The following is a 576,716-nucleotide window of genomic DNA, read 5'->3' as shown; positions in this document are numbered from 1 at the left end:
TGAATCCGATATTATTAAATCCCGCAAATTTGCCTTCAGTTACGCTTCTGCGGTTTGATTTGCTACAGCGTGGTACCAGCTCTCATTAGTGCGATATTAATTGCTATCCGACCACATCACTTGAAAGCTTATCTCGAGGCACTTCATCGGCTGCTAAATGCCAAAGAGACCGTGTAATTCAGCTGTGTGTTTGTTTATTACTGCTCGCTGTACGTGCATGTACTCATTCTAGCAAAGGAGATCTCTCTCACAAATTTATTATCACGAAGTCAGTCAAAGCAGGATATTAGCTGCAAAGTGACGATTCCCTACAATATAAATTAAGTCTAGCTAATATCGCAGCTAAAATAAACACATAACCGTTCCGTACGAACTATTAAGTGATGTTTTCATGTTAGAGGTTTACGAGATGCAAGACTGATGTTCCGACACACATTCAGTACTCTAAGAAAATAATATAGCGATATTAAATTTTTTGAACTGTGCTGTCAAATGCTTTCTTAAATCCCATCCCTTGCCACACTCGATTGAAAAGGTAGGTTATTACTTTTCAAGAATTATTCTTTATGTGCCGGCCGAAGTGGCCGTGCGGTTAAAGGTGCTGCAGTCTGGAACCGCAAGACCGCTACGGTCGCAGGTTCGAATCCTGCCTCGGGCATGGATGTTTGTGATGTCCTTAGGTTAGTTAGGTTTAACTAGCTCTAAGTTCTAGGGGACTAATGACCTCAGCAGTTGAGTCCCATAGTGCTCAGAGCCATATTCTTTATGTTCTAATGTCCTCTGATCCACGTGTACGTATAAACTTTACCCAGGAAGAAATTTCACATATTTTTTATCTACCTACCGGTCTGAGAATAATCCTGAAAAGGATTTCATCTCGCTTGAAGTCAGAAAAAGGAAGAAAATCTTCGTATACCTCTGTAATCATACTGAGACTGGAATGAAGGCTATTACCAGTACATCTCAAATAGTTTGATTTTGTTTTGCATGTTGGTATCACTGTTGTTACGAGTTTATTTATCAATTGTCATTTTTTTATTTCTAATTACTGTTTTTATTTGCATTTACAAATTGTCATTTTGTCATTTGGAGAAAGTAAGAGGACCTGTGGACGCTAGGAAATAGAGTACCTAGCGGAGAAATCGGTTATTTCCGACAATCCTCTGAGCTCAATAGAAGATGGCTGACAGCAGCGGAAACAGCCAGAAATATTTGCGCCGTGTATGGGGATAATGCCATTGGACAGACCAAGGCAGGAAAATGGCTTTCTCGTTCTAAAGAGTATACTTTTGACATTAGTGACCCTGAACTTTCAGAAAGCCATTCGGCGGTTTGATGAAGATATTTTAAACGCATTAATACACAACGATAAACGTCAGCGTACTCGATAACTGGCAAATATATGAAATGTGATCATTCTGCCATCGTGCGACATTTGAATGCAATGGGAAAGGTTCAGAAAACGAGTGTTTGGCTACCACTTGCTCTAAGCCAATATCGCAAAAATCACCGGGTCGTCATATGTATATCTCTGCTCGTCATCAATTGGCTTGTGAACAACAACGATTATTCCTGTCCTACTTCGTTACTGATGATGAGAAATGGTGTCTTTAGGCTAACATGAAGCAAAGAAAGGAGTGGTTGAGCCCAAACAAAGCAGTCCCCCGTGCAAGGATATGCACGCAACCACAAAAGATAATTCTGTGTATCTAGTGGTGTACTACGAATTGCTTTTGCGAGATGTAGGCATCACTGGAACGTGCTACAGACAGTCCAAGAACACCGACCAGGAAGGCTATGTGAAGTGATGCTTCTCCACGGTAACACCCGCCAGCATTCTGCTAGACTGACAAAAAACACTGTACAGGAATTGGGTTGAGAAGTTATTCCACACCCACCTCATTCACCCGATCTTGGCATTCAGACTTTCACCTATTCCGTTCTCTATAGAACAACCTACAGGGAACTTCCTTTCCAGGTGAAAATACGGTCCGGACATAGCTCGACGAGTTCTACGCCTCAAACCCACGAGATTCCTACAATCGCTGAATCTAAAAACTACCCAGTGTTGGCAGACTGTTGTAAATAGTGAATGAGAATGTATTATTGATGACTAAAGTCTCTGTTACGTGTATCTGTTGTGTTAATTAAACTTATGGAAAAACCTACGGTCGCACGTTCGAATCCTGCCACGGCCATGGATGTGTGTGCTGTCCTTAGATTAGTTAGTTATAAGTAGTTCTAAGTTATAGGGGACTGATGACCTCAGAAGTTAAGTCCCATAGTGCTCAGAGTCATTTTTTTATGGAAAAACGCTACGAATTTATGTACCAACAATACAAGCGTATTTCTGAAGTTAGTGTCAGGAAAGATCGTTGTTGCAGTATACAGTGATACGTCATACATCTTCTGAATTTTTAATATTCAAATCTGGTTTTGTGTGTTGAAACAATGGGTAAAGTAGCAGCTGTGCCAGGGATCAAAACCATGATACTTCGTTTGGGTAGCCATCACGTGCACGACTACTTGAGTAAATAAACAAACATTTTAACATTTGCTTTACCAGCTAACGCCGCGCATACGTGTATAATGGAGTCAACGGATGGATTTTTATTCTTACACTACTGTGGTGAGACTACTTTGGTGAAACTTTTCCATTTTTTACAGCAGTGGTTATTCGGAATGGTGTTTTGTCACTATATACTAATAATTGTTTCTAAAGGTCCTGAAATTTGGTCATACAACAAAACTAGAGTCGTAGTCACGTCACAAAGTTTACGCCCAGCACGCATACTCTCAGCTTAGAGCTCATTCAGATCTCACAGCTCTACTCAAAACTTGAATCTGTCGGTATCTCTCTACGTTTATACATACATCTGTTCGCCAAAAGCGGTGGGTATTTCTGGTATCGCTATATGTTCTGCCCTTCCCTGTTCAATTCGCGAATGGTACGTTCGGGTAATTGATAATTATTGTTGACAAACCTCCATATTCGCTCCAGTTTCTCAGATTTTCTCATTTTGCGGGACATATGTGGGACTATGTATTGTATTGCTCGACTCTCCTTGAACGCACGCTCTCGAAATTTCAGCAGTAAACGTCTCAGTGGTGCACAAAGCTTCTAGAGTTTTACAGCATCTTCGTAACACTCTCGGGCCTAAACTAGGCGATCCACTAACGAAACGCGCCGCTCTTCGCTCAATCTTCTCTGCCGCTTTTATTTTACCTGTTTGTGGAGTCAATGTGTCAGCATAGAACATGTTCCACAATTCTACAACAGACTATATCAGCGATTTAGTCCTATAAATACACTACCTGCTCAAAAATATTAGGACAATAGTTTCTGGACATCAGTATGTGATGAGTCTACAGCCCATTATTGCTCAGGAGCCGACATAAGGTAATGATGGACACTGGGGTCGTCCCAAAGATATTCCACTGCGTGTTGGTGAGGACTTTTGGCAGACCAGTCCATTTCAGAAATGTTATTGCCCACGAACAATTGTCTCTTAGATGCTGCTTCAGTGTCATTCTGATACAGTCATCGTCTGCGAACTGTGTCTCTATCTTACGCAGTACACAGTGCTCTGAAAAATGTACATGTCTCTCAGCATTTAGCGTTTTTAAGCACATTAACTGGAATGAAACCTAACGCCGTACCGTAACACCATCTGTTCCGTCCTTCACTCTTGGCCCTACACATAATAAGGCAAATTTCTCTAGGAATTCACCACACCCAAACACTGCCGTCGGACCGCAACAGGGTCTAGCATGGTTCGTCGCTCTTTACACCAAATCAAGCATCACTTTGCATTGACTAAAGAAGCGTGTGGGTTACGAGCAACTGTTTGACCATTGTATCTCATTGTTTTCAACTCCCTGGACTGCTGGTAGAACTTTGGAACTCACGGGTGATTTATGCCACAGATTTCACGCGACTTTTCACAAACATCCTCAACGATGCATCACAGTCCCGTAGTCTGGTTTTAGCTGTGGTTGTTCCTTCGCGTTTCATCTTCACAGTCTGCGGCTGGAGTGGCCGAGCGGTTCTAGGCGCTACAGTCTGGAACCGCGCGACCACTACGGTCGCAGGTTCGAATCCTGCCTCTAGCATGGATGTGTATGATGTCCTTAAGTTAGTTAGGTTTAAGTAGTTCAACACTCCTGGAAATTGAAATAAGAACACCGTGAATTCATTGTCCCAGGAAGGGGAAACTTTATTGACACATTCCTGGGGTCAGATACATCACATGATCACACTGACAGAACCACAGGCACATAGACACAGGCAACAGAGCATGCACAATGTCGGCACTAGTACAGTGTATATCCACCTTTCACAGCAATGCAGGCTGCTATTCTCCCATGGAGACGATCGTAGAGATGCTGGATGTAGTCCTGTGGAACGGCTTGCCATGCCATTTCCACCTGGCGCCTCAGTTGGACCAGCGTTCGTGCTGGACGTGCAGACCGCGTGAGACGACGCTTCATCCAGTCCCAAACATGCTCAATGGGGGACAGATCCGGAGATCTTGCTGGCCAGGGTAGTTGACTTACACCTTCTAGAGCACGTTGGGTGGCACGGGATACATGCGGACGTGCATTGTCCTGTTGGAACAGCAAGTTCCCTTGCCGGTCTAGGAATGGTAGAACGATGGGTTCGATGACGGTTTGGATGTACCGTGCACTATTCAGTGTTCCCTCGACGATCACCAGTGGTGTACGGCCAGTGTAGGAGATCGCTCCCCACACCATGATGCCGGGTGTTGGCCCTGTGTGCCTCGGTCGTATGCAGTCCTGATTGTGGCGTTCACCTGCACGGCGCCAAACACGCATACGACCATCATTGGCACCAAGGCAGAAGCGACTCTCATCGCTGAAGACGACACGTCTCCATTCGTCCCTCCATTCACGCCTGTCGCGACACCACTGGAGGCGGGCTGCACGATGTTGGGGCGTGAGCGGAAGACGGCCTAACGGTGTGCGGGACCGTAGCCCAGCTTCATGGAGACGGTTGCGAATGGTCCTCGCCGATACCCCAGGAGCAACAGTGTCCCTAATTTGCTGGGAAGTGGCGGTGCGGTCCCCTACGGCACTGCGTAGGATCCTACGGTCTTGGCGTGCATCCGTGCGTCGCTGCGGTCCGGTCCCAGGTCGACGGGCACGTGCACCTTCCGCCGACCACTGGCGACAACATCGGTGTACTGTGGAGACCTCACGCCCCACGTGTTGAGCAATTCGGCGGTACGTCCACCCGGCCTCCCGCATGCCCACTATACGCCCTCGCTCAAAGTCCGTCAACTGCACATACGGTTCACGTCCACGCTGTCGCGCCATGCTACCAGTGATAAAGACTGCGATGGAGCTCCGTATGCCACGGCAAACTGGCTGACACTGACGGCGGCGGTGCACAAATGCTGCGCAGCTAGCGCCATTCGACGGCCAACACCGCGGTTCCTGGTGTGTCCGCTGTGCCGTGCGTGTGATCATTGCTTGTACAGCTCTCTCGCAGAGTCCGGAGCAAGTATGGTGGGTCTGACACACCGGTGTCAATGTGTTCTTTTTTCCATTTCCAGGAGTGTAAGTTCTAGGGGACTGATGGCCTCAACAGTTAAGTCCCATAGTGCTCAGAGCCATTTGAACCTCTTCACAGTCTCATCATCAACAGTCGACTTGGACGACGTTAGAAGGGTTGAAATGTTCCTGATGGACTTATTACTCAGATAACATCCAATGACTAGTCAACGTTCAAAGTTACTGAGCGCTCCTGACCGACCCATTCTGCAGTTTTTGTTTCTCTACTGGCGAAACTACACTCCTCGCCACCTTGATGCTGATTCCTCCTCTCTTGACGACTGGTTGTCATTTACTCATTACGTAGGGTTATTTGGATACTTTTCGTTGGGCAGTGTATAAGGATCTGCCCTACTATCCATCTCTAAAACGGAAATGACCTGCTCTTTTCCAGCCGCTAGATGCCTTCGTTGCTCCAACGCCTTATTACAAACAAAGCCGGTTCTCTCTCATAATTTCTGCCCGGTCTAGATGACGTTCCAATATTAATCTATTGCAATTAATTTTTCTATCCCGCAATCAGTTATCAGAATACCTGCCACTTCGGCGTTCGTGCGATTTTCAGGATCTCTTCTATATTCCTCGCTGAACGGGCAGTATAGTGAAAGTACACAGTGGAAAATGGCGTAGCTACAGCCCATTGGTGGTTTAAAGAATCGCTCTTTCACTTTTGGAGCTGCAAACAGGATACTGAAAGTATTTTCGACATCTGAATAGGAAAAAGACCGCCATTCATTGTTGTTGGCAGGACTAGGTGAACCGTGTCCAAGCGGCTGACTTAGACAAACGACATAAAGTGAGGACCAACCAATTGTCAGAGATACACTCAAGAGCCCGGATTTATCATTATCATCGATCCGACATGCAACTTGTGTTTCAGTTGCCATTAATAGGCGGATCACATATAGGAAGCTGAGATCACGTTTGTACACCAGCAAGCCCATTTGCAGTGGTGTACGGCACTTTCGGCCGCGAATCTCATTAATGGGAATAGACTTGTCTTGAGTGATGAGTGCCGCTTCGAATTGAGCACCTATGACCAGCGAACATATGTCTGGAGACGCTTCGCAAAGTGGTGGGGTACTAACCCGACATATAGCCTGAAAACCAAAAGTGATGATCTGGCGCGCCATTTGATTTCATAGTAAGATCTCTTTGGTTAGGTTCCGCGGCACCCTTACAGCTCAGCAGTACGTCTATGATTTGTACCCCCGTTTTGTTGCCCTTCAGGCAATCCATCCTGGACTTACATTTCAGTAAGTTAATGCCCGCCTGCACACGGCGAATTCCTACTGCTTGTTCAAGTGCTTTCCAAACCCTACCTCAGCCAGAAAGGTCACAATTGAGAATTTTGGAGCATTATGGGCAGGGATTTCCAACTAGCTCGTTAGTTTGACGATCTAATGCATCAGTTGGGCGGAATTTGCCGTAGTATCCCTCAGGAGGATATCGAACAACTCTGTCAAGCAGTGCCAAGCCGAATAACTGGATCCATAAGTGCCAGCGGTGATTCAATGCATTATTGATTTGCTCAGTTGGTGAAGTTCTTTCTCTTGAATAAATCATCCAGTTGCTGTGAAACTGTAGTCATTTATTTGTCTCTACATGTACAGTACTTCTAGCAATTTTCAGCCCATTCCGTTAATTCCTTTGTGCTGCATCTTTTTTTTCCCCTTACATCGTATAATTTTGCAGGTGGTGCCAAGAAACCAAGAGCTGTTGATAAAATAACTCTTTATTAACTGCCAATTTCGTCATCTGATATACTTCAGGTATTATGAAATTACTTACAACAGCCTGTATGGAAACGTTCTTACTGTGGACTCAAATAAAATAAAAACCACCCTGCATCACTGCCGTCAACATTAAATCACGCTTGTTGACAAGTTAACCTTTTTTTTATTAGACGCCACGCTAAGGACGTTGTAATTTAGGCTGTAGTAAATAATGTTATAATACCTAAAGACGATTAGACGATCGAAACTGAGAGCTAAACTATTTTATCAGCAGCTCTGGGAGTTCTGAAATATGACTGTTTCAAACACGTTGCTTTAATCAATTGCAATAATAGGTTTCGGCCGAATTCGGCCACCTTACAATCCAAAATTACCAGGGCATTATCTGGGATGCGTCATTACAACGACTCTTGCCAATAGACGTCAGTGGTAGTAACAACTTCTTCGTACAGCCCCTACTTGCTTTTTCAAATTTAGGAAAGACACCTACACAGTAAAACGATTGTACTCTCTCCTGAGTTCATATTTCCCTACGCAGTACATAATTTCTGTTCCGGTTCTTCTTCGACAAAGGTATTCGACACAGGTGCGGTCCCGTGCACGTTAAAACCAGACGAAGTCTTGCTTCCGTTGCGCATCGTCAGCGCCTTCAGCTCGGATTGGCAGAATTCCTCGCGCCCGTATCGATCGATACACAGCTGATTGAACGTGGTAACCGAGAAACATCTCCTCCGGTCGCCTTCTTCCGTCAGCAACGCGAGGTCGGGCGAGCTCTTTGTTGGTGTGGAAATCACGCATCTAGAAGCCAGCTTATTTGATATCCCGCATGTCCGAGAATCCATCTAAGAGATGCCTAACAAGTTTAGATAGTGCGCTTCCTGAAGGCCTAGTTAAGGCAGTCCCTCGAGCCATTCTAGAGTAATAATGGTAAACAGAAATTTAATTCTACCAGAACTGGACAAAGATTTCGTCCATGTGTATGTATCCCACACCAGATTGCCATAAGATGTGTAAATTTCAGACTTAGCTTTTATGTTCACGGTAACGAATCAGCTGACTCGCATACTTTGCACAGGGAAATAGAGTAGTAGGGGTGAACAAGTAGACAATTGTTTTCCCACGAAGTAGAGAGAGAAAACTTTGTAGTGATTGTTCCTATTTTGTCATAGACCGGCAGCAGAATGTTTTCAAAATCAGCTGTCGTTACTAATATGATCCCGCTATCACATGGAGTAATAACTGCTACTGCCGGCCGAAGTGGCCGTGCGGTTCTAGGCGCTGCAGTCTGGAACCACGAGACCGCTACGGTCGCAGGTTCGAATACTGCCTCGCGCATGGACGTGTGTGATGTTAGGTTAGTTAGGTTTAACTAGTTCTAAGTTCTAAGGGACTAATGACCTCATAAGTTGAGTCCCATAGTGCTCAGAGCCATTTGAACCAATAACTGCTATTCCAAATAAAGTAGGTGTTGAAAGTTTTGAATATTACCCAACTATTATGTTGGTAAGCCGTGGTTGCTAAATACTGACACGCTTTTTTTATCGAATTATGGAAAAACTGATAGAATCCAATCTCGGATATCAGTTTAGGTTCAGGAGAAGTGTAGGAACACGGGACGTCATATACGACATACCACTTACGTTAGAAGGTAGTGAAGAAAGACGAACCTACGTTTACGCATTTGTAGATTCAGGGACAATGTTCACTGGAAAACATTGCTCGAACTTCAGAGGGCAGCAGGGTTGAAATACAGGGAGTACAAAATTATTAACAATTTGTACAAAAACCAGACTGCAATTATAAAAGTCAAAGGGCATGAAAAGGAAACAGTAGTTGAGAAAGGGGCGAGAGGGGGTTATAGCCTCTTCTCGGTGTTATTCAGTGTGTAAAACGGTTTTTCAATGTCTACAGCGAGGAATGAGTATAGGAAACCAAGGAGAAATTGGAGAAAGGGATTAAAATTCAAAGAGAAGCAATAAAACCTTTAACATTTGCCGATGACATTATATTTCTTTTAGAAACAGTAAAGGACATGGAAGAGCGGTTGAACTGAAGATGAATATCAGCAACAAGTAAAACAAGGGTAATGGAATGCACTCTAATTAAAGCAGTTGATGCTGAGAGGATTAGCTTAGGAAACGAGAAACTAAACATTTGTTTCCCGTTACAGATAAAATCGTATTTAAAATTACATTTTATGTGCCCATTCGACAGGGTGGTCCAGGATAAGTCTACTGCGACATTCGTTTTACCGGCCTGTATTCACAGGAGCAGTAAAACACGAGCTATTCTAACGAGTACTCCAGCATCAACAGTACCGTCCTGGCCCGCGCTGCTACCATCACGTAGCAGCAAGGCTACGTCGCCGCTGGAGTTCTGGGTTATTCTTCGTGTTTTACTGTTCCTATAAATATATACCAATAAAAGGAAAATCGCATTGGACTAATTTTATGCCACCAAGTCGAATGGACGCGTAAAAAAATCAGTTTGAATTTAGCGGAAAACAACCGACGGTTTCCGTCGCAACCGGGCGTCGCATGAGAGACTGAATGAGCAATATTTGCTTGGGATGGTTCCAACTACACGCTGAAAGAACGAAACTGCAAATTCTTTTCAAACAGCATAGACAATGCGCCTGACGACCCACAGGAGAGATACCTGGTATACAGCGTAAGCTCCATAATCGTCTCATAGCACTGGAGGCCACATTTATTTATATTAACAATGTGGAACGTAACTGGATGTGCCGATAATGCAGGTACATAACGCGTGAGTCAGCTGCAGTTCTGTTCCGACTTCGGCTCTAACCGCTATTCAGGCTCTTTCGCCGACTGTTGCCCCAGCCTGAAAAGCGCTCGGTTTTATATTTGAATTTCCCTCTGTAGTGTATCTAGAATAATATTCGTAAGAAAGCTGCTTCTCTTCAAAATAGCTCTTCAGTGGCACATGAATGCGAAACTGTGTGACGAAAAGCGGCAGTAAAAAATCGCTAAGTCTGATTGTATCACATTGCTTCTGTTCGTAATCAACCGATCCAAGCGATAAATGCTATAAAACTTGCTGTGACGTCCTCAAAAGGCGGTCTTTGTATTGCGAAGGAGAAGGGGGTGGTACGCAGGTTTGATTAGTTCTGCATTTATGTCTGAATTTAAGTAATAACGGAGCGCTGGCAGTTTTTCCTGCCCTTCTTTATTTAGATACCAGCAGAAAAACCCAGCGTGGCTCGGTTATTTATAGCTCTGCTTCCACGCTAGTACCACACAGCGCCTGACTTTGGGCTTAATATTTATGACGTCGTATCTCCTAAACTACCTGTCGTATAATGTTATAATTTTGCTGTTTCATTCAGTGCTATACACCCATACTGTCCACAAAATGTGTCACGAATACCCTTAGTCGTAAATAAGTACAAAATTATAACGTCGTGCCTCATGCGGTACTCTTACTGCATGAACAGGGGAAAAGTAGTTAGCGATGAACATTTTTTACTTTTATCATTTTGTAGCGGTTTTCAGCGAGAAAAATTTCATAAAGAATTGAAATTGTGTGTCAAGTTTTTATAAGACGCTAAGTGCTCTCATTCGGAATTATTGGATTAATAAAATCTGAGAACTCGCTCGTCGCGGGCTATGCTCCTCTTCCACCCCACCCCATTGATAGGTAGATGTTTCTTGTTCCCACAGCGATTGTTGCCTGCCAGTAAATTATATGTGTATCAAGTTTGGTTGAAATCAGTTCAGTGGTTTGGGAGGAGAACTGGAAAACACACACACACAAACAATTTTATAATATGTATTGATTAAAGCTACGAATTCTCTGTTTGAGGAAAATTTCCTAGAATATGTAAATAAAAAAAAATAACGTGTCACTTCCAAAAACTAACATTTATCCATAGAACCCCGTTCCTAGAATGAAGGCTTTTATCGTGTAAACCCGTCCTATTCTGAGTAACGTGTCTTGTTCTCTGGGAAGTAATTAATGTATTTTTAATGTTAACTTCATTTCACTAGAACAGTCGTTCCAGAGAAAAATCTCCTCTTTTGGCAACACCACTTTCACGTAAACGTTTTTATCTCGCTTGTTAACTGAGAAATATATTTGTGCAGATTCTCAATGAAAAATGAAAATATGTTGTAAGCATCAAGAACTCTTCATTCAAGATGCTGAATTTGTAAAATGAATTTTCATGGCGCGCTCTTTTTATGAAGACTTGGACCATCATACGTAAAACGCAACAGTTTGCACAACGTAGTGGAAGTAATTCTTCCCCTAACTCACAAATATATGGTTCAAATGGTTCAAATGGCTCTGAGCACTATGCGACTTAATTTCTGAGGTCATCAGTCGCCTAGAACTTAGAACTAATGAAATCTAACTAACCTAAGGACATCACACACACCCATGCCCGAGGCAGGATTCGAACCTGGGACCGTAGCGGTCACGCGGTTCCAGACTGAAGCGCCTGGAACCGTCACAAATATACATCTCCCTTCATAGATGATAAAACTCATATCAAAAGTAACAACTTTCTATATTCGTCCGTCTTTAAAATGAGCAATGCGAATAATCAGCGTTAATATTTGAGTTCGTGTATCTGTTTGTCTCCAAAAGCAACAAAATAATTCTTTCACAGATACATACTGACAGCTCGTCATTTCTTTATAAACGACAACGACACATACGAGATTCACTTTCTCGGAGGAAGTCTTCTTTCTGGGACACAATAGCGGCTTCAACAATCTTCCCCTCTTACCAGTCTTCGACACGCCGCCAGCAGTAACTTCTGCTACATCAGTTGTGGAGGTGGATATGAAATTTCCTGGAAACACAAGATTTCATCATCACACCGAAAGACAAACAGAAAGTACAAAATAGTAATTTACATTGAACTGTCCATACAAATTGACAAGGATTCGTAAATTAGTGTTAATGTAATTAACTTCATTTCATATTTTTATTTACGATCATTTTTGAAATGTTTTCATTCATTCAGATTACGGAAACTTAGTGTGTGCATAAAACATATTTTGGTGTACTATTTGATTTTAATTAAAGTGCAGCTACACGCAGAAGTCCAGTAAGGGCTGTAATTCTCGTATGCAGCAAAACTTGGTAAACATTCTAATACGATAATGTGAAACCGATTTACGTTGAAAAGTTAGTTCCAATTTTAGCTAGGAGGTCCAAATCTTACGCTGTGAATGCACGAAAGGCGTATAGAAATATTTCCTGTGTAATGGATTAGGAACGTGGCGTGGACAGAAAAAGTGAAACAAGTTAGAAACGCATAATATTGATATCTATATCTACATCTACATACACACTCCGCAATCCACCATACGGTGCATGGCGGAGGGTACATTGTACCACAACTAGCATCTTCTCTTCCTATTCCACTCCCAAACAGAACGAGGGAAAAACGATTGCCTATATGCCTCTTATCTTATCTTTGTGGTCTTTCCGCGAAATGTAAGTTGGCGGCAGTAAAATTGTACTGCAGTCAACCTCAAATGCTGGTTCTCTAAATTTCCTTAGTAACGATTCATGAAAAGAACGCCTCCTTTCTTGTAGAGACTCCCACCCGAGTTCCTGAAACATTTCCGTAACACTCGCGTGATGATCAAACCTACCAGTAACAAATCTACCAGCCCGCCTCTGAATTGCTTCTATGTCCTCCCTCAATCCGTCCTGATAAGGTTCCCAAACGCTCGAGCAGTACTCAAGAATAGGTCGTATTAGTGTTTTATAAGCGGTCTCCTTTACAGATGAACCACATCTTCCTAAAATTCTACCAATGAACCGAAGACGACTATCCGCCTCCCCCACAACTTCCATTACATGTTTGTCCCACTTCATATCGCTCTGCAGTGTTACGCCCAAATATTTAATCGACGTGACTAATGGAGTATTGAAACATTACAGGATTCTTTTTCCTATTCATCTGCATTAATTTACATTTATCTATATTTAGAGGTAGCTGCCATTCTTTACACCAATCACAAATCCTGTCCAAGTCATCTTGTATCCTCCTACAGTCACTCAACGACGACACCTTCCCGTACATCACAGCATCATCAGCAAACAGCCGCACATTGCTATCCACCCTATCCAAAAGATCAATTATGTAGATAGAAAACAACAGCGGACCTACCACATTTCCCTGGGGCACTCCAGATGATACCCTCACCTCAGATGAACACTCGCCATCGAGGACAACGTACTGGATTCTAGTACTTAATCGCCGCTTACGTAATTTGTTTAATATGAGCACCGATGACGTTGACGTTCATAAAATAATGAACGTACTGAGAACGTCAGTTAGCGCAGGTGTAAGCTTGTCATTGGTAACTAATGAAGACTGCACAAGAAAAGTAATTTATTAAAATCAAATAGCGATTATCTTTTTTGTATAAATATTTCAACATAAAAGCAGAATATTTTGATAACAGCTTCAAATATCGAAGTTCAACAGGATTTAGTATTGGTCATATGACGACTCAGAAGCTACGCATTTTCGGAATTAGTTGTGCACATGAACGGACAAAGAATTTCATTCGTTAGATATAGCTGCAGAGTTTTCTTTCCAATGTTCCTCTTCCCTTCGGTCTCTCGGCATTCCTCCTGACCAGGAGGAACTTTGTTACTATATGTTCTTGTTTCCCTTCGTCTTCACCCAACCCCCTGCGTGATAAACTACCGACCCGCAGCGCTCTTCCTGAGGAAACATGTGATCCGATGGAAGTTTCCCAGCCCCCTCACCCCACAGTTCCTGATTTCGTAGTCGCAGCTCCCGGCTCGCCAGGCCTGTGCGTCACTCGCTCCATGTGGACACCGGGAAATTCACATTTATCTCAGACTTCCAATGCGCTATGTGTTAACCTGTCTGTCATTGAGGGAATGACGAAACACATTACCCGGATACATATCCTTCTCTATCTCTGTCTCCTTCTCGCCATTTCTTCATTTTTGTGTCTCACGCACTCTATCCCTCTTTTTTCTTTATTTTTGCCTCTCTCACACACTATACACACACTCTTTCTCTTTTTGTCTTCGCATATGCCTATCTGTCATGCACACCATACACACGCACTCTCTCCCTCTCTCTCTCTCTCTCTCTCTCTCCCTCTCTCTCTCTCTCTCTCTCTCTCTCTCTCTCTCTCTCTCTCTCTCCCCCACCCCTAACATACACACGGACTATATGATTTTCCCTTTTTCCCCCGACATCTGGAACTCTAGGCACAAATTTATGTTGTTTTGGAGCAGCACACGCTACAAATGTTAAGTTAGCTTCGAAGAAAGAATCGCGAACATGCTCACTCCTTGTGGTACAGCCCTCTTAAAAGTTATTAAGGGGGGTAGGACGTCAAACGGGCCGACTTGGAGCAGGAGAGACACCAAAGGACATTTTAATTTCCACTGTCTATACTGTCTATACTTTTACAAGTAAATTCATAAAACTTTGTCAGCATGACCAGGAAGGATTCAGGATTCACACTCGTAGCAGCGGAAGTTCAAAAAGATAAAAAATATTTTTTTTACGCTTGAAATTTCAACATTTTTTAACTTACTATTGGCTGCATTTGTTGCTATAGGTACACTTTTCTTCATAAGTAAGAGAGACTGTTCGATGAATTTTGCACAGCATACAAACCATACTTACAGGTGTCCGAAACTCTAGAATCTATTTAATTTATGAAAAAGGAATGAGCTTTTACGTTTTAAAGTTTATGTTTAGAAAAAAATCAAATTTTGTAGTTAATTATCTCAATTTGTACCACAGTTTTTAATAGATTTGGAAAATACTAGAGTTTCCCACACCTGTAGGTATGGTTTGTATGCTGTGCAAAATTCATCAAAGAATCTCTCTTACTTGTGAAGAAAAATGTACTTAAAGCAACAAATGTAGCCAACAGTAAGTAAAAAAATGATGAAATTTCATATCTAAAAAAAATTTATTTTGTTATGTTTTTGCACTTCCACTGCTATGAGTGTGACTCCTGAATACTTCCTGGTCATGCTGACAAAGTTTTATGAATTTATTTGTAAAAGCATAGACAGTAGAAAATAAAATGTCCTGTGGTGCTTCTCCTGCTCCAAGTCGACCCGTTTGACGTCCTACCTCCCTTAAGACATTGTTGGATGACTGGAATTTTTCCTGTGTGTAAAACTCAACAGCGAATGGTTTGAATGGTGCAAGTTTCATTGATATCTGAAACATGTTTACTAGGGTTACGAGTACGCTCTTTCAAGAGCACAGTCTAATGATGAGCGTCTTAATGCCACGACTTGTTCCTACACAAAAGAAGAAAGATGGTTCAGTGATGCGGTTTATGCTTTCCTTCTACGTTTTAGTGTAATAGAGTGTCTCTCAGAGCACAAAGATTTCATGCTAACCATTAATCCGTCGAAAATGGAAATGAAAACGAGATACGATAAATGGTTACCGTCGGTAACCGCGATATCCGTCACGGATAAAATTGAACTTCTGGATTCGACTTCCGAAGGATCATGAAAATGAGTTACGTGTCGCTGCAACTCGGACCAAGTAACATTCAATCTGTAGTTTACTTCACCTGAAAAAGGCAACAGGAATGGAATAATCCTATTTTCCTAAAACAAGCAGCATTCAATAAGTTACTTAAGCGCAACTAGCGACATATTTATAGCACGAAGAGATTTTATGCACCTCACAGAATGCGTCATAAATCAGCTTCTGACAGTAAATAACATAAATGTAGAATAATAAAAATGTTAATATTAATTTCAGAATTTTTAAAATCTAAATAACGGTCTTTCCGAACTACTATATTTTCTCTATTCGTGTCAGATTAAATTTCATACATAGTTTTTAAGAGATACTGAACTAAAATAAAATAACTAAGATAAAGTAAATTTGTAATTTCATTAGAAACATTCTCTACTGACAGGACTGGTTTTGAGTCGTGGTCAGATAGCCCACTGGGTAAGACCATTGTTAACAAATGGTAAGGTTCCGACTTCAATTCCCGTTTCGATTTCCGGTACAGCACACAGTTTTAATCTATCAGAAAGATTCAAATGGAAATAATTTCCCAAACGAACTAAGAACAGAATATATATAATTTACGTCGCTTCATTGAACTACTCACTTAAAAAATGAAGGAAATAGCGATAGAAAAAAAGTTGTACTACAATATTCACCCACATAAGTACCCCAAACAAAGCCCCAACATACATCAACTAATACCGTCTAACACCGCTTCTACCCTCCAGTTCGGCGACAAAGGGAGCCTACAAGTTCCTTCAGGATTGCGAAACCCAGCCGAAACCTCTCATTCATGATTAGATCCGATACGGCTAACAAACTGCGGGAGTGTGACTTCTGCGTTCCAATAGCTGTTCGGAATCCTCGCAGACACTTTGTATAAAATTAATATCGGATACTTTAGTGTTCCATTAGAGGTGCGAAAGGTACCTTAGCGTCTGTCAAGTCAGGTTCGTACCGACCAGTCCATAAAGGTTCGTGATCGTATTAATCAAAAACAGAGAAACGTAACCCCACTTCTACATCCATCCTCCGCAAGCCACCTGACAGTGTATGGCGGAGAGTATCTTGAGTACCTCTATCATTTCTCCTATTCCAGTCTCGTATTGGTCGTGGAAAGAAAGATTGTCGATACGCCTCTGTGTGGGCTCTAATCTCTCTGATTTTATCCTCGTGGTCTCTTCGCGAGATATACGTAGGAGGGAGCAATATACTGCTTGACTCCTCGGTGAAGGTATGTTCTCGAAACATCAACAAAAGCCCGTACCGAGCTACTGAGCGTCTCTCCTGCAGAGTCTTCCACTGGAGTTCATCTATCATCTCCGTAACGCTTTCGCGATTACTAAATGATCCTATAAAGAAGCGCGCTGTTCTCCGTTGGATCTTCTCTATCTCTTCTATCAACCCTATCTGGTACGGATCCCACACTGCTGAGCAGTATTCAAGCAGTGGGCGAACAAGCGTACTGTAACCTACTTTCTTTGTTTTCGGACTGCATTTCCTTAGGATTCTTCCGATGAATCTCAGTCTGGCATCTGCTTTACCGACGATTAATTTTATATGGTCATTCCATTTTAAATCACTTCTAATGCCTACTTCCAGATAATTTATGAAATTAACTGCTTCCACTTGCTGACCTGTTATATTGTAGCTAAATGATAAAGGGTCTTTCTTTCTATGTATTCGCAGCGCATTACACTTGTCTACATTGAGATTCAATTGCCACTCCCTGCACCTTGCGTCAATTCGCTGCAGATCCTCCTGCATTTCAGTACATTTTTCCATTGTTACAACCTCTCGATATACTACAACATCATCCGCAAAAAGGATCAGTGAACTTCCGATGTTATCCACAAGGTCATTTATATATATACTGTAAATAGCAACGGTCCTACGACACTCCCCTGCGGCGCACCTGAAATCACTCTTACTTCGGAAGACTTCTCTCCATTGAGAATGACATGCTGCGTTCTGTTATCTAGTAACTCTTCAATCCAGTCACACAATTAGTCTGATAGTCCATATGCTCTTACTTTGTTCATTAAACAAGTCTGGGGAACTGTATCAAACGCCTTGCGGAAGTCAACAAACACGGCATCAACGTGGGAACCCGTGTCTACGGCCCTCTGAGTCTCGTGGACGAATAGCGCGAGCTGGGTTTCACACGATCGTCTTTTTCGAAACCCATGCTCATCCCTACAGAGTAGATTTCTAGTCTCCAAAAAAGTCATTATACTCTAATATAATATGTGTTCCAAAATTCTAGAACTGATCGACGTTAGAGAGATAGGTTTGTAGTTCTGCACATCTGTTCGATATCCCTTCTCGAAAACGGGGATGACCTCTGCCCTTTTCCAATCTTTGGAACGCTACGCTCTTCTAGAGACCTATGGTACACAGCTGCAAGAAGGGGGGGAAGGGGGGGGGGGGGGGAAGCTCCATCGCGTACTCTGTGTAAAATCGAACTGGTATCCCATCAGGTCCAGCGGCCTTTTCTCCTTTGAGCGATTTTAATTGTTTTTTCTATCCCTCTGTCATCTATTTCGATATCTACCATTTTGTCATCTGTGCGACAATCTAGAGTACTTGAGTAGAGGTACAGATCGTTCTTAAATATAGAACTGTCAGAAAAGTCCTTGTTTGGGAAGTTGTTCAGCTGGTGCGTCACAGTGGCTTTAATGTCTGCTATGTTGTAGAAGCGTTGACCCTTCAAGTGAAATTTTGCACTTTGTCGATTTGCGGTAGGTTAGTGTTGGTAATACGAGGTCGGCGTTTTGCATTTCAACTAAGTTGGGGCGGGTGTCGATTGATCGTTGATTTTGTTCGCAAGTGGTGCCGGACAAGTTTTGTTAACACTTTTCTCTTATTCAAAACGTTCTGATGAAAGTTGACAGATGTTGCTCCATTGCAACTTGTGACAACGTCCACAACTTTAACGCTACCTGCTCGCTGTTGACCGGTCGAATGCACATCTGTTGTTCACAGCTGCTAGTCCAAGCTGCAACGGTAGTTACGCGCTGGTGTTGTAAGTTCCCCACTATGTGTTTCTGTATGAAATTTAGTCAAAATTTACCTCCAACTCTATAAAAGGTCTACGTATCATCAAAACTATGTACCCACAAACTGTTACAAAAAAAATGGCTCTGAGCACTATGGAACTTAACTTCTGAGGTCATCAGTCCCCTAGAACTTAGAACTACTTAAACCTAACTAACCTAAGGACATCACACACATCCATACCCGAGGCAGGATTCGACCCGTAGCGGTTGCGCGTTTCCAAACTATAGCGCCTAGAACCTCTCGGCCACCCCGGCCGGCAAACTGTTATCCATCTTAAACTAGTATGCTAACCTTCGACGATACTGAACCTAATTTGAATTGAACTGTAAATGATCTGATTACTACTTTTCTTTATATTAAATGTGCAACTGAAGTAAAACAGTTATCTGGCCCCAATCAAAATTTTCATTTACCTCGTGTCTTGACAACACTCTTTTAGATTTCTCGAAAGGACAATAGCAAACAGCAACCAGGCAGCGGCTAAGCTAATTTCTATTTTTTCAATAAAATTTCCAAACAGTATTCAAATTGTTGCATTCCATATGGCGTAATGTGGTAATGCGTAATCATAAACCTTCTTTAAACAGTGGGATGGGAAGAGTAACTATTCCTATGATATGATATTCCAAAACAACGCTATTAGAATGAACTATACATTAAAAATACAGAGTAAAACTTCACGTGATCTCACACTTAACATTGGTCTGAACCATACTATACTTAAAAGGAGAAAATGTTTTGAAAAGAGTATTATATTAACAGAGAATTTCTATAAAAACCGAACAGCTTACTCTGTTAATATGTTAACGCATGACTCTGGGAAGTGAGGTGTTCTTTCTCTCAGCTCTGACCAAGTTAACGAAGTTACGCAGCTGACAATCATTCCTACGAACTAGCTGCGCATCGCTGTTGTCTTAACTCAAACTTTTTTCCTTCATAAAAAATAACATTATTCAAAATTTATATTCTATTCGCCTTTCAGTGTATACGTCATATGTATCCTTGCTCCCCTTTACAATAAATCTTTCTTCATCTAACACATACAATCACAAGTAAACACAACTTTACTAAATACGTCCATAACCCGCCACACTTCAACTAAGAATGCATCAGATTGCGTAGAGGTATAGACTGTGCCACGACAGGACCAAAGACCGTTTAACAGTAACATAACGTGCTCTCTCTCTGACGTGCACATCGATAACATACAAAAATCAAAATGATATGCTCAACTTACAATGTGCTTCGGTGCCAGGAATAAAATCAGTCTTGGAACTTTCTGGATGGACGACTTATGCCTGCAGCCCTGTGAGCACAGTTATTTTGAGAGAGGGGAGTGCCCAGAATGTACTCAATATGACGATGTAAAAGAAAGGGCAACACTTTGCCACCGAAATAAATATCTTAGTTTATGTTCACGTTAACCTGAAAGAGTGAGGGCAAGTCACAGAGCGATTAACACCTCAAAATATAGTAGAAACACGCCTAACGAACTACATGCTGCAGATATCACGCATTAAGTTACTCGCAAGGAAACATTTCTAAGTGTCAATAAGCGTGTATGTAGAGGCGACAAAACAGCGCTTGTTTTTGTTGGTGCCTGATCTCAAAGGGTCAAACTCACTCCGAAAGGTTACTTGGCATTTTAGGTTAAGGAGGACATATCTTCGAAACGATGATATATAAAAATATGTTTCATACCAAAGCTGATACGTAATTAATGTTCTTGAAAACTTGTTTCTGAAATATGATTTTTTTTTTTTTTAAATAAGCTGTACACAGTGTGCTGTCGGTATTTCCATCGATCAAACTGGAGTCTTTAGCACATAACCAATTTCTTTGGCCACGGCTTACCACACCAGGATATCTAGAGGATTGCACGAGCCAATTTCAAATCCTGTTAATTTTGTTTTATATTGTCTTCTCCGTCCTGTACATTACGTGAAAAATATTTCGTTCGTTTTATGTGCATGATGTAAGAAACAGTCTATTTTAAGCATTGTAATTATTTTCCTAAAATGCTATTTCAGAAAACTAGCTTTATTACACGGGAATATATGTGACTTGAAGGCTACTTTAACTTACGTTGTGATAAAAGTTTTCATTTTTCGGATTTAATTGATGGCGGTGGGGTATTTTCCAAATTTTGAAATTATTGCGAAAATTTATTATATAGTTTTCAAGGACATTAATTACATGTCAACTTTTATATAAGAAACAGATTACCTTTCTTTCTCTTAAAAGTGTAAATGGGTACAAGTTATACATACAATGCACTATTTTGCCCCCTGTACACACCCGCTAAGTGTCATCAATATCGTATATTGTTGACTGCCACTTGGGAATCTCCTCCTGTCAATCAACTGTCGGTGCACTCAGACCCTTCCTTGTATCATTTGGAAAGGGTCAAAATTGTGACACACTGCACCACCTACTACTTTTCAATTTGTGTGCTGTTTTGCCATTAAAGATGATTAGCTTTATTGCCTTATGCGAATTATATGACTCAAATGTCCACTGCATGCAGTTACCTTCGCAATGTTCACTCGAAAACTGGATGGGATTGATATTCATTCACTGACAGCAGCGATTCCTATCACCAGAATGAATTTTCTGTTTGCAGTGGATTATGCAGTGATCTGAAACTGTCTGACGGATTAAAACTGTGTGCGCTATCACGATTCAAACTAGAAATTTTTGCATTTCGCGGGAAAGTGTTCTACCGACCGACCTATCTAAGAACGATTCACGACCCACTATCACAGCTTTACTTCCGCCAGTTCCTGCCTTCCAGCGACAGGCAACGGTGTCAGTTTCCTGTCTCGGTCCGATACGCAGTGTTCATCTGCCATGAAGTTTCAATTCCTGTCAGTTTGGAACCTAAATTTTTGCTGGTGGGACATCCACAACCGTTATATGTAACGTCCACGATTAAAACATCCTCTACAGTTGTACAGTTGTTTATTGACTGAAATCCTTACTCTACTGGCTTTCAGGCAGATGTGTTGCCATATAAGTTAGCTTTGACATGGACGCTTCTACCCGTCATTTAAAGATACACCTGTACATGGGGCTGAGTCCCTGAGAACTGGTAGTGTAACGACTTTAGTAAACGTACAACTGTAGCGGATATTTTACTCGTAAACTTTTGAATCCAGTTGTCATCGACGAGACGGGACACACCTCTCGAGAATTTGTTGGTCATGATCTCTTAAGGGAACTGGTTCTGGAACACAAGAGGAAATCTTGAAAAATTTATCATTTCCTCAAAATAGTGTAGCTCAAAGAATAAGAGCTGCAAGCCCACCTAAAGCTTACTATCCTTTAATAGACCTTTTGGGAACATTTTGATGTATGAACTATACAGCTTTTGGTCTCTCACATTTTTCTGAATCGTATTTTTTTTCAAGCGAAATAAAGCGCGTTAACTATCCATGTACATCATTTGTACACATACGTCGATATAAAAACAAAGTATAAACTTGATTTCCTTCTGGAAATTTTTTACACTTATCTTTAAAGTAGACATTTAAGAACATATTGCTATTATAAATTATGATTCGAAAATTTTTCAGTAATGATTATGAAAAACTTCAGTAACTAACTCACAGTTTTGTTTGAAAAATCAAATTTCAAATTCAAGTCGTTAGAATAGTCTGCTTTATGGTGATGTAAATTTCAAGACGGTATATAAAATTTTAGACCTCTATCTTTAATAGTTTTTAACGAGTGTGTGCTAGGACTTCAAAAAACTGAACTACCGGGAAATACAAGTTAAACTTCCCTTACCCCACCTGGATAATACTAATGCGTCCCACGTCCATAATGATCTTGTTTCTAGTGTTATTCTCCCATCCTTTTCTTTTTCACACTTTTTATTCTTATTCTTCCTGTTTCGGTGGCTTCCAACACTGATATCTCTGCTTCGAAGGGTCTCTTGCAGTCAACGGCAATTAAAGTTCATTGCATATTTAGTCAACCAGGCACTCCCATCAATTCCATAACCTTAAACTTTGACACTGCACCACCATTGAAACATATCAAAGAACCAGCACACCTATTTTCATAGTATTTAGTCCTACCAGAACAGTTTCCATTCCCATGTACAGTCGTTAAAACTCTCATTTGGTTTTTGAGTACCGCCACGTTATTATTCCTTAAATAATCTTGTGTCACTATGGTGTCAGAGATTACAAAGTCATAAATAACGACCAAGTGGGAACAAAATTCTGTTTTAACTGAGCAATCTGCGTGAAGTTGGCGCGTCGTCACGTGTGCATACACTATTTAATTTCACTAATTTTGGGGTTTTCTTCGGTGCAGTTTCCCCTCGGTAAACTATTACTCGTCCAAAACAGTACAGAGAATTTCTTAAGACAAAAATTAAAAAGTCGATTTGTGGCACGTATTCACGTAATAGATCCCGAACAACCACTGATCGTCCACCGTGTTACATGGCTACGAATGTTGCACCATTTCTCACAGACCCGATGGATAGTCTTCGTTGGTACAGCAACCAATCGAGTGACTTCATTTACTATCTGGTCACCGTCTCTTCCAAACACGATAGTCTCTTTCTGACAGTGTATCACATCTCTGGTCGAATAACAAATCGGGCGACTTCAGCCACAGTGTGGTTACCACTCCATTCAAAACACGATTGCTTCTTTCCACCATTGTGTCACGTCTCCACGTTGAACTACCCTAGAGCGCTGATTCAAGACAACCGACTTGAACTCATAATTAATGACAATGCTATTCCAGTCAGATTCCCGTCTCCCGCCATACGCCCCAACAACGGGGAATAATAGTCTAGGGTGCCATTTCATTCCACAGCAGGACCTCTTTGGTCATTATTCGCAGCAACCTTACAGCCCAGCGGTGCGATTACCTTCCCCTGTTCGGCAAGCCGCCGTGGTCTTACATTCCAACCAGATAATGCCGAGAGTGCCTACTGTTTGTCTTCGGGTTTGCTAAGCCCTACCTTGGCCAGCATGACCATGCTCTCTCCCCAATTGAGAACATTTGGAGCATTGTGGGCAGGTCCCTCGAATACCTTTGGGAGTTTAACGATCTAAGGCCCCAATTGGTCGGAATTTGGCACTATATCCCTCAGAAGGACATCGAACAACTCTCTCACTCAATGCCCAGCCGAATAATTGTTTGCATAAGGGCCAGAGGTGGACTTGCTCAATTAGTAAAACTCTTACCCTTGAATAAATCGTATAACTTTTCTGAAATTGTAAACGTTTGTTTCTCTACATGTACATCACATCTATCTATTTTCATCCCAATAGGACAATTTTTTTTTAGAATGTATTTTGTCTGGTGGCTTAGTGATCACCCAGTTAAATGTAATGTCAATATTATTTTGTCTTGCGGTCATGAGTTCACTTTGAGTACAAGCAGAGGTGTAGTATGGAGACTGTGACGAGACGTTTCTGCTCCACTCACAGAGGATGCAATCTGAACAGAAATCCTCTCTTCTCATATTTTCTTTAGATGGCAAACACCTGAATAGTGACAGTATTTACATTGCGTAAAATGCGCTCCTAGTTATTTCTGGCCGTAAAATGTACAGCGCTCTTTCTTCTGATATGCATAAGGCATCAGCCATTTCACATCGCTTTAACCGCCGCACGTCCAACAGGGTACTTAATCGGTGTGCGGTGCGCTGTCCACTTTCTCAGTAATTTTCGAAGCGTTTGGATTCCACCAGCCATATCGTAAATACTGACCAGTAAGGCACAAGACACCTAAAAACTTTCATCTATTTCGAGAAAATTTCTATTGGCGTTGAACTAACTACAACAAAGAAGTTTTCGACAACACAGTCTAATTTTCCATTTGAACGAAACCCGCGCAACGCAAATCCTGTAGGAAGCCTCATTAACAGAACTGTTCCACACTTCGGACTGAAAATTCACTCACTTTACTGAATACATTTACATCTACATCTACATCTGTACTTCTCATTTCTACATATGAGCTCTAACTTAAACCATCATGATCATTTCATGAGATGTACGTGAGGGGAGTAGCTTGTTGGCTTACCCCCTCCTGGAACGTACTTTGCTAGTTTTCCCTCTTATAATATTACATTAAGATGTATGATGCAAGTTATCGGCGAATATTTCTGTGGTTCTTTCTACCGGTCTTGCAACATCTGGCACTGGAAATTGATAAGCATCTCTGTGATGCGACAGTATTTGCTTAACGAACTTGTGACAAACGGCGTCGCTATACCTTGGATCTTATCTCCTCTAATAATCCTGCTTGCTAAGGGTCACTAACTGACAAGGAATCAGTCGAATTATTGTTTTATCAGCAACCTCTTTCGTGGGAAAATTATGTTTGATTATGATTCTACCAATTTATTTCAGTGTGACATCTGCTTTCCCATTGTGTAATATGTGCGAAAGCGATTGAAAAAGTTTCATTGCTATCATCTTTTCGGTTCGCGCTTATGACACTAAAGCCAAACTGAATTGTAACATAAGTAATTTTAAGATAATATTAGAGTTACCTAAAAAATTGATACGCAGCGATAAAATGTTGGATAAAATTAAGAACGTAATGAGACACGAGAGATAATTGAGTACCTGGTAATTAGCTTCGAGCGTTTTAACAGTTAGTAATTTTACTTTCGCTATTCAATGAATCAGTTATTTACATTTTTGTATTTCTAAATTTAATAATAAGTTCTGTTAAACGAGAAATAACAAACTGAAATCGACATTTTGTTGTTACGAGTAATTCAATTCTAACATGAAGTGCAGTACGCCTCTTCCATTAATTGTTGCGTCGATATTATGGACCCGTTCCAGCAGAAAGGTTGAGAGCGAGGTACTGGGCTGACCAGGGCCGGAGCGGTGCGGAGGGAGGCAAGACGATTTTATTTTATTCTTACAACCAGCACTGCACCAAAACAATAAATTTATTTTGTACGAAGTTATTACCGTAAGGCACAGTAACAGTAAAAGGAATTATTCACCTGCAATTTACAATCAAGACCGAGCGCACGCTCTGCCCGGCAACTTGACAGTTTCACGCAGTAAAGTGGCCGAAAATGGATGGAACCATTAACATTCAAGAACCATTCAACTATATGTAATTAACGTTGACATTGAACCATAATCACATATACATCAACTATATACATCACTTCATAAACGCTATGGAAGCGATTTAAAGTCCCTTTCAACACAATGGCAGAGGAGGCAGAGGAGGAAATCTCATGAGAACACAACCAGAGGTAGAGCGCACAGCCACAGAACTGAAATTAAATGAAAACGGGAAAGTTACATAAAAGATAGTTAAAATTCGTCTTGCAATTAACTAAGCGCGTAAGTCACTGGCTCTGGTGCACAAGCATCTGGAAGCGTCTGTTCTACAGCTGTTATCACCAGATTAATCGTCTTCGATGGTCCTTTGGCGGTGCAGTGTACGAAGTCGCCAACGGCTAATTGCTCAGATTTTGCTGGCCTTGGGAAGCCAACTTCCTCACTGCAGGAAGTCTCTCCCAAAGAGCTAGCGTTGACGTTACTTGTCCGAACAGCGTGACACACCGGAGTGCGCCGTCCCCGCAGGCCAGCTGCAGCACGGAGACTCCCAGAAAACTGAAAGTAAGGCCTCTAAAAGCACGCAGGCGGTGCAAGTTGAGCACCCTAGCGAGACGCCGTAGCACTGGTTGCGAGGTAAAAAGTCTGACAAGGGGACCATCAGAAGTGTAAATAACTGATTTTGATACGTCTCGGATTTGTTGTAGAGGGACATGCCCTGAGTATGAGACTATCCGCTTATTTAGCGACGGGCTTTGCTTTTCGAGAAAATTGATTTTGAAGTTCACTGCGAGCTGTAACACGCGTAACGTTAGCCACGTTCCAACCAAGTGAGCGTGGCGCACCGGTTAAGATCTACAGCTACCACGCTGGAGGTACCGTATTCGGGTCCTTTCCGTGTTTTTGCTTTTGTTTAAATCAGAATAGTCCGACATTTTTCCATTTTATTTTACAGAATATTAACAAACAGTGTACATTGTGTGAAATTGTTAAGAAATATTCAATTTTGGCGTAGTAATTTAATTTTCACCTCATCTTACTCGCTATCGCCTGCATCGCTTTTTATGCAGAACAAACCCGGACGATATTTGTCGTAAAAGCAACCGAAACACAATGTTTTACTGTACCAAGCACATTTCATAAAAGCTACTGTCTTGCAAGGGCACGAAATTTTAAGAGCGATACCGGAAAACATTGTTCATTTACATTCAAGGAGATTTCTCTTTCATCCCTTAACTTTGATGCGACCCATGCGTATTTGATCATATTCGAAAAAGCAGGTGCCCTGAGTTGATGCAAAATTAATGAGTAGTTTTATGGAATCGTCCCTGAACGCGATTTCTCTGTCTTCAACAAATCAGAAGCATTCTGAACTTTCTTAGTGAAAATTTTAACCTGTCGGTAAAAATATACGTCACAAGGCTGGCAAAGTGGAGTACATTTTGGTGGGATAACTTTTACGCTGCACGTGCACGCTTTCTTCTCATACACGAAGATCTGATCGTATACTGTCAAATCAGTCTGCCCTCCCCACGTATCAATGATGTATACAAATTTTTCCTGTCTCACGTACGGAAGAATCAGATTTTAAAAAGTTTTCGTACACTAGTTTCGTGACCTTCCTTGATTTCGTGCAGGCCACAATTACGTTTTTAACTTTGAGGGTTAATTCATCCACTCTTTTCTGAACATTGGGGCCAAATTTTCCCGACGGTTCCCGCATACATAAAAAATCGTACGGGATCACCTTTTCTCACGCAGAGTGTGCTGTGCTGTGTGCGGATGACTTATTTTCTTTAAATCTTTTCTCTGCACGTGAACGGTTCTCGCCCCTTTCTCCGAGAGGGATATATTGTACGTTGATTGACATTGACAGTCCGTTTGATCGGTGCTGATTACGTAGTCGACGTTAAAATTACCAATAAGTATTTTCGTCTGTGTGCGGAATTCTTGCGCAGCTACGAATACTTCTTCCATCGTTGCCCATCCTTTGGAACTGATAAACTTCTTCTTCCTTTGCCAGATTTTATGCTTTTGTTTCAATCGTTCAACCGGAGCCGAGCTGGCCATGAAATTAAAGATATCCTATAAAATTGGAACAGCAGCGTTCATCACCCATTGCTGTAAAGTTCTGGTTGTCACCTGCTCGCAAAAGAATAGGTATTATTCTAACAAGCCAGTCTCTTTCTTACGTTCTATTTCACATATATTTTGATATGATTTACTTGTTCCAAATTATGTCTCACTTCGACGAACCGCTCATACTTCTCACGATCGATAGTGTTCCTTTCATCACGACGAGTTCCACCCTCGTTTCGCATCCACTTTCCACAGATACATCATTGATTTATGTTTTAATCTAGAGACGCCGTGGGGCTGCAAACTCTTTAGGCTTCATTCCGGATGATGTACTGTAAGAGCGACTAATCGTTCTTTGCATGATAGAGCCACTTAATCTGCTGGTTCATGTGCGAATTCGCCCTCTCATTCTACTCCCGCGTCGGTCGTCTGCTTCCATGGCCCATTAATGGCACTTTTCACAGCACTGTCCTAACGGATACATTCGTCATACATCGCAAATTGATTTGTGCGGGAATTTTACGCAGTGTTGCTTACCTGTTAGTACTGACAACTCTACGCAAACATCGCTGCTCTCGGTCGTTCAATGAAGGCCATCGGCCACTTCGCTGTCTGTGATGAGAGGTAGTGCCTGAAATTTTGTATTCTCGGCACATTCGTGACACTGTGGACCTTGGATATTGAATTCCCTAACGATTTCCGAAATGGAATGTTGCTGGATTTTGTTAAGTCCAGTTTTGCGGCCATAATCACGTCGGTAATCACCTCACATGAATCACCTGAGTACAAATGACAGCGTCGCCAATGTAGTGCCTTTTTTATACCCTGTGTACGCGTTACTACCACCATCTTTTTACGTGCCTATCGCTGTCCCATGACTTTTGTCACCTCAGTGTAATTCGTTACCGGTGAATTTTTGTATTGATGGTGCGTTACTAAAATCTTCTAATACAAAGCTTGTAAATTCTTTTGTCACAATATAATTGTGAAGCGTGATTTCGAGAACGACGCCTACTTTAGAACGTAACGCAATACTCCCTTTCCATTTGTAAGAAGGCAAAAATTATAACACATTGATCATTTTCATCATGTGCTACGCTGCAGTCGTATTGCCGTTAGAGAAGGTATCGAAATTATCCACCTCAGCTGTTTTGTCACCAGTGTTCAGTTTATCATATATTACACGATTGGCCAATTTCTGTTCACAGGCCATTTTAAAGCGCAATAGGCGTCGATTTGTTGTACAATTGTGTTGATAAAAGATGGATATTACCGATCTGAAAACGAATACGTGCAAGCGTGAGAATTAACACCAGAAGGCTTATTGCCTGCAGTAACAGTCATCTTTATAACTAATGCCACGTTATAAGGCGCTGTATGGGCTCATTTTCGTTATTGAGCACCAGCTGAATTATTCAACACGAAAGCGAGAAGTATCCTAAACATGACATTAATTATAAAGATGACTATTACTACACAGCAAGGCCACCGAAATTTTGGTAACATTATAACCACGTAATGCACCCTTCAGAACTTTAATAGAGATTGTGGAACTGAGACTATGTTTATGTATTAGGCATTGATCACGCAAAACTTGATTGCCAGTTTCGCGTCTCTGCAATATTCTGTCATTTCCAAAGCATAGTACGAAGTGTGATCAGTAAATAATGCACAGCTTCTTTGTTCTGGAAACAGGTTGCTTTTAATTAGGACTTCAATACACTATATTATCCGCCAGTCTTTTGACTAGAAAACCATTTCTTCAACATAATCTCCGTTCAAGACGACTGCTTTACGCCACGTTACTGGGAGAGCCTGCATGGAACCCCGCTACTGGTCGACGTGGCAGGCAATGTTTTGTTTCATCAATAACCACCTCATCATCTACGCACTGCTTTCCGTGGAGTGCATCCTTCATTAGGTCAGACGGATGGAAGTCGAAAGGTCGGGTGGATGAGGAAGAAAAGTCCAATGAAGTTTTGTGAGCACACGTGTGTCTGGACTGCCAACAGAGAAGTTCAGTTGTGTAGCGAGGTGTCTGACTGTCATCCGTCGATCACCTCGAATGAGAGTGTCCACACATTCCAACACTACAGGAGTCGCTGCTGTGTGTGGCCGGCCGTTGCGCCGGAGATCGACAGGTTTGCGCGATTTTGCCTCGATTATGACAGACGCCTCACCTGAAGGCGCACTTTGCTTTCGTTCACCGCCTGGTCTCAGTAGGCATTCTGCAAGCGACTATGAACATCTGCGATGCTCTGGTTTTCTGCAGAAAGAGACTCGATTACAGCTCTCTAATTGGAACGCACCTGCTTTACCGACGCCATTTTGCAGTTTCTACATCTACATCTACATACATACTCCGCAATCCACCATACGGTGCGTGGCGGAGGGTACCTCGTACCACAACTAGCATCTTCTCTTCCTGTTCCACTCCCAAACAGAACGAGGGAAAAATGACTGCCTATATGCCCCTGTACGAGCCCTAATCTCTCTTATCTTATCTTTGTGGTCTTTCCGCGAAATATAAGTTGGCGGCAGTAAAATTGTACTGCAGTCAGCCTCAAATGCTTGTTCTCCAAATTTCCTCAGTAGCGATTCACGAAAAGAACGCCTCCTTTCCTCTAGAGACTCCCACCCGAGTTCCTGAAGCATTTCCATAACACTCGCAAGATGATCAAACCTACCAGTAACAAATCTAGCAGCCCGCCTCTGAACTGCTTCTACCTCAATCCTACCTGATAGGGATCTCAAACGCTCGAGCAGTACTCAAGAATAGGTCGTATTGGTGTTCTATATGCGGTCTCCTTTACAGATGAAACACATCTTCCCAAAATTCTACCAATGAACCGAAGGCGACTATCCGCCTTCCCCACAACTGTCATTACATGCTTGTCCCACTTCATATCGCTCTGCAATGTTACGCCCAAATCGACGTGACTGTGTCAAGCGCTACACTACTAATGGAGTATTCAAACATTACCGGATTCTTTTTCCTCTTCATCTGCATTAATTTATATTTATCTATATTTAGAGATAGCTGCCATTCTTTACACCAATCACAAATCCTATCCAAGTCATCCTCCTACAGTCACTCAACGACGACACCTTCCCGTACACCACAGCATGATCAGCAAACAGCCGCACATTGCTATCCACCCTATCCAAAAGATAATTTATGTAAGTTGAAAACAACAGCGGACCTACCACACTTCCCTGAGGCACTCCAGATGATACCCTCACCTCCGATGAACACTCACCACCGAGGACAACGTACTGGATTCTATTACTTTACGTGTACTGCCGCCACTACCGGAACTTCATAAAACTATAGGGTCTGAAACGGGGATATTCCGCGATGTAACGCAAATTCCACATTTTGCAACTGAAATTGGCCGAGAATAAATATATGTTGCATTACCTATTGAGCGCCTTTCTTACTACATGTAATGTATGGAATTAGAGGATATCATGTTAAACAGCACCAACTTCTGAAGTTAACAGTATTTGGCAGTGAATTTTTTCTACATCTAGGACGGTAAGTCAATTATTATCCGCAATTTAATTATATATATATATATATATATATATATATATATATATATATATATATTATTTTGGTAGTACTGTCGTTTAACGTTGATGACGCATGCCTTATTTGATGTTATATCATTGCAATTTTCAAGCTGCTAGGTTAGTTTCGATATCGCTGCCGTGATGTTAATCATGGCTGCTCCGCTGTCAATTTGCACCAAAGAAGAGCAACTTTCAGTGATCCATTTTTTTTTTTTTTTTTGTAGTCGGAAGGCGTATCAGGGGCTGAAATTCATCGAAGACTTTCGGTACAGTACGGAAACAGTGTTTGCCACAATGGTGTGTCTATGAATGGATTGAAAAATTCCGAAATGGTCGCACAAGTGTTAAGCACGATGAAGGAGCCGGACGACCGTTTACCGCCACAAATGAAGAAACAAAAAACTGTATGTGAAATCTTATGGGACTTACCTGCTAAGGTCATCAGTCCCTAAGCTTACACACTACTTAACCTAAATTATCCTAAGGACAAACACGCATAGCCGGTGGTCTCGCGGTTCTAGGCGCGCAGTCCGGAACCGCGCGACTGCTACGGTCGCAGGTTCGAATCCTGCCTCGGGCATGGATGTGTGTGATGTCCTTAGGTTAGTTAGGTTTAAGTAGTTCTAAGTTCTAGGGGACTGATGACCACAGCTGTTAAGTCCCATAGTGCTCAGAGCCATTTGAACAAACACGCATACCCATGCCCGAGGGAGGACTCAAACCTCCGCCCGGATCAGCCTGCAGCGCCCCAGACCGCTCGGCTAATCCAGCGCGGCAATGAAGAAACCATTGAGAGTTCACGTGAAATGATTCTCTTAGACAGACGATTAACTATTGACGAAGTGGCACATCGTCTGCAAATTAGTAACGATTCTGCCTACGAAATCATCCACAATAGACTTGGGTTTCATAAAGTTTGTGCAAGATTGGTCCCAAAACAACTCACAGTTTCATAAACAAACGCGCTTGGAGATCTGCAAAAAACATTTAGATCGCTATGGTAACGAAGGGGACAACTTCTTAGACAAGACGAAACATGGACTCATGATTATGAGCCGGAGAGCAAACGGCAGATTATAGAATTGAAACATCCAAATTCGCCGTGCAAGAAAAAGTTCAAGACCCAACCGTCCGCAGGAAAACTGATGCTTACGGTTTTTTGGGTCGCCCAAGGTCCAGTACTGCAGCATTATGGGGAAAGGGGCACAACAGTAAACAATGTACGTTACAGTGAGATTCAAAAATATTCAAATGTGTGTGAAATGTTATGGGACTTAACAGCTAAGGTCATCAGTCCCTAAGCTTACACACTATTTAACCTAAATTATCTTAAGGACAAACACACACACTCATGACCGAGGGAGGACTCGAATCTCCGCTGGGACCAGCCGCACAGTCCATGACTGCAGCCCCCTAGACCGCTCGGCTAATCCCGCACGGCTACAGTGAGATGCTTACTTCCAGGCTAAAGCCTGCCATTCGAAGCAAACGCCGAGGATTGCTGTCAAAAGGTGTTGTGTTGTTGCACGACAATGCCCGTCCGCATACTGCTGCCCACACTGCTGAAACGCTCCAGAAACTCAAATTTGATGTACTGGATCATCCTCCATATAGTCAAGATCTTGTCCCTTCTATCACTTGATTGGTCCACTCAAACAGGCATTAAGGGGCCGTCGATTTGTTTCGGACGAAGCAGTAAAAGAAACAGTGCATTCCTGGCTCGCAGCTCAGCCGAGAACCTTCTTTTATGAGGGCATCAGGAAGCTTGCACAACGATGGACTAAGTGCGTAGAAACGCATGGAGACTATGTCGAAACATGATGTTCTTGTAAGTTTCCTATTTGATTACAATAAAAGTTTATAACTACTTTGCGGATAATAATTGACTTACCCTCGTACATCTACATGACTAGTGCCTGTCAAGGTATTCTTTGAACAATCTTCAGACTATTTCTCTACCGTTCCACTCTCTGATGAACACTTAAATCTTTCTGTACGAACTCTGATTTCTCTCATTTCATACAAAGATCATTTTTCTTCATATTGGCTGATGTATGTATGTTTTGAAATAAAGATAATAATCTGTGAAACTTAAAATTAGTAACCAATAGAAGTTACATGTCAAGATGTTTTATTTCAGTACGATCACGCTTTCTCAGTGGCATCAGGCTACATAAAAAAAAGCTGCGCCAGCAGTGTTCCAGTCAACTACGTCTTAGCCTGGTGTGTCTGTGTGAATACTAAACAAACTGACAGACTATATTATGTAGTTAAACAGATTAATTCTTTACATATGTTTATATTAGAAGAAATAGAGAAATTCTGTATAATATGCACGAGATGTGCTTGACTTCAGATCGACTGTATCGGCCGTTTACTACAACACGTCGATGCCTGCTACGCTTGAAAGTAGCCTTTAAGGCATAGATTGGCCATTCGTGCAAGGTATAACACACTGAATAATTGTAAAAAATACAGCTTAGTTGGAAAACTTCGATATGTTCTATCCACATAATTACAACAAATATCCTGTAACCCCAAAAATGAAGATAGGGAAGGTTGCAATGCTGAAACTTTACAAGAATTTCGCGGCACAAACAGATTTGTGTGGTGCTTTGTTACTATCAGTGGGACAATTAGAATCAAAACATACGGAATATGGCATCTTCTACAGGTTGTAGGGGGTTGTTTCACATGGAGCATCAGTGTGCGTACTGGCGAGCGCCCGCGAACAGCTCGTAGCTCGTACAAGATCTGGTATACCAAAAGACAAGAGTATGACGACGAAAACTGATTGCAGCGAACTATGTTTAGCAAAAGAAAATCCAAACTGAGACAAAAGCACAAACTTTCTTCGAGTTATTTACTAACTACACATCCCAGACTTACCTATTCTAGCGAACGATGTGGCACAATGGTTCACACATTGGATTCATATCCGAAGATACCGAGGTTCGAATGACATTACAGACTGATTCAGCAGCTTAACACGGTCTCCTTGTTCATCCTCATTCTGAGCTAGTGCTGCATCTGTAATGATCTAAGTCTCACACTTGATGAGACGTTGACAGATAACTTCTCATGGTTCCGACTTACTTCATTCTGCCGCTGATTAGCTCCAGCCACAGGAACGGGGTAATAGGTCTTTTGGCATTGACATCATACAGTGACGTTCTCTAATATGCTATCTTGCTGTTTGAGGAGTGTAGAGTGCTCATACAATAGGTTCCCGCATATTTAAAAATCGTCACAACTTCCAGTGTTGGTTCTTATTCGGTTAAGAACCGACCAGATCATGCGTGGCAATTTATGGCCAGGTGGCTTGGTCGATGCATATTGCGTCTAAAGTTGTTTCGTCGTAGCATTAATCTTCCACGTGTTTCTCCAACCATCATCAGTAGTAACCCGTTTTCAAGCTCCAGCAGTCATCGGTAGTAAACCCGTTTTCAACTAACATTCTTGCAGTCCCCATTGGTAGGCGAGAAGTGCGAAGATTCCCTTTGCTGGTGCTTGGAATTCCTGCATGAACAGGGAGGTTAGAATTTTGCTGTAGTTTTTTGTACCGTACATGTATACTTTCCCGCCGCAGAGATGGAGGTGGTATGTGTCTAAGTGCGGGTAGTCAGAAAGAAGATGAGTCTGACGGTACTAGTTATAAAAAACATGGTATTGCTGAGCTGTAATAAGAGCACAGGTTACGTTTTTGATTTCCTTTTAAGCTTTCCACGATGTTTTGGGCTCTAATATCGAGTCGTCCTACAGGATATAAGATTCGTAGCTGTAGCCGAAAAATGCTGTGCAGGGTAGCACAGGTGAACTGGGTACTTTCGGACAGGCACAGACCACAGTTAGTTTCAGATGCCAGGTTCGTCTCCTGTCAGCAGAAAAAGCATTATCTGAGTGGGAGACAAGTACATTACGGTCGTACCAAAATTGGTATAATTTACATATTGTTGTTGTTGTGGTCTTCAGTCCTGAGACTGGTTTGATGCAGCTCTCCATGCTACTCTATCCTGTGCAAGCTTCTTCATCTCCCAGTACCTACTGCAACCTACATCCTTCTGAATCTGCTTAGTGTATTCATCTCTTGGTCTCCCTCTACGATTTTTACCCTCCACGCTGCTCTCCAATGCTAAATTTGTGATCCCTTGATGCCTCAAAACATGTCCTACCAAGCGATCCCTTCTTCTAGTCAAGTTGTGCCACAAACTTCTCTTCTCCCCAATCCTATTCAATACCTCCTCATTAGTTACGTGATCTACCCACCTTATCCTCAGCATTCTTCTGTAGCAACACATTTCGAAAGCTTCTATTCTCTTCTTGTCCAAACTAGTTATCGTCCATGTTTCACTTCCATACATGGCTACACTCCATACAAATACTTTCAGAAACGACTTCCTGACACTTAAATCTATACTCGATGTTAACAAATTTCTATTCATCAGAAACGATTTCCTTGCCATTGCCAGTTTACATTTTATATCCTCTCTACTTCGACCATCATCAGTTATTTTACTCCCTAAATAGCAAAACTCCTTTACTACTTTAAGTGTCTCATTTCCTAATCTAATTCCCTCAGCATCACCCGATTTAATTTGACTACATTCCATTATCCTTGTTTTGCTTTTCTTGATGTTCATCTTATATCCTCCTTTCAAGACACTGTTCATTCCGTTCAACTGCTCTTCCAAGTCCTTTGCTGTCTCTGACAGAATTACAATGTCATCGGCGAACCTCAAAGTTTTTACTTCTTCTCCATGAATTTTAATACTTACTCCGAATTTTTCTTTGGTTTCCTTTACTGCTTGCTCAATATACAGATTGAATAACATCGGGGACAGGCTACAACCCTGTCTCACTCCTTTCCCAACCACTGCTTCCCTTTGATGCCCCTCGACTCTTATAACTGCCATCTGGTTTCTGTACAAATTGTAAATAGCCTTTCGCTCCCTGTATTTTACCCCTGCCACCCTCAGAATTTGAAAGAGAGTATTCCAGTTAATGTTGTCAAAAGCTTTCTCTAAGTCTACAAATGCTAGAAACGTAGGTTTGCCTTTTCTTAATCTTTCTTCTAAGATAAGTCGTAAGGTTAGTATTGCCTCACGTGTTCCAACATTTCTACGGAATCCAAACTGATCTTCCCCGAGGTCCGCTTCTACCAGTTTTTCCATTCGTCTGTAAAGAATTCGCGTTTCAGCTGTGACTTATTAAACTGATAGTTTGGTAATTTTCACATCTGTCAACACCTGTTTTCTTTGGGTTTGGAATTATTATATTCTTCTTGAAGTCTGAGGGTATTTCACCTGTCTCATACATCTTGCTCACCAGATGGTAGAGTTTTGTCATGACTTGCTCTCCCAAGGGGGCATCAGTAGTTCTAATGGAATGTTGTCTATTCCCGGGGCCTTGTTTCGACTCAGGTCTTTCAGTGCTCTGTCAAACTCTTCACGCAGTATCTTATCTCCCATTTCGTCTTCATCTACATCCTCTTCCATTTCCAAAATATTGTCCTCAAGTACATCGCCCTTGTATAAACCCTCTATATACTCCTTCCACCTTTCTGCCTTCCCTTCTTGGCTTAGAACTGAGTTGCCATCTGAGCTCTTGATATTCATACAAGTGGTTCTCTTCTCTCCAAAGGTCTCTTTAATTTTCCTGTAGGCAGTATCTATCTTACCCCTAGTGAGACAAGCCTCTATATCCTTACATTTGTCGTCTAGCCATCCCTGCTTAGCCATTTTGCACTTCCTGTCGATCTCATTTTTGAGACGTTTGTATTCCTTTTTGCCTGCTTCATTTACTGCATTTTTATATTTTCTCCTTTCATCAATTAAATTCAATATTTCTTCTGTTACCCAAGGATTTCTATTAGCCCTCGTCTTTTTACCTACTTGATCGTCTGCTGCCTTCACTACTTCATCCCTCAGAGCTACCCATTCTTCTTCTACTGTATTTCTTTCCCCCATTCCTGTCAATTGTTCCCTTATGCTCTCCCTCAAACTCTCTACAACCTCTGGTTCTTTCAGTTTATCCAGGTCCCATCTCCTTAAATTCCCATCTTTTTGCAGTTTCTTCAGTTTCAATCTGCAGTTCATAACCAATAGATTGTGGTCAGAATCCACATCTGCCCCTGGAAATGTCTTACAATTTAAAACCTGGTTCCTAAATCTCTGTCTTACCATTATATAATCTATCTGATACCTTTTAGTATCTCCAGGATTCTTCCAGGTATACAACCTTCTTTTATGATTCTTGAACCAAGTGTTAGCTATGATTAAGTTATGCTCTGTGCAAAATTCTACAAGGCGGCTTCCTCTTTCATTTCTTCCCCCCAATCCATATTCACCTACTATGTTTCCTTCTCTCCCTTTTCCTACTGACGAATTCCAGTCACCCATGACTATTAAATTTTCGTCTCCCTTCACTACCTGAATAATTTCTTTTATCTCGTCATACATTTCATCAATTTCTTCATCATCTGCAGAGCTAGTTGGCATATAAACTTGTACTACTGTAGTAGGCATGGGCTTTGTGTCTATCTTGGCCACAATAATGCGTTCACTATGCTGTTTGTAGTAGCTTACCCGCACTCCTATATTTTTATTCATTATTAAACCTACTCCTGCATTACCCCAATTTGATTTTGTATTTATAACCCTGTAATCACCTGACCAAAAGTCTTGTTCCTCCTGCCACCGAACTTCACTAATTCCCACTATATCTAACTTTAACCTATCCATTTCCCTTTTTAAATTTTCTAACCTACCTGCCCGATTAAGGGATCTGACAATCCACGCTCCCATCCGTAGAACGCCAGTTTTCTTTCTCCTGATAACGACGTCCTCTTGAGTAGTCCCCGCCCGGAGATTCGAATGGGGGACTATTTTACCTCCGGAATATTTTACCCAAGAGGACGCCATCATCATTTAATCATACAGTAAAGCTGCATGTCCTCGGGAAAAATTACAGCTGTAGTTTCCCCTTGCTTTCAGCCATTCGCAGTACCAGCACAGCAAGGCCGTTTTGGTTAATGTTACAAGGCCAGATCAGTCAATCATCCAGACTGTTGCCCCTGCAACTACCGAAAAAGCTGCTGCCCCTCTTCAGGAACCACACGTTTGTCTGGCCTCTCAACAGATACCCCTCCGTTGTGGTTGCACCTACGGTACGGCCATCTGTATCGCTGAGGCACGCAAGCCTCCCCACCAACGGCAAGGTCCATGGTTCATGCCCAGAAAAAAGTACATTTCACAGTGGGTCTACAGGAATGCTCACTGGATAAATCTATTATTCTTTAAATAATTAATGAATGGTGCTTACTTAAACTATTCGTAGTGACGAAGATAGTCTAAGCTGGGTTTTTAGCACGCTTGTGTTAACAGACACAGTTCATGACATTCATTTTCTCGAGTAGGAATGGAGTGATCACCCTGTTAGTTCTTGTCTTTTGGGCCTCACTGTCGAGAGCATCATTTATTTATTAAAATGTACGTAATTCATCTTGAGACATTCCACATTTCATAACTGAATCGGTTATCTGAGAAACCACACATTTCCATTTGCAGCCAATATAGTTTTACTGCACATATAATATTGACAGATATAGTTTCATGTTTAAGCGAGAAAGCATAGATATGCGCTTCGTTTTAACAGTATTGCTAGACTTTTGAAAATATTGTTTATTTGAGAAATTACGCACGTCTAGGAAAAAAGCTGTTCCTCACTTAAAAGTTCCGACGACAACCACATGAACCACTGGCGCTGAACACGATATTTTCTTGCTGAACGTCAGCTCTTGTTGTAGTTCATCATGGAGAAAGAGAATGTTGTTCTGGAAATTTGTTCATTTTGTATAGAACATCTTGAAAGTCAACAATAAGATGCGAGAGAATTTCCTATGTTTTCAGATGTGTGTGTTGCACAAAACAAAAACCACATGGGTTTAAGAATGGGCAAATCCAGGTAGCTACAACGTCATAGGCCACTATTTCCCAATACGTGATCGCTCCACTATATCATACGACAGAGATTATGGAATAATTAAACGAAAGGTGAAGTGAGAAGGCCTGGTACAATTCATCTATCCAAGATGCAGAACTAATAGTAACATCAAGCAGTAAAAATCAGTTCAATTATTGTGGTGGAGGACTCTGACAATATACGTGGTGGCCGAAGTAGTACAAGAATCGTTTTGTTACCATCAGAGAGTTGACATTACTTTTATGTATAAGGGCCGACTCAAATAAACAATTTAAATACATGATATGTGTGGCCCAGTACTGTGTTTAAAATATTTTGTTTGTAAGCACTACATAGAAAATAAATATTTATTTTTTAGCTTTGTCTAATAAATTTTCTTTTATTGGAGAAACCACACATGTCCGGACACTTTGGAACCGCAGAGCATCCTTAGATGAAAAGATTATTTAGATATAAAGCCGAATTATTATGAAGGATCTGTTTCACTAAGTGGATAAATATCAAAACAATGGACCACAAGGCGTAAGGCGGAGACAATTTTTTCCACTTTTCTCTAAATTACTAGTAATGGACATCTGTGAGTTTTTAAATAACCGGTTCAATTAAGGCCATTGAAATAACTCACTTTATTGGGAAATATTTTTAACGTTCCCACGCATCCTGTAATTTAGTAATACAGATGGAAGTATGTTATGAAACTGCGCCATATCAATACGTTTACAAGGAGGCCGTGTTATTTTCAGTTTGTGGTTATGAAATTTATGTTAGTGAAACTGAACTATTGCGTAAGTAAACGCCAGACGTAGAACAGATCCTCCTAGGAGGATGGCTTCATAAACGACGAGAAAGTGCATCTCCTCTCAAACTAGTATATTGCTTTTTAATTCTTATTTCAGATAGTTTAGCAAGATATGCCAGACACTCAGTTTAACGTGAAAAGCCGAGTGATTTTGCCAGCTTTTACTCTTGCCAGAAACAAAATTGCTGGAAAAGGTTACCAATATACAGATCTCTTGTCCTTCGCAAATTATTACATTTAATTAGTTTAACCATGTATTGTCTTCAGACAACAAAGCTTACTCGTGCGGTTTGATAATCCCTTGCCATATGCGTCTGTGGGGAGCACTAATTGTCTGCTACTCAAATAATATTACGCCACAGTTATGGACACGTCCCACAAGAGGCTGTTTTACCTTTACATTGCAACGGCGACGAAACGATGTTTCCGAATCTGGGTTTGTCATAACACCAATCCGCTGGGACCCATAGCAGTGACTGGATTGTGCCCCCGTGTTTTGCCAAAATATCAGATCTGTAGCGTACAACAGTCCGCCGTTCCGCAATGGCTTCTGATGTCAGTAGCTCATACAATGATCTTTCTACTATGAACCATTACAAAAGTTCCGAAAGACGAATAACTTGGGTAAAATGTAGTAATTTATTAAGTCTAGATCGCTTAATAATTACAGTATTCACATTAACACTGATTGAATGCACCTCCAAATGTGATTAATCTTAGTCATTACAGGCAACAGTTCCTGTTATGCATCCTGGACCTAAGGAAGTTGTATAAAAACTTCAATGAATTACACATCACGGCGCCACATAGTGAAAGAGATTAAATGTTAACAGTTCAAAGAAGCGCGTGAATGGTGGTACGAGAGTAATACCCATCATCATCTTTCCGAAATAATGGGTTTGGCAGAGAGGGCGACTCTGGCTGCTGAAACTTTCAATGCATCTGAAATTGACCTACCCGCTCAATTACTTCGTAGAACTTGTATTACCTTTGCATATATGAACACGTCAAAGCATTTCCAGAATTCAGCTATTTAGTTCTTCATGATGAAACTAATAAATACCGTCAAATGAAAGTTTCTTAGTAACCATAAGCTATTACCTAATACGTACCAATTCAATGTCAAAATACCACCACATTAAAAAATTCAGCACTCAGTCAATGAAAGGATTATCGATCTCTTTAATAATAGAACAAGTCTTCTAGAAGTGGAGGAGGTAATATGGATAGTATGGATTAAAACAAGAAAGGAATGCCTATTAAACACAGGCAGTTAATTTACACACCTTAAGACCTACGAGGACTTGTCCAGTAAAGAGATACATTCCGAAGATGAACAAGTGCCCATATTTGTTAAGGTAGGCATTTTAAAGCTCATGTTTACTGTACTTTTTTCCTTGATTTGGACTTCTGAAAGTTTGTCGGTGGAGTTTTGGTTGACCTTGTATCCGGCCGGACAACTTTGGCTGACGTAAAGGTAGTAAATTATGTAGATAAATCCTCCTAGTGAATCAGTCTATTAGTGAAAACCGTATCAGTATCCCTACGGTAGTTTCTGACATTTTCGTTAACATACAGACAGATAAACATAAAGGGAGGCCTAAATTATAATGTGTGTAGGTATTTCACACTGTATTGGTATTCTTTGATGCCCAGTATGTCAGCACTTATTCCTTGTCTACTCGTCTTCTTTCCTCCAATCACTGTCCAGCTGTTTACATATACATTTATGTTCTGCAAGAAACCGTACGGTGTGTGGTGGAGGGCACATCGTGTAGGAGTATTCTTCCCAAGCCTCCTCCTTATCCCCTTCGCATTTCAGTCTCACACCGAATGAGGGAATCCGTGACGATTCCTAAAGCTGTTCCTCGAAAAAGGTGTCTCTCTTTCGTTACTGCAACTACATAAGGGACCTGCATCGATAGAAGAATAGTTTTTCAAACTACCTCATTCGTGTGTGACTGACTTAAAATTCTTCCGACTAATTTGAGTCTCGCCTCATAATGTGTTCGTTTTATCTTAAATCATTTCGGACACAAACTTTTGGTATTTCTAAGTTGTGACTGATTTCAGTGATTCGCTGGTGGTATAGATAAACGATATTAAATACTTTCGTCCATTTAAACACATTACAATACCGGAAGGTTTATTTTTAAATTGTACAAGATATTTTAACTGTATAGATGGCGAACAATCTACAGTTTTAAAGCTGATAACTAGTTTCGGTTATTCACACAGCCATCCTCAGATCAATCAAGGTAAAGAAAATGTGTTGACGTCCAAGTAAGAATAGACCGCATCGCCAGCATATCTTGGTACATTCTCATAAAAGAACAACTTCAACGAGACAGCCAGCACAACTGCGTTCTCAGCGAACATCCTTCACTTACATAAGTAGTGAACAGCAGCTCCGCCATCATACCAGACGCTGCCTTCATTTCTGATAACACTCTCCACAGCGAGCGACATGATGAGTTCGCAAGAAACTCTTCAGTCCAATCGAATATCTGCTCAGATATGTCGTATGCATGTATTTTATTTGCTACTCGAAGGAGTAGAACTTTATCAAAGAGTTCTAGAAGTCACGAAATATGACATCAATCTGAACTCCGGTATCTACTGCCTTTGGAATTTCATAAACGAACAGAGAGATCCGGATTTCAGACGCTCGGTGCTTGCAGAAACCTCGTTGATTCCTTCACAGGAGTTTTTAGGTCTCCGGAAACATCACACGCGATTACAATGCAGTATGTTCCAGTATTCTGCAAGAAATTTACTTTGGCGAAGAAGGTCTTTACCTCCGGGAGTTGGTCTTCTTATCGATTTAAACAGCTTGTGAATTTTTCCAGTCGTCTGGCAAGTTCTTTCGTAATGTGATACTAGAAGAAGGGGCACATTCAGTGTAGAGTCTAACGAGCTCTCCATCATGTCTTGTGGTCTTTGGTCTATCGAGTGATTTGAGCGGTTTTTTTTTCTACTTCCATGCTTACTTATTTCTGTGGCTATTATTTTCATATCCTTGCAGCTGTCGAACCTAGGAAATACGCTGTAAAGTGGTTCTGGGAGTCAGAATGTATTAATTCTCCCTTCATTATCTTCCGCATCGCTTCCAATCAGCGGCAAAGAATATTTGTTCACCTAACTGATTTTATGCCGTATGCTATTGCTTCCGAATATATTCAAGATCCTCGTTGCAGCATCCTTTCTACTCACTTGTCTTCGTCCAGCTATTGTTTCTCGGCAAGGTTTCGGTTTTGTCTGAATCTGCTCTACTGTTATCCCCGCTTTCTTAGTAGCATATTCGTATTATTTTTTTTTTCAAACCATGGTGTGTTTTCCCATCCCTCACTATCTTATATGCCTCTAACTTACGTAGCACATGATTTATAGTATGTCCAAATTTCTGGCAGAGATCCTCCTTGTTCTCTTCTCCAGAGCTGAAGGTTTTCTGCTGACAACTCATTCATTTCTTGTAGTTTTCGTATCATACATCCTTCACGTCTCAGTCAGAAAATGAAGAGATAGAGAAGATATATGAAGGTATAGAACGGGTAATTCAGTACGTAAAACAGATGAAAATCTAATAGTCATGGAAACTGAAATGCGGTTATGAGAGAGTACGAACTTAGTAGCAGGAAAGAGAGAGGGAAAAAATTAATTGAGTCTTCAATAAATATCAGTTAGTAGCAGCTAATACTTTGCTCAGGAATCACAAGAGGAGGAGATATAAGCGGAAAACGCCAAAGATACGAGAAGATTTCAGTTAGATTATTGCATGGGCTGGCATAGATTGCGAAATCAGATACTGGATTTAAGACTTACCCAGGAGCAGATATAGATTTAGATCACAATTTAATAATGATGAAGAGTAGGCTGAACTTGAAGAGACCAGTCAGGAAGAAGCAATGCGCAATGAAGTGGGACACGGAAGTACTAAGGAATGAATATCTCACTAGGCAGCTCAGTTGAACAGCGATGGACGTCTCTAAAAAGGTAAATCACAGAAGATGAAAAGGAAACAGCAACTAGAAGGAAAGTAACTGCGAAGAAACCATGAATAAAGACAAAATACTTCAGCTTATCGACGATAGAAGTATAAAAATGTTCAGGGAAATATAGGATATACTAGTCATCTAGGATTGAAATAAATAGAAATTGGAGGGAAGGCAAAAATGTGAAGAAATCGAAAAAGAAAAGGTCATCAGAAGGACTGACTCGGCATGTAGAAAAGTCAGAACAACCTTCGGTGACATTAAAAGAAATAGTGTTCCCAGAATGAGATTTTCCATCTGCAGCGGAGTGTGCGCTGATATGAAACTTCCTGGCAGATTAAAACTGTGTGCCCGACCGACACTCGAACTCGGGACCTTTGCCTTTCGCGGGCAAGTGCTCTACCATCTGAGCTACCGAAGCACGACACACACCCAGTACTCACAGCTTTACTTCTGCCAGTATCTCGTCTCTCGTCTCGTTGCTCAGATGGTAAAGCACTTGCCCGCGAAAGGCAAAGGTCCCGAGTTCGAGTCTCGGTCGGGCACACAGTTTTAATCTGCCAGGAAGTTTCAGAAATAGTGTTAACGTTATGAGTGCAATAGAAAGTTCACTGTTAACCGCAGAGGAGAGGGCGAGTAGATGGAAATACTACAGTGAAGTATATGAATCTGTAGTGTCTATTCTTACGGAAATTCATATACCTGATTGGCCTCTATGGGATATGAATCCACCACCTTCAGTGCGAATGCACTATCACGTTCAACCTCCCGGGGGAAAGTCAAAGTAGCGAGCAAGGGGGACACCGACGGAGACTGGGACAGGTGGGTATTTGGGTAGGCCGATTGACGTACCAAGATAACCCGCGCATGTACGATAAGTGCTGTGTCCGGGTGGCGCAGTGATTAATGCAACTGCCTACTAAGCAGCAGATCCCGGGTTCAAGATGACTATAGAATAAGGACTGAAAATAAATCGAAGAAAGAAGAAAGTAATGAGAAGTGACAGAAATGAGAACGGCGGGAATTGGGGATCACGATGTCGACCAAGTTAAGGAATTCTGCTATCTAGGCAGTAAAATAACACACGACAGACGGAGCAAGGAGGACTTAAAAAGCAGACTATCACTGGCAAAAAGGGCATTCCTGGCGAAGAGAAATCAGCTAGTATAAAATATAGGAAGACATTTCTGAGAATGCACGTCTGGAGCACTGCACTGTGTGGTAGTGAGACGTGGATTGTGGGAAAACCGAAACACAAGAGAATCGAAACCTTAGAGATGTAGTGCTTTAGAAGAATATTGAAAATTAGGTGCACTGATAAGGTAAGGAATGGCGAGGTTCTCCTCAGAATCGACGAGGAAAGAAAGGAAAAGAAGACTGACAAGAAAGGAGCGGTTGTTAGGACATTCATTAAGACGTGAGGGAATAAATTCCTTGGTACAAGATGGAGCAGTAGAAGGTGAAAACTGTAGAGGAAGACAGAGACTGAATACATTCAGCAAATAATTGAGGACATAAGTTGTATTTGGTACTCTGAGAGAAAAAGATTGGCACACGAGAGAAATTCGTTGCAAGTCGCGTCAAACCAAGTAGAAGGCTGATGGCTCAGAGAGAGAGAGAGAGAAAAGAAAAAAGCATGCTTTCTACCTCAGCCTTCTGCTCATTGGTTCCTACCTGTACATTCACAGAATCAAAAATTTTAGATCTGTGCCCTTGCAATCAGATCCAATATATTTTCCTTGATGGTGGATTTTTTTACCAACGGGTCTAAATAATTTTCTGAAAACGAGTTTAGTACAAAGTTCCAGTATTATTGACTCTGCTTCCCGTTTTACAGGCGTACGTCATCCAGTCCATGAAAAGCAGATATTTCCGCCTGTCGCTACGACGTGAGTCAAGGCAATTAGCCATAATATATTCTAGGCTTTCTCTGCTTGACGTAATAGCATCCGATTACTATTTTAGTCCCGTCTTCGTCTCTTAACTTCACACAGGTTATCTCTCTATTTACACAATTTGATCAAAAGTATCCGGACACCTATTAGCTTGAACTATTCTGTAGGAAATTTCAATCCAGTGACGACGCTTTATACACCGCCTCAAGCGTCGCGTAGCACTGACAATAGAAATGTGACATTTTTAACTCCCTACCTACAATCACTGTGCTAACTGGATTGCTGGTAGGATTTTAGAACACACGAGTGTTTCCCTCCTATGATTTCGTACGAATTTTTACAGCCACCCCTCGTAGTGATCGAACGTCCCTGGTCGTCAGTGCATGTTGCCTGCATGGTCTTCTTATGCTGCGGTTGTCCCTTTGCTCTTCCACTTCCCAATCACATCATCAACAGTCGGATGGATTTAGAAGGAATGAAATGTCTCTGATGTATTTCATGCTCAGGTGACATCCAGTGACTTCTCCACGGTCGAAGCACTGAGCTCATCTGAACTATCAAGTCTGCTGTTACTGCGTCTCTACCGACAACACAGAACTCCCCGTCTCCTGTTATACTGGGGAGATCCGTCTCTCGTGACATCTAGTGGTCAGTTGTGGGAATTTTTGGTTCGACAGTATATGCCATTAGATTCTACTGACTTATTTATACGCATTCGGTCCAAATCCGTCCCCGGCGATCTCGAGTTAGGTTTCCCATCATTTCCCTCAGTCGTACCAGGCATATTCCAGGATGGTTCCTTTGAAAAGTCTCTGCCGATTCCCTTCCCAGACCTTAACAAAAACAATCCAACTTTGTGCTCCGTCTCTAATGAGATTGTTGACGGGATGTTAATACCTAATCTTCCTTCCTTGAGTTATTTTTCTGTGCTCAACGTACGCATACGAATCTAAACTTACTGTCTTACTGCTATCTGATTTCAAGCAACTGTCTGTTCCTTTGTATTACTTGTGTATTCTCTTACTGTCAACGACTGACAAAGTCTGGGATATTATCCTGAACTCTTTTCTTCTTACCAAATCCTTTTAAGATATTAATGAGATACGTGTTCTCTGTTCTGTTTCAGAAATTTATGTCTATTAGTTCAGTATTCCAACAGTCCTGGGGACCATTCCTCCGAATTTTTAACTCTCCTGTTAAGATTTTAAATATTGGTTTCGTTAGTTGCTTCTCACCTACTTCCTAAAAGGCAAACATGAACTTTCCAGGAAAAAAGTATTCAGAAACACTTCGTAGATCTTTGTCGATTGACTTCTTCTGAGCGGGCACAACCACCTCGATTCCTTATTTCGTATGTGTAATCAGTGTAAAACGCAAAGGACGTCGTGCTGTATCATCCTCGTAAGCAATATAAACAAGGTGTCACTTTCGTAACAGTGTAAGGCATGCCATTTCTGATTTATTCCTCGTAGGTATCCGTGCACTGACTGAAATGTATCTGCCGGAGGAAGTGATGGAGAAAAGGCTCAGAGACTGGTGAGGTAAAACAAAATTTTGCAGAGATCTTGTTTCTTCCTATTTAATAAACTATCCACACTTGAGTATTACGACACGACGCTTCGATAGGGTAATTACCCCTTTTCTTTGACGGTCTACAGCAGATGCGGCGTGTGACTGCAAAGTAATTAATTTAGTTGCAGTGGGAACTGTGGCTGCAACGCTTAATTGCTATGTTACAGAACGAGAAACATTAGGACAACATATAAAGTAAGGAATCAAATACATACAGCAAGTTACTTATTAACTTACTCACTTAAGCCGCTCATCATCTACCTCTGTTGCAAATGACAGTGAAATAAATATAAGCTGTAGGTGACATATTTCTGCACATTTATTCAACCGCTGTTAAAGTCATAAGTGTAGCCATTTTCTTGATGATTCTGGAGTAGTTGTCCACCAAATTGTAGTGTCGCAAGAGTGCACTAATATCTGCGACCAGTAGCCCGTAAACAGATTAGCTCGGTTCGCCTCTCACGGTACACTGAACGAATGAATAAATTTTGCGTCTTGCGTTTCGTGAATATTCATGAGCGCGTCGCACAAGCCACAGCTGGCGACTGTATAATCGGCATGGCGTTCCAGCGGGCCGTCCGCCCCTAGTGGAATGCCTCCACGCCCGCTGCGAAATAAGCGGACCTCCCCGAGGACTGGCCGCTCGTAACATCTGTGCAAACCGCGGAAAACCCTGTCACTTCAATTACTCCCTATCACAGTTGAACGAGTGCTGTTCAAAAAAGCGCAGGGGCTGGACAACAGCAGATTGCGGCGAAAACAAGTCATAACAAAAATGGCTCTGAGCACTATAGGACTTAACATCTGAGGTCATCAGTCCCCTAGAACTTAGAACTACTTAAACCTAACTAACCTATGGACGTCACACACATCCATGCCCGAGGCAGGATTCGAACCTGCGACCGTAGCGGTCGCGCAGTTCCAGACTCAAGCGCCTAGAACCACTCGGCCACACCGGCCGGCCAAGTCATAACAGTTCTAATAAAATCTACGGCCAGATATTAGCGTGCAAAACACTGAAACTAGTAATCAGCTGCTTAAGGATTTCCATAGATGGCATAAACGTGACAAAATATTCAGCAGTATACGAATTTAGAGTCGAAAAGTCAACTGTTCAACAATCCAATGTGTTGTAAGTTTGCCGGCCGCGGTGGCCGAGCGGTTCTAGACGCTTTAGTCCGGAACCGAGCGACTGATACGGTCGCAGGTTCGAATCCTGCCTCGGGCATGGATGTGTGTGATGTCCTTAGGTTAGTTAGGTTTAAGTTGTTCTTAGTTCTAGGGGACTGATGACCTCAGATGTTAAGGCCCTTAGTGCTCAGAGCCATTTGAAGCATTTTGTTACAAGTTGGGAATGAAGGACATCCAAAAACATCTCTAACTCTTGTTAGAGAGCACAATAAATTCCTTTTTAAGAATGACTGTCTTCTGACAGAAGTCAGATGCAGTCCTGTTCGTGATAATCATGATCCAAATTACTTTCTGGTGTGGCAGTTTCTTTCAGATTAGCTCTGCAATGGATGCAAGGTTCGTTGTTACTTATTTTAATGCATACCCTCCTACTTCCTGAGAGTGCTATTGACAAACAATAACACTTAAACGACTTAAGCTTCTAAAATTTGTCTGACTGTCATACAACCAACAATCATCTTCAATAAACAATTATACACATACTTTATTGATTCACATAAAAAAGCACAACCCTCGCTTCTCGATTCTCCTTGCAACCTGTTCTCGTTGGTCTACGTTATTAGAAATCGATGACAGGTAGCACAAAGTACTTAAATACCAACAGTTCGCCTTTTATGTGCTGCGTAGTCCTTTTTTTCGAGGAGACATTTGGAAATCTTTGAATATAGATAACAGTTGTACCCTTAGTGTAGGGGTAGCGTCTTTGATTCATAATCAAAACGTATTCGGCCCCGGGTTCGATCCCCGCCACTGCCTAAATTTTGATAAATAATCAGCATTGGCGGCCGAAGACTTCCGGCATAAGAAGTCAGCCTCATTCTGCCAACGGCCTTGTCAAAGAGGGCGGAGGAGTGGATAGAGGTTCAGAGCACTCTCTTGTCCTAGGGGTGGGAAATTGCCCCTAAAGTCGGGAGAATCAGCAATGATCAACGACATGAGGATGCAGAAGACAATGGAAACCACTGCATTAAAGACACGTAACGTGTATCCACAGGACATGTGGCCTGTATTTGAAGAAGTGTCATGATGATCTCTCCATCGGCAAAAGATTCCGGAATAGTCCCCCATTCGGATCTCCGGAAGGGGACTGCCAAGGGGGAGGTTACCATGAGAGAAAGATTGAATAATCAACGAAAGGATAACGTTCTACGAGTCGGGACGTGGAATGTCAAAAGCTTGAACGTGGTAGAGAAACTAGAAAATCAGAAAAGGGAAATGCAAAGGCTCAATCTAGATATAGTAGGGGTCAGTGAAGTGAAGTGGAAGGAAGACAAGGATTTCTGGTCAGATGAGTATCGGGTAATATCAACAGCAGCAGAAAATGGTATAACAGGTGTAGGATTCGTTATGAATAGGAAGGTAGGGCAGAGGGTGTGTTACTGTGAACAGTTCAGTGACCGGGTTGTTCTAATCAGAATCGACAGCAGACAAACAGCGACAACGATAGTTCACGTATACATGCCGACGTCGCAAGCTGAAGATGAACACATAGAGAAAGTGTATGAGGATATTGAAAGGGTAATGCAGTATGAAAAGGGGGACGAAAAACTAATAGTCATGGGCGACTGGAATGCAGTTGTAGGGGAAGGAGTAGAAGAAAAGGTTACAGGAGAATATGGGCTTGGGACAAGGAATGAAAGAGGAGAAAGACTAATTGAGTTCTGTAACAAGTTTCAGCTAGTAATAGCGAATACCCTGTTCAAGAATCACAAGAGGAGGAGGTACACTTGGAAAAGGCCGGGAGATACGGGAAGATTTCAATTAGATTACATTATGGTCAGACAGAGATTCCGAAATCTATATATAGATATAGACTCAGATCACAATATAGTAGTGATGAAGAGTAGGCTGAAGTTCAAGACATTAGTCAGGAAGAATCAATACGCAAAGAAGTGGGATATGGAAGTACTAAGGAATGACGAGATACGTTTGAAGTTCTCTAACGCTATAGATACAGCAATAAGGAATAGCGCAGTAGGCAGTACAGTTGAAGAGGAATGGACATCTCTAAAAAGGGCCATCACAGAAGTTGGGAAGGAAAACATAGGTACAAAGAAGGTAGCTGCGAAGAAACCATGGGTAACAGAAGAAATACTTGAGTTGATCGATGAAAGGAGGAAGGACAAACATGTTCCGGGAAAATCAGGAATACAGAAATACAAATCGCTGAGGAATGAAGTAAATAGGAAGTGCAGGGAAGCTAAGAAGAAATGGCTGCAGGAAAAATGTGAAGACATCGAAAAAGACTCAGCATACAGGAAATCAAAACAACCTTTGGTGACATTAAAAGCAATGGTGCTAACATTAAGAGTGCAACGGGAATTCCACTGTTAAATGCACAGGAGAGAGCAGATAGGTGGAAAGTATACATTGAAAGCCTCTATGAGGGTGAAGATTTGTCTGATGTGATAGAAGAAGAAACAGGAGTCAATTTAGAAGAGATAGGAGATCCAGTATTAGAATCGGAATTTCAAAGAGCTTTGGAGGATTTACGGTCAAATAAGGCAGAAGGGATAGATAACATTCCATCAGAATTTCTAAAATAATTGGGGGAAGTGGCAACAAAAAGACTATTCACGTTGGTGTGTAGAATATATGAGTCTGGCGACATACCATCTGACTTTCGGAAAAGCATCATCCACACAATTCCGAAGACAGCAAGAGCTGACAAGTGCGAGAATTATCGCACAATCAGCTTAACAGCTCATGCATCGAAGCTGCTTACAAGAATAATATACAGAAGAACGGAAAAGAAAATTGAGAATGCGCTAGGTGACGACCAGTTTGGCTTTAGGAAAAGTAAAGGGACGAGAGAGGCAATTCTGACGTTACGGCTAATAATGGAAGCAAGGCTAAAGAAAAATCAAGACACGTTCATAGGATCTGTCAACCTGGAAAAAGCGTTCGACAATATAAAATGGTGCAAGCTGTTCGAGATTCTGAAAAAAGTAGGGGTAAGCTATAGGGAGAGACGGGTCATATACAATATGTACAACAACCAAGAGGGAATAATAAGAGTGGACGATCAAGAACGAAGTGCTCGTATTAAGAAGGGTGTAAGACAAGGTTGTAGCCTTTTGCCCCTACTCTTCAATCTGTACATCGAGGAAGCAATGATGGAAATAAAAGAAAGGTTCAGGAGTGGAATTAAAATACAAGGTGAAAGGATATCAATGATACGATTCGCTGATGTCATTGCTATCCTGAGTGAAAGTGAAGAAGAATTAAATGATCTGCTGAATGGAATGAACAGTCTAATGATTACACAGTATGGTTTAAGAGTAAATCGGAGAAATACGAAGGTAATGAGAAGTAGTAGAAATGAGAACAGCGAGAAACTTAACATCAGGATTGATGGTCACGAAGTCAATGAAGTTAAGGAATTCTGCTACCTAGGCAGTAAAATAACCAATGACGGACGGAGCAAGGAGGACATCAAAAGCAGACTCGCTATGGCAAAAAAGGCGTTTCTGGCCATGAGAAGTCTACTAATATCGAATACCGGCCTTAATTTGAGGAAGAAATTTCTGAGGATGTACGTCTGGAGTACAGCATTGTATGGTAGTGAAACATGGACTGTGGGAAAACCGGAACAGAAGAGAATCGAAGCATTTGAGATGTTGTGCTACAGACAAATGTTGAAAATTAGGTGGACTGATAAGGTAAGGAATGAGGAGGTTCTACGCAGAATCGGAGAGGAAAGGAATATGTGGAAAACACTGATAAGGAGAAGGGACAGGATGATAGGACATCTGCTAACACATGAGGGAATGACTTCCATGGTACTAGAGGGAGCTGTAGAGGGCAAAAACTGTAGAGGAAGACAGAGATTGGAATACGTCAAGCAAATAATTAAGGACGTAGGTTGCAAGTGCTCCTCTGAGATGAAGAGATTAGCACAGGAAAGGAATTCGTGGCGGGCCGCATCAAACCAGTCAGTAGACTGACGACCAAAAAAAAAAAAAACAGTAAATCGGATATTTACTAACATTTATTATCTTTAAATAGTGAAACAGTGTGCTAAATAAAAATTGTGTGCTGGACAAGAACTCGAACCTGGGACTTCATCCTTTCGTGATTGTGAGTCGTGCTTGGATAGATCAGTCAAAGGTCCCAGGTTCGAGTCCCATTCGGCACACTATTTTAAACACATACAATATTTCAGATTAACGTACACTCCACTGCAGAGCTGAATTTTTTCCTAAATTCAAATACTGATTACCTTCCGTCTTGAAATATTCTCTTCCTGAGTTCCATTCTGTCTTTGCGTGAGTTGATGAACTTTGCCGACAACAAATTGCACTCCATCGAGTGAAATATATTATACAATAACTATCTGGAGATAGTGACATACTTTGGAAACATCACTACGAAAATTATAAATATCCCTTTTATTGTGAAACAGTGCGCAACGTTCTTACCGTTTTTGACTATTACACAAATATCTCTAGGAGAAAAGCGCCACATAGCAGGAAGATTTTGGAACAAATATTCAACTGAAGTTACAGGATGTTTAATACAACTCTCACGCTAAAGATACATAGTTGTACAACATAACAACACAGAACTACAATCAGCTGAGGCAAATATCCAGACGCAAACAATATTGTTACCCAGTGGGAAAAATCTAGCAAGACAGGCAAAGAAAGATACACTTGAAGAGAACACTAACACAGAAACGAAAACTTTCATTGATACGAGAAATTCACTGATACATTCAACACATAACTGAAGAAAAAACTCTTGGAACATTACATGAGATTGAAGCAGTTGTATGGAAGTGCAATATTATAATTAGTAACTGGTATCATGCGTATAAATGCATTTTTGGAGAAATATGTTAAAAATCGAGAAAACAAGCTATGTAGTATATATACGACCGGAGATATTCAAACACTGAAGTCCACAGAGGTTTCTTATGGGGGAGTGAATAATTTGTGGCTCACGAACTATGCTATTCAGGACTATTTAAAACAGAACGAAGAAATATCCATGGACATAGTGATACGGAAAGCTGAAGATGGCGATTTTATGTACCGCAGCCTGTGAAGGACCTTAAGTTTAGTAGTGTATACAGCTGAACACGTTGGCGAAGGATAAGAGATTTATTTTCCTGTTATGACAACAATTAATAACATTATTTCAAAGACTAATCGAATAGAAGAGCCGCGTAGGCGACTTGAGAAGTGTACATAGTCACGGCAAGTCCTTTACTACGCGAAAAAAACGGTGTCTTTCGTGTTTACTGTCATTGTTTATCAGGTTTATACAATTAGGATTTTATATACTGTTCACCACAATAAGCATTAGTGCAGTGTCCCAACGACATTTTAGAACTTGATGAGAAGATCAGCCGGACGGAGTGGCCGAGCGGTTCTAGGCGCTTCAGTCTGGAACCGCGCGACAGCTACGGTCGCAGGTTCGAATCCTGCCTCGGGCATGGATGTGTGTGATGTCCTTAGGTTAGTTAGGTTTAAGTAGTTCTAAGTTCTAGGGGACTGATGACCTCAGCTGTTAAGTCCCATAGTGCTCAGAGCCATTTGAACCATTTGAGAAGGTCAATTAACGACAACGACGCGCTGAAAATTACTATTGCCTCAGAAAATCTACAGTAACGTTTTGCCATCCTCTTCAACTCTACGCCACTCACCGGGCCAATATTTACGAGTAAGAAAATGTATCTGCCGAATTTACTTTTTTCTATTTTTGCGGGGGGGGGGGGGGGGGGGGGAGGGGGGCTACGGGCATCAGAATTAGTCCACCAGTTGTAGAGAACTGAGAAGAAGCCATAATTGTTTGTGTACATCCACAGTAAAAAAAAGTCGAATAAAAGAATGCATCAGTGAACTTTTTCTTAAGTTAAACTTGACAAACACCATTAGTGGTTAGCAAGATCTGAAATAAGGACTTTTATCAATAGGTTTCCGTGTTTTCGTCTAAATGAACGTCACTGATTACAAAGCATTATATTTTCAACTAGTTTGTTGTCGGTATTAATTAACATTGTCTGTTCCGTTGCGAAGAAACATTTGCCACACTCTTTCTCTTTCTCTGTTCCTGACTTTCAGAAGTATTATGGTCTTTAGTCTCGTGCACCTACGAAAGATAGTCTTAAACTTTTAATTATTACCTCGAAAAAGCTATGCTGCAACTATGAAATTTTGTGTTAGTCCTTCTCTATATATTTGCGCTTTTGTTTAACGTATTTTCTCCCACGAACGGTGATGTGATGGAGTACTTAGTTGTATTACGTCTACATTTTGGCTGTCCAAGAAACGTTCCAGCTCGTAGGCCATCGCGTCATGTCAGGAGAAGACGGTGGGCCCGACAGCTTTTCGTAGTCATGAAATGTATTCACAAATTACGATTCCAGTACCACAAAAGCTATGCAATTTACCGAACATACGAAAATTTGTGCAAGACTGGGATTCGATCATGCATGCATATCCGAAGGAACGTTGTTTCGAACTATACAGACACTGTCGTTCAAAATTGTTCAAATGACTCTGAGCACTAAGGAACTTACATCTGAGATCATCAGCCCCCTAGACTTAGAACTACTTAAACCTAAATAACCTAAGGACATCACACACATCCATGACCGAGGCAGGATTCGAACCTGCGACCGTAACAGCAGCGCGGTTCCGGACTGAAGCGCGTAGAACCGCTCCACCACAACGGCCGGCAGACACTGTCGAGTACACGCCAAAGCCAAGGCAGCCTAAAGAGAAAAAAGTGAACAAATCTGTCCCTGTGAAAGCGCTATGGGAAACGGACACAGGAAAATACGGAGATTTGTATCGGACCTGAAGCGTGCTCAGACTGCTGAAGCGGGTAAGGCGACCACTTGCGACAAGCTTGAAAGGTTCGAGACCCGGTTCGGGACAAATTTTCACATGTTTCGAGTAAATCGTATAGCTGTCGTGGTGCTGTATTCGCAGTTTGCGAATACATTTCGTGATATAATACGGCAGTCGGTCGTCAGCGGTGTCTGTTTGTTCGGACGTGCATGCGTGCCTGAAGTAACATTGCATCGGGCTATACAGACGCTGCACTAACGTATAAGGCTTCAAAGCCCATGGGAGCAGCATTTGTGCGTTATCGTGGAGCAAAAACAGCACCCGTGACGTCTTGTCTAGACAGTCTCCAACATTTCCACAGATACCTCGGTTAGGCAAGCTTTTTGAATGGGAAAAGACACGAAACCCTGCGGTCGGTGACCTTGGTAGTGTTCAAATTATCGTGCAACATCCTGAAAGCAGATCCATGACTTTTTACTGTTTCTTCCGTCTTAGTTTTCGAACACCAGAGCTTCGTCTTCGCAGAGACATGGCCTGCACATTCGTACTTTGTCTGATGGTGCCTTACTGCCATGTCCATCCACCAACTCACCAAAGGACAGCTGCAGTGCTCTCATTGAAATGCAGAAAACAAATTAATGGGTGTGCCATTGACTCGTTTAGCGGCGTACTATGCTATTGTGGCGCGTGGATTTCAGACGTGTACCTGCAAACAAACAAAAAATTATTCACGTGATTTTGTTTTATCGAGATAACAGTTAAATACGGGTCGCAGGAACCAGACGATAATTAAATTTATTTTTTTTTATTTATTTATTTAGCCATTCGTGGACATTTTAAAATGTATGGATGTTGTCAGTTGCGTACATTCATATATTTATACAGTTTGTTGTTACATGTAGTTAAACATTGTGACATATAAGTTATTTACAATAATTCTTGCTCCTTATCAAAATACTGTGAAACAAAAGCTATTTACAATTATTTTGTACTAAGGAATTCACTAATAGTGTAAAAGCAGTGTTCCTGCAAAGGAGTCGAGGGACATGAAAGGGACGTAATGATTGAGAAGGGAGTGATTGTTGTAGTCTATCCCCGATTGTATCCAATCTGTACAATGAGCGATCATTAAAGGAAATCAAAGAAAAATTTGGAGTAAGAATAAAGTCCAAGGAGAAGAAATAAAAACTTTGAGGTTTGCCAAAGACATTGTAACTTTTCAGATGCAGCATAGGGCTTGGAAGAGCAGTAGCACGGAATAGACAGTGTCTTGAAAGTTGGATATAAGATGAACATCAACAAAAATGAAAAAAAAAAAACATTTTCGAATCAAATCATGTGATGCTGAGGGCATTAGATTAGGAAACAAGATACTAAAAGTAGTAAATGAGTTTTGGCATTTTGGCAGCAAAACAACATGATGGCCGAAGTCGAGAGGATATAAAGAGTAAGCTGACAATGGCAAGAGAAACGTTTCCCAACAAAGGAAAATAATTAATATCGAATATAGGTTTAAGTGTTCGGAAGTCTTTTCTGAAAGTATTTCTATGGAGTGTAGCCATGTATGTGTGTGTGAATTCCTAAAGGACCAAACTGTTGAGGTCACCGGCCCCTAAACTTACACACTATTTAAATTAACTTACCCTAAGGACAACAAATACACCCATGCCCGTGGGAGGACCCGGACTTCCGACGGGAGGGGCCGAACAATTCGTGACATGGCGCCTCTAACCGCGCAGCCACTCCCCGACGGCTAGCCGTGTATGGAAGTGGGTGATAAACAGTTCAGAAATGAAGAGAACAGAAGCTTTCGAAATGAGGTGCTACAGAAGAAAGCTGAAGGTTAGATGGCAGATCACGTAAATAGTGAGGAGGTACTGAGTAGAATTGGGGAGAAAAGAAATTGGTGGTGAAACCTCATTAAAAGAAGTGATCAGTTGATAGGATGGATTCTGAGATATCAAGGGGTTACCAGCTTAATGTTGGAGGAAAGTGTGCCTGGTGATGGGCGGGGGGGAAGGGGGGGGGGGGGAAGGGAGTCGTAGATGGAGACCAAGAGATGAATACAGCAAGCATATTCAGTAAGATGTAGATTGTAGTAGTTATTCGGAGATGAAGATACTTGCACAGAATAGAGTATCGTGCAGAGCTGCATCTCAAATCAGTCTCTGGACTGAAGACCACTAGAACAGTTAAAAGCTACTACTCTTTATTACGTACTATGGCACGAGTAGATGCAAATACAGTTACCTTTCCACCTATATAGTATCAATGAAATCAGTGAATCTTTAAAGAGTGTGGATATAGAAGACTTCCTGCGTTTACTTTCAATTTTTAATGCACATCCGCCGTCTTCCACCCACTGCTTTATTTGCTATTCGTTTTCTCCCGTGTAGTGTTGGTCCTACACTTAAGTCATAGTAATAATTCATCGCAGAAATTCAGTCGGCTTCATCGTTTTACAAGATGCAGTGCAGAGAATTTAGTTTTCACATTTTCTTTTGATCATTATCCAATAAAAGAGGCTTTAAAGTTGAACGAAGTCTTCCGACACTCGATTTTACGTTATTTTTTTTTTTTTCCTGTTCATAACTGTTACGTCAGCTATTTCATCTGCCTTTAACCGTCTTATATTCTGCACATACTTCATGTCCAGTCACAATTTTTCTGCTTTTAGGCACTCCCTTTTCCTGTATTTGGTTCCCAGGCACTTTCAGGCAAGTAGTCTTCTCAGAAATGTTAGTGTGGCTTTGCCTGTTCTGCATTCAGAAACGTGTTTTTGTTCTCGTCTGTTGCAGGACCACAAAACTGAAAAAAGCGAAGGATGGTCATGAAATCAAAGTTTTTGGCTGTAGCCTCTGTTAGCAACAGAGGAAAAGGTTGTTGACTTTAAAGTGCGTAAAAGTGAAGAACAATTAAAATGTGCACCACAGTCAAGAGCTAAAACTGTTTTAATATATGTGAATCAATTGTAAAAACATATTAAGAATGCAACATTAACAAAATCACTTCTGCTGATGCTTTGTCGATAAAAGCGAAACGCATCTGACTGTTCTCTATTAAACTTCCATACGCTTTAAGTCAGAAAAAACTTATGTAACACCTGATGACGAATATGGCCATCCACACAGACACAATTCCCTTAAATCAGTACAGGTATCGGAGGAAACTTGTGTTGTATTGCCCAAAGCAAGTACCTTTTAAGGTATTCCTGTTTTGTCCCTCCATAATGCACCTTTCTAATTGAAACAAAGGCTCATTAATACAATTGGTATTTTACTTTTTCGGAAATAAATGTTTTAATTTCATTAAAATAAAACTTGCAATATCTTTAAAACGTTTGGGCCTTTGTAGGTAAATTGAAGTGTTTGAGTAGTTGCTGCCGTTTGCTATTGGTTGGTATATTTGGAAATTCGCAACAAATTTATTCGAACGCTTGAATGTCTGCGGACACCATTCAGAAACGTGTTTGTAGTACTGCCTATGACGCGTATGCAGATCGAACTGTGATGGTCAACTTTGCGTTACCAGCGACAGACATTGATAACTATACAGCATGTGTTTGTTTTTGTGCTCTGTGCAGCGTTTGACTACTCACGACATAAACTTTGTACGAGCCAAAAGGGTTTTCTAGACGAAGCTGTAAAAAGCACTGCATAAGTTTTATTCTATACGTCCTTAATTGTGTACTTACCCCAAATGCATGGTATGTAGAAAGAAGAAATCTATATTTTGCCTGTGAAAGATCTTTCACAATTTCACGCTTGTTACCAATTTCGACTATGAGCTACAAACTAGTTTAAGTCAGTTCTCTATTTATTGCGTCATTTGCGTTTTTTGTCTTCTTCGGTTCAAAACAACAGCTCGTTACATTAGAAAAAGATTTGCACATCAATAATTCCTTCGGAATGTAGATACTGAATGTAACTCAGTCGATCATCGATCAAATTTTGCAGGGCGGCGCAGGTGTTTCTCCTCTGGTGTACTAGGCCACTAACAAGTTTCCAAGAATGCAGCCACTTTGGTCTATGTAGTTATCGCCTCGTCACGTCGCAGTTTCTGCACACAATAAAGGTATCGCTATGAGCACAGAAAGCTATTTCCCCGTCCCTATTGCTGAGGCTGCTAACGCACAAAGTAGCTGAAATGCAGGGCGTTTCAAAAATAATTCATTCGATTTAACAAGACTGTGCATGAAACTAGAAACTCGGGGAAGATGTTCACTTACGCATAGGCTATAATATTTTTATATTCGAGAGAACCATTCGATTTTATGAGGATATATCTTTTACATAAATGCATATACGATCTCGAGGTACATTTTACAATTACGTTAAAATCAAAGTTTTCATTTACTTTCCACAAATGTTCAATGTGCCCTCCACCGGAAGGAAGACAAACATTAGTCTCGTTCCACTGTGTCGAGACTATGCCTGGAGTTACTGAATTCGTGCTACTGCTGTAGACGTTGCACTTCACCCCGACTTTTTAGAAATGAAGCTCATAGACGGAGTTTTTTATAAACCACACAAAATGTCACGTACCGTCAGGTTAGGCTCCTTGGAGGCTATCAGTGCAGTAGGAGCGAGTTCCCTAAGTCCCCTTATGGTCAATCGATCGTTGAGGGCGTGCTCTCGACGATCACGCCGCTCAGATGTAAGCGAACCGCACCTGTTGAAACGGAGAATGCAAATTGTCTTTGGTGTCACCATCCCTTGATTCGAGGCCCAGTGGGTAATGAACAAGCGAGCTAGACAGCTAGCTACTACACCACGGTCCCCCTTACAAGCAATCGCATGAACTGGCAACTTACAACTGGCACCATCATAAACGTTAAGTTTTGGTGTGTAAATTAAAATTAACCACAAGTTAAAAAGAACTGTATTTATCACAAAATGTATTGCAAGTGTAGAAGAAGGAGATAACAGTTCCTAATAATACCATTCAGCATAAACGTCGAATAATTTGTGCTGTCGCTAAATGGAACAATTAGGTCGTGGATATTATAGTATAGATAATTTCTTACTGAAAAATAAAGACTGTAACTAGCCACTGTTAATGGCCTTATTTATTTGTAATGTAGTGGTTAACAGCACCAAACCGACAAACTCCCCTGGAAAAGGAAGAACCCACCTTATTTATCGAATTTTACATTTCATTAACAATGGAATTCTGTACAAGATTCAGAATCATCGACGTACGCAAAATGAAAAAAGAATTCATTAATCCCATTAAATAGCACCTTACGGTTTTATAATTCCTCATTAAAACTGGCATTTCCCTAATATCTGACCATGTTGCAGAGCACTACCATCACTGAGCAAAACTGCCGAAATTTCATTATCAACAAAATGTAAAGTATTTCGATTAAAAAATGCACTTTTGTATAAATGTGAGCTTGTTAGTAAAACTCATGCAGTCGATAGATTTCTTTGTAAATTCCGAATCCAAGTCTCAGCTATCTATTTTCACGTACACCTAGAGTGTATGGGCAGTCAAATGAAAAGCGAACACCTGCCACAAAGGGACCACGGAATGATCCACATTTATCCACGTGGGAAACGAGAAGATCAATTCCTGTTTAGTAGAATGCCTCGGCCGCTGACATTCACGACAGCACCCGCTCTTGCACTTATTCGTTCGACTGAAACTGACGTCCACGCGTTTCTTTCATCAAGTCGTCAAAAGTTTGAAAATCTCACGAGGAAATATCCGTGCTCAGAGAATGTTGAGTCGTTTCCCAACCAAATTGCTGAAGCGTTGCTTTCGTCCTATTGACGGTATAGGGACGGGCTTTGTCAGTGTCGGGTAACAGAATAATTCCATCCGACAGCATTCCTGGACATTTTGACTTTATGGCACTCCGCAGTTTCTGTAAAGTGCCTACATTGCGCTTTGCAGTGATTCTGAGTTCGTTCTCCGACTCTAATGACCTCTATGTCGGCGGGACGTTCAACCCTGATATTCCTTCCATCCAAAAGCTGCGCCACGAGTTATAATGTGTAAACAAAAAACAACTGTACTGTTAGATAGATACCGTAGTATTAAAAACAAAAGAGCGGAGGGATTGCAAGCAAATGAATGTAGAGTTTGTTTATAAGATCTCAGGTACAGATATGTGTTTTTCAAAAAGTAGCTCCACGAAATTTGGACACAAAAAAGCCTTTTATGATATTCGTATTTGTCAAAGTTTACAGGCACTATATTCCATTGATAAAAGCAACATAACTAAATTTACAATTGTGGTGTCACCGCCAGACACCACACTTGCTAGGTGGTAGCCTTTAAATCGGCCGCGGTCCGCTAGTATACGTCGGACCCGCGTGTCGCCACTGTCAGTGATCGCAGACCGAGCGCCACCACACGGCAGGTCTAGAGAGACGTACTGGCACTCGCCCAGTTGTACAGCCGACGTTCATAGCAATGGTTCACTGACAACTACGCTCTCATTTGCCGAGACGATAGTTAGCATAGCCTTCAGCTACATTTGCTACGACCTAGCAAGGCACCGTATTCAATTGATAATTAATATTGTGAAGCATGTATCATCAAGAGCGATGTTCTACAAATGTGGATTAAAGTTAAGTATTCCAGAAGCTACGTACTTTTCTTTACAGCATTCATTACGTATCCTGTTTCAGACCTCACGCCAGCCTGCGTGAGTTTAAGCGCGTGCCTTTCGGCTTCCTCTCATTGTGTCTAGGCTGTCTTGTCTAGACACAACAACAATCATACCCTAACGTGTGGGTAATATGGAAAAAGTACGGTAAGGAAGGAACACCGTACGTACGATGACAGAACAAACCTTTTTGCCCCGAAATACCGTTTCTAGATACCTTTTCCGAATACAACCAATCTTTTGAAAACATAAAAGTTCATTAATTGTAGCCGAAACTTCTATAAAATTAAAGAGTAAAGCATCTCTCCCTGTACCACTCATCCTTGGCTAAGGTACGGGGACGTAAGTCGGTGATAAGCAGCATGTCTGAAGGTGGCTGACAACAAGCTGTAATTGGTACAGTCATCTACTCGAACACTAAGAGGAGATGATGTCGTTCTCACACGATAGCAGATAGGGCAGAGTCCGATGACGCAGTGCTTCCTATTGTAATGCGAGGTGTCATCTACGTTCGGCGCTTGTGACACACAGATTCCACTTCGCTAAAATTCCACTGAATGCGTTTTATATCAGGGAAGACGGCACCGGTTAACTCACAACGTGATCGATCCACTATTTTAGCGGGCGGTAAGGCGAATGTGGTACAACATTTAATATTTTGTAAATGTCTGTCTTGCCACCTGAATTCGTAGAGGTTTCAGTGTGTTGTTGTGGTATCTGGTTCGTCTTGGTTTGTTTTTAAGTAATCTGGCAGCTGCACTACCCCGAGTTATTATTTTCCAATACATTCCATTGTCTATTATGCAGTTCTTCTATTAGAATTTTTACTGGTTATTTTACAACCAGGTTAGATGGGCACATCTGGAAATGTGAATGAGTGCGATTGTGATTTTGAGTTTATATTTGATGCATTTTTCTTTCTATCCCCTTTACCATATTAGTCTCAAATTATCATAGCTAATGAGTAAATAATCTCGCCGCTAAGCTCCCTAAACGCGCACGCGCGCGCGCGCGCACACACACACACACACACACACACACACACAACGGAGAGAAAGAATGAGACTTGATGTTCATTCAAGAGCTGCCACAGTTGTTGGAAACTACATACCTGGTCCGCGAGAGGTCCGCGGTGGTCCATCCATGTTTGATACGGATGTCTGTGAACATCTCAATGATATATACCACCAACGTTTGGCTGGAATAGAAAATCATGCCTCACGGTCAACTCAATCGCCTTATTGCCCTCTCACAGATTTTTTTCCTTTGCGATAACGTAAAGATGCTGGTCTATGAAACCTCAGCAGACCTGAAGAGGAATGAAGTGGTAGCTCCCGAGCTGCCTTCCTCGTTGTACAACAGACTACGGCAGTAGCCTAGACAATGCGCCAAAATTACGTACTAATGTAAATGTCGTGTCACTAGAGCCTCCCGTCGTGTAGGCCGTTCGCCGGGTGCAAGTCTTTCGATTTGACGCCACTTCGGCGAGTTGCGCGTCGATGGGGATGAAATGATGAAGATTAAGACAACACAACACCCAGCCCTTGAGCAGAGAAAATGTCCGACCCAGCCGGGAATCGAACCCGAGGCCTTAGGATTGACATTCTGCCGCGCTACCACTTTTTTTTATCTCATTTTTTCTAGATTGACAAAAAAACTGTGCTAGCTAGAAGACGAGGTCGGATCGCAATGTAACTTCATATGCGGAAACAGCATCGACGAGAACGGAAATGATTAGAGTTGAAATTCTTTGCGGCAGGTAAAACGACCACCAGAGTACATTAGTGTTCTTCGTGCCGCGCGGGATTAGCCGAGCGGTCTGAGGCGCTGCAGTCATGGACTGTGCGGCTGGTCCCGGCGGAGGTTCGAATCCTCCCACGGGCATGGGTGTGTGTGTTTGTCCTTAGGATAATTTAGGTTAAATAGTGTGTAAGGTTAGGGACTGATGACCATAGCAGTTAAGTCCGATAAGATTTCACACACATTTTAAATAAAAAAAAAGAAGAAAAGTGTTCTTCGTGTTCACTGTTGTTACCACGTCTGGTAAGGTATGAAAGGGGCGGGAACAGCGTCAGATACTGAGTGATCTTTGTGAAGAGCACTGCTGTGTAGTGCACGTACTCGTGTGACACAGCGTTTACAGCACCTGACAGTCTGAAATGGGCCTCGTCATGCATCTTCTACATCTACATCTACATTGATACTCCGCAAGCCACCCAACGGTGTGTGGCGGAGGGCACTTTACGTGCCACTGTCGTTACCTCCCTTTCCTGTTCCAGTCGCGTATGGTTCGCGAGAAGAACGACTGTCTGAAAGCCTCCGTGCGCGCTCTAATCTCTCTAATTTTACATTCGTGATCTCCTCGGGAGGTATAAGTAGGGGGAAGCAATATATTCGATACCTCATCCAGAAACGCACCCTCTCGAAAGCTGGCGAGCAAGCTACACCGCGATGCAGAGCGCCTCTCTTGCAGAGTCTGCCACTTGAGTTTATTAAACATCTCCGTAACGCTATCACGGTTACCAAATAACACTGTGACGAAACGCGCCGCTCTTCTTTGGATCTTCTCTATCTCCTCCGTCAGACCGATCTGGTACGGATCCCACACTGATGAGCAATACTCAAGTATAGGTCGAACGAGTGTTTTGTAAGCCACCTCCTTTGTTGATGGACTACATTTTCTAAGCACTCTCCCAATGAATCTCAACCTGGTACCCGCCTTACCAACAATTAATTTTATATGATCATTCCACTTCAAATAGTTCCGCACGCATACTCCCAGATATTTTACAGAAGTAACTGCTACCAGTGTTTGTTCCGCTATCATATAATCATACAATAAAGGATCCTTCTTTCTATGTATTCGCAATACATTACATTTGTCTATGTTAAGGGTCAGTTGCCACTCCCTGCACCAAGTGCCTATCCGCTGCAGATCTTCCTGCATTTCGCTACAATTTTCTAATGCTGCAACTTCTCTGTATACTACAGCATCATCCGCGAAAAGCCGCATGGAACTTCCGACACTATCTACTAGGTCATTTATATATATTGTGAAAAGCAATGGTCCCATAACACTCCCCTGTGGCACGCCAGAGGTTACTTTAACGTCTGTAGACGTCTCTCCATTGATAACAACATGCTGTGTTCTGTTTGCTAAAAACTCTTCAATCCAGCCACACAGCTGGTCTGATATTCCGTAGGCTCTTACTTTGTTTATCAGGCGACAGTGCGGAACTGTATCGAACGCCTTCCGGAAGTCAAGAAAAATAGCATCTACCTGGGAGCCTGTATCTAATATTTTCTGGGTCTGATGAACAAATAAAGCGAGTTGGGTCTCACACGATCGCTGTTTCCGGAATCCATGTTGATTCCTACATAGTAGATTCTGGGTTTCCAGAAATGACATGATACGCGAGCAAAAAACATGTTCTAAAATTCTTCAAGAGATCGACGTCAGAGATATAGGTCTATAGTTTTGCGCAGCTGCTCGACGACCCTTCTTGAAGACTGGGACTACCTGTGCTCTTTTCCAATCATTTGGAACCCTCCGTTCCTCTAGAGACTTGCGGTACACGGCTGTTAGAAGGGGGGCAAGTTCTTTCGCGTACTCTGTGTAGAATCGAATTGGTATCCCATCAGGTCCAGTGGACTTTCCTCTATTGAGTGATTCCAGTTGCTTTTCTATTCCTTGGACACTTATTTCGATGTCAGCCATTTTTTCGTTTGTGCGAGGATTTAGAGAAGGAACTGCAGTGCGGTCTTCCCCTGTGAAACAGCTTTGGAAAAAGGTGTTTAGTATTTCAGCTTTACGCGTGTCATCCTCTGTTTCAATGCCATCATCATCCCGTAGTGTCTGGATATGCTGTTTCGAGCCACTTACTGATTTAACGTAAGACCAGAACTTCCTAGGATTTTCTGTCAAGTCGGTACATAGAATTTTACTTTCGAATTCAATGAACGCTTCACGCATAGCCCTCCTTACGCTAACTTTGACATCGTTTAGCTTCTGTTTGCCTGAGAGGTTTTGGCTGCGTTTAAACTTGGAGTGGAGCTCTCTTTGCTTTCGCAGTAGTTTCCTAACTTTGTTGTTGTACCACGGTGGGTTTTTCCTGTCCCTCACAGTTTTACTCGGCACGTACCTGTCTAAAACGCATTTTACGATTGCCTTGAACTTTTTCCATAAACACTCAACATTGTCAGTGTCGGAACAGAAATTTTCGTTTTGATCTGTTAGGTAGTCTGAAATCTGCCTTCTATTACTCTTGCTAAACAGATAAACCTTCCTCTCTTTTTTTATGTTCCTATTAACTTCCATATTCAGGGATGCTGCAACGGCCTTATGATCACTGATTCCCTGTTCTGTACATACAGAGTCGAAAAGTTCGGGTCTGTTTGTTATCAGTAGGTCCAAGATGTTATCTCCACGAGTCGGTTCTCTGTTTAATTGCTCGAGGTAATTTTCGGATAGTGCACTCAGTATAATGTCACTCGATGCTCTGTCCCTACCACCCGTCCTAAACATCTGAGTGTCCCAGTCTATATCTGGTAAATTGAAATCTCCACCTAAGACTATAACATGCTGAGAAAATTTATGTGAAATGTATTCCAAATTTTCTCTCAGTTGTTCTGCCACTAATGCTGCTGAGTCGGGAGGTCGGTAAAAGGAGCCAATTATTAACCTAGTTCGGTTGTTTAGTATAACCTCCACACATAATAATTCACAGGAACTATCCACTTCTACTTCACTACAGGATAAACTACTACGAACAGCGACGAACACTCCACCACCGGTTGCAAGCAATCTATCTTTTCTAAACACCGTCTGTACCTTTGTAAAAATTTCGGCAGAATTTATCTCTGGCTTCAGCCAGCTTTCTGTACCTATAACGATTTCAGCTTCGGTGCTTTCTATCAGCGCTTGAAGTTCCGGTACTTTACCAACGCAGCTTCGACAGTTGACAATTACAATACCGATTGCTGCTTGGTCCCCGCATGTCCTGACTTTGCCCCGCACCCGTTGAGGCTGTTGCCCTTTCTGTACTTGCCCAAGGCCATCTAACCTAAAAAACCGCCCAGCCCACGCCACACAACCCCTGCTACCCGTGTAGCCGCTTGTTGCGTGTAGTGGACTCCTGGCCTATCCAGCGGAACCCGAAACCCCACCACCCTATGGCGCAAGTCGAGGAATCTGCAGCCCACACGGTCGCAGAACCGTCTCAGCCTCTGACTTAGACCCTCCACTCGGCTCTGTACCAAAGGTCCGCAGTCAGTCCTGTCGACGATGCTGCAGATGGTGAGCTCTGCTTTCATCTTCATTTGGCCGACTGGTTGAATCGTGCAATATCCAGATTTGTGGGGTATTCGTATGTGGTCCTATACTGGACTGCATGTGAACGTGAAGTCAGGCAAACTCGTCATCAAGGATCTGGCCAATCACGTTTGACACAAGGGAGAATGGCACTATTGCACAGCTAGCGCATCGTAAAGCCTTCACATCTGCGCCTCTCAGCCGAGACCGAGTAACGGACTCCCTGCAACATTCTGTGTATTCTTAAACCACTGGTCAGATCCTAGCAGCAGCCGGAGAAGGGAATTATTGGTCCATACGTAGGCTGCGATTAAAACCATAACACAAACGGCGCGTTTGGAGTGGTAACGCAACCCCAAGCGTGGTTTCTGATGAATGGCGTCGCATTGTCTTCAACGATGAAATGCGGTTCTGCACTACCCCGGATCACTATAATCTTTAAGTATGACTGCGATTTGCGGAGAGATCCCTGGATGTGCCCAAGATAGGACATTTTAGCTCTGTTCGAGCGCCCGTATCCTGGATATCTAGGACCAGGTACAACAGCTGTGGGCCAGTTTGCCTCGGGAGACGATACAATGGCTCTATACAACACCCTTCCCAACCACATCATTTAGTACATCCAAGCCAGAGGGGTTGCAAAGTCGTTCTGTTAAGTTAGCTCTTTGTAAATCTGTTTACGTAATCGCTGAAATAACAACACATATTGTCTCAATGGGTGAAGCTTCATTTTATTTTCTCTTTCAGTTAAGGGTTCTTTACTTTTTTTGTCACGCAGTGTGCAATCAGTCCACATATGAGACTACTGTTCAAGAGTATGGGGCCCATACCCGGCAGGTCTAACAGAGGATATAGGGCATTTCTAAAGGGCAGCATGAATGGCCACAGGACTAACCGAGGATATAGAACATTTCTAAAGAAGGGCAGCACGAATGGTCACAGGACTAACAGAGGATATTGGACATTTTTAAAGAAGGGCAGTACGAATGGTCAGAGGACTAACAGAGGATATTGGAAAATTCTAAAGAAGGGCAGCACGAATGGTCAGAGGACTAACAGAGGATATAGTTTATAATAAAAGGCAGCATGAATGGCCTCAGGGCTAACAGAGGATACAGGACATTTTTAAAAACGACAGCACGGATGGCCACAGGACTAACATAAAATACATGACATTTCTAAAGATGGGCAGCACGAGTGGACGCAGGACTAACAGAGGATATAGGGCATTTCTAAAGGGCAGCATGAATCGCCACCGGACTAACAGAAGATACAGGACATTTCTATAAAAGGGCAACACCAGTGGACACAGGTTTGCTTGAGTTATGGAGAGCTCCACGAAACTGCTGAAAAACGTGAATTGGCAGACACTTTAAGATGTACACCAATTATCCAGCGCTGGTCTGCTTACAGAATTGTCTAGAGTGAAGTGAAGAATACAACAATGATCTCCGTGTCCGTAAGTATCGCTCCCGAAGAGTTCACGACGACTAGAGTAATTATGGCACACATTTTTTTAGCGGCTCATAAGTGACTGGAACGGGAAGATGCCCTAATGTAAGCTATTTACGCTTTGCCAAGTATTTCACAGTGGTTTGCAATGTATGTCGACAGAAGTGTAGAAAGCCTGGATGGTCACAACGGAATAGATCGCAGCTCCGCTGGATTGCTAGGCTAATGTACACTCCTGGAAATTGAAATAAGAACACCGTGAATTCATTGTCCCAGGAAGGGGAAACTTTATTGACACATTCCTGGGGTCACATACATCACATGATCACACTGACAGAACCACAGGCACATAGACACAGGCAACAGAGCATGCACAATGTCGGCACTAGTACAGTGTCTATCCACCTTCCGCAGCAATGCAGGCTGCTATTCTCCCATGGAGACGATCGTAGAGATGCTGGATGTAGTCCTGTGGAACGGCTTGCCATGCCATTTCCACCTGGCGCCTCAGTTGGACCAGCGTTCGTGCTGGACGTGCAGACCGAGTGAGACGACGCTTCATCCAGTCCCAAACATGCTCAATGGGGGACAGATCCGGAGATCTTGCTGGCCAGGGTAGTTGACTTACACCTTCTAGAGCACGTTGGGTGGCACGGGATACATGCGGACGTGCATTGTCCTGTTGGAACAGCAAGTTCCCTTGCCGGTCTAGGAATGGTAGAACGATGGGTTCGATGACGGTTTGGATGTACCGTGCACTATTCAGTGTCCCCTCGACGATCACCAGTGGTGTGCGGCCAGTGTAGGAGATCGCTCCCCACACCATGATGCCGGGTGTTGGCCCTGTGTGCCTCGGTCGTATGCAGTCCTGATTGTGGCGCTCACCTGCACGGCGCCAAACACGCATACGACCATCATTGGCACCAAGGCAGAAGCGACTCTCATCGCTGAAGACGACACGTCTCCATTCGTCCCTCCATTCACGCCTGTCGCGACACCACTGGAGGCGGGCTGCACGATGTTGGGGCGTGAGCGGAAGACGGCCTAACGGTGTGCGGGACCGTAGCCCAGCTTCATGGAGACGGTTGCGAATGGTCCTCGCCGATACCCCAGGAGCAACAGTGTCCCTAATTTGCTGGGAAGTGGCGGTGCGGTCCCCTACGGCACTGCGTAGGATCCAACGGTCTTGGCGTGCATCCGTGCGTCGCTGCGGTCCGGTCCCAGGTCGACGGGCACGTGCACCTTCCGCCGACCACTGGCGACAACATCGATGTACTGTGGAGACCTCACGCCCCACGTGTTGAGCAATTCGGCGGTACGTCCACCCGGCCTCCCGCATGCCCACTATACGCCCTCGCTCAAAGTCCGTCAACTGCACATACGGTTCACGTCCACGCTGACGCGGCATGCTACCAGTGTTAAAGACTGCGATGGAGCTCCGTATGCCACGGCAAACTGGCTGACACTGACGGCGGCGGTGCACAAATGCTGCGCAGCTAGCGCCATTCGACGGCCAACACCGCGGTTCCTGGTGTGTCCGCTGTGCCGTGCGTGTGATCATTGCTTGTACAGCCCTCTCGCAGTGTCCGGAGCAAGTATGGTGGGTCTGACACACCGGTGTCAATGTGTTCTTTTTTCCATTTCCAGGAGTGTATGAAGGACGTCATCATTTTGTTTGGTACAGTTTTATGCACCAAGTCCCACCATTACAGGCCTAGAAAATTTTTCTTATTTTGATATTTTACTTTACTCCAATTTGTGCATCACCTCTCTGTCACTTTCGCACATATTTTGAAAAGAGCTGCATTTCTCCTAATACACTGGCGAACTGGAAATGAAAGATGGAAAAAAATTGTCATCGGAGAATATGATGAAACTTTTAACGATATTTTCATTTGATAAAATCACAAAGGGTCTTCTTTATTCCCAGTGCTATTTAACTTCTACATACATAATTTAACATAATTTATAACTGAAAGGAAAGCAAGGCTCTGAAATTTAATAAAGAACGTAAAGACAAGAATACTCTCTGCAAAAGACCAAGTAATTATAGCAGAAGATGATTACTGAAGTCAGTTCACGAACTGTACTTCATCACAAAAAACACAATTTTGAAATGTCTGTATACTCTACATACTAGGTTAGAAGCATTCAACGGACAACAGTCACAAAAACAAAAATGTTCGTAGGAGACGAATCTGTGTTTTGCAATAGACTGGTATACAAAACTTAAGCACGAAAATAACCTTCGCATGACGCGTCAGTGCCAAGTAACACAGCTCGATGGAATTTGGACCATACATAGGAAAAGCTGCTACAGTGTATTACACAAGAGACAAACAAAAATGACACTCTTATTCAAACATGGTTCAAATGGCTCTGAGCACTATGGGACTTAACTTTTGAGGTCATCAGTCCCCTAGAACTTAGAACTACTTAAACCTAACCAACCTAAGCACATCACACACATCGATGCCCGAGGCAGGATTCGAAGCTGCGACCGTAGTGGCAGCGCGATTCCAGACTGTAGCGGCTAGAACCGCTTGGCCACTCCGGCCGGCTACACTCTTATTGAAAGACACTAATTACCCAGAAGTCGCCGTGATTTATGATGGTCCCTTGGACATTAAAAAAGATGGAACGTGGTTTTTAATAGGGTGTGTGATTGTCACAGGTGGCAATGCATGCTCTACACATCCACCGTTGCTGGCCACAAGGTTGGTAAAGAGTTATTGTAGTAGGGCTGTCCAGCCATTCATCAGTACTGATGCAGCTACCGGTTGGTCATTGCTGAAAGTGCGCATTCTGCAAGACGTCTCCAAAACGTATCTCACAAATGCTCTATCGGATTTGTATCGAGGGAACAGGCGGGGCGTCCATACGACCAACATTATCCCACTCCAAGAGCTCCTCTGTCTGCACAGTTGTTTTCTATAAAAATGAAGTTAGGGCCGAATGCAATCCTCAGAAGTTGCACATGGAATAGGGGTACAGTTGTCACAGTATTGCTGAGCAGTGAGTGACCGTGTTCAAAGATCTGGAGGTCACTGCGGCCATGCAACCTTACGCGGCGCCACATTACAGCACCTGGACCAGCAAAACGAAGCTGTTCGGCAACATTCCTGGCTGCATTACGTGTTCCCACCTCTCGCCATATGAGAGACGTCCAGTATTGTCGAATATTGTCGAATACGATGGTTTTGGTGGTCCAGGTATATTGGTGCTGTGAGGCATAAAGTTGGATGAGTGTTCTGACCTTATCTCTGAACACGCTTCACTCACAGGCCAACGTTACTGTGGCACTGAATGCCTTCCACAAGTGCTACTTTTCAGGAGTGCGTTCGTCCTTTATTTCAGTTTTATAAATGTCAATGCGCAACCACATCGAATATCGAATGTGGAGCAGCTCTTCGAAGAGGATCTTTTCTCCGAATGGACTGGTCTGCCGATCTTCCGACTTCAATTCCATCGAACACTTGTGGGATGCATTGGGAAGACGTATTGCAGCCTGTCTACATGCATAAACAACCATCGAGCAGTTGTCAAACACGCTTATGATGGAATGGAACGCCCTACCACAAGAACTCATTAAAAGGATGGTCGCCAGCCACGCACTACGATGCAGAACATGCATTGCCATTATTGGTAATTTCGCACACAATTAAAAACCTTTCCCTGTCTTCTGTAACGTCGATGGGATCGTCATAAATCGCGGTGACTTCATCGTGATTATTGTATTGGGATAAGTTATTTCTGTTCGCCTCATTTCTTTAAATTACCTTTCTTTCAGTAATAGGCTGTGACAATTGTTTTTATATATGATCTAAGTTTCAGCGAGCTACATTACTTGGCAGTCACACAGCATGCGAAAATTACTTTCCTCCTCAAGTTTTGCATATCACTGCACATTGATTACAATCTAAGCGTAGGTATTTCAAGCGAGATAAATAAAGAAGTTAAAAGAAATCGATTTTTGAGTCAACGACAATATTTTACAGAAATCATGATGCTTTGTACAGTGTTTGATCCTATCAGAAATACGAATCTGATGCATCCGAAGTGGAGATTAAGAATTACATTAGGTGTAACGTTTACGCAGGAATAAATTAAAGCACGAGAAAACTGCTACTTTATGTTGAACGAATGTACAATAATAGTTTTCCACAATAACGTATAGATACAATTCCATAGTGAAACGTAATAGCGGCAAACTACAGAAAAGTGGAAAGACCAATTTTGAGATCCTTGAAGTCGGAACACTCTTAACAAAACTAATCCTTCGTGTTGGTTATGATGATGATCTGGATGATAGTCACGTTAAAAGGTATGAGTCATTATAGTGTACACGTTTTGAAGAGTTTTGTGACTGTGCGAATGAAAACAAAAACAGTTTGTTTGTTGGTATGAAACACAGCCATTCAAATGCTTCTGAAAACGTGAGTTTCGGGCATTGAACAAAACATTTACTAACAGACGATTCAACTGTGGCAAGCAGTGATATCATTGTGTTATTCTGTATATTGGAGCTGTGTATCGAAAAGAGCAGGTGCGCTGTCACCTCATGGAAACAGTGTACGTGGCGCGACAGTGATGGAAAGCCGATCACACTGACAAAGGACCGTCATATGTCAGGTACATCATTACGTAGCAAATGACATAGAGTGAAAAGAAAAGACAATCATAGCAGATGTTAGACACATCTAAATGGACATTTACGAAAGTTTGATGTTGGGAAGACTGTGTAGTAAAAACCCGGCTGAAAAGACGACACCGTGATGTCGCCCAACGAAACAGGATGTACAAACGAAATTCTCTACATATCTACGAGGATAAGAAAGTTACCGGGCTGGCATAGAAAAACTGACGCAAATGAAAATTAGTTTTTATAATGCCGGTACACGCTACAAACTAACGTAACGATGTGTGAAATTAATCTAAGGAATAATTCTGTTGAAATGGATTTTTAAAGTAATTGTAATGCTAGAGTTTTGCTGCAATGGATAACCGGAAACTCCCCACTGTTGCCAACGTAGATGGAGTTTCATGACTTTATTCCTCACCTTTCAAAAGTTACCAAGTGGACAGCTGAATTAAAAAGTTGCTTTACTTCTCTTGGAAGCGGCGAACTGCTTCGTATTTAAAAACTGCAACCGCAAACTGAAAAAAAAGAAAGCACAACGGAATTTGGGGCAATCTGAGATTGAGAGTACTTAAAAGTGTCGGCGACACGGAAATATCAGATGAGATATTAAGATCAATTTTGCATGAAGAATTAAATATGAGAAACTTTTTTCATAAACGAGCACCACGTTTTTTGAATGTTCAAAATAGCTGCAAAAACTAATTTCCCTGAAATGTTAGGATTGTCTAGAAGGCTGGATGATACATGAGCCGAATCTGGTCGCCAGAAACGAAACAGTAAATACGATGTACATATCATCTGAAGGAAAGTTTACGGCAAGTATTTATTGGAGCACAAGTGAGATTCTTCTTATTTATTACCTTATAATTTGATTACCTCCTGCTCCAGTTACAGAATAATACACTGAAGAGCCAAAGAAACTGGTACGCCTGCCTAATATCGTGTAGAGCCCTCGCAAGCACGCAGAAATGCCGCAACACGGCGTGGCATGGACTCGACTAATGTCGGAAGTATTACCGGAGGGAACTGACACCATGAATCTTGCAAGGCTGTCCATAAATCAATAAGAATAAGGGGGAGGTGGAGATCTCTTCTGAACAGCACGTTGCAAGGCATCGCAGATATGCTCAATAATGTTCACGTCTGGGGACTTTGGTGGCCAGCGGAAGTGTTTAAACTCTGAAGAGTGTTCCTGGAGCCACTCTGTAGCAATTCTGGAAGTGTGGGGTGTCATATTGACCTCCTGAAATTGCCCAAGTCCGTGGGAATGCACAACGGACATGCATGAAGGAAGGTGATCAGAAAGGGTGCTTACGTACGTGTCACCTGTCAGAGTCGTACCTAGACGTATGAGGGTCCCATATCACTCCAACTGCTCACGCCCCATTCGATTACAGAGCCTCCACCAGCTTTAACAGTCCGCTGCTAACAAGCAGGGTTCATGTATTCATGTGGTTATCTCCTTACCCATAAATGTCCATTCGCTCGATGCAATTTGAAACGAGACTCGTTCGACCAGGCAATATGTTTCCAGTCATCAGCAGTCCAATGTCAGTGTTGATGGGCCCAGGTGAGGTGTAAAGTGTTGTGTCGCGCATAAATCAACGGTATACGAGTTGGTTTTCATCCCTGAAAGCCCGTGTTTCATTGAATGGCTCGCACGCTGACACTTGTTGATGGCGCTGCATTGAAATCTGCAGCGACTTGAGAAAGGTTTGCACTTCGGTCAATGTGAACAATTCTCTTCAGTCGTCGTTGGTCCCGTTCTTGTAGGATCATTTACCGGCTGCAGCGGTGTCGGAGATTTGACATTTTACCGGATTCCTGATATTCCGGTATACTCGTGAAATGGTGTTACGGGAAAATCCCCACTTCATCGCTACCTCAGACATGCTGTATCCCATCACTCGTGTTCCGACTATAACACCATGTTCAAACTCACTTGATATACGATAAACTTCCATTGTTGCAGTAGTAACCGATCTTAGAGATGCGCCAGACTACAGGGCCGTATTCTGCCTGTTGAATACGCTTCAGTGTATAAGCTGTTGTTATGGTCTTCAGTCCGAAGGCTGGTCTGATGGAGCCCACCATGTAACTGTGTCCTGTGCACCAGACTTCGTTCTCAATCTGCTCGCTGTATTCATCTCTCGGTCTCTCTCTAAAATTTTTACCTCTCACACTCCCCTCCCATGCTGAATTGGTGATCCTTCATGTCTCAGAATATATCCTATCAACTGATTCCTTCCTTTAATCAAGTTCTGTCACAAATTTCTGTTCTCCCCAATTTAGTTCAGTACCTCCTCATCAGTTACATGATATAACTATCTAATCTTCAGCATACTTCTTTACTATCACATTTCAAAAACTTCTGTTCTCTTCATGTGCGAACTGGTGATAGTCCACGATTCACTTTCATACAAGACTACACACAAGACTTCCTAACATATAAATCTAAGTTCACTGGTAGTAAATTTCTCGTTTTCAAATACGATTTTCTTGCTTCTGCGACTCTACCTTTTATATTCTCTCTACTTCCGCCATCATCAGTTATTTTACTTTCAGATAGCAAATTTCATCTACTACTTTTAGTGTATCGTTTCCTAAGTTAATTCCATCAGCCTCGTCTGATTAAATACCATTACTTTCCATTATCCTTTTTTAGCTTTTGCTGATGTTCATTTTATATCCTTTTTTAAAGACACTGTCCATTCCATTCACCTGCTCTTCCAAGTACTTTGCTGTCTCTGACAGAATTACAAAGCTCAAAACTTTTATTTCTTCTTCCTGAACTGTTAATTCCTACTCCAAATATTTCTTTGGTTTCCTTTTCTGCTTTATCAGTATACAGATTGAGTAACATCAGAGATAATCTATAATCCTGTCTCACTCACTTCCCAACCGATGCTTTCCTTTCATGCTTTTACACTCTTATAACTGCCGTCTGGTTTCTATAAAAGTTGTAAATAGCCTTTCGCCTCTTCTATTTTACTCCTCCTCCCTTTGTTTCAAAGAGAGTTTTCCAGTCAACATTGTCAAATTTTTCAGTAAGTCTACAAATGCTATAAACATAAGTTTGGCTTTCTTGAACCGATCCTCTAAGATAAGTCGTAGGATCGATATTGACTTGAGTGTTCCAATACTTCTTCAGAACTCATGCTGATCTCCCCGTGGTCGCTATCGATATTGTTCATTAGCAACATTGTTCTAGTTAAAATGAAGCTTCCACAGCTTACTTTTCCAGAAAAATTCCAATGATAAGATTTTTTCGTAGTGATAATTTTGTTAACAGGTTACTTTAATTTGTCACTATCACAAAACGCTGTAAAACAAGTACACTGTGTACGCCGATACCGATTAATGTTGTGATGTGTTCTGTGATTTTCATCATGACCGTCAGTGTCAAGAATTAATGTTTTTGAAACTACTCTATCTTCAAATATCTTACTACCGGTCTTACCAACTTTTCTCTTGTCTGCTTCTACTATAACCAATTAGATGTAATAATAAGTAGGATGTGACCTGGAATGCAGACGAAGAAAAAACCGCTGCCATCGTGACTGGTTCACCATATTAAATGGACCATTAATCACCATAATTATACAATCAACTGCTTTATCAAAAATATACATGTACAGTTTGTGGATGTGGAAAATGCCGAGTTGCACCGCGGTTCTCTGCAGTTATAGGTGCCCCATAACCGACTGCGTAAGTCACGTCAAAGATCGGAGGAACACAGCGGCATATCACTTCAAACAAGAGCATGCATAGTAAAGAACTGCAGTGTTCACAACAATCTACCGGTTGATGACTGCTTTGCGGACAGAGATATTAGTGAACGTATATGTATCATTTTAATCAGTGTACTTGTAGATTAAAAAAAAAGAAACTTAACTTAGACCCAGGGGACGGCGCGATGTCGACCGTCCACCGTATCATCCTCTGCCATTTGGCGTCGTTTGATTGCGGTGTGGAGGGGCATATGGTCAGCACATCTCCCCCCCCCCCCCCCCCGGCCGTTGTCGGCTATCCAGACATTGGAACCGCTATGTCTAGCGGTTGACGCTCGCCTAATCCATAGCAGTACATAAGCTCTTGGGTGGCGTTGCAAGCGAACACGACAGGGAACAGAGTCTTAGGTGGCTGGGGTCAGGTTTGGTGAACCCGTGATTCCTGAGCTCGCGACTGGTAAGCTCTAGGCAACATTTGGTGACTGCGTAGTAGCGTAGAGGTGGAATATTGTGTCACACCGTGTACGGGGACATCGTATTAACCAACTAGTTAGTAGTGTTGGTTTCTATCTCTAGAAAATCCCTCAGCATGATGTACTACGTCCCGCTGAGGTGAAGGTCTGTCGAGACGACGCAGCTGTTAGCGGGGAACATCAGAACAACTTGCCGGTGTCCAGCTGCGTGCTTACCTCTTACGACAAGTCCCGGAAACACAATATCAACTAGGACCTTACCCATAATGTGAGCTTTCTCCATCTGCACTCCTAGATTGTGATTCCTTCATAGAATTACAGAACAAGATCACCGTTATCACCTACAATGGTGCCTCTTTGGAGAAAAAAAAGTAGGTATGAGAGAAACGACCGTGTCTACCAGAATCTTTCTCAGGGCAGCAGTGCGGCGTTTTCAAAACTTTTTGTGAGCAGGGACCGACTCTGAGTACATCAGGAATGTAAATAGTTGTTATACAGACCCCCCTTAATATTAACTGCAATTTTTATGGTTGTGTCGTAATGTTACGTAGTATGTGAAAAAATCCGATAGCAGAATTGCAGATTGTGAGTAAAACAAAAATATCGAGTTATGCTAATGACCAGCAAGTAGCCATGCTGTCACAGAGAAAATGTTTCAGAAACTACGTGGTAGATCGAAACCGTGTGTGAGACCAGGACTTAAAACTGCGCGCTTTGCTTTTAGTGATCCTTTATCAACTGATATATCTAGGCACGACAATCGACTTTCTCTCACGGCTTCAATTTTGATAGTATTTCTCTCCTAACCTCCAAACTGCACAGAAGTTCTCCTCGAATATTTTGGAAAACAGGACAGACGTTCTGGCGAAAATGAAGCTCTCAGGGCGGGTCATGAATCGTGCTCAGGTAGCTCAGTTGGTAAAGGTCACAGTCTCGAGTACCAATCTCGCACACAATTACTTTATGGACCTACTGACACTTGTGGACCTACTGACATTGTACATCATGACGAGCTGTCGACAGTATGGTGCACGGAACGTCGAAGAAAAGCCAAACTAAGGATGCCGGAAGTAGCCGTATCGAAAGAAAAAATTGCCGACATTCGCTTCGAATGATTTGTGAAAACAGCAGAAAATCCAACCCGTAACGCGCCGACGATGAACTGAGTTTTACTCCTTCCGTGTAGACGTGTAATGTCCTAACCACATTGCTGCAACTTGCGTATATTTAACTAATGTCTGTCACCGTTTATTTGTGAGAATTGTGGCAACGCCTTTATTAGAATTTATTTTGTAGTATTTATTTGCAAAACTCAATATTTTCCAAGTCTGTAGTCATAGGAGAAACGAAACCCATGGTTAGTATGCACATTAGTAGAATTTAAATATTGTTTAGCATATAGGGCTAAAAGGAAGTATTATTTTTCGTGCTTGTGTTTCATTTTACATTCACAGAAATTACACATGCGAGATTGCTAGATGGATACGACCTGTGGTGTCGCTTTAATTTTTTTTGTAATCCAGCACCAATCAAGAAGCCACAAGTAGATGTCAAGAACAGTAAACTAATTGGATAGTGGGATTAACCGATTTAAATATCGGTTTTCTCACTTGGCCTTAGCAGGCTAAACTTCGAGGTTGTTATCGGAAATGTTTGCTAATCAGGCGTCATATAGATCATTATTTCCTTGGGACTTTAGGAAAATGAAAATATAAATGCATCTGTACGAAAAACGTTAATCTTACTCGTTGTATTTGCCTTCCCAGAATGTGTTTAATTGATGTAGAAACGATATCATGCGGACATTGTTGAACATATGATCCTTTCACGGATGACTTGCACTGTAAACAAGAAGAAAATGGTCTGTTTTTGATTTATCTGTTGTTTCAACTAACAACAGTGGGTAATAATAAGTCAGAAATATTGGAAGTGAAACACAAACAACATCCCACCAAAAGTTTCATGAATAAAATTGAAAAATTTGGGCTAAGCCTTCTCTAACAATTTACTTTATAAATTCGGTGTTTATTCTGAATGATCGCCTGTTGAAGATCTGAGGTTGCATGCACGCATGTATTTGCATAGCGACACGCACTAATCCGCGTAGCTTCAATAACGCTTTTTGGTCGTTGGTACCATAGTCTATGCAACTTAATGAATATTTTTGTCCAGAGACTCAAAAACAGGTTTTAAATAATGTTATATAGTGCATAAGATTTGTAAATTTGACGGTTAATTATCAAAGTAGGGCTTGATTTTTTTAAATATTGTTGTATTATTGTATTATATGATGCATGTATTTTTGTCAGTTCCATTAGATACAGAAAATGGAGTTCTGAACACGAATATAAAATTTCTGATGCACGATAATAAGAAGTATCATATCCTAATCTTCGGGCCGCTTAGGATGTTATTTCCGTGCAAGAAGAATACACATTGCTTCAGGTGGTAAAAAGTCTATTTTTAAATTGAGGGAGCAAAAACATGTTCGTTCGACACATAAGTGCGTGGAGATGGAACTAAAGTGACACTGAAAAAAAAAAGAAACAGTGATGAGTTATGTAAGACTTTAGAAAGGCAATACGAGTGTAGGAGGCTTGGATGTATCACGCGGTGTCGAGTGTTTCAAGGGAAAGTCATAATCGTTGCAACAACAGCAGCTGCTTTATTCCATCAAAAGACACGAAGACGTATCAGCATATTAAGCTACTGTCAATATAACTTAAGTTGTAAAAATATTGACAACATTTCCAAAAAGATGTAATTTAACGTATTCATCTGCTGGTTTGTGAACAAATAGTGATGTTATTTTCAATGAGTTGTTATACTTAAATATTACGCTTAATGACATTTTTGTCTGATGTAGATTTATTCACCCCCAACCTGAAAAGAATGCCAAAACTAGTTTCAAATTCCTGAATCTCCTGTGATAACAAAATTAAAATACAGCTTGTTGATTGACTGGAATAAGATCCGAGTTTTGTATGTCACTGATAACGTCTGCAGGTAATTGCAATTGTTGCTGACAACTTCCGTAAGCAATGTTAACTGTATCAGCAAAAGTGATATTGAAGAAATGTGTGCTCCGTTTAGTGTAGTTACAACAGTAGTACTCTTCAATATTCTTAGAAGGTTCGATATTATGATTAGCGTTATTTTCTTTAAAAGTATTTCCTTTTTAAGTCTTCTTATTTCTGTGTAACTTGATTGCACATAAGACAAAATTACACTGCTACGCAGATGTTAAGGAGAAAGGTAACTTTCGCATGATGTCACTGCCAGGTAACATAGCTCGATGAAACTTGGATCACACATTGAAAGAACTGCTACAGTATAGTGCAGAAGGTAACTGAATGAAATTCGCAATGAGACGAACAGAAATGATGCCTTTATCAGAGGCAATAATTACACTGAAGTTACTGCTAGTCATGATGATCCACTTGACATTACAAAAGACGGGGCATGGTTCTTAACAGAGTGTGTGGTTGTCAAGGACGACAATGCATGCTATGAAACAGGCTCCCGCGCTGACCAAAAGGTTGGTAAGCGCCTTCCATTCCTCCACAGCTGGATGGTCGTTGGTGCATGTGGGCGAGCTGTATTACGTTTCCCACAAGTGCTCAATGGGGACGTGAGTTGGTGGAATGGGCAGGCCTCTTCATCTGCATTCGATGGATACCATTTTGTTCCAAGAGCGCTTTCACCTGCACAGTTCGTTGCTCTTGCGCGTTGTCCTTTATAAAAATGAAGTCAGGGGCGAATACACCACTTAAAAATCGCACATGCGGATTGACTACAGTATCGCAGTAACATTGACCGGTCTTGGTGATCCCACATTCTATTGAGAACCACGTCCCTGCTATTGTAATGTCCATGGGCCAACATTAATCACGGTGGCATCAGTGTATTTATTGGCTCTGGTTGAAAGTGTCATATCTGCTCGTGTCATTGCATATTTCTGACAGTTACGTCACTTACTATACTGTTTCTATGTATGATACAAGTTTCATCGAAAATTTTATTTGCCAGTAATACATCACGAGATAGTTACTTTTTCCCTTTAGTTTTGAACATCAGTACATAATTGTCCGCCCCCGGTTGCTGAGTGGATTGCCGGCAAGGTAGCTCAGCGTGTTCGGTCAGAGGGTTTAGCTGCCCTCTGTAACAAAAAACTGAGTGAACGAATCAACGATAAACCTGAACAGGCGTCATCGGCCCAGTCGAAGAAAATCTTCAAGACTAGCGACCTGAATAGAAGCGTCAACTGTATTAAAATTGTGTGTAATTCCTAAGGGACCAAAGTACTGAGGTCTTCGGTCCCTAGACGTACACACTACTTAAACTAACTTAAGCTAAGGACAACACACACACACACACACACACACGCCCGAGGGAGGACTCGAAACTGCGGCGGGTGGGGCCGCGCAATCCGTGACGTGACGCCTCAAACCGCGCGGCCACTCCGCGCAGCTCAACTGTGTTACATCGCTTCTATTAGGATTGTTATACTGAAGAATCTTGTTTATTTCGTATGACGCCCTTTGCTTGCGACACATCTATGTAATTCTCAAAGTTAAGTATTGTCATTTACTTTTCGTAATAAGATTCATTAAAACTCTTTGTTTGAATGTTGCCTAGCGATCCGAGAAAGCAGGTTCCCTAGACACCCCATAATCGACGGCTAGACAGGATTTAACACATTTAACTTTGTGACTGAATGTTTTCCTAGAAATTTCGGGTAGTACTTCATTATAGAAAACCGCATTATCTACAAAAAGGAGTGTCCGCCCGGTTAGAAGCGCCATGTCACAAATCGCGCGGCCCCTCCCGCCGGAGATTCGAGTCCTTCCTCGGACATGGGCGTGTGTGTTGTCCTTAGCGTAAGTTAGTTTCATTTAGTTTACGTAGTGTGTAAATCTAGGGACCGTTGACCTCAGCAGTTCGGTCCCTTAGTAATTCACACACATTTGAATGTATGCAAAAAGTTTGAAGTTTCTATTAATAATATCTGCCAGCTCACTAACACACAACTTGAAGAGTAAATGGCTCTGTCATTGATCCTGTGTCAACGCTGCGTCCTCCCTATCAACACAGATTTCGTTCATCTGCATCTACATCTACATTTATACTCCGCAAGCCACCCAACGGTGTGCGGCGGAGGGCACTTTACGTGCCACTGCATTACCTCCGTTTACTGTTCCAGTCGCGTATGGTTCGCGGGAAGAACGACTGCCGGAAAGCCCCGGTGCGCGCTCGAATCTCTCTAATTTTACATTTGCTGCTACTTGCGCACTGCTGACACACTGCTCGGCTGCAGAAGGCTAACTGTGCTCGGCGGCAGAAGGCTAATTCATTAATAAGCACTTGGGTTTGGCACCGAGTCAAATGCTTTTGGACAGGCAACAAATACTGTATACACCTGATGGCCTTGATCCATTGATTTCAGCATGTCATGTGAGAAAAGTGCTAGTTGGTTTTCGCGTGACCGTTGTTTTCGGAATCCATGATGGTTGACTTGGTCATTTTGTTCAATGTACATCACGTTTGATCTCAGAACGTCTTCAAAGACCGTAAAAGACAGTTACGACTAACATTGACTCGAGCTCTGCTATTGGACGTCATTCCAGAGATTCACCGTTATCAGCCCTGGCTGGGCTCCTCCCGAAGCACCTGCCTCCTACCGGCCCCTGCAGCGCAGCGCCGCTATAGCAGGACGCTCGAGGCCGTGCTCGCCCATCCCCTGCCTGCAGGCGGCGGCCATTCGGATTAACGCGCCGCATTTGCGGGTTGGCCGCAATGCCACACAGGGCCGACTCTGAACGGCCCGGGGGCTGCAACCCCTTTCCCTCCTAGCAGCCGCCTATCTCCCCAGCTCAGGGATAAATCTCACGAGTAAATTGAAATCTGACGCCGAGATTGCCAATGATGGGTTTGTATGGCGTCAGTTCCTAAAGTTAGCTTACAACGTGACACTTACATTCTGAATCTCTTGCGTACTGATAATTCAAGGGAAAGGATCATCAATTTCACCCATTTACTAATCTCTTTTTACACTGACAGAAACAGAAAGTGGAGCACTAGTCCGATATCTATCAGACTTCGTGACATTCATCACGTGACAGGTGTTAAATGAAAAACTTCGTTCACCTCGGAACTGACGTCTTTTGTCACCATCAGTACGCTGTGTCAATCCCAAGAGCACGAATACACTGCAGATGGCCTCCGAATGTCACACTGAAAAATTTATTGCCATGGGTGGAACATATGCATTGTCAGTACTTGAAGACTTCTGGCAGTAACCTCATACCACCTCAGATACGCTCTTTGGTTTACAGATCATGGGATCTGGCAGGCCAATCAAAGTTCCGTGCACTCCTCAACACGTTTTTCGGGTGAACAGAAGTGAGGGGTCTTGCATTATCGTGTTGGAATAGGCAATTTAGTTTACTTTTCACGAGGAGTTCACAAGTCTCGCTGAGCTATGGTCGATTTACTTTCCGCTTTACAACCACCTTACGTGGTGTTTTGATCACATTACTGTACTGAAATTATTTATTCACTTCAATTAATCACAAGTACAATAAAATTACTTTATGCAAAGACCAAACACATAAACAGAAACACGTAATTAATCAGAAAAGGACCACAGAAATAAACGCACAGGCTCGATAGAATGGCTCTGAGCACTATGGGACTTAACATTTAGAACTTAGAACTACTTAAACCTAACTAACTTAAGGACATCACACACATCAGGATTTGAACCTGCGACCGTAGCGGTCACGCGGTTCCAGACTGAAGCGCCTAGAACCGCACGGCCACACCAGCCGGCGGCTCGATAGAGTACAGCACTTAAACTGTGAATTTGATTTCAAAAATTTATGTCATAAAAAATTTTCAAAATAATTTAGAAACGGAAACTCACGAAATTAAATCATTTCAACATTGAAGTCAACAAATGGTTTTAGTTGAGGAAGCAATAAGCTACAGACCGTCACTGAACACCATCTGCTTGATACCGGCTTTATGCAATGGTTTACAACCGAGTGGACGGAATTTCTAAAGCACGCATAAAATATAAGATTTAACACCTATGAAATATTTCAATAAACCACTGAGTTAATGAAGGGTGCTTCAGCTGATGGTAACCATGGGTTTTATGCAATCCGCAACGCCTTCAAATATCATGCAAACGATGTTCATGTTCTCTCACTCGCTACAGGCAAACTATTAATCCTACAGAAAGATCGTTCCGCAGAAAACTTTAATGTAGTTAAGTCTTGTGCTGGGATACGTTTTCGCTACAAGCTATAGTTTTCGAGTTATTCAAGAAAAACGTAGGAAGTGACCTTCAAATGTCTTTTCTTGAATGACTCGAAAACTATGGCCTCCAGCGAAAACGTATCCCAGCACAAAATTTAATTGCATTAAACTTCTCACTTTGCTGTAGCACTAATTGTTTGAGTACAGTGAGCGAGAGAAATTAAGGTCTCCCGCTTGGTTTTTGAGTTCGGGTTGCATAAAACGAAACAAAACCCACCCGAGCTGGGGACTATATGTGACTTTTAACCAACAAATGAATAACTAATTAACGTCACTTAAATGTTTTATAAAAGGTAGATTGCTCAAATGTTCACAGATTAGCACGAGCTTAAAAAAATTATCCATAAAACAAATGAAAGTTCTATTATGCTAGCGAGTACAGCAATTAAAATTAAGGCTTAGATGTAACATTTTAAATAACTACGCTAACTGTTAGACATTCTGTTCTCACAACATTACAAGTAGGCACAGTTGTGTGTTAAATGAGCCAGAATATTCTTTAAATCAGTAACAGACACGGCTTCCCATACTAATTTACAGTTTCAAAAGAACAATAAAATTTTTCAAAACCAGTAACTCTGCACAAGCAGTATGACAAAGTACCATAATATTAGACAGAAGCATGTTTCTAATAGCTCATTACAGTTAAAACATAACACTGACGACGTTGAGGGCAACACCGTTTTCAACTATCTATCTCATGGCGGACGGAAAAATTACTTCCAAGCAAAGTGGTCAATACCCACCGTTTTCAAAATACAGCGTTGTTGAGCCACCCAAACAGGTTCCGTGAGTCGCTTATCCACCCACTGTGAATGTCGAACAACAGTATTACAGGATTACCCAAATTCAGTCCAGCAAACTCCTTTTACTTTGGACCGTGAACGTCACCGCACACTGCGGCTACACCCCATCTAATGTTCACTGTGGCAATGGATAAACAGCGCACCGTGTCCCAATACTGGCCTCAATCAACAAAGGGTTTGCTACGACTTCATTCACACAAACCGGAAGCACTAGAACTAACTGAGACTTCTGCCAAGGCACAAGGCAGAGAGCGTCGACAGACAGTCTCCGAGCCGGGCCGTGTACCAGTTTTGACCATCAATAACACGACTTGCCCGCCTCCTGGCGGGAAACGATACCATACATCCACAAGGTAGAAGCAAATCTTTTGGATTGACTGTGGACTGGCTCACTTGCCACATAAAAATGGCTCTGAGCACTACGGGACTTAACATCTATGGTCATCAGTCCCCTAGAACTTAGAACTACTTAAACCTAACTAACCTAGGGACATCACACAACACCCAGTCATCACGAGGCAAAGAAAACCCCTCACCCCGCCGGGAATCGAACCCGGGAACTCACTTGCCACATAATAGAAATCATTATGCCTCCTTACAACAATTACGAAATCAGTCCTGTTATGTACTGTAGCTCCCCTTACTACGGTTCCAGAATTTGGATGGGTATCGATCTCGGAAAACATTATGACACTATCTGTAACCTCTGATCGAATTGCAGCAGATGTCAGCCGTTTGTTCGTAAAATCCTGTCGAACGACCTTCTTGTGATGTATTATTTCTGGAAGCATACACTGTCGTCACCATCATCGTCGTCACCCTCGTCGTCGTCACCAGTTTTCTATTGCGTTAGCAAATTCTTTGTGTCTCCACTTCCTCCGGTAAGTTGCTTCATTGTAATGTCGCTATATGTGCTGCCGTCCATCACCTCATCCAGGATCTGAACTCACTTCTCTCGCATCCTCTTCCTTTCCGTATGTCCATCTAAGACTGTTTTTACAAGCCCCTCCTTCTTTACTAATATATGTCCAGTCTCTTTTCCTTCTTCTGATTACATTCAGTAACTGTCTTTACTCTCACACTCTTCTCAGTAACTCTGCATTCTTTCCATCCTTGGCCATACCCGCAACTAGAAAGCCTTTAGCCTTGCTCTATCTTTCTTTCTCAGTGTCCACGTTTCAGCACCCTACAGGACAACTCTCCATACAAAATATTTTATTTGTCTTTCCTTTGTCGTTATTGCTGCAGAAAATTATCCTTTTCTTACAGAATGCCTCTTTCGCCATGCTGGTTTCAATTTCTGTGTTGCTCTTTCAGTCGGCTTCTGTCCCACTTGTTATGTATTTAAAGCTCTGTACATCTAACATTTCTCCACTCACCATAATCTTTACCCTTTTCTTTCCACCTAGTGCCACTACTTTTGCTATCTTTGTGTTGGTGTTCTTCCCATAAATCTTCTCTATGGCTTCAATGGTATCAGCTATATTCTACAATTCTCTTTCATACATCGCTAGAAGGATACGCACCTACCCTTATTGTCAAAGTGTTTTCCTGAGCCCACCTCATCACTCCTTGTTCTGCAGTCATCCCACTACAGCTAACAGTCTGTACGATTTGTCAGTATGGTCTACTATGTCCTTTATGCCAATGACTGTACCTTTCTCGAAGTCTGACAGACGACAACCTGCACATGCATGTCCTCTGGGCGAAAGAACTTGCCCCCCTTCAAACAGCCGTGTACCGCAAGTCTCTAGAGGAACGGAAGGTTCCAAATGATTGGAAAAGAGCACAGGTAGTCCCAGTCTTCAAGAAGGGTCGTCGAGCAGATGCGCAAAACTATAGACCTATATCTCTGACGTCGATCTGTTGTAGAATTTTAGAACATGTTTTTTGCTCGAGTATCATGTCGTTTTTGGAAACCCAGAATCTACTCTGTAGGAATCAACATGGATTCCGGAAACAGCGATCGTGTGAGACCCAACTCGCTTTATTTGTTCATCAGACCCAGAAAATATTAGCTACAGGCTAGGTAGATGCTATTTATCTTGACTTTCGGAAGGCGTTCGATACAGTTCCGCACTGTCGCCTGATAAACAAAGTAAGAGCCTACGGAATATCAGACCAGCTGTGTGGCTGGATTGAAGAGTTTTTAGCAAACAGAACACAGCATGTTGTTATCAATGGAGAGACGTCTACAGACGTTAAAGTAACTTCTGGCGTGCCACAGGGCAGTGTTATGGGACCATTGCTTTTCAAATATATATAAATGACCTAGTAGATAGTGTCGGAAGTTCCATGCGGCTTTTCGCGGATGATGCTGTAGTATACAGAGAAGTTGCAGCATTAGAAAAGTGTAGCGAAATGCAGGAAGATCTGCAGCGGATAGGTACTTGGTGTAGGGAGTGGCAACTGACCCTTAACATAGACAAATGTAATGTATTGCGAATACATAGAAAGAAGGATCCTTTATTGTATGATTATATGATAGCGGAACAAACACTGGTAGCAGTTACTTCTGTAAAATATCTGGGAGTATGCGTGCGGAACGATTTGAAGTGGAATGATCATATAAAATTAATTGTTGGTAGGGCGGGTACCAGGTTGAGATTCATTGGGAGAGTCCTTAGAAAATGTAGTCCATCAACAAAGGAGGTGGCTTACAAAACACTCGTGCGACCTATACTTGAGTATTGCTCATCAGTGTGGGATCCGTATCAGATCGGGTTGAAGGAGGAGATAGAGAAGATCCAAAGAAGAGCGGCGCGTTTGGTCACAGGGTTATTTGGTAACCGCGATAGCGTTACGGAGATGTTTAACAAACTCAAGTGGCAAACTCTGCAAGAGAGGCGCTCTGCATCGCGGTGTAGCTTGCTCGCTAGGTTTCGAGAGGGTGCGTTTCTGGATGAGGTATCGAATATATTGCTTCCCCCTACTTATACCTCCCGAGGAGATCACGAATGTAAAATTAGAGAGATTAGAGCGCGCACGGAGGCTTTCAGACAGTCGTTCTTCCCGCAAACCATACGCGACTGGAACAGGAAAGAGAGGTAAAGTGCCCTCCGCCACACACCGTTTGGTGGCTTGCGGAGTATAAATGTAGATGTAGATGATGGAGAGTTCTTATAACTTTAGGTACACCCAACAGCCAACATGAACTCACTCTATTCTTCATCTGTAGGAATGCACTTTTCTATACTGAAAATTATGCTCGCATTAGAACGAAATTTTAACCAACGTATCCCACAGCCCTTGAAATCCTGGAGTATAAGATTGGTTGAATTCGGTCAAGGCGTTCCAATTCCGTCAGTGTATATACACAGTGATTACATAATATTAAACTATTTCACATAACCATATTTCCACCATAACTGGATCGCAGTTCCACTGGTGGATGTTTGTACACTATCCAGTCACATTAAAGTTACCATCTGTGAAAAGCATTAATAACCGCTTTTTGCAACACAGACCACTGCAAGACACAGAGTTAGTGAGGTTCTGGGACGTACTGAGAGGGATGTATGTCACGGCCAGTTGTGTTAGGTTTCTTGTTTGAGGACCCACTCACATACAGATCAATCGAGGTGCTCTCACAGATCCTCACTTGCTTTTAAATCCAGGGAGTTTGGCGGCCAAGGCAGCACGGTATATTCATCCTGGTGCTTTTTGAAGCACCCACACACACTGCAAGCTGTGTGACGTGTTGCATTGCCCTGGTGGTACATGATATTGTACCATGGAAAACCAAGCGAGGTGGCGCAGTGGATAGCACATTGGACTCGCATTCGGGAGGACCACGGTTCAGTCCCGCGTCCGGCTTTCCTGATTTAGGTTTTCTGTGATTTCCCTAAATCGCTCCAGGCAAATGCCGGGATGTTTCCTTTGAAAGGACACGGCCGACTTCCCTAATCCGATGAGACCAATGACCTCGCTCTCTGGTCTCCTCCACCAAGCAACCCAACAGCCAACCATGGAAAAACAAACTGCATGTAGAGGTAACATGGTCCCCAAGGGGAGATACATACTTGTTTATCTTTTGCGCCTTCCAGAATGACGATATCATCCAAAGACTCCCTCCTTCGGATTGAACACTTCTGATGGTTCTTGAATGGTGTTTTCTTCCAGACATTTCTCGCCGTACATACCAACGGCCACCTATTTGATGGACCTTCAAACGTAATTCATCGGAAAAGCACATATTTGGCCACACAATGGTTCTCCAGTTGTGGTGAAAATGAAATGAAGTCCCATGCTTCTTTACAGAGCGTAGGGGAACGATGCGGCAGACCCGCACCGCCTTACTAGGCAAGGTCCTAATGGAGGTGGTTTGCCGTTGCCTTCCTCCGACCGTAATGGGGATGAATGATGATGATGAAGACGACACAACAACACCCAGTCATCTCGAGGCAGGAAAAATCCCTGACCACGCCGGGAATCGAACCCGGGACCCCATGCTCGGGAAGCGAGAACGCTACCGCGAGACCACGAGGGCGGACCCAAAGTGTAAATTGCAGCCTTCATCACCAACAAACAGCAGGCAGCATAGGTGCATGAACTAGCCGCCTGATGCAGCGGCCCATACTCAGCAACGTTCCCTAAACGGTTGCTGAGAAGACACTGTTGGTCGTTTCTTGGTTCACCTAGACGGTCAGTCATTCAACTGTTGCACGTCTATTCACCTGTATGCATCTCCACAGCCGTTTCTCACCCCTGTCATCTATGGCTCTTGGTTCAGCATGGTTGCCTCAGCACTGATTTTGGATAGCACCAGTTTGCCATACATGGTAAACATCAACCACAGCGGCAAATCAACAGTTTTGCTTCCACCATTGGCCAAAGGCCAAATAAATTATTCCGTTTCTGCATTACGACAACGACTGCACTGTTTCCGCGTCACCCCGATGCACTTTATATTCCTGCCACTTGCTATCTGGGAGTGGATATTGCACATTGACGTCGAACATGCTCATCACAATCTTACTATTAAAGAGCCTTAGAATAGTTAGGGATTACGCTTCACAGTTGTGAGCACCCATTATCACTATTTTACCATCCTGTATGTATTATAATGATGACTGATATCATAAAGTCATCTAAGATTTTCATTTTTTGCTAACATATAGATACGCCTGAACCAATACACTAATTTCTGTCAATGATAAAGTTTTCTTTACAGGTAGTATGGTGGTGTAGTGGAACTGACATTGAGACCATTGTTTGATTACATCACTGTGCGTACTGCTGCACTCTTCTGCTTTCTACATAGTGAGCTGCTATCTTCCTACCTTGCAGTCCATAGGTTCAACACAAATTCCTAAAACACTCACAGAGCGTCCTTGCACAACTGTGGTAGGAAGGTAGATCAGAATCAGTCTCGAACATGTTAGAACTGCCCTCCTGCAACACTTTCGTAATATTTACATGACCTGTGCCAAACCATGCACTACACATCATGTACAAATTAATAGTGCATTATTAAACCTCTCTCACAGTATGCTGAAAATCCAGTGTTCTAGCGGCACGCCTTTCACAACCAATACGATTATAACGAAGGCTCCATGTTCTTTAGAGTCGCCGATAACTTGCATTAAATGAATTGTGATGAGATTATTTCTTTTTAGGTAACTGATGCTCGTAGTTACGTCAAACATAGCCTGTAAAACAATCATATAATCTCAGACAATGTCGCACCCTTGGCGCGAGATAGAAACACCATGGACCTCCGAGGGCGAGGCAATTAAAGACGACTGAAGGCTTATTTTGAGTCACCTGTTGCTTCTAATACACATCAACTATGTTCAGCTTGCACGATCAGAAGATGCATGGGGTTAAAAAGTAATGTCAGTCCTGCTGATTAAACACTTGAAAAATGTTGACAGATAGTGTAAGGCTAATGGGTTAGCAATAATTATTGACATGTCTCACTACATTCAATTCAGAGTTTCTCATAGACCTCTACAAAATAAAAGTTCTTCGTAAAAACCAAAATAAAGGCAGTAGAAACTGTTACGTTTTAAGGCACATATGCGTCATAATGATAAATGGAACACTCTCAATCAAGAGTTAATGAAGCTGTTTCGTTCAATTGCATTTCCGGTACGCATGATTATCGCTATAAGTGATTAAAAAATAAAGAAACTAGTTTATTCTTGATATTTCCATTCACTAACGAAATACAAACTCAGTTTTGTGGAAACTCGACTAACAGGAATAATATTTTCAGCATACAGTAGAATGTTTTAAGAAATACTTCTGGTGCTAGTTCCGGAGTATCCTGGAGAGAACTATTCAAAAAACTTTTGGTATAAGTTTATTAATTAATTACGTTTATTTATTAATTAATGTTCTTTGTTGTTACCTTCTCTTTTCTCGAAAATTGACACAAAGACTGATCAAAAGAATAGGATAAAAGAAAATCTTCAAGAAGTCAGATGCAGAGATGCGCATTATTCAACAGAAAGTCCTCACATTTAAAAAAAAAAATTATGGGGTGCTGTGATGGGGTTTGAGAGAATATTATACAATTTATTTTGGGCGACTCCTGCTCCAGTGAAGAGTGTTGCCACCAAAATTCATAAAAGTAATGTGTTATGTAAAAGCATAATTAATGTTAGCACCGTAACATTATATTTCATAATGTAGAGGTATTTCACAGTGCACCTCTGTAAATGGCTTATTTCCCTTGTCAGAAATCCCACTCCGCGGAATCCAGACGTCATGTAATGTAGTTACCAGTTAGTCGCGATGCGTTGCCTACGATGTTCAGTGCAACTCACTACAATTCATAAACTCTGTGTTAAAGAAAGATATCTTCTTTAACAACGAATGATCCTCTGATACACCATATATAAGCAAATCACGTACGTCAAATTACGAAAGATGATTCGGTGGTAAAAGGAACGAAATGGTTATGCCAAACAAAACAAAAATCCTACTGTTTACTGACTGATATTGTGTCCCAAACAATCAGGAAATCACAACGCAGAAAATGACAGCATTAGCCGCAGGTCGTGTATGCTCAAACACAAGCGAAGAGCTCTTCCGATCCGACAGGCATTTAATCAGTATTGTGGATGTTACGCAATTTTTGCGATGAATTATACACTTCTCATGAAGATAAATGATACACTGAAATAATAAAAACGCTGTCGATAAAGTGCGTTATCCTTTCACTACGGTGGTCGAAGAAGTTACTCTAAAACAAGAAAAATGAAACAGCACGAAGAAATATCAGGATGGGGCGGTAAGAGGTTTATGTGATGTACATGTACTTACAAACAAATGATCACAATTTCAGATTAATTAGATGACTTATTCAAGGGAAAGAGCTTTACAAATTGGGCAAGTCGATAGCACGTTGGTCCAGCTGTGGCCCTTATGTAAGCAGTTATTTTGTTTGGCATAGATTGATACAGCTGTCAGACGACGTCCTGAGGAATACCATGCCAAATTCAGTCCATATGCCGGTAGTCGAAGTGGGATTCATCACTGAAGACAATTCTACACAATGAGATCCCAGCCGAAGACATGTCTGGAGATACCCCAGACAGCGATGGAAAACCAACCTGAAAGTCGCCCCACATAGCGACTGATTGATGAATGATGGTCTTGAGTGACATTTTTTTTCATAGCAGCACTCATTTGGTTGTCATCCGCAGCACCGTTAGAGCACAGCGGTACGCTGACGATATTCTACGCCTCGTTTTGTTGCCCTTCTTGGCAAATCATCCTGGGCTTACAGTTCAGCAAGATAATGCCCGCCCGCACACGGCGGTAGTCGAAGTGGGATTCATCATTGAAGACAATTCTACACAATGAGATCCCAGCCGAAGACATGTCTGGAGATACCCCAGACAGCGATGGAAAACCAACCTGAAAGTCGCTCCACATAGCGACTGATTGATGAATGATGGTCTTGAGTGACATTTTTTTCATAGCAGCACTCATTTGGTTGTCATCCGCAGCACCGTTAGAGCACAGCGGTACGCTGACGATATTCTACGCCCCGTTTTGTTGCCCTTCTTGGCAAATCATCCTGGGCTTACAGTTCAGCAAGATAATGCCCGCCCGCACAGGGCGAGAATTTTTACTGCTTGTCGTCGCGCTTGCCAAATCCTGCCTTGGCTAGGAGGGTCGCCGGATCTCTCACCATTGATAACTTTTGGAGCATTATGAGCAGGGCCCTCCAAGCAGTTTGGGATTTCGACGATCTAATGCTTCAGTTGGACAGAATTTGCCACTATATCTCTCAGAACGTCCAAGAACTCTCTCAATAAATGCAAACGGAATTACAGCTTGCATAAGGGCCAGAGCTTGACCAACGCGTCATCAACTTTCTCAATTGTCATGAATAAATCATCCATTTGTTGAAACAGTAATCATTTGTTTGTCTGTACATGTGCATCACACCTACCGATGTTTGCCTCATTCAGATAACTCCTTCATGATGCATCTTTTCTTTTTGTCTTAAAATTTATTATGGGTTGTCAGCCAAGCTTAACGTCATCAACAGTCAGAAACATTCTACGGGAGTTAATGCTACCATTTTCATATATCTGTGATGAGTACACGAACAGCGTCCTAATGATCTCTTAAATAGGATGGAACTCTGCAACATTTCATAAGAGTTCTTCCAGGTGGTTCGGTCTCTACGGAAAGAATAATTATTACTGTTGACCTAAATTTCAGTTATATGAAAAGCCAACATACAATGTTCGTGTATTGGGAAGCAAGGAACCCAACCTGTCGTCGAGATCAAAAATGATAACTAAAAAGTAGATGTGTTTTGTACCTTTCCTAAATGATGGCCCGATTTCCTTCGTCAAGAGAATTATTAAGACACTTAAAGCCAAACATGGTAGAATATTGGTTAACGGCACATTTCTGGGAGGAGAGTGAGAAAGAGAATTTTCTAACAATAGGCTACAATACGAATGACCTTGACAGTTTTTATCGTCATCTCTAACGTCATTAGCAAGATCGTGTATCGACCACAGACAGTGCTTTCTAAACATGTTGAGGCACACCCGTCAGTATCCATTTGCGCGTGATTCCAGCACTTGCGGATTGGTGAAGGACAATTACTTTATTCCACCGATGAAATTATCTCAGCAAAAAGGCGCACTTAGAACAGTCAAGAACATCAGCTTCAGAACGGTTTGCAAAGAATGCAAGTACTGCACTGGTGGTTTTCGTATTACACAGTTACAGGGAGTTCGTCTTGAGACGAATAAAAGCTTCAAATTTTGATTTTTTAGGGAATCTTGATTACAACTGATTGTTTGCAGATGATGCTGTCATTTACCGTCTTGTAAATTCATCAGATGATCAAAACGACTTGCAAAATGATTTAGATATCTGTATGGTGCGAAAAGTGGCAATTGACCCTGAATAAAGAAAAGTGTGTAGTTATTCAGATGAGTACTAAAAGAAATCAGCTAAATTTCGATTACGCGATAAGTCACACAAATCTGAAAGCTGTAAATTCAACTAAATGCTTAGGGATTACTATTACAAATAACCTAAATTGGAACGACCACATAGATAATATTGTGTGTAAAGCAAACCAAAGAGTGCGATTCATTGGCAGAACACTTAGAAGGTGCAACAGGTCTACTAAAGACACTGCTTACACCACGCTTGTGCGCCGTATTCTGGAGTATTGCTCTGCGCTGTGGGATCCGCATCAGGTGGGACTGACGGATGACATCGAAAAAGTACAAAGAAGGGCAGCTCGTTTTGTATTATCGCGAAACAGGGGAGATAGTGTTACAGACATGATACGTGAATTGGAGTGGCAATCATTAAAACAAAGGCGTTTTTCGTTGCGACGGGATATTCTCATGAAATTTCAATCACCAGTTTTCTCCTCCGATTGCGAAAACATTCTGTTGCCACCCACTTCGATAGGAACAAATGATCATCACGATAAAATAAGAGAAATCAGGGCTCGCACAGAAAAATTTAAGTGCTCGTTTTCCACGCGTGCCGTTCGAGAGTGGAACGATATAGAGACAGCTTGAAGGTGGTTCATTGAACCCTCTGTCAGGCACTTAATTGTGAATAGCAGAGTAATCACGTAGATGTAGATGTAGACAAGCTCAGGTTTAGTTATCATCTACATGTTCCATAAGTCACAACTGTGACATCCCGCCGTGATGTGAAATGAATCAGTTTTACATTTATAATACACTTTCTCAGCAAAAAAATAAATAAATATGACAACATGTTGACGATTAACATGATTCCCTCCAAATTATGTCTTTGTCTCATTTTTTCATACACTTACCATATAGTGATTTATACTTTGTTTTACACACACACACACACACACACACACACACACACACACACACACATGTATTTCTAGTAATATACTTATGAACGCTATTGTTGACAACAAACGTCTTTTGAGAGTAAATGTAATGTGATCTGCTGCCAGTGTATCCAACTATTTACAGAGATGTGTACAAGAGGCTCTAGAGTGGGCCTCACTTCTTTCTCCTTGTTCCACGACTCTGTGAAACAAATCCTTTTTTCTTCAGTGACTAGTTACTCCAGAGTGTGTTAACATAAGACACTAGTGAATGAAACTGTGAAAAATAAGTTAATTTTTTACATTTTCATCTCCAAAATCTGATACTACCGGTAACACAAAAGTTGCAAATCTTCGACGTCCAAGAAGATCTGTAACATGCTACTTCAGTTCCGTTCCTGATCAATACAAGAGTCTAAGAATTTAGAGTATTCTATGATATTTTTAATACCCATTGGAAAAAGAAAGGTGTACAAAATCATCCAGTAAGAAATGATTTTTCTGTAGAAACTGTACAATGCACGGTAAAGATAATTTCACAACGTTATAAACCAGTTCCTTTCCCGTTTCATTAGCTCATGAACTAAGAGATAAATGCCTGTATGGTGCGTAAGTACCCTCGTCGCTCTTGCCTTGTTCTTATAATGCTTACGCTAAAAGTATTGTACTATTGATGTAATCCAACTTTTGTACGGTCTCTTGGAAACTGTTAAAACTGGCCCAACAAAGTTTCGCAGCGCTAATGACGCCTTTTTTTTCCAAAGAATTGCACACCCTTAGTGTGCTCTAAAGAGACATTCTGGAAAAGGTTACTCTCACATAATTGCACCATTATATCTACAGAAACACGAGCTGTGATGTTAAGAAGGAAGGCGAAAAGTTAATGGAAAGCAAAGGTAGATTTTTTTTAATTTTGTTGTACATTATTCATTGTTTTTCCGTGGATGAAACGATTAAATATATTATTATCTTTGTGCTCCTATATATTTTTATGAAGCATAATATCGAAGTAGCTGTAGCTCCACCAGCATTGCAAGTTAAAAAAAAGGTTGTTCAAATTTGTGCGAAATCGTATGGGACTTAACTGCTAAGGTTATCAGTCCCTAAGCTTACACACTACTTAACCTAAATTATCCTAAGGACAAACATACACCCACACCCACGCCCGAGGGAGGACTCGAACCTCCGACGGGATCGGCCGGACAGTCCATGTCTGCAGCGCCGCAGACCGCTCGGCTAATCCCGCGCGGCTACAAGTTAAAAACGGGTTTGTGTGAACTGTGTAAATCGAATTTTTCATACAACTGGCTCAAGAATTTCTTACCTTTTTTTTTTTTTTTTTGTCATCAGTCTACTGACTGGTTTGATGCGGCCCGCCACGAATTCCTTTCCTGTGCTAATCTCTTCATCTCAGAGTAGCACTTGCAACCTACGTCTTCAATTATTTGCTTGACGTATTCCAGTCCCTGTCTTCCTCTACAGTTTTTGCCCTCTACAGCTCCCTCTAGTACCATGGAAGTCATTCCCTCATGTCTTAGCAGATGTCCTATCATCATGTCCCTTCTCCTTATCAGTGTTTTCCACATATTCCTTTCCTCTCCGATTCTGCGTAGAACCTCCTCATTCCTTACCTTATCAGTCCTCCTAATTTCCAACATTCGTCTATAGCACCACATCTCAAATGCTTCGATTCTCTTCTGTTCCGATTTTCCCACAGTCCATGTTTCACTACCATACAATGCTGTACTCCAGACGTACATCCTCAGAAATTTCTTCCTCAAATTAAGGCCGGCATTTGATATTAGTAGACTTCTCTTGGCCAGAAACGCCTTTTTTGCCATAGCGAGTCTGCTTTTGATGTCCTCCTTGCTCCGTCCGTCATTGGTTATTTTACTGCCTAGGTAGCAGAATTCCTTAACTTCATTGACTTCGTGACCATCAATCCTGATGTTAAGTTTCTCGCTGTTCTCATTTCTACTACTTCTCATTACCTTCGAATTTCTCCGATTTAGTCTCAAACCATACTGTGTACTCATTAGACTGTTCATTCCGTTCAGCAACTCATTTAATTCTTCTTCACTTTCACTCAGGATGGCAATGTCATCAGCGAATCGTTTCATTGATATCCTTTCACCTTGTATTTTAATTCCACTCCTGAACCTTTCTTTTATTTCCATCATTGCATCCTCGATGTATAGATTGAAGAGTAGGGGCAAAAGGCTACAGCCTTGTCTTACACCCTTCTTAATACGAGCACTTCGTTCTTGATCGTCCACTCTTATTATTCCCTCTTGGTTGTTGTACATATTGTATATGACCCGTCTCTCCCTATAGCTTACCCCTACATTTTTCAGAACCTCGAACAGCTTGCACCATTTTATATTGTCGAACGCTTTTTCCAGGTCGACAAATCCTATGAAAGTGTCTTGATTTTTCTTTAGCCTTGCTTCCATTATTAGCCGTAACGTCAGAATTGCCTCTCTCGTCCCTTTACTTTTCGTAAAGCCAAACTGATCGTCACCTAGCGCATTCTCAATTTTCTTTTCCATTCTTCTGTACATTATTCTTGTACGCAGCTTCGATGCATGAGCTGTTAAGCTGATTGTGCGATAATTCTCGTACTTGTCAGCTCTTGCCGTCTTCGGAATTGTGTGGATGATGCTTTTTCGAAAGTCAGATGGTATATCGCCAGACTCATATATTCTACACACCAACGTGAATAGTCGTTTTGTTGCCACTTCCCCCAATGATTTTAGAAATTCTGATGGGATGTTATCTATCCCTTCTGCCTTATTTGACCGTAAGACCTCCAAAGCTCTTTTAAATTCCGATTCTAATACTGGATCCACTACTCTTCTAAATCGACTCCTATTTCTTCTTCTATCACATCAGACAAATCTTCACCCTCATAGAGGCTTTCAATGTATTCTTTCCACCTATCTGCTCTCTCCTCTGCATTTAACAGTGGAATTCCCGTTGCACTCTTAATGTTACCACCGTTGCTTTTAATGTCACCAAACTTTGTTTTGACTTTCCTGTATGCTGAATCTGTCCTTCCCACAACATATCTTTTTCGATGTCTTCACATTTTTCCTGCAGCCATTTCGTCTTAGCTTCCCTGCACTTCCTATTTATTTCACTCCTCAGCGACTTGTATTTCTGTATTCCTGATTTTCCCGGAACATGTTTGTACTTCCTCCTTTCATCAATAAACTGAAGTATTACTTCTGTTACCCATGGTTTCTTCGCAGCTACCTTCTTTGTACCTATGTTTTCCTTCCCAACTTCTGTAATGGCCCTTTTTAGAGATGTCCATTCCTCTTCAACTGTACTGCCTAGTGCGCTATTCCTTATTGCTGTATCTATAGCGTTACAGAACTTCAAACGTATCTCGTCATTCCTTAGTACTTCCGTATCCCACTTCTTTGCGTATTGATTCTTCCTGACTAATGTCTTGAACTTCAGCCTACTCTTCATCACTACTATATTGTGCTCTGAGCCTATATCTGCTCCTGGGTACGCCTTACAATCCAGTATCTGATTTCGGAATCTCTGTCTGACCATAATGTAATCTAATTGAAATCTTCCCGTGTCTCCCGGCCATTTCCAAGTATACCTCCTCCTCTTGTGATTCTTGAACAGGGTATTCGCTATTACTAGCTGAAACTTGTTACAGAACTCAGTTAGTCTTTCTCCTCTATCATTCCTTGTCCCAAGCCCATGTTCTCCTGTTACCGTTTCTTCTACTCCTTCCCCTACAACTGCATTCCAGTCGCCCATGACTATTAGATTTTCGTCCCTCTTTACATACTGCATTACCCTTTCAATATCCTCATACACTTTCTCTATCTGTTCATCTTCAGCTTGCGACGTCGGCATGTATACCTGAACTATCGTTGTCGGTGTTGGTCTGCTGTCGATTCTGATTGGAACAACCCGGTCACTGAACTGTTCACAGTAACACACCCTCTGCCCTACCTTCCTATTCATAACGAATCCTACACCTGTTATACCATTTTCTGCTGCTGTTGATATTACCCGATACTCATCTGACCAGAAATCCTTGTCTTCCTTCCACTTCACTTCACTGACCCCTACTATATCTAGATTGAGCCTTTACATTTCCCTTTTCAGATTTTCTAGTTTCCCTACCACGTTCAAGCTTCTGACATTCCACGCCCCGACTCGTAGAATGTTATCATTGCTTGCGAAACACATTAGATAAAAAGGTCTACTTTTCGTGAAAGTACGTCAAAGCTGGTAAATGGCTTAAGAACACTTAGTGCATTTTCGTCTCTGAGTCATATGAATATCAACATCTATTTATTTCATGCCGTATTTATTCTGCATATATTCCATAGTTTTTTGTCACATTTAATGCACAATACCTTATAAACAATTTACAAGTATTTTTAACAGTTTATGGCGTACTGCTGCTTCCAAAAAAACAATAACAAAAAACTGCTCTACAAGACTTTCTAAAATGGTTCTTGAAGCTCAGGTATCGTTTAACCTTGTAATACACAAGTGAAGAAACCACATTATTACAGTAAAATTATGGCATTATGGCTGAGATAAAAGATCTATTTAATTCCACACACCATGTGTATTAAACAGAAAAAATATCATTATGTCTTATATTTTCTTGTTTCGAGTATTTTCCCTAATTAAAAATTTTATTTCTCTATAATTTAGTGGAATCTGCTATCTGTTAGACAGGTATAGGAATTTGGAAGTTTCAGAAAAAAAATGTACACTGGTTTACAAACTTATGAGGTATGTGACCTAAATACTGAAAAATACTTGCGGAAAACTGTGAATTGTGATATGAATCAAACAAAATTGTGACTCAGAACTTTCCTCAAGCATAGTCTCCATTCCGCGGCACTTATTCACTTTCAGACTTCCTCTTGGCATTCATTTTAGCACCTTTTCCTTCTCTGGTGACCTGAAGAGCGAATGTTTCAGGTTTCTGCACATGAAGTCTGTTACAGCCAAGCAATTTGCCTTCCATATTAGAGCCGCATATCATGTGTAAATTTCTCCAACACTTCCAATCTAGCTGCCATGGCATCACGCAAACATGTCTTTATACACCAAAGAATATCTCCACCAACAAACACCTGTAGTACTTAGGCTACAAACTTTCGGTGGGACATTAAATAAAACATTCAACAAAACAAAAGGGTGATGGAAACCAGCAGTGTCAACAATTCGCAGTTGGGAGTGTGGCAGCGTACGTGGCCCTAAAATAAAATTTAGTATATAGCGATCTTTTTCATTCTGAACACAATAATGTATATGTAAGTGTAATCAGGAAAACTTCAGAGTTTAATAAAAAAACAAAAAAAATAAATTTTTCCATAATTCAAAAGCGTTCTTAATGAACTTGGCATTTACGCCCTCTGATTCTGCGGAGAGTAATCGACAGAGTCGGTTGAGAAATGGCTGCCAGAGCGTAGAATGCGGCTCTCAAAAATAGGTCCTCCATTGTAACGTATCTTTTATTTCTCTTACAATGGGCGGGTACGACTGCTGAGGCAGGCTTTCAGCTAATGCACTTCCCTCAAATATCCATACAGCTCAAAAGCATAGAATTTTCAGTGAAAGAGAGAAGAACGCCAAAAAATCTCGCCCGTCGCCTACCACCTCACCAGGAGAGGTATGGCGAATATTATCGCAAAAAGTCATTCCGTTGTAACGCAACACGCAGGTAATTAGTTAAGGTGACATAAATACGCGTAATAATAAAAAATACCTTTAAGATCTTTGGAACATTTCTCAGATCGTCACGTTTTATTAATAACCGTTAACAATGTTATATTCAGGAAAATTATCTGCAATCTGAAGTTTGCGCAACGTGAACATTTTTTAAATGTGCGTTGACAGCGCTCTTTGATCGTATTCTTACAATACTATTGTTATGAAGAGCACTAAATGAATAAGAGGATCCAATAACTAAAACGCTGAACTTTAAATTGATAGAGATTTACAGGTTTCTTCTGAACACTGCGGTCAAACGTCAAGGTTTATGCTTCAATCAACGCCTTATCCTTTTCATTCTGAAGTAGTACGTCGTTCCTAATTAACTAACTGCCGCCAGAGACAGGTAATCTCTAAGTATATCTTTACTAGAAAGACTTCAAAACACAAGGAAATCAAGACTGAGTACACAGATTTGCTTTTTGCATCTGCTGAGCAAATATATTAACTTCCGCCATGACTCAACACAAATGTAATGTTACGAACGTGCACTGGCACAGGGATAAGAAAAATTAGAGAAGGCAGAACGACCCTTTCTGTTTCAGTACATAAATGAGTGAAATGAATTAAGTCTCCATTGCAAATATTTAATCATTTTATTAATTCCAATTATGTGTTTCGCTCGGTTAAAGCGTGATCAGACTGGTACAAGAAGAAAATAGTTACAGCTCGAATAGGTGAACCTAGAGAACACCTGGCCTAATATCGTCAATAGGAGAGTAAATCTGAAATATTTGAAACCTACTTGGTTGGACGCTAGAGGCATTAAGTATGGCGCCCGATTCTTACGTAAAAGGGCAGTGAAAAACACCCTTATTATAAACTACAAACCAACGAAAAGGAACCCTGAAAAGAAGTAAAAAAATAAATATCAAAAAGCGTTAATTATAATGAATTAGGGGGAGGAAGAGCTGTGGCGAGCAAATAAAATACAACAGTAATAATAAAATACAATAAAATAATAAAATACAATAGTAATAAGAAAAGAGGTGATATGTAACTAAAACTCACCACAGCAGAGGAACGAGCCGTTGCAGCGCTAGGTACACGATTACAAGCACCAAACTGGATGAAGATGAACTGCAGTGCCATCGCCGACTGTAAACATATATGTGTTGCAGTGAGGTTACGGACACCAACTGCGCGAGTTGAGAGCCAGCCGGGTGACGGCGCTGAAGCAGCGGCAATATGTATGACGTGCAGGGGAATGGGAAGTGAGGAGTTGGAGGGGGACGGGGAAGGAGGGAAGAAGGGAAGAAGGGAAAAGGGGAGGAAGTTGAAAGAAGGGACAAGCTAATTTTGGCTTTTTTTGTCTCCAGTCATCTGACTGGTTTCAGGCGGCCCGCTACGAACTTCTCACGTGTGCCACCCTCTTCATCTCCTAGTAGCGCTTGTAACCTACGTCCTCAATTATTTGCTATCTCTGTCTTCCTCTGCAGTTTTTACCCTCTACAGCTCCCTCTATTACCATGGAAGTTATTCCCTGGTATTAACAGATGTCCTACCATCCTGTCCGAAGGTCTTCTGAGTCTATTTCTTACATTCCTTTCCTCGCCGATTTTTCGGAGAACTTCCTCTTACCTTACCATACCTGTCTACTTAATTTTCAACTTTCTTCTGTAGCACCCGATTTCAAATGCTTCGTTTCTCTTCTGTTTCGGTTTTCCCACAGACCGTGTTTTACTACCACACAATGGTGTCCTCCAAAAATACATTCTCAGACATTGCTTCCTCAGATTACGGCCTACGTTTGATACTAGTAGACTTCTCTTGGCCAAGAACGCTCAGTTTTGCCGGAGCTAGTCTGTTTTTATATCCTACTTGCTCCCGCCATCGCGGGTTATTTTGTTTCCTAGGTATCAGAATTCCTTGACTTCGCTGTTCTCATTTCGTCTACTTCTCATCACCTTCGTCTTACTTGGCCTTCCGCCCAATCCACATTCTGTGTTCCTTAGACTGTTTGGCCGTGCGGTTAAAGGCGCTTCAGTCTGGAACCGCGTGACCGCTACGGTCGCAGGTTCGAATCCTGCCTCGGGCATGGATGTGTGTGATGTCCTTAGGTTAGTTAGGTTTAATTAGTTCTAAGTTCTAGGCGACTGATGACCTCAGAAGTTAAGTCGCATAGTGCTCAGAGCCATTTGAACCTTAGACTGTTCATTCCATTAGGTAGATCCTGTAACTCTTCACTTTCACTGAAGACAGCAATGTCGACAGTGAATCTTAACGTTGAATCCTTCAACCTTAAATTTTACTCCCATTCTCGAACCTACCTTTTATTTCCGTCATTGCTCCTGCAACGTACAGATTGAAAAGTAGGGGCGAAAGACTACATCACTATCTTACGCCATTTTTAATCCGAGAACTTCTTTCTTGACCCTCCATTCTTACTGTTACCTACTAGTTCTAGTACATATTGTATATTACTAGTCTTTCCCTACAGCTTAGCACTACTTTTCTCAGAATTTCGAACATATTGCACCATTTAACATAATCGAACATTTTTTCAAGTTCGACAAATCCTATGAGCGTGTCTGCATTTTTCTTCACTCTTGCTTCTATTGTCAACCACACGTCATAACTGCCTCTCTGTTGCCTTTACCTTTGCTAAAGCCAAACTGATAGTCATCCGATAGTTTTCTTTTGCATTCTGCTGTATATTATTCTTGTCAGCAGATTGGATGCATGAGCTGTTAAGCTGATTGTACTATAATTACCGCAATTGTCGGCTCTTGCTGTCTTCGGAATTAAACTATGTGATCAAAAGTATCCGGACACCTGACTGAAAATGACTTCTAAGTTCGTAGCTCCCACCATCGGTAACGTTGGAATTCGGTATGGTGTTGGCCTATCCTTAGCCTTGATGACATCTTCCACTCTAACAAGCACACGTTCAATCAGGTACTGGAAGGTTTCTTGGGGAATGGCAGCCCATTCTCCACGGAGTGCTGCACTGAGGAGAGGTGTCGTTGTCGGTCGGTGAAGCCTGGCACTAAGTTGGTGTTCCAAAATATCCCCAATGTGTTCTATAGGATTCAGGTCAGGACTCCGTGCAGGCCAGTCCATTACAGGGATGTTATTGTCGTGTAACTACTCCGCAACAGGCAGCGCATTATGAACAGGTGCTCGATCGTGTTGAAATATGCTACCACCATCTCTGAATAGCTCTTCAACAGTGGGAAGCAAGAAGGCACATAAAACATCAATGTAGGCCTGTTATGTGATAGTCCCACGCAAAACAGCGAGGGGTACAAGCCCCCTCCATGAAAAACACGACCACACCATAACAACAGCGCCTCCGAATCTTACTGTTGGCACTACACACGCTGGCAGATGACGTTCACCGGGCATTCGCAGTACCCACTCCCTGCCATTGGATCGCTTCATTGCATACCGTGATTCGTCACACCACACAACATTTTTCCACTGTTAAATCATCCAATGTTTACGCTCCTTACATCGAGCGAGGCGTCGTTTGGCATTTACTGGCGTGATTTGTGGCTTATGAGCAGCCGCTCGATCATGAAATCCAAGTTTTCACGCCTCCCGCCTAACTGTCACAATACTTGCAGTGGATCCTGATGCTGTTTGGAATTCCTGTGTGATGGTCTGGATAGATGTCTGCCTTTTTAACATTACGACCCTCTTCAACTGTCGGCGATCTCTGTCAGTCAACAGACGAGGTCGGCCTGTGCGCTTTTATGCTATACGTGCCCCTTCACGTTTCCAATTCATTATCACATGGGTAACAGTGGACCTAGTGATGTTTAGGGAGTGTGGAAACCTCGTGTACATATGTATGACACAAGTGACACCCAATCACCTGACCACGTCCGAAGTCCGTGAGTTCCGCGGAGTGCCCCATTCCGCTCTCTCACGATGTCTAATGACTGCTGAGGTCGCTGATATGGATTACCTAGCAGTGCACCTAATATGAAAATAGAATGTTTTTGGGGTGTCCGGATACTTTTGATCACATAGTGTAGGTGGACGATGTTTTTCCGAAAGATTGATAGTACATAGCAAGTCTCATGAATTCTGTAGATCAGCGTAAATAGCAGTTTCGTTCCCAGAATGAGATTTTCACTCTGCAGCGGAGTGTGTGCTGATATGAAACTTCCTGGCAGATTAAAACTGTGTGCCGGACCGAGACTCGAACTCGGGACCTGTGCCTTTCGCGGGCAAGTGCTCTACCAACTGAGCTACCCAAGCACGACTCACGCCCCGTCCTCATAGCTTTACTTCTGCCAGTATCTCGTCTCCTACCTTCCTAACTTTACAGAAGCTCTCCTGAGGACCTTGCAGAACTAGCACTCCTGAAAGGAAGGATATAGCGGAGACATGGCTTAGCCACAGCCGGGGGATGTTTCCAGAATGAGATTTTCACTCTGCAGCGGAGTGTGTGCTGATATGAAACTTCCTGGCAGATTAAAACTGTGTGCTAGACCGAGACTCGAACTCGGGAGTTCGAGTCTCGGTCCGGCACACAGTTTTAATCTGCCAGGAAGTTTCATATCAGCAGTTTCGTTGTCAATTCCCACAATGATTTTAGAAATTCCGTTGGAGTGTTACAATCTCCATTCTGCCTTATTTAATCTTAGTCTTCCAAAGCTCTCCTAAATTCTGATTCTAATAGTGCATCCCCTTACGCTCTTTTACCTCTGTTTTTCTGTGAATATTCTTTTTAGAGATGCATGTTCCTCTTCAGCTGAGTAACCTACTGAGCTATCGCAGTATCTATCCCCAGAGGTCGTCAACCGTATCTCTTCATTTCTTAGCACTTCCGTACCGCATTTCTTTGTGCACTGATTCTTCCTGACTTCTCTTAAGCTTCAGCCTGATCAATACTATATTTTGATCTCAGTCTATACATGCTCCTGGGTACGACTTACAATCCTATGTCTGTTTTCGGAATATCTGCCTGACCAAGATGTAATCTAATTGAAATCTTCCCGTATCTTCCGGCCTTTTCCAAGTATATCTCCTCCTCTTGTGGTTCTTGAACAGAGTACTCGCTATTACTGGCTGAAATTTATTGCAGAACTCAGTCTGTCTTTCTTTTGTCTCATACCTACTACCAAGCCGATGTTTTCTGTAACCCTTTCTTTTACTCCTTCCCCTACAACTCTATTCCAATTCCCCATGATTATTAAATTTTCATCTCCCATTATACACTAAACTACTCGTTCAACGTCCTGTAGACTCTCTCTCTCTCTCTCTCTCTCTCTCTCTCTCTCTCTCTCTCCTCATCTTCAGCTTGTGGCGTCGGCATGCATACATGAAATGTTGTTGTCGATTTTGGTTTACTGTGGATTCTGATGAGAGCAACCCAAATACTGAACTGTTCTCAGCAACTCAGTCTCTGCCCTACCTTCCTATTCATAACGAATCCTATTCTCGCTATACCATTTTCTGCGGCAAGGGCAAGAAAGCGTCCTCTCCTTCGCCCTGTTTGACGAGGCTGTTGGCAGAACAAGGGCGACTTCTTATACCGAAAGTCCTCAGCTGCCACTGCTGACGACTTTTATTCAAAAATTGTGCAATGGCGAGGTTCGAACCGGGACCCAGAACGTTTTAATTGCTAGTCGCCGTCCTGGGGTGGCCGAGCGGTTCTAGGCGCTACAGTCTGGAACCGTGCGACCGCTACGGTCGCAGGTTCGAATCCTGCCTCGGGCATGGATGTGTGTGATGTCCTTAGGTTAGTTAGGTTTAAGTAGTTCTAAGTTCTAGGGGACTGATGACCTCAGAAGTTAAGTCCCATAGTGCTCAGAGCCATTTTGATGCTTAACCGCGCGGTGTTGTACGGTACAGAGGACGTGTTATTTGATTTCGTGCCGATCGGGATGCAAGTTTTGGATGTTGTCGTTGAAACTTTTCGCATAATATCAGGAATATGAACTAAAATGGATAGGCAAAAAGGTCGGAACCGGCTATTGTGGCGTGAACGCAGCCAAGCGTTTCCCAAGCTGTTTACCACGTTGTTATTGTGGTTTTGAAATTGTGTAACGCAAATCAAAGAGGGTCGTTCATGTGACTTCAGATTCAGAAACCATTGAACGAGAGCTTTCAAACTTGAGACACGACGCCAGGATCGATGGATACACATCCATGCCCGAGGCAGGATTCGAACCTGCGACCGGAGCGGTCGCTCGGCTCCAGACTGTAGCGCCCAGAACCGCACGGCCACTCCGGCCGGCTGGTTAAGCATCTCTGAGGCAGAGAATGGCGTCTACCAGAGCGCGCCAGTACGACAGTCATTGAAGATGTGGCTGGTAGTGAATAGTGGGTCGGAGGACGTAGTCGAATGGCAGCCGAAAACTGAATACTACGGTCTTGTGTCAGTCAAAGTGAGATAATGATACTGAGGAGTGATTTCCAAGAACTGACTGTCGTCCAAAGTTTAAGTATTCATGAAAGATGAAGTTTTATTCAAATTTCGTATCTCAGTTTTGTTATTATAATTCGATTTAGGTTTCGACAACGGGTGTAATAAAATTGTAGTGACACCTCAGACAATTATGCTTAGTGAACTTCGCCCAACTGATCACTATAAACTGACAGTTAAGAAACAACCGACAATCAACAAGGAGAGGAGTAATTATTGCTGAAGTGAGCAAGCGAGGAAACTCACAAACCATTATATCACTATAGTCGCCTTTTCAACAGCTTTCGAAAACCATTAAAACAAAGTATATCTCTCCACTTAAACCATCCGTGCATGTAACAAAGCAAGAGTTACATACAGGATTATTAGCGATATCTGTTTACAATGCACCACAGCGATGTAGAGGAAGTCAGTAAAAGACCAGAAAAGGTCTAATATGCGAAATAATTCGTGTAAGGGCAAACATTTATGTAGTAGTAGGAGCGTGTGGCTTAAACAACATACTATGAAGGGCAGTCAAATGAAGACGAGACACATAGAGAAAAAGTAAGTAAACTATTATTTCAAAAATAATCACTGTTAATACGTTGAGGTAGGGTGATACGACTTTATAGACCATAAGTGTCTCGTATCAATTTGTTCTTTTCGAATGTCGCTGCACAACTGTGGTGTGTTGCAAACAGTTATCGTTACACCCCGCATATTCTTCTGTAATAGGGCGTTATTTTCGACGTTGTACCCGTAGTTTCGTAGCATAAGCACCTCTTTTATACCAGAATGATATTTCAGTCTGCAGCGCAGTGAGACTTGCATGTGGGGGCGGTTCGCGAGTCGTTCTGGGATAGAAATACCATTTGCCTTTGAAAGGCAAGGGTTTCGGGTTACAGTCCCAGACCGGCACATAATTTTAATCTGCCAGGATATCTCAACTCTTTTGTTTATATCTAGATTCTAGCTTTTGTTGGATGTATTACTGAAGTGCCGACTCTTGCAAGATAAAGAACCGCGAATGTATTGCTGAGGTTTTCGGCGTCACATATTACGTCCTTTCATATTAACGGCCATACCCCGCAATAATGTCAGGAGATTGTTTAATATTCCGCCCTACGCGAAGCCCTGGAGACTAATATGATTACGTCAACCTGTGCTTTTAGCCCAACGCTTGCACCACGGTGGCTTCTGTTTAGTTTGAGCGGCAATTTACGGCAGCCTTGGTTGCTAATATAGTTAATGCGCTTCTCCCGTAAACGCATTAATGAGGCGACGTTTGCCAGCGTTCTCCGCAAGCAGAGTTCATCCACTAATTGCCTTAATTTGCAAACCTCCAGGTAGAGAGAAATTCCTGACACCAGTTTTCGAGAGGGATGTGATTTACGGTCAGAAAGAAGATAACATACAAAACTGGAAGAATCTGATTCACATTATCACATTTTTACTCTAGTAGGCCGCAGTTATATTGCATTTCCTTCAGCGCGGAAACGAAATTAACACCATTACACACATATATAAATCGTTGACGCATCTGTAGAGTAAGCTAATAATAATAGCAAGAATTGGGCAGTCTGTGACTTTTCACTTGATACTAAATGCAACACAAATGAAAAGAAGACACTAATGAGTTGCGTTATTATTATGTTTGATTGCTAACAACCACCACTGCAACTGATAGAGGAGTTGGGGGTGAGCCCGTTAAATGTCCACAGGGTCTGGAGCTACGCTCTCTACAGCTTTAAAAGGACGCGTGATGAAGACTTCCAAATAATCACGTTGGTTCCACAGAAACACTCAGCCTATTAAAGTGGCAAAAAAGTGTGCTTACAATCAGTGTGTCGTGGTAGTAAATTTTCCAGTGTTGGAGGCAGAGCTGAAAGCAAACATATATGTAGCGCAACATCAACACACACTGTCACTGCGTGTGCTTAAAAGAGTTAACGTGAAAACCACACGAAAGAAAATAAATAAAAGTAAATTGCAGTTATTCTGTTGCACACAGAGATAATCTCGAAAGTATTAATGTAGCAGATAAATGTCAGATACACTTAAGTTACAGGCAGTCTGAGCAGCTTTGACGAGTAGCACATAATGATGGGTTTCCATTAGCTGCCATCGACTGATTCGTCCGGTATCATGTACAAGAATCTTTAAGGGACATCACCACACCAATTGCGGTGACCGATGTGACAATCACAAAGTTATAACCCAGTTGAATTAAATCTGATAACTTGATTGGCTCTGCTCACTAAAGGAAGCAGACAGTACCTGAAGGTTGACATCTTGTGGAACCAGCGTGGGTTCTCAGCACTATGTTGATCTCAATTACGTATGCATTGTTCCCCCATTTTGTGTGCTGGCTTTCGCTTAGAAAGGCGAAATCGTTAATCAAAGATTGTTGAATACTCAACACAGATTTTATAAATTTCTCTAAGATCACTGTATCACATCACGTTTGAAAACAATTAATCAGGATGTTGTGACATGCTCTTTCAAAATTATTATGTTTCCAATGACGTATCAATTCGTCATTTTTTGTAAATTGAAAGCAGCCATTCCCCGGAGTGGTCGAGCGGTTCTCGGCGCTTCAGTCTGGAACCGCGCGACCGCTACGGTCGCAGGTTCGAATCCTGCCTCGGGCATGGATGTGTGTGATATTCCTGGGTTAGACAGGTTTAAGTAGTTCTAAGTTCTAGAGGATTGATGACCTCAGCAGTTAAGTCCCATAGTGCTCAGAGCCATTTGAACAATTATTTTCTTCGGGGTATGACTGTTGTCTCGAATTTTTCCCATTGAAAGAAATCTGTAATTTTACAAAACTGTAAAAGCTCAGTGGGTGACTTTAACCACTATCTAACAACACTTCATTCATTTTAGATTGTGAAATTTTTGAACGCTCAAACAACTGGTTCACAATAATGGTTCAAATGGCTCTGAGCACAATGGACTTAACTGCTGAGGTCATCAGTCCCCTAGAACTTAGATCTACTTAAACCTAACTAACCTAAGGACATCACACACATCCATGCCCGAGGCAGGATTCGAGCCTGCGACCGTAGCGGACGGGCGGTTCCAGACTGTAGCGCCTAGAACCACTCGGCCTCCCCGGCCGGCGGTTCGAAATAATCATTCAACTTCCACTGTAACAGAATTTCCTTCTGTTCATATGAGCTACAATAGTCAAACAATTCCTTACAGGTACACAGACATGCCTGACTTTTCCCATTGTCTCTTCGCCCTAAGTAAGAGAGATCAGAGTGGTTATAATTGTAGGCAGATAATCTGATCATTTACAATGACGACAACAGATGTTTGTAAAATGGCTTTACACACATTTTTACATAAATACAGCAAGAGAGATGTAGTTATAAATCTTCTATATAAATACATAAATGGGAAATGTGGTTTCAAAATATCTCGAAATGTCCTTAACCGACTTACTTCAAATATTAACACGATTTTCTAAAACACATTCCGACAGACGTGGGCTATATATTTTTTAGACAATAATGTACAGATATTCTTTTAAAATCGATTGGAAGAAGGAAAACGCTGTGGTGTGCTCTGAAGCTGCGCAGTTTCGTTTTCCTTCTCATAGTAGGTTTTAACTATGATAGCAAACTGTTTCTCCAGCTGTTTCTCCGTGTACACTGTAATGCAGCTGCTCCTATAAATGTTGTCTTGTGCAACCCGCACTACGTCTGTATCAGGAGCGATATCCAGATAGGCGAAAGCCATGTAATCGATGTAAGCTTTCTCTCAAAGCACTGGACGACTGTTATCGAACAGAAGCATACTGTAAAGACTTACTTCAAGGTACATCTTATTTTTGCCATAATTATCCAAGTGCTTTCAATCTTTCTTTCTGTAACTAGCGGTGTAGTCATACAGCTTTTGGATGTGTCTGAAAGTTCATTCAGTTTATAATACTTAATCTTTCATAAATTTGTTCAGAAATGCTGAAATGCTGCCTCATAAAGTGTTCATCGCATCTGAAAGAATTACATTAACAAGAAATACTAAATGAGAAGCGTGGAAGCAACAACTTTCCAGTGTATGACCCAATGAACATATATTAACGTTTCACTTGCTGTGTTAAGCCGCTAAAGTAGTGCCGTAAGCAAAATTTGTACAATAGGTCTAAAATGTCTTCGTGCACTTTACCAGTTATTCTCTGAAATTTTGAAAACAAGCCTCACATCCCCAGATCGAACTGGCCAACGTTCTACTGTCATATGGGACTGCATAAAACGACATCGGTAGGGCACCTGAATCATGCTGTATATAATTTTAAACAAAAAATGTATACACAAAAATGTGATGATTTGTTTCCTTCCTAGCGTACGGGTTTAATAGGAAACCTTTATATTATGAAAGATGTATTTATGGCTTATCGAATTATGATTAGAATGCTACTATGCAATCTGAGTCGTTCAAAACTTTGTAATGCCACCCGTTTACAGATTAAAACCAGGCTAAATAATGTCACTGGATCTACTAATCCTCACAAATCCAGCAACCGGAGAGGTCTCCGTTTACCAATGATCCCAACCGATTTATCTATTCAGTTTAAGGGAATCAAGGATTCGTTCGCTGTAATGACAAAGAAAGTTCAAGGTCGGACATTTAGATACATCTGAACTGATTTACTGGGCAACTGTTTGTGCTGTTTCACCGGCAGTTTGAAGAATCAGTTCATAGACTAGTATCCCAAAAGAGGAAAACGCTATATATTTAAAAGTTTTGTAGTTTTATTGTATACAAAAAGTTAAAAAACAATCAAACAAAAAAAACGAAAACAAAGAAGTCTTTTTCATTCGTATTCTGTACGATTTATTATAATTTCGTGCTCCATGTCCTAAAAATAGGGAAGTCGTAAAGAGGAACCGAAATTTGCGTCCTGACGCAACTGCCAGGGATACCCCAGACTAGGACGTACATCCATTTATCATGCGTATTTAATACTTGCGGAGCATTGTTAGGTTCGCCAGCAACTTTAGAAAATTTACATCGACATGTTACTTGTTAATAAACTTCAAAATTATCGATTCATTTCGAATGAAATCTATAATTCTCAAAGTGTATCATTTATATGTAATTAGATTTAGACAAGGTTATAATCCGTGTATACTATAAAAATGGATGTATTCCACTATCGGAAAAAAGACTACGTCGATTTTGATCTGATGACGCCATATGCATTTGCAAAGAAACTGGTACAGGCACGCGTATTCAAATACAGAGATATTTAAACATTCAGAAAACGACGCCTATATAAGTCAAGTGTCTGGCACAGTTGTCGATCGGTTACCGCTGCTACAATGGCATGTTCTCAAGATTTAAGTGAGCTTGAACGTGATGTTGTCCGCGCCTCAGCGATGGGACACAGCACCTCCGAGGTAGCGATGAAGTGGCGATTTTCCCGTACGACCATTTCACGAGTGTACCGTTAATATCAGGAATCCGCTAAAACATCAAATCTCCGACATCGCTGCTGCCGGAAAAAGATCCTGCAAGAACGGGACCAACAATAACTGAAGAGAATCGTTCAACGTGACAGAAGTGCAACCCTTCCGCAAATTTCTGAAGATTTCAATGCTGGGTCATCAACAAGTGTCAGCGTGCGAAACAGTCATCGAAACATCCTTGATATGGGCTTTCGGAGCCGAAGGCCCACTTAGATACCCTTGATGAGTGCACGACACAAAGCTTTACGCCTCGCCTGGGTCCGTCAACACCGACAATTGAGTGCTGGTGACTGAAAACAAGTAGCCTGGGCAGACGAGTCTCGTTACAAATTGTATCGAGCGGATGGACGTTTGCTGCTACGAAGACAACCTCATGGATCCATGGACCCTGTCCGCAGCTCGTGGTCGTGCGGTAGCGTTCTCGCTTCCCGCGCCGTCGTTCCCGGGTTCGATTCCCGGCGGGGTCAGGGATTTTCTCTGCCTCGTGATGACTGGGTGTTGTGTGATGTCCTTAGGTTAGTTAGGTTTAAGTAGTTCTAAGTTCTAGGAGACTGATAAATGTTAAGTCCCATAGTGCTCAGAGCCATTTGAACCATGGACCCTGCTCGTCAGCAGGGGACTGTCCATGCTACTGGGGGCTCTGTAATAATGCGGGGTGTGTGTATTTGGAATGAATGGGACTCCTGATACGTTAACATACGACTCTGACATGTACGTAAGCACCCTGTGTCATCACCTGCATCCATTCATGTCAGTTGTGCATTCCGATGGACTTCGGCAATTCCAGCAGGACAATACGTCACCCCACACGTCCAGAATTGCTACAGAGTGGCTCCAAGAACGCTCTTCTGTGTTTAAACACTTCCGATGGCCATTAAACTACCCAGACATGAACATTATTGATCATATCTTGATGCCTTCCAACGTGCTGTTCAGAAGAGATCTCCACCCCCTCGCACTCTTACGCCGACATACGGATTAGCGGCATAGCTACTGTTTAATAGGGAATGCTCACAGCCAGAACGCTCAATGTGATGCATAAGTGTGAAGCAAGCAGGAAACACTAGGCTTCCACGCAGCACAGACGCCCAGCAGGATAGTCGCACTGTCAGGGCAGTAGTGGCGGATCGTACAGCTACCACAGCACATGTGAATTCGTGACCGCAGGCATGTTAACAGGAGATGCTGCGAACTGGTTATTAGCAGTGGGGCTATGGGGACGCACACCTCTTGCCCGTTTTCCACCGACGCCACAGCACCGATGTGAATTGCTCAACTGTTGCCGTCAGAGGATCACTTGGAAGACGGAGTGGCACGCCGTAGTCTTCAGCGAGAAAGCAGATTCTGCCTGCATGCAAGAGATGGTGATCTGCGCATACGACGTAGACCTGGTGAGCGGTGTCTCGTAGATCGCGTTTATCCAGAACTGACTGGCCCCATCCCAAGTCGTATGATCCGGTATGCGATACGTTATAACTCTCGTTCGCCTTTAGTGTTTCTGAAAGGGACGGTAATCAGCACTCGGTACATGCTGAATGTTGTAAGCCCCGTTCTTTTGCCGTTGTTGTAACAGGAAGGTGAGGTGTTGTTCCGACAGAATAATGCTCGCCCACAGACTGCCCGTGAAAATCAACGTGCTCTGCAAGACGTACAGCAACTTCAGTGGTCAGCAAGATTTCCAGACTTGTCTTGCGCGTGTGGAACGAGAAATGACTCGTATGACTCATCAACCAAGAACTCTTACAGAACTACGTGAACAGGTCGATCAGACGGGGGATAACGTGTCCCAGGACAGCATTCGCCACCTGTATGAACAAGTGGATGCCAGAGTCAGACCCTGCATTGCCGTCCATGGAGACTACACCACATACTAATGTGGGTGTTTCAACATGGTATCCCACAGCTGCATGTGCTGTTGATCTGTAAATGATTTCGTGTACTCCATGTACACTGTTGCAACAATAAACCTTGAGTGAATTCGTAACCTCTAAAAGGATGTAGTAATTTTTTATCTCGCAGTGTTTCCAGAGTTAATCACCTAAAATTGCACCCCAAATTTTGCGGGAAGTGCTGCTGAGGTGCAGTTTCCACAGAATGGATTGGCAGTCGGAGCTTGTATTTTTAGTCAATCAAGAAATTTTAATAACACTTAGAATGTGTACTTTTTGGGCAGACACACAGTATTTTAAATGGAACAATGCCTACTGACATTAAAAACTAAAAGTACGGTAAATTAGAGTGTCAGTAGTGTTTGTTGCAGGATTGTACTGCGAGTCGTTTACGAGATATCGTATTTTGAAAATTTTTCTCACCGGTACTTGTTTATGCCATTCAACCTCTGTAGTGGCTAGGTACCTTTGTGTTATTTTTGCTTACAGAATGCTTGTGTGTTCCTTGAGTGCATTGCAATTTGCTAGTCAGTTAGAGTGTGGCAGTCAAAAATGTAGATTGCGAGTGAACGATGGGACTTACCAATGCAGAAAACGCCGACATGCTCATGGCGTATGGAGAGTGTGGGAAAATGGTTCTAATGGCTCTGAGCACTATGGGACTTAACAGCTGAGGTCATCAGTGCCCTAGAACTTAGAACTACTTAAACCTAACTAACCTAAGGACATCACACACATCCATGCCCGAGGCAGGATGCGAACCTACGACGAAGCGGTCGCGCAGTTCCAGACTGAAGCGCCTAGAACCGCTCGGCCACACCGGCCGGCGAGTGTGGGAAGAATGCAGTATAGTGTATGCAGCAATAATCCCAATAGACGTCAACCATCTCGGCAAGCCGGACGGTGTGGCCGAGCGGTTCTAGGCGCTTCAGTCTGGAATCGCACGACCGCTACGGTCGGAGGTTCGAATCCTGCCTCGAGCATGGATGTGTGTGATGTCCTTAGGTTAGTTAGGTTTAAGTAATTCTAAGTTCTAGAGGGCTGATGACCTCAGAAGTTAAGTTCCATAGTGCTCAGGGCCATTTGAACCATTTTTTTGAACAGAATACTCAAGATGTATCATGTATGTTGTTCAGTGATGAAGCCACATTTACCGATCACGCCCCGGTAAACCGCCGAAACGTGCACCATCAGTTTGTTGACAATACCCGTCGGCTTCGTCACGGGAAAAATCAGTGTCCATGGATTGTAAACATGTGGTGCGGCATTGTGTACTGTCAGCTCATGGGCCTGCATTTCATAGACGCAACACTGAACGCCCAGGAGCATCGCAGACTCCTAACAGGCCATCTTCCACGGATTCTAGAAGATGTTCCTCGGCGAGAATTGTTTCGAAATTTTTGGATTTGACGCAGAAGACCTGTACCTTGGCCGGCCTGTCCCCGGATTTTATGGCTATAGAATTTTTGCTGTAGGACGATGTCTCTAAGGGCAAACCACTACACTCGATGATGTGCAACGACGTATTACTGTAGCCTGCTCGGACATCTCCGTTGAAATCCTAGCAAGTGTGCAGCAGTCGTTCCATGCCAGACTGGAGGCGTGCCAGCAGGTCGGCGGTCATTTTGAACGCAACCTTTGATGGTAAATCTACATTACTGCTGTATGCATTTGTGTTGATACTTAGTGTGCATTATTTAGTGTGTAGTATCACAGTTATTGCACAAGTGTCGGTGTAAGAACATTTTAAAATACGGTATCTCGTAAATGGCTCACACAAGAATCCTGCAACAAACATCACTGACATTCTAATTCACTATTTCTAGTTTTTTAACTTCAATAGGCATTATTCTGTTTAAAAGGTGTACGACAGTACAAAAAAACACTTTCTAAGTATTACTAAAATATGTTGATTGGCTAACAATAAGACACCCTAACTACCAATGCGTTCTGTGGAAACCGTACATCAACAGCACGTTCCATTTCCGCAATATCTGCGATGCAAGTTTCAGGTGGTTCATCCTGTATATGTATGTATGTGTATATATGTGTATGTTCTACACCTCCTCCTAAACCACAGGGCCGATTTCACCCAAACATGGTGCAAGTATCACTTACTGTCTGGAAACAATCTCTGCGTGGGTAAGAACCATCTTCTTATATAAGGGGCGGGGGTGGTTACGAAAAAGCAGTCTAGCCCATGACGCGAGGATGCTCATACTTTAGTCATCCAATATTTGAGGATGAGAGCACTTAGTGACTTGCAACAATCATTTCACATAGTTTCAAGCCTTTGAGAAACTCTTTCTCGCTGACAGCTCTCCACAAAATGATGAAAGGAAAAAGGTTTATCGCCTACTACATTTTCTCTGTTCATACAGTAAAAAGGCAGAATGAAATATGATGTTTTAATTTATTGTTTATTTACTACTAACTGTACCCGTGACATATTTTTCAGTCGGTATTCACATTTACTTGTGTGTTACTACTAATTCTATTCATAAAACTTTTCGCAGACAGTACCCACATACGCTGCTGAATGTATCTACAAAAATATATTACAATAAAACACATTGCTCAGGAGATGCGACCTCGTAAACACAGATGTGTGAAAATGGAGTGGAAAGAAACCAACAGACATCGTGTAGCCCGCATCTCGTGGTCGTGCGATAGCGTTCTCGCTTCCCACGCCTGGGTTCCCGGGTTCGATTCCCGGCGGGGTCAGGGATTTTCTCTGCCTCGTGATGGCTGGGTGTTGTTTGCTGTCCTTAGGTTAGTTAGGTTTAAGTAGTTCTAAGCTCTAGGGGACTTATGACCACAGCAGTTGAGTCCCATAGTGCTCAGAGCCATTTGAACCATTTTTTAGACATCGTGGAGAAAAGTCGAGATGGACAAAGCTAGGAGATGGAGAAGATGGGCAGAGAGAGGGGAATGGAAAATGGACAGAGAGAGGGGAGGAGGAGATTGACAAAGAAATGATGGGACGGACAGAGATTGGGGGAGAAGGAGATGAACAGAAAAGAGATGAAAGATGAGGTGGACAGAGAGAGGGTGAAGGAGGAGATTATAATAAATAACTGCTCGGGCAACGGCGGTACTCAGTTTGTGATAAGTGAAGAAATCGTCATCCACCACTATCGAAAGGTTCCTAATGCACATTAAGCTTGAATGTAGCAGAATAACCGTACAGAGAACTGGTCTTTCTTTCTGTACAATACGAATTCAGTGTTTGTTACTCTTACAACGAACCTGCTGCTGTAACATAGCTCTAACAAGTACGCGTGTCTCAGAAAAGTTTTTGGAAGCACGCTAATGGCCGCTAATTGTGTAGGTAGTTGCTGCGCTTCGCATGTGGCAGTTTTAGCTGCCAGTGAAGACCCTGGACGGTAATTTCGCGGTCAGAGTTCGCGGGTTTCTGCAGAGCGGCACCGCTGCAGTATTCCAGTGAGAGTGCGGGCCGTGACGTGGGCAGACGCCCCACCGGAACAATGGGCAGGTGCGCGTGCCCACGCTCGCCGCAACTTGCACCTTGCATTATTAAGCGGGCGCGCGCCGCAAACAGCCTTGTGGCTTAAGCGTACTCCTCCGCAGCTCCAACTCCGGCGCCTAAGCCCATCGCAGCCTGCGCAGGGCACGGCCAAATCAGGGCTTCGCGAGATCCGAGTAAACTCGTTCTCTCAGAACGTAAAACCCACAGTTTACCAGTAGGTTATCCCCTGTTATAATGCTACCTCTCTGCGACGGAGATACGTTCCTTACGAAATATTTTTGCTAAGCCGATTTTCTTATCGCAGTCGGTTTCTACAATCGGTCTATTACCAGCAAGTGAAATGACTACGATTGCAAGTACCAGTTTGAAGTAATCAGTCGCTATACTTCACGGTGACCTGTACCTGTTGTTCGCTCAGTCATCCGCTTTTTCTGGGGATTCGAGCTCGACCATCTCTTCCTAATATACAGGGTGTTTCAAAATGAATTTACGGCTATTAAGGCTTTGCAGTATTTATTACACTCACGATTATAAATGATACAGCAGATGAAAAACGAACTCAAACAGATTTGTTCATTTGCCTGTCCGTGAAGGAAAGAACATGGAACGATTCAGAATGACTGAAGAACGTGTTGAACGAGTGAGAGTCCTTCGCGCTTAGTCCCAACAAATCATTACGGAAGGCAAGTCGCGAATTAGCAATGCCAGTGACATCTGTAAGCTTTTACGGAGGTGCTTACAGCTATGTCCTTATCGTCCGCAGTTGTTACAAGCTCTAAAGGCTACAGACTACGGTTTACGTGCCAGATTTGCAAATGAAATGTTGCTACATGATGTTGAAGATTTTTTTGGATCTTGTCGCCTTCAGTGATGTATCGACATTTCACCTAAGTGGAAATACGAGGGTTGCCCAGAAAGTAATGCACCGCTTTTCTTTTCTTCAACAATTCTTTATTGAACATAATGAGAATTACACACACGAAAGAATGGTGTTTTATCTACACACCTTACTTTTCCACGTAATCTCCACCTCGTTCTATGGCCTTCCTCCAGCGCGAAACGAGGACCTGTATGCACTATCGGTGCCAATCCTTGGTCTGGTGGCGGAGCCAGTGCTTCATTGTGTGAAACATTTCCTCATCGTCCTCAATATGTCCTCTCGAGTCGCAATGCGTCTGTCCACGCGAATGACAGCATCAGTTCGTTGTAACATGTCATGTGACAGCCGTGAATGGTCTCCCCGACCGCTGCAAGTAGTGGAGCTCCGCCGAACCGCCTTCTGATGATCTGATAACCCCAACCTCCGTACTCAGCGACTAACTGTACTTATGTCGATAGCAGATGCTCAATATGCTTTGCACAAGCGTTTGCGAATATTCCTCACAGTTTCTTTCTCTTCAGTTGAGAAATTCAGTGATGTCACGTTGCTTGTAACGTACATCACCTACAGGCGCCATTTTGAAACTGTATTGCAGTTACGCTATCTGTCGGAAGTGACGGAAACTTGGCGAGCTCCCTCAGAAGATTTCAAATAATACAAACGTAAGGTTTCGCATTCGTATCATTGTTTTCGGCTAAGAAAAAAAATGCGGTGCATTACTTTTTGGGCAACCTTCGTGTGAATAAACATAACGTGCGCATCTGGGGGTCATCAAATCACCACTAGATGGTACAGCTGCAACGACATTACTCTCATTGAATGTTTGGGCGGAAAGTTTATGGGGCTTTCTTTTCCAGTGAAGCAGCTGTAACTGGTGTTTTTTATCTTGTTGCACCAGAACTATGGCCCTTTCAGCTATTGTCAGGAGGTGAATCATGATACTTTATTTGGCAGTAAGAGGGTGTGCCGCCTCACTCGCATAAATTTAACACGCGATTGGTTAAACGACGTTGTACCCGACAGCTGGACTGGCCGCAAGTGATCGGATGACAAAGTGATTTTTACCTTTAGGAGTCCATAAAGGCTCATGTGTATGTGTCTTCGCTGCCAGCTGATCTAATCGACTTTAAGATAAAGTATTGTTGCAGCAATTACTCCAGAATACTGATCAAAGTTTTGGAAGAACTCGCCTCTTGACTCGATGTGTAACGAATGGTGCTCACATTGAACACTTGTGAGAAAACCATTTTGGGTTGCTCTTTCATTTGGTGTCTTATTTGTAACGGTAAGTTGAATATAATAAATGCTATAAAGCTTAAAACCAGTAGATTCATTTAGAAACACCCTGTCCATCAGGTCAATCATATCGGTAAATGCGGACGTTAATACAATGCCAAGTATATACATAGCACCCAATTAGCAGGTGATATTGTTGTTGGCACCTAATCAGTTAATTGCTTCCGCAAAATGGGCATTACGTATGGATACAGAAGACAAATATGGAAACCACAGCTTTACAATCAAATAATGACATGGAACCATTTGCTCTTTTGGTTTCAAGTGGTTTATTTCTGCCTGTCATACAAAATGTGGCAAGAACACAGGTCAGTTCTATCTTTCATTTTGACACAAGTTATTTAAGAATTAATAATATTTTAGACGCACGCATGTTAAAGTAGATATCAATGCTGATTCAAAGGTTAAGTTTACTGGATTAAGTGTATGCTCTGAGAGAAAGTGTAACAGTCATCAGAGAAAGCATTGACTAACCACAAGGTGAAGGGAGTGATCTCTGCCTAAAGCTCGCTGAAACAGAATTACGAAAGAAAGTGAGGCTGGTAACCGGCAGTCATACCACCTCATGGAGATCTTCTTTGGTAGGGCTCTAAACGCCAACCCTCCACTATGGGAGGACCGTAAGACGAAGAAGGCCAAAAATCATAACCACTTTGCACCAAGCCTCGGTATGGGAGGTGAATTAGCAAAAACGAAACCGCCTCCGTTGTACAAACCAATCGAACTATACTCATTCAATCTCCATTCTTGGTTATTTTTTTGCCCTGGTAGCCAATCCAGACACAGCACCGTGCTTCAGACACTGAGGGGAAAAAGACTCCACTTTGCATATCCTGAGAGCAGCCAATTAGTGACTCCAAATCTATCTTGCCTGGAAGAAGGAGGCTTTTAGAATAGGGAGGCGTCGTTCTCGCGGTAGGCATGACCATTTTTGGCAAAAAACATCTACCTATGTGGAACCACAGTCCCTCATCTACACAGATATCTAATCTTTCTGGGCTAACCATTTCCAAATTCTGAAAGAAGGCTGCTAAGCTTCCCAGACAGTCGTGCCCATGAAATATATGTTTTTCCTGCTCACTAAAAGAACCCAACATGGGAATGCAAGGAGTCTTATGACATTCCCACCGTTTGCATAAAAGCTCAGGTTACAGTAGTCTCTTTAAATAGTTCCTCCAGCCACTTTCCGCCAACTGGCCTCCTTCTCGATGGACTGCCGCCTGGCCCACGTAAAATGTTTTGCGAACCGACACTCTTCCATGTGACCCTAAACAGCAGGAGGAGAGGCCTTCCGCCAGAAGTTCCTCTGCAGGTACGACCCACTGAGCTCTGCTTCCCAGAATCACTCACACAACCAGGCCGCTGCACTCAGCATTTGTGGCCTCCAGTTCATCTCTCTCCCTATTGTCCATCGCCTCCACTATAGTTCCTTGGGTACAAGTCCTCTACAGATTACATATGCAGATATAAGAACATTCCCCCCACAATTTCCCCTCATAAAAAAGTCATAAACCGCACATATCAAATGTAGTACTGGGAAGCACCGAGATCATGACCAAAACTATGAACTTTAGTCTGACTGACAATGTATTTAAAGTGAGCGTGGCGTGCCATCTCTCAATAGGTTTATGAGTACACTTGAAATTATTTGTGACAATATTGCACACATACAAACGAGAAAATATCCGTCCCAAAACCATGCGTCATGGACGTGTGAAGCAAAACCGCCATCTTCAACAGTTCAAAGTAGAGCAGTGCCGCAGAGATACCGGGAGATAGGGCCGCGACGGTCCAAGAAAGATCCACCGCTGGGAATGGGTATGTTGACATTGCATTTACTGTCGTAATTTGTCTAAAAAAAATAGGGACAAAAACTTTGTGATTCGCCCTGATACTTGGTTTTCCTGTATCACGTTTGCATGGTTTGTAACGTAGTGCCGTTGCAATTATAATAATAATCTTTCATTTTGTCCACGATAGCTGCCGCTGTGTCGTCTCCTTCCTCCATCCAGCGCTCGGCCACGAACGTACCTCCATTTCATAGGTAGCCGGTTAGCCGCCACGAGCTGTCATCACTGCGTCTGACTCCTTGAGCCGGCTTCTCGTAGCAACACATTTAAACGGATGCCAAAACATGCGACTGTTACCCTGAAGGAATCTCAGTTTCAAGAAGAAGGTATCCTGCATGTGCAGATACTAATAAATTTAATACAGGAACTATATGAAAGAAAGCACTATATGAAAGAAACGCAAATTAGTTACAAACTACGGCATGCACTCACTTTATTCAAAACGTAAACTTCGCTGTAGGTGTTCGGATTTAGGTTAAGACATGTTCGATATGCCTGCCATCATTGGCGAAATTCTGTATAACCCAATCAAGTGTCGGAACATGGATGCTGTCGATGATCTCCTGAATGGCTGTTTTCAGCCCAGCAATGGTTTTTGGGATGTTGCTGTACATCTTGTCTTTAATACAGCCCCACAAAAAGGAGTCACATGTGTTCATGTCGGAAAAATATGGTGGACATGCGAGAGTCATGCCACTGTGTACCCCAGACCCAGAATATGGTGCCCAAAGTGCTCCTCCAGGACATCAAACACTCTCCTGCTTCAATGGGTCGAGCTCCGTATTGCATGAACCACATCTTGTCGAAATCAGGGTCGCTTTGGATAATGGGGATGAAATCATCTTCCAAAACCTTCACGTACCGTTCGGCAGTCACCGTGTCATCAAGGAATATGGCACCGATTATTCCGTGACTGGACATTGCGCACCACACAATCACCCCTTGAGGGTGAAGAGTTTTCTCGGTCGCGAAATGCGGATTCTTATCCCCCCGAATGAGTCAGTTCGGCTTATTGGCGAACCTGTCCAAATGAAAGTGGGCTTCGTCGTAAACCACACCACACGGCGCTTACTAATCCGCATCATACCACACGGCCAACCGTGCACTTTGAACGTCATAACGCAAACCGTTCAGAGGTGGTGACGATTTTATTTCATACAGTTCAATAATTGTTACCCTGTACCTACGGCAGTGACATTTTTATATGCTGTCACTTGTGGTATCGGAGGAGGAGTTGTGTGTTCAGTGATGAGTGGAAAGCGACACGGAGTTAGTTGCTCATAGACTTGATAAGCGAGAAGACCAATAAACAAAACTGATTTCACCACTTGATTATTGCGCTAGTGAGTCTCGCACGCAAACACGCACGCACTCTCTCTCTCTCTCTCTCTCTCTCTCTCTCTCTCTCTCTCTCTCTCTCTCTCTGCCGGCCAGGATGGCCGAGCGGTTATAGGCGCTTCAGTCTGGAACCACGCGACCGCTACGGTCGCAGGTTCGAATCCTGCCTGGGGCCTGGATGTGTGTGATGTCCTTAGGTTAGTTAGGTTTAAGTAGTTCTAAGTTCTAGGGGACTGATGACCTCTGAAGTTAAGTCCCCATAGTGCTCAGAGCCATTTGAACCATCTCTCTCTCTCTCTCTCTCTCTCTCTCTCTCTCTCTCTCTCTACCAAAGAATCAAAGAATACGAGTAATGAGGGGAACAGAATTTGTTAAGAATCTTTCGTATTTTGCAAGCCAACGTTGAATTTTTGGCATTAATACTCTGAATTACTAAGACATTAACCCTGTCTTTGATCTGTAATGAATAAAATAAGGTGGACAAGATTAAGCCGAGCAAAAAACTTAGCGAATGAGAGCTTACCTCAGCGTGCACAGAGCCTTTAATATCAGAGTAGCGACAGTACAGGACTCATGTCTCCCTACAAGGCAGACAAGAAACTCCTGATAAGATTCTACAAATAATAATCACAATAATATTCCTTACCCAGCCTCTTGTTCAGCAATGTATAGTTTAAAGAGTCTTTCACAGTTTCCGTACACGGTTAATGTTTAAAAACCAGCCGTTCCTAATGAACATTCATGAGTTTGGTAGTACTGTCCACCAGTCAAATACTCATCCGAATCCCCTCGTAAGAAAAATTCAGTTAAATTTGTTAGACTACCATGAGAAGAGGTTCGGCCTAATTACGTATCTTTTCCTTTTCGACACTACTGCTGACTTTCCTGGCAACTGCACACGTCCAAACTCACCTCAGAACGCAATTGACAGCACATTATTAAATTACTTCACATTCTACACCTCACATTAACTTTTCAAATGTACATGGTTTGAAAGGTTTATACATTAAGTGAAATGGCAGTAAATTACAGTTTGTTTGGTAAGTTACCACTTGGTGCATCTTTGAATGCAAATACTATGAAAATTATCAGTTTATCACCGTATTACCTTAAAATAAGTAAAGGAACCTCGCTCCAGTTTGTAACATCACAAACTGAAGAATAAAATACGTTTTTGTTGCTTTTTGTGATAAGGTCGAGCTCTCCTCCTAAATTTGGTGCTCTGCGTAACACTCACAGATGGCAGTGTGGGCGTTCAGAATGTTTAAGATGTTCGGAACTTTAGTTTGATACACTGTGTCAGATGTTGAAGTGCACAAGTTATATAATAATTAATGCTTTATGGAACTTGTTTCGAAAGCGACAACCCAATATTTTTGTTATTTGTTTGATGGTATCGTAAGGAATCCTCTGGGTCTCAACGTCCACTATGCAGCATCATGCACAAGTTCTATAACACCACTCTACAATATTTTAGCTCCAGAGAACTATTTTCCGGTTCAGTCATCATAAGAAAATCTACACCATTCCCACTCATGAATCTGTGTGAGACGATGCAACGTATAAGACACAGGGACTGGGTTAATATTTCCGTAATAACATACTGATTTCTACTTCTGACGATTTCATTAACTAGCTCCAGCCATTGTGGGTAAACAGCCTTTAATCGATCGCCTTCTCTCTGTACAATACTTGTAAAACATTGCTAATGCTCCATCACTTACGACCTCTGTGTCAGTATGGCATTCAGTCACAAATTTCATTCCTTCCTTACGTCTTTCATAGGCTCTAGCAAGAGACAACGTGAGAAATCCAATTCGTATATCCACTGTTAATATCAAGTGACAAGCCAAATAGATTTCATACTATATTCTACGGTCTCTGGTCTGAAACAGGGCACAGCATTCTCTTACTGAAAAGTTAGGATGTTTCCTTTAAAGATCCTGTCATATAAATTACTGGATATTCCTATGAAATTAAAAATATACCTTGTTTGTTTATCTTCTACAAACAACTACTTACAAATTATTAGCTTTTTAGATAATTTATTTTAATTTTATGTATTTGTTCATTACATTATCATTTTTAGTGTTTCGAAACGCGTTTCACTTTGGAAAAAAGCTCTCTGATTGAAGATTTAAGGTAACTGATATTGGGAGAGAGTTTTTGCGTACCTAATCGCAACATTGTGTACCTTCTTCAGTATTTCTTCTTTGGTAGTCAAAGGCGCCAACATTTGGGGTGAAAAAGGAATTTCGCCGTTAAACGCAGAGGAGACAGCAGATAGGTGGAAAGAGTAGGGGTGAGAATTGTTGCGGAGGCTGATGTACATAGGAACACATGTTTCTGGAGACTGATGTACATAGGAACATAAGATGTTTTCTAGTCTGCGTTTCACTCTAGTGACAGATTTTAGAATCACATGACAGACCGAGACCTTCAGACCGCCACAAGCAGTTGCAGCATTAACCACCTCTTTTGCTGTTAAGAGACATGACATTGTGTTTTGTGCAGATTTGTAGGTATTACGAGTTCGACATATCTAAATTCTATATAACATATTAACGCTATTTTACGTACACTATTAATTCTTCAGTTACAGAGTTTCATGGCAAGTAAAAGTCTGTCTAATTTTAAAATTATTACATAACATGTGGACGGTTAAGCCACGCTTTGTCAGTTGTGCACCATATTGTACTTCGAAACGGAATTTCCTTTTAGGCGTGGAAGACGTGATATTTGCCAATAAAATGAGTTTCTTTGATGTCTCAACAATATTCCGTATCTCTAAACTGAAAATTTGTGTCAATTGCAAAGAAGTTCATAACTTGTAACTCGTTTTTGATAAAACGTCTTCTTAATTTGATTTCACTTGTGAATATTAGTGTGCTGTAGACTAATAATGCTACACGCAAACTATTAAATATAGCACTTGCAAGATTTTCTCGATTGCAACATTTATAAATTTGAATAGAATATTTGTTATTAGATACATGGCCATATTGAACTTTGGAACAGCTTTTCACATTTGAGACAACTTTACTTTCCCGGGATAAAATTTTTATCCTCCCATAAAAGACTGAAACACACAAAATGAATGCTAGAATTTCATACCGGAATAAGAAAATATATTAAACTTCAATTACAGGGATGGCTAAAGGCGAAAGCGTTAACAGTGTTCCGAGGCACAACAATCTCCCCTTATGTTGAGAGACTCTTCGAGAGGCAAAAACTGTCTGACAACGTGATAGAAGATTAAATGGATTTCGATTTATGGAACTCAGAATTGGAGTCAGAGTTTGACAGAGGATTGGTACAGCTGCAGTTAAAGAAAACAAGTGGACCATATAACATCACTGGACGAAGTGGCAATCACTCGAATATTCAAGTAAGTATGTAAAATTTAGAAGGCTGAAGGCATAGCATACGACTTCCGGAAGAATATCATTAACGTAGTCCCGGAGACAGTAAGGGCTGATAATTGCGACAACATTCCATTAGAACTACTGATAGCCTTGGGAGAGCCAGCCCTGACAAAACTCTACCATCTGGTGAGCAAATGTATGAGACAGGCGAAATTCCCTCAGACTTCAAGGAGAATATAATAAATCCAATCCCAAAGAAAGCAGGTGTTGACAGATGTGAAAATTACCGAACTCTCAATTTAATAAGCCACGGCTCCAAAATACTAACACGAATTCTTTACAGACGAATGGAAAAACTGGTAGAAGCCAACCACAGCGAAGATCTGTTTGATTCCGTAAAGATGTTGAAACACGTGAGGCAATACTGACCCTACGACTTATCTTAGAAAATAGATTAAGGAAAGGCAAACCTACGTTTCTAGCATTTGTGTACTTAGAGAAAGCTTTTGACAATGTTGACTGGATTACTCTCTTTCAAATTATGAAGTTGGCAGGGGTAAAATACAAGGAGCGAAAGGCTATTTACAATTTGTACAGACCAGATGGCAGTTGTAAGAGTCGAGGGGCATGAAAGGGAAGCAGTGGTTGGGAAGTGAGTGAGACAGGGTTGTAATCTATCCCCTATGTTATTCAATCTGTATATTGAGTAAGCAGTAAAGGAACAAAAGAAAAATTCAGAGTAGGGATTAAAATCCAAGAAGAGGAAACAAAAACTTTGAGGTTCGCCGATGACATTGTAATTCTGTCAGAGACAGCAAAGGACCTGGAAGAGCAGCTGAATGGAATGGACAGTGTCTTGAGAGGAGGATGTAAGATGAACATCGACAAAAGCAAAACGAGGATAATGGAATGTAGTTGAATTAAATCGGGTGATGCTGAGGGAATTAGATTAGGAAATGAGACGATTAAAGTGGTAAATGAGGTTTGCTGTTTGGGGAGCAAAATAACTCACGATGGTCGAACTAGAGAGTACATAAAATGTAGACTGGCAATGGCAAGGAAAGCGTTTCTGAAGAAGAGAAATTTGTTAACATCGAGTATAGAAGAGAAGTTTGTGCCACAACTTGACTAGAAGAAGTGATCGGATGGTAGGACATATTCTGAAGTTTCAAGGGATCACCAGTTTAGTATTGGAGGTCAACGTGGAGGGTAAAAATCGTAGAGGGAGACCAAGAGATGAATACACTGAACAGATTCAGAAGGGTGTAGGTTGCAGTATGTACTGGGAGATGAAGAAGATTGCACAGGGTATAGTAGCATGGAGAGCTGCGTCAAACCAGTCTCTGGACTGAAGACCACAGCAACAACAACAATCGTACAACCAGCTTGACAGATCATGCATCAAAGTGGTTGACCAGGATAATATAAAGAAGAACAATAAAAAAGATTGAAAACGTCTTCGATGACGTTAGGAAAGATAGAGGCACCAGAGAGGCACTTGACAACGAAATTTAAAAATGGCGAAGAAATTACTAAATGTAAAAATCTTATCGAGGATTCACGTTGGATCGTGCAAATGAAACCTGATAAGTTTATAGAAGTAATATTTATAGAAAAGTTCCATTTATCAGCACCTGAAAATCAATAATTGCGTGACGTACACACAGGGAAACCACCACTCCTGAAAAAAAAATGTTTCTTTTTCCCAGTCACGAAACAATGATGACAAGAGAAATAAACAGTTTGAAAAGGTCACTGATCGAGTAGTTAGTTTCATGAACGGTCGTGTCATTAAATGTCATCCTTTTTGTGGGCCAGAGATATGCGAAGTGATAGTTTGGCATATACTGTATTACCTGGGTGTGATCTCCTTACAGCTTAGAGGGAGATCAATACTGTGGGGCGCTTTTGGAAACCGAAACTGACAGTGGAATCAGGGCAGACAAGCAGGTTCACCGCGCTCGGCCAGAACGGGATGCTTAATGGAGCTGTTGGTCTTTGATGCAATTGATTACAGGTGTACGATGTCATATTACACAGCGCCATAAAGGGAAAGTTCGCATACGTTTATACCTGGCCGTTCCTACGTCAGCCTTCCAATACAAACAAGTCGATTACGTTTATTTCGGTCTCATTACTAAAAAACGTATAAAATGGAGCAGATGTATTTGAGAATGAATGAAACGTAATTATTTTATTTATAAATTTCAACAGCAAAATAATGAGCGCCAGTAAATATTGAATCATGGAGCCACTGATCTCTCGCTCGATAATTGTTCTACTATCGATTTACCTAATACTCCTCAGCTTCTGTTATACACTAGTCATACGTCTGATTAATGAGTAACTATAAGTCACACATTCAGGAAGAGCAGTTCATTAAGCTACTCAAAGCTAAAAACAGTCAATGGAAATCATTGTCCTGGAAGGGAACAATTATACAGCGACAAGTTTCGTTGTGTGCGATATATGAAACGACGTACGTACTTACAATGCTGAAAGGACTCACAGAGCTACATCCCACTTTCACGCAAATCAGTATTCACAGAAACATCACTAATTTCCTGTAGATTGTAACCGATAACGTAATATTTCCACTCGTCATTTCTGCCGAGAACTTGACAATGTATGCTGGTTGTAACTGAAACACATTTCATATCGGCAGACAAGTACATTTCAGGCACACATCGCGAATGCTCTTTCCTCTAAACTTGCGTCTTTTGCAGTTATATCCCTTACGCAAAAGACGTCACACGGTCGTAGGTCCTTTGACTTACCTGCACTGAGGATCCTTACAAATGATTATTACCGTAGCTGTTGATCGGTCGTTATATCAGTCCAGAGACGCTACATCCCAAGCGCACAGCAACATGCGCCACGTCTTTGACAGTGAAAGTGATATTTCTAAAAAACTCAAATACCTTTTAGTCATTTCAGATGCTTACGATCCCAATTCCAGTCATTGTTGGATAACTAGATTTAAGTTCACATTCCAATAATATGGAAATTACCTCTTTAGTCTCGAGAAAACACTTCACATAAGTTTCGACTACCTATTTCTCCACCAGAGATGTTGCTAATATATATTGTTTTCGTAACTCTTATCTTTCACGTTAATAGAATATTAGCAATAGGTATTAATTTATAACCCAAGACAAATATGGTAAAGTAATATCTTTCAGGTACCTGCAACAGAAGAATGGTACCCCACAAGGGAGTACCTTGTTACCCTTTCCTTACCACAGCCATAAACTGTTTAACACCCATAGTAAAGAGTTATGTCCCACGTTCCTAATCTGTGAAAAACTTTGTAGGATTTTGTCCCTCATCCTCGAATCTAACGGTAACTTGCTGGTTGCAACTCGTAGTTAAGTAGTTGGTGTTTGCCTGCATACATTCCCATGTTCTGTACAAGACTAAAGTTAAGTAGTGGACATTCGATTCTATTTTTATTTTTAGTCTTATATTAGTGAACGCTACTATTATTTTCAAATTTTACTTAATTCTTTAAGGCGAAGAGAGAAATTTATATAAAGGCCAGAGTAAAACAACATCTGACATTACTTGCATACTACGAAAACGACTGTAATATTTTAATGTAAGTCATTAAAAGTGCAGAAATACATGCGTCCTGACAGAAATAAATAATACAGGTAACAGGATAAAAACCATGTGGGATATTGTCAAATGGGTGACAGAACAGCCAGTCAGTGCGCAAGATACCGTAGCAAATAAACTAAATGACAATGTTGTGACTGATAATTCACAAGTTACAAGTACTTTTAACAACCACTTTCCAAATGTAGAAGCAAAAAGAGAATTAAATGGTTCAGTTGAAGAAGCTAGAAAATATATTAAATGACATTCCACAAAACATTAAGCAGCTAGAAGTAGCACCGACATCCTTCACTGAAAGTAATAGAATGATAAAAATTCTAAAAGACAAAAGCTCGTGTGGTCTTGATGGACTTTCAAACAGAATTCTGAAAAATTGTTACAGTTTAATAAGTAATGTGTTTAGTGATATATGCAATGCATCATTAGCACAGGGAATTTTTCCAGACAGATTAAAACATGCAATTGTTAATCCCCTTCACAACAAAGGTGGCAAGACTTAAACAATTCTCATCCAGCTGCTCTACTGATACCTTTTCCCAAAATATTCTAAAAAGTTATGCACTTTGGAGTAGTCTAACACTTAACCGTAAACAATTTAATCAGTATATCACAGTTTAGTTTTCATAAAGGTTGCTGGACTTAGAACGCCATTTATACATTCGCTCATCAAGGGACAAGCCTTAAATAATATATCATCACCAGTTCATACTTTTTGTGATCTTTTCAAGGGATTTGATTGTGTAGATCATGTTATTCTCTTAGAAAACCTCACGTTTTGGGGACAAGATGGCTTTACACACATCTTAATTGACTCATAGTTGATAAACAGTATGCAAAATGTTGTACTGAACAATTCAAACTATCTCAGAAGGCTAGAAAATTTTAGGGTCTTGGAAGAAAACACAGGGGCAGTAATTTTGAGTCGAATCCTGTTCCTTATATCTTTGGATGACAGACCTAATATTCTACAACCAGAATAGATACATTTTGCAGACAATATTAGTATTGGATTATGTCTCATTAGGGAGAAAGCAACGCAAGAGATTGTAAAAGATATTTGCCAAAGAATTATAAAGTTTTTCACAGAAAATTGACTCTCCCTAAATTTTGAAAAAACACTCTATATTCATTCTATACAACAAAGAAGTCATACCAGCAATTGATGTAGCACGTGAGCAGGAGTCTGTAAACAGAGTAGACCGCTCCAAATTTTTGGATATACATAAATCGATACACTACAAATACAGTCGATAAGGTATTCTTTATAAATAAAATTTATTCGTGATATAAGAGGTAAAAAAAGTGATTCTCTAAAATTCTCCTATAGAAGAAGTCAAATTTATCTATATGAGTAATATATCATGTAAAGTAGGTGGCTTTCTCCTTACATAAATCCTTAAAGTTCTATGAATAGAACAAAATAATAATGTGTTTATTAATGTTAACACCAACCATTTATACATGTACTGTAAACTTACTCATTCCACATCATTTCGATAAAACAGTCATTCAAATGATGTAGGGAACATTTAACTAATATATAACTAACAAGCGTGGACACTAGAGGATATCCTTGCAGTATGTTCCGTGCAGTGAATCTCTGTATATCTGTGGAATTGCCTGAGAAAATTACTCCATCATGTAACATCACTGAATGGAAATTTGCGAATTAGGCTAATTTTCTTATGGTTTCATGGGCAAAACAGGCAATTATATGTAGAGCTAGTGTTTCTAAACTCAATCATTTGAGAAGATCTGTTCCAGGTGACTTACATTTCAAGTTTTGATCAGTATTCACATCTAGGAAATCTGGACGATCAGTTTTACGTACTTGCTTTCCCTCATGCTGCATTTTTATTGACGATGATGTATGTTGCCTTTATGTAATTAATGAATTGTTTTTCCCAAGTGATATGCCACGTATCTAGAACCAACCAATAATATTTTTCAGTATTTCCTTTATTGCTCCTTCTGTTGTTTCAGCTATGATGGAATTGAGCAAAATACTTGCACCATCAGCCAAGAACTGATTGTTCAGTAGATTAACACTTTTTTTTAAACGTATGTGCGGTTTCTAAACTTCTTGCCGTGTTATAACTGTGTGCTGACCTGGGGCTGAAACCTGGTGTTGGTTTAACGCGAACAACGTTCTACCAATCATACGTGATCATCTGGAATGCATATTTCATTCCATTTCTTGCCTACTTCACAGGGTTTCAGGTGTAAGTTAACGGTATGTTACCAGTACTCTGCTAGCCTGAAGTTCTCCCTCCGTCTGATGTGCGTCATTAACAAAACATTCCGCACACATGGAAATGCCGTGTGGCTAGGGCCTCCCGTCGGGTAGACCACTCGCTTGGTGCAAGTCTTTCAAGTTGACGCCACTTCGGTGACTTGCGTGTCGATGGGGATGAAATGATGATGATAAGGACAACACAACACCCAGTCCCTGAGCGGAGAAAATCTCCGACCAGCCGGGAATCGAACCCCGCACACAAATGGATGACTGACAATCCATTAATTCCACAACATTCTGCTAAATTTGTTGCTGTTAAAAGTGTAGTTCTATCCACCTCCTACCCAGAATCAAGTCTCAAGAATAAAAATATGGAACGAAATTTTTTGGAAATTTGTGGTAAGGCCTTATGGGACCAAACTACTGAGGTTATCGGTCCCTAAGCTTACACACTACTTAGCCTAACTTAAACTAACTTACGCTAAGGACAACACACACACACACACACACACTCATGCCCGAGGGAGGACTCGAACCTCCGACGGGGGGAACCGCGCGGACAGTGGCAAGACCCCCATAGACCGCGCGGCTACCCCGCGCAGCTTATGGATCGAATAGCACGATGTTTCAAACAGGTGTGCGCGGTACCAGGAGATCTAAAGCGCCACACAGAACGACCGAATTGAATAGCCCGCTTCACATTCGGGCTTTGTTAGCCCAGATAAAAACTCCGCGCGCAGCCTACATAGTTGCTGTCCACGACGACAATATGCAACTTGGAATAGGCGATTCTCGACTTGCTGAAATTCACAAGGAAGTTGTTTCTGTGACCTTCGCAAGTTCCGTCAGCGTTTTCTATTCACTTTCGGTTCCACAGCTTTACAAAATAGAATGTACTTTGTATTGTAATGAAAGCAGGCGATCACATATCTTTAAACCACGCCTGAAATTTGTGGAATTGTCTTTAATCCAGCAAACTTTTATTTGATAACTGGCTTCAGCCTGTATGCTCATCATTAGATACATTTTGCTAAAACAAATATTTTTGCTATCAAACACTGCTTCACCATATAAAAATTTTTGACGTTGGATCATTGTGTCGAAAGCAGTGATTGCGTCATATTTCATCAAAATCATGACTGGTTTCTATTATTTTCTTGTCATTTTCTAAAATATTTAGATTCTTTGTGGATGTTTCATGCGTTTGGTGCCCACAGTGCTGCCCGTACACTCTCACCTAACTAATACGAAAAGTAGTGATATAACTTCGCAATACAACTGGTCTCATTCTCCTATGAATAACGATCAATAATTAATCTCCGTTTGAATAAGGAATGAAATCATGTTTGTTGCATTTTGTCTAAGAAATATTTTCATACTTCGTGGATGGTCAATTTCGACGTCACTGAATTTGTCAGGTGCACCAACGTAAACATACAACGTGTGATTGGCTATCACCCGTGGAAGAGTACGGTCAAGCATATTGTGTTTTCATCATGAAGTTCTGTACTATGTGCCAATTTCTCAGTTTTATTTATGTTGAACTTTTGCATAGGAAGACTTGAAAAGAATACGTGAGAGGACCACACATGTTCTTATTGTGTACAAACATCTTGTCATAAAGAGTGAATAGAACTGCATGATTGTTTGCTGCAGACGTAGTAGGATACAGGAAGTTTCATCCATGAATGTGAACAACAGCCCCGCAGCTGTTGTGTACGGGACTATCGATTTACCTCTGTAGTTTCTATAATTTTGAATGTTGAACCAGTTGTTGCAGTCCATCTCTGTTTCCTCTTCAGAGTAACATTCCCACCCAAATTTCTCAATTATTTGTAATGCGTATTGCAATTTCTGTATACCCTCACTAAGTTTACCCTTACTTCGTCCTCTAGTACCATGGAAGTTATAGCAATATGTTTTCACACGTGGTGCTACCCTTCTTCCTTCGCCGATTAGTTGGAGCGCTTCCTTTCGTATCTTATCACTGCACTTACCTCATCTCACTATTCCTGTACTCTTCAGTTCCGGTTCAACTTCTCAAAGGAATGTCTAATAAGCTGGCCGGAATGGCCGAGCGGTTCTAGGCGCTTCAGTCTGGAACCGCGCGACCGCAACGGTCACAGGTTCGAATCCTGCTTCGGACATGGATGTGTGTGATGTCCTTAAGTTAGTTAGGTTTAAGTACTTCTAAGTTCTAGGGGACTGATGACTCAGATGTTAAGTCCCATAGTGCTTAGAGCCATTTTAAAGTCTAATATACTACCTTTTCCCGCGAAACATATTCTTTGCCTGTGCCTGTCTGCTTCTCATTCCTTGCTTCGTTAGTCGTTCGTTGTTTTGCTCTTAAGATGGCAGAATTTCTAATTTCTTCCTTCGTAAACTATGTGGGCTCCGAGGCTAATTTTTTGTGGTCGCTATTCTCATATTTTCTTCTTTATACGGTTTATTCGCAACTCATATTCTATATTCAGCTGACTATTCTACATCTACATGATTATTCTGCAATTCACACTTCAGTGCCTCCAGACAACTCATCTAATCAACTTCAAGCTATTACTCTAACGTTCCACTCTCGAACAGCGCGAGGGAAAAAGTAAAACTTAAATCTCTCTGTGCGAGCTCTGATTTCTGTTATTTTCCCTCCTACGTAGGTGGGCGCCAAGAAAGTATTTTCACGCTCAGAGGACAAAGTTTCTGATTGAAATTTCATGAAAAGAACCTGCAGCAACGAAAATTACCTTTGGTTTAAAGATTGCCACCTCAGTTCGCGTATCATATCCGTTGCACTCTCTCGTCTGTTTCGCGATAATACTTAACATGTAACTATTCTTTGAACTTTTCCGATATCCTCTGCCAGTCCTGTTTGATGCGAGTCAAATACCGCAGAGCAGTACTCCAGAAGATGGCGGCCAAGCGTAGTGTAAGCACTCACTTTAGTAGAACGGTTGCATTTTCTAAGTGTTCTGCCAATAAACAGCAGTCTTTGGCTTGCTTTGCCCACAATATTATCCATGTGATCGATCCAACGTAAGTTATTCGTAATTGTACTCCGTAAGTATTGAGTTGAATTTACAGCCTTTACATTTGTGTGTTTTAGCCTGACACCGAAATTTAGGAGATTCTTTCTATAATTGATGTGGATAACGTAACGCTTTTCATTCCTTTCTTCCAATGAGTTCCGTATTGATTCTATTCTTACAGAGTAGAAGACTGTTATCAGCCATCTTTTTTATTGATACCCTTAGACCTTACAGACATATCATCTAACATGTATTTATTGCCCTACAGCACTCTACAGGCAATTTGGACATTCAGCAAGGTAATGTACCCTCCAATACTTCCAGAACTTTTAAAAATTGTTTTAGGATCACTCATGGATATGAAAATGATTATGTGCCGTTCTTCCCCTCCCCTTTCTCCCATGCCCACCCCAAACACGCACTGTTTTCCATGACTCAATCCTGTTGGTCGGTGATGTGGAATGAAAGAAGGCGATTAGCGTTTAACGTCCCACCGTTATTAAGGTCATTAGAGACAGAGAACAGCTTCGGACGGCACAAAGATGGGAAAAGTGCTGGACCTTGGCGACTATGAGGAGCATTCCAGCCATGTCCAATTAGAGGTGTTAGATAACCGCGGAAAATAGTAAACGTGAATGGACAGATATTTGAATCCCAATATGTGGGTGTTTTTACTTCATAAATTTTTAGTTTCTACGATCCGATTAGTTACGAGCGTTGATAAACTGGCGATCTAAGCCTTGTGGGTGTAAAGAGACACTTGAAGTGAGTTTGAATGGTGAAAGATACACTGTCAAGCATGCTTAAATGTGTTTGTCGTCAGCGAGAAACTGTAGCGAATATCTTTTCTTGCACTGTGAAAAAATTATTAGGTGATACAATGCGCGAGAACCACAGGGATAACACAGTAATTCTGAAACCGTCATCACAGTGGACAGTTTCCAAGCAACAGTACCGAGAAAAGTCGATAAGTGATTAAGACACATAGGTTCTAAATTCAAATCGTCACTCTTCGGCCTAGTCTTACGTTACCCTGGTTTCCCTACATTCTCTACATCAGTTAAACTAAAATTTAACGCCACGTCTCATTTTCTTCGCCATCCGTGTACAAGTGAGGTAACGCTCCGTCTCAGTTGATTTTTGTGCTAAAAATCGTTCCTCTGTCTATATTTATTACTGTGGTATTATTCGTAAGTAAATGAGAGTTTGGTGTTCCCAGTACAGGAAAGACAAACATGTTTAGTGTTGGTAATATGTAATCTAGCACAAAGAACTATATTTAGGCCATTTTAGTGTAGTGGCAGGATAGGTCAATGCTGCATTCAAGTAGTATCACAGAGAAGGACTCTATTTCATTAATAAGTAGCAGGTCGGAAGGAAACCGATAATATTTCACAATGTTTGAGAATGTTATCCTCATTTTTTCGTACCACTTAATGGTATTTCTGTCTCCCATAAATGACACCACCGACTCTTCCAGCTTTTATGAATTCTTTATGTATTTTACCCTTTTAATTGTGAGTGCAAATGCATAAGAACTGTTTGCATTGATTTGATCGTGATGGACACAAAAGCCTTAATAAATTCAAGGAAAGGCATTGTATATCCACTTATAAGTACATTGTTTAACACTATTTGCCATTTTGTCTGCACGTTGTGTTCACTAGTGACCATACCATGTGTAAATGTGCATGGCATGTGATATTTGGTACATATTTACTAGGAGAATGTGTCCAGAACCGTTTGTGTAGGTACATGAAAATGAGTAAAACATAGGAACTGGTAGGTATTCCTAAATAAAGTACTTATTGTAACCAAGTAACCGGGTGGGAATGTTACTTTGTTTCTTTGCATGGTGAATTTAATTTGGTTTAATAGCATTCGAACAAAATTAAAAATGTATTCGCTGCTCGGTTAGAGGAATGACCAGCTTTCTGTACGGTACGAGTACCGTAAAATCATGAGTAGAATTTACGCTGTTCCCAGCTATAACCAGCTACTCCACTTATCTTTTACTTTTGATACAAGAGCTAAGCAAAGAACTGAAATTATTTTTATGTATAGGTCTGTGATACAGGACACGCTCAGACGAGAGATGCAAAAAGTAAGTAGTAGGTAAATGAAAAACTAATGATTTCTGAGTCTACTAATTTGAATTTTGTTGATACTGGAATTACCAAGCACGTATGATTTTTTCCGCCCTCACATTATGACCGACATAAAATACTGTTTTCAAGAGGCTGTATTTTCCTTGACAATGGCAGTCTCTTGCTTATGAAATTACACAATGTAATTACACCTTAAAACGGTTTACAACTGGCAAATTTATTGTTGTATAAGCATTTTACTTCCAACATATACCATCCATTCGCAAGAACGTAAATGTCAGAAGGCTGAATGTGGTCACCAAAGATAGATGCATACTTGTGTCGTCCATCGTGCCTCCCAGACTGACGAGACAACCGAGGGAATGACACGAAAACATTCCCCAAACTATAATACTGTGAAATGTTCAAATGTGTGTGAAATCTTATGGGACTTAACTGCTATGGTCATCAGTCCCTAAGCTTACACACTACTTAACCTAAATTATCCTAAGGACAAATACACACACACACCCATGCCCAAGGGAGGACTCGAACCTACGCCATATAATACCCCCTTCTCTGGCCTCGGCCCTTCCAAAGGCTGTCGGTGGATGTTTCCTTTCATTACGTTTCATCCCGCCCAATGTAGCATAAAACGTAATTCAGCTATAAAGATCAACTGTCACTAACAATGGACGTCCAGTCGCGGTACTGGAGAGCAAATTTCAGCCTTCGTCACTGATGAACAGCAGTCAGCATGGGTGAATAAATGAGGCGCCTGCGCCAAATGTTCGATTTATACTCTTCGGGGCGACACAGTTGCACTGCTTTTCGCCTGTACACGTTTCCGCAACCATCGTTCAACCCTCTCATCTACGGCAGTGTTCACCATATTTACCTCGGTGCAGGTTTTGGGTAGCACCATTTTGCCACGCATGGTAGACTTTAACCACAGCGGCACAGAAGAAGTTCACAAACTTAGTCGTTACGGAAATGCTTCCATCCTTGGTCCGAAAGCCAACGATCGTTCCCATTTGGACGTCAGATAACGCTCCATTTCCGCATTGCGACAACGTCTGCACTGTTTTCCGCGTTCCCCCGACATGCTTCATTTACGCTCCATTGCTAGTGGTTATTGCTTATTGACATAGAACAAAGGCGGTGGTCACATTAATGGGACTGGACCGTGTATGTTTTGCAGGAGGTGCGCCACAGCTCGTAAGTATTTTCGTCTGGAGACACTTATAACACACCAATTACAGAAACCCTAATAAACAAGTTTTTGTTGTAAAAGAAATAGGAAAATTAGTCATCTTGACAGTGACGGCAGCTAATGGAGACAAAATTTACACTTGTGATAATTTGACCAACAGGAATGTAATGTGGATAATTATCATGAAATAGAGACTAAATGAAAGAATATAATAGGATACGCAACAAAAACATCAAAGAAAGAATTGCAAAATAATTTATAACGAAGGTTAAAGCCCAGATGGTAAACTGGCGAAAGCTAACATTTACCATAGAAGAGAGCTGTAGCCGCATCGAGAAGGAAGCTCTGTGTGACTACAATGTAACTCGGAAATGCAAACGTTAGCTTCAGTTGCTATCTAGTCGCTCTCTACTACTATTGCGGTAGTAGTATACATGTAAGCGCTACTAGACTGTTTTAAGCTAATCGGAAGTTTAAAAGTTTTGCAATATAGACTGAAGTATTATTCAGAAGTCATACTAAAGTAAAGTCATCTTTATCGTTAGAAAGATAACGGGATACGGAGATTCGCGACGAAATTAAATCGTGTGAGATTTGTGATGGGACTTAGCCTTCGTGACACTGAATAAGCACGAACATTCAGGGACATTCAAAAAGAAAGATCGCCGACAGAAAAACAATTATTAGTCTCGAGTAGGTAACAGACCATCGCAAACACGAAGAACGTACAATTGCGCCGAGTTGTCAGTGTCGTTAACGACAGGATTACTGATGCAAACGGAAACATTCCCTGAGTGAAAAATCGGTGTGCCTGCTCAGCGTAGGGACAATTAATTACAAAGAACAATAAAATTGGATTCAAACTCTAATTCTTCATGTCGCCTACATAATTGAATAGACATTATCATGTGTATTAGTGAAAATTAATTGACTAGTAGAACATTATAAAGTGAAAAGTGAATTCATGATTATTTAACAGTGAACAGTCATCGATTTGTCCCAAGATTACGACGCATTCTGAACCAAGGTTAACTGTATGTTATCTCTGGAATTACGTCGTGTAGTTATTGAACACGTCACGTAACGACGTCTTGACGACGGAATTACAATTTTATCAACTTAACATCCTCGCAATTCCATAATGTGGCTACGATTTGGGTGATGGGCTGAAGATTCAAGACTTTATATTATTAATATTCAACATCCATAATCTAACCAGGCCTAATAAAAAGGACTACAGTTAGCCAGTTCGCGCAAGCCTAAAGGTCTGTCGCGAGCTCACAACAAAAGAAAACTAGTGGTCATTATTTCAGGTCAAGGGAGTTATCGCGCCATCGAGGGATGCAATTGCCGCGTTTATCAGTGAAGAAGCAAGAGCGGCTTACACATTCTGACGTGCCGCTCTATTGAAAGACTGCATCTGAAATATGACCAAAACCCGCAAGGAGTTTGTGTTTTTCTACTAGTTATAGGGTAGCATTGTCGTGAGCGAGGGACGCCGTTCCACGTCATACCGACTAGAACAACCATCACCACTGAGTCGTTTCAATTCTAAGGAGACCCGACGTCACACACTTTGCGTGTCACTCAGTATGTAGAGTGCAACCACACGGAAAACTGGAACCTGATAGTAATACGTAGACGACCATTAACAGAGGCCACAAGATATTTTTTAAGTTATTTGATACCATGTAAACTATTATAAGTGACTAAGACACCTGAAGATGAGCTTAAGATCGAAACCGGTTGTAAATGAAGAATTATTAATCAGCAGCTCCTGGTAGTTTTAGTATTGTATGCCAAGTTTTACGAAAACTCTTGAATAATATGTCATTTCATATACTTTCTCCAAGTCACGTGCAATAAAATGTAAACGTCAGCATTCTTGGAATAGTTATCTGAAATTTTCAGTAAATGGGATGATAATGTCAGCAATCAAGCAAGAAACAAAATGGAGATGTTCTTCGAGATCATTTTTCAAGAGAATAAGCCCACAAAACATGTCGATGTGCCTTTGATCTAGCAAGGGACTGCCCCTACTGCTCATCACCGATTTCGTCCAAATTTTTGGTATATGCAGGGGTTGTCCAGAAGCGGCAATTTTGACGCGGGTCGTGTGAGGCATGAATCATTTATGCTAGCGTAGTTTCCAGGTGATGGAAAGAGTACAGAACGCTAGTCGAGGGTCGTGTGGTCGAGTCGTAAAAGGCATGTGAGGAAAGGCAAAGGAGAATTTGGGATTGCAAATAAATTTCCCATAAGGGTTTGTAATGCGTTTACGAGAACTCCGCATGTAAAATTTGATGCATTTTATTCTACAGTCGATGTTTACACGTGCAGAGGTGATATCGTAAAATCGAGGGAAGCAGTAATTTTCTCGGCATCTCGCATAGGTTATAAACGCCGCATTTTTACAATTGCATGTTTGTTTTAGAGTTTCTCTAGAAAAACAAATTTGATTTACAGTCATAAATGTTCTCTCTCATCGCACTGTTTGGCAGCAAACCACGCGTAATCTATCATTTCGCATAAATTTTGGGGAGCATAGCTCGTGATGGACAATGGAATGTACTTTGGTACATGTGGCGCTCGCTGTATTATTCAGTGGTTTGGTATTTAACTAATTTCTAAATGAAAATGATAATCTTATTTTATTACACTGAGTAATTACTACATAATTTTTCTCCCGGCTAAAGATTTGGTCAAGTTGCTAAAGAACTCCAAGTTAACGTCATGTTAAAGTGTTGTCAGTAAGTTGTGTAAGTGTCACTAAATCACAGTTCATACAATAGATTCTATACAACTATTGATTAAGATGGAAGCAGTTATCTTCAGCAAAATGATCATTAAAACCACCGAATATCAGCCGCGAACAATACTGACGTATGTTACCTGAAGCAATATTCTTCGCAACTCGTGCGTAATTAATTTCGGCTCCATACATCAGCTAGAAAAGTTTGTTATAACGATCGTGCTATGAGCACTGTTTTTAAAGAACCAATCTGATTCGAATTATTTTCATTAAAATGAGTTCGGGACCATCGGTGCACATTTATTTTTACACATTTGTATTACGTTCAGCATTTATGTCTGCAGAGTTGCGCAATTTGAATTTGCCGCTGTGATAATTGTGAAGATGGCGGCAGACAATTGATAGAGACTTTCTATTGTTAGGGCAAATAAGTATTTTAAATGCTTATTGAACTTTACAGAAACTCTACTTTTGTATTGTGCACTATTTAGACTTCATCAAGCAAACATTTGATTTGTTTCTAAGGAAAACACAGACAAAAACGCGATACAAATCACTATCATCAGTGGCTGCGCTCGTTGCAGCGGAAAGAAATACTTAACACAGATAATGCTTACTGAGAGAGGAATTAAAGTTACAAATTATTATTCACTCATGTTTATAATAATAATGAACTCTATTTTCAAGTAATAATTAACAAATAATTACAATTTCATAACAGACCTTAGTTTGATATGCGTCTTGCGAGCTGAGCCTACAAAAGCCAACCAACAAAAGGTAAAAACAAAGGAAGACAAACGCAGATCATAAAAGGAATTTACAATTATCATTGTCTTTGTGTGATACACATCGATATGTACAATTACATCATAGAAGATTATATAAATAATTAATTCACTATTTTTTCATATGTCGAATAGACAATGTTTATAACTGCTAGAGGCATAATTTCCTCTCGTCGCATGTAAAATTTGATGCATGTTATTCTACAGTCGGTGTTTACACGTGCAGAGGTGATATCGTAAAATCGAGGGAAGCAGTAATTTTCTCGGCATCTTGCATAGGTTATAAACGCCGCATTTTTACAATTGCATGTTTGTTTTAGAGTTTCTCTAGAAAAACAAATTTAATTTACAGTCATAAATGTTCTCTCTCATCGCACTGTTTGGCAGCAAACCACGCGTAATCTATCATTTCGCATAAATTTTGGGGAACATGGCTCATGATGGACAGTGGAATGTACTTTGGTACAGTTTTCGGAATGTGATTCCTTCTTCTCTCTCTATGAGATAAGAGCAGTTTTGACGCTGTTTGATCAAATTGTTTACCTGAAGATAAAAATAAACATAGCAGAGTTACATTAATGGAGTGGATTTGGGGGAATGACGTTAATACTGCACGTCGACAATCCTCTTTAACTTGAAACATCTCTTCGTATAATTGGGGATGTATTAGACCTCTCCACGAGTTAATTAATGAGAGAATTTTCTTCTCCAGCACATAGGGCTTCACCACATCAGTTAAAACATTTTCGTTTAAGGTTATTGTAAGTTTCCCAGATATCTATGATGTAATGAGGAATTCCTATATTTTGCAGCATAGGCTACACATCCACCGTTTTTTGAACTGTCAGTCCAAAAGTGCCAGTGCTCTCTCGTAGGCATACGAAGTCCTGTACTCTTTAATTGCAGTTCCTTCGTGGTCACTATAGATTCAGTCCTATCTTAGAAATTAATTTCAACCTCAAATCTACTCTGCCTTTTCTTTTCTTGCCTGTTATGAAAATATTAATTAGTACCATTTATTGAGTATTATTTCGATTCATTTGCAGTGCAAGATTCCATGCACCCACTAACACTCAAATTACCGAACTACACTCTTTTCTCGGCGCCAATAGATACCTGCAAGCTACTCTAACATAAATGGCTCGTGCCACACCGAGCCGCGCCAAAATTGCTATTTGTTTTCTAGATGTGTGGCTATCTAGAACTCCCACTTCCATCACTTTTATTTCTAGCTAAGCTCTGCATATACCACAAATCTGGAGTAAATCAGTGGTACCGAGTAGATGCGGTCCCCTTCTAAGTACAGTAGGGCGCTAAAAATATGAGAACTGAGTTTCCGTAAGTTAACATTTTCCTGCAGAATAGCCTTTCTATTTTCTTCACACCTAAACGTCAGTACGGACGATTTTTTGTCACTAAGGTTCCCTCTAAAAGCACGACAAATATCAAATTGAATTTTGTGCTCAATCATGGTTGAGACTATGAATTTTCAGTGCAGTGTGTGGAGACATCTGGTGTGCAGATTGCCTAAGTGTTGTTCTCCGCTGCTCTCATGTTTTCTTTAGCGTGTGACGTCTTTCACGCTGGCTGCCGTGGCGGCTGTCCATCTTTGAATCTCTCACATCTGTGTAATTTTTATCCTGACTGTTTCGTGAGTGAGGTAGAGGAGACTGTGCGATCTGGATCCTGACATTAGGTTTGTTCTGAAGTCTCGGTTACTCACTTTTTACGGTTTCGTACCTCAGTCATTAATGACGGAGTCCTTAGAGGACCACTTTATCAAGCTAAAATTTAGGTCACAAGCTATTGTCTTCGGTCCCTTAGCGATGTAGAAAGATTTAAGCTTCTGAGTCAATTCTACCAAAAGATACGGAAATATACTCTCAAACTCACTGAGCAAAACCTATAGATGCACTATCTATATACATAATAAAGTTTGTACGGAGCCTTCAGAGCGTGAGTGCTACTCGCACTTGCCCGTTTTTTCATAAAACATCAATCTTCTTCCACATCTTTTTTATCTTCTTATATCACAGATAATGAAAATGGTTTTAAACAAATGAGTCATCTATTTCTTAACATTCGACAAATAATTTATTTATTTCCTTTCGGTTGAGAAATGTTACTTTTAGCCTGAAATCTCACGTTATGCTCGAGCTAGCTGCAAATATGAACTGAAGATGTTGAATCTGAATCATACACACGTCGTAACAGAGAAAGATAACTAGTTAAAAGATATAATATGACTGTTGTTAAACAGTTGGTTTTTGCAAAATAAATTCACATTTTCGACATCAGACTAACTATTGCAAGTGTACACAATTACATAAATGATTTTATAAAATGAAAGAACTTTTTGAAACAATAGAATTTTACAATATGATTCGGATGTGACAGAACAACAATCATCACTGTTAGTTCGCAAAAAACGCTATCTTATACTCGTATTACAAATCACAGACACACTTATTGCTCTAATAGCAGTACAGAAATTGCCACGTTTTACTGGCTGTTACATCTTCTCCGATTATTTTCGTACTCACTCAAAGACGCGTACTCACTCATCGAAACAAAGACACAATACTACGCATGACAAGTAGCTCCACAGTCACTGACGTTAGAGGTGCACTCATTATCCCGAACCTAAATAATTTCACGGTTCTTAACGGCACGTACCGAGGTAAGGGCACCAGACAAAATATCACGCCAATACCACGTAACATCACATTTAGACGTGACAGCGACCTCAATTCGGCAAGGAGAAATCCACGAATTTCTTCAAATATACCAGACCCTTCTGGAGCTATTCATTGATGCTTAGATCCATTACAGCTATCAAACTGCGTGGAATGTTGACTACTTTTCACCCTCTCGTTCAAATGGCTCTGAGCACTATGGGACTCAACATCTGAGGTCATCAGTCCCCTAGAACTTAGAACTACTTAAACCTAACTAACCTAAGGACATCACACACATCCATTCCCGAGGCAGAATTCGAACCTGCGACCGTAGCAGTCACGCGATTCCGGACTGAAGTGCCTAGAACCGCACGGCCACCGCAGCCGGCTCACCCTCTGGTCCTAACAGTTCCATATATTTCCTTTGCGGTTAAGACTGGGTGATTTATGGGGCAGCAGTAAAAGTGCATTAGGGGTCCCTAGTTATTCACCGGAACAGGGACGTGTGCATGCAGTCCGGCGAACACGGCTGTTGTCATTTTGCGGGACGGGAGTGTTCGCAGCATACCCACCCTGAAGAAGTAAAAGGACGGGCAACACTAGGTCACTGAGATGTTGAAGTATTACACATCCTAGTTCATGCACACTGTAACCTGAGAGAGCAGACCCTAAACACGATACGAAAAACAACCCCACAAGATCACGGTATCATTTCCGGTATGAACTGCACACACTGCTGATTAAACGGCTTATTAGGTCGTCGGTGCACTCTAGGCGCTGCATCATTTGAAAAACAGACCTCTCACGACGCACCAGACCACGCTATACGCTTCCTGTCCAGCTCGTTCTTTGGCCCATTAAAGACACGCAGTATCACGTGCCGCTGTGTATAAGGGCCTTTTGGGAAGTGTCCGAGTCACCGTGTCCATTGCTTGCGATTTCCTTCGCAATATTAGCTTGGAAACTGGTTGAGATGGAACTGCATTGACAGCGTTGATTGCTGTCGTGTTTACAACCGATTGTCGCCTCCAGTTCCTCTCGGTTATTATCTTTTTCTTAATAACTCTGTGCTTACGCTGTGTTATATGGCTGCGAGTGGTACAACATTGCTTTAGACGCGTTGGACAGTCCACACTGGTAACCAGGAAACCGGCCGCCCCTATACACAGTTTGGTCATAGCCACGCCGAACACGGTACCGCCTGCACGCCAAACACGGCACCTCCTGCACGCCAAAAACGGTACCTCCTGCCATTTTCGCACGCCTCCACATCGATCGAACTTACTGCTCTGGTTCCACATGACCGCCTTGCACAAACGCTCACTTCACTGCCATGATTTACGGCGGCCGTGGAAGGTCACATAACCTCCTGGTACCATTCCCACAATATCAACAGCGCTCCGAAACGACCACTGTGCTCTTTAAAAAATTAAAATCAACAGCTTCTACATCGTCTAATTTCTTGGAAGACTTTGTTGCTAAGTTCTGATGCTGTTGAGAGCAGATTTTGTTTAAATTCTTCTTGATGCTAACATTGCGTGGTTGTTGCCTGGTTTTTGTGTGAACTAATGATGTATGCCTCTAATACTCTAGTTAATCAACGGGGTTCAAGTTATGGTTTTCAACAGTACGTTCAAGCAAATCCACCTGACTGTTTCCGCACAAGACTTCAATTACTCGTGCTTCGTTGGCAGAAACAATAGCATACCGATTCAGAAGAGATGCTTTTCCAAACTGTTGCCAAACGGGTTAAATGTATCCCACGGTCTAAAGTTTTTTCCTAAACATTTGCTCTATGTTTGCCATTGATTGTAGTTAATGGTGTAAGCCCAAACCAGGAAACAGAGTCCACGCCATTACTCTCTGTTGCTGCATCTACTACATGAATTGCGAACCATTATTTGTTATTAAAAATATTCAAATGTGTGTGAAATCTTATGGGACTTAACTGCTAAGGTCATCAGTCCCTAAGCTTACACATTACTTAACCTAAATTATCCTAAGGACAAACGCACACACCCATGCCCAAGGGAGGACTCGGACCTCCGCCGGGACCAGCCGCACTGCCCATGACTGCAGCGCCTTAGACCGCTCGGCTAATCCCGAGCGGCATTTGTTATTAGATTCTAGGCTTCCTTCTAAACAGAATTCAACACGTCGCTCTTAACGGAACAAGATCGGCAGATGTACTCGTAAAGGTAATTCCGAGAGCACCACAAGGAAGTGCGGTAGGACCATTACAGTTTACAGCGTATATAAATGATATAACAGAATGCGTCGGATGCTCTTTAAGGCTGCTCGCAGATGATGCGGTTATCTATAACAAAGTAGCAACGCCAGAAGGCAGTATCGATTTGCAGAATGATCTACAAACGACTGATGAATTGTGCAGGCCCTAGCAATTGACCCTGAACGTCAATAAATGTGACATATTACGTATAAACCCCACAAGAAATCCACTACTGCACAAATACACTGTTCATGACCTACTGCTGGAAATGGTATCTACTGTAAAATATCAAGGAGTAACTATCCAGAGCGACCTAAGGTGGAATGACTACGTGAAACAAATAGTAGGAAAAGCAGACGCCAGACAGACTCATAAAATAATCTTAAGTAAATGTAACTCACCGCAAAAGAGGTGGCTTTCAAAGCACTTGTTCGACCGATTCTTGAGTATTGTTCACCAAGCTGCGAGCCTTACCAGGCAGGATCGTTTAGTCAGCGTGAGAGCGTTACAGAGATGCTCAAGAAACTGCAGTGGCATGAGCTACAAGTGAGCCCTTGTGCGTCACGGAGAGGTGTACTAAAGAAAATTCGAGAAAGCACTTTCCGGGAAGAGTCGAACAACACATTACTAGCTCCCACATGCACCTCGTGAAATGATCACGATGAGAAAATCCGAGAAATTAGAACTAATACAAAGACTTACCAATAATCATTTTTACCACGCACCATTCGCCAGTGGAACAGGATCAGTTATTGGTACCAGAAGTATCCTCCACTATACACCCTCAGATAGCTTGCGGAGTGTTGATGTAGAGGTAGATTAAGGTTCCTTCCATTTTTGTTACTGGGTGGGACGTGAAAACAATGGCTGCTCGTTCGTTTCTTCGTCCTCTTCTTCTTCTTCTTTCTAGCCCCTCTCCATTGGAACAGTGTCCACTAATTGGATCGTTGCACACTATTTGTTATGATATAAACTTCCCGTGGATTTAGTTTTCTTGATCAAAGGTTTGCTCTTATAATGTACAGCCACCGTAATTTAGGTCTTCCACGTTATCTCTGGTCTTCAAAAAAATGTTCAAATGTGTGTGAAATCTTATGGGACTTAACCGCTAAGGTCATCAGTCCCTAAGCTTACACACTACTTAACCTAAATTATCCTAAGGACAAACACACACACCCATGCCCGAGGGAGGACTCGAACCTCCGCCGGGACCAGCCGCATCTCTGGCCTTCGACAAGGAGATTATTGAGCTGATGACTCACTGGGCAGTGCCCGTACTAAGTGTTCCATGCCTGCCTCTTCTCATTCATCGGAGTCACTTTAGCTAGGCTGTCGAATCGTTGTGTTGTTGATATGATCGACCAGACAAATGTCCAATAATCTTCTCAGTGCCACAGTGACACATTTTATCAAGACCACTAATGCGAGGTTCATCCCACGTGAGACAAGCCCAGCATTGTGAAGGAGATGATTCGTTTTACTCGCCGTGAAATGGTCGTCATTTCAAAACAGCTGTTTTATTGGGGCTTGGAAATTGCTGCCAGTCTTCTGGGAATAGGTCGATGGTGTGACGTGGGCCAAATCGGACTAGGCCCATAAAGAGTCTGCTTCAAGACTATCTGCGAAGTTTGACCGCCCGTCAGCTACATTACCGCAAGGATATGCTTTTCGACGCACCGTGGTCGATTTAACGGATAAGGTTTTGGACGACGTGAGAGCTTGGGAAAGGCTTGAACTTCCCGCCTACGCCTTGAACCTTGCCTTTAATTGATTTTATTAGTGTTGTTGAAGAGGCTGTTAGACTTCTTCCCAGTGACGCTGCAGAAGAAATTAGGCGTCGAACATGTCGCACACTTACGAGAGGCCCACCTCAGAAGAGTATCATTTCGTCCTTGGTAAGGGCCGCACTAAGCAAGCTACGAGAAGATATTCACCTGATGGTCCTTCCATCGGACAAGGGAAATGCCACTGTACTGTTACCACGACGAGCAGAAAATTTATGGCTTGCTGAGTGAACCAATGTACCGGAAGATCGATAAAGAGCCCGCAGGGAGAATAGAAGAAATAACGTCGGCGTCGTTGAATTCTTCTTTCCTTCAGCAAGAAGTTGCGAAAAGATTAAGACCTCACAGCTCTCTTACACCGTAGTAATATGGTCTTCCAAAGATCATCTTCCATTACGTCCTATTGTGAACAATATCGGAGCTCCGTCATATGACTTAGCTAGACTTCGTGCATCTTTACTAATACGTAATGTGGGGGAGTGCTCGCATCATATTCGCAAGTCCGATGACTTCGTTAGTAGACTGAGTCCGACTTCGATGTCGTCTCGCTCTTCATTGTCACTCATCAGCTTTACGTTCAACAGTGAAGTCCTTTCTCCCCTCCTGTAGAAAACTTCATTTATGGCAGTTTTTGAGGATAGGGCACTTGATGCGGCAGAACTTAAACACAAAGGCTTATGGAGTTATGTAGATGACACTTTTGTAGTGAGACCCCAAGGTGAAGAAGAACTGCCACGCTTTCTGCAGCACCCGAATTCAATCCACGAGGATATAAAATTTACGATGGAAATGGAGAAGGGCGGTCGTCTGTCGTTTCTGGATGTCTTCGTCAGTCGTAAAGTTGGTGGATTATTGGAGCATTTCGTTTACTGTGAGCCCGCACGTGCAGAACTGTATTTGCAGGCGTCTAGCTGTGACCAACAATCACAAACTAAGGGCGTCCTTCGAATGTTGATGCACCGGGCACGTGTTATATTTGATGGAGACTGACTTGCAGAGGAGATGGAACACCTGCAAGCTGTGTTCAAAGAAACTGGTTATTCTCCACATTAGATCTGCACAGCTTTAAGGAGGAAGAAATGTGACCACCCACAATATCAAGAAGAGAACGAGTGGTACAAGTCCAGGACGCTCCACCCATATTCCGGCAACATTTCGCCGAAATTAGGAAGAGTCTTAAGGAAATTACATGTCAAAGTAATGTTTCGCCCACCTACAATGACCCGTGCTCTTCCCAATTCGGCAAAGGACGATCTGTGATTGCGGAGGGCCGGAGTCTACATAATATGTTGATAGTTCAGCAAAGCCTACGTGGTCAGACAAGGTGCACAGCGCGTGAGAGGTGTGTTGAACTTCATCGCCACACTCGCTTTTCGCAGCCCAGTAAGTCAGCAATAGACGAGCATTGTATATGCATAGGACATTCCAAGGATTATTCTGCCATAGAAATCTTAGCCTCGACGAGATCCTTCTGGGATCCAGTTTTTAAGTAATCGGTGGAAATACGTTTCGCGAAAGATCTTTTTAATTGTGATAGCGCCTTTCAACTGGATAAGGAGTGGGATCAGGTGACTTCTTTAATATCTACAAAAAGGAATTTTTTATGGCTAGTGACACGTCTAGCGATAATTAATTTTGTTGGTTTCACATCTGAATTTTAACTTCGCAAGTCCCCTTTCCGACCGAGAGCGTCCATGTGATATCACCATTATGCATACGTCTGTGCGTCATAGGTGGAGCAATATTCGAAGAGGGCTCATGTATCGGCTGCCTTTGCGCATGCGTCGCCGTGCCGCTTTTTTGGTATAAAGTTAGTGACGTAAGCTAGTAATCTCCAATGCTAAACAATCACCTTAAGATAAATGAATCGTAGTCAGCCGAAATAAAGCGGCAAGAAGTCTACATCATACGGCTGCAATGTCGAAACTTCATGGAAGGTCAAGTTTCTCACTACTCTGCAGATAATAATTAAAACCCTGAAGTAATGCAACCAGTTTCAGGGAAAATACGAAATCCGATCACTGGGCTGGACTATGTACCCCACTAAGTGTTCATGGACCATAGACTGCCTGCGAATAGCTCCTAGCAACGTCCACCGACAATCTCCACAGCAACAAGACAAGAAACAGGGCAAGAAAATCACGCTCAAGTTCCTACGTAATTTATTGGCTGCAGCGAAAATCCCACCAAATCGTCTCTGGCACTAAAAACCGCCATCCAGGTACTCACTTGGCTCCACAACGTCTAGGTCTCAGCTAACTGAGCGGCTGTACAATCGCTAAACAACACACTCCACATTGGTTCGACCCCAAATTCACGATCACTCACAGAAACACACTTTCGCGACCTTATTTTGCGCACTGTAAGAAATAGCACAGTTGATTACGAAGGATTACTTTCTTGCGATATCTGAAATACACAGTGAAAACATGAGCTCCGACCCATCGAGAGCATGCCTCCTACGTCCTCCCGAGAGCTGCCAGCCGACTCCTCGATATCGCGAGCCCCTCGCTCAAATCTTTAAGCATTCCAGCCAGTCAGAACCAGGAGCAGAAGGTAGGCATTTTCATCGGTCATTGCCTGCACTCACGAAAAAGGCTTATGTGGGGTGATGTTCCCGGACGTGTCTTCTATAAGTTTCTGTGCAATGGCCGTTGGAAAATATCAGTCATTAAGTGAAATCAAAACCTGTAAGACAGCCAAGTAGGCTCCGTCGGTTTCGCGATACCATCTCCATCTTCAGTTGGCTACACTTGTTTTTATTATAGTATTACATTCTCTAGCAGCATGTCGTTGACTCCTGAGCTGCATACGAATACCTGAGTAGTTAGCGCCACTTCATATGTTGGGTGAATGACTCGAGTAAAGCATATAAATATGCTAATATGCTACAATTGGTGACATATAAGGCAAGTGAGTCTGTTGCATTTATATTTGATCTAGTCAAAGGCGTTTCGTGTCAAGAACAAATTTAAGGGAATGCTATCAAATGTAGCATATTTGCATATTTTTCTGTATTATTCAAGGCATCCACCCATCAAATAAAATGGCGCTAGTATTCTTATGACGTACAGAACCGGACAACATGCTGCTGATGAACCTAATATTGTAATAAAAGAAGTGATCGGTTTGAAGAGGAGCGTAATAGTCTGAAATCGTTCACGGCAATAAAATAGAGCTCTTTAAACATATTTGTGGCTGTTTCGTCCTTAACGTACAATCCTTAATGTAATAATAGCCAAGAAGTTCAACGAAATCCACCTCGGATTGAATAACATTAAAAGTCTTTTACGTCTCATGCAGTCCGCTGATTTCGCCCATTTTCAAGCGGAAAGGCCAAATTTTCCGCTATCAGCTTATTGTTTGTCTAATAATTACAGCCAATTATCTGAAAAATTTTGTCACTTAACAACTATATTCAAGCTTTGGACACCAGTTCAAAGAAAAAAATTTAAGCGGAACGTTGGTATTTTTATCTGCTGCCCTAAACTGATCGTATCCTTTATGCAGCCATTCGTTTTGTGTATGTTCTAGGGACAGTGATGGCGGGAAAATCCTGGAGAAATTGCTGTCGCGCATGGAGCAGTACGCCAACAACTTGGAGACACTGGTCGAGGAGAGGACGTCTGACTACCTGGAGGAGAAGCGCAAGTGTGAAGAACTGCTGTACCAGTTGCTACCCAAGTGAGTGCCGCCACACCCACCGCCATTCTCTGCTTATAGTTTGGCAACACTGCTTGCGTTGTACGGTCTGAGAATTCAACGGTTTGTGCGAAGTAGGGTTTGAATAAACATTGCTATTCGGATGCACTGGAAACTGGATATTACAAGCAATGAACGAAAGTCAGACAATCTGTGCTTTCCCTTATTATCAGTTGTTTCTTTCACAATTCACGTCTCATGTTTTTGCTTGATTTTGTAGTTTCTTTTGTAATAATTATTCATGCTCATTTATCTTAACTTTCAAGCATTCCTCACTCTAAGTTTTATGTGGTAGTTGATGTGATCTTCTGTCTGAGGATTGGTTCGACGCAGGTCTCAATGGTAGTCCATCACGAATAAGTACTGCAACTTACATCCATTTAAACCTGCTTACTATATTCATTCGTAGGCCTCCCTCTACAATTTTCACCCGCCTGCACTTCCTCCCATTACAAAATTGACAATTCCTTGATGCCTCTAAATGTGTCCTGTCAATCAGTCTTTTCTTTTAACCAGATAGTGCCATAAAATTAGTTTTTAACCATTTCTGGTCAGTGCCTCCTCATCAGTTACTTGATGTACCCATTTAATCTTCGGCATCCTTCCGTAGCACCACGTTTCAGAAGCTTCTATACTGTTCTTGTATGAAATACTTGCAAGACTACAATGTTCTTGCAGTCTGATTTGAAAGTCTACAGGTGACTACAGGTTTACGCTCTGACACCGCCCACTTTAATTTGTAAACCTTCCACTCGTTTACCCGGCCCCGCGTCTTCTAAATTAAATCTGCCTTCTGACGGTGGTTATAATTGCTAGCTTGCATTGGAGGTTTATCACTTCATCAGAATCTTAAATAAACCTTGAATACAGAGAAAAAATAATAAAATGGTGACCCTGTCATTATTGTACTCAATTACTGATGGGTGGTTAATATCTCAACATGGGCTTACTCTTTTATAAGCCCATCACTGGCATAGGACAAACAACACAAGTTAAGCGAGAGGACAAATAAATCATGAGCGAGTTCAGCGAGATAACTGAGGTCCAAACAGTCGGTACAGCTAAGACTTCATCACAGACTCCCCAGTCAAGACCAGTGCCAGTGCGAAGTCACACTCAGGATCAGTGTTCCAAATGCAACCCACTAATAACAAGAGTCAAGGCCAGAATCTCCTCTCCAGACCACAGTCTGAATCGGAAGTCCATGTCTCCCCTCATTCCTTTCTATCAAAATTCAGTAAACTTAAAAGTGCACCAATGCAACCGCCCCTCTTTGGTTTCGTGCCAATCACAAGACTTCACGAGCGTCACGCATTCCGACTGGTTTGTCTGTTCAACCTCCAAGCCAATCCTAACCAAAGTTGATAATATTCTTTTCCATTCTGGAGAAATAGTCAATCCCTGACTCGTAAATTTCACACAGTGAGGAGAAGGCGTTTAGCTCCAGAATTGTGTTCCCCACAGCGTGTTTTGAATGTTTTTGTTTAGGCTTTAAGTGAACAACACATTTATAACAGAGATCATTATCTAGACAGGCCTAACATCACAGCATGTCCGATCAGAGACCTTGGCTAACAGAGACCATTTCATAGCCACCACATATGTCGCGTTCCATCCTAAAATTCTTCCGAAGGCCCAAAGCTCCCCAAAAAACTCGGCAGACAGAGGGACGACACAACCTGATGGCTCCGTCTACAGCGTCTGGCCCAAGGAGAACATGGAAACTCTCGGATTCTTATGGATTCCAGCTCTGTGCACAACAGGCGTTTGCAACACTGTCGAAATGCCTTGGCCAGGCAACCTACTTTCTCTCCTGCACCCCTGTCCCTGCCGTGGCCAGAAACGTCTAACAGCTAGATCCAGGTAGGCTGTTTTTCGCCTCTTCGGCCGAAAGCATTGTCTGCACAATGGTGCGAGAAATGCTTGGGACCTGTAATTCTGTTCCCAGTAAGTGCTTTGAGACGTTTCACTCCCTAAAAGCTACACGTGACTTCGAACTCCCCAGTATCCATTGCAAGAGCCAAACCGCCTGCTTGTACCCAACTCCAGAAAACACTATTCGAAGGAGAGCTACAATAAAGATCCCACATGCATTAACTATGCGCTCCCATCAACACCTCATGTTGATAACTTTCTGTTGCGTCACAGAAAACGATGTCTGTGGTGTGATAACAACATTAAAGAACAGCGTTGTTCTCTCATGCTTACAGTCCATGTTTAAATTCCACACAAGGCTATTTTCCAGACAAATAACTTCAGAAAAAGACTCCCAGACACTTAAATCTATATTCGATGTTAGCAAATTTCTCTTCTTCAGAAACGTTTTTCTTTCCATTGCAAGTCTTCATCTGGGATCCTCTCTACTGCCGCCATCATCAGTTACTTTGATGTCCAAGTAGCAAAATTCATCTACCACCTTTAATATTTCATTTTTAGACTAATTGCCTCAGTATCGCCTGATTTAATTTGACTACGTTCCATTATGCTTGCTTTAATTTTGTTAATCTTCAACTTATAATCTCTTCCAAGTCCTTTGCTGTCCCTGATAGAATTACAATGTGACTGGCAAACGACATGTTTTTAATTCTTCTCCATGAACTTCAGTTCTCTTCCCAGATTTCTTCTTGGTTTCCTCCACATTTTACGCAACGTTCAGACTGAATATCATCGAGAATAGGCTACAATCCTCTCTCACTCTCTCCTCAGCCACTGGTTCTCTTTCACAGCCTTTGACGTTTATATCTGTACTTCGATTTCTGAACAAGGGGTAAATAACCTTTCGCTCTCTGTATGTAATCCCTGTTAGCTCCAAAATGTAAAAGGCAGTAGTGCAGTCGACTTTATCAAAATCTTTGTCTCAATCAAGATTCTTTAAATATCTCTTAGACTTTATGTGAGGGAATGACAAATCCTGAACATACGTCCTCCAAAATTTTGGTGTTCACGGTTTTCTGAGAAGATAACATTCTGTTGGGTCCTTACAGAATGTCATCTGAAGTGCTGCAACTGAATGATGGCAGGATGGAGACATTAGGTAAATGTAGCAAGTCACTTGTCAGCAAATCACATATAAAGTTTAATAAAAGCTGTGGGCAACCAGTATACGACAAAGGAGCTGCTTCAACAGGTCTGTTTATACTCTGTTTTCAGACATTCGTACGAACATAAAGAATTAGACAAATGGAGGCATGATCCATTTCATAATGTCCCATGAACCATATCCTCTCTGTAATTATAAAAGGTACTTAGATATGTGTGAATGTACTGAGTTCAGTACATCAGAATGTTTATAACAGCGTTCTCTAAATAGTGATACTGGCAGCAATAACTTCCACTGTGCATTAAGACATCGTATTACTGGCTTACTGTTAAAAGCAACCAAATATCCTACAGCGAACCGTTAAGATTCAGGCCGAAAAGGAATACAAATAACTGGTATCGAAGGTTTCCTGAGAACACGTTACCTCTGTTTTGTAGATTGTTTCCACAAGATTCGTCTGATTTCGCAAGATTACATCTGCTACATGAATGAAGACATAAACTTCAACTGAACTTACGCATCGAAATTAAAAGTTTATTCTGGCGCCGGTTGTTAGTTACCGGTTCAAGTAGGTGCCGGTAAGGGTCTGTCTGTTACATTTAGCTCGCTTGTTTATTACCCAATGTGTGTCTAGTCGAGCAGTGATAACACAGCAACACGAGGTATTTTGCATTCTCTGCTTCACGTTTTAAGTTTAGCACCCACTGACACATGCATATAACAGCATTTCTTAACAATGTCCGACCTTAATGATGGATCGGCCGTAAGGAATATTGACGTCTCGAATTGCACCAGTAGTCTCCAAGCTCACATGATCTCCCCTCCCTGTATGCGATATTTCGTGTGTGTGTGTGTGTGTGTGTGTGTGTGTGTGTGTGTGTGTGTGTGTGTGTGTGTGTGTGTGTGGGTGGGTGGGTGGGTGAGTGGGTGGGTGAGTGGGTGGGTGGGTGGGTGCGTGTGTGCGTAGCGACAACGCATGCAATAACTTCAGACATGCATGAAAAATTATGGAACGAGTTTTTCGGGCGTCCGGTGGAGGGAAAATGGAACATTTCTGAAACTTAATTGTAAAAAGTACCTCAACGCTGTGTACGAATACATGTAAAAGATACATTCTTGTAAAAGTGAATCGTTCCTTTAAAAATAAAATCTTAGTACTATAAATTTTAGGTAAGTGTAAAATGATGGATAGGTCGAATGTATTGGATAACGTTGAAAATACTCTATATAGTCAAGCTAGAACACGCTTTTTCCTGTTTTCTGGGTTACACGTCAACTCCATTTGACCAGATTCAATGTAAAATAATGTGCGGACTTGAATGAATTGCCTCCAAGATATTGGACAATGAAGTTTAATTACTAAAATATTAATGAATTTCACATTTAAACTTAACGTTTCGTTCCTGTCTGCGGAGGACAGTTTCAAGGGGGATCGTAGGATGTTCGAGTGTCCGATTTACACACTGGCTTGCTACTAACTGCAGCAAAATTCCGTTTACTTGTGTTCCCGCCACGCGCAGTGGCGTGACGTCATATGCTTCGAATATACGGGCGCAATTGGCCATTATCGGCTGCCATCGTTCTTCCATAATGGAAGACTGGTGCACAACTTCTTCAGCACCACGATCCATATGTCGTTCAATTTCACTTCCACTTCCTTCCTAATGAAATTTCTGAAGTATTTAACAATCTCTATGACTTTTCTGCACAGACTTTCGTGGTGTCTGCTTATGACTGCCAATACTTGCAACCCATCAAAATGTATGTGGTTGTCTCCTGGCTGCATCTTCCGCAGCAGCTGATCTGTCGCTCTCTCCGCTTCTAGAGTTGCCCTTGTGCTCTTCTAGCCGTTTTTGATCGTTCTTTTGTAGTAAACCTCCTTACAACTGCATGAAATCCTTTAAATCCCCGGTTCCAGCGGCTTGTGAGCATCCCTGGCCAATTTTAGACGATCTTGTATCTTCCGGGAGGGTTTGTACTTTTCCGTGATGCTCCGTTTTATCAAGATTTTCCCTGTGCGGTCAGTAGTGACCTTAACAAAGGCAGGAAAACTTTCGATTCACAAGCGCTTCTCCATCACGTCTTGACGCTCTTTGAAACTTCTTCAGTTAATAAAATTTTACTTAAACTGATGAGTGACTTCGACCATACTATCTCTTTGCTATTCTTATCATTTCAACACTGACCCACAATATCCAAGCGCAACGCAATCTGACTGCTCAAAAATGATAACCTGACTTAATAATTAGTACAAAAGAATGGCCCTGAAATAGTAGAAATCCTAACTATATCCTATACATTTCATAAGCCACTTACCTCACAAAAATCTTCATTACACGAACTGCAGCAATGCCGCAAGCACCAATAATGCCAGCTAAATAAAAGATTCAAACTACTGAAGGCTCCAACTATTGATGGCATGAGGTAAGCAAAGGAAAGATTTTGTTGCAGAGCAAACAATGTATTTACGAAATTTTACCTTAATCACGTGACAACCAGTTAAAAAAAAATATAATCATGAGCAACAAATCTCCGTGACGGATACACATTCAGACAGTCCGCTCGTGCTAATACTGCAAACCTCCAACACTGCTATTTATTAACCTTTAACCTCTGTCTCTGCTGACTACTCACTCCCAACTTCCATCACTGATTGCTGTTCACCTCCAACTGCCATCACCGCCGACTCTTAACTTCCAATTGCGAGTCCAACCAGCCACAGAGTCTCTCACAGAGTGCGCACAGCGCTGTCAGAGTTATTAATGTAGTCTATCGCGCTGCCAACATACAGACACATAAACAGGCTACATACATCTTGTTACCTCAGCGGACGAATAACCATTCCTGAGCGATCCACTGGTGAGATGTTTCAATTCAGCATCAAGCAGATTTGGCTCCCCAATGTTCCTTGCTCTATCCGCCAACATTTTTATGGTGCCTCACTTTTATTGTGGGTGGTGGTTCGAATCCCGGTTTAGGTAACGGACTGCCTGCATGCCTAAGCTACCATCTTCTTTCTTGAAAACTAGCACATCAAGATAATTTAATCTTCCGCCTACCTCTCCTTCCACGGTGAACAATCTTAGGATTACTCCCAGCGAGATAATTGCGAAAATGAGACACTTCTCTTGGTCCTCCGCAGATGAGACGAAACATTGGTTTTTAATGTTAAATCACTCGACCACGACATAATATTCCGGAATACTTAATTAATTGTGACATTCATGGCCGTGAAACTATGCATTTTGCAAAGGCATTTAAACAAAGTTTTCGATGTACTTCGTCACTAAAATGTAAACGCCATTTGGAGCATCAAACTTAATTAGGCTAATGTAAGCGTAGAGTTATGTGATATCGTTTTGTTAGAAAAGTACGTTTGCCTGACTTCACAATTACAAGCCAAGATAAAATGTATAACATAAAAACTAATCATTAATATATACATTCGGCAGCCGAACCATTCGATGAGCTAATTTAGGAGAAAAATAATCAATGTTTCTTGAAACCGCACAGTATTCGCTCTTGGATGATCGTGATTATAACTTTACATTAATACACCATTTTGTAACAGGTAAGGCAGGCTAACCAAAACATATCCTCAACATCTCTAAATACGGTTTACCTTAAATAATGTTTAACATTTGTAGCCATCCATTTAAATAAGGATTTAGACCCTTTTTTATGTAGCTGTATTGATGGCAATATGCAGACGGCACGCAACAAACGCCCAATTCACCTGAGGTGTGCTACATGCTTGGGTATGTAAATAGTTAGTATTTCACCGCAAACAAACAAGGTATGTAGGAGTAACGCCACCTTCATTCTGTAAACAAGCAAAGATAACGCAGCGCGTTTCTCATCCATAAACTTCATTTTAATGTTGGTTTGTTTTGTGAGAATATCGTGTTAGGCATTGTGTAATGGGGCACACGCGTCCACCAACAGGTGTCGGAATTCGACTGTAGCTGGATCTGTTAGGTAGTCTCATTGAGCAATACTACCAAATTCGCTGTCTTGCGTGACTCTTTCTCATACCGACAGCTCTCAGTTCCTCGATCACCACTAGAGTTTAGAGTTCTTTCTCGGGAATGTCTTGTGTACAGGACTTTACATAGTGCCTTAGATCGTAATGTTTGTTGCACCCTGATACAACAACGTAATCTTTGACAGAAACACGACTGTACTTAATGTATACCTTTTGCGAACTTAGAAACAATTTACGTACTCATACACTTACTTGAGTTGTAGGGGAACGCTATTTTTATGACTCATTTCTTCTGTGCTTGCTTAGCCATGTTGTCCAACTTTCTAGAAAAATACAGACGCATCAGTTTTGAAAATATTTTCGTTCGCTATTTAAGTGCTCTCTCCCAGTTCCTCATTTTGATAGAAGGAATCTTTGATCTCTTTTATTTACCTAGAACTGTACCAATTATCACATTTGTTTCGGTACTAATAAGTATATCCTGAGAGGCCTGAATGTTAACTGTCTTGGCCATCGTAGTCAGCTCCGGATATCTCTTTCTCTATAGTAATTGCTGGTACGTAGCGCAATCTCTCCTGTCTGACTGAACTTCGTGTTCCTTCTGGGGCAAGAGATGCGTTATGCTGGCTGCCGGTTGTTCGGGCATTCAGGCGTTTAATTACCACATTAACTGCAATGCGCACAAACTGCACTGTCTTCCTTGCAAGGCTTTAGATAGTGCCCTAAATCGCAGCACTCATTGCACCTTGTCATAACAACGTAGTTTTTGACAGAGACACATCTTTACCAATATATACCTTTTGTACCCTTAGAAATATTTTCGTTCTCTTGTACTTACTTCAAAGATAAGATGAATAAGATGGACGTAATTCTTCCCTCTGCAACCCGTTTTCGAGCGATGTCGAATCTCAGATAAAGATTCGTGTTTCGTTATGTTACCATCTGAATCCACACCGCCTTTGGCTGCTTGCCAATTGGATATCATACAATACGACCAGTGGTCTTTCCTTTCTGGGTAATTTACCAGCTCTATTTATAAGCTTTTGTTGGTATTCTTCGGGTTCAGTCTCTGTTATCAACGCATTACTGCGCATTCGAATGTTCTTATCTTCAGGCCGTCTTTGTTTGTTGTTCTACATTGTTTTTGTCCTTGAGTCGAAAGAAAAGTGTGCTGTGCTGTCTAACTTTCTCGATCTTGGTACTTGAACTAATCTTCGACTGCAGTATTTTCCTTTCCGGTAGTTGCTGTTCGCCCTTCTATTTGCAACTGCTACATCCCCATACCAGCTTTCTCCTGAAATTCTGAAGTGACGCCAAATGAAACCATTTTCTTTAAATTTTTAATTGACTCCTCAACGAAGGCCAAGAAGTCTTCATAGTAGTATCCTGCACACAGTTAATTTTTTCTTCCAGGAGGCATCTTCACACCTCCAGTGTTTTACCCTGTGTCACCATCTAGGTGCCTGCTGCGTGTTGCTGCTTAAGCTGTCGGCACTCGGACAGTGCTTTCCAACGTCAACGGTGAGCATGCCGAGTTCAACGTGCTGCTAAACGCTCAGAAACGATGCGACTTGTGCATACGGTGCGTATGCCTCATCGTGGTGTACGCGATCGCACCGCGCATCAGTGGAAATTGTCGACTGTGTAAGGCTCGCAAATTACACTGTTTACTTAATGGACGGGCGTAAAATTCCTACGTTATCTTTATTAAAATCAAAATTTCTTCCCTTGTCCGTGTACTAGTCGTGTTGTTTCTTCTGTAGTGTACTTAAATAATACCCATGAACATGTCATAGGGCAAAAATCAGAGTACCTTGTACAGTCAATGGGAACACCGGCTTACAAAAGTTCCCTTACAAAAATCGTGATACATACTGTATATACAATAGTTATCTGCATAAGATAATAATTATTTCATCATTCATAGTTTTTAGTGAAACTCTGAGCACATCCTTACTTGACCACTGTTCCTGTTCAGTAACAGAATCTTTACAATATGTGAAATACAACACTTTAAACAAGAAAGTCCACAATATCTTACAGCAAGTATCGCAAACTGTCTTGTAGATAAAGCCAAACGAACAATCTCACTCCTCAGAAAGAGAGTACTTCCATCGACTGTTATACAGGGTGAATCACCTAAAAATTGCACCGCAAATATTGCAGAAATGGAAGATGCTATTGATGTGCGGTTCTCACAGAACATATTGGTAATCATCAGCTCGTATTGTTAGCAAATAAATGAGTTGTAACAATACTTAGTCTATTTTTTGTGCAATCATGCACTTTTTTAAACGAAACGACTATTGACATTAGCAAACTAAAAGTAGGGTAAATTAGATCAAAGCGACAGTCCAAGCTGTAGATCGTGAATGGAGGATAGCATTTACCAATGTAGAAAAAGCCGACATCTTCTTGTTGTATGGAGAGTGTAGCAAGAATGCAGCTCATTCTTGTACGGTGTATGCCGTAAGATATCCCAATAGGTATCAACTATCTCGGCAATTATTTATTAACCGCTGCAACCAGTTACGTGAAAGTGGTAGTTGCACACCTAGACAACGTAACAAAGGAAACAATTAACGACAGAAGAAGGGGAAATTAATGTTCCTGCTGCTGCTGCTGCTGCTGCAATTGATCCACGCGTTAATCCCGCGCAGTAGCACGGGGAAGTGACATGAGTCAGGCAACGACGTGCACATTTTCCATAGGCACATGTTCCATCCCTACCCATCTCTGTCCATTAAGAGCTGCATAGAAACATAAGAGAATCGTGTTAACTTCTGTACATGAATATTCAAACAGGGTACCCCAGACGTATCTTGTTCAGCATGAAGCCACATTTACCAATCATGGCCAGATAAACCGCCGAAAAGCGCTGTTGGTCTGTTGACAATACCCATTGACTTCGTCAGGTGGAACGTTAGAATCCACGGACTGTAAGTGTGTGGTGCGGGATAGTGGACCATCCGTTCATTGGCCGCTTTCCATAGATGCAACACTGAATGCGCACAAGTACCTCAGCCTCTTAACAGACCATCTTCCACGGATGCTAGAAGACGTTGCTCTGCAGAATAGGAAGAACCCGTAGTGCCAATACGATGGCTGCTCCGTCCATAGGGCACGAAGTGCTACAGCATGTCTTCACGACTTGTTTCTAAATCATTGGGTTGGGCGCAGAGGACCTGTACCTACGCCGGCCAGTTCCCCGTGTTCGACACCTGTAAATTTATTTTTGTGGGGATGAACAAGGACTTACCAGCTACACTCGATGATATGCAACGGCGTATTATTGCAGTCTTCTCGGACATCTCCGTTGAAATGCTAGCAGGTGTGCAGCAGTCGTTCCATACAAAACTTGAAGTGTGTATTGCCGCTGCCAACAGGCTGGTGGTCATTTTGAACACAGCCTGTGATAGTCAGCTATCCCGTTACTGGTCAGAATCAACACAACTAGTATTTGTACTTGTTCTTTAGTGTGTTCTACCACAGATATTGTACAAGTGTCGGTGAGGGAACTTTCCAAAATACGATATCTCGTAAATGACTCGCACCAGAATCCTACAGCAAACAGCACTTACTTTCTAGTTCACCCTATTTCTAGTGTGTTAAAGTCAATAGGCATTGTTCGATTTAAAAAGTGTATGTTTGCACGAAAAATACTCCAAGTATTATTGCAATCTGTTGATTGGCTAACAGTACGGGCGCCTCACTACGAAACCACCCTGTGAAAACTGCATATCAATAGCACTTTCCATTTCCGCAATATCTGAGGTGCAAGTTTTAGGTGATTTAGAACGTGTTAGGAAACACGAAGGTTATTCAAAAATAGTTTGCATCTACTGGGATGCGAACCAGCATCATATCACGTATTACCTTACAATGCTGCGCCTTCACTCATTGTGATACGCCAACCACGAATGATTTGCGACCGTACTTTCCGTCTTATCATGTCCTGAATGCATTACTCGTAGACATGTCATTAACTGACATTTAATTATAACAAACTGTACCAAGAACAACATTTCTTTTTTAACACAATCCCAATCTACCCTTGCTTTGACTTTACTAATATACAAATACAATAATTCTTGAACTATCAGTACGAAGTTTGCCGTTAATTTATTGCAACAAATCATACAATTAAGGACGGCTTAGAGAGAGAGCCCCAATGTTCTGCTGCTTAGAAACTGAAAGACTATATGGCGTCTCGTAACTCTGTACTGGGGTGATGGTGTCCATGACACGTAGGTGGCGTTTTCCATCTCATTGGTTTAAGTTCAAAGCACGTTCACAATTTTACTTTGACTTTGGTTGTTCCCTAATTTCCCCACTTTTTCTCCTCTCTATTCTGAATATCCTGGCTTCCATTAACTTCTTTATCATAAAATTGACATACTGTGTACTTGCATCGTCTCCGCTTGCATCGAGGCAATTCAGAGTCGAATTTCTAGATTTATTAACGGTAGGTTCGAACAACACACAAGTGTTGTGGAAATGCTTCGAAAACTCAAATGGGAATCCCTGTAGGGAAGGCAACGTTTTTTTAATGGAAGACTACTGAGGAAATTTGGAGATATACTGGCATTGCTCACTCAGCTTTCTCCCTACTTTAACTACTGTATACAGTTCGTGATATATTCTCCAAATTATAGGTATTCTACACTTATACACTCCATCGTTTCCCATAGTGCGATGATGGGTAAAGAATCATAAGCTTTTCCTAGATCCACAAATATTGGGTGTACCTCGTGACCCTTAGAATGCAAATAAATGAATTATTTCTCCAAGACCTAAAATATGATCCCCACAGAATCGTGCAACCGTAAAACCTGCCTGTCCCTCTAGTATATTTCTCTCAATCTCTTCTTCCGACATGTTTTTCAGGATATCGCTAAAAAGTCTGCTGATGGGTGCCGTAACACTAATTCCCTTACAGCTATTTGGATGCTTCCTGTTTCCTTTTTTATAGATAGCAGATATGTATGATATACGCCATTCTCTTGATATTTCCTCTTCCTCCACAATCTAAACTATTTATATATGTTTCTCCATTTGGGAGGGCCCATATATCCACAATTCAGAATACCTGACATTCTATACACTGCTGCCTCTATAGCCGTCCATAATTACAAAAGTGTTGTCGGTCCAGAATTTTGTGCACGAACTGACCTCTCGGCTAGGTGGCATAAATGGGCGTGGGATTCATATTGGGCGATCCGGGAAGCCAAATCATTCGCTCGAACTGTCCAAAATATTGTTCAAACCAGTCGCGAACAACTGTGGCCCCCTAAAAATTCCATCGTTGTTTAGGAACATTAAGTATAGCCAAACATAACCATTTCCAGTCAATGATCACTTCAGTTGGACCAGTCCATTCTATGTAAACACAGACCACGCCACTGTGGAGCTACCACCAGGCTTGCACAGTGCCTTGTTGACAACTTGTGTCCACGGTTTCATGGTGTCTGCGCCACACACGAACCCTACCATCAGCTCTTACCAACCGAAATCTGGACTACTCAGACCAGGACACAGTTTTCCATTAGTCTAGAATGCAAGCGATAAGGTCACGAGCCTAGGAGATGCACCGAAGGTGATGCCGTGCTCTTAGCAAATGCACACTCGTCGGTCGTCCACCGCAATAACCCATTAAAGCCAAATTTCGCCGCATTACTCTAACGGATACGTTCGTCGTACGTCCCACATTGGTACCTGCGGTTATTTCACGCAGTGCTACTTGTCTGTTAGCACTGACAACTCTACGTAAATGTCGCTGCTGTCGGTCTTCATGTGAAGGAAGGCTGTAAGCTACTGCGTGGTAAGTGGTGAGAGGTAATGCCTTAAATCTGGTATTCTCGGCACACTCTTGACATTGTGGATCTCGGAATATTGAATTTGCTAACGATTTCCGAAAAGGCATCCCCAACTACTACTCCGCTTTCAAAGTCTGTTAATTCACGTCGTGAGGCCATAATCACGTCGGAATTCTTTTCATACGAATCAACTTAATACAAATGACAGCTCTGTTAACACATTGCCCTTTTATACCTTGTACACGCGATACTACCGCCATCTGAATACGCACACATCGCTGTCACATGACTTTTATCGCCTCAGCGTTTATTGCAACGCACGTTCGGTAAAACTCCCCAGCGGGCTTTTTCCACGCTATGACGCCGGCACGCTCAACACTGGACTTTTGAATACACGGTCCGTGTGCCGACGGCGCTACTTCGCTTCTGGACCGCTGCCCACAAAGCACGTCACCAGCTGAACAGGGCGCCGCTAGCCGCGAGGCGGCGTCAGTCAATGCCGCCGAATGCGCTGACGCCGCCGGCCACGCGGGTTCGGCTGTCCAGCTCTCGCTGACGCCGCAGTGCGCCGTGGCACGTCCCTAGCACTAGGCACAGGCTGCTTCCACATGTGCCAAGCGTTTCCAGGTAGAAGCTTTCTTTTCTAGCTTTACTTGTTCACAATTTCGCCAATGAGAGTCTGAGAATAGTTAAGTAAATCACCGCGAGCTCACACTAGGAATGGCGTCTATCGCTGATACTACCGGTTTCCTGTTATACCGTTTGTTTTCGTCTCCGGTTTCACCCAACTGTCAACCCATTTCTGAAATAATCGATTTTCGGTTTCTTATTACCAATACACTGAAGAGCCAAAGAAACAGGTTCACTTGCCTAATATCGTTTAGGGACTTCGAGAGCACACAGAAGTCCCGCAACGCGACGTGGCATGGACTCGACTTATGTCTCAAGTAGTGCTGGAAGAAATTGACACCATGAATCATGCAGGGCTGTATATAAATCCATAAGAGTACGAGTGGGTGGAGATATCAACTGATCAGCACGTTGCAAGGCGTCACAGACATGCTCAGTAACGTTCATATCTGGGGAGTTTGGTGGGCAGCGAACGTGTTTAAACTCATAAGATTGTTGCTGGAGACACTCTGTAGCAATTCTGGACGCGTCTGGTGTCGCATAGTCCTGCTGGAATTGCCCAAGTCCGTCGGAACGCACAATGGACATGAATGGATGCGGGTAATCAGACAAGATGCTTACGTACGTGTCACATGTCAGAATCGTATCTAGAAGTCTCATATCACTCCAACTGCACACGCCCCACACCATTACGGAGCCTCCACCACCTTGAACAGTCCCTTCTGACATGCAGAGTCCATAGAGTCATGAGGTTCCAGAATGAGATTTTCACTCTGCCGCGGAGTGTACGCTGATATGAAACTTCCTGAGAGATTAAAACTGTGTGCCGGACCGAGACTCGAACTCGGGACCTTTGCCTTTCGCGCGCAAGTGCTCTACCAACTGAGGTACCCAAGCACGACTCATGACCCGTCCTCACAGCTGGTGGAAATGGGGTTGAGAGGACGGATCTTGAGTCTTGCTTGGGTAACTCAGTTGGTAGAATACTTGCCAGCGAAAGGCAAAGGTCCAGAGTTCGAGTCTCGGTCCGGCACAGAGTTTTAATCTGTCAGAAAGTTACAGTCATGAGGATGTCTCCATACCCGTACATGTCCATCCGTTCGATAGAATTTGAAACGAGACTCGTCGACCAGGCAACATGTTTCCAGTTATCAACAGTCCAATGTCGGTGTGAACGGGCCCAGGCGAGGTGTAAAGCTTTATGTCGTGCAGTGATCAAGGGTACACGAGTGGGCCTTCCGCTCTGGAAGCCCATATCGATGTTGTTTCGTTGAATGGTTCACACGCTGACACTTGTTGATAGCCCAACATTGAAATCTGCACCATTTTGCGGAAGAATTGCATTTCCGTCGTTGAACGATTCTCTTCAGTCGTCGTTGGTCCCGTTCTTGCAGGATCTCTTTACAGTCGCAGAGATGTCGGAGATTTAATGTTTTACCGTTTCTGATAATCACGTTACACTCGTGAAATGGCCATGTGGGAATATCCCCACTCACCACTACCTCGAAGATGCTGTGTCCCATCGCTCTTGCGCCGACTATAATACCACGTTCAATCTCAATTAAATCTTGATAATCTGCATTGTAGCAGCAGTAACTAATCTATCAGCCGGCCGGGGTGGCCGAGCGGTTCTGGGCGCTACAGTCTGGAACTGCGCGACCGCTACGGTCGCAGGTTCGAATCCTGCCTCGGGCATGGATGTGTGTGACGTCCTTAGATTAGTTAGGTTTAAGTAGTTCTAAGTTCTAGGGGACTGATGACCTCAGCAGTTAAGTCCCATAGTGCTCAAAGCCATTTGAACCAATCTATCAACTACGAGAGACACCTGTTGTCTTATATTAGCGTTACAGACGGCAACGTAATCTGCCTGTTTACGTGTTTCTGTATTTGAATACGCATGTCTATACCAGTTTCTTTGGCGCTTCAGTGTATTTCCAATATTAAACGGTGAAAAATTCTACTATTCCTTCAGACTGGCACTGGCAGCAGATCAACTAATTTCTATTTTTCCTAGAAAATAAGAATGAAGTTTTTAATTTATTACTGATGACATTACTTCATTTTTTCGTTCTTTCATTCAAATGGTAAACAAACAATAAGCTCTTGTGTAAAATTTGTAATGTTCTGTTTTTTTAATTATTTCTAATGAAAAATCCGTTTTTAGTCAAATATATATCTTTACTTTTTAGAGAGAAGTTAAATTCAGTTGATTTTTTTCTGACAAAACCGAAAATGCTCTTTTAAAAAATTCAAATAAACAATTTATATATTGGGAAAAACCAAGAACATTAAAATACAGCAGTTAAAATTTCGATAATAATTAATCTAGTAGCGAGTATTTACTGTCCAATCTGTTCATAGCTGGTTTGTGAAAAAGTTAATTAGGCTGACAACTCTGCGAGCTATATGGCAACGCTGTATTTTTATACTTGCGTAGATAGTTGTGGTCATCTCTTCCAGAGGCTCAGTCCGACTTTCAGCTCTGTTCAGCTATCACGAGAGTTTTGAGAGCACCACCGGTGAAGTTGTGTTTTTGTTGTGTGTTTCGAAAATAGAACAGCGGAATTTAGAGCAAGGTTATGCTGTCAAATTTTGTGGTAAACTTTGCGAATCCGAGAGTAGACATGAGGAAAGTTCAAACAGACCTGCGGAGAACGTTCCTTATCAAGAGGACAAGTTTTCCGCTGCATAAATCATTTCTGGAAGGCTGAGAAAGCGTTGAAGATCAAACTCGCTCAGGGAGACCTCCAGTTTCAAAAAGTGACGAGAACGTCGAAAATGTGCGTGCTCCTGTGAGCTCAGGCCCATATTTAACAATAAGGATGATGAGTGACTTGTTAAACACTTTCACCGTACATCAAATTTTGACAGAAGTTTTGGAAATGCGGAAGGTCTTTACACAATAAATTAATGAAAAGCCTAACAACTGAGCATAAGGATAGTCGAAGAAACTTGTGCGCTGATATTCTTGGGGACTGTCAATTACTACGAATGATCCACTCGCGCGATCACAGGTGATGTAACCTGGATTTATATTAGTCTCCTGAGACAAAGCGTCAAAGTGAGGAGTGGCAAACTGAAACTTTTTCTCGGCCTAAAAAAAGCTGGAATGAGCAAATCAAAGTTAAAAATAATGATGATTTGCTGTTTTCACAGTAGGGGTCCCATGCATCCAGAATTTGTCCCTTCAGGTTTACCAATCAATTGTTTTACAAAGATTTCCTTGGAAAGTTCAGGTAAAAGGTGAATCGAGTGAGATTGGACATTTCAGACAAGTGGATGCAGTATCATGACAACTGTGGTGTCACGACAAGGCGCCACACTTGCTAGGTTGTAGGCTTCAAATCGGCCGCGGTCCGTCAGGACACATCGGACCCGCGAATCGCCACTGTCGACGCTAGCGGACCGAGCACAACCACTCGGCTGGTCTTACGAGACATGCTAGCGCACTGGTCACTTCTACAGCCGACTTGAATAGGAATGGTTCACTTGTTATAGCTTCAGAGATCTCATCTGCAGAGACGCTAGCTAGCATAGCCTTCATCTATGTCAGTAGCTACGACCTAGCCAGGCGCCACATATTGTTTATGCATTGACAATGGATGTATATGTGTGAAGCAATCAGAATTGTAAAGAAGTATTAGCAGTTCATTCTATAACTGCACCTGTAAATATTATTGTACAAAGTCAAGATCGACGTTCACCGCTGATGCTGAATTAAAGCTATTTAATTGTATTCCTATCTACTAACTTTCTAATCACCTAAGATATTCCAGATACATCCCGTCAAGTATAGTTCATTGATCCTCACGTCAGCTTACGTGATCAACGCGTGGAATTAATGGCCACACCTCGTGGTCAGACTAACAAGGGGAAGGCCTCAGACACGGCCAACCGATTCGGCTCAGATTTGGCAGGTCGCTTGTGTACAACCTAAAACGAAGGAATCTACGATATTTTGGGTCAACACCCCCAAGTTTTTGAGAAAATCACCCCTAAAGGTTATGACGAGCGATCGACTCAAAATTGGCGGGATCGATAGATAATTGTAAATAGAGCATTTTTCATCATCAGGTATGGGGTCCGAAAACGCATACTTTTCCAGAAATCGAGGTAAGAAAGTTTTAAAACTGCCGTGTCTGTACCCACATGGTTAACTAACGCCTGTCGCCGACAGCGCCGATAGCGCAACGGCCAGGGTAACCGGCTGGTAATCGGTAAACCCGGGTTCGAATCTCGAAGGAGCCTAGCGGATGTTATAGTTTTCGTTTGTATTTTTCCATGTCTCAATTTATAGGAATAGGAGGGTTCATAAGGTAAGTAAATCAATAAGGAAACATAATAATAAGGTAGGCAAACTAATTTCTCAAACGCCGTGAGTCAGTAAAATATTAAACTTTTAAGCCTTGTCACATGTAAACAACTCCGCGTAAAAGTGCTGCGACCTCCTCACGAGGGATCACATATAGCCAACGCTTGTTTACAGCGAGGCACAGGATAGAATGCACGGTGGGAGAGTTATGTTGTCCTGGTTGCCTCTTCGTCGTATCATAGGGAAGGAACAGTGTAGCTGTCGAAAGATTGCATTCATTAGATGCTCTTGGTGCCGTGAGTATATTTGTTTCGAATGTTTATATGAAAAGTACCATCCATCTAGCTGTTCGAAGAACTGGGACTGGGAGAGCCATTGTAAAGTGACCTGGAGTAACATTTTAGTTGTTTACTATCCCAAGAGGCTTGAGATATTTATTTGCCTACCTTATTACCATTCCTTGTTGATTTACTTACCTTATTAGTCCTCCTATCACTATCAATTGAGATATGGAAAAATACAAACCAAAAGAATAACATCCACTACGTTTCTTCGAGAGTCGCATCCAGTTACCTTGGCCGTTGCGCTATCGGTGATGTCGGCGAAAAGCGTTGACCATGTGGGTACAGAAGCGGCTGTTGTAAAAGTTCCTTACCTCGATTTCAGTAAAAGTATGCGTTTTAGTACCCCATACCTGGAGATGAAAAATGCTCTATTTACAATTATCTATCGATCCCTCCAACTTTGAGTCGATCGCTCTTCATAACCTGTAGGGTGTATTTTCTCAAAAACGCGGGGGTGTTGACCCAAAATATCTTAGATTCCTTCGTTTTAGGTTGTACACATGCGATCTGCCAAATCTGAGTCGAATCGGTTGGCCGTGTCTGAGGCCTTCCCCTTGTAAGAGTCAAACTGCGTGACTCAGCCTGCTCACCCTTGTTTCATGAGGCCCATAGTTCCGCCTCATACGTAACAACAACGCCCCATGTCACACGGCCACTTCTACCAAGAAACTTTTTACCTCAAAATGCATTCCTGTTGTTCCATAGCCCTCCTATTCACCTGGTCTGAGTCTTTATGACTTTTGTCTTTTCTCGAAATGGTAAAATAGTAATTTATTTTTTATTTTTTGCAGCACTCTTTGGAAATCGATACATCGCCTGTAGAGCCAGTTATCAGTAAAATAGAGAATTACTTGTTATATCAGAGGCAAAACAAATACAAAAACTACCGGTTATTCAGGACTAAAAAACCGGTATCGGTTTTAATCAGTCGGTTTTTCCCATCCCTAATTCACACGTACCACAGAAAATTTTACCTGAGACTCACTTTGAACAACATTCACTACGTATCTTCGCGAAGCATCTGTTACACTGCCACAGACCCAATCGCCGCTTGGATACTTTTTGAGTAGTTCAATGATGTCTTACTCCGCGCATCCACTTGCTTTTTCGATAAACATATCGTTGACTAGGAACATTTAAGATTTTCCATCTTTCATAACATCGAGTATCATTAATACTGAACTGCATCAAAAATACTTCTAAAATGTCTGTTATCGTGTCAGAAACTCGTCAGTAATCTCTGTGATGCGGTTTGTAAATCTAAAGAACGGCTTTTCAACCTTTGGCGCGAAGTCACAAAATATATGTTCTTGACAGTAACGTAACAACGACAAAAATCATTTATTGTATAAAGTTTATGTTTCCTGCGCATATTTTTACTGTGGTGCCAACTTCAATTGGTGTTTTTATTGCCCTACAGAGGTCACTTTTGGCGAACGTCTACAAAGTTTATCTAGTAATAATGACTAATAAAATCTAAATATTGCACGATTCGATTAGTCGGCCAAATGGAAACAACAATAACATCCATTTCAGATTTCTAGGTACTGATACCGATGTCACATACGAGTATACTGCATATCCGTGTCCCTGACAGTGATCACTCTACATCTGACACTACACCACGCCCCCTATACACTCTACCAGGCCGGAAAACAACGGTCAACGCCGACACAAGTGCACTCAGGTGGCCTGTCACAAAGAATTGTAATTCTTATCATTTACATATCAGCCGATGGCGTGTACGTGTGCGAAGTTTGTCTTCTGGCTGCTTCACATTATTATCCGGCAGTATATAGAGGAAAACGTCCTCTTAGGTGCTTCGGATTTGTTATTTCTGTTTCACATGTCAGAAGTTTCGAACAATTCCGACATATGGAAGTATAGTAGCGTCAAAAACATATATTCGACGTAAATTAGTAGTAGATGGTGTGTTAACTGAACAGGTAATGAGTTTTAATTATCTATGGACTTTTAACACCAGCTATAAAGACTTAACCAAGGAAGTGAAAAATCAAGTGATAAAGGCAATAAGAGGAGCTGGATGCCTGGAAAAAACTACACGAAGGATCAAATTTATGAAAACTGAAGGGCAAATCGAAATATACAACACTGCTGTGCGTCCTGTTTTGATATATGCAACAAAATTAGTGCAGAAACGAAAGAGAGAAAACAAAATTTAGCAGCAGTAGAAATGAAAGTGCTAAGACACATCCAAGGAGAAACCGTGCAGGAAAAAGGAACAAATGTGCCAATAACGGAACAGCATGGAATACAAGATATAAGTAAACGGATGAAAATAATAAAAAGGAATCGGGAAGATCATGTGGAAAGGATGGACCCACAAGACTAAGTTTGCAATGTACGACAGCTAGGGGAACGACTACCCAGATGACCACCAAAGAAAGGGACAGCAGTTGGTCCACTACACCCGCGCAATGAAACGGACAAACAGGGGCAACTTGTAAGGTATCAGGCAAATCCAACACCTTCCATGAAAACCCTGACATGATAGCAAATCCGACAGTACGTCACATAGCTTCGAATAAATCCTGACATTAAATTAACCAAAGTAATACGATCAACGAGTGAGCAAATGGAATACCACAGACTAACACAAGAACGCCTAATTGCATGTCATACCTTCCCACCGTGAAACAGACGCAGTTCCGAGGGGAGAAACGAGAACAGAAGCCGAGAGCAGAGTCGTGTAAGCGAGAAAGCCCTAAGATAAGGGACGCACACCCACGTCGCCAACGGACTGCCAAGATCACCCCCAGCCCATGTTAAAAGATAGAGCCCTTCAGCCCATGTTAAAAGATAGAGCCCTCCAGAAGAACAATATAGATCTTACGATAACACTAAAAGGACCACACCAGCTGCAAGTTTTAGCATGAGACTATACGCGTCTCTTTACGTTGCAAACATTAAAAACATTGCCCCACCACGAAAAGTATAACGTTTCCCATTGGATAGACAGAATTTTTGCAGGCGGAGCTTAAAGTTAACATTGGTCAGTTGAAAACACGGCCAGATACCTTTTTTTAAAACCAACTTCGGTAAATTGTAGTAAGGAGAAGTTAGGAAACAGTTGCTTCCGAAACGGCGAGGTGTGGAGCTGCGCCGCCCACCGCCCCCTGACGCTGCCTAACCAACGACAAGGTAATGAACGCACGCAATGCGAGTGCATAAGACTTCACTCAGAACTGCAGAAGTCTCATCTGTTACATCCCCTTTTTACGTAATACTAGTGTCGATCGTCAATTATCGTGGTATTCACATTTGCTACTTGAAGTTAAAATCTGAAACGCGATGATTTTTCTGTTATATAATATTGAGAAGCCACATCAGCCACTGTAATTTATGACAAGTTAAATAACTAATTAAAGATTATTGAGGGTCACTGTAGACCATTTTGATAGTTTTCTCTTTTATGAAACTTAACTTAAACCTAGATTATAGATGTGATACGGCATAGGTCATCCTTCGATCCATTGTAGAACTTGGAAACCCATTCAGGAAATATTCGTTCACATTTTTGTTGAACGCGGTTGGTTTTTATCATCCTGTATTAAAATATTTCAATTTATCAATAGTGCAATTTATAAACAATGTTTTGTGAGTAGAATAAAATTTCCAGTGATAAACTTAGCTGCTTTTTTGACGTTATTTTACCAGCTAACTAAAAATAGGAAAGCCTCGAACCCCTTCCACTAAATTTAGTTAGTATTAAGATTCTTTTACAGGTAGTGCAGTGGAGCTGACGCTGAAATCATTAAGTATTTGATTATATCATCGCTAGTCTCACTGAACTCTTCTGAACTCTACATGTCATGTGTGGTCTGGCGTCTCCTAACCACCAACAGGTCCCAGGTTCAAACTAGTCACTTCCCTAAAAAACACGCTCAGAGGGTCGTTGCGCGAAAGTGGTAGGGAGACACGACTTAGAACAAACAGACACCACGCAGAATGTTAGAAACTCTAGTCAGCAGCAGCAGAAGAAGAAGAAAGACGCTCGTTGCACTAAGCGTGCTGTAATTGAATTCTTGGTTGCGCCGAAAGGAACCGCGGTGAACACTCATAAACGTTCGTGTACAGTCTATAGTAATGATGCAGCTAATAGTGGGATGGCTAAACAGAGTTGAAGCGTCCCGAGCCGAGGAAGCTGGGCTTTATGTTCGGCCAGGTTCGAAACGTCCTCTTACAGGCACTGCTCCTGACATCGTAAACTGGGAGAAAGCCATTCAAGGCTGCTTCCTCTGTTGACGAAGTCATGATAACCGTCTTTTGAGGTAGTGATGGTGGCATCACTATTCCAAGAGACTCATCATTACTTCGTCATCAGAGGAAGCTGCCTTGAATGGCAACCTCGCAGTCCACCGTGTCAGAGGCAAATGTGAAGGCTGAACAAACTCATGAACCATTTCCAGTGTTCGGTCTGATTAGAATCCAAAAGATACTTTACTCTGACAAGACAATGCACGGCCTCAGACAAGTCTCAGAACCCAGGACACACAGCCCAGGCCTGGTGAACTCTGACATCCATTTGTTTGGGCCACTTAGGGCTTCTCTGTGTGGGATGAAGGGTCATGCAGTAGCTGGGCTACAAGCACATGACAAGAGCTTTTACCAATATTGAATACCTGCCCTACGCGACACTGGCGTAAGGCCATAGAACGTGATAGGAACTTTGTAGAAAAATGCTACAAGTAAAAGAAATATAACTGATACTGTCACCAAATTCTAATTTAATATCAATAATGTTCTAAGAAAAAAAATTGGGGCGTTACTTACTGAACTTCCGCCGCAATTATCCCTATGTTACCTTAATTGCTCCGTTTTCAAATGATCCCGCAACTATCCATCACCGAAGTTATATTACAATTCATATTCTGTCAACAATCACATGGCATTTACGCCATTATTATTCACATTTCAGTAAAGCAGCTCTTCTTAATAACTAATAAAAACACAAAGCTTACAGGATTCGTATAGAAAGTAATGAGCTCAAATTTGGGAACAAGTGTGTTGCCGATATCTCCAAAAACAGTTAAAATCCTTCAAACAGAATCCTTGAGTGTCAACACACTTTTGCCAGAGTGTTTCCCACTCTTGAAAGGCGCTCAGGAAGTTATTACGTGAAGCTTCCTCCAAGCAACGCGTCGAAAAGTTAACCGCCGATCTGGGTTCAACACATCACGCACACGTTGCACATGTCCTCATCTCCGCCCGTCGCACGACATCCTGCTTGGAGTTCCTCTTCCACACCCTGTCGCCCGTCTGTGAAGCGCTTGTCACTTCAGAACTGTAGCTTTTGGTAGGCTCTGACTTGTCAATTCTTGCTGGCTCATGGCCAACGTCTCTATAGCCTCTGTCTCTAACGACCTCTTTGTCGACGACACGCAAAAAATCTGATGACGTAGCTCTGTTAGACAGATAGTTCATTTTTCACTTCGATCGATCCTACTGAGGAGGGTACACTAAAACGACGATACGAACCATGCGGAAGCTCGTAGTAAATGTCACGAGCTGCGTTTAGAAGAACATTTCCCGCCTGGTGCGAACATGCTGTTGATTACAGCAGCGTCCGAAAAAAGTATCACTCATTGCTTATTATACAAACCCTGTAAACAATCTTGACTGGTTTGACGCGGACCGCCACGAATTCCTCGCCTGTACCAAACCTTCTTATATCACAGTAGCACTTGCAACTACTTCCTCAGTTATTTGTAGATGTGCTCCAGTCTCTGTTTTCTTCTACTATTTTTACCCTCCACACCTCCCTCTAGTACTATGGAAGGTATTCCATGATGTCTTAACAGATATCCTACTATCCTGTCCCTTCTTCTTGGCAGTGTTTTCCATACATTACTTTCCTCTCCGATTCTGTGGAGAACCTCCTCATTCCTTACCGTAGCAGTCCCCCTAATTGTAAACGTTCTTCTCTATCACATCTCAAATGCTTCAGTTCTCTTCAGTTCAAGTTCTAGTTTTCCTGCAGTTGTTTCTCTATCATACAATGCTGTACTGGTCTGCTTTTTATGTCCTCCTTGCTCAGTCCCTCAAGGGTTGTTTTGTTGCTTAGGCATCAGGATACCCTGAAAATTTCACTACTTCATCCCTCAGAGCTACCCATTCTTCTTCTACCGTACTTCTTTCCCCCACTGCTGTCAATTGTTCCCTTATGTCTCCCTGAAACTCTGCACAATTTCTGGTTTAGTCAGTTTATCCAGGTCCCATCTCAAATTCCCACAGTTTTGCAGTTTCTTCAGTTTTAATCTGAAGTTCATAACCAATAGACTATGGTCAGAGTCCACATCTGCCCCTGGAAATGTCTTACAATTTAAAACCTGGTTCCTAAATCTCTGTCTTACCATTATATAATCTATCTGATACCTTTTAATATCTCCTGGATTCTTCCATGTATACAACCTTCTTTTATGATTCTTGAACCAAGTGTTAGCTATAAATCCTCCGTAGCTCTTTGAAATTCTAACTGGATCCTCGACTCCTTTTCCTTATTTTGTCACACCATCAGACAAGTCTACCTCCCTCTCAGAGACATCCAACGTACTCTCTCCTCTGTATTTAACAGTGAGATTTCCATTCCATTCTTAACGTTATTGCTCTTGCTTTTATTTTCACCGAAGGTTGTTTCAACTTTCCTATATGCTGAGTGAGTTCTTCCCACAATCATTTCTTTGTCGATTTCTTCAAATTTTTCAATTCGCCTTAGCTTCCACGCACTTGCTATTTATATCCCTTCTAAGTGAATTGTATTCTGTATTCTTGAAATTTCCTAGACATTTTTGTACGTTCTCCATCGTCGATCAGCTGAAGTAATTCATCCTTACTCATTGTATTCTCGCAGTTACATTCTTTGTACCTATATTTTTCTTTCCAACTTTTGTGATTGCACTTTTTAGAGATGTCCAGTCCTCTTCAACAGAACTGCTTACTGAGCTATTCTCTACAGCATTCTCTATCGCAGTCTCTGTAGCCTCAGAGTTACAATAAATAGTAGCTTTACGACAGTGTCAGTAGTATGTGTTGGCCACGTGCACAACCGTGGAACAAATATGCAAAAATATTCTTTGGTCCATACTGGTTTTAGCATGTATTTGGTTTCATTAATTCTCCATTTAATCATGAAAATCATAAATTTGTAGTGAAAGTGGGCGGTATGTGGACAGGAATAGTCCAATACATCGCGATGCATTTAGCGGCAGTGACGGTGCTCGCGACATGGTAATGCTGTAGCGAGAACTGACTTAGCGGATATTAGATCTCCCCGTGCCCATGTCAGCACGCGCGTAATTCTATCGAGGTAGCAATTTACTCTGCATGCAATAGTTATTTACAGGATACGGATTTATCGCGATGACATCGACGTGTGCTCGTCCCCGACAGCCGGGTTAATACTGTGTAATTACAGTTCTGATCGTCTGGCAGCTCTGAAATACGCCAGACTTTGCAGCAATGTGCAACGCTATGGTAACCAGACTGCTCTTTCGTATTAAATTATGTTCTCACAGAAAGTAAAATCCTAGCATAATTTTGAAAAACATACGTAGAAATTGATTATTTTTTACACAGCAGTTTTCTGCGACCTCAGTTGCTGAGTACAAGGAAATAATTTCCAACACAAGTACTGCACCGACTGAAACGGAAAGTGATAACTACTGGCCATTAAAATTGCTACACCAAGAAGAAATGCAGATGATAAACGGGTATTCATTGGACAAATATATTGTACTAGAACTGACATGTGATTACATTTTCACACAATTTGGATGCATAGATCCTGAGAAATCAGTACCCAGAACAATCACCTCTGGCCGCAATAACGGCCTTGATACGCCTGGGCATTGAGTCAAACAGAGCTTGGATGGCGTGTACATGTACAGCTGCCCATGCAGCTTCAACACGATACCACAGTTCATCAAGAGTAGTGACTGGCGTATTGTGGCGAGCCAGTTGCTCTTCCACCATTGACCAGACGTTTTCAGTTGGTGAGAGATCTGGAGAATGTGCTGGCCAGGGCAGCCGTCGAACATTTTCTGTATCCAGAAAAGCCTGTACAGGAATTGCAACATGCGGTCGTGCATTATCCTGTTGAAATGTAGGGTTTCGCAGGGATCCAATGAAAGGTGGAGCCACGGGTCGTAGCACATCTGAAATGTAAGGTCCACTGTTCAAAGTGCCGTCAATGCGAACAAGAGGTGACCGAGACGTGTAACCAAAGGCACCCCATACCATCACGCCGGGTGATACGCCAGTATGGCGATGACGCATACACGCTTCCAATGTGCGTTCACAGCGATGTCGCCAAACACAGATGCGACCATCATGATGCTGTAAACAAAACCTGGATTCATCCGAAAAAATGACGTTTTGCCATTCGTGCACCCAGGTTCGTCGTTGAGTACACCATCGCTGGCGCTCCTGTCTGTGATACAGCGTCAAGGGTAACCGCAGCCATGGTCTCCGAGCTGATATTCCATGCTGCTGCAAACGTCGTCGAACTGTTCGTGCAGATGGTTGTTGTCTTGTAAACGTCCCCATCTGCTGACTCAGGGATCGAGACGTGGCTGCACGATCCGTTACAGCCATGCGGATAAGATGCCTGACATCTCAACTGCTAGTCATACGAGGCCGTTGGGATCCAGCATGGCGTTCCGTATTACCCTCTTGAACCCACAGATTCCATATTCTGCTAACAGTCATTGGATCTCGACCAACGCGAGCAGCAATGTCGCGATACGATAAACCGCAGTCGCGATAGGCTACAATCCGACCTTTATCAAAGCCGGAAACGTGATGTTACGCATTTCTCCTCCTTAACACGAGGCATCACAACAACGTTTCACCAGGCAACGCCAGTCAACTGCTGTTTGTGTATGAGAAATCGGTTGAAAACTTTCCTCATGTCAGTACGTTGCAGGTGTCGTCATCGGCGCCAACCTTGTGTGAATGCGCTGAATAGCTAATCATTTGCATATCACAGCATCTTCTTCCTGTTGGTTACATTTCGCGTCTGTAGCACGTCATCTTCGTGGTGTAGCAATTTTAATGGCCCTCCCCCTTAAAAAAAACTCAAGATTAATACTGGTTGCGATTATTTGTAACCGGGAGAATAAGAACTCTTCAGAAAATTTGAGCTCTTTATTGTATATTAGCTAATGACTTTCTCCTTTGTGTGACATATAATTATACACAGGATGCATAAAACCAGTAAAGAGAAGAAACAGGCAAGACAATACACATTTCTTCAATCCTTAGGTCCCAGCAGTTTTTTCTCTCTAATGTTGCTACAGTTTTACTCATGCTGGTTTCCTTTCTGCGAAAGAATCTACTATCTCATGAAAGGTCGTCAAACATTTCATGAAAAATCAAAATGTCGTTGTTTAATACTGAAAAAGCTGTTAATACAAACGCTTCCCAGACTGGTGCGGTTTCTCGATTTGATTACGTCTGCTTTGCGGCACTGTTTTAGCACAAATGGCTATTTTACATAAGTAACACGACAGAATATAATTCCCGAAGTACCAGTGTCAACTTCCTGTTAGGACTACTACAAGCAAAAAGTTTTATGCCGGCCGGGGTAGCCGAGCGTTTCTAGGCGCTTCAGTCTAGAACCGCTCGATCGCTACGGTCGCAGGTTTGAATCCTGCGTAGGGCATGGATGTGTGTGATGTCCTTAGGTTAGTTAGGTTTAAGTAGTTCTAAGTTCTAGGGTACTGATGACCTTAGAAATTAAGTCCCATAGTGCTCAGAGCCATTTGAAAAAGTTTTATATTAGGAAACAGCTCAACATTTCATTGACATGCTCCAGATTCTCAAGCATGATATCGAGAAATAGCAGTACAAAATTTTTATGTAACTTTGGAATCGTCACATTCTTCCCTATAATTTGTCAGACGTCTCCGATTAATGTCTCCGTTTCTTCACCTTCCTCGTTCTAACAAATAATCTTGTCATCACTAATTCTGTAACTATTCCTGCCATCGTCAAAACTTATTCTCCGGTTAGCCTCACAAACCCTGCCAGAATCACCGGTTCAGTTATCCAGCGTTTATCCTCCGGTTCGGCATTATTGCATGTTCGTATAACGCATTTTCCGCGCTATTCCGAGAAAAGAACTTCAGGCAGCTGCTAACCGGGGACTGTACAACTAGTCCTTAGTAGTGTAGCGATCTTTCAAGAATTTTCTGCCAAAATTTCATTTTCTTGGATACACCGAGAAGATAATATGTGGCCGGCCGCGGTGGCCGTGCGGTTCTAGGCGCTTCAGTCGGGAACCGTGGGACTGCTACGGTCGCAGGTTCGAATCCTACCTCGGGCATGAATGTGTGTGATGTCCTTAGGTTAGTTAGGTTCAAGTAGTTCTAAGTTCTAGGGGACTGATGACCTGAGATGTTAAGTCCCATAATGCTCAGAGTCATTTGAACCATTTTTGATAATATGTAATCTTTCTTACCTGTTTTTACTGTTATTCGTTTATTTTCACTCTGGTAGTCATAATCTATGGATTTTGCTGATTATTCGTATACCCAATCAACAACATATACAAACAGCAATTGGCATTCACCCGTTCGGGTTTATGCGGCTCAGATCGTGTAGCCCTGTCCCTATTGTCTGCGGGAAAGTGTTTTTTTATTTCTAGATGCAAAGGGGATTTCACTGGCGGCATTCAAAAATCAACTTATGATTCGTTCAGTTATAAACTTAGAATGTGTTCAAATAATCATATAAATAATCAATATACAAACGTGCGCTGGATGCTAGGCGATTTGCAAAACAAGGGTTTTTTTTTTCAACAATATGGATTTGGCGCCCCTTGAAATTACCGCCCCGGGCACATACTCCGGTTTGCCCCACGCCCCTCCCTTCCATAGACCCGTGCTTGTCAGTACATGATGGCTTGTGGGTCTGTCTAATGCTACTGAAATTTTTCTTCTGGAAAACGAAACGCAGCATACCCATAGGATGTACACATGCAGACTTTCGAAAAGTTTCGAACTTCGAGAAAGTTTGAACCATTGGCATATAAGAGGCGTGAGAGCATCATACCGACTTATCGTCTTGAGGAATGAAGGGATCATTGACTGTTCTGCCTGTCCACTGATTTTTCATCCACATAGCAATAAAAATCACCAGCAACGGTGGCTGAAGATTTCCAGAGTAACGAGTGATCCTCGTTCTGCCAACGGCCCTGTCAAAGAGTGCGAAGCAGCGGACAGAAGTTTCAACACTACCTCTAGGGCACAAGAGTGCCCCAGAGGTGAAAAACTGCCCATAAAAGACGAAAACATAAGGAATTATCAACGATATGATGTCGCAGAAAACAACGAAAACCACTGCATTTAAGACACATAATATGTATCTCCGGGACATGTAGGATCCTTTCATCGAAAACGTGTCAAAATGATCTCTCATTTGGTAAAAGATTCCAGATTAGTCCTTCATTTGGATGTCGGGAGGGGCCTGCTAAGGAGGAGGTAAATATGAGAAAAAAATCAAAAAACCAATGAAAGGCTAACATTCTGCAAGTCGGAACGTGGACGTCAGAACTTTGAGCGTGGTAGGGAAACTAGAGAAAACTGAAAAGAGAAATGCAATAGAAGTCAGTGAAGTGAAATGGAAAAGGATGATACTTTGTGGTCAGACGAAAATAGAGTAATGGCAGCAGTATCTGAAAATAGTGTAACAGCACTAGGATCATTAATGAACTGGAAGTTCGGGCAGAGAGTGAATCACTGTTAACAGTTCAGTGACAGCGTTGTTCTCATCAGCAAACCAGAGTTATCAGCAAGCGTTCAGGTATACACGCCGAAGTCCCAAGTAGGAAAATGAGGAGACAGTGAAATTATATCAGGGTATAGAAAGGGTAATTTATTACATAAAGGAAACGATAATCTAATTATCATGGGGGATTGGAATGCGGTGTTAGGGGAATCAATAGAAAACACAGTTACTGGAGAATGTGCGTTTGGTATTAAGAATAAGAGACAGGCCAATAGAGTATTGCAATAAATTTCAGATGGTAAAAGCGAATATATTATTCAAAAATCACAAAAGGCGGAAGTATACTTGCAAAAGGCTCGGAGACGCAGGGAGATTCCAGAAGGAGTACTTCATGGTCAAACAGATTCCGAAATAAGTTACTAGATTTTAAACCGTATCCAGATACTCACTCGGATTACAATTTAGTAACGATAAAGACTAGAATGAAGTGTAACAGAATCGTCTGAAAGAATCAATATGGGAAAAAATGGGATACTGAATTGCTGAGGGATGATGATATGCATTTGAAGTTTAAGGCTGTAGATACTGCAATAATGAATGCCACGAGAGGCAGTTCAGTTGAAGAGGTCAGCAAAAGGCAAACACAGAGAATGGGCAGAGGAACATAGGTACAAGAAAAATAACTGCAATGAAACCTTGTGTAAAAGAAGAAATATTTAAATCCATTGACGAAAGAAAAGGTACTGACAATGTTCAGGGAAAGAGAGGAATACAGTAATATAAGTTAGGAATGAAACCAATAGGAACTGCGAGGAAGCCAGGGTGAAACGGCTGCAGAAAAAATGTGTAGACGTTGTAAAATAAATGGCCATCAGAAAGACGTATTCAGCATACAGAAAAGTCAAAACAGCTTTCGGTGAAATCAAAATCAAGAGCATCAACAATAAGAGTGTAAAGCTAAGTCCACAGTTAAAAAAATGGCTCTGAGCACTATGGGACTCAACATCTGAGGTCATCAGTCCCCTAGAACTTGGAACTACTTAAACCTAACTAACCTAAGGACATTACACACATCCATGCCCGAGGCAGGATTCGAACCTGCGACCGTAGTAGTCACGCGGATCCGGACTGAAGTGCCTAGAACCGCACGGCCACCGCGGCCGGCTAAGTCCACAGTTAAACGCAGAGGAAATAGCGGATATGTGTAATGGCCTCTACGAGTGGGAGGAACTGTATAATGACGTTACAGAAGAAGAAATGCAACCCCCCTCCCCCAAAAAAAGAATGCTAAGCCCTTAGTTTCATAAGCGCGTGATATGCGGGTCGAATTTCGCTTCCGGTACTCGTTCTTTATTTCATTCCTACGTAATTCTAGCAACAGATAAGTGTAAGAAAGAAGTTGGTAGAGCACTTGGCCACGAAAAGCAAAATTCCCGATTCAAATCTCGCCCTGGCACACAGTTTTAATGTCAGGAAGGTGCAAGCAATTAACATGTTGACAACAGTCGTCTGTTCTGCATTCATGCCTCAGTCATTCCTTAGAACCTTTTGCCATTCACAATCTGCTCCCCATTGTTGCCAATGAAATGAGACTTCATGACTGGTCTCGCATTCGGAAGTACGGTGTTTAAAATTTATTTTCAGTGGTTTTCTCAAACAGCTTAAGACAGATGACGGAGGCGTTCCTTTGAAAAGGAACCGACAGATTTCCTTCGTTAACGCATGTTTCTGCTCCGTCTGTAATGTAAATAAGGGTGGGCGGGTCGTGGCGCCATCTCACGGAATGCGCGCCCCCTCCCCCCGGAGGTTGGAATCCTCCCTCGGGCGTGGGTGCGTGTGTGGTTCTTAGCATAAATTAGTTTAAGTTAGTTTCAGTAGTGTGTAAGTCTAGGCACCGATGACCTCAGCAGTTTGGTCCCTTAGAAATTCACACACATTTAAATATTTTTAAGTGTGGGCAGGAAATCACGTATCTATTAGAAAAATCACAATGATTCAGAAGACGCAGATTTCTCAATAATAACTTGACAGTATCTTTCTGTGCAACAAGAAGTCATTAGTAGCAACTAAAAGCAGCGTTTAACGTTCAACGGCGTGCTTCTCTTGTTGGTTGAAGTTCTTACTTGGTTCCAAGAACGTTGGATTTCAGTTTATGGGTATATAACGTAACTATAATCGAAGAAGTGAACCAAGAAGTCAGTTTGCTCCGCGAAAAAATTTACACTTGGTATTTCAGCTCGCAGCAGGTCTGATATGTTTGGCTGGAGAGTCAGTGAAGCCAACGAATGTAAAAGCCAAATAGAAGTTGTGGCAATGGCTTGACCTATAGTGTAGCCTAACGTTTACGTTCGCACCGTATTTTAACATGCTTAATGTATTATTCATCGTAAAAAACAAAACTGCAAGATAAATCGGAATATGTATATTAGGTGATGGACAACTACCTGTTGACTATTTTGATGCTTATTATACACGTACATCGTACATGAACTATGAAAGTGCGAAGGAGGTAGGGGGGAATCCACTATGTAACTTCTACCAAATCTTTAACACCAGTGTATTCATAAGACGGAATTTTTTCAACAATAGAATACACAGGTAAAGTTTTGCGTGTATCTTCAAGAACTGCACTTAAACTCTTCTTGATGTCAGCTTCTAACTGGAAGATCTTTACTTCCCACTCTTCTCACTCCCACGCCATCAGCCTTTAAGCACATAACCAAGTTCTTATCAACAACTGCTTGGTGGAAAATTTAGGATTATCGAACGGCCTTAACAAGAGGAGAAGGGAATTTTCGTTATTTACTAGCAGTGTATTTCACATTCATATAATCCCCTTCAAATCGTACAGGAACTTCAATGACACACTCTTAAAACGCTCGGTTTGCACAGTTTATAGGTGAGAGCATATCACTTTCGTTACACTTGAATCAGTTCATCTACATCTACATCTACATCTAAATTTATACTCCGCAAGCCACCCAACGGTGTGTGGCGGAGGGCACTTTACGTGCCACCGTCATTACCTCCCTTTCTGTTCCAGACTGCCGGAAAGCCTCCGAGCGCGCTCGAATCTCTCAAATATTACATTCGTGATCTCATCGGGAGGTATCAGTAGGGGGAAGGAATATATTCGATACCTCATCCAGAAAGGCACCCTCTCGAAACCTGGACAGCAAGCTACACAGCGATGCAGAGCGCCTCTCTTGCAGAGTCTGCCACTTGAGTTTGCTAAACATTTGCGTAACGCTATCTTTTCTTTTCTTCTTCTTTTGCTACTGCCTTTATCCCGCATTGTGCGCAGGGTCGGCAGGGTCAAGTACGGAATTGGCATGGTTAATTTTTAGGGGTGACCGGATGCCCTTCCTGCCGCCACCCCAAGCTGTCTAAATTGTGAAATAGTGTGAATGTGTTACAAATGTCTGCGAGTCGTGTAACTGATGCGGGACTTGGGACCAGCCCGGTATTCACCTAGCAGGATGTGGAAAACCGCCTAAAAACTACATCCAGGCTGCCGTCGTTAATCCGCCGGGCGGATGCGATCCGGGGCCTGCGCTCCTACCCGAGTCCAGAAAGCAGCACGTTAGCGCCCTCGGCTATCCTGGCGAGTCATCTCCGTAACGCTATCACGCTTACCAAATAACCCTGTGAGTTTCAAACCACTAAATAACCCTGTGAGTTCAACACGCCACCACGCCAGATATACTAGTTCGCGGAGGTATTTGCCAATGGCTGTTCGCTGTTGCTTGCGGCTAACCACACATCTGTGGGGTTGAAAAGTAGAAATCATATATTAACGTTCCACAGGGATTCACGGGGATACAAGTCGTGAACTGCGCAAATCATAACTAAAAATCGCAGTTACCGAAAAATAGCATTCACAGAAATCATTGACATCGGTAAGTCACAATTCAGCCCGAAACTAAGCATAAATATTCTAGTCCAATATGGCACAGTGCAGGGAGAACAGCTATCTGCTACTGTAGACCGCCCCCCAACCCCAATTACGTTTCTTAATGCTACACCGAGCAATTGGTCCTCTCACTCTCTCCCAAAAAAAAAAAAGAAAAAACAAAAAAAAAAAAGAAAATAAAACAAAATAAAGGAAACTACGACACGTAAACAGCGACGCGAGGAACTGCAATCCTGTGGTAGACGCTGCTCCATTTAAAAATTCGAAACGTAGCAAAGCGAGCTCATGTAGTTCCACACATCACCACGTAGGGTGTGAACATTTGTTTGTGTGTGAGAGAGAGGGAAGCGTGCGGAAGTACGGGTGGGGCGCACCTTGCGGCCTGCTGCTGGTTCGGAGGACTTCCACATACATCCCCTCCCCGGTAGCGAGCAGTTAGCGCCCAGTGGCTACTCCCCCGGAAGCCGCGAGCGAGCACAGCCGTGGGCGCCGCTCCGCTCGTAAACTGCTCCCCTTCCCCTCCCCCACTTTCCGCCGTCTGGTTGCAAGAATCAATGCCGCCGTAGCACCCAGCAGCCCTACAGCCAGATCTGCAGGAGAGCCTAACGCACATACGTACAGATGGCAGCGGGAACACACTTTTCTCGGGAGTGCTCGTAGTGCATAATTTATAAATATTTCGTACAAATTGTCTGAATTATTATGAACTAAAGCTAAGTTGTGAAAACAATGCCAATCCCACCTAGCGAAGTGTCGACATAATTCGAGAGAGCAGCACTGCCTTCATCAAGTATCACCGGAAGGATACAAGAAAGTTACAACAAGCAGCACTTCACAATTGGTGTGTTCCTTGACATCGAAAAAGCATACGAAAAGGTGTGGCGGCCCAACCTTATCAAAAATGGTTCGAAAATGGTTGAAATGGGTCTGAGCACTATTGGACTTAACTACTGAGGTCATCAGTCCCCTAGAACTTAGAACTACTTAAACCCAACTAACCTAACGACATCACACACATCCATGCCCGAGGCAGGATTCGAACCTGCGACCGTAGTGGTCGCGCGGTTCCAGACTGTCGCGCCTAGAAATGCTCGGCCAGTCTGGTCGGCCCAACCTTATCGTCAAACTACATCGCACTACCCCTATTGCGGATTGTTACATTGGACTCATAGACAACTTTCTGCAGGACAGGAAACTGTATGTCCGAGTCGACAATAAAAACTTAGAAATGAAACTGATCTTCGTGGGAATTCCGCAGGGCTCTGTCATTTTGCCTCTGATTTTCAACTTATATATAAATGACATTCCAACAGTCCCCCTCGTTACGGCGAGTTTTTATGCGGACGATACGGCCTTTCTGACGACTGGACGACACTTAGACCAGCTAATCGCTAGGACGCAACGTCAACTTGATGTAATTGTACGCTGGGCGCTACAAAATAAGATAACGATCAACGCGACGAAGACGGCAGCCGTTATGTTCACACGGAGGAAACCAGTTCTGAAATACATACTCCAAATAGCTGATCAATTTATCCCACGGTCGCCGGGAGTGAAGTACCTCGATGTCTACCTTGACAAAAAATTGCTCTTTACGCAGCATATTGACGACAAGAAGACGGCAGCCCAGAAGATGGCCAGGTCATTGATTCCGTTCCTGAAGAGTAAGGATCTCAACCCTAAGACTAAACTCCAATTGTATAAGGCAACAGTGGAACCCACAATGTTGTATGGCTCCACCTCGTGGGGAACTACGTGCGTCTCCAACTACAACAAACTCCAAGCGCTGCAAAAGATTTGCTATCGATGGATCACAGGAGCTCCATGGTGGACAAGAAACGTCAACATCCGCACCGCACTCCACGAGACCATTATACAAGAGAAGGTCCATGACAAGGCTCTACGAGTTTTTGTCAAAATCGATGTCCTTAGGGACAAAGTTCGACAATTAGAATCGTTAGGAACGGTAAACCCTGCAAGATGGCACAAGTATCGAATACCGAAGTCAATAACGTTTCACCCCCCCATAGGTGATCTGTCATAGCACGAAGAAGCAGACACACATAACAGCCTAGACACATCTCACCCTCCACAGGAGATAGACATCACCAAAGACAGCAGGCTAAAGCACCATTGAGTGCCCAAACCTAACTCAATGTGAAATAAATAAAGTGTTTTCCTTTTATCCTTACATCCCATCCTAGAAGAATAAGTCATCAAGGATGATATCTTCAGCGCACACTACACAGTACAATAAAAAAAACTGATCAAGTGGAAACTGATATGCATCTGGTGTGGTGCTCTAGTGGTTAGGTATGTAGCTTGAAACTGAGAAGTTGTTGCAACAAACCCTCGCTGGCTCACTTTTTTCACTAGCATTAATTTCGTCCTGTCAATTTCTGCTTCTCTCAGATGAGCAATCACAATTTGTATTCTTAATTTGCTGCAAATTAATGTCTTCCAAGAACATAATAAATTATTTTTACGCAGCAGGCCCAGAGGAATACAAATTGTTGCCACTGCAGATTCCTCGAACATTAGGTAGTGAGTTACTCAGCTTCGAAGTATCTTAATAAATATGACCAATAATGAAAAGGTTGTGACTTACAATTTGAAATGATCAAATATTTTAGACCAGTAGCAGAACAACTGTTTGGCGAAAACTAAATGCAAATCCAAAATACGAGGTGTTTTATTTTCTACAAGTGAAAAGTTTTCCGAAAAACTACTTCAGCAGCTTTGCTTTGTTTAAACACAGTAAGCTGCTTCAACACTACAGCATACCACTCAACTTTCAGATTTCCTTCTTCCTTGTATCAGACCTTGATGTGGACGTGATTCGTTGCCTGGCATGACAAAGGAGTGTGCCATAAAAGAGTCCAGGATAAAGAATTGCGGCAATGAGTCTCAATAATGCATCACTGTGTACTAAGCTTAACAAGAGGAGTGCTTAACACTAGCTAAACATATAAATCATGCCCGTTTTTCCGTATTTTTTCTTTTAGTTGCGCAAATTCTGCTAGCCTCCAATAATACAATAATACACATTGAACCAAACACACACACACACACACACAAACATGAAAGCCGGCCGCTGTAGCCGAGCGGTTCTAGGTGCTTCAGTCCGGAACCGCGCGACTACTAAGGTCGCAGGTTCAAATCCTGCGTCGGGCATGGATGTGTGTGATGTCCTTAGGTTAGTTAGGTTTAAGTAGTTCTAAGTTCTAGGGGACTGATGACCTCAGATGGTAGGTCCGATAGTGCTCAGAGTCATTTGAACCATTTGAAACACGCACAAATACACCCATACACCTAAGATTCCCATACAATGTGTACAGTGGTTGTAAGCATGTTACTTACATCTACTCTACATCTACATGCTTACTGTGCAATTCATAATTAAGTGGCTGGCAGGGCGTCCACCGAACTACCTTCAAGCTCTTTCTCTGCCGTTCCACTCAAGAACAGCGCACGGGATAAACTAACAACAAGAACGCAAATCTTTCCGTGCAATATCTGACCTTATTTTAGTACATGATCATTTCTCCCTATGTAGGTGGGGGCCAACAAAATATGGTCGCATTTGGAGGAAGAAGTTGGCGATTGAAATTTCATGAAGAAATCCCTTCGCAAAGGGAAACGCCTTTGTCTTAACGATTACCGCCTCAATTCGCTTATCATATCCATGGCACTCTCTCCCCTATTTCGAGGTAATACAAAACGAACTGCCTTTCTTTGATCTTCTTCGGTGTCCTCCGTCAATCCTATTTGAAGTGGATCCCACACCACGCAGTAATACCGCAGAAGAGGACAGATAATGATGGTGTAGGCAGTCTCTTTAGTAGAATTTTCTTTGTATTCTGCAAATAAATCGTAGTCTTTGGTTCGATTTTTCCCACAACATTACGTGTGTGACCGTTTCGATTTAAGACATCCGTAATTGTAATTCGTAAGTATTAAGTTGGATTCACAGCCCTTAGATTTTTGTAATTTATCGGCTTCCTTTTAGTACTCCTGAAGATGACTTTTCATTATTTAGAATCAACTGCCACTTTTCGCACCATACAGATATCTTGTCTGATTGATTTTCTAATTAGTTTTCATCGTCTGATGACTTCACAAGACGGTGAATGACAGCACAATCTGCAAACAATCTAAGAAGGCTGCTCAGATTGTACCAAAATCGTTTATGTAGATCAGGAACAGCAGAGGGCCTATAACGCTTCCTTGGTCAACCCCAGATATTACATGTTTTTTACTCGATGGCTTTCCGTCAATTCGACAAACTGTGACTTTTCTAAGAGGAAATAAGGAATCTAATCGCACAAATGAGACGATATTCCGTTGTCTGTCACTTGTGAGGAATGGTGTCAAGAGACTTCTGGAAACCTAAAAATACGGACTCAATTTGTCGTCGATAGCATTCATTACTTCGTTAGAAGTGACATCACGATGTGCTTCCATCATTGCCTTCTTTAGAGCAAGCCGGGTTCGTCTGACATTCCGCGGAGCCTTCAAAATGCATTACTTCTCTCCAAATGCAGTCCAGCGAGTGCACCGTCTCCAACAAGCGGGTGGTGCGAACAGTGGACGGACCGCCGCGGTTCGCCACGTCCCTTGTACTCGTCAGCTGAAGCACGACGGGGCCCACGAGAAATCAGGCCCCGCAACAAACTTGTGACATCACTCTAGTCACCTCATCTACCATAGTTTGCCAACCTCGGCTCCGTACAGGACCAGGGGAAGTCAATATGTCAATTTTTTTACCTTTATTGTGATTTCATTCCCCTGCCCCATAAAGGCAGGGGAGGGCTGTCAGTGGAACAATCCTCCGCTCTTCAGCTGAGTGACGTGATAGCTAAAAAACACAGCAAGGGGAGATAATGTAGGTAAAAATACACTGACATGGAGACGTTCATGGGGGGGGGGGGAGGGGGGCAATTAAAAATGTCGACATAAAGTGAGAAAACACAGTTGACGATTCATAGAGCACAAAAAAGACACTGAAGTCACACACACAAGTTAAAAGTTGGCCACAGTTTTAAAAACAGTCCAGAACAAGACAGTTTGGACCCACTTGGAGAGACGAAGCACACACGATGAAGAATAAAACTGCGAGGGAGAGGCCTGAGAGGATTGAAAAGGAGTGGAGAGCAGGTGCAGCAGGGGAGGGGGTGGGATGAAAAGAGTAGGGGTGCCAGGGTGCGCACCAGGAGGCAGGAGACAGGTGGAGCGGGAGAAGAAGAGATAAGACAAGGCAGGAGGTAGTGCAGAGACACTGAAGGGGAGCACAGGAGAGAGAGGGTGTGTAGGAGGGGAAAGCCACTCAGGAGAAGGGAAGGAGAGGGAGCCCTGAGGAGGAGGCAGGAGGAAGGTGGGATTAGAGTTGGTAGGAAGGCTGGACGTCATCATCCGGGAGGGGTAGATGCTGGAAGTTGCGTTGGGAAAGGAGGCGGAGGGTATGGAGATGGAGAGAGGGTGGGACACAGCGGTTAAGGCGCGGCGAGGGCTGGGGGAAGAGATGGAGTCACCAGGGGGTGAGGGGGATCGAGGCGGCGGACAATATATAGGGTACAGATTTGTTCAAGGAAAACGATAAGGTGTGGGAAGGGGATGAGATCGTAGAGGATACGTGCAGGGGATGGAAGGTGGATGGGGAAAGCAAGGCAGAGTGCATGGTGTTCGAGGATTTGGAGGACTTTATAGAACCTGAGACGGACGGAAATCCAAGCAACGCTGGCATAACAAAGGATGGGGCGGACCAAGAATTTGTAGGTGTGAAGGATGGTGGAAGGATGCAGACCCCATGTCCGGCCGGAGCTTCAGGAGGCGGAGTCTGTTGTGAGCTTTGTGTTGGATGGTAAGGAGATGGGGAGGCCAGGTGAGGTGGCGGTTTAGGGTGAGGCCAAGGTATTTGAGGGTAGGAGTGAGATGGATAGATAGCCATAAATGGTGAGGTAGAAATCATGGAGACGAATATGTCATCCAAAGGCTACCCAATAAACGTCTTAGACTTGTCGTGCTTCACCGAGATCTTGAAAACATTTAAATGAGCACAGTATTAAGCTCATCTGAAATAGCTCCCATCCGCAGATGGCGACTGGCACTCGTAACACCTGTAGTGTCACGTGCTGTGACGTAAGCGCCGTGGCCTGTCTTTGCCATGGGCTTCGCAGCATGAACTTTAATACAATTGAGAGCTAGCTTAAGCACAGAGCGCTGTGAAAGGTCGCACACTCTAGCGGGACACTATCTGACTAGTTTACTAGGCTGTACTCACAGATAGTGACAGAAGGCAAACCTGTATCGATACGCAGCTCACTTTTTATTGTATTTCACTTCACACCGATATTTCCTTCTTTCTTTTTATCCTTTATTTCTCTCTATCACGCAGTTGTAAATTTTCCTTACCTCTCCTTGCTTTGCAGCGGGGCTCTTGTTCGCGTCAGGAAATGGGAATTATATCTGAAATCTGTAAGCTTATATTGTTTGCGAATTTTGTAGGATCCTCTGTTAACACATGCCTCCAAGCTAATCGCTGTCATTGTAAGGTGGATAAATGCAACGATCACGGACAACCAGTTTGGCTTCAGAAGTGGGCACACGAGAAGGAATACACTACACACGATCAATTTTTGAGAAAGGACTAAAGAAAAGACCTGGACATATGTATCTTGGGCATTAACCATGTAGCGCCTTAATTACTTTTTCTGACATTACGAGGATTATTCTTGTGTTTACGGTGACGGAGAGGAATCAAAAACTGCACAGACCACCGCAACACATACGAAAGAAAATAAACATAAAACACTGAGTTACAGATCCATTTCGTTTCAACGTTATGAATTACCCCTACATATACTACCTATTGACATTAAATCAGCATGAATTTGGAAAACATCATTATTATGAGACACAGCTGCCACTCTACTTGCACGACGTCCTGTGTACAAAGGCTCTCAAATTGATTCGGTATTTATAGAGTTCCAAAAAGGATTTTGATATCATTCCTCACAAGCAGCTACCAGCGACATTGCTTTCCTATGGACCATCGCTTCAGTTGTGCGACTGGATTCGAGATTTCCTGTCTGAAAGGTCACAGATTGCAGTAATTGGTGGGACATAACGTTGTGGAAGGGAATGTGATTCCGCAAGTAAAGTGATGCAGTTCTTCTGCTTCTTCTAACATATATAAACTATTTAGCAGACAATCAGAACATTTCTCTAACATTTGTGGCAGGTAATGCTGCCATCTAGTAAACACCTTAGAAGAGCAAAGCAAAATGTGAAAAGATGTTTAAAATATATCTTCACAGTGCCCAATATGACAGCTGACTCTAATCAATAAAATGTATGAGGTTCTCCGCATAATTACTAAGTAGGTGTCGGCAAGCTTCGACAAATCGATAAGTAAAACATGTTTGAGTATAATAGATCTAACGAAACTCCTAGGTGTTATTAATGTAAACAACGTAACTGGGAAACATCACATGTTCTGGTAAAGGCGAAACAAATGTTAGGTTATTGATACACCTCTTAGAAGACCCAAAAAGTCTACTAAGGAAAGAAACTTGGAGTTTAGTGAAAATATCTCTTCACAGTGTAAAACGCCTACGTTTCAATGATTTACGTCCTAACTCGTGATACAATCTCTCCTATTTCAAATAAAAACGAGTAGTCCTTCTTTGAAAATTTTCGAGATGTCCTCCGGAGCCCTACTCCGAGATCCCATACCGCGCAGGAATATTCACAAAGAGAAAGGACAAGTGTGTTGTAGGCGGTCACTTTAATAGATTTGTTGCATCTTCTACGTACTCTACAAATAAAACGCGGTCTTTGGGTTTACTTCTCCACAGGATTATCCCAATTTACAGTTCCAATTTAAGTAGTTCATGATCGTAGCTCCTACACATTTAGTTGAATAGACTACCTTTAAGTGTGACTGAACTTAAACGAAATTGTTTTGGTATGAGTGTGGAGAACCTCACGCATTTAGTTGTTTATGGTCAACTGTCACGTTTTGCACCTTGAAGATATATTTTCAACTTGATTCTGAAATTCACTTTGCTCTCCCGAGGAGTTTATGAGGCAGCAGCATAATCTGCCACAATAGAAATGTTCCGATTATCTGCTTAATATCTTGTATATATTAGATACAGCAGAAGAACTACATTACTTTACTTGAGGATTAACACTCATCACTTCCGTTTCACTAGGTGACGCTCCACAAGTTACTGCAAGCTGAGACCTGTCAGATAGGAAATCTCGAATCCAGTCACACAATTGAGACGATATTCCAAAGGAAAGGAATGTGGTTGGAAGCCGCTTATGAGGAATGATATCAAAAGCCTTTTTGGAACTCTATAAATACGGAATAATTTGAGAGCCCCTGTACGCCTACGTCGGGTAAATAAAGTATCGCCGGCCGAAGTGGTCGTGCGGTTCTAGGCGTTGCAGTCTGGAACCGCGAGACCGCTACGGTCGCAGGTTCGAATCCTGCCTCGGGCATGGATATGTGTGATGTCCTTAGGTTAGTTAGGTTTAACTAGTTCTGAGTTCTAGGGGACTAATGACCTCAGAAGTTGAGTCCCATAGTGCTCAGAGCCATTTGAACCATTTTCAATAAAGTATCGGCTGCGTCACAAAAGAGTGATGCTTTCCAAATCCACGTTGGTTTCATGTCAACGGGTAGTATATTTCAGGGTAATTCATAACATTGGAACAAAGTGTCCTGCTACATGTCGATGTCAATGAATGGATCTGTAACTCAGTGGATTACGTTTATTTACTTTCGTACGTATTGCGTGGTCTGTGCAACTTTTCATTCTTTTCATTCCTTGTAAATACTAGAATACTCCTCAAGAAGTCATAGCAAAAGTAATTAAGGCGCTACATCGTTGCTACAGCTCAAGACAGACGTTGCCTCTAGGATCATGACAACATAGTGGAATATGTTTGGCGACCCTCTGATAGTTTTGTTACTTCCTGAATGACAGAGAATTATCTTGCGAGGTTCACTTGATATATTCGTGGAATACCAATCAAAGATTCTGAATGAATTCCTCTTTGGTGTGTCATTGACTTATCAAATAAATGTTTACCGACAGGAGGGCTTACTTTCACGCAGCGACTACAAAAAAAATGGTTCAAATGGCTCTGAGCACTATGCGACTTAACTTCTGAGGTCATCAGTTGCCTAGAACTTAGAACTAATTAAACATAACTAACCTAAGGACATCACACACATCCATGCCCGAGGCAGGATTCGAACCTGCGACCGTAGCGGTCGCTCGGTTCCAGTCTTTAGCGCAGCGACTACAACTAATCTCGTTGTCCACATTGCAAATTATCTGTATCAACCATCACAAGGGCAATGAGGAGACGACGAATGTTGCAGTTGGTTGCTTGCTCCATGAAAACATCGAAGCACTGTAAAGAGCAAGTGGTAGTAGCTCTCAGTTCAGAACTTGCGCGAGAACATTTCACCCCTCTGTGAGAGCTACAAACAGCTATATCGTACTCAGAACGTCATCTTTAGACATTCGGTCATCATAAGACGTCCCGCTATGTTCAGTAGCCAGTAGATCTAGAGGCAAGAAACATGAAATACTGCAGAACAGCAATTGAAAATACGGAAATCTGTTAATGAAATTGTATCGCTGAATACTCTGTTAACTTTGTTTAATTGGCAACTACTCTCACAGCCACATTCGCGTATTTACGTTATAGTCCAGTAAAGCTACTCGAGTATGACAAAACACTTCACGTTTAATTAAGATAGCCATTCCTTATATGGTACAGGGTGATTCAAAAAGAATACCACAACTTTAAAAATGTGTACATCATTACAAAGAGTATTTAAAAAAGTTTTTTTTTCACTCAAAAACGAGTTCAGAGATGTTCAATATGGCCCCCTCCAGACACTCGAGTAATATCAACCCGATACTCCAACTCGTTCCACACTCTCTGTAGCATAGTTTGTAGCAACAGTTTGGATAGCTGCTGTTATTTCTCGTTTCAAATCATCAATGGTGGCTGGGAGAGGTGGCCGAAACACCATATCCTTAACATACCCCCATAAGAAAAAATCGCAGGGGGTAAGATCAGGGCTTCTTGGAGGCCAGTGATGAAGTGCTCTGTCACGGGCTGCCTGGCGGCCGATCCATCGCCTCGGGTAGTTGACGTTCAGGTAGTTACGGACAGATAAGTGCCAATGTGGTGGCGCTCCATCCTGCTGAAATATGAACTGTTGTGCTTCTTGTTCGAGCTGAGGGAACAGCCAATTCTCTAACATCTCCAGATACTGTAGTCCAGTTACAGTAGCACCTTCGAAGAAAAAGGGACCAAAAAGTTTATTGGCTGAAATGGCACAGAAAACGTTCACCTTAGGCGAGTCACGTTCATACTGAGTTGTTTCCCGCGGATTCTCAGTGCCCCATACACAGACATTGTGACGGTTGACTTTCCCGTTAGTGTGGAAAGTTGCTTCATCACTAAACATAATCTTTGAAACGAAAGATTCATCTGTTTCCATTTGAGCAAGGATAAAATCACAGAAATCGATTCTTTTAATCTTATCAGTTGCAGACAGTGCTTGAACCAATTTCAGACGATAAGGTTTTATAACTAACCTTTTTCGTAGGACTCTCCATACAGTTGATTGTGGAATTTGCAGCTCTCTGCTAGCTCTGCGAGTCGATTTTCCTGGGCTGCGAACAAATGCTTGCTGGATGCGTGCTACATTTTCATCACTCGTTCTCGGCCGTCCAGAACTTTTCCCTTTTGCACAAACACTCATTCTCTGTAAACTGTTTAAACCAACGTTTAATACACCACCTATCAGGAGGTTTAACACCATACTTCGTTCGAAACGCACGCTGAGCAACTGTCGTTGATTCACTTCTGCCGTACTCAATAACACAAAAAGCTTTCTGTTGAGCGGTCGCCATCTTAGCATCAACTGACGCTGACGCCTAGTCAACAGCGCCTCAAGCGAACAAATGTACAAATAAATGAAACTTTGTAGCTCCCTTAATTTGCCGACAGATGGTGCTTAGCTCTGCCTTTTGTCGTTGCAGAGTTTTAAATTCCTAAAGTTGTGGTATTCTTTTTGAATCACCCTGTATTATGATGTCACAGCACTTTTATTAGCGTAGTGCATATTAATAGCGTTTCCCGTTAGGTTATTGAACGAGATAGTCACAAATATCAGAGAAATTGGCACCAATATGTTCCTCCTCATTATCAGAAACCGTCTGATGAAGCGCAGGTAGTTTTACGACCCCATGCGTGTAGTGACTTGCTGATTCTGAGTTAAGCCATGTTTAAAGTGCAGTCGCCAAGACAAAACAAACAAAAATAAACAAAAGAAAACAAAAACAAACTTTCTTGATGTTGATCGATAAGTGGTAAGAAAGGTAAACACACTAAGCTGCAGAATAGAAGGCATGCAGTAGGCGTGTTAGCCAACCAAGCTCCTTGGTGCTATCTTCCAGGTCACATTTGCTACTCTGCGACTGCAAGCCATCTCATTTGCTGGCAATAAATGTCAACTGCGTGGGACACATCCCTGTGAAGCAGATCGTGACACAAAACACCTTCTTTGTGCCATCAAATGTACACAAAAAAATACATTTTGTGGACATATATCGTTTGAGATAACATTTCTTATGGCTGATCCACTATTTTCTCCTATGAAGTTACCATATGGTACTTCAAATCGCTATCAGGTTGTGTTGGTTTCGGTTTATGGTTACCTCCATAAAGCTGCCATGGCAAATGCCAACATTAATCCTTTGAAAGGACACAAACTACTTCCTTCCCCATTCTTCCAAGTTCGAGCTCTGCTTCACGTCAAACTCTTTCTCGACAAGATTTTCAACGGTAATCCTCCTTTTCATTTAACCTCAATATAAACAATGAACGCAAGTGTTGCGTGAAGGTTAATTGGTCATCACACTTCGCAGCTATCGAATACACTGTCACTGTCCACAGTAGTAAATCGCAGAAATGTCCTTCATAAATGCCTGTTTGTCTCCCCGAATGTGACGATTCATTTATCTTAAAACAATCGTACTTCAAAGGATACAATTTGACTTTATCGATAGCACTAACTCCATACAGGGCACACATGTTCCGATTGCCTCCACTGCTTTCGCCATTTTATTACATCTGCATCTACATTCTACATCCACATTTATACTCCGCAAGCCACCCAACGGTGTGTGGCGGAGGGCACTTTACGTGCCACTGTCATTACCTCCCTTTTCTGTTCCAGTCGCGTATGGTTCGCAGGAAGAACGACTGTCTGAAAGCCTCCGTGCGCGCTCGAATCTCTCTAATTTTACATTCGTGATCTCCTCGGGAGGTATAAGTAGGGGGAAGCAATATATTCGATACCTCATCCAGAAAGGCACGCTCACGAAACCTGGCGAGCAAGCTGCACCGCGATGCAGAGCGCCTCTCTTGCATAACCTGCCACTTGAGTTTGCTAAACATCTCCGTAACGCTATCACGGTTACCAAATAACCCTGTGACGAAACGCGCCGCTCTTCTTTGGATCTTCTCTATCTCCTCCGTCAACCCGATCTGGTACGGATCCCACAATACAAATCCCAAGATCCTACAATACAAATAGAAAAGAATGTCACAAATCTTAGACCTTAACCCACTTTAGACTCTATTTTCTAATGCACAAACGACGCACCTCATAACGTTAAAAATAAGAAATATTGAAGATGTCAAGGAGCAAGCTATGAGAGACCATAGTTGAATACGCTTATAGCAACGTATCGTACAAAAATCGCCAGGAGTTGCTGAAACATAATATTGTATCATACGCAAAGTTACATAATGTTAGATCATAGGCTCTATGCCCCATTCGTCACGATCACTTGGGCAGACGGCGGTCTACATCAAGCGTCTACTGACTGACGGCTCTGAAATTGGTCTTACTATGACAGACACCCATGAGCCCTTTCACAAACGTGTTTCCGCAACATTTGTCTATTACTGGCTGGTTAGAAAATGAACGAAACTGTCTCTGACCTTCTGTCGGACTGATGCTTTTAGCAGGAATACAGCTTAAAAAAGAAAGGAAAAGACTGGGTTCGATATCACGGCTTTGCGTTCACAGTGCATGACATTACTACTAGACCACGTATAGATTATTCACAACAACAGCCCAAGTGGAATTCAATACTTCTTGTGCCGTGTGATTAATGACCCATTATGATAAAACCCTGTGAAATTCGGTGGTTGGTTGGACTGATGTTAACTTGTAATGGTTGAGGTGTGGGTTCTATTCCCACTGTAGATAGCAGTTTTTAACAGTCGCAAACATACCCTCTTCACTTCCAATAACGGCAATTAAAGAAAGCAGGACTGTGCCGTGCTTCCGACCAACATTAAACATGTCCGTTCGCTACAGACGGTAATGGAATTGGATCAGTTTTGTCTATCAGAGGCAGGAGTCGCTGCTTGCAGAACTCTGTCTCTAGAACTTTCTCTAGTAATGTTGTTTTAGTTGACGAACTAAATTTCATGTAAGCTCAAAGGACCTTCATTTCTTATTTTAAGTGACCTTTATATTCTGAAAATATCGCCACTGGACTGGGGTTCGAGCTCAAATTCCAATTTTTCTCGGGATTCGAACCCTTCGAGATGGTACCGTCCCATTATTTCGTTGTTTTCACACTATGTCAAATTCCTCCATGTCTCTACGAATTGCGCGATCGTAACTTCTAGTGAAAGTGAATTTGATAGTTAACACTTTTTCATGTGGGGTCTACAACGAGCGATATGCATGGGATTGGAGACCCCGGCAGGCCAGAAATATTCGTTGCTTTACCTCGAGCCGAACATTTGCAGATCTCGGTACTGGTGGAGAAACAATAAATATTTCATTTCTATTTGTAGCTGTAAAATAACGGTGAAGGCTGCTGGGTTAGAAACCCCGTCAGGCATAAATTATTTGTATCATTGTTTTAGGTTCCAATATCACGCTACTGGTGAACATATTTAATATCTGACATCTGATTGTGGTTAGTCGACAATTCACATGGGTGCTAGGTTCTTATTCCCCATCCATCTCAACAACTTTACTTCGTGGTGATTCGCATTTGTGCGTTGGACTTTCGTGGTTACTTCTCAGCGGTACCCAGTACAGTGCTAAAGGAATCGTCATTTATTTCCAAGTTCGGACATTCGTCCTTGTAAACTGATATCTCTTTATGCCTTGTCGAGACTGATCAGATAAGAAAGCTTCGTTTGGTTAACAGTGGACTCATATTCGGATCACTAATAACACCTGGTCATTTCATCGAATGAATGTGATAAGACGTTTGCAGTGTCTCTTATTGTAATGTACTTTAATTTTCAAGCGTTAAGGATTGTCTCATCACTAATAACATGTTTTCTAATATTTTTTATAGGGCGACGTTAGTTGTCATCAGGACTGACTGCAGTTTTCAGTACTACAGAGAGTTTAGAGGACCTGTGAAAGCAACGCTGTGTTAGTTGCTTACAGTCAGGTGCGGCCTACACATTGGCAGTCAGCTGTGATCTGCTTTTCTTGCTATCGAGTGTACATATGCGTTGTAGTTTAACATCGTTTCGTTATTTATACGTTAGATACGTTATTTGCCAGTCGCTAAAAATAATCGAAAAATCTTTGGACGTATTAAACTATGCACATATCAGACCAGACTTGTGCCCAACCCTGTACAAAATGACGTACTGTTTGAACGAGCATTTAGAGTTTTATTGATGACTTCGCAGAAAATTACTATACTAACCCGAAATTGCTATAAACGTAATTGTCAGGACAGGTCACTTCATTTCTAACCAACATAAAATATTTAGTGCGTTTCTTCGAAAACTACTATGCTATCTTGGAAAAAATGTGTTTTTGGATAAAACAAGCCTTATTTCGTCAGTTTTCATACTGGATTGAGAAGCTGACAGTATTTTGACATGCATACATCGTTTCACAGTTACTCTGCTTATTTCAGCCAATCATACTCATATTCAATTCGGATTGGTTGTTACAGCATTTCGCTCCAAAATTATTCACGTGAGTTTTTCTACCGATGAGTTTTTCTAGAGGCAGTTTCTTAATTTTCAGTTTTTGCTATTGCATACTTTAAGTAAACAATCGCAAGAATTTTGAAAAAGACATAAGAACAAGACGTACGCTTTTCACGCTGTAACGTCCGTTTCGTCCTATGTTGGAAGTTTTTGTCTCCATAGACATGTTAATTTCCAGTATGTTGCTGTCGCAACTTGCGTTAACATACTTCTGCAATGCGTGTGCGACGTGGTTATCGTCGCCGTTGGCAGCGCAGTGTTGCTGTGTACAAGTCTTTGAAAGCAATAGATATGACCTTGTAGGCCAATTCAATAAGCAGCAGCTTATTAGTGATTAAATGTCTTTCGTGGACTGAGAATGCAGTCATGTGATGCTAGTGCTGTCTTTGGAGGCAATACCTGGTTGACCTTAGCTGTTGTATGGGAGAACCATGCAGACTATGGTAGCCTTGAAGCTTTCCCTGATGCAAACATTTTAGTTTGGATGACATGGAGTATAGCGGAGAGTACAGGACTACTAGCCTAGTTTCCCTATGGTACCTTTGTTCCAGACAAGCCGTTTAATTTGTCTACAAGGAGAAAGAAGAAGCTGAATACTGACGAATACTTGTGCATTTGGCCCAAAGTAGGGAACAACAATTGTAAATTCGTTACAAGAGTACGTTCATCCGTCCTCGGCAACAGAATGCACCTTTATAATATTCGCAGATTTAAACTAAGAGATTACAGAAACATTTATATCGACTTTAAATTGTAGAAACTCGGAAATACTACATCATTATTAACACTAACGAAAAATATGTGTAGCTGACTTGATCGACGTATTTTGTGCAGGTGACGATCCACAGCGAGTAGGCATGTGGAAAATGTCATATTTCTACCGCCAAGACCTTCTGACAGTTTTGTGTTTACTGCTGGTTTCGACCTTCAGATAATCTTGAGGTAACTTAAAGTTACTTACGGCGCTACATTGCTAGTGTTGTTGTATCGGCTGTATTAAATATGAATATGGTGTGAAGATCGAAAGGGTTGTTAATACAGAATTATTATCAAGAGTTATTGGCTGTTGAAGTATAACTTTTACAGAGGAATGATCAAAGTCAGTTACGGAACGTTGCTTAACACAGTTGAACAGCTTCAATAGACGGGGTCAGGTAGGACATGAGCAGGGTGGCTTGTTTCTTTGCTGCAACGCCTCCAGTCCCTAGTCCTTATCGTCAGACCAAGCAGGAGTTGCGTGGCTCCTACATGTCCTCCACGTTCACAGCCGCAGCTCATAAATCAATCGCGACGGTATCGACATGTGACGTGGCATAGCCTGGTTACCTGAATAGAAGGCCCCAAGAGCGGTAAATCGGTTGCACGCTGCGCGAGTACTCAGCGCTTAATCCGAATTATTTTAACGAAACGGTATATTACGAAAACACTAACAGATAGTAGAAACGAGAACCTTGTACGAAGGTGTCACTAAAGATGCTACATATATCCTCCGTTAAGGGGAAGTAACAATTTTTTAACCATATCCAAATCCCACAACACAGTCCCCGTTTGTCTGGGAAAAGTGAAAAACTATCAAAAGATTATTCCTAGACGACTTTTTGTACACAGTTTCACAGCGTCTTTCATTTTAGCCAGTCATTGGTCTTTCTCTCCCTGAAATAATAAAGTGATGATTTTCCACGTCAAATGATGCACATTTTTAGCTGTTGTATCTAAAAGTAGTTCTGCACCATGTTCAGTACAACTAATGCACTAAAATCTGATTTCTCATGGATGGAAGAATTCGATGCACTCAAGCAGATTTGTTTTCTACAGCGACAGATTATTTCATAATCGGTTTCCTTAACGCTAAAGTTGTTCTTTGTCCTTGACGTGTAACTTTAAAGCTTTATCGCTAAACATTACAGTTCACACTAAAGCTTTTCGCCTAATGTTTACGTGTTCATGCAAAAAATTTTATAGACAAAGTATATATTATTAGTAGAAGCCGAGCCGACCGGGATGCCCGAGCGGTTCTAGGCGCTACAGTCTGGAACCGCGCGACCGCTACGGTCGCAGATTCGAATCCAGCCTCGGGCATAGCTGTGTGTGATGCCCTTAGGTTAGTTAGGTTTAAGTGGTTCTAAGTTCTAGGGGACTGATGACCCCAAAAATTAAGTCCTATAGTGCTCGGAGCCATTTTTTTAGTTGAAGCCGAAAAATTACTACAGTCTGTAGCTTGATATCTAAGAAACATCAGTATGTTCTTAACCAAAAACAAACAGACTCCAATAGCTCGTGAGTTGTCACGTTACACAACTATCAAAACATGAATCTAGGAGAAATATTATGTGAGACCAAACGTAGTACCAATATGAAATTAAAATAACTGAGATCTCCAAAAAAAGACCAAACGTAGTTAACGATTTGAAATTGAAATAACTGCTATCTCCAGTATTCGTATGATCATATTGTCACATCTCATCTGACTGGTATTTCTCCATGTGTTTCATATTGAAAAAACACGCTCTCCCCCCCCCCCCCCCCCTCCCCAATCTAAACAGCTTTACTGACACTGTAGTTTACTCTGCTTGAAAACAAAAGAGTAATGTAGTAAGACACAAGCATCACTCAGCATCTCTACTGCTTAAACGCAACGTTATTAAGCCAGAGGCCTGATATATTATCTTTTGTTTATCGTAGAATTTTCCTGGCTGTTGAGGTGAACTGTTGAGATGACTTACCACCCGACTAATACGTTTTGTGTGTCAACTACTAAGTCACACCATAGCATGTACTGCTTGTTAAACTTACAAGTTCCACTATAACTGGCTGTGTCAGCAGGTTTTATGGCAGTATGAAGAAAAGAAAGTGATACCTAAATTGTTCCGCTCTTAGAACAAAGATTCATGTTTGTTTTATTTTTACCTAAATCTCACGCTTTCATTCGAGTTGGCGAAGAACACTGCTCTGCCGAACTTAAGGACTAGACAGATAAGATGACTTCACAAGGAGAAGAATCGTTGCGAAACTAGAAGAAGGGAAAAGTGTGAAGAGTGTAGCCCAGGAGTCAGGTATTGCTCACAGCATTGTTTCACGTACAGGGGGAGCGTTCCGAACCACAGACACTACTGCCCAAAGTAGAGATTCTGGTCGGCCACATTCAACTACAGCATTAGAAAAAAATGGTTCAAATGGCTCTGAGCACTATGGGACTCAACATCTATGGTCATCAGTCCCCTAGAACTTAGAACGACTTAAACCTAACTAACCTAAGGACATCACACAACACCCAGTCATCACGAGGCAGAGAAAACAGCATTAGATGACCGGTACATTACGCAACAGGCAAAAAGGGACCTACGTCAAACAGCGGGTGCAACCTACCTTAACCCTCATTCGACCAGTACTTGAATACTGTTCGTCAGTATGTAATCCTTATTGATATCGGAAATAGACAAGATGCAAAAAAGAACAGCGCGTTTCATAACAGGTTCATTGAGCAAGCAGGAAAGCATCGTAGAAATGATCAAGCAATTCCAATGTCAGACGCTGCAAGAGAGCCGTCCTGCATCATGGCGCTGCTTATTGTTAAACTTCCGAGAGCGTACATTCCTAGAAGAGTCAACAAATATAATGCTTCCTCCAATGTGCTGGATTGTTACAATTTAAGTGCAGCTACTAGCGGAGGTCGAGTGTAGGCTGTAATTATTGTATGTCAGCGAAACTTGGCAGATATGTTAATATGTTAACGCAGAACCGATTTACGCTAGAAAATTATTAGTTCCAAATTTAACTACCAGGTGCAAATCTGACTCTGTACAGCATCTCGTCGGTGGCTCCACTGCTCATATTGAACAAACCATGTCAACAGTGGTTAATAACCAAATCAACATAATGCCTTTCTCACTTGTTTGAACTTTTCCACCCATGTCCCGTTCCTAATCCGTTACATACGGCAACATTTTGATACATCTTTCTTGCATTCACAGCACCATATATGCACCTGGTGGCCAAAATTGGAACTAATTTTTTTCCCTTGTAAATCAGTTTGTGAGGTGCCGGGGCTAGCAGTGTATTTAACACTAAATTCTTCTAGAATCTTCGTATGGAAATGATGCTTTAAGCCCCCCCCCCCCTTTTCTAACTCCGACTTTTGTTCTTACACATAGATTAAGAAGAACCGTGAACTGACTGTAATCGACCCTGCAAGTGGAGTAGAGAAGAGTTTGGCAACTGCAATAATTTAATTTGATAGAAATTAATTTGATAAAGGAAAGTTTCATTAACGTAGTGGAAATGAAAGGGTTGCTCTACTGATCAACAGAACGAAAGTTCTGTCCAAAATAACAATTTGATTTATTATGACTAAACTCAAAATAATAAACAAAACACATGAAACCTTTACAATACGTCAAACTGGATACTCAAATAAATGCTGTGAAGGTGAAGTTGTCCATAAACTAGATTGTGAGATTTTTGACCAAGTGGTATGTGGAGCCAATTCCTTGGAACTCAAATCTTAAGAGAAACACTCAGCCAATCCAACATTAATTGCTGCTACTGTAGTGAGAACTCTGACAATGAACACCCAAGAGACAACCACATTAGAAAAGATGGGAACAGGCGCGCTCTGCTGAGCTCTGATTGTCGCATAGCTAAATTCCCTAATCTGCCGGTGCTGCGGACATACATTACCAAGCTGTCTTCTTAACTGCAAGGACACTATCTGGCATACCGGAGGCGATGGCTGGTTGCTTCGACATCCCGTCGTGGTGATGATAATGTCGCGAGTATAGCCCGAAACAAATTATCCTGGTTTGGTTGCTCAAATGCGACTTTGAGGGAGACAAAGAAGGCTTGCTACACAATCACTGACGGTACAGTGATTGACATTAACAATCGAAGTCACACAGTAACTGCAATACAGTCAACTTCAGCCAAAACAGTTCAAGACGGACAACATAGGCTGCTTGTACGCAGAACGCTCAATTGCCAACTGTACTCGGAAAGTTACGTTGAAGTCGAAACTTCAGCAACTTCGTCAAACAGTTACAATTAAATGAAAGTATATTAGACAGCCAACGGAAGGCAGACTGTCCAGAGCAGCGAGAGCTCATTCTTGTAACCTACTCTGACCGAAAGGCGAGAGCCGACTCTCTCAAGAGCACTCGTACAAGCCGAACACAGAACATTCCCGCCCCCACGACAGTGGCCATGGTTGAAACGTGCCAATCAGCAACTCTAAAACCGGCGGAAAATTCCACTCTATTTCCGAAGCACTACTAATCCACCAATGGAGATACTTGGCGCCAATTTCTGCGCCGATTTTGCTGCGTGACGGAGCTATCCCCTGAGCAAGCCAATCACAGTTATGATTTTGCAGAAAACGCGGGAATTTGCCCGCCAAAACTGGCTGGGAACCCAAGTCATTCCCACGCCGCGCTGGTAGCCTGTCAGAAAGTGTTCTCACGAAGTTTCTGCGAAGTAACGGAATCTCTAGCCCCAGCCGCTCCTTCAGGCCCCTGTGCACGTGTCGCCCCTGCTCTTATGACAATGTCAGCGTCTGGACAGCATCCATTCGACTCCCTCACACCCGTCGGCATAACCCTTTCAAGATCAGCAGAACCCGCCTGTCACCGGACCACCCGGGTGATGAAAGACGCTGCGTGGGAAGTCCGAGTGTGAAGCAATAGCAACTTTTCACAGCATGCAATTAGAGAGGAAAATATTCATATCTTCTGAGTTCTCAATACTAGCCTTGTAATGACAATACTCGGCCATACTTCTCCAAATCGAATTACTCTGAGTAAGATATAAATATGAGAGGGGGCAAGTCACTGTGTGCATCTAAAGGCATGCCACCTCTCAAATTTCTCGTCAACACATTAGAATATCTACCAAGTTTCACCATAACAACCTCTGTGTGCAGCTGGACGTTAATTGTTACCATCCAGTATACCGCCCAGAAAACCATGTAAAAATAGTTAGAGAGATTTGAGTGCACACGGAGGCTTTCTGGCAGTCGTTCTTCCAAACTATTCGCGACTGGACAGGAAAGGGAAAGACAGACAATGATACACAAGTTTCCTCGGCCATACACCATAAGGTGGCTTGCGGAGAATGGATGTAGATGTGAATGTAGATGTAGAACGCCAGGTCCAGCCGTGTGGCAGCAGTGAATCGGCAGACCTCCCCGGACTGTACGTCAGGGAGCGAGAGGCAGCTGCGACCCACAGCCTCCGGCGCCCCGCTGGACGGAATTTGCACGCCAATGTCATTAGGTAGCAGCGGCGGCGGCGGCGCCTGGGGCTATCGACGCGGCGCAGCCCGGCGCGTGATGTCGGCGGCGCCGCCTGCCGGATGCCAGGCACGGACGACGCCTGGCCGCCTGCCGCCTGCCGCCTGCCGCCTGCCGCCCGCCGACCCCTGACCACGGGAGCGCGCCACGCTCCTCCACCAGCCAGCGGCCACCGACCAGATTCTGCCACCCGCTGCCTGCCTGTCACGCATAAAAAGCACAGCCGCGTCTCTTCTAGTGTTCCAAGTCCGTTCTAACTCTCCCTCCAGGCGATCGCTGTACTTAGTTATCTGAGTCTGTTGATTTATACTGTTCTACTGTGCACTTTCGAGATACGCGACTCAGGGTATCTATCTGTGTATTAATTAAACAATGGGGAATTTTAAAACGCTATCTTAATGAGTGACCCTGTCACTCACAAATACTCCCCTGCAGGAAATTTTTAGAGTACAGGTGACAGAAAACATTAACTGTGACCCAACAAGAGAGCTCTGCAATATGAACTTATCCAATGTGTTATTCCAGTCACTGTGAAGTTAATGAAACATTGTCTCACGCTTTTCTGGCACAGATCAAATACTTCCTGTGATCGATGCTTAGTAAATACACGACGTATGAACAAATTAAATGATGGAGGCTGAGCTACACTCTACTAAAAATGAAAATTCTAGTCTTCGCAGCACAATTTATTTAGGGGAAAACCCATATCGTGAATATGAACAATAAGTCACAGAATGTCTAGCGGACACATAGAGACTTTAAGTGACTGCTGTAAATTAATATTGGGTATCTCCTGCCTAATTCTGCCCGCTGGTTAATAATGCGACCTGAGATTCCCTACACCAAATGGCTGGCGTCGCTTCCGTACTGAAAAAAATTGATGAATCTACTCCAAACAATTGACTTGAAACCTCAATGGAGCATCTTTATACAAGTGATCCCAGTCATTTGAACTGTGTGCCCTGAATGCCGGGGTGAGTGGCGATTTCAGGCAGCGTGCCATTGACATGGAGTGACGACTCTCGAGGTATTGTGTGGTGCAAGCAAGGAGGCAGCCAGCAGTGTTTTCAGTGCTGAAATCTAAAGCCGACCGGAGTGGCCGAGCGGTTGTAGGAGCTACAGTCTGGAACTGCGCGACCGCTACGGTCGCAGGCTCGAATCCTGCCTGGGGCATGGGTGTGTGTGATGTCCTTAGGTTAGTTAGGTTTAAGTAGTTCTAAGTTCTAGGGGACTGATGACCTCAGCAGTTAAGTCTCATAGTGCTCAGAGCCATTTTTTTGAAATCCTCAGACAGCAGACTACTACCCAGAAACTGCTAAGCCCAAGCTTCACTACCAGCCAAAGAGGCGAAGTTAAAAAATTTTTTAATTGTAAGTGTACAACAGAATGAATGGTTCGAATGGCTCTGAGCACTATGGGACTTAACTGCTGAGGTCATCAGTCCCCTAGAATTTAGAACTATTTAAACCTAACTAACCTAAGGACATCACACACATCCATGCCCGAGGCAAGATTCGAACCTGCGACCGTAGCGGTCGCTCGGTTCCAGACTGTTGCGCCTAGAACCGCTCGGCCACTTCGGCCGGCTGTACAACAGAGAAAGTGCTCATAAGAAAACTGTACGCTACACACAAGACCGAGAACCCCCAGCCAAGGGGCGGAGTTCAGAATCGTCTGAAACGAAAAACAAAAGTTTTCTATGTGAACTGCCTCCTGTAACAGAAGTTCTGTCAGCCCAAGGGCTCTGACAGAGATCTCTATGGCTCAGTCGCTCACACAGAAGACTACCCAGCGCGATGGCTTGGACCGCTCTCTCCTTTCTCAAAAACTGCAGGTCCTCCAGTCTCCTCTGGTTACCTACCCCCTCGGTAAGAGCGGGCGGATCATCAACTTAGTACGTTCTGTTCGTACTCTCTGAGCCGTGGCCAGCTCGCATTCATGCCGTTTGTTCTTTGGCATTTTGTCACAGTAGAGTGGCGTCTTATTTCTCCCTGAGTTACTACCATAATGAGTTGCTGACTTGCCTCTGTCAGTGGCAGCAGCAGCGCTTATCGATACTGGTACTGCTGTACTATCTTTGATGTGACCGCTATATTTCCGTGTCGTGGTGTGTGTGGCAGTTGGTTGGTTGGGACATAGCAGCGAGGAAGTCTCCGCGGCGCAAGGTGGCATGCACACACGGTAGGATTGTGAGGCGCTAGCTGCGAGATCTACATAGTTCGTTGCCCACAGAACCTCGACACTGAAGTTGAGTGATCAGTTAACCTGTTATGAAACCTCAACTGCTGTGACATCTCTTCGTTCATTGCCAGTTGTTGCTTCCTGGGCCGTTCCGGCTAGCAGCAACGTATGGTGTGTTGGAATTGGTGAAATTTTGCAGCCGTCTTCCTGTATGGTCTTTAACTATTAAATTGGTTGTTACTTATCAATGAAGTGCACCAGCGGTATTTTATGCCTTGTGGCCATTAATGCACCAGTTACCTGCATTGGTCGTTAGCGTAGTTTTCTGGCAGTGTGTTTTTCCTCGCCGTGGTGATGCTGTCCGGCAAGACGTGTAGTTCGAACGCCTTTTAGTTGTCACTATAATTTTTTTTCTTACAGTGGTTATTGTGTCTTGGCTGTTTTTAGACGCCAATTTTGAAGACGTAGTGCTGTTGGTATCTTCATCCTTGGCTGATACTTCCAGTTGTCGTGCCATTGGACGGGCAGAAGGGAATTGATTAGGTTCTTGGTCTTTCCTTCAGCTGTCCCTGGGTCGGGTTGCCATCCAAATATTTAACCTTACTCTTGGCTGCCTGTCTCACCTCACCTTACGTTACAGGTACCTCCTCAGGCCGCCCTTGAAATACTTCTGAGCCCCACCGTTCAATTGGTTCTATATTGTGATTTTCATTTTAATCTGAAGTACTGTGAGAGGCCTTCAGCCGTCTATTGATTTAGTTTGTTTTAATTTTAAAATAGGGCCTTCAGCCGTCTTAAATTAAAATTTGAAGATTGATTTGTTTAAAAACTAAATTTTGAAAGTTTGTTCTATCTGAAATTCTTGTTACCCAGTCCTTAAGCCCTGAGTTGTTCGATGTCCAGTGCGTGGCCTTCAGCTCAGCTTGTACGTGAAATATTTTTAAGATAAGGCCTTCAGCTGTCTTAAATTAAAATTTGAAGATTCATTCGTTTAAACCGAATTTTTTTAAAAAATTTGCTCTGTCTGAAATTCTTGTTATCCTAAGCCCTGAGTTGTTCAATGTCTTGTGTTTGGCCTTCAGCCGATTATTTACGTGAAATATTTTTTTTTAAGTTAGGCCTTCAGACGCGTGTATTCTTTAAAGCAATTTTTTATAACTTGTGTTCAGGCCTTCAGCCGTTCTTGTTTTTGGTGTGGTTTTGGGCCTTCAGCCCAGGAGGTGTCTCAAGTTTTCTTAACTAGGCCTTCAGCCATATTGTTTTATTTTGTTCCTTTTAAGGCAATGTGTAATTAAGTGGTTCTTAGGAAAATAAAGGTTTGTGTGCTTTCTTGCAGCTGACAGTAACTGATTACGGCCCCCTCCACAACCATAACCTGACCCGCTCTATCCTGCGAAACCAGATTTCACTTTCACTCCCCTCACTCTAAAAGACTCCAGCCAACCGCAAACTCTGGTTTCTCCTTCTAAATCGTCTAGGACAAATTTCCTCTCCCATCGCATAATACAAACGTCCACATTAAAAATCGTGGGAAACAGGCTGAGAGACGTGACTCTGTGCTAACGTCTGGTGGCGCCATCCCGAGCCCCAACACATTCCAGGCGGCTTCTGCATTGTCTACAAAAATTCGCCGTGGCCATCGTTGTATGCTGCCAACCGTCACATTCCGTTCCGGCCGCATCGTCGTGAAACCTGACGCCAAGGGCGGCTCCGGGATCGGCGATCATTCTCTTACAATAGCCGTGCTACTGTTGCATCTCTAGGTACCAACGCAGAAAGGGCCTTTCTGCACCCAGCCGTCGGCTGACTCCACGCTATCTACCCCGTTCGCCTGCTTCCGGTTGTCCCCCCGCCGAGATACCTTGGTATCGTTCCTTCCCCGAGTTCTTCACAATAGTGCTACATTTAAGACCGATCACCAATGTGAAAATCGATGTCTGTCAATTCTGTATTCATAACAAAATGGCCCTGCTTCTGTTACATAATATCAAAATTCAATCTCAGAATGCGCTTCGAAAGACACCTTGCACCGTAAGGCACGGTTTACACTGATACGATACGATATGCAATACGACACTTTGCAGTAAATGTCGCGCACCTTGACGCTCATCGGTGTGACACTCGTGTTCTTGCTGGGATCACGCTACTTGCTATATAATGTGCCATTAGACTCGTCAGACGACAAGCAACAGGACTGTACGAATCACGATTCTAATTTAGTTTCAGTTTCAGTTGTGACCTCTTCTAAGAGCATATTATTGTGGCTTATTATTATTTAAGGTTCAAGAAACTGAAAAACAAAACACAGTTCAGGATGCAGCCTTACTGTGGTATAAATATCAAACATTTTTCAGTTGTTTTGTCTCAACCTGAAAACAAATCCGACGAAGCTATGAAATCTTCACGGGTTATCTGCCGAGTGACGTCGTCTTCTAGTCGCAATCCAATGAAACGTTGCGACTAGAAGACGATGCAACTCGGCTGATAACCCATGAAAGTTTCATAGCTCAAATACGCCGAGAAAGCCTGCAGTCGCATAAAATCCCACGAACTCTACTGTATGAGTCGAAACAGTTTCCACTTTTTGGAGCAACTACAGGGTGGGGCAAAATAAGTGTTAGAAACTATTTGCACACGCTGCGACAAGGTCGTGAATTTAACTCTGACCCGAATGTGCAATAGAATAAATTACCTTTACTTCACGTCTATGGTCCCAATTTTTTTGTCATCAGACTACCTGTTTCGGTTTACAATGACCGTCTTCAGATCTCTATTATAAAAACAGAAAACAAAATATTTGTAAAGTAAAGGAAATTTAGAAACTATTTGTCTACTGTTATTTAATCGTATGCCATCAATGAGGTTCTTTGTGATATTCTTATACTGCAGTTCTGAAAATTCTATAGATCGCTAATAATGTCGCAGTTCGCTATTGAGAATGAAAACACGAACACTGGAACAGAGTTTGTTTATCGTAAAGACATTTTGCACAAATTCTGGTCCTATTGTAATGTTTTCACCGTTTTTTTACAGTTCGATGGAACATTTTGAATAGACTGGGTCCCTATGCGTCTCAAGGAAGAACAACTTAAGACGACCAGCTGTGAACCATGTAAAGTGTTGAGCCCACAACATCAATAAAACATTCAGCGCAGCAACTGAGGAAGTCGCGAGTGTCTCTCATGAGGTTAATCAAACAGAAACTGAACCTTTTCCCGTACAAAATCCAACTTCACAAATCTCTGAAGTGCAGTAATATGAAGCAGCGATATTGTTTTGCAAGTGAGATGTGGGGCCTCTGAAAATGGATCAGTCGTAAGGATCATGTTTGGTGATGAGGCACACTTCCATCTCCATTGGGACGACAACAAACAAAACAGGCTCCATTGGGATACTGTGAACCCACACGTTCAAGATGTTGAACATGGTGCGGAATGGCCCTCTTGTAGTCGCTATCTCAACCAGTATGATACTGAAGTTGGATTTATCTAAAGGACAGACTGTTTGAGGATGCACCTGCAACACTCCAGGACCTTCTTACTGCAATTTCCAGAAATATTTGTGCACTTGAAAATGATGATCGTCAGTAATTCATCGTGGAATTCAATTCAGAGCTCTGCACACTCGTTGGTGCACAAAACCTTTTCTATTAATTTTCAAGTTGTCTACTGTAGCATAAATACGGTAACAAGAATCTATTACTCAACATTATATCGAAGAGGATAAAAGTTCGTGACACCTGTTTTCGTCATCCTGTACTACCAGCTACTCCGATAAAGCAGGACACAAATTTTGTGCTTATAACGTCTCCTGCTGAGAAACTGCTCATTACAATAAGTTGGTGATATTGTGTAGATGAACTTAAAAATACCACAGTGAAAATTTTATTTTCTGTAAGACTACCTAGTGAGGTACTTTATTAAGTTTGGACGTATATAAATAAAAGTTATAGACTGATAAAAGTAGGATAGTTTTTGACAAATGTTCAGCTTCAGTGAGTATTTTATGATTCAGTTTGAGGAGTATTCAGAAGAAATGTCGCTGGATTTAAAGTGAAACCAGTTACCGTTGATCGTGTATCAGGGGGTGGTGAACTCTGTGTAGGAGTAGACAATCCTTTTGAAGATACGGAAGAAGCTCATGAAGATACAGAAAATCCCGATTTATTATCCTTAGCTTCGTCCAGCTACTCATTCACAAGCAACAGGAATTTAGTTTTACGTTCGATTTTGAGTCTGTCACAAAGTTTTTTGAAATCAGGCAACATAGACTGAAAAAAACATCCAGTCAGCATCATCAACCGATGACTCCCAGAGTCTTTTCATTTCAGTAAGTTTTCCATTTCCACGTTCAGCTTGAATCGGCAGCAAACGAAACAGTGGAACACGAGACACCTCCCTGCACTCAACACAGCAGACCATAGCAGGTGGCAATAGCCTCAGGTGCATCCAGGATATTATTAACTCTTGTACCCACATTGCGGCTGTCAGCCTAGCCTTAGAAAACCTCCAATACCTCTCCCGTAATTGTTGAGAATGAAAAAAGATATCGCTCTTCTTCCAACGCTAAAAACATTTTCGGTATGTTACCTGCATTTCAGAGGCATAAATATGTGATATAAAATGCACCGAACTTAAACTGACCTCGGACTATTTTCTTTACCACAAATTCTTCAAAATATGCAGGCTTTTTGACTTTACGTCGAAGTATCACAATAACTCTTGACTACAACGGAAAGAAAATTTCTTTATCAGTCTGTGATGTCAGACTGTAAGATGTGTAAAAATCAATTGTTTTACTGAATAAGAAAATAAAAAGTAATAAAAAACGTCGTCCGATCAGACCTTGAAGGCCCAACGGTACCGACCGGCCACCGTGTCATCCTGAGCCCTTAGCCATCACCGGATGCGGGTACGGAGGGGCGTGCGGTCAGCACACCGCTCTCCCGGCCTTTTTCAGTTTTCGTAACCGGTGTTGCTACTTCTCAGTGAAGTAGTTCCTCAAGTGACCTCACAAGGGCTGAGTGCACTTCGCTTGCCGATAGCACCTGGCAGACCCAGATGGTGACCCATGCAAGTGCTAGCCAAGCTAGACAGCGCTTAACTTCGGTGATCTGACGGGAACCGGTGTTACCACTGTGAAAAGGCCGTTGGCATTTTACTGAATAGCTCCCTAAAAATCGAATGAGAAAGACTGTACAGCAAGGAACGTGCGTGAATCCCAAAATAGTTGGGTTGGGTTGGGTTGTTTGGGGAAGGAGACCAGACAGCGAGGTCATCGGTCTCATCGGATTAGGGAAGGACGAAGAAGGAAGTCGACCGTGCCCTTTCATAGGAACCATCCCGGCATTTGCCTGGAGCGATTTAGGGAAATCACGGAAAACCTAAATCAGGATGGCCGGACGCGGGATTGAACCGTCGTCCTCCCGAATGCGAGTCCAGTATCCAAAATAGTTGTTTTTAATTTATTATGCAAAAAGTAAATGGTATCCTCACGAACTGATTGTGGAGACAGATGTAGCTTTGCCTGTACTAGTGAGTGTTGTTCCCACACTGTACCGCGAGCCGCATTGCGTATCGTATCGCACACCACATCACATGTCGCATCGTCTCAGTGTGAGCCGCGTCTAACACGCCGGCGTAACTTGCTGCTTATCACCATCAATTTTTCACAAAGTGCTCTAAATTGGGGCAGAATAACAGACTGATACTAGTGGAGCGTCATCGCCATTGTGGTCAACCTACAGCTACATCTACATCCATACTCTGCAAACCACTGTGAAGTGCATGCCAGAGTGTACATCCATTGTATCAGTTTTCAGGGTTCCTTTCGGTTTCAGTTCACGTACGGAATGCAGAAGAATGACTACTTAAACTTTGCTGTGCGCGCTGAATTACTCAAGTTTTGTATTCGCTATCCCTAAAGGAGCGGTATGAGGTATACAGGGTGAGGAATTTATAGTATCCTGACCATTTTGCTCCGAAACGAAGTGGAAAATAAAGAATGTTTTCATACAAAATTTGCAGTGTTCATAAGTGGCCATAAGAGAGTGACAATAATACGTCCTTAAAATGCCTTTCTCGGTATTTTTTCAGGGTCAAATAGCTTTTTTTAGAATGGGATGGTATATTTTCTTCGAAGGAAATGGGAAGATCATTCGAGTATAAAGGTTCTAGTGCATTTATTTATTTATTTATTTATTTATCGTGTCAAAAGTACATAAATATCAATATGTATAAGTGTTAACATAATTTTACACCAAAGATGACCAAAAATTGGACACTTCAAGTGCATTTGGTTTAGCTCTCGTAAGGTCTTGCATGCTGCAAGTGGTTGGTGATGAGGAACACTGAAGGAAATTGCTGTTAGTCTGCTCAACGCCACACTGGCAAAGAACTGAGTCCACAGAGAAACCCCAAGTCCGCAGATTGGTCTTGCATCTCATTGTGTTTGATGGTTATTGACAGACCTCCATATTGACCACTTCTCCGAATGTCCAGGGGGAAGCTCTTCCTTTGGAGCCATCCATTCTCCCAAACACCGACTTTTCCCCCGCCATCGCGAGATCCTTGCTGCATGTGGATTCTCGATGAGAGCTTCAGTAGTTGTCAAGAAGCTCTTTCTTGATTTCAGACTAGGATGTGCGGGCTGACGACCATATAGTGGATGGGCTTCCTTCGTTGTGGCCTTACTTTTTTCATATCTCGCAGCTACCTCACGTCTGATTTCAGGAGGAGCTCTGCCAGCGAGGCGATGGAGTTTGTCCACAGGAGTGGGTCTTAGCAACCCGTGATAATCCGGCAAGACTCATTTGGAGCCACACCTACTTTCCTGGCATGACTGGACTTGTACCATACCGAAAATGCGAATTCAGCAGTGGAATGACATAGAGCAAGCGCGCATGAGCGCACAGTGCATGGATTAGCACCCCATGATATACCTGTCAATTTTCGCACTATGTTATTTCTTGCTGCCACTTTCTGTTCAGGCAATGTTTTTTATATGTTAGCGCGCGATCCTGAGTTACTCCAAGATATTTGGGAGTAGGATTATGTTCGAGTTCGATGCCTCCCCAGGATATATTTAAGGATCTGTTTGCCTGTTTATTCTTCGGGTGGAGTGATAGGTGATGTGATATTGCACAAATAAGGCAGCAAATGGTTTCCACGCCCTTTGGCCTTACTGGCATCCAGTCTGGGGACGTGAAATCCGGGGAGCGAGCAGGCCAATGGACAGGCCCTCTACGTCCTATCCACCGATCAGGATAATCTCTATTTAGTATTTCTGGCGATATAGATGAGTAATGAGATGGGCAACCATCGTATTGATACCACATTGTACATCGTTCCATAAGGATGCGTCTCCAAGGACGCTGGAAGTTCTTGGTCTAAAAGCTTTTCGTATTTCCGGACATTCAGTATGCTTCTGGAAATCATCACCACGAAGGGATAGTTATAGACTAATATGATACGGATGGAATTTATTACGCATAAGTATTCGAAGTACACTCCTTCAGAGGCTTCCGAATTTTCCCCAGTAGCAGTTCTTCTTCGATTATATTTTCTTGGTGCTACACCTCCCGATTCAGTGAATGGGGAATTTAGAAAAATTTCACCTCGCCGAACTCTGCTGAATTACACCTCGTGGGATTCAGAACAATCTTGACTCGCGAGACTCTAATGAGTTCATGCGAAGTGAAATATTTCCAAATCCGTACAAACAAAACTATTCTCAACGCAAATGTTTGCGGTCCATAAGAGACAAATTTATCTGAGTCAACTCGTCTCGTAATCGACTTTCTCGGCCCCATCTTTCGTTTCTTCCTTCTCTCCATATTTGAAAAGACGGATTACGATGGGGTATTTCATTATTTTATTGTTTGGTTCAATATCGAGATACCTAGAGCTTTTTCAAAGTCAAGAAATACCGTATCTTACCTAACTGCCTTGATTTGTGGCTTTCACGATTTCGTGTGATAAAGCCACGTGCTGGGTTTCACGTCATCGATGTTTTCGGAATCAGTGGTGCTTGGCTTGGAGGAGGTCATTCTATCCGAAACGATTCATTTCATTTGAACTCAAAATTTGTTGTAGGATTCTGCTGCAGTTCTTGCAGACGGGTGTAACCTGTGGTTTCTTGTAGCCACTGAGTACATCATTTTGTTTGACGGATCTACGGTATACACTAGTTAAAATAGGGGCTGACTCAGCCACTAGTTTATTTATTGCTTATTTAGCTTTACCAGATTAGGGCCTTAAAGTCCACTCTTACATCTGCCCTGAGACAACACATACCAAAGATATTACAAAGGATTCCCAGTAATAATAATAATGATATTGATGATAACTGATACTAATAACAATAATAACAATGACACTAATAATAATAATAATAATAAGCAAACAGTGCAAGGACAATTATTGTAGGAAAACACAGCCTCGCGGAATTACCCGAGCGGTTTGAGGCGCTGCAGTCGTGGACTGTGTGGCTGGTCCCGGCGGAGGTTAAGTAGTGTGTAAGCTTAGGGACTGATGACCTTAGCAGTTAAGTCCCATAAGATTTCACACACATTTGAACATTATTTTGTAGGAAAACACAGCCTCGTTACCGATTCGTAGCGGGATACCACTTGCCACCAAACCGCGTAACGCACGAATATTCTGCTACATATCACCTCGCTGTATCCTAACAGCGATTAGAGGTATTTTAGGGATAATAAAATAAATAAATAAACGTGACTTCCATGATCTCGTGACACCGTTGTAAATGGTAATATACTGAAGCACCGACCCCAGCTAAATTACTCTGTGCCCTGAGGGAGGCCGCTACAATATGACTGTAACGGAAATTATTTTAGTACTAGTATTTTACAAGTTCCTCAAACGATGATTGCTGATTCTTCTGCTTATGGGGGTAGCCCCTTGCATCCCCCAACGACGGAAAGAAGGTGCCCCTAAATCTCTATCTGCTCTGCTGTCTTCTTTGACATGGGCGTTGGTAAAGAATAGTTGACCCCAATTACATGCAGGCAATGAAATCGATGCGGTATGAACTTTAGGCATTCATTTTAGAGCACCGCAAATCTCTCAAAACTCACAGGGGTTGGAGTGATGCACTAGACAGAATCTTTAACTCCATTCTTAAAATATTCCCAGCCTGCTCGTCCGAACTTTCGTCGAAGATGGACTAATGTTGCAAGTAGATTCTTTAATCATAGCAGATGATGATTTGTGTTGACTGTGGGGAAATGGCTTTACAACTTTCCTTTGTGTCACCTTTTAATTGATAGTGTTGCAGAGATCAGAAGAACAATCATTTTGCCATCCGCCAGATCTATATACTCGTATATCTTGACGCTTGGCGTTTTAGATGGGGTGTAGATTTTTCACCTCCTAACAGGTCCTGAGAGCAGCTTCATTTCGTTATACCCTCACTCGTGGTTAAGGTTGTTAAACTACTAGAAGCTGACTGTAGGACCATATTGCTGAGAGACTGAATTAACTCCTAGAAAGATCTACATTGTCCTTAACATGGTTCTCTTTTGTTAGCGTTAAATCTACATCATTCGCCAGCGTCCGATGTGAGAGATGTTCAATATTTAGCGTTGAGATTGACTAAGTGTTTAAGCTATAACCAATGTTAATCGAGTTAAATGCTACGTCTCAGTGGTCTACTGATAAATGTGTTTCGTTGCATATCCTCTCTTGCTGTGTACCAACAGCTGTACTGAAGAGTATTTCATCGATGACCACAAGAAATCCGATTATAGTCCCCACAATCTTCGAGGAGACATCTTCCATATCTACATCTTCATGACTATTCTGCAATTCTCAGTTAAGTACTTGACAGAGGGTTCTCCAAACCACTCTCATACAACTCCATCATTCGGGAGTGTATCCAGAATATTCTTAACTCTTGTACAGATATTTCGGCTGACAACCTTGCAGTCATTCTCAAGCTGTCTCACTTGCAAGATTTTGAAAGCACTGTGCAGTAACCACGCATGCATCAGAAATCACGCTCTTGGTAACAAGAGCGTCAGCCACAGGTAAAACCTTAAGTCGTGTAAGACAAAGTAAGGGCAGAGTCAGCGAATATAAAGTGCTTACGAAGTATTTAGCTGATATTTATGCTTGACATATTGTGGAATGCCAGGCAGTAACCGGTTAGAACAATAGTTCCTTTGGGAGCTCAGATGTGAAATGTGGGGTTGTACATCTACATCTACATTTATACTCCGCAAGCCACCCAACGGTGTGTGGCGGAGGGCACCTTACGTGCCACTGTCATTACCTCCCTTTTCTGTTCCAGTCGCGTATGGTTCGCGGGAAGAACTACTGTCATGATTTGTCGAGCCGGAAATGCTCGTCTCGGCTGAGTAGACTGTCTACTAATTGTATTTCCACAGTTTTAAAACTCTTGCTAGCAACTCATCTTGAGGATGGCTGAAAAGTTGTCAGCCGAAATATCGGTACAAGAAGTAGTGGTATCCCGGATGCATTTCCGAAAAAATGATGGAATATTCGATACGCCGGGAAAACTTCAAGAAACGCTTCCACACTATTTATCTACCATTTCCACTCTCGAAAAGCGCGCAGGAAAAAGAAACACTCAAATCTTTCCGTGCGAGCTGCACTTCTCTTATTTTCTTACGACGATCATTTCTTCCTGTGTATGTGGGGGTCAACAAAATATTTTCGCGTTTGACAGAGAAAGTTGGTGCTTAAAATTCCGTAAAAAGGTCAAGCCGCAACGAAAAACTCCTTCGTTTTAACGATCATCATCCCAACTTGCGTATCATATCCATGACCGTCTGTCCCCTGTTTCGCGATTAAAACAAAAAAAACTAATCAGCCTCCTTTGAACTTTATCGATGTCCTCCGTCAGTCCCATTTGGTAAGGATCCCATACCGATCAGCAGTACTCTAGCAGAGGGATAAACGTAGTGTAGGCAGTCCCTTTAGTGGATTCGTTGCATCTTCTTAGTGTTCTGCCTTAGGCCTTGCCGCAGTAGCCACAGTGTTTTCCATCAGATCACCGAAGTTAAGCGCTATGGGACTTGGCTAGTACTTGGAGGGATGGCTGTCCGGGTCTGCCAAGTGCTGTTGGCAAGCGGGATGCACTCAACCTTTGTGAGGCCAATTGAGGAGCTACTTGATTGAGGAGTGGCGGCCTTTGTTACGAAAGCTGTCAACTGGCAGAACGTCGGTGTGCTGACTACATGCCCCTCCATATCTGCATCCAGTGACGCCTGCCGGTTGAGGATGACACGGTGGTCGCTCGTACCGTTGGGCCTTCCGAAGCCTGTTCGGACAGAGTTTTAGTTTCTTAGTGCTCTGCCAGTAAAACGTAGTTTTTGGTCCGCCGGCCCCATAACATTATCTGACCATTCCAACTTCAGTTGTTCGTAATTGTCATCCCCAGGTATTTTGTTGAAGTCCTTCTAAAAGAAAGGATAGGTTGATAGGACAGATACACAGACCAAATGAAACTACATGGTTCCAGAGACTCTTTCAAGTCTGAAACATTTATGAGGCATATACGCAGACAGAGGCGACGAAAGAAAATTTGTACCGAGGCCAGGATTCGAAACTGGGTCACCTGCTTATTAGCCACAGGCGTTAACCACTATACCATCCTGGATTTGCACAACTGCACGTTTTCGTCCTCAATCAAAGTTCCCATTCAAGCGTAAACTCGTTTGGTTTTCCCCCTAAACTCGAACAGCATTGCAGAGGTTCTGGACGTGTATTGGGACAACACCTCAACATCGAATGAAACTGGGGATCCTGCATGGTACCCAGGCATAGGTGCTTCATCAGATGTAACTCCATGCTTCCAGAGACATTTTCAAGTCTCAGATGTTTGTATGTATGCAGACTGAAGTGACGTATGAATACCGGCCTGGGTGGCCGAGCGGTTCTAGGCGCTACAGTCGCGGGTTCGAATCCTGCCTCGGGCATGGATGTGTGTGATGTCCTTAGGTTAGTTAGGTTTAAGTAGTTCTAAGTTCTAGGGGATTGATGACCTCAGAAGTTAAGTCGCATAGTGCTCACAGCCATTTAAACCATTTGACGAATGAATACTGGTATCAATGCTGGGATTCGAACGCATGTCTCCTGCTCACTAGGCAGAAGTTCCGGGTGGGCTGAGGCGTGAATGCGAATTTGGATTGACGGTATATCGTGCGCAGATATGCAATGCAACTATGTGGGGAAGGGGGGGGGGGGGCGTAGTGCTACGCGTATCTGCAGGAGTCTGCAGGAGATACGGATTCGAATCCCGTCCTTGGTACAAATTTTCATTCGTCGCTTCAGTCTCCTTGTATACATCATAGATACTGAGACATCGAGTAATATTTAATTTACTAACGGAAGTGTGAGTATAAAAAATATATGGAGAAACCAAAACTCGAACACAGAAAGCAGCTTCACATGGATGTAGACTGCAGTAATTATATAGAGACTTTCACATGGACGTGTAGATCTGCATCAAACTAATCTCCGGACAAGTGCGCAACAACAAGGACAATAACAAAAACAACATGCCATCTCGCCCTGGTGAATTAAATTATCGACAATTATATAAATGACTCCCTTACCGGGAGCCATACCGTCTAAACAGGCCAAAGCAGTATGTTCTGCCTTTCGGGCCATTCTGCCTGTGTGTTGCAGTGCTCACAAACATTGGTGAATTCAGATCAGCAGATGTATTTGTCGTAACAGTTGAGATTGTCATCGATAATATGCAGTTATCACTTGAATAAATAATAACTAAACTAAACTCTACCCGGACAGGCCATGAAGGCCCAGCGGTACCGACCGGCCGCCGTGTCATCCTCAGACCACAGGCGTCACTGGATGCGGATATGGAGGGACATGTGGTCAGTATACAGCTCTCCCGACCTTAGGTCAGTTTCCGAGACCGGAGCAGCTACTTCTCAATCAAGCAGCTCCACAGTTTCCCTCACAAGTGCTGAGTGCCCCCCGCTTGTCAACAGTGTTCGGCAGACCGCATGGTCACCCGTCCAACTGCTAGCCCAGCCCGACAGCGCTTATCTTCGGTGATCTGACGGGAACCGGTGTTACCACAGTGGCAAGGCCGTTGGCATCACCTGAATAACTGGAAGCACTAAAGTCGAAAATAGGGGTGTGGAAACTGTAACGGCTTTATGTGCACTATACATGTCCAGCCCTGTTTACATACTAGGTCTTACTTTCGGTTCAGTCGCTAAACCATTGTCTCTTCTCTCTCGCAAGCGACAGACGAGGGGTACGTTCAGCTGCCTCATTCAGTTTCATAACCAGCAGTAACTAAATTCCATTAGCAGCGGACGCGTTTGCTGAGCTATCGAAGCCGCCCCGCCGCTCCAGGAGCAAAGCAGCCTCGGGTGGCAAACAAATTCCGCCCCCCTTCCCCCCCCCCCCCCCCCCCCTCCTTTTCACGATATTGAGTCGACGACGGCGAACAGCGAAATTGGTTCCCGCGGAAGCCGCTTCGGGTGGCATTCAGCGGTGGAATATCTCAGTTAAATATCTTTCCCGCCTTCCGCGTCAGGCTTAAATTCCAGCGCAGCGCTGCCCCCAGACACAGTTTAATTACTGTGCCTCCTGCGCCTGCGCCTCAGACGCCCCACTTGATCCCCCCTCTGGTGCTTCAAATCACCAAGTTCCCCGCCTCCTCTCAGCTGACATTGACTGCTTTGGCACTGGGAGATATTACATATTGATTTGGGGGAATTCTATTACATCACCATGAGACAATCTACGTGCGACGCTGTCCAAAAAGCAAGTTTTGCGAGCTAATTCTGCTTCGCTTCCTGCAGGCAGGTCGAAATCTAAACATTTAAAGAGATCATGGAAACATTTCTAATTCGTCGATACCTTAGCTCTCTCTCTCTCTCTCTCTCTCTCTCTCTCTCTCTCTCTCTCTCTCTCTCTCTCCCTCCATCAAGAACATTAACACATTTAATCACACTATGTGAGCGTGGAAGTAGTTGCCAATGGATAACTGATGGAAGAAATTAATTTTTTTTAATAAATGGAAATTTTATTCCTAAAAGCCTTTTTTTTAAGAACAGATTTAATATTATAGTCAGAAAACACCCTGTAAATATCAAGTTACAATTTATTCAGAGGCAGAAATAACAATCCCTTTATATATATATATATATATATATATATAAGCTTTCGGGCTGAGAACCTTGCTACGACCGCTCACAACAACCTCTGAAAGACTACACTGGTGCAAATCTGCAACACACCAGATTACTTTAAACTAAAAATTTTAAGAACTCACACAAACACATAAACTATGCACCTGGTAAAAGAGATGGAAATGGTACAAAAAACTCACAATAAAAAATATTTGCCACCGAAAGTGCAACTTGTTTTTAAAAGAACTCTTACGGTTGAAGGGTGGAAACTTTATATACTAAAAAGATGATTTAAATAAAAGCCATGAAATCCAGTTTCACATAAAATGTACCAACATTCTCTACATTACATATATATCACCTCGCAAGATGATAGGCAAGATAAAAACATATTTCAGGAATTCGGCCTTTACACCTTAAGCAATAAATTCGTTAACACCGAATCCGACAAACCTGACAGAGGCAGCTATTAACGTAAGGCAGACCGACAGACAGACAGACAGACAAAAACTGCCTAACACATGCGGACGAGAGACAAACGAGCAAGCTGGGGGATGAGAGACTGACCAAGAACACAAGTAGAATTTAACAAGTAAGTGAAACAACATATCACTAATCACTTAACTTCTAACAACTACGATGTCTGGCCAAGACCTGGCGCAGCACGCCCAAAACGCACTCCTGAACCGTCCGCTGCCAGCCGCTTCAACGGACGCAGGGACTCCCGTCTCACGGCGTCGCAGCTCGCGCTGGCCAGAGCGATATCGTGGGTTGACTCCTGTTGCTCTCGTGTCGGCCACGAAACCACTACCCCTTGCTATACGGCGCGGCCCACTGGACTCACGTGGCGACCTCACATGCGCCGACACGCCAGGTGGACAAGTCATCTGGTGTCTCAGTGCGCGACCGACCAACCGATCGCTCCAACCGCCAATGCCCATTGCCTCAGCAAACTCGAGCAGACTGGCGTCCTAACACATACTAGCACTCCGGACGGCAGACAGACACCGACTGCCCCACACTGATCCGGCTGACCAAGTGACCAGACTCTCCGAGACTTAACAGACTGACTAGACTCTGACTGACCAACTGACCAGACTAGCCGAGAGTGACAGACTCCCCCCGTGCCGAGCTCATAGCGTCCTTTAAATGCACGTGAACAGGCAACTTTTCCGCTTTCCCACCAGAGGGAGACACCAAAGCTGCGATTGCCACATCGGCGCCACCGCAAGAAACGGAGGTCGACTGCTTCACACAACGCGCTGCGGCGCGCCCTTCAAAACAGCAAATTTTTACCACGGCTCAGGGGCAAGCGTTGTTCCTGAGGTCTGCTCATTATGCACAGTGAATTATATTTAACACCGAAATGTCTCTCATTCATATGGCAAGTGGTGTTCCTGAGGTCCTTTCATTATACATAGTGTATCGTATTTAACAGCGAAAACTGACACAGGTGAAAGTCCACTGAGCTTAAAAAGGTCATGGAATACCTCCTGATATCGTGTCGGACATCCTTTTGCCGGGCGTAGTGCAGCAACTCGACTTCACATGGACTCAACAAGTCGTTCCTTTATTGCGAAAGTGTTGCCGGTGTAAGATTTTGTGCACGAACTAACTGCTCTATTATGTCCCATAAGTGATGGATGGGGTACATGTAGGGTGATCTGGATGGCCAAATCATTTGCTCCAATTGTCCATAATGTTCATCAAACCGATCAGGAACAATTATGACCCGATGACATGGCACATTGTCGTCCATAAAAATTCCATCGTCGTTTGGGAACGAAGTCCATGAATGGTTGCAAATGGTCTCCACGTAGCCGATCATAAACACCTCCATTCAATGATAAGGTCAATTGGACCAGAAGACCGAATCCATTCCATGTGAACACGGCCCGTACCACTACGGCGCCACCACCGGCTTGCACATTGCCTTGTTGCTAACTTCTGTCCACTGCTTCGAGGGGTTTGTGTCACAGTCGAGCCTTACTATCAGCTCTCACCAACTGAAATCGTGACTCATCTGGCCAGGCCACTGTTTTCCAATCGCGTATGGCCCAACCGATATAATAACGATCCCAGGAGAAATGCAGGCGATGTTGTGCCGTTAGCAAATCCACTCGCGTCAATGATCTACCAGATTTCGCCGCACTGTCCAAATGCATAAGTTCGTCATAGCCCCATCTTGATTTCTGCCGTTATTTCACTCAATGTTACTTGTCTGTTAGCGCAGACAACTCTACGCAAATCTGCTGATCTCTGTCGTTAAGTAAGCGCCGACGGCATCTGTTTTTGCCCGTGGTGAGAGGTAATAACTAAAATGTGGTACTCTTGACACTGTGGATCGCGGAATATTGAATTCCCTAACGATTGAGTCAAATCATGTCTGTAGAACTTTAGAACGATGTATTTTTTGTGGGGATGGTCTTCAGTCAATGGAAAAGCAGATAGTGTCGCAACATTAAAAGAGTCAGGTGGGGACTGGAACTTTTAGAATGAAGAGCTCAAGGGAGCTGTTCTGGACATTTTGACGTTTTGCGCTTGAACAGTGAACGGCTGTAACCACACTTTAACTTGCAGAAATTTGAATTTCTATTCGTGTGTTAATTTGTAAATCATAGTGTTCAACTCTGAACTATTTCTTACTGTTGAATATTTCGTTTATTGTGATTACGAAAGGGACTTAGTATTCTCATTCTTTGATGACGGCTTGGTTTGGGGATTTTGCAGCTTTTCTGGTAACACTCTCAACGTAAATTCACTGTCGTTTGATAGCGTAATTTCTGTCTGCATTTTAACTTAATATCATAGGACCACTCACATTTACTTGACGTCCTTTCTCGAATAAGCATTATTCAACGTAATTCTCTGTCATTTACATCAAATACAGGCTTTGGAATAGAACCCTTGTTATTGAATTATTCATGTAACTTTTGCTTTGTATTTCTGTTTATTTTATTAACTCGCAGTTGTAGTCAATGCGTAGACTATTTGACTACGAGATGACAGCTAGAGGTTCTTATTTTGAGTGAGACGCTGGGCATGAGATCAGACATGCACGGCTGACCTTATGTCTACACTGACCTATTCTTTTTAAACAAGGCTGTGGATAGCCCAAGTACCTAAAGTATGAATAACCGCAGGTAAAGACACAACTGGCTTGCCTGTACGGGATTCTTTTAGGAAGAGCAGCTACACTAGCAGTAACCGTCAGTTACTGTCGCACGTGCAGGCTCCCCAGACTGGTCCAAATAGCTGTGGATCGTCGACGCAGACAAGAGTCTCTCTCTCCTCTCTCTCTCTCTCTCTCTCTCTCTCTCACACACACACACACACACACACACACACACACACACACTCACTCACTCACTCACTCACTTTCCCTTTCTTTCCCTTTCACAGCCACCATGGGTTTGGCATTTTCTTTTGACTGATGCCATTCCCGTCGTCACAGGGACCTGTTCCGTAAAATGGAGGGGAAAGTCACGTACGACAATCGTCTAAAAAGTTATGTTTTTTTTCTTCTGTTTCTGTGTTGTATCAGTAATTATGCTTTCAAGATGAACTGACTGTAACGGAGTGTGCAGATTTAATTCGCGTCGGCCTCATTTTCCTGTCTCATAATTTAGTTGTATGCGTGTTGGCTGTATTAGTAGACTGAATGCATTAATACCTTGATTTATTGTTAGAGTAACTTTTTAACAGGTTTACTTGATGATCAGATCGCATCTAGATTTTTCCAGTGTTATGGCTGGTTTCAACCTAATAAACAGGTCATCATCACACATATTAGTTACGGATTATAAAATAGTCCCAGAGCCCTCATGCGCCTTTCTTACACACAGCCTGATGCTTCAAAACTGAAAATGACCTATTTAAAAAATTCCCAAACCACTTATTAATTGTCTTTATTTTCCTTATTATGCAGTTTAATATCACCAGCTGTAAATCATCTGCTCTTGTCTCATTACTAGAAGATGGCTGAACTAAGCAGACTCATAAGAACAATTGTAATGTTTATTATGCGTGACTGACTAGCTGAATAGTCTAATAAAACTACAACTTGAAATGACTGAGAACCATGCTCAGTTTGTACTAAGTTTTTTCTTCCTTGTAACGTGATCTTCATGGCTGCTAACTTTTTATGGCAAGCAAACGCAGTTACACGACGACTTTGATTCCAAATTAAACATGAAGTCTAACTCGAACCCCCCCCCCCCCGCCCCAACGCCTCCCCTCCCACTATCCCTGTATCATCACTCACTCATTTCTTCCCGCAGTCGCTCGATGACCCTGCTGTGAGATTGTAATGAGGTTTTACCATACCACAACCGTAATTATCGTGCCTAGTAAGGGCCACTGTTAATCACAGAAACTGGCTGGTTGACGCCTACTTCACTTCCTTTGGAAGGATGAAGTGGAAAAAAATAAATGCTGGAAACGAAAAGAACGATAACTCCTACAAACGTTACCAATGTGTTGACTGAGTTTTCTTTCATAGCAGATTCATCTTGTAAGAGAAAATAACGACTCAGCTTTTTTTTCAAAAGTACACAGTGATGGGACGCTCAACACACGCCCTGGACAGTTGTTTTCTCCGACCACTTCGACGAGGCTTGTGAAAGTGGAACGTTTCCATTTCAGTTTACCTGAGAATCCCCAAAGAGTTTACGACAGGGCTTACTGAGAGTTACGGCCTTCCGAGACGGTGTGTAATTACCTTGACCTGCTCCTTAGGCGAGTTCCCGAGAGGCGCTGCTTAGGACGTTCCGGGAGCTACGACTCTGTGATGGAGATCCCTGCTAAACTTTGGAACTGCTCTTCAATGTTTTCTTCTCTTGTCGTAATAACGCACTTCCCTATATGTTTCATCTTTTCATGCAGGACTCCACAAACAGACACATGTTTAGGAGAAGAGACATTAAAATCTCTGCTCCGCCGCCCCCATTTTGGCTTTCCGTGGATTCTGTGTAGGACTCCACACAACCACTGGAATGTTTCCTTGAACAGTGATCGCTTTTCTTACCCTTATCCTAAGTTATGTACTGACAGTCTGTCTGTCATATGCAATCTTTATTGATAATTACAATTCGAAGATGATTTCATGAAAGCACCGCGAAAACGAAAATTTCTCTGGACGCTCAACCACTCAAATTGCCTTGCAACATACAGATGGTGTTCTTTGAGGAACAGTGAACTAGATTCCGATCCAGATGGTTTGCTGTCTTACTAACGGAAGGCATCTTTGTGGAGTTTCTGTAGCTGTTGTCTGTAATCACATTTCGTAAAACAGTGAGGTTATTTGCTTCTATTTTAATTCTGTGTAAATCGTAATGTGGTATGTGCGGCAGCTCTGATTTCCTATTAACATCTGTATTGTGTTATGTGAATGAAAAATTACTGAAGACTATTATTGCTCCAGTAGACTGGGAATTATTTTTAGCACATTTACTACACATGCTTCATTTAGATTCTCAAAGCTCGGTCTCCAGTTAATCTTCATTGTAACATTCTCTCTTGCAACATACTTTGTTAATTCCATATCCATAGTTGCTTAACTTATTAACACATGTACAGCAATTTTATTTCCAGCCGTGCGGTATTAGCCGAATGGTCTAGGGCGCTGCAGTCATGGACTGTGCGGCTGGTCCTGGTGGAGGTTTGAGTCCTCCCTCGGGCATGGGTGTGTGTATTTGTCCTTAGGATAATTTAGGTTAAGTAGTGTGTAAGCTTAGGGACTGATGACCTTAGCAGTTAAGTCCCATAAGATTTCACACACATTTTTTTTATTTCCAGTTTCAATCGCAAAATTAATTAGGTACCACCGCTTTCGACGCTTAAGTCATCATCAGATACTTAATCCCCGTCGGCTATTCATTCTTCTAGAAACGTAGTCTTCACTAATCTTCCTGGTCGGAACATCCAGTTGCTGGTAACCTTCATAACAATTCACTTTGGTATTCAGTTCTTTCAACAGGTGATCGATATAAATTTTTCAACTTCACTTCTTCGTCAGTAGGAGGGCAAATTTGACCTTTGGAATGCCTACATGGAGGGGTACGCCAATGATGGCACAATCCAGCATCGTGGTAAGGTGGTAAGGTACGTCCATTTACTTGGAAATAGAAGCCATCATACTAATATTTAGATCTCTCAGCCACAGTCATGTATTATTCCGGCCATTAAAATAAAATAACCAATCATATCCCAGTATATTACTTTCTAAAATGAAACAGGGCCTCACTTTGTCCCCTGTGCTTCCAACTTGCCAATGAGCATAGTTCTGTTGTTTCACCACACTTGGTTTTGTTTCCTTTCAAATGATACAATAAGTCGAGTGGACGGACACCACAATGAAGCGTTTAAAACACAGTTTTTGGAGGATCAGTTCAGGTAGTAGGTCGTTCCGTGATGACTGAGGTTGTTTTTTGTACCACAACTTGAGCCCACTCATCCATGTTACTGAGAACATAAATTAGGATGTTTGTGTCGACATTCTCGGTGATCAAGTTTGCCCTTTCGCACACATCAACATGACGACTGTGGACACTCTCGTCTTCCAGGATACCAACGAACGGTTTCACAACGCTAGAACCATACAATCTCGGTTTGACAAACACTCAGGTGCCCTACCGCACCGTGACTGAAACGCTAAAAAACTCAAATTTAATCTCATAGAAAATGTCTGAGACTTCACAACCGGAAAAATTAGTACACTCTTTTAGAGCCTTCTAGGTCACTCAAGATACATTGTTGCAATAGTGTATGTAGAGTACATGAAATGATAACATTTACAGGTCAATAGCACAAGCGGTTCTGAGGCTCCAGGTATCGATCTGTGTTGTAACACCCATATTATTCCATAGTGTAATCTCCACGGGTGGCAATTCAGGCGCTAATTCTGGCATCCAGCCGACCGAAAAGTTGGCGAACACTGTCCTGCTCTACATTATTCCACGCCTGCTCGACTGTTCACATAGTTCTGTGCGAGCAGTTCGTTGACGAGTCGCACGAGTCACTTCTTGTCCCATCATATCCCACACATGCTCGATTGAACGTGCTGGCCAGGAAAGTTGCGAGAATTGCCTGTTGGACCAAAACATCACCTTTTTGTTGCAACAACGGCAAAATAACAGGTCTAACAAAATTCTGCACGTACAGAGCGCTGGTTAACGTCCCTTCCACAAAAACGAGAGTTGTAGCTTATCGCACCCCAGACCATAATCTTTTTGGTGGGGTCAGCGTGTCTCGTACGAATGCTCTCTACGAGACAGCGCTCATCAGCTCTACATCCTACGAGTAAACGACCATCACCTGCGTGCAGGCAGAATCTACTTTCATCGCTGAAAACCTCGGCGCGCCGTTCCGTCTTCCAAGGGATCCTCGAATGGGAGGAGTCAACCAATACACGTCGATGCTGCGGCGTGAGTGGAAGACCGGATAAAGGTGCATATGCCCGTCGTCCCACTGCTAATAACCAATTCCCAACAGTTTATGCTGACACGTCTGGAACCACAAGCCCTCTTATCTGCGCTGTGGTAACTGTATGATCTGTGACTACTGTCCTTACAATACTAAGATCCTCGCGGGCGTCCAGAACCTTATCTAAGGGTGTGAGAATGTTCACGTGACCAGTGATACCAGCATCGTTGTGCAAATAACGCAGCAGGTCGAACTTGTGAGGCGGTTCCCTGAAAGGAGCATCCTGCCACTTGGCAGGCCACAATTTGACCCCTTTCAAACTCTCTCTGTTGGCTGTAGGAAACTTGAGTGCGTCTCCGTGGCATGATTGCCTGCTTGCTTCACACGTTTGCACCACACTGAACCTTCTGCTGTGAGCATTTCCTATTAAAAGGTAGACACAAAAGGCGTTTTATTAGCTACACCACTGCTCTATCTGTTGGTGGACGACGTTGAAACCATTATCAGTACATCTACTATACCCCAGGTTGCTTATTCCGTCATCGGATCAAAATCGACTTCGTCTTTCCAAATGCATTTTTTTTTTTTTTTTTTTTTTTTTTTGTGAGCGGCTTCGGCTGGATGTGGCATATGTGAATGTGTGAATGTACGTGGTATTAGCGTTGTGTCTCCTGTCGGTGACTAATTTTTTGGTTGGTCTATTAATTACACTTTACTGGTACCATTTTCGTGAAGTTTTGGAAGCGGCAAGAAGTACTATGTAAGTCGTATGAAAATAAAGAGGAACTGAAAGGGCCGTTCGATGCAAGAGCAGTTGTCGCTGGTACTGCAATCCTATTTTTGTGGCGTCCAGAAATCCGGAACTGCAACAGTTACGCAGATTTTATGTCGCGTGACGCAGAAGCTTTTAACTCATTACGTGAGCTGTAAAACAGGGAGCCGGGCAGCGAGTGGGTGTTGTGTTAAACTTGTTGTATCGACCCAGAAGCTTTTTAGTGCTAAACAACGATATGGAGTACCCGTACCACTCTTCGCAAGTGCCTTTATCTCTTAAATATTACACGACGGCCGAAGCGGTGCTGTGATTAAGACAACCTGGCCATGAGATTTCGTGGTTTTCTTTTATTACCCCAGGCTATTTCCGAGCTAGTTTCTTTAACGAGCTTTTCTTGACTTTATGCGTTGGGGAGGGGCGGAGGGGGTACACTTCAGTTAAATATGAAAACAATTTCATTTTCTATTTCGGTGTGTGCATAGGGTGCCTGCTTGATGCAACAAGGATACTATAATTCAGTACATTGCGCAGCTCCGTTTCAGTTGGATATCATCCTTCTGATTTTTCTGACTTGGAATCTGGTAGTCTGTATGCAAGTCCCATTTCATACGTGTGTCACTAATTTGAAAGTACAAGTGATCTGCTCAGGATCCATTTGGATGTAGAAGCTTGACACTTATTCTAAATAACCAGCTTTTATGATTATGATTAAGATTATATAGGGGATTTCTCATTCAGAAATCACATTTGCTATTTGTTTTGTGAGTAAATCGTGTTATACCTCTCGTAGGAATGAGAAACATCTATCTTACCTCGTGGCTTAACGATACCGCAGTTTACCGTTTCGTGGTATTGCTGATCGCGTTGGTCAAGATCCCACGACTGTTATGCTAATATGGAATTCATGGGTTCAGGAAGGCCAAACTTAACGTTATGAGAAATGTCAACCACTCCACAGGTCTAGCGCCCGAGAGGACAGATACATTGTCCGTTAGCACAACAACGTCATACTCCTTGACGCAGAAAAGTGTCTAGTTTCCAGCAGGGCAAGTACCCAAATGGATGACATCTGCAGCACCAGGGAATGGCAGCACAGTGATCGTTGTTACGGCTTCCCTTTTTCACGGTGGTAGAGAGACAGGTGTGCCGATAGCGGTGTGTCCACCTTCATTCTTCATCGTTATTCTCAGTACCTGGCTTATTTGTATGTGTGCCATTGCGTACACAACAAGATCTGCTACTGTTCGCGGAGCTAGTAATTTGGACCTTAGTCATCATATTTCTAGCCTAGCCCCATCTCCGAGCTTTCCGTAACGTAATCCTACAACAAGATCACGCAAGACCGCATGTTACCCGTGCTGTCCTGACCTCCCTCGATACAGAGGGTGTTCGGCTGTTGTCCTGGTCACCGCATTCTCTGGACACATAGCCCTCTGAAAGCATCTGGACATGAGGTGCCGAGATACTGACATGTTAACAGTCGCCATCCACTAAAACTGATGAACTCTGACACAGAGTTTGAAAACACGCCGTCCTTTTACTTACTTTAATCTGGGGGTTCGTGTGAAAGTATAACCCCAGTTTTATACCTTTAAGTGATCCCGTTTTGTAGCAAATATGGTCCTTTCTGTAAATAAGCCCAGTACGACTGAACGTTGTTTTTCATCACTGAAACAGATCAGAAGCTTCTTGCAAAATACTATGGACCAAGAAAGAATATCAGCACTCGAAATTTTCTCTGCTGAACGAGACCCCATTTTAGAAATTCTTGATTTGAGTCAAATAGTGGATAATTTGCAAACATGAAGGACAGAAGAACTGAGCTCCTGTACAAGTGGTCACCACTTCGTCAAAATTCAGAGGTACGTTTGAATGGCGTTAACATCGTTCCTGCTGAATAAGGTTAGTAAGGCAGGTCTACTACTTTTCGCGTACGTAGATATGCAGTTCATCTTAATTTCTTTTACTCTGCAGAGTAATACTTTATTCTATGTACACGTTTTGGTGCTATTGCGAGTAGATGCTGCAGTGACATGAGCGAGTGTTCTGTTTATGTCATGTATAACAGAAATATGAACAGTGAGCTAATTCTCTCTCGTTTGTCAATGTGTGGTGTCACCGCCAGACACCACACTGGCTAGGTGGTAGCCTTTAAATCGGCCGCGGTCCGGTAGTATACGTCGGACCCGCGTGTCGCCACTGTCAGTGATTGCAGACCGAGCGCCACCACACGGCAGGTCTAGAGAGACTTACTAGCACCCGCCCCAGTTGTACAGCCGACTTTGCTAGGAAAGGTTCACTGACAAATACGCTCATTTGCCGAGACGATAGTTAGCATAGCCTTCAGCTACGTCATTTGCTACGACCTAGCAAGGCGCCATTACCAGTTATATTGAGTTTATTATTAATGTACCGTCAAGAGCGATGTACACCAATTGTGGATTAAAGTTAAGTATTACATCAACTACGTACTTTATTTGCTACTAAAATTCCCTTAACTGTTCCAGACCTCACGCCAGCCTGCGTGAGCTTAAGCGCGTGCCTTTCGGCTCCCTCTCATAGTGACTTGGCTGTCTTGCCAAGTCACAACAAATGTATTCCTTGGCGTTCAGAGTAGTTACGAAGCGCCACTGGCATAACCAGGCTGTACGTACGACAACCACAGACAAATAGTCCAGCTCTTGGCTTGCAGCCATGCTTCCGTCTTCGATCAGCACCGTGACCTCTGCCCACACAATTAATCGGTTTTCTTCCTTGCTGTTTATGTGTGGCGTATAAACACTGCGCAGACTGGAGAGATTCTGCACGCAAGACAGTGGAAGTACAGTACCTAAAATCCTAGGCCTGATTGTGCCACACTTGTACTCCTGCCCCCTCCCCTTCCCCCACTATTACTGGAGCAGCCTACCGAGAAAAACCAATTTCGCCTTGAAAACTGGGATTAATCTGGAACTAATGAGCCCTGACTTCCTTGCCCATTTATATACCCCCTGTCAAAACAGGAACCAGCATCTTCACAAAGAGATGATATCTCAGCTCATTGCCGCCGCAGGTGGTCATTCTTCCAGTGCCGTAAATTGCCATCAGGAGCTTCTCTCTAGCTCTTCTGACGTCTGCTGGAGTTGCAAATGCCTTGTAGAACACCATAGCAGCTTCCCTCAATGCTGAAGTCCTGTCGATGAGACTACAAAGTTTGATTTTCGCATGCCCGAATGGCATGGAGGTTGTGTTGCACCTAGAACAGGCATGTGAGAGCAGGTGGTGTTTCTTCTCAAACTTGCACGAAATTCTTTTCCTGCTTTAGTAGGTAGATATTGTTGTAGATGGCATTGCTGGGAGCCCCACACAGGATGACTGGGACGTCAATATCGTCACGGATTACAAGCACAGTGTCTATCCTGGGTGACTGAGAACAAGCTGTTGTCACAATCAATAAATCAGCGACCTCTGCCGCCTCCAATACTCCAACGGAAGATTCTTCCAGACGTTCTCTCAATATTTGAGTGAGGCGACTCTTATTCGTTTCATTTCCCAAGAACTTCTGTTGGAAAACAGCCGGTAGTGTACTCTCATCAAACATTATTCTGGCTGAAGTCTTCACTTTTAAACGCCGAGCTCTTGCCAAGCTTTTAGTGCCCCGCTGATTCTCCTGACTTAGGTACCCATCGAACACAACAGTCAATGTAGACCCATAGTGCCAGCTGACAAAGCTGGTGTAGTTTTCCAAATGACACCAAAAGATTCGTGCTTATTCCATGCAAGAAGAAGGAGTTATCCATCCACAACAACCGTTTTATTTTGTAATCCAGTGGGAACAGCTGCTGGCTTGAAAGCCTTCTACAACAGAGGTATGGTTCCCTTTAGTAATCCATCTTCGCTGACCAACGATAACGGATATGGTGCCAGTACGTGAATGAAAAAGTGCTTCAGATCTTCGTCAGACTGTTTCGCTATGCAAATTCGTTGAAACAACGTCGTAGGATCAACATCAGACAGCATTTTTGAGCCAACTATCAAGGTTTGTGTAACCTGGACGAGTGTAACAACTTTATCCATGTGTTTCCGCTTAAGGTTGTTGTAGTTTTGGCCGATTTTCTTTATCATACATACTTTGCCTATTTCCTGGTTGGTTGGTTGGTTTAGGGGGGGCGGCGGGGGGGGGGGGGGGGGGGGGGGGGGGTGGGGAACTAAACTGCTTGGTCAGCGGTCTCCTATTTCTTGGGCTGAATGACAATTCACCTGCTCCCCACCAACTATTCCATCACACACTGACATAATCACATCGGTCTCTTGAAATGGAGGATGGTGGTGAAACCATGCCTGCAGTTTGAGAGAATCAGCATTGTCTCAAGCCACTCTGGTGGGACTAGCATTGACATGCTGCTCAGACGAAACTTTCCACTTGCCAGTAGGTTTCCATTACGTCACACACATATTGCATGTTGACATTCCCTCGTGTCCACTTGGCAAGAACATTCTCACTGAAGCTTCCACCACCAGCGAGGCCCTTTTTAATATTTCTGGACCCCGTCAATGTTTCTCTATCGTCATGTCCGACCAAATACCGCACCAAAATTTTTCGCTTTGCCTTATGGTGAAATGTGAGCGAGAGTTATGCTGTAGGTAAACACCCCCTGGAATGCTGTTATTGGATGGCAGATCAACAGCCGGCCGGTGTGGCCGTGCGATTAAAGGCGCTTCAGTCCGGAACCGCGTGACTGCTACGGTCGCAGGTTCGCATCCTGCCTCGGGCATGGATGTGTGTGATGTCCTTAGGCTAGTTAGGTTTAATTAGTGCTAAGTTCTAGGCGACTGATGACCTCAGAAGTTAAGTCGCATAGTGCTCACAGCCATTTGAACCACTTTTTTGAGCAGATCAACAGGTCTAAATATCAGACTGACGTACAAATTTTCAGTCACGGTGGGTGGGATACCCACGAGAGTGCTCCTGCTGTCATAAGAAATCGCACCCCAGACTGTAGCTTCAGGTATACGTCCAGTGTCCCAACCACAGACAGGTTCGTTGCAGGCCCTCAACTGGCCTCCTAATCAACACATGGCCATCGCTGGCACCGAAGCAGAACTAGCGTCCATCAGAAAAAATAACACTCCACCCTGTCCTACAATGAGCTCACGTTCGATACCACCGAAGTCGCAGATGGCAGTGGTTTGGAGTCATTAGAATGCACCGTACAGGGCATCTGGCTGGGAGCTGAACTTAAAGTAACCGATTTGTAGCAATTCGTTCTGGTTCCAACTACTGGTCATAATGCTGCTGCAGATGCAGTACAATGCCCCAGAGTAATACGCAGAACACGATGGTCTTCCTTCTCCGTAGTGCACGTGGTCGTTCGGAACCCAGTCTTCTTGTGACCGTCCATTCTTGAGACCACCGCTGCCGGCAGTCATGTACATTGACTACGTTACATTTTAGATCTTTCTCCAATATCAGAGAAGGAACATCCAGCTTCTAGTAGCCCTATTACACTCCCTCGTTCAAATTCAGTGAGGTGTTGATAATAGCGTCTTTGTCACTTTAAAGGTATTCTTGATTATCATCAACTCACCACATCCAATCTCATAGGTAACTAAGGCTCACGATAGTTAAGGCAAACTTGATTTGCATCCCCATAGTGGCTTTACTAGCGCCAGTCTCATGCCACTGGAGAAAAATGTGAGTTTATATCATCTTCCAGATGTACAAATACCAGGTTTTGTTTATATCGCTAAATTCTTGGTATTGCAATTTTTTCCGTCATTGTATGAATTTGGAATAAATATATTTCCTGTCGAGAACACCGATTAGTACGTACATGAAGTCAAGATATGAAAAATCTTCTCCAAAGAGATCCCTGTGAGTACCTACTCTACTGGGAAATACACGAATGCTCTGTCAAAGCCTCTACTGCACTATCAGCCAATATTTCTCAGGAGTTGACCCGCGTGTAGCGCTGAGATTCACGAAACTCGTGGTGTGGGGGCTGGAGTACGGGCGGCTCATGTTTATAGAAGCCCTCCTAAGCCTGCGCTGGCCCAGCCGCGGCTATCGGCGGAATGAGAGGAGGGAGTGGGGGCGGACTTGTGTACTCACTTTCTACGCCCAACCCTCCTGCCCCCCCACCCACAACCAGCCCCCATCCACCGCCCTCTCCCATTCCGCAGCAGTCTGCTGGATCCGGCGCAGCGTTGTAATGGCGGCTCTTCGGGGCAGAAAAATGCGCCGGCAGCTCTCTTTTAAAGTAGGCCGCCTGCCCCTTTCACGTCCGCTCCACCGAAGCCCAGCGAAAGGCCGACCACTTGTGCAGCCGTTCCTTCGCCATCGAGTCGTTTTTCTCTTTTCACTCTTGTGTACATATGATTCAGATACTTCCATTCTGGATAGTTTTAGCCCCACGGTCTGAGTTCCGAGCCCAGAAGCAGGGCAGCTCCTTTGCGTATGCAGTGACTTTGATGTTCTTTTGCTGCTCAGCGCGCACCGTAGCGTCCTTCTCTGGCCGTGACGTAGGCCTATACTGAACCCTTTTGCTGGTGCCCGGCATTTACCCTGAAATTGCGCATCGCTCTTGTTAACTTGATGGTTACCTACATGACAGTTCATAGTTGCAAAAACGAGAACGTGACACTTTCCTTCCGTTACCCATGTGGATAAGGAATACCCAGTACTTTAAGGGGCTCCGTACCAGTTGAAACACTGAATTTTGTTTTGTTTGATCTTACTCTACCTAATATTCCCCTTTCCACTGATATATAATACATATGTATTATTGCCTCATTTCTAGTTTATTCATTCATTTAAAAAAAAACGTTGAGTGAGCGTAGCCATTTTTCCAAGAATATGAACAGTTGAAGAATGTAAGATTCGTCAATTATTTAGGATATAGGAATTCAAAAACTTTCAAAGCAGATGAGGAAGAGAAACGGTATGGAGAAGCTGCATTGGTCATATACAAACGTGAACGAGTACGAGATTGTGACGACTGCAAACTGCATACAAGGGAAATAAATTGGAAGAAGGCAGAGCATTAGAGGGTAAGAATCGACTCACAGAAGCTAGAACAGATAAAATCAAAATTATTACTGTGTAGCTATCGGGCAAGATATTAGTGGCATAGAAAATACCAGAAAATCAGTATGGGCAATTTGTTTTCCACCTCTGTCCAACAAACGATAAGTCCATTCATGGTCTGTGTCACCCAGTATGTGATTCATGGTGCAAATACAACAAAGCACAGAAAAATGGTGCGAAATTTTTTCATAAAAGGCTATTCCTTTCGCTGCAGTGGATGTCTTGAACTTAACTTTCAGGGCTTTGTCAGATGTAAGGCCATTGAAGAAATGTCTTCACGGCCACACCCAGAATCCTAACGAGCTCATAACAGCGTAATCTGAGCCAGAATTACCGAGAGAGTGTGTATGTCAATTAGTACATTGTACTTAGGTGTCTTTGATGGCGTAGCAACGTTCAGTGAAAGAATTGGTGCAAGGTATGAACTTCTGACTTCTGAGAAGACCGCTACAGACTGTTGGTCGTTTTATAGTGAAACAAATGTTAAATTTAGATAAAGAAAGAGTTAGGGCACCCGAAAGAGCGACTAGAGACCTTCAATAAAGGGAAAAACAAAACAGACGACCAGGAAAAAGGATATTGCAAGATCAGATGGAAGAGGAGGCAGACAACCCATCTTATGGAGCGGGAATGCATTGACAACTTTAATGGCTGTTTCCCATTAGTTGTATTTTTTAAGAATAAATTGTACTTGTTCACAGCTTCTACTTGCCAGAATTTGTTCAAAATTACGATACACTACGCTGAGTATCGTGTATTTTTATTTTGTAAATCTCACAGAAGTTAGAATCTAACTTCCACAGAAATATGTAGAAAGTTTCATATTCTGATGTACACCTTTTACAGAAATAATTATTATCTCAAAACTAGTCTATATTTTTAGAAGTCTTTCTTTTATAGTGGTTAGAAATGTGTAACCACACGTCATATATTTTACAAATTTTTATTCCCAATAGTTTCTGATGAAAGGTACTTTCATATGAATAAATTTAACATTATTTAAGATAGGGGCTACCACCCTGCCAGGACCCCCTTAGTTAGGAATGGATCTATGTCGGCTGGGTATTGTGAGTAGAACTATCATTAGAAGGAAATACTACTCACTTGAAAGCGTGGTGGCTTGCTAAAATCTATCTGTATGAAAAGCAATGTCCTGACTAACTGACTCATCACTGCCCAGCCAAAACCGGTAATAACAAAAACTTGAATTTTCGAGAGGCTGTTGATCTTAAACTGTACACATCGTTTAAGAAAGGATTTTTCGAAATTCCACCCCTAGGTGGGTGAAAGAGGGGACTAAAGGTTTTTGAAAAAATGTTTATCGGTCAAAAATTAAAAAGTACGTGTTCCAGCATTTTTGGAAAACAACCTCAAAGAAGGTGTATAGTGTGTGAAAATTTCTTTTTTTAAATAAATCATTATTAGAGAACTGCTAAAGCATATTTAAAGATACATCTATAGAAAGATTGCTATTTGAGTTCTGGGCTATTAATTAAAAATACATGTTACAGTGTTTTTGGAAATTCAACACTTAAGATGGTAGAATATGAGATGAAAATTTTAATGGAAATTTCCGTTATGTCAAAACATAGATAGAGTTGACCTTCTACTGTAAGCGTCCTTTAAAAAGGGAATTTTTTCTAAATTCCACCCCTAAGGGGGTGAAAGAGGGAATGAAAGGTTTTTTGAAAATATGTTGCTACGAAATTTAATATTTGCTTTCTTGGTCATAAATAAAAAAATGCGTGTTGCTGCGTTTTTGGAATTTCAGCCTCTAAGCAGGTGAAAATATTGGTGAAAGTTTTTTAAATAAATCATTATTAAAGAATTATTAAAGCATGTTTGAAGCTACATCTATGAAAATAGCTATTTAACTTACCGCTTAGGACTGAAAAAATGTGTGTTCCAGTGTTTTTGGGAATTCAATCCCTAAGGGAGTGAAATAGGGGAAAATATTTCATAGAATCATTTCATTAAGAAAGCAGAATAGCTTTTCGGAAAAGACCATGCTTCTATGGCCTTAATGAGAGTGGAAAGTTTATAAGGTGTCGCAGTTTGTGAACTACATCAAAGAAAGCTATTTAATAGTCCCCACGACAAATCAGCTTTGTCATAATTGCATAGAAAAAGAAACTAATTATTGATATTTAATTTTTCAGTGGGCCTGAAATATGTTTATTAAATTATTTTTGTTGTAATTACTACTCAAACTAATCATTAGCAATGACGAAATAGACACCACGTTTGAATGTGACTCCATATACAGGAATATTTGTTTGAGATGCGAGAATTTAGTACCGGTCTAAGATTGGCGCAAATAACTGTAGAAAAACATAGCCGATTGTTTTTTTTTAACTCGTTATGTGAAATTAAATGTTTTGGAACACTTTAATTATGCGAAGTCTGGCAGCCATGTAAAGGGCCACTAACTTTTATAGTGTGTAGATTTACTCATGAGCGATGGGCGTAAGAACATATAATTCGATCAAATAAAAGGAAAACTAAACAAATCTGCACAGACGATACAGTCTACGCGAGCGAAGCATCGGGCGTTAAGTTAGTTGTATATAAAGAATAAAACACTTCCCCAATTACACTTGCGCCTGAGTCCATAGAAGAGGGGGTCAAACCGTCCAATCAGTCCCATACTACAAAGTTGGTGTAAGTTTTTATATCTTTTGGAATCCACTGATCAGTTAAGATACTGCTCACCTCATTCTTGGTTCCGCGGCGCGTCTCTGACATTTTGAAAAGTTCCACAGTATTGTAGTACACTAATACTGTGTATTTCAATTTTTAACGTGTCTGTGTTCCTCTAAGTGCCGACGTAATATTCTGTAAAGCTTAGATATTTAATCACTACACCAGTCTCATATTGGAGCACTTGCAGAGATACGACACTTGAGCTACACAGCGACCATCGCAATTCATCAGCTATCGTCAAGAAGACGCAGGCACGAACCGCAAGAGTGAAAACTTTTTTATCTATTTGGTCTTCGGAAACTAAAAGCCATTTATCCAGCAGTACAAAACATAAATTGACGATATAACATAAGAACGTACACATACAAGTTTAACAAAGTGCTTTATAAGCCTCCTGTTGACTGACATGCATGTACGATTTCCAACAACAGGTTATGGAATCTTAAAGAAAACATAAAGAACGTGTAAAAATATTAACGATCAACAATGCTTTTGTGATACAAGTATAAATAAATAATAAAACCGCTTTTAAGAAAGGTTTTTGGCATGGTAGCTTGACTGAGTTAATTCTTCTGGCACCACAGTAAAAAAAGACAACGAAAAAATCAGAAACAACCGAGTTACAAATAGTCAGTGCCAAAGGTGAAGTAACTATATCTACAAAACACATTAACATGAAACTACTGTTAGCATACTTCTCAGTTACAATGAAATGAACACCCTTAGCTGCTTACAGGCGTTGACATACGTCAACGGGGACAGATGAAAATGTGTGCCCCGACCGGGACTCGAACCCGGGATCTCCTGCTTACATGGCAGACACTCTATCCATCTTTTTTTTTTTTTGCATTTTGGTCGTTGTTGATCGTTGTGTTTGTTCGTTGCGGACGTCACATGACATCCGGTTCGTTCGTTTTGTTGATCCTTCCACTCAGTTTTTTTATTACAGAGGCCAACCAGCTCTCTGGCCGAAGTCCATCTGAGCCACCGAGTACACAGAGGATAGCGCGACTGCAGGGATTTATCTCTGGCACGCCTCCCGCGAAACTCACATTCTCAACGTATTGTTCCGCACTATATTCGTAGTGCCCCCGCCTGTTATACTATATAGCAGTTGCGCTATCCTCTGTGTCCTCGGTGGCTCAGACGGATAGAGCGTCTGCCATGTAAGCAGGAGATCCCGGGTTCGAGTCCCGGTCGACACACACATTTTCATTTGTCCCCGTTGACGTATGTCAACGCCTGTAAGCAGCTAAGGGTGTTCCTTTCATTGTAATTTCATTCTAACGAGCTGCATGGTCACCAATGGTATCTGTTCTTTCGGACATGTCCGAAAGAACACAAAACCATCTTAGTATATACTTCTCAGTGCTGCGTTTTTACTACAAATATACCTTGGTAGCTTGTAAAAATTTAAAAACTCTTGATTATATGCAGGATTATTCAAAGAAAGTAGAATGGCAGCACTCGGAGAAAATTAGGCTTTCAGCCGATGTAACTGTTGCAAGAACTATTGTCTACGCCTCTCCCATTCTGCATATGCAAAGAGGCTGTAACTGATGTCACCTTCTGTTGTGGTATTTCAGTCGCGGAATGGAGTTGGAGTAATTCCAGTGCTGTGAAGGACTGTCGGGAAACTTCCGTGGTTGAACCTCATACGCCAGACAGTGATATCAGCCATTTAAGTAGGCGAACATCGCAAAACCAAGATCCACCCGGAATAAAAAGAGAACACAGGCATAATATCTTCCCCTGAAATACTGAGACACGTTGCAGTACTCTTGCCATAGTTGAAAGGCATTCTGTGTGGCTAGATGGTACAACTCTGAAGCCGAAAGTTCGAGGTCGGTCAAGGTTCTAGATTTTGTAGTTTCTTTAGCAAAAATATCGACTTCTTCACTTTGAACGAGGCCACAGTCAGGTTTAACACACAGGAGTTTAATCTTACGATACACGGGACGCGCTGTCAAAGTTGCTAGTTTAGGAATACTACTTCTTATGTTTTAGAGATTGTAAAACTGACATAGACTGTGGAAACATGAAACTTACATATTTTAAGGCTTATAGCAGCGTTGAAGGCTTAATTGAGAGGTGAAACTATCTGCGGATCTGCGTAGCCACATCTTACATCGGTGGATAGTTGGAATTCTTCGACGACGCTGAAACTGTCTCCGGCGTAATACATCATAATAAAATAATATATATCCGTCTTTGTACATCGCCCCACCCTCCTTCCCCTCTCCTCCACCACCTCTCCCGACCCCCTCCCCTCTACTCGGATAAACGGGCGGTGTCGTTCTTGCAGTAAGGGGGTATCCTTGCAAGGTAACTAAGGTTTCCCAGGAGCGTAGTACATCATGATAAAGTGATATAATATTATATCAAATTCCCAGGAGCTCTACGGAGCCCCAGGATGGCTTCAGTGTCACGGACATCGTTTTGCTGTCGAGCACCCCGTCACATAAACTTCCATTGAATGTCTTATCGCAACGTTATTTGAATAAATCTTTGTCTGAAAATATCTCTGAAACTTAACAAAGTTCATTGACGCACCTTGCCATCCCTCCTGAATAATGTAAGAACACTGTGCACTATTCTCGTCTACTTCCCCTCACGTTCCCTTTCCCTCCTGAGTTCCCCCCTCCCGACTCTGATAAAAGGGCGGTCTCATTCCTGCAGTGAGAGGGTGTCCTCACAGGGTAACTAAGGGTTCGGGAGAGGTATCAATGTCCCAGTATTCCGAAAGCTACTAGACGAGGAACGCAAACTGTAACCCGACGCCCCCCCCCCCCCCCACCCTGCTGCGTTAGCCAGAGACGTGCCATCATGCATCATGTTTGTTCTCAATGCTTTAGTTCATATGCAATTATCTGTGTATAGTTCGAATTCACACAGTTATTAAATCAAGATTTTTCTCCTACGTCAGTCTACATTTCCTTAATTAATATCTGAGGTAAGAGTAACCACACAATAATTATAATTAAGGCAAAATGAGGTGGAATGGAGCAAGGAATGGAGTCTAGAGTGCAACCCAGTGTCATGTTACAAGCGGTCCATCTCTTCTACATTACTGACCGTATCGGCACGTCTTGTCAAATTAACATGCAACACGCATAACAGAGGTACTGTCACACACCTAATCCCCTGTTTAAAATTACTTTAGGTTTAGCAGTTGCTCATCCAGAAGTGGAAGTTGAGAATAGAGTTGTTACATATCCCATGAAACTCACGAGTAATCCTACATTTCATTCATTGCGCTGTAACTCGCAAACTGTTCGATGTACAAAGACGGAACAGCTATTAGTTGGTTCTGGAAGAGTTGCGCTATGTTTTCGTGTTAGTTTCATTTGCAGCAACACATTTTTAAGATGGTACACGTAAATTTATAAAAATTTATTTTCTGATCACAAGGAAATTTCGACAAGCAGAAAACATTTTTGACATTTTAGTTAGGTGCATATATTAGGTTGGTGCGAAGTTCGTAGCGTTTTCGTTTTGCATGTTGGTATTCCGGTATCTATGGGTTTATTTATCAGTTTCCATCATTTATTTGTAGTTATCATTGCTATTTGAGTTTACATATTGCCATTTTGTGATTTGGAGATAGTGAGTGGAGCTGTGGACGCTAGAGCATAAAGCGCCAGATGGAGAAATCGGAATATTTCTTCTGTTTGAGTACAAGAGAGATGTGACAGCAGTGGAGGTACCCAGAAGCATTCGTGCCATATATGGGGATAATGCCAATGGACAGAGTACCGTAAGAAAATCGTTTTCTAGTTTTAAGGAGGATCGTTTCGACATTAGTGACTCTCCATATCCAACAAGAGAGGAGTTTGATGACGATCGTTTAAAGGCATTAATCCACAATTATCAACGTCAGTGTGCTCGAGAAATAACAATGAACTGTGACCATTCCTCCATCGTGCGACATTTTCATGCAAAGGGGAATGTTCAAAAATTGGGTGTAGCGGGTGACCGTATGTGCATCGCTGCTTAAACGTTATCAGTTGGCTGGTGAACAACGAGAACCATTCCCGTCCTAAGTCGTTACTGCTGACGGACAAATGGTGGCTTTATGCTAACGTATGGAAAAGAAAGGAATGGTTGAGCCCGAACAAAGTAGCAACTACCCCATACAAATATCTGCGCACATCTACAAAAGATAATGTTATGCATCTGGTGGAACAGCGACGGTGTGGTGTACTACGAACTGCTAACTATCATTGCTCGACGAGTTCTTCGCTTGAAAACCACGTGATTTATACAGTCGTGGAACCGAAAAGCCACGCCATCGTTGCCAGACTTTAATAGATAGTGAAGGAGAACATATTATTGATGGCTAAGTCTCATTTAAGTGTATCTTTTATGTTTATTAAACTTATGTAAAAGACGCTATGAACTTATGCACTAACTCAATATTAGGCAAACGAAATTTTAAGAATATATTTTCATCTGCTCCAAACCAGAACTCTGCCACATCTCTTATCAGATACACTTCGAGTCAAATGTGACACATAAAGCACTGCTAGTTCGCACGTCAAGAGCTACGATCGATGGGGTTAAAATTAAGGCGTGTTTTATCAGCATTCACTTCAACAGATTCCTTTTACTTCTTACGTGGCTTCCTTTCACGTTCTCATTACTTTTTTCCATTAGATAAAATGGGTTACAGCCCATCTCCTTGCCTAACTTCTGCCTTATTAGGCAATGAAATTTCTCCATGAAATATTACTTTGGAGATGGGTTCCATTACCTTTTGATTTATAGTTGCCCTAGTTTTTTTTCAGCCTATTCCAAATTCTTCCAAAGGAGCGTCTGCTGGTCGATCGAGTCATATGCTTCTTTTATGAACAAATGCACCTGCAGTACTTTTACCTCATATTACTCTTAATCTGAGGATGCTTTTCAGACACAGAGGCTCTTCCTTTTCTGAAGCCTTTTTGGTATTATAGGCACAGTTTTACGTTCCGCAGTAATTCTGCTGCTTTGTATATGACCTGAAATTAGTGCGACGTATATAAAGCAAAGTTCGTAGAACGTACGAAAACGTTGTTATGTGCTATGCCAAAGCCATCTTCAAATTTCATATCGAAAATTTGTATTCAACATTTAATGTTTTTCATTTTCATAAGAATATATGCGCTTTGATGATGATTTGTTGTACTTTTTCTGTATTACTATTGTGATGAAGCCTGTCTTCAAATAAAAATTTAACTTTTAAAATCGTATATTCAAATGAAAACAAAGACCAGGTCAGGTTCATGGGTCACAAGGTCATACAATGACTTCCAAACCTGTCAACTTAAATCGTTTTTGCTGGCAATGTGATAGGTGTACAATGAGTTTTGGTCATCAAGCGTTAAAAGGAACGAAGCATGACGCAATTAAAATTTAGCTGTTTCTTTAAAATGTCATAACAGGCCGAATATGCGATAACTACATTCTTTGAGAAAAACGTTATTTTTAAAAGATTCCTCCATTCGTTCTTGAAAAATCAGCAATACAATTAACAGGAATTAAGCATAAAAAAATCATTCAAATAATAATTCACTTTGCCAAGTATCTTCCTTCAATTTGAAATCATTCTCTGAGCCCATTAGTCATAAAACGCAGCACAATAACCATGAATATCACTCCTGGATGATGAATGAACGCGAAGCTGTGTTTTGCCATATTTTGTAAATACATCCATGACCGTTATAAGCTTGTATTTGATTTTTTACGATTGAAAGAAATGCCCTCTGACATTCGAGTACCGAGATAATTACAATCGGAAAGCAACTCGTTTGGAAGCGAGGATTAGGTAGGTATCTGTGAATGCTGGATATTGGTTCCTGGTGGAGATTTAACTGGCGAATTAATCTTCCAGAACCGATATCGGAGTTCTCTTTCAGCCCATTATCCTGGCCTGCAGTTGGCTGCTCCGCATCGCTAATGCAGCTTGTTTCGTGTATTCAGCTGTTCTGTTCTGCGGCTCGGCCATTTGTTTTGTCGCGCAAGCACAGGGTAACCGCTTTAGTGATGTTTAGTTTTTTCGAACACAGAATCTGAACTATCATTCAATTTATTATTGCTGGTAGTGAATTATATCGCAGTACTATGATCTTAAAGCTTATTGTGACTACCCTATGGACTCTATATTGATTGCAATCTTCCCGTACTGTGCTCCAGTTCTTGGTCGACAGGTGCTGCCACCCGCAGCACGAATAAATTTTTAAATCATTTGAACGTACAGCACTATCACATATTTCAGTAAAGAGAAATTACTAATTCTATATTATAGCAGCATCTCGAACAAAGGGATCAGTTGATTGCTCTGTATGTCTGCGACGGACCTATTTGTTTCAGAACTACAGTTCCTAGTGTTTGACATTTAAAACAGTATCACCATAAGCACCGTTATACTACCGCTTCGTGTTCGAAGTAAGGTGCTACATTTATCACCATCTCCGTTCATCTGACATAAAACCTTTAACTGCGTTACATGAAACACTCTGAAGCTATTTACAGGCAAAAAAATACCAATGGGCCTTGAACACGGCGATTCGTTAACATCAAAAGGCTTACGTCTCGAACTGAGAAAGTTACAACTGGTTTTCAGTCTACCGTGATGCAAAACCAGGTTTTTGAGGAGATTAGTAGACCTTCTTGCATAAATCAATAATATTACAGTACGTTACGATATCTTTTTGTACCTCCGTAGTACTATAATCGAATTTACTATCATTTCATGCGAAGTACCGGGTGATCAAAAAGTCAGTATAAATTTGAAAACTTAATAAACCACGGAATAATGTAGATTGAGAGGTAAAAATGGGCACACATGCTTGGAATGATATGGGGTTTCATTAGAACAAAAAAAAGCAAAGTATTGCTACACGCGTGAAAGATCTCTTGCGCGCGTCAGCCGCCACTTTCGTCATGCTTGGCTTCCCAGGTCCCCAGACCTCAGTCCGCGCGATTATTGGTTTTGGGGTTACCTGAAGTCGGAAGTGTATCGTGATCGACCGACATCTCTAGGGCTGCTGAAAAACAACATCCGACGCCAATGCTTCACCATAACACCGGACATGCTTTACAGTGCTGTTCACGACATTAGTCCTCGAATACAGCTATTCTTGAGTAATGACGGTGGACATATTGAGCATTTCCCGCAAAGAACATCATCTTTGCTTTGTCTTACTTTGTTATACTAATTATTGCTATTCTGATCAGATGAAGCGCCATCTGTCGGATATTTTTTGAACGTTTGTATTTTTTTGGTTCTAATAAAACCCCATGTCATTCCAAGCATGTGTGTCAATTTGTACCTCTCTATCTACATTACTCCGTGATTTATTCAGTTTTCAAATTTATACTGACTTTTTGATCACTCGGTATGTTACTGTAAATAGTTTTACACATGATTGTGGATTATTTACGACAATAATAGCATATTAAGTATGATTTCGAATACGTTTTCACCGAATTATTACTATACAAAGATGATCAATCACAAATACTTGCTTGTAGGAGGAACAAACCCGTAATGAACAGCAGTGTCCTGCCTGAAGCAGTCTCGTTGTTTAAATGTCTGGGCGTGACGTTGCAAAGCGATATGAAATGGAACGAGCATGTGACGATTGTGGTAGGCAAGATGAATGTTCGCTTCGGTTTATTGGGAGATTTTATTAGGGAACTGTGTTCATCTATAAAGGAGACAACGTATAGGACGCTAGCGCTGCTGGAGCGTTTGGGACCCGTATTGGGTCGTATTAAGATAAGACATCGACGCAATTCAGAGGCGGGCTGTTATATTTGTTACCGACAGGTTCGAACAACACGCAAGTATACGGAGATGTTTCGGAAACTCAAATGGGAATCCCTGGTGGGAAGGCGACGTTCTGTCCGAGGAATACTACTGAGAAAATTTATGGGTCCGGCATTTGAAGCTGACTGCAGATCTATTCTACTTCCGCCAACTACATTTCGCGCTACGACCACGATGGAAAGATAAGAGAAATTAGGGCTCATATGAAGGCATATAGACAACTGTTCTTCCTTCACTCTGTCTGCGAGTGGAACAACCCGGGAACGTTTGTATAAAGATTTTTGATTTGCAAAGAAACGCGTGCAAGAAACGCTTTGGATCGTAGAAAAAATTTACGCCATTTCAAAAAAGAACTTTCAGATGAACAAATTACTGATTTTATGAATCTAATCATAGTCGTAGTCAAATACGGCTACTTTGAATTTAATGAATAATTTTATCCGATGCTCTCGCTATGGAAAATCCGTTGGCTGGTATCCTTGCTGACATTTCCATTAACTTTCTGGAAGCGCTGGGCATTCTCTCCTGTTTCAGATACGTCGATGATATTTTAGTCATCTGCAAAGGACCTGTTGATGCTATTGACCGTATTTTCAATCTCTTTAATGAACTTTACACGAAAATATCTTTCACCGGTGAACTCGAAAACGAGGTCTGCCAACTGAACTTTCTTGACTTGACGCTAACAGTAGGAGAAAATAAAATCTCTTTTAATGTTTTTCGTAAAGAAACATTTACCGATCAGATCGTACCTACCTCTTCCCTGCACCCTCAATCTCATAAAACGTTTTCTTTCGCTCTGCTATTCACAGAGCTACTTCTATTCCTCTCTCGAAAGAAAAATACAAGGAAGAAATTAATTTAATCAAAACTATATCAGTCAATAACGAATACTAACTTGCCATAGTTGTAGACATCCTTAAAAAGAAAGCTGTTAAAAAAATTACTACAATCGACACGTCTATCATTGAGTCCAACCAAAAGAAGATCTTTTCTATTCCTTTCTTGGGACCCATCTCCTATCAAAGTCAACGCCTTCTTCGTAATAAATACAACTGTTATGTTGTCTTTTCAACCAATAATTGTTTGAAAAAAATATTTATTCACAATTTAAAATCGATCTGTTCCCCTTTGAAAAACTTTGGTGTCTGTAAGATTTTTTTGCGAAACTTGCTCGTCTTACTACATAGGACAAATAAGACGTGCCTTTACAGTCAGATGCAAAGAACATCTTTAAGAAAAAATGGCACTAGCACCCAGAATTTGTCTTTTGCCGACCATCTTCTGTACAGGTCACGCACCCAAAGCTGTTCACGATATCAGCATTTTGCACACTGAGAAGAAAGGCCGTAGATTAGATGATCGCGAAGAATTAGAAATATTTTTAAACACATTTCTCGTAATGATGGTCTCATTCTTAGAGAGCAGCTACAATTACGTAATAAAATCTTCTTCAGTGGTACAAAGCCGTTACTTGATATTTGATTTCGTGTTCCCTCGTGCAGTTACCGAACTATTTTTTCTATTTAAGTCGACTCATAATTTTTTGTTTCTCAAAAATTTATATCAACTGCTATACCATTCTTTTCTGCTCGCTGCGTTGTTCAGCTCGCTTTGTATTTCTAAAATGGCGTTATTTGCCTTTTAACTGTATTTATAAGCTCTTACGTAGACACGGTAAGAGAGAGATTTAGGAACCAGGTTTTAAATTGTAAGATATTTCCAGGGGCAGATGTGGACTCTGACCACAATCTATTGGTTATGAACTGCAGATTAAAACTGAAGAAACTGCAAAAAGGTGGGAATTTAAGGAGATGGGACCTGGATAAACTGAAAGAACTAGAGATTGTACAGAGTTTCAGGGAGAGCATATGGGAACAATTGACAAGAATAGGGGAAAGAAATACAGTAGAAGAAGAATGTGTAGCTTTGAGGGATGAAGTAGTGAAGGCAGCAGAGGATCAAGTAGGTAAGAAGACGAGGGCTAGTAGAAATCCTTGGGTGACAGGAGAAATATTGAATTTAATTGACGAAAGGAGAAAATATAAAAATGTAGTAAATGAAGCAGGCAAAAAGGAATACAAACGTCTCAAAAATGAGATCGACAGGAAGTGTAAAATGGCTAAACAGGCATGGCTAGAGGAAAATGTAAAGATGTAGAGGCTTATCTCACGAGGGGTAAGATAGATACTGCCTACAGGAAAATTAAAGAGACCTTTGGAGAAAGGAGAACCACTTGTATGAATATCAAGAGCTCAGATGGAAACCCAGTTCTAGGCAATGAAGGGAAAGCAGAAAGTTGGAAGGAGTATATAGAGGGTCAATACAAGGGCGATGTACTTGAGGGCAATGTTATAGAAATGGAAGAGGATGTAGGTGAAGATGAAATGGGAGATATCATACTGCGTGAAGAGTTTGATAGAGCACTGAAAGACCTAAGTCGAAACAAGTCCCCGGGAGTAGACAACATTCCATTAGAACTACTGACAGCCTTAGGAGAGCCAGTCCTGACAAAACTCTTCCATCTGGTGAGCAAATTGTATGAGACAGGCGAAATACCCTCAGACTTCAAGAAGAATATAATAATTCCAATTCCAAAGAAAGCAGGCGTTGACAGATGTGGAAATTACCGAACTATCAGTTTAATAAGTCACAGCTGCAAAATACTAACGCGAATTCTTTACAGACGAATGGAAAATCTGGTAGAAGCCGACCTCGTGGAAGATCAGTTTGGATTTCGTAGAAATATGGGAACACGTGAGGCAATACTGACCCTACGACTTATTTTAGAAGCTAGATTAAGAAAAGGCAAACCTACGTTTCTAGCATTTGTAGACTTGGAGAAAGCTTTTGACAATGTTGACTGGAATACTCTCTTTCAAATTGTGAAGGTGGCAGGTGTAAAATACAGGGAGTGAAAGTCTATTTACAATTTGTACAGAAACCAGATGACAGTTATAAGAGTCGAGGGACATGAAAGGGAAGCAGTGGTTGGGAAGGAAGTGAGACAGGGTTGTAGCCTCTCCTCGATGTTGTTCAATCTGTATATTGAGCAAGCAGTAAAAGAAACAAAAGAAAAATTTGGATTAGGTATTAAAATCCATGGAGAAGAAATAAAAACTTTGAGGTTCGCCGATGACATTGTAATTCTGTCAGAGACAGCAAAGGACTTAGAAGAGCAGTTGAACGGAATGGACAGTGTCTTGAAAGGAGTATATAAGATGAACATCAACAAAAGCAAAACGAGGATCATGGAATGTAGTCGAATTAAGTAGGGTGATGCTGAGGGAATTAGATTAGGAAATGAGACACTTAAAGTAGTAAAGGAGTTTTGCTATTTGGGGAGCAAAATAACTGATGATGGTCGAAGTAGAGAGGATATAAAATGTAGACTGGCAATGGCAAGGAAAGCGTTTCTGAAGAAGAGAAATTTGTTAACGTCAAGTATAGATTTAAGTATCAGGAAGCCGTTTCTGAAGGTATTTGTATGGAGTGTAGCCATGTACGGAAGTGAAACATGGACGATAAATAGTTTGGACAAGAAGAGAATAGAAGCTTTCGAAATGTGGTGCTACAGAAGAATGCTGAAGATTAGATGGATAGATCACATAACTAATGAGGAGGTATTGAATAGAATTGGGGAGAAGAGGAGTTTGTGGCACAACTTGACTTGAAGAAGGGATCGGTTGGTAGGACATGTTCTGAGGCATCAAGGGATCACCAATTTAGTATTGGAGGGCAGAGTGGAGGGTAAAAATCGTAGAGGGAGACCAAGAGATGAATACACTAAGCAGATTCAGAAGGATGTAGGCTGCAGTACGTACTGGGAGATGAAGAAGCTTGCACAGGTTAGAGTAGCATGGAGAGCTGCATCAAATCAGTCTCTGGACTGAAGACCACAACAACAACAACATATGTAGACAACTTGTTATCATTGCCTTTTACTTCACGTACAAAATAATGTTCATCGAAACATTCGTCTGTCTGTATTTAAAATGTTAAGTTGCCTGTTTGTACTTGCGGCTACTCTTGGTGTAATGTTCTCCTGCCCGCAATTGCTAACGCGGGCGCCTCAATCTGATACTACCGTAGCACGGCGCATGTGAGCAGCCCATAGTGGCTTGCCTTTTATGTATTCTGTTTTACAAATTTTGTGACTAAAGCTTTATCGCTTAATTGTAGTTTAATACGTGACATGTAAGTATGTTTCCTTTTCGTACTCCTAGCTACTACTTACCCTAAAAAAATTCCTGTAATTTTGTAATCATGTTATAGACAAATTTGAGTGTTTTATTTCTGATGAAGACACTCATAGCAGTACGAAACCTGGGTCAAAAGACTCCTTCTTTGTGATAGAGCGCTGCTATTGCTGTTAATTTTACATGACAATCGGCCTGCACTAAAAATAAAATAATTTAACAGAAATGGGAAGTGTTACACCATGAGTTACTAGTCCGCTACTTATCAGTCTATGCAAAAATATTTATCACGTTACGAGCACTGAATGATTAGATTTCCACTACGTTCGTCTCGCGGTGTAGCTGAGCGGTCAAAGGCGCCTTGCCACGGTCCGCGCAGCTCCCTCCGTCGGAGGTTCGAGTCCTCCCTCGGACATGTTGCCCTTAGCGTAAGTTTGTTTAAGTTAGATTAAGGGAAAGTGATCGGGAAAGAACGCTTCGCAAGTCAAGATCTCAACCTAGCTTCCAGTAGTCTATTGTGTAAGCTTAAGGACCGATGACACCAGCAGTTTGGTCCCATAAGACCTCACCACAATTTTTTTTTTCACGTCGTTCGAAACTGATGTTTATCATCAACAACAGCACGTGGTGTGACCACTGCAGATATGAAGACACTCTTGTATCAGTTGCACCGTGGAAGCAAACAGTTTCAGAATGTCAATTTGAGGAATTTATTGCCATGCCTGACACACATTCTGTCTTAGTTCACCAATACTCTTGATTGGAAGGTGGTATGAAAGTAAACGTCTTTCCATAGCACACCAGTCATAGTTTATAAGTGATAAATCAGTCGACTGATTAGGCCAGTCAAAGATCCTTACATTTCTCAAGGTGTTTATGGAGTGAACCTCTGTGCGGAGTCTTGCTCTACTCTGCTGGAATATGCCATTTGGTACACTAGTCGCCAAGAGTATGAGAGGAGGGTTTACCATTCTTGCCACATACCGGCGAGTATTATCCTCCCTTCAGCAATAACAAAGCAGCCCCGTTGTGTTATCCAACAGCTCCCCACGCAACAAGCTTCCACGTGTCGGAGAGAGATGGGACTCCAGAATCGCTACTTCTTCTGACCTTTCACCTTCTACGGACACATTGGTGTCGATCTGACAGCCACAACCAGAAGCGAGACCCATCGCTCAACACCACAAAAAGCCACTTAGCGTCCCAGTTGACTAAGACTCTGCAACATGCAAGGCCGTCGTCAGAGCTACGGCATGATCGGGAAAGAACGCATGGCAAGTCAAGATCTCAACCTAGCTTCCAGTAGTCTACTCCTGGCGCTCTGTGATGACACTTTATCTGTAACGTCTGCCCGAATGTCAGCGGTTGCCATCCACCTGTTCGCCAGAACTGTTCAACCTTCTCGGAGTGTAGTACACCTGAAAGTCTTTGTGCCTTCTCTTTCTTGCCGCACTGTTGTCCTGAGATCATTCTACAGTCAATGCTCTATTGTCACTGTGATGCTCCCATATCCCTCATGCAGTGATCAGAACCTGCTCAAAGGCCGAAATATAGCGATAAGCTCTTTGCATGGTATGCTGCGCATGATGTGTTACTGCTAAACAACATAGTTCGATGAAATTTGGACCATAAGTAAGAAGAACTGTTACACTAGAGTGCGGAAGGTAAGTGGAATAAATACGCAATGAGACGTACAGAAATGACTCGTTTACTCACAGACAATAATTACATTGAAGTCATCTCGATTTATGATGATCCCCTGGACGTTACAAAAGGCGGGAAATGGTACTTAATGGTACTTAATAGGGTGTGTGACCACCACGGACGACAGTGCTTCCTCTGCAACGTGTTACCATGCTGACCACAAGGTTGCTAAGAAGCTCTTGTGGTAGAGCGCGGATGAAAAACGCTGGACGATCATTGGTACTGGAGCACGTCTACTCAACGCATCTCACAAGTGCTTGATGTGATTTAGTTCGCGGGGGTGGGGGATATGAAAGGGGGGGGGGGGGTGGGCAAGCCAGTCCTAGAGGTCCTTCATCTGCGCAGTTCGCTGCGGTCGCGCATTGTGATCCACAAAATGAAGTCTGAGCCAAATTTATCTCTGCAAATACGCCCACCGACCAAGAGGTGAACCGTGTTCAAAGGTATGGATGTCAGCACACCCACGTATCATTAGGACTCCAGCCACCAAGACCTGGACCACCAAAACAATTATGTTCGACATTGTTTCTGAGTGCGTTACATACTATCAAATGGTGTTAGGTGGGAAAATGTAAAGCACCCAAGAACACTGTCGAGCATGATCGGTATGGTAATACAGGTGCTATGGTCTAACGAGATGTATAGTTGCTTGGGCGTGCTGAAGAAATCTTTGAACATAATACACTATCCAGTCGACTTGCAGCTCTGTACTCGTTCCCCATATGCGTCTTTTTAGGTGTGAATTCAGCCCTGACTTCATTTGTATGGATGACAATGCGCAGTTGGAGGAGCTCTTGCCACGAGAGGATGTACTGCGAATGGGTCGGCCTGCCCGTTTCCCGACTTAAATACCATCTAGCACATGTGGGATGCGTTGGAGAGACGTATCACAGCACGTCCAAATCCAGCAACGAATATCCAGGTTGTCAAACGCGCGCAACGCCCAACCACAGAAACTCTTTACCACTTTTGTAGCCATCACAGGAGCACACCACCGAGCGCATTGAAGTCCACGGTGATAACACACCCTGTTAAAAATTGTGCTGTAGCAGTTCTTCCAATTTATGGGTCAGTTTCATCGAAATGTAGTACATGACAATGACACTTTCGTTAAAAAAAGTCTTGCCCACCAGTGTATATCCCACAGGTCTTGAAATTTTGGAGTACAGTTTCGTAGCGTGCTGTCTAGGCGTTCATGCTGTAGGGCTTTAATTTTCCGTCAGTGTATGTGAAAATGTTACTACGAGACATTCTTAACAAACGCATACACGAACAACGAGCGACGATAAAATGCTGCCGGCCGGAGTGGCCGTGCGTTTCTAGCCGCTACAGTCTGGAGCAGCGTGACCGCTACGGTCGCAGGTTCGAATCCTGCTCCGGGCATGGATGTGTGTGATGTCTTTAGGTTAGTTAGGTTTAAGTACTTCTAAGTTCTAGGGGACTGATGACAACAGCAGCTAAGTCCCATAGTGCTCAAAACCATTTGAACCATTTTTGATAAACTGCTAGGTGTGGTAGAGAAGGAACTAACCCTTAGAGACGGCTTGAACGGTTGGCATTAATAAACTTTTTATACCTGGGATTCACAGTCACACTTTGTAAAAGACATCACACACTACTGGCCATTAAAATTGCTACATCACGAATATGACGTGCTACAGACGCGAAATTTAACCGACAGGAAGAAGATGCTGTGATATGCAATTGATTAGCTTTTCAGAGCATTCACACAAGGTTGGCGCCGGTGGCGACTCCTACAACGTTCTGACACGAGGAAAGTTTCCAACCGATTTCTCAAACACAAACAGCAGTTGACCGGCGTTGCCTGGTGAAACGTTGTTGTGATGCCTCGTGTAAGGAGGAGAAATGCGTACCATCACTTTTCCGACTTTGATAAAGGTCGTATTGTAGCTTATCGCGATTGCAGTTTATCGTATCGCGACATTGCTGCTCGCGTTGGTCGAGATCCAATGACTGTTAGCAGAATATGGAATCGGTGGGTTCAGGAGGGTAATACGGACCGCCGTGCTGGATCCCAACGGCCTCGTATCACTAGCAGTCGAGATGACAGCATCTTATCTGCATGCCTGTAACAGATCGTGCAGCCCGTCTCGATCCCAGAGTCAACAGATGGGGACATTTGCAAGACAACAACCATCTGCACGAACAGTTCGATGACTTTGCAGCAGCATGGACCATGGACTATGGCTGCGGTTACCCTTGACGCTGCATCACAGACTGGAGCACGTGCGATCTGCACGAACAGTTCGACGACTTTGCAGCAGCATGGACCATGGACTATGGCTGCAGTTACCCTTGACGCTGCATCACAGACTGGAGCACGTGCGATGGTGTACTCAACGACAACGTGGGTGCGCGAATGGCAAAACGTCATTTTTTCGAATGAATCCAAGTTCTGTTTACAGCATCATGATGGTCGCATGTTTGGCGACATCGCGGTGAACGCACATTGAAAGCGTGTATTCGTCATCGCCATACTGGCGTATCACCCGGCGTGATGGTATGGGGTGCCATTGGTTACACATCTCGGTTGCCTCTTGTTCGCATTGACGGCACTTTGAACAGTGGACGTTACATTTCACATGTATTACGACCCCTTGGCTCCTACCCTTGATTCGATCCATGTGAAACCCTACATTTCAACAGGATAATGCACGACCGCATGTTGCAGGTCCCGTACGGGCCTTTCTGGATACAGAAAATGTTCGACTGCTGCCCTGGCCAGCACATTCTCCAGATCTCTCACCAATTGAAAACATCTGGTCTATGGCCGAGCAACTGGCTCGTCACAATACGCCAGTCACTATTCTTGATGAACTGTGGTATCATGTTGAAGCTGTGTGGGCAGCTGTACCTGTACACGCCATCCAAGCTCTGTTTGACTCAATGCCCAGGCGTACCAAGGCCGTTATTACGGCCAGAGGTGGTTGTTCTGGGTACTGATTTCTCAGAATCTATGCACCCAAGCTGCGTGAAAATGTAATCACGTGTCAGTTGTAGTATAATATATCTAGCCAATGAAAACCCGTTTATCATCTGCATTTCTTCTTGGTGTAGGAATTTTAATGGCCAGTAGTGTATTTACGCCAGTGAGTGTAACACTTCCTTTACTTCACGATTGCAATTTCGGCCTTAGGCCATTATCAAGCGCAAATTTTTGTGGCTTTTAAGTTGACATGGCTTAAAATCTGCACTTGATAATAGCCTGAGACCGAAATTGCAATCGTGAAGTAAAGAAAGTGTTACAGTTACCGGCGTAAATATGATGTCTTTTATAAAGGCAGTAATAGTTATCATAAGTTATTTTGGCCGTAGAAGTTCTAGTGGGCAATGGGCTAATTGTATGAGAATATAAATTGTTTAAATCTGTAGCAGAGGTGTTAAGTGCGAGGTCTACCGCTACATATCCGAAGGCCGCGCAGCGCCGCGGCTGGAGCGTTGCGCGCGGTGGCGTGTGAAGTGAATCCCAGAGGACCGGACTCGGCGCCGGCTGCCGCTGCGGCTGCGGCGTGACGCGAACGCTGCCAGTCACGGTTACTCGCTTAATGGACCAGCCGCGCTGTCAACAACGCCGTGGCGTCGCCCACGAATCGATAGCTGAACTGATTATCGCGAATCCTGCGGGACGCGCCGAATTACTCGCAGCTAGCGTCAGGGCGCGGTGGGCGGGGCGACGCGTCCCCAATTGTTGCCGGTGCCTAGCCATCGCTCTAACAAGCGCTGCACGCTAATCCCACCGACAATTACGCTGTCGGTGAGGGATGGCACAGATACGATTACTAAGCAGCATGTCAGACTCTACATCTCAAGGCTAAGCAACCGATCAGCCCTGCGTAATGCAGAACTGACCACTAGATGTCGGGAAAGGAGGTCTCGAAAGCATAAGAGGAGGCACGGAGTAGTGTGTTGCTAGCGGAGGAGCAGTAACAGCATAAAGCGTTGGCCAACACAGCTCTGCGACTTCGAAAGAGGACTAGTCTTTGGATGTCAGCTGGGTAACGTACCTATCGGGGACATTTCAAACCTTATAGAATTCCCCATGCAGACTGTTGGTGATGTGACTGTGAAACGGAAACGTGAAGGAACAACCACATGCCAAATTTAAATATGTCAAATTTAAACAGACGCAAATACCCAAGATTGGCTATCTTTTATAGAAGCTCGAAATTTAGCGCGGGCTTCAATCCGAGACGCCTATAACAGTTTCCACAACAAAACTTTGCCTCGAAACCTGGCAGAAAATCCAAAGAGATTCTGGTCGTGTGCGATGTATGTTAGCGGCAAGAAACAATCAATGCCTTCCCTGTGCGATAGCAATGGAGATACTATCAAAGACAGTACTTCCACAGCAGAATTACTAAACACAGCTTTCCGAAATGCCTTCAGAAAAGAAGATGAAGTAAATATTCCAGAATTCGAATCGAGAACAGTTGCCAACACGACTAACGTAGAAGTAAATATCCTCGGAGTAGTGAAGCAACTCAAATCACTTAATAAAAGCAACTCTTCTGGTCCAGACTGTATACCAATTAGGTTCCTTTCGGAGTATGCTGATGCATTAGCTCCATACGTAACAACAGTTCGCTCGACGAAAGATCTGTACCCAAAGACGGGAAAGCTACAGAGTTCACACCAATATTCAAGAAAGGTAGTAAGAGTAATCCAATAAATTACAGGCCCATATCGTTAAAGTAGATATGCAGCAGGATTTTGGAACATATATTGTGTTCAAACTTTATGAATTACCTCTAAGAAAACTACCTATTGACACACACTCAACATGGGTTTAGAAAACATCGTTCCTGTGTAACACAACTAGCTCTTTATTCACATGAAGTGTTGAGTGCTATTGACAAGGATTTTCAGATCTATTCCGTATTTCTGTATTTCCGGAAGGCTTTTGACACTGCACCACACAAGCGGCTCGTATTGTAATTGCTTGCTTATGGAATGTCGTCTCAGTTATGTGACTGGATTTGTGATTTCCTGTCAGAGAGGTCACAGTTCGTAGTAATTAACGGAAAGTCATCGAGTAAAACAGAAGTGATTTCTGGCGTTTCCCAGGATAGGCCCTTTGCTGTTCCTTATCCATATAAACGATTTGGGAGACAATCTGAGCAGCCGTCTTAGGTTGTTTGCAGATGACACTGTCGTTTATCTACTAATAAAGTAGTCAGAAGATCAAAACAAATTGCAAAACGATTTAGGAAAGATATCTGAATGGTGCGAAAATTGGCAGTTGACCCTAAATAACGAAAAGTGTGTGGTCATCCACATGATTACTAAAAGGAATTCGTTAAACTTCAGATACACGATAAATCAGTCTAATCTAAAAGCCGCAAATTCAGCTAAATACCTAGGTATTACAATTACTATCAACTTAAATTGGAAGTAACACATAGAAAACGTTGTGGGGAAGACCAAAGAAAGATTGCGTTTTATTGGCAGGACACTTAGAAAATATAACAGACCTACTAAGGAGACTGCTTACACTACGCTTGCCCGTCCTCTTTTAGAATCACGTTTTATATCATCGAGAAATATGGGAGAGAGTGTAACGGAAATTATATGAGACTTGGGCTGGACATCATTAAAAGAAAGGCGTTTTACGTTGCGACGGAATCTTCTCACGAAATTCCAAACACCAACTTTCTCCTCCGATCGCGAAAATATTTTTTTGAGACCGACCTACATAGGGAGAAACGATCACCACGATAAATAAGAGAAATCATTGCTCGTACGGGAAGATATAGGTGTTCGTTCTTTCCTCACGCTATACGAGATTGGAATAACAGAGAATTGTGAAGTTGGTTCGATGAACCCTCTGCCAGGCACTTAAACGTGATTTGCAGAGTATCCATGTAGATGTAGATGTTGATGTAGACAGCTAAACCAAGACCGGAGAGCCATATACTGACACACTGGTACCGTCGAGCATTTGCTGGAGGCGTTTGTAAAAAGTCGCATGAGATCAGCGAAAGGAATTATTCTTGAATTCCAAAGTACTACCAGCAATCCAGCTAGCACAATGACTGTGCGTAAGTGTTAAAACGTCGAGCAGGTCTTCATGAACCACACATTTCTGTAGTCGGTGCCAAGCGACGCTTGAAGTAGTGTAAGGAGCTACGTCAGTGGACAGTGAGTGACTGGAAACGAGTTGTCACGCTGTACCCTGTGGCAGTTCTATGGAATGCTTTGTGTTTATCGAATGGCTGGAGAAGGTTACCTCTCATTATGTGTAGTGCCATCAGTGAAGTACGGAGAACATCGTACTTGGGAGCGTTTTTTGTGGTTAGGTTGTGGTCCCTTTATTACGCTTAAGAAAACCTAAATGTGGAAGGATTCGAAAACGTTTTTACAGCATAGTGTTCTACCTACAGTATACAAACTGTTTGGAGACGATGATTGTTTATATCACCGTCATAATGCACTCTGTCATGAACCAGTATCTAAGAGTCAATGAATCGTGAACTGTAATATTCCTGAAAAGAATACACTACTCCCGACCTTTCGGTCTGGAGTCTATGTTATCAAAACTAATGTATCAGAGACCAGGAAAGGCGACACTTTCTTGTAAGTACACGCTCTGGACAGCCAAAGACAGACGATAAACGCGATTTCTCTGCCGGTTGACGTAATCGACCACGCACCCAGCGTGTGATCACGACCTGACATTTGTCGCCAAGTTGAATCTATCTCATATTCCAGAACAATACATTAGATCTCAGCATAGGGCCAGTTCGCTAAAAAATTTACCCTTTGAACTTCTACAATGACCGTTACAGGAGCGTCCACGAAACAAATGAATTTCGGGTCAGTTCACACAAAATATCAACGGAATGGAAGGGAACGTCAGCGTCAAACAACGTGTGACCGCTTCAGACAAAACTTCAACCCAACGTATCTTCGCCTGTCCCAATACTGAGTGGTGAAAGTCACTGCATGAGGTACCAACTGTGATACAGTGAATCGGAATATAGTACCAGAATGAAGGAACTACCAACGACATTAGAGTTTAGTAACGACTAAAGCAAAATTTGTGATTCTGTGATGAGGTTACAAACTTTTAGGGCTGATGGAGAAGGGAAAATGTATCAATTCTAGGTAAGGGACGTTGGTCCAGAAACTACCGAGTCGAAGACTGTAAGCGAAAAAGTTTTGATACCTGTGAGAGTGAAATTTACGTACTGGCATTGTTGTACGATAGGCAACTATCAGAGGTAATACTTTGGACCAAAATAAGAAATAAACGTATAGTAAAAATGGGCTCCACAATGCAGATCTAAAGATATATGAATACTTGTTCAGCAGAAGAACGGCGTTTCATAGTAGCGAAGATGAACAAGTGTTAATAACTCTTCAGGTATGCATTTTAGAGTCCATTTATACTAGATATTTTTTCCTTGTTTTGGTCCATGCTACCACCTCTCAAAGTTTCTTATCCTAAAATCATAGAAACAGTGCCGATTCTATTGTCAGAGGTTCGGTTATAAGTTTTGACTCAGTTGTTTCGGGACCATGATCCCTTTACTGAAATTGATATAGAGTCCAGAATCGGTATGTCAATCAGGTAAAATCGCCGTGAACTTTGAGGCAATCATCCCACCGACGCACCAGCTTGCAGATACACGTTTGATAAAACACCGTGTGTCCTGCTGTGTGAAGAAGTCGGTAAATCGTCGACCCTTCAAAGGCGTTTTTGAAGGGATCTAAGGCGTGATAACCTAACAGGGAGAGATAAGGACCACAGAACTGGTGCTTCAGTGTCTCCCTGATCAACTCGCTTCTTGCGCCGAATATCGATTTGCACAGAACTTTGGGCACCGTTCCACAACGGTGACATTCGGCAGACATTCTGCCCCATACACATTCTTCATTATCTGGTGGATGTCTACCGGCATTTATCCTTCGGCAGCCAAGAAAAGAATAACAGCACATTGGTCCTATCTAGGCGCATTTGTTAAAAGCGTCGCCATAGTTCACCTTTCCACATTTACCGTATGCAGGTCGGAAAGACATGAGTGCCACGTTAATCCCTTTCCTATGTATCTGTGCTTATACACAGCCCCATCGGAATCGCGCTAAATTGCATACACGTTGCAGCAACGGCCTGAAACGTAAATTTTTTGATCTCCCGGAACTATATTTCGCAACCTTCGATAGAACTGACTCTTTCAATGCGAAAAACATATTTAAATGAAAACTGTTAAATTTACTCAGGTATTGATGCAGTCTTTCTCCTTTTACAGGTGTTACAAAATCTAAATCATTTTTCGCTAGCAGTCGCTGATGTAAGAAAACTTATAGGCAAAATACCCAAGTCCTCAGCCAACGTTAACGGATACAAAGCAAGCTATAAACATTAATACAACTGAAAATCCACCACTTTGAGTGAGCATGGCGAGCTTAGCCTAACTTACGATATTAGCAAACGACGCCATCATTCTCTTGCCAACGCTAGCGTTAATACTCGCATTCCAAGAATCTTTAACGGTGACGCTGCGTTTAGTTGCGGGTATGTGTCATTTCTACCATTTAAAATGCAATGTGGAATGTGTTGACTTTCCGTTAGTTTCCGTTCCATGGCGTCTAAAATGAATGCGCCTCTAAGTTCTTACCTAAGGCAACCGCACTCCAGCCTACCAGCACCACGGTTCTTCGAAAATTCGACGTATCATAAACCCAAAATGTGAAAAATAATACCAAATCGAAAAGCTTCGGCCCCTCACAGTTCTTAACAGCAACTATGAAAAGGTAACCCGATGTTTCACCAGTAATGAACAAAATTATTAGCAAGAACCAAGGAAATCGATTTTTGACGCAGATCTAACGTATCGCGATTGTATTGGATGTGCAACAGCCACCTACAGTCCCACAGGAATAACATCAATTGTTTTCAAAAAGCCCTTCTACAGCGTCAGCCATGAATACCTCAGGACAGTCGTCGACGCTCTTGGATTTGAGATTAAATTTATGTTTCATCTTCTGACAAATGTAAATACTCGAATTATCACCAACGGGGAAGCAACAGATACATTTCCGATTAAGTGTTCCGCAAAATAACAACGCTCTTCATCTATGGCACTATTCGTCATATCGCTCGATCCATTACTACCCGAAACCTTGCTATCCTGCACGGGCCTGACGGTGGGAAGCTCACGCACAGTTTGGCAAGGTTGCGCATATGATATGGAGATATTTATTACAGATGCCCAAATCTTAAACACAGCAAAGTAAGATTTAAATCTGTACGAAAAAGCGTCGTATGCAGCAATAACCCTACGAAAACGGTGGTCATATCCACAGGGAAAAACACAATGACCTTGGCACGAAATAAAAATGAAATATGTATTTTACGTAATGTGTTTTTTTTATCAGATTATGTTTTTTGCGTAAATGATGACTACATCCAAGTCGACAGTAGCGACATCTAGGAATGATGTAGGCAAACAGATTTCTGGTAGCTACTGTACTTCAGTAGCCAGTTACAATAATGACTGTGTGGACGATGCGGCCTATCCTACACCTTATTTTAGATCTATATGACGATGCTATGCTGATTATATGTTTTTACGATGCCATTATGGCCTTATCACTTCAGGACATGGTGTAAAAAAGGTACGTTTACCGTATTTTCTGTACATCTCCCTGGTTGTATGATAGTATATTGTGATACGTATTGCTGTATTATGTTGAAAGACACACTGCTCACTAGGTGTATATATTTGTATATTATAGATCTGAGAATGGTCATTACGCACTGAAACCGGTCATCGTCTAGAGGATTCATATTGTGATCAAAGACTGGAATAAAAAACATTTGGGAAATATAAAAACTTCGGAGTACATGTCCAAACCAATAGTCAACAAGTTGCAGCTTACAACTGACTGACAATAAAAGATTCTGTCAAACCACTAACTAATGCAAACGCAACGAGAAACTTGACGCTGGTAGAAAAGATACAATTAATAAAAATATTTTTACTGACAAACTCTTGGTGCATCCATTAACCACAAACGAACGATCTGCGAATCACTAGGTTTCAGTTCCTGCACCATCTGGATCTTGTACGCGTACCAGTGTAAAGTAGACTGCAAAACTTTCCGTACTGATAATCATGAGATGGACAATTCTCATGTCCCTGCACGAGCACTAACACTATCGGGGGCAGACGCTGCTTGGTTAGTTACAGCAACAGCAAATTCGTTAATAACTGCCACCACGGTTGGACACCTTCTTCTCCCAGATGCCACGCCAAGCGCACACGCGTTTTCCAATTCCGTTATCGTCTTCTTTAAAACGTTTAATGTCATCGGGCCTCTCCTCAGTCCTTTCAATAGGCGATACTCGCTCACTGCAGCATCGTAATTTCTGCCGTTCAGTATCACTAAAAGCAAACGGTCTCTCTTCTCGATAGCCGGACTATTTACTCAAGTTATGGCTTCTCAAAGGATGTCATACCGTCAGCGTCATTTTTTCATCTGGTGGCCACTATTGGAACTAATCTGCTTTCCAGTGTATCAGATCAGCATTCACGCATTATCCTATTTACCAAGTTTGCTGCCATACGATAATTACAGCCCACAGTGGACCTCCGTGAGGAATTGCAGTATGCGGAAGAACCAACAGGAAACACCCTCAGTCCAGAGAGAAGACTGCGAAGAAATTAAACGACGCTGTCAGAGGTAACTCACTCAAGAATATAACTGAGTTAAAATTCCCGCAGTTCAGGTGTAATATCTTAAATCCAAATAATTCGGTGCGTTTCTTGCCAGAAAAAGTCCGCAGTACGTGCTATAGGGTTCTTAACAGGAAATAATACCGACAAATGAAAAGCGGGCATGCATACACCTGGTCCGGACAGGCGCCTGCGAGACTTCCAGTGAACCAGTACAGGATTTTGTGTCGAACTGCCGCAGCATTTTTGAAAACTTAATCAAATAGCCTCACTAACAGAACCGTCCAGAACCGACACAATGAGCCATTCGCTGCATGCAAGAGATCGGCCTGCATATGGATAAAATGGCTCTGGGTACTATAGGACTTAACATCTGAGGTCATCAGTCCCCTAGAACTTAGAACTACTTAAACCTAACTAACCTAAGGACATCACACACATCCATGCCGGAGGCAGGATTCGAACCTGCGACCGTTGCAGACGCGCGGTTCCGGACTGAAGCGCCTAGAACCGCTCGGCCACCGCGGCCGGCGCATATGGATAGTTGCCCAAACAGCGCACTACATCTTCCACCTGCGACACAACGAAGAATTGCAATTTCTAACCTAACCATGGGGCCGACATTAAAAACTAGGAAAATGCCAAAATACAAAGAAATCTTTCTGAACTTCCTTATCACTGCGTTTAACACAGTCTTTGTATATCCTTTGGTGAAGGTCAGGAACCAGGCAGGACAGCAAACTGTTTAACTGCTGAGATCCTAACAACATCAATATGCAGCAACACAACACGTCAAGACCTGGGAAGAAAACTGCAGCAGCCAGATCAACGAGTCTCCCTGCACACGAAGTCTCCGACCTCCAGTTGCTAATTACACGAACCCACAAGGCTCTTCAACATGGAAACTGAAATACTTCTCCTGAGATAAATCAATATTTTTCCTCTCTTTATGTTGAATTAACTATGTCAGATCATAAGATGATAGTAAAAGAGCTTAAAAAATTGTATAACAAGATATTAAGAGGTCGTCGCACAAGCAGCCTTTGTAAAGTTTTACAAGAATACCGACTGTAAAGACGAACCTCATAACCGATTTAAAGTGATGTTAGTAATAACCGTATCTTTCTCCATTATCTGACCTAAAAATTTCGGTTTTTGGGAGACCGTATCAGTAAACTACTGCTCAAATACTAAACACAACAGCAAAAGCCTTTACACTTATTTAATATTTCAACAGTATCCCCACGTGGAACAAAAGCACATTACATTGAGTCACAGACACTACCCACATTTTAAGAGACGCAGCTGTTGTTTTTGTTGTGGTCTTCAGTCCTGAGATTGATTTGATGCAGCTCTCCATGCTACTCTATCCTGTGCAAGCTCCTTCATCTCCCAGTACCTACTGCAACCTACATCCTTCTGAATCTGCTTAGTGCATTCATCTCTTGGTCTCCCTCTACGATTTTTAGCCTCCACGGTGCCCTCCAATGCTAAATTTGTGATCCCTTGATGCCTCAAAACATGTCCTACCAACCGATCCCTTCTTCTAGTAAAGTTGTGCCACAAACTTCTCTTCTCCCCAATTCTATTCAATACCTCCTCATTAGTTACGTGATCTACCCACCTTATCTTCAGCATTCTTCTGTAGCACCACATTTCGAATGCTTCTATTCTCTTCTTGTCCAAACTAGTTTCGTCCATGTTTCACTTCCATACATGGCTACACTCCATACAAATACTTTCAGAAACGACTTACTGACGCTTAAATCTATACTCGATGTTAACAAATTTCTCTTCTTCAGAAACGCTTTCCTTCCCATTGCCACTATACATTTTATATCCTCTCTACTTCGACCATCATCAGTTATTTTGCTCCCTAAATAGCAAAACAACTTTACTACTTTAAGTGACTCATTTCCTAATCTAATTCCCTCAGCATCACCTGATTTAATTTGACTACATTGCATTATCCTCGTTTTGCTTTTGTTGATGTTCATCTTATATCCTCCTTTCAAGACACTTTCCATTCCGTTCAACTGCTCTTCCAAGTCCTTTGCTGTCTCTGACAGAATTACAATGTCATCGGCGAACCTCAAAGTTTTTACTTCTTCTCCATGAATTTTAATACCTACTCCGAATTTTTCTTTTGTTTCCTTTACTGCTTGCTCAATATACAGATTGAATAACATCGGGGAGAGGCTACAACCCTGTCTCACTCCTTTCCCAACCACTGCTTCCCTTTCATGCCCCTCGACTCTTATAACTGCCATCTGGTTTCTGTACAAATTGTAAATAGCCTTTCGCTCCCTATATTTTACCCCTGCCACCTTCAGAATTTTAAAGAGAGTATTCCAGTTAACATTGTCAAAACCTTTCTCCAAGTCTACAAATGCTAGAAACGTAGGTTTGCCTTTCCTTAAACTATTTTCTAAGATAAGTCGTAGGGTCAGTATTGCCTCACGTGTTGCAATATTTCTACGGAATCCAATCTGATCTTCCCCGAGGCCAGCTTCTACTAGTTTTTCCATTTGTCTGTAAAGAAATCGTGTTAGTATTTTGCAGCTGTGGCTTATTAAACTGATTGTTCGGTAATTTTCACGTCTGTCAACACCCGCTTTCTTTGGAATTGGAATTATTATATTCTTCTTGAGACGCAGCTATCGGATCAAAACAGTCTAAATATATTCTAGTATTTGGTTTCACAGGACATGGCGAAAAGTACATCCTCTTCCTTCGCGAATGATGAGTAAAAAAACGACGGTCGAAAACCATTGTACAAGCCTCGTCATGCTCGTTTCACGTGGTATTTGTGGGAGAGAGTAATAAGTTGTTTACTGTTTTTGTAAAGCAATCTTTCTCGAGTTAGCTACTATTTTAATCGTAGTTCAGATGGAATCAGAAAGTAGGAGCCCATAATGTAATGTCGTTTAATGACTGATTAATGTCTGTAAAAGTACAAAAAACACTTGTGAGCTTCACAAACTAGCATAAAAACACCCTGTCGGAGAAGAAAAAGCGAATATGTTCCTCTTTGAAAGACTGATAGGAAGGTGGGAAACGAGCTTCCTCAATCCTCATTCCGCCTTCCTCACCAAAAATTATGGCATGGGAACATATTCGGTATATTTTGTCTCAGAATATTGTAAATCCTGTCGCCGAGTCTCTCTTTGTAGTTAAGCCTTGATACTCAGAAACTCCTTCACATTGCCTTTGTCTACACATAACTCTCCCTTACTGCCTCCTTTTTTCTTCCATTGATATACCGTCTTTCCCATTGCAACTGTCTCCACCATACCTCAATGGCTCAAAAATTCCTCTTTTTTCCTCTTTAAAATTTTGGTGGAAAATGCGCTCGCTTACCGACGTGTTAACGTTCTCCGATCTAGGAAGGTCCAGATCCTCCCAAGCCCATGTATGGTCTCCAATCATTTGTATTTTTCACGCCGGCCGTGGTGGCCAAGCGGTTCTACGCGCTACAGTCTGGAACCGCGCGACCGCTACGGTCGCAGGTTCGAATCCTGCCTCGGGCATGGATGTTTGTGATGTTCTTAGGTTAGTTAGGTTTAAGTAGTTCTAAGTTCTAGGGGACTGATGACCTCAGAAGTTAAGTCCCATAGTGCTCAGAGCCATTTGAACCATTTTGTATTTTTCACTTCCATTGTCTCCTCTCTCTTTCGCTCCCACTGCTTCTGTCTCCACTCATCTCTCTTTCCCTTTTACTGGCTCTGTCTCTCCTTTCTGTTTGACTCCTTCTGCTATTGCCTTCATCCATCCCTGTTTCTGTTTCACTGGCACTTTTTCTCTCCGTCCATCATTGTCTCCTCTCTCTTTCTCTCTCACTTGGCACTGTCTCCCCGCTCTTCCACCGTCACTGTTCCTCTGCTACTCTGTCTCAGGAACAAAAAAAAAAACACGAATAAGATAGTGTGCCAAAATTTGTGATGAGGGAGACAGAATGAGCAATGAGGCAGCTGGTTCCCCACTTTTCTGTCAGTGTCTTTTAAAGAGGGACATATTCGCCTTTTCTGTGCTCCGACACGAGCATTTTCCCGATAGCTCTTTTCTTTTCCCTGCTAGAGCACAGTGTGCTGCAAATATAAAGCGAATCCATACGTCAGTAAAATTTGATAGTTTATTTATATGCTTCGACGCATTTATATACTTTGAAGCATGTAAACAACCAATAAGTACTCGTAACACAAGATTAACACAAAACAATCTTTTATTTCTTCTGAATACTTTGCTCACCGATCGCATTTCATCGTAAACGCCCGGCTTACGATTTGTATCTTAAAACAGTAAAAAGGTTATTAGAAACATTTTACTGAATCTGCAGCCTTACAAATTTTATGTAATTTTTGGTAGTCATTTCTGATTCTTTCCAGACATGTTAACACCCTTTGCAGCTCATTTTCTTGTCACTGCAGCACCACTTTGGGCATACTTGTATAGGCGTGCATTATACAGAGACAGCCCGTCATAAGTTTTTGCCGCGCGGGGTAGTCGCGCGGTCAGGGGCGCCTTGTCACGGTCCGCGCAGCTCCCTCCGAGGGAGTTTCTAATCCTCCCTCGGGCATGGTTGCGTGTTGTCCGCATCGTAAGTTAGTTTAAGTTAGATTAAGTAGTGCGTAAGCTTAGGGACTGATGAACTCAGCAGTTTGGTCCCATAAGACATTACCACAAATTTCCAAATTTCCATAAAGTTTTATTGCTGAAAAAATGATTATTAGAATATATTATAGTGACTTCAGCACCATTACAATGCTCACAGAGCCCCTGCAAAGTGTTCACTGCGTTAGTTAAAATTATATTTCCACCTCAGACGAATATTACATGCGTATTTTAGGTTCATAAGTACGGTAATTTTGGACCTATGGATCTCGGTAACGGACAATGACACCTAAAAAACTTCAAGGTGCTACGAAAACATCATCTTAAGCACACGTGGAAGAAATGACGACGAATTGGCATGAATAGAAAGTATAGAAGTGGCCATCCCCACAATTGGCACTTCTGTACCCCAAAAAATGATAGCTTTTCGGGTGTATCTTGATAACGGGTAGTACAAATTTTCGAAAACGGGATAATGGCGTTTCTAGAAGAATGTCTAACGAATTTACAATTAAAATTTTAGCTTTTTTCTATTGTTAGTTATTTAGATAATTTTCACTATTAAAAATAAATAAATCGTGGTCAAGACTGTTTTTAATAGTACATACACTCCTGGAAATGGAAAAAAGAACACATTGACACCGGTGTGTCAGACCCACCATACTTGCTCCGGACACTGCGAGAGGGCTGTACAAGCAATGATCACACGCACGGCACAGCGGACACACCAGGAACCGCGGTGTTGGCCGTCGAATGGCGCTAGCTGCGCAGCATTTGTGCACCGCCGCCGTCAGTGTCAGCCAGTTTGCCGTGGCATACGGAGCTCCATCGCAGTCTTTAACACTGGTAGCATGCCGCGACAGCGTGGACGTGAACCGTATGTGCAGTTGACGGACTTTGAGCGAGGGCGTATAGTGGGCATGCGGGAGGCCGGGTGGACGTACCGCCGAATTGCTCAACACGTGGGGCGTGAGGTCTCCACAGTACATCGATGTTGTCGCCAGTGGTCGGCGGAAGGTGCACGTGCCCGTCGACCTGGGACCGGACCGCAGCGACGCACGGATGCACGCCAAGACCGTAGGATCCTACGCAGTGCCGTAGGGGACCGCACCGCCACTTCCCAGCAAATTAGGGACACTGTTGCTCCTGGGGTATCGGCGAGGACCATTCGCAACCGTCTCCATGAAGCTGGGCTACGGTCCCGCACACCGTTAGGCCGTCTTCCGCTCACGCCCCAACATCGTGCAGCCCGCCTCCAGTGGTGTCGCGACAGGCGTGAATGGAGGGAGGAATGGAGACGTGTCGTCTTCAGCGATGAGAATCGCTTCTGCCTTGGTGCCAATGATGGTCGTATGCGTGTTTGGCGCCGTGCAGGTGAGCGCCACAATCAGGACTGCATACGACCGAGGCACACAGGGCCAACACCCGGCATCATGGTGTGGGGAGCGATCTCCTACACTGGCCGTATACCACTGGTGATCGTCGAGGGGACACTGAATAGTGCACGGTACATCCAAACCGTCATCGAACCCATCGTTCTACCATTCCTAGACCGGCAAGGGAACTTGCTGTTCCAACAGGACAATGCACGTCCGCATGTATCCCGTGCCACCCAACGTGCTCTAGAAGGTGTAAGTCAACTACCCTGGCCAGCAAGATCTCCGGATCTGTCCCCCATTGAGCATGTTTGGGACTGGATGAAGCGTCGTCTCACGCGGTCTGCACGTCCAGCACGAACGCTGGTCCAACTGAGGCGCCAGGTGGAAATGGCATGGCAAGCCGTTCCACAGGACTACATCCAGCATCTCCACGATCGTCTCCATGGGAGAATAGCAGCCTGCATTGCTGCGAAAGGTGGATATGCTCTGTTGCCTGTGTCTATGTGCCTGTGGTTCTGTCAGTGTGATCATGTGATGTATCTGACCCCAGGAATGTGGGACAATGAATTCACTGTGTTCTTATTTCAATTTCCAGGAGTGTATTTGTAAGACATTGATCACTGCCACTCCCATAATGTATTCAAAAATAATTAATTTAGATAATTGCCGCCCACGGTGTGAAAACGGCTAAAAATATTGTTTTGCGGGTTTCTGCATAAGTACGGTAAAATTGAATCTCTGTATCTCGTTAAAATAATTTTATCGAAAGACATTTCTAAATTCGCCGAGGATATCATCTTAAGGACATAAGATAACAATTTCGGCTATCTGCCATGAATATAAATTACAGAAGTGTCCATCCCCACAACTGGTACTTTTCGTACCCGAACATTTTGATTCTTCGGGCTTTTCTCAGGAATGGCCCCTGAACAAAGGGTTTTTTTATAAGTCGCCAAAGATCCACTCCATAACAAACCTAACTCGATATAATACATCGATTTGCTCCATATGCCTGAGTGAGCTGGAGTTAAGTGCACACTGTTTAAATTTTGACCCTGTTCTTTAGGGCAGCTACATTCTGTCTGTTCTTCCTTTAGATATATAAATGGTCGCTAGACCAAGAGATACCCAAAACATGGTAACGTTTATCTCTGTGATCAATAGAACTGAGATATGACCTCCTAGAAATTGGATTTTCGCCGGCGGTTTTTTGGAACATATTGATACCGTGCGCTGTCATTCAAGGGCCGATTGCATACAAGCTCTATTTGCTTGTTGCAAATAGAGCTCGGCAACCGACAATGTCTTAATTAAAAAATGCGAGAGTTAAAGAATACGCTCGCGCCTTACATCAAAAACCTGGTTTCCACAGCTCAAACAGTTTACGAAATATTTTGGTTATTCACATTACGTAGGCCTCGCAGTATGTTCCCAACAACTTTCCATATAAAACTGTGATTGTCCACGTAGTGTGTCCCGCTCTGAAGTGACACAAAACAAGATGGAACAAGAGTATCGGTTCGTTTTTCACAAAATGCATCTCTCTCCCCTAGAGAATCGCGAGAGAAGATGAAGAGTAAATCCGAGGCAGCGGAATTCCCTGGGCCGGCCAGGCGCAGTTTATACAATATTGAAGGAGCATGCTATTGAAAACGGGATGCCGGGTGAGAGTGGGACCGCTGACCTGTATAATCCGCGACGCGCTGCCACCTGCATTTTTCATCAGCCGCAGCGCCGGGGCGCCCGCTTGATCTGTCGAAACCATTCCGCGGAAGCGACTCGCGGCGCTCTTGCGGATATGAGCCCAACACACAGTTGAAATCTGCTCAAACCAGACACAGTACACTTGGAAGAAAGTGTGGCAGAAAGGAAAGTCAAACTGAAACCATTTCTCCTGCAGGAGAAAGTCCCTTTGTGGAGGGATATGTTATGTCTTTTGTAAGCCGTTTTTCAATCATGCTGTGTATCTTTCTAGTGATGTCTGTTGCCATAGCTTCTGGCATATTTCCATGGTGGAGGGCAGAGGAGACAGGATGAGTGGGGGGGGGGGCATCCCTCGGGGGGGGGGGGGGGGGGGCGGCATCCATCGTGGCCGATGAACAGCTTCCACATCGCAACTGATTAATGGGCCGTGATCCAAGAGTCATCCAAGAATACTCAACACAGGAAATCATACCGCAGTAAGAACCATATCCTGGACTCGACATGTAACCTACTGTTACCAAGATGACGATCTGCTATTACCATAACATTGTACATTATCTGTTCAAAGATGACTGGGTGTTGTGTGATGTCCTTAGGTTAGTTAGGTTTAAGTAGTTCTAAGTTCTAGGGGACTGATGACCATAGATGTTAAGTCCCATAGTGCTCAGAGCCATTTGAACCATTTGAACCATCTGATCAAAAGTCTCCGGAAAGCCCTACATAATGCAGTATTGACAACTAGCCACCATTACAAACGGTCCCGCCAGCATAAAAATGGTGTATCTTCAGCAAAGAAGCAGTTTGGGTCGGACAGGAGTGCTCAGACACATCTAACGTGGACCAGTCATTGGATGTGCCCTGAGTAAGAAATCCATCACGGACATTTCAGTCCCTCTAAAGGATCCCAAGTCGGATGTAAGTGATGTGACTGTGAAGTGGAAACGCGAAGGGACAGCCACAGCTGAACCAGTACCAGGCAGACCTCATGTAATCACGGATAGGGACCGTTGAGCACCACAGCGAGTGATTGTACAAAATCGCATGACATCAGCTGAAGGTATCTCTGGTGAGTTCCAAAGTGCAACCAGCAGTCAAAGCTAGCACAAAGACTCTGCTTAGGGTGTTAAGAAGAACCGCGGACAATGGCAAACACGCTCTTCATAAGCCCTCCATTTCTGTAGTCCTGTACAATGGTCGAGCAGCTCTTTATACATTTCTTTAATCAATCGATAAGTGACACTTGAGATGGTGTGAAGATCGACGGCACTGGACAATGTATGATTGGATACAAGTGATCTGGAGCGATAAATCACGCTGTAACCTGTTTAGTCCTGTTCCCAAAACAACTTGAAAAGAATGAATTTTAGTAATCTGACGGAAAAAAATCACAAGACCAAGAATAAGTTGTGCGACAGAAACGAAAGCTGGTAGGCGTGCTTCTACATCTGAAAGACGATGCGTGCTAAAAGTTCCGAACCATTAGTGTAGGAGTGGTGGTAGTAGCACCACTTTGAAGATGCCAATCAGATTAGCTTTAAATATATACTGTAATAGTCGTGAGCGTAGTTACCTTTGAGATTGGACGTGGTGAGTTGTTTTAGAGAGGAATATAAGACGACAAAGACGCCATTATCAGCATCTCACTGAGTTTGAACAAGGGAATATAATATGGCTACGAGAAGCTGGATGTTCCTTCTGCGATACTGCGGAAAGACGTGATTTTTGAGAGCAGTGGCCACGAGAATTTATGGTCACAAGAAATACCGGTCTCCGGACGGCCACGTGATACTACAGAGGGGAAAGACCATCGTATTCGGCGTGTGGCTCTGTTGCATCGTATTCGGCGTGTGGCTCTGTTGCATCGTACTGCATCTGCTGCAGCAATCTGAGCAGCAGTTGGCACCGTAGTGACACGACGAACTGTTACGAATCAGTTACTTTAAGGCCAGCTACGAGCCACACACGCTGTAGGGTGCTTTCCACAGACCCCAAACCACCGCCACCTGAACTTCAGTGGGGTCACAAGTGAGCTTATTGGAGGTTAGAGTGCAGATCTGTTGTGTTTTGTGATGGGCGCTGGTTCTGCTTCGGTGGCAGTGATGGCCGTGTGTTGGTTAGGAGGAGGCCACTTGAGGGCCTACAAATAGCTTTCCTTCGTGCTAGACATACTGGACCTACAACTGGAGTTACGGTCTGGGGTGCGATTTTGTGTGACATCAGAAGCGCTGTCGTGATTATCCAACGCATTCTGACTGTCTATCTGTAAGTCAGTCTGGTGTTAAAACTTGTTGTTTTGACATTCACTATCATCATTCCAGGGGCCGCTTTCTAACAGGATAACGCTCACTCACATACCGCTGTTTTAACCCAACATGATCTACAGTGTCGACATGTTGCATTGGCATGCTCGATCATCAGCTCTCTCTACAAGCGACCACATGTGGGACGTCCAGCATACTGCACAAACAGCATTAGCCATCCCTGTATTGTCCGACTAAATGCAACAGGCACGCCAGTCCATCCTGCAAACTGATATCCGGCGCCTGCACAACACAATCCATGCACGTTTGCATGCGTACATTCCACATGCTGGGTATTGTAGCTATTAATGTACCAGGACTTCACATTTGCAATGGCATATCTCGAACTTACATTTACTTGTGATATAGCAGTCTTAATCTTATATATAGCTAGACAAATGTGTTCCCGAAATTTCATTACCCTACATTAATTACTTTTTGATGTTGCAATTTTTTTCCGCCAGTGTATTTACAAATCATGTTACGCAGTTCTACTGCCTGATGCTCTAAACTATGCTATGTGTGCCGTCTTTCTACCTGACGTTTGTATATTCCATTTACATCTACATCTACATATATACTCCGATAGCCACCAAGCGGTGTGTGGCGGAGGGCACATTTCGCGCCAAAGTCATATTTCCCCCCCTCTGTTCCACTCGCGGATAGCGCGAGGGATAAACGATTGTCTGAACGCCTCAGTACGAGCTCTAATTTCCCTTATCTTTGAATGGTGATCATTGCGCGATTTGAAAGTTGGTGGTAATAATATATGCTCTACATCCTCAGTGAAGATCGGATTTCGGTATTTAATGAACAGCCCCTTCAGTTTAGCGCGCCGTCTATCTGCAATTGTGTCCCATTTCAAACTTTCTGTGAGATTGGTAACGCTCTCGCGATGGCTAAATGTACCACTCACGAATCCTGCCGCTCTTATTTGGATCTTATCAATCTCTCGAATCAGACCCAACTGGTAAGGGTCCCATACAGACGAACAATACTCTGTGACTGGACGAATTAAGGTATTGTGAGCTATTTCCTTTGTTGAAGGACTGCATCGCTTCAGGATTCTACCAATAAACCGCAATCTAGAGTTAGCCTTTCCGTTACTTGTGTAATTTGATCATTCCATTTGAAATCATTTCGAATAGTCACACCCAGATACTTGACGGATGTTACCGCTTCCAAAGACTGGGCATTTATTTTGTACTCGTACATTAATGGAGATTTTCGCCTTGTTATACGCAGTGGGTTAGACTTACTAATATTGAGAGATAACTGCCAGTCATTACACCACGCATTTATTTTCTGCAAATCCTCATTGATTTGATCACAACTTTCGTGTGATACTTCTTTCCTGTAGACTACAGCATCGTCGGCAAACAGTCTAATGCCGCTGTCAATACCATCAATCAGATCGTTTATGTAAATCGTATAAAGCAGCGGACCTATTACGCTACCCTGGGGCACACCTGAAGTTACGCTTGTTTCTATTGAAGTCACCCGGTTCAGGACGACATGCTGCTCCCTGCCTGTTAGAAAACTTTCTATCCAACCGCATATGTCATCGGATAGACCGTAAGCGTGCACTTTTTGGAGCAAGTGATAGTGAGGAACTGAGGCGAAGCCTTTCGAAAGTCGAGAAATATGGCATCAACATGGGAGCCGGTATCTAGAGCCTGTTTTATATCACGTACAAAGACGGCCATCCGTGTCTCGCATGACCTCTGTTTCCTAAAACCATGCTGGTTTCTGCAGATGAGCTTCTCGTAGTCTAGAAAGGTCATTATGTCTGAACGCAAAATTTGTTCCATGATTCTACAATAAATTGATGTCAGTGAAATTGGCCGGTAATTATGTGCACCCGAATTTCTACCCTTTTTATAAATTTGCTATGACCTGGACCTTCTTCCAGTCCCGTATAACTTTTTACTGTTCCAATGATCGCTGATAGATGATGGATGTTGTTGTTGTTGTGGTCTTCAGTCCTGAGACTGGTTTGATGCAGCTCTCCATGCTACTCTATCCTGAGCAAGCCTCTTCATCTCCCAGTACCTACTGCAACCTACATCCTTCTGAATCTGCTTAGTGTATTCATCTCTTGGTCTCCCTCTACGATTTTTACCCTCCACGCCGCCCTCCAATACTAAATTGGTGATCCCTTGATGCCTCAGAACATGTCCTACCAACCGATCACTTCTTCTAGTCAAGTTGTGCCACAAACTTCTCTTCTCCCCAATCCTATTCAATATTTCCTCGTTAGTTATGTGGTCTACCCATCTAATCTTCAGCATTCTTCTGTAGCACCACATTTCGAAAGCTTCTATTCTCTTCTTGTCCAAACTATTTATCGTCCATGTTTCATTTCCATTCATGGCTACACTCCATACAAATACTTTCAGAAATGACTTCCTGACACTTAAATCTATACTCGATGTTAACAAATTTCTCTTCTTCAGAAACGCTTTCCTTGCCATTGCCACTATACATTTTATATCCTCTCTACTTCGACCATCGTCAGTTATTTTGCTCCCTAAATAGCAAAACTCCTTTACTACTTTAAGTGTCTCTTTTCCTAATCTAATTCCCTGAGCATCACCCGACTTAATTAGACTACATTCCATTATCCTCGTTTTGCTTTTGTTGATGTTCATCTTATATCCTCCTTTCAAGACACTGTCCATTCCATTCAACTGCTCTTCCAAGTCCTTTGCTGTCTCTGCCAGCGTTACAATGTCATCGGCGAACCTAAAAGTTTTTATTTCTTCTCCATGGATTTTAATACCTACTCCGAATTTTTCTTTTGTTTCCTTTACTGCTTGCTCAATATACAGATTAAATAACATCGGGGAGAGACTACAACCCTGTCTTACTCCCTTCCCAACCACAGCTTCCCTTTCATGTCCCTCGACTCTTATAACTGCCATCTGGTTTCTGTACAAATTGTAAATAGCCTGCCGCTCCCTGTATTTTACCCCTGCCACCTTTAGAGTTTGAAAGAGAGTATTCCAGTCAACATTGTCAAAAGCATTCTCTAAGTCTACAAATGCTAGAAACGTAGATTTGCCTTTCCTTAATCTTTCTTCTAAGATAAGTCGTAAGGTCAGTATTGCCTCACATGTTCCAGTGTTTCTACGGAATCCAAACTGATCTTCCCCGAGGTCGGCTTCTGCAAGTTTTTCCATTCGTCTGTAAAGAATTCGTGTTACTATTTTGCAGCTGTGGTTTATTAAACTGATTGTTCGGTAATTTTCACATCTGTCAACACCTGCTTTCTTTGGGATTGGAATGATGGATGATGGATAAGAATGGTATTATATTTGTAGGATACTCAACATATAATCTTACGGGGATACCGTCTGGGCCAGATGTCTTCCTGGCGGCTAAGGATCTTAACTGTTTTACAATTCCAGATACACTAAACACTATGTCAGCCATCCTTGCGTTTGTCAAAATATCCACGGGTGTGCTGCCGGTCTAGTGCCCAACGGGCACAACATTTCGGCGATCATACATATCGCCATCATCAGGTGAACTGACGGACTGAGCTCCTGTGAACGTGCCGGCACGGAGATCCGTACGCTATGGCTGCTCAGAGGGAACTGGGTTCGGTCGCGGCGGCGGCCGATTTAAATACCCTCCGCCCGCGGCGCGCTCCCTCCGCCGTCCGCGCCCCGCGCCACGGTCGCGCGGTGGAACAGATTGCGACGGCGTCTGAGATGACGTCGGTGTGATGGCTCTGTCCGCCGTGGTCGTCACAACTATACGTTTGCTCGATTTACTCTTGATTAACCCAATCGCTCGTTCCCAAGCCTTGCTAAGATTATAGCCACAGTCACGGTTTATGAGGTCGTCATTGGTGCGAATTTCGATGGCCTCTCTAACAACGCTGTCCCAGTATCTCGACGTCTGTACCAGAATCCTCGTGCGGTCATACTCCATGGCGTGATTTTCCGACAAACAATGTTCAGCGACCGCCGACTTGCTCGGATACATCAGTCGAGCGTGCCTCTGGTGTTCACGGCATCGATCCTCGACGGTACGCATCGTCTGACCAATATACGACTTGCCACATTGACACGGAATCTGGTACACGCCGGCCTTCCTCAAACCGAGGTCATCTTTGTCGCTCCCCACCAGTGCACGAGTTTTATTTGGAGGACAAAACACAGTTTCGGCCCGGTGTTTCTTCAGAATGCGGGCGATTTTCCCCGAGAGTGCGCCTGTGTATGGAATAAATGCAGTGCCTACCTCCTCCCTCGTGACTTCATCCATCTCAACAGGTTGTGCTGCAGTGGTTGGGCGGAGAGCACGTTGAATCTGCCACTCTGAGTATCCATTTTTTCGAAATACAGTTCTCAGATGTTCCAATTCCTGGGGTAGACTCTCTGCGTCAGAGATAGTGCGCACCCTATGTACTAGAGTTTTAAGTACCCCATTCCTCTGTGAAGGGTGGTGGCAGCTGTCTGCGTGCAAATACAGATCAGTGTGCGTTGTCTTCCGATACACTCCCTGACCTAGGGTGCCGTCAGCCCTTCTCTTGACCAAGACGTCAAGGAAAGGTAATTTACCCTCCGTTTCAGTCTCCATAGTGAATTTGATGTTGGGGTGTATGGAGTTTAGATGTGTAAGGAAGTCAAGGAGTTTATCCATACCATGTGGCCAGATGACGAACGTGTCGTCCACGTAACGGAAAAAGCAAGTAGGTTTCCATACGGATGACGACAGGGCTTCCTCCTCGAAGTTCTTCATGTACAAATTCGCTACCACCGTTGAGAGTGGGCTACCCATGTTGAGTGATGTGGCCAGCACGTTCTCCAGACATGAATCCTATCGATCATGCCTGGGATAGACGTGATCCACCAACCACTCTGAGAGATCTACGCCGAATCGAAGTTGAGGAGTGGGACAATCTGGACCAATAGTGCCTTGATGAACTTGTGGATAGTATGCCACGACGAATACAGGCATGCATCAGTGCAAGTGGACTTGCTACTGGGGATTAGAGGTACCGGTGTGTACAGCAATCTGGACCACCACCTCTGAAGGTCCGCTGTATGGTGGTACAACATGCAATGTGTGGTTTTCATGACCAATAAAAAGGGTAGAAATGATGTTTATGTTGATCTCTATTCCAATTTTCCATACAGGTTCCAGAACTCTCGAACCGAGGTGATGCAAAACTTTTTTTGATGTGTGTTTTTAAAAACATAAATCACCTGTCGATACCGGTTGTCTTAGATAAGGAAATACTTATGCGATCTATAGCAGTTGAATGAGCGTAAAACAGATCGCTCTTTTGATCAAAATGGGAAAATTCATTGTTTTACTCACTTTCGAGGGAGGTATCAGCTACCGCGGAAGCTACGTACTGCGCGGCCGAAGAATTAAGCCAATATTTCAGAGCGACCGCATGATCCGAGATATATTGAGACCCACAAAGCGTTATGCAGATGCTCTTCACACCGCAGGCGTTTACGAACTTCGCAGTGAATGGAACGACGTCTGTGTTTACGATACCATGAACGTTATGTGCGACGTCTTAGTAGCCAGCGTCTCCAGTCCAACATGACGTGCGTGTTCGCCAAACAGCAGTTATACAACACCCGTGATAAACCGTATGAAGAAGAGACCACACGGAATTGCCGTACGGTATTGACATCTTGTTGCAGGAAAACGCTGTCTAAGTATAAGCTGCCAATTCGCCTTTATCTACCAATCTACTACTACAGTAGCACAAGGCGTAACATTGACTTCGAACTATCCAATGACGTTACTGTATAGTGCTGTAAGATGGCGTGTAAGGAAGACCATCCCCAACAACCAACGGTATAGTCACGCTGAAGAGAACCGCTGCGAAACTGGTCGAAACGTCGGTTTTAATAGTTGTTTTTCACCTAAAAATGACACGGCTTAATGCTCAAGAGGATTTCAATAAAAAAAAAAACAAGCGTTAAGAGTCCTATACATGGCACAGTGAAATCACTTTAGAAATTCTACGAGATCGAGCTCCGGCGTAGGTTTCTTATTCCCCCGCAGGTTGTACCGAGTAAAGTGGCACACTACTAAAAGCGCTGGACTCGCATTGGGGACGAGCTGTACGACAGAGAGTCAATATTTTCTGGGATCTCCATCAATGGCGCTTCATCCTTCAGTGAACTTTTTGAATACAGTCCTCTCTGCCACTGCAATTATTCAAGTAACTTCCAAGGCAAGCACTCTTTTCTCGTGAATTACTTTGCGACTTAGCCCCTCTTCGAATCCTGCAACAGCTGACCACCCCCCACTCCATCCCCTACTCTTCCTGAGCTGCAGTGGACAAAACACAGTTTTAGAACTGAGTCAATACTGAGGATGTTACGCATCACTTGTCAAATGTGTGACATATTTACTACAGCACGTTTCGGGACTACGTTATTCCATTATCAAGTGCTTCAAGCACTGCTTTTATGCCACTAGCCACTTTCAAAAATGAGGAACTACCAGCAAACGTGCTTTTTCAACCATTTCACGTTGGCGCATCAAGTTCTAGTTTAAAGTGTGTGTGTATGTGTTTGTGTGTCTGCGTGTGGTGTTTTGTGATATAAATCTGTTGAATTCGTCGCTTTTTTCATAAACCGTAGATTGATTGCAAGCCCTCGATCTACGTCCAATCAACTGCTTAAAATGAAAATTCCTTTGCAAAGCATAATCTACGATGTTACGTAATAAAACTTGGTTCTCATGTAACATAACAGACACTTTCAGCCACTGCATAAAATTGCTGCCCTTACCACATCAATCTTTTTACTTGCATTTATTTTATCAGCCTTCTTCACATGGCTCAAGTTTCCGTATTAGGCAACTCTTTTAGAAATTGTCTACTTTTGCGAACAGTCGTTGGAAGTCAGAACCACCTCTTATTTTGCGGGTGACAGCTTCCATGAACTAATCTTACAGAAACTGATTTGAGAGCACTGGTCATCTTAACTTTGACACTTTTCTAGAAAGTCCCTTATTGGCAATTGAAGTATTTAAATCGAAGCACAAGGTCAAAACACCCAGATTCTGATTTTAGTCAAAAGAAGATGTTTTAATTAATATTAATTAATTAGAACACAAATACATGAATAACTCTCGAATATTTTACCCAGACAAAATACAATTGCTATTACATAATCCTCTCATCAAACGCAATATATATACGTTACAATAACACCCTGTTTGATTCCGATTTAGGTAATTTTCTAGTTATCTTTGTTGTTATATGTTTTAATCTTCCAGTCCCCGTTCACCCGATTCAATCAATAAATTGTAAACACTATCTGCAAGCGAAAACAACACCCAGTTTGTGAGGGACTACAGATGTCATTCAAATGCGCCGAATTTTATTTGATTCATAAGACAGCTCATAATTCCAACGTAGGGTCTGTTTGACGCCATGGGAATGACGTCACAAGGCACCAAATAAAAAGAAGGTGGTCTTGGGGAGTGTTGGCAAGATGTTTACAGGTGTAGAAAATGGTTCAAATGGCTCTGAGCACTATGGGACTTAACTTCAGAGGTCATCAGTCCCCTAGAACTTAGAACTACTTAAACCTAACTATCCTAAGGACATCACACACATCCATGCCCGAGGCAGGATTCGAACCTGCGACCGTAGCAGTTACGCGGGTCCGGACTGAAGCGCCTAGAACCGCTCACCCACCGCGGCCGGCTACAGGTGTAGCAAACAGAAGCCTTGACAACTACAGGAGCGCAAATTTTTCATGATATCGCAATACTGATTTAGTCTAGTGTGGATGTGGCAACACTACAGCGAGTCAGTTCAGAACTACAATCACAAAATAAGTTATCCGCAAGCGTTTTGGATTTAGGTTTCCGTGTGAGTGAGTGAGTGTGTGTGTGTGTGTGTGTGTGTGTGTGTGTGTGTATTTGCGTTAAAATAAAAATGTCGTGTGACTAGGGCCTCCCCTCGGGTAGACCGTTCGCCGGGTGCAAGTCTTTCGATTTGACGCCACTTCGGCGACTTGCGGGTCGACGGGGATGAAATGATGACGATTAGGACAACACAACACCCAGTCCCTGAGCGGAGAAAATCTCCGACCGAGCCGGGAATCGAACCCGGGCCCTCGGGATTGACATTCTGTCGCGCTCACCACTCAGCTACCGGGGGCGAACTGTATTTGCGTTTATTTAAACTGATTGTATATGCTTAAATGTATATGCTTAAATGACACGAAAGCTAAGGTTAAGATAGGTAGTCAAATGACAGAAAGGTTCAAAGTGGAAACCGGATTTAAACAAGGAGAGGATAATCATCTGCCGTGATGTTTGGTTGGGGAGGCGCTCAACTGCGCGGTCATCAGCGCCCGTACAAAGTCCGAATCTTTACACAGTCCAATCTAGCCACTTTCATGAATGGTGATGATGATGAAATGATGAGTACAACACAAACACCCAGTCTCCGTCAGAGAAAATTCCCAACCCGGCCGGGAATCGAACCCGGGACCATGTTACGCAGCAACGCTAGCCGCTAGACCACTAGCTGCGGACATCACGTGTTGTTTCCGATACGGCGTTTAGTGAGGTAATAGAGGATTTCAATAAAGATACTTTCAGGGTGTTCGAATCAACTATGAAAATACCATCTGTCCGTCGTGTGCAGACGAAACTGCCCTAACAGAATGCACAAAAGAATAACTGAGATAAAATATTCAGGTCCTGGAATTAGTGGCACAGCTATTCAGTCCACAAATAGTTCTGAAAGGTCTAAGCACGTGACCGTAGGAAGAAAGTCCCATAATTCCCAAGACCTAACAGTGCACTGTTCCAAATATAAGCATGTGAAAGGGTTTTAATATATTGGATCAATTTTTACTGAAGTAATATCAACTAAAGCACAGATTAAGGCAAGATTGCAGATGAGAAACAGGCCCTATATTAAACCCCATATTAAAATCTAGAAACACACCTCAAAAGTATAAACAAAACTGAAGCTTTTTTTCTATTAATGGTATCGTTGAAGTTATGAAACATTCAACGAAAAGTTTTGCGAAGAACCTAAAAAGAAATACAGCACAGTTTTCCTCTCGCAAATATAGAGAAGAAGTCAGGTAAAATGATGAAACCAAGCCTTACGCGATTAAGACAACAAATAAAATAGATAATGGGGTTGTCTAGGGGGGTCCGCACGGAAGCTCAGCGTGTTCGGTCAGAGGGCTGGTTGTCCTCTGCAACAAAAAAACTGAATAAAGGATTCAACGATTTGCTTCCACGGGTATGATGTGTCGTCCGCCCAGACAAATGCCAGGATCAAAATCGAACAAACTGAATTAAAGAAAACAAGCAAACCAAAAAAGGGATAGCGTCGTCGATTAGTAATCAGAACAACATTGGTAAGATCTCGAATAAAAATCATCAGAAATGGCTGCCGAAGACTCCCGGCATGAGAAGTCATCCAACGGCCTTGTCAAAAGAGGGCGGGGAAGTAGACAGAGATCCAGGGCATTCTCTTACCCTTGGGGTAGGGACGCAAGAATCAGCATTGATCAACGGCATGAGGACACAGAAGGCAATGAAAACCACAGCATTAAACACACAATGTGTCTCCACAGGTCATGTGGCCTGCAACTGAAAAAGTGTCATGATGATCTCCCCATTAGCAAAAAATTCCGGATTAGTTCCTATTCACATCTCCGGGAGGGGGCTGACAAGGGAAAGGTGACCATGAGAAAAAGATTGAATAACCAACCAAAAGGGTAACATTCCACTAGTCAGGGACTGGAGTGTCAGAAGCTCCAATGTGCTAGGGAAGCTAGAAAATCTGAAAATGGGATTGCTGAGGCTCAGTCTAGATATATATGGAGATCAGTGAAATGAAACGGAAAGCAGACAAGGATTTCTGGTCAGGTGAATATAGGGTAGTATAAACAGCAGCATAAAATGGTATAACGGCTGTAGAATTTGTTGTGAATAGGAAAATGAAATGGACGGAAGAGAAGGGTTTCTGGTCAAATGAGCATAGGGTGGTGTCAACAGCAGCAGAAAATAATATAATGGGTGTAGGATTCGTTATGAATAGGAAGATAGGGTCAGTGGGAACTGTTCAGCGATATGGTCAGAACGACAGCAAACCAACACCAACAGCAATTCTTCAGATATACATGTCGACGTCGCAAGCCGAGGATAAAGAGAGAGAGAAAGCTTACTATTAATTTGAACGGGTAATTCAGTATGTAAAGGCGGATTGAAATGTGGTTGTAAAGGAAGGCGTAGAAGAAAGTGTTGCAAGAGAAAATGAGCTTGGTACTAGGAATGAGAGAGGAGAAAGACTAATTGAGTTCTGCAATAAATTTCAGCAAGTAACAACGGATAATCTGATCAAGAATCATAATAGGCATAAGTATAATTGGCAGAGGCCGGTGAAACGGGAAGATTTCAAAATAGATTACATCATGGTCAGGCAGAGATTTCTAAATCAGATAATGGATTATAAGGCGTACTCAGAAGCGGATACAGACTCCGATCACAGTTTAATAGTGAGTAATTTGAAGTTTAAGAAACTAGTCAGGAACAATCAGTGCGCAAAGAAGTGGGATACGAAAGTACTAAGGAATGAAGAGATGCACCTGAAGTTCTCTGAGGCCATAGATACTGCCGTAAGGAACAGCTCAGCGGGAAATTCAGTTGAAGAGGATTTGACAACTCTAAAAAGGAAAAAAAAAACATAGGTACAAAGAAGGTAACAGCGAAGAAACCATGGGTAACAGAAGAACTACTTTAGTTCATAGATGAAAGAAGGAAGTACACGAATGTTCAAGGAATACAAAAATACAAGTCGCTGAGGAATGAAATAAATAGGAAGTTCAGGGGAGCTAAGACGAAATGCTTGCGTGAAGAATATGAAGAAAACGAAAAAGGTATGATGGAAGGACTTACTCGGCATATGGAAAAGTCAAAGCAACCTTCGGTGAAATTAAAAGCAAGGATGGTAACAATGGGAATTCCACTGTTAAATGTAGAGTAGAGAGCGCACAACTGGTAAGATTCCATTGAAGGCCTCTATCAGGGTACGGCATCTCAGATGGCGAGATAGAAAAAACATGACAGACAAAGAAATAATTATGCTTAAACTGTTTGCAGTTGCTAATGGTTACACAAATACTGACGTTTGAGCAGCCGAAAATAAGACCTTAACTGACTACTTACATCTGAGAGAAAGGTTCTTAAGAAAGTGTACTGACCAGTCTGGCATCCAAATACTTGAGAGTGGAGGAGGAACCGCAATACGGAACTAGATGTGCTGTACAAGGAGCCTAACATCGTTCGAGAGATGAACAAGAGACTTCGATGGACTGGATATCTAACTAGATAGTTAGTAATTGCTTTCTGCCACCTTTCACACATTACAATTCTAGAAATTCTTTACGGGAGAGAAGAAGTTGTCCAGGAGAAACATTTTCAATTTGTTTTCTAATTTTACTTTGACATCCGTCAGACATGTTATATCACTCCGTAAGTGATCAAAAATTTTAATTGTGCACCCCTTTCTGTGTCAAAGACAACCTTAATGTGAAGTAATGAATCTTATTTTTCCTTCTAGTATCGTAATTACGTACATCGTTGTTGCTTTGGAACTGCAGCTGATCATTTAAAAAAACTTCATGAGGGAAAAAATATACAGTGAAACGGTAGTCAGAACGACCAACTCCTTAAACGTATGTCTGCAAGATGATCGTGGGTATGCACCAAAAATTATTCTTACAGCACGTTTTTGACCAATGAAGACTTTCTTTGCTAAAGGTAGGCTACCCGAGAGCATTATTCCAGATGACATTATTGAATGAAAATATGCAAAATATGTCACCTTACTGATTTGAGTCTCCCCAAGATTTGCAATGAATCCAAGTGCAAATGCGGCTGAACTAAGTTGTTTTAGAAGTTCCAAACTGTGCTTCTTCCGGTTTAAATTCTCATCAATATGGACAACCAAAAATTTTGACGTTTCCACCCTATCCCGTAATTTTCTTACCATGTGTTACACTTATCACTTGTGTTGTATCCCTAGGCGTGCAAAACTGAATATATTGTGGCATTTTAAAATTGACGATGATACCATTAGCAGAAAAACCAGTCAATGATACTTTTACAAACTATGTTTACCATGGAGGAAACGAGATGGCCTATGATTGCCAGCACCTCGTTACGCAGCAGACCAGTGGGAAGAACAGGGAAGAGGTTGATGGATGGCTGGATGGATCGATGTAGTAAGACAAGATTTGCAGCAACTGGGTTCTTGGAGAACTGGAAACAGATAGAAAAAGACAGAAGCAGATGGAGAGCCTTAATCGTGACGTCGCATGGTCCTCTGGGGCCTGTCGTGTAAAATAAAGCAAGTCATCTTTTTGTGAGATGTCTGACTCATTCCGTAACTTATGTCCCGTTGCCACCCCCATAACTCAAGGTCGCGCGTGGTGCTATACTCAGTAGGTTCAAAGTGTCTGTTAACGGAGCGGTGTAGTGTCGTATTGTTAATTTCAAACGTATGCGACACAGCATCTTCCTCAAGCCGCAGTAAAGCAGGTAGCGAGGAATGGACGCTACGTTAAAGAGCCAGTGTCGTGAGCTCGTATCCAACGTACGACGATATTTTGAGAAACAATGGTGTAACAGCGGTCCTCTTATGCCTTGTTGAAAGTTTTTGAATGAGTAATGCAGCCTTGAAAACTGGAACCACGTCTGTGAAGAAAATAACGAGCGATAAGTGCTCTGGAACTGTTCAGAAAAAAACAGAATGGGTGCTGCTAAAATGACGGAACTCGTTAACATATAGATGACGGTTATGCGCGGGAAGAATACCCATTTCGGAAGAAGCTGCTTGTCTCTCTACTAAATAGTAAGTTGTACTTCATAAAAAAAGAACAGTCTTTGAGTTATATTAAAGGTGAAAGGGTTTCAGTGGAAATATTTTCTGGCAGAACAGTTCTACTTGAATTGCTGGATGTTTGCCTGGAGACGCTGTTTTGTGAGGGAAGTATCTAAATGCGGACCTCGCGAAGTCTTTTGGTTGGACGAAATGTGGGAAAATGCTGGTCAATCCAGACAGACTGCAAAGATTAATGATTACACGAAGAACAGTGAAGGCTCTAGCTGGAAAAGACGGTTCATTCTTTTTTTTCTAGAACAATAGTTGGGTTTGTGGAAAATTGATTGTTGTTGTTTACATCGAAGAAGTCTTACGGAAAAGACGGCAATGAAATTTAAAGAGTTGCTCTTACACTCTTCGCTCCCAAACAAAGAAGAGAACTCCGCTATAGTGTTCGATTATGCACCATATCACTCGGCACAATTAAACAAATCCCTACGGGCAGAAGGACTGGACTGGACAGTGGACTGGTTAAAGAAGAATGACAGCTATCCATTTGATGGGGAAGAGTAAAAGAAACGCCGGAAATCGTGAAAGAGCATGAAACATGTAATTTTACGTTACTACATTGACAAAATTGCAGAAGAAAATTGACTTCCACAATATCAGAAGTCGTGTGGGCTCAAGTGAAATCACATGTCGTAGACAGAAATAAAAGTTCTAAATTAAAAGACGTCGAAATTTTAGTGTGAGGCACTATGCAGTATTACTCCCATAACACAGAACAATATTATCATGCGCTCGTGGCACGTCTTAAAAAAGATTAGGGATGATAGCAGCAGCAGGAGCGACATTGAAGGTAGTGATTCTGATTTAGGAGATGTGGTTAACGACGACATTCACATTGAAGACCGTGATTCTCTATCCTCTTCAATGATATACAGGTAAGAGATGCATCTATGCATTAAACTATGTACTGAAATACTGAAACAGTGTAATCTTTACTTTATCTCAACATATATTTCCAAACCTTTTCTTTTTGATTACGAAGAGAGTATGTTTCAATCTCCCAAGGTTATTAGCGTTTTTTTTTCTTTTTCACTTCTTTTTTTTTCGCGCTTCAGTAGTTCGCCACTGCAAAGGCTCTTGTAGTTTTCGGGTGTGACATTCGTAGTCGGGCGACCGACACGGAATAAAAACAAACAGCGCGAAGTAACATTGACTTCATAGCCTCCGGTTGACAGGGACTTCCTTTCGGCGGCTCGATTATTAACTGTTGTCTCGCGAAGTAATCACTTCTCCTAAAAGGAACCCACGTTATCAGGAAACAGCGACGGGGGGAGACATTTCAGATCAGCAATCATCCATAAGGGAAAGGCCTTCGTTACGACAATCAGTACGTGAGTAGGGTCGAGGAATTGTCAACGAAACAGTACCATGGCATCACTGAGTAGCGCTTCGAAGAAGCTGTAACGCTTCTCAGTGCAGCCCGGGTCTCATTTCATTTCATTTCCTCTCCTTCGCCGTGACCTTCCCCGCCAGTAAATCACGAGCGGCAACACCTTTATCGGCAGCATTTCGCAGCGCCGCGCTGCCTATTGGATCGACCCTTGCCGCGGGTAGCGGGTCGGCGCGCTCCACAGGTCTCCGGCGCCTGATTTACGTCGCCTGCCCGGCATTAGCGCCGCCTCTCTTTACCCTCTTCCCCACCTCCGCCCCCCACCCCACCCTCCCCCTCAGGACACAGGCGGCTGGCGGTTTGTTTCGACTGCTCCGTTCTGCCGCGCTGAGCGCATGATGTATGAGCGGCTGCCACGCCGGCGCCGCGGCCCGCTTTGTCTCTGCTGCCACAGAGGCTGCGCTCGGCGCCCGCCTCCCGCTGCCTACGCACTCGCTGTTTTCGTCGCCGGGCTCGCTCTCACCGGTGATAAGTCTGCAGCCTCACGTCCAGCCAGCCTCCTGGTATAACCAGGACAGGAACGGTAGCGGCATTACAACGAGCGACATAAGCACACCGAGCAAAAAATTAGTCACTCTCAGAAGAGAACTGGTAATATCGTGTAACATCTCCTCTATTCATAATGTACTCAGTTCCACGAGGAAGGAAGTTCACAAGTTTCTTCTGGTCTACTATACACAGCTAAAGTAACCCATTGATTATTAGATCCCGTACACTTACGAAATTGTGGTGAGCCCCGTGAACACAATTGCTGTCATCTTGGAAGACGGGAATGTCCACAGCATAGCCATCTCGAGGACTGTAATGAATTACAAATTGGTTCAAATGGCTCTAAGCACTATGGGGCTTAACATCTGAGATCATCAGCCCCTAGAACTTAGAATCACTTAAACCTAACTATCCTAAGGACATAACACACATCCATGCTCGAGGCAGGATTCGAACCTGCGACCGTAGAGGTCGCGCGGTTATAGTAATTGTATCCGTCTTTTCCAACCACCTGCATATCTGAGATAACATATTGAGAAACAATTTAACTGTGGCTAATACTTGATTCATTTCGACAACGACATTGAGCAATAAACCTAAAAGTGGACCAAACAGCAAATTTCTCACATCTATTATCTGAAAAAAGTTCATTCACATAAGTCATGTTCATAGAAAAGACAACATTAAATTGTAATTTTGTCTTTACGAGTAACAACAACAACCACGGTAATATTTAACCTAAATCAGTGATCTACATAAAGAGGTCCATGTGTAAAAACTGTATTGATTTTGAACAGGTGGTCGCGTTTGGAATGGATAAACGGAGAGTATCTTAATGCAGTGTTATTTAAACAGGAAGGTACTAGGACAGTTACGACATTTAATAAAGTGGGTTGGCAGTGATTGTATACTGCTTCCCTTGGTATATACACTGTTGGGGGAAAAAGTAAGTACATGTGAAAAAAGACATCGATTTTGATCTGTTAACGGTATACGCCATCTGAGTTGTAATGAAGATTCTGATAAAGCTTTCAATTTCGTCTGCCAACAGATATCTGTATAGCTACTAAAGCGCCATCTGTGTCTACCCTTTAATAGAGAATGATCACAGACAGAAGGCTCAGCACCGCCTGTGGAAAGAGTGGAATCGGTTCTCTTCGCCGACGATACAGCGTTGTTCATCCATGGTCTGAATGTCCACAGTATGGGTCGCAGCCTCCTGCTTGGGTGTCATGTCTTGGGAGCTTGATCCACAAAGTGGCGCCTTAAGTTCAATGTTGCCAAAAGATACGCGGTCGCCTTCGTTAAGCGCCAGAACTAGCGCCAATCACCAACGAGGGTGGCCCCGTCCTGTGGACCAAGACTACCACTTACCTCGGTGTCAAGCTGAACCAGAGGCTGTCGTTGGCCCCTCACGTCAGATGGACTAGGAACAGAGCAATAGGGCGGCTCCGCGCCTGTTAACCCTCTGTTGAACCAAAAGTCGACTCTGCCTCTTCACCACTGTATTACAATGTACCTCACACTGATCAGTCTAGTGTTGGAGTACGCGACCTTGGTGTAAGGGAATGCAGCCAAGATCGATACCCTCTAGAACAGGCTGTTCCAGCTCGTGGGCTCCGTTGTGAGCCGCGGAGCGCTCCCTGCTCCAGGGAGCCGTGTCGCTCGCTGTGGCCAGTCAAGTGGGCCGGCACGCCTGCACGTGGCTCGGCTGGCTGAGGCAGGCGGCAAGGCAAGCGTTTTGATGTGCCAGTTGCGTCTTACAAGATCGACAACCTCACGCTCTTAGCTGCTAAGACGTGGTGACGTGCTACACCAGGAAATACGATCTTCAGGAAATAAATAAGAAACAAATGTTTTACAAGAAATTGCATACTAAATTTATTGTAGTTTGAAATTTTCTTTTCATTGCAAGATCGGAAATGTCAGGCGTCAAAGTGTTCGCAGCGTTAATGCGGAGGATGGCCTTCATTGTTGCATCCTGAAGAAGCGATCGTTCCTTACTTTATAACTGTTTTCATTGCTCAGAAAAGCTGCTCACATCAAAACGTAGATCCAAACATGCACATGATCTGAGCGGCATTGTTGTGAAGTTTGGGAAATGTTTTTTTCTGTAATGAACACTACCATCGTGACAAATACAACGTGTTGTAGTACCTCTCTTTCAACAAAGTTGAATTTTGCAAATCAATAATCTCCAATTGCTGTGACGATGACAAGTCATCGGTGGAAACTGAAAAAGGAGTGCTGAACACCTTAAGTTCCATTTCCAAACTAGTGTGGTCTCGGAATCGTGTTTCAAACGACGTAATGAGCTGCTTTAAGTTTGCTTGGTAATCGCCGAAAGTAGTACCTTCAGGTAGTTTTAAAGAAGCAAGACGATTGAAGAACGTTAGATGTCCATTACTCATCTGCCTCTCAAACTTTTCCATGAACACTTTGATCTGGTCGTGCATGTCAACGATTAGCTGCCCTTTGCCCTGCAATGACAGATTTAAATTATTCATATGCATAGTTATGTCAGCTAGGAACGCCAGGTCTGATATCCATTTTATGTCTTTCAGACAACGTATTTCTTCCCCTTTCATTTCGAGAAAAGGGGTATTTCCTCACTAATGGCAAAGAAAACATCAAGAACTTTTCCCCGACTCAGCCAACGAACTGTACTGTGGTAAGATATATCCCCATACTCCGCTTCCACATCTTTCAGGAATCCTTTGACGCCGCACAAAATTCACACACTTCACGACATCTTTCATTACGCCACCTAGCTCTACTGTTTCAGCACACAGTGCCTCTTGGTGAATATAACAATGAAGAGTCAAAATGTCTTTCCCGAATTCGTCCCTGAGTTTATTTTTCAAACGAGAAGCAAAACCTTGGTGACGCCCGATCATTTGTGGTGCACCGTCTGTCGCTACACAATGGAGCTTATCCCACGGCAAATTCATATTGCCACTGATTCACAAACAGCTTCAAAAATGTCACGTCCTGTTGCGGTGTAATCGAGTGGTACCACATCCAAGAGTTCTTCAGTTACTTGCAGCTCCATGTCGACACCACGCACAAAGACTGCAAGCTGAGCACAGTCCGATATGTCGGTGCTTTCGTCAAGCGCTAACGAAAATGCAACAAAGCTCTCCGCCTTTTTCCTGAGCTGTGTGTCTAAATCCGCCGCCATGTCCAGGATTCGACGAGACAATGTTTGCTTCGACAGGCAAACCCCTTCAATTGCCTGAACCTCCCTTGGAAACAAACATTCTGCAACTGCTACCATGCACGATTTTACGAGTGGTCCCACCGAAAACGGTTTGCCACTCGTCGCAGTGATGTGAGCGTCCCTGTAGCTTGCTCGAATTGCAGATTCAGTAGTGTTTTCTCCGCTCTCATTCACCTGAAAATTATAAACGCATTACAGAACACGAACTATGTTGCATGTTTTGATACCCTCCGTATTACGAATCCGTTTTTAAACATACGTCTACTGGTATGTCGTTCTTAACCCTGGCTACCAGTTCTCTGCGTGCAACGCCTTCTACGTGACTGTATTTAATTCTGTATATTGTACCTCTTCGCAGAATTAAATACTTTATGACATACAAAACACTGCGGTCGACCATCCCTCTCAGTGAATAGAAAGGTATCCTCCAATAGAGGTACAGACCTCCCGCGGCTACTCATAGCTGTCATTGAGCACGGATTATTACGGCTGCAGGCGGCCAGGGGGCAGTGAGTTCGCTTTCCCCCTCCACGCGGGCTCCGAGCTGCCGCAGTGAGCGCTCCGGAGCGCTCCGGCTCCCTGGAGCCCGGTTGAAACAGCCTGCTCTAGAAGGTTCAAAGCCTGTCGTTCAAGCTCACCTTCCGTCTCCCACGATACTACCCCACCCACCAGCTTTATGAGGATACTGCTATCCTGCTGCTGAGCGACTGTTTCCGGACCACAGCACGTTCTATTTATGACAAAGCGGGACATTCTCGCAAGAGGCTCATTGGAGGACCGGGCCAACAGCGAAACCATCGGCCGAACACACGTTGAACGGACTTGCTGCGGTAGTGAACAGCTCCCCAGCAGTCTCAGGGTTAACCCTCAAACAAACGATAGGACAGAGGTACACATAACCCCTACATACTACAGAGACAGCAGCCACATGCTCACCCTGACCCTGCCCCAGGCCGAGCATTGGACGCTCGTCCAGTACGACGATGACGACGACGTGAAGGCTCAGTGTGGTGCAAGCGTCTGAAGCAAGCAGGCAACCGTGCCACGGAGACACTTCCTACAAGTAACAGAGTGATTTTTGGAAGGGGTCAAATTGTGACCTTCTATGTGACGGGATGATCCTTCCGGACAATTACCGTACAAGTTATACATGCTGCGTCAGATGTATAACGATGATGGTATCAGGTGGTAATGTGAACATTCTCACACCCATATACGAGTTAATGGACGTCTACGCAGCAAAGACGTCCACCAGGATCGTCGAATTGTAAGGGCTACCACAGCACATCTAAGAGGGCTTCTGAGGGCTTCTGAGCCCAGACATGTCAACACGAACTGTAACGAGGCGGCCAGCCGGAGTGGCAGAGCGGTTCTAGGCGCTACAGTCTGGAACCGCGCGACCGCTACGGTCGCAGGTTCGAATCCTGCCTCGGGCATGGATGTGTGTGATGTCCTTAGGTTAGTTAGGTTTAAGTAGTTCTGAGTTCTAGGGGGCTGATGATCTCAGAAGTTAAGTCCCATAGTGCTCAGAGCCATTTGAACCATTTGTTAGCAGTGGGACTATGGGCACACACACCTCTCTAGCCCGTCTTTCACTCGTACCACAGCATCGACGTGCACGGCTTGAGTGGTGCAGTCAAAGGATCACTTTGAATGGCGCGCCGTGATCTTCAGCGATGAAAGCAGATTCTGCCGGCACGCAAGTTAAGGTCGTTTGCACGTACTTCGTAGACTGGTGGACGCTGTCTCGTACAGTGCATTCGTCCAAGACACACTGCCCCACACCAGGCCTTGCGGTCTGTTTGGTGCGATAAGCTACAACTTTCGTTCACCTTTGGTGTTTTTTGGAGGGGACGCTATCCGGCTCTCGGTATATGCACAATGTAGTTAGATCTGTTCTTCTGCCGTTCTTGCAGCAGGAAGGTGAAGTGTCGTTCCAACAGGAAACGTTTGCCCACATACTACCCTTGAAATTCAACGAGCTCTGCAAGATGTGCGGCAACTTCCCTGGAGAGCGGGGGGTCTCTGGATTTGTTTCCAGGCGATCATGTGTGGGATATGATGGGACGAGAAGTGACTCTACGTCTACGTCTATCTACATCTATATCCATACTCCGCAAGCCACCTGACAGTGTGTGGCGGAGGGTACCCTGAGTACCTCTATTGGTTCTCCCTTCTATTCCAGACTCGTATTGTTCGTGGAAAGAACGATTGTCGGTATGCTTCCGTGTGGGCTCTAATCTCTCTGATTTTATCCTCATGGTCTCTTCGCGAGTTATACGTAGGAGGGAGCAATATACTGTTTGACTCTTCGGTGAAGGTATGTTCTCGAAACTTTGACAGAAGCCCGTACCGAGTTACTGAGCGTCTCTCCTGCAGAGTCTTCCACTGGCGTTTATCTATCATCTCCGTAACGCTTTCGCGATTACTAAATGATCCTGTAACGAAGCGCGCTGCTCTCCGTTGGATCTTCTCTATCTCTTCTATCAACCCTATCTGGTACGGATCCCACACTGCTGAGCAGTATTCAAGCAGTGGGCGAACAAGGGTACTGTAACCTACTTCCTTTGTTTTCGGATTTCATTTCCTTAGGATTCTTCCAATGAATCTCAGTCTGGCACTGCTTTACCGACGATCAACTTTATATGATCATTCCATTTTAAATCACTCCTAAAGCGTACTCCCAGATAATTTATGGAATTAACTGCTTCCAGTTGCTGACCTGCTATTTTGTAGCTAAATGATAAGGGAACTATCTTCCTATGTATTCGCAGCACATTACACTTGTCTACATTGCGATTCAATTGCCATTCCCTGCACCATGCGTCAATTCGCTGCAGACCCTCCTGCATTTCAGTACAATTTTCCATTGTTACAACCTCTCGATACACCACAGCATCATCTGCAAAAAGCCTCAGTGAACTTCCGATGTTATCCACAAGGTCATTTATGTATACTGTGAATAGCAACGGTCCTATGACACTCCCCTGCGGCACACCTGAAATCACTCTTATTTCGGAAGACTTCTCTCCATTGAGAATGACATGCTGCGTTCTGTTATCTAGGAACTCTTCAATCCAATCACAGAATTGGTCTGATAGTCCATATGCACTTACTTTGATCATTAAACGTCTGTGGGGAACTGTATCGAACGCCTTGCGGAAGTCAAGAAACACGGCATCTACCTTTGAACCCGTGTCTACGGCCCTCTGAGTCTCATGGACGAATAGCGCGAGCTGGGTTTCACACGACCGTCTTTTTCGAAACCCATGCTGAAGCCTACAGAGTAGATTTCTAGTCTCCAGAAAAGTCATTATACTCGAACATAATACGTGTTCCAAAATTCTACAACTGATCGACGTTAGAGATATAGGTCTATAGTTCTGCATATCTGTTCGACGTCCCTTCTTGAAAACGGGGATGACCTGTGCCCTTTTCCAATCCTTTGGAACGCTACGCTCTTCTAGAGACCTACGGTACACCGCTGCAAGAAGGGGGGGGGGGGGGGGGGCAAGTTCCTTCGCGTACTCTGTGTAAAATCGAACTGGTATCCCATCAGGTCCAGCGGCCTTTCCTCTTTTGAGCGATTTTAATTGTTTCTCCATCCCTCTGTCGTCTATTTCGATATCTACCATTTTGCCATCTGTGCGACAATCTAGAGGAGGAACTACAGTGCAGTCTTCCTCTGTGAAACAGCTTTGGAAAAAGACATTTAGTAGTTCGGCCTTAGTCTGTCATCCTCTGTTTCAGTACCATTTTGGTCACAGAGTGTCTGGACATTTTGTTTTATCCACCTACCGCTTTGACATAAGACCAAAATTTCTTAGGATTTTCTGCCAAGTCAGTACATAGAGCTTTACTTTCGAATTCATTGAACGCCTCTCGCATAGCCCTCCTCACACTACATTTCGCTTCGCGTAATTTTTGTTTGTCTGCAAGGCTTTGGCTATGTTTATGTTTGCTGTGAAGTTCCCTTTGCTTCCGCAGCAGTTTCCTAACTCGGTTGTTGTACCACGGTGGCTCTTTTCCGTCTCTTACGAACTTGCTTGGCACACACTCATCTAACGCATATTGTACGATGGTTTTGAACTTTGTCCACTGATCCTCAACACTATCTGTACTTGTGACAAAACTTTTGTGTTGAGCCGTCTGGTACTTTATTGTGTGGTCGAGCGACACCCTCGGCTTGCTCTTCCTAGACGATCACTGCTGCGCGGCATAATTCCTAGCGCGCCGATGGCTTCAGAGTTGCTCTTCTCGAAGTTTTGCTTTCGCACTGCATTCCGCAATCTTTTCGTTATGAGTCGTGTGCTTCGGTTTCCCGACGTTCTTGTGTTTAGTGCGTTCGGCTTCTCTTAACCCTTAGCCACCGCTTGCCGAAATTTCCACACTGTCATCTGTCGATCTGCAGAGCTCGATGAAGGCATCGCGGCCGTTCCTGAGCTCGTGAAACGGCCGAATCTGTAGTTGTTTCCAGATCTCTCCCTCACAACGGCCTCCTGGAAGCTTAGATTACAGGAGTACGCCACTACTCGTCAGAACTACGTGAATAGGTAGAGCAGCTGTGGCCCAGGACAGCATTCGCCATCTGTACGATCGACTGGATGCCAGAGTCAGCACGTGCACTGCGGCCCACAGAAGCTACAACATGTACTAATCCCAGATGTGTGAGCATGGGTCGGTACCTGGTAGCTCAGAACCGTTTGTGCTATAGATCTGTAAATGTAATCATTCCATGTACTCCTTATGCTCTGACGCAACAATAAATCTTGAGTGAACTGGAAACCTCTTAAAGGGGTACTAACTTTTTTCCATCAGGGTAGCTGCACTCAGTAATTAGAGCTGATAGGTCTTTCTTTCTGTTGAGTAAAATCTGTGAGCCGTTTGTTGTGTGGGAAGAGACAGATTGCTCGGAGAGTTACCACAGTGCCGCATTAGTGGCCGCAGTTCTGGGCAGGTCGATGCACCAGACCGGAGATACAATCGCAGGGATTACGCAGGAGCCGGCCGATGTGGACGAGCGGTTCTAGGCGCTTCAGTCCGGAACTACGCTGTTGCTATGGTCGCAGGTTCGAATCCTGCCTCGGGCAAGGATGTGTGTGATGTCCTTAGGTTAGATAGGTTTAAGTTGTTCTAAGTCTAGGGGACTGATGACCTCAGATGTTAAGTCCCATTGTGCTCAGAGCCATTTGAACCATTTTTTGGATTACGTAGGGCGAGGTCGCGGCTTTCACATCACGGGAGAGTCTTGTCGGAAGATTCATGCCACCGGGGAGCCGTCCAGCCCCTAGCGGTGTCCTGCTGTTAATGCACTATTGTGTATTGTTCCCAATTCTAGCTGCAGCTTTTTACAACTTTCAGGCCACGCTGCGCAATGGCCGTCGCCCTGTACATATATCCCTGTCGGGAAAGAAACTTCTTCAGAATGTGAGGTATGGCAGGCATGCTTTCAGAAGTTCTTTTTTGAAAGGATCGTATCTGCTAGGATTGCAAAACGTTTGTCTTTAGAGTCCGAAATAGCCCCATGCTGCTCAGTCCACGAGACTACTATCCTCAGTGAAAGTGAAGAAAAATTACGAGAAAGAAGAATTACAGGATTTGCTGAATGGAATGAACGGTCTTATGAGTACAGATTATACACTGAAAGTAAGTCGCAGAAGAAAGAAATCAGAAGTAGCAGAAATGAGAACAATTAGAAACTTTACATAAGGATTCTCAATCACGAAGTAGATATAGTTAAGGAATTCTGCAACCTAGGCATCAAAATAACCCATATGGGACGGAACAGGGAAGACATAAAGAGCAGACTAGCACTCAGAAAAAGGGCATTCCTGGCCAAGAGAAGTCTACTAGTCTCAAACATAAGCCTTAAATTAATTATCTGAGAATATATTTTTGGAGCACAGCGTTGTACAGTAGTGAAACACGGACTGTCGAAAAACCCGAACAGAAGAGGATCGAAGCATTTGAAATGTGATGGTACAGAAGAGTGTTGAAAATTAGATGGACTGATAAGGTAAGAAATGACGGGTTTCTCCGCAGAATCGGCGAGGAAAGGAATATTTGGAAAACTCTGACAAGAAGAAGGACAGGATGATAGACGTGTTAAGACATCAGGGAATAACTTCCTTGGTACTAGTGGGAGCTGTACAAGGTAAAAACTGTAGAGGAAAACAGAGACTGGAATAGATCCAGCAAATAATTGAGAATGTAGGTTATAAGTGCTACTCTGATATGAAGAGGGTGGCAGAGGAGAGGAATTCGTGGCGGCCCGCTTCAAACTATTCAGAGGACTGATGACTCAAAAACAAAAAGCACTGTCTTACAGTTTAGAGGTTCACAATCGCTGTTGCTTAGGCCTAAGATAGAACCGATCAGATAGAGTTAATTTTAGTACTAAAAGAGAAAGATGTCGCTTACAGAATTCCACCCTTTCCCGCAAACTTTACCAACCGTCTATTGATACTTATATGACTGTGATGTATGGGTGTTTTGACTGCATATCTGCTGCTTGTTATTGTGACTGAATGTCATACTTTATGGACGTTTTTTTTATAATAAATACATTGTCATAACGAATAACCTTTCTCACTTCAGTAGACGGTGTACCGTGTTGACTTGATGATTTTTGGTCTTCTTATGTGGGATATTGATGTCATTTATTGTTTTATTACGACTTTACCAACTTAGGAATAATTAATGGGACCACCCATTATTAATACGCGTTTAGATAGTCCATTATGTACAATGTACTGTAGAGTATCTTATACGAGAATCTGTGCCGAAGGCGACACCTATGCAGAAATTAATCACATGCAATTCCCACATTACCGTATCTCCGTGGCATTCCGTAATGGAAAGACATGTATTGTAATTTCTACACATGTTTGAATGTTGCACAATGTTATTGCCTACGTTGAAACTTTAATGTGTCTGATACGTAACAGGAGCAATAAGAATAAAAATGAACTATGAAATTTATGCAGCTAACAGGCTATTCCTAATTTGTTGCAATTGACATCACAGAATCCATTGTGCAAATTTCTGCAAAACTGTGTCTACAAACCTTGAGAAACTAACTACACAGTTTCGACTTCTACGACATCATCAAGAACAAAGCTAAGTATATTGTTCTCCCTCATTTTTTTGAGCGAAAAAGTAGTATTTACAGCTGAACTCACTTCAGACGTGACGGTACATGCAAATCCTAACACCAGAAATTGGAGGGAACGTCACAAGATGTGGACGGTAGGGCAACATTTGGTCAATGTTGCAATAAACATATTGGTTCATGTTAATGGTAACCTGACCGTCATCGTACAAAGTACTATCAGCTCTGACCTGATCTACAGCCCTCACAAACGCCCCATATGGCCTTAGTTGCACTCGACGTATTGAGCCATTTTTAAAAAAAGGCAGAATCATTGCTCGTCGCGCCACGCTACTCGTCTCCAGTCACCTATTGGCTAATGCTGTTTGGCCCTCTGAAGAGCTTCGGCTTAATGTATCGCTGTGAGTAACGGCGTTTTGCGAGATGCTGGACTCCAGGTGTCCACTGCATGCAGTGCTCTTCGCAACGATCGTTTGAAAACTGGTTGTGGAGGACTATACTTACTGACAGCAGTAATTTCTGCGGGACTAGAAACCGATTGTTATTGAAAAGGCGTCACACACGTCTCCGCTCCCTGTCGACTTGCCGAGGTTGTTTCCACTACGCTGGGGAACCCCTACACATCCCCCATACAGTCCAGATCTTTCCCCATGCGATTTATATATTTTTGGAGCCCTGAAGAAAAACATCCGTTGCTTTGATTTGCTTCGGCCGAAGAAGTGCGTGCCTTTGTACAATGATTGCTCTGTTAGCAATCGCAAACATTTATCCACGAGCGCATTGACCAGTCTTGTCTCACAGTGGAATATATGTATTAACGGTTGCTTTTCGTCTTCGTTAAACTGCTTCTTAAACAAATGATGGTAAAGTTTCTGGTTGTAAGTAACAGTCTTGAATGCTGATACAGTTATACACCAAAGAGCGAAAGAAACTGGAACACCTACCTAATATCGTGTATAGGGCCAGCGAGCACGCAGAAGTGCCGCTACACGATGTAACATGGACTCGACTAATGTCTGAAATAGTGCTTCAGGGAATTGATACCACGAATCTTAAAGGGCTGACCTTAAATCCGTAAGAGTACGAGGGGGTGAAGGTCTCTTCCAAACACCACGTTGCAGGGCATCCCAGATATGCTCAATAATGCCTGGAGACATGGCCAGCCGAAGTGTTTAAACTCAGAAGGGAGTTTCTGCAGCCACTCTGTAGCAATTCTGGACGAGTGGGGTCTCTCATTGCCCAGCTAGAACTGCCCAAGTCCGTCGGAATGCACAGTGGGCATGAATAGATGCAGATGATCAGACAAGATGCTTACGTACGTGTCACCTGGCAGAGTCGTATCTAGACGTATCAGGGGTCCCACATCACTCCAACTGCAGACACCCCATGTTGTTACAGAGTCTTCATCAGTTTGAACAGTCCCCTGCTGACTTATAGGGTCCATGGGTTCATAAGGTTCTCTCTCAACAGTCCAATGTCGGCTTTGACAGGCCCAGGCGAGGTGTAAAGCTTTGTGTCGTGCAGTCATCAAGGGTACACGAGTGGGCCTTCGGCTCCGAAAGCTAGTTAGGTAGGTAGTTAGTTACGTGTTCCATTGATCAATAGCACAGAAAAACCGTTATGATGTGAAACGTGTCAAATGCACAAGAAATGCGCACAGGAAACAAGTTTTTTCTACGTTATAGTGTTATACCTAAATATTTCTATTATCTATCCCATTCCCTTAAAAGGCACAAAATGCATATATTATATCTCGAGATTTATTTACTCATATTCAAGAATTCATATATGGTATAGAAGGAGTGGTCAAGGAGGTATGATTTCAATATGTTTTTGAAACTATTACTGCTGTCTGTCAGACATTTTATTTCATCTGGTAATTCATCAAAAAGTTTTATAGCAGCATGTTTTACCCCTTTCTGTGCCAAAGATAGGTTAAGTAAAGGATATTGTACGTCTTTCTTTTTTCTGGTATTGTAATCATGAATCAATGTTGATTTTAAACTTGTCCATGATGGTGAGAAAAAATTTCATTACTGAGTAAATGTACTGTGAAGCAGTTGTAAGAATTCCTAACCTTTTAAATAGATGCCTACAAGATGTGGGACTAGGAACCCCACACATTATTCTAACTACTTTCTTTTGAGCAGTGAATACCTTTTTCCTAAGTGTGGAGTTGCCCCAGAATATTATTCCGTTCGACATCAGAGAGTGGAAGTATGCAAAGTATGTTAGCTTACTAATTTCTACATCCTAAAAATAGGCAATTATTCTTATTGCTAAGTTGCTGAACCTAGTCGCTTTAGGACGATGTTTCGTTGAATGATTCGCACGCTGACACTTGTTTATGGCCCAGCATAGAAATCTGCAGCAATTTGCGTGAGAGTTGCACTACTGTCGCGTTGAACGATTCTCTTCAGTCGCCTTTGGTCCCGTTCTTGCAGGATCCTTTTCCGGCCGCAGCGATGTCGGAGATCTGATGTTTTACGGGTTCCTTATATTCACAGTACAAACGTGAAATGGTTGTACGGGAAAATCCCCACTTCATCGCTACATCGGAGATCCTGTGTCCCATCGGTCGTGCGCAGACTATAACACCACTTTTAAACTTACTTAAATCTTGATAAAGCATTGTGGCAGCAGTAATCGATCTAACAACTGCACCAGACACTTGTTGTCTTTCCTCGGAAATGTTATGTCCCATCACTCGTGTACTGACTATAACACCACTTTCAAACTCGCTTAAATATTGATAGCCTGCCAATGTTGCAGCAGTAACCAGTCCAACAACTGCGTCAGACATTGCCGACCGCAGCGCCGCATTCTATCTGTTTACATATCTCTGTATTTGACAGTGGCATAGCGTGGATTTAAAGGTTGGGGAGACTTTACATTTATTGTAGGGAGACAAAATAGTACAATAAATAATAATTTAAACAAATGAAACAAAATGCATCAAATAAAACAACAAAAACTACTACAACAACAACTACTACTACTACTACTACTACTACTACCACTACCACTAATAATAATGATAATAATAATAACTAATTTTTTCAAGAAACGATGACACATATCGTTCAAAAGTTCAACAAAATGAATTTGGGGAAGTCTTGAAATCTTCTTTCCATCTGAACAATTTGCAAATCCAGTATCCCTTAAGTTAGTGCCCTGAGAGACGTCTTTTGACTGTTACAGAATAATAAGTTGCCATTCAAACACAAGCTGCATTTAATGCATTCATGAACGAATGTTTCCGTTCTCTACTGTCGTAAGTTTCTCAAAACAGTTCTTATTTCGTCGTGGAAAGCAGTTATACTGACAGATTTTGACTGAAGAACATTAAAGAAATGATCAACATAAACAAAGTACCCTGGGTAGAAACAAAGCAAGTAGACAAACGTAGGATCAACCGTCCGTCGTTTCATTCCCACAGCACAGCTCAAAGATTCTGGTCCCACTGAGAGTCTGAATCATCAATTATATAATTAAAAACACTACATAGCTCTGAGAAATGACTAGATACTGTTGAAACTGCCCTGGAACGAAAGTTTCCGCGAGTGTTGCTTGCATGTGGCAGTTTAAATCCTTCCTCAGTTAGCAATACAGTTCGTTTTGATGATTTTCTGAAAAACGAATGGAATGCATTAAGATCACTTACAAACGTGCGTACTTGTCGTATGGGCCGAGCGGTTCTAGGCGCTTCAGTCTGGAACCGCGCGACTGCTACGGTCGCAGGTACGAATCCTGCCTTGGGCATGGATGATGTGTGATGTCCTTAGGTTAGTTAGGTTTAAGTAGTTCTAAGTTCTAGGGGACTGATGACCTCAGATGTTAAGTCCCATAGTGCTCAGAGCCATCTGAACCATTTGTCGTATGATTTTGGAAGCATGTTGTTGTTGTTGTGGTCTTCAGTCCTGAGACTGGTTTGATGCAGCTCTCCATGCTACTCTATCCTGTGTAAGCTTCTTCATCTCCCAGTACCTACTGCAACCTACATCCTCTTGAATCTGCTTAGTGTATTCATCTCTTCGTCTCCCTCTACGATTTTTACCCTCCACGGTGCCCTCCAATACTAAATTGGTGAATCCTTGATGCCTCAGAACTTGTCCTACCAACCGATCCCTTCTTCTAGTCAAGTTGTGCCACAAACTTCTCTTCTCCCCAATCCTATTCAATACCTCCTCATTAGTTATGTGATCTACCCATCTAATCTTCAGCATTCTTCTGTAGCACTAAATTTCGAAAGCTTCTATTCTCTTCTTGTCTAAACTATTTATCGTCCACGTTTCACTTCCATACATGGCTACACTCCATACAAATACTTTCAGAAACGGCTTCCTGACACTTAAATCTATATTCGATGTTAACAAATTTCTCTTCTTCAGAAACGCTTTCCTTGCCATTGCCAGTCTACATTTTATATCCTCTCTACTTCGACCATCATCAGTTATTTTGCTCCCCAAATAGCAAAACTCCTTTACTACTTTAAGTGTCTCTTTTCCTAATCTAATTCCCTCAGCATCACCCGACTTAATTCGACTACATTCCATTATCCTCGTTTTGCTTTTGTTAATGTTCATCTTATATCCTCCTTTCAAGACACTATCCATTCCGTTCAGCTGCTCTTCCAAGTCCTTTGCTGTCTCTGACAGAATTACAATGTCATCGGCGAACCTCAAAGTTTTTTTTCTTCTCCATGGATTTTAATACCTACTCCGAATTTTTCTTTTGTTTCCTTCACTGCTTGCTCAATATACAGATTGAATAACATCGGGGAAAGGCTACAACCCTGTCTCACTCCCTTCCCAACCACTGCTTCCCTTTCATGCCCCTCGACTCTTATAACTGCCATCTGGTTTCTGTACAAATTATAAATAGCCTTTCGCTTCCTGTATTTTACCCCTGCCACCTTCGGAATTTGAAAGAGAGTATTCCAGTCAACATTGTCAAAAGCATTCTCTAAGTCTACAAATGCTAGAAACGTAGGTTTGTCTTTCCTTAATCTAGCTTCTAAGATAAGTCGTAGGGTCAGTATTGCCTCACGTGTTTCAATATTTCTACGGAATCCAAACTGATCTTCTCAGAGGTCGGCTTCTACTAGTTTTTCCATTCGTCTGTAAAGAATTCTCGTTAGTATTTTGCAGCTTTGGCTTATTAAATTGATTGTTCGGTAATTTTCACATCTGTCAACACCTGCTTTCTTTGGGATTGGAATTATTATATTCTTCTTGAAGTAACAGTAACAAATTCAGTTGGTGTGCGTAACAATCCGTAAACACCGCATAGGGACAGAACTGCTTCACCAATTGTTGTAGTCCTATTTCTCTGCCCGCCATTATTGAAGCGCCATCATTTGTTTGACTAACCACTTTTCTTTCCGTTCTTTTAATAGCGCATGAATAATGTCTGACAAACCTGCAGCAGTTTTATCTCCAGAAACATCGTAAGATCCAACGAATCTTTCCTCAATTTTGTCTGCAATACAGTATCTGAATACTATACTCATTTGCCTGCCGGAGTGGCCGAGCGGTTTTAGGCGCTACAGTCTGGAACCGCGCGACCACTCGACAAATCCTGCCTCGGGCATGGATTTGTGTGATGTCCTTAGGTTAGTTAGGTTTAAATAGTTCTAAGTTCTTGGGGACTGATGACCTTAGAAGTTAAGTCCCATAGTGCTCAGAGCCATTTTTGAACTATACTCATTTGACTATTGCATAACACGTCTAATGTTTCATCAGCCTGAATCGAAATGAAATTGCAATTCTGAATTTCAGATTTTATTTTCTCATTAACTGACATCGTTATCATTTCTGTTACATCATTCTGTATATCTCGATAAGTTCCTTTAAAGGTTGAAGATGAGACAGATGGTCTCGGATTAACTGCTCTCCTTGAGCTAGTAAATCTAACAATTCCACATAGTTACCTTTGAAGCTGGAGGATTTGTCTTCGCTAGTTCTTGTTTACAAAGAAATAGAATTGCCTGAGTAAGACGAGCCAATACTGTCCTGTTGGATGCAACTTGTTCGTTGTATTTTGTTGCTGTCAGACGAGCAGCTTCAGAAAGGGCGTGCTCAATTCTACTTTTGCCAATAACTGAAATGATTCGTTGTTCTGCAGGTGACGTTTTGATATCTAATGCTTTGGTGCTTTCCTGTCAAAGTTCTTTATTGTACAAATGCACTCATTGCACCATTCCTTTTCACCACCAAATAGAAGTCATATTTAACAATATAATCTGTCATTAACCGCATTCGCAGTCAGCCAAGTATACTTTTCGTACCAGGCTGTCTGAAAAGTGCGTTTTTGTTTGGCTTCACTTAAAACTACACTGAGTATAGGAGTAGGTCGTTTGTCCTTCAATTCGAACTTTTTTTCGTACGGTGCGTTAATGTAGAAAAAGGCGTCTTTAATAAAAATTCTATAAGATGTTCAGTTGCTGGCTCACTCATGGTGGCGACACAACGAAAATATGCACTAGAATCACACAAGAATGGCTATGAACACAAACCGCGCGACTGTTCACTTCCGTGTTAAAAGCCAGCATAGAAGCAGCAGAGACCTGCTAGCAAGTGCAGCGCACGGGCCTTCGTGGAAGAGGGAAAGTGGAGGGGAGCCGAGAATGCCACTAACACAGCCAGGTAAGGGAAGGGAGGCAGAGACTAAGAGCAGTCGAGTCTCAAGCAGGCAAATACACCAATACTCAGCGTGCGGCGCGGGCTACAAAACCGATGTCTTCGCGCATTTAGAGCTCTTAGCAGAAAGATTTTTTATATTTTTGTTGTGAATTACTTTTGCATCTTTTTTTAACACGAAAACTGCGGAGCCGGCCGGAGTGACCGAGCGGTTCTAGGCGCTACAGTCTGGAACCGCGCGACCGCTACGGTCGCAGGTTCGAATCCTGCCTCGAGAATGGATGTATGTGATGTCCTTAGGTTAGTTAGGTTTAAGTAGCTCTAAGTTCTAGGGGACTGATGACCTCAGCAGTTAAGTCCCATAGTGCTCAGAGGCATTTGAACCATTTTGAAAACAGGGGAAACTAAGTCTCAAAGTCTCCCCTCATGCTACGCCACTGGTATTTGAATATGCATGTCTGCATCCGTTTCTTTGGCGTTTCAGTGTTTAAGTCTCTGGATCTTAATAACACTTAGTAGCATCTGGTACTTCCACGACCACACTTTCATAAATCCATAGATACTTTTCTTCTGGAGACCGAGCTCTGAATTGCGGCTGCTTAAAAGGATGCCCTGGGCACTCGAGCAGTGAGGACAGGTGGACTCCGCGACCTCTGGTGGAGGGTAAGAGTGGCGACCCTGACCGAGGGGAGGTGGGAGGGGGGGGGGGGCAGCGAGCGATGGAAGGGCGACTTCGCTGAGCTGCACGCGGCGCGCGGCGCGTTGGTCCCGTCGATGGGTACGTTGTCGACACCCCAAAATCAGTCCCAGTTCCAGTGAAGGCCACGACATCGAGAAGTCGTTACAGACCACAAGGAAAATAACAGGCCGGATTACGAAACCAAATAGAGTCCTGTTTAACGATATTGTTCGTAAATTCAGTTGACGCTATACGTCACTGCCTTATATGGTGTGATGAGGTTGTAAAGCCGAAACCAACCACGTGTAACAACAAAATAAAATGAGACAAAGCCTGTGAGCTCGATATTTATTTAGATATCAAACAAACTGGTCTCTTCAAAAGGACAAAGCGATCTCGTTTCATGTTACAAATAGCAGCTGTCATCGTTCACCGTGCGCCAGGCAGATCACTGTGATGGTCGTCCCCCCGGATTAGGTTTACGCCAGAGCTCTGCTGAACTGGCGAATTTATCGCCAGGCAGGTATGCCCTGACTGGTTCATATAATTCTCCTCTGACATCACAGGGCCTGCTGCCAGCGATACCACTGACATGACCGCGGACACTCGTGCTGGATTCATGACAGGAATATTCAGATCATTTATCCTTTCTCTCAGGCTGACGTGGATTGTTGATGACAAATTTTCTAAGTGAATAACCCTACCGGCAGGCTGCAGCTAATATCCCCAGCTGGTTAAAGAGGTCTGCAACACGTATTTGTGCGAATTTACATTTTTGTGAAGCTAATATTTTCTGCTTGAGTGAGGGACTATCCCGGGATATTATATGGAAATAATTATAATGAAAACATTCAAAATATGTTAACTTACTGACTTTATACACTCAAAACTGTCAATTGTTCGTATGGCAAATGTATCCAAACTCAAAAGTTTTAGTACCCCTACTATATGATTTTCCAATTTCCAAGCATATCTAACAACTTAGAACTTCCTACTTTATTTATTATTTTTCTTGTGTATACTAGGTTACTAGGAGGTAGAGTACTTTGGAAAGTACAAAACAGTGTTTTTTTCAAACTTTAAAGTTACGCCAGTCAGTAACTTTCAGAAAAACATTATTAACTATTTTCTCTGCTGACACCTCTTTGCTTGGCTTCACAACAAATCTTGTATCATGCACAAGCAGAATTAATTCTGCCTCCCGACTAAAATAAAATGACAGATTATGAACACAAAGCACGAACAGTAGTAGGCCAATGACCGAACCCTGTGGGACATGCAGATAATGTGGCACCCTCTTTGTATTACTCAGACAGCCTAGGGTAACTTTTCCCATCCTGTTTCTTAAATAAGAAGTATGCGCATCTTTGCCAGTACGGGTACTTTCGCTGGCATGATACGTGGCTGGCCATTTAAACTGATACACTATGAAGGTACCATGCAATAAAGGTTCAAATGGCATTTATAGAAATGCAAATGATCAGCTTTTCAGTGGGCGACGCTGCTGGAGTTAAATTAAAATTTATACGTATATGAAATTGGGCTCTGCATCTGTTCGTCTAGGAGCATATTTATGTATTTACCATGCGTCACTTTAATTTACAACAGAAGTATAGAGTGGTTACTGACAACTGGTTAGAATTCAACTAACTGCTAGGCTAAAACATAGGTGCAACTTTTAAGTCACTAACGCAACTAAAATTGATTTAAATTTTCACAAATCAAATTTATTGCCCAATCAGCATACGTTATTGTCTCTGGTGACCAACATAATCTATTGTGGTGCAATAAATGATATGACTCGAGCCACAATGGTGGATAATAACTCACCATAAATTTAAAAAATTAATAAACTAGCTGGAAAAACATCAGCATGTGTTCACAGCTACAAATTATGATAAAATATACTCAGTCAAACCGAGACAACTATTAATTGTCATTTAAGTTTATTAGATGTGGGATTGAAGTAACGTTTCTACTATCTGCGGAGGCACGATTTAAAATTATCAGGGGCCAAACTGAGCCTGAATAATTGTAAGTCCGGCAACTATGCCATAAAGTAAGTCCAAAACTGAACAAAATTCGTCAGTGTCTACACGGAGCGCGAAATATTTTCAGACACACAAGTCTCTGCTGGACCACCGCTCAAACCGACCGACAGGCCTCAAAAACAGACTGGCGGACCACGAAGCTGCGACGGACAGACAGACAGACCCCGAGGAAACTGGCCGCATACCTTTTAAAGCTCCGGTCGTCCCCTCCAAAAAATTAACCCTTTCTCTTACTCTCAACGTCTCCTACCAGCGAAAAGTGCGCCCAGTGACACCGCGTAGGTCCCTCGTGTGATAACCAGCATAAATTTACAATTTTTCGTAGATACATTTAATTGTAATTCCAATCATGCCATTAGCTGCGCGCTATAATTCTACTTGAAAAACATATATGTAATAATTTCTATGTTCCAATGTTTGCCCGTAAATTAGAGTTTATTTATTCACAATTTTATGCTCTTGGTATCTTTGTTATTTAGTTTGCAATTGCAAATGTTACATCATTTTCATCAGATTTCGTTTCCTCTTTTCATTGCTGTAAACAGTATTTACGTATCCTTAATGACATTAAAACTACAAGCAGAACTATAAGTTTAACATCAAACAATCAAAATGATTAATGATAACTAAATCCTACAATCTAAACAGCGTGTGTAGTTACCAGTATCCGCTGCCAACACATACTGCCGCACCGTCAGTGTATCTGTCTTCTAAGTCAAATTGAATTAATTTTCAATCAAATTGATTCACTCATCTTAATTACGGACCATATGATCATCTCAGTCTATTTATAAACACTGAGGCGTCAAAACTCTTGGGGTAGCTCCTTATATCGTGTCGCACCTCCTTTTGTCCGCCACTCGACCTGGCATGGGATCAACATGTCCTTGGAAGTCCCCTGCAGAAATACTAATCCATGATGCCTCTATAGCCGTCCGTAAGTGCGGACGTGTTGTGGGGCAGGATTTTGTGCACTAACTCACCTCTCGCTTATGTCCCATAAGTGTTCGACGGGAGTCATATCGGACGATATGGGGAGCCAAATCATTCTCTTAGATTGTTCAGAATGTTCCTCAAACCAACTGCGAAAAATTGTGGCCAGGTGACAGTTGGTGATCTTTTTTCTCGGTCATTGATTAATTTTTTTGATAATGTTGTTGCAAGGATTATAACAATTATTGGAATAATAAATCTAATAAAAACTCTTGGGAACATGAATTGCTGCACATAGTCTCCAAATAGGCGAACATAAGCTTTCCCATTTAATGATGGGTTTATTATAATTACTTTATGCACAGGGTTTTTGGCACCATTGTTTGAAAATGTAATGATACACTAGCGTCACTGAATTGCGTACAATTTCCCTTGTATGGTTTTATAATTTTTTACTTTGTTTCTCTCTATTAAAATGTCACTTGTGGTAAAATGCAAAGTTTTGCACGGAAACGACACAAACCACTATTTTTTTATGCTCGAGTGTTATTCTAAGAATGATTTCGTGCGTTTCGGATCGTTCGAGCTCAAAGGTGTCCCTTTTTAATTCGAGGAAATAAAAAAGGCGCAAAGACGAACGACATAAGTGGACCGTCATACTATTGAGGCACGGGTTAAATGCTGGGAAAAAGAAATATCATACATTCTACGAAAATTATCCTAAAAACACATACATTGCATTGTTTACGTTTTTTCTTCATTGTGTTTCTTCTGATGCTAGTAAATCCTTATTCACTTCTGCATCTACATCTACATCTACATCTACATCTACATCTACATCTACATCTACATCCATACTCTGCAATATGACGGAGGGTGGCGGAGGGTACTTTGAGTACCTCTATCGGTTCTCCCTTCTATTCCAGTCTCGTACTGTTCGTGGAAAGAAAGATTGTCGGTATGCCTCTATGTGGACTCTAATCTCTCTGATTTTATCCTCATGGTCTCTTCGCGAGATATACGTAGGAGGGAGCAATATACTGCTTGACTCCTCGGTGAAGGTATGTTCTCGAAACTTCAACAAAAGCCCGTACCGAGCTACTGAGCGTCTCTCCTGCAGAGGCTTCCACTGGAGTTTATCTATCATCTCCGTAACGCTTTCGCGATTACTAAATGATCCTGTAACGAAGCGCAATGCTCCCCGTTGGCTTCTCTATCTCCTCTATCAACCCCACCTGGTATGGATCCCACACTGGTGAGCAATACTCAAGCAGTGGGCGAACAAGTGTACTGTAACCTACTTCCTTTGTTTTCGGATTGCATTTCCTTAGGATTCTTCCAATGAATCTCAGTCTGGCATCTGCTTTACCGACGATGAACTTTATATGATCATTCCATTTTAAATCACTCCTAATGCCTACTCCCATATACTTTATGGAATTAACTGCTTCCAGTTGCTGACCTGCTATATTGCAGCTAAATGGTAAATGATCTTTCTTCCTATATATTCGCAGCACATTATACTTGTCTACATTGAGATTCAGTTGCCATTCCCTGCACCATGCGTCAATTCGTTGCAGATCCTCCTGCATTTCAGTACAATTTTCCATTGTTACCACCTCTCCATATACTACAGCATCATCCGCAAAAAGCCTCAGTGAACTTCCGATGTTATCCACAAGGTCATTTATGTAAATTGTCAATAGCAACGATCCTACGACACTCCCCTGCGACACGCTTGAAATCACTCTTACTTCGGAAGACTTATCTCCATTGAGAATGACATGCTGCGTTCTGTTATCTAGGAACTCTTCAATCCAATCACACAATTGGTCTGATAGTCCATATGCTCTTACTTTGTTCATTAAACGACTGAGGGGAACTGTATCGAACGCCTTGCGGAAGTCAAGAAACACGGCATCTACCTGGGAACCCGTGTCTATGGCCCTCTGTGTCTCGCGGACGAATAGCGCGAGCTGGGTTTCACACGATCGTCTTTTTCGAAACCCATGCTGATTCCTACAAAGTAGATTTCTAGCCTCCAGAAAAGTCATTATACTCGAACGTAATCCGAGTTCCAAAATTCTACAACTGATCGACGTTAGAGATATAGGTCTATATTTCTGCACATCTGTTCGATGTCCGTTCTTGAAAACGGGGATGACCTGTGCCCTTTCCCAATCCTTTGGAACGCTACGCTCTTCTAGAGACCTACGGTACACCGCTGCAAGAAGGGGGCAAGTTCCTTCCGCTTACTACTTAATCGCTAACCTAAGGTAATAAAGTTTATCGCAAAACTTAACTGAACGACATGACAAGCTCACAGAATGGTAAGTAATATAAAGAAAAAGAATTCTCTAATATGTATTGTTGTGTTTCATCATTTTTTGTTAATATAGAAATGATTAATGATATTATTGTACTGATATGGCTTGTTAAAGCTGATGGGTTAACAAATATGTTTATTTAGAATATCGCTCGGTCAGTTACTGATTTTTGTGTATGCTTCAGTTCAGCAATGATAGTTTTATCTATGTTGTTCACTACTCAAACAAGAATACTGGTTGTTGTTCACCCTCATATATGTCTGTGAGAAAACAGGCCAGACACGTATGGAAATATCTCGCTGGTTTCTTGATGCCCTGCTTCCGCTGTGGCCCCGGTTACAGTCCCTTTGCAAGCATGTCATGTCTTCAATGCCATATCTAAGCTCTTTCGCTAAATCTTCCCTGAAAATACACAGGTGTGATCATCGTCACCTCAATTGCGACATGCGCTTTGAAAAGAACTAACCTGGCAATCGATTTGAGCAATCTAGGGAAACGGCGGAAAACGAAATCCATATGACCATGTATCGAAACAAGAACTAACTATGGAATTTTTAATTTGATTTCCATAGCAGAATTTACTGAACGTGTCTTTTTAGTTCTGAGACGATTTTCAAAGATAAAGAAACCAACCATATTTCACAAGAAAAATGTTTGTTTTTTACGGTACGAGTCTCTCGTCGAAATATGAAACACTTAAATTCCGAACATAACCGTTTACTTCGTTATTTTTCATTGTCGTTGCAGATATGTAAAAGGCGCACTCATAATTTGGCAGTACTGACGTTCGTAGAAATATGCTGAGAGAGTATAGAAGAGAACAAAATTTGGTCGTCTAGTACCGCGTTAGCCCCGACTGCAAACACAGACAGAAATCTCTTATGCGAAGTACGTGATGCAAAGCAGGCGCTCCGGGTCGTCGGCAAAGTGTTGAGGGGGTGAGGAGGCGGGAAGTGAAATGCATGGGCGACAGAAATATTCAAACCACAAGCAGCGAGCGGCGGAAGTACAGAGAACGCTGTACTCGGGTGAAAGCATGCGAGAAGTGCGTCAAAGAGGAAAGACGTGTGTCGGCTAATTACTCTGACGTACATTCATGTTTACAGAGAACCGGCTCACTTTAGCCGTAAGCCACAAAGGATTTAAATCACGGAATATCAGGATTTCTGAAATATTTCAGCGCGCTGCAGTGCGGAAGTATCCGTACTCAGCAGTCGCTCATGGTCTCTTTCAACATAAATAATGGAAAATTAAACCAACGTCATTGTCCATAGCCTATGACAGTCTGCTTAGCACCTTTTATTGTTCTTCTTTGTCTTCTGAACCAATTACCATTTCATCCGCATAAAGTATGAGTGCTGCTGAGATGCTCCATGACGATCTTCGTGATATATGCTGTCATGTTGAACAGTTTTGCAGTGAACACATAGTATGTTGTGGGCGATCACTCTGTTGTAGAAATAATTCATAAGCCAAGATCGCTTAAACACTGTTTGCTAGGTGACCGGTTTCAACACACTAATGGTGCCATCATTGTATCTGAATGTAGCTTAACATGTATAGATCATTTGGATATAACGATACATGAGGCAGAGCAGCTGATATAAAATCATTGTCGCAGAAATAGAAAAAAAAAAAAAACAGTGTGATGCCGACCGTTGTTAGTCGAGCTGCAGTCATGTGTCAAATAGTTTTATCTTGTAACTTCGGTTTTATATATCTTTTGGAACAGAATGACCATGAGAGCAGTTGTTTTTAATTTTTATTTCTGCGACAACGATTTTATATGAGCTGGTGTGCCTCATGTATCGTTTTATGCAAATGATCGATACATGTTAAGCTGCATTCAGATCCGATGATGTTACCTTTAGCGTGTTGAAACCGGTCACCTAGCAAACAGTGTTTAAGCCATTTTGGCTTTTGAATTATTTCTATGTTGGACAGTGTTGGAGTGATCGGGGCTCCTTTAAGTAGTCCATTTATTGTTGTCAGATTCTTGGATATAGTGATATCATCACATATTTGGATGTATCTTCACAACACTGAGAGGTGGAGGCTAGCGTAAAAGCAAACTGAAAAAATCCGATGACTGACCAGGATACGACCCTGTGTCTAGGCTCGCCTTTCATCATTAGACCACCAAGCCCAACTAGCCCGTTGAAGTTGCTTTGTGATAGGATACGCAAAGTATGGAAGCAGAAGCAGGGGTGGGACTCGTTGGTACAGGTGCCGCCCAAGAAGGGAGAGGACTGGGTAGACAATTGTGCTAAGGTGATAAAAGAAAAACGCCTGCAACCGTCTTTAGGATTTTATTTTATTTTGTTGCAACCAGTTTCAACGCTTCAATGCGTCATCTTCAGGCTGTTATTGATATGATGGCATAGATGAACATAGTGTTCTCGGGAAACTTTCTTCTATCTTCGTGACTTACAGGAAAACATCATTGCTTTAGTATGGAACGAAAGTCATACTCTTCCACAACAATTTTGAAAAAGACAGGGATTACCTTTTCAAAGTTTCTGAGAATCATGACACACTCAATTTTAGCTTACAAGCCCATTCCGTCCCTCTCGAATAGAGCGTAATTGTTCGTTGTACTTGTTTTATTGTTTGCGTGTTTCTCATCCGCTGATGATATCTGAGTGCTCTCCTCGGTGACAGCGGCCATAAACGACGTAATATTTTCCTGCGGAAGCGGCCAAAGTGACACTTGAGCGAGGTAACGACGTTTAGCTGGCAGCTGCTGGTAATTGAGTTGCCTTCATTTCGTCTGAGAGCCGAGGAGCCAGAACTCGTCGATAACGGCAGCTTGGAGCGCCGACGAGCTCTAACATCGTTACAATCAAGTTGTCGGAATCGACTGCCGGCCCGGCCCGGAAGGGCGAGACAACAGCTAATAAAAGTCGGGCGTGAGGTGCAAACGAAGTGCGACGCAAATAAGCTGCCAACTTCTCAGAAAACGACGCCCAGCCTACAGGCAGAGCGCTGACCTGAGAGAACAAAGTGGTGCAGAAACTTTGCCACATCCAGTATGAACTCATCGACAGCACTGCTGCCCACAAGACACATATTATACGCGGAAGTAATTGTGCTAAAGCAGTTTTTATGTTTTGTTTACTTCCTTGCTCGCTTCATAGTTCAACTGGCAATCGCCTGTCTGAATAAATACAAAGCACCAGGGCCAGACAACATCCATGTAGAAAAATAACAACAGGCAATGTCACTAGTAACACCTTACCTGACTTATCTTTTAAATGGCGCCTGAATCATGAAAAAACCGCCAACACATTTATCATCAACAAATCTGTAGACAAAGACCTATCAGAAACCGAGTGCTACAGACTTACATGCCTCATCAATCCCTACCTAAGGTGCAGGAACGGCTGCTATATAAGCGCCTGCAGGAACATAGAGAACACTGCGGTCTTAGCCCCCATCAGTATGGGTTCAGAGTAGGAGAATCAGTAGACGATGCTGTAAATACAGTCTCTAACATCATACGGCATAATCAACTTAAGTATTCTATCGATATCTTAATCGACACTGCAGAGAGCTTCGATAATCTTTGGTGGCCTGCATTGTTTGCACGACTCCGTGACCTTCAGGTATCCACATCCCTCTACAACAGTTTATCCGATTATTGCAAAAACAGAGTTGCGAAGTGGCAGGCGGGAAGGCCGAAAATGGTCAAAGAGATCACAAAGCGATGCCCCAGAGGCTCTATTCGGGGACCCAACGTTTGGAGATGCATCGGCAACTCAAATGGGAATCTCTGAAGGAAGGCGACGTTCTTTTCGAGAAACGCTATTGACAAAATTTAGAGAACCGGTATTTGAAGCTGACTGCCGAACGATTCCACTGCTTCCATCATATGATTTCGCGTTAAGGACCACGAAGATAAAATATGAGAAATTAGGGATCATATGAAGCATATGCTCTGTTTGCGAGTGGAACAGAAATGGAAATGACAAATAGTGGTAAAGGGTACCCTCCGCCAAGCACCGTGCGGCGGCTTGCAGAGTATCTATGTAGGTGAAGAATCGAGCCTCACTTGCATCTCATAGACGAAGACTCACGCACTGATTGGGTTGTGGCATACGCCGATTTTTGTTCAAATGCTTCAAATGGCTCTGACCACTATGGGACTTCTGAGGTCACCAGTTCCCTAGAACTTAGAACAACATAAACCTAACTAACCTAAGGACATCACACACATCCATGCCCGAGGCAGGTTTCGAACCTGCGACCGTAGCGGTCGCGCGGTTCCAGACTGTAGCGCCTAGAACCGCTCGGCCACCCCGGCGATTTTTGTTAGTACAATTTCAGCAGACAACTAGTCGTCACTAGAGAGCAAAGGCATTGGTATCTTAAACACTACACAAGACTGGTGCAAAGCAAACGAACAATCGCAGCACACAGGACAGCTTACATATTACTGAAAGACTCATTACAGTGACGCCGATCGATCAAAATACAGAACATAAACATTAAAAGAGGAATAGGCACATGATATCTCAGAGAATACACTGACGAAAAACGCAATTTCCACAGATACATACGCATTACTACCAGTAAAGTAAAGACAATACTCTACAAACTTACATGCATAAACACTACACAGTACCGACTACCGATCATACAAATCAAAGCATACCACTGTGCTCTCTGTGAGTCGGCGGTGGGCTTCGCAGCGAGTGTATGGTCACACAGGCTTGCTCTAGTAACCAACAGGGCAGCAGTGAGGCGGAGACAAAGAAGTGTGCTCAGGCTGGCGGGGGCATTCCGCGCGCTGTGTGAGGTGTAGGGCGTCTTCCCGAACGACATAACGATAGGCTAACGGGTCACATGCTGCTTGCTCAAGAGGGGAACACTGACAAGATCAGGGAAATAACAGGGGAACACATCGAACATAATACTCCGCGCTTGGTGGTTCATTGTCTGGCAACAGGAGTGGGACCGAAGTGACAAAGGCCGAAGGACGTACAGCTTTTTCCCAACCATCAGCGGACGATTGTGGGTGACTCATCCCAATCGCGGCAGTGGCACGGTTCATATTCTGATTGAGCATAGCCCAATTTTTACACAAATGAGACTTACAGGCATCATAGCAGACGTCAAAGAGACGACCGGGTTAGTTCAGATAACGATTCCATTACCATGTATTCCTCCAACACCGACACAGAGGATACAATGCACGAAGAAGAAAATGTGGACACCCAAATATGGGGACACTAAACATAGATTAATCGAGACATATACACTACTGGCCATTAAAATTGCTACGCCACGAACATGACGTGCTACACACGCGAAATTTAACCGACAGGAAGAAGATGCTGTAATATGCCAATGATTAGCTTTTCAGAGCATTCACACAAGGTTGGCGCCGGTGGCGACACCTACAACGTGCTGACATGACGAAAGTTTCCAACCGATTTGTCATACACAAACAGCAGTTGACCGGCGTTGACTGGTGAAACGTTGTTGTGATGCCTCGTGTAAGGAGGAGAAATGCATACCATCACGTTTCCGACTTTGATAAAGGTCGGATCGGATTGTAGCCTATCGCGAGTGCGGTTTATCGTATCGCGACATTGCTGCTCGCGTTGGTCGAGATCCAATGACTGTTAGCAGAATATGGAATTGGTGCGTTCAGGAGTGTAATACGGAACGCCGTGCTGGATCCCAACGGCTTCGGATCACTAGCAGTCGAGATGACAGGCATCTCATCCGCACGGCTGTAACGGATCGTGCAGCCACGTCTCGATCCCTGAGTCAACGGATGGGGACGTTTGCAAGACAACAACCACCTGCATGAATAGATCGACGACGTTTGCAGCAGCATGGACTATCAGCTCGGAGACCATGGCTGCGGTTACCCTTGACGCTGCATCACAGACAGGAGCGCCTGCTATGGTGTACTCAACGGTGAACCTGGATGCACGAATGGCAAAACGTCATTTTTAGGATGAATCTAGGTTCCGTTTACAGCATCATGATGGTCGCATCCGTGTTTGGCGACATCGCGGATAACGCACATTGGAAGCGTGTATTCGTCATCACCGTACCCTGCGCGACGGTATGGGGTGCCATTGGTTACACGTCTCGGTCACCTCTTGCTCGCATTGACGGCACTGTGAACAGTGGACGTTACATTTCAGATGTGTTACGCCCCGTGGCTCTACCCTTCATTCGATCCCTGCGAAACCCTACATTTCAGCAGGATAATGCACGACCGCATGTTGCAGGTCCTGTACGGGCCTCTCTGGATACAGAAAATGTTCGACTGCTGCCCTGGCCAGCACATTCTCTAGATCTCTCACCAATTGAAAATGTCTGGTCAATTAGTGGCCGAGCAACTGGCTCGTCACAATACGCCAGTCACTACTCTTGATGAACTGTGGTATCTTGTTGAAGCTGCATGGACAGTTGTACCTGACCACGCCATTCAAGCTCTGTTTGACTCAATGCCCAGACGTATCAAGGTCGTTATTACGGTCAGAGGTGGTTGTTCTGGGTACTGATTTCTCAGGATCTATGCACCCAAATTGTATGAAAATGTAATCTAGTGTATAATATATTTGTCCAATGAATACCCGTTTATCATCTGCATTTCTTCTTGGTGTAGCAATTTTAATGGCCAGTAGTGTATAATCATATAATCGTAGCCGGCAGTCTTTAAAACACTACCCTAGAATTAAGTAGGCTATCTTATCGACATACCGTACTAGGTAACCTCTGGAAGCATTGCATAGGGATTTCGGGCTCGAAGTCACATTCCGAGACCTCCTACCAGGGCAGTGCAGGTGAAGGGACCTCTACTACTCAATCTGTCCTATCCTATTTTGTTGTTCTTCTTAAATAATTTTTTTGTTTTATAATTTCCTCTTTCCAAGATGATGTATAATAGATTTATAATACAGCCGCCATTTACACGAAGAACGATGACAAAAAGACTTCCAGGAGCCCCACCTCCACATGGTGCTCCATGGGCAACGGAGCCCTCGGCCTCAGCTGCGTAGCATGAGAGCTGTACCTTTGAGGCAGTTGGTCCCGGCTAAGTTGACTGAGTGGAGCACTACGGCCGGCAGAAAACTTATTGGATGGTGGGTCCTAGTTCAGCTATAGGATAAATAAACACGATGTAAAACGCATGAGCATGTTACAAAGTCAGTGTTTCACACAATCTTCTAAGTAGTCTTGTGCCTACAAGATGGTCGTTTAAACACCTATCAATATACCTGTTTCCCTTTTCTAAATTATTAACATAGTGCTAGGTTTAATGTTTCAGACTAAATTGCACACATTCTTATTTTGCAGAATTATATATTAAAAAATTCTCCTGTGGAATAGGAGTTGTTAAGCTGTGGTACATGTGATAACAGTGTCATTCAGTAAGGAACTACACAGTACAACAACAGTATCAAAAGAGTTTGTTGTCAAGGAAACCAAAGGCAAAGCTTGAAAAAAAAGGTGAAGCACCCAGATGGCGAGGAGAAATTAAATGAAACTTCACGAGCTAAGATGGTATGCAAAGTTGTTTCAGTGATTACAAATTTGGAAAGAACTTGCCAGTATAAGGCCACGCATCGCTGTGCCTTTGCACACATCTGGCCTGCATGCATGCACTGATGCGGGTGTGAAAGGTGCCATAAAGCCGTATCCACTCCTGAGGCAAGCCGGCCCACAATTTTTGTAACTGGTCATTGATATCCTAGTTACCGGCGCTGGGATAGAGCTGACGCCCTACCTGGTACCACACAAGTTCTATCGAGGACAGATCTGGGGCTCTTGCCGGCCCGGGAAGAACCTCAACATAACGTAGACAGTTTATAGATACATGTGGTGCGCACGGGCCCTGTCCTGTTTGTAAAATGGCACCACCATGTCCTCGCATAAGATGTAAGACATGAAAAAACGTAGGAAGGACGGGACAGGTAACCTACCGTTGCCTGTTAAGGGAACCATCCTGGTATTTAACCCGAGCGATTTAGAGAAATCATGTAAAACCTAAATCTGGACGGTATGCGAATCCAATGTGCTAACCTCTAAGCCACCTCGCTCGGCTTAACACAGGAGTACACAGAACGCCCGTAACTTGTCGTAGTGCCTTCAGAGTTCCCTCAGCTGTGACCTGAAGGCATACACGATGGCTCCCCACACCATGACGCCGTGAGGAGATGACAGTGCCTTTCCAGAACATTGTAAACATGAGACCTCTCCCTGGCTACCGCCAATAATCGTCGGCGACAGCCGACCGTGGTAGTGCAGAGCCGTGATTCATCCCTGAACACAATGTGACTCCATTTATTAGCAGTCCATCCTCCCTGGCCACAGTACCGCTCCAAACGCAGCGGCTTGTGTTGTGGTGTTAACAGCAGCCTACGCATGGGATGTTAATTCCCCTAGTCTCTGACCAGTGGTGCGAGATGAGACAGAATGTTGCAGGTAATCCGTAGATCGTCCTCGGATGGCAAGCGCAGATGCGAACGAGTTACGAAGTGTTTGGTCCACAATACGGCGTTCTCTCTTGCGGTTGACAGACGTGGTCTACCGGAATGTTGAAGACTAGTATGCCTGTTCTCACGTTTACGTGCAGTCCAACATCGGACCACAGTCACATCCAAATGCCCCCAAATCTAGATATTGCTTGATTCAACAATACAAGTACGCAAAATCTGCATGTTCCTTACAGTGATCACTCAACATCTGGTGCTTTTCACGTTTGGTAACAACACTAAACAACAACAACACCAATGAACTCCGGTGACCTCTCTGTCACAGAGAATTGGAACTCTAATCATTTGAATACCCACCGATGGTGTGTATGTGTATGAAGTGACAGCCGACCATATCTTCTAGCTGACTCATTTCTTTTGTCAATCAGTGTAGCCATCACACAACAAAAGAAAAATTTAGAGGCATAATAACGAAGTTCGAGTGGTAAAGTAAAAAAAATTAAAACCTTATTTTACTCCATGCTCTGCTTTGCACAACAGGTTTTTACCACGTTTCCGTTTTTGTGTTGACTGGGGTGCATTCGTTGGTGAGTCGCTATGGTACTTCACTTCTTACGACGACATCGTCGTCTGAAAATATGTGTGTCGGGATGCGTTACCCGCACATCTGTTGTCTCTTTCTGGTGGGACGGGTGTTGGAAAGCAGGCCCACAGTGCTGGGGGCGCAGGCTGTATGCACTAGCAGTGATCGCCGCGTCCTCCTGTCCCTTGATACTGCGCGAAGGCTGCTATACGGCATGCTGATACAACCCTTTATAAATATGTACTAACTAACGATATGAATACCTGTTTCAGAACTACACGATTTTCGTTTTCGAGCGATTTATTCAGTTAAGGTAACTCGTTATTGTACATTTATGCAGAGTGGAACATATAAATGAAGAAACTTTTAATAGCCAATATGGCGTTCAGTACCGTATTTTACAGACCATAAGACGCACCTTAATTTTTAAGAAGTATTTTAAAAAATAACATTTTTTTCCATTTTTATTGCTAGACTGCAAAGCCAGAGTAAAAAGAATTCTTAGATTTTAAAACCGAACTGACCTTTAAAAACCTGAAAATCGTCATCTGAACTCCCTTCTTCTTCTTCTTCTTCTTCTTCGTTGCCATCGTTGTCCTCTTCATATATAAGATGGTCTTCACTGCCATCGAGAACGTTACTTACGCTGCACTTCTTGAAAGATTTAACAATAATCTCCTCTCTAACTCTAGACCACGACTGCATTATCCACCGACACATTTGTTTGACTGTGGGTCGTTTTAAATTTCCCATGGGCGTGAATTCATGTTGGGTTTCATCCATCATCGATTTGTTCCCTTCCTCTCTCATATACAGTTTAAATGTTTTAATTATCGAGACATCAAGCTGTTGCAATTTCAAGTAAGTCCTCCCGGAATAACAGCAAGATATGTATTTCCCTCTCTCAGTTTCTCTTTCACAGAATTTTTCAAGTGACCACTAAACTGATCTCGTGCAAAAAAAATTCTTCTTCAATAAAGCACCCTTCCTTCTCTCTCACACTCCGTCAATCCATGATTTCATACTAGTCTCCTTATCCAACCCTTGTCATGTATGTGAACACCATCATCACCTGGCTGTATTTCAGGAGGTTCTGGCATTGTTTTGTTCTTGAAAATGATGATTGGATTAAAGGACATCAGTGTGGCACCTTTTTCATGTCAACTTGATTTTATAACTACAGTTTTAGTACCTTTCATGGCAACAGTTCTGTTACTTGGCACATCAAATGTCAAAGGAGTATCGTCCGTATTCGCTATTGTGCTTAGATCCTCACTGATTTTCATTCCATGTTGAATAATAAAGCGAGAAAAAGATAATATTTTCTCTTCATACTCTTGCGGCGTTTTCTGAGATATTTTGGTTTTGGTTCGCATGTTGCACCAACCAGCTCCATCCTTTAAGTCTATTAAGTTCCACTGCAGCGCTAGCTTACGAACGTGTATAGAATCATTTTTGTATTAATTCCAGTGTCATTTTGAAGGTATCCTCCAATCCTTTTCAGTACGTCATCTTCTCGTTTTGGCCATTTTGCATTCAGTCCTCTATTTGGACATTTAGTCTTCCTCATTTTTTCAGTTCTTCTTTACTAGCCCGACCAGTAGCGAATGGTTATTTCTGTTGGTGGAAGGCTAAAATGCCACTCAGCTGCTCCGTTTCCATGTTCTTCTGCATATTCTATTACTTTCAATTTGTAGCCCGCATCATATGAATACCTTTTATTTTTTTCCCTTATGAAATGAGCTACTAACGTACTGTTACCAATAACACAAATCACTTTCAATTCAAGTTCACTGGCACCGTAGGCTGCATCGTAGGCTAGACAATGTTCTCGGTTTGTGATGGCAAGCTTGTGAACCCCCGCAACTCATGTTTGTCGCATCGGTGCTTTGCTGCTGCCAGTTGAATCCAGTGTTGCCAGATAGTGATAGGTTTTCCGCGGCATCGAATATCTATAAGGCTATTTTTAAGACTAGCGAGAATTTTAAATCAAGCACTGGACATTTTTATATTAATTTCGAGTATAAGACGCACATGATTTTGGAGGCAATTTTTTTAAAGAAATAAGTGCGTCTTATAGTCTGTAAAGTCTATTTCCAGAGGCCCGTGAGAAACTTACGCACTTTAAGCAATAGCAGTATTTGGAATAAGCTCAGACGTTGGGATAAAAGTAGTTGTGGTGATAAAGAAAAAAACGACTGTAAAAATGAACCACAGGACATGAACTAATGATCATGAATTTCCGATGCATCCTCATATGTATATTCCCATTTGTCCAAAAACGTGTTTTGCATTCGGAATGTTTGTCCCCGCTTGTGCGACCGGCAGAGATGAGCGACTGTCAGTAGGACCACATAACCTGTAATTTTAACTCGATAAACGTTTTCATTTAAGGTAAGCATGTCAAGCCGTAGTGGCAATAGGTAACTCACAATTCAAGGTGATAACGACAAATATGTTTGTCGTTTCGGGAAGTATATTCGTTCAGCCAAGTCAACTTGTATGACAGGCAGAGATAAAGGACTACCGCAGTTGCCACGGTTATTAACTATGACACTACTGTATACACATTATCTGGTTAGTAAGTACTTTAAAACAAATAAAATGCTATTTGTAGTAAGACAATTTGAAAATGCAGAGTCTTATTCTTGATTAGTAAGTTACCTTCCTGAAATATTTGCACGAAGCTGGAGATCCATTATGCCTTTTCTGCCTATGATGGTTAAAAATCTCTTTTATGTGAAAATTTTCCACGAATAAGAAGTTTTAGTGAAAAATCGATATGCAGTGTCAGAAGCTGGTTAAAAAACATTTCTAACTATGCGTTCTTAATCCCTGAACGATTAGTATGTGATGAGAAAAAGGGATGTTGACTTGAGTAATATATATGATTTTATTTATTGGTTACTAAGCTAGAATAACAAGTACACTGTTTTTGTGTCTTCTGATTTTTGTTTATTTCAAACTAGTTTTCAGGTTATTCAGCCATCTTCATCTGAAGATGGCCGAAAAATAGGTTGAAATAAGGAAAAATAATACAACAAAAACAATGTTGTTGTAATTCAAACTTATACGTACCGGTATATAATTCCTGATAAGCGGTTTCAACAGTTATGACCATCTTCTTCTAATCGATATAGTAATGCATTTACAGAGAGTGCATGTACAATCATAAATTATATTTGCTATAGCAAATGAAGAAATGGAAATTCGACATTTTATACCTACAAAAAACTTGTTATTATACATCCCTTTTCTGTATGATTGTATGACTCATGCCATGTTGACATTTGTAATGACAAATATAAACAATGATTGTACATGTACTCTATGTAAATGCATCACTTGACAGATGAGGAAATGACAAACTGTTGAAACCGATCAACAGGAATAAAAAGTATTGAATGTGATCTTGCCTACTAAAAAGTTTTTTCAAAGCAAATATACATCGCTCCTTCCAATCTCTTAATTATGAGAAATTTCACTGAAACATAAATTATATTTTTCCGTTGTGGGCAAATTTTCAAACAATATTTGTATCTTTTATGTATTATTGATTTAATCGCTCTCGTCTACTATTGCTAGAGTTGGACTATGTTGTCATACCACGATCAGTTATGTATTTGTTATTGAACTGTTCCATTTTGCCTTGTTTATCAGAATGTGATAATGAGTTCTTAGGGAAACAGAAATATTGGTATGTTGTTGACAAACCTTGACTTTCATTATTTTACTTGTCATTTAAGTGACTGCGACTTATGATTCATTACTGGAGGTTTTAGCTTCTGGATGTAGTTTTTTATTTTATTTTATTTTATTTTTAATTTTTTTATTATGAGAGATATCTTTTTGCGTTTTATAAACTGACCCTGGATTATTTGGAAAACTGTTGTGTGAGGTGTTAGCGTAACCTCACAATAGCCAGCATTGGATGCTCTTTCTGCCAACGTTGGGTCTCTCTGAAATATGGCGCGGCTAAAGTGCACGTCATATATCTTGGCGGCCGAGTTTAGGTTCGTTCTGCGCATCTGACGTCACAAAACACAGTCAGCCAATGAACAGAGAACGACGTTGCCAGATCTCGACTGCAGTGCAGAGCATGGACGAGTGTCTTCAGTTTTACAAACGTTCAGTCATAAATAAAGTAACAGAACAAAAGCAATGTCTTGATAGCAGACTTTCTTTTATAGAAAGTTTGGAAAAAGCATTCTTTATATCAATTGCTTCATATTCTACTAATTAATTAAACCAAACAAGCAATAAGACTCCTAATTCAGGCGATAGCAAGGAAAGGTGTTTGTTTCAATCTCACGAACTGCTTTTTCGCAATAAAGACCAGCGGTAATTGTTTATTTCCTATTGTACTTCGACGAAGCGTGAGTAATTCATAGTCATACCAACAGTGTTTATAAGTAGTTGTGTGAGGTGTTAGAGTCCTTATGGAGTTACTCTGTCCAATGAACTGAGATAGCAGAACGGTTAAGGTGTTGGGCTGCGAAGTGAAAGGTTATGTGTTCAAACCTTGTGCAGTGCTTAATATTTTCTTTATTTAAAAACAATATTGGAGTGCCTTACTTCACGAATTTTATTCGTTTGAATGAAATTTCTAGTGCTTTGCCTCTTCATTAACTTTTTCGCTGCTGCAGACACGTGCTCCCCGCATTCCGCACTGTGCGTGATTTTGTCATCACTGCACTTCTTGCCTGTGCAGTCACATGGTGTTCCCACTGCTTTGACACAAAAAAACTATTTGGTCAAAAAATTTGATTTTTACACGTCTTCTTGACTGATACCTTACCCCCATAAATGACTTTATTTTGTTTTGATGTGCAGCATTAAATGTAGTAAACCATTGCACGAAATTTTGAAGAGTTTGCAGAGGTAAAAGTTCATAGCATATACTTTCCGTATGGTCGATTTTAGTTGCCACAATGTTCAGAATGAAATGTGGACAAGATACCTAAATTTCATATAATATTTACTGTATAACAGTATCTCATTTAATTTAAGTACCATATAGGTGTCGTATGTAATATTGAGAAATATTCCGTCTTTCGCGACTGTAATAAAAGTTTTATTTAAACAGGGCGCGTTTGGCTTTATTTTAAAGCACTTCCATCGATGAAAGGTATGGCACATACACAATGGTATTCATGTTCTATTTCTTGTTTTTGTTCCACAGTCGCAGTTTTACCAATGGTATTGAAATATATCCCCCTTCTGCAACTGTAATAAGCGACTTATTTAGACCAGACGCGTTTCTCTCTTTTGAAGCATCATAAGAGGACTGTATTTTGTGTCCTCCATTGCCAAGTCACCTTTCGTAGTTTTGTGCTGCGGTAGCACAATATTTCAACGTTTGTGTTGGCTCACCAGTGTTTTAGAAAAATAAATGCTGTTTGTGTGTGCCACACACAAAATTATATTTGACATATCTCTGAGCACTTCACTGACAGACGGTATATTCAAGTCCTAATGTTTTTGTAAGTCCACAGTTTTCTTTAATGTATTTTGTCTACTTCCTTTTGATTGATTGAAGTGCTTTAAAATAAAGCCACACGTGCCCAGTGTAAGTAAAACTTTTGTTACAGTCGCGAAAGTTGGAATATTTATCAATATTACATACGACACTTGTGTGGTACTTAAATTAAATGAAATATATAGGTATCTTGTCCACATTTCATTCTCAACATTGTGGCAACTAAAATAGACCATCCGGAACGTATACTCTATGGACTTTACCTCTGCAAACTCTTCAAAATTTCGTGCAATGGTTTCCTATATTTAATGCTGCATAATAACTGCGTTGAACATCGAAACAAAATTAAGTCATTTATGGGGGGAAGGTATCAGTCAAGAAGATAGGTAAAAATCTAATTTTTGAGCCAAATAGTTTTTGTGGAATCGAATGATAAAGAGTGTCAAAGCAGTCGGAACACAATGTGTCTGCACAGGCGAGCAGTGCAGTGACAAAATCGCCCACAGCGCGGAATGCAGAGAGCACGTCTTTGTAGCAGCGAAACGGTTAATGTGGCTGTGGTGGCTTTACTTCATGAACTGCGCGCTCCCCCCTAAACGCAAGCTTGCGGACTATGCCATTATGGCGCTGCTTCTCTTGGCGCGTGCGTCGTGTGCAACTGGCAACGCAGCACTCTCCCGCGTCTGGGCGGGCATGCGCGAGCCGCCATGATAAAAGAATTGAACTATAGTACAGACGATAGGCATTGTTTGAAGTGAACCATGAGGATTCTGTCGAAGCTTTTTACGGTGCATAAACCCGAAGCGTGTAGTTAAAGATGTGAAAAAGAATATACGACAGATTGGCAACAGTGGAAAGGCAAAACAATATAGTGAGTTACACAGAATGTATCTTACTTCGATTATTTCAAATAACTGGAAGAATTATAGGTGGCAATGGGTTTCTTGTATAAAATAGAAATCAAGTTTGACAATAAATTTGAAAAGTGTCGTGATACTTGACGTAAACCGTTATTATTCAGTACCTTCTCAGTCATTAACAGCACACACTCGTAATAATGACGTTAACCATAGTTTTATTAGTTAAGAGCATGAGGTCATTCTGAGAAGTGAATATGAACAATACAGTGAGTTACGCTACTAATTAAACAGTCTGGTTGCAAAAAATTAAGTATAAGGGGTAATTAAAAAGTTCCCGCTCGAAGATCGTAGAGTCTAGAATCGATATGCCAATCAGGCAAAATCGCCTTGAGCATTGAGGCAATCATCCCACCTTCGCACCAAGTTGAATGTATACGTTTGGTAAAACATCATGCCCTGTACGGTGAGGAAGTTCGTAACTCTCTGCAGAATATCTTCATTGGACCGGAATCGTCGACCATTCAGGGCCTTATTTTTAGAGATAGAAGGCACGATAATTGCACGGGGAGAGATCAGAACTACAGGGTGGATGCTCGAGTGCCTCTGACTTCATCCGGCTTGCCTCACAGATCGACAGCCGTCTTGTGTCGAATCGCGGCCAGCACGGAACTTGGAGCACCATTCCATGACAGTGCTTTTCTACAGACGTATTGCCCCATACACATTCTTCGCTGTCCAATGTGTGTCTTTCGGTGCTTGTCCTTTCGACAGCTAGGAAGAGAACAACAGCACATTGATCATGTTCTGGCGGATTCGGTAATAACGCCGCCATAGTTCACGTTTCTGCATTTATTAAACACACATCTGAAATACACAAATACCACACTAACTCTTTGTACACCCATATATTGAAGTAGCGCTACGTTGTATAGACGCTGCAGCAACGCCTTCAGACGCAAACTTTTTCATCACCTCTTATAAATTGTAATAATAATTTACTAGTACTGAGATTACGATTACTATGTGGCAGCTGCATATTCAGCTTCTGACTCACCTGCTTTACGTTTCCTCAGTTTTTTTTCCTGTTCTGTGATGTTTCCCTAAATCATGGACACCAATGCATTGAGAAAGAACTCATATTACCAGATCTGTTGACCGTGCCTATGCAGTTCCGAAGATTCAAAGGCGGAGAGGACACGCAGATAACCGTTATCCCTCAACAAGGGACGTATTGTCTGGGCTGCCTTCAATCCGACATTGTCCTCTTGATTGCCTGTTGGACTCATGGTTCAAATAGGGAGACGTAATTGAATATCGATAAAAGCAACAGATTCAATGGTGGCGTGAATGTCCGATGCGAGACAAAAGATACGAATGAAAACCTGGTCCATGGACACCATCGATGTTAATTTACTCCACGTTTTAGTCCTTTAATAGTACTAACTGATCCTAAGGATAACATCATGACGAGCGTGATCATGCGTAAATAACAGCGTAGCAACAGGTGTGAGAGGTCTTATGCAGTTTTTTCTAGTTAAACGCTAACCTCAGTTCTATATGGTGCAGTATGATGTTAAAATGAGACCTACAATAAAAGGTCTTATTCTGTGTATCTACTTCCACCAAGGACAAAAATCTGCTTATGAAAGCGTACAGATGACAGTATTCTAAAGTATAATGGTGCAAACGCAATGGTATTCGCTGGTTACGGACACAAATTCAACATAGCAAATGCTGTCCTGTCATACTCGTAAATGGCCTGTTTCTTTTGAAAATTTTATAGATCCGGACTAACTGAGTAATCGCTTTTGCAGATAGACCGCTGATCATGCGAAAGGTCATCAGCCAGGAAGCGACAAAGCCAGTGCTTCAAAATTTACGAGGAGACATTTTGTTTCTTTATTAGTTTTGGAGATTTAGGGAAAAGTAAGAACAAAATGTAGGTGTTTTAGCGGAGCTGAGCTCCTGCATTGCTCGTTGTGCCCGGTGCCTAGCCTCCCCTACCTTTAGACTGTCGGTTGCCCCACTGCTGGCGTGATAGAGTACGACCAGGCGGCAAGATTGCCTAGCGAAGTCTCATCAGCCGGTGCACTCAAAGCATTTTGTTCGGTCCCCGATCTGCAGGAAAACACTCACAGTGCTTCAGTTGCAGTACAGCGAAACACTCTCATCACATGCCTAATTTACATCCAACACACACCTAACTGGAACTGCACTATGCACTGACACACTATGGTAGAATTTCCCTTACAGACAAAGACTGAGTTTGTAGCAGTTCATTGTAGCTATACCCACAACAAACCAGTCAGTACACATAAACCCAACGCACAATGATAAATATGACATAGTGCACATCACATCTCACTCATTTACTAATTGACTACTCATTCTTTTCTAACAAATAAAAACAAATAATCTTCTGAGGCTCTGCGTACATTCGTCTTCTATTCCTTCATCTTCTTCCATTACATCAGAACTGCTGTCTCCCTCTCTTCATTGGCCGCTGTATATCCCTTCTTTCAGTTTGGTTGAAACGTAATGCTTGCCATGGCAGGCACTCGGGTGGCTTCGTATTGTCATCACACTCTTTTTTCTTTTTTCGTAGTGTCTAATCTCTTCTGCCTTTGTTATTTTCATTTTTAGTTGTGGTCTTACGTCATTACTTCGCGCTCTATCTCGTAATGTTAAACCAGAAAATGACCTTACAAACTCCATCTCAGTTGCTTCAATTCTTTGTCCTTCTCCTTTTCTTAGAGTCCAGCCATCACTTTCTGTAGTCTTGGTGATATCTTTCTCCTCACAGTTCTGCCAAGTTACCTCCTTATACAACCTTTTATAACATTGTATTTCAGTACATTTTGAACCACATGTCATTTCGTTTGTATGGTAGTATATTTGTCCTGAAACATTTAAACTAATTTACCTGTAGTATTATCTTATTGTTTATCATTATTGTAGCGTGGGGTTTGAGTGTAGTGGGACTCACAGTAGGAGTTGTAGACTAATGGGCTCGATTTAATTATTAATTTATTAAACATAAACGTTTTCTTAATAACAGAATAATAATACAAGAACAGCAAAGCCGGGTATAGTTTTTGAAATCAAGACTCAATCAAGAGAATACAAATAAAATGCCTTCATACAATTAAAATCAAAGCTTTGCCCAGCTCACAGAATCAGCAAACTACAGTAACAATTACAGTAAAGGGCCCTCAGCTACAGACAGGAAATACAATAGATATAACTTCTGCAATTAACCATAAGACATTAAAACAAGTCCCATACTTAAGATTACCTACATACCACATAATTTAATATTGGCCTACCACTGCTACCACCACTACCACCAACACCCTACAAAACTTCTTAGATATACAGGGTATATCATAATCAATGGCGTAAACTCATACAACTGAACATACACGGTACTAGAAGCAAAAAATTTGCAGTAAACATAAAATGGTTCAAATGGCTCTGAGCACTATGCGACTTAACTTCTGAGGTCATCAGTCGCCTAGAACTTAGAACTAATTAAACCTAACTAACCTAAGGACATCACACACATCCATGCCCGAGATAGGATTCGAACCTGCGACCGTAGCGATCGCTCGGTTCCAGACTGTAGTAGTAAACATAGGACAACAGACTACCGTCTGTGAGATAATTGCGAGTTTTGTGGTGATTCTGTGTAAACACCGCATGCAGGTTCGTGGTGTGGTCTTCATTTACATTTTCGAGACGTGGAACTGTAAACAGAATGGATACGATATTACAGTATACAGCGTACCACTCACGTCAGTTGTTTGCTGAGGTCAGTTGTGTTGTTTGAGTGTTGGAGGTAACATGGCCCATTACGATAATGCGGAATACGTGGGACTGCATTTCATGCATGGTTTGCCTAACGGCAATGCATGGGAGGTTGCAAGCTTCTACCTACATGAAGGCACCCCGAGAGTCGAACTTATACAAGGGTGCCTCCGACAAACTGGGAGCATTGCACAGGCTGCGGGAGTGGGTAGGCCTGCCCGAATTACACCTATGCTTGAATAGGTGGTCCTGAAACAGTCTAACACTCTCCAGGAATTTCGACAAGGAGACTTGCCTTACGAATTCTTGGAATTAGCCACAGTAGCGTTTGGAGTATATTCCATCACAATTCAACGTAGCCCTATCATCTCCAACGAGTTCATTGTCTTACTGAGGCGGACTTTGGCCTTAGATTAACTTTCTATCAGTGGATGCAACAACAGTCAGTAGGCAATCCTTCGTTTGACAATAACATTTTATTTACAGATGAAGCAGGATTCACTTGAGGTGGTGTGCTTCATTTTCACAATTCTCACGTCATCTAGATACCAACCCACATGCTGCGACGTTTCTCATTGGATGTGTGGTTAGGGATACTAGGTGAACGTCTTATTGGAACATACATGCTACGAAACGAAGTCAGTAGAAGAAACTACCTTCGGTTTCCGCGCTATCATCTTGTAGGATTGCTTGAGGACGTTCCCTCAGAGCAACGCCAAAAGATGTGGTACACGCACGATGGAGCACGGGCATATTTTGCTGCGATAGTGAGACAGTATCCCAATGAGGCGATATGACCAAAGATGTATTAGGTAAGGAGGACTTGTACCGTGGCCTCCAAGACCACCTGAACTGAACCCTATGGATTTCTGTGTTTGGGCCAACTTAAAGGTGTAGTGTACCAAACTTTCAGTTAACACGATTGAAGAAGTGAGCAGAGAATTGTCAATGCCTGTCAAGAATTTCAGAATAATCCAGAGATGCTTGAAAGGATTCTAAACTCATTGCGGTGACAGGTACATACCTGCATAGGGGAACAAGAACGGCACTTTGAACACTTCCTATAACTACGATTACAGTAACATAACTTGTCGTATTCACTCAGAACACCAGCACCTTTACCAAACTATCGGTAGTACATTTTCTTAATGTTGAATGTTCCCTTTTTCTAACAGGGATAATGTTTATTTGAAATAATCTTACAAATTGTTCGTTTTTGAACCTGTGTTGACTCTCACATTTTTGCTTCTAATACCGTGTACTTTCAATTGCACATGCATAAGCCGTCAAATATGATACATACTGTGTATCTCAATAAATTCTTGTAAAATGAAATATATAAATTGATCACTCTCGTACACAAAATAACAAGGCCACTTCCTTCGTACAAATGACATCAAGAAATCAGTCACACTCACAGCATAATACAAACAATCGCCTTCTATTCAACACAAATCAGTCGTGCTCAAAGTACATAATTTAGAAAAACCAAAATGGCTGTCACTTTTAGAGAACTCCATCGCACTCACAGTGTGCCATCAGACAACAATCACAACTTATCACACGATAATCTCGGACTTACGCGCATGATACTGTCTGCTAACCAATACAGTCAATCCATCGCTTCAACTCAGCACCGCATAGCGCACTGAATCATCATCCATCAGAACGTAACAGTCACCTACTAAAGTATGCTGGTAGAATTGCTCCTGACATGGAAAAGCCCCTTTCACTGGTTTCACTGGAATCCTCTCTTCCAGGAAAGGACACCAACGCTCCACCAAGTTTATATGTACAGACAGCAACCACGCCCCATTCTGACAATTAATAACGTCTTGTCGACACCTGCGCAGCATACCAGCTTGTAGAAGCTTCTCGTACTTGGCTCTGCAGCCACTGCCTTTTTCCTGACTGTCCAGCAAGTGACCTCTCCATCAGTAACAGCTCCTTTCGGCTAGTCTGCTGGTCGGCCCAACTCCCAGCGCGACCTGAGACGTCAAACACGGTTGCCGTTTCCAAATCTCCAACACCCTATCCGATTGCAGTCATGACGCTGGCTTCCGAGAGTTATATCAAGTTCGAAACGGAGCAGGTGACTGCCTCCTCTCACCTCACGCTATTCCGTCAAGACTCGGAATGGAGAACAGTGGGCCAGAAATCTGAAAACCTGGCCAAAATTGCTTCGCTATGGCCAAAAACGGGTGTAATAGGGCTTCTGATCCTTCAGATAATGATTTTTATGTTAAAATGTAAAAATTCAAAATGGCAGATCCAGTATGGCGAAAAGAATCTGGAAAAAAATTAACGACCATTAAATATTTTCGGTAAACATTTATGATTTTGAAGGTAAACGTTATTACAAAACTGCCTCTATTATCGTCTTTATTGCAGAAAATATATATGAGTAACAAAAATTGAAAGTTTTATAATTCTTCCCAACCTTCTTTCTCTTGCACTTCTAGTTCAAATTCTCCGTTTCCTTCTTCATCTTCTTCCTCGACGACTTTTGTTACTCTTCATCATCCGCAGCATCTTATTCCTCGTAATCGTCTGCAGCAGGTATCAAGAGGGCAACAGTTTCCGACTGCACAGTTTTCACTTTCTTTGGAGACAGTTTCCGCAAAGAATAAATATAGGGATCAGTTGTTGCCAGATGTCTCCAGAACACATCTCCTCCACATTTTTCATGTGAAAAGACTTTTGGGCACGGCTTAGGCGAGGTTATTAAATTGTTTGTTGATCCCTAAGCATGTTAGGGCAGCTGACCTATTTGTAAAATATAGGAGAAATTATGTCTGGTCAGTCGATCAACCGTCCATGGACTCCTTTTGGCATATTGTACCATAAGTGCTCTTTGACATAATGCCCGGCTATTGCAATGGCGTAGTTTAGAAACTTTTCGACATCAGTTTCTATTTTCTCAGTGTAAATAATGACATTTTGCAACTATAGCTTAAAAATGGCTCAAAGCCTGCCAGCCACTGGGTATTCCCATTGCCACAGTCCTCATCCACATCGTTAACAGCTCCATCAATTGTCATTTTGCTTCCTGATGCATAATCTATATTTTCATCCAACCACTTTCTTCTTCACCGGACATGTTCGCTGCTCCAGTGAGTTTCCAGGGTTTGAAATGTCTGAAACAACATTAATTTTTCGTGGCCGCTCATTCTCTTGTGGTACTGATCAGGGTTCGTACTTCACTGGCCTGTATTCCTGTCGTCATAACTCCTGTAATTCTGCTAGCGCTATCCGTCTCGTTCATATCAGGTTCTGTTCGGTACGTATCTGTCGCCTCCCCACGTCTGCTTTGCCTGTGATTTGTGGAAGTTTACCTGTTATCATTCGGTCCGTAATATTATCTTCTGATTACCCTGTCTTTGCCGTTCTGCTATCTTCTTTTCGATCAGATGCAATGGCTACTTACACTCTTACTGCATTCGCCTAATTGGTCGCTTAATCAACAGTTCCGATGATGATTGCAATCATTTGTGTTGTACGTTCGATACAAGTGATTTATAAGTTATATTACAATATGTCAAAAATGGTTCAAATGGCTCTGAGCACTATCGGACTTAACATCTGAGGTCATCAGTCCCCTAGAACTTAGAACTACTTAAACCTAACTAACCTAAGGACATCACACACATCCATGCCCGAGGCAGGATTCGAACCTGATACAGTAGCGGCCACGCGGTTCCAAACTGAAGCGCCTAGAACCGCACGGACACTCCGGCCGGCCTACAATATGTCCTTCAGACAGGATGTCATGGTACTGATTTCGTTTGAGCTCTCTTTCAGAGATTCCATGTGTGTACCATTTGCGATAGGTTATACTCCCGGTTATTAATCGAACTTACTGCAACATCTTGCTTAACACTTGGTTAGAAATGTAGCTCCGAAACGGTATACGTCATCTTGTATTTTTCGAGCCTCTTTTCTCAAATTGCAGCTTCACTACATATGAGATTTTGTGTGCTTCTGGTCATATTTCTGGCAACGAACTTTCGAAACTGGGCAGAAATACTACTGGAGTTAATCTCCCTTTTGGAGTGGGTGCGAGCTCTTCTTGCTGGATGTTTGCCGCCAGAATGGCCGCGTCGTTTGAGGCGCCATGTAATGGATTGCGCGGCCTCTCCCGCCGGAGGTTCGAGTCCTCCTGCGAGCATAGGTGTGCGTATTGTTCTTAGCATAAGTTAGTTTAAGGTGTTGTGTAAGTCTAGGGACCAATGACCTCAGCAGTTTGGTCCCTTAAGAATACACACACCTTTGACCATTTTTTACTGGATGTTTAGTGCACCCTCGAATGAAACTACCTTCTTTTCGACACAGCATATCTCGCTCTGAATCTGCCCGATTTTCACGTTCAGTTTTATTTGCTTTTCGTTCGAATTTGAGTTTCGAGTTTTCTTTGGCATGCTCGGTGGTTGTTTACTCTATAGCGGTTAGTTCAAATGGTTCAAATGGCTCTGAGCACTATGGGACTCAACTGCTGAGGTCATTAGTCCCCTAGAACTTAGAACTAGTTAAACCTAACTAACCTAAGGACATCACACACATCCATGCCCGAGGCAGGATTCGACCCTGCGACCGGAGCGGTCGCGCGGTTCCAGACTGCAGCGCCAGAACCGCGCGGTCACAGCGGTTAGTTGCTTCTCCTGCTTCTCGAGTTCTAGTTCTTGCTATTTTCTATCCTCTTCTTTTTGTATCTCCTTTTCTTGCCTCCCACGAAGTTACTCTTGGCTTCCCGATTACTTTGTCCTCACTATGGCTCAGCTCCTTAAGGCTTTCTTCCGGCTTTTTGCTTCCTCCTTTCTTATTTGTAGCTCCTTAACGCTTTTTTCTTGCTGTCTGAGTGATTCCTCTTGACTTCATTTTGGATCGTTTTTTCGATTTGTAACTGCATTCTCCCGACGCTCCAATACCTTATTAGTTGCGTCTTTCCGTCTTTACTTTGCTTGTTCCACAACAGGCGCAGCTATTACTTAGCACTCAAAAGATATTTGTCTCTCAGTGGTTTTCGTTTCATTCTTGTTGGGGAATTTCTTCTCTCTCGCATTTAACTACTATAGGCTTTCTGTCCACGCTGAGTATGCTATAATGTCCCGCTTCAAATTTGTCGTCCAACAACTCGTTATCAGTCTTTCTGTGATCAGAAGGCCTCGAGTCTGCCTCTCTGGTTTCGTTGCAGCATGCAGTTCGTGCAACGAAACATTCGAGTAATCGATTCCATCTTCCTGTCCTCCCATGATTACAACTGCGATAAATAAGTAACATAAGTAAATAAGTAAGTAGTCGCAATATCTTAATGTTATCACACAGTTTAAATAAAACTTCATTAGAGATATTCGGTAGGCACCAGCTCAGTTTTTGTGAGTTAGCTCACTCGCTTGTTTCACTCGCCCGTTCCTATCTCACATAAACTTACCTAGAAACTACCGAATATCTCTACTATACTCCATTTTTATTTTCGTTTAAAAAAGCGTTTTTTATAACAAATTACTTAAAAATTACTTATAAAAGTTGCAAGTAAGAAAAAACATAAAAGGAATTATGGCGAACGTAAGAAATCTATTCTTTACCTAAATTTTTTCTATCTCTTTCTTTTGGACCAACGATAAGGTATTTAATGCAAAAGTTTTGTTAACAATTCTACCAAAAACCGAATAAGAAATAATTCATTCTCAAAAAGTGCAAAACCTTCGGTGCCTTTTGAAGAAAAGCTCTCTGGGTTTCTTGATGTTACTCTCTTTATTTCATTTCCCATGGGGGCTTTGTTTTACTGAACGCCACTGTTGTTCTGCGATTTGGCTGCTAACCATCTTCCACCCATCTTCTTCTGCCCTGTATTGGTCAGTACACATCGGTATGTAGTGGAAAGCTGCTTCTGGCAATTTTCTTCTTGATGGATTCGAGCAGTGGATGACATAGTAAAATACAATACTACCAATTCTATGGCAATTCAGCTGTGCCCCTAAGCGCTAGGTATTAGCACTCGCAAATCGCATATATATTTCGTATTGGAGTGACAAAGTACATTCTAAAAATCACTAAATTCATCAGCTTATTTTGGATGCAGATTCATTATTTTCCTTCAGTTATTACTCTTATATCAGAGAATGTGTGTAAACAAGACATAAATGTGATTTTGAACACCAAAATTAAAATTAAAAAAGAAAAAATTCCGTCTTAAGTGATGTCTGTTACTGTATTAATTCTACTGAAACTTACGCCAACGGCATCTGTCATATACTCTCGAAACTATTCAAATGTATAATGTTCATTTCAATCACTTAGAAACGTTAGGAAACGGTTTAATTAGATTCAATCCAAAATTTAAATCATCAAAATCGTTTAAAAATAGCTAAAGGATCGTAATAATAGTTTTCTGCACTGAGAGGCATCTATGAAGAGCTCTCAGCAACTGACGCTGTTCCTTGTCGTGCGAGGAGCAACAGAAATGGAAATAAAGGCGGAGCAAGTGGATGGCAGGGCTAGTCACCTGAAGGCTACGTTGCCAGTGGTATCTATCGGCTTGCATTTCCTGCAGTGCTCAGTTAACCATGAGGACTTATAGGAGAAGGACCTATGTATTTTTCTCGTGCATGCCAATGACCAGACAAGATCATTCACCTTCAATGAACTTAGTTCTTTCGAACGAGCGTACGTCGTCGACATACTGAGCTCTTTACAGTGATCGATTCTTCAGTCAATTATTAACCGGTTGTAAGATAACATAATCTCCATATTAATACTTCTCTGTTAATATTCTGTGTTGTTAAATTCTTTTTGCCATATATAACTATACAAGCAAGTGTGTCATTTGGAATTTTATCATTAAAACTATCACATAAGTTCATAGTCGTCTTTTGGTTTGTCACAATATTCTTCCTATGAGTCATGTTGATAACATAAATTGGATAATTTTTTATGAAATTATAAGGAGTAATATCTATATCTGCTCTGAGCTGTGTGACTCATTTAAAATCGATAAATGCATCATCTGCTTTGAGAAAATTGCTTGGAGGACTACTATTCCACATCTCCTGTGGGAAAATTTCGTTTTTTCCATTTTACATGTATGTATTCTGTAGTTTAATGTGACTTAATAATGAAGAGTCGACTAACTGATTAGTTTTAGGATATATCCAAAATGTAACGAATGCAAAATATGGCGTATCAAATTCTACTGAGTAAAGCATATCTAACTCAAACTCTCCTTTTCAATTAATTCTGCAACCTCTACACTTTGTGGTTTATAAACAGATATTGGAATTTTTAATTATTCAGAATATTTCCTCGTTGTTCTAACTCGTAATTTGGTTCATATTTAACAATACAAATGAGAATTTCCATCGATTGTATGACAATTTTACCTTCTTTTGGAAGTGTGTCTCTTATTTCAACTCCAGAATGATTATAGTCAGGCCATCTAAGAATTTCATCTCCTGAACTAGAAGACTTTGTTAAAATTACAGCTGAATCACCTTCCACATAATTTTTTATAATCTTTAAAAATCCACCAAGTATTGATAATGGATAAACCACTCCATTTTTCTTACTTTTTATTTTCCCATTATTATGTATATGACTTTCATGCTTATTTTATCAGCAACAGATGCAGTCAAATATAACATAGCTGTTGATGAAATAAAAGGATGATCGATTCTATATAAAATATTAATTCCTTTATTTATATTCACAAGATCAAATAATTTTGCCACATGATTATCGTTTAATTTTTATTGGATTTTTAATCATATGTTGGATTATCCGATTCTGACCCATCAGGATTAGCTATTACAATTCTAAAGTTAATGTATAACTGTGCACTGTTAGGACTGAAGCAATCATCTCCAGAATTTCAATATCTGTATCCTTCTTGTGTGCATTTAAATTATTTTTTGCTTCTCATTCACAGGGAATGAGTGGAACCGATAATTCTTAGTTTTATTCATGATTTGTTATGGATAAAATTTATTAAGACATTTCTAAAACAGCTGTTACAGAAGCACTATTAAAAACACTCAAACTGTCACTTTGTCCAGTTATAATTGTTTCCAAGTCTTAATTTTATCGTGAACTGGAATATATACAGGATAATATGGCTCATAAATTATTGGTCTTCCAAATGCTGCAATAATTTTAGTTTCTCTATGAAAATGTCAGAATGTTTAACACAAAATTCCATCAGCTAGATTAAAATATTTATTGATTCAAATAGAATGATTTTAGGAAGATTATTAGCAACAGTCTTTTTAATAGATTCAAATATTTGTTTATTACATCGTAGCACACTTGCAATATTATCTTCTATTATAAACATATCATGCTCAATAGCTTTTTTAAAAATTTCAGCAGCTTTAATATGAGCATTTGGCTTTTTCAAATGAACAAAGTTTTCTAAATTTTTTAAACTTAACTGAGCTAAAGGAATTTCTATCGATTCTCTATCGCAGTATAGTTTATTATTCTTTGATGCAACATTTGGAGCTTAAAAAGTTCTATAAAAACCACCTAATGTAACATTTTTATAAGTTTCTCTAATGGGAAAAGTTAATCTTTTCTTAAGAACAGATGATTTATCACTCAACTTAAAGAGATGAACCATTTAGACTAGTAAAAATGTATTTAAATAAAAGACAAATTGGGATCTGAAAATAAGGATTCTAGAAAAGAAATCAAAAATTAAATGTGGTAAACTTTTACCAACTTGTGGTTGTGGTAAAACTACACTAATGACTGACAATTACATTCTAGCACCAGGATGGCTGAGAACTTTAACTAGTTGCAAAAGAAAGAATGCACACTTCTGGTGTGTCATTAGGAGAAAAAATTAGCTGCACACTGCAGTTGAAGGAATAATGACTGGAAAACGAAAATTAGGAACGAGTGCAGCTGTCAATGGAATTGACGTTGCGCTATCAGTGGCACCGGCAGCTGAAAGCAGCCTTTTCGCTGTGCTGGCGTAAACGTGTGGCTTGATGAAATAGCTGTTGTTCACCTAAAAAAATATTAATACTTATAATTTTTTAATCTATATGGATGAATACCTTTATTACATTGTATTTTGCTACCTAGTGGCGACACAAAACAAAATTAATTAAAATTAAACTAAATAGTGATCAGTTACATAGTACTGATTACTTTTAACTAATGCACAGAAAAGAAAAAGAGAGAAAAAACTCTTGGAAATTTACTTATTACACTATGTATCGCAACTGCGAAGTAGATTATAGAATATTTAACAAAACACATTATTGTGGCCAAGATAGACACGAAGCCCATGCCTACTACAGTAGTACGTGTTTATATGCCAACTAGCTCTGCAGATGATGAAGAAATTGATGAAATGTATGATGAGTTAAAAGAAATTATTCAGGTAGTGAAGGGAGACGAAAATTTAATAGTCATGGGTGACTGGAATTAGAGAGTAGGAAAAGGGTGAGAAGGAAACATAGTGGGTCAATACGGATTCAGGGAGAGAAAGCCATCTGGTAGAATTTTGCACAGAGCACAACATAATCATAGCTAACACTTGGTTTAAGAACCATGAAAGAAGGTTGTATACATGGAAGAACCCTGGAGATACTAAAAGGTATCAGATAGATTATATAATGGTAAGACAGAGATTTAGGAACCAGGTCTTAAATTGCAAGACATTTCCAGGGGCAGATGTGGACTCGGCCCACAATCTATTGATTATGACCTGTAGATTAAAACTGAAGAAACTGCAAAAAGGTGGGAATTTAAGGAGATGGGACCTGGATAAACTGATTAAACCAGAGGTTGTACGGAGTTTCAGGGAGAGCATAAAGGAACAATTGACATGAAAGGGGGAAAGAAATACAGTAGAAGAAAAATGGGCAGCTTTGAGGGATGAAGTAGTGAAGGCAGCAGAGGATCAAGTAGGTAAAAAGACGAGGGCTAATAGAAATCCTTGGGTAACAGAAGAAATATTGAATTTAATTGATAAAAGGAGAAAACATAAAAACGTAGTAAATGAAGCAGGCAAAAAGGAATAGAAACATCTCAAAAATGAGATCGACAGGAAGTGTAAAATGGCTAAGCAGAGATGGCTAGAGGACAAATGTAAGGATGTAGAGGCTTATCTCACTATGGGTAAGATAGATACTGCCTACAGGAAAATTAAAGAGACCTTTGGAGAAAAGAGAGCCACTTGTATGAATATCAAGAGCTCACATGGAAACCCAGTTCTAAGCAAAGAAGGGAAAACAGAAAGGTGGAAGGAGTATATAGAGAGTCTATACAAGGGCGATGTACTTGAGGACAATGTTATGGAAATGGAAGAGGATGTAGATGAAGATGAAATGGGAGATACGAGACTACGTGAAGAGTTTGGCAGAGCACTGAAAGACCAGAGTCGAAACAAGTCCCCAGGAGTACACAACATTCCATTGGAACTACTGACGGCCTTGCGAGAGCCAGTCCTGACAAAACTCTAGCATCTGGTGAGCAAGATGTATGAGACAGTTGAAATATCCTCAGACTTCAAGAAGAATATAATAATTCCAATCCCAAAGAAAGCAGGTGTTGACAGATGTGAAAATTAAAGAGCTATGAGTTTAATAAGTCAGAGCTGCAAAATACTAACCGGAATTCTTTACAGACGAATGGAAAACTAGTAGAAGCGGACTTCTGGGAAGATCAGTTTGAATTCCGCAGAAATGTTGCAACATGTGAGGCAATTCTGACCCTACGACTTATCTTAGAAAATAGATTAAGGAAAGGAAACCTACGTTTCTAGCATATGTAGACTTAGAGAAAGCTTTCGACAATGTTGACTGGAATACTCTCTTTCAAATTCTGAAAGTGGCAGGGGTAAAATACAGGGAGCAAAAGGCTATTTACAATTTGAACAGAAACCAGATGGCAGTTATAAGAGTCGAGGGGCATGAAAGGGAAGCAGCGGTTGGGAAGGGAGTGAGACAGGGTTGTAGCCTGTCCCCAATGTTATTCAATCTGTATATTGAGCAAGCAGTAAAGGAAACAAAAGAAAAATTCGGAGTAGGTATTAAAATCCATGGAGAAGAAATAAAAACTTTGAGGTTCGCCGATGACATTGTAATTCTGTCAGAGACAGCAAAGGACTTGGAAGAGCAGCTGAACGGAATGGACAGTGTCTTGAAAGGAGGATATAAGATGAACATCAACAAAAGCAAAACGAGGATAATGGAATGTAGTCGAATTAAATCGGGTGATGATGAGGGAATTAGATTAGGAAATGAGACACTTAAAGTAGTAAAGCAGTTTTTCTATTTGGGGAGCAAAATAACTGATGATGGTCGAAGTAGAGGATATGAAATGTAGACTGGCAATGGAAAGGAAAGCGTTTCTGAAGAAGAAGAATTTGTTAACATCGAGTATTGATTTGTCAGGTAGTCGTTTCTGAAAGTATTTGTATGGAGTGTAGTCATGTATGTAAGTGAAACATGGACGATAAATAGTTTGGTCAAGAAGAGAATAGAAGCTTTTGGAATGTGGTGCTACAGAAGAATACTGAAAATTAGGTGGTTAGATCACATAACTAATGAGGAGATATTGAATAGAATTGGGGAGAAGAGGAGTTTGTGGCACAACTTGACTAGAAGAAGGGACCGGTTGGTAGGACATATTCTGAGGCATCAAGGGATCACAAATTTAGCATTGGAGGGCACAGTGGAGGGTGAAAATCGTAGAGGGAGACCACGAGATGAATACACTAAGCAGATTCAGACGGATGTAGGTTGCAGTAAGTACTTGGAGATGAAGAAGCTTGCACAGGATAGAGTAGCATGGAGAGCTGCATCAAACCAGTCTCAGGACTGAAGACAATAACAACAACAAAACAAAGAAACAAAACACAAAGGTGTATTTTTCCAATTTTACTTGTAGCATTAACTGCAACTGGTTCATTAGCTAGAAGTACAGAAGCAATAGTAAAATATAGTCACAGTAAACAGAAGAATGATAAGCGATTAGAAGAGCAAAAAACACACAACTTAGCAACCAAAAGAAAGCTGGTCTTGGAATGAAAAAAATTCTATGAAGTGATTAATATATATGATAGATGATCACCAAATTTTGACATAGAAGAATTAGATAATTAAAAATTAAATATTTTAGACATTTGCAAACAGATTACAAACAATAAATTTTGAGAATAACATAAACGCAATACATCCTAACCACTTCTTAAACTGCAGTAAAACTGAAAATTATGAAAATTGTAAAAGACAATCTAAAAACACATCATGGATTGAAAGTAACTTTAAATTTTTTGGTGAGAACCACATGCAGACAAATAGAAATATTATGGTATTTGATTTCCAAACAGAGACCTTAAGGATCACAAATGAAAGAGAGTTAAGTAAAAAGTTTAAGATATTTGAAACGGGTGATTTTCAAGCACATGTATCAGGATGGACATTAAACTGAATTATTGGGTTACAGCTAGGAATTAACAGATATGTTCTATTGAAAGGATAATCTTACAATGAATTCACAGATAAAATAAAGAAGCATGTATTTATGTAAAAAATAAAGTTCAAAACTGTTTTCTGTGCTTTATAAAATCTGCATAATATCCTATAGACAAAAATGCTGAAAGAGTTACAAAATATAAAAAAGTTCCCATAGCTCTTGATTTGTAACCCAAAACTTTTGAATTTCTGGTGGTTGATAATAATATTTCAAAAATTGAGAGTAGAGTTAATGTATCGATTAATGTTTATTCGTTTGAGTAAAAATATCAAATGTAACCATTAAAAATTACAAAATGTAAGAAGGAAAAGCATGTAAATTCATTTATTTCATGAATGATAAGAATTCACACTATTTTCATACAAAAATTTTATCTTGTATAAGTCAAATTATAAAGATGGCCTGTTTAACAATAGAGAACAGTACAGAAGAATTAATATGGTTCAAAGTCAAAAACACAAAATACACACAACTGAAATATATAATAAAGCACTAATCCTCATGATGCGAAAAGATATATTTTGGAAAATAAAATAGATACATTACCATACGGACATTTTGCAGTCTAAGACGGCTTAAGCAGTAACTTTATTCCTTAACTATGTTTTAAAATACATCAATTGCTAAAACTATTTTAATAACTGAATGAGAAAATAGAAAAAATGATGACCTCTTTTACTCAGTGTTTGAATATTAATGACTTAATAAATATCGAAAATATAGATATTGTTCAGATTATAAAGAATATAAAAATAAATATATGAAAATAAAAGTTACATGTGAATGTGGTAGAAGAATAGTGAAGTCTAGTCTAAAAATAGGTCATAAAAATCTTACAGCTGCATAAGAAGAAAGAATTACAAAAATTTTATACAAAGAATAGATTTCTTATGATCACTAAAATTTATCTCATTTTTTTTCCTTCATGCACCTTTCATAAAAACATCTATTTTACCCTTTTTTCTTTTGTGCACTTTTGTAAGAAAAAAACAACTTTTTATAATAAGTGACTGCAATAGAAAAATAGTCATTTTTCTTAATTTTTCTAAGTAATTTATTATTGAATATGGTTGTTTTAAATGAAAATAAGTGATTTAGATCCAAAAAATGGACTATAGTAGATATACTTGATAGGTTCAAAGTTAGTATTCATGAGTTAATGAATGAGTGAGTGAAACGAGCAAGTGAAATGAGCTAGTGAGCTAACTCACGGAAACTGACCTAGAACTTACTGAATATCTCTACTAACTTCGTCACATGCAGATCGCTGATCTACACATCATGTCAAACTTTTCAGTCATTATCCAAAATCCGTTCTACAGTCTGCGGGGTAAACTACACTTGAAAACTACTAAGACTACTAAGACTACAACACTAAGGGTACACGTTCAGATGCTTTGAGAGCATTTCTTATTGCCCAGTGGTTATTGTTGCAGTGCTCGGAGAACTAAATATCCAAAGAAGTTTTGGGCGTATAGCCAGTCGTCATTTAGAACAATCCATGATATTTGGACTGGGTACCTACCTGTTGTCTTCAGGTGGAGGGCAACTGAGTTCCGGTATTCAATCAGCGAGAGCGCTGCCTACTGCAAGCCCGAAATTTCTTTGCATATGCTACCTCTGATTTTTTGATAGATTCACATAATTACTCTGTGTAATGTTGGTCTCAGCTCTAGTCTCTAAAGCTGCCATAACTATTGATCGAATTAAGTTCATAACAGCAGCTACCAGGACTTTTACTAAAAACTGAGATCATGGCACAGTAAATCACGTGTATGCTTCCTACAAGCATTTTCTATTATTGTTTATCAAAATTGGTTCATCGAACATTGACTAGCAGGCTCACATCCATGGATAAAAATTCTTTTTATCACTGACCATGTGCCTTAACAGATACCAACACTATTAAAGTTTCAATCAACATTCTATGCTATTAACGAAGGGAAAATTTCAAATATGAACAGGCTCAAAGTTAAGTTTCACTGACCTGAGTTTATTTTTTTTGTCACGTTGGCTGTTTGGTTGATTTTGGGGAACAGACCAAACAGTGAGATCATCGATTCCATCATATTAGAGAAAAATGGGGAAGGACGTGGGTTGTGTCCTTTGCAAGGAACCATCCCAGCACTTGTCTGAACCGATTTGGGGAAATCATGAAAACCTAAATCAGGATGGCTGGTCTCGGGTTTTAACCGTCGTCCTCTCGAATCAGTCAGGTCAAAGCCACAAAAGTTTATTTAATTGTTCTCTTAAAATAATTAGCGTGAATCTGGTATGTTAAATTGCCACTCACAGTAAATTTTTTTTTTATTTAATGACCCAGTCGAAATATCGTGGAACATTGTAAATGGAGATCGACAGCAAGCTGAAACTTTTTTCGTATAAGCTACATACGATTTTTGGATAGATTCGTATAAGTAATCTGCATAATGCTGGCCTGTGTTCCAGTACCTACAGCTGCCATTTTTGTTGATCGAATAAAATTCATAATCACTCACAGTGCGAACTTAAGGACCCAAACCTCGACGACGATCTTAATTACATGCAACATACTTCTATCTGTCTGTAATAATTTACGATGCTTCACACTCTTGATGTACTTGACGTTGTCATGAGTATAAAATATTATTAAAAGTCAACTTTGTAAATAAAAGTGCCTCTTCTTGCTGCAACTTAATTTATTTTTCCCAGAAGCATTTCGCCTTCTTCTTACTTTAAGGCATCTTCAGTGGGATCAATAACGATACAGTTTTGTATTTTTAGATTACCAAACAGTTCACATTGCGTTTTGCATGTAAAGAAGTAATTACTTAGCTTCTTGGCCTCTGTGTTTCCTCTCATCTGGTCTGGAGGGCGCACTAACACTTGATTTCCGAAACATAAGCCCAATTTTGTTTTCCAAACTTTTTCTTTCACACTGTTCACTGTGTTTCCCGTGTTTCTTCTTCTCCTTTGTGGTGCACTAATATTCTTTTGCCTCTAGTTACAGCTATTTGTTCAAACACTGTGCTTTCAAAGATGTAAATACTGTGAGTTCATTCTCTGTTTCCTCCTGTTTGTTTTGTTCACCTACAAGTTGCCATGCCACCCTAACGAAGTATATTTTGAAAACTAAGGTCTATTCAAGGTGTTTATATCTGTGTGTGTGTGTGTGTGTGTGTGTGTGTGTGTGTGTGTGTGTGTGTGTGTGTGTGTGTATGCCCACACACAAATTAAATGAGAGAGAGAGTTTTTTTCATGTGTGTGTGGAGGGGTGGATGTTGGTGGTTTGAGTTTCAGTCTGTTGAATATGAATGTAATAGCTATTAGAAAGTGATTGAAAACTTTGGTAATCAGATAATTTGAGTTTCGGGTCACATGTTCTGTGTAGTGGTCCTTGGACAAGTGAGTGAAAAGGTGTTGGGTGATATTATTAATTATTATTATTATGATAATAATCCTCTTTTGGAGTGTCATTCCATTATTTTATGTATTAGTGTAAACAATAAATTGTTTGGCAAGTTTACTTGATCATTCAACAGGTTTTCCCTTTCTGCTTTGGTTTTTCTGTGTGTGGTAATTTTCTTGCAGGGTTTGGAGATATTTTTTAATGTTGATTCTAATTATTTCACATTCGGGAGGACGACAGTTCAATCCCGTCTCCGGCCATCCTGATTTAGGTTTTCCGTGATTTCCCTAAATCCCTTCAAGCAAATTCCGGGATGGTTCCTTTGAAAGGGCACTGCCGATTTCCTTCCCCATCCTTCCCTCACCCGAGCTTGCGCTCCGTCTCTAATGACCTCGTTGTCGATGGGACGTTAAACACTAATATCCTCCTCCTCTAATTATTTCATGTCTTCTTCTCTAGTGGTTATGTTCTCTTTGGTGTTCTGCAAATGTGGAGTGGTTTGTCCCATACTTCCAGGCTCTCATGTGTTCCTTGTATCTGACATCAAGAGAACATTTGCGAAATTACAACGCATCCATTAATGTTTTGACCCTACTGAAAGAATTGACATCACCAATTCTTCTACTCCAATGCGACCATGCACCTAATTTTCCAAAACCCATTTTCTCTCGTTTGGTATTATGACAAGGACTTTTCGCCCTAGCTGTGGGACAGAGAGAAAAGGAACACTGCTCTGGCTATGTGTGGTCATACAACTTTCACTTGCATCTTGGCACTTAACATTAAGACTGGTTCCAATAACTGGATGCCTACACTGAGGTCAAGTGGCATCAAGTGTTTTCATTTATTTACGTGAATCCGCGATTCAAAAATGTCTTTTTGACAAGCTGTGAGATGGAGAGAAAAGGAAGATTGCTCCAGCAACTTAGTTGTACAACGTACACTTGTCCCTAGGCATTCCCCATTAGGACTGGATCCAACATATGGTGGCCAATAGTGAGGTGAAGTGACATCAGTGCACTGCAGCGCATTTATTTACATTGAAAATGGCTGCCATTAATTACATCAACTATTTATCACCACAAGGACTAGTAGGACTATAACGACTCCAGCTAACTTTGACCTTGAATATTCGTCTGAAGGTCATACACCAACAGGGAAAATGCATATCATAAATGCAGTTTGACTAGATGCAGGGGCGAGATGTTGTGTGAGCAGTAACTTGATATACAGTTTCATAAGCAAAAATTCTTGATCAACAACAAAATTTCTGCTTTGTAGTCAGAAATTTCATCTTATATATGCACACAGTAACACTCTTTCCTTCTCTCTCTCTCTCTCTCTCTCTCTCTCTCTATCCCTCTCTCTCTGTCCCCTCCCTCTGTCTCTCACTCAGTCACTCGCACTCACACACATACATGTGCGCGCACACACACATACACAAACACACACACACAACTTTTTGCTGCTTAATTTATGTCCGAGTTTTGTCTCTGTTGTTTGTCTTTATGTTGAGGAAATGTGGGTCTTTATCTTGTCCCGCATGTATGTTCTCCATTGACACAATGATGAAGTTTTCGAATTCCACCTTTCTTAATGATAGATCAAGAAAGGTTCATCTTTAATGGCTTTTCCCCTTTGATTCATAGCTCCAATAGGTGGCTGAGACAGAGGTTCTGCGACAACAATCGATGGGCCTGGGATGTAAATTGCTGAAAAATCATACTCCTGGAGTATAGAAATCCATCACCCCAGTCTTCCAGTTATGAGTTTTGCGGTCATTAAGAATTGCAGTTATCGGTATAGAGTCAGCCTTTTCTCCAAAAGAGAAATATGAGAATTTCTGAAATCCCAAGACGATTGCTAGGGCCTCCAGTTTGGTAACGACTTTGGACTTCATGAGCGCAGAACTCCAAAACCAATTGTCTTGTATGTCATCCTCCCATTTTCTTCCTACTCCTGGAATATTAACACACCAGGTCCTGTTTTAAAATTATCTGTGCCCGTGCAGAAGTCCTCTCTCAAATAAGGATGCGATAGGTTTGGGGCCGCTAACAGGGTCACCTTCAAACTACGGAACTTTCTATCCATTGTCTCGTCCCCCACGAATGGCGTCTCTTTCCCTGTCAATGCAGATAGGATATGAGTGGCTAGCAATTCAATATACAAAAATCTTTTGTAAAAGTTTACCACCCCTAGAAATCCTCAAAAATATTTTCTTGTTTGAGGTATGCCAAATTCGGCTATTGTCTCCAATTTCTCTAGGCCTGGCGCTATCCTTCTCCTGAAATGATATGCCCTAGCAAATGGACTTGTCTGGTCCTGACACAGGACTTCTAAGTATGAACAGTTACTCCATGTGCTTTAATCTGATTGAGTAGCGCACCAAGCACTTCATTTGACGTCTCCAGTCGCTTTCTCCTATTAAGGTACCATCAATACAGCACTTAATTCTGTCTCGAAGTCTACCTAGAATGGGCCCTAAACTGCGAATGATACCTTGAGGCCGAGATAATCATTGAAATTGTGAGCACCTACCGAACACCAAAAAGACATCGTACAAATGACACTCAGGTGCCAGTTCCATTAGTCAAAAATTCTATCAAAGATCTAATGAGGTAAACACAGAAACTCTGTGGAATTTCTGTGATAGTTCTCGTAATTTCTCTGGTCGGTCCATCGGTTCTAGAATGATGGTGTTGATCTGCATGTACTCGTGGACTAGGCGGATACTCCCATCCCCTCTACGCCTCATAATGTAGATAGAGGATGCATGTTCAATCACCCCATCGACCATCGTCTTTTGCAGCTCATTGAAGGCCTTCTTTTTGTAAGCAAGGAGGATGGCCTGTATGGTTTGGTTTGGAATGGTGCTGGACTCCTTTCATTGACCCACGTTTGGGCAAGAGCACTTCGGCGTTGCGCCTCAGTGTCCCTTCTAACTGCTTTATCTACATCTTCAATTTCTATTAATTCCGGCCGCGCGGGATTAGCCGAGCGGTCTAAAACCACTGCAGTCATGGACTGTGCGGCTGGTCCCGGCGGAGGTTCGAGTCCTCCCTCGGGCATGAGTGTGTGTGTTTGTCCTTAGGATTATTTAGGTTAAGTAGCGTGTAAGCTTAGGGACTGATGACCTTAACAGTTAAGTACCATAAGATTTAACAAACACACACACACACACATATTAATTCCTCTAGTTTCTCGTCAATAGCCTGATGGATTTCGGCCATTACCTCTGTGTCCCCCACATTATTGTTGCTCTCTCCATTGCACCAGGGGTGCTGTTCTATTGAATTATCACCACGTTCTCCACCTCTAGCTTTCGCAGCTAGAAGGTATCTGCGTCTTCTTAGCTTCCTTATTAAACCTGATATTAATTTCTCCACTTTCAGCTAACGTTATTAAGCAACATCCTACGTCCATTATGGCCTTTTTTCACTTATCAAATCCATTCCAAGAATGATGCCGGCCACGTAATTAGGCATCACAAACAGATTTGCGTGAAGGCCATGTCCTTGACACATAAATTCAAGCCTGATCTGTTTATTTATCTTCGTGCTTTTCCCCAAGATCGCTCCTTGTATCTTCGTTTTTTGTACCTTCAATATTTGTGCATTTAGACACTTCACACTTGTTTTGTATAATTGTTTGGAAACGGCTGATATCTGGCTTCTATTAACTAAGATAGCTTCTACCTTTACTTCGAATATTAGGATGGATACACGTCTGTTTCTGTCTTGTGTCCTATTATTCGATCAGTTGCTCCCCTAAATCGTCATACTCAATTAATTTTGTGCGGCTTTATGCACAGTCTTTCCCGCTGTAGAACCTAGTCCAGTAGTGTGTTTTCTTCTTCCCTTGCCCGTCCCATTTTTAGTGGACGATTTTCTACAATTTAACCTCCTTGCTGAGCAATGCCTCGTACATTCCCATTTCGCTGAGAATGGGTTCAGTTGTTTCTACAATCACCATTCCAGTTGCTGCTTTGATTATTCTCGTTGCGGAATTTGTGACCGTTGCATTGTGGTCTGCCTCTGTTTCCATTCCAATTGTTGTGTGGCTGATCGGATGTAGCCTCGTATTGTTTTCGCTTATTTTTGACTTGATCTTCGTTCATGACGAACTCAACGTCTAGCAAAATTCCGCGGCACATTTCTCTGTCGACGTTGCACTTTCCAATCAGCACTTATTGATATTAAAGCGGCAGTTTTATGAAGCACAGCCGTATTATTTCTCTATCGCTGCACAGTGAGTCCAGATAATGGTTTCCTTGGTAAACCAGATGACTTCATGTCTCGGTACATCATCGACTCGTGTTTTATTCTCTCTTGCACTGTTCGTGACCAGTAACGAATAAGGAACGCATTTTTGAACTCTTCATACACCCTGGAAGATCGTGGGGTCTATCCCATCATCTCTGCCAGCACTCATTCGAGATGAGTTCAGACAAAATCAATTTTCTTTTGTTGCAGTCAATACGGTGGTATTGCTTCGACAAATTGTTCAACAAATGTTCATAAACGCAGTGTGTTGATCAAATGTGTGTGAATTCCTAAGGGACCAAACTGCTTAGGTCATCAGTCCCTAGACTTACACACTACTTGAACTACCTTATGCTAAGAACAACATACACACCCATGCACGAGGGAGGACTCGAACTTCCGAAGGGAGGGGCCGCGCAGTCCGTGACATGGCGCCTCAAACCGCTCGGCCACACCGCGCGGCTCGCAGTGTGTTACCGTCCCCTTCACAATGTTTAAACTTCCGTGTGGTGAAATAATTTTCATGGTCAAATGCCACTTCTGACTCTCTCCTGTTTCGTTGTAATGTTATATTACTCTCACGAATATCTGTTTTCCATTCGAGCCTTTTCTGCTGCTTGTTGCGATGCGCTCACATTAGTAATATGAGTGTCGCATCTCCTTAATAAAATCCTGTTTGATATTTGTTGTGATTCCTGACTATTGTTGTGTCCACTCACCGGTTCTGTTTCTTGCCTACAGCTTCCAATAAGAACTGCGCTTTGCGTATTTGTTTTCAGCCACTGCTGTACCGCTGACGGCCGCATAGTTCAATTTCACGCACCGCAGATACGTTGTTTTCAAGTTTCTTGCGCCATCGCTCGACCGCATGGCGACGCTCATTGTCTCAGTATTCGTAACATCGCACATGCCTGTTTCCGATTACTGCGTTTGTGTACCGTAACCGACAGAGGACTCTTTCTTTTCATGATATTGGAGTAGCCTCTACTCTAATCCCTTTTCAATGTCTCGGTGCTTTACGTCATGATCTTAGGCCATTAGCATTTCTGAAGATCGTGTTTTTTTCCTGTTCCGGTTTCTTTACCCAGCTGTGGATCTTACTGAGAACAGTTTCGCCTGCTTTCGTAGCGGTTCTGGTTTTTTCTCGAGTTTCTTCCGCGATTCGGTTTGCGCCTTGTGCGATGATTCTCGCTTCCTTTATTTGCTTCTTTGGATCTGAAACATCTTGTTCTAATTCTGCTGAGAACACCAACATCTGGTTTTGGAACCGCTCTATCTTTCTTCCTGTCTCCTCTCCTACTTTCTTTATTGATTGCTGTGTCTTGTTAATATCTGCTTGTGTCTTGTTCATTTCTATTCAGACTTATTATCACATCTTCTTAATCTCTTCGCGCATTTTCTGTCTCATCTCTGTCAAATAATCGAGAAGGCATGTATCATTACACTCCTTCCAACTTGATGGGTGAGTCTCCCCTTTCAGGCGACCTTGGTTTTTGTGTTTCTAATATTTTGCAACTGTATCTGCCCCTCGGAATGCCTCGTCTGGATGCATTGACGGAGGCCTACTGTAACACCTTCTTTGCACTTTCGGACTATCGGACACACTTTCCGGATAGTTCCGCACAGTAACTATTGTTTTTACATGCTCTTGGTAACATAAACAACGTTGTCTACTGTTTGCACTTACATACATGAAAATGATGTTCACAGAAATCAAAAATTCCCATACGCTAACTGAATCTACTACAAAAACTGTTTCTGACGGATCTCATATAAAATTTCTGAAAAAGAAATATTGGTAGCGCAGCGGAACACATGTACATTACTGATTCTACCACGTGAAGTTAATTGTTTATTACAAATTTGCGCTAAGCTAGTAACAGCTCCACACATTTATTTTTAGAAGACTAAGCACTTTTTTGTTTATTCACCCAGTGTCTACAAAAATTCCATTGATAAAATTAAGACCTAAACAGGATTAGAAGATTCCTATTTTTTCAAGACCCTGGAAGGGTGTTGCCTTTGTGTAACACTGGAATGGGTCGTGATTTTAATATGTTGCATCTAACAAGCGCTACTTTGATTGACCTCCCTGAGATGTTAGAGAAAAATTATTTTGTTGATCCTAACTGATTAATGTTCTTAAAAACATATTCATGATAAGTGAGGTAAAGAGTAAGCCTAGTTAAATAAGAATAGTTACATGCTATCAAGACATTTATTACAAAAAATCAAGTAAATTGCAAAACAGAGTCTGTACAAGATAACATTCAGTTAATTGTACTGGGTCGCGCGGGATAGCCGCGTGGTCTGAGGCGCGTTGTCACCATCCGTGCGGCTCCCCCCGTCGGAGATTCGAATCCTCCCTCGGGCATGGGTGTGCGTGTTTCCCACAGCGTAAGTTAGTTTAAGTTAGATTAAATAGTGCGTAGGCTTAGGGACCTAAGTTGTTTGGTCCCATAAGACCTTACCACAAATTTCCAAAATTGTACTGATCAGACTAAATTTAAGATTGGCACAATACCTATCTTCTATGCAAAATTCGCACCCTCTGTTTTCATAACAGGAACACGTAAATGGTTGACACTGTCTAGCCTCTTTGTTAGTAAAAACCTCCACCCTGAATGACGCTGACAGCAGAGAGTGCAGAAACAATCTAGTGGAATTGAACCATTTATCATCACTGACCCGTCTTTCTCAACCCATGGTGCGTATATCACCATAAATATTCGTATGGAGAGCACATCTGCTGCACCAATCAGAGTAAGGATGCAGTCGTCGTGGAGACGTATGATGTGAATTTAAGTATGCAGACAACGTATGATTGCGCCTGCAAGCTGTACATTCGAAGTTACTCAAGTACAGAGTCCGTTCACGCCTCGAGACAATTTGCTTGCACATACCAAGGAGCAGACACTTGACTCAAGAACGCAGTTGTAAGTGAGCACTTCGGAATGCCTAAGACTCCACGGAAAAGCACCGATTTGTTCCTCTGCTTGCAGAGAAACAAAATGATTCTGCTTCAAGTGGCACAAAGGCACTTTCTCAGGAAAAGTTTGCTTTCCCAGCAATGTCTCAAACAAATTACATGCTCTCCAGTGATGTCGGCTGGGCACCGACCAGAGAGCCCTCGACACATTCTGCCTCGGTATTAGCAAACCTCGTTTCACTAATGTGGACTCTCAACTCTCCCAATAATGGCTTCATTACAACCGGATTTCCTTCCACTCTTGCCAGACATGCAACCGCAGGCCAACCCTGAGCAGTTCATACAAAGCGTTCTAGAAGCTTCTCAAAAAATGTAAAGCAATGTCTGCCTGGAGGCGTCAGCCAATCACAAGGCCTCCTGGATACACCAGCGGAAAAGTACTACGTGATCTGCATAGAAAGAATTATTAAACATTGACTCTCGGGCACGTGCGTGGCGACAGGAGACGCATTCCAATGGGGCTGAAAAAAAACTACAAGCTATTCTTGTTAGATGTCTATTTTTACCACCCTCTTTCAACTTTCTCCTGCAGCACTAACAATAGGAGGCGACACTCACTGGGCCGCTACTGATGACGTCATTTTGATGGGCTGTAAAATTCTGCCCTTCAACTGCTGATAAAAAAACTCCCAGCTCACTCCAGACCTGCCCGACATCCGTCGCTTTCGCAGCCTTTGTTGCTGTCATAGCCAGCGCAAAATTTACTTTTGTATAGCACGCACAATTACAGTTGTTGGAGTGAAGCTCTCCAGTATCAACTAGTATGATTAAGAAAACTGTAACAACACGTAAGCTTCTATCCCAAATGATAGAAATATGTTAATCTGATCGACCAAATAAATTACATTAATTAATCATTTAAGAGTAAAAATACCACCGCCATGCTATGTTGTGGAGTGGAATCAGAATTGAGTGTGAAAGGATATCATTAATGAAACTGTAGAAGTAGTACAGGACCTGTTGTATGGAATGAACAATCTAATGAGTACAGAATATGTATTGAGAGTAAACTGAAGGAAGACGATAGTAATTAGGAGTAGCAGGAACGAAATTAGCGGTAAACATAACCCACAAATTGGTAACCACAAAGTACACGATGTTAAGGAATTCTTCTACCTTGGAAGCAAAACGACACATGACAGACAAAGCAAGGAGGATATAAAAAGCACAACAGCAGAGGCAAAGAGGGCATTCATGGCCAAAAGAAGTATAATAATGTCAAATGTAGGACGTAACTTGAGGAAGAAAGTTATAAGAATGTACGTTCATACCGCAGAATACCATGGACGGTGGGAAAACTGAGAATGAAGAGAATCAAAGCAATTGAGATGTGGTGCAGTAGAAGGACGTTGAAAAGTAAGCAGATTGATAAGAACCAGACTGAGGAGATTCTCGACAAAATCCATAAAGAAATCAACATATGGAAAACATTGACAAGCAGACAGGATAGGATGATAAGTGATAAGACGTATGTTGAGACTTCAGGGGATAACGTCCGTGATACTAGAGGGAACTGAAGAGGATAAATACTGTGGGGAAGACAGAGATTGGAATACATCTAACAGACAATTGAATACAAAGGGTGTGAGTACTACTCTGATATGAATGGCACAATAGAGGGAATTCGCATCAAACCACTCAGGAGAGGGCAAGAAACCTCGCATATTTTGCGTTTTTTTTTTCTTATCACGTTTGTTAAGCAAATATATTTTCCTCCCTTGCTTAATATTGCTAGTAATGACTTCGGTCAATTATGCTCTAACATCCATAACGTCCTCCTCTACATTAACCGATTCGAAAAGCAGGGTCGTTAGGAGATCTGAGACAATACCCAGACAAGTTGTTTCTCTGTCTGCTCGAAATAACTTTCAGATAAGATATTCGAAACAATTTCACAAGTATCCCTGTCCCTGGCATCAGTTTTACTTGCGCGGGTCTCCAGTGCTATAGCTGCCAAATTGACTGGAAAATATCGCGAGTAAGTTTCCCGATCACGACACTTTAATAGGACCATGAGCGGAAACTTAGTTGTGCTATCCTCCAAATTTTCTCTGAGGTTCACTGCCACGAAATAACTAGGAAGTAGTCAAGACGCAGTAAAAAATCGACGTATAGTGGTTTTATTACATACTTTCCTGAAAAACCATAATTTTAAAATTTACTAAGGTGCAGCATATGACAACTGCAGCATGTTTGTATACGACTAAACAGAATGGAAATATACTATTTTATATGATTTAATAACCTTAAGTCGATGTTGGTACGTTTTAAATGGATGTTATTATCAGTGAAGCCTAAACATCCACGGTAGTAAAAAACTTCATTCCTACTATTGTTCAATAAAAGGGGTGGCAGTTTGCATGCCAGTACTATTAATTAAACACTTGCTTCCTGGGTGGTTCTAGAACAGATTGTGGCAACACGATGAGAAGTAACCCTTAACATTTATTAAAAGTATGTTACAAAACTTTACTTAAGTTTGGTAACAGTTGATGCATGACACTTGATGTTCTTAACATGATAAATGTGAAATCCAAATAACTTAGCTGTCTCTTGGCAGTCTATGATATTGTCACTATGACTGAAAGTAATTACGGTCGTTTACGGTATCTACTGCTCCTTTAAGAGTGACTGCTAAGTCGGAACACTTGTCCTCTGAACGGAACTCGCGAAACTACGCTCTGTAACATAACGCAGGAAACACTGACACAGTAGGAATAGTCGAGCTGCAGGCACTGAACTGGTGAAATGTCAGCAGCGAGGCATCATTTCTTCCTGTCGGTAGAAGGATTTACGTCTCTGACAGTACAAGCGGAAGCAAATAGTCCGCCGCTGACAGCGCTCTCTTTGACAGCTAACGACACTGTTGGCTGAAGCATATGACATGCTGATGGAGTAGAAAGTGGTCCGAATAGCGAGCTCCATCTGGAGGCAGCTGCTGAGAACTGAGAGGCGCCACGCAACTGGTTTTGCCTATTTTGGTAGCGGTCTCTCATAGTACTGTTGGGTACCACTTGAGCCATGTACACAACACTCGAGTCCTTCTACCACTCAATAATTCCCAGGAAAATTCTTACACCCCCCCCCCTCAACCCGTTTATCACGTGTTTCACTAAATCAGATAATCGCAAATCAAGTAGCACTGAAATTATTCTAAAAAAACAGTAATAGCTATAAATCACAAGGCACTTAGAGATTGCTGTTGAAGCAAGATGGCACTTTCTAGACACCCTTTCCACATTTCTGCATATTCTTTACATCTGCTGTATTATCTCAGTAGGCCAATAGAAACAATTAGCTATTAAGCTGTAGACTTATCATTCGAATTATACAGGATGATTGAACTGCCCCTACCGATAGGTTTTATGCAACCTGCAACCCTTTAACAACAACACACGAACTATTCATGTTCTCTTGCGTGTTGCATGCAAACTATCAGACCTAAAAAAATGAACACGATCTTTTTGTAGGAAATTTAATGTGATTAAATTTTATACGGGAATATGTTTTCGCTGGAGACCATAGTTTTCGTGCTTTTCAAGAAATATGCGTTCTAAGTTTTTCTTAAATAATTCAAAAACTGTGTCCCCCCCCTCCCCCCCCCCCCCCAACGGACACGTGTCGCAATACAAAATTTAACTACATTAAATACTGTGTGTGAAATCTTATGGGACTTAACTGCTAAGGTCATCAGTCCCTAAGCTTACACACTACTTAACCTAAATTATCCTAATGACAAACACACTACCCATGCCCGAGGGAGGACTCGAACCTCCGCCGGGACCAGCCGAAAAGTCCATGACTGCAACGACCCAGACCGTTCGGCTAATCCCGCGTGGCTAACTACATTAAATGTCCTACAAAAAGGCCCTGTTCATTTTTTCTGCAGGACTATATGAGAATATGAAAATCTTGTGTGTGGTATTTGAAGGTGTTGCATGTTGCATACAACCTATCGGTAGGGGCAGCTGACTCACCCTGTATGATGGAGAAAGTAAGGAGCTTAAAATTAACCTTGCATACCATTTCCCACTTTTGAGACTTCCGTTCCTACATCCATTTAACACTGACATCCGTAATGTATGGTATCATTGCTTGGCAACACGCGTTTTCTTTCTCTTGCCCATAGGTCTGTTGCCAGTCAGCTGATCCTGGGCCAAGCAGTTATCGCCGAAACGTACGACAGCGTCACCATCTACTTCAGTGACATAGTCGGCTTCACGGCACTGTCTGCAGAAAGTACGCCGCTACAGGTCAGTTGGACACCCAGTGTCGTGCCGCAGGCACAGGTAAATTTCTTACCAGTCTCCACTGATTCTGTGTTATCAACGAGGGGCCAGACCTTGCGACCGATAGATTTCAGAAAGCATCGGCATACTAGTCGGGACGACTCAAAAGTAACTCCAGTGAATGCTGTTAGTTTCCATTTTCGAAAAAAAAAATCACGATGGAGAATCTTATTTGGAATAGGTAGAATCCTTAAAACACTCGACTATAAAAAATTATATATATGAGGTCCGAAACACAATATTTTCCTGTGTATCGAAGAAACAATGATTTTAATACTTCCAAAACACCTCAGGAAGATAACGATTTCGAACTAGGAGAGTGGACAATTTTTTCCACTGTTTCGGGAGAAGCTGCCCACTCTTTTTGGGCACAGCTTTCAAAACCCCACAACCCCACTGTGGCGTATGTTGTGCATTTTCTTATAAGAACTAGCACCAAGAGAAGTTAAGTAAAGCCCTGAACTGTAAAGCCACGCTATGATAGACACTGGTGTCCAAAATTAAAGCAACAAACGGAAATTTTGCAAGGTTCCGTTTATTTTGCCACAAAACAGTATAAACAGTTGATAATAAACTAAATACAATATAAAGAGTACAGAACATATACAACGGCAACATGCATAGAGGAAGGCAAAAATTTTCTTCGTTTTTCCACCTTAAGCGATTTGCACATAGCTGGTTAATGTGCGCAGTATGGGATTTGACCACCTCTGGCAGCAGTATAGGTCCGGTAACGATAGGGCATGCTCTGAACGATGTCATCAATCTCACGTTGAGGCAGTAACGCCCATTCTTTCCGCAAAGCTGCTCGAAAGTCTTGGAGAGTGGTTGGTGGATGATGACGTAGAGCAACCCTTTGCCTAAGTGTATCCCAGATGTGCTCTATGGGATTCGAATTGGGAGACCGAGCAGGTCACGACATGCGTGCAATATCTTTCGTTTCAAAGAAAACGTGAACCACCCATGCTGTATAAGGTCGAGCATTATCATCCATTAATATGACATCGATGTCCACAGCACCTCGCAGTAACCACACATGAGGTCCCAAGATCTCTTAACGATACCTGACAACAATTAAACCTCACCGATTCGAACGTACTATTTTTTGACGATGTGTTCGAGTGCTCAACATAATCCCTGCTCACAAAATTAGCGATCTTCCTCGATATCGAACTCTTTACCCAATGTTTGGGACCAGAATCGTGGTGCACGTGCCCTCCAGATGCGAATCCATCGAGGATCACTCTCCAGACCAAATCGGGACTCATCTGTGAAGAGAACATTGTCCCAGGTTCGATCGTCCAAGTGGCTTGTAAACGACTCAGTTGTTGACGCTCCATTCTGTGTAGAGACATCAGAGGTACTCACTCATACAGCAGGTCCCCGACAGTAAAGGCCACTCTGCCGAAACCTTCTGTACACCGTATACCTCCATACAACACGAGCAGTGGATGCTGGGAGGTCAAGATGCCAGTTGCCGTGCAGTACTAAGGCGGGTACCGTCGTGCCCTTACAGCAAATAACGGCCCTCTCTTTCTGATGTCATACGTAGTCGGCCCTGCCCTGGTTTTTGCAGTAAAGTTTCGGTCTCTATGAACTGTCGCCACATCCGAGAAATAACTGAACGATTCACATTAAGCTATCGTGCCACATCAATTTGCGACTGTCCTGCTTCCATTCTTCTTATGGCAGTCCATCGCAGTGAGCCTAGTAGGAGTCTTGTCTGTGCCCTACTGCATCGGTCTGTGACCGTGTACACAGCCGCTATGGATATGGGACTATACGGCAATCACTAACCCGTCTGACAGGTGTCCTGACGTCATCGTCGGTGTGATTGTCTGTTGACCGGAAAGTCATCTTCCGTGCAGAACGCAATCGCCGACGGACATTTGTTGACAGTTTGTTCGGTTATACAGTGAATTAGACACAGGACGGGAAAACTGCGGTTTATTGCTTTAATTCTGGACACAAGTGTATGAAAATTTATGCTTCAGATAATAATCCGGAATACAAAAATAAAAATTTCGCGAAAGCAGTCATGTTCTCGCTAAAGAATGGAAAATATTCCAAAGAGTGGGATTTGAGCCACCAATTGTGGTCTGAACTCAGGTTCACTAGTAAAAATTATTGTACTTAAAAACTGACCGCATGTCCATTGACCCAGTTGGCAAACAGTTTCCTCCAAGGGCAGATCTGCAACGGAGCGATATCACTGGTTCTTTGATTTCTGGAAAAGTTTTAGGATGCCATCACGATGTGAACAATTAAAATGTTCTTCTTTTCGAACGTCTTAGCGATTCCACTTGCTTCAAAAATTGTTCTGCGTCAAGACATTTGACAACGACTTTTTTCGAAATCGCAAACATAATGGCGTAAAATCTTCCCTATCAGCTACTTTCGAAGCTCATTGAAGTCAGTGAGCCACCTCATCTCGTAAGGAGACTCCTATTCTTAAAACATGGCGCCATCTCGCTCTCTCGGTATGTTTTCCCGGCTTAATCATCCACTACCTGCTCAAAACAGCAATAATCCATGTAAGCAATTGTGATGTTAAACTTTAAATCTGGAAATTAAACGCTGGATTGAAGACTTCCAAGCAATCATTATCTTATTTGAAATTGGTAACGTTATCAGAAGTGAAAGGAGTATTTGGTGTACCTAAAGAAGGCTATTATGATGCTAACCGATCGTTTATACGAGATAAATCTGCGGATAGATCTTTTAACATTTCTACATCCTTATAGATTCATTCGAATAGGCATCGCTGAGTATGAGTCAATTGTAGCAACAGACATTACCAAAGTACAAGCGGCAAGTAAAGAAGTAAAAAAATTCGTATGTTTAGTAAACTAAGTCATAAGAGAGACCTCGAAACGTTTAGCTCTCGGAATGAGCACGTAAAGGAACTGTGGCTCAGGTTTAAAATAACTGTTGACTAAGCACTAGCTAGATAAACACCCAGTAGATCTGTTCGTGGCTGGACTGATCCTCCACGGTACAAAGCGTGAGCTCAATATGAGTGAAACAAAGAGTAAGCCTGTAGATAGATGCTACATGAAACACATTTGGCTATCAGAATGTCAATATGTGTAGCCTTCAACGACTACAATAGCACAATCTTATCGGAAGAAATCTGACAAAGCACAGACAGTCTGCTCATAAGTGAAGGCTCTCAGTGACACAAAAACTGGTGACACTCCTGGATGAGTCAGGAACTGAAATTGAGGTTAGCAAAGCAAAAGCAGAAACGGTAAAATCCTTTTTCAAAAGTGCTTTTACAGTGGAAAATACAGGAACACTGCTCCAGTTTAATTTTTGCTATACTGCGACCACACACGGCCCACCGTACCGGGATTGCTGGAAACGAAGACGAAGAAAGTCTTGTAAGTGTCCTCTCTACTGATGCTGCTAGGCTGCTTCGGGGTGTTAGTTGCGTCTCTTATTTGTCGTGTGCGCATCCACAGCTGTCTTTCAGTTGGTTGTGCTCCCTGAAACAGATTCTGTATTGAATTTTCGGCTGCATTAGCCACTCTTTTAATCATAATACCCCGTAGACTCCTCGAACAAAAAAACAGTGCTCAATGGCTGGAAGATAGCACACGCCACACCCCTCTACAGGAACGGTAGCACAAGAGCTCAACAAAACTACTGTCAATGTCCTTGGCATCCGCCTGTTATAAAGTCTTAAAACAGATTCTGAGCTCGAACACAATCTCAATCTGAATGACCTCCTCCATAGAATCGAGCACGGATCCCGAAAACATTGGCCCTGCTAAACTCAACACGTGCTTTTCTCACGTGACATCCTGAGAGCCATGGGTCAAGGCAATCAGGTACATGTAATACCTCTTGACTTCCGTTAAGAATTTGCCTCAGTTCGATACCAGTGCTTGTCATCTGAAGTAAGATTATATAGTGTAACAAACGAATCTGTGACAGGATTGAGAATTTCTTGGGTGGGGGGAATGCAGCATGTTGTCTTGGATGGAAAGTCATCGACAGATGTAGAAGTAACTCCACGCGTGCGCCTGGGAAGTTTGTTGGGATCCTTGCTGCTGATGTTGTATGTTAATGACCTCGTAGTCAGACTTATAGTCACCTTAGAATTCTTTAAGATGGTGCAGGTATGTATAATGAGGCACTAACCGACAAGCTGCAGGAGTGTGAATCAGGTATGGATAAGATTGGGAACCACCTTTAAATTTTCAGAAATGTAAAACTGTGCACTTCACATGATACGAAAACACGGTATCCTCTAAGTACAGGAACAGTAGTCGTGCAATAACTGGATCATTTACAGAGACTGAGGAGGGGGGGGGGGGGAGGGGGGAGAGAGGGAGTGTTCCCTGTTTCATGAATTTCACAGTGATTTGCAGATACGGATGTAGATGCACAAGTACCTACAGCCACGTCTTTCCATTATAATTTATCAGGTAGTCCAGCTTTTATCGCTTAGCATTCTGAATAACCGAAAAGAATGGTTACCAACGGTAAAAGCTGAATCTGAAAACAAATACTCCATTATTATTCCTAAAATGTTTTACGAAATTTATCAGAACGCTGCGTGCTCATACCTTGTTAATAACTTTTCAGTACAGAATATTCAGCTGGTCTTTTATTGCTTTTCGGTCGCACAGTCGTGCATTCGACATTCTCGTGTGTTTATGTAGTGAAATTGAGTTTTTTTTTCTATTCAAGGTACGTCGTAAGTAAATTCAGATGGACCTAAAATGTTTGTTTCAGCGTAATCCAAACACGCTTCTCATTGCGATTTTTAATTAGTTCTTTTCCGTTGATATTTTCCCTCCTTTCCTGTCGTTTTTTTTCTGATAATTTTTTTTTCTGGGCGTGATAAACAGTACCTGAAAATACATGAGCTACCAATGTTGAACGTTTCATTTTACATCCAACGTAAATGTTAACATCAAAGGTATTTGTCTGCACACACATATGCTGCCTACTAAAAACAACATTTAATCAAGGTAAACGTTTTCCGGTTGCGGAATTTATAGATTACTTCAGAACAATGGAATCGTGTTATCAGATATGACTAACACGGCCGGCCGCGGTGGTCTAGCGGTTCTAGGCGCTCAGTCCGGAACCGAGCGACTGCTACGGTCGCAGGTTCGAATCCTGCCTCGGGCATGGATGTGTGTGATGTCCTTAGGTTAGTTAGGTTTAAGTAGTTCTAAGTCCTAGGGGACTGATGACCACAGATGTTAAGTCCCATAGTGCTCAGAGCCATTTGAACCATTTTTGACTAACACGGCTGTGGATAAGCGTTATCCCGCTGCGCAAGTGCTGTTCGACCCTCGTTTGATGCGTTCCACTTGTGAACTGTTTCCGTACGTAGTTTTGTCACATTTTTTTTCAGTGAACTACTCTCTTTCGTCAGAATTGACAAAGAAACAGTCCGCATTTGATTCTCTTCTCTAAATAAAAGAAACTGAAAAGATATTGATCAAATGTTTTGTGAAATAGTTTGTTTAAAAGTAAGAAATAATATAGATTAGGAAAACATTTGACGCATCTCATTTGCTGCACATGATTTCGAGCATGATTCAAAGGCACGTCAAGTTTTCCTCGAGTTATTTTATTTTTTACTTTTGAAGAAATCATTTCACAAAACATTTCACCGATTTTAATTTTTTTTGTTTTCAAATTTTCTTCATACAGGATGATCTTACTGGCATCTCATTTGCTTTTCTAGCGTCTTTTGCTCACTAAAGTCCTCAATTTAGTACTTGATTGGAAGGAAACCATTTTGACAGATAAATATCGCAGCAATGAAACTTATCAATCACGAAATCGCTAGGCCTCGATAAGATAAATTTTTTGACTTATAATTTGTCGTCCAAGTGTCTGCTGTTCTCAAAATGTCCTGAAGTTAGTACTTCATCCGAAGGTAGGCTTTTTAACTATTAAATATTACACTAATGTAAGTTATTCTGCTCAAAACATCAGGTCCTTGAAGAGACTAAATTATTAATACTTTGTTTATACAGCTAGCGCTAGCTGTTCGTGGAAATTTCAATTAGCCTTCAAATCAGTAATTAAGTTTTTAAGCAATTAATATACTTTTTTAATGAGACTGCACGCTAGTTAATATGATTCTTCATTTATCCATTCGCCATTCTTCGTTTTGCTATAATTAGACCTCATGTTGGCCAATTTGATATCCAAGTTGCCTTTTTCGCACTCTTGTTTTGGCTTTGGAAATTCGGACAAAAACCCGTTCTATAATTTCTAGGGCACGGACTGACAAGAATTCGGCCCCATGATCCATGCCCAGGCTCACGTGCCATAGCACTCAGCCTGGCTATACACTTCCCCCACCACCACACCATGCTGTCTGAGGGGGAGGAGAGGCAAGAGGCAAGTGGGGGAAACTCCTAATGCACCATTTTCGGATGTCAGTGCAGTCACACTTCAATATTTCTCAACAACACAGATCATAAATTAAACAAATTTTCAGTATTATTTAACTATTTTTGATTCGTTCAAGGCACAATATAATTTTTATCTGGTGCAAACTGTCGGCACACCGACAGACGCAGATAATTACACATATTGGAGCTTTCAGGTTGTCCTGGAACTGTGATCTATTTAGGCTCATAATCGTAAAAAAGCCGTTCACACAAGTATTCAATGAGCAACTTCATTACAGAGTCTCTCATGAGCAAACAACTTTCAAATGCCGTTACTGAAAGAGAAATCCGCTACGTAATCTCTCCTACTATCAATAATGTAAATGGAACCTTTATGGCATTCCAACTTTAATGGTCAGCAATGTAGCTGGAAGTGCCAAAATAGATGAAACGAGAGACTTTGTGGAACCTCACTTTCAGGAATACCTCCATATGGGAGAACAGCCTCGGTGAGTATTTTTCGCAAACGAAAAAGATAGAACATCATACCTTTCCCTAGGGCATGAAAGTTAAGACCATAGTAGCTGAAAAGCTGCACCATAATTCGCCGTGGAAAAATCTAACAATAATTATTCCATAACTGCATTTTGCTAGCCAGTTTACGAAATGGAAACGGTGGAATTACACCTGTGATGTATATAGTGAGTCATGTCTGTGTAGCTCAGTCGGTAGAGTATTTGCATGCGGAAGGCAAGCGTTCTGCGTTTGAGTACCGGTCCAGGACACAGTTCTATATTGCCGGGTAGTTTAAAAACTTCTCACTTTAGACAAAAAGCCTCACAGGAGACCTGCAGACATCTTCGGGTTAAATGGTAGCCAAAATAGTTTTTATTTATTACCTCATGAAGTCTTTCGGCAGAACGACAGCATGAGATCCGCGGCAAGAAACATACAGTATAAGAAAGCTACACTACTGGCCATTAAAATTGCTACACCACGAAGATGACGTGCTACAGACGCGAAATTTAATCGACAGGAAGGAGATGCTCTGATATGCAAATGATTAGCTTTTCAGAGCATTCACACAAGGTTGGCGCTGGTGGCGACACCTACAACGTACTGACATGAGGAAAGTTTCCAACCGATTCTCATACACACACAGCAGTTGACCGGCGTTGCCTGGTGAAACGTTGTTGTCATGCCTCGTGTAAGGAGGAGAAATGCGTACCATCACGTTTCCGACCTTGATAAAGGTCGGATTGTAGCCTATCGCGATTGCGGTTTGTCGTATCGCGACATTGCTGCTCGCGTTAGTCGAAATCCAATGAATAGGGAATCGATGGGTTCAGGAGAGTAATACGGAACGCCGTGCTGGATCCCAACAGCATCGTATCACTAGCAGTCGAGATAACAGACATCTTACCCGCATGGCTGTAACGGATCGTGCCGCCACGTCTCGATCCCTGAGTCAACAGATGGGGACGTTTGCAAGACAACAACCATCTGCACGAACAGTCAGTTCGACGACGTTTGCAGCAGCATGGACTATCAGCTCGGAGACCATGGCTGCGGTTACCCTTGACGCTGCATCACGGACAGGAGCGCCTGCGATGGTGAACTTAACGACGAACCTGTGTGCACGAATGGTAAAACGTCATTTTTCGGATGAATCCAGGTTCTGTTTACAGCATCAGATGGTCGCATCCGTGTTTGGCAACATCGCTGTGAACGCACAGTGGAAACGTGTATTCGTCATCGCCATACTGGTGTATCACCCAGCGTGATGGTATGGGGTGCCATTATTTACACGTCTCGGTCACCTCTTGTTCGCATTGATGCCACTTTGAACAGTGGACATTACATTTCAGATGTGTTACGACCCGTGGTCCTACCCTTCATTCGATCCCTGCGAAACCCTACATTTCAGCAGGATAATGCACGACCGCATGTTGCAGGTCCTGTACGGGCCTTTCTGGATACAGAAAATGTTCGACTGCTGCCCTGGCCAGCACATTCTCTAGATCTCTCACCAATTGAAAACGTCTGGTCAATGGTGGCCGAGCAACTGGCTCGTCACAATGCTCTACTCGTCAATACTCTTGATGAACTATGGTATCGTGTTGAAGCTGCATGGGCAGCTGTACATGTACACGCCATCCAAGCTCTGTTGGACTCAATGCCCAGGCGTATCAAGGCCGTTATTGCGACTAGAGGTGGTTGTTCTGGGTACTAATTTCTCAGGACCTATGCACCCAAATTGCGTGAAAATGTAATATGTCAGTTCTAGTATAATATATTTGTCCAATGAATAGCCGTTTATCATCTGCATTTTTTCTTGGTGTTGCAATTTAAATGGTCAGTAGTGTATTAAAAGGCAGACATTGCACCAACGCAGTGATGCTGAGAACCGTACCTGTTAAAATCTATACAAAGTATGCTGTAGCTTACTGCTCCATTCCTTAACACCATGAGTGCAAAAACTGACACAGGCAGCTGAAATCATTCACGTGTAGAGTGAAAATTGATTCTGGATTATAACTAAGACGAGGACTTCCACTGATCTCTTCAGTGCGGATGCGCATCGCGCACGAACTCTTACCTGAATCAGCGAAATGCCGCGAATAATAAGGATATGGGAAAGGGGCACTACATCAGTAGCGTGTGAATAAGATGAGAATTTGGGTTTGACGGGAGGCGTTTCAGAGTAGTCAGTGCAGTTGTGATGACCACTGAGTCCCTAAGGCGCAGTGGTCAGCGCATCTGCCCAGTAAGCAGGAGACCCGGTTTCGGATCCCGGTCCAATTCAAATTGGCAACTTCCCTATTGTTTTAAATTAATGCTCACTGCCAACAAATGTCATTAATTCCTTTATGTCTTTAAATATCTGTTTGGTTACGTAAACAGCATAGCATAAACAGCAGGGTAATTAAGGTAACTGACGAGCTGATCTAAGCCATGATACTGAAACTATTAGACATTAGCCAAGCATTTGATACTATCAGCTTTAACGTACTATTCGTAGGAGAAATACGACAGCTCAAGTACGATAAAGTGGTTCGATAGCTCGTTACTTGAGTAACAGGCAGCTAAGCGTTGTCTGTGGGAGAGAAAAGTCAGTCTGGAAGCTTGCTCAATCGATTCCTGTCCCACTGCTGTTCTCCTTCTGTGTCAATGATACCTCGCAGATTCTACATCTACATACATACTCCGCAAGCCACCGTACAGCGCATGGCGTAGGGAACCATGTACCACTACCAATTTCCTTTTCTGTCCCATTCGCAAACAGAGCTAGGGAAAAAAGACTATCTAAAAACCTTCGAACGAGCCTTAGTGTCTCGCATCTTACCTTCGTGGTCCTTATGAGAAATGTACGTAGGCGCCTGTAGAATCGTTCTGCAGACGGCCTCTCTAAGTTTCGGAAATAGTGCTTTACGAAAAGAGCGTCGTCTTTCCTCCAGGGCTTTCCATTTGAGTTCACAAAGCATCTCCGTAATAATTACGTACTGATTGAACCTACGGGTAACAAATCTAGCAACACATCTCTGAATCACTTCAGTGTCTTCCGTTAATCCGACCTGGTGGGAACCCAGACACTCGAACAGTACTGAAGAATGTGTCGCACTAGCGCGCTATATGCAGTCTCCTTTATAGATGAACTATACTTTCCTAAAATCCTCCCAATAAAACGACGTCGGGCAGTCGTCTTCCCTATTACCGACCTGACCTGCTCATTTTTTTCATACCGCTTTCCAAAGTTAAGCCTAATGCTGTATTCGAATGTTATAGGATTGTTTTTCCTGCTCGTCAGCACTAACTTACATTTTTTCTACATTTGCAGCAAGCTACCATTCATCACACCAAATATAAATTCTGTCTAAGTTATCTTGTGTACTTCCACAGTCACACAACGACAATATGAAGATAGTAACTGTTCTCGAAATGACAGATACCATTAATGACCTTGTAGCTACTCTAGAATAAATGATAATTAATTGAAACCCTCAGCTGCCGACAGGTGTTATTGATATACCACGATGGGGACAGCCGAAAATGTGTGCCCCGACCGGGACTCGAACTCGGGATCTCCTGCTTACATGGCAGACGCTCTATCCAGCTGAGCCACCAAGTGCACGAATGAATAGCGCGACTGCAGGGACTTATCCCTTGAACGCTTCCCGTGAGACCCACATTCCCAACTGTCCACAATCTACATACGTTATATTTCTAATAGATATCTGCCCATCCACTCATTACTCGCGCACACTAAGGTGACGATTCCCGTAAGAGTTCGGGCAACCTTACGTATGTAGACGGTGGGTCTCACAGGAAGCGTGCAAGGGATAAGTCCCTGCAGTCGCGCTGTTCATCTGTGTCATCGGTGGCTCACATGGATAGAGCGTCTGCCAGGTAAGCAGGAGATTCCGGGTTCGAGTCCCGGTCGGGGCAAACATTATCAGCTCTCCCCATCGAGGTAAATCAACAACACCTGTTGCCAGCTGAGGGTTTCAATTAATTATAATTTACAACGACAATACTTCCCGTACAACATAGCGTCCTCACCAAACAGCCGTAAATTGCTGCTCACCGTGTCTTTCAGATCATATATGTACACTACGATGGCAAAAGTCGTGGGATGCCTCTTGATATCGTGTCGGACCTCCTATTGCGCGGCGTAGTGCAGCATTTCGGTGCGGCATGGACTCATGACGTCATTGAAAGCCCCCTGTAGAAATACTGAGCCATACTGCTTCTACAACCGTCCATAATTGCGAAAGTGTAGCCAGTGCACACGATCTGACCTCTCAGTTATGTCCCATAAATGTTCGATGGCATTCACGTCGGGTAATCTGAATGGCCAAATAATTCGCTCGAACTGTCCAGAATGTTCTTCAAACAAGTTGCAAACAACTGTGGCCAGTTCACATGAGGCATTGTCATCCATAAAAATTCCATCTTTGTTTGGGAACATGAAGTCAATGAACAACTGAAAGCGGTCTCCAAGTAACCGAACATAACCATTTCCAGTCAATGATCCGCGTAAACACCGCCCAAAACATTACTGAGCCACCACCAGCTTGTAAAGTGCTTTACTGACAATTAGAGTGCATGGCTTCGTGGAGTGGTGCGGCCGTAGTCATGTCGGAAAGCTTTTCACATGGATCAGCTGAGTACAAATAACAGCTCCGCCAATGCACTGCCTTTTATACCTCGTCTACGCGTCACTACCGCCATTTGTGTATGTGCATATAGCTATCCCATGTCTTTTGTCGCCGGCCGCGGTGGTCTAGCGGTTCTAGGCGCTCAGTCCGGAACCGCGCGACTGCTACGGTCGCAGGTTCGAATCCTGCCTCGGGCATGGATGTGTGTGATGTCCTTAGGTTAGTTAGGTTTAAGTAGTTCTAAGTTCTAGGGGACTGATGACCACAGATGTTAAGTCCCATAGTGCTCAGAGCCATTTGAACCATTTTTGTCTTTTGTCACCTCAGTGTATATAGAGAATAAGAGCTGTGCTATCACATTTCCCCGGGACACTCCCGACGATACCCTTGTCTCTGATGATCATTCGCCGTCGAGGACAACGTACAGTATTCTACTACCGAAAAAGTCGTCGAGCCAAATATGGGCGACTAAACCTATGCTCAAACCTTTGTCAACAGTTTGAATCGGGGCACCGCGTCAAACGCTTTCCGGAAATCTAGGAATATGGTCTCTTCCTGTTGCTCTCCATCCATGGTTCGCTCGATATCACGTGAGAAAAGGTCAAGTGGTGTTTCGCGCGATTGATGCTTTCTAAATTCGTGTTGGTTTATGGATAGAAGCTTTTCTGTCTCAAGAAACTTTATTATATCCGAACTCAGAATTTATTAAAGAATTCTGCAGCAAACCGAAATTAAGGACATTGGTCCGTTCCTTTACCTGCGCTTTCTTCCAGTCGTTTGGGACTGCGATGAGCGAGAGACTCGTCATAAATGCAAGCCAAATAAGGGAGTACTATCTGTGAAACCGAACTGGGATACCATCCGGACCTGGCGATGTATTTGTTTTCAACTTTCAGTTGATTCTCCACGCCAGGGATGCCTATGTATGTATGATTCTCCTGTGTGAATGGTTTCTGTCGTCCTGTAAATGTCATTTCTGTGCCAACGACCTCCAACTTTACTTACGTACCAGATCTAAAATACCAATACTGCCATCGTCCAGATTAATGACAATGTCTTCAGTATGCACATGGACACAAATCCTGGGACTTGAGCAAAGTGCGAATAGGAACTAAGTAATTTTAGTATCCCGTGAGAAATTAATTATTTCTCAATTTCGCGAACAACTGGCTCTCGTTCTTCTAGGTGGTATCCCAATAACATACGAAAAAAACAGTTAAATACTTGATATAACTCTGGACGTGGACCTGAACTTAGAGAAAATTCCGTCGTCACGTGTAGAATAATTTTCCTTGCCTTTCTGTTCTCCAGAAGTTCAGGAACATATTTCCGTGGTACGTGAAACGTAAACTTGTGCAATCACTCTCTCTACCAAACCTACACTGTTTTCATGCAATCTAGCAAGACTCGGCAACGAAAACTCTTAGACTACTAGAACTAACTATAAATGATTGTATCCGTTCCACCTGCAAAAAATGGTTCAAATGGCTCTGAACACTATGGGACTTCACATCTCAGGTCATCAGTCCCCTAGAACTTAGAACTACTTAAACCTAACTAACCTAAGGACATCACACACATCCATGCCCGAGGCAGGATTCCAAAGGTAGGAGACGAGGTACTGGCAGAAGTAAAGCTGTGAGTACCGGGCGTGAGTCGTGCTTCGGTAGCTCAGTTGGTAGAGCACTTGCCCGCGAAAGGCAAAGGTCCCGAGTTCGAGTCTCGGTCGGGCACACAGTTTTAATCTGCCAGGAAGTTTCATATCAGCGCACACTCCGCTGCAGAGTGAAAATCTCATTCTGGTATGAAAATACTTCTCCAATCTGCTATTCAGGAACTGCTTCGTGGCGTCCTGATTCCTGAAAAATAGAGAGATAGAATGCATTTGCATTGCGGAGTGAATAGGTTCCTTGCTTTCAAAACAAACCACACCGAAAAATGCCGTTTGGTTCCATGAGGTCACCTCGTATCAACATGAATGAACAAAGCCACATGGCTGTATGGCTCGACAAGGGAAATTCTCTACTGCAATAAAAATGTGTATGAAAAATTTGAGAAAAAGAATATTATAGTGTTTGAAATAACAGTACTGCAATGGTACTCCTACATGAGCGATCATCAGTATGACTGATGCACAAGTCAACCAATGAGACCCATAATGAAAGCTACACAAGGTTTCCTAAGTTTTTTACGAGAGACAGACAGAGAGAGAGAGAGCAAGCCATTTCTGTTCAAGGCTGAAATAGTTACAACTGAATAACACCATCCAAGTGTACACATGAACAATAATAGTCCACAAAGAAATAATGAAGTCTTGTTACACATCATCGAATTCGAGGTATAAGGAATTACTGTGAATAAATATTGCTTGCAAATGTACTGAAACAGAAGAATAGTGTACAGAGCGCGAATGAAATGCACGGCCAGCAGCTACAGTAAACTGCAGTCTTACTTACACTGAAGAGCCAAATAAACTGGTACAACTGCCTGATATCGTGTAGAGCCCCACGAGCACGCAAAAGTGTCGCAACACGACGTGGCATGGACTCCACTAATGTCTGAAGAAGTGCTAGAGGGTATCGACAACATGAATCATGCAGGGCTGTCCATAAATCCGTAAGAGTAAGAGGGGCTGGAGATCTCTTCTGAACAGCGCGTTGCAACGCATCCCAGATATGCTCAATAATGTTCATCTCTGGGGAGTTTGTTGGTCAACGGAAGTGTTTAAACTCAGAAGAGTGTTCCTGGAGCCATTCTGTAGTAATTCTGGTCTTGTGGAGTGTCGCATTGTCCTGATGAAATTGCCCAAGTCCGTTGGAATGCACAATTAACATGAATGAATGCAGGTGATCAGACAGGATGCTTAAATATGTGTCACCTGTTAAGAGTCGTATCTAGATATATCGGAGGTCCCAAAGCACTCCAACGGCATACGCCCCACAACATTATAGAGCATCCACCACCTTGAACAGTCCTTTGCTGACATGCAGGGTCCATGGATTCATGAGGTTGTCTCCATACGCGTACACGTCTATCCGCTCGATACAATTTGAAATGAGATTCGTCCGACCAGCAGGCAACATGTTTCCAGTCATCAACAATCCGAAGTCGATGTTGACGGACCCAGGCGAGGTGTAAGGCTCTGTGTCGTGCGGTCATCAAGGGTACACGAATAGATCTTCGGCTCCGAAAGCCCATATCGATTATGTTTCGTTGAATGGTTCTCACGCTGACACGTGTTGATGGCTCAGCACTGAAATCTGCAACAATTTGCGGACGGGTTGCACTTCTGTCATGTTGATCGATCCTCTTCAGTCGTCGTTGGTCCCGGCCGCAACGATGTCGGAGATTTGATGTTTTACTTGATTCCTGATATTCAGGTACACTCGTGAAATGGTCGTACAGGAAAATCCCGACTTCATCGCTACCTCGGAGAAGCTGTGTCCCATCGCTCGTGAGCCAATATAACACCACGTTCAAACCCACTTAAATCTTGCTAACCTGCGGTTTAGTAGCAGTAATAGAACTAACAGACGCACCAGACTTTGTTGTCTTACATAGGCGTTGCCGACCGCAGCGCCGTATTCTGCCTGTTTACGTATCTCTGACTTTGAATACGCATGCCTGTACCAGTTTCTTTGGCGCTTCAGTGTAGTTGTATCATACAGCAAGGATGGAAATTTCACAGTCTTCCTCCAGAACCTCTAAACTACGCCAAAGCAGAACCCAGAAACAAATGCGTAATTTCTCGTTCAGAGCATGTCGGTACAAATCAATTCTGGAGTTACAGATATGTCTCATCCCAGTTATTCATGGATTTTGGCGGCCTGCACTGCAAGGCATACGATACTGTCAAAAAAGTAACTCGCGTTCTGCATGGAGTATATGAAATTATAATATAAGTAGGAGCGCATGCTGCCGTCTTTTTCACTCTTTCTTACAAAAGCACGCTTTCAGATACAATTTAAAGGTGCTCAATTCTTACCTGCTTAACCGTGAACTATCTCTTTTGGTGGAAGCCATTCATTCAACTGGGGATGTTCCCTCATATTTTCTACGCAATGACTTCGTCTAAGTAGACGTAACCTCCGCAGGAGCGTTTAGAAGCTCCACGGCATGGTTCCACGTCACCCCAAACCACCCCGCATTGCGTCTCGTAGTAAGAAGTGTTGCGTCATCTTTCCCCAGTACTTTTAATGCGTCGGTGAATAAACAACCTATAAAATCGACCAGTTCGATGACACTCCTTTGTCTAGCATGATTACTAAATCTAACACTTGACAAATTTCTGTACATGAACTGAAAGTCCCGATTTCTTTTATCATTGCTACCAGAAGAACTCTTCGGTAACTCAGCTACAGCTTATGTAGCGACGATACAAATCAGTACCTGTCAACTGCTAGCTAGCAGTTCTCTCATTATGTCTAGTAATCAAAATCTGCAATTAAGGCTCAAGCAGAGGTGTTCGCTCAGAAGTCTGACTTGCATATAAAATTTTCTTCTCTAAAAGAGTCTTTCACCAAAAATCCATTTCACATAAATCTTTGCCAGGCACTTAAATGTGATTTGCAGAGTATCTATGTAGATGTACATGTAGACGCACAGCCGGCCGGTGTGGCCGTGCGGTTCTAGGCACTTCAGTCTGGAACCGCGTGACCGCTACGGTCGCAGGTTCGAATCCTGCCTCGGGAATGGATGTGTGTGATGTCCTTAGGATAGTTACGCTTAAGTAGTTCTAAGTTCTAGGAGACTGATGACCACAGATGTTAAGTCCGATAGCGCTCAGAGCCATTTTTTGTAGATGAACACATTTTGACATGGACAAAGATCTTTACGTCGTAACGGTTACAGCCAGTCCTTTTATCTGCCACGTGATGAAGTCAGGGCTTCTGTACTTAATTTACTATCTCCAGTAGTGACAACAACTGCCAATTTCTCTCCATCAGTCTGGACCGTCATCCTCTGGTGAGATACGTCCATCTTTTGACTCTCCTTCTGTACAAACATGTGTCAGTAACGTATGCGGAGCGTCACCAAAATTGATCAGGAGAACCCGAGCCGACCACGAAATGGTTTGTAGGTAGACGTATTCAGCTCCACTATCTTCATCAATATTGTCAGTAGCTTCGTGGAACAGGAAGTTCTGTTACCAAATAACAAATTCGAAATAAGAATATTAACAATGAAAGAGTAGAAAAAGTGTTTAGTAATACTGCTTCGAAAATCTAGCATTCCTTCTCTCATGAAACGCATATGATGTCTGTCCCTTTTCCGGTAGGTTGAACTGGTACAGAAATCTAAGGTTTTCAGCCAGGTAAGTTCATCGAAAAGGCACCAGGTTCCGATGAGAGTCTCTCTCATCGTCTTCTGACGAATTCTTAAGACAGTGTCTTCTTTATGAGGCAGTATCTGAAAGTCTCTCGCTCTTTCCATTTATACAAGGTATGGCTGAAGGGGAATCCTCGCGTGGTCAGTCGACTTCCAACGTGCCGTCTACATGTCGATCGAGTGGACGACCTAGTAGAGTATTGTGGCCAGTAACGGATCGCAAACGGTGCTCAGCTGGTAGCCTCTGTCTCTGTTGACGAAGCCATCTGTGGTCCAAATTTCCGTGGCTTCCTTTATTATGCTTGCCCAGAATCCAATGGTCCCGCACAGGACTGTTATTCATAATCTAACATACGTCATCGTCCAAGCTGTGTTCGACGATTCCCGATTTGTGTTCAAGGTGGGTGGAATTGCCGTGCACCAAGTGCGCTTAGTTGTGTCTGCCCGATGTACTGCAGCCCACCAGGCGTTCGTAGTCCCAGGGTTCGAACCTTGGTCGATCTAACAAGTACTACTTGTCTGATCTTCTGTGGTGGTCATTAGCTGATTCTGAAGTCGCATTTCTTTGTGCTTTGTTTGAGGTTGGTTCCAAGTAGAGAGAAAGGCTAATCTCAAGATCTCTTCCTGTGTATCTTTGGAGTTTGTTCGCACTGCCTTCTCTCTCTATTTCCCAATGTAGCCATCTCTCCAGAGGAACTCCCTCAGGTGTTACAGTTCCGAGGGAAAGCTCTCTTTCACTTATGATACAAGCTCTGTGGACTTGGGTTCTCGAAGACAGAGATATGGCGAACTCGCCGATGGCAGCTATATGCATGTAAATCCCGTAAATCCTAGGAGCACACCGCACAACAGAGTTAAAGAACCACTTTTTTGAAGCCCCGTTATTGCCTCCCAATGAGACGCGTAAGTTTCAAGTTCGGCTCAGTGACTACAATCTTCCTCTGTAATGAAGCGAAAGCGTGGAAGCCTGCGATGTCACTCTCGGGCTCGGCGACACTTCAAACAACAAGGTAAATGGCACATACGAAAAAAATTCCACAGCTAGAAAGTTCACGCGAGTAGTAAGGTGGGTTAATGGTATCACATTGGCATCAGATTTCGCCACAATTCTGCCCAATGCCTCCGTGGACGTGTAAGAAGATGATAATATTGTCGCAGTCCCTCTTACATACATTTCACCCTTCTTTTGACGTCCCTGAAATGGAGGCCAGAACCACAATACCCAGCGTTTAAATCTCGCGGTATTTTTATGGGTGCTGAGGGAAATATTTCAGACACACCGCCGCTGAGAATCGACACTAGAAGATCCCGGAGGGTAGCATAAAGGATGTCAATGAAACCACCTCTTACCCTGGGGCGTTGATTCCCACACATTTTACGTTTGGAAACGGCAGTTTGCAGTGCGTTGATCAACAGGTAGACTTTCTTCACAACGTTTGACACTACTAACATACCCGAAAGTTTCAAGCCATCTCCAAGGACTGCATCCCCATAGATTGTGATCACACGCCTTTGAAGTGCGGCATGATCGCAGTTTTTGCTCTCGTGTACGGTTTAGATCCACCTGGGACCTTTCAAAAGCATTCGACGAAATTTGAACGTGATCCGAAGGGCAAAAGGTATTTACACTTTTTCAGCGCCCCTGTTTTCCGGCCTCCTGTGGCGTAATCACGAGGGAGTCCAACGTTAACAAGTGCACGAATAAAATGACAAGGGATCCCTCTAAGCTCGCCCCCTTCCCTCAGTCCCAAAACACTCTCTGTGTCACCCACACACCTTTGTTGAATACGTTAGGGATGTAACTTAAGAAATTTCGACGAAAATTCAGTCTGGCGGCTAGTGTAGCACCTGAGCGTTAGGCAACCCCTTCGACACCCGGTAGTTGGGTTTGCCTACATAGAGGCGCTAGAGCAGCCGCCCTGCTGAATTAGTGGACAATTTCTGACAGGTACGTTTTGAACGTGGTCAAAAAAATTGCATCGGGCGGGGGCGTACATAGGAAGACCTTTTGCCGATTTATTCACGCACGTGTTAATGTTGACTCCCACTATTCGCACGTGATCACGCCACAGGAGAGCGGAAAACCGAAAGGTTGAAAATCATAACTACCCTTTGCTGCTTTGGATCATGTTCAAATTTCGTTGAATGATTTTTGATGGCCCCTAGTGATTCTAACCTATATATGAGAGCAAAAATTGTGGTCGTGCTACATTCCAAAGGGGTCAGATCACAGTCAATGGAGATACAGTCCTCAATGTACTTCGAAAAGGATTGAAACGGCCGAGTGTGTCAGCAGTTTCATAGGTTGTGAAGTACATCTTCTTGTTGCTTTCACGCAGCGAACTGCCGTCCCAGAAATGTGTGGGAATCAACGCTTCATCAAAACCTCTTATGATCTGTCGATTCTGAGCAGCGGTGTGACTGAAAACTTTTCCTCGGCCACCCACACAGAAACCGCACGATTTCAATGCTGGGCGTAGCGTTTCTGACCTCCATTGTAGAGCCGTCAAAAGAATTTCATAGTGTGACAGGTTCGCGGTGGCGTTGGACAGAATTGTGGTGAAATGTTGTGTTAAAGCCACGTCATTAATGCACCTTACGTCGCACATGAACTTCCGAGTTGTGGCCTTTTTTCGGATGTGTCGGCAACTTTCTGTTTGATGCTTCGCCGAGCCCGATGATGTCGCCACAGGGCGCCACGCGTTGCAGAGTTACAGAGGAAGATTGGAGGCACCTTTGAGCCAAATTTAAAACTTGTCCATCTCGATGGGAGACAATTACCGTGTTTCGAAAACGTGGTCCTTCTATTTTCTTGCGCGGTGTAGATAGCTTTGTTGAAGCGAAGCAACTGTAATCACCTACCAAGGGCAAGTCTTGCGGTCCATATCGTACGCCAATTAGATTCTTTCCGGAATATTCGGATAAAAGAGCTCCATACTCAGCAGTGATATACAACCGCTCACTTGACGAAAGGCTAGCACCTTAAGAATGGAAAGCCACACATGTCACAGTTATACTCAAGAAATGAAGTAGGAGTAATCCGCTGAATTACAAACCCATATCACTGCAGTACGATTTTAGAAAATCTTCTGTGTTCCAGTTACCTCGAAGAAAACGATCTATTGGCAAGAAAATCTGTTAGCACATAATTATCACGGATACAGAAAATATCGATGTTGTGCAACACAACCAGCTATTTATTCTCATAAAGTTATTAGTGCTTTCAACAGAGGATCTCAAATTGATTCCGTCTTTCTGTATTTCGAGAAGACTCTTCAAACTGTTCCTCACAAACGACTTATAACCAATTGCATGCTTGTCGAGTATAGTTTTAGTTTTACGACTGGATTCCTGACCTTTCCAGTTCATAGTGATTGACGTAAGTCATCGAGTAAAATTTGAACAGTCCTCTTAGATTGTTTAAGACGATTCTATCATTTACCGTCTAGTAAAGTCATCAGAAAATGAAACCCAGCTGCAAAATGATTTATACAAGATACCTACATTGTGAAAAAAGTGGTAGCTGGCCCTCAATAATGAGAAGAGTGAGGTCATTCACATGAGTTCTAAAACACATCCGTTAAATTTCGGTTGCACGATAGATCACACAACTGTAAAGGCTGTCAATTCAACTAAATACCAACTACGAAGATCTTAAATGAGAATGGTGATGTTGGATGGAAGGCGAACTAAAGACTGCATTTTATTGGCAGAGCGCTTAGAAGATCCAACAGACCCACTAAACGGACTGCCTGCACTATTCTTGTCTGTCCTCTGATAGAGTACTGCTGTGCATTATGGAACAGAGGTTATGCACAAAGTTCAAGGAACAGCAGCTGGTTTTGCACTATCGCGAAATAGGGATGACAATCGTTAAAACAAAGCAAAATCTTCTCACGAAATTTCTCAAAATCTTCTCACGAAATTTCTATCTCCACTTTTCTCCTCAGAATTCGAAAATATTTTTTGGACGCCGACCTACCTGTAAAGAAATCATCATCATAATAAAATAAGAGAATGGAACGGTAGAGAAATACTGGGAAAGTGATTCGATGAACCCTCCACCTGGCATTTACGTGTGAGTTACACAGTAGTCGTGTAGATATAGATGCAGATCTTGATTGTTCAATATTCGTCTGCCAAAAGGGGGAAGACAACTCTCGCCCTCTAGTTCGATGGTGAATATCGTATGTCCATGGATGGCACTGTCGTGTCCAAGAAATTCATCCAGGGTCCCTGGCCAATGGCTGTAGCGTATCATTCCCGGCCCGGCGGCGCCTGTGTGTCAACACCTGGGCCGGTTTTCGGTATCCTGAAGATTATCGACTGTTCTTTTCATAATCTTTGTAAGTGGGCTATGTTCAGGCCTCCAGAGTTGACTGGTTCGGGTGTTTTCGTAGGGTAGTGGTGTAAGCTGGAAGTAAAGGACTTTTAATTAAAGCCAATAAATTATATTTGTTTATGAAGAATATTGAAATGTGTGTTTTGGTGTATGTTTTGATCAACTGACTTTGAAAAACTGTATTCCTGTTTCATTGTTGCGGAGTTTTATGGTCCTTTGTAGTATAACTACACACAGACATTAATGATTCACGACTGACGTTTCACTGACAGCATTCAATTTCACTTTCATTTACCCAACACACAAAAGAACATTCAACGTAAGGCAGAGTCTGACTAACACAATTGAAAGATTGTCCTGTTCTGATGTTAGTATGACACAACAGAAGTTGAGAGTGACGTTGGTTGCGACGGTCAGTACCAGGCAAAAGTAAACAGTTTAAGTTACATAGAAGCACCACCAGTCCAGTAGCACCGCGTCCCAGAGGAGCCGAGGACTGAGAAAGATGGCTGGGACCACTACTTGAATACTGCTCACCGGTGTGGGATCCGTACCAGATAGGGTTGATAGAAGAGATAGAGAAGATCCAACGGAGAGCAGCGCGCTTCGTTACAGGGTCATTTAGTAATCTCGAAAGTGTTACGGTTATGATAGATAAACTCCAGTGGAAGACTCTGCAAGAGAGACGCTCAGTAGCTCGGTACTGGTATTTGTTGAAGTTTCGAGAACATACCTTCACCGAGGAGTCAAGCAGTATATTGCTCCCTCCTACGTATATCTCGCGAAGAGACCATGAGGATAAAATCAGAGAGATTAGAGCCCACGCAGAGGCATACCGACAATATTTCTTTCCACGAACACTACGTGACTGGAATAGTAGGGAGAACCGATAGAAGTACTCAAAGTACCCTCCGCCACACACCGTCAGGTGGCTTGCGGAGTATGGATGTAGACGTAGACGTGTGGCTGCTGTGGAGTGTCATCCCTGACGACTGCTGGTGCAATGTCGCGGTTCAGATGCTACAATGAAGGGCTGCGACGCGGCCAGCATAAAGCTCTGAGCGTGGGAAGCGTGGGCGGGGCTCTCCTCTTCGACACTTAGTACCTTGGTAGAGGGTTTCAGATCGTTTCCAAATAGCTTCATCAGTATTGTCGATGGGGTTTCGGCGTCAGGGTCCGCAATCCTGCTATATCCATGTGCACGCAGTATCCTGCAGACGCAATTGTGTTGTAAGACGTGTGTTTTTGGGTCTTTGGGAGTCGGCCTCTTCACCGGGGTACCACAGAGAATCTTCGCCAAAACAGTGGCCTTATAGAATTTGAGTTTGGTAGGTGTGAGCTATTGAAGAAACACATCAATTGTCTTGTCATAGTCGTGGCCTTGATACGTAGGTCCTCGGTGTGCGTGTGAAAGAATTGATAGCTTGTTAGCGATCGAGCCGGGTCTTAAGTAAGCAGCACGCGGAGAGATACCGCACATCTTTCAGCGAACAAGTGACTTGCGGACGCTATAACCCTACCACTACATTTTTAATTTAGTATGCTTTTATCTAAATAACAGAAAACCCTGTTTCTATGTTGCCAGGTATAATCCTCTTACTAAATTTAATTTCCAAATAAAGTTCACTATGGAAGGATAGTCCTGTTATTAGGAAAAGCTAATCAATATAGTTACCCTTTTTAAAGGATTTGACAGTGTGTTGTGTCTAATGGATAAGTAAATCAGACGATTCGATCCTTTTCCTAAGATCTTACCCTGCGGTTACAAAGAAACGCAGTATAAATATTATTATACTGAAGCTAGGGCAGCTCAGTTCCAAGTTCTTTTAGTGGTTTAAAATACGTACTATCGGTCACCAGCCTATCCAGGCAATGAAACAATGTAGTCTTGGAAAAACAGAAGTATGAATTTTGCCTGCTTTCTTGCTACTATTTAAGTTGCTTTTTCGAATAAATATTACTCCATGTATACAATGATGGTGCAGGCACTTGAATTATTTGACTACTACACCCTTATACATTACATTTTTAAAAGAGAAAAAACCCAGTAGATAACTTCAAGGAAACTAAAAAAAATTTGACGAGGGGGGACCCTTTCCGTAACCAATCAACTTAAATACTTAATTACTAAGATACTAAAGCACACACTTTATATGCTGAACATTTCACTTCAAGAAAATCTCTTTCTCATTGGAATTTAATTTCCCAAGCTATTACTCTTTGAACTAACTCTGTATAGTCATTTAACAGATTCTAGTAACTTTGCTTCACTCAGAATGAATTTTACGTAAGCAAACTTTTACTATAACACTTTGCAATAGTTAAGAAAACTTTTAAAACATGAATGATTTGACTTTATTTCTCTGCAATGCGGTTCTAGGCACTGCAGTCTGGAGCCGCGAGACCGCTACGGTCGCAGGTTCGAATCCTGCCTCGGGCACGGATATGTGTGATTTCCTTAGGTTAGTTAGGTTTAAGTAGTTCTAAGTTCTAGGGGACTAATGACCTCAGAGGTTGAGTCCCGTAGTGCTCAGAGCCAATCTCTGCAATGTACTAAAGCATGGAAGTGTTACTACTCCAAATTTTCATTACGTCTGTCAGTGAAACAACTAAGACAACTTTTCTTTAACTACTGCTCAAGACGAAAATATTTGTGAACTCTTTAACTTTATGATGCACAAATACATTTAAATTCACTAATCAATTTACACTCTCCCACTACTGTGTCCTGATTTCATTACTACAGGATTTAGTCCCTCAACAAAAACTATTTAAATGGTGCCTCTTTATATTAACTTGGCACTCCATAAGCCTGTAAAACAAGATATTCGGATTAATCAAACACCAGAGAGGAATCTTATATAGGTGTATGGTCAGAATGAAATAACAGGGTGAACCAGTTTCTTTAAGTTTCAAGAATGATTATTCACTAATAAAACACCGTTTAAATTAATGGTTCACGCTGTACAAAAGCAAAATATCAAAACAAAATCTAATCTAGTGACTGTAGCCTTGGGTGTGGCGAACAATAATTACAGCTGCACTACGACCTGCAAGTATCTTGCTGTATGGGCTCAATTTCTCTTCTTGGCGTCGTTCAGTTTTACCTACGGTAGCCCAACAACTTGCAGCTATGCCGTAAGCCGTTTGCAGTCTTGATTTGAGGAAATTTTGTGCAAATTTGCAGGCAAAGCTTCTCTTGCTCCATAAGGGTGTTGCCCCAATCACTGCTGCCTATACGCTACGGTCGCAGGTTAGAATCCTGCCTCGGGCATGGATGTGTGTGATGTCCTTAGGTTAGTTAGGTTTAAGTAGTTGTAAGTTCTAGGGGACTGATGATCTCAGCAGTTAAGTCCCATAGTGCTCAGAGCCATTTTTTGAACTGCTGCCTACAGACTTCCTGCGCTTGCTCTAGGTAACGCGCCAATTTGTCTTGTCACCTTTTCCACTCCCCAAAGCCACTTTCGTTTCAAACAAAAGCACACTGCTTTTTAGATAACACCTATTTCTTACATTGTTCCTAAGCGTGACCATTTCTTACAATTGTCAAATTTACATGAACATGAACAGTTTATACACACAAATATTTTTAAATACAAAATGTTATTAGCAAATTATTTAACGTAATAAACAATTTGCGTAGTATTTTACATACATAAATGTAAACGTCGTGTGACTAGGGCCTCCCGTCGGTAGACCGTTCGCCGGGTGCAAGTCTTTCGAGTTGACCCCACTTCGGGGACTTGTGCGTCGCTGGGGATGAAATGATCATGATTAGGACAACACAACACCCAGTCTCTGAGTGGAGAAAATCTCCGACCCAGCCGGGAATCGAGCCCGGCTCCTTCGAATTGACATTCTGTGGCGTTGACCACTCAGCTACTGGGGGCGGATTTTACGTATATTACTCATATGCAATGAAAAGAACTTCAACCTCCCGTATAGTACACTTTAATTTACATATACAGAAAATATGGTATCAATATGCGAACATTTTAAAGCAAAAAATTATAAAAATTTAGAAGAACCATAAACAAATAGAGTTATAATGCAACATGGTCGCAGCGATTGCAGCGCCGCTGTCGTCGTTGCGCTCGATGCTTGTGGACGAGGCTATTGCCTCTGGTGGAACCTGCTACACGTTAGCGTGTCAACAGACATATTATCGTCCGTCAGTGGTCTTATTTCCATAACAGGCGGAGTACTTGCGATGCTCGAGGCATGAGTGTCGCCGGAGGAGCGCCTGCAGCACTCGAGCAGTCTACCCGCTGGTCGCAGGTGTTGTGTCGGAAGGAGAAATACTGGCGAACGTCAGACAATAATGTGAAAATAACTTGGACATTCCCACAGAATGTCGGACGTAATTCTGCAACCGCACTGACGATGGTGGATTCATGTCGGGAATCTCAAAGTAGCCAGAATGGAGGACATGGACGGGGAATGCGGATAGGTGGCGCTTGGTAAGAATGTGAGTCGGCCAGGATTCGTGCGGAGGTAGTCCACGCGATTGCGTCGAACATTGTGTCCGAATGGCGCATTAGTTAACTTAACTGCCTAGTAAGCAAGAGATCCCGATTCCGAGTCCCAGTCCGGCACACATGTTCCCTCGTTGCCGTTGACTGCAAATAAAATGCCGATGCAGTTGATATCAATAATTCCTTCCCTTTCTTTTCTCCCCCTCCATCTACAATTTACGTAATATGCAAATTATCGGCGTAAGCTGCTGGGAGCCAGCTAAAGACGGTGTGTGAACTATTAGCGGTGCCATGTTTCAATCCAATGGTTGAATCTCGGAATATTTCTGTGAGTAGTTCGACAGTCACATGGCTTTAACTATTGACATTGGAGTAGCGATAGGTTTAACCCTCACTCGCGGATTAAAGCGAGGGTGGAAACATTCATTTAGACCTCTTTAATAGTGTACCAGGCAGTGTATTAATCCAAGTCTTCCAAAAAACCGTTACGAAATATACCTGCAGAACAATACAGACTGAGCATAATATCTTTCCTTGATTACAAAAATTTATTTCTAAGCAAGTATGCTAGATACAGTTACGTGGTTTCTTGCAAATGGTAATTTAACTCATAACGTTTTTATAGATGCATTTCCTCATGTCTCTGCGATCTTTTTAAATGGCTCATCAAGTTATTATGGAGACACTTCTGCATGTACCCTGACAGTATGTGGTTTCTTTTCTCTCTTTCACTCTTGTTACAAGCAGCATAATTTAGGAGCGCTGCTATCACAGTTGCATCTATAGAGGAGAAAGCACAATGTGTTTTGTGATTTCATGAAACACAGCTGCCTAATGCACTTCAGTGACAGTTTCGAAGTGCCTATGGTCGAGATCCGCCAGTTGTGAAGGGCATCAAAGAACTGTTTAAAGTTTGAAGAGATTGACAACGTTAATGGCAAGTCAAGGAGTTGTAGACCTAGAGTGAATGGCGACACTTTTGATACCATGCATACCGCATTTCAGCACGGTTCCCAGAAATCGGCCCGTCGTGTTTCCGGAGAAACAGACATTGTCAGAGCACTGTCGTGACGATTTTACATAAATGCCTGCATTCCCTTGCGTACAGCGTGCAGTTCATGCAAGATTTGCAGCCAGATGACAGTCTCAGACGGGCTGAATTTGCCAGAAACATGCTAGAACGAATCGATGCTGACAACAGTAATACCGTTTGTTTTCCCGATGAACCGAATTTTCGCATTTCTGGGAAAGTAAACAAGCGTTATATGTGGATCTGGGTGTCGCAGAAACCACATCTCATGGTACAGCAGGTAAAGAACAGCTAGAAAGTGCGTTTGTAGTGTGGCTTGATGCACAACACAATTATCGGGATGTTCTTTTTGATTGAGCATAATAGTGCAGCAACAGTTTACCTCGACAGTTTGGAACTTTACGTTGCACCTCAGTTATCGGAGTTTCAACCACGAGTAGTGTTCCAGTAAGACGGTGCACTGCCATACTGGGGCTACTTGTTCGCCTGTTCTTGGATGAAACCTTTCCGGACAGAAGGACCGATAGAGACGGTCCAACGTCACGGCCACAGCGTTCACAATACATAACACCCCTTGACTTTCTTTTTTTTTGGGGGGGGGGGGGGTTAAGCTAAGGCCAAAGTGTTCAGTTCACCAATTACCAGTGTCTGAACTCTTACAACACTAATAAGAGGTGCTGTCCAATAGAGCAAGACAGACGGGGAGGTCAATCTGTACCAAGCTTAAAGAACACCACAGAAGCTGGAGATTGAAGAAACCTGATTCTGCCTTTGCAGGACATTGCCTGAATAATAACCACAAATACACAACAGATGCACAAGTGCTACACACAGAGGAAAAGGTGGTCAAACACAACCAATCAGAAATTTTAGAAATTAAAAAACAGATGTATATATCCCCACGCCTATAATTAAATGAGCAAACCAAATTCAGTTATTCACCTCTTTTAGATGAGATCACTACCTCAGGATACAAGTAAAACTTTGGGTCCCAGTCCATCGTAGTAAAAAATACGAGGGTAAGTCAAATGAAAACTTTAATTATTTTTTTAAATTTTATTTATTGTGCAGAAGTGGTACAAAGTTGTATCACTTTCCAACATAATCTCCCCCACGCTCAATGCAAGTCCTCCAGCACTTGCAAAGTGCATAAATTCCTTTAGAAAAAAATTCTTTTGGTAGTCCGTGCAACCACTCATGCACAGCGTAGCGTACCTCTTCATCAGAAAGGAACTTCTTTCCTTTCATTGCGTCTTTGAGTGGTCCAAACATATGGAAGTCACTTGGTGATGAGGAATGGCGCCATTCCTTGCTCGCTCTCTTCGTTTCCGGTTGGTGGAAGTGAACCCAGGTTTCGTTCCCAGTAACGATTCTTGAAAGGAAGCCATCACCTTCTCGTTCAAAGAGCCGAAGAAGTTCTTCACAAGCATCAACACGTCGTTCTCTCATTTCAGGAGTCAGCTGCCGTGGCACCCATCGTGCAGACACTTTGTGAAACTGGAACACATCATGCACAATGTGGTGTGCTGACCCATGGCTAATCTGTAAACAAGCTTCAATGTCATTCAGTGTCACTCGGCGGATTTCCTTCACTATGGCTTCAACTGCTGCAATGTTCTGTGGAGTCACAACTCGTTGTGCCTGACCTGGACGAGGAGCATCTTCCACTGAAGTCACATCATTTGCGAACTTCCTACTCCATTCGTAGACTTGCTGCTGTGACAAACATGCATCACTGTACTGAACCTTCATTCGTCGATGAATTTCAATAGGTTTCACACCTTCACTACGCAAAAACCGAATAACAGAACGCTGTTCTTCCCTGGTGCAAGTCGCAAGTGGGGCGGCCATCTTTATACTGATACAGCGGCGGTATGTGTGCATCTGCACTATGCTGCCACCTACGGGCCATTCTGCACGCTGTTTGTAGCATGCTTACCAATTTGCAGGATAACGGCGCGAAATTTCGATTTGTTATTACAAATTTAAGGTTTACATTTGACTCAACCTCGTATCTTGCCTGATGCATAACTTTAGTCCGTTGTACTATAATTGGTGAATGTGTAATAATGTATGTAATTTGTTAATGAATGGACATTGACACGTGATGACTGGGTGTTGTGTGATGTCCTTAGGTTAGTTAGGTTTAAATAGTTCTATGTTCTAGGGGACTGATGACCATAGCTGTTGAGTCCCATAGTGCTCAGAGCTATTTGAACCAATGGACATTGACATACTTGTACATTAAGCTATGGATCGATATCTTAAGAAGTTGAGATGAATATCTTTGCTTTGTCATCATGTTTATCGGTGCATTGTCATCTTCGGGAATCAGTAACGTACTTGAAAATGGGCTTTTAACCCGAAACCTAGGTTATGCAACAACATTAATAATAAATTGTGAAACAAAGCTAAAAACCGTGTTTGTTTAGTTAATTTACAATGTTTCACCAATAACACAGAGTTTATTCAATTAAAGTAAATGTATATAGTGTGGTGATGTTGTGAACTAAAAAACCTTAGCTGAACTGAACTGGTTTTCTATCTTACACTTGATGTGTATGTGTGTGTCTGTGTTGTAATGCTGAACAATGCAACACAGACGCAATTCAAGTGGTGCAGTTACGAAACGCTATCTTATAAAATTAGTTGCCAACTAACTGAAATTGCAATTAACTTCAGCCAAATTAATTAGAAAACCTAAAGCTGTAGATTAAAGAAACTATACCGTGAAATTCTGTATTGTGCAGTGCAATGAACAGTGCTACAGCGCTTGACGTTACAGTACTTGACTAGCAGTTTCAACACTCAAAACTAACAGAATAAAAAATGATACATAAAATTACTAATCGAATTTTGAAAAAATACATAACCAAAATGTTACTGTGAGAAACCACGTGATCCTGCGTACGCAAACTGACTATGTAATATTCCGAACCTTAAATGATACACACGAATGTAACACTGTATTGTAAGAATAACACCGTCTGCATATGAAATGAAGTCTGAAATAAACTTTAGCTAAACTGAACCTGATAATAATTTTGAAATGCGAAGACAACTGTAAATGATCTTGCTATGTTCTGACTGTGATGTTAACCTCTGGCCGTAACTAATTTTTATGGCTTACGTGTAGTATCGGGAACTTGGTACGGCTCAAGAGTTATGCACATTATAAAGCACAGCGCAGCAGCAAACCAGCTAAATAGGAGAAACCCTTGTACCGTGCAATGCAAGGACGTGTAACTACGCTAAACAGATGGTGCTTCACTTTCAAGCAACTTTGTTCCGCAATGCGGCAACACACATAATCAAAAAACAAAATTCGTGTGGAGATGGTGGAAGATATTGCATTTACTAAATGATGCAAAAGATGCCAGTAATCGAAAAGTATATTGAAAATCTGTTTTCATAACAAATGCAATCATCTTTACAAAACTTACTTCTTATTACAAACATGACTTTGCCATGAAATTAATTATTGAAATGGTAAAGAAGTGAGTTGAAGACATGCGTACGGGTAACATTACTTATTCAGGTCTTAACAATGAACTAACTAACCCAAACCGAAGAAGAAAAATCCCACTAAAACTATCCATTTTCCAAACACGTCCTAAACTAGATGCAGACAAGCAGTCCAACAACAACATTCCTGTAAATCTTCACACTTCTCTAACAAATCTCTACCATACCACATTTCCAAAATTCAACACCCTCTGTATGTTTATCTCTATGCTCTGCAAGCCATTCCCAGACCCAGCTCACTTACTTCACACAGAATGTACATGTATTGCTCGGAGAGCACCAGGACAAATTTTGCGTGCTTTCCTGGTCACCAAACCCCCCGGTTTTAAATCCAATCGAGAATATGTGGGACCACGTCGATAGAGCTATTTGCGCTAAGGATCACAAACCTAGGACAGCCGACCACCGCACTGGAGTTGGCAACGCTCCACATCCCTGTCGGTAACTTCGAGAATCTCGTTAACTCTCTTCCTGCGCTGAAAACGACGGTTATTCAGGCTTTTGATAGTTGGTCACATTAATGTCCCTGGACGGTGTGTAAATGTTAGTACTGCCAGCAGAGAGCAGGACCCGCAAAGAAGTCTTCATTCTTGAAATTGAGACATTCATTTCTCTCTTCGTACGACATTTTTTCCTGTTCCCTTACATCCCCCTCTCTCTCACTTCACTCGTCGTTTCTTTATCCTTATTGTCAATTTTATTTCTAAGTCATCTGCACTACGGAGTATCTACACTTTTCACTTTCGTTTGACCATTAAGTGGGTGTAATTTCCTCAAATATCAATGGCCACATTTATAATTCTTATTGCTATAGCTCCGTCATTTTTTATTGTGCTGCTCCGATAATTTATTCTTAACGATTTTGCATAGTTCAGTGGCCGCAGCCTCTCATAATTCTGAATTCGCCTTTTTCTGCATATTCTTACAGAAAAATAAATTCCATCGTCCACGTCTGCAAGAAAATATTAGACATTATCAAACTGTTTTAATATTGTGAATACGTGATTATTAATTCTGAAGTATAGCTTTCGTGAAAAAGTTACTTATAAAGGTTTAACAGCTCTTTCAATATGTCACAAAACGATGCCAAATTTTTTATGCGATAGATTTTCATTCAAATCGACTGCATGCAAATGAACAAAAAACATAGCTAAAGTAGTAAAGCGTGAAATTAGACAAGTCGAAAAAATGCAAAAGGTACCACATTTTAACTCATGTCGGCATTTTCCCTTGAACTCGGGGACCTTGAGGAAAATATCGGTAAAAAAGCTCATAACGAAACTTATTAAAGCAGGAGAACGCTGGAAGGCTGAGCCAGGGCATGAGCAGATCGATACTGTGGAGAAACTTTGAAAACTTCGTGAGTTTACTTCGCTAAACACACACAAGCTTCGCGGTTAGGTCGGGACAAGGGACCAGACGGGCAAATATTTTATGGGCCCTGCTAATGGAGAGTTTGACAGCATTAGGTCAATCTGTGTACTAGAAGATCGCCTTAAATTTCCGCTGCATTCATCTCTAGTGATATAATTTTGCACGAAGTCGCAAAAATCTCTTATTTTAAGCAGTTTATGTCGCATTAAGTGACAGCATTTCTGATGTATGATCTACACTCTCTCTATTTTTAGCTGCCCAGGTCATTACGGAGTGGCCTGAAAAGATCCCCTCGTGAGAATATCATGTGCAGCATTTAAAGTGGAACTGAGAAATACATACCTACCCACTTTATTAAACCAAGCACCGACGGAAATGTCAGTTGACATTTTATTAAGTCATTATGGCTTTAAATGATTTTATTAAGTCTCAACAATCGTAACAGTGTATTATTTACACTCTTTCTCCTATCAAAGCAGAACGTTTCAGGCATCATATTTTTGAGCTCCCTTCCATGTCCCCAGCTATATGTTTTCACATGTATTTCATTCAAGACGTTTATGTTAGCAACCCCTGACATCTTTCAATAACTCTGGTAACGTCAGCGACAAATTTTGGAAGTTTACCCATTACGCAAAAGAAACAGTGGAAGGCACTAAATTTTTATTTTTATTTTTTTCAGAAATCTTACATTGATATTTTTCTTGAAACACCCCGCAGCTTGTCAGTTTTTCCCTTATGCAAACAGGCTTCCGCAATTTTTCAAATTAACGGTATACCATTAAAATGACCTAAATTGTTTCGCACACCGAGCTTCTTTGTCACCTCACGTGATATCCTTTTCTAGATTTTGCTAACTTTTTTAAGTCATCAGTCTTCTTCGCCATGAATTCCTCTCTTGTGATTCTTGAAGTTCTCTCGGCGAAATGAGTATTTCCTCAAGTTTCGGGATTGCAACCGGATGATGTTCACATCTTGCCACGATATTTCGGCTGACAGCCATTCAGCTGTCTTTGTGTGAGTACGTAGCACTGTAAAACACTCACCTGAAGACGCCTGAATGGTTGTAAGCCGAAATATCGTGACAAGATGTCGACTTCATCCGGCTGCAATTCCGAAACTTTATGCCGACCATTTCATATCAGAGAAACACTTACCCCAAACATTCCCAATTACGTGTTGGATATATTTCAATCTCTTTCTGCCCCTGCTGTTTTTACCCTCTTTAGCACCCTCCAGCACAATGGAACCTATTCCCTACGTCTTAACATACGTCCTGTCATCATGTCCCTTCTTCTTGTCAGAGTATTCCATATTTTCCTTTCTTTTCCATATTTTTGGTACTACTAGACTTCTCTTCGACACGAAAGACCCTTTTGCTTCTGCTAGTCTCTCCTTGTTTCGCCCGTCATGTGTTACTTTGTTTCCCAAGACCGCTACGGTCGCAGGTTCGAATCCTGCCTCGGGCATGGATGTATGTGATGTCCTTAGGTTAGTTAGGTTTAACTAGTTCTAAGTTCTAGGGGACTAATGACCTCAGAAGTTGAGTCCCATAGTACTCAGAGCCATTTGTTACTTTGCTTCCAAGGTAGCAGAATTCCATAATTTCACCTACTTCATGGTAATCAATTTTTATGTTAAGTTTATCGCTAGTTGCATCACTGATCCTTGTCATTACTTCCATTTTTTCCGGTTCAGTCTCAGCCCATTTTCTGTACTCACTAAACTATTCATTTCATGTAACAAACCCCATAATTCTCTTTCACCTTCACTGAGGACAACAATGTCATCAGCGAATCTAATCATTAATATCCTTTCACCTTGAATTTAAATCCCACTCCGGCATCTTTATTTCCAACATAGCTTCTTCAATATATAGATTGAACGGTGAAGCAGAAAGACTGTATTCCTGTCTTCCACTCTTTTTAATCAGAGTACTTCGTTCTTGATCTTCCATTCTTTTGGTCCCTCTTGGCTCCTGTATACATTGTATATTACCCGTCTTTTCTATAGCTTACTCCAAATTTCCTCACTGTTTCGAACATCTTGCCCCGCTTTAAATTGTCGAACTCTTTTGCTATGTCGACAGACCTTATGAACGTGTCTTCAGTTTTCTAAAGTCTTTCTTCCATTATCGACCGCATCGTCATAACAGCCTCTCTGGTTCCTTTACACTTCCGAAAGCCAAACTGATCGTCATCTAACAGATCGTTAGTTATCGTTTCCATTTTTCGGCATATTATTTTTGTTAGCAACTTGGATGCATATCGCTGTACGCTGGTTGTGTGGTAATTCTCAATCTGTCCTTGCTATCTTTGGAATTATGTGGAATATTTTTTTCCGAAAGTTTTACGGGATGTCACCAGTCTCACAGATTCTACACACTGACTTGAATACTCGTTTGGGGGTCCATTTCCGAAGAAATTTTATCCATTTCTTCTGCATTATTTGATCACAAGTCTTCCAAAGCATTTTTAAACTCTAATACTGATGCACTATGTCTCCCATATCCGTTGCTTTTTGAATACAGGGTGTTACAAAAGGTACGGCCAAACTTTCAGGAAACATTCCTCACACACAAAGAAAGAAAATATGTTATGTGGACATGTGTCCGGAAACGCTTACTTTCCATGTTAGAGCTCATTTTATTACTTCTCTTCAAATCACATTAATCATGGAATGGAAACACACAGCAACAGAACGTACCAGCGTGACTTCAAACACGCAAGGATACATGCATGCACCCTCCGTCGCATGGAATCCCTGATGCGCTGATGCAGCCCTGGAGAATGGCGTATTGTATCACAGCCGTCCACAATACGAGCACGAAGAGTCTCTACATTTGGTACCGGGGTTGCATAGACAAGAGCTTTCAAATGCACGCATAAATGGAAGAGGGTTGAGGTCAGGAGAGCGTGGAGGCAATGGAATTGGTCCGCCTCTACCAATCCATCGGTCACCGAATCTGTTGTTGAGAAGCGTACGAATACTTCGACTGAAATGTGCAGGAGCTCCATCGTGCATGAATCACATGTTGTGTCGTACTTGTAAAGGCACATGTTCTAGCAGCATACGTCGAGTATCCCGTATGAAATCATGGCGGTGAATCGAGGAAGTACAGTACATACTAACGAAACTAAAATGAGCTCTAACATGGAAATTAAGCGTTTCCGGACACATGTCCACATAACATCTTTTCTTTATTTGTGTGTGAGGAATGTTTTCTGAAAGTTTGGCCGTACCTTTTTGTAACACCCTGTATATACGGACAGACACATCAAACTTACTTTTATTACATATGTGGATTTAAACAGTGGCTGAAATCGATTCGGAGACCCAGGATGTTTTGATTGTTGGTCAGAGTCGTTGCCTCTAGAGCACCCTTTCTTAGCACTGCTGCCTGCAGTGCAGTACACACTCAAAATTGTTTACTGAACCTTACAATAAAAGAGTTTCCAGTCTTCCGCGTGGAAAACGATGGATACTCTCGAAAGCAGACTGAAAATTTACTGTTGCAAAAGCGAAAAATAGTAGTAGGAATTTCACAAATTAAAAAAAAAACGAAAGAAACTTTTCCTGAACTAAAACTCACTCCTCTAAACGACGATAATGGACTATAGATTCAGACCAATCTCAAATGAAATCTAAACATGGCACAAGTTAAAATATAAATATCGTAAAAGGTTTTAGTGTAAGTCATTAATGCTAACAAATCTGGTAAATATCATCAACTTAAATACAGGAGCCAAAAAGCTACGGAAAAATTAACCACGGTATCGCATGAGAGAAACTAAACGAGAAGTGTAAATTGAACAGCCACAGGACAGTGTCCAACTGTAATAACAACATCCAAATAACACAACAGAAAACATTTACATCTGTGAGTAAAATCTATTCATATAAAATGAGATCTGAATAGACAGTTGAAAGTAGTTCCAGTTGTAGACAGCACTAGTTTCGTAATTAGCGTCTCAGTCGCAATAGTTGGACAGATAAGAACAGTAATAAGAATCGTAACTGTGAATGAAGCTTGGCTGACAGAAGAAATAGATTAAATGATCGACGAAAGAAGGAAGTACAAAAATGTTCAGTAAAATAACACGATGCAGCGACGTCAGACAGTTAGAAATAAAATCAATACGGATCTCTGAAATCATTCGGGAAAGTTGCACTAAACTATTATTCAAGTTAGTCTGTAGAATCTGTGAGACAGTAGACGTACTTTCGGAAGAATAGCCTTCACAATATCAGTTTAATTTTTTGTGCTCACTCTTTTAAGCGCTAAATGGCTTTTATGTAAATGGTGCGTTGCATCATAAAGGCGACAACCATAAACCTTAATATATTCTAAATTGGGACCAACAAACGACGGTTAGCGTGATCACGTAAATCGAGGAACGTGGTTGATAAGATTGACGCAATTCTGATAAGCTATCCAAAGAATAACATACATTTCTTTCTTTCTTTTTCCTTTCTTTCTTTCTTTCTTTCTTCTTTTGGTTCCATCACAAAATAGTTATCAAAATCCTAGCTGTCAACAAGTCCTTATTGTGGAATATGATTCGTACGTATTCGAGCAATTTCGATGGGATAGCCTACAGGAGTGGTTACAGAAGCCTGCTTTGCAACTACTGAGATACTTTTAGTAACAAAATTACGATAATACCAATTCAGTTGAGTCTCGTCTGTATGTTCTTGAAGGGGGATGATAAAATAAATGTACAAGTGAGATTAAAGTTAAAATGAAATTTCCTAATGTACTTGTATTAACTTTAAGTGCATGCAAACAGAAGACACTTATACTGTACAGTAGTAAATACAATTCAAATTGGCTTATGCCTAAAGAATAAATCAGTTGTGATTTGTTTTTTGGAAGCAAGACTGCACTCATAGACCAAGTGTTCATATGCAATTACTGTGTTCATTTTGCCATCAAATAATTTTTCTTGATATTATGTATCAGTGTGTTACTTCCACTGCAGTAAGTGCTTCTGACAGACTGAGAGGGACCACAGATTCATCATCCGATTCTTCGGATTCCTCAGAACAATTTTTTTGAGCTGATAATAGCACAACATCTTTAATTATTACGTCGTCGTTTTATACACAACAAACGGCACTATCAGCGTCACAGTAAACAAAGTCATCAAAAACCATCCCATTTGAAATACGAGCCCAGCCATTGTCTTTTGGTACGCCGAGATCTACAACAAAACCTTAAACATTTTCGGGATCTGCTTGAGCTTCATTTTCTGTGATGCCAGCTTTTCGAAAGCAGTTGCGTGTTGTGTTTGGCTTCAATGCAGTCCTTAAGTACCGCATTTCCTACATACGTAAAAATCGGTTTAAAATATAAGTATCTATACTGCATTTTGATTTATAAAACTATTCAAAAAACTTCAGTGACGTTCAGAGGGAAATGACAGGGAATGCTATAAGTATGTAGTTATGCATAAAGAGTATCCTAATCTATAATTCGATTATTTGGCTTACCTGCAGCATGTTCAGTTTAGGAACTTCCTTCCCGCTGCTGAGAAGAAGGATGAGTGGTTGAACCAGCCTCTTCCTGTATTTTGCTTTTTCGGCAGCAATGATGCCCAAGTCCAGAGGTTGAAGATGGCTCCTGGAAAAAATAACATATCCATGTCGCTGGGCTGCCGGGCGGTGAGCGGAACAATAATTGTCCAAAACTCAAGCTATTTATTTGTGCTCGCGACATATGCGGCCATTAAGATTTTCGAGATGACCCTTGAAGAGGTTTTCAGTCCTCCATGCCTTCTTGTCTGATTCATAGTCGGTGGGGTACGATTTTACTCCCTTGAAACACCGAGGCTACTCTTACTTCCCCATCACTGGCGTTTGTGATAAAGAGTGCCGCCGCTCTTCTACTTTTGCCCCCAAAGGAGGAATCGCCCTTAAATGCCCATGTTCCGTCCGTAATAAGTTTAAAAAAAGTCCTATTACGTCTGTGTTGTAAATATTTTTCAGACTGTGTTTTGCAGTTAGATTCGAAAGATCAGGACCTTTCCAATATTCTACGGTGAAATTATCCACGTTATTAGCCTCCATATAAACTCTGCTTTTTGGAGAATTTTACAGCCTTTTCTCTCAGAATTGTGACTGAAATAGGCACATTAGTTGCACACAGCTGCTGAGCATTTTTCCAAGTCCGGAAACTTTCCACCCTGGATACACCTGCGTTTCTCACCGCTTGGTCCAGCTTTCGAAGCACTAGACCTTATCGGCGTTTCATTGGCCAACATACAGGTAGCTGTTAAGAGAATTTTGAAAAGTAATTCCTCCGAATTTTTTATGAAAAACCTCTTAAAACTTTTTAAATAAAATGGACATTTTTAACATTCTACATCTTCATTTCTCCCAACGAGAGACCAGTCTGTTCATACTGCCAATGCAGATTGTGTGATTTTGTTGACGGAGTCACAACCTCTACTTGCACAAAATATGGTTCAAATGGCTCTGAGCACTATGGGACTCAAGTTCTGAGGTCATCAGTCCCCTAGAACTTAGAACTACTTAAACCTAACTAACCTAAGGACATCACACACATCCATGCCCGAGGCAGGATTCGAACCTGCGACCGTAGCGGCCGCGCGGTTCCAGACTGTAGCGCCTAGAACGGCTCGGCCTCCTACTTGCACAGCTTCATCATCACTATCAAAGAGACGTCCTCGAAGACGTTCTTTAAGTTTTGTAAACATATGAAAGATGGATCCAAGTCTGGAGTATATGGAGGATGATCGATTACAACGAACCCAAGATGTTGAGTTGTTCCAAATATCGCTTCGTTCCTGTGTGGTCTGGCATTGTCTTGCTGAAGGAGAGGGAGCTCCTTGTGCGGACGAACTCTTCAAATCCGAGACTCGATTACAGCACGCTGTTTCTCACGCACCGACATAATTACGTTACGCACCACCAGGTTAAAACGCTATAGGTCGGAGCCCTCTAGCTGCAGAGAGCAGGAAATATGTAGACATGAAGAATAAAGGTCTAGAATGTTAATAACGTTTGTTTTATTTAAAAAATTTTAACAGTTTTCGCATAAAAAATTCGGAGGCATTACTTTTCAACACGCCCTCGTATAATATAGAATTTTGGGACATTTTATGCTTACTTTAGGTTTAGTTGGGCTTCTTTGGGCTTCTTCGGTTATGTTTACTTTTTCCTGCATGGAAATATATCTTATTTCGTTTTGTGACGAACTCATCATTTTCGTATGCTCAAAAATGGGAAACTACACTAAAAAAATTAACTGAGTCCACCCCTTGCAAAGAAATACTCTTAGTTTCCCTCAGCGTACTCTTCACCTGCTCACACTACCGTCGACTGCAACTGCATACCACTAATATGTATTGTGATTGTTGGAGCGCGGGCCGCATTCCCCCAGCTTATCTCTGTAATCGCCTGCCACAAGGTCATGAACAACTGAGTCGCCAAGTGTACTGTGTATCCAGTCTGCAATAATGGCTGTGAGTTTACATGCAGACAGCAAACCAACAGTCGCTGGCCGTGCCATTAACGAAACGTTTCGTGACGATTTCGTGATTTTTATAATGTACAAGTGCGAAAAAAACGACTCTATGGAGAGAAAAAATAATAGCGTAAAATGCGAAAACGTATAAATGGAAAACGTAAAAGTGGGATTACAGTGCATGCAAAAAAAACGTAGAGGTGAGAAACGTATAAATGCGGTTTCGCTTGTAATAACCTATGAAAAGAATCGAGGGAACCACGAATGAAACTTAAATGTGGAATTTGTTCGTCTTTTTGTTATGAAAATAATGTTTCCATGTCAGATGATATATTTTTCTAGTTACACTGATTTTGACTGCTTATGTCAAAAATGGTTCAAATGGCTCTGAGCACTATGGGTCTTAACTTCTGAGGTCATCAGTCCCCTAGAACTTAGAACTACTTAAACCTAACTAATCTAAGGACATCACACACATCCATGCCCGAGGCAGGATTCGAACCTGTGACCGTACCGGTCGCGCAGTTCCAGATGTAGCGCCTAGAACCGCTCGGCCACCCCGGCCGGCGACTGTTTATGTCGAATAATTTCTTACCGTGGTTATGTTTCTTCATGTATGTACCTCTACCATCAAAAATTTACATTTCTGCGTCAGCCGTAAAATATTATTTTTATATAACGCAAGAGCGCACATCAACAGTTTCGAGGTCAGAAACGCATAATAAACTGCTTCGTGACGTTTCTGGAAAGTACGTCTTCAAATAAAATTTCATTTTTTGAAATCAATATTCATCGTTAGTTAACCGTGATACGTGTGTATCTCTTTCAAATTTCGAGTAAACTTTAATCATCAAGGCAGACCATATCTTTTAATGTTTCACACCCTGAGTTATTATTGTGTTTCACACAGCATTCCACACCAGCCTACCTGGTGCAAACCTCTGCAATCTACATGCACCTGAGTCTGATTACTGTATTTATGCCTTGATGATTAAGTGTGTGTCCTGTCAACCGATCCCTTCTTTTAGTCAAGATGTGCGACACATTTACTTTCTCACTAATTCGATTCAGTACTCCGTCATTAGTTATCCTACCTACAGATTTACTCTTCAGCTTTTTCCCCATCACCACATTTCAAAAGCTTCCATTCTCTATCTGTTCTGTTTATCATCCACATTTCACTTGAGTACAAGGCTACACTCCAGACAATAACTTCAGAAAGCTTTCTATCATCTAAATTTATATTAGAACAAATATCTCCTTTTCAGAAACTCTTTTCTTGCTGTCAGCAATCTACATTTTAAGCCCTCTCTGCTTTGGCCATTGTCATTTATTTTGCTTCCCTAATAGCAAACTCATCTACCTACTTTTAGTGTGTCATTTACTAATATAATTCACCCATCATCAACTGATTTGATCTATATCCTGCATGAACAGTTGTCGCGACATTGCTTTATCATCATTTCTTCGAAATTTTCTGACAATTATGTTAGATACTAATAAATATTTAGAGCTTTTCGCACTAAGGAACTTCAAAAACACACGATTCTGTATAAAATGTAGTTTTTCCAGGATGTCAGTCTTTTTTTCATTGACATTTCCCTACGAAAAACACCGACAACAATAAAACGATTAGCTCACAAAAGCAATGAGCAGCAGCTAGCGTCCCGAGATGCAGACAGCACATACAAGCAATGTCTGACATCGGCTGCGTCGAGGCGGGTTCCGAAGAACTTTAGAACAAATGTATCAGCTGACTGACAGATTATTTTCACAACGTTTATATTAGATCGCTTTCTTGTCTGTTTACCTGTTCAGTACAAATTTTGGAACTGATTTTAATCTAATCTCCCGATGGCCTTGAGACCGAGAGGTACTGATAACCCTTTTGTGAAAATATTTATGGACTGAGCTGACGAATGACTGATATTCAGCTAGTGTTCAGAATCGTTCCAGGTAATTCTATGCAAATTGCTCCATTTGTGTCCTGAACACTGAACTTAATGTTTATACTCTGCTCTACCATTGTACCACTGGATCACTGATACGTACACAGTGGATTGCTGAAGCTGCAGAGAACTTTCTTCACAAACTGCTACATCCTATAGTGTGTTAGGTAGAACGAACATTTCCTTTACCTGTTCGTACATAGTACTCCATATTCTAGACAGCAAAAATGAGCCAGTACAGTAATTTCTAAATGAAACTAGGTGAGAGAATCCCGATGGTGACCAGTCTAATTGTCGCATTTGCGATTTCTCAGACTTCGTCACAGTATCAGCTGACCGACACCTAGATTATCATGTTTGTATTAGGTCGGTTTCTTGTCCGTCTGTTTGTTGGATACAAATTTTGGCATCGATTTTAACCTAACGTCCTGATGACCTGGAGATTTGAATTTTTAGACATAACTCAGAATTTGATGACAATACAATATTAACTTGCTTCCTTGTCTGGTGTGTGGCGAGGGTACTTGGTGTATCACTGCCATTTCCCACTTTTCTTGTTCCAGTCGCAAATGGTGCATGGAAATAACAATTGCTGGTAAGCCTACGTAGGAGGAAAATGTAGGAACATTGGTTGAGTCAGGTGAAAGAAACTATACAAACCTGGAATTTACCTCATGTCTCAAGTATAATTCGCGCGGCTCCCCCCCGTCGGGGTTCGAGTCCTCCCTCGGGCATGGGAGTGTGTGTTGTCCTTAGCCTAAGTTAGTGTAAGTTAGTTTAATTAATGTGTAAGCCCAGGAACTGATGACCTCAGCAGTTTGGTCCCATAATCCTTACCACAAATTTCCAATTTTTTCCATAAGTATAATTTCACAAATATTTGAAACAGACTGAAAAATTCCACACACACACACGCACGCACACATACACACACACACACACACACACACACACACACACACACACACACACACACACACACACACACACATAAGACTAAAAAGCACAAAATAATTATTCAAATAAAAATGAATTTTTAACATACCACTTTTCTAAATCAGACTGAAAAGTACAAAATAATTTCTCCTAGCCTCATACGGATTCCTAACATTGTCCAGATAGTCCTGAATATTTGTGATTGCGAATTTTTAATAACTATGAAAATATCTGTAAAGTTCAAAACGAAACATTTCAGACATATGCCATACATAATTCATGCATGAATAGTTCACTTCCTTACTATTATACTACTTACCTCATTACAAATATCTATTGGATTCAACCCACGTTTTTCGTTTTAAATCTTGCAAATATTTTCATGTTGTTCTGATCTTCAGTCCGGAGGCTGGTTTGATGCAGGTCTCCATGCTACTCTATCCTGTGCAAGCCTCTTCATCTCCGAATAACTACTGCAACCTACATCCTTCAGAATCTGCTAATGTAATGTATTCCTCTCTTGGTCTCTTGGTCTTCTTGGTCTCCCTCTATGATTTTTACCGCACCCCCCCCCCCCCCCCCCCCGCTTCCCTCTAGTACTAAATTGGTCATTCCTTGATGCCTCAAAACGTCTCCTACCAACCGATCCAATGTTCTAGTCAAGTTCTGCCACAAATTCCTCTTCTTTTCTCTCCAGTACCTCTTCTATTCAGTACCTCCTCATTAGTTACGTGATCTATCCACCTAATACTCAGCGTTCTTCTGTAGCACCACATATCGAAAGCTTCTATTCTCTTCTTGTCTACACCGTTTATCGCTCATGTTTCACCTCCATGTATGGCTACACTCCATACAAATACTTTCAGAAAAGACTCCCTGACACTTAAATCTATATTTGATGTTAACGAATTTCTCTTCTCCAGAAACGCTTTTCTTACCATTGCTAGTCTACATTTTATGTCCTCTCTACTTCGACCATCATCAGTTATTTTGCTGCCCAAATAGCGAAACTCATCTACTACTTTAAATGTCTCATTTGCTAATCTAATTCCCTCAGCATCACTTGATTTATTTCAACTACTTTCGATTATCCTTGTTTTGCATTTATTGAAGTTCATTTAATATCCTGCTTTCAAGATACTGTCCATTCCATTCAACCTCTCTTCCATGTCGTTTGCAGTCTGTTCAGTATACAGATTGAATATCATCGGGGATAGGCTAAACTCTGTCACAATCTCTTCTAAACCACTACTTCCCTTTCGTGCCCCTTGACTCTTATACTTGCCATCTCGTTTCTTTACAAAAAAGCAGTCTTCCACTTCCTGTATTTTACCCCTACCACCTTTAGAATTAGAAAGAGAGTAGTCCACTCAACAATGTCAAAAGTTTTCTCTTAATCTACAAATGCTAGAAAAGTAGGTTTGCCTTACCTTAACCTAGCTTCTAAGATAAGTCTTAGGGTCAGTATTGTCTCGCGTGTTCCAACATGTCTATAGAATCCAGACTGATCTTCCACGAGGTCGGCTTCTACGTTTGTAAAGAATTCGTGTCAGTATTTTGCAACCATGACTTATTAAACTGACAGTGCGGTAATTTTCATACCTGTCAACACCTACCTTCTTTGGGATTGGAATTATTATATTCTTCTTGAAGTCCGAAGGTATTTCGCCAGTCTCATACATCTTGCTCACCAGATGGAAGAGTTTTGCCATGGCTGTCTCTCCCAAGGCTATCAGTAGTTCTAATGGAATGCTGTCTACACCCGGGGGCTTGTTTCCACTTAGGTCTTTCAGTGCTATGTCAAATTCTTCACGCAGTATCTTAACTCCCATTTCATCTTCACCTACGTCCTATTCCATTTCCATAATGTAGCCTTCAAGTACATCGCCCTCTATATATATGCTTCCGCCTTTCCGCTTTCCCTTCTTTGCTTAGGACTGGTTTTTCCATCTCAGCTCTTAATATTCCTACAGATGGTTCTCTTTTCTCCAAAAATCTCTCTAATTTTCTGTATGTAGTATCTATCTTACTCCTTGTGATACATCCTTACATTTGTCCTCTAGCCATCCCTGCTTAGCCATGTTGCACTTCCTGCCGATTTCAGACGTGTGTATTCCTTTTCGCCTGCTTCATTACTGCATCTTTATATTTTCTCCTTTTATCAATTAAAATCAGTATCTCTTCTGTTGCCCAAGGATTTCTACTAGCCCTCGTCTTTTTACCTACTTGATCCTCTGATGCCTTCACTGTTTCATCCCTCAAAGCTACTCATTCTTCTTCTACTTTATTTCTTCCCCCTATTCTTGTCAACCGTTCCCTAATGCTCTCTCTGAAACTCTCTACAACCTCTGGTTCTTTCAGTTCATCTAGGCCCCATCTCCTTAAATTCCTATCTTTTTCATAGCTATTAATAATCCACAATCACAAATTTTCAGGATAGTACGGGTTAGGAATCTATGTGGGGATAGAAGAAATTATTTGGAACTTCTTAGTCCAATGTAAAACCACAGTGTATTAAAAATTCATTTTTATTTAAATAATTATTTCTTAAAGCTGTATGTGAAACACTGTATGATTTGTTTGCATTTACGGCTGAGTTTATAAATAGCGCACCTCGCTTGCCTACGTCAGTACAGGAAAAATAAGCATCTCTCTCTCTCTCTCTCTCTCTCTCCCCACATAGACAATGCATTATTATTCTTGTTCCCGGATAATAAATCAACGTCATTATTCACTAATGAATTCTGTCATTTTTCTTCACAGGTTGTCGATTTACTCAACGACTTGTACAGTTGCTTCGACTCCATCATAGAGCACTTCGACGTGTATAAGGTAAGCCAGTTCTAAGTATCTACTTACAGTTTGTTTATTATAATTCCACTCGTTTTAGTTAACAGCTTTGGGGGTACACGTGTTGCACAAAAGTTGAGCTTCAGTGTCTTATGTTTACCCATGGCTGCTCAGCTTAGCGCACATGTCCCTGAACATAGGAGCATTTGTCTCTTCGCTTAACAAGCCCCTGTAAGTCAGTAGCGCAAAAGATTTGTGGCCATAGCCAGAAGTTGGCGGAGATTTCCTTTTCTATTGCTGCACCAACAGAAAAGATTTTCTAACTTAAATTACTATCAGACAATTTTTTTCCGGAAGTTTCTTTGTCATTGCTAACATGCGTTTTATGTCCTGTCTCCTTTGCACATCGTCATTGTTTTGTTGCCCAAATAGCAAAACTCATCTACAACTTTTACTAATTTCCTAATATAAGTCCCTCATCTTCGCCTGATTTAATTTGACTGTATTCCGTTACCCTTGTTTTGTTACTGTTGATGATCATCTTTAAACATTTTTTCTTTCAACTGATGTAAGTCTTTTTCTGTCTTCGTCGTAACTATAATGTCATCGGCAGGTCTCAAACTTGCTATTTCTTCTACATAAACTTTAATTCCCTTGCCAAATTTCTTTCTTAATTTTCTTTATTACTTGCTCGACGTGTATATTGAATAACATGGCTCTGTCTCATTCCCTTCTCAACTGCTGCCTCCATTCCATGTCTTTTGACACTTATAGCTACAGTCTGGTTTCCGCACGGTAGTGCTGCAAAAGAATGACGAAAATTAGGGGAACTGATAGGTTAAATAATGACAAATTTCTCTGAAGAACCAGTGGAAAGAAAAGAGGAACACTCAAAACAAGAAGGGACAGGATGACAGGACGTGTGTTAACACATCAGAGAATAATCTCTGTGGTACTTGAGGGAGTTTCAGTGGACAAAATCTGTGGAGCGGCGTGGGGGGACAGAGATTTTATTTGAATACATGTAACTAACAACCGGGAACGTAGGTTCCATGTGCTACTACGAAATGAAGAGGTTAGCGCAGGAGAGGAATTCATGGCGGGTCGCATCAACCAATCAGAAGACTGAAGATTCGAACAGAATCACGTTTTGTTCTCCGTTCTATTCTAACAGTCATGTGATTAAGTTTTTCTTCCTTATAACTCTTCTGTACTCACATTGAGTAAATTTTCTCTCATATTTTCACTCTGCTTAACTGTTATATGTTAATGTAGCATCCAACATGAGTTTGAAACGCGTGACTTACACACATACACATAGTTGGTGACTGTGAAATAATAATACTCTGTGTAGGTGAGTTGAGTGTTCAAATCTTCATTCCAATTTTTCTCCAAAGTATTTTCGTGTCACTTTGAATATTTATTTATTGTGTTTCAAATGGCTTCAGGCAGTGCCCTATACAACAAAGCAGAAGAATCAGAAACACGAGGCAAAATTAAGTCATGGTTACATTTATATAGGACATGAACATTGTGAAATTTATAAAATTAGTATTTGTAACTTTGTTTTCATGAATATAAGGCCAATTAACATTGTGTAATTCAAAGCTGAACTTTTCCACAAACAAGTCAAGGAATGAATCAGGTGATAAGTACGAACTTAAACTATCAGTAAAGATTCGTCCCATAAAGTCTAATAAATTTGTAAATGGCTACACAGATTTGATAGTTCAAAGAAATTACAAATAATAGAAGTAAGAAGCAATGAACAATTTTTAATTCGTTGTATAGCGTTACTTGTCTTTGCTTTTTGGGTGTTACAAACTCAAATTTGAAAAAAGGAGGATGTCTTCTTTAATTGTACAACAGCTGCAACTTGGAGATAGGTGTTAACTTTGACAGCTGTTCCTTTTTATTGCTATTAATCTGTAATTGGTTTAATGGAGACATTTTCCTTTTGGTCGAGACCAGAAGCAAATAAACCATAGGGTATGGGGTATCTGCTTTTTTTTCTTCTTTATTGTTATTTTTAAACCCGTACAAACAGGCAGGCTGTCAGCAGCATGTTACGCTGCTCTTCAGCAATAGAATAGACAAATAAACAACAGAAAGAATACACATAAGTTACAGAACGGTGGGTAATAAAACAGTAGACACATAAAGACAAACACGGAGCCGTTCACACTCGACGATAATCCACACTACAAACTGTTGACACGATGCACAAACACTGAAGATGTCGACGGCACAGGTGAATGATGGAGTGCGACGGTGAACACTGAACACTAAACATGACGGCACACACGAGACACTGATGGCGATGATCACTGGCGCGCGAATGTCCACGTAGTGTGTGCGAGTCCGGGGACCTGCCAAGAGGGGAAGGAGGGTAAGGGGGGGGGGGGAGAGGGGAGAACAAAGATGCCAATGGCTGAGGAGATGGGAAGAGGAGTAGAGGGACAGGGGAGGGGAAGTCCGGGGGAGGTGTGGGGAGAAATGGAGGAGGGAGGGAAGGGGGAGAGAAGGGAGGGAGGGTGCCCAAAGGAGCAAACACAGGAAGAGGGAGGGAGGATCAAAGTTGGTAGGAGGGGCAGATGGAGGGGAGGAGGGCATCATCAGGGAGAGGGAGCTGGCGGAAACCGCCTTGGGAGAGTGTAAGGAGGGTGGAGAGATGGAGACCGGGTGGGATGTGGGAATACAGGCGCGGCAGCAGGCGGGGGTAGGAGAGGATGGGGGAGACAAGCAGGTGAGGAGGATCGAGTTTTCTGGAGGTGTACAGGATCCATATCCTTTCAAGGAAAAGGAGGAGGTGGGGGAACGGAATGAGGTCGTAGGTATCTGCTTTCGAGCTGTTCCTTTTTATTGCAATTAATCTGTAATTGGTTTAATAGAGACATTTTCCTTTTGGTGGAGACCAGAAGTAATAAACCATAGGGTATGGGGTATCTGCTTTCGAGTATTCGTTGACGAGATTGTTGCCTTAAATGGTGTGAAGTTACGAGTTACATTTTCAGTCTCATGTTTTTCAGGTCGAGACAATCGGGGACGCCTACATGGTAGTATCTGGGCTGCCAGTCCGGAATGGTTCGCGGCACGCTCGCGAGGTGGCGCGGATGTCGCTGGCGCTGCGACAGGCGGTGGCGGGCTTCCGCATCCGGCACAGGCCAGGAGAGCAGCTCAAGCTGCGCATCGGCATGCACACCGGTCAGTGGCGCCTGCCTGACTTCCGCAACCAGACTAACTCTACACATACTAGTATTAAGCACCTTCCCTGCAGCTCATTAAATCTTCTACCGCCTTGTAGAAGGCTAGCCGTCGCGGGCACCACACACAGTAAGACCAGCCGTGGGAAGACTTATTTGAGTCTCACCCTAGTGAAGAGGTTCCCACAGTTTTCCTCTGATGGAACATTTTGAGAATTCTGGTACTTAGAAGGAATACCTGGTTTATTTTGAAGGCTAATAATTTTTTTAAATGAGAAAAACTTGTTTTATTCAGCTATTACTTCCGTTTTAAATCATGACTCATAGCACAGAAGCCACAATATAATTCTATGGAAATAAATATTGTTAAAATGTCGAAACTGTTTGAAAAACCTGTCCTGAGCCCCAGAACAGCGTTTCTCGATCGCTGTGCCGTATGACATTGGTGTGTCGCGAGCTCAAGTCAAGCATGCCGCGAGAGTTTTAATGTCTTCTTCCTCAAGATAAAATATGTAGAACATAAAAAATTTTCTTGTGTATCACATTTGTGAAACTTATATCTCATGGTTGTTCCATGACGAAAAAAGGTATTTTATGCACTTTTTTTGCATAAAGGGAAAAAACTCACATGTAAGGTTGTCACGAAAGTTTGAAAATTTGGTGTGTCACAAAGGTAAAAAGGTTGATAAATTCGGGGATAGGCCATAAGTGACTGTTATAGCTACTCCTACTACCAACCCAACATAAAAGCTTCAGCGTGCAAAAACTACTAAAGTTACTGTCGGTAATTGGTCAATCATGGAAATTACATTCTTTCACCGCCGTTCACAGCTGTAAAGTTTTCAGCTAACCCTATGTTATTCAAATGAAAAACACTTCGCTTCTTGCTCCACTAATATTCCATCACTCCCTGGATGTCATCATCATGTGTCTGCCTCGTTTCTGTCTCTGTTTACCTGCTTCAGAAGAAATATTTGCCACATAATCAAACTACCCACTGCCCTCACCCATACTGAAAGTCCTTTTCCTAAATGAAAACTTAAATCTCGTTATTTCCTTGATGCTCGAACGCGGTCACTCGTATTATGAACACAGCCTAGGGACTCTAAGCCTATATACCCTGAAAATCCACTTCGAAGATAATTTTCAGTTACTCCCTTTCTCAAACCACTAAATCTGATCCATTGTTTCCCTACCATCGATACATTAGGCCTCTACTTCTTCCCCTCTTCTCATTTTCTTTCGACATAGCATCTACGCCCCCCAGTGTTTTATACTACTTCCAAATTTCCTCAATCAAGAACGCTTCACATTGCACACCCACTGTTACGCAACTGCTGTCTCGTTCCATAGTCTTCCCAATTTAACATTTCGCATTACAGTACAATTTTTTCAGCACAGTGCTTTGTTTATAATAAAGCCCCTCCCCCCAGTTTAATTAATATCGATTTAAAATCAACTACTGCACCCTAATGCCTTTTTATATAACCTAAATGCTCCATAACTGTAATCCTTTAGATTGCGTAAAAAGAAAAAAAATGCTGCAATCTATTTTATTACTTAAAAGCATCCCAAATGTACTCAGTAGGAGTCAGGTTAGGCGACATCGCAGCCGTTGTAGGTACCTTACTATCTGTGGAGCATTCTTCAAGTAACTGAGGTACAGGTTTGGAATGGTGGAGAGGCGGATTACCTTTACCTTACTGTACACACAGATCTCAGGAGGGATGCTTAATTTTTTGCAATGTAGTTGTTTACAGATTAAAGCTTTTATCTGCAGCCCAATGTACAGTGTAATGTAACTTATTGGCAGATTAGAACCGCTAGTCCAGCGAGGTATACAGATGAGCTACTGTGGAGTTTGTAACAGTGAGACACAGAATAACTGGAAGACTGAGTCTTGAAGTCAGGCATTGTTTGATGGCACAGTTTTTAAAATGTTTCTTGCAAAACACGAGTTCCACTTTCGAGCCTCACTCATAAACGTAGTTACTATCTTGTCGGCAAGTTTCATTATTTTGTTCGGGCAGCTACAAAGCAAAAGTTTCATTTTCCTGTCTCTCCCACCCTATTCGTTCGCCAGTGACGAATGATGGTCAACATTCCTTAGGTGCTCGCTTAATATTGTATAAACTTTCCTACCTTAGGATACTTCCACCAGCATTAATTAAACCCTGCTAGTATGCGGCATCCGTTACCTCTTGTGTTTTTCGACGCTTCCAAACCACCATGTACCGCAGCTCATCAGTCCAAGCGAATAGTTTGCACGCTTTTAGCATCGAATAACGTTGTTTCTGCGTGGCTGTTAATGTATGTGCACTGTTACAAGCAGTTTGCAGAAACATTCTCGCGGGCTGGGGCATCTATCTATGGATTGCGTAGTAACTCGAATGGTGATGACGCGGAACATTCAATTACCGAGTGTGCTGCAGCCCTTCTATTCACCGCAGGGAACGAGGTAGCAATCGGGCGACCTCTGTCGCCACATTTTTGTCAACAGCGGTCCCCCTGGCGATTGTAATTTTACCCGAATGACATTGCTCGCCGCAGGCTCTTGACAAAGTGTGCGGTAAAAAGCACAGTGATTGCACAACTACTGGGATGGTGCGAAACATGCGCCCCGATGACGAGAAATCTCGCGTTATCCTGTGCGCAGTTGTCCTCGCAGAGAAAACGCTAGGAGCGGGGAGATCAAGTTGACGTACCACGTCAAACTACTCAGTACAGGAATGCTATCTCTCAAAAATGGTAGCTATCCCTAATCTACGTTCTCATCTTTGAAAAGTTTATTAAGTGGCATGCGAAACACACCTTCATAGGCCGGCCGGGGTGGCCGAGCGGTTCTAGGCGCTACAGTCTGGAACCGCGCGACCGCTACGGTCGCAGGTTCGAATCCTGCCTCGGGCATGGATGTGTGTGATGTCCTTAGGTTAGCTAGGTTTAAGTAGTTCTAAGTTCTAGGGGACTGATGACCTCAGAACTTAAGTCCCATAGTGCTCAGAGCCATTTGAACCATTTTGAACACCTTCATAAATTTACACCCATATTCTCTCAATCACTACGAAGCGCGTCACTGATTTTAATCTAGCCTGTTTTAAGGTTACTTTAGAAGGAAGAAAGGAAGACTAGCGTTCATAATCCCTCAACAACAAGGTATTTCGAGAAGGTGCACAAGCTAGAATTGACAAAGACGAGGATGGAAAGTTGCCGAATCCTTTTCCAAGACCACCGGTCAATCTTCGCCTGAACATATTTAAGGAAATCATGGGGAACTTACGTATCAATAGTGAGGTAGTCTCTTAAGGTGACTGCTCGCGATAAGCAAGATATTCGTGTTTAAAGGCCGGTGTGACACAAGTTTTAATTGTTATTGTTGTTGTGGTCATCAATCCGAAGATTGGTTTGATGTAGCTCTCCATGCTGCTCTGTCCTTCTCAAGCCTTTTCGTGCTCGAATAAGAACTACAACATACATGCTTCTGAACCTGCTTACTGCTTCTTGGTCTCCCTCCACAATTTTCACCCCCACATTTCCTTCTATTACTAATTTGGTGATCACTTGGCGTTTGAGAATGTGTCATCCTCCTTTCAAGACGCTGTCCATTCCCTTCAACTGTTCTTCCAAGTTTTATGTTTCTCTGGCAGAATTTCAATATCATCGGCAAGCTTGAATGTTTTTATTTCTTCTCCCTGAACTTTAGTTCCTTCTTCAAGAATTTCTTTGGCTTCCGTTACTGCCTACTCAATGTACTGATAGAACATCTTCGGGGATAGGCTAAAACCCTGTCTCCCTTTCTTTTCAGCCACTGTTTCCCTCTCTCGACTCTTATTAACTGCCGTCTGGTTTCTGTACAAGTTGCATATAACTTTTCGCTACCTGTATTTTACCCCTGTTACCTCCAGGATTTCAGAGTGCATCCCTGTTGACATTGTCAATATCTTCTTCCAAACCTACCAAAGCTATAAAAGTAGGTTTACCTTTCCTTAACCTGTCTTCAAAGTGAAGATGTATGGTCAGTATTGCCTCCTGTGTTCCTACATTTCTCCGCAATCCAAACTGATCTTCCCTGAGCTCGGCTTCTAGCTGTTTTTCCACTCTCCTGTAAATAATTCGTGTAAGTATTTTCCAACCGCGACTTATTAAACTGACAGTTCGGTAACTTTTTTTGGAATGGAATTATTATATTCTTCTTAAATCTGAGGATATTTTGCCTGTCTCATATATCCCGAACACCAGGTGGAATAGTTTTGTCATGGCTGGTTTCCAAAATACATCAGTGGCCATGGGCGAAAGTCGTCTACTCTAGGGGCCTCGTTTCGAAATGGGTCTTCCCATGTATAAGTAATAATGAAAGCTGGGGAATCGGCAGTATCTAAAAGAAGTTTGAGTCAGTCACAACATGTTGAAGCATTAAGGTAATGACGATTTAAAGGAGGAATACTAACATTGTTATCCCCTTAACCTCCTCTGTGTTGCCACAGATGACGTGTTAAAGATCCCGTTTTTTCTGGGAATGCATTACACGTGAGATGTCAAGTTGCTTTCACGGCCCTGAGTGAAATGCATGATTTGACCAACCTGCAATCTTCTAAAGACGTCCCCTGCGCAGTCAGCATCACGTAGGTTGTTCAACCGTTGTCTTGAAGCTATAATAAACCGTTAGCGAGGAACTTATCTTATTTAAATAAGTGGTTCTTGCACTTCTTTTTCAGGGATGCTATTCGTATTTGTTTTAGCAGCTCATGAGAAAATACAAGTTACAAACATTATTCATTCCTTTTAACACATCACACGTTATGAACATATTTACAAACTTTACCTCGCGACACCAGTAACTGATTATATGTTACGGATTCTTAAACCATACTAGACTCATTATTCCTACACAGACTTATGATCTGACAAACCGCGCCAGAGTCGGACGCTGTGGCCGAGCGGTTCTAGACGCTTCAGTCCGGAACCACGCGGCTGCTACGGTCGCACGTTCGAATCCTGCCTCGGGGATGGATGTGGATGATGTTCATAGGTTAGTTAGGTTTAAACAGTTCTAAGTCTAGAGGACTGATGACCTCAGATGCTAAGTCCCACAGTGCTTAGTGCCATTTGAACCACACCGCACCAGACAACATGTTTGCAACAATGGCTGCCCCTTCCGATCCGATTAGGCAGTGCCGCTACTTCGCCTGGGAGCCCGCTCTAGGCACAGCTCCGAAGACTGCCGAAGAGCTTCGTCTGCCTTTTCGTTAAGCTTTTGTTTTCGCGAGGTTGCGATGCCTGTGTTGTTAAGAAGAACGATGCAATATTCTTTCAGGCACGCAAGCATTCATGCATGAATGCATGCATGTCCGAAAGAACGCTGCATCGTTATTCTTAACAACACAGGCACTGCAATTTTTTATTTTTTATTCCCGATACCATCCACATCTACATGATTACTCTGATATTCACCTACATCTACATCTACATACATACTCCGCAATCCACCATACGGTGCGTGGCGGAGGGTACCTCGTACCACAACTAGGATCTTCTCTCCCTGTTCCACTCCCAAACAGAAGGAGGGAAAAATTACTGCCTATATGCCTCTGTACGAGCCCTAATCTCTCTTATCTTATCTTTGTGGTCTTTACGCGAAATATAAGTTGGCGGCAGTAGAATTGTACTGCAGTCAGCCTCAAATGCTGGTTCTCTAAATTTCCTCAGTAGCGATTCACGAAAAGAACGCCTCCTTTCCTCTAGAGACTCCCACCCGTGTTCCTGAAGCATTTCCGTAACACTCGCGCGATGATCAAACCTACCAGTAACAAATCTAGCAGCCCACCTCTGAATTGCTTCTATGTCATCCCTCAATCCGACCAGATATGCACCCCAAACGCTCGAGCAGTACTCAAGAATAGGTCGTATTAGTGTTTCATAAGCGGTCTCCTTTACAGATGAATCACATCTTCCCAAAATTCTACCAATGAACCGAAGACGACTATCTGCCTTCCCTACAACTGCCATTACATGCTTCTCCTACTTCATATCGCTCTGCAATGTTACGCCCAAATATTTAATTGACGTGACTGTGTCAAGCGCTACACTACTAATGGAGTATTCAAACATTACGGGATTCTTTTTCCTATTCATCTGCATTACTTTACATTTATCTATATTTAGAGTTAGCTGCCATTCTTTACACCAATCACAAATCCTGTCCAAGTCATCTTGTATCCTCCTACAGTCACTCAACGGCGACACCTTCGTACACCACAGCATCATCAGCAAACAGCCGCACATTGCTATCCACCCTATCCAAAAGATCATTTATGTAGATAGAAAACAACAGCGGGCCTACCACACTTCCCTGGGCACTCCAGATGATACCCTCACCTCCGATGAACACTCACCATCGAAGACAACGTACTGGGTTCTATTACTTAAGAAGTCTTCGAGCCACTCACATATTTGGGAACCAATCCCATATGCTCGTACCTTAGGAGTCTTCAGTGGGGTATCGAGTCAAACGCTTTCCGGAAGTCAAGGAATATGGTATCCGTCTGATACCCTTCATCCATGGTTCGCAAGATATCATGTGAAAAAAGGGCGAGTTGCGTTTCGCAGGAGCGATGCTTTCTAAAGCTGTGCAGATGCATGGACAGCAACTTCTCTGTCCCAAGGAAATTCATTATATTCGAACTGAGAATATGTTCGAGAATCCTGTAACCGATGTTAAGAATATTGGTCTGAAATTTTGAGGATCCGTCCTTCTACCCTTCTTATATACAGGCGTCACCTGCGCTTTTTTCCAGTCGCTCGGGACTTTACGTTGGGCAAGAGATTCGAGATAAATGCAAGCTAAGCAAGGAGCCAATGCAGTAGAGTACTCTCTGAAAAACCGAATTGGAATCCCATCAGGACCTGACGATTTATTTATTTTCAACCCATTTAGCTGCTTCACAACCCCAGGGATGTCTATTACTATGTCCTCCATACGGGAATCTGTACGAGACTCAAACGGCGGTATGTTTGTACGATCCTCCTGCTTGAAAGATTCCTGAAATGCTAAATTTAAAATTTCAGCTTTCGTTTTGCTGTCTTCCGTTGCCAGACCAGACTGATCAGTGAATGACTGGATGGAAGCCTTCGACCCGCTTCCCGATTTTACGTAAGACCAGAATTTCCTTGGGTTTTCAGCAAGATCTTTTGCTAAAGTATGACGGTGGTAGTGGTTGTATGCTTCGCGCATCGCTCTTTTTACAGCAGCACGAATCTCTACTAACTTTTGGCTGTCCTCATTCTCCCGATCTTTCTTGTACCGCGAGTGCAACTGTCTTTGCTTCCTGAGCATTCTCTGAATCGCGCTGTTAAACCACGGTGGGTCTTTTCCGTCCGTAACCCACTTTTTCGGCACATACTTGTCCAATGCGTGATTTATAATGTGTTTAAAATTTGCCCATAATTCTTCCACGTCCATCGTCCCGGAAGTAAATGAAGTCGATTCATTTACTAAGTGGGATGCTAACAACTGCTTATCTGCTCTTTCTAGTAAGAATACTCTCCTAGCCTTCTTGACCGACTTTTTAACTTTCGTAACCATAGTCGTAATGACAACATCATGATCACTAATCCCTGTCTCAACCCTGACATAGTCGATGAGGTCTGGTCTGTTCGTGGTTACCAGATCTAAAATATTTCCATTACGCGTTGGCTGTCTGTTTAACTGATCGAGACAGTTTTCGGATAATGTGTTCAAAAGTAATTCACACGACGGCTTGTCTGTACCACCTGTATCGAATCCATAGACATCCCAGATTATACGAGGTAGGTTGAAGTCGCCTCCGACTAATATAGCATGATCCGGGTACTTCTGCTATACAGACTGTAGACTCCCTTTGAATGATTCTAGAACTGTCACGGTGGAACCTGGTGGCCGGTAATACCACCCAACAATTAACTTTATTTCTCCTAGCCCTGTTAAACGTGTCCAGATAACTTCACAATCACACTCTACTTCGACCTCAGTAGACACAATATTTTTGTCAATATTTTTGTCAATATTCACAATAAAGTGCCTAGTAGAGGGTTCAATGAACCTCCTTCAAGCTGTCCCTCTACCGTTCCACTCTCGAACGGCACGCGGGATAAACGAGCACTTAAATTCTTCTGTGCGAGCCATGATTTCTCTTATTTTATTGTGATGATCATTTCTCCCTATGTAGGTGGGTTCCAACAGAATGTTTTTTGAACCTGAGGAGGAAACTGGTGACTGACATTCCATGAGAAGATCCCGTCGCAACGAAACACGCCTTTATTTTAATGAGTGCCACTCCAGTTCACGTATCATGTCTGTGACACCATGTCCCCTATTTCGCGATACTACAAAAAGAGCCGCCCTTCTTTGAACGTCTTCGATATCATCCGTCAGTCCCACCTGATGCGGATCTCACACCGCACAGCATTACTCCAGAATAGGGCGAACAAGTGTGGTGAAAGCAGTCTTTAGTAGACCTGTTGCACCTTCTAAGTGTTCCGCCAATGAATCGCCGTCTTTGGTTTGCTCTACCCACAACATTATCTATGTGATCGTTCCAATTTAGGTTGTTTGTAATTGTAATCCCTAAGTATTTAGTTGAATTTACAGCCTTAAGATTTGTGTGACTTATCGTGCAATCGAAATTTAACGGTACTCAAGTGAATAACGACACACTTTTCTTTATCAGGGTCAATGCCACTTTTCGCACCATACAGACACCTCATCTAAATCGTTTTGCTATTTGTTTTGGTCATCTGATGACTTTCCAAGACGGTAAATGACAGCATCATCTGCAAACAATCTAATAGGGCTACTCAGATTGTCTCCTATGTCATTAACATAGATCAGAAACAATAGAGGGCCTATAAGACTTCCTTGGGGAACGCTGAATATTACTTTTGTTTTACTCGATTACTTTCCGTCTATTACTACGAACTGTGACCTTTCTGACAGGAAATCACGAATCCAGTCGCACAACTGAGGCAATATTCCATAGGCACGCATTTTGGTTAGAAGACGCTTGTCGAAAGCCTTCTGGAAATCTAAAAATATGGAATCAATATGACATCCCCTGTCGATAGCACTTATTTCTTACATGAGTATAAAGGGCTAGTTGTGCTTCATAAGAACTGTTTTCTGAATCCGCGCAGACTACGTGCCAACAATTGTTTTCTTCGAGGTAATTCGAACACAGTAAATGTTCTAAAACCCTATTGCAAATCGACGTGAAAATATGGGCCTGTAATTCAGCGGTTTACTCCTATTTCCCTTTTTGGGTACTGGTGTGGCTTGAGCAATTTTCCAATCTTTAGGTACGGAACTTTCTGTGAGCGAGCGGTTGTATATAATCGCTAAATGTGGAGCTATTGTATCAGCATACTCTGAAAGGAACCTATCTGGTACACAATCTGGACCAGACACCTTGCCTTTGTTCAGTGATTTAAACTGCTTTGCTACACCGAGGATATCTACTCCTATGTTTCTCATCTTGGCAGTTGTTCTTGATTGGAATTCAGGAATATTTACTTCGTCTTCTTTTGTGAAGGAGTTTCGGAAAACCGTGTTTAATAACTCTGCTTTAGTGGCATTGTCATCACTGATTTCACCGTTGTTATCGCGCAGTGAAGGTATTGATTGCGTATTGCCACTGGTGTATGACCAAAATCTCTTTGGGTTTTCTGCCAGATTCCGAGAGAGTTTCGTTGTGGATATTATTAAAAGCATCTCGCATTGAACTACGCTCTATATTTCGAACTTCTGCAAAACTTCGCCAATGATGGGAATTTTGCGTTCTTTTAAATATGACATGCTTTTTTCATTGCTTCTGCAACGGCAAGCTTACCCGTTTCGTGTACCATGGGGGATCAGTACTATGACTTAATAATTTATGTGGTATATATCTCTGAATTGCCGTCGATACTATCTCTCTGAAATCATTCCACATCTTTTCTACGCTTACTTGATCAGATCGGAAGGAATGGAGACTGTCTCTTAAAAAAGCGTTAAGAGCAATTTTACCTGCTTTTTTAAATAGATGTACTTTGCGTTTCTTTTTGATGGTTGTAGGTATTACGGTACTCAGCCTAGCAGCCACTGCCTTGTGGTCGCTAAACCCTGTATTTGTCATGATACTCCCTATTTGGTTCAAATGGCTCTGAGCACTATGCGACTTAACTTCTGAGGTCATCAGTCGCCTAGAACTTAGAACTAATTAAACCTAACTAACCTAAGGACATCACACACATCCATGCCCGAGGCAGGATTCGAACCTGCGACCGTAGCGGTCGCTCGGTTCCAGACTGTAGCGCCTAGAACCGCACTGCCACTCAGGCTGGCCTCCCTGTTTGTCCAGGATTATTTGTTGCTAAGAGGTCAAGTATGCTTTCGCAACCATTTACGCTTAGAGTGGTCTCATGAACTAATTGTTCGAAATAATTTTCTGAGAAAACATTCACTACAATTTCGGATGACATTTTATGCCTACCGCCGGCTTTAAAAGCATAATTTTTCCAGCATATCGAGGATAGATTGAAGTCACCACTGACTATAATTGTATGAGTGGAGTACCTATTTGAAATGGGACTCCAGTTTGCTTTTAACTGTTCAGTAACTATATCTTCTCAGTCGGGGAAGTGAGGGAGGAGGGGGGGGGCGGTAAAACGATCCAATTCATGGTTTAGTCCGATTGTCAAGTATAACCTCTACCCATACTATTTCATAGGAACTATCTACTTTAATTTCAATACAAGGTAAACTACTTCTGACAGCACTAAATACTATCCTTAGGTCGTTTGAGAAAAATTCGGCTGAACTTATTTCCAGCTTTAGACTGCTTTCCGTGCCTATAACCATTTGAGTTCCTGTTTTTTTTTATTATTATTATTATTACGGCTTGGAGGTCTGGTTCTTTTCCAACACAGCTACGACAATTTACAACTACAATACCGATCGTTTCTAAACTATCTTACTGTGTTTTGCCTCCCCCTTTCAGACAGGCGCCCTTTCTGCGCTTTCCTGAGACCCTCTAACCTAAAAAACCACCCACTACCTTCCACAAAACCCCGCCCTACCCGTGTAGCCGCTTTCTGTGTGTAGTGGACCCCTGACCTATTAAGCGGAACCCTGAAACCCACCACCTGATGGCGCTAGTCAAGGAATCTGCAGCCTACACGGTCACAGAACCGCCTGAGTCTCTGATTCAGAGCCTCCACTCGGCTCTGCACCAAAGGACCACAGTCGGTTCTGTTGACGATGCTGCAGATAGTGAGCTCCGTCTTAATCTCGAAGCAAGAGTGTCAGTCTTTAACATTTCCACTAACCACCCGAAACCAGAGAGAGTCTCCTCCGATCCAAAGCGACACAGTCATTGGTACCGTCATAGGCCACCACCAGCGGTTGGCTGCACATTGTACTCTTCATGGCATCCGGAAGCACCCTTTCCACATCCGGAATGATTCCTCCCGGTACGCACACGGAGAGCACACTGGCTTCCTTCCCCCATTTGGCAGCCATGTTCCTAAGGGGCCCCATTACGCACCTAATGTTGGAGTTCCCAGCTACCAGCAAACCCACCCTCTGTGAATGCCCAGACCTTGCAAGCCGAAAAGCTTCCTCTGGAACAGGGTGGACGACTGCATCCGGCGCAGAGACTTCGTCAGCCACAGATAACGCCCGAAACCTGTTCGTCAAAAGAACTGGGGAGGCCCTACGATCGGCCCCTCGGAAAGTCTTTCGCTGCTTGCCAGGCTTTGGAATGATCTCCCACTCGACCATGGGTCAGGAATCAACCACAGTGCATGCAGTACCCGGGGCGGCCACGGCAGTGGACTGATCGGGGCACACGTGGGATGTGCTCGACGTCTCTCGCATACCCGCGTCCGACGCCCCACAGTGATGCTCCTTGGCAGCAGTCTCAAGCTGTGTGACGGAAGCCAACACAGCCTGGAGCTGTGAGCGAAGGGTCAACAACTCAGTTCCCATCTGTACACAGCAATCACAGTTCCTATCCATTACTGAAGTCGCTCTCATTGAAGCTCTTAAAAATACGTAATAAATGAACGGTGTACTCGCTTTATTAGCAGCAGGAACTAGCGGTGTTCTGTCACTGACGGCCTAACCAGGCAGTGACTTTCAGTTAACATTTTTGTAAGCCCATTCTTTTGGTAGGAGATCTTTGGAACGATGGGTGTTTACTATTGTAAGTTGGCAGTTAATGGTTAGAGTGCTGATACCTACGTTTTCGGATTATCTGCATATTCAGTTATGCTGGCCACTGATGTGATATATATAGAGATCCTATCAACCCCTTCCGCATCAACTACAGCCTGAAGATGGCGCATTGAAGCGCGGAAACTGGATAACAAAATAAATAAAATCATAAGGACGGCTGTAGGCGTTTTATTTTCTCACTTCAGTTAAGATGTCCTCCCCAGCACGGAAATCACGAAATGTGTGAACGAGTACAGGACGTGACGTAGGAACATATGGAAGTTCAGGTGGGTATCTGAGTCATGCACGGATAGCCACAGTTGTTCGAGTCCCAGTGCAGCGCAAATTTTCATTGTCGTCATTCCATTATACAGTTGACGGGTATTCGTATTCGAAACGGCAAATACATTTCATTTCTTTTGTTTTTTAGTTTCACATGTAATTCCGAATTTCGAAACAAGTAGGTGGTAGCCTGCTACTTGGAGATACTTATTCCAAAATGTTAAGTTTATCTCATCTTTATTAACTGTTAATGAAGGAAAGTAAACATTTTGGCCCGCAGCGTCTAAACGTATCAGTCATTCACATTGACAAACTCTAGCGGTATTTCCCACCAGAGAGATGTCATCAGCTACTGATTCCTCACACCTCTGATTACATCATGTGCATAATGCTGCAACCTCTACTCCTCTGAGGAATCAGGCAGCTAGATATGATGGCCACTAAAGCCAGAAAAATCACAACGTTCCCACTTAGTGTGTCTAGAACGTGGAATGTCCGAGGTGAAGAAACAGGGATCCAGCTTCGCGTCCTATTTCAGAACACAATTTTAACTTGACATAAATATATAACGTAAACATTAATTCCAAGACATTTCGAAACGTTCCTTTCGTCCGTGCCTCAGAGCTTACGTGACGTCGCGCGAAATCATGCTCGCGGCGTTGCCGCTGCAGGAATCACACACTCATGGCGACTTGCAGCGCGCGAAGCGAATTACGTGACGTGTTGCTTCACGTCTGTAATAGTGAACGTTTATCGGAGGATCTGAATTAGTTCTCTTCTCCGCTACACTTTTAAAATCAGTCTAAATAGTCTAAGGGTCACCACTTTGGCTTTGATCCGAGATGCAGGGTTAAGCTTCTCACTGTTCCAAAGTCAGTAGTTAATGCACTGACTATCCTCAGAAAAGATTCCGAGATCAGACCGCTGGACTGGAATATGTTCCCTAGAACAGTACAGAACACCACTGGCTGTTAGCAACTCTTGCCGACAATCAGCACAACAACAACAAAACAGAAATGCAATTCAAATTTTAGGGGAAAGAATCTCACAGAAACGTCCCTCTCAGATTTCCAAATGGCTACTATTACAGTTCGTCCGGCCCGTCTCGTTCATCAGAACACCACGATCCAGGTAGCTACTGGCTCCGCGATCTGCTGTGAGGGCTCTGACAACGGAACACTTCTCACGCTAACAAAACAGCAGCACTTGCTTCTCTTTTGAGTCATCAGTCTTATGACTGGTTTGATGCGGCCAGCCACGAATTGCTCTCCTGTGCCAAATTTTTCATGTCAGAGTAGCAATTGTAACCTACGTCCAGCCTACGCCTAGGAAACCGTAAAGTGCCTCAGCCGAATTCCTTACTGCCTCATCGAAACAGACTCTATATCTGCAGAATTTTCGTGCTGGAAAATTAAACTGGTTCATCAATGAGGATCACCAACTATCGACTTCAGGAGCACACCTGAGAACACTGTCTCCATTCCAGAAGCCACACGACACTGTCGACACTGCGAGAGCTGTCGACCGGCTCCGGGATTTCGCAGTGACCAAACCGCTTCACGAAATTATTTAATATTTAGACTTTCCAACCAGTCATAATCAGGGGCAGAACACAGGCATTCTCCTTGGAGATTTCCTGCTCCCACTTATAGTGCTCCTCTAATGTTCATTTATTTAGCATATGGCTTACAGGTTTATATTTTACACGTACTTATTAGTGTGGTGGTCCGTCAGTGGTGGTGTATAACGTTTTCCCATAAGTTTAATAAACACAACACATACATATAAAAGAGACATTAGTGATCAATAATACATTCTACATCAGTATTTACAACAGTCCGATAACGCTGGAGTAACTTTTCGATTCCGTGACCATAGAAATTACGTAATTTTGAGGAGAAGAACTTATCAAGCCATGTTCGGAGCATATTTTCATTCGGAAAGGAAGTTTCGTGAAGGTTGTTCGATAGAGAGCGGGAAAGGTGAAAATCTGAGGGCGCAAGATCAGATGAATAAGATGGGTGCGGAATGAATTCCCAACTCAACTCCTGTATAGTGTTTTTTGTTAGTGTAGCTGAATACAGGCGAGCGTTATCGTGGAGTAGCATCACTTCACGCAGTCTTCGTGATCGTTATTCCTGGACTGCGTCTGCAAGACGTGTCAGTTATTGACAATTCATAGGAGATCACACCGTCGCTGTTCCACCAGATGCATAACATTATCTTTTGTGGATGTGCGCATGTCTTTGTACGGTGGGTTGCTACTTTGCCTGGGCTGTCATTCCTTTCTTTTCCTTATGTTAGCATAAAGACAACATTTCTCGTCATATATAGGAATGGTTGGTGTTGTTCACGAGGCAATTGGTGACGAGCAAGCAGAGATGCACTGATTTTTGTAATTTTGGCTTAGAGCATGCGGTACCCACATACCCGAATTTTTAATCTTCCCCGTTGCATGCAAATATCGCACGAAGGTGGAATGATTACAGTTCCCACATTTTCCATTTCTCGAGTACACTGACATGGGTCATTTTGCATTAATCCTTTTAAACGATCTTCATCAAAGCCCGATGTCTTTCTAAACGTGGAGATTCACTGACATCAAAACGATCCTCCTTGAAAGGAGAAAACCATATTCTTGCCGTGCTCTCTCCAAAGGCATTATCCTCATACATAGCGCAAATGTTTCTGACTGCCTCCGCTTTTGTCACCCCTCTACAGAAGAATATGTCGGAAATGTTACGATTTCTCCTCTTGGCACTACATTTTCTAGTGTCCACAAGTTCACTCACTATTTCCAAATGACAAAATAACAATATGCAACAGTGAACTACAAATAAAAAGTGACAATCGATAAATAAATTCATAGCAAACCGGAATGCCAACATGCAAAACAAAATCGCTACGTTCTTATGCACGAACTTAATACATTAATGTGATGCCAGGTAAGATGAAATAATCTGAAACAGAAAAGGCGGATACATACAGGGTGTCCCAGAAATGGTGCGACATACTTCTAGGATTGAGAACTGCATAGCTACCCATGGCCACAAACGTCAGGGATACATTGTAGCAGAGGTCGAAGATTGGAAAGGAAACATTTATCGGAAAGGAAACATTTATCGGACATAATGAATACACATGGTATACAACATGAATACATCCCTAATGTTACAGCAGATGTTCGAAATTTGCACCATCAGACGCCACGCATGTTTGACGCCAACGGAGCACTGACTGCCAGAGACGCTCGGACGCAACGGAAGTTCCTTTGATTGTAGTAACTGTTTGACGATCTTGCGACGAGGACCATTTCAGACTCCACACGACTGCGCTACATTAGAGGTTTCATGGCTCCCCACAGAAAGTTAGTGAACGTGGGGGGCCAGGAAACCGGTCCAGCACGCCCAGTCCATCGATGCGAGAATGACCTGTTCAAATGTCTACGAGAAAACAGTCCAGAATGAGTAGGCGACCCATCATGTTGCAGCATATGTTGCGCCTTATATTTCTGGAACATCTTCAAGCAAGTGGCATCCCCCTCCAGTACTCTAGGGTGCAGTATCACCTAGCAGCTTAAGGCGACTTCTGCGGCCTTGGGTTGCTATGCAGTTCACACATGGAAACCCTCGAGGACGCAAAAGACCAATGATGTTTGCGGTATTCGACGCCCCACATATTGTTGCCGTGCAACCACAATATTGGCTGCTAATGGTAACAGGGGGCGGGACTGCAGGTATCCAGTGGTGAGAACAGCGTGAGGCTACGGAGCGTAGTTGAACTGCTCAGTCGACGAGTAAGTCATAACAGCGCTACAGAGCTTGTGGTGTTCATACAAAGCAGAGCAGTTGCAATGAGAAACAAAACAAACTTTGCATTATATCTACAACAAAAGCTTCTGAAGTTGACACCTCGTCAGAAAGAAACCCGAGAAATTTCATAGAGTTTAAAAGAACTGCCAGATGAAATATTTACGTTTCTGCAAGATAAGTAACTGAAATGAGTGGTGTAGTATACACTCGACTCTGCGAACAATGTACATGAGTACAATGATGACGGTACGTGGTTAACAAGTGATGGTGATATTAACAGGTGTTGAGCCATGTAGTTCATCATCCTTATCTGACAGGAAGCAAAAAAATCCCATCTCCAGTGAACCGTAGTAAAAGATAATCTTTGTCCCAGCAGCGTTTTTTTTCATGCGGCCCACCACGAATTCCTCTCCCGTGCCAACCTCTTCACCTCAGAGTAGCACCTGTAACTGACGTCCTCAATTATTTGCTGGATGTATTCCAAGCTCTGTCTTGCTGTACAGTTTTTGCCCTCTAGTATCTCTAGCACCATGGAAGTCATTCCCTCATACCTTAACAGATGTCCTATCATCATTTCCCTTCTCCATATCACAATTTTCCACATATTCCTTTCCCGTTCGATTCTGTGCAGTACCTCCTCATTCCGTACCTTATCAGTCCACCTAATTTTCAACATTCGTCTGTAGCAGCACATCTCAAATGCTTCGATGTATGGGCTCCGAAAAGAACGATCGTGTGAAACGCAGCTCGCTCTGTTCGTCCCGACATATAGAAAGCAGTAGATACAGGCGTCCGGAAGGCATTCAATAAGTTCTGCACAGCTGCCTAATGAACAAAATAGGAGCGTACGGAATATCAGACCAACTGTATCACTGGATTGAAGAATTCCTAGCAAACTGAACAGAGAATGTCATACTAAACGGAGACACGTAAAACTCTAGGCCCATCCCAAGGGAAGCACTTTTCACAATAAATACATAAATGATCTAGCAGATAACGTCAGGTCTTCCATGAGGCTTATCACGGATGATGCTGTTGTATACCGAAAAGTCGCGACGCTAGAAAATCGTAGCGAAATGCAGGAGGAGCTGCAGCGGAGGGTCGCTTGGCGCAGGGAGTGGCAGTTGACCGTCAACATAAACAAATGTAAAGTATTGCGAATATATAGACAGAAAGATCCTTTATTGTGTGATCACAAAATTAAAGAACAATCACTAGAAGCACTTACTTCCATAAAATATCTAGGATTTGCAATGGAACAGCTACAATAAATTCAATAAATTAATCGAGAGTAGCCGCGCGGTCTCGGGTGCCTTGCCACAGTTCGCGCGTCTCCCCCTGTCGGAGGTTCGAGTCCTCCCTCGGGCATGAGCGTGTGTGGTGTCCTTAGCGTAAGTTAGTTAAAGTTAGATTAATTAGTGTGTAAGCCTAGGGACCAGTGACCTCAGCAGTTTGGTCCCACAGAAGCTTACCACAAATTTCCAAAATTTAATCGGGAGTAACTTTAATACTGGTATGAGATTCATTGGAAGAATCCTAAGGAAATGTAGTCCATCAACATTCGACCAATACTTGAACACTGCTCGTCACTGTGGAATCCGTACCAGATAGAATTGTTATAGTAAATAGAAAAGATCCAAATAAGAGCAGTGAATTCCGTTACGGGTTCATTTAGTTAGCACGAGTGCGTCTGAGAGATGATCAACCAATTTCATTGACAGACTCCGCAAGAGAGACGCTCTGCATCGCGGTGTGGTTTATGGGTTCCGAGAGCGTGCATTCCTGGAAGAATTAACATTGCTTCTTCCTCTCTATATCTCACGAAAAGGCCATAAACATTAAAATTAGAGAGGCCTGAGCGCATCCAGAGGCTTACAGGCAATCGTTCTTCTCGGGAGACATTCTTAACTGGAAAAGAACCGACTGCTACACACCGAAAAGTGACTCGCAGATTTTAGATGTAGATGTAGCGATGTCAACAAAGCAGGTTTCCATCCAAGCGACCCCGTGAGTATTGCGACAGGCCCTCTTAAATCCATACCAAACCGTGGCTATCAGAACTCGTCAATATTGTATCTAAACGTCCAACGATAGTAAGCAATGACACATGAATGGACGAAATTCAAAAGGTCCAGAGACTTACCAAAACGTGTGACATCGAACAACTTACCACACAGCCGACTAAAATCTAGAGAGCCAAACTGGGTAAACAATGGCCAACTCGCCCCAGAGAGCTATGATCTAAGAGAAGAATGGAATAATCAGTGGACGCTCTTCTATGGTCATTGGAAGATAGATAAAATAGATCCGACCGTCCAATCCCAGGGAGTGAACTACCGAAGAAAAAATATGAAGCTCTCTCAATCGTGTCAGAAATGGCCACGCTGTGACCAAAGCAACACTACGTAAATGTGGGGACCGATGGTTAACAACGCGACTGCGGAACATCGGACCAAACACTGGACCATATTTTGTACGACTGCCCAAAAAGAAAATTCATGGGTACCTGCAACGACATCGCAAACCAAAACCTGCAGCAATCAACTGGCTGGAGTCTTCGGATATCAAACTACGATGGAAAATGGACATCTCAACTTCTTTTAGCTGCTGCCGATTCCCCGGCTTTGTGTGCATATACACTCACTCGATTGTTCCCATTTAGTAAAGCGTGTGAACTTAAGCAAATCACAGCTTTATTTCTATTCTTCCCAAAACCTCTTCATTAATTCACTGTGTTTTTTCTTCTTTCCGTCCGTCCACTTTTTTCTACGTTGTTTCTTTCGTTGAGATCTGTTCAAGTTTCTTGTTTTTCATTTTACTTCTGAATTGTTTTCTCTCCTCAGTTTCTTCTACCGAAATCTTCAATTGCTGTCGGTGTACTTGTGTTTTCTTCATCCACCTAGTCCTCAATTTGTTTGCATTAACGATACTGAAAATCTTCTCAGTGAATCACTTATCATACCTCTCACACAGGTGTCCATAATAAGTATATTTTCTTAAATTCACCTGTGATGTTGTCTCTGATTTCGTAGTGTTCCTTTGTAAGTCGCCTAACTTGAGTTTCCTATCGGAGAACAGCACTGTAGACGTATCGGAGAAAGCTCTGTAGATATTTCTAAGAATGTTTTGTTCTTGTTTCTCTGTATTGTAAAATGAAGAAACAGCACAACAGTTGCTTAATCCACAATCTTTTATTGTGTACACGACCGGTTTCGGAACACTTAGGTAAGTTCCATCATCTTGTGTAAAAAATCACTTGACCATTTGTGGTCATCCTCACTCCTATGTTGTATGGAATCAAAGGTTCATAAAAGCCGCTCGAAAAACGTTCGCACCATCAAGGCCGAAGGGGAACTCCTTGGAAGTTACAAACCGCGCATATAGAATATTGGTGCAACGGAGTGATGAGAACTGATGGAATGTGATAGAATGCAACCGAATGCGAAACAGTCTGTCATGAAGCTTATAGTGAAACCGGCGTAGCTGCATAGTGCGATTATATATTTTATAGGCACGGAAAAAAAACATCCAGAGGCTAGATTTGTCCTGTAGCTCCAGGTGGTATGAACACACTTTTCAGGGAAGGATTGTTTGCTCTAAAGGAGTATGATATTTATATGCAGACAAGGAACCAAGCAAAAACAAGTTATTTTGACCAGTTATTGGGCAAAAGCAGTGCTCATACCATAGTAAGAGTTCTCTTACGCTCATTTTCCCACGCTCGCTTGTATTTCATTGTCTAATCCCGTTTGGTCGAAGTTGAAAATGAATTACTTGCTGAACGATGGGATAAGTTTGTTTATTTCACCTGCACATTTTCGGGCAAACTTCGCAGTTCGTCATCCATCGTCAAGTTGACGCTTTCTTTGAAATTTCATTGTCTTACGTCTTCCAACTCCGTAGCACTGTTTCATGTTATGCAACCATCCACTGCTTCTCTTGAAATCAATGTAATCCATGTTGCGCGCAATTTGATGTGCATGATGTAGTAAGTCACTATCATGCACAACCAATTAGTTGTATCCTTGAAACGCGCTAACACCAAATTTTTGTAACAAGTGCACCTTGTCCTCTCTTGAAAAATCTTAACTTTTCTTACGCACCACACGGTCATTATTTCTGCGGACTTATTCTAAAACTCTCATAGTGCCTTTTTTACTATACTGCGGATGACCTTCCAGGTACGTAATCATGTTCAATACCCGCTCCTTCTGCACCCGTGGTCTATGTGAAATTACATCTAAAGAAAAAAAATAATAATAAATGCCGACGCAGTAGCTCAGCGTAATAAAAAACTGAGTGAACGGACCAACGAAAAACCTATGCAGGTGTCACCGGATGTCCGCCCCGAACAAATTCAACGAACAATATAGAACAAAATGAGATTAAAGAAATGGGTAGCGTTTTTCATTAGTGATCAAATTGTCCTCTGTCCCGGGTTCGAAACCCGTCACTGCTTAAATTTTGGTTAATAGTCAGCCATGGTGGCCTAAGACTTCCGGCATAAGAAGCCACCCTCGTTCTGCCAACGGCCTTGTCGAAGACGACGGAAGAAAGGACGGAGGTTCAGGGCACTCTCTTGTCCTAGGGATGAGAAACTGCCCCTAAAGACGGAAGAATCAGCAATGATCAACGGCATGAGGATGCAAAACGCAATGGAAGACACTGAATTAAAGACACATATCGTGTATTCACAGGACAGGTGGCCTGTAATTTAAAAAATGTCATGATGGTATCTCCATTTGCAAAATATTCTGGAATAATCCCCCATTCGGATTTCTGGGAGGGGACTGTCAAGGGGAACGTGACCATGAGAAACAGATTGAATAACTAACGAAAGGACAACGTTCTACGAGCCGGGGCGTGGTAAAGTGAAATGGAAAGAAGAGAAGGATTTCTGGTCAGATGAGTGTTGGGTAATATCAACAGCAGCAGAAAATGGTATAAAGGGAGTAGGGTTCGTTATGAACAGGAAGGTAGGACAGAGAGAGTATTACTGTGAACGGTTCAGTGATAGGGCTGTTATCAGAACAGCAAACCAACATCGACAACGATAGTGCAGGTACACATGCCGACGTCGCAAGCTGAAGATGAAGAGATAGAGAAAGTATATGACGATACTGAAAGGGTAATGCAGTATGTAAAGGGAAGTGAAAATAGCCTTGGGGGACTGGAATGCAGTTGCATGGGAAGGAGTAGAAGAAAAGGTTACAGGAGAATATGGGCTTGGGACAAGGAATGAGAGAAGAGAAAAACTAATTGAGTTCTGTAATAAATTTCAACTAGTAATAGACAATACTCTGTTCAAGAATCACAAGAGGAGGAGGTATACTTGGATAAGACCGGGTAATACGGGAAGGATTTCAGTTAGATTACATCATGGTCAGACAAGAGATTCCGAAATCAGATACTGTATTGTAAGGCGTACCCAGGAGCAGATATAGACTCAGATCACAATATAGTAACAATGAAGCGTAGGCTGAAGTTTAAGACATTAGTCAGGAAGAATCAATACCCAAAGAAGTGGGATACGGAAGTACTAAGAATATCTAGATACGCTTGAAGTTATCTTAGGCTACAGATGCAGCAATAAGGAATAGCTCAGTAGGCAGTACAGTTGAAGAGGAATGGACATCTCTAAAAAGCGCCATCACAGAAGTTGGAAAGGAAAACAAAGGTACAAAGAAGGTAGCTGCGAAGAAGCCACGGGTAACAGAAGAAATATTTTAGCTGATCGGTGAAAGGAGGAAGCACAAAAATGTTCTGGGAAACTCAGGAATACAGAGATAAAAGTCGCTGAAGAGTAAAATAAATAGGAAATGCAGGGAAGCTAAGACGAAATGGCTGGAAGAAAAATGTGAAGGAATCAGAAAAGAAACGGTTGTCGGAAGGACAGACTTACCATACAGGAAAGTCAAAACAACTTTCGGTGACACTAAAAGCAAGGGTGGTAACATTAAGAGTACAACAGTAATTCCACTGTCAAATGCAGAGGAGAGAGCAGACAGATGGAAAGAATACATTGAAAGCCTCTATCAGGGGGAAGATTTGTCTGATGTGATAGAAGAAGAAACACGATTTAGAGGAGATAGGGGATCCAATATTAGAATTAGAATTTAAAAGAGCTTTGGAGGACTTAAGATCAAACAAGGCAGAAGAGATAGACAATATTCCATCATAATTTCTAAAACCATTGGGGGAAGTGGCAAGAAAACGACTATTCACGTTGGTGTGTAGAATGTTGAGTCTGGCGACATACCATCTGACTTTCGGGAAAATATCATACACACAATTCCAAAGACTGGAAGAGCTGACAAGTGCGAGAATTATCGCACAATCAGATTAACAGCTCATACATCAAAGTTGCTGACAAGAATTATATACTGAAGAGTGGAAAAGAAAATTGAGGGCGTGCAAGGTGACGATCAGTTTCACTTTAGAAAAGGTAAAGGAGAGGCAATTCTCACCTTGCGGGTTGATAGTGGAACCAAGACTAAAGAAAAATCAAGACAGGTTCATTGGATTTGTTGACCTGCAAAAAGCGTTCGACAACGTAAAATGGTGCAAGTTGTTCGAAAGTCTGAGAAAAATAGGGGTAAGCTACAGGCAGAGACGGGTAATATACAATATATACAAGAGCCAAGAGGGAATAATAAGGGTGGACGACCAAGAACGAAGTGCTCGGATTAAAAAGGGTGTAAGACAGAGATGTAGAATTTCGCCCCTACTGATGTACATCGAAGAAGCAATGATGGAAATAAAAGAAAGGTTCAGGAGCTGAATTAAAATCCAAGGTGAATGGATATCAATGATACGATTCGCCGAAGACATTGCTATCCTTAGTGAAAGTGAAGAAGAATTACATGATATGCTCAATGGAATGTACAGTCTAATGAGTACAGGATATGGATTGAGAGTAACTCGAATAAAGACGGAAGTAATGAGAAATAGCAGAAATGAGAACAGCGAGAAACTTAACGTCGGAATTGATGGTCACGAAGTAGATGAAGTCCAGGAATTCTGCTACCTAGGCAGTAAAATAACCAATACGGACGGAGCAAGGAGGACATCAAAAGCAGACTAGCAATGCCAAAAAGGTCATTCCTGGCCAAGAGAAGTCTACTTGTATCAAACATAGGGGTTAAATTGAGCAAGAAATTTCTGAGAATATACGTCTGGAGTACAGCGTTGTATGGTAGTGAAGCATGGACTGTGGGAAAACCGGAACATACCGAGGATATTTTAGGCCTCCCGAAATGTCATAATAAGCAAGCATAAATCGTGTTCCAACATTCTGTAACTGATCGACACCAGAGATACAAGAGTATAGTTTTGTGCGTATGTTCGACGATCTTTCTTGAAAACTAGTATGACCTGTGCTTCTTTAGAACCATAAGGAACAGTTCGCTCTTTCAAAGACGTACGGTACACGGGTGCTACATGAAAGGCGAGTTCTTTCCAATACTCTATGTAGAATCGTACTGGTATCCCGCGTGGTCCAGTGGCCTTTTCTCCGTTGAGCAGTTTCAGTTGCTTTTCTATCCCGTGGTCACTTATATCGGTATCAGCTACTTTTTCGTTTGTTCGACGATTTAAAGGAGGCACTACAATACGATCTTTCTCTGTGAAACAGTTCTGGAATTCCACTCCAGACAGGAGAAACGTGATCAGTAAGGCTGTAAGAATTCCACGAAGGTGTTAGCGGCAGTGTAACATCACTCATCTGCACCTCCCATTGCCCAATCAGCTGCTCATAACGGTTCCTTCACTGGCGTATTATGAAACAAACTACAAAGAATTCAGTTGATAATAGTCAATGACGGATCACAAATTGTATTGTATTTTTTTTTTCTATTGGAATTTTCCCCTCTCCAAAAATCAGTTGAAACTACCTTTTGATTTAGAAAAATCCCGTATTCCACAACACATAATCAACATCTGCACATTGAGATTTCAGATACAATGGAAACACGGTACAGATAATTAAATTAAACATTTTCTCGAAATAGATGTAGTTTTACTTGGATTATATTGCAACACAAGTGTCTAAACGCACCAGTACCTCAGTAGCACTGCCGACCGACCCACTCTGATTCAAATATTACCTCCATCTCACGCAACGGCACAACAACAATAATAATTCACTAGCATATCGGTAAGCAGTGATTAATTTCTTACTGGTGGATACGGCTCAGCTAGCTGTTGCTGGGTGACTATTGTTGTTAAGTATGCAATAAAACGAAACAATAAGCTCAAAAAATACTACAACAACAGTAAATCTTACGAAGTGTGACGATATAGGACAGTCTCAAGGTGGTATTGCCTGCGAGGACTTTTAGAAGTACAGTATTGAAACGCACCAGCCGTCATGGGAAAAATACTCGCCCTTGAAATCAGCTTAGCCGGCTCCGGCAACTATCTATTTTGGAGTATTATAAAAAAGACCAGGCATCGTCTTCAAGCTAAACAAAAACACCCTTCCCCCTACAAGCAAAAGCTGGTCGTGGCCACCACGATATAGCTCAGGACTAGCACACAAGCACGGCCCGGAAATACTTTACAAACCGCTGCAACAGCCCCACGAACCTCAGAATCCCGCCTGAACATAGTTGCTATCTAGAGGCCACCTATCACGCTCCTATCAGACGCTGATGTTACAGCTCTATTATAACAATCTGGTCGTCCACTGCTCATAATGTGGGACTTTTACGTACGACGATGACATTCGTGAGCTATTTAAGACAATCATAATAGATGAAAACGTAGTGCTGCCGAACGATCGATCCCCCACAAGAACAACCACACCGTTACAAACATGATCGACAACAGACCTCTGATTATTATCGCCTCATGTGACACTAACAACAAACTCGCCAACGGCCTTGCCTCGTACTTGTCACGTCACCGAAGTTAAGCAACATTGTAATTGGCCAGAACTTGGATAGGTAACTGCCCGAGCACATCACTCGATGTTGGCAATTTTCCCTTTGCTTTTCCGATAAAGGGGAGGAAGGGTGGTCGCGTAAAGATTCTGATCACCAGACTTCGCGCCAATATCCTGGATTAAATTCCAAACCATTCACAGTGTCTCATGGAGTGAGGGCATGCGTCTAACTTACTTGACAGTACGCCAAATTGTTTAACTCCAAGTTATGGTTTCACTAGGAACTGAAAATTTAATAACACGATATAGTGGCGATCCAAATAACAATGTCCACAACCGTCCACGCTACAGGAGGCAAGTCTCGGTATAGCTCAAAGACGACTGCTGGTTGCTCCACTTAGCGAAGAGTCCCAGCAGAGAAAGAAAACGTCGGATATACGGTTCCACGACGATTCCAGGCACGCTTCTTTGAATTGTAGAACCCAGAATCCAAAGAGCTCTCCCGGTAGACCTGGTCCAGCACCTCAGGGCGACGGCATAAATATTGTGGAGACCTCAGGATATTGCCAGACCTATTTGCGCAAACTTGACCCTGCGGAAGCAAGACCACTCGAGATTTCTGCGCTGGTGCCTGCTGACGTGTGCTGACGTGCCCCTGCAGCTAGCGGCGTAGGCAACCTGTGGCGCCTTGCTGTTATGCGGGAGGACGAAGAGCACCGATGTAGCAGCGGCATTAAAGATCCGCAGCCCCTTGATGCTATTCGAGAGGAGTAGGCTATGTGCAGGCACCGGGTTTTACACTACCCCCTTCTCTCATCATCATACAATGCAGACATTGTACCACACTACATACACACTCATTACAGTCATCAACACGTGAGTCAAGTACTCTGGTCCTAAAAATGTGGATATCGCAATATCAATTGATCTCACGCTGAGCAGACTTAGATTAATAATTTACAGAAGTCTATATAGGTGCAGCTGAGAGCAAGTGGTGATTGAGATCTGTACGCCCTGACAAGGCCGGAGCAGCTGTGCGTTACCCTGTTTGATTCGTGCTGCGATGTAGCTTGCAGCTGGCGAGATGTGTGGGGTGGAGGCGATGCGTAAGGCAGCACCTATGATTCGATCGTGGCCACGAAAGAAATGTAATATCTCACGGTCTAGCGATCAGGCAGACAGATCGCAATTTATTCACTACCAGAGCCCTGAAATCATGGTCGATTACAGTGTGTGACACACACGTAAAATGGTCACACCAAGGACCAATTTGGCTCACTTATACGACAGAGCGCACAACGATACCAAACGTCAAGACTGGTAAACGAAAAACGAATAAGTGTGCCCTCAGCAAACGAGTAGTCCGAGACATTCGAAGTCACACTGTCGGTACAGTAAGAACTTCACCACAGGCTCTCCAGTCTAACTACTTGCAAGTGAAGTCAGTCTGAGTGCAGGTCTCAAGCACCAACCACACATGCCAGAGATTCGACCAGAAGATCCCTTCCAGACCGAAGTCCAGAACCTGAGTGCCTCACACCTATCCAGATAAAAAAATTCCGCACAGTCCACGAACGACGCCACCTTCGTCCCGTCTTGAGCCAATCACAGGGCTTTAGAGGCGCTAGATCTCCCCTCCTACACGACAGAACAAACTCATATCGAACTAGCGCAAGGGTGAAGAAATCTGCTTCACTGGAAAAAAAGAAACCGCCAATTACTGGCTTTTTTTTAATTTTCGCAGAGGGAGAAGATGTTTTTCTCCAAAGTCACGTCGCTTTCTGCGGCAACAAGCAAAGAGATACAATCTTAAAGATCTTTATCTAAATCGCCTGTGCCTTGTATCATGTTACTCCTTGCTATGAGATGTCTCAGATACCAGAGTTTCTTATACAACCGAGGCGGCCGATGGAAGTGGGTCACAGGCCTATTTGCACAAAAACTTGTGAATTTTTATTACGTGTGGCCCTGCACACAATGCCTGGTTTACGACTCCACTGTGTAGATGCGCCCCTTCAATCCGTCGCCCCCAGCCAAGCCTTCAGCTTGCGCCAATGCAGTATAGTGGCATTGTCCTGCTGGCGACCTGTCTCGACTTGAAGCTGCTCTGTCTGCCCTGTACGACCAACTAAGAACCATAAGAATACCTCATGATTTTAGTGCCCTACCATGCTCCATCAACGTCTGCTCAGGCCATTAACTTTCTAGAGTCTCGCTCAAGGTATGTAAGGTTTTAACAAAATCTTTAATAATTTTCCATATACGAAAAATAGGTGAGAGAGTAACTTGTCCTCTCTCAATCTTCCTTTACCATTTACAGTCTTTCCATCCAATAACTTCTCTTTTCCTTTTGTCTGCTTCAGTTTTCGAAGGCGTGTTCCCATCCGTTTTTGAATGTGGCACACAAATTCAATCTTCAAAATATGCATTTCACCATAAGGTTGGCTTTGCACGACTGATTTGAAGGCCTTCGAATCACCTTTCCTGCCGTGAGCGTCTGAACATAGAAACAAGTGCAGCAGCCTCCATATTACCCCCACTAGTTCCCTCATAATTCTTGGAACAATTTGTTTTATGGCTTTCACTTGTTTCATTGTCAACTGATTTAAACTGAAGGCAATATTTAGTTAGCACATCGATGTCTAAACTTTTACGTGTCTACACTAGTGACAGTTGCAACTGCATTTTTAGATGTGTGGTCTCTCTTCTGCCATGTATCAACAGCTGCCACAGACAAGTCTGTTGTGTTATTTAATTCTACTGCTTCTTTAGCAGCGGCATTCATAAAAGCAGCAACAACAGATTTGACACATTCACCAGTTACTTCTGTGTACTTACTTGATCTGGTTGGTGGGTTTGACAAGTTCAGCGTCGCACCTAATACCTGAACTGCAGTCAATCCTTTACCTATGCACCTCATTCCATATAAGACTCTAACATTGCTCTCAAACAAGTCATTCTTGCACTTTTGAGAAGTCCAAAATGACGTAGGGAGTCTGCAAACTTTGCACTGTACAACAAGTTTGTTAGCTAGTCCAGTCCTTGCAGACGTGTTCTCAAAGATGCTAATTTGACCATCACAAACCTTTACGTGATACAGCATCTTGTAAAACTTGTAATAACACACTCAAATCTAATAAAACATAACCTAAACTATTTTCATGATCTCCTTTGTCAATAAATAAATCCTCGTGGTCTCCAAGTTTCCTCCTCGAAGCAAAACGTCGCTTCTTAAAAGAACTCTTTCTTTTCGTCATGTTGAAAAGAGGTATAAGAACGTGTAATAGCACACCAAACCACTATGTCTACAGTTCAACAACTATGAAACGCTACACCGACAAAGTAAATCCACAAGATGCATGTGCAATACTGCCATTTCTGTTTACACAGTGCATCCAACCTCTTAACGTGATTTCAAGGAATAAATAGCTGGAAACCACAGCCTTGTAGGGTGAATAGTTCCAGAGATACCAAGTCAATGCAGAAAGACCGAACATTTTTACACTTGCACTATTAACTTTGAAATGATAAAAATTACACTTCCAATTGTAATTAATCGACAAATGACTCATCAAATTATTCAGCAGAGATCAAATATTATTAAGACATAATAATCAGAAAATGTCACTTTTTGACCAGTTTCCCCATACATACTCCCCTTAAACATCCTCCTGTACATCGTGTCCTCGGAGTCTTTCGCGACTGCATACATGAATAAAACATACATCCTCCTGTGCAAACAACGCCGAAAGTACGTTATTCCGTGTATCAGACTAAGCATCTCTCTCTCTTCGTTGTAGAATAATTTCTTTCTGTAGCGTTCAATTTTCTTGATTCAAAGGCAACAGGACGTTCTTGACCATCAACCTCCTGGCTCAAAATGCATCAAAGGGGTAGTCTGACGTATCACATGACATAATAAATTCTTTCTAAAAGTCTGCAAACATCAAAAATGGACTGAATGTCGACACCTTTAATTCGTCAAACGCTTCCCCTGTCATTCCTCTGACGACACAAACTTAACCCCTTTCTTCGACAATTACGTTATTGCAATATCTATAGATCCCTTCATGAACCTCCTCTAATAATTCACGAGGCCTATGAAAGATCGTAACTTTCTAGTAGTCTTTGGTACTGAAAAATCTCGCATAGCTTGCACCAACCTTGTATCAGTAGTTACACTGTCATTACTTATGACGTTGCTCAAATAGTTAACTTCCTACAGCGTAAAGTGAAATTTTTCAGTGTTGAATGTGAAATGTGTTGCCTATAATCTGCTGAATACTTCTTTTGGACATTGTCTACGTTCTTGCATATCCCTGAAATGACGATTATGTCATCAAGATACACTAACCACTGGGGTGGTTTCAATCCTCTCAGTACTCTGTCCAGCAACCGCTGGAATGCAGCCGGCGCATTTTTCAACCCAAACGATATCCTCCTATATTGGTAGTGTCCCCCATTTGCTGAAAAGGCTGTTTTTGGTCTACCTTCAGGAGCCATTTCTAACTGGTGGTATCCACTCTTTAAGTCCAACGTCGAGAATTACTTGCTTTTGCCTAGGTTATCTATGGTTTCCATACTATTCGGAATAGGGTATGCATCTGTTGTAGCGTTGCTATTCAAACAGCGATAATCGCAACAAAACCAATACTTCTGCGAACCGTCCATAGACTTCTTAGGTATGATTACAATTCCTGCTCCCTACACACTATTACTTTCTTCTATTATTCTGTCAGGTAACTGCTGATCTATGAACACTTCTAAAACAGGTTGCAACAGGTCCTCCACTTGCGCTCCTTCTGCTCCTTTCAAATGCTTAAACTTCTCACGGAATGCAGTCCTAGAAGCGCCCTGTGCCCCTCTTACAGGTCACAACTCCTGTCCCGTGTGGCATTCTTCCTCATTCGGAATCTCTAGCGTAGCTAACAACGTTCCCTTCAACAACTTTACATCTTCGGTGCCAAAATTATCTACATTGATGGGTACCACTTTCCCCTGTCCCTTTCCTGTACGTGTACAATACTACGTTTCACCAAACAACATGCTGTGTCTAATACTTCACTTCCCCCCCAATGGTTCTATGACACATATCACACATACTGGTAAGTTCGGTTCCACATTCACCCAAAATGATTTTCCAGTGCCTTTCGATACACAATCATGTGAATCAAGCCTTAATGCTATCGATCGCAGTTTAACTGGACTGTCTTGTTTACTGGACACTCCTCGCCTATATTAACATTGAGAATAGTTCCCCCTAGTCCAAATATCTTCCCTTTCAGTTCCACTATACATCATTGAAGATTAATTATGGCATGATACTGACGCAGAAAATCTAACCCAGGATCGTGCTAAACCCCTCGTTTACATGAGACACCACTTCCACGCACTACCTGAACTTGGTTGTCCCAACCGAAAAATTCATCGCTACTGACGCCAGTGGCCGGATATCATTAACCCCTACCCCACACAAATCATATCGTTATGGGTTCCACTTCATCCTACCAACTAATTCTCTCTGAGGCTACTGACACATAATACTCATGTGTCCAACAATATTTTAAATTCTCTCTTCCATCCACAACACCGATTATGGTAAATTCCGTCTCTGCATTCGTTCTGACTGAACTTGTTCCTACTGGGAACTCCGACTGGCGGTCCTGGGGTTCCCTTCTAAGTTAAGCGGACCCTTCCTTTTCCCTGGAGTACCTCTATCATTATCCGTGTAACCTTGCCATTGACCAAATCCTCCTCTACTGCCATTTCCACCAAACGGTTGGCTCTTATTACTCCAGTTATGCTGTGGATTCGTAATTGGTAACATTGTCTTTGTACATGTCCCATTAAAATTCTTAATATTCGATATAAACAGTTGTTTCCGCTCTCTTACGTCTGTCGACCTATCGATTTCTTCGTATTCCAAAGCAAACCTAACCCCTCCATGAAGGCCCCGTGCACACTCTCCAAGACATTTCCGGTGCCAAATCCCTTAAAAAAGCATCGAGAGCTCGTTGCTCGGCCACTTGCAGCACTGCTCCATTTACTTCCTTGTTTAATAAGAGCTCGTATGTGTTAACGTTCATTTTCCCAATTCTATCAGCAAATACTTCTATTTATGTCTCCTGGACACCATCCCTAATTGATCGCCAGAAGACCATGCACTATCATGCTTCATGTAACCTCGTCCTAACTGGTCAGAATTTTCTGCATGTTGCAGTGTTTCTGTGCGCCTTACGAAAAATTTCGTAACCTTGCGATCTGCAACAACTGTTTACCTGACAAACCCACTATGTTAGCTGATGGCTTAACATCCTTTATGAATGCCAATGCATCCTCACACACTCTACCAGATAAAGGAGAAACAAGATTCACCACAGTCGGATCCACTCCTAGAGTTTGTGACTTCAACACTTCTACCTCGATATTCTTTCCTGCTAGTTCATTAAACATAACCAAATCATCCGCTCACAGTTGAGCCATCTAATCCACTAACGACTGCACAACTTCTTCACTGGTGTCACCTCGTGTTTCTGATTTTGCCTCTGCATCCATTATCCACGATAAAAATGACACCACAAGAAAGCAGTACACATAGAGCAGTTAGTCCCGGAGTGTTCTACCAAGTTACTTATTCTCTCTAACCAAGAATCTCCTAGACACTCTACATTTCCTAACCGTTTGCCCAAAACGTTTACAAACAAATCAGTTCCACTATTGAAACTTCCTGGCAGAATAAAATTGTGTGCCTGGCCGAGACTCGAACTCGGGACCTTTGCCTTTCGCGGGCAAGTGCTCTACCAACTGAGCTACCGAACCACGACTCACGACCGGTACTCACAGCTTTACTTCTGCCAGTATCTCGTCTCCTACCTTCCAAACTTTACAGAAGCTCTCCTGCGAACCTTGCAGAACTAGCACTCCTGAAAGAAAGGATATTGCGGAGACATGGCTTAGCCACAGCCTGGGGGCTGTTTTCAGAATGAGATTTTCACTCTGCAGCGGAGTGTGCGCTGATATGAAACTTCCTGGCAGATTAAAACCGTGTGCCCGAGCGAGACTCGAACTTGGGACCTTTGCCTTTCGCGAGCATGTGCTCTACCATCTGAGCTACCGAAGCACGACTCGCGCCCGGTACTCACAGCTTTACTTCTGCCAGTATCTCGTCTCCTACCTTCCAAACTTTACAGAAGCTCTCCTGCGAACCTTGCAGAACTAGCACTCCTGAAAGAAAGGATATTGCGGAGACATGGCTTAGCCACAGCCTGGGGGATGTTTTCAGAATGAGATTTTCACTCTGCAGCGGAGTGTGCGCTGATATGAAACTTCCTGGCAGATTAAAACCGTGTGCCCGAGCGAGACTCGAACTTGGGACCTTTGCCTTTCGCGAGCAAGTGCTCTACCATCTGAGCTACCGAAGCACGACTCACGCCCGGTACTCACAGCTTTACTTCTGCCAGTTTCTCGTCTCTGCCAGGAAGTTTCATATCAGCGCACATTCCGCTGCAGAGTGAAAATCTCATTCTAGTTCCACTATTGATTCAGCGCAAACTGTAGAATGCCCAAGTAAATTACACTGAGTACAGTGTACACAGGTACTAACCACACATCTTTAGCATTACTCGTAAATTGAGACAGACCCACAGATTCCTCTGGTTTCTTAAAGGTAACTTTCGTAAAATCACACCCTCTAAAACTCGACCCCTTTATTAGCACCAGACAACAAGAAAATAGCCTCACTCAGCCCAATGACGATTCAGCGGGCTGTGGCTCGAACAATGGACTGCCGGGGTGCCCATCCTCCGCTGTCGATTGCTACAATGTCGGCCCTCCTCACACCACTCTGTATGGACCACACTCTAGTGCACTTCCGTAGGGGTTGGTGCGTTTGTGGTGATGCCGCAGCTGGCGGGGAACCAGTGGAAACACTGTGGACAGTTATATCTTCAGTTCTACAAGAGGCAGGCACGCCTCTCCTTGTGAGCTCTGAACTGTGCAGCCGTCTTTGGCTGCTAAGACGGCGCCTGGCGGTGCAGCATGAGGACTCCGGCCCAGCAGCCAAGGCAAGGCCACAGCTAGTTGCGACAGCGGTGCTTCACAGCGGACTGACACGCCAGTCAGTGCTTGCAGCTCTCTGGTATGGACAACCTCCTCTGAGGTAAAATTGGCTGGGATAAAAAAGGGTTTGCTAAAACTTGTCTGAGCTCGACAGGATAAAATACAAAGAGTGCTAGAAAACTAGCGGCGAGAGGAAGAGGAATGTTTGTTCTTCTTCTGCTTAACTCTCGGAATAGCAGCGATTATACGCTGCCAGTCATAATCGGTAAAAATAGGGAAGCGGTTTATAAGGTCCAAGTCCCTCTTAGGAATGACGGCGGTCAGATTTGCAATTGCCCATCCGAAATCATAAGGCTTATGGGGTAGAGGTGGTTTAGGAACATTGGAGGCGGTAAAAGGGTACGGTGTATTGTGATGCGCGAACGTCTTGTTACGCAATGATTTTGCGACCATCTTCAGCAGTTCAGGCGCAGTGATCTCTGTCTCTGCAGGCGGCATCTGGACTACCTCTTCTGTGTCCAGGTCTTGGATGGGCGCAGCTGTTGTGACTTCTTCTCCCAGCAGTGGCAATCCTGCCTTGTCCGCGGAAGGGCAGGCGGGCATTTCGATGCCTTTGGTCACGCCATCTCGTATTACTGGTGGAGCTGATTCGGAATCTTGCTTCCGCTGGGCCTCCTCCTTCGAGGAGGGGGCAGACATCTTGGTTGCCACCTCCATGGGCACCCCCACAGCGCCCTGCGTTACCGCAGGAGCCGGGGGAGAGTCCGTCTGCGTGGCGATGGTGGCAGTCGTAACTTCTCGCCCCTTGCGAGACTTACAGGCCAGCAACTCGGGAAGCTGTGCGAGCTGGAGGCGTACCTCGTCCACCTCGGCCCGAAGTGCAGCCCTCTCACCTGCCATGGCAGATTTGAGAGCAGCAACTGCGTTGGCGACAGCATCGTCGATCTTGTGAATGCTATTGGGATTGCAGCAGCACAGCCCTCCACCCGCGCCAGCACCGGCAAAAGTGCCAGTGGCGTGATGCGCGGGCAGAGAATCTGCCGCTTCTTGATTCCTTGTCACCTCTTCTTGCGCAGTGGTTCGCCGTCGGTGTGTGTTCCGCCCCTTCCCGCGGCCACGGCTCTTAAGATAACTGCAGCCACGGTGGTTGGCGGCGTGGGAACCGCCGCAATTGCAACATGTAGCAGCGGCTTCCCTGGGCTTCTTACAGTCGCGAGTGAGGTGCGGCTTTGCACACTTCAAACACGCGACTACTCCTGTGCAATCCGCGGCGAAGTGCCCCAACTTCTGACAGCGGAAGCACTGTAAAGGTTTCTTCCTCTTCTGCTTGCTGTCCAGACCAAGCGCTTGGCCCAGGAGGCTGACGATTGCGGCAGCTTGTTCTCCTCGTCTTCCATGGCGTCCAGACATGTTGGCGCGGCGAGCGAGAATGCCGGAATGCCCGCGCCAGTCAGTGGCCCGCTGCTCTATACTCCGTGGTCGCAGAGGCGGCTGCGCCCCTCGGTCAGGCAGCGGATGACGCCATCTCTGGGCCTCAGCATTGGTGGAAGCAGGCATCGACAGCGCGTCCGTGGGTCTGTGGCACGAAGTCCCATGAAGGACCCAGTGCGGCGGCAGACGCAGTCTGGTCTCGAGCCGAAGTCTGCCCAGATGTCTTGCGGTCTGTCGGTGGTCCTGCATCGTGAGCAGCTACTCAGCGACGGCCAAGTCCCAGAATGGAATGACGTCCTGTCCTCGAATTCAGCCTCGTATATACCCCGTTATTGCCCATTTGTTTCTCTAAAACCTGGTTTCTAGTCACGTTGCCCATAACAAAGGGACACTCTCGAGTGTGACGACAACGACCCACTTATTACATCGGTTTTTGCTGCGCGGGGAAGTTTAGCACTGCGCCCAGCTATCTTCTCTTCGCAACTCACTTGCTCATCTGTTATTGTGCCCTACATGTCAACATAGCGTGGCTGATAGACAGCGCTCTCACTGCAATACTCCGCAGCAGACTCCATGCTACTTCCAGTTACTTACACCAAAGACTTAATACTTTTACCTAAAACACTGTATAGTGCCACTACAGTGCAGTATATATTTCAATTTCCGTACCGCTTTTTCAGTATCACAAGTAGACCCACGGCAGAAACTTCTAAGTGACCAACAAAAAAAAAGAGTAATAATCACAAAATTAAATGATATTGTTTCAGTATCGGTTCCCATTTTTCTCAGAATCTTCTATTAGCAATTGTTTCTTCTAATGTTCCACTGGCACCCGAGCACCAACGTCAACGTCCAACATTTCTTTCCTAGAGATCTTGACGTTGACGACGCGTTCCGCCTCCGTTCCATTTTCCGTTGATGGCCTGTATGAATACTAATCTTTGAAATAATGCACAGTGGAATGTTTTGCTGCTCCGTTCCGTTACATCAAGTACACTGTGTGATCAAAAGTATCCGGACACCCCCAAAAACATACGTTTCTCATATTAAGTGCATTGTACTGCCATCTACTGCCAGGTACTCCATATCAGCGACCTCAGTAGTCATTAGACATCGTGAGAGAGCAGAATGGGTCGCTCCGCGGAACTCACGGGCTTCGAACGTGGCCAGGTGACTGGGTGTACCTCGCGTCACACGTCTATACGCGAGATTTCCACACTCCTAAACATCCCTAGGTCCACTGTTTCCGATGTGATAGTGAAGTGGAAACGTGAAGGGACACGTACAGTACAAAAGCGTACAGCCCGATCTCGTCTGTTGACTGACAAAGGCCGCCGACAGCTGAAGAGGGTTGTAATGTGTAATAGGCAGACATCTATCCAGACCACCACACAGGAATTCCAAACTGCATCAAGATCCACTGCAAGTACTATGACATTTAGGCTGGATGTGAGAAAACTTGGATTTCATGGTCGAGCGGCTGCTCATAAGCCACACATTACGCCGGTAAATGCCAAACGACGCCTCGCTTGGTATAAGAAGCGTAAACATTGGACGGTTGAACAGTGGAAAAATGTTGTGTGGAGTGACGAATCACGGTATACAAGGTGGCGACCCGATGGCAGAGTGTGGGTATGGAGAATGACCGGTGAACGTCGTCTGCCAGCGTATGTAGTGCCAAGAGTAAAATTTGGAGGCGATAGTGTTATGGTGTGGTAGTGTTTATCAAGGAGGGGGCTTACATCCCTTGTTGTTTTGTGTGGTACCATCACAGCACAGGCCTACATTGATGTTTTGAGCACCTTCTTGCTTCCCACTGATTAAGAGCAATTCGTGGATGGCGATTTCATCTTTCAACGCGATCGAGCACCTGTTCATAATGCACGGCCTGTGGCGGAGTGGTTACACGACAATAACATCCCTATAATTGACTGGCCTACGCAGAGTCCTGACATGAATCCTACAGAACACCTTTGGGATGTTTTGGAATGCCGACTTCGTGCTAGGCCTCACCGACTGACGCCAATACCTCTCCTCAGTGCAGCACTCCGTGAAGAATGGGCTGCCATTCCCCAAGAAACCTTCCAACACCTGACTGAACGTATGCCTGCGAGAGTGGAAGGTGTCATCAAGGCTAAGGGTGGGCCAACAACATATTGAATTCCAGCATTACCGATGGGGGGCGCCACGAACTTCTAAGTCATCTTCAGCCAGGTGTGCGGATACTTTTGAGCAGGTATGTTACTAAATTGCTATTCATGTTTCAAGGTTTATGGCGCACAATCTCAGTTGAAAGTTCCCTCTCAAATAGCTTCCATGGCCAATAGAAATGTGGTTCTCAATTTTTCACATAACTATTGACCGAATTTTTAATTAAAATGCTGTCATAGTCTGCTCACTAAGACATATAATCTTACGTGAAGGATTTAACACAATAAGACAGATATTACAGTTCGAAACTCCGCCGCAGAATCGTGAAAGGAAATAAGTTTATCACACCTGCAAAATTATGCATTTTGTACGACACACAGTTCGCGAGATATAACGTCACAAACAAAAATGGTTCAAATGGCTCTGAGCACTATGCGACTTAACTGCTGAGGTCATCAGTCGCCTAGAACTTAGAACTAATTAAACCTAACTAACCTAAGGACATCACACACATCCATGCTCGAGGCAGGATTCGAACCTGCGACCGTAGTGGTGGCTCGGTTCCAGACTGCAGCGCCCAGAACCGCACGGCCACTCCGGCCGGCCACGTCACAAACATTGAGAAGCTTTAAAAACTAACTTTTTCTTATACCGGAGTGCAAATAATATTCATATTAATCCAGTGTTTTAGCGACTTCCAAAAATCCTTTAAACATAATTTCCACAAATGTTCTAATTTCTTCTCGCTTACATGCCTAGCATCAAATATTTAACATATTATCTCATTTGTAAAGTAATCAAGATTTGTGAACTTGTTTCATACACGTGAGATTGATTCTTTACAGAATCGGGGATTTACTCGTTCGTCAAGGAAAAAGTGCGTGATTGTTTCAGTCATACTGATATTCCTCGTTAGCATCACGGTTTTACATGGTAAATCGCCTTAAAAAGTGAGAAGCCAACGTGATAACACAGAGGTAAGTCTTCAGAGCCTGTATCAACAATTTCGATAGCATACCGATAACAGTAGCTGGATAAGTGTTTGCTTATACTACTAAAGTTTTTAAGCTGCTTAGAAAGAGGGAAAAATACATCGTAGCTGTTATAATAAAAACATTCCGAAGAAAGCCGTTAATGGTGAGTTTATTTTAAGGTGCTGCTGGGGGAGCTGCGCTTCAGATATAAACGATTGTGGATTCACGTAAAGTGCTCGTTAAGAGCAGACCCAACAACGAGCAAGAAGCTTTGTGCTCTGCCTCGTTATAGAATGCATAACTTTGCTAATAACTAGGTCAGGGTTAGTGTGATCAAGAATATCTCAAATACATACGATCACTATAAGTTTCGCGTTTCCGCTAGGTAGATTTCGCACTAGAAATATTGGGGTACGTCGTCGTAGGAACTGTAAGTGCCTGCCACAATAGCGAGCCTTTTAGGTATGGCAGCGGCTGCGCGCATGGAAGGGGTCTCGTTTTGCGGCGCTTTCTTTGACACGGGCATAGCTTCGGTTTGGAAGGTTAGCGAACAGCAAACCATAGAAAGCTGAAAACAGATGCTCCTCAGTGCCTGATGAAGCGATTCTTACCGTTTTTCACGCCCTAAGATAGAGGATCGAAATATCCAAAATTACGTAAACGCAATGTGTTGTATTTGTAAGGCTTGGTCTCATCACATAACAAAGAGAACAGCGTGCTTATAGAAGAGCAGGAATGCCTCGAGCCATAAACATACCGTCATCTGAAAGTGGAAAATCGCTGCGGATATCACGAAAAATAATTACCGGACGTAAGAAAAAATTAGTCACATGTTACGCATAAATTGTATACGTGTCTGAATGTAGCAGAATATCGGATGTGTATGACTATACGTATGGGTTCACCAGTACCATCTGATCCTGGCAAAGTAAAAAGTACATGACTGATACGGCGGGCAATTCACTGCACAAAGCGTGTAACTGAAGAGTACAAAACTCGTTTCTGAGACATAGAAAGCCACCCGGAACAGGCCACATACACACAAATACTAAGAGCTAAGAATAACGACCACAACATATTTCGTGAAATACAATCATCAGAGCACATATTGCAGAAAGCAAGAAGATTAATGTAGGTATATCTCTTAGGTGCATTTGTTTTTATTTTGGCAAAATGCTGAGGGGAATACCATATCGTCCGTTCAGCAGTTATGAGTTGTACATAGCCACAAAATCACTATAGCTAAATGAATATGTAGCGAAAAGATATTTACTATATCCATAAACTTTTTCAAATCAGATCAAAGAAAGGAAGACTGGGGTTTAAAGTGCCATCGAAGACAAGATCTTTAGAGACGGAACAAAAGCTTGAATTGTGGAAGGATGAGTAACGAAATCAACCGTGTCCTTTACTCTGCCATTTGCCTTAAGCGATTTATGGAAACCACGAAAAACTTAAATCTGGATGACCGGACAGGAACGGCTGCTCTCCCGAATGCAAGTCCAGGAAATCAGTTCGGGAGTATGTCATGACGTCAAAATCGATTTCTTCTTCTCCCCCTCTAACTAAATTCTAATTCTGTCACTGAAAATATACAATATTAGATAGAAGTGTTTTGATGCAACACATCTGAAATTCAATGTTTACCTTGTTCGATCTCCGACCAGCAATGTGAGTGTTTCACGATACCCATTTAGTTTTTAGGTCGCACGCAGGAAACTCCTCCAAGAACTCAGTCGTTAGTAGGTACGTTGATGTCCGTTCAATAGGTGCGCGTGTGTGGCAAGTGCTTTAGATCTCTTGTTCATGGACGCAACTTCTCTTCTAATATTAGGTGGAGCGACAGTAAACATTATCACGTGGTGTTGGTATCAAGTAACCAGTGATAGGTCGACGTGTCTCATTCAGAGAAATGTCGGGTTGTTTCACATGACTGGATCCGTACCAAACAAGGCATGCATACTCTGCAGTTGAGTGGCACAGAGCCGGACTGGTGGTTCTCAGTGTCTCTGGTTGTAAACCTTAGTTGATTCCAGTCAGTTCGCGGAGGATGATATTTCTAGCTGACACTTTCAGTTTAGTGGTTATGCAGTGCTTTTTGTAAGTGAATGTGTTATTCATAGTTACACCTAAATACTTAAGTGTTGAGCGATGGTCTAACTACTGATTGGTTTCACTAACTACTTACAATTTCCTTGTACCATGCATCTTCTTAAGATGGAAAGCACATAACTGATTTTTTGATGAGCTATACTTCAATTGATTTTCTCTGTAACAGTCAGTAGTTCGCATAGGGCTTCTGACAGATTTCCTTGTACGGTCTCAAAGAATGTAAAGATGGTTGCTTAAACGAGACTACAGAATACTTCCTTCTCGTCCTCAGACAATTACAGCTAATCCCAAATATGTAGTTATGTTGACGCCAACAAGATATTAAACTCGAGCCTTCTGGCATTATTTCCTTCTAATGAGGGATGTGGCTTTTCGTTAGTACCATCTTCAGATAAATGCTAAAATTCGCCACAGCAGTCAGTTCTTTAGTTAGAAGTTGACAACAAGTAAACGTGGTACATGATTTAGACTTCCCCATAAGTGTTAGTTACTTAGCGTTATTCTATTTCTGCAAATGAGGAATAATGCAACAGAAATTCAGTAGAGGATGAGTCTAATGTATACTCTCAACTTTATAAAGAGGTTATGGTACAGGAATAGTGTATTTTTTTTATATTTTCGTTTTTTTCTTATTACATAAACCCTGTACAAAAAATGGGCTGTGATAAAGCTAAATTTTTACACTATCAGCAATTTGCGGTTTCTTTTTTTTAACGCAAAAATTTGTGGCACTGTATGTAGAAGGTACGGTACTGTATATGTACAGTTGTTATGTTGGCACCGCAGGTACCATAGAGATCGCCGGTCACACACTTCCATGCTAGACGGTGATGCTGGTTACGGCATAATGATTTATTTATTTATTTATTTAGTCCTTCAAATCCTATAGAATATATGCAAGGATATTGAACATGCTTAGGTCTTTACAAGATAAAATACAGTTTGTATTGCATTCCTAAGGACTAGATATTGAAGTAATATAGCAAAGAATCATATATACAACAGACATTAGAGACAACATACAAAGTAGAATATTCATAATGCATCTTTATTTTTGTTGTTTGGTTTCTAGGTACTCTGTCAGACTGTAAAAGCACTGACAAAATTTGTATTGCCATTTGTTGTGCTGAGAATGAAGTGGACAACGAACGTGCTGTTTAAGGAGAAGGAATAATGCCCAATGAGGAGGCAACAACGCAACTGGAAAAACAAGTGGTTTACCTAGAACGTCAGCCAGAAACAACTCCAGCTGAACTGATGCTAGAGAAACGTCTATGCGATCGTGTTGCTCTCAAATGCCACACAACTTTAAAAGAAAAGGAAGGAAGGAAGATGTTTAACGTCCCTTCTACAACAACGTCATTAGAGACGGAGCACAAGCTCGGATTATTTAAGGATGGGTAAGGAAATCGACCGTGTTGTTCCAAAGGAACCATCCCGACATCTGCCTGGGGAAATCACAGGAAACCTAAGTCAGGATACTCGGACTCAGATTTAAACCATCGTCCTTCCGAATGCGAGTTTAGTGTGCTAACCACTGCTCCACCTCTCTCGGTTTTGAAACAAAAGAAACTTTCACCCTATTTCAGCAGGCTAAATAAATACGATTAGACTATAGTAAATATACACTGTACAAAAAAGTATCGCTCTTTCGAAGCCCCGTAATTGTCTCCCGTGGCAAGGCATAAGTTTGAAATTTGGCTCAAAGACGACTGCAACCTTCCTCTATAATGGAGCAAAAGAATGGCTCCCTGTGTCCGTCAGTCTCCGGCTAGGCGACGCTTCAAACTGCGACGTGCGAAAGAAAAGGCCAAAGCTCTAAAGTTCATGTGAGGATGTAAGGTGGGTTAATGATGTCGCATTGGCACCAAATCTCACTACAATTCTGCCCAACGCTATCCTGGATGTGTCACACGATGGTGAGGTCGTCACGTCCCCTCTTACCCACATTTCACCCCTTCTTTTGACACCTCTGTGATGGAGGTCAGAACTGCGATACCCAGGCTTAAAATCGCGCGTTTTTTCTTGTGGGTGGTCGGGGAAAACATTTCAGACACACGCCGCTCAGAATCGACATGAAAAGCCCTCAGGAGGTGGCGTAAATCGCGTCATTGAAATCGCCCCTTTCCTTGGGACGCTGATTCCCACGCATTTAGCATTTCACAGTGTGACGAGCAACAGGACGACGTTCCTGACAACGTTCGACACCACTACTGACCCCCCTGCGGGTCCGGGGGTTAGAATAGGCTCGAGGTATTCCTGCCTGTCGTAAGAGGCGACTAAAAGGAGTCCCTCCCCCTCAAGGGGGTAGTTTGCACCTGCGTCCGGAGACGGACGGTTCCACGACTTATATTTGCGGTCATTTTGGTTTTTCACTTATTCTGGTTTCTTCCTTCCTTTGTTTGGTTCCTTTCTTTGTCCTTCTCCCTCTCACTGTCTTCCTTACTTTTTCCCTAGCTTTCTTCTCCTTGCCTTCTTCTCCTTGCCTTCTTCTCCTTGCCTTCTTGTCCACCCTCTGGTCTCCGCCTCGGCGTTTGAGACAGTCTGTCCTTTCTCTCCCTCTCTCCCTTCTTTTTTCCTCTTCTTCTTTCCTCCCTGTGCGTGACTGAAGGCCGACCCACGCATTCGCACGCATAGCCGGTGACGGCGTAACGCGTAATTCCCCGCCCTGGGTAGACAAGTAAGGCACGCACGTACCCCCTGGTAAAGGCCAGGCCCAGGGAGGGGTGATTGCCTGAGCTGACACCTTCCCACCATGCCGATTGGGCCCTCCGTCCGTTTCTTGGGAGGTGTGACCTGAGGTGTAAACATTCACCTAAGGCGGGAGTGCCCTCTGGAAGGAGCGCGCCATCGGAGATGCTGGCAATCATGGGGGATTCCTCCCCAATGGATTTCTCTTCTTCTTCTCTCTCGACTTCTGCCCAAAAACGGAAACTTGACCAGCCACCAGTGACAAAAGCACTACCGCCTGCCCCAAAGTTCCTCGTAGTTTCTCGATCTGAGGACGGAAAGGATTTTTCATCTGTCAACCCTTTCGTTATCCAGGAGGGCATAGATGCCATAGCCGGATCTGTCAAGTCTTGTACCAGGATGCGTAACGGTACCTTGTTACTAGAAGCTGAGAGCGCCTTTCAGGCACAAAAACTGCTTTGGGCCACACTCCTGTATATGTTCCCTGTCCGGGTGGAGGCTCACCGCACTTTGAATTTGTCGCGTGGTGTGGTACATACTAGATCACTCGACGGATTGCCTGACGAGGAGATTCAGTCTTTCCTCGCTGAGCAGGGCATGACAGCTGTCCATAGGGTCATGAAAAAGGTCAACAATGATCTTGTACCGACCCGGACACTTTTCTTGACCTCTGATAGTGTTCAGCTGCCGTCGCGCATCAAAGTGGGCTACGAGGTTATTTCTGTTCGCCCCTGTGTTTTGACACCTAAGCGCAGCTACCAGTGTCAGCGCTTTAATCACACTCGCCAGTTTTTTTCTGATGCGGCTAAATGTGTCACTTGTGGCAGGGATACCCATGAGGGTGACAGTCCACCTCCGTCTCCTCGTTGTGTGAACTGTCAGGGTGACCATGCAGCATCCTCCCGCGACTGTCCCATCTACAAGGAAGACGCTGTATACTCGGCTGCTCGCAAGCTATTTGCTAGTAGGACGCCCACGCTGCTCCCCGCGGGGAAATACAGTACTGTCCTCGCCTCTCCTCGGACTACCAGGGATGTGGCGATGCAGACATGCGATCTGACCTTCAGCACTACAGTCGTCCGTTCGGCCAGTGCTAAGATCGCCCGGTCAACGTCTCCTCTTCCTCCCGTCATCCCTAAGACACAAGCACCTTCATCAGCTTCTGCCAAGATGAAGACCCAGAAGTCAGATGCACGGGCCTTCAAGAAGGAACCGTCCCATGCAGACTGCTTACATACCTCGAACTCCCAGCCATCGACCAGTACTTCCACTAAACGACCTTCCCAGAAGGCTCATAGGAAGCAAAGTTCTCCGCCACGGCGCGTTTCTTCTCCTGCGCCACCCAGCGGTTGCCGCCCCAGGCCGTCATCCATTTCGCCTGGCCGCACCGCTGGTAGCCGAACATCTGGCCCCTCACCGGCGGAGGAAGCTCCCCCTCCCGGCCATCTTAACAAGATGGCTGATGAACCTATTGAACCAATGGACGATGACTCTCCGCCTATTGATAGCGGCGGCAGTGCTCACTCGAAGCCAGGCCCTCGGCGGCCTTCGAGGTGACCCCTTCTTGCTTCTCCTTTTTCCTTTTCTTCTCACGATGGCACTTCTTTATTGGAATATTCGCGGCATTTGCTTCAACCGAGAGGACTTAAAGTTGCTGCTCCGCTTGCACTGTCAGCTCGTCGTAGCTCTCCAGGAAACGAAGCTACGCCCATGCGATCAAATTGACTTGGCACACTATACCTCTGTGCGTTTTGACCTACCCCCTGTGGCAGGTATTCTGGCTCATGGAGGGGTTATGTTGCTGGTTTGGGATGATATTTACTACGATCCCATCACATTGCACACCGGCCTGCAGGCAGTTGCCGTCCGAATTACTCTCCTCACATTTACATTTTCCATTTGTACCGTTTACACTCCATCATCGTCTGCCGTTACCAGGGCAGACATGATGCAAATTATTGCTCAGCTACCTGCACCTTTTTTGTTAACTGGAGACTTCAATGTCCACCATCCCCTTTGGGGCTCTCCAGCATCCTGCCTGAGGGGCTCCCTGTTAGCAGACCTTTTCAACCACCTCAATCTTGTCTGCCTCAATACTGGCGCCCTTACATTTCTTTCGGACACATCTCACACCTATTCCCATTTAGACCTCTCTATATGTACTACCCAACTTGCACGCCGGTTTGAGTGGTATGCACTTTCTGATACATATTCGAGCGACCACTTCCCGTGTGTTATCCATCTCCTGCATCATACCCCCTCTCCGTGTTCAACTAGTTGGAACATCTCCAAAGCAGACTGGGGGCTCTTCTCTTCCAGGGCGACCTTTCAGGATCAAACCTTCGCAAGCTGCGACAGTCAGGTCGCACACCTCACGTAAGTCATTCTCACTGCTGCTGAATATTCCATTCCTCACACTACTTCTTCTCCACGGCGCGTACCAGTCCCCTGGTGGACCGCAGCATGTAGAGACGCTTTACATGCTCGTCGACGTGCTTTACGCACCTTTAAACGCCACCCTACAGTGGCGAATTGTATCAATTATAAACGATTACGTGTGCAGTGTCGTCGTGTTATTAAAGAAAGCAAGAAAGCTAGCTGGGCTGCTTTCACAAGCACCTTCAACAGTTTTACTCCTTCTGTTGTCTGGGGTAGCCTGCGCCGGCTATCTGGCACTAAGGTCCACTCACCAGTTCCTGGCTTGACGGTTGCGAATGACGTCCTTGTGGCCCCTGAGGATGTCTCCAATGCCTTCGGCCGCTTTTTCGCAGAGGTTTCGAGCTCAGCTCATTACCACCCTGCCTTCCTCCCCCGAAAACAGGCAGAGCAGGCTAGGCCACCTAACTGCCGCTCCTCGAATCGTGAAAGTTATAATGCCCCATTCACCATGCGGGAACTCGAAAGTGCACTTGCCTGGTCACGGTCCTCTGCTCCAGGGCCTGATTGTAATCATATTCAGATGCTGAAGAACCTTTCTCCTGCGGGTAAAGGTTTTCTTCTTCGTACATATAAGCGCATCTGGATTGATGGTCATGTTCCCACATGCTGGCGCGAGTCTGTTGATGTCCCGATTCCTAAGCTGGGGAAGGACAAGCACTTGCCTTCCAGTTTTCGACCCATCTCGCTTACCAGCTGTGTCTGTAAGGTGATGGAGCGAATGGTTAACTCTCGTTTGGTTTGGCTGCTCGAATCTCGACGCCTACTTACCAATGTACAATGTGGATTTCGTAGGCGCCGCTCTGCTGTTGACCATCTGGTTATCTTGTCGACTTTCATTATGAATAACTTCTTGCGGAAGCGCCCAACCGCGGCTGTGTTCTTTGATTTGGAGAAGGCTTACGACACCTGTTGGAGGGCGGGCATTCTCCGCACCATGCATACATGGGGCCTTCGCGGCCGCCTTCCTCTTTTTATTCGTGCCTTTTTAATGGATCGACAGTTCAGGGTACGTGTGGGTTCTGTCCTGTCCGACGCCTTTCGCCAGGAGAATGGGGTGCCACAGGGCTCAGTTTTGAGCATCGCTCTCTTCGCCATAGCGATCAATCCAATAATGGATTGCCTCCCAGCTGATGTATCAGGCTCCCTTTTCGTGGACGATTTTACCATCTATTGCAGCACGCAGCGTACATGTTTCCTGGAGCGCTGTCTTCAGCGTTGTCTTGACCATCTTTACTCCTGGAGTGTCGCCAATGGCTTCCGTTTTCCCGCCGAGAAGATGGCCTGTACTAACTTCTGGCACTACAAAGAGTTTCTCCCACTGTCCTTATGACTCGGTCCCGTTGCTCTCCCATTCGTGGAGACAACAAAATTTTTGGGTCTTACATTTGACAGGAAACTTAGTTGGTCTCCACATGTGTCATATTTGGCTGCCCATTGTACCCGTTCTCTAAATGTCCTCCGTGTTCTCAGTGGTATGTTGTGGGGAGCGGATCGAACCGTCCTACTTCGCCTATATCGGTCGATCGTCCACTCCAAGCTGGATTATGGGAACTTCGTATACTCCTCTGCACGGCCGTCCATCTTATGCCGCCTCAACTCCATACAACATCGGGGTTTACGTCTTGCGGTCGGAGCATTCTATACTAGTCCCGTCGAGAGTCTTCATGCTGAAGCCGGTGAATTGCCACTAACCTACCGGCGCGATATACTGCTTTGTCGGTATACCTGTCGGCTATTGTCAATGCCCGACCACCCGTCTTATCGTTCCTTTTTTGACGACTCTCTCGACTGTCAATACGGGTTGTATGTCTCTGCCCTGCTACCCCCTGGAGTTCGCTTTCGTCGCCTCCTTCAGCACCTTGATTTTTCACTCCCTGCAACCTTTCGAGTGGGCGAGAGCCAAACGCCACCTTGGCTCCAGGCTCAGGTTCGCGTTCACCTTGACCTCAGCTCGCTCCCAAAGGAGGTTACCCCCGGTTCGGTATATCGCTCCCATTTTGTCGAACTTCGTTCGAAGTTCATTAATATGATCTTCATTTATACAGATGGCTCTAAGACCAATGACGGTGTCGGGTGTTCTTTTATTGTCGGGGCACACAGTTTCAAATACTGGCTCCGTGGCCATTGTTCAGTCTTCACAGCTGAGCTATTTGCCCTCTACCAGGCTGTTCTTTACATCTGCCGCCACCGACATTCTGCATATGTCATCTGCTCCGATTCCCTGAGCGCCATCCAGAGCCTCAGTGATCTGTATCTGGTTCACCCTTTCGTGCACCGAATCCAACACTCTCTTCAGCAGCTGGTGGACGATGGTTCTCCAGTTACCTTTATGTGGGTTCCTGGCCATGTCGGTATCCCTGGGAATGAAGCTGCAGATGCCGTGACCAAGGCTGCGGTCCTCCAGCCTCAGACAGCTTCTTGTTGTGTCCCTTCATCAGATTGTAGCAGGGTCATTTGTCAGCGCATTTTATCGCTGTGGCATGCCGATTGGGCTGCACTTACGGACAACAAGCTTCGGGTCTTGAAACCTCTTCCCGCGGCTTGGACGTCGTCCTCACGCCCTTCTCGGCAGGAGGAGGTAGTTTTGGCCCAGTTATGAATTGGACACACTGCCGGTTCAGCCATCGCCATCTGCTGACGGCTGCGCCGACGCCGTTCTGCCCATGTGGGCAATTGCTGACGGTACGCCACATTTTAACGTCCTGTCCGAATTTTAATGCACTGCGTGTTGATCTTGGCCTGCCATGTACTCTGGATGCCATTTTAGCAGATGACCCAGGAGCAGCTGCTCACGCTCTTCGTTTTATCAACTTGACAAACCTGTCTAAGGTCATTTGATTATGCTGTTTTTTTTAATCTTATGCCTGTCTATGTCTTTTATAGTATTGTCCCTTTTAGTTGCTGTTTTAACCTTGTGCCTTGCGGTGCATTCCTAACTTAGTCTGGGCGCTAATGACCAATTTAGTTGTGCGCCCTAAAACCACAAAAAAACACTACTGATCCCCTCCCTCTCCCCGCCCCCTCCTCCTGCTGGCGGTTGAACCCTAGTCTAACGACGACATGAGGCTGCAACCCCATTGAACGTAATCTGACCCCTGAGGAATGTAGTGCTCTGGTAAATTGGGTCGAGCCACTGCGAGGCGTTCGAATCCATTCGACGAAATTTGAACGTGATCCGAAGCAGTAAAGGGTAGTTATGCTTTCTTAACCCTCCCGCTGCGCATTCGCCTATGGCGAGGTCATGGAGGGGTGTAACATTGACATGAGGGTGAATAAAAGGCAAAGGATTTCTCTAAGACATTTCACCTCTGCCCCTCCCCCCCCCCCCCCCCCGCCCCTACCCTCCTGTTCTGCAACATCCTCGATGCCACCCATGTGCCTTTGTTCAGCACTTTAAAAATGCGCGTGTCAGAGACTTCGTCGCCCATTCAGCTGAGTGCCTCGCGGCTGATCTAGCACCTCAGAACAGACAACCCCTTCGAGCCCACTAGACCATTTCTTAGGACTTTCTGTCAGATCAGTAACTATAATTTTACTTCCGAACTATTAAACGTTTCACGCATGGTTCGTCTTTGTCAGTCTACGAGACTTTGGCTACGTATAAATCTGCGGTGAAGGTCTCTTTGCTTTCAGAACAGCTTTTTGACATGACAGTCGAACTGTGGCGGATCTTTGCGATCCCTCACAAATTTTCTCTGGCATGCCCTGTCTAAGGCTTATTGTGCAATATTCTTGAGTGTTGCTGATTTTTATTCATCCGTTTCGGCCTCAGGGAGGAATATTTGCTTTGACTGCTCACGTATTCTAAAATCTGTTTCTTGCAGCACTTATGAAGCAGAAAAATCTTCCTATTTCCTTTATAGTCCTACTGATACCTGAAGTCAGTGAAACCTCGTATGATGGCTTTATGATCACTGATTCCCTGTTATATGTTAACTGATTCGAAAAGTTCGGGGATCAAACAGGTCTCATGAGTTGGCTTTCTGATTAACTGCTCAAGGTAATTTTTTAAGCATTTATAACGGTTTCATGCGATTCCTTGGTCTTACTATATCCCCTAGTCACTTTAGTCTTGCTGTCTGTAGTTAGTAAGACCAAATGTACACATAGTAAAATGGCTCTGAGCACTATGGGACTTAACATCTGAGGTCATCAGTCCCCTAGAACTTAGAACTACTTAAATCTAACCAACCTAAGGACATCACACACATCCATGCCCGAGGCAGGATTCGAACCTGTGACAGTAGCAGTCGCGCGGTTCTGGACTGAAGCGCCTAGAACCGCTCGGCTACCGCGGCCGGCCTACACATAGTATTTACTGTAACATGACCAGGACATTATCGTGCAACCTGCTTCAAGTTTTTCCTTAGACGTTCTGTCATTACAACTCTTGAGGTAGGGTGCCTACGAAAGCATTCGATGACCTTATTTGATCCACCTTTAAGATTAATCTTATCCAAATTATTTCGCATTCTGATTCTGTACTAGACTTCATAGATATCAACGTATTACATATGGCTATAAACCTGCCTGCATCAACGGCTTCCAGTCCACCTTTGATGCGTACAGTCAGATCGAAATTTAGAATTTTAGCCAGCTTTCTGCCCCTAGTGGGTTGTGGGCATTATTACAATCTATAAACGAGACTATTTCTTAAACCTTCCCATGGACATTACTGCAATTAACTAATACTATATTACAATGCTTAATTTATAACATTTTAAGTGCCGAAATGCACCTCTTCAACCATACAACCAAACCCCTCATACGCTTACATTCTCATATCTCTATTTCACATATATTTTTACTGCCTTTCCACAGTGGCTACCTGGGCGTACACTTTGTACTCAAATACTGTAACCTGACATTCCATCAAGAACATCACCATCACAATCTAATGTAAGCCTTTCCCATGTCTCTTCTAAATACTATTGAGTGAAGTGGCCCAGTAATAAGATGCTGAACTTATATTTAGGAAGGCAGAACTTCAAATCAAAAATGGCTCTGAGCACTATGGGACTTTACGTCTGTGGTCATCAGTCCCCTAGAACTTAGAACTTCTTAAACCTAACTAACCTAAGGACATCTCACACATCCATGCCCGAGGCAGGATTCGAATCTGCGACCGTAGCGGTAACGCGGTTCCAGACTGAAGCCCCTAGAACCGCACGGCCACACCGGCCGGCCACTTCAAATCCGTACCTAGCCATCCAGATTTAGGTATTCGGCAGTTTCCCTAGATCACTTAAGGCAAATGCCAGGGGATGGTTCCTTTGCAAGGTTACAGCAGATTTCCTTCTCCATCCTTTCTCAATTCAACCTTTTGCTCCGTCTGTAATGGTCTCATTATAGATGGAAATTATAATCTTCCCTCCTGTTGGGTAGGGGCCATGAAGAGTAAATAAGTTCACCTTCCCAAAAATTGACAGAAGTAATAATAAGTTTAATCTCTCTTTCTCATTATGAAAAATTTCTAACGTTCAGGGATCCTAATTTCTTGTTTGCTAATTACTACTACACCAATTACATATCTAATTCTGCTGAATTTCCCTTTCTTCAGCAATTTTTTTTCTAATATCCAAGTCCTATGGACACAGCTCCATTATTATAGTAATGTGTCATTCTTTCATTAAGTCCCATAGACCATCCCATTGATGTTCAAGGTGGCTTGATATCTAAGTGATAAAGAGCCAGATCAAAAATTCAGAGGTTGAAATCTGGTCAGTCCTATGATTTTTACCGCTCACTTACCACTTCTTTCACTTCTGGCAATGTTTGTTAGCATGAAAATCCCAAATTCCTTTGAGATTTAGACTCCACATTATATTGTACATCCTACTACAACTGGCTGGGTAAGTCTGTTTTAAGATATGTAGAAAGCAAGTAATACACAAAACCGATCCAAGTAACACAAATAGGAAACTTCCTGGCGGATTAAAACTGTGTGCCGGACCGATACTCGAACTCGTGACCTTTGCCTTTCGTGGTCAAGTGCCTGCCAACTTAGCTACCGAAGCACGTCTCATGACCCGCCCTCATAGCTGTAATTCCGCCAGTACCTCGACTCCTACCTTCCAAACTTCACAGAAGCTCTTCTGCAAAACTTGCAGAACCAGCACTCCTGGAAGAAATGATATTGCGGAGACATGTCTTAGCCACAGCCTGGGGGACGTTTCCGGAATGAGATTTTCACTCTGCAGCGAGTGTGCATTGGTATGAAACTTCCTGGCAGATTAAAACTGTGTGTCGGACCGAGACTCGAACTCGTGACCTTTGCTTTTCGTGGTCAAGTGTCTACCAACTGAGCTACCGAAGCACGTCTCACGACCCGCCCTCACAGCTTTAATTCCGTCTGTACCTCGACCCCTACCTTCCAAGAGCACTTGCCCGTGGAAGGCAAAGGTCACGAGTTCAAGTCGCGGCCCAGCACACAGTTTTAGTCTGCCAGGAAGTTTCGTAACAGCGCACACTCCGCTGCAGAGTGAAAATCTCATTCTGGAAACACAAATATGGCTTTATTCATAAACCTCTGAACAACAATGGAAATAAGCCAATCATGACACCACACGTAACAAGACACAGAATAACTGATGTGAGTGGTACAAACTGAAAGAACATAGAGAGGGTCAGTCAGTGCTGCTCTACACATACATCGGCGCAGGTCACCAGCACATGATGCAGCAGAGACTGTGCCATGTGCATGCCTCCCACAGGTGGCCTCCAGCAGCTGGCCCACTCTGATACAGTTGGCAGCCAATTCGAGCACACACGCACAATGACTCACAGTCACATGCACTAGTAGCAGGATACAGCACACTTCTCCCTCATGTGAAGTGGACGCCCAGGTGACGTAGGAGACGCCAGCGGCCCAACAAACACGTCTGCCAGATCCAGGGCAGCAGCAGCAGGTGCCGCTGATGGGGGTGAGACGATGTGCCAGGCAGTCACCAGAGCATAGGACCCCAGGGCGGTGGGCACACACAGCACCCAATGACAGCAGGGGAGAGGAGTGTGCCATCATCATCTCTGCCTCATCATCAGCAGGCAAGCCCCAGTGCAAAGGCGACGACAGTGAGATGGCCTCAACAGAACCCCAGGCTGTGGCAATGGACCTGAGGCCAGAGACAGGCCAACAACCAGCATCCAGAAGCTAGAACCCCATGGCGCCACATGTGAAGGAGGCAGCCAAAAGAAAGTGGGTACATCCACAGCAGGTGACGATGAGCTTGAGGCAGAGGGCAGCGGGGCAGGGTGCAGTGATGGGGCTGCACCCATGAACCAGTAGCTTCTGGTGGCCAGTGTGGGCGCAACTGATAAAAGTGATGCACCAACAGCCCATCAGCCAGCCATAAGGATGTCACAGAGACGTCATCTTCGGTGGCAGACAATGGTCGCCAGTATCCACTTGGGTAGGCTACCAACACCTCGCACCCACATCTGCAATCACGGCACAAATTGGCCGGACGAAACTCATTGCAGCAGGTGTGGCACAGACTAAACAGGGTGGAGGAGTGCGAGTGGCTGCCAGCTGTGAAGCAACTCAGTCAGGTTCCACTCCCCCATAGGCGTGAAGTGATAGGTCCTCAGAAAATGGAGAAGGGCGTCATCTGGTGAATAATCCACAACAAACTTTTTTCATTTGGGACTTGAATTAGTCTGTCTTGCCCTTTGATTAATGGTGAAATGGTGGTGCCATAACATGACAAATACCTTAACTGGAACAAAACAATTGAAAGGTGTAAGAAACGAACTGAGGCCCATTATTGGAAACTAAGGTATAAGGCAACCCCTCAACAGAAAAATCCTCAAAAGCATACAACTTGTGACCTCAACCAATGACGACACACACTCTAGAATGTAAGGAAACCAGGGAAATGCACCCACATCAAAGAGCCAATAGGAATTCAAGAAGGAACCCACAAAGACTACATGAATTCGTTCTCATGGCTGGCGGGGAGAGAGCCAGGGGAACAGGTATGCCCTAGGAGCAGCCTGTTCTCAGGCACACTGCTCACGAGCCGCGACAAAATAGACAATTTCGCGAGCAGTCCCTGGCTAAAAGGTATGTCTCCTAGCTAAGAGTGTATTACACAGAACTCCCTAATGGCACAGGTGGAGAAGGGAAAGAACCCCGCGCCGTAACGCAGTGGGAATGGTTACTCTGGGAGATAGGTCTTCTGTGGACAACAGAAAAAAATCATCAAAAACAGAGAGGCGATGCCGTAAGGAAAAATAGTTGTGCAGAGGGTCCAAAGCCCGACCCAGCAGTTTATCCAGTCAGCTCTGTTGAACAAACCGAACCATGTGGCAGACAACCAGGTCGGTAGCAACAGCAGCTACTATGCACAAGCTCGTAATTGGGAAACTCTCAACCTGCGTTTCAGAATCAAGATAGAAGCAAAGTAATCCTTCACGATCCAAGACGGGATCAGAATCCACATGAAGGTGGGTCAAGGCATCCGCGTTGGCATGTTTAGAAGAAGGTCGAAAATGTGTTTCGTAATTGTAGCGAGATAAGAATAGAGCCCAGCGTTGTAGGTGATGTGCTGACTTGTCAAGCAAAGAAGTGTGAGGGTTAAACAAAGAAACCAAAGGTTTATAGTCAGTAATAAGCTGAAACTTAGAGCAAAAAAAAATCATGAAATTTCCGGAGAGCATAGACTATAGCAACAGCTTCTTTTTCCGCCTGACAATAAAGCTGCTGGATTGGAGTGAAAGATTTAGAGGTGAAAGCAGCAGGTCGTTCAGAGCTATCGGCATTTCAGTGCACTAGGATTGCGCTGATACTATGTGGCATGACTCGCCAAAACTATATGCTGGTCCAAAGATAACATAGCTAAACAAGGGGCCGAGAGTATTTTGGATTTCAACATTTGAAAAGCACGTTTGCAATCCGGCCTCCAGGAAATAGGTACATTCTTCTGTAACAAGGCATGCGATGACTAGGCCAAGGTGACTGTTCGCAGAAGGAATTTATGGTAGACGGCTATCTTCCCTAGGAAAGCTTGAAGCTCCTTCATGAGCGGGGGGCGGGGCATAGACGTAACAGCAGAGATGCGGTCTAGTAGAAGGCAAACCCCATCCCGCGAGACCTCGAACCACAAATAAACAATAGAAGGTTGAAAAACAGAGATTTAGCGAGTTACACCGTAAGCCTGTGGACTGCAAGACAAAAAGTCCGAAAATTTTTCAAGTGATAGGCCGTGGAGGAGCACGTGACAACAACATCCAGAAAATTAAAGCAGCCTGGGACAGGCATAGCCAATTGCTATAAAAATCGTTGGAAAACAGCAAGGGCAGTAGTCACACCAAAAGGAAGATGCATGTATTGAAAGATACCAAAGGAGTATTCAAACAAGAACTCTCTGAGACTCGTCGTCCACAGGAACCTGCAGATATGCATCAGGCAGATCAATTTTAGGAAAGTACTGGCCACCCGATATTTTCTCCAACATTTCCTCCTGGCGTATGAGAGGATATGCATCCATGATCGACTGCGTGTTGACAGTAATACTGAAGTCGCCACAGAAGCGAAGTTTCCCCAACAGCTTCCCAACTACAACCAATGCAAACGACCATTCACTAGCCATAACAGGTTGTACCGTCCCTAGGGATTTATGTTTAACCATTTCTGCTTTCACTTGATCTTTGAGGACGACGAAAACGAGGCCGAACCGTGGATTTCGAAGAAATATGAGCAGTGAAATTCGTATCACATCCTATAGTTTTCGAAAACAAGTCCGAAAACTCCTCACACAGTGTTTCCAATTAAGAATACGGTACCTGATTGGACCCAAAGTGAACTGCATCGGTGACAGAAAATCCAAATGCATGAAACGTGTCCATCCCGAACAAATTCTCAACACCAGCATCAGCAACAACCAAAAATTTAATGAAATGAACCACTGGCTTGTATGAGGCAGATGCTGTAAATTGTCCCAACAGCACAATGTTAAGTTTGTTATAAGTGACCAGCTGCTGCATCACCAGTGTCAACAGTGGCGAGCTTAAACTCACATAGGTTCTATCCATATCCTGTGCAACCTTTGGAGGACAAGACAGAAACAGAGGGCGCTGATGCTGGTGCTGTGGTGCTTGCAGTTGCTTGGGCCAGCCTTGGTCTGCTCAGCTCTGAGCCTGCATGTTTACCACTGCCACTGCTGCTTCATCATGCAAGTTCTCTGACGTCCTGGTGGGCATATCTTGTGACACTACTGCAACATCGCTGCATGTTTCAATTTGGTCACCTGCTGACCAAGGAACTTCAAAAGATTGTGCTATTTGCAAAACTTCTGCTATCAAGGGGTTTTCACAGAGTAAAGTCTTCTGGCACACTTTCTTGTCCAGAGAAAAACAGTTAATAGCATCATGCATCAGAGAGTCTGCATGAGAGTTATTGTGAGCATCAGTAATGAACTGATACTTACAGTTAGGGCCATGAAGTTCAGCTGCCTGGGCCCTACATGACTTGTTTAGTTTCTTGCGGTATCAGCTATGGCACAAATTCATTTGCAATGGTAGCTGGACAATAAACTGCACATGTGATCAAAAGCAAGAACAACTGGTTTGCACAAATTTGAGTCTGTCACACCAAAAGCCAAAAAATGCTGTCTGAGTCATTTTTATAAGCTTCACAATCATTGGATGAATCATTGTACAGGAAAAGTGGGTAGATGGATCAGTGAAATGGTATCCTGTCTGTTAATGGAAGCTGACAAAGAGGTCACTGCCAAAGTAAGCTGTTCAATCAGGGCTGGTACTACAGTGTCATAATGACTAAACCTGATGAAACTACACTTAAAGACTCTACATGCAGAGACCACACCGCTGGCATGCCTCTCACAGGCAGCCTCCAGTGACCAGCCACCACTAATACAGTTGGTGACAGGTTCAAACACATATGTGCAGTGACACCACACACAGCACACTCACACTCACATGTACTAGTAGCAGGATACAGCAAGGTCAAAGGAAGGCAAGGGCAGACAGGCTTAAATAGTAGCATGCCTAATAAAGCACTGCACTGTTCAAATCAATCTTCATGTTGGTGACAGATTATTTAGACATTGAGGGCTTCTGAACATGTCAGGGCTACAAGACTGAAAGACAAGCAGCTTGTATAAACTTAATCTGTGCACTGTATTAACAATAAACAATCATTACACTGCTTAATATTATAATTACTCAGGATAAATGTAAACCAGCAAATTAGACACAAAACAGCTACTCTGGAAAAATCTGTTTCTTCTTCAGTTATATTTAACAACCACCATTTATCCACTATTGGCAATTTTAAATTTAATTATGTTGGTATTTTACAAAGAAAATTGTTACCTACATCTGTAACAACAAAGGCCAGTTTACAATACACTATTACTTGTCATGGAACTATACAATGATTGTGACTAGTTACCATGTAGCTAACGGAAATGTTCTATCTTTGAACATAGACAATTAGATAATTTCTAAATGTAGAGGTTTATTAGGTACATTTTAATTTCTTTGGGATTAGTAGCATTCCTAATTTCATACTTTACTTTAGACAGGTATCTGATGAATACCTTTACACCAGGGTACTCCACTCTGAACACTAGGCACAGAGGCAAAAACTGCATCAAAATGATTGTCATGTCTTACTTTGTGATAGTGCAAATCAAAGTTCAGGCAGTATACCTCAGTTAGTGTGGTTCCAAGAGATAAAATACTTCAGAGGTTGAGGTATCTTTGTTCTCTTCTTACAACCATGGCAGGTCTCTCCAGGTCAAATTTGTGGGCCTTTGCAAATGAGCCATAAATTACAACTGAAGCAAGTAAACTGTTGTTAAAAAATTTGGTAAGAGTGTGTAGAAGAAGAAAAGTTTACATCCTATACTAATAAACCTATTAAATACAAAAATAGATCTTTAGTTTATTTGCTTAGCATGTGTGGTAAAGTTCTCTTTTTTATCTTAACCTATTCCTCAGATATCAGGTGCTTACATCCTAAGGACAAAACTGTACTTTGAATTTATTGTTAACATTAAATAACTGTATTCCATGCATTTATGAGACTGCTCTGTTTATCTACCTGAGTTCTGTTTTGCTTTTGCCACTGAACAATAAGAGCAGTTTTTATGTTTTGTCATTTTTCATTAAAATTATGAAAATGTCAACATGTAAAAAGAGCCACCTAGAAAGTTGCATAATTTTAGTCAAAAATGACAAAACATAAAAATTGTTTTTATTGATTTCATTTCTTAAACTTATGATGCCTCATACAATGTAAAGGGCACTAAGCTTATGTACTCTGTGCTTTCATTATGGCTCGTTAGTGAACCAGTCTCACTTCGTGTTCTGGTTTTGACTGATCTACATCACTTACTGTGTTTGACAAAAAATTTTGTTTGTCAATTTGTACAGATGTCATTATGCATCCACTTTAACTTCTTTTGTAAGAAGTTATATGTATTTCCTTTTGTTTAGTTGCTCTACTCATTTTCAACTAGTTGTATATATTATTACTTGTGTTGTTTTTGTATTTTTAATAGGTGCTCTGATGATGGGCTTTGCCCAAAACTAATCAACGCAATAAAGGATTTATTGCCATCTATATCTCCTTCATTTTGCCAGCCTATCAGCATTTTTAAAGTCATATTTATGTTGGCTGTGAGTATGGCTGCATACTTCCATCAAGACTGAGTCTAATCTACCAGAGTGATGCATTCATCATTTGTGTTCTGCATTGGGAAGATGCCCTACATGTACTGGATAGGACCAGTTATGGTTGTGCACTGCATGGTTAGTAGATACCTGAATGCAGTTTAATGGATTCCACTGTCATGTGATTGGCTATTATCATGTGAAAAAATGATGTCCTGCTTATAAATGACAAGAAGGGCTGGTACAGCAGTGCAGGGAGATATAAGTTCCTGTGTACACCCCAATGCACTGAATGGTGTGACAGTGTTGCCAGCTCCTTGTTTTCAAATAGGTGTTTTCAAAATGCATCCAATCTGATTTTGCTAAATAAAATTTTGTCTTGAATTCAGATGAGGATTTGCATGCTGAGCTACAAGTGTAGCTTTTTTTTTACCTGTATATGACCATACAACATAAAGTACATCAGACCTTTATATGATTCTTTTATAAGAACAACTACATGTGCCAATTGGTACAAGAGAAGTACAAGTAATTTAGAGAAGGTTGATCTGATGTGTGTGATTAAGTTGGCCAAAGATTGACATCAGTAGCAAGTGAAGAGTTTGTGCAGCAAATGAATCAAGCCTAGCCAGACATTAGTTTATAGTGTCTGAATTCACTTCATTCATTCATTCATTCGTTCACTCATTCACACATCACAAATCATACTCCATCTACATCTACATTTATACTCCGCAAGCCACCCAACGATGTGTGGCAGAGGGCACTTTACGTGCCACTGTCATTACCTCCCTTTTCTCTCGAAACCTGGACAGCAAGCTACACCACGAAGCAGAGCGCCTCTCTTGCAGAGTCTGCCGCTTGAGTTTGCTAAACATTTCCGTAGCACTATCACGGTTACCAAATAACCCTGTGATGAAACGCGCCGCTCTTCTTTGGATCTTCTCTATCTCCTCCCTCAACCCGATCTGGTACAGATCCCACACTGATGAGCAATACTCAAGTATAGGTCGAACGAGTGTTTTGTAAGCCACCTCCTTTGTTGATGGACTACATTTTCTAAGGACTCTCCCAATGAATCTCAACCTGGTACCCACCTTACCAACAATTAATTTTATATGATCACTCCACTTCAAATCGTTCCGCACACATACTCCCAGATATTTTACAAAAGTAACTGCTACCATTGTTTGTTCCGCTATCATATAATCATATAATAAAGGATCCTTCTTTCTATGTATTCGCAATACATTACATTTGTCTATGTTAAGGGTCAGTTGCCACTCCCTGCACCAAGTGCCTATCCGCTGCAGATCTTCCTGCATTTCGCTACAATTTTCTAATGTTGCAACTTCTCTGTATACTACAGCATCATCCGCGAAAAGCTGCATGGAACTTCTGACACTATCTACTAGGTCATTTATATACATTGTGAAAAGGAATGGTCCCATAACACTCCCCTGTGGCACGCCAGAGGTTACTTTAACGTCTGTAGATGTCTCTCCATTGATAACAACATGCTGTGTTCTGTTTGCTAAAAACTCTTCAATCCAGCCACACAGCTGGTCTGATATTCCGTAGGCTCTTACTTTGTTTATCAGGCGACAGTGCAGAACTGTATCGAATGCCTTCTGGAAGTCAAGGAAAATAGCATCTACCTGGGAGCCTGTATCTAATATTTTCTGGGTCTCATGAACAAATAAAGCGAGTTTGGTCTCACACGATCACTGTTTCCGGAATCCATGTTGATTCCTACAGAGAAGATTCTGGGTTTCCAAAAACAACATGATACTCGAGCAAAAAACATGTTCTAAAATTCTACAACAGATCGACGTCAGAGATATAGGTCTATAGTTTTGCGCATCTGCTCAACGACCCTTCTTGAAGACTGGGACTACCTGTGCTCTTTTTCAATCATTTGGAACCTTCCGTTCCTCTAGGTACTTGCGGTACACGGCTGTTAGAAGGGGGGCAAGTTCTTTCATGTACTCTGTGTAGAATTGAATTGGTATCCCGTCAGGTCCAGTGGACTTCCCTCTGTTGAGTGATTGCAGTTGCTTTTCTATTCCTTGGACACTTATTTCGATGTCAGCCATTTTTTAGTTTGTGTGAGGATTTAGAGAAGGAATTGCAGTGCGGTCTTCCTCTGTGAAACAGCTTTGGAAAAAGGTGTTTAGTATTTCAGCTTTACGCACGTCATCCTCTGTTTCAACGCCATCATCATCCCGGAGTGTCTGGATATACTGTTTCAAGCCACTTACTGATTTAATGTAAGACCAGAACTTCCTAGGATTTGCTGTCAAGTCGGTACATAGAATTTTACTTTCGAATTCACTGAACGCTTCATGCATAGCCCCCCTTACGCTAAATTTGACATTGTTTAGCTTCTGTTTGTCTGAGAGGTTTTGGCTGCATTTAAACTTGGAGTAAAGCTCTCTTTGCTTTTGCAGTAGTTTCCTAACTTTGTTGTTGAACCATGGTGGGTTTTTCCCGTCCCTCACAGTTTGACTCGGCACGTACCTGTCTAAAATGCATTTTACGATTGCCTTGAACTTTTTCCATAAACACTCAACATTGTCAGTGTCGGAATTTTCATTTTGATCTGTTAGGTAGTCTTAAATCTGCCTTCTATTACTCTTGCAAAATAGATAAACCTTCCTCCCTTTTTTTATATTCCTAATAACTTCCATATTCAGGGATGCTGCAACGGCCTTGTGGTCACTGGTTCCCTGTTCTGCACTTACAGAGTCGAAAAGTTTGGGTCTGTTTGTTATCAGTAGGTCCAAGATGTTATCTCCATGAGTTGGTTCTCTGTTTAATTGCTCGAGGTAATTTTTGGATAGTGCACTCAGTATAATGTCATTCGATGCTCTGTCCCTACCACCCGTCCTAAACATCTGAGTGTCCCAGTCTATATCTGGTAAATTGAAATCTCCACCTAAGACTATAACATGCTGAGAAAATTTATGTGAAATGTATTCCAAATTTTCTCTCAGTTGTTCTGCCACTAATGCTGCTGAGTCGGGAGGTCAGTAAAAGGAGCCAATTATTAACCTAGCTCGGTTGTTGAGTGTAACCTCCACCCATAATAATTCACAGGAACTATCCACTTCTACTTCACTACAGGATAAACTACTACTAACAGTGACAAACACGTCACCACCAGTTGCATGCAATCTATCCTTTCTAAACACCGTCTGTACGTTTGTAAAAATTTCGGCAGAATTTATCTCTGGCTTCAGCAAGCTTTCAGTACCTATAACGATTTCAGCTTCGGTGCTTTCTAGCAGTGCTTGAAGTTCCGGTACTTTACCAATGCAGCTTAGACAGTTTAAAATTACAATACCGATTGCTGCTTGGTCCCCGCATGTCCTGACTTTGCCCCGCACCCTTTGAGGCTGTTGCCCTTTCTGTACTTGCTCAAGACCATCTAACCTAAAAAACAGCACAGTCCACGCCACACAACCCCTGCTACCCATGTAGCCGCTTGCTGCGTGTAGTGGACTCCTGACCTATCCAGCAGAACCCGAAACCCCACCACCCTATGGCGCAAGTCGAGGAATCTGCAGCCAACACGGTCGCAGAACCGTCTCAGCCTCTGATTCAGACCCTCCACTCGGCTCTGTACCAAATGTCCGCAGTCAGTCCTGTTGACAATGCTGCAGATGGTGAGCTCTGCTTTCATCCCGCTAGCGAGACTGGCAGTCTTCACCAAATCAGATAGCCGTCGGAAGCCAGAGAGGATTTCCTCTGATCCATAGTGACACACATCATTGGTGCCGACATGAGCGACCACCTGCAGATGGGTGCACCCTGTACCCTTCATGGCATCTGGATGACCCTTTCCACATCTGGAATGACTCCCCCTGGTATGCACACGGAGTGCACATTGGTTTTCTTCCCCTCTCTTGCTACTATATCCCTAAGGGGCCCCATCACGCGCCTGACATTGGAGCTCCCAACTACCAGTAAGCCCACCCTCTGCGACCGCCTGGATCTTGCAGACTGAGGGGCAACCTCTGGAACAGGACAAGCAGCCATGTCTGGCCGAAGATCAGTATCAGCCTGAGACAGAGCCTGAAACCGGTTCGTCAGACAAACTGGAGAGGCCTTCCGTTCAGGCCCCCGGAATGTCTTTCGCCCCCTGCCACACCTCGAGATGACCTCCCACTCTACCACAGGTGAGGGATCAGCCTCAATGTGGGCAGTATCCCGGGCAGCCACAGTCGATCGGGGGATGCGTGGGACGAGCTGGCCGTCCCCGACAAACCCCCATCCGGACCCTCACAGTGATGCCCATTGGCAACAGCCTGAAGCTGGGAGCGAAGGGATGCCAACTCAGCCTGCATCCGACCACAGCAGTTGCAGTCCCTATCCATGCTAAAAACTGTTGTGCAAAGAATTTCTGAACTAATCTACAGAGAGCACAAACAATTCGACACAAAATTTAAACGGTTATTAAAATACAAGATTGCCTAGTAAATGCAGTAATGCTGCTACTTGCGCACTGCTGACACTGCTCGGCGGCGGAAGGAGACTACACGATTTTACACTATTCAGGTACTAAAATGCGGTACTACAACTCTCTAATACTATAATACGCCCGAAATTTATGAATTAAACAATGAAATTACCAAAAACACGCAAATAAATTAAGAATTAAACTATGTAACAAGTAAGTGAGCTAGGAGTATACGACTTTCTGCTGGCAGCTGCTTATCCTACGGTGGCAGGGAGCACACTGGCTGTGACCAACCGACAATCAGTCAATCATTCACTCATACTTTGCATTCATAAATCCCATCATGAAGGACTGAATTTCAAAGATGAGGAGTGAATCAAGCCATACTGTAACAGCAGGCCACTTCTGTAAAGTATATTAAAAATCAGTTGCAAATAGCGTTAATCCAACATTTCTGTAATCATCAATGTAACTGATGAATGTCTTCCCAAATATTTTCAGGTAAGTGTATGTCAGTACAATTACAGTGACTCTAACTTTGTGCATAATGGGAACCCAAAATGTTGAATAGTGAGTAGAATACTTAGCAGTTGTGCTCAGTGTTAACATTTCTACTGTGTTACTAAGATTACAGTGAGGAATTCATCAACAAAAGAATCCTTACAATGAAACATTAATTTCTTTCTACTCTTCTGAAGTAAAACAGCAAGCACAGCAGTCCATGTATCCCCCTTCTCCTAACATGCCAAAAAATTACAAGAATTACAAAAAGAATGTGGCTATATTCATTTAGAATGAGAATGGTGTTGTTTTTTGTTGACTTCAAGCAAACATGGACAGTAATCAATGAAACTGTATATTTTGAGACATTGATGAGGTTGTGTGGATCCATTTCAAAAAAAAGGAAGTGTATTGTTTTATTACATGGCACCTTACTATATGTTGGTCATCATCTCAACAAATTCTTTCACTAATAAAAGAAAGGTAACTGATGACTTCCCCAACCACAAAGATTTTACATACATAATTTTCCAGGGTTGAGAAAGTGGCTGGATTGACAAAATGTCATCGCACATATGGAATTGCACGGTGTTGTGATGATGATGCAATACAGACAAGTAGAAATGTTTTGCAGAAGGGACAAGAAATTTGTCACACCATTATGGCACATGTCTCAGTTGCAATGGTGATTACGTTGAAAAATAATTGAAACATGTACATACTGTACCTTTCTGATATTCCCACTTGTTTTGATTTCCATTGATATTTGTGTGTGAAGTAAAGATAGTTGTCATATTATCTTTCTCATTATATAACATACTATCAGAATTATATTCTCTCCCTGTATATCTGTAACAGCTACACAAATTTGTTTTTGGGTAAGTTTCACCTTAAGCAAAAAATTGGTTTTTCCTCTTTTGTACCCAGACATGTTTTGCTGAAGTTATAGTATCGTCATTGGGCTTTCTGTTTTCTTTCTATTACATAACACGAAAAAATTGCTTTTCATTATCTGTAGGTCTACATATAGAATTTCAGTTTTTAAGTAAAGTATTGGCATTTTATATGTTATAAAATATATATTGTATACTACATGAACTACATGAATTTTTCACAAAAAACTGGACTACTGATATCTTATGAAAAAATCAAATATATGGAAAGACAGCAAATCCCCTTTAACCACAAAACATGGTAAAATTGCACAACTCTGCCATTTTAAATACCTCAGAAAAACTATACAGTCCTCAGGATTAAACTGAATCGCCAGTGAACAAAAAATCACCAAGCTCCAGAAGATGCACGAGCTAACATGGATGCATTACAACAAGAATTGTATTTCAACTGATGCAAAATTAAGGCACTATAGAACAGCAATTCTTCCAGACGCAATCTACACAGCTGAAACAATGGTGATTGATGGTCATTCAAAAATTAGAGTAATCGAAAAGCAGGAAAGAAAAATTCTCATGAAGATTGATGGGGCAATCAACAAAAATGGCATTTGTATGAAGAGACCACAAAATGAGCTCTATATAAAGACCAACACAGTAACAGGTGAAAACAGAAAACGCTGAGCCAAATTTTATACACATACCTCAGGATGGAAGACTCCAGAACAGCAAGGAAACTTTTTAATATTATAACAATGCAGCAGATAAACATAAAAAATCTCAAAGACTGCACTGAGTGCCTGAATAAAGTCACAAGTGTGAAGTTTGAAGAAAGAACATCACACCAGCCTGGTAAAAAATGGACGGAAGAACAGAAGAAGGAGAATTCTGTGAGGATGAAGAGTCTTTGGGTAGCAAAGAAGAAAAACATCCGGAGGTGAAATTATGAATTCAAGTTCAATCGCTCTCCTAAAGGTGAACAATCATAATAATAACAATCATAATAATAATAATAATAATAATAATAATAATAATAATAATGATAATGTATATTGCTTAGACATATATAAAAATTGTTTTGTTTTCAAACTTGTGAATCCTTTACTTAAAAACTTAGATTCTATATGTACAACTACTAAAAAGCAATTTTCCTGTTATTTAATAGAGAAAAAAACATTGATGATGCTGTAACTGCAACTAAATATATCTGGGTCAATACTAAGAAAAAATTTTGTTTTGTCCAGCTGGAACCTACCCAGGAATAAATTTATTTATAAGCAAACATGGCTACAAGTGTGAGCTTCAATCTCAAGATGAGTTATACCAAAATTGTCACTTGTCATCTTGACAGACAATTTATTTATTGTACAAGTTTAAAAACGTATACAACTGCTGCCAGGTGACATAATATCACTGTTTATAACAGTCATATTTCTGTTTTACTTTAGTTGTATTGTGATCTCAAATTTATCTGACTGAGTGTTATTGCGATATAATGTTTGACCAAGCTACAGGTGACACACATTATACTGTTGGGCAGTAGTGGTTCTAAAATAACTACCTAAACTTTCTGTCCATCTGACAGTATCAGTGTACCAAATCAACATTTTTCAATATTAATCAAACAGGGACTTTTATTGACAGGTCCATGTGTTGCTGGTGTTGTGGGTCACAAGATGCCTCGCTACTGCCTCTTTGGTGACACTGTCAACACTGCTTCACGTATGGAGTCCCATGGCCTTCGTAAGTAACACAGATTAAAGTATACTATTCAGATTATTGATGTACATTAAGGTTGCTTATAAACTGAAAGATTTTTCATGAACACCAACACAAAAATCATCTAATTTTTGGTTCTATTATCTTACATTCTCTGTTACAAGTTTTCCATATTCAAACATTTATATTTGTTTAGTTTTTATACACAAAGGAATAACTCAAAAATGAATGACACTGGTCTGCACCTCCATCGCAATGATACAAAGTCAGAGACCAATAAAACTTTATCACTTGCCTAATGTCAGTATTTTCTTCAACCATAGCACGTCACATTAACAACTTCTGCAGGCTACAGCATTGAATGAAATGAACTTTGTATTTATACATGTGGATGACATTCTGGATCATTTCAATTTGTGTTCAGAATTCACCAGAACTGCCAACTGGATGAACAGCATGAGCATATTTCCGAGTAAAATAATAACATGACAGTTATATAAAGAGGCCGGGAAAGAAATTGTGTGAGAGGAGCCATTTCATGGAATGAGATATGAAATTATATCAAAGTTTGTCACAAAGATGAGCACTTAAGCCTTCCAAAAGATGTCCTTTGGAGGAATTTACAGCTGACAGACAATAACACAAAATACAAATGTATCATATTCCACAGCCAGTGTAAATCATATTAAAACAATTAGGTCACACAAAAACAAATAAACTTATCAAGCAGAACATTATGACCACCAACCTACTATCGGTATAAACCCATTCAGGCAATAGCAGTGTCACCTGATTAGGAATGACTGCTAGTCAGACACATACACACACTGGGCATGTAGTATCAGTATCCATGTATAGAATGGGGAAGGCACACAATCTATTTGAGTTTGTCCGAGGGCAGACTGTGATGTCCTGGAGGCTTGGCATGACTATTTTGGAAACTGCGCTACTTGTTGGCTGTTCAAGGAGTGCTGTGATGAGCATTTTCAATATGTGGTGAAACCAGGGTGAAACTACATCCACACATCATGGTGTTTGGTGGCCAGCCCTCATTACAAATGTCAGACATCATAGGCAGAGCAGACTGTAAATAAAACAGGAAAAGAAGCGAACTGTGGCAGAACTAAAATCAGATTTTAATGTTGTGCAGAGTGCAAGTGCGTCTGAAAACACAGTGCACAAAACATTCCTAACAATGGGCCTCTGCAGCCGACAGCCCATGCATCTGCCAAATTAACACCACATTATTAGCAACTATGAGTGAAATGGACACATGACCATCAGTACTGAATGCTGTTGCAGTGGCAGAGCACTGCATGGTCTGGTGAGTCCTGATACCTTCTTCATCATGCCAATAGGAGGACACAAATCCATTGTCTTACAGGGAAACAGCTCCTGGACGCCTGTACTGCAGTAGGTGACAAACTGGTGGTGGCTCCTTTATGCTCAGGGGAACATTCATTCACATGGGCATCCATGGATCCAGTGGAGCTCATGCAAGGCACCATGATGGCCAAGGAGTATTGTACAGTGGTTGCAGACTACATACATCTCTTCATTACAATCATGTTTTCCAATGGCAGCAGAATTTTTCAACTAGACAGTGCACCATGTCACAAGGCCAGGAATGTGATACAGTGGTTCAAGGAACAGTGGCAAGCTACAATTGACGTGCTGGCCCCCCATCTTGCCAGACATGAACCCAATTGAAAATATCTGGGATGTGATTAAATGTGGAGTCATAGCTCATCCCTCCCCCCCCCTCCCCCCCCCCCCAAATTTACAGGAATTAGGCAAGACCTTATTACCATATTGCCTCCATATCATTATGTGTTACTGCTGTTACCCACGCCAAAGGTAGATATAGCAGCTATTGGGTAGGTGGTCATAATGTTCTGGCTGATCAGTGTATGTCATAGAGCCAGTTTCAATCATTTCAAAACCCTAATGGGTGTATTGACACACCTCATAAAATACTTAAAATACTAGAATACTAAAATAAGCACTGTTTCAGTCATGCTTCAGCTGTCTTCTTCAGGATATAGAATGATTTAGCTGGAAAATGGGAGTGAGGGTTTTGGTGGAAAGGGGTGCTTCAATACATTGCACTTCTAACAGTGTCATCAAATCACTGACATAAATTAATAACTACATAAGGGTTTTAATGAGAAGCACACACAATGTTTTCTGCTCTTCCATGGTCATTCATTGTGCTCTACTCAGTGTACACCCATGCTACTGTTCTGTAATTTTTATCACTTGCTTTCTACACTTTACTTTAAATATATTTTAAGAATGATACAATTTTGGTATTACCTTCATAACATGTTGCAGACTGAAGTATTATTTTTTATATTTTCTATGATACTTGCCAAACTGATTTAAATAAAGAGATGTGTTGCATCTCTGGGTGATGAATTAATGAAAATCTTGATTTATGTGTTTGTTCAGTTTGATATCGATACCAGCTCAAATTGTCCTAATAAATTTAATTGTTGCTTGTTTCAGCTCTAAAGATCCATGTAAGCCCTAGCACTAAGGCAATTCTCGACACTTTTGATACGTTTGAATTGGAGCTAAGAGGCGAAATTGAGATAAAGGTACGCATGGCTTTCTGTTCAAAAGTCATCAGAATTTGTTAATTATATCAAATAGTTGTTTTACATGGTCCAGTCAAATTAGTGTGATCACCACTTATGATTGGCACCAATGTGCAATAACCACTCACAGACAGCAGGTGGCAGAGCTAGCAGTGGAGGGTATATAAAGCATTTCAAGGAGGTGGGGGGGGGGGGGGGGGGGGGCAGGCAGCAGAAAAAAACAGTGCAGTCATTGTCATCACCCAAAAGAACATGATCATTCACTTTCAGGCCATGGGAGGAAGCATTTCTGAAATGGCTAAGTTTCTATACTGTTCACTTGTTGCTGTGTTTAAAGTATGTTTTGCATGGCAAAATGGTGCTATACAAAACTGGCACCAAGGCAATTGTGGTACACCATGGACCATAGGTGACAGGAGTGGATGATGGCTGCAGAGATGAATATGGTCAAACAGATGTGCAACTGTTTAGCAACTGACTGCCTAGATGAACCAACAGGCTACCAACAGTTTCTCCTCAATGACCATCCAGCAAGTATCACTACATACAGGCCTCCACAGCAGGTGCCTTGTTCATATACCCATCCACTGAGTGGCAACAAGTGGCCTTTGCAGATGAATCACATTTTTTGCTCCCTTGGACAGATGGCCATTGGATTGTTGGAAGGGTCCAGGCTGGAGGAGGAAGCATTATGATCTGGAGAATGTTGTCATGGAATTTCCTGGTTGACCTTATCAATCTGGAATGCACAATGTATCAACACAAGTATACATCTATTCAAGTGGACCATGTCAACCCCTACAAGCAGTTTGTTTTTCCTTGATATGATGGCATCTACCAGCAGGACAATGCAAAATGTATGTGCACGGTATGAAGAGTTCTGGGATGAGTTTACAACACTCCCTTGGCCACCAAACTCCCTGGATTTAAACCCAGTTAAGATTCTATGGGACTACCTCGTTCAGACTGTTTATGGCATGAATCCTCAACTGAGAATTCTAGCACACCTGGCTGCAGCACTGGGGTCAGCTTGGTTCCACATCTCTATCAGTACCTTTGAGAACTCCACTCACTCTCTTAATGTGTGTCTCTCAGTGATCCACACTGCAAAATGTGGTTATTCAGGCTTTTGACAGGTGGTCATATTAATATGATTGGACAGCATATTTCTGACGCTTTTCTTTTCTGAGTCATTAGTCTTCTGACTGGTTTGATATGGCCCACCATGAATTCCTCTCCTGCGCCAAACTCCTCATCTCAGAGTAGTACTTGCAATCTATGTCCTCAATTATTTGCTGGATGTATTCCAATCTCTGTCTTCCTCAACAAATGTCCTACCGTCTTGTCCCTTCTCCTTGTCAGTGTTTTCCACATATTCTTTTCTTCTTTGATTCTGCACAGAATGTCCTCATTCCTTACCATACAAGTCCACCTAATTTTCAGCATTCATCTGTAGTACCACATCTCAAATGCTTTGATTTTCTTCTGCTCCAGTTTTGCGCACAATCCATGTTTCACTACCACACAATGCTGTGCTCCAAACTTCCTCAAATAAGGTCTATGTTTGATAATAGAAGACTTCTCTTGGCCAGAAATGCCCTTTTTGCCAGTGCTAGTCTGCTTTTGATGTCCTCCTTGTTCCATCTTTCATTGGTTATTTTGTTGCCTAGGTAATAGAATTCCTAAAAATTAATCTGCTTCATGACCATCAATCCTGATATTAAGTTTCTCATTAACTCCAACTTCTCATTATTTCCATATTTCTTCAATTTACTCTCAGTCCACATTCTGTACTCATTAGACTGTTCATTCCATTCAGCAAATCCTGTAATTATTCTTCACCTCCATCAGAATAGCAATGTTATCATAAAATTCAATAATTGATATCCTTTCACCTGAGTATTGTAATCAAATAAATGTTCAGTTTTTGGTAAGTATGCTTACAATGCGAAGAGAAGCAGATCTGTAACTGAACTATCAGATTATCTGTCTGCCATGTAGAGGACACTAAGATTAGCCCCCACAAACTCCAAAGAGTATTCTAACGTGCAACGTCTAGTATGGTGATCAGGCAGCCTCATGAGGACAACTTTGGAACTACTGTATTGAATAAGCAGCTATGGTCTAAAAACCTGGCATTAACAATTTTATGAGCCCTTCCAGTAAAACTTAGGGAAGAAAATAAAGCTATTTCTTGCATTTCATTGTCCTACGAGGACAATAATAGTTTTACAAGGTTAACAAATATTTAAAATACCACAAACAGAACTATTGCTGGTAGCAGCACAGCTTCATGTCACACTGTGGTACTCTGTCTGGATACCAGTATTAACATTGTTTTTATGTATTAGTGAGAAGCCTGAAAATGATGCATACCAGACTATCACACCTGATCCTTTAATTCTAATTTACTCACGATATCTCTATGTAATCCTGATGTTCTTGAAGATACTGACTCATTTTGCAATAACACGTTGTGCTTACCAGACTATCACACCTGATCCTTTAATTCTAATTTACTCACTATATTGCTATGTAATCCTAATGTTCTCGAAGATACTGACTCATTTTGCAATAACATGTTGTGCAGATCTCTCTGCTCTTTCTTAAAACAGCCCTGGTATCTTACATACTTTCTCAAGAATATTTCCTATCTTACATCCAGAAATTTCTAATTGATTATCCTCTTAAGCCCTCTCTTCTGTCCATTCATTGCAGCCTACATCCATGAATCTTAATGGAAATTCTGTCTTATTTACTTATGTGATCTACAAAAGATACCATACGCTTACCTTCCATTTGAAGCAAAACACCATTTTGAAAAATTATGTTAATATCTGTTCCATTTGAAAGATCTGTATGTACCAATAAGTATACATTTAACCAAGGGATGGTAAGAAATTGAAAATCTAAAGTACAACTATCTATGCTGAGTAGCAAAATAGTGTCCTATTTTACAGCCTTGATTAACTTCCCAGTTGCCCCAATGACTCTTGATTGTGACTGGCCTAGTTAATAGTTTTATCTTTATATTTTCTTTCTTCCTTCCTGTCTTTCTGGTGCCCTATATCCACAGCCAGATACCAGATTAAGACTGATATGGTACTTCCCCAATTTGGTGGCGAACCATCCACATCTGTATATACACTACAATAATTGCGACTGAGTTGTCTCTCCCAAAGGTATTTTAAAGCTACTCCAACCCTCCTCTCCCCCTCCCCCCCCCCAACCTCTCCCATCACCTTCTCCCCCCCTCACTGCCCTCCACCCCACCCCAGAAAGGAATCTGTATACCATTTCTGTCTATGTCTAGCATAGCATAATCACATTGTCAAATTTTATATCATTTCCAAAGTGTTTGTGCATCAAGTACCTGAGGCAAAGCATGAGAACTAGCTATTCACCTCAGTGCATGTGGAAAACTGCCTAAAATACCACATCCAGGCTGGTCAGAGCACCACCTCCCTAGACAATGCTTCTATTTCATCCCTTGAATGCTCTCTGCTAACATTTTGCACTGAATAATTTCTCTCACCATCAGATTCTTCCATTGCTTAAATACAATTCCCTTGACACTTCCTTCACATTGTGCTTGCTAGATCATAATTCAGTAAATTTAGTGGTATTATTTGTCTTAGTAGTCTCTGCAAGTTTTCTAAATGCATTACAGCAGTTTTAATACCCAATTTATTATCCAAGTACTTAATTTTGTTCACCTATAACTGACAAAAGGATTTTGTACTTCTTTTATGAGGATCAAACTTCCAGCCATCCCAAAACTGACTCAAAATAGTCTGCTGTTTTTCTTTCAGTTAAAATTACCCCAATAATCTGTTCCTAACCTGAGCTACTGTTTCACATGAGTTGGCCACATCAGCAGTAGTATACTTGAAACAAAATCTAATTACACTAAATTAAAAATACAATTATACATAAAGTCTATGAATTACAATAATTAATATTATATCAACTCACATTCATTTTCCTTGTTTTGATGTCAATATTGCCAGCTGCTAAAATGTGAGAGTAGTTCTTATGCAGAGCTCTGTTTGGGAGGTTCTAGGTGAGAGCTAGTAAAAATTCTTACATATGTAGAAGTCATACAGAGGTCATGGAAAAAACTGTTTAAACTGAAAAAAGGAAATCCTTCAATTACCATATGTTGTCATCAATTCTGTGTGAACGATGGACAGCAAAGTGGAAAATGTAATGAATAGATGATACATGCAACTGTAGCTTTGATTGTCAACAGTATATGGAGGTGATAGAATGAAGGCTATCATAATTGGATGACATTGCTGCCTGGTAAACCTTTTGGGGTATAAGATCATGGTCCAAGAAACTCTTCTGTTCCTAACGTTTCATCCAGTCCTGTGCTAGACATCTTCAGAGGCATTTCTCATCCATTGAGTCCTATCAACAAGACTCAATGGAGGAGCAACACCTCTGAAGATGTCCAGCACAGTTCCGGATGAAATGTTAGAAACAGAAGAGTTTTGTGGACCATGACCTTATACCCCAAAAGGTTTACCAGCAGCAGTATAAGTAGAATTTGATTCCTCAGATTTATAAATGTTCCACATATGTTTCTGGGATTAAGAATAAGAGATCTCAATGTGTACTTCAAAAGCACATCTAAACCAGATCAATACTCAACTTTAAAACTGTTGTGCTTGCTGAATTTTTCAGTCTTAAAAAGTTAATCTGCAGGTGTGTGTCTAACACATACATGATTGTAGGTGAAAAATAGTGACAAGTGACAAGCCCCCCTATAAGCATCGGCTGTTACATGTCTCTTAAGGGAGGACTTTGTTTCATGAGCATGTGGGAATATATTCTCAACTGGATGCACACCACTTCTTAACACCAAATTTGAAGATTCCTTCTACCTTATTGAGATATTTTTGATCATGCAAATTGTTATTTAGTAATGATGCTCTACTAAATCAATTACAATGAAGTTCTAAAGCTATACCCTCGACTTTATTTGTATCTAGTTTATTCTGAAGATGCTCCTTACGTTGTAAACATTTATTCTCCGCTGACTTAATCATAGTTTCTACTTCTACTTTATAGGTAAAATATGTAATTCCTGGTGTACAGCCACATGTGTAACTGCAACCATACTGCAGATCAACTAAAGTGAATTTATTATGCAATTTTTTATGACATGAGGGATGCACTGAATTTTCTAAATAATACTTATCCCATGAAACTTTTCGTTGGTGGGAGGACTAGAATGAAGTGCACTCAGCCCTGTGATGCCAATTGAGGAGCTGCTTGAGTGAGAGGTAGTGGCTCCAAAGACATGAAAGCTGACAAAGACCAGGAGAGCAGCATGCATTTTTAATACAAAATTTCATAAATCGCTGATTTTGAATAGTTACTTTTTAAATATGCCAGTTGTTGCTAAAATGCTTAGTTATTTTAGTTGCTACCCTTTACATAGACTTCAGTGTTAAAGTTACATTATTTAGTACAACCAACTATCTAACAAACAATGTCAAAGATTATTATCTACTGAACTATTTATGAATTCAGTATTTGTAAATTCTTAATCCTTTGCAGTATTTACTATGACCAGGACTTGTGTTTACTAATTCCATCACAACCCTGATTCCATCAACTACCACTTTATATTTCCCAATGGAGATGCCAATACTTGCATTTTTCTCTCACACAGGAGATCAGTCCATAAATGCAGTCCAGAACCAGAGACTCAATTATTAGGAAAGTGTATAATGTTGCAACATTTCATATTTTAATTGTTATATGGTCCTGCTGTGTCATATTTCGCAATCTGGTGCCAATTTCTCCCTGAATCCAGCAGCTACTTACAGCCAAGGTAAAAACATCAGTGCTTTCACAGACCCCGTTATACAAGTCAGTGGATATCACACTAGCTGCAAAACTATATCATGTATAAGCAAGGTTAGAATATTCACTACATAAGCACTTAATGGAGACTGTGATATGGTAATGTGTCAGCTGTCACATTTAACTGTATTGGAGCATAGATTTCCCAAATGTCACGTCCTTTATTACACTTAACGAGTGAGACTATTTGGTAAGTGCCCCTACCACATTCCTCAAATACCAGTACTGGGATTACAGTGATGTAGTTAGTTTTCAAGACTGGAGGTGGACATACAGTTTCCATCATCTGTCACATTTTTACTTGGACTCAGATTACTCCAATTCTGATTCTGCCACTGGTGAGTAAAATTATAGTGCATATAACTTAGATTATACCAGTTATTGTGACAGTTCTGCTTCTGCTGATTGAAATGATCGTTGTTTTCTGTCATTTATTATTGTTAAGGTTATTACTGTGTGCTCTCCCAGCACATCCTGCTGACCAGAATGATTGCCACGGTGATTTCACTTTCTGTAAATGTTATCATTGTTAATGAACCTTCCACTCTGCAAAGAGGCTCTTGTACCCTCATGAGTCAAATTTGTATAACATAAAATAGACATGAATTCGATGTTCAGTTCTGATACATTGGTCAATTTTTCTCAGATGTGTGTGGGCATTTTTGTGTTTAATATTCTCACCCACATTCTGGTGCAACAAATGATTGTCCCAGTACCTTGTCTTACCCAAATAATTCTCAAAATACTTCCTGGGAGACTACATTCACATGCCTGGAATGGTTCCAGGTTAAAAATTTATTTACATAACAATTCTTGCACTCTGGAAAACAAATATTTGGCTAGAAGACCTTTTCGACTCATCATATGCTCTACAGTATTCAGCTACTTCTGTAGTCCATAACACAATGTTCCCCTGATATATCCTGTGGCAAAGGCTATTCTTTGTGCATCTGTCCAGGAATGTGGTCTCGCTCCATGAAAAGTTCTTAAAACTACCACAGGGTGAACATTCTTTTTATCTGGTTGCAAATACCTGAAACTACCCATGTCGAATTAAACTCTCCTCCACCATCATGGAAGTGAAGTATGGTACAACCCCATATCACATGGTGAATTATGTGAGGATAGGATTAGCAGGTTAGAGCGCACACACTTTGTCTTGTTCAGCATAAGTTTGGTAAAGAAATATTTCTTGGAGCCTTGTGCAACTGATTTCTCATCACGTACTATTATGTCTTGATCTAGTTTTCTGGTTGCTTTACCCAATTCATTCTCCACCTGGATGTTGGGTTGATTATGTCACAGTGACATTTCACTAAAAATTCTAATAATAGCACCTTGGAATTTTGTGCTGGCCAATGGAGAGATTTGTTCATCCTTTTAGACAGCCAAGAAGCGATTTCTTTGGCTAACTGCTTTTTTTGTCACTTGAATTGCTCATTTATTCTTCTTGTTGATCAGTAAAATCATTCAATTTATTTGAGAGCTGCTGAACAGTTTTGGATAAATCAGACTGCATCTGTTAACCTCACTTATTTCCCCTGATAATGTCTACACAGTCTCAGATATGCTTGTGTGGGATACTTTTAATGCTGGTTTATCATCATTAATTCCTCACCAAAGCATCATACATTGTTGTAATTTCAGTGATCTCTAACATAATAGTGACATCTACTGTAGACGGTCCATCCTGTTTTTTAGACATTATATCAAGTTCTGTAGTCACCGTGTTCTGTTACCTTGTAAATTCACCTACATGACTTAATATGAAAGACATTGTGAAAGACACCATCTCTAATTTTCTTTATAATGCAGCTAATGGATCTGTGGATTGATTAGCCTGCATGACATTCTCTTCTTCTTCAGCGTTATATTCTTCTACTACATTATCTTCATGAGTCTCCAAGTTTAACATCAGTGCCCTTGTTCTTATCACACCATGGAGCTGACAAACCTTTGAAACTTTCAGTCTCTTCCTTGTTAAAATAAATAAGTACTGCATTAAATTTCCTATCATCATCTTGTGACAATGATCGTTGCATCATAATATGGCATTTAGAAAAAAAGAAAAGAAAGAAAAGCGTACTATCTATAGACCTCTAACCTCATTGTTGTGGCAGCACGCATATACCCCTTTCTGACTGCTTAATACTACCTCCAACTTCATTTAATTACTATAAATTATTAAAAACTATTATGGTGAACTCTGAGATATTGTAATTGAGCACCTGATACAAGCAAGGCAGTATGAAAATGCATAAATTGTCATTTGTGTTTGTTACTCTACTGATAAACTTCCAACTTCTCTTGGTGTGCTATTGGTTTGATCTTTACTGGTTTTCTTTCTCCACTCAAGTCCCAATTAGTACAGCTTCATCAAAAATAAAATAGTATACTCTTTAGTTTATTCAATTTGAAAGTTAAAATTTTGCGTCTTCAAACAAGCACCAGTTATAAATTATTAAAAACTATTATGGTGAACTCTGAGATATTGTAATTGAGCACCTGATACACGCAAGTCAGTATGAAAATGCATAAATTGTCATATGTGTTTGTTACTCTACTGATAAACTACCATCTTCTCTTGGTGTGTTATTGGTTTGATCTCTACTGGTTTTCTTTCTCCACTCAAGTCCCAATTAGTACAGTTTCATCAAAAAGAAAATAGTATACTCTTTAGTTTATCCAATATGTGGAAATTAAAATTTTGCCTCTTCAAACAAGCACCAGTTATAATCACTAATTTATTCAGCAAGCAGAATATACTGTGATATATCTGCATGTCCTATTCAGTGAAAAACAATTTGGCTTTACAACAAGCAAAGCTGAATCTAGTTTCTGAAAAATTACTCCACAGTGCAGGTTCAATAACCATAAGAAAACTAATGATCATATACAGATTCCATAATGGAATCAACCAAATAGAAATTGTACAATAGTATATACTTCCCATAATATATACTCTTTCTTTGACCACAAAAATCCATTACTTTAGTAACTCTTTTGAATATTTCAACATCAGGGTTAATTTTGTTACGAACAACAACTTGAAGAAGTTATGTATGTGTGCAGACTGAAAAAACGAATGACATGAATCGGAATGTGGACTAAGGAGGGAGGCATAGTAGAGTAATCCATGCAGTTGGGCAAAGCCATTGGCCAGTGAGGTGTAGTGGTTAGGGCATGTGCCTAGTGTGCATTCTTACTTGAATGAAAGCACACACAGAAACTTCAGAAATTATGCTATAACAACATCATTCCTTACTATTGATTATGACTTTATGCAGTGAATTATTATCTTTCTTGATTAGAAATTACTGTTTTCACAGACTCAAAAATGAACACATGAAATTTCAAATTACTGTAATTAATATAACTAAGTTGTTACTTATAGGACATTCAGTTATCCAAATAGTGTTACATGATGACAGGTGAATGTGGAAGGAATAAACACAAATGTAAATGTAAGATAACATAGTAAAAGATAAACATATCAAGTACTTGTTGTGCATTTTCAACTTCTCATGGCATAATAAATAGTCCATTAAATTTTGGGCAAGCAGCTGCACAAATAAAATTTCCTCAACTGATATTTCACCGATGTATCATCCTGCCATCCTCAGAGTGAGTCACAAGACTGATGACAAGATGCCAAGCGCAGCCTTATATGCTCCACCATGGCAGTACTGCACATGCAAGTCACAGTTGCTGGTCAGCAGCAAAGAAATGTGCTTACACTTATGCAGCCTGTGGTGAAGGCGTACTGACATTCAATTCACTTATCGATGTATGTTTGGCGGTGGTGATACTATGAAAACTTTTCTGCAGCTTAATTACCCCAAGAACCGAATTCCAGGCTTTGTCCAAATTAAAACCACTATCTCTATTTATTAAATTATTAGCAAATCTAATCTCTATAGCTTCCTTGAAGACAGATTTCCAAAAGGAAGAGGTGGATGTTAAAATCTTCACATCACTGTAATTCATGGAATACCCTGTATCAATACAATGTTCGGCCATTGCTGACTTGTCTGACTGTGATAAGTGTGTGTTTCTTTGATGCTCCACACATCTCTCATGAGCAGTGCGTGTTGTTTGACTTATGTATGACTTTGCACAATTTCCACACAAGGAATCTGATATACACCCACTTTATGAAGCAGTAAATCGGCCTTTACAGAGCCTAGTAAAGCTGTAATCTTTGTGGGGGCCGGAAGATCACCTTAACACAGTTTTTCTCAATAATATGGCCTATCTTCAAGGAAAGAGCACCCACATAGGGCGAAAATGCACTTGATCTGAAGGAATTACTATCTTCTTCCCCATCACATACCTACATTCTAGATTTTGCACTGAATGCTCTACAAATTTGTTGCGGAGGAAATCCATTCACTTTAAAAATGCTCTTGAGGTATATGAGCTCTTCTTGCAAATTATCTTTATCGGATATACAGTGCACCCTATGCACTAAGGTCTTAAGGACACCTATGATCTGTGAAGGGTGATGGCAACTGCTGGCACGTAGATCTAGATTTGTGTGTGTTGGTTTCCGCTATAAGGCATGTCCTAATGTGCCATCAACTTTACAACAAACAACAACATCCAAAAAGAGGAGGCAGCCATCTTTTTCTGTTTCTAAAGTAAATTTGATACTAGCATGGATAGAATTCAAATGCTTGAGAAATCAATATAATTCATCCATCCTGTGCGGCCACACCACAAACATGTCGTCCACGTACCTCCAGAAGACCATTGGTCTAAAACTTGCTGTCCAGTGCCTTGTCCTCAAAGTCTTCCATGAATAAATTAGCTGCCAGAGGGCAGATGGGGCTTCCCATAGCAACGCCATCAATTTGCTCATAAAACTCACTGTTAAACAGAAAATAATGTGATAAAAATACAAGTTCAAATAACGCTGTAATGTTCTTATCAAAATGTTGGCCAATAAGAGATAAAGAGTCCTTTAAAGGTACCTTGGTATATAATGATACCATGTCAAAACTAACAGGCACGTCAATACTATTTAGCCTGACATTGCTAAGTCTCTCAATAAAATCCATAGAATTACAAATGTGGTGCCTATATCTTCCTACCAATGGTTTTAATAAGGAAGATAAATATTTGGCAGAAAAATATGTTGGTGCACCAATAGTGCCCATTATAGGCCTCGTAGACAAGTCCTCTAGATGCTCATCCTTATCCAACTTGTGAACTTCAGGAAGCCCATAAAATCTTGGTGGTAATGCACCTCGCACTTCTAAACTTCTTATGACTTCCTTTGGTACTGATGAAGCGTTCAGCAAAGCAGCAGTCCTTATTGTCACCTTGTTGGTATTATCTTTGTTAATCTTCTGGTATGCACCAGAACTAAGTAAACCACATGTCTTTTCCTTGTAGACTTCCTGAGGCAGAATGATGGCAGCATTACCTTTATCAGCACGCAAGATGACTGTGTCAGTATCCTCACACAGCTTTCATATCGCACAGCTTTCTTCCTTGGAAACTTTGCTGATATCATCTTCCATCATTGCCATTGAAGAAGCTGTCCAACCGCTAACAGAGGACTCTGCTGAAGAAATCAGACGCGAAACCTGTCAAGCAATTACGCAACATTGTCCACAAAGAAGTAATGTTTCCAAGGAAGAAAGATGTGCAATACAAAAGCTGCTGCCAGGAAGTTTCAGAAAATATATGTTTTTATTAGCTGTTACCCAGCACTGCAATTTCACATCAGTAGCTTTTTTATGATAAATGTTGTTGGGCAAGTGAACTACTGTAAGGGCAATAGCATCAGCTGCCCTCAAATGTCTACCTGTTTGGGTAAGCATAGCTTATGATGTGCACCCAGCTCTGTCCCCACCCAAGTTGTCCCAACATTCAATGTGTCTGCATGTGCAGCATCACTGCCAGGCAGTGCATACAGGGAAGCATGTGCAGGAGCATGCATCATGGTAATGAAGCAGCCATGCATCATACAATATTCACATTAAGCAACAAGCAGCATGAAAATATGGATTAAACACACTGAAGATTGTCTAAACATTCTATTCATTACTTTTAATCACATCATGTAAACATATCAACCAATAAAGGCATTTCCACAAACAAGATAAAAATCAATGGTGAAAGACAAATAGCTTTTCCCAAGAGTAATTATTTTTCCTAATTCATACAACATTCTTCAAATCAATAAGTATCTTTTACTGTATGCTTTCATAGGAGCTTATGTTCTTCGTCAGGGTTCAAGCTAACTCCTTACCAAATTTCACCAAAATTAGTTCAGCGGGTTAGTCATGAAACATAACAGACAGATTTTTGAATTTATATTAGTATGTACGTGGATAGCATGGATAAATCTTTCAATTATGATATCTTTTTTTCTGTCACCCAATTTTGATGAAAAACAGCCTATACGGTGCCCTGAGCTAATCCCATGTTACCTGTGAGAACCTCATAAAAGAAATTAGCATGTTCAAACAGAGACAGACAGGTACAACACTTTTAGGTGAAACTATAGATCACAATATCTGTTTCTCCATTATCCAGTTATGATTGAATAAACCCTATATGATGGACCAAGCCATGCTCAAGTGTCCACAACAACCTCATGAAAATTCATCCAGTAGTCTGAAGAGTACTGTGTTCGAATAGACAAATGAGACGGTTTTAGTAAAACTTAAAATCATGAAATCTTTTTTCTGTCATCAAAATGATTTTGATGAGCTAAAGCCTATACAAGGCAACAGGCTATGCTCAAGTTACCTGCAAAACCCCCATGAAAATTCACCTAGTAGATTTAGGGAAGTATGTACAGATAGATAGACATGGCAGTTTTACAGATTTATTATTAGTATAGAAGATATAGATGTGTGAAAAAATCAGATAACTGAGGTAGGGACAGTACGGTATGCTAAATAATTACAATTTAAATGAAGAAGTTCAAGGATGGAATGCCTATAAAACATTTCTCACATTTTGCAGTAGTATGATTTTATACTGAACAAAAATATTTTTCACAATACTAACTACATTTTTGTATCAAAAGATAACTGTTCACATAATGAATAATAAAATTTCTTGATTTTGCATGTTTATGTGACATTTTCTATGATTTGAACAAATTAAACAATGGAAGGTTACTTTGTTTTCAAGAAACATCCATCTTCAAAATTATTTTCTTTGTTTTCAAATGAAATTGATGGGACGAGTAACTTTATTGAATATTATGTTCACATGTTATGGTTGACAGAAATGTTCTCACTAATTATAAGCAAGTAAGTAAAAAACTTTTGCTGAAAATGAGCCAGTGTACTGTGTATAGTTATCATGTATTGTGTATTTAAAAATTAAAATGGTATCAAATACTTCAATTCCAAAAGTGGTATCAGACAGTTCATTTTCTCTAACTGTCCTAAATCTTGTTACTTTATACCCTTCATCTTTAAAATATGTACTGTTTACTTTTCAAAAAGTTGTTACCATTAACTAAATAGCAATGTCAGGACTGTTCTCACATTTACTTTCAAACATTGGTTGTCTTAACATCGGTTTGCATACCCGCCATTTTAGGTTCACTGGCAATAAAACCACATGTAGGCACTCTGATACTACACTGTAGACAGAAGTGCTAGAGACACCCTATTCAATAATAAACACTTTATTAACAGAGTCTATTTATGCAAAGATTGCACCACATACCAAAAATTATACACAACATGGCGGAACAAGAGCACAGAAAGTAAGTCAAGGAAGTTTGTTCTCACAAAGGTGGTGGTCAACTCATACTGAGTCAACTGCCACCACAAAGCCCCCATCCCCTCTCCCCTCCCTGCCCCCCCCCCCCCCCCCCACACACCATGGAAGTGCAGAGCACAAGGAGGTCATAGGATGGAGGAGCTCCCAATGTGATGAGAGGCTGCATGACCAGCCGTGTCATAGCTGCCACAGGGGAAAAGTGAGATTGGACCAATGCTGTGTGAGAAAGAAGGAGGTGAGGAAAGCAAGTAAATTTTAGTGCCAAAACTGTAGGTGGAGCAGATGACCTGCACAGGATAAAGGAATGTGAGGGGAGGGGGAGCGGGTTGTAGACACGGAGAGAAGAGAGACGATAATGGTAAGCTGCCTGGAGGAGTCAATGGAGGCAGTAATGCTGACCTCACCTGCATAATGAGGTAAATGATAATGTGTGCAGTGATGGAGTCATCAAAGGAGCAGGAAGGGGGCACATGAATGCATGAATTATGTGATAGGATGCATTCAACTAATGTGGGTAAGGCAGAGGGGAGAAGAGGATTGGAGTTCTCGACATACCCTGTGGGAAGGACCAAAGTTTCACCATCAGTACCTCAGCTAAAGATGACTGAAGATCCTCTCTAAAGGTGGTACATATGCATAAGAAAATCCACAGCAATGCTTCCGCGTAGCCACTGCTGTGATTGATGGGTGCCACTTTCAGAATGCAATGCCAGCATTTCACATGTCTATTACTTTGTGGGCAGTAGGTGCTGGTACAGAACTTGGTAACACCGCATAGATTATAGAGCTTAGCAAAAAGGAGTATTTTGAATTGCTGACCCTGATCTGTAGTGATGACGGGCAGCCAAAGTGGGCCAGCCAAGTGTGAACAAAAGCACAGCCCACCAAGTCAGCATCCTTGTGGGATGTTAAAATGTCCAAGAGGAGACAGCACATGTTTCCCAACCTTTCATGTGCATGCCCTGGCATGGAAGTCATTTTTGATGTTTGGCCACACAGAGCACTCAGTAAGCAGTTGCATGATGGCTTTGATGCCTAGATTGGCAGGGTCCGAATGGCACTGAAGATTGTACATCACAGGGCAGGAGGAATTATGGGGTGTTACACAATATTGGAACAGCTGACCCAAGTAGGAGTTGGAATTCCACTGTAAGGGGTGTAGCCAAGTCTTGTAACAGATTCTGTACATTACAATCTTGTTGCTATAAGTGAGCCAGCTTGTCCAGCTGAAGCGGTTAAAATAATGGAGCTAATTCTCAACATGTAGCCCTTGACAACAATGTCAGCACCTTCAATACAACGGACATCTGTAGTGTACTGAGAAATGAAGTCCATATGTCAAAAACGATGACGTGAGAGTCATTGTCAGGGTTATGTAATGCATCTGCAAGGAGTCAATGGTCTATAAAGGTGGCAACCTCATGACCTCCAATGTCTTCACAGAAGTATATCTTTACCTTATGAATAGCATATAACTCTCTGTCAAAAGCAAACTATTTGCACTGGGAGGAGGACAGTTTCTTGGAGAAGAAGAGAAGCAGCTGTGAGATGTCACCTATATGTTGCTGAACCATGGTGCTAATACAGGAGTCAACAGCATTCGTGGTAATAGAGATGCATGCATTGGCAATGGGAGTGCATGAGTGTGGCAGCACTGGAGTGCACAACCTTGAGATTTTCAAAAGCTTGTAATGTAGATTTATACGAGGGTGATCACAAAAGTAAGGTCTTCTATTTTTTTATAAGTACAGAACTCTGTTTGTGTGGCAGTTGGTCACACTGTAATAAAGAGTGCTTCACATACTGTGTGTAAAAATGTGCACCCCACACTGAGGCACTCAGTCTTGTCTTGGCAGCTGTTGAGAATGGAGCTCCCATTGGATGTTACTGCCAAGTGTGAATTGCATGCAGTTATTCAGTTTTTGAACGCAAAGGGCACTGCGCTGATTGAAATCTATTTCCAATTGATGGAAGTCATGCATGGATGTCAAAAATGTTCGTAAGTGGTGTCGGATTGAAATTCACGACGAACAAAGGAGCGGGAGACTGTCAATTTCTGAGGAGACAGTGTTGAAGGTTGGGCAAAGCATGCGTGAAGATCGGCGGATCACCCTGGATGATCTCTGCAGGTTGGTTCCTGAGGTTTCCCAAAGTACCACTCACAGAATTTTAACCGAAACATTGAAATACCGGAAGGTGTGTGCAAGATGGGTGCCACGCATGCTGACTGAGGTCCAGATGCGACAAAGAGTTGATGGTTCCCACACATTTCTTCACTGCCTTGCGGCCGAACAGGACAACTTTCTGGACTCAATTATCATGGGTGATGAAACCTGGGCATACCACTTTACATCTGAGACCAAGCAATAATTACGCCAGTGGTGGCATCTTTCTTCACCAAAGCCGCGGAAATTCAAACAAACACAGTCTGCCAGTAAAGTCATGACAACCATTTTTTGGGATCAGAAAGGGGTATTGTTGGTCGACTTTATGCCCAGTGGGACCACAATGAACACTGACAGGTACTGTGAGACTCTGAAAAAACTCAAACGGGCAATTCAGAACTGGAGAGGAGGAATGTTGAGCAAAGGCATACACATTCTCCATGACAACACTCGCCCACACATTGCTCAGCAAACTGTTTCTCTCATGCAACAGTTTCAGTGGGACATAATCACCCACCCACCCTATAGTCCCGACTTGGTGCTCAGTGACTGTCACCTGTTCCCTAAGTTAAAAGAACACTTGGCCGGAAAGCGATTCAGCTCCGATGACGAGGTGAAAGAAGAGGTTCATAACTTTCTGAACGGCATGGCAGCGAGCTGGTATGACATGGGCATACAAAAACTGCCACAGCGTCTACAAAAATGCATTGAAAGAAATGGTGATTATGTTGAAAAATAGCTAAATGTTCAAGCTGTAAACTGATGTAAACCATTGTAGAAATAAACAGGTATATGTACTCATAAAAAAATAGGAGACCTTACTTTTGGGATTACCCTCATACCAGTTCACTCTAAGCAGTCCATAAGTGCTCTTGTCTGCTAAGGCATCTGTGAGAGGGGCTTGAAGTGAGGCAGCATAGGGTAGATGGTACCTGAAAAGGTTTACCATAGCCAGAAACCTGCAAAGATCACAGTAGGTTTCAGATAGTGGTAGGCCAGAGATGAAGGCAACATGATCAAAAGTCGGGTGCATGCCTGCAGTAGTAACTTCATGACCAAGTAATGTGACACTAGAGAAGCATATTTGAGTTTTATCATGATTAATTTTGATACTGTTGTCCATGAGGACTTGTAACACAATTGATAAGTGTTTCTCATGTTTGTCATTGGAAGAGGAAAAGATAAGTATGCCATCCAGATATGCATAGGAGAATGGCAGTGGGAAAAATGGAAAATCAATAAAGTGCTGCCAGGTTTTGGTGGCATTTGTCAGTCCATAAGGCATGGAACAATATTCAAATAGGCCGAATGGTGTAATGATTTTTGGGATATCATTAGAAACCTGATGGTAGGCCTTGAAGCAGTCTATGACCCTAAACACATTTGCACTGTGTAGCTGTTGTGTGAAGTCTTGGATGTGTGGAATGGGATGACTGTCAGTTACTGTGAGCATGTTCAGTTTGCAGTAGTCCCCATACAACCTGTAGATACCATCTTTCTTAGTGATCAGGTGGATATGTGAAGACCAGTAACTAGAAGAGGGGTGAACTACACCCATGTCTAACAATTCCTGCACAGTAGCCTTAGCATGGTGTCATTTATTAGCTGTGAGACACCTTGCCATATAACAGACAGGAGGAGCTCCACGTTCATTAACCTATGAAAGGTACTGTTTGGAATAGCCATGAGGTGTGAAGAGGGCATGGGAGCATCACACACTACACTGGCAGATGAGGAGTCACTGACCTGTTAAGCCTGTGGCTCGGTAGTGTGGTTTCATCAGCTGAAGTTAAAGCAGGTGTATCATGGCGGGAACAGCATCAGCTGCCCTATGTGCACATGTCAGGTTGTCAGGAAAGTCCACTAGCAGTTGACGAAGAGTGTTGTTGCTGCCATAAAGGGCGTCATTGACATAATGTTGGAGTAAGAGCTCAATGAGGGAGGTAGTGAGTTGAGCTGTCAAAAGTACACACTCAGATGAGGAATGGATAAATGTGTCATATCAACACATAGGGGCTGTAGCCAGTGGAGCCAAGGAACCTGGTATGTGTGTGTCAGAAGTATGATGCAACAGCACAGTTGGATGGATGTCCAGTGAGAGGCTTAAGTTCTTACAGAAGTCAGTTCCAAGGAAAGACTGTTGCATCTGCTCTATGGAAGGTCCATGGGAACTGCAGATCAGAAGTGAGCTGAAGCAGTAGCATGGCAAGGGTAGGATGCTCAACAGAGCAAAATCTGGTAAAATAATGCTTGCATCCACACTACTGTCAATCAGGAAGCACATGTTGGTTAACCTCTTGAGTCCGTAGAGGTGTTTGGATATGAGATGATCGTTGTATGATTGATTTTGGAGTTGGCACCCTGGAGAAGAAGTGTGCGATATGGCACCCACTGTGGTCCACATGGCAGGTGGAACCTACACAATTGGTTGTTGGGGAGAGAAGCAGGACATGAAGTTCTGACATCCACTGCCGTGCTGTGCTGGGAGCCATCAAGAGGAGAAGGGGAGGATTGGGGGAGCAGGGAATTCACCAAGTGCAGTTGATCCGATGCTAGGAGATTGCTCTGTCTCATGATGCATGAGATCTCATTTGACCTACTCCAGGTAGGCTGAAGGAGGGGCGCCTGTATCCATAGCAGGACTACCAATGTGGGTAACAGAATCCATTCTTGCAGAAGTGGTGAGCTGGTGGTGACACATGACTTGTTACATGCAATCCACATGTCAAAGTATACATCCCAATGGTTTTGTAGACAAAGATATGAGCTACTGCTGGATGTTGTATGGAACTTGATAATCCAAATGGCTCATAAGGCAGCATCCGCCAGGGGCACGTAGATGACACCAGAGTTGAGAGGGTGTTCTGTCGCTGATTTGTTTCACATGGATCACATGATGAAGTGCTTCCTCCAGTGAATGAGAAAGGTTCTTGACAATGATCTGCCTCTTGTTGAGTTGTCTGGAGGGAGAACATGGTGTTGGGGTGATATCACTAACAAGTTCCAGGTCAGCGTGTAAGTGTCCAATGAGACTTACAAGTGTGCATTGTCACTGGTGCCAGCATTGGAGCACAAAACCACATACAGATGAGGACTGTATGCTCGATGTAGCGAGGGCAGCATGCAACAACTGTCCAGTGCCTGACATCTTAGCAGTAGTGGAGGATCACTTCAGGATGTCATACATTGCAGCAGACATGGTAAGCACAGATGGCACATGACCAGTGCAGCAGAAATGGCTATGGCCATTATATCATGAAAGAATCTGGAATACTCAAACTGAGCAGACAGGGTCGCACTGCCTCAAGATCAAAAAATGACACAGGTTGGGAGGGATAGATGCTCACTTACTTCACAGTCTGACATGGGTACACGAGGACAGGATCCTGTTTTATCACCACTTGCTCAAGCTGAGCATTCATTGTGCTGCAGCCCAAAGTGTGCAAAATGGCTGCTGTTGACAGCTGGCAGCAGCAGAACCCAGCCTAGGGATGTGAAGGCAGCATATGTGGCTGTGAGTGCATACTTGAAGCTGTGTTTGACATACTTGAGGCAACACTCTGTACTGCACTCAAATATAGAGGCTGGCACACAACATCCAAAATGTGATACGATGAGGCAGAACTGGTCATGGGCAACATTGTTCATAACAAATGGTGATGATCACTGTGGAAAGTCGATGTGGTGCAGGAATGCACAATAATAATGGGATCATCATTATGGATACTCCATTACTGTGCTATAGTTGGAAGTACTGGAGATACACTATTAAATAATAAACACTTTATTAATGTAGTCTTTTTGCACAAAAATTGCATCAGGTACCAAAAATGACACACAACATGGCTGAACAGGGACAAACTGAAAATAAGTCAAAGAAGTTAGTCCTCATAGAGGTGATGGTGAACTACTCAAACTGAGTTGACTGCCATCACATCACAAAATTCACACAGCTATCATTAATCTCTCCTTCATCCCCCATACTTCACATACACTGGGAAAAGATCAACACAGTATGAAGTTCAAAAGATGTACATATTCTGAAACTAACTAAACATTTTTTGGGGAGCACTCCCTACCATACTAGTTTACACAGACCTTAATGTACAGTACATCCATCTAGTCCGAGAGCTGATGACTCACCATTTTAATGTTGGTATTCCCTGAAGGGGAGGCAGTGGTGAATACCAGATTAACTGTGCAGTTTTCAGTGTGTACTATAATGACAGTGAAGAGTGCTAATGTACACTGGGCAGTTTTCAGTGTGTACTATAATGACAGTGAAGAGTGCTAATGTACAAACAGCCAGAAAGTACACAAGTAAATTAATAACTCTTAAACAAAACTTGCACTATTTTGAATTTACTGTGCTCTATTCCAAAAGCACAGAACATCATATCAAGACATAGCCATGCTCAATAGAGTCTTACACACATACAGCCACTGTTATGAAATGTTTAAAGAAACAGAGAATACTGCATAACAGATGTAAAAGAAAACACAGGGCTGTATATAGAGAGATACTGAATGAAAGGCATTTGGCTGTGAAAAGGACAGTGCGTGAACTCTTCAGTTATTATCACAGCTAAATATTATCATATGAAACTTCCTGGCAGATTAAAACTGTGTGCCCAACCGAGACTCGAACTCGGGACCTTTGCCTTTCGCGGGCAAGTGCTCTACCGTCTGAGCTACCGAAGCAGGACTCACGCCCGGTCCTCACAGCTTTACTTCTGCCAGCATCTCGTCTCCTACCTTCCAAACTTTACAGAAGCTCTCCTGCGAACATTGCAGAACTGGCACTCCTGAAAGAAAGGATACTGCAGAGACATGGCTTAGCCACAGCCTGGGGGATGTTTCCAGAATGAGATTTTCACTCTGCAGCAGAGTGTGCACTGATATGAAACTTCCTGGCAGATTAAAACTGTATGCCCGACTGAGACTTGAACTCGGGACCTTTGCCTTTCGCGGGCAAGTGCTCTAAAGTTTGGAAGGTAGGAGACGAGATACTGGCAGAAGTAAAGCTATGAGGACCGGGCGTGAGTCGTGCTTCGGTAGCTCAGATGTAGAGCACTTGCCCGCGAAAGGCAAAGGTCCCGAGTTCGAGTCTCGGTCGGGCACACAGTTTTAATCTGACAGGAAGTTTCATATCAGTGCACACTCCGCTGCAGAGTGAAAATCTCATTCTGGAAACATCCCCCAGGCTGTGGCTAAGCCACGTCTCCGCAGTATCCTTTCTTTCAGGAGTGCCAGTTCTGCAAGGTTCGCAGGAGAGCTTCTGTAAAGTTTGGAAGGTAGGAGACGAGATACTGGCAGAAGTAAAGCTGTGAGGACCGGGCGTGAGTCGTGCTTCGGTAGCTCGGATGGTAGAGCACTTGCCCGCGAAAGGCAAAGGTCCCGAGTTCGAGTCTCGGTCAGGCACACAGTTTTAATATGCCAGGAAGTTTCATATCAGCGCACACTCCGCTGCAGAGTGAAAATCTCATTCTGGAAACATCCCCCAGGCTGTGGCTAAGCCATGTCTCCGCAGTATCCTTTCTTTAAGGAGTGCCAGTTCTGCAAGGTTCACAGGAGAGCTTCTGTAAAGTTTGGAAGGTAGGAGACGAGATACTGGCAGAAGTAAAGCTGTGAGGACCGGGCGTGAGTCGTGCTTCGGTAGCTCGGATGGTAGAGCACTTGCCCGCGAACGGCAAAGGTCCCGAGTTCGAGTCTCGGTCAGGCACACAGTTTTAATATGCCAGGAAGTTTCATATCAGCGCACACTCTGCTGCAGAGTGAAAATCTCATTCTGGAAACATCCCCCAGGCTGTGGCTAAGCCATGTCTCCGCAGTATCCTTTCTTTCAGGAGTGCCAGTTCTGCAAGGTTCGCAGGAGAGCTTCTGTAAAGTTTGGAAGGTAGGAGACAAGATACTGGCAGAAGTAAAGGTGTGAGGACTGGGCGTGAGTCGTGCTTCGGTAGCTCAGATGGTAGAGCACTTGCCCGCGAAAGGCAAAGGTCCCGAGTTCGAGTCTTGGTCGGGCACACAGTTTTAATCTGCCAGGAAGTTTCATATCAGCGCACACTCCGCTGCAGAGTGAAAATCTCATTCTATTATCATATGTTCTCTCAGAAATCCCAATTAAATTCTCATCATATGTAAATGCTGTTAGTATCACCAAAGTTAGTGTTCACAAACTCACGGATGAGACAGGAATGATGGCAGCAACCCAAAATCAGAAATGCTTAATTCCTTTTTTCAAATATTCCTTTACAAAAGAAAATTCAGGAGTTACCCCAGTGTACTTCTCTTATCATTGCAAAGATGAGCGAAATAATGTTATTGTCAGTGGCACTGAAAAAGAGCTGAAATCAATTAGATTAGATTAATACTAGTTCCATGGATCATGAATACGATATTTCGTAATGATGTGGAACGAGTCAAATTTTCCAGTACATGACATAATTAAGTTAATTTAACAACATACTTAAGTTAATATAACAACTTTTTTATTTTTTGTTTTTTTTTATTTTTTATTTTTTTTAAATATTTTTTGTGTTTTTTCCTTTTTTTTCTTAATTTACATCTAAAAATTCCTCTATGGAGTAGAAGGAGTTGTCATTCAGAAATTCTTTTAATTTCTTCTTAAATGCTTGTTGGTTATCTGTCAGACTTTTGATACTATTTGGTAAGTGACCAAAGACTTTAGTGCCAGTATAATTCACCCCTTTCTGTGCCAAAGTTAGATTTAATCTTGAATAGTGAAGATCATCCTTTCTCCTAGTATTGTAGTTATGCACACTGCTATTACCTTTGAATTGGGTTTGGTTGTTAATAACAAATTTCATAAGAGAGTAGATATACTGAGAAGCTACTGTGAATATCCCTAGATCCTTAAGTAAATGTCTGCAGGATGATCTTGGGTGGACTCCAGCTATTATTCTAATTACACCCTTTTGTGCAATAAATACTTTATTCCTCAGTGATGAATTACCCCAAAATATGATGCCATATGAAAGCAATGAGTGAAAATAGGCGTAGTAAGCTAATTTACTAAGATTTTTATCACCAAAATTTGCAATGACCCTTATTGCATAAGTAGCTGAACTCAAACGTTTCAGCAGATCATCAACGTGTTTCTTCCAATTTAATCTCTCATCAATGGACACACCTAAAAATTTGGAATATTCTACCGTAGCTATATGCTTCTGATTAAGGTCTATATTTATTAATGACGTCATACCATTCACTGTACGGAACTGTATGTACTGTGTCTTATCAAAATTCAGTGAGAGTCCGTTTACAAGGAACCACTTAGTAATTTTCTGAAAGACAGTATTGACAATTTCATCAGTTAATTCTTGTTTGTCAGGTGTGATTACTATACTTGTATCATCAGCAAAGAGAACTAACTTTGCCTCTTCATGAATATAGAATGGCAAGTCATTAATATATATTAAGAACAACAAAGGACCTAAGACTGACCCTTGTGAACCCCATTCTTGATAGTTCCCCAGTTTGAGGAATGTGCTGATCTTTGCATATTATGAGAACTACTTATTTCAACTTTCTGCACTCTTCCAGTTAGGTACGAATTAAACCATTTGTGCACTGTCCCACTCATGCCACAATACTTGAGCTTGTCTAGCAGAATTTCATGATTTACACAATCAAAAGCCTTTGAGAGATCACAAAAAATCCCAATGGGTGGTGTTCGGTTATTCAGATCATTCAAAATTTGATTGGTGAAAGCATATATGGCATTTTCTGTTGAAAAACCTTTCTGGAAACCAAACTGACATTTTGTTAGTACTTCATTTTTACAGATATGTGAAGCTACTCTTTAATACATTACTTTCTCAAAAATTTTGGATAAAGCTGATAGAAGGGAGATTGGACGGTAATTGTTGACATCAGATCTATCCCCCTTTTTATGCAAAGGTATAACAATAGCATATTTTAGTCTATCAGGGAAAATGCCCTGTTCCAGAGAGCTATTACACAGGTGGCTGAGAATCTTACTTATCTGTTGAAAACAAGCTTTTAGTATTTTGCTGGAAATGCCATCAATTCCATGTGAGTTTTTGCTTTTAAGCAAGTTTATTATTTTCCTAATTTCAGAGGAAGAAGTGGGTGAGATTTCAATTGTATCAAATTGCATAGGTATGGCCTCTTCCATTTACAGCCTAGCATCTTCTAATGAACACCTGGATCCTACTATATCCACAACATTTAGAAAATGATTATTAAAAATATTTTCAACTTCTGACTTTTTGTTCGTAAAGTTTTCATTCAATTTGATGGTAATACTGTCTTCCTGTGCTCTTGGTTGACCTGTTTCTCTTTTAATAATATTCCAAATTGTTTTAATTTTATTATCAGAGTTGCTGATTTCAGACATGATACACATACTTCTGGATTTTTTAATAATTTTTCTTAATATAACACAGTAGTTTTTATAATGTTTGATAGTTTCTGGGTCACTACTCTTTCTTACTGCCAGATACATTTCCCTTTTCCGGTTACAAGATATTTTTATACCCTTAGTAAGCCATGGTTTGTTACAAGGTTTCTTACGAGTATATTTAACTATTTTCTTGGGGAAGCAGTTTTCAAATGCATTTACAAAAATGTCATGAAATAAATTATATTTTAAATTGGCATCAGGTTCACGGTACACCTCATCACAGTCTAACTGCTGTAGGCTTTCCCTGAAATTTGCAATTGTTAAATCATTGACTGAACGTACTACTTTGGAGGACTGTTTAGTATTGCTGAATGGAGTTATGTCATATATTGTAACTAGCTGAGCACCATGATCAGAAAGACCATTCTCAACAGGCTGAGCATTTATCTGGTTAAACTTATCTTGGTCTATAAAGAAGTTATCTATCAGTGAGCTGCTATCCTTTACCACCCGAGTAGGAAAATCAGTAACGGGTGTCAAATTGAAAGAACCGAGTAATACTTCAAGGTCATTTTTCCTATTACCCTCTTTCAGAGAATCTACATTGAAGTCGCCACAAATAATAATTTGCTTCTCCCTGTCTGACAGATAGCACAACAAGGAGTCCAAATTTTTCAGAAATAGATGAAAATTTCCTGATGGGGACCTATATACAGTTACAATTATAAATGTGCCTTTATTTAATTTAAGCTCACAGGCACATGCTTCTATATGTTTCTCTACACAAAACTTTTTTGTTTCTATACTTTTTGCACAATGATAACTTTTGACATATATGGCAACTCCTCCTTTCTCCATATTTTCTCTCATTACATGTGCAGAGAGCTTATATCCACTTACATTTACCTTGTCCATATCAGTAACAAAGGTCCATGACTGATAGAACCCGCATTAGATTATATACTGAATTTGTGGCTGATGTAGTTCCTCTTTTGACCATAATGTACTGTAGATACCTCAAATAAAAACTCATGTCCAGTGATTGGTAGAAAGCAAAGGTCATGCCCATCTAAAAGCAGGGTGGTAGAAGTGATCCACAAAATCATTGTCCAATATCTTTGACATTCATTTGTTGTAAAATGTTAGAACAGTCTCCTAGTCCAGGAAAATTTAGAATCAACATATTGAAATATGGGGGTGGAAAGATTTTAGAATATTTGATTGTAAATTTTCACAAAACAGAATGGGAGGATACACGTACAGTCAAACATGTCTTTTATTAGTAACACCTATAAAAAGAAGGACAAGATATGTTATTCAGATTTTGGGGGAATTAGTGTGGTATCTTCAGTAGCAAAGCTTTACTGTAGCTTCCTCAAGGAAAAGACTGAACGGAATATAACAAATTTTTCTGAGGAACACAATAGCTTTAAGGCTGGTAGATCACATACAGATAATAACCATTGTTATGGTTAGCAGCAGAAAACCAGAGAGCTAGCAACAGAGAAATGCATGATTCTTGGAAAAATCATACAACAGCATCCCAAGATCCAAGATCAAACTTGCCATGAAGAGACTAACAGTACATGATAAATGGATTGATATACTTATGATATACTGTTCCCATCACTTTCTAACATATACATAACCACGCACTGGAAGTGTAGTACAAAAGATGTTCAGGGATGTGTATATTAGTTGGACACAACAGAATGCATTCGTTACTTTTTTCAGATGAAATAATTTTCACAAAATGACAGAGAAGATAAGAACACATGCTGGACAAATTGAAGAATGAATGCACGAGATGGGGGTCTAAAAACTAATACAGAAAAGACAGAGTACATTTGTCTTGGTAAACAAGGAATGGATTTAGGTCTCAAAGATGAAAATATTAGAAGAGATGAATACTTTAGATATTTAGGTTCTATTATATCCACATGTGTCACAGATATTGAGACCAAAGTAGCAATGGATAAATGGATGACTAGGTCCCTACATGAACTGGTTTGGAACAACATAATTAATCAACAGACCAAAAATGGATATTCCACAGTACTACTGAGAGTATAATTATTTATGGTGCAGAAATATGGCCACTTACAGATAAAAGAACCATGAACATAAAATCAAAACTTCTAAAATGGGGGATAAAATGAAAGCATCACAGTTCACAGCAAGTAGAGTGGAGAATAAAAGACATCAGTGATTTTGGCATATTAAAAGAATGAGCAATGATAGACAGCCTGAGAAGGTGTTAATGTGGGCCCCAAGAAGAACAAAAAGGTTATGACCATTTTTGTGGTGGGAATTATGTATTGATTGAGCAATGGATGAGAAGAGGTTACAGCTTTTTACTGGAGCAACTATGACTCCTGAAAGGAGAAAATGACTAACTTCTCATGCGAAAAGTCAAAGAAGAAGAAATGTTAGAACATCAGGAACAGCAGCATGTTTATGGTTCAGAAGTTACCAGCAGGTGTCCTTAGTGCATGCAGCGATGAAGAGCAAGACTAACTTTCAATATTATAAGTTGCCCAGAGCAAACTGTGTGTAAATCAAATAACATTGTGTGTAAATCACAGAACATACAGAAACTGACCTGTTTTAAGGAAAATAGAATCTGCTCTATTCAACCTTCAGATTTAGATTTTCTGTGGTTTTTCTAAAGTATTTCTGGCAAATGCTGGGATGTTTCCTTCATCAAGGCCACAGCTGACCATCTGTGCTATCCTCATGAAACATGCTCATATTTTCTGTGTTTATGTGTAATTCTGAGCTGTTTATTTTCATTGTATTACAGTGACAAATCCTGTATCATAGTAAAATTATCACTGGATCAATAAATAGATAAATAAAGAAAACATATTCTGAGCTTGTATGTAATGACACAACTTGAACAGAATGACTTCCATGCAAGCCAGCATGGATTCTGGAAACATCTATCATGTAAAATCTGACTAGCACTTTTCTCATATGACATCGTGAAAACCATGCATAAAGGCATTCAGGTAGATGCAGTGTTTCTTGACTTTCAGAAGCCATCTGACTAAGTATTACACATATGCTTATTACCAAAACTATAATCATATGGGGTACAAGCAAGATTTTTAACTAGATTGAGGATTTATTGGTGGGGAGGATGCAGCATATTGCCTTATACAGAGAGTCTAGAAGCAATTTCAGGTATTGCCCAGAGAAGTGTGTTGACACCCTTGCTGTTCATGTGGTGTATTAATGACCTTTCGGACAATATTGCTTTGAGTTTTCACAGATGATACAGTTATCTATAATGGAAAAAGCTGCACACACATTCTATTGGATCTTGATAAGATCTCCAAGTGGTGCAAAGTTCGTGGATTTGCTTTACATATTCAGAAATGAAAAATTGTGCATTTCTGCTAGTCTTCTAGAAAGTATTGTTAACCCTTTAACCACAGTAAACTCTTACACAATTTCCTCATCTTCACAGCATTACAGAAATGCCAAGGTGCTTTGCACCTCTGAATATTTCATGCAGAGCTTCTCCAGTCGAAAAACTATGTACTTCACCATACTTGTAGAGAAAAGTATTAACAGCATCTAGTTTTTAGCCTTGAACATCTTTGTGTAACATGTTCTTGGTGTCCTTTCCATGTCAAATTAGAGTAAAACATTGAACTTTCAATTATCATCTACATCATACTTGTCAGAAGTGATGGTGTGTCATGACTACTGATGAGATGACCTTTTATAGCCAGTAGTCAGCCTCTTATTGATCTGCTTACATCATTATTATACTATGCTGTCAGAGATATTGTCAAGCTCTGTGATGAAGAAATGCTGGTGGTGGCACTGCTCCCACTGGAATGTAAACAACTTTGCAAATTACTCTGTCTACTCTTAACATCAAGCACTCACTTCCATGCACCACTGTTATAGATGCTACCCTAGATAATGTTATTAATGTATATTCTTATCTCTTTGGTGTCTTTGAGTCCTGTAAAAAGCAATGTTATGAACAGGAGAGATTGTTACTCACCATAAATACAACACATTATGTTGCAGGTAGATGCAACAAAAAGATTGTTACACACTGACTTTTTAGCCGAATGCTTCTTCAGAAAAGAGCATGAGGTGATGAGGTGTGCCTGCTCATGTGAATGCGTATATGTTTTCTTTTCTGAAGGAGGGATTGGCTGAAAGCTGAATTTGTAACAGTCTTTTCATTGTGTGTCTACAACTCCATGTGTCATCTTTACAGTGAGTAACAATCAATCCTTTTCATAATATTGTTGATGTTCCAACCGGGACTTAGCATTGTTAGAGTTCCCGTAAGTATATGTGTAAGACAAAACTTGGTTTCATTGAACATTATTTTATATTTGTTTCATTTCACTATTATTTCTGCCAATCTTAGGAGAGATATCACTTATGTTAAGCATTTATTAGTCATTTCAGCAATTACAGGGAGTGAGCACATATTGAACAATTTACAGTGAAACATGCACTTAAAAAGGTTTCAAGCTTCTCACATATCCAGAAACCTAAAACTGTGTGTTCAGTCCATCATCAACATTCTACAGTGGGGTACCATGCCAAATACTTTCTGGAAGTCTAGGAATATGGGATCTAGCTGTTGTCATTCATCCATGGTTTGCAGGATATCATGGGGGGAGGGGGGGGGGGGGGGGAGGTCAAACTAAGCTTCACACAAGTGATGGTTTCTAAAACTGTGCTGATTTGTGGTCAGAAGCTTTTCTGAATCAAGGAAATTTAGTATATTGGAACTCAGATTGTATTCAAGAGTTCTGCAGCAAACTGATATTATGGATATTGGTCTGCAATTGTGCAGGTCTGTTCTTTTACCTTTCACATATGCAGCAACCACCTGCACTTTTTCCATTCACTTGGGACTTTGTGCTGGGTGAGAGATTTATGATATATGCAAGTCATGTAAGGGTCAATGCTGCAAAGTACTATCTGTAAAACACTATTGGGATTCCATCTGGACCTGTCGACTTATTTGTTTTCAATTCTTTCAGTTGCTTCTGTTACAGATGTTTATTTCTATGTTCTCCATGCAGGGGTCGGTGTGACAGTCAAATGGCATTCGTTATGTTTGTACAATCCTCCTGTGTGAATGATTTCTTAAACATGAAATTTTAACTCCAGTTTTCCTTTTATTGTCTTCTGCTGCCACCCCAGACTGGTTGATGAGTGACTGGAAAGAAGCCTGTGACCTGCTTAGGATCAAAATTTTCTCAGGTTCTGAGCAAGATCAGTTGTTGCACACTTTGCACATTAATCTTCTTATAGAGACATGAATTTCTACTAACTCTTGCCTGTTAACATTTGTACGTTCTTTTTTTAACCAAACCTATGTTTCCTTGCCATTTTCTGAATTTGATGATTAAACCACGTAGGGTCATTACCCTCCTTATATCCTACTTATCTGACACATTCATCGCCAGAACATGATTTACAATCAGTTTAAACTTTGTCCATAACACTTCTACAGCTATCATATTAGAGCTAAATGATGTCTGTTCATTGTCTAACTGAGATGCTAACAACTTTTCATCTGCTTTTTCTATCACAAATACTCTTGTAGCCTTCTTGATGCCTTTATTAACTTTAGTAGTATATGTATACGAAAAAGAGCCTGTAACCATAGGTTCTGTATTTTTGTTACCTAAGATATCTGGAAAATTATCACTAAAATGAAGTAAACATGATATAAAACACATGTAAAGTGAGTTAAAGTTAACTTCAGTAATGAAAAACTTTATAGGAAGTTTGAATGGAAATTACACAAAAGATTTTTTTTTTTATTATTTTTGTAATTTCAGTTTCAACTTCCTCTAAAGTTTTTCATTACTCTAATTCATTTCATCACTCATTTTACACATGTTTTTTATATCACATTTCCTTTAAGAACAATTAATTTGCTCTCCCTGGGGGTGCTGGCTTATTGTGGCACTGTCCATGTGGGTGGGAGAATTTTTGTGCTCCAGTGAAGCTGAGAGCTATACTTGTGGTAGCATAGCTACCGTGCATGCTCCAATGAAGCTGAGAGCTATATTTGTGGTAGCTTTTCAATGGAAAATGCTATATATACTTTCACTAATGAAATATTAAATGCTCTGAGTAATGGGAAGTCACCCGTCGGGATTTTTTGTGATCTATCAAAGGCTTTTGATTGTGTAGATCATGGAATACTTCTAGATAAGCTCAAGTACTGTGGTATGAATGGGACAGTGTTCCAATGGTTTAAATCATACATAACTGGAAGAATGCAGAAAGTTGAAATAAACAGTTCACATAATATGCAAAAATCTGGTGATTTCTCAAACTGGGGAACAATCAAGAATGGGGTGCCGCAAGGTTCGGTCTTGGGTCCTCTGCTCTTCTTAATATATATTAATGACTTGCCATTCTATATTCATGAACATGCAAAGCTGGTACTTTTTGCCGATGATACAAGTATAGCTATCACACCCAACAGACGAGAATTAACTGGTGAAATTGTAAATGGTGTTTTACAGAAAATCATTAAGTGGTTCTCTGCAAATGGGCTCTCATTAAACTTTGACAAAACACAGTATATACAGTTCCACACAGTAAAAGGAATGACACCATTAATAAATATAGACTTCGATCAGAAATCTGTAGCTAAGGTAGCATATTCAAAATTTCTATTTGTATGCATTGATGAAGGGTTGAACTGGAAAAAACACACTGAGGATCTGCTGAAACGGAGTTCAGCTACTTATGCTATTAGAGTCACTGCAAATTTTGGCGATACACATCTGAGTAAATTAGCTTATCATGCCTACTTTCATTATCTGCTTTTGTATGGCATCATATTCTGGGGTAACTCACCATTGAGTAAAAGAGTGTTCATTGCACAAAAGTGTGTAATCAGAATAATTGCTGGAGCTCATCCAAGATCATCCTGCAGACACTTATTTCTTATGAAACTTGTTATTAACAATCTGAACAAATTCAAAAGTAATAGCAGTATACATGGCTACAACACTAGGAGAAAGGATGATCTTCACTACTCACGGTTAAATCTAACTTTGGCTCAGAAGGGGGTAAATTATGCTGCCACGAAAGTCTTTGGTCACTTGCCTAATAGCATCAAAAGTCTGACAGACAGCCATATAACATTTAAAAGGAAATTAAAAGAATTTCTTAATGGCAACTCCTTCTACTCATTAGATGAATTTTTGGATTTAGTAAGTGGGTAATTTCCCCAGCCTCCACAAAAAAAAGAAAGAAAGAAACTTAAAAATATTAAGTGTCATGTAATATTTTGTGCAATGTAATATCTTGTATAGACACCTTTTATTAACCTGACATGTTCCGCATCATTACGAAGTGTCGTATTCATGATCTAAGAAACAAGTACTAATCTAATCTAATCTAGGTAAAACGCAGTCCAACAGGTCTCAACAGAGGATCCAGACAAAATGTGCCTTGTGACAACAAATCTTCTGCATTCTCCATTTCTACCTAGCCTTCCTTTTTACCTATCCCCCAGTATACAGCAAGGAGGAGGGGGCTCTAGAGGTGAGGTGAAGTCTGCTCTCCTAGGGGAGGAAACACTGATTACAAATCCTGCTAGCTCATGAGCCATGATATGGTATCCCCGCTATTGAGCTTACCCTGCACAGCACATGTAATGCAGTTGGAAATATTTCTCTGCCACAAAAAACCTTAGAAATGAGCCACAGATCAGTTTGTTAACCAGTAAGACAAGACTGGCTAAACAAACAGGTATACAATGTGGGACATAGAACATTCCCAGGAGTTACCAAGGGAGCAATATCAGAAATAGAGAGGCATAGACTTGATGTGACTGCATTACAAGAACTGAAGTGGAAAGATGAGGGCATACTTAGAGAGAGTACATCAAAAATATTCTATTAAGGATGTGGAGAAAATGACAAACATGAGTATGGAACAGACTTTGTATTAGATGAGTGTCTGGTAACACAAATCAAGAGTTTTGTGGCAATTAATAAACAATGCCTCACTATTAAACACAAATCTGGGGACATAACATTTGTACTTGTAAATGCACCTACCCCAACATAAGTGAGTGAAGAAGAGGAAAAAGATAAGTTTTATGAGGAATAGGAAAACACATGCAAGGAGTGTGTGTATCAGAAATATAAAAAATGTTCTTGGATATTTTAATGCTAAAGTGCGACAGGAAAGCATGTATAGAATGAACATTGGGAGCAAGAGCTTACATGAGAAATTGGATGACAGTGGCTTAGGGCTGATCAATTTTGTGTCTGCCCAAGATCTAATAATCAGCTCTGCAATAATAACATTCATAAATCACCAGTTGTGAAAACTGTGAACCAAGTTAACCAACTGTTGTAAACATGAAGCAAAAGGAGAGAGTAGAAGGTGCAAGGTCATACAGAGGAGCAGATGAGGATACAAATTATTCTGTACTTGATGTGAAGCTCAAACTACAAATGCAATTCAGCAGGAAACAAATGTGCAACAGCAACATAATACTTGATGTAGATAAACTGTATCAGACTGATACAGCTTGAAGATACTATGTGGCTGTGAAGAATAAGTTATGCGACGTGGACCATAAACTTAAAAACATTGAAAACAATCATGAAGGATACATGGAAGTGAAATGAGAGAACTGAGAGCAGAAAAGATTAAATATCTGACATCTGTGCTAAGAGAAATTTAGGAGACAGGTCAAAAAACAACAGTACGCAAATGTTCCAAAATAACAATCAAGTGATAAGTTGAAGAAGAGGAAAGTCTCTAGTCATTAATGATAGAAATGGGAAGTTAATAGTTGACAAAGAAATTATCCTAGAATGGCAGGAGGAATATTTTGCAAGTATGTTAAATGCATAAGACCCAGAAGAGATGTATCAGCAAACAGATCAAGAAAAGAAAAAGTAACACTTTTTGAATGGTGGAATGGGTTCTTTACTTGGCTCTGTGGGTGAGGTGAGAGTGAAACATTGATGGTTCCACTATCAGTCATTTATTGACACATAGGATCCTTTAAACAAACAGAGCAACACATTGTGTTTTAACTCACTGGCAGCCATTTGGCAAAAGTCGTAGGGTGCAGATCCCAGAGACTGCTGAAACACTGACAGCTTGTGTTGCAGCAGAACGCCAGGCTTCATATTCTTCCACTCAGTACCATACCCATGACCCTCTGTGGTGTCAGCATGGTCTTCTCCTTGAGAATTCACTCATTGCATTACTAACATGCAGCTACGGCGTGGTATAAAGTGCTCTGTCCTGGAATCGAACCAGCGACCCTCAGGCTCAGCATCTTCTGGTGGAGTTCATCAACCTGTAGGTTCACAGGTGACCCTTTTGGTCAGGCCACAGTCCCTTTGTCCTCACCAGCCACTGGGCTAAGTACCATGCGAATTTCTTTCTGTTAACATCTGGGATGGCATCTTTTGCGTTGACCTATTGGCACAGTACTGACATCTTCTTCTGTTGAGCAGCTTAGCAGTGAAGTTGTTGCAGCAAAGTATGACATCTGCTGACTGACAATCAGTCCGTCTGTCTGGGCGAGGTTTCTTCATCTTTTCTTTCTCCCCTCAAAGGACCCCCTCATGCCTGTTTGTTGGAGGTATTTATTCAGTGTTTTTGCCAATGTTACGAAATTTCTAGGGCAGTGATTGACTCGTCGGTCATTGCTATATGCTTCTCATGTTGGGCAGAAATGTGACCAATGTCAACACATGTGGTGACTTTCCCTGTTTTACCTTTATGCTGGCATGGTTGGACGTTGCCCTATCATCATCCTCCACATTGCCAGATATGCCACACACATGAGTCAGTATGTTGACAGTTCCTGGACCATTGACCACTGTTGTACAAATTGCACTGGTAGGTGTTCTCCTTGGAAGCATTGTCTATCTGCTTATATGTCAATCTGTCAAAGTGCTGACTGCTACTGCGCAAACTCTACTTCTCATCGGCCTCCTCGTTCGACAGCTGCCACTACTGAATATTGTTGCTTAACATGTCAAAGTCTCTAAAATGTTCACTTAATCTATAATAAGTCTTTATGTGTTTTTCTGATGGTTCTCTGCTTTGAGCAACAATAAATAACGCACAGTTATTATAAACAATTATTATTTATAATTATTAAATACCCTACATATGAAATAGTTGATGTTGCTGAAGAGGGTGTGAGAAAGGCAATAAATAATCTGAAGAACATGAAGGCACCAGGAGAATATCAGATAACATCAGAGATGATAAAGGAAAGAGGTGAAGACCTTGTTAAGGAGTTGACCAGACTAGTCAAACAGATATGGAAGGAGTATCAACAATGTAGGAAAAGATAGACTGCTACTTACTGTAAAGAAGACACGTCAAGTTGCAAACAGGCACAATTAAAAGACACCCACATACAGCTTTCAGTCACAGCCTTCATCGGGAAAGAGAGAGAGAGAGAGAGAGAGAGAGAGAGAGAGAGAGAGAGAGAGACACACACACACACACACACACACACACACACACACACACACACACAAAAGCACCCTCATGAACACGCAACTGCCAACTCCAGCACCCTGGGCCAGAATGCAACATCATATGGCACATGGAATGCAAGCGGCAATCTGGAGGGGTTGGGGAGGGGGAAGGGATAGTATTGTATGTGTGGGGAGAAAGATGAATCCTCTCTAGTGGAGTGTGCAGAGGCTAGAGTGTCAACATGTGTAGCATCAAGAGGTTGTGAGGCAGGGAGGTAAGGAAAAAAGGAACAAAAATTAGAGGAGTGGGGAAAGACAGGTGGATGCATTGGCAGAGGGCTGCAAATAAACAGAGTGGGAGATGAGAATGGGGAGTAGATGATAGGATGGAAGGGATGGAATCTGTTGGGTGGAGGGTGTGTGAACAGTTTGTTACCACAAGTCTACATACTGGGTTATGTTACTCAAAAAAAGGCTACCTACAGTAACATACTGTCCTCACATCCTCCATCCAACAGTTCCCATCACCTCTGTCCTATCATCTCCTCCACATTCTCATTTCCCACTCTGTTTATTTGCACCCTTCTGCCAACGCATCCGCCCGTCTTTCCCCACTCCTCTCTTTTTTGTTCCTTTTTTCTCCAACTCCCTGCCTCACAACCTCCTGAAACTGCACCTGCTGGCAGTCTAGTCCCTGCACACTCCACCAGACAGTGTTTGTCTCTCTCCCCAACTGTACACTACTATCCCTTCCCCTTCCCCACCCCCTCCAGATTGCTGCTTGCATCCCAAGTGACGTTGCATTCTGGGCCGAGGTGCTGGCAGTCATAAGTGTGTTTACTGATGAAGGCTGTGACTGAAAGCCGTATGTGACTGTCTTTTAACCATGCCTGTTTGCAATTGTACGTGTCTTCTTCGTGGTAAATTTTGACATTTCTACCCAGAGTTTCCATTGTTTTATATGGAAGAAGGATGAGATAGCAACATAATGGAAGCTAGTTGTCACTGTACCAATTCACAATAAGAAAAGCAAAAGATACTGTAATGACTATAGTGGGATCACAGTGCTGAATACAAGCTACACGGTCTTATACTTGATAATGCTAGAAAAAGTCAAGCCAACTGCCAAGGAAGCAGTACAGAATTACCAAGCAGGTTTCACGTCAAGAAAATCTACAACTGACCATAAATCAACCTAGTATTCACCACATTCATATGTTCTTCAGAGGGATGTGGTATTATCCATAAAGTGACCATACACAATATTCTTTGGGAATTTTGAGCACCTGAGAATATAATCATTTTGGTAAAAGGCATGCATAACAGAGATGAAAGCTAAAATAAAGTATCAAGAAAGAGTTGCAAAGTAAGTAGAGGTACCAACTGGGGTACAACAAGGTGATGCATTGTCATACAAATTACTTAATCTTGTCTTTGTAAGTGTTATATGTGAGATGAAATGAGTAGTTTCCTACTCATCATCAATCTCAATGGAAATCTGCAAAAACTAGCATATGTGGTTACATGAGAGCTATATTAGAATAAAGAGAATAAATGATATAAACAGTGGAAGACCTGAGTAGTAATGCAGGGAAGGTGGGCTTGAGAATAAATCCAGAAAAGAGAACTAAGTAGAAGGATGAATGATGTGCCAGGGAATTTACAGGTGAGATAGATGAAGTTGAAAAGAATCACAAACTTTAAGTACTTGGAATCATACAACAACCAGAGCTATCCATCTAGAAATAAATCAACGAATTATTGTCAATGCTTCCAGATCACATTACGGCCTAAAAGCAGACATAAAATCAAAGATAATGTAAACAAGAGTTAAAAAGAAGCCTTATGTTACAAAAATTGTCCCAGTGCTGTTATGTGGCATTGAAACACAGTACCATCAAGAGCATTAGAGAAAAACTATTGGTGTGCAAGAAAAACATCATGAGGAAGAGTTTTGGGCCAATGAAGGAAGAAGCAGGATTGAGGAGCCTGAAAAATGAAGAAATATATGCTATGATGGAACAGCATATTATTGTACAAAATCGAAAGGTTAAGCAATTACAATGATCTGGACACATTTGCAAGGATGATAGATGATGCTGTTCCAAAAGTAGTGTCAATGAAATGGCCAGAGGGTAAGTATCCCCAGGGAAGACTATGAACAAGATGGGAGGATGGCCTGTGGGAAGACCTGTAAGAACTATGGTTTACCGGGGCCTAGATGGAAGTTGCACAGGACAGGACCTGCTGGGGGCATTTTGTAAGGACAGCATGTGATCTGCAAGATATTTTTGTTTCAGTACCCATACCTGATATATGTTAGGAGCAGCAAATGACATGACAACGATAACAAGGAGATGAACCATCAATTTATTCTCCACGTGTATGAATGCATTCTCGAGCAACATTGTTGCTGTTTTTGAGAGGCAACTGAAGTGTTTTTTCTTTTCAAACATTAACTACATTAATTATGTATTGTGTCACAAACTGACAATGTTGACTGGAATACACTCTTTAAAAAGCAGTTCAGACAAGAAGAGAATAGAAGCTTTTGAACTGTTGTGCTACCAGAATAATGCTGAAGATTAAATGCAAATAATGAGGAGGTATTGAATAGAATTGGGGTGAAAAGAAATGTGTCACATAACTTGACTAAAAGAAGGGATCAGTTGATAGAGCACATACTCAGGCATCAAGGAATCATCAATTAGTATTGGAAGGAAGTGTGTGTGTGTGTGTGTGTGTGTGTGTGTGTGTGTGTGTGTGTGTGAGAGAGAGAGAGAGAGAGAGAGAGAGAGAGAGAGGAAGGGGAGGGCATAAAAATTACAGAGGGAGAGCAACAGATGAGTACAGTACTCATGATCAAATAGATATGGGTTGCGGCAGTTGTTCACAGATGAAGAGGTTTGCACAAGACAGAGTAGTGTGAAGAGCTGCATCAAATCAGTCTTCAGACTGAAGACCATAATAATAATAAACAGTAACGACAGCAATGACAAAAAACTGATGTTTAACACAAACATGAAAAGGTAGATCAAGTAAGATCTCAAAAAAGACATTATCCTTGAAAAATGACAAAAAATGCAAAATTTAATTTTCATTTCTATAGGTGGAATATTCAGGATTTTAGTACCTGTGAATAATGCGTAGTTGATGAGGAAAGAAAGATTACATGTCAACAAATTCTGAGCATTGTTAATAAGCTACAATAAAATGAAATGAAGCTGCCAATCAACTGCATGATGAAAATACACTGAAGTACCAAAGAAGCTAGTACAGGCATGCGTATTCAAATACAGAGATATGTAAACAGGCAGAATACAGTGCTGCAGTCAGCAACGCCTATAAAAAACAAGTGTCTGGCACAGTTGTTAGATCAGTTACTGCAGCTACAATGGAATGTTATCAACATTTAAGTGAGTTTCAACATGGTGTTATAGTCGGTGCACGAGCGATGGGACACAGCATCTCCGAGGTGGTGATGAAGTGAGGATTTTCCCATATGACCATTTCACAAGTGTACTGTGAATAACAGAAATCTGGTAAAACATCAAATCTCTGATATGGTTGCAGCCAGAAAAAGATCCTGCAAGAATGGGACCTACAATGACTAAAGAGAATCATTCAACATGACAGAAGCGCAACCCTTCTGCAAATTGCTGCACTTTTCAATGCCGGGCCATCAGTAAGTGTCAGTATGTGAACCATTCAATGAAACATCATCAACATGGGCTTTTGGAACTGAAGGCCCACTCATGTACCCTTGATGACTGCATGACACAAAGCTTTATGCTTTGTCTAGGCCCATCAGTGCTGACATTGGATTGTTGATGACTGGAAACATGTTGCCTGCTTGGATGAGCCTCATTTCAAATTCTATTAATTGGATGGACATGTATGTGTATGGAGACAACCTCATGAATCCATGAACCCAGCACGTCAGCAAGGAACTGTTCAAGCTGATGGAGGCTCTGTAATGGTGTGGGGTGAGTGCAGTTGGAGTGATATGGGACCCCTGATATGTCTAAACACAATTCTGAGAGGTTTCACGTACATATGCATCCTGTCTGATCACCTGCGTCCATTCAAGTCTATTGCACATTCCGACTAACTTGGGCAATTCCAGAAGGACAATGCGACACCTCACACCTACAGAGTGGCTCCAGAAACACTCTTCTCAGTTTAAAGACTTCCTCTGGGCACCAAACTCGACAGACATGAACATTATTAAGCATATCTGGGATGCCGTGCAACATGATGTTCAGAAGAGATCTCCAGTCCCTTGTGGTCTTATTTATTAATTTATTGCAATACATATTCCATTGATCCAGTTCTGCATGTTAACACATGGATGTGGAACAAGTCAAAAACATTTAGTTCATTATTACATTAGTTTCCATAAGGACAATAAACAAAGATTAATAACACAAGTTGGAAACACAATTGGTAGGATAAAATCACACTCACAAGCAGAGTTCCAGATATAACATTCTGATTTTGTCCAAACAATTTTTTACATATCACCAATTAATCTGATTAAAACAGCAAAATATATTGAGGCAGGAATATACAATAGCATTTGGGAAATAAAATTAGCTACCTCTGCTATAGAATTCTTCTAAAGAATAGAAACTTTTTTCAAGCAAGAACTCCTTTAGCTTATTTTTAAACAGTAATTTTATCTTGTAGACACTTTATATTACTTGGAAGTGCACTGAAGATTTTTATGCTTGTGTATTTAACACCTTTCTGCACCAGGGACAGACTTTTTGGGTCACAGTGTATGCCACATTTTCTCCTTGTGTTATTGTGATGGTACATTTCATTTTTTTTCATAATGATAAGCATTGTGAAGCATGAATGTCATGTTTGAAAAAATACATTATGAAGTAGTGATTAGGATCCCTATTTGTTTAAAAAGATTGTGACATGAGATTCTTGGAGGCACTCCACACAAAATTCAGACAACCTTTTTCTGACTTGTAAAATCCTTTTTTGATAGTTGTGAACTGCCCCAGAAGATTATTCCATAACACACAAGTAAATGAAAGTAACCAAAGTAAGCAGATTTTGAGACACTGATGTCTCCAAGTTTGGCGATTATCCAAATGGCAAATGTTGCTGAGCTGAGCCTTTTCAGGGTTTGGTTAATGTGCTGTTCCCAGTTAAGCCTGCTATCTATATATACGCCCAAGAATTTCAAACAATCTGCTCTCTCTATTCACTGGCTCTCATATATAATGTTTATTTCCTGTGGACTTTTGTGACCAGAATGGAAATGAATATAATTAATTTTGCTGAGGTTTATTGATAGAGAATTTACTGTGAACCAGTTCAGAACATCCTCACACAAATGGTTGGCATTTAATTCTAGATCAAAGGATATCTTACTGTCTATCATAATACTTGTGTCATCAGCAAACATTGTAAAATTGCTTGATTTGTTTCAGGACAATGGTAGGTCATTGATATCTATGAGGAATAGCAGGTACCAAGGACATAACCTTGTGGAACTCCATATTTTACTATTCCCCAGTTGGACTCTATCCCTCCTATGTGACTAGTGTTACCATCTAGCACTATTTTCTGTTGTCTGCCCTGTAGGTAGGATTTGAGCCAGTTGCCCATTTGTCCTCAGAGTCCATAGTGGCATTCTTTCTCTATAAGTATTCTGTGACTAACATAGTCAAAGGCTTTAGACAGATTGCAAAATATGCCCACAGGCAATGTCTTTTTGTTGAGGCATTCCAAAACATTATTCATAAATGAAAATATTGCTTCAGTTGTGGAGATACCTTCTCTGATTCCAAACTGGTTTTTTCTTATTACTGCATGTTTTTCTAGGTGACTGACTATTCTGGCATATATTAGCTTTTCGAGAACTTTAAAAAATGTAGTCAGCAGAGAGATAGGCCAATAGTTTGTAACATCTGAGGCATTGCTTCTTTTGTAGAGGGGCTTTACAATATCATATTTCATCATTTCAGGGAAGATACCTTGTTTGAGAGAGGCATTGAATGTATCGGAATCAGGTCGCTTAGCTGCTGTAATAACCTGAACACCACTTGTATGAAACTCGTATTTATTCTAACTGCACAATTACACATATACACACATAAACAAGCCTCGCAAGCGTCACCAGTCGAAATGTAAACACACACTCTACAAAGGCGCGCGTCAAACTCACATCCTAAGAGTATGTCAGTGCACAGAGATACCACTCTGCTCTATTCTGGTGGTTGATGACCACCACAGAGTCCCCCCCCCCCCCCTTCCAGTGCGGAGCACGGTGAGAGGAGGTGATGTAGATTGGTGTGGTGATCGGTCCATTGTGATGAAGTCACGGTGCCATGCCGGTAGGCGTAGTGGGCAGCCAAAACGGGAAACTGGGATCAAGCGGCCCGGCGATGCAGGGGCATGGTGTGCCATGAGTGGCACACAAATGCAGAGGTGGCCGTCCTCGAAGTGGTGGTTGTCACCTCCTCCACGTCTGTCAGTACCGCAAACGTGCGTAGGAGTGTAACCTGGGCGACTGAATCATCCAATGTGTGGGGGGGGGGGGGGGGGGGGGGGAACATGCAGGATGAACAGTGTCCCATCTCATAGCTGGAGAGACAGGTTCTCGACTGGAAAAGGTGACACGTCAACTTGGAAAATGGCGATGCTGGTGTTGTTGGTCGGCGTCGGCCAGTCGATCGAAACACTAAGGTGAGGGAAGGGAGGGGTGATACCTTCACACGCGACCTTTCCTGCAGCCTCTGAGCTGGGAGGAGAAAACGAACCACTGGTGTCACATGCATCATCACACGCATCACGGGTACCAGAGGGGGGGGGGGGGGGGGGGGGCATTTGGCACGTTTGAGGTATTAGGGATGGAAGGTGGCACGAGAGTGTGGTCGGGGTGGAAGTTGTATTCTGAAGTTGCCTCGTCGTTGAGGCACCAAGCTGATTTAAGGCATGAGACGGACACTGTTTGTTTCTACCGTTGCACAGAATGTCAAAGATCTGCAGCAAGCAGCTTATCACTTTGTGTGGGCCCGAGTAGGGCGTGTGTAGGTCGGGTCGTACCGTATCATCGCACAGCATCACGTAATCGCAAACTTGTAGGTCTTTGTGCACGAAGACACGAGAGACCATGTGTGCTCGTGGGGGCGGGGGGCATACATTCGCGGCAAAGTGTCGGACGCGTTCTTTAAGCATCGGAAGTTCTGACTGCGGGGGAGGATCGGAATCCTCGATGTATTGTGCTGGGAGGACGAAGGGTTCTCCGTACAACAATTCTACTAGGGAGGCTTGCTAATCGTCTTTGTAAGCCGAACGGACACCTAGTAGTACCCAGGGGAGGGCTTTTGACCAAGATCTGTTGTGGCACATCAGCACTGCTTTTAATGAGCGGTGCCAGTGTTCGACCAACCCATTGCTTTGCGGGTGGTAGGCGCTTGTACGTAATTTGTTTGCACCACATAGAACGCATAATTTGCCAAAGAGCACAGCTTCAAATTGTCATCCTTGGTCCGTCGTGACCAAAGATGGGCAACCGAACCACGCAATCCAGGAGGCGATGAAGGCCCATGCGACAGAGTCGACAGTAAAGTCTGTTATTGGAATTGCCTCCACCCACTGACTAACACAGTCGATGATAGATAAAATGTATCGGAAACCCTCGGAAGGAGGGAGCGGTCTGACCAGGTCAAGATGGACGTGACGGAACCTGCCTTTTGTCACCTCAAACGAGCCCAACAGTGGGTATGCGTGACAGCTGACCTTAGTGCGTTGGCAAGGTATGCATGCCTGTGTCCAGTTTTTGCAGTCAGCTCTAATCCCAGTCCATACAAATCACTCTGTTATGAGGCATGTGGTAGCCCAAATACTGGGATGTGCTAGGTCATGGATAGCAGCAAATAACTTACGGCACAAGGCAGCCGGTGCTAGGGGGCGGGCAGTACCTGTGGAGACGTCACAGAGGACTGGTAAGGCCGAACCTGGAATTCGGCAGGGCTCAATTGAGAGCGAGGTGGACACACTATTCAGTAACTGTTGAATGTCATCATCTGCTTGTTGCTGGGCAGCTAGGTCGTCGAAGTCCCAAGAAATGAGATCTTACCAACCCGTGACATATAGTCAGCAACAACATTGTCCACACCCTTGATATAACGGACGTCTGTTGTGAATTGACATATTAGGTCCATGTGCCTGAAACGGCAGAGGGGTGGGGGGCGGGGGGGTGGGAGAGGGGGGGAGGGGGGGGGGGGTAGGTCGGTTGTGGGATTACACACAGCGTCCACCAACGGTTTGTGGTCTGTGTATATAAGGTCACTGACCTACCGTCAATGTCCTCTCGGAAATGCCGAACTGCCTCGTAAATAGCAAAGAGTTCTCGGTCGAAAGTGGACCACTTACGCTGGGAGGCTGACAACTTCCGTGAGAAGAAACGTAGTGGTTGTGCAGAGCCTGCCACCTGCTGCAGGAGCCCAGCACCGATAGCAGCATTGCTTGCGTCAGCTGTGATTGATGTTGGGGCGTCAGACATCGGGTGCGCAAGCATGACAGCATTCGTTAGTGCTGTTTTTAGTGCGTCAAACGCGCGTCGCATGTCGTCGCCCCACTAGACCTTGCGGAGCCCTGAAGTATTCTTTCCGATGAGTGTGTCGGTCAATGGAGCCTGTAGGGATGCGGCATGTGGAATGTGCCGCCAGAAAAAATTTATAGTCCCCAAAAAACAACGTAGGTCGCTGTAAGTCTCGGGCAGGGAGAGGTTGCGTATAAAGGCGACTGTCTGACGTGGGGCGGGTCCCTTCCACGGAAACAGTATAGCCCAAAAATGTCACACTAGAGGACCGCAACTGAGATTTATCATCGTTGATTTGGACTCCATTCTCGGCGAGTATACTAAGAACTGTTGATAGGTGCTGTTCGTGTTCCCCGAGGGTAGTTGATGAAATGAGGATGTCGTCCAAATATGCGTAACACTATGGGAGTGAGAAAAGGATGGAGTCAATAAACAGTTGTCAAGTCTGTGCAGCGTTTTTGAGGTCGTACGGTATGTAACAGCATTTGTAAGGTCCGAAAGGGGAGATAATTGCTGTTTTAGGGATGTCGTACTGGTACATGGGGATCTGATGTTACGCTTTTCGGCAATCAAGTACACCAAAAACGCGTGCACCATGAAGTTGTTGGGTAAAATCTTATAGGTTTGGTATGGGTAGTTGTCTAAAATCATTCTGGCATTCAACTGTCGGTAGTCGCCACACAAACGAAATGAACCTTCCTTCTTGGGCACTAGATGGATAGGCAAGGACCAATTGCTGTTGGATAAACAGACAATACCTGAATCTGTACAGCAGTTTTTGCATGCTGTAATTTGGTGACATTAAGGCGTCGAGCCTTGTTGCATACTGGGGGGCCTTCCGAGGTGTTCAAACGGTGACAGGTACCGTTAGTAATTGCGCGTATCATCTGCGGGACACCCTGGGGAACCACACTGCGACTAGGTGAGGTAGCACGCTCTACATTAGAGGTAGGAATGTCACTGACCTGCGGGAAAATGCATCATTGCGGAGGTATCTGCACCTCGGTGGAGTTCTCGTGGGTGTATCCCCGTGGTGCGGAAGTGTCCCCTGCTGCCTCCCATGCGCGTGACAGTTCAAGGCACTGGGTTGTTAGGCGTGACCGGGTGGCGGAGAGCTCTGTCGTGAGATGGGCGTGTTCAGCTGTCACAGTGGACAAGGTATCACAGTGTGTGGCAGGGGGCGGGGGGAAGGTGGCGAAAATCCCTGAGATCCTGTTGCCAGAAGCGTTATGCAGGAGGGCTGCTGCCTCGAGGTCTGGCGAGAGCCTGAAGTTATGCTGGAAATCCATACCAATAACGGGGCAGTCAACATCCGTGACACAAAATGTCCAGGTGCAGTGTAAATCAGGCGAGAGACTTAGTTGGAGTTCGGCTGAACCGTGGATGTGAATTGCGGAATTGTTGGCTGCTCGTAGTGGCACGGCTGGCGTCAATGTCAAAGATGGGGCGCTCAACTTAGGAATGATGCTAGCATCAGCACCCATGCTCACGAGGAAATAGAGTTGCTCATCCTGTCATGGATGTACAGTCTGCCGGCATGGTGGGCAGCGGGGCTGGTCAGTCGATAATGTTTTTGGCGCACTAAACTGCCGGTGTGAGCCGTGGCGCCTATTCTGACTCGCGCTCCCCGTTTGGGTAGTTGCAGGGTGCGTGACAAGAACATGCAGCGTCGCCGAACGTGATATGATACCAGCATAGTGGGTATGCTGGGGGTTGTGCCTGAGCTGGCGAGCCGGCAACGTCACGTAGCGTGTACTGTTGCACCCGCGTGGAGGTGGGCGGGGCAACTGGTCGAGGAACCGTAACAAGTATGTCCATCTGGCCACCAGGGGGCTCCATCGGCTGCTGCTGTGATCTGTGCGCCCGGCCTCTGCCGGCCGGCCGGTGAAACGTAGTAGACGTGACGGCAGTGTCACAAACATTCGGACTGTCGGAAAACCAGGAGGACGCGACCTGGTGATGTTTGATGATGGAATATGCCTGGTCCGCCAGTCATAGTTTTTCCTCCAGAGTGGCGTTTTGATAAGCCAACAGGTGTAGTTGGAGGTCTGGCGATAATTTCACAAGCCACAACGCCCAGAGTGCGAGGTCGTGGAGTTGCTCCTTGCCCACCTGCACCCTTAAATGGCACCAAAGTTGTGAAGGCGTACGGTCCCCTATTGGCAGGTTGTGAATTACGTAGTGGATGGGTTCTGCTGGAGGGTGATGTGAGCTCTTGTGATGGCATATTTGTGCTGGCTTGGTGGCGAGAGTTATAGGTCACTGACCAGGTCCGGTTCGGCGTGGAGGTGGATAATTAAACAAATGATATGTACGTCGTCTCCCCACACTCCGTGAATGACCAGAATATTGTCCACTAGCACAAACCATGATATAGCGTTGTCCTTCTGTAGTTGTGGCAGCTTCGGAAACCGCCTTACAGGTGGCTGGTGTGGCACTGTGGGAAGATGGCGATGGGGGGACAGCGGAGGCCCGGAAACTGGTATAGGGTCGAGTGTCTGTACTGTAGCGCAATTAGGCCTCTGACCACATGACACACATGGCACAGGAGCAAACGCACTAAGCACGGGCGTCACGGCTGCTGCAAAAGTGGTCGCATGCTGTTGGTATGTCGGGAACGTAGCGGTATGCGCTTCAGGCAAAAGTACCTGGGCGTGTGTCAGGCTGGTATGTAACATATTCATACGCGATGTTGCTGAGCACTGTGGTGAGGGAAGTTCTTGTTTCACCTGCGGTATGAAGTCCGGAAACTGTCACGCGTTTGGATGCACTGCAACATGTGTGGGCCATGGTACGAGGACTGTATTAGTGGGGTTATGTTGTGTACACGGTTTTAACACTGTAGTCAGAGCCGTCAATGGCTAAATTACCGGCAATTCATCCATGAATGAAATTGTAGGCAGACTCATGGCGAGCTCCGGGTCACAAATCATGTGGTGGTTCATTGGTGCATAACAGTGGCAGGAGGAAAGATGAGAAATGCACATACTGTGGTCGTATCGAAAAAGTTTGGGGTCACCACTATGGGAATCAGGTCGCTTAGCTGCTGTAATAACCTGAACACCACTTGTATGAAACTCATGTTTATTCTAACTGCACAATTACACATATACACACATAAACAAGTCTTGCAAGTGTCACCAGTCGAAACGTACACACACACTCTACAAAGGCACGCGCCAAATCCGCATGTCAGTGTGCAGAGATACCACTCTGCTCTATTCCGGTTGTCGATGACTGCCACAAATGTATGAGCTAGGACTGCACTGAACTCATTGCAGCAGGCTTTTAGAAATTTGCTAGAGATGTCATCAACACCAGCTGAATTTTTTGTTTTTAAAGAAATAATGGTTTTTTTTTACTTCCTGTGCTGTTATAGGGGCTATAACTATCTGCTCTATAGAGTTTGGGAAATGACCTTTCAGTATTTTTAATGCTTCTTCTAAGGAGCCATTGTGTCCTGCTTTCTCAGCAACACTTAGAAAATGCTCATTGAAAATTTTTGCCACAGTTTGATTTTGTACCTGTCTATCTTCATTATTGAGAAGAATGTTTTGGGACCTACTGGGGCAATTTTCACCAGTCTCACTCTTTATCACTTCCCATATGGTTTTGATTTTGTTACTAGATTTATTAATTTTGGAGCACAGATACAAACTTTTTAACTTCTGAATAATTTTGCTTAGTACTTTGCAGTATTTTTATAGTGATTTAGCTGGGTGTGGTTCTCTAATTTTTTGTGGCAATGTACAGTTCTCGTTTACTTTTGCATGAAATCTTAATACCAGTGGTTATCCAGGGCTTTTTGGTATGGTTTGTGGTTTGGATCTTCTATATCCTTTTTGGGAAGGTGCTTTCAAACCTCAGTGCCACTACATTACTGAAAAAATTGTACTTGGAATTGGCATTTTCTAAATTATACATAGGTGCCCTGTCTGTGGCTTAGAGATATGATTTAAAAATCTGGATAGTTTCTTCATTAACTGCCCTAATTGTTTTCCAACTGGGACCACTATCATTCACATAAATACTTGTGATGTTTATAGAGAGTCTTTGTCCATCATGGTCAGAAAGATCTCTGCCCAAACTCTTTGTCTTTAAATATGTCTGCTTGTGTCTGTATGTGTGGATGGATATGTGCGTGTGTGCGAGTGTATACCTGTCCTTTTTTCCCCCTAAGGTAAGTCTTTCCGCTCCCGGGATTGGAATGACTCCTTACCCTCTCCCTTAAAACCCACTTCCTTTCGTCTTCCCCTCTCCTTCCCTCTTTCCTGATGAGGCAACAGTTTGTTGCAAAAGCTTGAATTTTGTGTGTATGTTTGTGTTTGTTTGTGTGTCTATCGACCTGCCAGCGCTTTCGTTCGGTAAGTCACCTCATCTTTGTTTTTATATATAAGTAATAATTGTTTATTATAAGTTTGTCTATACCAGAATTAATATGGTGCTCACTAAAACATAAAACATGGGCATAATCCATATCTTGTGGCTCATGTATATTGATTATAAGCTCATTGATCTTACTACTTAGGCCTCTAATGTTCTGGTACTAAATTGCAAGTTTTTGTTTAGCAGAAGCAGTTACACTCTTTTCTCTGTAAAAGAAGTTTTGATTGAAGGTCTGGGCAATGTATTTTTTACTTACAGATTTATGGATGACCCTGCAGGATTAATGGTGTCAGTTCCCTCCCAGGACTGCTTCAGACATTAGTTGAGTCAATGCCACGGCATGTTGAGGCCCTTACGCGTACTTTTGAGTGTCCTACACAATAGTAGGCAGGTGTACCAGTTTCTCTGCCTCTTCAGTGTATTACAAGAATATACAGTCCCATTAAGAAGGATATACACGGTTGCCTCCCTAGGGAACAAAAAATTCACCATCCCAGTTTCCACATATCTAGATGCATGCAGCTTCACAACCCTCAAATGGCTGTTGCCAGTTAGCATTTACTTCAATATTGCACACCAGGGTATGGCTACACCTGGCATTTATCAATATCACATGATGGTAATTGATTAGTGACTCATGAGTAGCAATTTAATGAGGGCTTGGATGTGATAGGATGAATTGATAATGACTTGGAAATGAGTGGACTCAATTCCTTAGCAGATAAAGGCTGCTTGCTTTTTCCAGGCTTCATACCTGTCATATATCCTGAGGTTCCAGATGTGTTGATGCAACACAACAACCCTCATGAAGTATGGGACATGTAATGCTCCCTCCAAGTCTATATTCTGCAGTACTTGCAGCTTCTGTATCACATCTAAAGCAGCCCTCTCGAGACATGCATACTCCAAAATTGTGCAATGTCACCTGAAACAGCCATTTGCTGTAACTACACAACATAATTGTAGAATACTGTTGTTAGGTATGCCAATTTAAATGACAGGAAAATGTGAAATCTGGGAGTGTAAAAATAGGGTTTTACTATACAATGTATGCTGCAGCTCTGCATGGGTAATATTAAATATCTACAGGTGGATGAGTTGTCTGGTGTAGTGAGAATAAATTGTACATAAAATACCATCATTTTGAATTAGTTTATTTATTAGTGAAAACAGCACATGCACACATATGCAACTCATGGTGAGTCCTACAACTCTCCACCCCATATGCAGACTACGAAACCTGCACCCATGACCATCACAGGATCAGTGGTGTCTCTGTTTGAGACCCCCCACTTGACTCTAAACCAAAGGACTCTGATCAACTTTGGATATGCAGCTGCATATTGTGAGCTCTGCTTGCACCCTGTGAGCAAACCCAGCAGCCTTTGCCACTTCCACCAGCCAACCATAGGCACCCTCTATAGCTGCAGGCAGGGTTTCCTCCACATCTCAGATAAGTCCCCCTCCCCCAGCAGATACACTGAGTGCACATTGGAACTCCTTCGGGTCCTGGGTGTTATTTCCCAAAGGGGCCCTATAACATGCCTAATATTGGAGCCTGATTACTGGTAAACCTGTCTTCCCCTCCTCCCCGACACGTGCCTGCTCTGACCCTGCTGAAAGAGCAGCCACCTGTCACAGAGTGAATGGGTGAGGACAGATGGCCAGCCTCCCAACTGACTTTCTGCCTTGAGCAACACAACCATGTTACCATCCTCCACCCAACCTGCAGTGAGCACGGACCCCCACATTGAGTACACTGGAAGGTACCTCGGCAGCAGAGCCCATAGGTGAAGCAAGTGACACCCAAGGTGTCCCAAGCATTGTGCCAGTTTCTCCACCACTGCCACACACTGAGACAGCAGATGGCTGACTGTGACCATATGTGTCTTCAGCCGTTTGTGAACTGTGGCCAGCACCTCCTGCATCTTCACACAGCCACGTGCACACCCTACACATCCTTCTGCCACTAACTTAAGAATTAAATTGTGAAAACAAACAGAAAAAGTGAAATATATGACTTGTTAGTCTGCTGGTGCTTTATTATTGAAGGCTGATGACTGACTAACTATGGTTAATGGTTATTAGCCATCCAAAACAAACAAATAAATGATTATAGTGCTACAGTCTGCACAAGTGTACTCATTAGCATTTATAGAACGCGATACTGTACCTCTCAACTACAAAAATACATGGTCAAATGAAGAATTAAACTTTGCAAAAACACAAAGAATGTATGAATTAGCCTGTTAACACAAACAGAAAAGCTAGACATGGGACATGGTAGTCCCCTGGTGCTACAGCAAAGGTGCCTATCTCCGACTGACTGTGATCAACAGGTACCGGCCATCCAAAACAAACAAACAAATTACTCCTGTGCTACAGATTGCATGAATGTACTCATTACCATTACTAAAATGTGGTACTTTACCTCTTAAATACAAAAATACACAATGAATTTAAGAATGAAACTCTACAAGTACATGAAAACCTGTAAAGAATTTAATAATTAAACTATGAATACAAGCAGAAAACCTAAACACATGACTCACTAATCTCTTGGTGCTTCACCAATAGAGGCTTATGGTTACAAAGTATTCCTATTTTTAATACTGAATTTGTGATATGAAGAGCATGTTGAAGTAAGAGTAGCTTAATGTTGTCCCAATTCTCATATTTTATGCATGTAGATCTGAACTACATAAAGTGACTTTTTTCAATGTTTAATGTCAATTAAATGGCTAAAAATCGTTTATCATTATGTTGAGAAAACTTCATTAACAACTCTTCCTAAAAAAAACACTTGACTTGTTATTTATAGTAACACTAGTCCCATCTGCAAATAAAAATACGTAGCACCTATCAATTTAATTGATGAAAAATCATCAAGACACAAAAAAGAGCAGTGGCCTTCAGATGGGAGGAGATTAGTGTTTAACGTCCCGTCGACAACGAGGTCATTAGAGATGGAGCACAAGCTCGGATTAGGGAAGGAAATTGGCCGTGCCCTTTTGAAGAAACCATCCCGGCATTTGCCTGAAGTGATCTAGGGAAATCACGGAAAACCAAAATCAGGATGACCGGACGCAGGATTGAACCGTCGTCCTCCCGAATGCGAGTCCAGTGTGCTAACCACTGTGCCACCTCGCTCGGTCCTTCAGATGGGACTTTATGGGACACCATACATACTTAGTCTCCAGTCAGATGATTACTGATAACCTAATTTACATGACTTCTATACTGACATTTAATTTCTTGAAACTTTTTGCAGCACTGTTTGTGACACCATAATAATCTAATTTACTCAAAATAATATCACAGATATATTAAAGCTGGGTGCCACAATGGTAATCAAACACACACCCATCTTGTGGACTTTGTGACATTCACCTGCTTTATTTCATCATTGCTCGTCCTCAGTATCGAAGTGTCGTGTTGCTATACTGGCTGCAAAATAGGGGGTGGAAGTTTGACACTGACTATGTAAATGATGTAGACCCCCCCCCCCCCCCCAATATACATATTTAATATGGCCAGTGCACTATTGTTTCACTTTCAATAAGCCTCATTAATACTTTGCAGGCAAACATCCACATACTGCTACAGTAGTTTACTGTTGAACATCTAGAAGCAGTAAAAGCCTAACCACACATTTCGCAGTCTTCCAGATAAATTGAACAGACACTGTCATTGTTTTTACTCACAGCCTAATTGTGTTATACTTATTTCACAATTAAGCTGATGCACTGTTGTTGTTCTAACCAACACAGGTTTCTTGTCTGAAACTTGGACCAATATCCTCACAATAATAGGCACTGAAACTACACATTGTTCAATGTTTAATTTACTGAAATTACAATTAAAACTTAACTCATTAAATTAACTGCATACATCAAAAAACTGGTTCTTTTTAACAGTTTCTTCCACCACAAGGGCTAGGCTGGATTATTTGTTTAAATGATGACATTGACAGATATCATTATGCAAACAATACTGTTGATAAAAATGTTAATTATTTTGCAGTTAATTAAGAGCTGGCTTTGCTAACATGTTTTCAAATAGAGCCAAATAGATCCTTTAAGAATACAATTAGTTGTTCCTCCAAATGTTTATAATTAGTACAGAATTAGTACTAGGAATAGTCGAAATAAATTAGAAAATCAATTACATACATAAAACTAAGCACAAAATTAGATCTGGTGTTATATTCTTTAAAACTGAGGGTCAAACTTTTTCTTTTATGAAAATGCCATTTATACTCACGTATGTTAATGGTGAATGGTGAATGAATCTTTTTGTTGTGCGACTCAGCATCTCCGCTATATGGTGAGTAGCCACTTCCTTTCTCTGGTATTGTTAATGGTAATTAGTCAGACATGAAAAAAATGAATTTTAAGGAGGCAGATAGAAAAACAAGCAGGGAAGTAAAAATATCCCAGCTTGCTTCATCACAACTTGCTATCCAGACATGCCTTATAGATATTATTTTGTGTATTAGTCTAACACACAGTTTTCTTCTGTCAGAAAGTTTCAGTGTTGCTGCTATTCTGCTAATATTTACATGGATGTATTGATTATTCTCATAGGATAAAATTTATTATGTATGAGTCATATTTACCTACCTTATTATATCAGAACAGGAGCATATTTTCAATGGGCATTGTTATTTAATGTGCTACTGAGAGGTATTTTTTTAACTCAGATCAAAATAATTAAATAATTTGTAGAAGGAGCAGCTATTAGGATACAGTACTTTTTACTTCTTCAGATACATTAATTTACTGCAGTTTAGTAACAATTAATTTATTGCAGTTTAGTAATAACTTTTCTTATTTTTATTTCCAGGGGAAAGGAAAAGTAATTACTTACTGGTTACTTGGTGAAAAACAAAGTCTTCCAGTGGTGGCAAATGGCAACAGGGGTCAGATGCCTACTGTTGTAACTGATTCCAGCATGAATTGTGCACTTGCAGTTAGTGCCGAAGAAACTGGCTTAGTATCAATAAGAGGAAGTGCAGGAAATACAAAGAGGAGTGTTACAGAGGCCTGCAACAACATATGTGTCCAAGAAGGAGATAAGAATATAAGTACTGTTTCATCCAGGACTGAAACCAAAAATGGCAATAAATTATCAGCTGCACAGCAATGTGATATTAAAAAGCCAATTCCAAAGAAGTGATTGTTTACGTAGCTTAAAAGGTAAAACTCTGATGTTTAATTGTACTTCATTTCTAAAAGAAAAAGAGGAGTTGCAGTTAGTGAAAATAATATTAAAAATCATATGTAAATTCTTACTTTTATGAGCTTCACTGAATGTCACACTAGTCTCTATATGGACTGGTGACTCATTCATTCTGCTGGTAGACATACCAGATAAGATAATGAGCAGAACTGCATGTGCAACAAATTTAAAATAATGGGATTTTGCCTATTTTGAGGGCAAACTTGATATAGAGTTGCAGAATAGAAATATTATGTGTGGTAATCTGATTAATTATTAAATTTCTTCTTGATTCCAAGGAAATCATTTGTAAAAGTGTGTGAAGAGCAGCTGTTACAACCACCTCTGTTGCCCTCTGGCATTCTTTTTTTCCAACATGGTTCACAATAGGCAGATCTTAATATCATATCTAAAATATTTTACTTCCCAATATATCATTAAGTAACACTACAAGAAGATTACTAACAATAGGTAAGTGAGTTTCTCTTATGTGATTAGCTCAGTTGCATCTTTAAGCAGATTAGTCAGCAGCTCAAGCAGCTTTAAAAATATCTTTGTTGTTAAGTCTTAATGACATACAAGAAGATGGGCTTGTGGTTAGCATTCACATTTGAAACTAACCTTCTTAAGCTTTACAATTTTTCCTACATATCAGAGTAAACTGCAACTGAGGTTATAAAATGTGAATTTGCTATGTAAGTACCATTTTAAAACAAAAAGTACATACAAAAAGTATCATAACATACACCAAGCTTTTGAGTACCATCCTCATAGAAATCACCACCTGATTAGGCAACATCTGCATAAAACACAGTTCTTGACACTTGAGGAAACGCATCGCATAACATTGAAATTGTAAAGCATCTGTTCTCTCTCACTTTTTCATCAACTTTCTGCAACAAACATCAGTATGGCTGAAGGTCACCCACTTTGTACTTCATCATGCACATTCACACAGTTGTCTTTAAAAGTTCTCTTCAATTTCTATACCATCACATCACTCAATTTGTTTTCTCCATACACTCCACTGATCTGATGATGAATTTCACCTGTTTTCACGCATTTAGCACTAATAAAATGAATCACTGTGCATATTTCACAATCTGTGAGATTCACCATTGGGGGAGGCACTTCAAATACTCACAAACGAACATAAACACAGTGAATATTGGCGGTGATTATGTAGATAAGTAAGTTAAAGAGCAGGCTTTTATGTAAAAACATTGCTAAGCAAAATCTACTTGTTTTATTTTTATTTCAAAACAGTACTTACTTAAAAAACATGCCTCATATATGACCCAATATTTTCCTGTATATTAAATACCTAAATTATTCCCAAGTGTTCTGCAGCTCATTACAATTACATGACACCCAGAAACAGAGAGATGCAGTTCAGATGGGACAACTTTCTATGCTGAATTGCAACTTTGCCTCACCTAACTCACTCCTCCCCCTCACAGCCCATTCTTCATCATTGCATATGTCAACCACTTCATGCATGAAAGGCATTCATGAGAGATTAACTCTCATGATATCAATAAAGGCTCCACTACCATAATTTTGAACAACACTACTATCATTACTGCTGGAGGGCCTCTATCAGTGAATGGAAACACCTGCCTCAAAGGCTTCCTGCAGTGATCCTTGCCCAGAAGTCCAGAGTGACTTCCAGTCCTTACTCTGATTTCTATGCCATTCTGAAAGCCTCTCTCCAGAATGTCTCTCTTCTCACTCTCACCTTTCCCCTAATACCTATTTTCTTGAATTCTACTACCTGTGATACCTCACTATGGCTGATTACAGAGTTCCATTGAAATGAACTACACTTTTATAAGCCAATACCCTCACAGTCTACTGCCCATAGCTAACACTCCCATATCCAACACACTAATCACTGATCATCCCAGTTGCAGTCCCTTTACACCTGATACTCTGTCACTGCTAACGCTAACTTTCTCCACAGCAGTATCCCCAATCTACCCATATGATCTTATGCACAGAGAATATCCTAACTCCAGGTATACAACTGTTGCCCAAATTCCACAATCTCTTAACTTTTTTTTTCAGTTTATACCCTCTGCCGCTCCTTCTAGTACCATGGAGGTTATTCTTAACACATGTTCTATCACCATTTCCCTTATTCTTGTCAGTGGTTTCCATGTATTACTTTCTTGAGTATTCTGTGGAAAACCCTCTCATTCTTTACCTTATCAGTCCACCTAATTTTCAACATCCTTCTATAGTATCATATCTCAAATGCTTTGATTATTTTCTTTTCTGATTTTCCCACAGTTCATGATTCACTACCATGCAATGCTCTGTTCCTAATACACATTCTCAAAACCTTCTTGCTCAGATTAAGGTCAATGTTTGATAACAGTGGACTTCTTTTGGTCACGAATGCCCTCTTTACATGCACTTATCAGCTTATGTCCTCCTTGCTTTGTCCTTCATGTGATATTCTGCTTCCAAGGTAGCAGAATTCCTTAACTTTACCTACTTTGTGGTCTTCAGTTTTGACATTAAGTTTATTACTAATCTTATTTCTGCTACTCCCCATTACTTTCAACTTTCTTCAGTCTACTCTCTATTTCTTTACTCATTAGACCTGTTTTGTCCCATGAAACAGATCCTGTATTCTTCTTCACTTTAACTAAGGATACCAATGTAAAATGAGCAAATGTTATCATTGATAACCTTTCGCCCTGAATTTTAATCCCTCTCTTGAACCTTTCCTTTGTTTCTGCCATTGCTTCTTTGATATATACATATATACACACTTTTTAATCTGAATGCTTCATTCTTGGTCTTCAATTTTTAGTTTTCCATCTTGGTTCTTGTATGTACTGTATATTATCTTTCTTTCCCTACAATTTACTCCTATTTTTCTCAGAATGCTAACAACCTGCAACATTTTACATTGTCAAATCCTTAGTCCAGGTCAACAAATATTATGAACAAGTCTTGATTTTTCTGAAGCCTTACTTCCGTTACCAACTGCAATCTCACACTGGTCGCTCTGGTGCCCTTACCTTTTCAAAAGTAAAACTGATTGTCATCTAACTGATCTTCAACTTTTTCTTCCATTCTTCTTTATATTATTCTTGTCAGCAACTTGGATGTATAGACCATTATGCTGAGAGTGCAATAGTTCTTGCACTTATCTGTTGATGCTATCTTTGGGATTGTGTGAATGATATTCTTCCAGAAATCTGATGGCCTGTCTCCGGACTCATAGATACCCCACATCAGTTTGAATAATCACTTAGTTGCTAATTCTTCCAATGATTTCAGAAATTCTGAAGGACTGTTACCTAACCCTTCTGCCTAAATTGGTCATAAGCCTTCCAAAGCACTATTAAGCTCTGACTCTAATACTGGATCCCCTATGTCTTCCATACTGACTCTCATACCTATCTCAGTCACATCATCAGACAAGTCCTCCCCCTTGCAGAGGCACTCAGTGTTCTCTTTCCACTTCTCTTTTCTCTCCTCTACACTTAAAATGTAATTCCCATTGTGCTCTTAATGTTAATGCACCTACTTTTAATTTCACTGAAGGCTGTTTTGACTTTTCTATATACCTCAATCAGTCCTTCCAATGATCATCCCTCTTTCAGTTTCTTCACATTTTTCCTGCTGCATTTTCACATTGGCTACCCTGCACTTCCTTCTTATTTCATTCTTAACTGATTTACATGTCTGTATCCTGAATTACTTTGAACAGTTTGTAATTCCTTCCTTTGTTGATCAGTTGGTGCATTTGTTCTGTTACTTGTGATTTCTTCACAGTTACCTTCCTTGTACCTATGTTTGTCTAACCAATTTCTGTGAATGCCCTTTCCACATATGTGCATTCCTCATTACCTCAGTATCCCACTTCTTTGCTGTTTGATTCCTCTGGAAATTTCAGGATACTCTTCATCATTGCTACATTGAGATCCCAAAATATATCTCTTACTGGGTACTCTTTACAATCCAATATCTGATTTTGAAATCTCTGTTTGACCATGATGTATTCCAGCTGGAATCTTCCAGTATCTCCAGGTCTCTTCCAAGTATAATTCCGCCTCTTGTAATTTTTTAACAGTGCTTCCACTGTCACTAGCCAAATTTTGTAACAGAACTCAGTTAGTTTTTCTGCTCTCTAATTCCTAGTACCATCCTCATAGTCTCCCATGACTCTTTCTTCTGTTCCTTCCCCTTCTACCAGAAGGGGAAGGAAACACCATGATTATTAGATTTTCATCTCCATTTACATACTGAATTACCCATTCAGTATCCTTATATTCTTTATCTGTCTCTTCATCTGCTGCTTGTGATGTTGATATAGGTTTTCTGTCAGTTCTGAATAGAATAACTCTATCACTGGATTGTTCAAAGAAGCCACTCTCTGACCTACCTTCCTATTCATAATAAATCCTATTCCCATTACACCATTTTCTGCCTCTGTTGATATAACCCTACACTTTTGTAACCAGAAACCCTTATCTTTTTCTCTTCATTTCACTTCACAGATCCCCACTATATCTAGACTTAAAGATGCTTTCAGCGATCAGGAGATCATCATGGCATTTTTTTCAATTACAGGCTACATTTACTGTGGATACACATTGCATGTCTTTAATGCAGTGGATTTCACAGTCTTCTGCATCCTCATGCTGTTAATCATTGGTAATTCTTCCACCTTGTATGGGCATTTTATCATCCCATGAGATGGCATTACAAGTCACCATACATTTCATGGTGAAGGGTACTTTGTACCACTACCAGATAATTCTATTTCATCATATTCATGACCAACTGTATTCTCAGGAATGTTGGATGAAAATTCCCAGTACTGATTTTATCAGTCTATGTCCCCAGATTTCTTGAATTGCCTTGTATGTCTTTGAGGAATCCTTTTTATGATAGTTCACATTCATTAACCTCAAACTGATTCCCAATTTATTTACTCGGTCCACAGCCTTCCATGCAGAAAGTACCTTTACCTCACTGATGGCTCCATAAGAAACTCTGTTGAATCAAAACTACTATTTGTCAGCTACACATCCATGTTGACAGCTGCTACATATTTTTAGTAAACACACCATCCTAAATTCCTCCCTGCAGCAGGTAGTACTGCAGTCATTATTGTAGTGACCAAACAAGACAGGAAGATGAGGTATTGATATTCATAGCTGAGAATGAAGTCAATTTCAGTTTAACTGTAGATAATTATTTCTCCTATATCATACAAAAATAAGCATATTCCTAACTTTCCAAAGGTGACCAACCTCTATGATGATAAAAGACTGAGATTAACAAAATCAGAAATAAAATGTAGTTGTATTTTTATCAAGAAACTTCCCAGTAGTCATATCACTGAAAGTGCTTCTGCTCTAGTGCCTTATAGTGTACCATCAGCACAATAATGCTGCACCACTTAGTTCTATTATTCTCAGTTGAATTCCTCAAAAGACAATGCTTTGGTGGAGCTTGCCTGTGATTAAACCCAGCATCTGGTATAATATGTGTAAATCTCACACTGCAAACTTCCAGTTAGCTGTGGCTTATACAGGCTGGACCACCGAAAGCTCTAAAATTATGTCTTCCAGAACAATTGAATCATTTGTACTGGATGTGAAATAAATCAGAAATGATTGAAACTAAACATGTAACTAGTTCTGCTGTGCCTTGTGGAGGTGAATGTGTACAGAAGCAAAACATCAATTATGGGACAGCCTGTGAGGTACCTCAACATTTCAGTTGTGTTTCGATTACTCACAATGCTCTTTCTGTGGCCTATTTCCTTATCTCCTTGTGTGATGCCTGCACAGTTGGCTAACTTTTCTGTCCATGCTCCCATCTTTCTCAAGCACATAGAAAATACTAATGCTTTTATAATACATAACAAGGAATTCATTAATAACAACAGTAAAGTAGTTGCTCCTTAGCCCCTCTTCATTTAGTTTCCTTCAGGGCTATCATTTGCAAGCCTCTTCCATACTGCATCTAATGGCTAAAGGCAGAAATTTGGGCACTACTGTCTTTGTCAAATAGACAACCTAATACATGCTGCTAACTGATTCACCACTGCCACGTGGACAACAAACATCAGTATATGTATTAATACAAAAATAATGTACATGGCATAATACTTAGTTCTGGCAAGTGTGTCTTTTCATTTATACAGCTAGGCTAACTTTGAAATCATATTCATCAACTACTTGAGAAATTAAACACAATAGATATTTTTCTCTATGATAGCTCATCTTAAAAAGAACAAAATGTGTACTAGGCACCAGTCACCTAATTTAACTCCTTTGCATACAGAAAGCCATGTCTTGATACAAAAACAGATGAGTGACACTAACAGCTAATTGATACTGCAAAGGTGGCTCAATCTCAAACCAAGCAATCTCCTAAGATGAATCACTGTGGCTCCAATAGTAAATTTACATGGGATTCAGGATTACATGAGGCTAATGACAATGTTCCTTATAGCAGCTGAATTCCATATAACATACTTAAGCATCTTGGAAACATATCAAAGGAAATATTCTTTAATAAAATATGGCATACAGGACAATCGCTCAGCTGAAGAAGGAAAGCAATTTTTATTCTTCTGTTAACTCTAGAAGAAGATAAAATACACCTCAACTGTTACTGGACCACCACACTAATTTAGTAGGTGCAGAGAACTGTAATCTGTCATTTGGTTTGGAAATGAGAAGCTTCTCTCACAGCTATTAGTGATTTATCAAGCAGTATACATCAGCTCTTAACAACCTGGTTCTATTAGAGGCAGCTATGTTTCCAATAAATACATCATCCAATTTTCTTCTTCTATGGAATTATAAGTGTGTTTTAACTGTCTGGAGATCACAACGTTCTCTTAAAAAGCCACCAGTGGTGTCTGAAAATTTGCTTGTCTGTCTATATTCACAAACTTCTTCCTATCTTGACACTATTTTGTGTTTATGTTTTCAGTGACAAATTTCAGACGGAAAAAACTATGCACCAAGATATAATTTTGTTTGCATCCTTCTTTGCAATTCCCATTGTTAGTGCAATATCTGTTCCTGTATAAAGCTTCTGTAAAACTTGATTATGGGTGAATGATGGATACTTGTACAGGGTTTTTTAAGAATATGTTTCTATATGGATATCTTGGAGACACATAACAATGGCACTGAAGCACTTATTAAGCCAATTAAACAAAAGGAATGTAAGTCTCTGATTCAACATTAAGTAAAATTGTTAAAATCTGTACACCCTTCATTAGCATTCTGGTTAGTTCTTAAGTGACATAAACGTCCAGACAGATATTTTTAAAGGTAGAATCAATGGCAAGACACCCATAAAATGAAAGGAACATGGATGAAGTTAGTTAGTTCAGTAATCACACATTTTAACACGTCTTATTAATCATAGTGATGGTAGGCAATGAAAACCTCATAACTCCATTTTGTTAAATTTTACAGGAGAAACAAAAACGGTTTCTCAAAAAAATGTAAAGTGGCACAGATAATGCTGCTACATTTGAAACTGTATAATAGAAGCCTAGTTATTGAGAGATTAGAGAATCCATGCACTTTCAAGGCTCTCTCTGGTAATGGAGTTACTGGTTACTGGAATTATGAGGTTTTCAAAACAGATGGAGTTACGAGGTTTTCATTGCCTACCATCGATAAGCGGTTTGATTTTGTGTATGGCTTGCAACTGACAAGAGATTTTATTCTTTTTTGCATAAAATAATCATACATTTTGATACAGAAAACATTTAGTATAATTTTTGTATGGGGCTTAAAGATTCTTGTCTGACCCCATTCACTAATATTTCTCCTTCTCCTAATCGTCCCTTCCTTCTTCCATCACCTTTTGAAACTGAACAACCACAAGATGAAGCAACAAAGTAGCTGTAAGTTGATGATTCTGCAAGTAACTGCTTAAAGGACAAATCAGCAGAAATGCTCAAGTGACAGAAGATGACATTATACACCTCTGAGTTACATGTGCATGAGAGGATGGTGTAGGCACCTGTATGGCAAATTGCTTCAGAGCTTGCTGCAATGACATGACAAAAAGAGGTATCCCGTAACATAATGTCCACAGGAGACTGAGGGAGACAGTGTTCTACATAAGACAATTTTTCATGTAAAAACAGTAACTCATAATATTATGAAAAGGACAAATTGCTACCAATCATATAGAGGAGACATAAAAGTTGCAGACAGGCACAAAAACAACTAAAAGGCTGCTCTAATTTAAGCTTTTGGCAAAACACCTTCTTTTAAAAAAGAAAACAGACACGTTCACACATGTACAGCTTGTACACACATGACCACAGTCTCCCCCACTGCAACCAGACTTCAGAATGACTGACGTGGTGTGGGTAAGTAGGATGAATATGGGTGGGGAAGAGGAGGGAGAGCAGGGTAGGTGTGGAGAAAGGTGTAGCGCTGCTTGTGGGAGTGTGCAGGAATGATATGGGGGCAGGTTAGGGCTGCCAGGTGCAGTCAGGACCTGTGGTGGGAGTGGGGACAAAAGGGGCACAGAAAAGGAGAGAAGGAGAAAAGGAGAAAGAGACTAGTTGGTGCAGTGTCAGAATAGAAGGCTGTGAAGTGCTGGAGTAAGAGCAGGGAATGGTATAGGTAGGTGGAGGACAGTAACTAATGAATGTTGAGACCAGGGGGGTTATGGGAACATGGATATATTGCAGGGAGAGTTTTCACAAGCACAATTCAGGAGAGCTGGTGTTAATAGGAAGGAACCAGACAGTGCACCATGTGAAGTAGTCACTAAAGTGAAGCATATCATTTTGGGCAGAAAGCTCAGCAACTGGGTGGCTCGACTGTCTTTTGGACACAGTTTGGCAGTGGACATTTATGTGGACAGATAGCTTGTTAGTTGCCATGTGCACATAGGAAGCAGCACAGTGGTTGCAGCTTAGACTGTAGATCACATGGTTGGTTCCACAGCTAGCCCTGCCTTTGATGAAATAACAGATGCCTGTGACTGGACTGAAGTAGACATTGGTGAGAGGATGTATGGGTTAGGTCTTGTATCTGTATCCATTGCAGGGATAAGAGCCATGAGGCAAGAGATTGGAAGCATCTTCACACATGTCCATCCAATGACCTGAATGCCACTATCATCATCTTTTTATTTCTTTTTCTCTATCATCTCATTGTATTTTCACATCGATTTTAGTTTATTTTCACCCTTCACTGTAAGCCCTACTCCATCAGGTTTCACCTTGTTTCCTCATTCTTCATCCATTCCATCCTTTTTGTAAGGTTTCCCTGCATATTTTTGCATATTTTACATTGTTTATACATTTTTTTATCCTTTGCTAAGGATCCTTGCTCCATCCACTTGCACCAGTAGAGAAAAATTTTCCTGTCCACATCCAGAATCGAGTACAGATACTGTTGCTGTGTTGTTGCCTAGCTCGTGGAATTTCCCCAAGTAATTCATCTATCAAAAATATCCGTCTCCAGTTGCAAGCCCTCCTTCCATGATGACCTCTATCTGTTCAGATTTCATCAGTCCACAGCCCTCATCAACCTAGTCTTGCAGAACCATCTAAATCAGGTCCAAACCTCTATGCAATACTTCCTCTTCTCTGGTAAAATTCTCCTACTCTGCAATTCCAAATTCCTGCATCCAGTCTCTCAAAGTGAAACTTGTGCCCTCCAGAATTTGAGGAGCATGTACAATGCCACCTCAAAAAATTCTCCAACCTGTTCACCTCCTATTCCCATGCTTGGAATACCATCATTAATCACCTTTACAAAAGCCACCAAAACTCAACCACATTCCCTCATAGCTGATATACCCTGCCTTAGAGTCCTACTACATTTACCACACACTCAGAAACTCCCTCCCACCACCATAAAGAAGCCAGACCCTAAACTGTTCCAATGACCTTACCTTTTTTCCACTCTCAAATTCACTCATGCTGAACTTGTTAAAGACCTTATCTCCCTGTAGACAGCTGCAGTGGAAACACTTTGTCAGCACCAACCGTACTAATCAGATTACAAGTAAATCCAAAACCAATATTGAACCCTGCCTGGCACATTTCACTCCTCCATCCAAACATGATCCACACTGACTGCTCTTAATTCACCCTCTGTTAACATTACAGAGTTTCTTAACCTCTAACCCTGCCTCGCCATCATTGCCGAACCCCTCAGCATGGAAACCAAACCTTACATCTGCAGAAGGAACTGCAAACCTCCACATAAAAATTTATCCTGCCCTTATAATCCTATTGCCAACAAAGGCTCCACCATTGTGGTTTGTACTGCAGGAATTAACCTCACAGAGGGACTCCACTGGCTGTCAGACCCATCCACCTACAAGCCTAGCCACAGTGACCCCATTCCAGAAATCCATCAGTTCTTCCTCAACTCCTTAAGCCCATCCCAGAACCTCTCCCCTGAGTCTATCTCTCTCCTCACCCTTACCCTCTCCACACACTTACCTTTTACATGTTTCCTAAAGTCCATAAACCCGACTACCCAGCACACCCCATCTCTTCCCTTTATACTAATGTAGCATCGCAGCTGTTGAACACTACCTTCCCCAATGTCTGACTGACTTCAGACTTACAACCTCCTTCCTGGTCACAATGAAAAACTAAATCCTAAGCCACAATTACTTCTCCTTTGAAGACACCATCAACAAACAAACCCATGTTACATCAATTGGCACCCACATGACCTAATCCTATGCCAACCCATTTTTGGGCTATCTAGAGGTATCCTTCCCAACCACTGAGAATCCCAAACCCCTCACCTGGTTTGATTCATTGATGACATCTTCATGATCTGAACCAAGGACACCCTATGCACATTCCTCCAGAACCTCAACACCTTCTCTCCCATTCACCACATCTGGTTCTCCTTAGCCCAACAAGCCACCTTCCTTGATGTTGACCTCCACCTCAAGGATGGCTGTATCAGTACCTCCATCCATATCAAGCCTATCAACCATTAGCAATACCTCCACTCTGACAGCTGCTACCCATTCCATATAACCTAGCCACCCATGACCATTGCATCTGTAGTGACGAGCAGTCTCTCTCCAGTTATATTAAAGACCATACTGAGGCCTTCTTAGACCAAAGTTAACTCTCCAAACCTGGTGTAGAAGCAGATCTCCTGTACTTTGTCTCTCCAGTCCCTCCTCATGTCTGCCATCCACAAAGGAGCACTCTTTCATGACTCCATAATTTTCAGGACTACACTAATTGAATACCATCCTCAGGCATGGTTCCAACTACCTCTCATCATTCTGTGAAATGAGGAATATCCAATCCACCATTCTTCCCAATCTTCCCACAGTGGTACTCCACCAACCACTGAACCTAAACAATATCCATTCCTTATCCTTCCCTACTCCACCCCCCCCCCCCTCTCCCAACCCTTGCCCCTGCAACAGAGCTAGATACATGACCCACCCCATACATCTTCCCACCTCCTCCTGTTCCAGTCTGGTCACTGGCATAATCTATCCCATCAAATGCAGAGCTACCTGTGAAAGCAGCCATGTGATCTACAAAGTAAGCTGTAGCCACTGTGCTGCTTTCTATGTGTATAAGACATGTAACAAGCGTCTATCTGTCAAACTTCTACCCTAATAACCCTCTTCCTCCCCAACCCATGCCTCTTTCTTACCTCCACCACTTTTGCCAGATTTCTGCTCCCATCAGGCATGGTCACAGTCAGCCACAGTGGTCAGAGACAGTGGTCATCTGAGAGTTGTGTTTGTATGTGTGTTTTCTATTTTGGTAAAAGGCCTTTTGGTTGAAAACTAAAATGTATAGCAGCCTTTTTCTTGTGCCTGTCTGTGACTTCACATCTCCTCTATATGGTGAGCAGCAATCCATCCTTTTCATAACTTTGTTATTATTCCACCCTAGGCTTTCCATTATAACTCATAATAGGTATAAATAAAAGCAGGGAAAAAATGAGGCAATGTCCTATTCACTTATGAACTAATACTCAGATCACAGTTCAAATCCCAGGAATTTCACATCTAGACTGAAAAAGAAGTAGTGTTTCAGTCCAGTAACTTCATGGAAAAGGACCAGCACTGGAAGTATGGTGCCAGCAGAGATTTCAGTTATTTGGCCTATGTCTCTCCATAAAGTCACAAGATGTGTAGGATGTGGCCTGACTAGTGTACGATACTGGGATGATTTCCTGCATTGTATGTTGGGGATTTCTTCTGATGAGTGATAAGTCTTTGTCACAGAAGTAAAATCCCTTTCTCTACTTCTTAACACTACTATTGGGAAGCTAAGGGGTTTCTGTATAAGAATGGATGGGATTGCTATAGGAGTTGATTATGACTCTGGTTTGCTGTTTGGTTTCATGGTGCCAGATACATATTGTGGCAGAGGATAAGCACATCCCACAACAAACATTTACAATTCTGTTAGTCAGTGCGTAGCCTCTCACTGTAATGCTCCTTTCCTACATTTATTTTTATCAGAATAGTCTTTGTTTTAGTTTAGTTGAATGAAAACATATTTATGCCATAGCCCACTATATAGAATTGTATTTCACTGTTTCTCTTCTGTTTTTAAATGTATTTCAGGTGCTAATCACGTGGGAGGACCAACCTTACAGAAGACCTCATTCGTGTGCTACAGTATAGTACAAGTACATATGTAATTATTAGTTCTCCTCTGGAAATGCAAGTGAACTACATGATGCAAAAAAAATACTCATCTTTATCATTAGGCACCATTCTTTCTTTGCATAAACACACATTTACTTTCCCTTAACTCTGTAGCAGTTCAGTACAAGCACCAAAGACTAAAAGGAGGAGAGGGATGGTGGGGGTGGTGTGAGGGTGAATGTTGACTCGTGGCCAAGGCTGAAACTCATAGTTTGGTTCAGTTAAATATGTCAGAGAGAGAGAGGTGTGTGTGTTTTCATCTGATAAAGGATTTTGTCCCCAAAAGCTGGTAATATCTTACCTGAATGTCTTCCACTCAACACCTCCCGTATGTGGTGAATAGGAATCTATTCTAATTCGTAGTGTTACTGTTATTCCATTCTGGGTTTTCCATTGTTCATATATGTAGCAGAATTGATATGCACTAAATGTGACTTTCTTTTTTCAACCAGCAATAGCTGGACAAAGAGAGCTAATTTATACAGAGCTCTTTGGAATGGAGTGAAAACAAAAACAAGATTTTCTTTTGTCTGTGTTTTATTAGATTTGGAAATACGAAGCAACAAAAAGTAGTTGCTGAGGAAGGGGCTAATTGTGGCAAAGTTGATTCAATTACTCTGTATGCAATCACTATTATGCATACTATTTTTCTTTACAACAAAGTTTAAGTATTGAGCATAGTAGACAGATAGATTCATGGCTTTTCATACATTACTCGAAGTCAGCCACAATGTTATGCAATTATCTGCTTGTGAACAATATTTATCCTGAAGGTTATGAGGGGAGACGAAATATTAACAGTCTTCTTCAGTTCCTTAGGCATTCAGAGTGTATCAGGGAACATCACAAATCTTTACTCAAACCAAAGAGTCTGCCTTGTAGTTTCGTTGGCAAGTCCACTAAGAAATACCAGCACGAATTCCCAATGCTGATGAAAATGCACAATGTTTTCTGGACAAGTATAAATCCTGTAAGGTATTCACCCTTTCAATAAGACATTTGGAAATTGATCTTAAAATTGAGAGAACTTTACAAGTATGTTGCTATACTGGAAAATAGTAGCTCACCTGTTGAGTCTGGTAGTCTAGCAGTAACGCACATGTCTGGAAACTGAGGGGTTGCGAGATCAAATCCCAGTTGGACCAAGGATTTTTCTGTGTGTTGTTTAACCTAGCCTTCACCTCTCAGTGATATCAGGAGTTGGCAGAAATGACACATGGTTTGAATTTCATGTTAAACTGTAGGTCCCCTTTCCCCATTTGGCTAACTGGGGTAGGTTGGACACACAAGTCACCAAACTGGTGTCCAATTGAAAGACTTGCACAGGGACACTGAGACACTCATATTTAAACAATGGCAAGTTCAGGTTGGAATATCAACAATATTATGAAAATGATATATTGCTACTCACCATAAAGATGACATGTTGAGTTGCAGACATGAAAAAACAAAAAGGCTGTTACACATTGAACTTTTAGCCAAAGCTATTCTTTATCTTCCTTTTTGTCTTTGTCTCTCTTACATCAGACAAACAAATACGTGGTGTAATTTTAAGCTAAAACAAGGGTGATCATTTGAAAAAGAGTATCATTTACAAAAAGTGGAAAGGCATTTATGAACTAACCTTCAAACAGAAATCATACCAAGGTCCATCTTAACTGCAAGCCTTATGGTCCAAGTCTCAATTTCCCTCCCAAGGGAATTAGCTTGCTGTAGAGCAAGAGAACCTTGGGAAAGTGTGGAGGAGAGCAAGTGACAAGTTTAAGCTTAGAGTGGATTCACAAGGTGAGTTTGGAAAGGGCAGTTGACCACAAGAGGCAGATCTGAGTATCAGTCACAGTCCACTGTACAATTTTAACTTGTCACAATGTTTAGCACAGCCTATCACTTTGCTAAAGAGTAAGAAAATGTCACCTCAGTGTTACAAAGGAGGAAGAACATGCCGTCAAAATCTCAAGGCTCTTTCTTTTCTTGTTCAATGAGAACCAAAACATGAAGGCACAAAATACTTCCAAGTAAGAAAATGATGGACCAAAACTGACAAAACTAGATGAGGACTGGTTCATTTGATTTTGTTGTGAGTTCTTTTATTTTTTTAATTTTAAGGAAACATTAGTATAGATATTCACAATTGGTGCAGATACTGTGTTGTTCTGCCTTGTTGACAAGTTAACTTTCTAATGAAAACAACAACTAAAATCAGTGAATATTGTACTTTATAAAATTTTCTTAGTGGCTAGTCGTAGTTAAGTCACTTCAATGGCACTTTTTTATTAAAATAGTTGGGATCACCTGAAGAAAGGATATTTTTGACAAGAGTTATTTTTGTAGGGAATATCTCAATTGTCAACCAACAAAACATCATCGTCCTCTAGAATAATGTCACACAAATCTATCTCTTCCTGAAATGTTACCTATCAATGTATTAAACAACAATGAGAAGCAGTGAAGAAACATGAAAACAAAAATATGAAACATAATTTGGTACTGAATTGTGATGCCTTAAGGAACTATATATAAAGTGGGAAAACAAAAGTTGTAGCAGAAAACTTCATGTTGCAAATTTGTTTTTAGTGGTTGCTGCTGTTCAAGTTTATGTATTTTTATATAATTACTTAATCTATGACATGTAAAATGTGCCAAAATTGTGTACCACTGCACCTATTTGTTATTTTAGGCTTACAACAGAAATACAAAACAAGTCCACTCAAAAAATTTTGTGGTCAGGTGAAAGAGAGTATGCGAAGGGGCCAAGAATTCATATGTGATAGCAAACAATATGAAAACACTGTCAAACTCAAGAATGCGAAGTGTATGAAACAGAATCACTTTTCACATAAACAAAAAGTTTTTACAATTATCAAACTGTATGTTTATTATTTCAATGCTATAATGCAATCTTGTTTTTTTCTATTTTTTATTGTACATCATTAAACAAAGAAATATATAGCTTCTTCAATTCTGAGAATATAACTTATAAAGTTACTCATTGTTAAAAGCTCGTCCATTGTGTTAATTATATGTAATAAGTCATGAAAGGAGAAAGAATGGTGATCTAAATGATGTAAATAACTTGTGTATATAAATCTGTTGTTAGTTTATATATGTGGCCTACATTATGTTACACAGTTTTAAATTTAGATATTGTTGCTGTTTTTAAGAGCATGCTTGTAATAATAAATCAGCTTGTTACACTTCAGAAACCCAACGCATCTGCTATTTAGTGAAACAAGCTCTGTATAGATGTACAAATCTGTAATTATTGACGATGGAAACATGCTCTGACACACTTTAAACTGAAAAGAGCTGTACCTAAATATGTCTTTCTTACCACTTGATATATATGTAAATTAATTAGATTAGTACATGAAAGTAGATTAATGTACATATCAAATAACAATCTTCTAAGAAAATGCTATTGAAAAAGAATGTAAGAAATATTATACTGAACAAAGTATTCATGCAAATAATATTGTACCAAAGTTATCTGAGATATAGTTTATAACAAGGTAATAAATTATTAAACGTTATTTCACAGTGAGATAAATATTGTACTCTTTAACAATGCTACCATCAAATATCTTGTTACAGACTTTACATTTTGCAATAAAAGACAAATTTTAAACAAAATTTACTTACATAAATATGTTTTACATTATACCCTCATGATAGTATTTAATGTGGGTGACGTATCTCACCAATTCACAGTTCATATTATATATGTATATATATTGTATCACACATAAATGCTCAAAGCATTTTTCGCTTGTTGTATTATTATTTGCTTTGTTTTATTATTACTCGCATAACAACTAATATATGAGATAAAATATGTTTCTACGAAAAGAGCCCCGAAATACCTTTTAGTGATGCTGTGCTATGACTTTCTTTGGATCATAAATTTTCAACAAAACAAAATATATTATGTTCTTATTGTTCTGGATCTGGCTTTCTATTAAAGGAACATTTTTTCGTTACTGTAACTTGCCATAAAGTTCAACATATCTTCCTTACTTTATAGTTATTGAAAAGGTTAATGAAAACTACTTCGTTATCAATACTGATGTTACAGTACGCAATGATTGTTCAACATCAAAATTTTGCAGTGGATTTTTGTTAACAGTAAAACAACAATAAGTACCACGACTAACATGAGAACATGAGACTATTATCGGAGAAAAAAGATGTTTTTACTATAAGGTTTGCCAGACCAGAACTATGCACAGCAAGATTTCTTTTATGTTATGAAGGTAAATTATCTTTTTGCACTGTTAGAAATATATTATCAGCAGCCCGCGTCAACCTGTAAAACACATCATTAAATCTGCTGCTCTGCTCTGCAATTCCGAAAGCTGAAAGAAATAATTTTACTTCACTATTACCTGCCCGCTTCTTTGCGGTATGATAGATTTCATTTAATGCAATTTAAATGCGCCGCGGCAGTGGCTCGTTCGTTCATAGCGCAGCTCTGCACCATGAATAATATTTAAATAACTGAAAATGTCTTAAAGGGATGGGATAAAATACCAGGCAAGCTTATTACAAATCATAATGCAAGGTTTCACTAAGTAACTCTATTCAAAACATTTAAACAATTCAATTAATAACACACCTTTTCAAGGCTATATCTGATGGCGTCCCTCTTACAATCTTGACAAAAGAATGCTACACAAGTGTACAATATAACGTCACAGGCTCTTCCTACTCACGTAACTACAAGAAGACGACAGAGAAATTAATGTTCATTTTTTACTATTTATACTAGTCACCTATTCTCATCTTTGTTTGGTATTTAATAAGTATCGTCTGTGGCGGTTTCAGTACTCGACGACACAGATATTATCTAAATAAAAAAAATCAGTACATAATTCCATACAAGAACAAAACATGACACACATTGTTTTCTCTTTATTACATAATATGTCTTTTGCTAAGAGACATTACACATTGTAGAGAAAATTTGCCTACCTATTATTTATTTAGTTATTATTTTGCAAGTTCCATGTGAGCCAAAGCTTACCTGCTCATGGAACGAGTCAGTACCTACTCTTCAGAATACTGATTAGAATTTTTATAATCCTGTAAGACAAATCAGCTAATCATACACAAAAATTGGGAGATAATAAAATAAATAAAATATTACATAGGGAAGTTCTCAACCACTGCAAGGAACTTGTGTAAAGAATTGGAGGACTGTAAAATAAGGAAATCTTTCAACTGAGATTTGAAAACGTGGAATTTATCAGCTTATCCTTGGAAGCAATAATTTTGTGGGCAAAGCACTATGGAACCCTTGAAGACATGACTATGTTAACTGTTGCCCACTCTAGTTTGTGAGGAATGCATATGTCCAGGTTGAAAGCACTATTACTCTTAAATTCTGAAAAGCTGCATCCTGAAACAATGTTCAGAGAAATCATACAGTTTGCATTAATGTGGATTTCCTCATTACTGCAGTAGCAAGGAAGCTCTGATAAATTTTCAGCTTTCTACTAGATAATAGGAAGCACTTTTTCTGAAACACTGTTATACTGCTCCTTATGTTACAATTGGTATATGTAAGGCAACATTATATATACCTTTAGTATTCATATACATGATTTGACAGTACATAAATTCTATACGAAGCTGACAGGTTACCAAGCATCATCTGTCTTCCATGACATCAGCACCATAGTCAAGGCACACCTTTTTATTCGATGGCGCACCCTGCTACTACAAGCCAAGATGTCTCAGCCTGGAATACCGCCAAGCCAACAGCAACTGTGAAGTGTATTAAAGCTGCTGTCATCATCCCACCTTGAAGGCACATGGCAGCCATCCATACCAGTTTACATGCACAAACTGTAACAAAACTTCTGACCAGTTTGCTATTTTAAACAAATTAACTAAAAAATACTTTTAACTGTCATGACCATCATTCATCAGTTAGACATACTTTAGATAACATCTCTTTTTATCAATTTGGTATGTGACACCATAGCACTCATCTCTAATTACTGACAAGTACTGGCTCCTACTTTCAACATTATAACCACACTTCTTTTAGACCTTTGTGTCTTTGATGCTTTTCACTGTGAATCTCCACTCTCATATGACATCCTCTTCCAAAGCAAGAATTAGTACAAATTTTTACTCCAGCTAATACTGACACAAGTAGTCCCATTATGTGGCTGTATTGTCTTCAGCTATAACACTTAATATACTTGATAATGACCTCTCATTCAGTCAAAAGATACTGTATGAATAAAACTGCAACATAACTGGCAACAGTGGTGTTTGATTTCAATAAACATGCAACAACCAACACCATCCAAGCACTTTTTTGTAAGACAATTTAAGGATATGCTAAATTGATGATTAACATTTTCTTTAATCATAAATTTATGATTACACAAAACATTAATCATCAAATTTTTGCACAGAGAGAAAATTACTATTAATTTGAAGAGATTAATTTTCACAATCAACATATTTAAAACACTAAGCAAACAAGTAAAATTATAGCAACTCAAATGTCTGAGAACCTTTTCTTGCATTCAAATCATTACCCAGAGTTACAGGATTGGTGAGTACAAGTGAAAAAGTAGGCTGAGAGTCTGAAAGATTTTAAAAAGAAATGTCTGGGAAGCGTTGGAATAAAGCTTTTTCTTTTAGATTGCTTGGCTACAGCTTGTTTACCATCTCACACTTAAAGTACCTGAGGGTAGTATCAATGCTAGCACATTTTTGCTCACATGAGCACATTGCTGCTCATGCAGGCATCTCACTTGTTTACCAGGAGTATTTACCTTGCAACCGTTCACATCATTAGTTCAGTGGATTACTTTCAGTGGTGTGACATCAAAACAATGTTCTCAGTACTGCCTCACCACAATGACAGTGACTTGCTTCCAACAAAAATGTGATTATTGACAAGGAGAAAAACAACATCCACACCATGTACACTTCCATCAGTTTTATCAACAGTTAAAAAATTATCCACAGAGCTTTTCCAGGCATTGACAAATGTCTCATGAACTTTTCCATTATTTTATAAGGAGTAATTTTATTTGTGGATCCATAACTGATGACATGGTTTTCCCCAGAAACAACAGTTTCAAAGCTGCACATTTTTATTTTATAGGTTTCTATTTGCTGCTAGTTTCTGGACTATAACACCATTTGGTGCTCTCGGATAAACCAATACATGAAGAGGGAGTTTCAGCATAAAGATACAAATTTCGGTGAATAATATACAACTGTCTATACTGCCATTAATTTATATAGTACAAAATAAGATATTAATTGTTACTGAGAATAAAATATGGTTTAGGTTACAGTTAGCTATGTAATCTGATAATCAAATAGCTAAATGTCATCACAGAAATAAAACCACAAAATGTGTAGCTTCATTCTGAGACTCACTATGAATTATTTTACACAAGAGTGGTTGAGAATGAGGCTGCAACTCTGAAACTAATAGTGAACAAAGAAATAAAAATAAAAAGTGTAGCTTTGCAACTTTTATTTCCAAAGGAGTGTAATTTATGAACACCTCAACAAATTTCGCAAATTTTATGTATTATTATGCCAGAAATAGTTAAATAGACAATGTTTCAGTCCAATATTGTTAGTGCAATTTTTGTGAAAGAGCAAGTGGTATTCTTCCTGAGATAATGTTACATCAGTAGTAACTCCAAGCACTGGATAGATATGCCATGTATAGATTTTTGTCCTGATATTTTAGTGAATAAAAATGATAAATTTAGTGAAACATTGGTACTAATGCTGAAACATTATTACCCTAATTTTATTCAGTAGAAGGCAGTTGCAATGATCTGCATACCACTGGTCCCAGATATAAAAGCTCTGTGTTCAAAAATGGCTCAAATTAGAGCCTCTTCAGTATCATCACTCACAATTCTTACTCTTGAAATTACCTCTGAAAATCATAAGATGCTAATGAGTTTGTAATGTGCCAGAGAAACCATGTAAAAAGGCACAGTCCAAGGTTCGAGCCAGCGATGAGGCTGTAGCTAAACATGCCCTAACTAAATGACAAAGACCAAACTCCTCTGTAAATGTCACTCAAACTGCAGACTGTTGAATAATGTAATTGGATAGATAAAAAAAAATCTACTCACCAAGCAGTGTGGCACAACAAGCCCATAAAAGAAGGTTACACTTAAGCAAGCTTTCAGAGTCAGTGGCTCCTTGTTCCGGCAGAAGGGTTAAAGGGGAAGGAAGAGGCGTGAAAGTAAAGGACTGGAGAGGTTTAGGGAAAGGGATGGATTTCAGAAAAGTCACCCAGAACCACAGGTCAGGGGAGGCTTACAGGACAGTAAGCCCCTTTTTCCTAAACCTCTCCAGTCCTTTTCCTTCACGCCTCTTCCTTCCCATTCAACCCTTATTGTGGAAGAAGGAGCCACTGGCTGCAAGTCTTGCATAATTATAACCTCCTTTTATGTACGTGTTCTGCTGCCACTTGGTGAGTAGATTTTTTACTTCTCCACCTACACTATATTCTCAAACATTGACTATTTTCATTATAAGAATGTTGAATAAGTATAATTTTTCATGACACTGATCTATCGCTAGCTGCACCTTCCCTGTAAGGGTGGTTAGATGGATTTGTGCAGACTGGAATCAGCTATCATTAACACATAAAACAACACAAACTGAACAACTTTCCCGTTCCTGCTACTATGCTTAACACAACAGCACATTGTCATTATTTGAAAACTACTTCTAACTTCAAAAGAAAAAACCGAAACATTCAAAAACCATAACTTAATCGAATGTAACTTAGTACTAAATGACCTCTGTGGATAGCCATGTGCATTTTGTGTCAGCCAACCTGTATGTGGTTTTTAGGCAGTTTCCTACATCTGACTAGGTGAATACCAGACTTGTGCCCACGTCCCACCTCAGTAACATGATTCAAAAACATTTTGAAAATTTTGTTGCACTTTCACAAGCGGTAACACTACATGCAGACAGATGGGGTACACACATTCCATGCCGAAGGGCCACCCTTTACCAACAGCAATGCCAAATCCAGAATAGCATGCACACCCTGTTACTTAGGGGATAAGGCCAGGTAAGAAAACGACAACTTGGTACTAAACAGCATGTGCCGCAATCTTACTTCAATACATACTACACAGTAAACACTACACAAAGAATGAACACCACATTTCCGATTACACAGCACAACAGGTGACGTTTTAAAGTGAATATGGCCAGTATTGCATTAAATGTAATGAGAAGAAATAACACATGGGAGAGAAATAGAGCACGGAACCGCACCAGAAATGACCGCGGAGAAGCCCTCGGACGTTGGCGCGCCAGGTACATATAGTCTGCACCCGCGAGCTCGGCTCCAGTTCACCACCGGCAATGGAGGGTGAAGCTTTGACAATGCCAGCCACTCGTGCTGGTGAAACGTCAGAAAAATCATTAGATGAACGTCGGCCGAAGAACCCGAGACAGAAGCCAGTAGGCAGTTTGTCAACAAGTGGCCACGAAAGCCTCAACAATTTTGTAGAAACCTGCTTGTTGATACCATCACTGTAGAGTGTTTGACTTTGTTGTCAGAGCCACAAGGTCACCTCCAGTTCACAGTGAGTTCCTTGAAGGCGTTCTTTAAGTTTTGGAAACAGTTGAAAATTTGTTGGGTCCAAATTGGGACTGTATGGAGGATGATTGATGACCACGAACCCGATGCATCAGATTGTTGTGGATGTCGCAGCACTCATATCATGTGGCATTGTCATGCTGAAACAGATTGTGCTCCATATGTAGATGAATTCTCCAAACTTGAAATGCAATTACATCATGCTGTTTCTCACGCACCAACATAGTTGCATTACACACCACCATGTTACATGCTACAATCTGAAGCCTTCTAGTGGCAGAGGGTTGCAAATATGTAGACACACAGAATAGAGATGTAGGGTGTTAATAACATTTGTTTTATTTAAATAGCTTTAAGAACTTTCACATAAAAAGTAAAGAACAATTCAGTAATAACAGTCAAATTGTTAAAAGAATTCCATGTGTCATTCTAGGCTGCTGTTTAAGTATATAAGGGCAAAACTAACTTTTTTTGTTTAATTTATTACTGACTTTTGGGCACCACCCATACTGCCAGCCCTAGAATCACAAAAAACAACAGTTATCCATTACATCTATTTAAACTGAACTTAATGTAAATAGATAGACAGAAAAACTACTCACCAAGTGGTGACAGGAGGACACACACAAAAAAGGTTTAATTTTTACAAGCTTTCAGAGTCAGTATCTTCTGGCAGAAGAGTTGAAACGGAAGTAAGAGGGGTGAAGCAAAAAAGCTGGAAAGGTTTAGGAAAAGGGGTACAGTTCAGAAAAGTCACCCAGAACCCCAGGTCAGGAAAGACTTACCAGATGGGATGACATGAAAAGACTGAATCAGTCTTTTCTTCTTGTTGTTGTTGTTGTTGTTGTGGTCTTCAGTCCTGAGACTGGTTTGGTGCAGCTCTCCATGCTACTCTATCCTGTGCAAGCTTCTTCATCTCCCAGTACTTACTGCAACCTACATCCTTCTGAATCTGCTTAGTGTATTCATCTCTTCGTCTCCCTCTATGATTTTTACCCTCCACACTGCCCTCCAATGCTAAATTTGTGATCCCCTGATGCCTCAGAACATGTCCTACCAACCTGTCCCTTCTTCTTGACAAGTTGTGCCACAAACTCCTATTCTCCCTAATTCTATTCAGTACCTCCTCATTAGTTATGTGATCTACCTATCTAATCTTAAGCATTCTTCTGTAGCACCACATTTCAAAAGCTTCTATTGTCTTCTTGTCCAAACTATTTATCGTCCATGTTCACTTCCATACATGGCTACACTCCATACAAATACTTTCAGAAACGACTTCCTGACACTTACATCTGTACTTCATGTTAATAAATCTCTCTTCTTCAGAAACGTTTTCCTTGCCATTGCCAGTCTACATTTTATATCCTCTCTACTTTGACCATCGTCAGTTATTTTGCTCCCCAAATAGCAAAACTCCTTTACTACTTTAAGTGTCTCATTTCCTAATCTAATTCCCTCAGCATCACTCGACTTAATTCAACTACATTCCATTATCCTCATTTTGCTTTTGTTGATGTTCATCTTATACCCTCCTTTCAAGACACTGTCCATTCTGTTCAACTGCTCTTCCAAGTCCTTTGCTGTCTCTGACAGAATTACGATGTCATCGGCGAACCTCAAAGTTTTTATTTCTTCTCCATGGATTTTAATACCTACTCCGAATTTTTCTTTTGTTTCCTTTACTGCTTGCTCAATATACAGATTGAATAACATCGGGGAGAGGCTACAACCCTGTCTCACTCCCTTCCCAACCACTGCTTCCTTTTCATGCCCCTCGACTCTTATAACTGCCATCTGGTTTCTGTACAAATTGTAAATAGCCTTTCACTCCCTGTATTTTACCCCTGCCACCTTTAGAATTTGAAAGAGAGTATTTCAGTCAACATTGTCAAAAGCTTTCTCTAAGTCTACAAATGCTAGAAACGTAGGTTTGCCTTTCCTTAACCTTTCTTCTAAGATAAGTCGTAAGGTCAGTATTGCCTCACGTGTTCCAACATTTCTACGGAATCCAAACTGATCTTCCCCGAGGTCAGCTTCCACCAGTTTTTCCATTCGTCTGTAAAGAATCCGCGTTAGTATTTTACAGCTATGACTTATTAAACTGATAGTTTGGTAATTTTCACATCTGTCAACACCTGCTTTCTTTGGGATTGAAATTATTATATTTCTTTTGAAGTCTGAGAGTATTTCGCGTGTCTCATACCTCTTGCTCACAAGATGGTAGAGTTTTGTCAGGACTGGCTCTCCCAAGGCCATCAGTAGTTCTAATGGAATGTTGTCTAATCCTGGGGCCTTGTTTTGACTCAGGTCTTTCAGTGCACTGTCAAACCTCCCATTTCATCTTCATTTACATTCCTCTTCCATTTCCATAATATTGTCCTCAAGTACATCACCCTTGTATAGACCCTCTATATACTCCTTCCACCTTTCTGCTTTCCCTTCTTTGCTTAGAACTGGGTTTCCATCTGAGCTCTTGATATTCATACAAGTGGCTCTCTTTTCTCCCAAAGGTCTCTTTAACTTTCCTGTAGGCAGTATCTATCTTGCCCCTATTGAGATGAGCCTCTACATCCTTACATTTGTCCTCTGGCCATCCTTGCTTAGCCGTTTTGCACTTTCTGTCGATCTCATTTTTGAGGAGTTTGTATTCCTTTTTGCCTGCTTCATTTACTGAATTTTTATATTTTCTCCTTTCATTAATTAAATTCAATATTTCTTCTGTTACCCAAGGAGTTATACTAGTCCTCGTCTTTTTACCTACTAGGTCCTCTGCTGCCTTCACTACTTCATCCCTCAGAGCTACCCATTCTTCTTCTACTGTATTTCTTTCCCCCATTCCTGTCAATTGTTCCCTTATGCTCTCCCTGAAACTCTGTACAACCTCTGATTTAGTCAGTTTATCCAGGTCCCATCTCCTTAAATTCCCACCTTTTTGCAGTTTCTTCAGTTTTAATCTACAGTTCATAACCACTAGATTGTGGCCCGAGTCTACATCTGCCCCTGGAAATGTCTTACAATTTAAAACCTGGTTCCTAAATCTCCATCTTTCCATTATATTTATTTATTTATTTACATTTTCTTTGCGTGGAGCCATCATAATGATGGCTTTTTCAAACGTCAGACTTAATACTATGGTTATACTTATATTTATAAAATACACTATATTCTGTAGCTGTTGCTTCTTATGTCCATTTTTTACATTTATCACATTACAACTGATATGCTAATGCCTTGTGTTACAATCAATATCTTAAAATTCATTGAAAGAATATAAACATTTTTCTATTAGAAAAGATTTTAATTTTGTTTTAAAAACATTTCCCGTGTACGTTCTTAGAGAGTTTGGTACCTTGTTATACCAAATCAAACCACTGATATATGGACTTCTATCAGTCATTTTTAACATTGTTCTGTTACAGAAATAGCTGCACTTTGTTCTAGTGTTGTGATCGTGTACATCACTGCCCTTGATAGCTTCTTTTGGTTGACTTATAAAAAATACAACTATTTTGAAGATGTACAGAGAATATATTGTCAGATATTCGTGCTGCACAAACACTTCACGACATGAATCTCCATGTCCCATCCCATATATAAGTCTTATTGCTCTTTTCTGCAGTAGTAGTATTCTTTTTAAATGTGCATCAGCTGCACAGCCCCATAGTTCAATTCCGTAATTGAGAAAGGGGTAAAGTGTTCCATAATATACTAATTTCAGTGCTTGGCTGGGAACTATCTTTGAGAGCTGGCTGAGGAGATATATGGCACTAATGACTTTTCTGCATACAAAATTAATGTGGTATGTCCACCGCAAATTTTCATCAACATATACACCCAGGAATTTACAGTTACCATTTTCTGTTGCAGAGATATAACACACACTATTCATATTGTTGTGACGAGAACTGCCTGTTTTAAATGTCAGTAGTTGAGATTTGGTGACATCCGCCCTGAGTCCCTGATCATTGAGGTATTTTGTTACTTCTGTTACACCACTAGCAGCAAGAGATTCTAGCTCTTTAGATTCACTCCCATAGAATAAGATTGACGTGTCATCTGCATCTATCTGATGCCTTTTAGTATCTCCAGGATTCTTCAATGTATACAACCTTCTTTCATGATTCTTGAACCAAGTGTTAGCTATGATTAAGTTATGCTCTGTGAAAAATTCTACTAGACGACTTCCTCTTTCATTTCTTACCCCCAATCCATATTCATCTACTATGTTTCCTTCTCTCCCTTTTCCTACTCTCGAATTCCAGTCACCCATGACTATTAAATTTTCGTCTCTCTTCACTACCTGAATCATTTCTTTTATCTCATCATACATAAGATAAGGTGGGTAGATCATGTAACTAATGAGGAGGTATTGAATAGGATTGGGGAGAAGAGAAGTTTGTGGCACAACTTGACTAGAAGAAGGGATCGGTTGGTAGGACATGTTTTGAGGCATCAAGGGATCACCAATTTAGTATTGGAGGGCAGCGTGGAGGGTAAAAATCGTAGAGGGAGACCAAGAGATGAATACCCTAAGCAGATTCAGAAGGATGTAGGTTGCAGTAGGTACTGGGAGATGAAGAAGCTTGCACAGGATAGAGTAGCATGGAGAGCTGCATCAAACCAGTCTCAGGACTGAAGACCACAACAACAACAACACATTTCATCAATTTCATCATCATCTGCAGAGCTAGTTGGCATATAAACTTGTACTACTGTAGTAGGCATGAGCTTTGTGTCTATCTTGGCCACAATAATGTGTTCACTATGCTGTTTGTAGTAGCTTACCTGCACTCCTATTTTTGTTATTCATTATTAAACCTATTTGATTTTCTTACTATGTTATAGTATAAAATTATTTTTTTCTGTATTCTTATAGGAACTTCTGTTATAAAATTGTATGGGAGCTTATACACCTTTTGTCAACTGCTGCTAAGAGAGTTTGCTTGTTTGTTGGTTAAGTATTTCCAGAGAACCTCAAATGCTGTATTTATTTCATAGTTTCTTGACACCTCCTGTCACAGCTGAAGAAAATGTGATTAACATCTTCCTCACTGTCACATTCACATGAAGATGATGTGGTCATGTTGAGGTGGTAGAGATGGTGGCGCAATCTCTCATGATTGAAACAAAGTCGTGCATGTTGTCACTACACTGTTTCTGCTGCATCTGCAATTTTGATAACAAGGACGTGGTCAGAGATTAGGTATTACTGCAGCACAGTTTCTCTCTCTGATTTTGTAAGATTACTGGAGATTTTCATTCCATCGAGTCCTGATTATAGTCCTCCACTTCTTGGGCCACTATTATTCCTGATTTTTATAAATGATCTACCATCATGTACAAGCCTGCCATGTAAATTTACATTATTTGCTGATGATACCACAATTTTTATGAGCAGTAAAACAGATAGTAATCTTGAGGAACTCATTATCACATACTTTCAGATGTGGTTAAGTGGCCCTTAGCTGTCGGAGCTGACTAAGCTGATTTCAAGGGCAAGTATTTTTCCCATGACGGCCGGTGCATTTCAATACTTCTAAAAGTCCTCGCAGGAAATACCACGTTGAGACTGTCCTATATCCTCACATATCGTAAGATTTACTGTTGTTGAACTGGTCTTTGCATATTATAGATCTCTGTAAGAGGCTTAGCTCTGCTACATGTGCTTTACGGGTTGTCACTACATGTGTTGAACCTAACACTGCAAAAGTGGCATACTATGGCTATTTTCACTAACTCATTGAATACGGCATTATTTTTTGGGGCAACCAGCCATTATCAAGGAAAGTGTTCATTGCACAGAAGCGAGCTTTAAGAATTATATGTGGATTGCGCCCAAGAGACTCGTGTAGAAATAGCTTTTGAAAACTTAAAATATACACAACTACATGCCAATATATTTTTTCTCTCGTGTGTTCTGTTTGTAAAAATATAGAGATATTTCAACCAAACAGTAATTATCATGAACATAACACATGGAGGAAGAATGACATACACAGCGAACATAGTAATTTGAGCTTGGCGCAAAAGTGAGTCCACTACACTGGAACAAAACTCTTCAATGCTCTTCCTTCTGAAATAAAGACAGAGGTTCATAACAAGAGTAGTTTAGGAAAGCACTAAAATATTTCTGCTAGACAAAGCTTTTTACAGTCTGGATGAATTTTTAACTAAATAAATTGTAAAATTTTAATATTATATAATACAAGTTGACATAATGCCACTAAGAATGTTATTTAACTTGAGCTCTGTATCTGTGTGTGCTCTGCATACATTTTCTTTGGTGCTCTAATGATTCTAAGAAAATATGTATTTTCTTTTTTCTGTATTGCTGTTCAAAGAATTTACCATATAAATTTTTATATAATTATGTACTTAAATGTCTGTATACGCTACAGTTGGACCTATGGAATACAAAATCAAATCAAATCAAAAGACCGAGAATCATAATCTGCTACCTACATGGTGCTACACTACAGATTAGAAGAGAGATCACATCTTGCATGAAAATACCTGTGAATCACTTTAATATCATTAGGAAATAAATTTTTAGATAGTTGAAAACACAAGCATATGTATTCCGTACTTGTTGCCTATATGACTTAGACATAAAACAACTTCTTGTAGAAGAGCAGTAGTTGAGAAAATAACAGCAGTAAGCTTGATATGGCATAGTGGCTGAAGGTCAGCACTACCTCACACTTGCAGGGTCTGGATCCTAGTAAGTTTGCTGATAAGTTCCAGAGGAACACTTTCCTAATACTCAAAATCTTTGTCCTACAACCCTGCACAGTGATAAGACCTCCACATCTCTGTACATTACATCTTCCAAGAAAATACCAAACATATATTTGATTTAATTTATTTAAAGATAGGAGGGTCAAAGAAGAGAAGATATAAAATGTAGGTTGGCAATGGCAAGGAAAGCGTTTCTGAAGAAGAGAAATTTGTTAACATCGTATTTAAATTTAAGATTCAGGAAGTCTTTTCTGAAAGTATTTGTATGGAATGTAGCCATGTACGGAAGTGAAATATGGACGATAAATAGTTTAGACAAGAAGAGAATAGAAGCTTTCAAAATGTGGTGCTACAGAAGAATTCTGAAGATTAGATGGGTAGATCACATAACTAATGAGGAGGTATTGAATAAAATTGGGGAGAAGAGGAATTTGTGGCACATCTTGACTAGAAGAAGGGGTCAGTTGGTAGGATATGTTCTGAGGCATCAAGAGATCATTAGTTTAGTATTGGACAGAAGTGTGGATGGTAAAAATCGTAGAGGGAAACCAAGGCATGAATACACTAAACAGATTCAGAAGGATGTAGTTTAGAGTGGGTATTGGCAGATGAAGAAGCTTGCACAGGACAGAGTAGTATGGAGAGCTGCAGCAGACCAGTCCCTGGACTGAAGACCACAACCACAACAACAACATCAACCCTTTAATGTTTTTACATTGAGTATTTGAATCTTGATTAGTATGTACATAAAGGAATGGACGTTCCTCTCTTTTTTTCAATTTACGTTTAAGTTATCAGATAGCGCTTGGCTGGCACCATACAGTGCTTCCTCATGTTATAATGCATAATAATTTCCTCTGAGAAACTACTTACTACCACTAAAAAGATGAAGACACTTGTCATTTCTGTAAATTATTTGCTGAGTAACATGTTTTTGCAATCATGGCAACACAACTTTACAACTGTTGGCAAAAGTCAAGAGCATCAACAAGGAATACAGGTACATCTCCAACATTGATCTCTGCCCTTAATTTTCAGTCTTCTTCTGTTATATATGCCACTGTAATCACTATGTCCTTTATTCTACAAAAGCAACTGGCATCTTCAAGGGGAGTAAAATGGAGGCTCCTGCTTTTTCATGGAATCTAGGTTACTGATGTCTCCTGAATTTCTAGAAATGATTGTGTATGGTCTACTAAACAGTAGGTTCAGCCTACTTAGGTATAAAATTGGCAAAATTGACTGTGGATACTGTGGCTTTAACAACTACTTCATAACTTAGCTTTGTTGGGTAGTCAATACATTGAATGTCAATTTTTCCTTTTTTGGCGCCAGTTTTGGTGCTGTCCTACAAAGAAGACACAAGCAAACTTTTTCCCATCTCGTCCCTCATCAGTAAAACATACCTAGCTGACACTCATTGTCAATTCCTCAAAAACTGCCCCTACCCCAATTCTGTATTTAACTCCCACAGCAGTAAACCACTTGTTCATTTACAGTATAGATCTGTGTTGTCTTTATCCGACTACTCTCACTTTTACGTAGCAGAGCAACTGTTAGAACATGGTCTTGTGACCCAGATGCACAAGTCGTAAACGGATCGGGCTGTCTTCTGTACTGGAAGTGGAAAAACAGTGAGTTTTTGTTTTGTTTGAAAGCTGTATTGCCTAGGAACCAACAAATCCATATCCTGATAGTGCCAACACTTTTCTTAATGTAGAAATGTAGTAACACATTTTGCAACTTGTAGGAAGAGCTGCACAACAATATGTCAAACTGGGAACAGGAAAGTGCTCTCTGTTTTATCCTAGGCTATTAAGGATTGGTTCTAACAGTCAATTAAAGTGTGTTTTTAAGAGGTTTACCGCGTCCATCCTGACTAATTCTGTATCTGGATTACAATTTACTCCAGCAACACAAAAGATGTAGCTTTCAGCACGTATTTGTTAACTTTACTTTTGTCAGTCAGTACTAAAGTACAAAAGAGACAGAAATCTACATCTACATCCATACTCCGCAAGCCACCTGACGGTGTGTGGCGGAGGGTACCTTGAGTACCTCTATCGGTTCTCCCTTCTATTCCAGTCTCGTATTGTTCGTGGAAAGAAGCATTGTCGGTATGCTTCTGTGTGGGCTCTAATCTCTCTGATTTTATCCTCATGGTCTCTTCACAAGATATACGTAGGAGGGAGCAATATACTGCTTGACTCTTCGGTGAAGGTATGTTCTCGAAACTTTAACAAAAGCCCGTACCGAACTACTGAGCGTCTCTCCAGCAGAGTCTTCCACTGGAGTTTATCTATCATCTCCATAATGCTTTCGCGATTACTAAATGATCCTGTAATGAAGCGCACTGCTCTCCGTTGGATCTTCTCTACCTCTTCCGTCAACCCTATCTGGTACGGATCCCACACTGCTGAGCAGTGTTCAAGCAATGGGCAAACAAGCGTACTGTAACCTACTTCCTTTGTTTTCGGATTGCATTTCCTTAGGATTCTTCCAATGAATCTCAGTCTGGCATCTGCTTTACCGACAATAAACTTTATATGATCATTCCATTTTAAATCACTCCTAATGCGTACTCCCAGATAATTTATGGAATTAACTGCTTCCAGTTGCTGACCTGCTATTTTGTAGCTAAATGATAAGGGATCTATCTTTCTATGTATTCACAGCACATTACACTTGTCTACATTGAGATTCAATTGCCATTCCCTGCACCATGCGTCAATTCGCTGCAGATCCTCCTGCATTTCAGTACAATTTTCCATTGTTACAACCTCTCGATACACCACAGCATCATCTGCAAAAAGCCTCAGTGAACTTCCGATGTTATCCACAAGATCATTTATGTATATTGTGAATAGCAACGGTCCTATGACACTCCCCTGCAGCACACCTGAAATCACTCTTACTTCGGAAGACTTCTCTCCATTGAGAATGACATGCTGCGTTCTGTTATCTAGGAACTCTTCAATCCAATCACACAATTGGTCTAATAGTCCATATGCTCTTACTTAGTTCATTAAACGACTATGGGGAACTGTATCGAACGCCTTGTGGAAGTCAAGAAACACGGCATCTATCTGTGAACCCATGTCTATGGCCCTCTGAGTCTCGTGAACGAATAGCGCGAGCTGGGTTTCACATGACCGTCTTTTTCAAAACCCATGCTGATTCCTACAGAGTAGATTTCTAGTCTCCAGAAAAGTCATTATACTCGAACATAATACGTGTTCCAAAATTCTACAACTGATCGACGTTAGAGATATAGGTCTATAGTTCTGCACGTCTGTTCGATGTCCCTTCTTGAAAACGGGGATGACCTGTTCCCTTTTCCAATCCTTTGGAACGCTACGTTCTTCTAGAGACCTACGGTACACCGCTGCAAGAAGGGGGGCAAGTTCCTTCGCGTACTCTGTGTAAAATCAAACTGGTATCCCATCAGGTCCAGCGGCCTTTCCTCTTTTGAGCAATTTTAATTGTTTCTCTATCCCTCTGTCATCTATTTCGATATCTACCATTTTGTCATCTGTGCGACAATCTAGAGAAGGAACTACAGTGCAGTCTTCCTCTGTGAAACAGCTTTGGAAAAAGACATTTAGTATTTCGGCCTTTATTCTGTCATCCTCTGTTTCAGTACCATATTGGTTACAGAGTGTCTGGACATTTTGTTTTGATCCACCTACCGCTTTGACATAAGACCAAAATTTCTTAGGATTTCCTGCCAAGTCAGTACATAGAACTTTACTTTCGAATTCATTGAATGCCTCTTGCATAGCCCTCCTCACACTACATTTCGCTTCGCGTAATTTTTTGTTGTCTGCAAGGCTTTGGCTATGTTTATGTTTGCTATGAAGTTCCCTTTGCTTCCACAGCAGTTTTCTAACTCGGTTGTTGTAGCACGGTGGCTCTTTTCCATCTCTTACGATCTTGCTTCGCACATACTCATCTAACACATATTGTACGATGGTTTTGAACTTTGTCCACTGATCCCCAACACTATCTGTACTTGAGACAAAACTTTTGTGTTGAGCCATCAAGTACTCTGAAATTTGCTTTTTGTCACTTTTGCTAAACAGAAAAATCTTCCTATCTTTTTCAATATTTCTATTTACGGCTGAAATCATGGATGCAGTAACCGCTTTATGACCGCTGTTTTGCGTTAACTGTTTCAAATAGTTCGGGTCTGTTTGTCACCAGAAGGTCTAATATGTTATCGCCACGAGTCGGTTCTCTGTTTAACTGCTCAAGATAAAGCACTTAAAAAAATTTTTACTGGATTCTTTGTCCCTGCCATCCGTTAGCAAAGTTTGAGTCTCCCAGTCTATATCCGGCAAATTAAAATCTCCACCCAGAACTATAACAAGGTGGGGAAATCTACTCGAAATATTTTCCAAATTATCCTTCAGGTGCTCAGCCACAAGAGCTGCTGAGCCAGGAGGCCTATAGAGACATGCAATTACCATGTCTGAGCCTGCTTTAACAGTGACCTTCACCCAAATTATTTCACATTTCGGATCTCGATCAATTTCCTTCGATACTATTGCACTTCTTATCGCTATAAACACCCCCCCCCCCCCCCCTTCACTGTCCAGCCTGTCTCTGCGGTATACATTCCAATCTGAGTTTAGGATTTCATTACGTCTGGTTTCAGCCAACTGTCACTAGTACTATATGGGCATTGTGACCGTTTATTAATGGGAGCAGTTCTGGGACCTTTCTATAGACGCTCCTGCAGTTTACTATTAGCACATTAATATTGTTATTCCCTGTTGGATTTTGCCTACTCCTACCTTGCCGCGTCTCAGGAGGCGTCTTGTCGGGCCTAGGGAGGGAATTCTCTAACCTAAAAAACCCACATGTGCACTCCACACGTACTCCGCTACCCTTGTAGCTGGTTCCGGCGTGTAGTGTACGCCTGACCTATTCAGGGGGACCCTACATTTCTCCACCCAATAGTGAAGGTTGAGAAATTTTCACCTCAGATCTCTGCAGAATCATCTGAGCCTCTGGTTTAAGCTTTCTACTTGGCTCCAAACCAGAGGACCGCGATCGGTTCTGGGAACGATACTACAACTAGTTACCTCAGATTCCACCCCACGAGCGAGGCTTTCCGCCTTCGCCAATTCCGCCAACCGCCTGTACGAACTGAGGATGACCTCTGAACCCAGACGGCAGGAGTCATTGGTGCCGACATGAGCAACAATTTGCAGTCGGGTGCACCCAGTGCTCTCTATCACCGCCGGCAGGGCCTCCTCCACATCTCGGATGAGATCCCCCGGCAAGCAGACAGAGTGAACACTGGCCTTCTTCCCCGACCTTTCTGCTATTTCCCTAAGGGGCTCCATCACCTGCCTAATGTTGGAGCTGCCAATAACTAATAAACCCCTCCCCCCGTGTGCCTGCTCGGACCTTGCTGAAGGAGCGGCCACATGTCCACTCACAGGCAGAGTGGGCGATGCCACACGGCCAGCCTCTACATTGACCCTCCACCTCGTGCGCTGCGAACGCTGCTGAACCCGCCACTCCCCTTGGGGAGAGGGTGGCCCAACTGCGCCCGGTACCTGCAAAGATGTCTCAACAGCAGGGACAGTGGGTGAAGCATGTAACACCTGGGGCGTACCATACGATGCACCAGACTCCATCCTGTCATCTCCGTAACAGTAGGGTCAGTAGCTTTACATGCCATTGTTGACAGTGGCAGCCATTGTAACCGCCATATCAGGCAATGTGTTACATATGTGCAATGTGGACAAAATTTAGCACACCTTAGCAATGAAGAAAGCATGCACAAAAGATGAAATTGCAGGAAAGACCACAGAAGTGTGCCACAATCCCAGTTACAGTTTCTCTGCCAGGGACATCAGCTAGACGCTAACAGTCTCTTCAGATGGTTATATGGATGACTTTCCTAAGAGACCATCTAGCTCTCATTGACATCAGTAGAGGTATTGTCACTCCGCATAAGGAACACGAGATCACAATTCGTGCTAATGAACAGGCCATCAAGGCACAATCACCCACAAATAGCATCAAGTTACGTCACATAAATAAAAAACGAGATGGACACCACAACTCATCGAACAAAACGAAGACAACTGAATGGATCAGGGCAACTGGATGGGAACAATACAATAAGTTCTAACAGAGAAGGTCAAAATGGTACAACGTATGCAGGAACATGACAGAGAGCAGTTACACAATGTTCTAAGGGATAACTCCAACGTGTTCATGCCCAAACTTGGCACAATTCAAAACTTTACATACAAATCTCAGGTCAAACATCACAAGAAATTCTTTGTAGCTCTGTATGTCATACCTAATATATTAGTTGATGGTGTCATTGAACCTGCCTGGTCTACATACAACAATCCCATCAAGGCCGTTGAAAATAAGGCCGGATCCATTAGGTATGTATTAGATTCATGCCAAGTCAGTACCATCATTGACACTAAAACTGACAGACCCAAGAGATTAAAGGAACTGCTGCATAACTTTCATGGTATTTCGATCTTTACATCAATCGAACCCTGCAGCAGTTTCTAGCAAATTGAGCTTCATCCGGACTGCAGGAAATACACTGCCTTTTTGGCCTTCATAAAGGGCTATCAATTCTGAAGACCCTCCCTTTGGCCTCAATAACTCCTCTGCCTCCTTTATTCGTGGATTACATGGGATACCGAGTGAATTTCTTGAGGAGAGAGTCACTAAGTATGTTGATGACCTCTTAATTGCAGAAAGGACATGGGAAGATCACAACTAAATGTTACATGAAAGTAGTGGGACTAAGCAGGTGTTGCCCCACACTGCATTGTTGCCAAATTTTCCACTTAAAGAAAATATTTCGCCTACTATTATGGCTATCACAAATTTCCACAATAAATCCATACCTTCTTTATGACAGGACATAGTCATTTTCTTTGCACTTGTTGGAGCACTGACCACAGTACATGTACTTTATACGCCTGTTGATCATGGCAAACCTATCACACATCCCCTACTAAGAGTAAAACTTTGCCAATAACTGAATGCTGGTGACACCAAAAAATATTGAGCGAAAATCCACAATGGATGGATATGTCACAAAATTTTTCTTGCAAGTGGTACCAGCATGTCTTAGGAAGAGAGATGTAATTGTTTTACAAGCCACCAGATGTTAAAAACACGATAGCAATGCCTATGTTACTGTCATCCTCGAATAAAAAGTGGGCTTCGCTCTATAGTGCAAACAAGTATCGCTAATGATATCCATGTTAAAAACTATACAAGCTTTATAAATTGAGGCATGGTATTGCTTTCAAATGAAGTGGTCTTCCACACAATACAGTGACCTCGAATATAGACGATGATTGTGGGATGCATATTAGCAGACTGAAAGTGCGAGTGCAGAATGCCAGCAGTGGTGCAAAGAAAATGACTATGTCTTGTCATAAGGAAGGTTTTTTTTTTTTTTTTAAACATTGAAAATTATGTCCAGTCATAAGAATGGTATAGATATTTATATTTTCAGAGCCACAGCCATCGGGAAAAAGTATTTTTGATACTTCGCTTATTGTCGATTGTTGTCAGATTGAATCTGCAATCGTAATAGTTAATTGTAAGTACACCGATATAATATACATGGCTGGTTTCCTAGAACGATTCTGCCTGGTGTGCGGGGAGTACGTGGCAGTGGCGGCCTGTGGTCAGAATGACTGACATTTCCGGCTTGTGGCAGGAGCCATCCAAACAGAGAGGTCAGCTGGGATACAGGAATGTAGCTGAACTGACCACATTGTTCTCTAGATGGCTGAATAGCGAACTGATACTATGTTGTGTTGGACAGCTTCATGATTGCTTGTGTTCTCCATGAAAATTTGAGAAGACTCAATAAGGGTGTTTGTTTGTGCTGGACAGCTATTCCCTCCCATATAAATTGTCTGGTTGACTGCTTCTGCACATTCCTATGTTTATTTGGTTGAGAGAATGTCAGTTGTGGTTTTGTTGCATGCATCTAGAGGGTGAAAACAGATGGAAGGGACGTTTGTTGGTTCTCTACACATGAGAAACACCTAGTTGACTTTGTAAAGTAGAAGGATGATTTGGAATCTGTTATATCATTGACATCAGCATTTGTTAAAAAAAAATAAAAAATAAAAACAGTTTCCTCTATTTTTGTGTTTTCATATAAAGATCTTCACAGACAAGATAAGTTTCTAGTTAACTAACTCTGCCCAAAAAGGACATGAAGGCCCAAAGGTACCATTGTCACCGTGCCATGCTCAGCCCGCAGGTGTCACTGGATGTGGATATGGAGGAGCATGTGGTCAGCATACCGCTCTCCCAGCTATAAGTCAATTTACGAGACCAGAGTTTCTAGTTACTGAGTGGTTTGCAGCATGTCCCAGCTCCCAGCACCTCGCAAAAGTTTTGGATTTCTAGAGGTATAAATACCAGTCTTTATCTTTGGACTTATACTGTGCAGGTGATTGGTAGCGTACTGATATGTGCTTGAATCAAGAACTATCGTGTAAATGGTGTGATATTGTGGCACCCCATGTGAAAATACATATGTTCTTATAGGGTCATTCCATGCCAAGTGGTCTAAACCTTCCCACCATCATGTCTCCAATTTTCTTCAAATTTTATCTGTAGCACTAGTCAAGTGCTAAATTAAGTTTCTCAAGATTTCAAGCCTCTAGCTGCAATACTTGCTGATCTACACCCCCTTGTCTGAAGGGTAGTAAGTTCGCATGCGCGCGACATCAGACAAAATGCCATTTTTGGGGTCTCATAAAATTGAAACCAATTCATAAGAATGGTTAGTAAGATGAGACCCTGTACAGTTTTTTGTGCTGATTCAAACGAAATTAATTATAAGATTACTGATGCAAAATCCGGTCAAACAAGTCGACTCAAAGTGTACCCCTAATTCTGTCGTGACTTAATGCGACAAATTTTGACCAATATTCAGACTGCAATAATTTCCTTGCAGATAAAGATATGGACTTGAACTTTTTACCAAGTCTTATCTTTGTGCTGGACATAATACAGCTGGATTTCCAACTACCCAGGCTTTATAGTCGCCTTGCAAAATCTCTTCAAATTTGGCAGTGTCAGCGCAAATGGCTTTATTTACCAAAGTTCAAAGCCCATTACTACAAAATAGTCAGCCTGGATTTAATTGTGAATAGTATCATCTGAAAGAGAAACTCTTGCTCTACAAGATGGATATATTTTTCTTTTGCAACGCTTCCATTAAGTGCTTATTTACTCAGGTCAAAGTATCTTATATTTTGTGTGCGCAGTGCCCTGCGTTGGTCCATGATGGCTGAGCCATTACTGGTTATCACAATAAAACCAGCATCCCCATCGCCATAGGGGCCACGCCCGATAGCCATGCAGTAACAGCCACGGGTGGGTATCTTTACTGCAGGTTCCCAAGCCTGATTACAGGGTGTCTTTACCACAGGATCCCAAGCCTGATTGTGGGTTTCTTTATGCAGGTTCCCAAGCCTGTCTTCCTCAGTTACTTCATCATTCTGGAAGCATCGTTGATTTGCAAGAGAATGCTTTCAGGAAAACTGTATTGCCGACCAGATGATGTCACTGATGGAGCTGGAATAACACCAATGATAAGTTGTTCTGGAATCCAGCAAGTATCACGTCTTAAGGGCCAATAAAATGAACTTGCAGGACCATGAGGATGCATAAAGCTTATGAAAGCATCTTTCTGTTCGACTGAGATTTCAACGATGTTTCCAATCCACCATTTCTTTTCATAAATGCAAGCAACATACTGCCCAGGCTGAAGATCCATGACTTGAACTACTACTTCAGCAGCACTAATTTTGGCCAAAAAAGATGTCGCATCATTAGAAACTCTACTGACCTTAATTGTCGTCATATCAATGGGCAAAAAATGGTGGTTTTCTCTTGTGCCAGCTAGAGTGTGCCCTTGCAGGAATCTTTCTTCTTGAGAAGCTTTTTCTTCTTCAACTTCCTCTTTGCTGATGAAAAAGAATTTGATTCCATTGATATTATCATTGCAGAAGTTGAAAAGATCTTTGGGTGTTAGAATCTGGTTTTCATATGGACGTTGCAAACTTGCTCTTGCTGCCAACCGTTTTGTTGTGCCTCCAATGCCATCACAAGGCGACTTTCCATGGCTTGTTCCAAAGAAATTCCATTCTGCTGTTATTTCAAAATCTTCTTTGTGATAGCATAAGTTGAGAAAATTCTTGAAATTCTTATATTGTGCAGCTGAACCATCACTGAAGTAGTGGATGTGGCTTATTTTGGAAAATTGCATCTTCAGGTAATTGATTACTTTTCCAATGTAAACATGGACAGTAATCGTATCGTGTCGAAGGCAGTCACTAATAACACAAAGATTCACACATTGCACCTCTTCGTTTTCACAGTAGTAGACTACAAATGGATGAACTGTTGCTTGACTGTTTTCCCAGTGAAAGCCTTGCACTGCATCTTGAACAATAAATGAATAGTTTTCAGCAAAATCCATTAGTATTATGAATTCGCCTTCTTTCAAATCAGTTTTGAGAGCTTTCAGGTGCTGGCTTTGATGCTTGGCAATGTAGTGATGACAAGACAGGTTCCAAATTTTTGCTGCAATATCTTCAACATACTCTTCTGTTGAAAGCTGCTTTGTTTCTAAAGTATCCCTGTCGGTATGAATCCATTGTTTGTACTCAATCAGTTCTTCAGGGTCATTATCTTCAAAATATGTTGCAATAACTGCTTCTACACCTTCTGGACCAGGGCAGTTTTCACAACGATGAAGCATACAATCCTTGTTTTCCAAGCTGCAAACAGCTTTGCTAAGAATTTCCTTGTAGTCTTCATTGATTGATGCACCAGTGAGCATAAGCTTGACATTTTGGTGTATTGTACAGACACAAACTGAGTGCATTCCAGCAGAGCCAACTGTAACACACCATTTTGGTCTAAGCTCGCAAAACTTTGAGAAGCCAATTTCTGGTCCATTTTGCTTCTGATAAGACACGTACATTTCCTTCAAATTGCAAAGCAACAACCGCTTTTGCTTGTACACCTTTGTTCCTGAAATTCTCACAGGCACACAGTCTTTCTTCCCTGGACAAAGTCTGCTGAATTCGTCATCTTGAAAAAAGTCATGTACTTTCTGGACAACTTCATCTGAAAGCTTCCTTCCTTGCCGATTTGCTGGAAAAGCTAGAACACCTTGCTCATTCTTCAGTTTTCTCGCTTGCTTTACCATTCTTTCTGATACATTAAATGCTGTTGTCGTATCTTTAATTGTCCAGCTTCTTGGAACCAAGGTCAATATTTGAACTTTTGTCCTACGATTTGACACTTTACATTTTTCTTTCAACTCTTCTATAAGATTATCAAGATCTGCACAATTATTGCATGGGCGACTTTTACTTGAACTTGGCTGTTCATCGTAATTGATTCCTACAGCAGCAGCAATTTGATTCCCAATTAAACTTTGTGCATCCAAGATCTTTCTTTTTGCATAGCTTTGCTTATCTCTTTTACTTAGTTGTCTTCTTTTCAATGGTGAAGCACCAATAAATGATAAACTTTTGTTGATGGCTGGTTCAGTTTCATCCGTTGTGAAATCTTGTTCAGATTGGGTTGATAGTGATGATGAATCTTCTAGCTTTTGGTTCAGTGCCGACATGCAGCGAGGGCAAAGCTTCTGACCAGGTTTTATATCAATCACTTCTTTTTTCTTTAACAGGCAAAGTTTGGCAGCTGTTTCATTATCAAGCAGTCTAAGTCCAGCTTTTACATTGTGATTCCTCTTCTTGAATGGATTGCAACATTTCTTTTGCATCGCTTGATATTCATGTAGGAAGAGGGCTTCATGGTGGAAGCAAATGATGGAATTTTCGTCAAGTTTGGCTTCTGAACGCGAAACAAGCAATTTCTGGTCACATTCTGTGAAATCACTAAACGCTTTGAATCCAGTCTTCTTAGCATAGAAGATAACATGGCACTTTGATGCAGCAGCATCTTTTCCAATTGAACAGGGGGCCAACGATTCTTCTTCTTCATTAACTTCTGACATCTCTCACTGGCCAATCACTGAATAAAACACGAATGAAATATCCAATTATATCAGTAATTCTAAGCGACTATTAAGATTCAAATTCCTAGAAATGAAGAAAAATTAGTGCATCGCGCATACAAAATATAACAACTTTGATGTGAGTTAATGAGTACTTAATGGTCGCGTTGCAAAAAAAACAAATGTCAGTCTTGTAGAGCAAGAGTTTCTCTTTTAGGTGATACTATTCACAAGCAGATTCAGGCCAACTATTTTTTAGTAATTGGCTTGAAACTTTGGTAAATTTTACCGTTTGTGCTGACACTGCCTAATTTGAAGAGATACTGCAGGGCGACCATATGGCCTGGATCATTGCAAATCCGGCTGCATTATGTCTAGCACAAGCATGAAGCTTGGCCAAAAGTTCAAGTCCATATCTTCAACTGCAAGGAAATCATTGCAGTCTTAATATTGGTCAAAATTTGTCGCGTTGTGTCACGACAAATTTTGAAGTATACTTTGAGTCGAGTTATTTGACCGGGGTTTGCATGAGTAATGTTATACATAATTTCGTTGGAATCAGCAAAAAAAACTGTACAGGGTCGCATCTTACTAACCATTCTTATGAATTAGTTTCGATTTTATTAGACTCCAAATATGACATTTTTTTTATGTTGCATGCACACGGACTAAGTACACTTCAGACAAGGGGGTCTAGATCAGCAGCTATTGCAGCTAGAGGCCTGAAATCTTGGGAAACTTACTTCAACACTTGACTAAAGCTACAGTTAAAATTTGACGAAAATTGGAGACCATGATGGTGGGAACTTTTTTCAGTTTTAGACCACTTGGTGTGGAATGACCCTATAGTCCCAGAGTTTGGAGATGGCCGTAGAAAGCATGGCAGTAAGCAAGCAAGCAAGCAGATCGGGGCTGGAAACAGTAATGCCTTTTTGGCAGGGGAACAGTCCAGCCTTTGTACACCAGTTCTGAGAGTGACAGCAGTCTGCTAAGGGCGCCCTGGTTGCGTATAGCAGCAGCCTGTATGAAGGCAGTTGACTTGTGGCCACTGGCGGCAGTGGATGATTGGCTGTCTTCGCAGCAAATATCTAGTGCTGAATGGATTATATATGGTGCATGTGCTTATGTTTTTTGAGTATCCGTCTGTCTTCGCAGTATATGTGCATGTGTCTGGTGGCCGATAGCTATATGCAGGATGCAGAGGCGATGATTTTGTATGGTGCAGGATACAAATTGTGTTTACTACACTGGTATGGTATGTGATATAGTCCAGTTGGAGACTGGTTTCACACTCAAAAATTTGAGCTTTCCTCGATAGTAGCAGAACAGTGTATCTGAGGAAGTGTCTTTGGTGGTAGTATATGTATTTCATGAACTGTAGACCACTTTTGCTAGGTTTAACTGTCAGTGCAATATGGCTGTTGTAGGTTTTTTCAATTTGTACAATATAGTTTTGTCACTGAAAATATCATAATTTGTCCATCTGCAGAAAATGGTGGGCAGTGCTCCCATACCAACAGAAGCAACAGTTTAGTGGGTAAAGTCAATAAGAACCAATCAGAATGTCCCATTCACAATTCCATGATGTCAGAGAGTCACAAGGCATCCTTTGTGCGGTGCTTAGGGGCCTCCACAGATTGTTTCAAGCAAGAAGGGAGAGAGGTATCTATGGAAAGTTCTGTGACGTTTGAGAGTCATGTGATGTTCTCTTTGTTCAAGTGTTCAGAAACAAGTCCTAGCAGACCATCCTCCTCTGGTTTGGTCAGGTAGGATGATGTCCCTCACCCACAATTGTGGCTTTAGAGCATCTCCAGACCAGCAACTGTAAGACATCGAAAATGCACCGAAAATACCAGGCACTTTTCTCGTCTGTAGGACAGTGCTTCGAATTCTGTTTGTGCAATTGTTCTGATTTTCACGGCTGTGCTTAGACACCAATGTGTGCTTCAAGAACTAAGGAAAATAACATCCCTGACTCCAGCAGCAGCAAATGTAAACTAAGCCCACTCACTATTTCAGAAAAGTGATGAGCAACACAGCAGCTGTAGAACTTATAAAATTTTCTTTCTTTGGCAGTGCCTTCAAACAAGCAACTAAAACTCAAAAATTGGTGAACGTCCTGTTCAGACTTAGAGAAGTATATATTTCAAGTTCCAAATATCATTATTTTGGCATGTAAAATCAGATATTGGAGCCGAGATCAGTTTCGGGATAAGTTTCCCACAAAAGTAAGTTAATTGTCTCAGGGACGTTTCACAACTGTTCACAAACATTTTTTTTTTTTTTTTTTTTTTTTTTTTTTTTTTTTTTTTTTTTAAGAGTGCGTGTTCACATAAGGTGGTATATATCACAAAATCAACAGAAAATACTGTGCAGAGATCTTTTTTGAAAGTGTATTTAGAAAAATATTCTGTTGGATTTAGTAACTCCTGAAGCAAAGTGTGTTTGGAAGGTTTCACAAGTGTGCCACGATCCTTCTAGAGTCAGTGTTCAAGTGCAGTGGTATACATTTCAAAATTGAGGCAAACTACTGCACAACAACCTTTTTTAAAGCATATGTAAAGACATATTCAGCTGGATTTAGTAACTTCTGAAGCAGCCCTTGCTCAAAGACACAGGTATTTACTACAAAAGTGCACAAAGTATCTCAGGGATGGTTTCACAAGTGTGTCTTGCTCTTTTTAGAGTCTGTGTTCTAGTGTGGTGGTGGTGGTTGTTGTTCTTGTTCTTGTTGTTGTTGTGGTCTTCAGTCTTGAGACTGGTTTGATGCAGCTCTCCATGCTACTCTATCCTGTGCAAGCTGCTTCATCTCCCAGTACCTACTGCAACCTACATCCCTCTGAATCTGCTTATTGTATTCATCTCTTGGTCTCCCTCTACGATTTTTACCCTCCACGCTGCCCTCCAATGCTAAACTGGTGATCCCTTGATGCCTCAGAATATGTCCTACCAACCGATCCCTTCTTCTCGTCAAGTTGTGCCACAAACTCCTCTTCTCCCCAATTCTATTCAATACCTCCTCATTAGTTATGTGATCTACCAATCTAATCTTCAGCATTCTTCTGTAGCACCACATTTCGAAAGCTTCTATTCTCTTCTTGTCCAAACTATTTATCGTCCATGTTTCACTTCCATACCTGGCTACACTCCGCAGTATACACCACAAAATTGGAGTAAACTACTGTGCAGCCATCTTTTTGAAAGTGTATTTAGAGGCATATTCAATTGGATTTAGTAACTCCTGAAGCAAATCATGTTCAAAGACAAGGGTATTTCCCACTAAAGCATGTGAAGTGTTTTCAGGGGTGGTTTCACAGGTGTGTCGTGATCTTTTGTTTTAGAGTCTGTGTTCAAGTCTGGCAGTGGTGGTATTCCTCAGAATAAAACATGTAATTGATAAATATTCTTACATCATTTGCAAAGCTCTCTCTCTCTCTCTCTCTCTCTCTCTCTCTCTCTCTCTCTCTCCCTCTCTTTCTTTCTTTGTGCAGTGGTACATTGTTTAGTTCCTGTGACACCTTCATGTTGCGTATGTGACAATATTCCACAACACCAGAAGTAATAACTCCAGAAGCAGTTTGTACTCAATGACCAAGAATATCCATGTTCTGGGGATGAGAAGGAGGAAGGCCATAGGTATTTCCAATGTGACAGGATATACGCGACCGCTCCTGCGTGGCCATGGCATAAGCTGCCATGTGGCCTCTGGGTGCAGGGAGTGCACACACAGGAAAGAATGTCTTCCTCTTCCACTTCTGAAGACTGACTGGGATTTTATCGAATGATCTCAAGTTACAGCACATGTCTTTATCAGCATGAGTTGTGAAGTGTAAATTAGCCCCATCCTGCTACGTCTATTATTTGATGAAGCATATTCATCTTCACAAAATATCATTGCTATTGAAAGAGACCTCAGCTACATGATTACAGATAATACACCCATTAAACTCCTCCTTCTCCAGAACAGACATTTCATCCACTGAATACAGAAATCAATTACATCCATTCTTCCAGTCCAGCATCTAGATAAAGACCGAATCCTTTTCCCACCATTTTTTCCTCAGATTGCCATCTTGGGTTGCATCACAGGAGGGGAGAGGGGGAGGTCTGACATCACCTTCTGGGGGCAATGTAGTGAACTAGGTCAGTCGGACACTGGACCTCATGGCGAACACATTGGATGGAGCTACTGTCTATGACAACTCAAATTGTTAAAACAAACAATGCATACTTACGTCTGTCCTATCTGGTAGCCCAGCATAGACTGAGGTCTTTTCCTGCCAATTCCCAGATGGGGGCAGGAGGCAGTGTTACTTTAGTGGATGTAGCCAAATTGACCAATTCCCCTCTAAATTTGAACTTCCCACCATGACATCACTGTGGTGTTGCCACATCTGTGG

At 42.0% G+C, this 576,716-nt stretch overlaps 1 protein-coding gene, 1 non-coding gene and 1 pseudogene across 2 annotated transcripts; 2 read left to right on the top strand and 1 right to left on the bottom strand.

Annotated features, from left to right (window-relative positions):
• Positions 1-154,196: 154,196 nt before the first annotated feature.
• Positions 154,197-530,971, top strand: LOC124795805 (atrial natriuretic peptide receptor 1-like; the record flags this gene model as incomplete). Its single annotated transcript, XM_047259887.1, has 7 exons — positions 154,197-154,310; positions 362,386-362,509; positions 407,284-407,352; positions 410,340-410,514; positions 475,710-475,808; positions 478,293-478,384; positions 530,846-530,971. Coding segments are annotated over exons 1-7 (792 nt in total), but the record flags the coding sequence as incomplete, so codon positions are not given.
• Positions 216,700-216,818, bottom strand: LOC124796922 (annotated as a pseudogene).
• Trnat-ugu lies at positions 244,914-244,990 on the top strand. Its single transcript has one exon. It is a non-coding gene; the product is annotated as a tRNA-Thr (tRNA).
• Positions 530,972-576,716: the final 45,745 nt, after the last annotated feature.

Source organism: Schistocerca piceifrons, chromosome 4 (genome assembly GCF_021461385.2).
Source record: "Schistocerca piceifrons isolate TAMUIC-IGC-003096 chromosome 4, iqSchPice1.1, whole genome shotgun sequence".
Classification (NCBI taxonomy): domain Eukaryota; kingdom Metazoa; phylum Arthropoda; class Insecta; order Orthoptera; family Acrididae; genus Schistocerca; species Schistocerca piceifrons.
This window is presented reverse-complemented; position numbering and strand designations above follow the sequence as displayed.